Source organism: Petromyzon marinus, unplaced genomic scaffold (assembly GCF_048934315.1).
Source record: "Petromyzon marinus isolate PM22_M1 ecotype Great Lakes invasive population unplaced genomic scaffold, UKy_Petmar_22M1.pri1.0 PM_Scaffold_5, whole genome shotgun sequence".
In the NCBI taxonomy this organism is placed as follows: Eukaryota; Metazoa; Chordata; class Hyperoartia; order Petromyzontiformes; family Petromyzontidae; genus Petromyzon; species Petromyzon marinus.
Window position 1 is genome coordinate 3,142,161 of NW_027423501.1, and position 576,716 is coordinate 3,718,876.

Below are 576,716 nucleotides of genomic sequence, written 5' to 3' on the forward strand. Positions count from 1 at the left end.
CTTACTGATTAACACTGAACCCTATGGGAGTCTCATTGACTAACACTGAACCCTGTGGGAGTCTCACTGATTAACACTGAACCCTGTGGGAGTCTCACTGATTAACACTGAACCCTGAGGGAGTCTCACTGATTAACACTGAACCCTGTGGGAGTCTCCCTGATTAACACTGAACCCTGTGGGAGTCTCACTGATTAACACTGACCCCTGTGGGATTCTCATTGATTAACACTGAAACCCTGTGGGAGTCTCACTGATTAACACTGAACCTTATGGGAGTCTCAGTGATTAACACTGAAACCTATGGGAGTCTCACTGATTAACACTGAACCCTATGGAAGTCTCACTGATTACCACTGAACCCTGTGGGAGTCTCACTGATTAACACTGAACCCTGTGGGAGTCTCACTGATTAACACCCAACCCTATGGGAGTCTCACTGATTAACACTGAACCCTATGGGAGTCTCACTGATTAACACCGAACCCTATGGGAGTCTCACTGATTAGCACTGAACCCTATGGGAGTCTCACCGATTAATACTGAACCCTGTGGGAGTCTCATTGATTAAAACTGAACCCTGTGGGAGTCTCACTGATTAACACTGAACCCTGTGAGAGTCTCACTGTTTAACACTGAACCCTATGGGAGCCTCAGTGATTAACAATGAACCCTATGGGAGTCTCATTGATTAACACTGAACCCTGTGGGAGTCTCACTGATTAACACTGAAACCCTGTGGGAGTCTCACTGATTAACACTGAACCTTATGGGAGTCTCAGTGATTAACACTGAACCCTGAGGGAGTCTCACTGATTGACACATGAACCTTGTGGGAGTCTCACTGATTACCACTGAACCCTATGGGAGTCTCACTGATTAACACTGAACCCTATGGGAGTCTCACTGATTAACACCGAACCCTATGGGAGTCTCACTGATTAACACTGAACCCTATGGGAGTCTCACTGATTAACACCGAACCCTATGGGAGTCTCACTGATTAACACTGAACCCTATGGGAGTCTCACCGATTAATACTGAACCCTGTGGGAGTCTCATTGATTAACACTGAACCCTGTGGGAGTCTAACTGATTAACACTGAACCCTATGGGAGTCTTACTGATTAACACTGAACCCTATGGGAGTCTCATTGACTAACACTGAACCCTGTGGGAGTCTCACTGATTAACACTGAACCCTGTGGGAGTCTCACTGATTAACACTGAACCCTGAGGGAGTCTCACTGATTAACACTGAACCCTGTGGGAGTCTCCCTGATTAACACTGAACCCTGTGGGAGTCTCACTGATTAACACTGACCCCTGTGGGATTCTCATTGATTAACACTGAAACCCTGTGGGAGTCTCACTGATTAACACTGAACCTTATGGGAGTCTCAGTGATTAACACTGAAACCTATGGGAGTCTCACTGATTAACACTGAACCCTATGGAAGTCTCACTGATTACCACTGAACCCTGTGGGAGTCTCACTGATTAACACTGAACCCTGTGGGAGTCTCACTGATTAACAATGAACCCTATGGGAGTCTCACTGATTAACAGTGAACCCTGTGGGAGCCCCACTGATTAACACTGAACCCTATGGGAGTCTCACAGATTAACACTGAACACTGTGGGAGCCCCACTGATTAACACCGAACCCTATGGGAGTCTCACTGATTAACACTGAACCCTATGGGAGTCTCACCGATTAATACTGAACCCTGTGGGAGTCTCATTGATTAACACTGAACCCTGTGGGAGTCTAACTGATTAACACTGAACCCTATGGGAGTCTTACTGATTAACACTGAACCCTATGGGAGTCTCATTGACTAACACTGAACCCTGTGGGAGTCTCACTGATTAACACTGAACCCTGTGGGAGTCTCACTGATTAACACTGAACCCTGAGGGAGTCTCACTGATTAACACTGAACCCTGTGGGAGTCTCCCTGATTAACACTGAACCCTGTGGAAGTCTCACTGATTAACACTGACCCCTGTGGGATTCTCATTGATTAACACTGAAACCCTGTGGGAGTCTCACTGATTAACACTGAACCTTATGGGAGTCTCAGTGATTAACACTGAAACCTATGGGAGTCTCACTGATTAACACTGAACCCTATGGAAGTCTCACTGATTACCACTGAACCCTGTGGGAGTCTCACTGATTAACACTGAACCCTGTGGGAGTCTCACTGATTAACAATGAACCCTATGGGAGTCTCACTGATTAACAGTGAACCCTGTGGGAGCCCCACTGATTAACACTGAACCCTATGGGAGTCTCACAGATTAACACTGAACACTGTGGGAGCCCCACTGATTAACACTGAACCCTATGGGAGTCTCACTGATTAACACTGAACCCGATTGGAGTCTCACTGATTAACACTGAACCCTATGGGAGTCTCAGTGATGAACACTGAACCCTGTGGGAGTCTCACTGATTAACACTGAACCCTATGGGAGTCTCACTGATTAACACTGAACCCTATGGGAGTCTCACCGATTAATACTGAACCCTATGGGAGTCTCACTGATTAACACTGAACCCTGTGGGAATCTCACTGCTTAACACTGAACCCTATGGGAATCTCGCTGATTAACACTGAACCCTGTGGGAGTCTCACTTATTAACACTGAACCCTATGGGAGTCTCACTGATTAACACTGAACCCTATGGGAGTCTCAACGATTAATACTGAACCCTATGGGAGTCTCACTGATTAACACTGAACCCTGTAGGAATCTCACTGATTAACACTGAACCCTATGGGAATCTCGCTGATTAACACTGAACCCTGTGCGTGTCTCACTGATTAACACTGAACCCTATGCGAGTCTCACTGATTAACAATGAACCCTGTGGGAGTCTCACTGATTAACACTGAACCCTGTGGGAGTCTCACTGATTAACACTGAACCCTGTGGGAGTCTCACTGATTAACACTGAACCCTTTGGGAGTCTCACTGATTAACACCGAACCCTGTGGGAGTCTCACTGATTAACACTGAACCCTATGGGAGTCTCACTGATTAACACATGAACCCTGTGGGAGTCTCACTGATTAACACTGAACCCTATGGGAGTCTGACTGATTAACACTGAACCCTAAGGGAGTCTCACTGATTAACACCGAACCCTATGGGAGTCTCACTGATAAACACTGAACCCTGTGGGAGTCTCACTGATTAACACTGAACCCTATGGGAGTCTCACTGATTAACACTGAACCCTGTGGGAGTCTCACTTATTAACACTGAACCCTGTGGGAATTTCACTGATTAACACTGAACCCTGTGTTAATCTCACTGATTAACACTGAACCCTATGGGAGTCTCACTGATTAACACTGAACCCTATGGGAGTCTCACCGATTAATACTGACCAAATGGGAGTCTCACTGATTAACACTGAACCCTGTGGGAGTCTCACTGATTAACACTGAACCCTATGGGAATCTCGCTGATTAACACTGAACCCTGTGGGAGTCTCACTGATTAAAACTGAACCCTGTGGGAGTCTCACTGATTAACACTGAACACTGTGGGAGTCTCACTGATTAACACTGACCCCTGTGGGATTCTCATTGATTAACACTGAAACCCTGTGGGAGTCTCACTGATTAACACTGAACCTTATGGGAGTCTCAGTGATTAACACTGAACCCTATGGGAGTCTCACTGATTAACACTGAACCCTATGGAAGTCTCACTGATTACCACTGAACCCTGTGGGAGTCTCACTGATTAACACTGAACCCTGTGGGAGTCTCACTGATTAACAATGAACCCTATGGGAGTCTCACTGATTAACACTGAACCCTGTGGGAGCCCCACTGATTAACACTGAACCCTATGGGAGTCTCACAGATTAACACTGAACACTGTGGGAGCCCCACTGATTAACACTGAACCCTATGGGAGTCTCACTGATTAACACTGAACCCGATTGGAGTCTCACTGATTAACACTGAACCCTATGGGAGTCTCAGTGATGAACACTGAACCCTGTGGGAGTCTCACTGATTAACACTGAACCCTATGGGAGTCTCACTGATTAACACTGAACCCTATGGGAGTCTCACCGATTAATACTGAACCCTATGGGAGTCTCACTGATTAACACTGAACCCTGTGGGAATCTCACTGATTAACACTGAACCCTATGGGAATCTCGCTGATTAACACTGAACCCTGTGGGAGCCCCACTGATTAACACTGAACCCTGTGGGAGTCTCACTGATTAACACTGAACCTTATGGGAGTCTCAGTGATTAACACTGAACCCTATGGGAGTCTCACTGATTAACACTGAACCCTATGGAAGTCTCACTGATTACCACTGAACCGTGTGGGAGTCTCACTGATTAACACTGAACCCTGTGGGAGTCTCACTGATTAACAATGAACCCTATGGGAGTCTCACTGATTAACAGTGAACCCTGTCGGAGCCCCACTGATTAACACTGAACCCTATGGGAGTCTCACAGATTAACACTGAACACTGTGGGAGCCCCACTGATTAACATTGAACCCTATGGGAGTCTCACTGATTAACACTGAACCCGATGGGAGTTTCACTGATTAACACTGAACCCTATGGGAGTCTCACTGATGGACACTGAACCCTGTGGGAGTCTCACTTATTAACACTGAACCCTATGGGAGTCTCACTGATTAACACTGAACCCTATGGGAGTCTCAACGATTAATACTGAACCCTATGGGAGTCTCACTGATTAACACTGAACCCTGTGGGAATCTCACTGATTAACACTGAATCCTATGGGAATCTCGCTGATTAACACTGAACCCTGTGCGTGTCTCACTGATTAACACTGAACCCTATGCGAGTCTCACTGATTAACAATGAACCCTGTGGGAGTCTCACTGATTAACACTGAACCCTGTGGGAGTCTCACTGATTAACACTGAACCCTGTGGGAGTCTCACTGATTAACACCGAACCCTGTGGGAGTCTCACTGATTAACACTGAACCCTATGGGAGTCTCACTGATTAACACATGAACCCTGTGGGAGTCTCACTGATTAACACTGAACCCTATGGGAGCCTGACTGATTAACACTGAACCCTAAGGGAATCTCGCTGATTAACACTGAACCCTGTGGGAGCCCCACTGATTAACACTGAACCCTGTGGGAGTCTCACTGATTAACACTGAACCTTATGGGAGTCTCAGTGATTAACACTGAACCCTATGGGAGTCTCACTGATTAACACTGAACCCTATGGAAGTCTCACTGATTACCACTGAACCGTGTGGGAGTCTCACTGATTAACACTGAACCCTGTGGGAGTCTCACTGATTAACAATGAACCCTATGGGAGTCTCACTGATTAACAGTGAACCCTGTCGGAGCCCCACTGATTAACACTGAACCCTATGGGAGTCTCAAAGATTAACACTGAACACTGTGGGAGCCCCACTGATTAACATTGAACCCTATGGGAGTCTCACTGATTAACACTGAACCCGATGGGAGTCTCACTGATTAACACTGAACCCTATGGGAGTCTCACTGATGGACACTGAACCCTGTGGGAGTCTCACTTATTAACACTGAACCCTATGGGAGTCTCACTGATTAACACTGAACCCTATGGGAGTCTCAACGATTAATACTGAACCCTATGGGAGTCTCACTGATTAACACTGAACCCTGTGGGAATCTCACTGATTAACACTGAACCCTATGGGAATCTCGCTGATTAACACTGAACCCTGTGCGTGTCTCACTGATTAACACTGAACCCTATGCGAGTCTCACTGATTAACAATGAACCCTGTGGGAGTCTCACTGATTAACACTGAACCCTGTGGGAGTCTCACTGATTAACACTGAACCCTGTGGGAGTCTCACTGATTAACACCGAACCCTGTGGGAGTCTCACTGATTAACACTGAACCCTATGGGAGTCTCACTGATTAACACATGAACCCTGTGGGAGTCTCACTGATTAACACTGAACCCTATGGGAGCCTGACTGATTAACACTGAACCCTAAGGGAGTCTCACTGATTAACACCGAACCCTGTGGGAGTCTCACTGATTAACACTGAACCCTATGGGAGTCTCACTGATTAACACTGAACCCTGTGGGAGTCTCACTTATTAACACTGAACCCTGTGGGAATTTCACTGATTAACACTGAACCCTGTGGTAGTCTCACTGATTAACACTGGACCCTATGGGAGTCTCACTGATTAACACTGAACCCTATGGGAGTCTCACCGATTAATACTGACCAAATGGGAGTCTCACTGATTAACACTGAACCCTGTGGGAGTCTCACTGATTAACACTGAACCCTATGGGAATCTCGCTGATTAACACTGAACCCTGTGGGAGTCTCACTGATTAACACTGAACCCTGTGGGAGTCTCACTGATTAACACTGACCACTGTGGGAGTCTCACTGATTAACACTGACCCCTGTGGGATTCTCATTGATTAACACTGAAACCCTGTGGGAGTCTCACTGATTAACACTGAACCTTATGGGAGTCTCAGTGATTAACACTGAACCCTATGGGAGTCTCACTGATTAACACTGAACCCTATGGAAGTCTCACTGATTACCACTGAACCCTGTGGGAGTCTCACTGATTAACACTGAACCCTGTGGGAGTCTCACTGATTAACAATGAACCCTATGGGAGTCTCACTGATTGACACTGAACCCTGTGGGAGCCCCACTGATTAACACTGAACCCTATGGGAGTCTCACAGATTAACACTGAACACTGTGGGAGCCCCACTGATTAACACTGAACCCTATGGGAGTCTCACTGATTAACACTGAACCCGATTGGAGTCTCACTGATTAACACTGAACCCTATGGGAGTCTCACTGATGAACACTGAACCCTGTGGGAGTCTCACTGATTAACACTGAACCCTATGGGAGTCTCAATGATTAACACTGAACCCTATGGGAGTCTCACCGATTAATACTGAACCCTATGGGAGTCTCACTGATTAACACTGAACCCTGTGGGAATCTCACTGATTAACACTGAACCCTATGGGAATCTCGCTGATTAACACTGAACCCTGTGGGAATCTCACTGATTAACACTGAACCCTATGGAAGTCTCACTGATTACCACTGAACCCTGTGGGAGTCTCACTGATTAACACTGAACCCTGTGGGAGTCTCACTGATTAACAATGAACCCTATGGGAGTCTCACTGATTAACCGTGAACCCTGTGGGAGCCCCACTGATTAACACTGAACCCTATGGGAGTCTCACAGATTAACACTGAACACTGTGGGAGCCCCACTGATTAACACTGAACCATATGGGAGTCTCACTGATTAACACTGAACCCGATGGGAGTCTCACTGATTAACACTGAACCCTATGGGAGTCTCACTGATGAACAATGAACCCTGTGGGAGTCTCACTTATTAACACTGAACCCTATGGGAGTCTCACTGATTAACACTGAACCCTATGGGAGTCTCACCGATTAATACTGAACCCTATGGGAGTCTCACTGACTAACACTGAACCCCGTGGGATTCTCACTGATTAACACTGAACCCTATGGGAATCTCGCTGATTAACACTGAACCCTGTGCGTGTCTCACTGATTAACACTGAACCCTATGCGAGTCTCACTGATTAACACTGAACCCTGTGGGAGTCTCAGTGATTAACACTGAACCCTATGGGAGTCTCACTGATTAACACTGAACCCTGTGGGAGTCTCACTGATTAACACTGAACCCTGTGGGAGTCTCACTGATTAACACTGAACCCTATGGGAGTCTCACTGATTAACACAGAACCCTGTGGGTGTCTCACTGATTAACACTGAACCCTGTGGGAGTCTCACTGATTAACACTGAACACTATGGGAGTCTCACTGATTTAGACTGAACCCTATGGGAGTCTCACTGATTAACAATGAACCTTGTGGGAGTGTCACTGATTAACACTGAACCCTGTGGGAGTCTCACTGATTAACACTGACCCCTATGGGAGTCTCACTGATTAACAATGAACCCTGTGGGAGTCTCACTGATTAACACTAAACCCTGTGGGAGTCTCACTGATTAACACTGAACCCTGTGGGAGTCTCACTGATTAACACTGAACCCTGTGGGAGTCTCACTGATTAACACCGAACCCTGTGGGAGTCTCACTGATTAACACTGAACCCTATGGGAGTCTCACTGATTAACACATGAACCCTGTGGGGGTCTCACTGATTAACACTGAACCCTATGGGAGTCTGACTGATTAACACTGAACCCTAAGGGAGTCTCACTGATTAACAACGAACCCTATGGGAGTCTCACTGATAAACACTGAACCCTGTGGGAGTCTCACTGATTAACACTGAACCCTATGGGAGTCTCACTGATTAACACTGAAACCTGTGGGAGTCTCACTGATTAACACTGAACCCTGTGGGAATTTCACTGATTAACACTGAACCCTGTGGTAGTCTCACTGATTAACACTGAACCCTATGGGAGTCTCACTGATTAACACTGAACCCTGTGGGAGTCTTACTGATTAACACTGAACCCTGTGGGAGTCTCAGTGATTAACACTGAACCCTATGGGAGTCTCACTGATTAACACTGAACCCTGTGGGAGTCTCACTGATTAACACTGAACCCTGTGGGAGTCTCACTGATTAACACTGAACCCTATGGGAGTCTCACTGATTAACACAGAACCTTGTGGGTGTCTCACTGATTAACACTGAACCCTGTGGGAGTCTCACTGATTAACACTGAACCCTATGGGAGGCTCACTGATTTAGACTGAACCCTATGGGAGTCTCACTGATTAACAATGAACCTTGTGGGAGTGTCACTGATTAACACTGAACCCTGTGGGAGTCTCACTGATTAACACTGACCCCTATGGGAGTCTCACTGATTAACAATGAACCCTGTGGGAGTCTCACTGATTAACACTAAACCCTGTGGGAGTCTCACTGATTAACACTGAACCCTGTGGGAGTCTCACTGATTAACACTGAACCCTGTGGGAGTCTCACTGATTAACACCGAACCCTGTGGGAGTCTCACTGATTAACACTGAACCCTATGGGAGTCTCACTGATTAACACATGAACCCTGTGGGGGTCTCACTGATTAACACTGAACCCTATGGGAGTCTGACTGATTAACACTGAACCCTAAGGGAGTCTCACTGATTAACAACGAACCCTATGGGAGTCTCACTGATAAACACTGAACCCTATGGGAGTCTCACTGATTAACACTGAAACCTGTGGGAGTCTCACTGATTAACACTGAACCCTGTGGGAATTTCACTGATTAACACTGAACCCTGTGGTAGTCTCACTGATTAACACTGAACCCTATGGGAGTCTCACTGATTAACACTGAACCCTATGGAAGTCTCACTGATTACCACTGAACCCTGTGGGAGTCTCACTGATTAACACTGAACCCTGTGGGAGTCTCACTGATTAACAATGAACCCTATGGGAGTCTCACTGATTAACAGTGAACCCTGTCGGAGCCCCACTGATTAACACTGAACCCTATGGGAGTCTCAAAGATTAACACTGAACACTGTGGGAGCCCCACTGATTAACATTGAACCCTATGGGAGTCTCACTGATTAACACTGAACCCGATGGGAGTCTCACTGATTAACACTGAACCCTATGGGAGTCTCACTGATGGACACTGAACCCTGTGGGAGTCTCACTTATTAACACTGAACCCTATGGGAGTCTCACTGATTAACACTGAACCCTATGGGAGTCTCAACGATTAATACTGAACCCTATGGGAGTCTCACTGATTAACACTGAACCCTGTGGGAATCTCACTGATTAACACTGAACCCTATGGGAATCTCGCTGATTAACACTGAACCCTGTGCGTGTCTCACTGATTAACACTGAACCCTATGCGAGTCTCACTGATTAACAATGAACCCTGTGGGAGTCTCACTGATTAACACTGAACCCTGTGGGAGTCTCACTGATTAACACTGAACCCTGTGGGAGTCTCACTGATTAACACCGAACCCTGTGGGAGTCTCACTGATTAACACTGAACCCTATGGGAGTCTCACTGATTAACACATGAACCCTGTGGGAGTCTCACTGATTAACACTGAACCCTATGGGAGCCTGACTGATTAACACTGAACCCTAAGGGAGTCTCACTGATTAACACCGAACCCTGTGGGAGTCTCACTGATTAACACTGAACCCTATGGGAGTCTCACTGATTAACACTGAACCCTGTGGGAGTCTCACTTATTAACACTGAACCCTGTGGGAATTTCACTGATTAACACTGAACCCTGTGGTAGTCTCACTGATTAACACTGGACCCTATGGGAGTCTCACTGATTAACACTGAACCCTATGGGAGTCTCACCGATTAATACTGACCAAATGGGAGTCTCACTGATTAACACTGAACCCTGTGGGAGTCTCACTGATTAACACTGAACCCTATGGGAATCTCGCTGATTAACACTGAACCCTGTGGGAGTCTCACTGATTAACACTGAACCCTGTGGGAGTCTCACTGATTAACACTGACCACTGTGGGAGTCTCACTGATTAACACTGACCCCTGTGGGATTCTCATTGATTAACACTGAAACCCTGTGGGAGTCTCACTGATTAACACTGAACCTTATGGGAGTCTCAGTGATTAACACTGAACCCTATGGGAGTCTCACTGATTAACACTGAACCCTATGGAAGTCTCACTGATTACCACTGAACCCTGTGGGAGTCTCACTGATTAACACTGAACCCTGTGGGAGTCTCACTGATTAACAATGAACCCTATGGGAGTCTCACTGATTGACACTGAACCCTGTGGGAGCCCCACTGATTAACACTGAACCCTATGGGAGTCTCACAGATTAACACTGAACACTGTGGGAGCCCCACTGATTAACACTGAACCCTATGGGAGTCTCACTGATTAACACTGAACCCGATTGGAGTCTCACTGATTAACACTGAACCCTATGGGAGTCTCACTGATGAACACTGAACCCTGTGGGAGTCTCACTGATTAACACTGAACCCTATGGGAGTCTCAATGATTAACACTGAACCCTATGGGAGTCTCACCGATTAATACTGAACCCTATGGGAGTCTCACTGATTAACACTGAACCCTGTGGGAATCTCACTGATTAACACTGAACCCTATGGGAATCTCGCTGATTAACACTGAACCCTGTGGGAATCTCACTGATTAACACTGAACCCTATGGAAGTCTCACTGATTACCACTGAACCCTGTGGGAGTCTCACTGATTAACACTGAACCCTGTGGGAGTCTCACTGATTAACAATGAACCCTATGGGAGTCTCACTGATTAACAGTGAACCCTGTGGGAGCCCCACTGATTAACACTGAACCCTATGGGAGTCTCACAGATTAACACTGAACACTGTGGGAGCCCCACTGATTAACACTGAACCATATGGGAGTCTCACTGATTAACACTGAACCCGATGGGAGTCTCACTGATTAACACTGAACCCTATGGGAGTCTCACTGATGAACAATGAACCCTGTGGGAGTCTCACTTATTAACACTGAACCCTATGGGAGTCTCACTGATTAACACTGAACCCTATGGGAGTCTCACCGATTAATACTGAACCCTATGGGAGTCTCACTGACTAACACTGAACCCCGTGGGATTCTCACTGATTAACACTGAACCCTATGGGAATCTCGCTGATTAACACTGAACCCTGTGCGTGTCTCACTGATTAACACTGAACCCTATGCGAGTCTCACTGATTAACACTGAACCCTGTGGGAGTCTCAGTGATTAACACTGAACCCTATGGGAGTCTCACTGATTAACACTGAACCCTGTGGGAGTCTCACTGATTAACACTGAACCCTGTGGGAGTCTCACTGATTAACACTGAACCCTATGGGAGTCTCACTGATTAACACAGAACCCTGTGGGTGTCTCACTGATTAACACTGAACCCTGTGGGAGTCTCACTGATTAACACTGAACCCTATGGGAGTCTCACTGATTTAGACTGAACCCTATGGGAGTCTCACTGATTAACAATGAACCTTGTGGGAGTGTCACTGATTAACACTGAACCCTGTGGGAGTCTCACTGATTAACACTGACCCCTATGGGAGTCTCACTGATTAACAATGAACCCTGTGGGAGTCTCACTGATTAACACTAAACCCTGTGGGAGTCTCACTGATTAACACTGAACCCTGTGGGAGTCTCACTGATTAACACTGAACCCTGTGGGAGTCTCACTGATTAACACCGAACCCTGTGGGAGTCTCACTGATTAACACTGAACCCTATGGGAGTCTCACTGATTAACACATGAACCCTGTGGGGGTCTCACTGATTAACACTGAACCCTATGGGAGTCTGACTGATTAACACTGAACCCTAAGGGAGTCTCACTGATTAACAACGAACCCTATGGGAGTCTCACTGATAAACACTGAACCCTGTGGGAGTCTCACTGATTAACACTGAACCCTATGGGAGTCTCACTGATTAACACTGAAACCTGTGGGAGTCTCACTGATTAACACTGAACCCTGTGGGAATTTCACTGATTAACACTGAACCCTGTGGTAGTCTCACTGATTAACACTGAACCCTATGGGAGTCTCACTGATTAACACTGAACCCTGTGGGAGTCTTACTGATTAACACTGAACCCTGTGGGAGTCTCAGTGATTAACACTGAACCCTATGGGAGTCTCACTGATTAACACTGAACCCTGTGGGAGTCTCACTGATTAACACTGAACCCTGTGGGAGTCTCACTGATTAACACTGAACCCTATGGGAGTCTCACTGATTAACACAGAACCTTGTGGGTGTCTCACTGATTAACACTGAACCCTGTGGGAGTCTCACTGATTAACACTGAACCCTATGGGAGGCTCACTGATTTAGACTGAACCCTATGGGAGTCTCACTGATTAACAATGAACCTTGTGGGAGTGTCACTGATTAACACTGAACCCTGTGGGAGTCTCACTGATTAACACTGACCCCTATGGGAGTCTCACTGATTAACAATGAACCCTGTGGGAGTCTCACTGATTAACACTAAACCCTGTGGGAGTCTCACTGATTAACACTGAACCCTGTGGGAGTCTCACTGATTAACACTGAACCCTGTGGGAGTCTCACTGATTAACACCGAACCCTGTGGGAGTCTCACTGATTAACACTGAACCCTATGGGAGTCTCACTGATTAACACATGAACCCTGTGGGGGTCTCACTGATTAACACTGAACCCTATGGGAGTCTGACTGATTAACACTGAACCCTAAGGGAGTCTCACTGATTAACAACGAACCCTATGGGAGTCTCACTGATAAACACTGAACCCTGTGGGAGTCTCACTGATTAACACTGAACCCTATGGGAGTCTCACTGATTAACACTGAAACCTGTGGGAGTCTCACTGATTAACACTGAACCCTGTGGGAATTTCACTGATTAACACTGAACCCTGTGGTAGTCTCACTGATTAACACTGAACCCTATGGGAGTCTCACTGATTAACACTGAACCCTATGGGAGTCTCACTGATTACCACTGAACCCTGTGGGAGTCTCACTGATTAACACTGAACCCTGTGGGAGTCTCACTGATTAACAATGAACCCTATGGGAGTCTCACTGATTAACAGTGAACCCTGTGGGAGCCCCACTGATTAACACTGAACCCTATGGGAGTCTCACAGATTAACACTGAACACTGTGGGAGCCCCACTGATTAACACTGAACCATATGGGAGTCTCACTGATTAACACTGAACCCGATGGGAGTCTCACTGATTAACACTGAACCCTATGGGAGTCTCACTGATGAACAATGAACCCTGTGGGAGTCTCACTTATTAACACTGAACCCTATGGGAGTCTCACTGATTAACACTGAACCCTATGGGAGTCTCACCGATTAATACTGAACCCTATGGGAGTCTCACTGACTAACACTGAACCCCGTGGGATTCTCACTGATTAACACTGAACCCTATGGGAATCTCGCTGATTAACACTGAACCCTGTGCGTGTCTCACTGATTAACACTGAACCCCATGCGAGTCTCACTGATTAACACTGAACCCTGTGGGAGTCTCAGTGATTAACACTGAACCCTATGGGAGTCTCACTGATTAACACTGAACCCTGTGGGAGTCTCACTGATTAACACTGAACCCTGTGGGAGTCTCACTGATTAACACTGAACCCTATGGGAGTCTCACTGATTAACACAGAACCCTGTGGGTGTCTCACTGATTAACACTGAACCCTGTGGGAGTCTCACTGATTAACACTGAACCCTATGGGAGTCTCACTGATTTAGACTGAACCCTATGGGAGTCTCACTGATTAACAATGAACCTTGTGGGAGTGTCACTGATTAACACTGAACCCTGTGGGAGTCTCACTGATTAACACTGACCCCTATGGGAGTCTCACTGATTAACAATGAACCCTGTGGGAGTCTCACTGATTAACACTAAACCCTGTGGGAGTCTCACTGATTAACACTGAACCCTGTGGGAGTCTCACTGATTAACACTGAACCCTGTGGGAGTCTCACTGATTAACACCGAACCCTGTGGGAGTCTCACTGATTAACACTGAACCCTATGGGAGTCTCACTGATTAACACATGAACCCTGTGGGGGTCTCACTGATTAACACTGAACCCTATGGGAGTCTGACTGATTAACACTGAACCCTAAGGGAGTCTCACTGATTAACAACGAACCCTATGGGAGTCTCACTGATAAACACTGAACCCTGTGGGAGTCTCACTGATTAACACTGAACCCTATGGGAGTCTCACTGATTAACACTGAAACCTGTGGGAGTCTCACTGATTAACACTGAACCCTGTGGGAATTTCACTGATTAACACTGAACCCTGTGGTAGTCTCACTGATTAACACTGAACCCTATGGGAGTCTCACTGATTAACACTGAACCCTATGGGAGTCTCACCGATTAATACTGACCAAATGGGAGTCTCACTGATTAACACTGAACCCTGTGGGAGTCTCACTGATTAACACTGAACCCTATGGGAATCTCGCTGATTAACACTGAACCCTATGGGAGTCTCACTGACTAACACTGAACCCCGTGGGATTCTCACTGATTAACACTGAACCCTATGGGAATCTCGCTGATTAACACTGAACCCTGTGCGTGTCTCACTGATTAACACTGAACCCTATGCGAGTCTCACTGATTAACACTGAACCCTGTGGGAGTCTCAGTGATTAACACTGAACCCTATGGGAGTCTCACTGATTAACACTGAACCCTGTGGGAGTCTCACTGATTAACACTGAACCCTGTGGGAGTCTCACTGATTAACACAGAACCCTATGGGAGTCTCACTGATTAACACAGAACCCTGTGGATGTCTCACTGATTAACACTGAACCCTGTGGGAGTCTCACTGATTAACACTGAACCCTATGGGAGTCTCACTGATTTAGACTGAACCCTATGGGAGTCTCACTGATTAACAATGAACCTTGTGGGAGTGCCACTGATTAACACTGAACCCTGTGGGAGTCTCACTGATTAACACTGACCCCTATGGGAGTCTCACTGATTAACAATGAACCCTGTGGGAGTCTCACTGATTAACACTGAACCCTGTGGGAGTCTCACTGATTAACACTGAACCCTGTGGGAGTCTCACTGATTAACACTGAACCCTGTGGGAGTCTCACTGATTAACACCGAACCCTGTGGGAGTCTCACTGATTAACACTGAACCCTATGGGAGTCTCACTGATTAACACATGAACCCTGTGGGGGTCTCACTGATTAACACTGAACCCTATGGGAGTCTGACTGATTAACACTGAACCCTAAGGGAGTCTCACTGATTAACAACGAACCCTATGGGAGTCTCACTGATAAACACTGAACCCTGTGGGAGTCTCACTGATTAACACTGAACCCTATGGGAGTCTCACTGATTAACACTGAAACCTGTGGGAGTCTCACTGATTAACACTGAACCCTGTGGGAATTTCACTGATTAACACTGAACCCTGTGGTAGTCTCACTGATTAACACTGAACCCTATGGGAGTCTCACTGATTAACACTGAACCCTATGGGAGTCTCACCGATTAATACTGACCAAATGGGAGTCTCACTGATTAACACTGAACCCTGTGGGAGTCTCACTGATTAACACTGAACCCTATGGGAATCTCGCTGATTAACACTGAACCCTATGGGAGTCTCACTGACTAACACTGAACCCCGTGGGATTCTCACTGATTAACACTGAACCCTATGGGAATCTCGCTGATTAACACTGAACCCTGTGCGTGTCTCACTGATTAACACTGAACCCTATGCGAGTCTCACTGATTAACACTGAACCCTATGGGAATCTCGCTGATTAACACTGAACCCTGTGGGAGTCTCACTGATTAACACTGAACCCTATGGGAGTCTCACTGATTAACACTGAACCCTGTGAGAGTCTCACTGATTAACACTGGACCCTATGGGAGTCTCACTGATTAAAACTGAACCCTATGGGAGTCTCACTGATTAAAACTGAACCCTATGGGAGTCTCACTGATTAACACATGAACCCTGTGGGGGTCTCACTGATTAACACTGAACCCCGTGGGATTCTCACTGATTAACACTGAACCCTATGGGAATCTCGCTGATTAACACTGAACCCTGTGGGAGTCTCACTGATTAACACTGAACCCTATGGGAGTCTCACTGATTAACACTGAACCCTGTGAGAGTCTCACTGATTAACACTGGACCCTATGGGAGTCTCACTGATTAACACTGAACCCTATGGGAGTCTCACCGATTAATACTGAACCCTATGGGAGTCTCACTAATTAACACATGAACCCTGTGGGGGTCTCACTGATTAACACTGAACCCTATGGGAATCTCGCTGATTAACACTGAACCCTGTGGGAGTCTCACTTATTAACACTGAACCCTATGGGAGTCTCACTGATTAACACTGAACCCTATGGGAGTCTCAACGATTAATACTGAACCCTATGGGAGTCTCACTGATTAACACTGAACCCTGTAGGAATCTCACTGATTAACACTGAACCCTATGGGAATCTCGCTGATTAACACTGAACCCTGTGCGTGTCTCACTGATTAACACTGAACCCTATGCGAGTCTCACTGATTAACAATGAACCCTGTGGGAGTCTCACTGATTAACACTGAACCCTGTGGGAGTCTCACTGATTAACACTGAACCCTGTGGGAGTCTCACTGATTAACACTGAACCCTTTGGGAGTCTCACTGATTAACACCGAACCCTGTGGGAGTCTCACTGATTAACACTGAACCCTATGGGAGTCTCACTGATTAACACATGAACCCTGTGGGAGTCTCACTGATTAACACTGAACCCTATGGGAGTCTCACTGATTAACACATGAACCCTGTGGGGGTCTCACTGATTAACACTGAACCCTATGGGAGTCTGACTGATTAACACTGAACCCTAAGGGAGTCTCACTGATTAACACCGAACCCTATAGGAGTCTCACAGATAAACACTGAACCCTGTGGGAGTCTCACTGATTAACACTGAACCCTATGGGAGTCTCACTGATTAACACTGAACCCTGTGGTAGTCTCACTGATTAACACTGAACCCTATGGGAGTCTCACTGATTAACACTGAACCCTATGGGAGTCTCACCGATTAATACTGACCAAATGGGAGTCTCACTGATTAACACTGAACCCTGTGGGAGTCTCACTGATTAACACCGAACCCTATAGGAGTCTCACAGATAAACACTGAACCCTGTGGGAGTCTCACTGATTAACACTGAACCCTGTGGGAATTTCACTGATTAACACTGAACCCTGTGGTAGTCTCACTGATTAACACTGAACCCTATGGGAGTCTCACTGATTAACACTGAACCCTATGGGAGTCTCACCGATTAATACTGACCAAATGGGAGTCTCACTGATTAACACTGAACCCTGTGGGAGTCTCACTGATTAACACTGAACCCTATGGGAATCTCGCTGATTAACACTGAACCCTGTGGGAGTCTCACTGATTAACACTGAACCCTATGGGAGTCTCACTGATTAACACTGAACCCTGTGAGAGTCTCACTGATTAACACTGGACCCTATGGGAGTCTCACTGATTAACACTGAACCCTATGGGAGTCTCACCGATTAATACTGAACCCTATGGGAGTCTCACTAATTAACACATGAACCCTGTGGGGGTCTCACTGATTAACACTGAACCCTATGGGAATCTCGCTGATTAACACTGAACCCTGTGGGAGTCTCACTTATTAACACTGAACCCTATGGGAGTCTCACTGATTAACACTGAACCCTATGGGAGTCTCAACGATTAATACTGAACCCAATGGGAGTCTCACTGATTAACACTGAACCCTGTAGGAATCTCACTGATTAACACTGAACCCTATGGGAATCTCGCTGATTAACACTGAACCCTTTGCGTGTCTCACTGATTAACACTGAACCCTATGCGAGTCTCACTGATTAACAATGAACCCTGTGGGAGTCTCACTGATTAACACTGAACCCTGTGGGAGTCTCACTGATTAACACTGAACCCTGTGGGAGTCTCACTGATTAACACTGAACCCTTTGGGAGTCTCACTGATTAACACCGAACCCTGTGGGAGTCTCACTGATTAACACTGAACCCTATGGGAGTCTCACTGATTAACACATGAACCCTGTGGGAGTCTCACTGATTAACACTGAACCCTATGGGAGTCTGACTGATTAACACTGAACCCTAAGGGAGTCTCACTGATTAACACCGAACCCTATGGGAGTCTCACTGATAAACACTGAACCCTGTGGGAGTCTCACTGATTAACACTGAACCCTATGGGAGTCTCACTGATTAACACTGAACCCTATGGGAGTCTCACCGATTAATACTGACCAAATGGGAGTCTCACTGATTAACACTGAACCCTGTGGGAGTCTCACTGATTAACACTGAACCCTATGGGAATCTCGCTGATTAACACTGAACCCTGTGGGAGTCTCACTGATTAACACTGAACCCTGTGGGAGTCTCACTGATTAACACTGAACCCTGTGGGATTCTCATTGATTAACACTGAACCCTGTGGGAGTCTCACTGATTAACACCGAACCCTGTGGGAGTCTCACTGATTAACACTGAACCCTATGGGAGTCTCACTGATTAACACATGAACCCTGTGGGGGTCTCACTGATTGCCACTGAACCCTGTGGGAGTCTCACTGATTAACACTGAACCCTGTGGGAGTCTCACTGATTAACAATGAACCCTATGGGAGTCTCACTGATTAACACTGAACCCTGTGGGAGCCCCACTGATTAACACTGAACCCTATGGGAGTCTCACAGATTAACACTGAACACTGTGGGAGCCCCACTGATTAACACTGAACCCTATGGGAGTCTCACTGATTAACACTGAACCCGATTGGAGTCTCACTGATTAACACTGAACCCTATGGGAGTCTCAGTGATGAACACTGAACCCTGTGGGAGTCTCACTGATTAACACTGAACCCTATGGGAGTCTCACTGATTAACACTGAACCCTATGGGAGTCTCACCGATTAATACTGAACCCTATGGGAGTCTCACTGATTAACACTGAACCCTGTGGGAATCTCACTGATTAACACTGAACCCTATGGGAATCTCGCTGATTAACACTGAACCCTGTGGGAGCCCCACTGATTAACACTGAACCCTGTGGGAGTCTCACTGATTAACACTGAACCTTATGGGAGTCTCAGTGATTAACACTGAACCCTATGGGAGTCTCACTGATTAACACTGAACCCTATGGAAGTCTCACTGATTACCACTGAACCGTGTGGGAGTCTCACTGATTAACACTGAACCCTGTGGGAGTCTCAGTGATTAACACTGAACCCTATGGGAGTCTCACTGATTAACACTGAACCCTGTGGGAGTCTCACTGATTAACACTGAACCCTGTGGGAGTCTCACTGATTAACACTGAACCCTATGGGAGTCTCACTGATTAACACAGAACCCTGTGGGTGTCTCACTGATTAACACTGAACCCTGTGGGAGTCTCACTGATTAACACTGAACCCTATGGGAGTCTCACTGATTTAGACTGAACCCTATGGGAGTCTCACTGATTAACAATGAACCTTGTGGGAGTGTCACTGATTAACACTGAACCCTGTGGGAGTCTCACTGATTAACACTGAACCCTATGGGAGTCTCACTGATTAACAATGAACCCTGTGGGAGTCTCACTGATTAACACTGAACCCTGTGGGAGTCTCACTGATTAACACTGAACCCTGTGGGAGTCTCACTGATTAACACTGAACCCTGTGGGAGTCTCACTGATTAACACCGAACCCTGTGGGAGTCTCACTGATTAACACTGAACCCTATGGGAGTCTCACTGATTAACACATGAACCCTGTGGGGGTCTCACTGATTAACACTGAACCCTATGGGAGTCTGACTGATTAACACTGAACCCTAAGGGAGTCTCACTGATTAACAACGAACCCTATGGGAGTCTCACTGATAAACACTGAACCCTGTGGGAGTCTCACTGATTAACACTGAACCCTATGAGAGTCTCACTGATTAACACTGAAACCTGTGGGAGTCTCACTGATTAACACTGAACCCTGTGGGAATTTCACTGATTAACACTGAACCCTGTGGTAGTCTCACTGATTAACACTGAACCCTATGGGAGTCTCACTGATTAACACTGAACCCTATGGGAGTCTCACCGATTAATACTGACCAAATGGGAGTCTCACTGATTAACACTGAACCCTGTGGGAGTCTCACTGATTAACACTGAACCCTATGGGAATCTCGCTGATTAACACTGAACCCTATGGGAGTCTCACTGACTAACACTGAACCCCGTGGGATTCTCACTGATTAACACTGAACCCTATGGGAATCTCGCTGATTAACACTGAACCCTGTGCGTGTCTCACTGATTAACACTGAACCCTATGCGAGTCTCACTGATTAACACTGAACCCTGTGGGAGTCTCAGTGATTAACACTGAACCCTATGGGAGTCTCACTAATTAACACTGAACCCTGTGGGAGTCTCACTGATTAACACTGAACCCTGAGGGAGTCTCACTGATTAACACTGAACCCTATGGGAGTCTCACTGATTAACACAGAACCCTGTGGATGTCTCACTGATTAACACTGAACCCTGTGGGAGTCTCACTGATTAACACTGAACCCTATGGGAGTCTCACTGATTTAGACTGAACCCTATGGGAGTCTCACTGATTAACAATGAACCTTGTGGGAGTGTCACTGATTAACACTGAACCCTGTGGGAGTCTCACTGATTAACACTGATCCCTATGGGAGTCTCACTGATTAACAATGAACCCTGTGGGAGTCTCACTGATTAACACTGAACCCTGTGGGAGTCTCACTGATTAACACTGAACCCTGTGGGAGTCTCACTGATTAACACTGAACCCTGTGGGAGTCTCACTGATTAACACTGAACCCTGTGGGAGTCTCACTGATTAACACTGAACCCTATGGGAGTCTCACTGATTAACACATGAACCCTGTGGGGGTCTCACTGATTAACACTGAACCCTATGGGAGTCTGACTGATTAACACTGAACCCTAAGGGAGTCTCACTGATTAACACCGAACCCTATGGGAGTCTCACTGATAAACACTGAACCCTGTGGGAGTCTCACTGATTAACACTGAACCCTATGGGAGTCTCACTGATTAACACTGAAACCTGTGGGAGTCTCACTGATTAACACTGAACCCTGTGGGAATTTCACTGATTAACACTGAACCCTGTGGTAGTCTCACTGATTAACACTGAACCCTATGGGAGTCTCACTGATTAACACTGAACCCTATGGGAGTCTCACTGATTTAGACTGAACCCTATGGGAGTCTCACTGATTAACAATGAACCTTGTGGGAGTGTCACTGATTAACACTGAACCCTGTGGGAGTCTCACTGATTAACACTGATCCCTATGGGAGTCTCACTGATTAACAATGAACCCTGTGGGAGTCTCACTGATTAACACTGAACCCTGTGGGAGTCTCACTGATTAACACTGAACCCTGTGGGAGTCTCACTGATTAACACTGAACCCTGTGGGAGTCTCACTGATTAACACTGAACCCTGTGGGAGTCTCACTGATTAACACTGAACCCTATGGGAGTCTCACTGATTAACACATGAACCCTGTGGGGGTCTCACTGATTAACACTGAACCCTATGGGAGTCTGACTGATTAACACTGAACCCTAAGGGAGTCTCACTGATTAACACCGAACCCTATGGGAGTCTCACTGATAAACACTGAACCCTGTGGGAGTCTCACTGATTAACACTGAACCCTATGGGAGTCTCACTGATTAACACTGAAACCTGTGGGAGTCTCACTGATTAACACTGAACCCTGTGGGAATTTCACTGATTAACACTGAACCCTGTGGTAGTCTCACTGATTAACACTGAACCCTATGGGAGTCTCACTGATTAACACTGAACCCTATGGGAGTCTCACCGATTAATACTGACCAAATGGGAGTCTCACTGATTAACACTGAACCCTGTGGGAGTCTCACTGATTAACACTGAACCCTATGGGAATCTCGCTGATTAACACTGAACCCTGTGGGAGTCTCACTGATTAACACTGAACCCTATGGGAGTCTCACTGATTAACACTGAACCCTGTGAGAGTCTCACTGATTAACACTGGACCCTATGGGAGTCTCACTGATTAAAACTGAACCCTATGGGAGTCTCACTGAATAAAACTGAACCCTATGGGAGTCTCACTGATTAACACATGAACCCTGTGGGGGTCTCACTGATTAACACTGAACCCCGTGGGATTCTCACTGATTAACACTGAACCCTATGGGAATCTCGCTGATTAACACTGAACCCTGTGGGAGTCTCACTGATTAACACTGAACCCTATGGGAGTCTCACTGATTAACACTGAACCCTGTGAGAGTCTCACTGATTAACACTGGACCCTATGGGAGTCTCACTGATTAACACTGAACCCTATGGGAGTCTCACCGATTAATACTGAACCCTATGGGAGTCTCACTAATTAACACATGAACCCTGTGGGGGTCTCACTGATTAACACTGAACCCTATGGGAATCTCGCTGATTAACACTGAACCCTGTGGGAGTCTCACTTATTAACACTGAACCCTATGGGAGTCTCACTGATTAACACTGAACCCTATGGGAGTCTCAACGATTAATACTGAACCCTATGGGAGTCTCACTGATTAACACTGAACCCTGTAGGAATCTCACTGATTAACACTGAACCCTATGGGAATCTCGCTGATTAACACTGAACCCTGTGCGTGTCTCACTGATTAACACTGAACCCTATGCGAGTCTCACTGATTAACAATGAACCCTGTGGGAGTCTCACTGATTAACACTGAACCCTGTGGGAGTCTCACTGATTAACACTGAACCCTGTGGGAGTCTCACTGATTAACACTGAACCCTTTGGGAGTCTCACTGATTAACACCGAACCCTGTGGGAGTCTCACTGATTAACACTGAACCCTATGGGAGTCTCACTGATTAACACATGAACCCTGTGGGAGTCTCACTGATTAACACTGAACCCTATGGGAGTCTCACTGATTAACACATGAACCCTGTGGGGGTCTCACTGATTAACACTGAACCCTATGGGAGTCTGACTGATTAACACTGAACCCTAAGGGAGTCTCACTGATTAACACCGAACCCTATAGGAGTCTCACAGATAAACACTGAACCCTGTGGGAGTCTCACTGATTAACACTGAACCCTATGGGAGTCTCACTGATTAACACTGAACCCTGTGGTAGTCTCACTGATTAACACTGAACCCTATGGGAGTCTCACTGATTAACACTGAACCCTATGGGAGTCTCACCGATTAATACTGACCAAATGGGAGTCTCACTGATTAACACTGAACCCTGTGGGAGTCTCACTGATTAACACCGAACCCTATAGGAGTCTCACAGATAAACACTGAACCCTGTGGGAGTCTCACTGATTAACACTGAACCCTGTGGGAATTTCACTGATTAACACTGAACCCTGTGGTAGTCTCACTGATTAACACTGAACCCTATGGGAGTCTCACTGATTAACACTGAACCCTATGGGAGTCTCACCGATTAATACTGACCAAATGGGAGTCTCACTGATTAACACTGAACCCTGTGGGAGTCTCACTGATTAACACTGAACCCTATGGGAATCTCGCTGATTAACACTGAACCCTGTGGGAGTCTCACTGATTAACACTGAACCCTATGGGAGTCTCACTGATTAACACTGAACCCTGTGAGAGTCTCACTGATTAACACTGGACCCTATGGGAGTCTCACTGATTAACACTGAACCCTATGGGAGTCTCACCGATTAATACTGAACCCTATGGGAGTCTCACTAATTAACACATGAACCCTGTGGGGGTCTCACTGATTAACACTGAACCCTATGGGAATCTCGCTGATTAACACTGAACCCTGTGGGAGTCTCACTTATTAACACTGAACCCTATGGGAGTCTCACTGATTAACACTGAACCCTATGGGAGTCTCAACGATTAATACTGAACCCAATGGGAGTCTCACTGATTAACACTGAACCCTGTAGGAATCTCACTGATTAACACTGAACCCTATGGGAATCTCGCTGATTAACACTGAACCCTTTGCGTGTCTCACTGATTAACACTGAACCCTATGCGAGTCTCACTGATTAACAATGAACCCTGTGGGAGTCTCACTGATTAACACTGAACCCTGTGGGAGTCTCACTGATTAACACTGAACCCTGTGGGAGTCTCACTGATTAACACATGAACCCTGTGGGAGTCTCACTGATTAACACTGAACCCTATGGGAGTCTGACTGATTAACACTGAACCCTAAGGGAGTCTCACTGATTAACACCGAACCCTATGGGAGTCTCACTGATAAACACTGAACCCTGTGGGAGTCTCACTGATTAACACTGAACCCTATGGGAGTCTCACTGATTAACACTGAACCCTATGGGAGTCTCACCGATTAATACTGACCAAATGGGAGTCTCACTGATTAACACTGAACCCTGTGGGAGTCTCACTGATTAACACTGAACCCTATGGGAATCTCGCTGATTAACACTGAACCCTGTGGGAGTCTCACTGATTAACACTGAACCCTGTGGGAGTCTCACTGATTAACACTGAACCCTGTGGGATTCTCATTGATTAACACTGAACCCTGTGGGAGTCTCACTGATTAACACCGAACCCTGTGGGAGTCTCACTGATTAACACTGAACCCTATGGGAGTCTCACTGATTAACACATGAACCCTGTGGGGGTCTCACTGATTGCCACTGAACCCTGTGGGAGTCTCACTGATTAACACTGAACCCTGTGGGAGTCTCACTGATTAACAATGAACCCTATGGGAGTCTCACTGATTAACACTGAACCCTGTGGGAGCCCCACTGATTAACACTGAACCCTATGGGAGTCTCACAGATTAACACTGAACACTGTGGGAGCCCCACTGATTAACACTGAACCCTATGGGAGTCTCACTGATTAACACTGAACCCGATTGGAGTCTCACTGATTAACACTGAACCCTATGGGAGTCTCAGTGATGAACACTGAACCCTGTGGGAGTCTCACTGATTAACACTGAACCCTATGGGAGTCTCACTGATTAACACTGAACCCTATGGGAGTCTCACCGATTAATACTGAACCCTATGGGAGTCTCACTGATTAACACTGAACCCTGTGGGAATCTCACTGATTAACACTGAACCCTATGGGAATCTCGCTGATTAACACTGAACCCTGTGGGAGCCCCACTGATTAACACTGAACCCTGTGGGAGTCTCACTGATTAACACTGAACCTTATGGGAGTCTCAGTGATTAACACTGAACCCTATGGGAGTCTCACTGATTAACACTGAACCCTATGGAAGTCTCACTGATTACCACTGAACCGTGTGGGAGTCTCACTGATTAACACTGAACCCTGTGGGAGTCTCACTGATTAACAATGAACCCTATGGGAGTCTCACTGATTAACAGTGAACCCTGTCGGAGCCCCACTGATTAACACTGAACCCTATGGGAGTCTCACAGATTAACACTGAACACTGTGGGAGCCCCACTGATTAACACTGAACCCTATGGGAGTCTCACTGATTAACACTGAACCCTATGGGAGTCTCACTGATGGACACTGAACCCTGTGGGAGTCTCACTTATTAACACTGAACCCTATGGGAGTCTCACTGATTAACACTGAACCCTATGGGAGTCTCACTGATGGACACTGAACCCTGTGGGAGTCTCACTTATTAACACTGAACCCTATGGGAGTCTCACTGATTAACACTGAACCCTATGGGAGTCTCAACGATTAATACTGAACCCTATGGGAGTCTCACTGATTAACACTGAACCCTGTGGGAATCTCACTGATTAACACTGAACCCTATGGGAATCTCGCTGATTAACACTGAACCCTGTGCGTGTCTCACTGATTAACACTGAACCCTATGCGAGTCTCACTGATTAACAATGAACCCTGTGGGAGTCTCACTGATTAACACTGAACCCTGTGGGAGTCTCACTGATTAACACTGAACCCTGTGGGAGTCTCACTGATTAACACTGAACCCTGTGGGAGTCTCACTGATTAACACCGAACCCTGTGGGAGTCTCACTGATTAACACTGAACCCTATGGGAGTCTCACTGATTAACACATGAACCCTGTGGGAGTCTCACTGATTAACACTGAACCCTATGGGAGCCTGACTGATTAACACTGAACCCTAAGGGAGTCTCACTGATTAACACCGAACCCTATGGGAGTCTCACTGATAAACACTGAACCCTGTGGGAGTCTCACTGATTAACACTGAACCCTATGGGAGTCTCACTGATTAACACTGAACCCTATGGGAGTCTCACCGATTAATACTGACCAAATGGGAGTCTCACTGATTAACACTGAACCCTGTGGGAGTCTCACTGATTAACACTGAACCCTATGGGAATCTCGCTGATTAACACTGAACCCTGTGGGAGTCTCACTGATTAACACTGAACCCTGTGGGAGTCTCACTGATTAACACTGACCACTGTGGGAGTCTCACTGATTAACACTGACCCCTGTGGGATTCTCATTGATTAACACTGAAACCCTGTGGGAGTCTCACTGATTAACACTGAACCTTATGGGAGTCTCAGTGATTAACACTGAACCCTATGGGAGTCTCACTGATTAACACTGAACCCTATGGAAGTCTCACTGATTACCACTGAACCCTGTGGGAGTCTCACTGATTAACACTGAACCCTGTGGGAGTCTCACTGATTAACAATGAACCCTATGGGAGTCTCACTGATTGACACTGAACCCTGTGGGAGCCCCACTGATTAACACTGAACCCTATGGGAGTCTCACAGATTAACACTGAACACTGTGGGAGCCCCACTGATTAACACTGAACCCTATGGGAGTCTCACTGATTAACACTGAACCCGATTGGAGTCTCACTGATTAACACTGAACCCTATGGGAGTCTCACTGATGAACACTGAACCCTGTGGGAGTCTCACTGATTAACACTGAACCCTATGGGAGTCTCAATGATTAACACTGAACCCTATGGGAGTCTCACCGATTAATACTGAACCCTATGGGAGTCTCACTGATTAACACTGAACCCTGTGGGAATCTCACTGATTAACACTGAACCCTATGGGAATCTCGCTGATTAACACTGAACCCTGTGGGAATCTCACTGATTAACACTGAACCCTATGGAAGTCTCACTGATTACCACTGAACCCTGTGGGAGTCTCACTGATTAACACTGAACCCTGTGGGAGTCTCACTGATTAACAATGAACCCTATGGGAGTCTCACTGATTAACAGTGAACCCTGTGGGAGCCCCACTGATTAACACTGAACCCTATGGGAGTCTCACAGATTAACACTGAACACTGTGGGAGCCCCACTGATTAACACTGAACCATATGGGAGTCTCACTGATTAACACTGAACCCGATGGGAGTCTCACTGATTAACACTGAACCCTATGGGAGTCTCACTGATGAACACTGAACCCTGTGGGAGTCTCACTTATTAACACTGAACCCTATGGGAGTCTCACTGATTAACACTGAACCCTATGGGAGTCTCACCGATTAATACTGAACCCTATGGGAGTCTCACTGACTAACACTGAACCCCGTGGGATTCTCACTGATTAACACTGAACCCTATGGGAATCTCGCTGATTAACACTGAACCCTGTGCGTGTCTCACTGATTAACACTGAACCCTATGCGAGTCTCACTGATTAACACTGAACCCTGTGGGAGTCTCAGTGATTAACACTGAACCCTGTGGGAGTCTCACTGATTAACACTGAACCCTGTGGGAGTCTCACTGATTAACACTGAACCCTATGGGAGTCTCACTGATTAACACAGAACCCTGTGGGTGTCTCACTGATTAACACTGATCCCTGTGGGAGTCTCACTGATTAACACTGAACCCTATGGGAGTCTCACTGATTTAGACTGAACCCTATGGGAGTCTCACTGATTAACAATGAACCTTGTGGGAGTCTCACTGATTAACACCGAACCCTGTGGGAGTCTCACTGATTAACACTGAACCCTATGGGAGTCTCACTGATTAACACATGAACCCTGTGGGGGTCTCACTGATTAACACTGAACCCTATGGGAGTCTGAGTGATTAACACTGAACCCTAAGGGAGTCTCACTGATTAACACCGAACCCTATGGGAGTCTCACTGATAAACACTGAACCCTGTGGGAGTCTCACTGATGAACACTGAACCCTGTGGGAGTCTCACTGATTAACACTGAACCCTATGGGAGTCTCAATGATTAACACTGAACCCTATGGGAGTCTCACCGATTAATACTGAACCCTATGGGAGTCTCACTGATTAACACTGAACCCTGTGGGAATCTCACTGATTAACACTGAACCCTATGGGAATCTCGCTGATTAACACTGAACCCTGTGGGAATCTCACTGATTAACACTGAACCCTATGGAAGTCTCACTGATTACCACTGAACCCTGTGGGAGTCTCACTGATTAACACTGAACCCTGTGGGAGTCTCACTGATTAACAATGAACCCTATGGGAGTCTCACTGATTAACAGTGAACCCTGTGGGAGCCCCACTGATTAACACTGAACCCTATGGGAGTCTCACAGATTAACACTGAACACTGTGGGAGCCCCACTGATTAACACTGAACCATATGGGAGTCTCACTGATTAACACTGAACCCGATGGGAGTCTCACTGATTAACACTGAACCCTATGGGAGTCTCACTGATGAACACTGAACCCTGTGGGAGTCTCACTTATTAACACTGAACCCTATGGGAGTCTCACTGATTAACACTGAACCCTATGGGAGTCTCACCGATTAATACTGAACCCTATGGGAGTCTCACTGACTAACACTGAACCCCGTGGGATTCTCACTGATTAACACTGAACCCTATGGGAATCTCGCTGATTAACACTGAACCCTGTGCGTGTCTCACTGATTAACACTGAACCCTATGCGAGTCTCACTGATTAACACTGAACCCTGTGGGAGTCTCAGTGATTAACACTGAACCCTGTGGGAGTCTCACTGATTAACACTGAACCCTGTGGGAGTCTCACTGATTAACACTGAACCCTATGGGAGTCTCACTGATTAACACAGAACCCTGTGGGTGTCTCACTGATTAACACTGAACCCTGTGGGAGTCTCACTGATTAACACTGAACCCTATGGGAGTCTCACTGATTTAGACTGAACCCTATGGGAGTCTCACTGATTAACAATGAACCTTGTGGGAGTCTCACTGATTAACACCGAACCCTGTGGGAGTCTCACTGATTAACACTGAACCCTATGGGAGTCTCACTGATTAACACATGAACCCTGTGGGGGTCTCACTGATTAACACTGAACCCTATGGGAGTCTGACTGATTAACACTGAACCCTAAGGGAGTCTCACTGATTAACACCGAACCCTATGGGAGTCTCACTGATAAACACTGAACCCTGTGGGAGTCTCACTGATTAACACTGAACCCTATGGGAGTCTCACTGATTAACACTGAAACCTGTGGGAGTCTCACTGATTAACACTGAACCCTGTGGGAATTTCACTGATTAACACTGAACCCTGTGGGAGTCTCACTGATTAACACTGAACCTTATGGGAGTCTCAGTGATTAACACTGAACCCTATGGGAGTCTCACTGATTAACACTGAACCCTATGGAAGTCTCACTGATTACCACTGAACCGTGTGGGAGTCTCACTGATTAACACTGAACCCTGTGGGAGTCTCACTGATTAACAATGAACCCTATGGGAGTCTCACTGATTAACAGTGAACCCTGTCGGAGCCCCACTGATTAACACTGAACCCTATGGGAGTCTCACAGATTAACACTGAACACTGTGGGAGCCCCACTGATTAACACTGAACCCTATGGGAGTCTCACTGATTAACACTGAACCCTATGGGAGTCTCACTGATGGACACTGAACCCTGTGGGAGTCTCACTTATTAACACTGAACCCTATGGGAGTCTCACTGATTAACACTGAACCCTATGGGAGTCTCACTGATGGACACTGAACCCTGTGGGAGTCTCACTTATTAACACTGAACCCTATGGGAGTCTCACTGATTAACACTGAACCCTATGGGAGTCTCAACGATTAATACTGAACCCTATGGGAGTCTCACTGATTAACACTGAACCCTGTGGGAATCTCACTGATTAACACTGAACCCTATGGGAATCTCGCTGATTAACACTGAACCCTGTGCGTGTCTCACTGATTAACACTGAACCCTATGCGAGTCTCACTGATTAACAATGAACCCTGTGGGAGTCTCACTGATTAACACTGAACCCTGTGGGAGTCTCACTGATTAACACTGAACCCTGTGGGAGTCTCACTGATTAACACTGAACCCTGTGGGAGTCTCACTGATTAACACCGAACCCTGTGGGAGTCTCACTGATTAACACTGAACCCTATGGGAGTCTCACTGATTAACACATGAACCCTGTGGGAGTCTCACTGATTAACACTGAACCCTATGGGAGCCTGACTGATTAACACTGAACCCTAAGGGAGTCTCACTGATTAACACCGAACCCTGTGGGAGTCTCACTGATTAACACTGAACCCTATGGGAGTCTCACTGATAAACACTGAACCCTGTGGGAGTCTCACTGATTAACACTGAACCCTATGGGAGTCTCACTGATTAACACTGAACCCTATGGGAGTCTCACCGATTAATACTGACCAAATGGGAGTCTCACTGATTAACACTGAACCCTGTGGGAGTCTCACTGATTAACACTGAACCCTATGGGAATCTCGCTGATTAACACTGAACCCTGTGGGAGTCTCACTGATTAACACTGAACCCTGTGGGAGTCTCACTGATTAACACTGACCACTGTGGGAGTCTCACTGATTAACACTGACCCCTGTGGGATTCTCATTGATTAACACTGAAACCCTGTGGGAGTCTCACTGATTAACACTGAACCTTATGGGAGTCTCAGTGATTAACACTGAACCCTATGGGAGTCTCACTGATTAACACTGAACCCTATGGAAGTCTCACTGATTACCACTGAACCCTGTGGGAGTCTCACTGATTAACACTGAACCCTGTGGGAGTCTCACTGATTAACAATGAACCCTATGGGAGTCTCACTGATTGACACTGAACCCTGTGGGAGCCCCACTGATTAACACTGAACCCTATGGGAGTCTCACAGATTAACACTGAACACTGTGGGAGCCCCACTGATTAACACTGAACCCTATGGGAGTCTCACTGATTAACACTGAACCCGATTGGAGTCTCACTGATTAACACTGAACCCTATGGGAGTCTCACTGATGAACACTGAACCCTGTGGGAGTCTCACTGATTAACACTGAACCCTATGGGAGTCTCAATGATTAACACTGAACCCTATGGGAGTCTCACCGATTAATACTGAACCCTATGGGAGTCTCACTGATTAACACTGAACCCTGTGGGAATCTCACTGATTAACACTGAACCCTATGGGAATCTCGCTGATTAACACTGAACCCTGTGGGAATCTCACTGATTAACACTGAACCCTATGGAAGTCTCACTGATTACCACTGAACCCTGTGGGAGTCTCACTGATTAACACTGAACCCTGTGGGAGTCTCACTGATTAACAATGAACCCTATGGGAGTCTCACTGATTAACAGTGAACCCTGTGGGAGCCCCACTGATTAACACTGAACCCTATGGGAGTCTCACAGATTAACACTGAACACTGTGGGAGCCCCACTGATTAACACTGAACCATATGGGAGTCTCACTGATTAACACTGAACCCGATGGGAGTCTCACTGATTAACACTGAACCCTATGGGAGTCTCACTGATGAACACTGAACCCTGTGGGAGTCTCACTTATTAACACTGAACCCTATGGGAGTCTCACTGATTAACACTGAACCCTATGGGAGTCTCACCGATTAATACTGAACCCTATGGGAGTCTCACTGACTAACACTGAACCCCGTGGGATTCTCACTGATTAACACTGAACCCTATGGGAATCTCGCTGATTAACACTGAACCCTGTGCGTGTCTCACTGATTAACACTGAACCCTATGCGAGTCTCACTGATTAACACTGAACCCTGTGGGAGTCTCAGTGATTAACACTGAACCCTGTGGGAGTCTCACTGATTAACACTGAACCCTGTGGGAGTCTCACTGATTAACACTGAACCCTATGGGAGTCTCACTGATTAACACAGAACCCTGTGGGTGTCTCACTGATTAACACTGAACCCTGTGGGAGTCTCACTGATTAACACTGAACCCTATGGGAGTCTCACTGATTTAGACTGAACCCTATGGGAGTCTCACTGATTAACAATGAACCTTGTGGGAGTCTCACTGATTAACACCGAACCCTGTGGGAGTCTCACTGATTAACACTGAACCCTATGGGAGTCTCACTGATTAACACATGAACCCTGTGGGGGTCTCACTGATTAACACTGAACCCTATGGGAGTCTGACTGATTAACACTGAACCCTAAGGGAGTCTCACTGATTAACACCGAACCCTATGGGAGTCTCACTGATAAACACTGAACCCTGTGGGAGTCTCACTGATTAACACTGAACCCTATGGGAGTCTCACTGATTAACACTGAAACCTGTGGGAGTCTCACTGATTAACACTGAACCCTGTGGGAATTTCACTGATTAACACTGAACCCTGTGGTAGTCTCACTGATTAACACTGAACCCTATGGGAGTCTCACTGATTAACACTGAACCCTATGGGAGTCTCACCGATTAATACTGACCAAATGGGAGTCTCACTGATTAACACTGAACCCTGTGGGAGTCTCACTGATTAACACTGAACCCTATGGGAATCTCGCTGATTAACACTGAACCCTATGGGAGTCTCACTGACTAACGCTGAACCCCGTGGGATTCTCACTGATTAACACTGAACCCTATGGGAATCTCGCTGATTAACACTGAACCCTGTGCGTATCTCACTGATTAACACTGAACCCTATGCGAGTCTCACTGATTAACACTGAACCCTGTGGGAGTCTCAGTGATTAACACTGAACCCTATGGGAGTCTCACTGTTTAACACTGAACCCTGTGGGAGTCTCACTGATTAACACTGAACCCTGTGGGAGTCTCACTGATTAACACTGAACCCTATGGGAGTCTCACTGATTAACACAGAACCCTGTGGATGTCTCACTGATTAACACTGAACCCTGTGGGAGTCTCACTGATTAACACTGAACCCTATGGGAGTCTCACTGATTTAGACTGAACCCTATGGGAGTCTCACTGATTAACAATGAACCTTGTGGGAGTGTCACTGATTAACACTGAACCCTGTGGGAGTCTCACTGATTAACACTGAACCCTATGGGAGTCTCACTGATTAACAATGAACCCTGTGGGAGTCTCACTGATTAACACTGAACCCTGTGGGAGTCTCACTGATTAACACTGAACCCTGTGGGAGTCTCACTGATTAACACTGAACCCTGTGGGAGTCTCACTGATTAACACCGAACCCTGTGGGAGTCTCACTGATTAACACTGAACCCTATGGGAGTCTCACTGATTAACACATGAACCCTGTGGGGGTCTCACTGATTAACACTGAACCCTATGGGAGTCTGACTGATTAACACTGAACCTTAAGGGAGTCTCACTGATTAACACCGAACCCTATGGGAGTCTCACTGATAAACACTGAACCCTGTGGGAGTCTCACTGATTAACACTGAACCCTATGGGAGTCTCACTGATTAACACTGAAACCTGTGGGAGTCTCACTGATTAACACTGAACCCTGTGGGAATTTCACTGATTAACACTGAACCCTGTGGGAATCTCGCTGATTAACACTGAACCCTGTGGGAGTCTCACTGATTAACACTGAACCCTATGGGAGTCTCACTGATTAACACTGAACCCTGTGAGAGTCTCACTGATTAACACTGGACCCTATGGGAGTCTCACTGATTAAAACTGAACCCTATGGGAGTCTCACTGATTAAAACTGAACCCTATGGGAGTCTCACTGATTAACACATGAACCCTGTGGGGGTCTCACTGATTAACACTGAACCCCGTGGGATTCTCACTGATTAACACTGAACCCTATGGGAATCTCGCTGATTAACACTGAACCCTGTGCGTGTCTCACTGATTAACACTGAACCCTATGCGAGTCTCACTGATTAACACTGAACCCTGTGGGAGTCTCAGTGATTAACACTGAACCCTATGGGAGTCTCGCTGATTAACACTGAACCCTGTGGGAGTCTCACTGATTAACACTGAACCCCGTGAGATTCTCACTGATTAACACTGAACCCTATGGGAATCTCGCTGATTAACACTGAACCCTGTGCGTGTCTCACTGATTAACACTGAACCCTATGCGAGTCTCACTGATTAACACTGAACCCTGTGGGAGTCTCAGTGATTAACACTGAACCCTATGGGAGTCTCACTGATTAACACTGAACCCTGTGGGAGTCTCACTGATTAACACTGAACCCTGTGGGAGTCTCACTGATTAACACTGAACCCTATGGGAGTCTCACTGATTAACACATGAACCCTGTGGGGGTCTCACTGATTAACACTGAACCCTATGGGAGTCTGACTGATTAACACTGAACCTTAAGGGAGTTTCACTGATTAACACCGAACCCTATGGGAGTCTCACTGATAAACACTGAACCCTGTGGGAGTCTCACTGATTAACACTGAACCCTATGGGAGTCTCACTGATTAACACTGAAACCTGTGGGAGTCTCACTGATTAACACTGAACCCTGTGGGAATTTCACTGATTAACACTGAACCCTGTGGGAATCTCGCTGATTAACACTGAACCCTGTGGGAGTCTCACTGATTAACACTGAACCCTATGGGAGTCTCACTGATTAACACTGAACCCTGTGAGAGTCTCACTGATTAACACTGGACCCTATGGGAGTCTCACTGATTAAAACTGAACCCTATGGGAGTCTCACTGATTAAAACTGAACCCTATGGGAGTCTCACTGATTAACACATGAACCCTGTGGGGGTCTCACTGATTAACACTGAACCCCGTGGGATTCTCACTGATTAACACTGAACCCTATGGGAATCTCGCTGATTAACACTGAACCCTGTGCGTGTCTCACTGATTAACACTGAACCCTATGCGAGTCTCACTGATTAACACTGAACCCTGTGGGAGTCTCAGTGATTAACACTGAACCCTATGGGAGTCTCACTGATTAACACTGAACCCTGTGGGAGTCTCACTGATTAACACTGAACCCCGTGAGATTCTCACTGATTAACACTGAACCCTATGGGAATCTCGCTGATTAACACTGAACCCTGTGCGTGTCTCACTGATTAACACTGAACCCTATGCGAGTCTCACTGATTAACACTGAACCCTGTGGGAGTCTCAGTGATTAACACTGAACCCTATGGGAGTCTCACTGATTAACACTGAACCCTGTGGGAGTCTCACTGATTAACACTGAACCCTGTGGGAGTCTCACTGATTAACACTGAACCCTATGGGAGTCTCACTGATTAACACAGAACCCTGTGGATGTCTCACTGATTAACACTGAACCCTGTGGGAGTCTCACTGATTAACACTGAACCTTGTGGGAGTGTCACTGATTAACACTGAACCCTGTGGGAGTCTCACTGATTAACACTGAACCCTATGGGAGTCTCACTGATTAACAATGAACCCTGTGGGAGTCTCACTGATTAACACTGAACCCTGTGGGAGTCTCACTGATTAACACTGAACCCTGTGGGAGTCTCACTGATTAACACTGAACCCTGTGGGAGTCTCACTGATTAACACCGCACCCTGTGGGAGTCTCACTGATTAACACTGAACCCTATGGGAGTCTCACTGATTAACACATGAACCCTATGGGAGTCTCACTGATTAACACTGAACCCTGTGGGAGTCTCACTGATTAACACTGAACCCTGTGGGAGTCTCACTGATTAACACTGAACCCTATGGGAGTCTCACTGATTAACACATGAACCCTGTGGGGGTCTCAATGATTAACACTGAACCCTATGGGAGTCTGACTGATTAACACTGAACCTTAAGGGAGTCTCACTGATTAACACCGAACCCTATGGGAGTCTCACTGATAAACACTGAACCCTGTGGGAGTCTCACTGATTAACACTGAACCCTATGGGAGTCTCACTGATTAACACTGAAACCTGTGGGAGTCTCACTGATTAACACTGAACCCTGTGGGAATTTCACTGATTAACACTGAACCCTGTGGGAATCTCGCTGATTAACACTGAACCCTGTGGGAGTCTCACTGATTAACACTGAACCCTATGGGAGTCTCACTGATTAACAATGAACCCTGTGAGAGTCTCACTGATTAACACTGGACCCTATGGGAGTCTCACTGATTAAAACTGAACCCTATGGGAGTCTCACTGATTAAAACTGAACCCTATGGGAGTCTCACTGATTAACACATGAACCCTGTGGGGGTCTCACTGATTAACACTGAACCCCGTGGGATTCTCACTGATTAACACTGAACCCTATGGGAATCTCGCTGATTAACACTGAACCCTGTGCGTGTCTCACTGATTAACACTGAACCCTATGCGAGTCTCACTGATTAACACTGAACCCTGTGGGAGTCTCAGTGATTAACACTGAACCCTATGGGAGTCTCACTGATTAACACTGAACCCTGTGGGAGTCTCACTGATTAACACTGAACCCCGTGAGATTCTCACTGATTAACACTGAACCCTATGGGAATCTCGCTGATTAACACTGAACCCTGTGCGTGTCTCACTGATTAACACTGAACCCTATGCGAGTCTCACTGATTAACACTGAACCCTGTGGGAGTCTCAGTGATTAACACTGAACCCTATGGGAGTCTCACTGATTAACACTGAACCCTGTGGGAGTCTCACTGATTAACACTGAACCCTGTGGGAGTCTCACTGATTAACACTGAACCCTATGGGAGTCTCACTGATTAACACAGAACCCTGTGGATGTCTCACTGATTAACACTGAACCCTGTGGGAGTCTCACTGATTAACACTGAACCTTATGGGAGTCTCACTGATTTAGACTGAACCCTATGGAGTCTCACTGATTAACAATGAACCTTGTGGGAGTGTCACTGATTAACACTGAACCCTGTGGGAGTCTCACTGATTAACACTGAACCCTATGGGAGTCTCACTGATTAACAATGAACCCTGTGGGAGTCTCACTGATTAACACTGAACCCTGTGGGAGTCTCACTGATTAACACTGAACCCTGTGGGAGTCTCACTGATTAACACTGAACCCTGTGGGAGTCTCACTGATTAACACCGCACCCTGTGGGAGTCTCACTGATTAACACTGAACCCTATGGGAGTCTCACTGATTAACACATGAACCCTGTGGGGGTCTCACTGATTAACACTGAACCCTATGGGAGTCTGACTGATTAACACTGAACCCTGAAGGAGTCTCACTGATTAACACCGAACCCTATGGGAGTCTCACTGATAAACACTGAACCCTGTGGGAGTCTCACTGATTAACACTGAACCCTATGGGAGTCTCACTGATTAACACTGAAACCTGTGGGAGTCTCACTGATTAACACTGAACCCTGTGGGAATTTCACTGATTAACACTGAACCCTGTGGTAGTCTCACTGATTAACACTTAACCCTATGGGAGTCTCACTGATTAACACTGATCCCTATGGGAGTCTCACCGATTAATACTGACCAAATGGGAGTCTCACTGATTAACACTGAACCCTGTGGGAGTCTCACTGATTAACACTGAACCCTATGGGAATCTCGCTGATTAACACTGAACCCTGTGGGAGTCTCACTGATTAACACTGAACCCTATGGGAGTCTCACTGATTAACACTGAACCCTGTGAGAGTCTCACTGATTAACACTGGACCCTATGGGAGTCTCACTGATTAAAACTGAACCCTATGGGAGTCTCACTGATTAAAACTGAACCCTATGGGAGTCTCACTGATTAACACATGAACCCTGTGGGGGTCTCACTGATTAACACTGAACCCCGTGGGATTCTCACTGATTAACACTGAACCCTATGGGAATCTCGCTGATTAACACTGAACCCTGTGCGTGTCTCACTGATTAACACTGAACCCTATGCGAGTCTCACTGATTAACACTGAACCCTGTGGGAGTCTCAGTGATTAACACTGAACCCTATGGGAGTCTCACTGATTAACACTGAACCCTGTGGGAGTCTCACTGATTAACACTGAACCCTGTGGGAGTCTCACTGATTAACACTGAACCCTATGGGAGTCTCACTGATTAACACAGAACCCTGTGGATGTCTCACTGATTAACACTGAACCCTGTGGGAGTCTCACTGATTAACACTGAACCCTATGGGAGTCTCACTGATTTAGACTGAACCCTATGGGAGTCTCACTGATTAACAATGAACCTTGTGGGAGTGTCACTGATTAACACTGAACCCTGTGGGAGTCTCACTGATTAACACTGAACCCTATGGGAGTCTCACTGAGTAACAATGAACCCTGTGGGAGTCTCACTGATTAACACTGAACCCTGTGGGAGTCTCACTGATTAACACTGAACCCTGTGGGAGTCTCACTGATTAACACTGAACCCTGTGGGAGTCTCACTGATTAACACCGAACCCTGTGGGAGTCTCACTGATTAACACTGAACCCTTTGGGAGTCTCACTGATTAACACATGAACCCTGTGGGGGTCTCACTGATTAACACTGAACCCTATGGGAGTCTCACTGATTAACAATGAACCCTGTGGGAGTCTCACTGATTAACACTGAACCCTGTGGGAGTCTCACTGATTAACACTGAACCCTGTGGGAGTCTCACTGATTAACACTGAACCCTGTGGGAGTCTCACTGATTAACACCAAACCCTGTGGGAGTCTCACTGATTAACACTGAACCCTATGGGAGTCTCACTGATTAACACATGAACCCTGTGGGGGTCTCACTGATTAACACTGAACCCTATGGGAGTCTGACTGATTAACACTGAACCCTAAGGGAGTCTCACTGATTAACACCGAACCCTATGGGAGTCTCACAGATAAACACTGAACCCTGTGGGAGTCTCACTGATTAACACTGAACCCTATGGGAGTCTCACTGATTAACACTGAAACCTGTGGGAGTCTCACTGATTAACACTGAACCCTATGGGAGTCTCACTGATTAACACTGAACCCTGTGGGGGTCTCACTGATTAACACTGACCCCTATGGGAGTCTCACTGATTAACAATGAACCATGTGGGAGTCTCACTGATTAACACTGAACCCTGTGGGAGTCTCACTGATTAACACTGAACCCTGTGGGAGTCTCACTGATTAACACTGAACCCTGTGGGAGTCTCACTGATTAACACCGAACCCTGTGGGAGTCTCACTGATTAACACTGAACCCTATGGGAGTCTCACTGATTAACACATGAACCCTGTGGGGGTCTCACTGATTAACACTGAACCCTATGGGAGTCTGATTGATTAACACTGAACCCTAAGGGAGTTTCACTGATTAACACCGAACCCTATGGGAGTCTCACAGATAAACACTGAACCCTGTGGGAGTATTCACTGATTAACACTGAACCCTATGGGAGTCTCACTGATTAACACTGAAACCTGTGGGAGTCTCACTGATTAACACTGAACCCTGTGGGAATTTCACTGATTAACACTGAACCCTGTGGTAGTCTCACTGATTAACACTGAACCCTATGGGAGTCTCACTGATTAACACTGAACCCTATGGGAGTCTCACCGATTAATACTGACCAAATGGGAGTCTCACTGATTAACACTGAACCCTGTGGGAGTCTCACTGATTAACACTGAACCCTATGGGAATCTCGCTGATTAACACTGAACCCTGTGGGAGTCTCACTGATTAACACTGAACCCTATGGGAGTCTCACTGATTAACACTGAACCCTGTGAGATTCTCACTGATTAACACTGGACCCTATGGGAGTCTCACTGATTAAAACTGAACCCTATGGGAGTCTCACTGATTAAAACTGAACCCTATGGGAGTCTCACTGATTAACACATGAACCCTGTGGGGGTCTCACTGATTAACACTGAACCCTATGGGAGTCTGACTGATTAACACTGAACCCTATGGGAGTCTCACTGATAAACACTGAACCCTGTGGGAGTCTCACTGATTAAAACTGAACCCTGTGGGAATTTCACTGATTAACACTGAACCCTGTGGTAGTCTCACTGATTAACACTGAACCCTATGGGAGTCTCACTGATTAACACTGAACCCTATGGGAGTCTCACCGATTAATACTGACCAAATGGGAGTCTCACTGATTAACACGGAACCCTGTGGGAGTCTCACTGATTAACACTGAACCCTATGGGAATCTCGCTGATTAACACTGAACCCTGTGGGAGTCTCACTGATTAACACTGAACCCTATGGGAGTCTCACTGATTAACACTGAACCCTGTGAGAGTCTCACTGATTAACTCTGGACCCTATGGGAGTCTCACTGATTAACACTGAACCCTGTGGGAGTCTCACTGATTAACACTGAACCCTATGGGAGTCTCACTGATTAACACAGAACCCTGTGGGTGTCTCACTGATTAACACTGAACCCTGTGGGAGTCTCACTGATTAACACTGAACGCTATGGGAGTCTCACTGATTAACACTGAACCCTAAGGGAGTCTCACTGATTAACACTGAACCCTATGGGAGTCTCAATGATTAACACTGAACCCTATGGGAGTCTCACTGATTAAAACTGAACCCTATGGGAGTCTCACTGATTAAAACTGAACCCTATGGGAGTCTCACTGATTAACACCGAACCCAATGGGAGTCTCAGTGATTTACACTGAACACTATGGGAGTCTCACTGATTAACACTGAACCCTGTGGGAATCCCACTGATTAACACTGAACCCTGTGGGAGTCTCACTGATTAACACTGAACCGTGTTGGAGTCTCACTGATTAACACTGAACCCTATGGGAGTCTCATTGATTAACACTGAACCCTATGGGAGTCTCACTGATTAACACATGAACCCTGTGGGAGTCTCACTGATTAACACTGAACCCTGTGGGTGTCTCACTGATTAACACTGAACCCTGTGGGAGTCTCACTGATTAACACTGAACCCTAAGGGAGTCTCACTGATTAACACTGAACCCTATGGGAGTCTCACTGATTAACACTGAACCCTGTGGGAGTCTCACTGATTAACACTGAACCCTGTGGGAGTCTCACTGATTAACACCGAACCCTGTGGGAGTCTCACTGATTAACACTGAACCCTATGGGAGTCTCACTGATTAACACATGAACCCTGTGGGGGTCTCACTGATTAACACTGAACCCTATGGGAGTCTGATTGATTAACACTGAACCCTAAGGGAGTTTCACTGATTAACACCGAACCCTATGGGAGTCTCACAGATAAACACTGAACCCTGTGGGAGTCTCACTGATTAACACTGAACCCTATGGGAGTCTCACTGATTAACACTGAAACCTGTGGGAGTCTCACTGATTAACACTGAACCCTGTGGGAATTTCACTGATTAACACTGAACCCTGTGGTAGTCTCACTGATTAACACTGAACCCTATGGGAGTCTCACTGATTAACACTGAACCCTATGGGAGTCTCACCGATTAATACTGACCAAATGGGAGTCTCACTGATTAACACTGAACCCTGTGGGAGTCTCACTGATTAACACTGAACCCTATGGGAATCTCGCTGATTAACACTGAACCCTGTGGGAGTCTCACTGATTAACACTGAACCCTATGGGAGTCTCACTGATTAACACTGAACCCTGTGAGATTCTCACTGATTAACACTGGACCCTATGGGAGTCTCACTGATTAAAACTGAACCCTATGGGAGTCTCACTGATTAAAACTGAACCCTATGGGAGTCTCACTGATTAACACATGAACCCTGTGGGGGTCTCACTGATTAACACTGAACCCTATGGGAGTCTGACTGATTAACACTGAACCCTATGGGAGTCTCACTGATAAACACTGAACCCTGTGGGAGTCTCACTGATTAAAACTGAACCCTGTGGGAATTTCACTGATTAACACTGAACCCTGTGGTAGTCTCACTGATTAACACTGAACCCTATGGGAGTCTCACTGATTAACACTGAACCCTATGGGAGTCTCACCGATTAATACTGACCAAATGGGAGTCTCACTGATTAACACGGAACCCTGTGGGAGTCTCACTGATTAACACTGAACCCTATGGGAATCTCGCTGATTAACACTGAACCCTGTGGGAGTCTCACTGATTAACACTGAACCCTATGGGAGTCTCACTGATTAACACTGAACCCTGTGAGAGTCTCACTGATTAACACTGGACCCTATGGGAGTCTCACTGATTAACACTGAACCCTGTGGGAGTCTCACTGATTAACACTGAACCCTATGGGAGTCTCACTGATTAACACAGAACCCTGTGGGTGTCTCACTGATTAACACTGAACCCTGTGGGAGTCTCACTGATTAACACTGAACCCTATGGGAGTCTCACTGATTAACACTGAACCCTAAGGGAGTCTCACTGATTAACACTGAACCCTATGGGAGTCTCAATGATTAACACTGAACCCTATGGGAGTCTCACTGATTAAAACTGAACCCTATGGGAGTCTCACTGATTAAAACTGAACCCTATGGGAGTCTCACTGATTAACACCGAACCCAATGGGAGTCTCAGTGATTTACACTGAACACTATGGGAGTCTCACTGATTAACACTGAACCCTGTGGGAATCCCACTGATTAACACTGAACCCTGTGGGAGTCTCACTGATTAACACTGAACCGTGTTGGAGTCTCACTGATTAACACTGAACCCTATGGGAGTCTCATTGATTAACACTGAACCCTATGGGAGTCTCACTGATTAACACATGAACCCTGTGGGAGTCTCACTGATTAACACTGAACCCTGTGGGTGTCTCACTGATTAACACTGAACCCTGTGGGAGTCTCACTGATTAACACTGAACCCTAAGGGAGTCTCACTGATTAACACTGAACCCTATGGGAGTCTCACTGATTAACACTGAACCCGATGGGAGTCTCACTGATTAACACTGAACCCTATGGGAGTCTCACTGATTAAAACTGAACCCTATGGGAGTCTCACTGATTAAAACTGAACCCTATGGGAGTCTCACTGATTAACACCGAACCCAATGGGAGTCTCAGTGATTTACACTGAACACTATGGGAGTCTCACTGATTAACACAAAACGCTTTTGGAGTCTCACTGATTAACACTGAACCCTGTTAGAGTCTCACTGATTACCACTGAACCCTATGGAAGTCTCATTGATTAACACTGAACCCTATGGGAGTCTCACTGATTAACACATGAACCCTGTGGGAGTCTCACTGATTAACACTGAACCCTATGGGAGTCTCACTGATTAACACTGAACCATATGGGAGTCTCACTGATTAACACCGAACCCTATGGGAGTCTCACTGATTAACACTGAACCCTATGGGAGCCTCACTGATTAACACCGAACCCTATGGGAGTCTCACTGATTAGCACTGAACCCTATGGGAGTCTCACCGATTAATACTGAACCCTGTGGGAGTCTTATTGATTAAAACTGAACCCTGTGGGAGTCTCACTGATTAACACTGAACCCTGTGGGAGTCTCACTGTTTAACACTGAACCATATGGGAGTCTCACTGATTAACAATGAACCCTATGGGAGTCTCATTGATTAACACTGAACCCTGTGGGAGTCTCACTGATTAACACTGAACCCTGTGGGAGTCTCACTCATTAACACTGAACCCTGTGGGAGTCTCACTGATTAACACTGAACCTTGAGGGAGTCTCACTGATTAACACATGAACCCTGTGGGAGTCTCACTGATTACCACTGAACCCTATGGGAGTCTCACTGATTAACACTGAACCGTATGGGATTCTCACTGATTAACACCGAACCCTATGGGAGTCTCACTGATTAACACTGAACCCTATGGGAGTCTCACTGATTAACACCGAACCCTATGGGAGTCTCACCGATTAATACTGAACCCTGTGGGAGTCTCATTGATTAAAACTGAACCCTGTGGGAGTCTCACTGATTAACACTGAACCCTGTGGGAGTCTAACTGATTAACACTGAACCCTATGGGAGTCTTACTGATTAACACTGAACCCTATGGGAGTCTCACTGATTAACACTGAAACCTATGGGAGTCTCACTGATTAACACCGAACCCTATGGGAGTCTCACTGATTAGCACTGAACCCTATGGGAGTCTCACCGATTAATACTGAACCCTGTGGGAGTCTCATTGATTAAAACTGAACCCTGTGGGAGTCTCACTGATTAACACTGAACCCTGTGGGAGTCTCACTGTTTAACACTGAACCCTATGGGAGTCTCACTGATTAACAATGAACCCTATGGGAGTCTCATTGATTAACACTGAACCCTGTGGGAGTCTCACTGATTAACACTGAACCCTGTGGGAGTCTCACTCATTAACACTGAACCCTGTGGGAGTCTCACTGATTAACACTGAACCCTGAGGGAGTCTCACTGATTAACACATGAACCCTGTGGGAGTCTCACTGATTACCACTGAACCCTATGGGAGTCTCACTGATTAACACTGAACCCTATGGGAGTCTCACTGATTAACACCGAACCCTATGGGAGTCTCACTGATTAACACTGAACCCTATGGGAGTCTCACTGATTAACACCGAACCCTATGGGAGTCTCACTGATTAACACTGAACCCTATGGGAGTCTCACCGATTAATACTGAACCCTGTGGGAGTCTCATTGATTAAAACTGAACCCTGTGGGAGTCTCACTGATTAACACTGAACCCTGTGGGAGTCTAACTGATTAACACTGAACCCTATGGGAGTCTTACTGATTAACACTGAACCCTATGGGAGTCTCATTGACTAACACTGAACCCTGTGGGAGTCTCACTGATTAACACTGAACCCTGTGGGAGTCTCACTGATTAACACTGAACCCTGTGGGAGTCTCACTGATTAACACTGAACCCTGTGGGAGTCTCACTGATTAACACTGACCCCTGTGGGATTCTCATTGATTAACACTGAAACCCTGTGGGAGTCTCACTGATTAACACTGAACCTTATGGGAGTCTCAGTGATTAACACTGAACCCTATGGGAGTCTCACTGATTAACACTGAACCCTATGGAAGTCTCACTGATTACCACTGAACCCTGTGGGAGTCTCACTGATTAACACTGAACCCTGTTGGAGTCTCACTGATTAACAATGAACCCTATGGGAGTCTCACTGATTAACACTGAACCCTGTGGTAGCCCCACTGATTAACACTGAACCCTATGGGAGTCTCACAGATTAACACTGAACCCTGTGGGAGCCCCACTGATTAACACTGAACCCTATGGGAGTCTTACTGATTAACACTGAACCCTATGGGAGTCTCATTGACTAACACTGAACCCTGTGGGAGTCTCACTGATTAACACTGAACCCTGTGGGAGTCTCACTGATTAACACTGAACCCTGTGGGAGTCTCACTGATTAACACTGAACCCTGTGGGAGTCTCACTGATTAACACTGAACCCTATGGGAGTCTTACTGATTAACACTGAACCCTATGGGAGTCTCACTGATTAACACTGAAACCTATGGGAGTCTCACTGATTAACACCGAACCCTATGGGAGTCTCACTGATTAGCACTGAACCCTATGGGAGTCTCACCGATTAATACTGAACCCTGTGGGAGTCTCATTGATTAAAACTGAACCCTGTGGGAGTCTCACTGATTAACACTGAACCCTGTGGGAGTCTCACTGTTTAACACTGAACCCTATGGGAGTCTCACTGATTAACAATGAACCCTATGGGAGTCTCATTGATTAACACTGAACCCTGTGGGAGTCTCACTGATTAACACTGAACCCTGTGGGAGTCTCACTCATTAACACTGAACCCTGTGGGAGTCTCACTGATTAACACTGAACCCTGAGGGAGTCTCACTGATTAACACATGAACCCTGTGGGAGTCTCACTGATTACCACTGAACCCTATGGGAGTCTCACTGATTAACACTGAACCCTATGGGAGTCTCACTGATTAACACCGAACCCTATGGGAGTCTCACTGATTAACACTGAACCCTATGGGAGTCTCACTGATTAACACCGAACCCTATGGGAGTCTCACTGATTAACACTGAACCCTATGGGAGTCTCACCGATTAATACTGAACCCTGTGGGAGTCTCATTGATTAAAACTGAACCCTGTGGGAGTCTCACTGATTAACACTGAACCCTGTGGGAGTCTAACTGATTAACACTGAACCCTATGGGAGTCTTACTGATTAACACTGAACCCTATGGGAGTCTCATTGACTAACACTGAACCCTGTGGGAGTCTCACTGATTAACACTGAACCCTGTGGGAGTCTCACTGATTAACACTGAACCCTGTGGGAGTCTCACTGATTAACACTGAACCCTGTGGGAGTCTCACTGATTAACACTGACCCCTGTGGGATTCTCATTGATTAACACTGAAACCCTGTGGGAGTCTCACTGATTAACACTGAACCTTATGGGAGTCTCAGTGATTAACACTGAACCCTATGGGAGTCTCACTGATTAACACTGAACCCTATGGAAGTCTCACTGATTACCACTGAACCCTGTGGGAGTCTCACTGATTAACACTGAACCCTGTTGGAGTCTCACTGATTAACAATGAACCCTATGGGAGTCTCACTGATTAACACTGAACCCTGTGGTAGCCCCACTGATTAACACCGAACCCTATGGGAGTCTCACAGATTAACACTGAACCCTGTGGGAGCCCCACTGATTAACACTGAACCCTATGGGAGTCTTACTGATTAACACTGAACCCTATGGGAGTCTCATTGACTAACACTGAACCCTGTGGGAGTCTCACTGATTAACACTGAACCCTGTGGGAGTCTCACTGATTAACACTGAACCCTGTGGGAGTCTCACTGATTAACACTGATCCCTGTGGGAGTCTCACTGAATAACACTGAACCCTGTGGGAGTCTCACTGATTAACACTGACCCCTGTGGGATTCTCATTGATTAACACTGAAACCCTGTGGGAGTCTCACTGTTTAACACTGAACCCTATGGGAGTCTCACTGATTAACAATGAACCCTATGGGAGTCTCATTGATTAACACTGAACCCTGTGGGAGTCTCACTGATTAACACTGAACCCTGTGGGAGTCTCACTCATTAACACTGAACCCTGTGGGAGTCTCACTCATTAACACTGAACCCTGTGGGAGTCTCACTGATTAACACTGAACCCTGAGGGAGTCTCACTGATTAACACATGAACCCTGTGGGAGTCTCACTGATTACCACTGAACCCTATGGGAGTCTCACTGATTAACACTGAACCCTATGGGAGTCTCACTGATTAACACCGAACCCTATGGGAGTCTCACTGATTAACACTGAACCCTATGGGAGTCTCATTGATTAACACCGAACCCTATGGGAGTCTCACTGATTAACACTGAACCCTATGGGAGTCTCACCGATTAATACTGAACCCTGTGGGAGTCTCATTGATTAAAACTGAACCCTGTGGGAGTCTCACTGATTAACACTGAACCCTGTGGGAGTCTAACTGATTAACACTGAACCCTATGGGAGTCTTACTGATTAACACTGAACCCTATGGGAGTCTCATTGACTAACACTGAACCCTGTGGGAGTCTCACTGATTAACACTGAACCCTGTGGGAGTCTCACTGATTAACACTGAACCCTGTGGGAGTCTCACTGATTAACAATGAACCCTATGGGAGTCTCACTGATTAACACTGAACCCTGTGGTAGCCCCACTGATTAACACTGAACCCTATGGGAGTCTCACAGATTAACACTGAACCCTGTGGGAGCCCCACTGATTAACACTGAACCCTATGGGAGTCATACTGATTAACACTGAACCCTATGGGAGTCTCATTGACTAACACTGAACCCTGTGGGAGTCTCACTGATTAACACTGAACCCTGTGGGAGTCTCACTGATTAACACTGAACCCTATGGGAGTCTCACCGATTAATACTGAACCCTGTGGGAGTCTCATTGATTAAAACTGAACCCTGTGGGAGTCTCACTGATTAACACTGAACCCTGTGGGAGTCTCACTGTTTAACACTGAACCCTATGGGAGTCTCACTGATTAACAATGAACCCTATGGGAGTCTCATTGATTAACACTGAACCCTGTGGGAGTCTCACTGATTAACACTGAACCCTGTGGGAGTCTCACTGATTAACACTGAACCCTGTGGGAGTCTAACTGATTAACACTGAACCCTATGGGAGTCTTACTGATTAACACTGAACCCTATGGGAGTCTCATTGACTAACACTGAACCCTGTGGGAGTCTCACTGATTAACACTGAACCCTGTGGGAGTCTCACTGATTAACACTGAACCCTGTGGGAGTCTCACTGATTAACACTGAACCCTGTGGGAGTCTCACTGATTAACACTGACCCCTGTGGGATTCTCATTGATTAACACTGAAACCCTGTGGGAGTCTCACTGATTAACACTGAACCTTATGGGAGTCTCAGTGATTAACACTGAACCCTATGGGAGTCTCACTGATTAACACTGAACCCTATGGAAGTCTCACTGATTATCACTGAACCCTGTGGGAGTCTCACTGATTAACACTGAACCCTGTTGGAGTCTCACTGATTAACAATGAACCCTATGGGAGTCTCACTGATTAACACTGAACCCTGTGGTAGCCCCACTGATTAACACTGAACCCTATGGGAGTCTCACAGATTAACACTGAACCCTGTGGGAGCCCCACTGATTAACACTGAACCCTATGGGAGTCTTACTGATTAACACTGAACCCTATGGGAGTCTCATTGACTAACACTGAACCCTGTGGGAGTCTCACTGATTAACACTGAACCCTGTGGGAGTCTCACTGATTAACACTGAACCCTGTGGGAGTCTCACTGATTAACACTGAACCCTGTGGGAGTCTCACTGAATAACACTGAACCCTGTGGGAGTCTCACTGATTAACACTGACCCCTGTGAGATTCTCATTGATTAACACTGAAACCCTGTGGGAGTCTCACTGTTTAACACTGAACCCTATGGGAGTCTCACTGATTAACAATGAACCCTATGGGAGTCTCATTGATTAACACTGAACCCTGTGGGAGTCTCACTGATTAACACTGAACCCGGTGGGAGTCTCACTCATTAACACTGAACCCTGTGGGAGTCTCACTCATTAACACTGAACCCTGTGGGAGTCTCACTGATTAACACTGAACCCTGAGGGAGTCTCACTGATTAACACATGAACCCTGTGGGAGTCTCACTGATTACCACTGAACCCTATGGGAGTCTCACTGATTAACACTGAACCCTATGGGAGTCTCACTGATTAACACCGAACCCTATGGGAGTCTCACTGATTAACACTGAACCCTATGGGAGTCTCACTGATTAACACCGAACCCTATGGGAGTCTCACTGATTAACACTGAACCCTATGGGAGTCTCACCGATTAATACTGAACCCTGTGGGAGTCTCATTGATTAAAACTGAACCCTGTGGGAGTCTCACTGATTAACACTGAACCCTGTGGGAGTCTAACTGATTAACACTGAACCCTATGGGAGTCTTACTGATTAACACTGAACCCTATGGGAGTCTCATTGACTAACACTGAACCCTGTGGGAGTCTCACTGATTAACACTGAACCCTGTGGGAGTCTCACTGATTAACACTGAACCCTGTGGGAGTCTCACTGATTAACAATGAACCCTATGGGAGTCTCACTGATTAACACTGAACCCTGTGGTAGCCCCACTGATTAACACTGAACCCTATGGGAGTCTCACAGATTAACACTGAACCCTGTGGGAGCCCCACTGATTAACACTGAACCCTATGGGAGTCATACTGATTAACACTGAACCCTATGGGAGTCTCATTGACTAACACTGAACCCTGTGGGAGTCTCACTGATTAACACTGAACCCTGTGGGAGTCTCACTGATTAACACTGAACCCTATGGGAGTCTCACCGATTAATACTGAACCCTGTGGGAGTCTCATTGATTAAAACTGAACCCTGTGGGAGTCTCACTGATTAACACTGAACCCTGTGGGAGTCTCACTGTTTAACACTGAACCCTATGGGAGTCTCACTGATTAACAATGAACCCTATGGGAGTCTCATTGATTAACACTGAACCCTGTGGGAGTCTCACTGATTAACACTGAACCCTGTGGGAGTCTCACTGATTAACACTGAACCCTGTGGGAGTCTAACTGATTAACACTGAACCCTATGGGAGTCTTACTGATTAACACTGAACCCTATGGGAGTCTCATTGACTAACACTGAACCCTGTGGGAGTCTCACTGATTAACACTGAACCCTGTGGGAGTCTCACTGATTAACACTGAACCCTGTGGGAGTCTCACTGATTAACACTGAACCCTGTGGGAGTCTCACTGATTAACACTGACCCCTGTGGGATTCTCATTGATTAACACTGAAACCCTGTGGGAGTCTCACTGATTAACACTGAACCTTATGGGAGTCTCAGTGATTAACACTGAACCCTATGGGAGTCTCACTGATTAACACTGAACCCTATGGAAGTCTCACTGATTATCACTGAACCCTGTGGGAGTCTCACTGATTAACACTGAACCCTGTTGGAGTCTCACTGATTAACAATGAACCCTATGGGAGTCTCACTGATTAACACTGAACCCTGTGGTAGCCCCACTGATTAACACTGAACCCTATGGGAGTCTCACAGATTAACACTGAACCCTGTGGGAGCCCCACTGATTAACACTGAACCCTATGGGAGTCTTACTGATTAACACTGAACCCTATGGGAGTCTCATTGACTAACACTGAACCCTGTGGGAGTCTCACTGATTAACACTGAACCCTGTGGGAGTCTCACTGATTATCACTGAACCCTGTGGGAGTCTCACTGATTAACACTGAACCCTGTTGGAGTCTCACTGATTAACAATGAACCCTATGGGAGTCTCACTGATTAACACTGAACCCTGTGGTAGCCCCACTGATTAACACTGAACCCTATGGGAGTCTCACAGATTAACACTGAACCCTGTGGGAGCCCCACTGATTAACACTGAACCCTATGGGAGTCTTACTGATTAACACTGAACCCTATGGGAGTCTCATTGACTAACACTGAACCCTGTGGGAGTCTCACTGATTAACACTGAACCCTGTGGGAGTCTCACTGATTAACACTGAACCCTGTGGGAGTCTCACTGATTAACACTGAACCCTGTGGGAGTCTCACTGAATAACACTGAACCCTGTGGGAGTCTCACTGATTAACACTGACCCCTGTGAGATTCTCATTGATTAACACTGAAACCCTGTGGGAGTCTCACTGTTTAACACTGAACCCTATGGGAGTCTCACTGATTAACAATGAACCCTATGGGAGTCTCATTGATTAACACTGAACCCTGTGGGAGTCTCACTGATTAACACTGAACCCGGTGGGAGTCTCACTCATTAACACTGAACCCTGTGGGAGTCTCACTCATTAACACTGAACCCTGTGGGAGTCTCACTGATTAACACTGAACCCTGAGGGAGTCTCACTGATTAACACATGAACCCTGTGGGAGTCTCACTGATTACCACTGAACCCTATGGGAGTCTCACTGATTAACACTGAACCCTATGGGAGTCTCACTGATTAACACCGAACCCTATGGGAGTCTCACTGATTAACACTGAACCCTATGGGAGTCTCACTGATTAACACCGAACCCTATGGGAGTCTCACTGATTAACACTGAACCCTATGGGAGTCTCACCGATTAATACTGAACCCTGTGGGAGTCTCATTGATTAAAACTGAACCCTGTGGGAGTCTCACTGATTAACACTGAACCCTGTGGGAGTCTAACTGATTAACACTGAACCCTATGGGAGTCTTACTGATTAACACTGAACCCTATGGGAGTCTCATTGACTAACACTGAACCCTGTGGGAGTCTCACTGATTAACACTGAACCCTGTGGGAGTCTCACTGATTAACACTGAACCCTGTGGGAGTCTCACTGATTAACAATGAACCCTATGGGAGTCTCACTGATTAACACTGAACCCTGTGGTAGCCCCACTGATTAACACTGAACCCTATGGGAGTCTCACAGATTAACACTGAACCCTGTGGGAGCCCCACTGATTAACACTGAACCCTATGGGAGTCATACTGATTAACACTGAACCCTATGGGAGTCTCATTGACTAACACTGAACCCTGTGGGAGTCTCACTGATTAACACTGAACCCTGTGGGAGTCTCACTGATTAACACTGAACCCTATGGGAGTCTCACCGATTAATACTGAACCCTGTGGGAGTCTCATTGATTAAAACTGAACCCTGTGGGAGTCTCACTGATTAACACTGAACCCTGTGGGAGTCTCACTGTTTAACACTGAACCCTATGGGAGTCTCACTGATTAACAATGAACCCTATGGGAGTCTCATTGATTAACACTGAACCCTGTGGGAGTCTCACTGATTAACACTGAACCCTGTGGGAGTCTCACTGATTAACACTGAACCCTGTGGGAGTCTAACTGATTAACACTGAACCCTATGGGAGTCTTACTGATTAACACTGAACCCTATGGGAGTCTCATTGACTAACACTGAACCCTGTGGGAGTCTCACTGATTAACACTGAACCCTGTGGGAGTCTCACTGATTAACACTGAACCCTGTGGGAGTCTCACTGATTAACACTGAACCCTGTGGGAGTCTCACTGATTAACACTGACCCCTGTGGGATTCTCATTGATTAACACTGAAACCCTGTGGGAGTCTCACTGATTAACACTGAACCTTATGGGAGTCTCAGTGATTAACACTGAACCCTATGGGAGTCTCACTGATTAACACTGAACCCTATGGAAGTCTCACTGATTATCACTGAACCCTGTGGGAGTCTCACTGATTAACACTGAACCCTGTTGGAGTCTCACTGATTAACAATGAACCCTATGGGAGTCTCACTGATTAACACTGAACCCTGTGGTAGCCCCACTGATTAACACTGAACCCTATGGGAGTCTCACAGATTAACACTGAACCCTGTGGGAGCCCCACTGATTAACACTGAACCCTATGGGAGTCTTACTGATTAACACTGAACCCTATGGGAGTCTCATTGACTAACACTGAACCCTGTGGGAGTCTCACTGATTAACACTGAACCCTGTGGGAGTCTCACTGATTAACACTGAACCCTGTGGGAGTCTCACTGATTAACACTGAACCCTGTGGGAGTCTCACTGAATAACACTGAACCCTGTGGGAGTCTCACTGATTAACACTGACCCCTGTGAGATTCTCATTGATTAACACTGAAACCCTGTGGGAGTCTCACTGTTTAACACTGAACCCTATGGGAGTCTCACTGATTAACAATGAACCCTATGGGAGTCTCATTGATTAACACTGAACCCTGTGGGAGTCTCACTGATTAACACTGAACCCGGTGGGAGTCTCACTCATTAACACTGAACCCTGTGGGAGTCTCACTCATTAACACTGAACCCTGTGGGAGTCTCACTGATTAACACTGAACCCTGAGGGAGTCTCACTGATTAACACATGAACCCTGTGGGAGTCTCACTGATTACCACTGAACCCTATGGGAGTCTCACTGATTAACACTGAACCCTATGGGAGTCTCAATGATTAACACCGAACCCTATGGGAGTCTCACTGATTAACACTGAACCCTATGGGAGTCTCACTGATTAACACCGAACCCTATGGGAGTCTCACTGATTAACACTGAACCCTATGGGAGTCTCACCGATTAATACTGAACCCTGTGGGAGTCTCATTGATTAAAACTGAACCCTGTGGGAGTCTCACTGATTAACACTGAACCCTGTGGGAGTCTAACTGATTAACACTGAACCCTATGGGAGTCTTACTGATTAACACTGAACCCTATGGGAGTCTCATTGACTAACACTGAACCCTGTGGGAGTCTCACTGATTAACACTGAACCCTGTGGGAGTCTCACTGATTAACACTGAACCCTGTGGGAGTCTCACTGATTAACAATGAACCCTATGGGAGTCTCACTGATTAACACTGAACCCTGTGGTAGCCCCACTGATTAACACTGAACCCTATGGGAGTCTCACAGATTAACACTGAACCCTGTGGGAGCCCCACTGATTAACACTGAACCCTATGGGAGTCATACTGATTAACACTGAACCCTGTGGGAGTCTCACTGATTAACACTGAACCCTATGGGAGTCTCACTGATTAACACTGAACCCTGTGGGAGTCTCACTGATTAACACTGAACCCTGTGGGAGTCTCACTGATTAACACTGACCCCTGTGGGATTCTCATTGATTAACACTGAAACCCTGTGGGAGTCTCACTGTTTAACACTGAACCCTATGGGAGTCTCACTGATTAACAATGAACCCTATGGGAGTCTCATTGATTAACACTGAACCCTGTGGGAGTCTCACTGATTAACACTGAACCCTGTGGGAGTCTCACTCATTAACACTGAACCTTGTGGGAGTCTCACTGATTAACACTGAACCCTGAGGGAGTCTCACTGATTAACACATGAACCCTGTGGGAGTCTCACTGATTACCACTGAACCCTACGGGAGTCTCACAGATTAACACTGAACCCTGTGGGAGCCCCACTGATTAACACTGAACCCTATGGGAGTCATACTGATTAACACTGAACCCTATGGGAGTCTCATTGACTAACACTGAACCCTGTGGGAGTCTCACTGATTAACACTGAACCCTGTGGGAGTCTCACTGATTAACACTGAACCCTATGGGAGTCTCACTGATTAACACTGAACCCTGTGGGAGTCTCACTGATTAACACTGAACCCTGTGGGAGTCTCACTGATTAACACTGACCCCTGTGGGATTCTCATTGATTAACACTGAAACCCTGTGGGAGTCTCATTGTTTAACACTGAACCCTATGGGAGTCTCACTGATTAACAATGAACCCTATGGGAGTCTCACTGATTAACACTGAACCCTGTGGGAGTCTCACTCATTAACACTGAACCTTGTGGGAGTCTCACTGATTAACACTGAACCCTGAGGGAGTCTCACTGATTAACACATGAACCCTGTGGGAGTCTCACTGATTACCACTGAACCCTACGGGAGTCTCACTGATTAACACTGAACCCTGTGGGAGTCTCACTGATTAACACTGAACCCTGTGGGAGTCTCACTGATTAACACTGAACCCTGTGGGAGTCTCACTGATTAACACTGAACCCTGTGGGAGTCTCACTGATTAACACTGAACCCTGTGGGAGTCTCACTGATTAACACTGACCCCTGTGGGATTCTCATTGATTAACACTGAAACCCTGTGGGAGTCTCACTGATTAACACTGAACCTTATGGGAGTCTCAGTGATTAACACTGAACACTATGGGAGTCTCACTGATTAACACTGAACCCTATGGAAGTCTCACTGATTACCACTGAACCCTGTGGGAGTCTCACTGATTAACACTGAACCCTGTTGGAGTCTCACTGATTAACAATGAACCCTATGGGAGTCTCACTGATTAACACTGAACCCTGTGGGAGCCCCACTGATTAACACTGAACCCTATGGGAGTCTCACAGATTAACACTGAACACTGTGGGAGCCCCACTGATTAACACTGAACCCTATGGGAGTCTCACTGATTAACACTGAACCCGATTGGAGTCTCACTGATTAACACTGAACCCTATGGGAGTCTCAGTGATGAACACTGAACCCTGTGGGAGTCTCACTGATTAACACTGAACCCTATGGGAGTCTCACTGATTAACACTGAACCCTGTGGGAATCTCACTGATTAACACTGAACCCTATGGGAATCTCGCTGATTAACACTGAACCCTGTGGGAGCCCCACTGATTAACACTGAACCCTGTGGGAGTCTCACTGATTAACACTGAACCTTATGGGAGTCTCAGTGATTAACACTGAACCCTATGGGAGTCTCACTGATTAACACTGAACCCTATGGAAGTCTCACTGATTACCACTGAACCCTGTGGGAGTCTCACAGATTAACACTGAACCCTGTGGGAGTCTCACTGATTAACAATGAACCCTATGGGAGTCTCACTGATTAACAGTGCACCCTGTGGGAGCCCCACTGATTAACACTGAACCCTATGGGAGTCTCACAGATTAACACTGAACACTGTGGGAGCCCCACTGATTAACACTGAACCCTATGGGAGTCTCACTGATTTAGACTGAACCCTATGGGAGTCTCACTGATTAACAATGAACCTTGTGGGAGTGTCACTGATTAACACTGAACCCTGTGGGAGTCTTACTGATTAACACTGAAACCTATGGGAGTCTCACTGATTAACACTGAACCCTGTGGGAGTCTCACTGATTAACACCGAACCCTGTGGGAGTCTCACTGATTAACACTGAACCCTATGGGAGTCTCACTGATTAACACATGAACCCTGTGGGGGTCTCACTGATTAACACTGAACCCTATGGGAGTCTGACTGATTAACACTGAACCCTAAGGGGAGTCTCACTGATTAACACCGAACCCTATGGGAGTCTCACTGATAAACACTGAACCCTGTGGGAGTCTCACTGATTAACACTGAACCCTATGGGAGTCTCACTGATTAACACTGAAACCTGTGGGAGTCTCACTGATTAACACTGAACCCTGTGGGAATTTCACTGATTAACACTGAACCCTGTGGTAGTCTCACTGATTAACACTGAACCCTATGGGAGTCTCACTGATTAACACTGAACCCTATGGGAGTCTCACCGATTAATACTGACCAAATGGGAGTCTCACTGATTAACACTGAACCCTGTGGGAGTCTCACTGATTAACACTGAACCCTATGGGAGTCTCACTGATTAACACTGAACCCTGTGGGAATCTCACTGATTAACACTGAACCCTATGGGAATCTCGCTGATTAACACTGAACCCTGTGGGAGCCCCACTGATTAACACTGAACCCTGTGGGAGTCTCACTGATTAACACTGAACCTTATGGGAGTCTCAGTGATTAACACTGAACCCTGTGGGAGCCACACTGATTAACACTGAACCCTATGGGAGTCTCACAGATTAACACTGAACACTGTGGGAGCCCCACTGATTAACACTGAACCCTATGGGAGTCTCACTGATTTAGACTGAACCCTATGGGAGTCTCACTGATTAACAATGAACCTTGTGGGAGTGTCACTGATTAACACTGAACCCTGTGGGAGTCTTACTGATTAACACTGAAACCTATGGGAGTCTCACTGATTAACAATGAACCCTATGGGAGTCTCACTGATTAACACTGAACCGTGTGGGAGTCTCACTGATGAACACTGAACCCTGTGGGAGTCTCACTGATTAACACTGAACCCTGTGGGAGTCTCACTGATTAACACCGAACCCTGTGGGAGTCTCACTGATTAACACTGAACCCTATGGGAGTCTCACTGATTAACACATGAACCCTGTGGGGGTCTCACTGATTAACACTGAACCCTATGGGAGTCTGACTGATTAACACTGAACCCTAAGGGGAGTCTCACTGATTAACACCGAACCCTATGGGAGTCTCACTGATAAACACTGAACCCTGTGGGAGTCTCACTGATTAACACTGAACCCTATGGGAGTCTCACTGATTAACACTGAAACCTGTGGGAGTCTCACTGATTAACACTGAACCCTGTGGGAATTTCACTGATTAACACTGAACCCTGTGGTAGTCTCACTGATTAACACTGAACCCTATGGGAGTCTCACTGATTAACACTGAACCCTATGGGAGTCTCACCGATTAATACTGACCAAATGGGAGACTCACTGATTAACACTGAACCCTGTGGGAGTCTCACTGATTAACACTGAACCCTATGGGAATCTCGCTGATTAACAATGAACCCTGTGGGAGTCTCACTGATTAACACTGAACCCTATGGGAGTCTCACTGATTAACACTGAACCCTGTGAGAGTCTCACTGATTAACACTGGACCCTATGGGAGTCTCACTGATTAACACTGAACCCTGTGGGAGTCTCACTGATTAACACTGAACCCTATGGGAGTCTCACTGATTAACACAGAACCCTGTGGGTGTCTCACTGATTAACATTGAACCCTGTGGGAGTATCACTGATTAACACTGAACCCTATGGGAGTCTCACTGATTAACACTGAACCCTATGGGAGTCTCACTGATTAACACTGAACCCTATGGGAGTCTCAATGATTAACACTGAACCCTATGGGAGTCTCACTGATTAAAACTGAACCCTATGGGAGTCTCACTGATTAAAACTGAACCCTATGGGAGTCTCACTGATTAACACCGAACCCAATGGGAGTCTCAGTGATTTACACTGAACACTATGGGAGTCTCACTGATTAACACTGAACCCTGTGGGAATCTCACTGATTAACACTGAACCCTGTGGGAGTCTCACTGATTAACACTGAACCATGTTGGAGTCTCAATGATTAACACTGAACCCTATGGGAGTCTCATTGATTAACACTGAACCCTATGGGAGCCTCACTGATTAACACATGAACCCTGTGGGAGTCTCACTGGTTAACACTGAACCCTGTGGGTGTCTCACTGATTAACACTGAACCCTGTGGGAGTCTCACTGATTAACACTGAACCCTATGGGAGTCTCACTGATTAACACTGAACCCTATGGGAGTCTCACTGATTAACACTGAACCCGATGGGAGTCTCACTGATTAACACTGAACCCTATGGGAGTCTCACTGATTAAAACTGAACCCTATGGGAGTCTCACTGATTAAAACTGAACCCTATGGGAGTCTCACTGATTAACACCGAACCCAATGGGAGTCTTAGTGATTTACACTGAACACTATGGGAGTCTCACTGATTAACACTGAACGCTGTTGGAGTCTCACTGATTAACACTGAACCCTGTTAGAGTCTCACTGATTACCACTGAACCCTATGGAAGTCTCATTGATTAACACTGAACCCTATGGGAGTCTCACTGATTAACACATGAACCCTGTGGGAGTCTCACTGATTAACACTGAACCCTATGGGAGTCTCACTGATTAACACTGAACCCTATGGGAGTCTCACTGATTAACACCGAACCCTATGGGAGTCTCACTGATTAACACTGAACCCTATGGGATTCTCACTCATTAACACCGAACCCTATGGGAGTCTCACTGATTAGCACTGAACCCTATGGGAGTCTCACCGATTAATACTGAACCCTGTGGGAGTCTCATTGATTAAAACTGAACCCTGTGGGAGTCTCACTGATTAACACCGAACCCTATGGGAGTCTCATTGATTAACACTGAACCCTGTGGGAGTCTCACTGATTAACACTGAACCCTGTGGGAGTCTCACTCATTAACACTGAACCCTGTGGGAGTCTCACTGATTAACACTGAACCCTATGGGAGTCTCACTGATTAACACCGAACCCTATGGGAGTCTCACTGATTAACACTGAACCCTATGGGAGTCTCACTGATTAACACCGAACCCTATGGGAGTCTCACCGATTAATACTGAACCCTGTGGGAGTCTCACTGATTAACACTGAACCCTGTGGGAGTCTAACTGATTAACACTGAACCCTATGGGAGTCTTACTGATTAACACTGAACCCTATGGGAGTCTTACTGATTAACACTGAACCCTATGGGAGTCTCACTGATTAACACTGAACCCTATGGGAGTCTCACTGATTAACACCGAACCCTATGGGAGTCTCACTGATTAGCACTGAACCCTATGGGAGTCTCACCGATTAATACTGAACCCTGTGGGAGTCTCATTGATTAAAACTGAACCCTGTGGGAGTCTCACTGATTAACACTGAACCCTGTGGGAGTCTCACTGTTAAACACTAAACCCTATGGGAGTCTCACTGATTAACAATAAACCCTATGGGAGTCTCATTGATTAACACTAAACCCTGTGGGAGTCTCACTGATTAACACTGAACCCTGTGGGAGTCTCACTCATTAACACTGAACCCTGTGGGAGTCTCACTGATTAACACTGAACCCTGAGGGAGTCTCACTGATTAACACCGAACCCTATGGGAGTCTCACTGATTAGCACTGAACCCTATGGGAGTCTCACCGATTAATACTGAACCCTGTGGGAGTCTCATTGATTAAAACTGAACCCTGTGGGAGTCTCACTGATTAACACTGAACCCTGTGGGAGTCTCACTGTTTAACACTGAACCCTATGGGAGTCTCACTGATTAACAATGAACCCTATGGGAGTCTCATTGATTAACACTGAACCCTGTGGGAGTCTCACTGATTAACACTGAACCCTGTGGGAGTCTCACTCATTAACACTGAACCCTGTGGGAGTCTCACTGATTAACACTGAACCCTGAGGGAGTCTCACTGATTAACACATGAACCCTGTGGGAGTCTCACTGATTACCACTGAACCCTATGGGAGTCTCACTGATTAACACTGAACCCTATGGGAGTCTCACTGATTAACACCGAACCCTATGGGAGTCTCACTGATTAACACTGAACCCTATGGGAGTCTCACTGATTAACACCGAACCCTATGGGAGTCTCACTGATTAACACTGAACCCTATGGGAGTCTCACCGTTTAATACTGAACACTGTGGGAGTCTCATTGATTAAAACTGAACCCTGTGGGAGTCTCACTGATTAACACTGAACCCTGTGGGAGTCTAACTGATTAACACTGAACCCTATGGGAGTCTTACTGATTAACACTGAACCCTATGGGAGTCTTACTGATTAACACTGAACCCTATGGGAGTCTCACTGATTAACACTGAACCCTATGGGAGTCTCACTGATTAACACCGAACCCTATGGGAGTCTCACTGATTAGCACTGAACCCTTTGGGAGTCTCACCGATTAATACTGAACCCTGTGGGAGTCTCATTGATTAAAACTGAACCCTGTTGGGAGTCTCACTGATTAACACTGAACCCTGTGGGAGTCTCACTGTTAAACACTAAACCCTATGGGAGTCTCACTGATTAACAATGAACCCTATGGGAGTCTCATTGATTAACACTAAACCCTGTGGGAGTCTCACTGATTAACACTGAACCCTGTGGGAGTCTCACTCATTAACACTGAACCCTGTGGGAGTCTCACTGATTAACACTGAACCCTGAGGGAGTCTCACTGATTAACACCGAACCCTATGGGAGTCTCACTGATTAGCACTGAACCCTATGGGAGTCTCACCGATTAATACTGAACCCTGTGGGAGTCTCATTGATTAAAACTGAACCCTGTGGGAGTCTCACTGATTAACACTGAACCCTGTGGGAGTCTCACTGTTTAACACTGAACCCTATGGGAGTCTCACTGATTAACAATGAACCCTATGGGAGTCTCATTGATTAACACTGAACCCTGTGGGAGTCTCACTGATTAACACTGAACCCTGTGGGAGTCTCACTCATTAACACTGAACCCTGTGGGAGTCTCACTGATTAACACTGAACCCTGAGGGAGTCTCACTGATTAACACATGAACCCTGTGGGAGTCTCACTGATTACCACTGAACCCTATGGGAGTCTCACTGATTAACACTGAACCCTATGGGAGTCTCACTGATTAACACCGAACCCTATGGGAGTCTCACTGATTAACACTGAACCCTATGGGAGTCTCACTGATTAACACCGAACCCTATGGGAGTCTCACTGATTAACACTGAACCCTATGGGAGTCTCACCGTTTAATACTGAACACTGTGGGAGTCTCATTGATTAAAACTGAACCCTGTGGGAGTCTCACTGATTAACACTGAACACTGTGGGAGTCTAACTGATTAACACTGAACCCTATGGGAGTCTTACTGATTAACACTGAACCCTATGGGAGTCTCATTGACTAACACTGAACCCTGTGGGAGTCTCACTGATTAACACTGAACCCTGTGGGAGTCTCACTGATTAACACTGAACCCTGTGGGAGTCTCACTGATTAACACTGAACCCTGTGGGAGTCTCACTGATTAACACTGAACCCAGTGGGAGTCTCACTGATTAACACTGACCCCTGTGGGATTCTCATTGATTAACACTGAAACCCTGTGGGAGTCTCACTGATTAACACTGAACCTTATGGGAGTCTCACTGATTAACACTGAACCCTGTGGGAGTCTCACTGATTAACACTGAACCCTGTGGGAGTCTCACTGATTAACACTGAACCCTGTGGGAGTCTCACTGATTAACACTGAACCCTGTGGGAGTCTCACTGATTAACACTGACCCCTGTGGGATTCTCATTGATTAACACTGAAACCCTGTGGGAGTCTCACTGATTAACACTGAACCTTATGGGAGTCTCACTGATTAACACTGAACCCTGTGGGAGTCTCACTGATTAACACTGAACCCTATGGGAGTCTCACTGATTAGCACTGAACCCTATGGGAGTCTCACCGATTAATACTGAACCCTGTGGGAGTCTCATTGATTAAAACTGAACCCTGTGGGAGTCTCACTGATTAACACCGAACCCTATGGGAGTCTCATTGATTAACACTGAACCCTGTGGGAGTCTCACTGATTAACACTGAACCCTGTGGGAGTCTCACTCATTAACACTGAACCCTGTGGGAGTCTCACTGATTAACACTGAACCCTATGGGAGTCTCACTGATTAACACCGAACCCTATGGGAGTCTCACTGATTAACACTGAACCCTATGGGAGTCTCACTGATTAACACCGAACCCTATGGGAGTCTCACCGATTAATACTGAACCCTGTGGGAGTCTCATTGATTAAAACTGAACCCTGTGGGAGTCTCACTGATTAACACTGAACCCTGTGGGAGTCTAACTGATTAACACTGAACCCTATGGGAGTCTTACTGATTAACACTGAACCCTATGGGAGTCTCACTGATTAACACTGAACCCTATGGGAGTCTCACTGATTAACACCGAACCCTATGGGAGTCTCACTGATTAGCACTGAACCCTATGGGAGTCTCACCGATTAATACTGAACCCTGTGGGAGTCTCATTGATTAAAACTGAACCCTGTGGGAGTCTCACTGATTAACACTGAACCCTGTGGGAGTCTCACTGTTAAACACTGAACCCTATGGGAGTCTCACTGATTAACAATGAACCCTATGGGAGTCTCATTGATTAACACTAAACCCTGTGGGAGTCTCACTGATTAACACTGAACCCTGTGGGAGTCTCACTCATTAACACTGAACCCTGTGGGAGTCTCACTGATTAACACTGAACCCTGAGGGAGTCTCACTGATTAACACCGAACCCTATGGGAGTCTCACTGATTAGCACTGAACCCTATGGGAGTCTCACCGATTAATACTGAACCCTGTGGGAGTCTCATTGATTAAAACTGAACCCTGTGGGAGTCTCACTGATTAACACTGAACCCTGTGGGAGTCTCACTGTTTAACACTGAACCCTATGGGAGTCTCACTGATTAACAATGAACCCTATGGGAGTCTCATTGATTAACACTGAACCCTGTGGGAGTCTCACTGATTAACACTGAACCCTGTGGGAGTCTCACTCATTAACACTGAACCCTGTGGGAGTCTCACTGATTAACACTGAACCCTGAGGGAGTCTCACTGATTAACACATGAACCCTGTGGGAGTCTCACTGATTAACACTGAACCCTATGGGAGTCTCACTGATTAGCACTGAACCCTATGGGAGTCTCACCGATTAATACTGAACCCTGTGGGAGTCTCACTGATTAAAACTGAACCCTGTGGGAGTCTCACTGATTAACACCGAACCCTATGGGAGTCTCATTGATTAACACTGAACCCTGTGGGAGTCTCACTGATTAACACTGAACCCTGTGGGAGTCTCACTGATTAACACTGAACCCTGTGGGAGTCTCACTGATTAACACTGACCCCTGTGGGATTCTCATTGATTAACACTGAAACCCTGTGGGAGTCTCACTGATTAACACTGAACCTTATGGGAGTCTCACTGATTAACACTGAACCCTGTGGGAGTCTCACTGATTAACACTGAACCCTATGGGAGTCTCACTGATTAGCACTGAACCCTATGGGAGTCTCACCGATTAATACTGAACCCTGTGGGAGTCTCATTGATTAAAACTGAACCCTGTGGGAGTCTCACTGATTAACACCGAACCCTATGGGAGTCTCATTGATTAACACTGAACCCTGTGGGAGTCTCACTGATTAACACTGAACCCTGTGGGAGTCTCACTCATTAACACTGAACCCTGTGGGAGTCTCACTGATTAACACTGAACCCTATGGGAGTCTCACTGATTAACACCGAACCCTATGGGAGTCTCACTGATTAACACTGAACCCTATGGGAGTCTCACTGATTAACACCGAACCCTATGGGAGTCTCACCGATTAATACTGAACCCTGTGGGAGTCTCATTGATTAAAACTGAACCCTGTGGGAGTCTCACTGATTAACACTGAACCCTGTGGGAGTCTAACTGATTAACACTGAACCCTATGGGAGTCTTACTGATTAACACTGAACCCTATGGGAGTCTCACTGATTAACACTGAACCCTATGGGAGTCTCACTGATTAACACCGAACCCTATGGGAGTCTCACTGATTAGCACTGAACCCTATGGGAGTCTCACCGATTAATACTGAACCCTGTGGGAGTCTCACTGATTAACACTGAACCCTGTGGGAGTCTCACTCATTAACACTGAACCCTGTGGGAGTCTCACTCATTAACACTGAACCCTGTGGGAGTCTCACTGATTAACACTGAACCCTGTGGGAGTCTCACTGTTAAACACTAAACCCTATGGGAGTCTCACTGATTAACAATAAACCCTATGGGAGTCTCATTGATTAACACTAAACCCTGTGGGAGTCTCACTGATTAACACTGAACCCTGTGGGAGTCTCACTCATTAACACTGAACCCTGTGGGAGTCTCACTGATTAACACTGAACCCTGAGGGAGTCTCACTGATTAACACCGAACCCTATGGGAGTCTCACTGATTAGCACTGAACCCTATGGGAGTCTCACCGATTAATACTGAACCCTGTGGGAGTCTCATTGATTAAAACTGAACCCTGTGGGAGTCTCACTGATTAACACTGAACCCTGTGGGAGTCTCACTGTTTAACACTGAACCCTATGGGAGTCTCACTGATTAACAATGAACCCTATGGGAGTCTCATTGATTAACACTGAACCCTGTGGGAGTCTCACTGATTAACACTGAACCCTGTGGGAGTCTCACTCATTAACACTGAACCCTGTGGGAGTCTCACTGATTAACACTGAACCCTGAGGGAGTCTCACTGATTAACACATGAACCCTGTGGGAGTCTCACTGATTACCACTGAACCCTATGGGAGTCTCACTGATTAACACTGAACCCTATGGGAGTCTAACTGATTAACACCGAACCCTATGGGAGTCTCACTGATTAACACTGAACCCTATGGGAGTCTCACTGATTAACACCGAACCCTATGGGAGTCTCACTGATTAACACTAAACCCTGTGGGAGTCTCACTGATTAACACTGAACCCTGTGGGAGTCTCACTCATTAACACTGAACCCTGTGGGAGTCTCACTGATTAACACTGAACCCTGAGGGAGTCTTACTGATTAACACCGAACCCTATGGGAGTCTCACTGATTAGCACTGAACCCTATGGGAGTCTCACCGATTAATACTGAACCCTGTGGGAGTCTCATTGATTAAAACTGAACCCTGTGGGAGTCTCACTGATTAACACTGAACCCTGTGGGAGTCTCACTGTTTAACACTGAACCCTATGGGAGTCTCACTGATTAACAATGAACCCTATGGGAGTCTCATTGATTAACACTGAACCCTGTGGGAGTCTCACTGATTAACACTGAACCCTGTGGGAGTCTCACTCATTAACACTGAACCCTGTGGGAGTCTCACTGATTAACACTGAACCCTGAGGGAGTCTCACTGATTAACACATGAACCCTGTGGGAGTCTCACTGATTACCACTGAACCCTATGGGAGTCTCACTGATTAACACTGAACCCTATGGGAGTCTAACTGATTAACACCGAACCCTATGGGAGTCTCACTGATTAACACTGAACCCTATGGGAGTCTCACTGATTAACACCGAACCCTATGGGAGTCTCACTGATTAACACTGAACCCTATGGGAGTCTCACTGATTAACACCGAACCCTATGGGAGTCTCACCGATTAATACTGAACCCTGTGGGAGTCTCATTGATTAAAACTGAACCCTGTGGGAGTCTCACTGATTAACACTGAACCCTGTGGGAGTCTAACTGATTAACACTGAACCCTATGGGAGTCTTACTGATTAACACTGAACCCTATGGGAGTCTCACTGATTAACACTGAACCCTATGGGAGTCTCACTGATTAACACCGAACCCTATGGGAGTCTCACTGATTAGCACTGAACCCTATGGGAGTCTCACCGATTAATACTGAACCCTGTGGGAGTCTCATTGATTAAAACTGAACCCTGTGGGAGTCTCACTGATTAACACTGAACCCTGTGGGAGTCTCACTGTTAAACACTGAACCCTATGGGAGTCTCACTGATTAACAATGAACCCTATGGGAGTCTCATTGATTAACACTAAACCCTGTGGGAGTCTCACTGATTAACACTGAACCCTGTGGGAGTCTCACTCATTAACACTGAACCCTGTGGGAGTCTCACTGATTAACACTGAACCCTGAGGGAGTCTCACTGATTAACACCGAACCCTATGGGAGTCTCACTGATTAGCACTGAACCCTATGGGAGTCTCACCGATTAATACTGAACCCTGTGGGAGTCTCATTGATTAAAACTGAACCCTGTGGGAGTCTCACTGATTAACACTGAACCCTGTGGGAGTCTCACTGTTTAACACTGAACCCTATGGGAGTCTCACTGATTAACAATGAACCCTATGGGAGTCTCATTGATTAACACTGAACCCTGTGGGAGTCTCACTGATTAACACTGAACCCTGTGGGAGTCTCACTCATTAACACTGAACCCTGTGGGAGTCTCACTGATTAACACTGAACCCTGAGGGAGTCTCACTGATTAACACATGAACCCTGTGGGAGTCTCACTGATTACCACTGAACCCTATGGGAGTCTCACTGATCAACACTGAACCCTATGGGAGTCTAACTGATTAACACCGAACCCTATGGGAGTCTCACTGATTAACACTGAACCCTATGGGAGTCTCACTGATTAACACCGAACCCTATGGGAGTCTCACTGATTAACACTGAACCCTATGGGAGTCTCACCGATTAATACTGAACACTGTGGGAGTCTCACTGATTAACACTGAACCCTGTGAGAGTCTCACTGATTAACACTGGACCCTATGGGAGTCTCACTGATTAACACTGAACCCTGTGGGAGTCTCACTGATTAACACTGAACCCTATGGGAGTCTCACTGATTAACACAGAACCCTGTGGGTGTCTCACTGATTAACACTGAACCCTGTGGGAGTCTCACTGATTAACACTGAACCCTATGGGAGTCTCACTGATTAACACCGAACCCTATGGGAGTCTCACCGATTAATACTGAACCCTGTGGGAGTCTCATTGATTAAAACTGAACCCTGTGGGAGTCTCACTGATTAACACTGAACCCTGTGGGAGTCTAACTGATTAACACTGAACCCTATGGGAGTCTTACTGATTAACACTGAACCCTATGGGAGTCTCACTGATTAACACTGAACCCTATGGGAGTCTCACTGATTAACACCGAACCCTATGGGAGTCTCACTGATTAGCACTGAACCCTATGGGAGTCTCACCGATTAATACTGAACCCTGTGGGAGTCTCATTGATTAAAACTGAACCCTGTGGGAGTCTCACTGATTAACACTGAACCCTGTGGGAGTCTCACTGTTAAACACTGAACCCTATGGGAGTCTCACTGATTAACAATGAACCCTATGGGAGTCTCATTGATTAACACTAAACCCTGTGGGAGTCTCACTGATTAACACTGAACCCTGTGGGAGTCTCACTCATTAACACTGAACCCTGTGGGAGTCTCACTGATTAACACTGAACCCTGAGGGAGTCTCACTGATTAACACCGAACCCTATGGGAGTCTCACTGATTAGCACTGAACCCTATGGGAGTCTCACCGATTAATACTGAACCCTGTGGGAGTCTCATTGATTAAAACTGAACCCTGTGGGAGTCTCACTGATTAACACTGAACCCTGTGGGAGTCTCACTGTTTAACACTGAACCCTATGGGAGTCTCACTGATTAACAATGAACCCTATGGGAGTCTCATTGATTAACACTGAACCCTGTGGGAGTCTCACTGATTAACACTGAACCCTGTGGGAGTCTCACTCATTAACACTGAACCCTGTGGGAGTCTCACTGATTAACACTGAACCCTGAGGGAGTCTCACTGATTAACACATGAACCCTGTGGGAGTCTCACTGATTACCACTGAACCCTATGGGAGTCTCACTGATTAACACTGAACCCTATGGGAGTCTAACTGATTAACACCGAACCCTATGGGAGTCTCACTGATTAACACTGAACCCTATGGGAGTCTCACTGATTAACACCGAACCCTATGGGAGTCTCACTGATTAACACTAAACCCTGTGGGAGTCTCACTGATTAACACTGAACCCTGTGGGAGTCTCACTCATTAACACTGAACCCTGTGGGAGTCTCACTGATTAACACTGAACCCTGAGGGAGTCTTACTGATTAACACCGAACCCTATGGGAGTCTCACTGATTAGCACTGAACCCTATGGGAGTCTCACCGATTAATACTGAACCCTGTGGGAGTCTCATTGATTAAAACTGAACCCTGTGGGAGTCTCACTGATTAACACTGAACCCTGTGGGAGTCTCACTGTTTAACACTGAACCCTATGGGAGTCTCACTGATTAACAATGAACCCTATGGGAGTCTCATTGATTAACACTGAACCCTGTGGGAGTCTCACTGATTAACACTGAACCCTGTGGGAGTCTCACTCATTAACACTGAACCCTGTGGGAGTCTCACTGATTAACACTGAACCCTGAGGGAGTCTCACTGATTAACACATGAACCCTGTGGGAGTCTCACTGATTACCACTGAACCCTATGGGAGTCTCACTGATTAACACTGAACCCTATGGGAGTCTAACTGATTAACACCGAACCCTATGGGAGTCTCACTGATTAACACTGAACCCTATGGGAGTCTCACTGATTAACACCGAACCCTATGGGAGTCTCACTGATTAACACTGAACCCTATGGGAGTCTCACTGATTAACACCGAACCCTATGGGAGTCTCACCGATTAATACTGAACCCTGTGGGAGTCTCATTGATTAAAACTGAACCCTGTGGGAGTCTCACTGATTAACACTGAACCCTGTGGGAGTCTAACTGATTAACACTGAACCCTATGGGAGTCTTACTGATTAACACTGAACCCTATGGGAGTCTCACTGATTAACACTGAACCCTATGGGAGTCTCACTGATTAACACCGAACCCTATGGGAGTCTCACTGATTAGCACTGAACCCTATGGGAGTCTCACCGATTAATACTGAACCCTGTGGGAGTCTCATTGATTAAAACTGAACCCTGTGGGAGTCTCACTGATTAACACTGAACCCTGTGGGAGTCTCACTGTTAAACACTGAACCCTATGGGAGTCTCACTGATTAACAATGAACCCTATGGGAGTCTCATTGATTAACACTAAACCCTGTGGGAGTCTCACTGATTAACACTGAACCCTGTGGGAGTCTCACTCATTAACACTGAACCCTGTGGGAGTCTCACTGATTAACACTGAACCCTGAGGGAGTCTCACTGATTAACACCGAACCCTATGGGAGTCTCACTGATTAGCACTGAACCCTATGGGAGTCTCACCGATTAATACTGAACCCTGTGGGAGTCTCATTGATTAAAACTGAACCCTGTGGGAGTCTCACTGATTAACACTGAACCCTGTGGGAGTCTCACTGTTTAACACTGAACCCTATGGGAGTCTCACTGATTAACAATGAACCCTATGGGAGTCTCATTGATTAACACTGAACCCTGTGGGAGTCTCACTGATTAACACTGAACCCTGTGGGAGTCTCACTCATTAACACTGAACCCTGTGGGAGTCTCACTGATTAACACTGAACCCTGAGGGAGTCTCACTGATTAACACATGAACCCTGTGGGAGTCTCACTGATTACCACTGAACCCTATGGGAGTCTCACTGATCAACACTGAACCCTATGGGAGTCTAACTGATTAACACCGAACCCTATGGGAGTCTCACTGATTAACACTGAACCCTATGGGAGTCTCACTGATTAACACCGAACCCTATGGGAGTCTCACTGATTAACACTGAACCCTATGGGAGTCTCACCGATTAATACTGAACACTGTGGGAGTCTCACTGATTAACACTGAACCCTGTGAGAGTCTCACTGATTAACACTGGACCCTATGGGAGTCTCACTGATTAACACTGAACCCTGTGGGAGTCTCACTGATTAACACTGAACCCTATGGGAGTCTCACTGATTAACACAGAACCCTGTGGGTGTCTCACTGATTAACACTGAACCCTGTGGGAGTCTCACTGATTAACACTGAACCCTATGGGAGTCTCACTGATTAACACTGAACCCTATGGGAGTCTCACTGATTAACACTGAACCCTATGGGAGTCTCAATGATTAACACTGAACCCTATGGGAGTCTCACTGATTAAAACTGAACCCTATGGGAGTCTCACTGATTAAAACTGAACCCTATGGGAGTCCACTGATTAACACCGAACCCAATGGGAGTCTCAGTGATTTACACTGAACACTATGGGAGTCTCACTGATTAACACTGAACCCTGTGGGAATCTCACTGATTAACACTGAACCCTGTGGGAGTCTCACTGATTAACACTGAACCATGTTGGAGTCTCAATGATTAACACTGAACCCTATGGGAGTCTCATTGATTAACACTGAACCCTATGGGAGCCTCACTGATTAACACATGAACCCTGTGGGAGTCTCACTGGTTAACACTGAACCCTGTGGGTGTCTCACTGATTAACACTGAACCCTGTGGGAGTCTCACTGATTAACACTGAACCCTATGGGAGTCTCACTGATTAACACTGAACCCTATGGGAGTCTCACTGATTAACACCGAACCCAATGGGAGTCTTAGTGATTTACACTGAACACTATGGGAGTCTCACTGATTAACACTGAACGCTGTTGGAGTCTCACTGATTAACACTGAACCCTGTTAGAGTCTCACTGATTACCACTGAACCCTATGGAAGTCTCATTGATTAACACTGAACCCTATGGGAGTCTCACTGATTAACACATGAACCCTGTGGGAGTCTCACTGATTAACACTGAACCCTATGGGAGTCTCACTGATTAACACTGAACCCTATGGGAGTCTCACTGATTAACACCGAACCCTATGGGAGTCTCACTGATTAGCACTGAACCCTATGGGAGTCTCACCGATTAATACTGAACCCTGTGGGAGTCTCATTGATTAAAACTGAACCCTGTGGGAGTCTCACTGATTAACACCGAACCCTATGGGAGTCTCATTGATTAACACTGAACCCTGTGGGAGTCTCACTGATTAACACTGAACCCTGTGGGAGTCTCACTCATTAACACTGAACCCTGTGGGAGTCTCACTGATTAACACTGAACCCTGAGGGAGTCTCACTGATTAACACATGAACCCTGTGGGAATCTCACTGATTACCACTGAACCCTATGGGAGTCTCACTGATTAACACTGAACCCTATGGGAGTCTCACTGATTAACACCGAACCCTATGGGAGTCTCACTGATTAACACTGAACCCTATGGGAGTCTCACTGATTAACACCGAACCCTATGGGAGTCTCACCGATTAATACTGAACCCTGTGGGAGTCTCATTGATTAAAACTGAACCCTGTGGGAGTCTCACTGATTAACACTGAACCCTGTGGGAGTCTAACTGATTAACACTGAACCCTATGGGAGTCTTACTGATTAACACTGAACCCTATGGGAGTCTCACTGATTAACACTGAACCCTATGGGAGTCTCACTGATTAACACCGAACCCTATGGGAGTCTCACTGATTAGCACTGAACCCTATGGGAGTCTCACCGATTAATACTGAACCCTGTGGGAGTCTCATTGATTAAAACTGAACCCTGTGGGAGTCTCACTGATTAACACTGAACCCTGTGGGAGTCTCACTGTTAAACACTGAACCCTATGGGAGTCTCACTGATTAACAATGAACCCTATGGGAGTCTCATTGATTAACACTAAACCCTGTGGGAGTCTCACTGATTAACACTGAACCCTGTGGGAGTCTCACTCATTAACACTGAACCCTGTGGGAGTCTCACTGATTAACACTGAACCCTGAGGGAGTCTCACTGATTAACACCGAACCCTATGGGAGTCTCACTGATTAGCACTGAACCCTATGGGAGTCTCACCGATTAATACTGAACCCTGTGGGAGTCTCATTGATTAAAACTGAACCCTGTGGGAGTCTCACTGATTAACACTGAACCCTGTGGGAGTCTCACTGTTTAACACTGAACCCTATGGGAGTCTCACTGATTAATAATGAACCCTATGGGAGTCTCATTGATTAACACTGAACCCTGTGGGAGTCTCACTGATTAACACTGAACCCTGTGGGAGTCTCACTCATTAACACTGAACCCTGTGGGAGTCTCACTGATTAACACTGAACCCTGAGGGAGTCTCACTGATTAACACATGAACCCTGTGGGAGTCTCACTGATTACCACTGAACCCTATGGGAGTCTCACTGATTAACACTGAACCCTATGGGAGTCTCACTGATTAACACCGAACCCTATGGGAGTCTCACTGATTAACACTGAACCCTATGGGAGTCTCACTGATTAACACCGAACCCTATGGGAGTCTCACTGATTAACACTGAACCCTATGGGAGTCTCACCGATTAATACTGAACACTGTGGGAGTCTCATTGATTAAAACTGAACCCTGTGGGAGTCTCACTGATTAACACTGAACACTGTGGGAGTCTAACTGATTAACACTGAACCCTATGGGAGTCTTACTGATTAACACTGAACCCTATGGGAGTCTCATTGACTAACACTGAACCCTGTGGGAGTCTCACTGATTAACACTGAACCCTGTGGGAGTCTCACTGATTAACACTGAACCCTGTGGGAGTCTCACTGATTAACACTGAACCCTGTGGGAGTCTCACTGATTAACACTGAACCCTGTGGGAGTCTCACTGATTAACACTGACCCCTGTGGGATTCTCATTGATTAACACTGAAACCCTGTGGGAGTCTCACTGATTAACACTGAACCTTATGGGAGTCTCAGTGATTAACACTGAACCCTATGGGAGTCTCACTGATTAACACTGAACCCTGTGGGAGCCCCACTGATTAACACTGAACCCTATGGGAGTCTCACAGATTGACACTGAACACTGTGGGAGCCCCACTGATTAACACTGAACCCTATGGGAGTCTCACTGATTAACACTGAACCCGATTGGAGTCTCACTGATTAACACTGAACCCTATGGGAGTCTCAGTGATGAACACTGAACCCTGTGGGAGTCTCACTGATTAACACTGAACCCTATGGGAGTCTCACTGATTAACACTGAACCCTATGGGAGTCTCACCGATTAATACTGAACCCTATGGGAGTCTCACTGATTAACACTGAACCCTGTGGGAATCTCACTGATTAACACTGAACCCTATGGGAATCTCGCTGATTAACACTGAACCCTGTGGGAGCCCCACTGATTAACACTGAACCCTGTGGGAGTCTCACTGATTAACACTGAACCCTATGGGAGTCTCACAGATTTACACTGAACACTGTGGGAGCCCCACTGATTAACACTGAACCCTATGGGAGTCTCACTGATTAACACTGAACCCGATTGGAGTCTCACTGATTAACACTGAACCCTATGGGAGTCTCAGTGATGAACACTGAACCCTGTGGGAGTCTCACTGATTAACACTGAACCCTATGGGAGTCTCACTGATTAACACTGAACCCTATGGGAGTCTCATTGACTAACACTGAACCCTGTGGGAGTCTCACTGATTAACACTGAACCCTATGGGAGTCTTACTGATTAACACTGAACCCTATGGGAGTCTCATTGACTAACACTGAACCCTGTGGGAGTCTCACTGATTAACACTGAACCCTGTGGGAGTCTCACTGATTAACACTGAACCCTGTGGGAGTCTCACTGATTAACACTGAACCCTGTGGGAGTCTCACTGATTAACACTGAACCCTGTGGGAGTCTCACTGATTAACACTGACCCCTGTGGGATTCTCATTGATTAACACTGAAACCCTGTGGGAGTCTCACTGATTAACACTGAACCTTATGGGAGTCTCAGTGATTAACACTGAACGCTATGGGAGTCTCACTGATTAACACTGAACCCTATGGAAGTCTCACTGATTACCACTGAACCCTGTGGGAGTCTCACTGATTAACACTGAACCCTGTTGGAGTCTCACTGATTAACAATGAACCCTATGGGAGTCTCACTGATTAACACTGAACCCTGTGGAAGCCCCACTGATTAACACTGAACCCTATGGGAGTCTCACAGATTAACACTGAACACTGTGGGAGCCCCACTGATTAACACTGAACCCTATGGGAGTCTCACTGATTAACACTGAACCCGATTGGAGTCTCACTGATTAACACTGAACCCTATGGGAGTCTCAGTGATGAACACTGAACCCTGTGGGAGTCTCACTGATTAACACTGAACCCTATGGGAGTCTCACTGATTAACACTGAACCCTATGGGAGTCTCACCGATTAATACTGAACCCTATGGGAGTCTCACTGATTAACACTGAACCCTGTGGGAATCTCACTGATTAACACTGAACCCTATGGGAATCTCGCTGATTAACACTGAACCCTGTGGGAGCCCCACTGATTAACACTGAACCCTGTGGGAGTCTCACTGATTAACACTGGACCTTATGGGAGTCTCAGTGATTAACACTGAACCCTATGGGAGTCTCACTGATTAACACTGAACCCTATGGAAGTCTCACTGATTACCACTGAACCCTGTGGGAGTCTCACTGATTAACACTGAACCCTGTGGGAGTCTCACTGATTAACAATGAACCCTATGGGAGTCTCACTGATTAACAGTGAACCCTGTGGGAGCCCCACTGATTAACACTGAACCCTATGGGAGTCTCACAGATTAACACTGAACACTGTGGGAGCCCCACTGATTAACACTGAACCCTATGGGAGTCTCACTGATTAACACTGAACCCGATGGGAGTCTCACTGATTAACACTGAACCCTATGGGAGTCTCACTGATGAACACTGAACCCTGTGGAAGTCTCACTTATTAACACTGAACCCTATGGGAGTCTCACTGATTAACACTGAACCCTATGGGAGTCTCAACGATTAATACTGAACCCTATGGGAGTCTCACTGATTAACACTGAACCCTGTGGGAATCTCACTGATTAACACTGAACCCTATGGGAATCTCGCTGATTAACACTGAACCCTGTGCGTGTCTCACTGAATAACACTGAACCCTATGCGAGTCTCACTGATTAATACTGAACCCTGTGGGAGTCTCAGTGATTAACACTGAACCCTATGGGAGTCTCACTGATTAACACTGAACCCTGTGGGAGTCTCACTGATTAACACTGAACCCTGTGGGAGTCTCACTGATTAACACTGAACCCTATGGGAGTCTCACTGATTAACACAGAACCCTGTGGGTGTCTCACTGATTAACACTGAACCCTGTGGGAGTCTCAATGATTAACACTGAACCCTATGGGAGTCTCACTGATTTAGACTGAACCCTATGGGAGTCTCACTGATTAACAATGAACCCTGTGGGAGTGTCACTGATTAACACTGAACCCTGTGGGAGTCTCACTGATTAACACTGAACCCTATGGGAGTCTCACTGATTAACAATGAACCCTGTGGGAGTCTCACTGATTAACACTGAACCCTGTGGGAGTCTCACTGATTAACACTGAACCCTATGGGAATCTTGCTGATTAACACTGAACCCTGTGGGAGTCTCACTGATTAACACTGAACCCTATGGGAGTCTCACTGATTAACACTGAACCCTATGGGAGTCTCACTGATTAACACATGAACCCTGTGGGAGTCTCACTGATTAACACTGAACCCTATGGTAGTCTGACTGATTAACACTGAACCCTAAGGGATTCTCACTGATTAACACCGAACCCTATGGGAGTCTCACTGATAAACACTGAACCCTGTGGGAGTCTCACTGATTAACACTGAACCCTATGGGAGTCTCACTGATTAACACTGAACCCTGTGGGAGTCTCACTGATTAACACTGAACCCTGTGGGAGTCTCACTGATTAACACTGAACCCTATGGGAATCTCGCTGATTAACACTGAACCCTGTGGGAGTCTCAATGATTAACACTGAACCCTATGGGAGTCTCACTGATTAACACTGAACCCTGTGAGAGTCTCACTGATTAACACTGGACCCTATGGGAGTCTCACTGATTAACACTGAACCCTGTGGGAGTCTCACTGATTAACACTGAACCCTATGGGAGTCTCACTGATTAACACAGAACCCTGTGGGTGTCTCACTGATTAACACTGAACCCTGTGGGAGTCTCACTGATTAACACTGAACCCTAAGGGAGTCTCACTGATTAACACTGAACCCTATGGGAGTCTCACTGATTAACACTGAACCCTATGGGAGTCTCAATGATTAACACTGAACCCTATGGGAGTCTCACTGATTAAAACTGAACCCTATGGGAGTCTCACTGATTAAAACTGAACCCTATAGGAGTCTCACTGATTAACACCGAACCCAATGGGAGTCTCAGTGATTTACACTGAACACTATGGGAGTCTCACTGATTAACACTGAACCCTGTGGGAATCTCACTGATTAACACTGAACCCTGTGGGAGTCTCACTGATTAACACTGAACCCTATGGGAGTCTCACTGATTAACAGCGAACCCTATGGGAGTCTCACTGATTAACACTGAACCCTATGGGAGTCTCACTGATTAACACCGAACCCTATGGGAGTCTCACTGATTAACACTGAACCCTATGGGAGTCTCACCGATTATTACTGAACCCTGTGGGAGTCTCACTGATTAACAGCGAACCCTATGGGAGTCTCACTGATTAACACTGAACCCTTTGGGAGTCTCACTGATTAAAACCGAACCCTATGGGAGTCTCACTGATTAACACTGAACCCTATGGGAGTCTCACTGATTAACACTGAACCCTATGGGAGTCTCACTGATTAACAGCGAACCCTATGGGAGTCTCACTGATTAACAATGAACCCTATGGGAGTCTCATTGATTAACACTAAACCCTGTGGGAGTCTCACTGATTAACACTGAACCCTGTGGGAGTCTCACTCATTAACACTGAACCCTGTGGGAGTCTCACTGATTAACACTGAACCCTGAGGGAGTCTCACTGATTAACACCGAACCCTATGGGAGTCTCACTGATTAGCACTGAACCCTATGGGAGTCTCACCGATTAATACTGAACCCTGTGGGAGTCTCATTGATTAAAACTGAACCCTGTGGGAGTCTCACTGATTAACACTGAACCCTGTGGGAGTCTCACTGTTTAACACTGAACCCTATGGGAGTCTCACTGATTAACAATGAACCCTATGGGAGTCTCATTGATTAACACTGAACCCTGTGGGAGTCTCACTGATTAACACTGAACCCTGTGGGAGTCTCACTCATTAACACTGAACCCTGTGGGAGTCTCACTCATTAACACTGAACCCTGAGGGAGTCTCACTGATTAACACATGAACCCTGTGGGAGTCTCACTGATTACCACTGAACCCTATGGGAGTCTCACTGATCAACACTGAACCCTATGGGAGTCTAACTGATTAACACCGAACCCTATGGGAGTCTCACTGATTAACACTGAACCCTATGGGAGTCTCACTGATTAACACCGAACCCTATGGGAGTCTCACTGATTAACACTGAACCCTATGGGAGTCTCACCGATTAATACTGAACACTGTGGGAGTCTCACTGATTAACACTGAACCCTGTGAGAGTCTCACTGATTAACACTGGACCCTATGGGAGTCTCACTGATTAACACTGAACCCTGTGGGAGTCTCACTGATTAACACTGAACCCTATGGGAGTCTCACTGATTAACACAGAACCCTGTGGGTGTCTCACTGATTAACACTGAACCCTGTGGGAGTCTCACTGATTAACACTGAACCCTATGGGAGTCTCACTGATTAACACTGAACCCTATGGGAGTCTCACTGATTAACACTGAACCCTATGGGAGTCTCAATGATTAACACTGAACCCTATGGGAGTCTCACTGATTAAAACTGAACCCTATGGGAGTCTCACTGATTAAAACTGAACCCTATGGGAGTCCACTGATTAACACCGAACCCAATGGGAGTCTCAGTGATTTACACTGAACACTATGGGAGTCTCACTGATTAACACTGAACCCTGTGGGAATCTCACTGATTAACACTGAACCCTGTGGGAGTCTCACTGATTAACACTGAACCATGTTGGAGTCTCAATGATTAACACTGAACCCTATGGGAGTCTCATTGATTAACACTGAACCCTATGGGAGCCTCACTGATTAACACATGAACCCTGTGGGAGTCTCACTGGTTAACACTGAACCCTGTGGGTGTCTCACTGATTAACACTGAACCCTGTGGGAGTCTCACTGATTAACACTGAACCCTATGGGAGTCTCACTGATTAACACTGAACCCTATGGGAGTCTCACTGATTAACACCGAACCCAATGGGAGTCTTAGTGATTTACACTGAACACTATGGGAGTCTCACTGATTAACACTGAACGCTGTTGGAGTCTCACTGATTAACACTGAACCCTGTTAGAGTCTCACTGATTACCACTGAACCCTATGGAAGTCTCATTGATTAACACTGAACCCTATGGGAGTCTCACTGATTAACACATGAACCCTGTGGGAGTCTCACTGATTAACACTGAACCCTATGGGAGTCTCACTGATTAACACTGAACCCTATGGGAGTCTCACTGATTAACACCGAACCCTATGGGAGTCTCACTGATTAGCACTGAACCCTATGGGAGTCTCACCGATTAATACTGAACCCTGTGGGAGTCTCATTGATTAAAACTGAACCCTGTGGGAGTCTCACTGATTAACACCGAACCCTATGGGAGTCTCATTGATTAACACTGAACCCTGTGGGAGTCTCACTGATTAACACTGAACCCTGTGGGAGTCTCACTCATTAACACTGAACCCTGTGGGAGTCTCACTGATTAACACTGAACCCTGAGGGAGTCTCACTGATTAACACATGAACCCTGTGGGAATCTCACTGATTACCACTGAACCCTATGGGAGTCTCACTGATTAACACTGAACCCTATGGGAGTCTCACTGATTAACACCGAACCCTATGGGAGTCTCACTGATTAACACTGAACCCTATGGGAGTCTCACTGATTAACACCGAACCCTATGGGAGTCTCACCGATTAATACTGAACCCTGTGGGAGTCTCATTGATTAAAACTGAACCCTGTGGGTGTCTCACTGATTAACACTGAACCCTGTGGGAGTCTAACTGATTAACACTGAACCCTATGGGAGTCTTACTGATTAACACTGAACCCTATGGGAGTCTCACTGATTAACACTGAACCCTATGGGAGTCTCACTGATTAACACCGAACCCTATGGGAGTCTCACTGATTAGCACTGAACCCTATGGGAGTCTCACCGATTAATACTGAACCCTGTGGGAGTCTCATTGATTAAAACTGAACCCTGTGGGAGTCTCACTGATTAACACTGAACCCTGTGGGAGTCTCACTGTTAAACACTGAACCCTATGGGAGTCTCACTGATTAACAATGAACCCTATGGGAGTCTCATTGATTAACACTAAACCCTGTGGGAGTCTCACTGATTAACACTGAACCCTGTGGGAGTCTCACTCATTAACACTGAACCCTGTGGGAGTCTCACTGATTAACACTGAACCCTGAGGGAGTCTCACTGATTAACACCGAACCCTATGGGAGTCTCACTGATTAGCACTGAACCCTATGGGAGTCTCACCGATTAATACTGAACCCTGTGGGAGTCTCATTGATTAAAACTGAACCCTGTGGGAGTCTCACTGATTAACACTGAACCCTGTGGGAGTCTCACTGTTTAACACTGAACACTATGGGAGTCTCACTGATTAATAATGAACCCTATGGGAGTCTCATTGATTAACACTGAACCCTGTGGGAGTCTCACTGATTAACACTGAACCCTGTGGGAGTCTCACTCATTAACACTGAACCCTGTGGGAGTCTCACTGATTAACACTGAACCCTGAGGGAGTCTCACTGATTAACACATGAACCCTGTGGGAGTCTCACTGATTACCACTGAACCCTATGGGAGTCTCACTGATTAACACTGAACCCTATGGGAGTCTCACTGATTAACACCGAACCCTATGGGAGTCTCACTGATTAACACTGAACCCTATGGGAGTCTCACTGATTAACACCGAACCCTATGGGAGTCTCACTGATTAACACTGAACCCTATGGGAGTCTCACCGATTAATACTGAACACTGTGGGAGTCTCATTGATTAAAACTGAACCCTGTGGGAGTCTCACTGATTAACACTGAACACTGTGGGAGTCTAACTGATTAACACTGAACCCTATGGGAGTCTTACTGATTAACACTGAACCCTATGGGAGTCTCATTGACTAACACTGAACCCTGTGGGAGTCTCACTGATTAACACTGAACCCTGTGGGAGTCTCACTGATTAACACTGAACCCTGTGGGAGTCTCACTGATTAACACTGCACCCTGTGGGAGTCTCACTGATTAACACTGAACCCTGTGGGAGTCTCACTGATTAACACTGACCCCTGTGGGATTCTCATTGATTAACACTGAAACCCTGTGGGAGTCTCACTGATTAACACTGAACCTTATGGGAGTCTCAGTGATTAACACTGAACCCTATGGGAGTCTCACTGATTAACACTGAACCCTGTGGGAGCCCCACTGATTAACACTGAACCCTATGGGAGTCTCACAGATTGACACTGAACACTGTGGGAGCCCCACTGATTAACACTGAACCCTATGGGAGTCTCACTGATTAACACTGAACCCGATTGGAGTCTCACTGATTAACACTGAACCCTATGGGAGTCTCAGTGATGAACACTGAACCCTGTGGGAGTCTCACTGATTAACACTGAACCCTATGGGAGTCTCACTGATTAACACTGAACCCTATGGGAGTCTCACCGATTAATACTGAACCCTATGGGAGTCTCACTGATTAACACTGAACCCTGTGGGAATCTCACTGATTAACACTGAACCCTATGGGAATCTCGCTGATTAACACTGAACCCTGTGGGAGCCCCACTGATTAACACTGAACCCTGTGGGAGTCTCACTGATTAACACTGAACCCTATGGGAGTCTCACAGATTAACACTGAACACTGTGGGAGCCCCACTGATTAACACTGAACCCTATGGGAGTCTCACTGATTAACACTGAACCCGATTGGAGTCTCACTGATTAACACTGAACCCTATGGGAGTCTCAGTGATGAACACTGAACCCTGTGGGAGTCTCACTGATTAACACTGAACCCTATGGGAGTCTCACTGATTAACACTGAACCCTATGGGAGTCTCATTGACTAACACTGAACCCTGTGGGAGTCTCACTGATTAACACTGAACCCTATGGGAGTCTTACTGATTAACACTGAACCCTATGGGAGTCTCATTGACTAACACTGAACCCTGTGGGAGTCTCACTGATTAACACTGAACCCTGTGGGAGTCTCACTGATTAACACTGAACCCTGTGGGAGTCTCACTGATTAACACTGAACCCTGTGGGAGTCTCACTGATTAACACTGAACCCTGTGGGAGTCTCACTGATTAACACTGACCCCTGTGGGATTCTCATTGATTAACACTGAAACCCTGTGGGAGTCTCACTGATTAACACTGAACCTTATGGGAGTCTCAGTGATTAACACTGAACGCTATGGGAGTCTCACTGATTAACACTGAACCCTATGGAAGTCTCACTGATTACCACTGAACCCTGTGGGAGTCTCACTGATTAACACTGAACCCTGTTGGAGTCTCACTGATTAACAATGAACCCTATGGGAGTCTCACTGATTAACACTGAACCCTGTGGAAGCCCCACTGATTAACACTGAACCCTATGGGAGTCTCACAGATTAACACTGAACACTGTGGGAGCCCCACTGATTAACACTGAACCCTATGGGAGTCTCACTGATTAACACTGAACCCGATTGGAGTCTCACTGATTAACACTGAACCCTATGGGAGTCTCAGTGATGAACACTGAACCCTGTGGGAGTCTCACTGATTAACACTGAACCCTATGGGAGTCTCACTGATTAACACTGAACCCTATGGGAGTCTCACCGATTAATACTGAACCCTATGGGAGTCTCACTGATTAACACTGAACCCTGTGGGAATCTCACTGATTAACACTGAACCCTATGGGAATCTCGCTGATTAACACTGAACCCTGTGGGAGCCCCACTGATTAACACTGAACCCTGTGGGAGTCTCACTGATTAACACTGGACCTTATGGGAGTCTCAGTGATTAACACTGAACCCTATGGGAGTCTCACTGATTAACACTGAACCCTATGGAAGTCTCACTGATTACCACTGAACCCTGTGGGAGTCTCACTGATTAACACTGAACCCTGTGGGAGTCTCACTGATTAACAATGAACCCTATGGGAGTCTCACTGATTAACAGTGAACCCTGTGGGAGCCCCACTGATTAACACTGAACCCTATGGGAGTCTCACAGATTAACACTGAACACTGTGGGAGCCCCACTGATTAACACTGAACCCTATGGGAGTCTCACTGATTAACACTGAACCCAATGGGAGTCTCACTGATTAACACTGAACCCTATGGGAGTCTCACTGATGAACACTGAACCCTGTGGAAGTCTCACTTATTAACACTGAACCCTATGGGAGTCTCACTGATTAACACTGAACCCTATGGGAGTCTCAACGATTAATACTGAACCCTATGGGAGTCTCACTGATTAACACTGAACCCTGTGGGAATCTCACTGATTAACACTGAACCCTATGGGAATCTCGCTGATTAACACTGAACCCTGTGCGTGTCTCACTGAATAACACTGAACCCTATGCGAGTCTCACTGATTAATACTGAACCCTGTGGGAGTCTCAGTGATTAACACTGAACCCTATGGGAGTCTCACTGATTAACACTGAACCCTGTGGGAGTCTCACTGATTAACACTGAACCCTGTGGGAGTCTCACTGATTAACACTGAACCCTATGGGAGTCTCACTGATTAACACAGAACCCTGTGGGTGTCTCACTGATTAACACTGAACCCTGTGGGAGTCTCAATGATTAACACTGAACCCTATGGGAGTCTCACTGATTTAGACTGAACCCTATGGGAGTCTCACTGATTAACAATGAACCCTGTGGGAGTGTCACTGATTAACACTGAACCCTGTGGGAGTCTCACTGATTAACACTGAACCCTATGGGAGTCTCACTGATTAACAATGAACCCTGTGGGAGTCTCACTGATTAACACTGAACCCTGTGGGAGTCTCACTGATTAACACTGAACCCTATGGGAATCTTGCTGATTAACACTGAACCCTGTGGGAGTCTCACTGATTAACACTGAACCCTATGGGAGTCTCACTGATTAACACTGAACCCTATGGGAGTCTCACTGATTAACACATGAACCCTGTGGGAGTCTCACTGATTAACACTGAACCCTATGGTAGTCTGACTGATTAACACTGAACCCTAAGGGATTCTCACTGATTAACACCGAACCCTATGGGAGTCTCACTGATAAACACTGAACCCTGTGGGAGTCTCACTGATTAACACTGAACCCTATGGGAGTCTCACTGATTAACACTGAACCCTGTGGGAGTCTCACTGATTAACACTGAACCCTGTGGGAGTCTCACTGATTAACACTGAACCCTATGGGAATCTCGCTGATTAACACTGAACCCTGTGGGAGTCTCAATGATTAACACTGAACCCTATGGGAGTCTCACTGATTAACACTGAACCCTGTGAGAGTCTCACTGATTAACACTGGACCCTATGGGAGTCTCACTGATTAACACTGAACCCTGTGGGAGTCTCACTGATTAACACTGAACCCTATGGGAGTCTCACTGATTAACACAGAACCCTGTGGGTGTCTCACTGATTAACACTGAACCCTGTGGGAGTCTCACTGATTAACACTGAACCCTAAGGGAGTCTCACTGATTAACACTGAACCCTATGGGAGTCTCACTGATTAACACTGAACCCTATGGGAGTCTCAATGATTAACACTGAACCCTATGGGAGTCTCACTGATTAAAACTGAACCCTATGGGAGTCTCACTGATTAAAACTGAACCCTATAGGAGTCTCACTGATTAACACCGAACCCAATGGGAGTCTCAGTGATTTACACTGAACACTATGGGAGTCTCACTGATTAACACTGAACCCTGTGGGAATCTCACTGATTAACACTGAACCCTGTGGGAGTCTCACTGATTAACACTGAACCCTATGGGAGTCTCACTGATTAACAGCGAACCCTATGGGAGTCTCACTGATTAACACTGAACCCTATGGGAGTCTCACTGATTAACACCGAACCCTATGGGAGTCTCACTGATTAACACTGAACCCTATGGGAGTCTCACCGATTATTAATGAACCCTGTGGGAGTCTCACTGATTAACAGCGAACCCTATGGGAGTCTCACTGATTAACACTGAACCCTTTGGGAGTCTCACTGATTAAAACCGAACCCTATGGGAGTCTCACTGATTAACACTGAACCCTATGGGAGTCTCACTGATTAACACTGAACCCTATGGGAGTCTCACTGATTAACAGCGAACCCTATGGGAGTCTCACTGATTAACACTGAACCCTATGGGAGTCTCACTGATTAACACCGAACCCTATATGAGTCTCACTGATTAACACTGAACCCTATGGGAGTCTCACCGATTATTACTGAACCCTGTGGGAGTCTCACTGATTAACACTGAACCCTGTGGGAGTCTCATTGATTAACACTGAACCCTGTGGGAGTCTCACTGATTAACACTGAACCCTGTGGGAGTCTCACTGATTAACACTGAACCCTGTGGGAGTCTCACTGATTAACACTGAACCCTGAGGGAGTCTCACTGATTAACACATGAACCCTGTGGGAGTTCACTGATTAACACTGAACCCTATGGGAGTCTCACTGATTAACACTGAACCCTATGGGAGTATCACTGATTAACACCGAACCCTATGGGAGTCTCACTGATTAACACTGAACCCTATGGGAGTCTCACTGATTAACACCGAACCCTATGGGAGTCTCACTGATTAACACTGAACCCTATGGGAGTCTCACCGATTAATACTGAACCCTGTGGGAGTCTCATTGATTAAAACTGAACCCTGTGGGAGTCTCACTGATTAACACTGAACCCTGTGGGAGTCTCACTGATTAACACTGAAACCTATGGGAGTCTCACCGATTAATACTGAACTCTATGGGAGTCTCACTGATTAACACTGAACCCTATGGGAGTCTCACAGATTAACACTGAACACTGTGGGAGCCCCACTGATTAACACTGAACACTATGGGAGTCTCACTGATTAACACTGAACCCGATTGGAGTCTCACTGATTAACACTGAACCCTATGGGAGTCTCAGTGATGAACACTGAACCCTGTGGGAGTCTCACTGATTAACACTGAACCCTATGGGAGTCTCACTGATTAACACTGAACCCTATGGGAGTCTCACCGATTAATACTGAACCCTATGGGAGTCTCACTGATTAACACTGAACCCTGTGGGAATCTCACTGATTAACACTGAACCCTACGGGAATCTCGCTGATTAACACTGAACCCTGTGGGAGCCCCACTGATTAACACTGAACCCTATGGGAGTCTCACTGATTAACACTGAACCCTGTGAGAGTCTCACTGATTAACACTGGACCCTATGGGAGTCTCACTGATTAACACTGAACCCTGTGGGAGTCTCACTGATTAACACTGAACCCTATGGGAGTCTCACTGATTAACACAGAACCCTGTGGGTGTCTCACTGATTAACACTGAACCCTGTGGGAGTCTCACTGATTAACACTGAACCCTAAGGGAGTCTCACTGATTAACACTGAACCCTGTGGGAATCTCACTGATTAACACTGAACCCTACGGGAATCTCGCTGATTAACACTGAACCCTGTGGGAGCCCCACTGATTAACACTGAACCCTATGGGAGTCTCACTGATTAACACTGAACCCTGTGAGAGTCTCACTGATTAACACTGGACCCTATGGGAGTCTCACTGATTAACACTGAACCCTGTGGGAGTCTCACTGATTAACACTGAACCCTATGGGAGTCTCACTGATTAACACAGAACCCTGTGGGTGTCTCACTGATTAACACTGAACCCTGTGGGAGTCTCACTGATTAACACTGAACCCTAAGGGAGTCTCACTGATTAACACTGAACCCTATGGGAGTCTCACTGATTAACACTGAACCCTATGGGAGTCTCAATGATTAACACTGAACCCTATGGGAGTCTCACTGATTAAAACTGAACCCTATGGGAGTCTCACTGATTAAAACTGAACCCTATAGGAGTCTCACTGATTAACACCGAACCCAATGGGAGTCTCAGTGATTTACACTGAACACTATGGGAGTCTCACTGATTAACACTGAACCCTGTGGGAATCTCACTGATTAACACTGAACCCTGTGGGAGTCTCACTGATTAACACTGAACCCTATGGGAGTCTCACTGATTAACAGCGAACCCTATGGGAGTCTCACTGATTAACACTGAACCCTATGGGAGTCTCACTGATTAACACCGAACCCTATGGGAGTCTCACTGATTAACACTGAACCCTATGGGAGTCTCACCGATTATTACTGAACCCTGTGGGAGTCTCACTGATTAACAGCGAACCCTATGGGAGTCTCACTGATTAACACTGAACCCTTTGGGAGTCTCACTGATTAAAACCGAACCCTATGGGAGTCTCACTGATTAACACTGAACCCTATGGGAGTCTCACTGATTAACACTGAACCCTATGGGAGTCTCACTGATTAACAGCGAACCCTATGGGAGTCTCACTGATTAACACTGAACCCTATGGGAGTCTCACTGATTAACACCGAACCCTATATGAGTCTCACTGATTAACACTGAACCCTATGGGAGTCTCACCGATTATTACTGAACCCTGTGGGAGTCTCACTGATTAACACTGAACCCTGTGGGAGTCTCACTGATTAACACTGAACCCTGTGGGAGTCTCACTGATTAACACTGAACCCTGTGGGAGTATCACTGATTAACGCCGAACCCTATGGGAGTCTCACTGATTAACACATGAACCCTGTGGGAGTCTCACTGATTAACACTGAACCCTATGGGAGTCTCACTGATTAACACTGAACCCTATGGGAGTCTCACCGATTAATACTGAACCCTGTGGGAGTCTCATTGATTAAAACTGAACCCTGTGGGAGTCTCACTGATTAACACTGAACCCTGTGGGAGTCTCACTGATTAACACTGAAACCTATGGGAGTCTCACCGATTAATACTGAACTCTATGGGAGTCTCACTGATTAACACTGAACCCTATGGGAGTCTCACAGATTAACACTGAACACTGTGGGAGCCCCACTGATTAACACTGAACACTATGGGAGTCTCACTGATTAACACTGAACCCGATTGGAGTCTCACTGATTAACACTGAACCCTATGGGAGTCTCAGTGATGAACACTGAACCCTGTGGGAGTCTCACTGATTAACACTGAACCCTATGGGAGTCTCACTGATTAACACTGAACCCTATGGGAGTCTCACCGATTAATACTGAACCCTATGGGAGTCTCACTGATTAACACTGAACCCTGTGGGAATCTCACTGATTAACACTGAACCCTACGGGAATCTCGCTGATTAACACTGAACCCTGTGGGAGCCCCACTGATTAACACTGAACCCTGTGGGAGTCTCACTGATTAACACTGGACCTTATGGGAGTCTCAGTGATTAACACTGAACCCTATGGGAGTCTCACTGATTAACACTGAACCCTATGGAAGTCTCACTGATTACCACTGAACACTGTGGGAGTCTCACTGATTAACACTGAACCCTGTGGGAGTCTCACTGATTAACAGTGAACCCTGTGGGAGCCCCACTGATTAACACTGAACCCTATGGGAGTCTCACAGATTAACACTGAACACTGTGGGAGCCCCACTGATTAACACTGAACCCTATGGGAGTCTCACTGATTAACACTGAACCCGATGGGAGTCTCACTGATTAACACTGAACCCTATGGGAGTCTCACTGATGAACACTGAACCCTGTGGGAGTCTCACTTATTAACACTGAACCCTATGGGAGTCTCACTGATTAACACTGAACCCTATGGGAGTCTCAACGATTAATACTGAAACCTATGGGAGTCTCACTGATTAACACTGAACCCTGTGGGAATCTCACTGATTAACACTGAACCCTATGGGAATCTCGCTGTTTAACACTGAACCCTGTGCGTGTCTCACTGATTAACACTGAACCCTATGCGAGTCTCACTGATTAACACTGAACCCTGTGGGAGTCTCAGTGATTAACACTGAACCCTATGGGAGTCTCACTGATTAACACTGAACCCTGTGGGAGTCTCACTGATTAACACTGAACCCTGTGGGAGTCTCATTAATTAACACTGAACCCTATGGGAGTCTCACTGATTAACACAGAACCCTGAGGGTGTCTCACTGATTAACACTGAACCCTGTGGGAGTCTCACTGATTAACACTGAACCCTATGGGAGTCTCACTGATTAACACTGAACCCTATGGAAGTCTCACTGATTACCACTGAACACTGTGGGAGTCTCACTGATTAACACTGAACCCTGTGGGAGTCTCACTGATTAACAGTGAACCCTGTGGGAGCCCCACTGATTAACACTGAACCCTATGGGAGTCTCATAGATTAACACTGAACACTGTGGGAGCCCCACTGATTAACACTGAACCCTATGGGAGTCTCACTGATTAACACTGAACCCGATGGGAGTCTCACTGATTAACACTGAACCCTATGGGAGTCTCACTGATGAACACTGAACCCTGTGGGAGTCTCACTTATTAACACTGAACCCTATGGGAGTCTCACTGATTAACACTGAACCCTATGGGAGTCTCAACGATTAATACTGAAACCTATGGGAGTCTCACTGATTAACACTGAACCCTGTGGGAATCTCACTGATTAACACTGAACCCTATGGGAATCTCGCTGTTTAACACTGAACCCTGTGCGTGTCTCACTGATTAACACTGAACCCTATGCGAGTCTCACTGATTAACACTGAACCCTGTGGGAGTCTCAGTGATTAACACTGAACCCTATGGGAGTCTCACTGATTAACACTGAACCCTGTGGGAGTCTCACTGATTAACACTGAACCCTGTGGGAGTCTCACTGATTAACACTGAACCCTATGGGAGACTCACTGATTAACACAGAACCCTGTGGGTGTCTCACTGATTAACACTGAACCCTGTGGGAGTCTCACTGATTAACACTGAACCCTATGGGAGTCTCACTGATTTAGACTGAACCCTATGGGAGTCTCACTGATTAACAATGAACCCTGTGGGAGTGTCACTGATTAACACTGAACCCTGTGGGAGTCTCACTGATTAACACTGGACCCTATGGGAGTCTCACTGATTAACAATGAACCCTGTTGGAGTCTCACTGATTAACACTGAACCCTGTGGGAGTCTCACTGATTAACACTGAACCCTATGGGAATCTCGCTGATTAACACTGAACCCTGTGGGAGTCTCACTGATTAACACTGAACCCTATGGGAGTCTCACTGATTAACACTGAACCCTATGGGAGTCTCACTGATTAACACATGAACCCTGTGGGAGTCTCACTGATTAACACTGAACCCTATGGGAGTCTGACTGATTAACACTGAACCCTAAGGGAGTCTCACTGATTAACACCGAACCCTATGGGAGTCTCACTGATAAACACTGAACCCTGTGGGAGTCTCACTGATTAACACTGAACCCTATGGGAGTCTCACTGATTAACACTGAACCCTACGGGAATCTCGCTGATTAACACTGAACCCTGTGGGAGCCCCACTGATTAACACTGAACCCTGTGGGAGTCTCACTGATTAACACTGGACCTTATGGGAGTCTCAGTGATTAACACTGAACCCTATGGGAGTCTCACTGATTAACACTGAACCCTATGGAAGTCTCACTGATTACCACTGAACACTGTGGGAGTCTCACTGATTAACACTGAACCCTGTGGGAGTCTCACTGATTAACAATGAACCCTATGGGAGTCTCACTGATTAACAGTGAACCCTGTGGGAGCCCCACTGATTAACACTGAACCCTATGGGAGTCTCACAGATTAACACTGAACACTGTGGGAGCCCCACTGATTAACAATGAACCCTATGGGAGTCTCACTGATTAACACTGAACCCGATGGGAGTCTCACTGATTAACACTGAACCCTATGGGAGTCTCACTGATGAACACTGAACCCTGTGGGAGTCTCACTTATTAACACTGAACCCTATGGGAGTCTCACTGATTAACACTGAACCCTATGGGAGTCTCAACGATTAATACTGAAACCTATGGGAGTCTCACTGATTAACACTGAACCCTGTGGGAATCTCACTGATTAACACTGAACCCTATGGGAATCTCGCTGTTTAACACTGAACCCTGTGCGTGTCTCACTGATTAACACTGAACCCTATGCGAGTCTCACTGATTAACACTGAACCCTGTGGGAGTCTCAGTGATTAACACTGAACCCTATGGGAGTCTCACTGATTAACACTGAACCCTGTGGGAGTCTCACTGATTAACACTGAACCCTGTGGGAGTCTCACTGATTAACACTGAACCCTATGGGAGTCTCACTGATTAACACAGAACCCTGTGGGTGTCTCACTGATTAACACTGAACCCTGTGGGAGTCTCACTGATTAACACTGAACCCTATGGGAGTCTCACTGATTTAGACTGAACCCTATGGGAGTCTCACTGATTAACAATGAACCCTGTGGGAGTGTCACTGATTAACACTGAACCCTGTGGGAGTCTCACTGATTAACACTGGACCCTATGGGAGTCTCACTGATTAACAATTAACCCTTTTGGAGTCTCACTGATTAACACTGAACCCTGTGGGAGCCCCACTGATTAACACTGAACCCTGTGGGAGTCTCACTGATTAACACTGGACCTTATGGGAGTCTCAGTGATTAACACTGAACCCTATGGGAGTCTCACTGATTAACACTGAACCCTATGGAAGTCTCACTGATTACCACTGAACACTGTGGGAGTCTCACTGATTAACACTGAACCCTGTGGGAGTCTCACTGATTAACAATGAACCCTATGGGAGTCTCACTGATTAACAGTGAACCCTGTGGGAGCCCCACTGATTAACACTGAACCCTATGGGAGTCTCACAGATTAACACTGAACACTGTGGGAGCCCCACTGATTAACAATGAACCCTATGGGAGTCTCACTGATTAACACTGAACCCGATGGGAGTCTCACTGATTAACACTGAACCCTATGGGAGTCTCACTGATGAACACTGAACCCTGTGGGAGTCTCACTTATTAACACTGAACCCTATGGGAGTCTCACTGATTAACACTGAACCCTATGGGAGTCTCAACGATTAATACTGAAACCTATGGGAGTCTCACTGATTAACACTGAACCCTGTGGGAATCTCACTGATTAACACTGAACCCTATGGGAATCTCGCTGTTTAACACTGAACCCTGTGCGTGTCTCACTGATTAACACTGAACCCTATGCGAGTCTCACTGATTAACACTGAACCCTGTGGGAGTCTCAGTGATTAACACTGAACCCTATGGGAGTCTCACTGATTAACACTGAACCCTGTGGGAGTCTCACTGATTAACACTGAACCCTGTGGGAGTCTCACTGATTAACACTGAACCCTATGGGAGTCTCACTGATTAACACAGAACCCTGTGGGTGTCTCACTGATTAACACTGAACCCTGTGGGAGTCTCACTGATTAACACTGAACCCTATGGGAGTCTCACTGATTTAGACTGAACCCTATGGGAGTCTCACTGATTAACAATGAACCCTGTGGGAGTGTCACTGATTAACACTGAACCCTGTGGGAGTCTCACTGATTAACACTGGACCCTATGGGAGTCTCACTGATTAACAATTAACCCTTTTGGAGTCTCACTGATTAACACTGAACCCTGTGGGAGTCTCACTGATTAACACTGAACCCTATGGGAATCTCGCTGATTAACACTGAACCCTGTGGGAGTCTCACTGATTAACACTGAACCCTATGGGAGTCTCACTGATTAACACTGAACCCTATGGGAGTCTCACTGATTAACACATGAACCCTGTGGGAGTCTCACTGATTAACACTGAACCCTATGGGAGTCTGACTGATTAACACTGAACCCTAAGGGAGTCTCACTGATTAACACCGAACCCTATGGGAGTCTCACTGATAAACACTGAACCCTGTGGTAGTCTCACTGATTAACACTGAACCCTATGGGAGTCTCACTGATTAACACTGAACCCTGTGGGAGTCTCACTGATTAACACTGAACCCTGTGGGAGTCTCACTGATTAACACTGAACCCTATGGGAATCTCGCTGATTAACACTGAACCCTGTGGGAGTCTCAATGATTAACACTGAACCCTATGGGAGTCTCACTGATTAACACTGAACCCTGTGAGAGTCTCACTGATTAACACTGGACCCTATGGGAGTCTCACTGATTAACACTGAACCCTGTGGGAGTCTCACTGATTAACACTGAACCCTATGGGAGTCTCACTGATTAACACAGAACCCTGTGGGTGTCTCACTGATTAACACTGAACCCTGTGGGAGTCTCACTGATTAACACTGAACCCTAAGGGAGTCTCACTGATTAACACTGAACCCTATGGGAGTCTCACTGATTAACACTGAACCCTATGGGAGTCTCAATGATTAACACTGAACCCTATGGGAGTCTCACTGATTAAAACTGAACCCTATGGGAGTCTCACTGATTAAAACTGAACCCTATAGGAGTCTCACTGATTAACACCGAACCCAATGGGAGTCTCAGTGATTTACACTGAACACTATGGGAGTCTCACTGATTAACACTGAACCCTGTGGGAATCTCACTGATTAACACTGAACCCTGTGGGAGTCTCACGGATTAACACTGAACCTTGTTGGAGTCTCACTAATTAACACTGAACCCTATGGGAGTCTCATTGATTAACACTGAACCCTATTGGAGTCTCAATGATTAACACATGAACCCTGTGGGAGTCTCACTGATTAACACTGAACCCTATGGGAGTCTCTCTGATTAACACTGAACCATATGGGAGTCTCACTGATTAATAGCGAACCCTTTGGGAGTCTCACTGATTAACACTGATCCCTATGGGAGTCTCACTGATTAACACCGAACCCTATGGGAGTCTCACTGATTAACACTGAACCCTATGGGAGTCTCACCGATTATTACTGAACCCTGTGGGAGTCTCACTGATTAATACTGAACCCGGTGGGAGTCTCACTGATTAAAACTGAACCCTATGGGAGTCTCACTGATTAACACTGAACCCTATGGGAGTCTCATTGATTAACACTGAACCCTGTGGGAGTCTCACTGATTAACACTGAACCCTGTGGGAGACTCACTGATTAACACTGAACCCTGTGGGAGTCTCACTGATTAACACTGAACTCTGAGGGAGTCTCACTGATTAACACATGAACCCTGTGGGAGTCTCACTGATTAACACTGAACCCTATGGGAGTGTCACTGATTAACACTGTACCCTATGGGAGTATCACTGATTAACACCGAACCCTATGGGAGTCTCACTGATTAACACTGAACCCTATGGGAGTCTCACTGATTAACACCGAACCCTATGGGAGTCTCACTGATTAACACTGAACCCTATGGGAGTCTCACCGATTAATACTGAACCCTGTGGGAGTCTCATTGATTAAAACTGAACCCTGTGGGAGTCTCACTGATTAACACTGAACGCTGTGGGAGTCTCACTGATTAACACTGAACCCAATGGGAGTCTCACTGATTAACACTGAACCCTATGGGAGTCTCATTGGCTAACACTGAACCCTTTGGGAGTCTCACTGATTAACACTGAACCCTGTGGGAGTCTTACTGATTAACACTGAACCCTATGGGAGTCTCACCGATTAATACTGAACCCTGTGGGAGTCTCATTGATTAAAACTGAACCATGTGGGAGTCTTACTGATTAACACTGAACCCTGTGGGAGTCTCACTGATTAACACTGAACCCTATGGGAGTCTCACTGATTAACACTGAACCGTATGGGAGTCTCATTGATTAACACTGATCCCTGTGGGAGTCTCACTGATTAACACTGAACCCTGTGGGAGTCTCACTGATTAACACTGAACCCTATGGGAGTCTCACCGATTAATACTGAACCCTTTGGGAGTCTCATTGTTTAAAACTGAACCCTGTGGGAGTCTCACTGATTAACACTGAACCCTGTGGGAGTCTCATTGATTAACACTGAAACCCTGTGGGAGTCTCACTGATTAACACTGAACCTTATGGGAGTCTCAGTGATTAACACTGAACCCTATGGGAGTCTCACTGATTAACACTGAACCCTATGGGAGTATCACTGATTAACACCGAACCCTATGGGAGTCTCACTGATTAACACTGAACCCTATGGGAGTCTCACTGATTAACACCGAACCCTATGGGAGTCTCACTGATTAACACTGAACCCTATGGGAGTCTCACCGATTAATACTGAACCCTGTGGGAGTCTCATTGATTAAAACTGAACCCTGTGGGATTCTCACTGATTAACACTGAACCCTGTGGGAGTCTCACTGATTAACACTGAACCCTATGGGAGTCTCACTGATTAACACTGAACCCTATGGGAGTCTCATTGGCTAACACTGAACCCTTTGGGAGTCTCACTGATTAACACTGAACCCTGTGGGAGTCTCACTGATTAACACTGAACCCTATGGGAGTCTCACCGATTAATACTGAACCCTGTGGGAGTCTCACTGATTAACACTGAACCCTATGGGAGTCTCACTGATTAACACTGAACTGTATGGGAGTCTCATTGATTAACACTGAACCCTGTGGGAGTCTCACTGATTAACACTGAACCCTGTGGGAGTCTCACTGATTAACACTGAACCCTATGGGAGTCTCACCGATTAATACTGAACCCTGTGGGAGTCTCATTGTTTAAAACTGAACCCTGTGGGAGTCTCACTGATTAACACTGAACCCTGTGGGAGTCTCATTGATTAACACTGAAACCCTGTGGGAGTCTCACTGATTAACACTGAACCTTATGGGAGTCTCAGTGATTAACACTGAACCCTATGGGAGTCTCACTGATTAACACTGAACCCTATGGGATTCTCACCGATTAATACTGACCAAATGGGAGTCTCACTGATTAACACTGAACCCTGTGGGAGTCTCACTGATTAACACTGAACCCTATGGGAATCTCGCTGATTAACACTGAACCCTGTGGGAGTCTCAATGATTAACACTGAACCCTATGGGTGTCTCACTGATTAACACTGAACCCTGTGAGAGTCTCACTGATTAACACTGGACCCTATGGGAGTCTCACTGATTAACACTGAACCCTGTGGGAGTCTCACTGATTAACACTGAACCCTATGGGAGTCTCACTGATTAACACAGAACCCTGTGGGTGTCTCACTGATTAACACTGAACCCTGTGGGAGTCTCACTGATTAACACTGAACCCTATGGGAGTCTCACTGATTAACACTGAACCCTATGGGAGTCTCACTGATTAACACTGAACCCTATGGGAGTCTCAATGATTAACACTGAACCCTATGGGAGTCTCACTGATTAAAACTGAACCCTATGGGAATCTCACTGATTAAAACTGAACCCTATGGGAGTCTCACTGATTAACACCGAACCCAATGGGAGTCTCAGTGATTTACACTGAACACTATGGGAGTCTCACTGATTAACACTGAACCCTGTGGGAATCTCACTGATTAACACTGAACCCTGTGGGAGTCTCACTGATTAACACTGAACCCTGTTGGAGTCTCACTGATTAACATTGAACCCTATGGGAGTCTCATTGATTAACACTGAACCCTATTGGAGTCTCACTGATTAACACATGAACCCTGTGGGAGTCTCACTGATTAACACTGAACCCTATGGGAGTCTCACTGATTAACACTGAACCCTATGGGAGTCTCACTGATTAACACTGAACCCTATGGGAGTCTCACTGATTAACACTGAACCCTATGGGAGTCTCACTGATTAACACCGAACCCTATGGGAGTCTCACTGATTAACACTGAACCCTATGGGAGTCTCACCGATTATTACTGAACCCTGTGGGAGTCTCACTGATTAACACTGAACCCTGTGGGAGTCTCACGGATTAACACTGAACCCTATGGGAGTCTCACTGATTAACACTGAACCCTATGGGAGTCTCATTGATTAACACTGAACCCTGTGGGAGTCTCACTGATTAACACTGAACCCTGTGGGAGTCTCACTGATTAACACTGAACCCTGAGGGAGTCTCACTGATTAACACATGAACCCTGTGGGAGTCTCACTGATTAACACTGAACCCTATGGGAGTCTCACTGATTAACACTGAACCCTATGTGAGTATCATTGATTAACACCGAACCCTATGGGAGTCTCACTGATTAACACTGAACCCTATGGGAGTCTCACTGATTAACACCGAACCCTATGGGAGTCTCACTGATTAACACTGAACCCTATGGGAGTCTCACCGATTAATACTGAACCCTGTGGGAGTCTCATTGATTAAAACTGAACCCTGTGGGAGTCTCACTGATTAACACTGAACCCTGTGGGAGTCTCACTGATTAACACTGAACCCTATGGGAGTCTCACTGATTAACACTGAACCCTATGGGAGTCTTACCGATTAATACTGAACCCTGTGGGAGTCTCATTGATTAAAACTGAACCATGTGGGAGTCTTACTGATTAACACTGAACCCTGTGGGAGTCTCACTGATTAACACTGAACCCTATGGGAGTCTCACTGATTAACACTGAACCCTATGGGAGTCTCATTGATTAACACTGAACCCTGTGGGAGTCTCATTGATTAACACTGAACCCTGTGGGAGTCTCACTGATTAACACTGAACCCTATGGGAGTCTCACCGATTAATACTGAACCCTGTGGGAGTCTCATTGTTTAAAACTGAACCCTGTGGGAGTCTCACTGATTAACACTGAAACCCTGTGGGAGTCTCACTGATTAACACTGAACCTTATGGGAGTCTCATTGATTAACACTGAACCCTATGGGAGTCTCACTGATTAACACTGAACGCTATTGAAGTCTCACTGATTACCACTGAACCCTGTGGGAGTCTCACTGATTAACACTGAACCCTGTGGGAGTCTCACTGATTAACACTGAACCCTATGGGAGTCTCACTGATTAACACTGCACCCTGTGGGAGCCCCACTGATTAACACTGAACCCTATGGGACTCTCACTGATTAACACTGAACACTGTGGGAGCACCACTGATTAAAACAGAACCCTATGGGAGTCTCACTGATTAACACTGAACCCTATGGGAGTCTCATTGATTAACACTGAACCCTGTGGGAGTCTCACTGATTAACACTGAACCCTGTGGGAGTCTCACTGATTACCACTGAACCCTGTGGGAGTCTCACTGATTAACACTGAACCCTGAGGGAGTCTCACTGATTAACACATGAACCCTGTGGGAGGCTCACTGATTAACACTGAACCCTATGGGAGTCTCACTGATTAACACTGAACCCTATGGGAGTATCACTGATTAACACCCAACCCTATGGGAGTCTCACTGATTAACACTGAACCCTATGGGAGTCTCACTGATTAACACCGAACCCTGTGGGAGTCTCACTGATTAACACTGAACCCTATGGGAGTCTCACTGATTAACACTGAACCCTATGGGAGTATCACTGATTAACACCGAACCCTATGGGAGTCTCACTGATTAACACTGAACCCTATGGGAGTCTCACTGATTAACACCGAACCCTATGGGAGTCTCACTGATTAACACTGAACCCTATGGGAGTCTCACCGATTAAAACTGAACCCTGTGGGAGTCTCATTGATTAAAACTGAACCCTGTGGGAGTCTCACTGATTAACACTGAACCCTGTGGGAGTCTCACTGATTAACACTGAACCCTATGGGAGTCTCACTGATTAACACTGAACCCTATGGGAGTCTCACCGATTAATACTGAACCCTGTGGGAGTCTCATTGTTTAAAACTGAACCCTGTGGGAGTCTCACTGATTAACACTGAAACCCTCTGGGAGTCTCACTGATTAACACTGAACCTTATGGGAGTCTCAGTGATTAACACTGAACCCTATGGGAGTCTCAATGATTAACACTGAACGCTATGGAAGTCTCACTGATTACCACTGAACCCTGTGGGAGTCTCACTGATTAACACTGAACCCTGTGGGAGTATCACTGATTAACACTGAACCCTATGGGAGTCTCACTGATTAACACTGCACCCTGTGGGAGCACCACTGATTAACACTGAACCCTATGGGAGTCTCACTGATTAACACTGAACACTGTGGGAGCACCACTGATTAAAACTGAACCCTATGGGAGGGTCACTGATTAACACTGAACCCTATGGGAGTCTCATTGATTAACACTGAACCCTGTGGGAGTCTCACTGATTAACACTGAACCCTGTGGGAGTCTCACTGATTAACACTGAACCCTGTGGGAGTCTCACTGATTAACACTGAACCCTGAGGGAGTCTCACTGATTAACACATGAACCCTGTGGGAGTCTCACTGATTAACACTGAACCCTATGGGAGTCTCCCTGATTAACACTGAACCCTATGGGAGTATCACTGATTAACACCGAACCCTATGGGAGTCTCACTGATTAACACTGAACCCTATGGGAGTCTCACTGATTAACACCGAACCCTGTGGGAGTCTCACTGATTAACACTGAACCCTATGGGAGTCTCACTGATTAACACTGAACCCTATGGGAGTATCACTGATTAACACCGATCCCTATGGGAGTCTCACTGATTAACACTGAACCCTATGGGAGTCTCACTGATTAACACCGAACCCTATGGGAGTCTCACTGATTAACACTAAACCCTATGGGAGTCTCACCGATTAATACTGAACCCTGTGGGAGTCTCATTGATTAAAACTGAACCCTGTGGGAGTCTCACTGATTAACACTGAACCCTGTGGGAGTCTCACTGATTAACACTGAACCCTATGGGAGTCTCACCGATTAATACTGAACCCTGTGGGAGTCTCATTGATTAAAACTGAACCATGTGGGAGTCTTACTGATTAACACTGAACCCTGTGGGAGTCTCATTGATTAACACTGAACCCTGTGGGAGTCTCACTGATTAACACTGAACCCTATGGGAGTCTCAGTGATTAACACTGAACCCTATGGGAGTCTCACTGATTAACACTGAACCCTATGGGAGTCTCATTGATTAACACTGCACCCTGTGGGAGTCTCATTGATTAACACTGAACCCTGTGGGAGTCTCACTGATTAACACTGAACCTTATGGGAGTCTCAGTGATTAACACTGAACCCTATGGGAGTCTCACTGATTAACACTGAACGCTATGGAAGTCTCACTGATTACCACTGAACCCTGTGGGAGTCTCACTGATTAACACTGAACCCTGTGGGAGTCTCACTGATTAACACTGAACCCTATGGGAGTCTCAGTGATTTACACTGAACACTATGGGAGTCTCACTGATTAACACTGAACCCTGTGGGAATCTCACTGATTAACACTGAACCCTGTGGGAGTCTCACTGATTAACACTGAACCCTATGGGAGTCTCACTGATTAACAGCGAACCCTATGGGAGTCTCACTGATTAACACTGAACCCTATGGGAGTCTCACTGATTAACACCGAACCCTATGGGAGTCTCACTAATTAACACTGAACCCTATGGGAGTCTCACCGATTATTACTGAACCCTGTGGGAGTCTCACTGATTAACAGCGAACCCTATGGGAGTCTCACTGATTAACACTGAACCCTTTGGGAGTCTCACTGATTAAAACCGAACCCTATGGGAGTCTCACTGATTAACACTGAACCCTATGGGAGTCTCACTGATTAACACTGAACCCTATGGGAGTCTCACTGATTAACAGCGAACCCTATGGGAGTCTCACTGATTAACACTGAACCCTATGGGAGTCTCACTGATTAACACCGAACCCTATATGAGTCTCACTGATTAACACTGAACCCTATGGGAGTCTCACCGATTATTACTGAACCCTGTGGGAGTCTCACTGATTAACACTGAACCCTGTGGGAGTCTCACTGATTAACACTGAACCCTGTGGGAGTCTCACTGATTAACACTGAACCCTGTGGGAGTATCACTGATTAACACCGAACCCTATGGGAGTCTCACTGATTAACACATGAACCCTGTGGGAGTCTCACTGATTAACACTGAACCCTATGGGAGTCTCACTGATTAACACTGAACCCTATGGGAGTCTCACCGATTAATACTGAACCCTGTGGGAGTCTCATTGATTAAAACTGAACCCTGTGGGAGTCTCACTGATTAACACTGAACCCTGTGGGAGTCTCACTGATTAACACTGAAACCTATGGGAGTCTCACCGATTAATACTGAACTCTATGGGAGTCTCACTGATTAACACTGAACCCTATGGGAGTCTCACAGATTAACACTGAACACTGTGGGAGCCCCACTGATTAACACTGAACACTATGGGAGTCTCACTGATTAACACTGAACCCGATTGGAGTCTCACTGATTAACACTGAACCCTATGGGAGTCTCAGTGATGAACACTGAACCCTGTGGGAGTCTCACTGATTAACACTGAACCCTATGGGAGTCTCACTGATTAACACTGAACCCTATGGGAGTCTCACCGATTAATACTGAACCCTATGGGAGTCTCACTGATTAACACTGAACCCTGTGGGAATCTCACTGATTAACACTGAACCCTACGGGAATCTCGCTGATTAACACTGAACCCTGTGGGAGCCCCACTGATTAACACTGAACCCTGTGGGAGTCTCACTGATTAACACTGGACCTTATGGGAGTCTCAGTGATTAACACTGAACCCTATGGGAGTCTCACTGATTAACACTGAACCCTATGGAAGTCTCACTGATTACCACTGAACCCTGTGGGAGTCTCACTGATTAACACTGAACCCTGTGGGAGTCTCACTGATTAACAATGAACCCTATGGGAGTCTCACTGATTAACAGTGAACCCTGTGGGAGCCCCACTGATTAACACTGAACCCTATGGGAGTCTCACAGATTAACACTGAACCCGATGGGAGTCTCACTGATTAACACTGAACCCTATGGGAGTCTCACTGATGAACACTGAACCCTGTGGGAGTCTCACTTATTAACACTGAACCCTATGGGAGTCTCACTGATTAACACTGAACCCTATGGGAGTCTCAACGATTAATACTGAAACCTATGGGAGTCTCACTGATTAACACTGAACCCTGTGGGAATCTCACTGATTAACACTGAACCCTATGGGAATCTCGCTGTTTAACACTGAACCCTGTGCATGTCTCACTGATTAACACTGAACCCTATGCGAGTCTCACTGATTAACATTGAACCCTGTGGGAGTCTCAGTGATTAACACTGAACCCTATGGGAGTCTCACTGATTAACACTGAACCCTTTGGGAGTCTCACTGATTAACACTGAACCCTGTGAGAGTCTCACTGATTAACACTGAACCCTATGGGAGTCTCACTGATTAACACAGAACCCTGTGGGTGTCTCACTGATTAACACTGAACCCTGTGGGAGTCTCACTGATTAACACTGAACCCTATGGGAGTCTCACTGATTTAGACTGAACCCTATGGGAGTCTAACTGATTAACAATGAACCCTGTGGGAGTGTCACTGATTAACACTGAACCCTGTGGGAGTCTCACTGATTAACACTGGACCCTATGGGAGTCTCACTGATTAACAATGAACCCTGTTGGAGTCTCACTGATTAACACTGAACCCTGTGGGAGTCTCAATGATTAACACTGAACCCTATGGGAATCTCGCTGATTAACACCGAACCCTATGGAAGTCTCACTGATAAACACTGAACCCTGTGGGAGTCTCACTGATTAACACTGAACCCTATGGGAGTCTCACTGATTAACACTGAACCCTGTGGGAGTCTCACTGATTAACACTGAACCCTGTGGGAGTCTCACTGATTAACACTGAACCCTATGGGAATCTCGCTGATTAACACTGAACCCTGTGGGAGTCTCAGTGATTAACACTGAACCCTATGGGAGTCTCACTGATTAACACTGAACCCTTTGGGAGTCTCACTGATTAACACTGAACCCTGTGGGAGTCTCACTGATTAACACTGAACCCTATGGGAGTCTCACTGATTAACACAGAACCCTGTGGGTGTCTCACTGATTAACACTGAACCCTGTGGGAGTCTCACTGATTAACACTGAACCCTATGGGAGTCTCACTGATTTAGACTGAACCCTATGGGAGTCTAACTGATTAACAATGAACCCTGTGGGAGTGTCACTGATTAACACTGAACCCTGTGGGAGTCTCACTGATTAACACTGGACCCTATGGGAGTCTCACTGATTAACAATGAACCCTGTTGGAGTCTCACTGATTAACACTGAACCCTGTGGGAGTCTCACTGATTAACACTGAACCCTATGGGAATCTCGCTGATTAACACTGAACCCTGTGGGAGTCTCACTGATTAACACTGAACCCTATGGGAGTCTCACTGATTAACACTGAACCCTATGGGAGTCTCACTGATTAACACATGAACCCTGTGGGAGTCTCACTGATTAACACTGAACCCTATGGGAGTCTGACTGATTAACACTGAACCCTAAGGGAGTCTCACTGATTAACACCGAACCCTATGGGAGTCTCACTGATAAACACTGAACCCTGTGGGAGTCTCACTGATTAACACTGAACCCTATGGGAGTCTCACTGATTAACACTGAACCCTGTGGGAGTCTCACTGATTAACACTGAACCCTGTGGGAGTCTCACTGATTAACACTGAACCCTATGGGAATCTCGCTGATTAACACTGAACCCTGTGGGAGTCTCAATGATTAACACTGAACCCTATGGGAGTCTCACTGATTAACACTGAACCCTGTGAGAGTCTCACTGATTAACACTGAACCCTGTGGGAGTCTCACTGATTAACACTGGACCCTATGGGAGTCTCACTGATTAACAATGAACCCTGTTGGAGTCTCACTGATTAACACTGAACCCTGTGGGAGTCTCACTGATTAACACTGAACCCTATGGGAATCTCGCTGATTAACACTGAACCCTGTGGGAGTCTCACTGATTAACACTGAACCCTATGGGAGTCTCACTGATTAACACTGAACCCTATGGGAGTCTCACTGATTAACACATGAACCCTGTGGGAGTCTCACTGATTAACACTGAACCCTATGGGAGTCTGACTGATTAACACTGAACCCTAAGGGAGTCTCACTGATTAACACCGAACCCTATGGGAGTCTCACTGATAAACACTGAACCCTGTGGGAGTCTCACTGATTAACACTGAACCCTATGGGAGTCTCACTGATTAACACTGAACCCTGTGGGAGTCTCACTGATTAACACTGAACCCTGTGGGAGTCTCACTGATTAACACTGAACCCTATGGGAATCTCGCTGATTAACACTGAACCCTGTGGGAGTCTCAATGATTAACACTGAACCCTATGGGAGTCTCACTGATTAACACTGAACCCTGTGAGAGTCTCACTGATTAACACTGGACCCTATGGGAGTCTCACTGATTAACACTGAACCCTGTGGGAGTCTCACTGATTAACACTGAACCCTATGGGAGTCTCACTGATTAACACAGAACCCTGTGGGTGTCTCACTGATTAACACTGAACCCTGTGGGAGTCTCACTGATTAACACTGAACCCTAAGGGAGTCTCACTGATTAACACTGAACCCTATGGGAGTCTCACTGATTAACACTGAACCCTATGGGAGTCTCAATGATTAACACTGAACCCTATGGGAGTCTCACTGATTAAAACTGAACCCTAAGGGAGTCTCACTGATTAAAACTGAACCCTATAGGAGTCTCACTGATTAACACCGAACCCAATGGGAGTCTCAGTGATTTACACTGAACACTATGGGAGTCTCACTGATTAACACTGAACCCTGTGGGAATCTCACTGATTAACACTGAACCCTGTGGGAGTCTCACGGATTAACACTGAACCTTGTTGGAGTCTCACTAATTAACACTGAACCCTATGGGAGTCTCATTGATTAACACTGAACCCTATTGGAGTCTCAATGATTAACACATGAACCCTGTGGGAGTCTCATTGATTAACACTGAACCCTATGGGAGTCTCACTGATTAACACTGAACCCTATGGGAGTCTCACTGATTAATAGCGAACCCTATGGGAGTCTCACTGATTAACACTGAACCCTATGGGAGTCTCACTGATTAACACCGAACCCTATGGGAGTCTCACTGATTAACACTGAACCCTGTGGGAGTCTCACGGATTAACACTGAACCTTGTTGGAGTCTCACTAATTAACACTGAACCCTATGGGAGTCTCATTGATTAACACTGAACCCTATTGGAGTCTCAATGATTAACACATGAACCCTGTGGGAGTCTCATTGATTAACACTGAACCCTATGGGAGTCTCACTGATTAACACTGAACCCTATGGGAGTCTCACTGATTAATAGCGAACCCTATGGGAGTCTCACTGATTAACACTGAACCCTATGGGAGTCTCACTGATTAACACCGAACCCTATGGGAGTCTCACTGATTAACACTGAACCCTATGGGAGTCTCACCGATTATTACTGAACCCTGTGGGAGTCTCACTGATTAACACTGAACCCGGTGGGAGTCTCACTGATTAAAACTGAACCCTATGGGAGTCTCACTGATTAACACTGAACCCTATGGGAGTCTCATTGATTAACACTGAACCCTGTGGGAGTCTCACTGATTAACACTGAACCCTGTGGGAGTCTCACTGATTAACACTGAACCCTGTGGGAGTCTCACTGATTAACACTGAACCCTGAGGGAGTCTCACTGATTAACACATGAACCCTGTGGGAGTCTCACTGATTAACACTGAACCCTATGGGAGTCTCACTGATTAACACTGTACCCTATGGGAGTATCACTGATTAACACCGAACCCTATGGGAGTCTCACTGATTAACACTGAACCCTATGGGAGTCTCACTGATTAACACCGAACCCTATGGGAGTCTCACTGATTAACACTGAACCCTATGGGAGTCTCACCGATTAATACTGAACCCTGTGGGAGTCTCATTGATTAAAACTGAACCCTGTGGGAGTCTCACTGATTAACACTGAACCCTGTGGGAGTCTCACTGATTAACACTGAACCCAATGGGAGTCTCACTGATTAACACTGAACCCTATGGGAGTCTCATTGGCTAACACTGAACCCTTTGGGAGTCTCACTGATTAACACTGAACCCTGTGGGAGTCTCACTGATTAACACTGAACCCTATGGGAGTCTCACCGATTAATACTGAACCCTGTGGGAGTCTCATTGATTAAAACTGAACCATGTGGGAGTCTTACTGATTAACACTGAACCCTGTGGGAGTCTCACTGATTAACACTGAACCCTATGGGAGTCTCACTGATTAACACTGAACCGTATGGGAGTCTCATTGATTAACACTGATCCCTGTGGGAGTCTCACTGATTAACACTGAACCCTGTGGGAGTCTCACTGATTAACACTGAACCCTATGGGAGTCTCACCGATTAATACTGAACCCTTTGGGAGTCTCATTGTTTAAAACTGAACCCTGTGGGAGTCTCACTGATTAACACTGAACCCTGTGGGAGTCTCATTGATTAACACTGAAACCCTGTGGGAGTCTCACTGATTAACACTGAACCTTATGGGAGTCTCAGTGATTAACACTGAACCCTATGGGAGTCTCACTGATTAACACTGAACCCTATGGGAGTATCACTGATTAACACCGAACCCTATGGGAGTCTCACTGATTAACACTGAACCCTATGGGAGTCTCACTGATTAACACCGAACCCTATGGGAGTCTCACTGATTAACACTGAACCCTATGGGAGTCTCACCGATTAATACTGAACCCTGTGGGAGTCTCATTGATTAAAACTGAACCCTGTGGGAGTCTCACTGATTAACACTGAACCCTGTGGGAGTCTCACTGATTAACACTGAACCCTGTGGGAGTCTCACTGATTAACACTGAACCCTGTGCGAGTCTCATTGATTAAAACTGAACCCTGTGGGAGTCTCATTGGCTAACACTGAACCCTTTGGGAGTCTCACTGATTAACACTGAACCCTGTGGGAGTCTCACTGATTAACACTGAACCCTATGGGAGTCTCACCGATTAATACTGAACCCTGTGGGAGTCTCATTGATTAAAACTGAACCATGTGGGAGTCTTACTGATTAACACTGAACCCTGTGGGAGTCTCACTGATTAACACTGAACCCTATGGGAGTCTCACTGATTAACACTGAACCGTATGGGAGTCTCATTGATTAACACTGATCCCTGTGGGAGTCTCACTGATTAACACTGAACCCTGTGGGAGTCTCACTGATTAACACTGAACCCTATGGGAGTCTCACCGATTAATACTGAACCCTTTGGGAGTCTCATTGTTTAAAACTGAACCCTGTGGGAGTCTCACTGATTAACACTGAACCCTGTGGGAGTCTCATTGATTAACACTGAAACCCTGTGGGAGTCTCACTGATTAACACTGAACCTTATGGGAGTCTCAGTGATTAACACTGAACCCTATGGGAGTCTCACTGATTAACACTGAACCCTATGGGAGTATCACTGATTAACACCGAACCCTATGGGAGTCTCACTGATTAACACTGAACCCTATGGGAGTCTCACTGATTAACACCGAACCCTATGGGAGTCTCACTGATTAACACTGAACCCTATGGGAGTCTCACCGATTAATACTGAACCCTGTGGGAGTCTCATTGATTAAAACTGAACCCTGTGGGAGTCTCACTGATTAACACTGAACCCTGTGGGAGTCTCACTGATTAACACTGAACCCTATGGGAGTCTCACTGATTAACACTGAACCCTATGGGAGTCTCATTGGCTAACACTGAACCCTTTGGGAGTCTCACTGATTAACACTGAACCCTGTGGGAGTCTCACTGATTAACACTGAACCCTATGGGAGTCTCACCGATTAATACTGAACCCTGTGGGAGTCTCATTGATTAACACTGAACCCTGTGGGAGTCTCACTGATTAACACTGAACCCTATGGGAGTCTCACTGATTAACACTGAACTGTATGGGAGTCTCATTGATTAACACTGAACCCTGTGGGAGTCTCACTGATTAACACTGAACCCTGTGGGAGTCTCACTGATTAACACTGAACCCTATGGGAGTCTCACCGATTAATACTGAACCCTGTGGGAGTCTCATTGTTTAAAACTGAACCCTGTGGGAGTCTCACTGATTAACACTGAACCCTGTGGGAGTCTCATTGATTAACACTGAAACCCTGTGGGAGTCTCACTGATTAACACTGAACCTTATGGGAGTCTCAGTGATTAACACTGAACCCTATGGGAGTCTCACTGATTAACACTGAACCCTATGGGAGTCTCACCGATTGATACTGACCAAATGGGAGTCTCACTGATTAACACTGAACCCTGTGGGAGTCTCACTGATTAACACTGAACCCTATGGGAATCTCGCTGATTAACACTGAACCCTGTGGGAGTCTCAATGATTAACACTGAACCCTATGGGAGTCTCACTGATTAACACTGAACCCTGTGAGAGTCTCACTGATTAACACTGGACCCTATGGGAGTCTCACTGATTAACACTGAACCCTGTGGGAGTCTCACTGATTAACACTGAACCCTATGGGAGTCTCACTGATTAACACAGAACCCTGTGGGTGTCTCACTGATTAACACTGAACCCTGTGGGAGTCTCACTGATTAACACTGAACCCTATGGGAGTCTCACTGATTAACACTGAACCCTATGGGAGTCTCACTGATTAACACTGAACCCTATGGGAGTCTCAATGATTAACACTGAACCCTATGGGAGTCTCACTGATTAAAACTGAACCCTATGGGAGTCTCATTGATTAAAACTGAACCCTATGGGAGTCTCACTGATTAACACCGAACCCAATGGGAGTCTCAGTGATTTACACTGAACACTATGGGAGTCTCACTGATTAACACTGAACCCTGTGGGAATCTCACTGATTAACACTGAACCCTGTGGGAGTCTCACTGATTAACACTGAACCCTGTTGGAGTCTCACTGATTAACATTGAACCCTATGGGAGTCTCATTGATTAACACTGAACCCTATTGGAGTCTCACTGATTAACACATGAACCCTGTGGGAGTCTCACTGATTAACACTGAACCCTATGGGAGTCTCACTGATTAACACTGAACCCTATGGGAGTCTCACTGATTAACACCGAACCCTATGGGAGTCTCACTGATTAAAACTGAACCCTATGGGAGTCTCACTGATTAACACTGAACCCTATGGGAGTCTCATTGATTAACACTGAACCCTGAGGGAGTCTCACTGATTAACACATGAACCCTGTGGGAGTCTCACTGATTAACACTGAACCCTATGGGAGTCTCACTGATTAACACTGTACCCTATGGGAGTATCACTGATTAACACCGAACCCTATGGGAGTCTCACTGATTAACACTGAACCCTATGGGAGTCTCACTGATTAACACCGAACCCTATGGGAGTCTCACTGATTAACACTGAACCCTATGGGAGTCTCACCGATTAATACTGAACCCTGTGGGAGTCTCATTGATTAAAACTGAACCCTGTGGGAGTCTCACTGATTAACACTGAACCCTGTGGGAGTCTCACTGATTAACACTGAACCCAATGGGAGTCTCACTGATTAACACTGAACCCTATGGGAGTCTCATTGGCTAACACTGAACCCTTTGGGAGTCTCACTGATTAACACTGAACCCTGTGGGAGTCTCACTGATTAACACTGAACCCTATGGGAGTCTCACCGATTAATACTGAACCCTGTGGGAGTCTCATTGATTAAAACTGAACCATGTGGGAGTCTTACTGATTAACACTGAACCCTGTGGGAGTCTCACTGATTAACACTGAACCCTATGGGAGTCTCACTGATTAACACTGAACCGTATGGGAGTCTCATTGATTAACACTGATCCCTGTGGGAGTCTCACTGATTAACACTGAACCCTGTGGGAGTCTCATTGATTAACACTGAACCCTATGGGAGTCTCACCGATTAATACTGAACCCTTTGGGAGTCTCATTGTTTAAAACTGAACCCTGTGGGAGTCTCACTGATTAACACTGAACCCTGTGGGAGTCTCATTGATTAACACTGAAACCCTGTGGGAGTCTCACTGATTAACACTGAACCTTATGGGAGTCTCAGTGATTAACACTGAACCCTATGGGAGTCTCACTGATTAACACTGAACCCTATGGGAGTATCACTGATTAACACCGAACCCTATGGGAGTCTCACTGATTAACACTGAACCCTATGGGAGTCTCACTGATTAACACCGAACCCTATGGGAGTCTCACTGATTAACACTGAACCCTATGGGAGTCTCACCGATTAATACTGAACACTGTGGGAGTCTCATTGATTAAAACTGAACCCTGTGGGAGTCTCACTGATTAACACTGAACCCTGTGGGAGTCTCACTGATTAACACTGAACCCTATGGGAGTCTCACTGATTAACACTGAACCCTATGGGAGTCTCATTGGCTAACACTGAACCCTTTGGGAGTCTCACTGATTAACACTGAACCCTGTGGGAGTCTCACTGATTAACACTGAACCCTATGGGAGTCTCACCGATTAATACTGAACCCTGTGGGAGTCTCATTGATTAACACTGAACCCTGTGGGAGTCTCACTGATTAACACTGAACCCTATGGGAGTCTCACTGATTAACACTGAACTGTATGGGAGTCTCATTGATTAACACTGAACCCTGTGGGAGTCTCACTGATTAACACTGAACCCTGTGGGAGTCTCACTGATTAACACTGAACCCTATGGGAGTCTCACCGATTAATACTGAACCCTGTGGGAGTCTCATTGTTTAAAACTGAACCCTGTGGGAGTCTCACTGATTAACACTGAACCCTGTGGGAGTCTCATTGATTAACACTGAAACCCTGTGGGAGTCTCACTGATTAACACTGAACCTTATGGGAGTCTCAGTGATTAACACTGAACCCTATGGGAGTCTCACTGATTAACACTGAACCCTATGGGAGTCTCACCGATTAATACTGACCAAATGGGAGTCTCACTGATTAACACTGAACCCTGTGGGAGTCTCACTGATTAACACTGAACCCTATGGGAATCTCGCTGATTAACACTGAACCCTGTGGGAGTCTCAATGATTAACACTGAAACCTATGGGAGTCTCACTGATTAACACTGAACCCTGTGAGAGTCTCACTGATTAACACTGGACCCTATGGGAGTCTCACTGATTAACACTGAACCCTGTGGGAGTCTCACTGATTAACACTGAACCCTATGGGAGTCTCACTGATTAACACAGAACCCTGTGGGTGTCTCACTGATTAACACTGAACCCTGTGGGAGTCTCACTGATTAACACTGAACCCTATGGGAGTCTCACTGATTAACACTGAACCCTATGGGAGTCTCACTGATTAACACTGAACCCTATGGGAGTCTCATTGGCTAACACTGAACCCTTTGGGAGTCTCACTGATTAACACTGAACCCTGTGGGAGTCTCACTGATTAACACTGAACCCTATGGGAGTCTCACCGATTAATACTGAACCCTGTGGGAGTCTCATTGATTAAAACTGAACCATGTGGGAGTCTTACTGATTAACACTGAACCCTGTGGGAGTCTCACTGATTAACACTGAACCCTATGGGAGTCTCACTGATTAACACTGAACCGTATGGGAGTCTCATTGATTAACACTGATCCCTGTGGGAGTCTCACTGATTAACACTGAACCCTGTGGGAGTCTCATTGATTAACACTGAACCCTATGGGAGTCTCACCGATTAATACTGAACCCTTTGGGAGTCTCATTGTTTAAAACTGAACCCTGTGGGAGTCTCACTGATTAACACTGAACCCTGTGGGAGTCTCATTGATTAACACTGAAACCCTGTGGGAGTCTCACTGATTAACACTGAACCTTATGGGAGTCTCAGTGATTAACACTGAACCCTATGGGAGTCTCACTGATTAACACTGAACCCTATGGGAGTATCACTGATTAACACCGAACCCTATGGGAGTCTCACTGATTAACACTGAACCCTATGGGAGTCTCACTGATTAACACCGAACCCTATGGGAGTCTCACTGATTAACACTGAACCCTATGGGAGTCTCACCGATTAATACTGAACACTGTGGGAGTCTCATTGATTAAAACTGAACCCTGTGGGAGTCTCACTGATTAACACTGAACCCTGTGGGAGTCTCACTGATTAACACTGAACCCTATGGGAGTCTCACTGATTAACACTGAACCCTATGGGAGTCTCATTGGCTAACACTGAACCCTTTGGGAGTCTCACTGATTAACACTGAACCCTGTGGGAGTCTCACTGATTAACACTGAACCCTATGGGAGTCTCACCGATTAATACTGAACCCTGTGGGAGTCTCATTGATTAACACTGAACCCTGTGGGAGTCTCACTGATTAACACTGAACCCTATGGGAGTCTCACTGATTAACACTGAACTGTATGGGAGTCTCATTGATTAACACTGAACCCTGTGGGAGTCTCACTGATTAACACTGAACCCTGTGGGAGTCTCACTGATTAACACTGAACCCTATGGGAGTCTCACCGATTAATACTGAACCCTGTGGGAGTCTCATTGTTTAAAACTGAACCCTGTGGGAGTCTCACTGATTAACACTGAACCCTGTGGGAGTCTCATTGATTAACACTGAAACCCTGTGGGAGTCTCACTGATTAACACTGAACCCTATGGGAGTCTCACCGATTAATACTGACCAAATGGGAGTCTCACTGATTAACACTGAACCCTGTGGGAGTCTCACTGATTAACACTGAACCCTATGGGAATCTCGCTGATTAACACTGAACCCTGTGGGAGTCTCAATGATTAACACTGAAACCTATGGGAGTCTCACTGATTAACACTGAACCCTGTGAGAGTCTCACTGATTAACACTGGACCCTATGGGAGTCTCACTGATTAACACTGAACCCTGTGGGAGTCTCACTGATTAACACTGAACCCTATGGGAGTCTCACTGATTAACACAGAACCCTGTGGGTGTCTCACTGATTAACACTGAACCCTGTGGGAGTCTCACTGATTAACACTGAACCCTATGGGAGTCTCACTGATTAACACTGAACCCTATGGGAGTCTCACTGATTAACACTGAACCCTATGGGAGTCTCAATGATTAACACTGAACCCTATGGGAGTCTCACTGATTAAAACTGAACCCTATGGGATTCTCACTGATTAAAACTGAACCCTATGGGAGTCTCACTGATTAACACCGAACCCAATGGGAGTCTCAGTGATTTACACTGAACACTATGGGAGTCTCACTGATTAACACTGAACCCTGTGGGAATCTCACTGATTAACACTGAACCCTGTGGGAGTCTCACTGATTAACACTGAACCCTGTTGGAGTCTCACTGATTAACATTGAACCCTATGGGAGTCTCATTGATTAACACTGAACCCTATTGGAGTCTCACTGATTAACACATGAACCCTGTGGGAGTCTCACTGATTAACACTGAACCCTATGGGAGTCTCACTGATTAACACTGAACCCTATGGGAGTCTCACTGATTAACACCGAACCCTATGGGAGTCTCACTGATTAACACTGAACCCTATGGGAGTCTCACTGATTAACACCGAACCCTATGGGAGTCTCACTGATTAACACTGAACCCTATGGGAGTCTCACCGATTATTACTGAACCCTGTGGGAGTCTCACTGATTAACACTGAACCCTGTGGGAGTCTCACGGATTAACACTGAACCCTATGGGAGTCTCACTGATTAACACTGAACCCTATGGGAGTCTCATTGATTAACACTGAACCCTGTGGGAGTCTCACTGATTAACACTGAACCCTGTGGGAGTCTCACTGATTAACACTGAACCCTGAGGGAGTCTCACTGATTAACACATGAACCCTGTGGGAGTCTCACTGATTAACACTGAACCCTATGGGAGTCTCACTGATTAACACTGAACCCTATGGGAGTATCACTGATTAACACCGAACCCTATGGGAGTCTCACTGATTAACACTGAACCCTATGGGAGTCTCACTGATTAACACCGAACCCTATGGGAGTCTCACTGATTAACACTGAACCCTATGGGAGTCTCACCGATTAATACTGAACCCTGTGGGAGTCTCATTGATTAAAACTGAACCCTGTGGGAGTCTCACTGATTAACACTGAACCCTGTGGGAGTCTCACTGATTAACACTGAACCCTATGGGAGTCTCACTGATTAACACTGAACCCTATGGGAGTCTTACCGATGAATACTGAACCCTGTGGGAGTCTCATTGATTAAAACTGAACCATGTGGGAGTCTTACTGATTAACACTGAACCGTGTGGGAGTCTCACTGATTAACACTGAACCCTATGGGAGTCTCACTGATTAACAGTGAACCCTATGGGAGTCTCATTGATTAACACTGAACCCTGTGGGAGTCTCATTGATTAACACTGAACCCTGTGGGAGTCTCACTGATTAACACTGAACCCTATGGGAGTCTCACCGATTAATACTGAACCCTGTGGGAGTCTCATTGTTTAAAACTGAACCCTGTGGGAGTCTCACTGATTAACACTGAAACCCTGTGGGAGTCTCACTGATTAACACTGAACCTTATTGGAGTCTCAGTGATTAACACTGAACCCTATGGGAGTCTCACTGATTAACACTGAACGCTATTGAAGTCTCACTGATTACCACTGAACCCTGTGGGAGTCTCACTGATTAACACTGAACCCTGTGGGAGTCTCACTGATTAACACTGAACCCTATGGGAGTCTCACTGATTAACACTGCACCCTGTGGGAGCCCCACTGATTAACACTGAACCCTATGGGACTCTCACTGATTAACACTGAACACTGTGGGAGCACCACTGATTAAAACTGAACCCTATGGGAGTCTCACTGATTAACACTGAACCCTATGGGAGTCTCATTGATTAACACTGAACCCTGTGGGAGTCTCACTGATTAACACTGAACCCTGTGGGAGTCTCACTGATTACCACTGAACCCTGTGGGAGTCTCACTGATTAACACTGAACCCTGAGGGAGTCTCACTGATTAACACATGAACCCTGTGGGAGTCTCACTGATTAACACTGAACCCTATGGGAGTCTCACTGATTAACACTGAACCCTATGGGAGTATCACTGATTAACACCCAACCCTATGGGAGTCTCACTGATTAACACTGAACCCTATGGGAGTCTCACTGATTAACACCGAACCCTGTGGGAGTCTCACTGATTAACACTGAACCCTATGGGAGTCTCACTGATTAACACTGAACCCTATGGGAGTATCACTGATTAACACCGAACCCTATGGGAGTCTCACTGATTAACACTGAACCCTATGGGAGTCTCACTGATTAACACCGAACCCTATGGGAGTCTCACTGATTAACACTGAACCCTATGGGAGTCTCACCGATTAATACTGAACCCTGTGGGAGTCTCATTGATTAAAACTGAACCCTGTGGGAGTCTCACTGATTAACAGTGAACCCTGTGAGAGTCTCACTGATTAATACTGAACCCTATGGGAGTCTCACTTATTAACACTGAACCCTATGGGAGTCTCACCGATTAATACTGAACCCTGTGGGAGTCTCACTGATTAACACCGAACCCAATGGGAGTCTCAGTGATTTACACTGAACACTATGGGAGTCTCACTGATTAACATTGAACCCTGTGGGAATCTCACTGATTAACACTGAACCCTGTGGGAGTCTCACTGATTAACACTGAACCCTGTTGGAGTCTCACTGATTAACACCGAACCCAATGGGAGTCTCAGTGATTTACACTGAACACTATGGGAGTCTCACTGATTAACACTGAACCCTGTGGGAATCTCACTGATTAACACTTAACCCTGTGGGAGTCTCACTGATTAACACTGAACCCTGTTGGAGTCTCACTGATTAACATTGAACCCTATGGGAGTCTCATTGATTAACACTGAACCCTATTGGAGTCTCACTGATTAACACATGAACCCTGTGGGAGTCTCACTGATTAACACTGAACCTTATGGGAGTCTCACTGATTAACACTGAACCCTATGGGAGTCTCACTGATTAACACCGAACCCTATGGGAGTCTCACTGATTAACACTGAACCCTATGGGAGTCTCACTGATTAACACCGAACCCTATGGGAGTCTCACTGATTAACACTTAACCCTATGGGAGTCTCACCGATTATTACTGAACCCTGTGGGAGTCTCACTGATTAACACTGAACCCTGTGGGAGTCTCACGGATTAACACTGAACCCTATGGGAGTCTCACTGATTAACACTGAACCCGATGGGAGTCTCATTGATTAACACTGAACCCTGTGGGAGTCTCACTGATTAACACTGAACCCTGTGGGAGTCTCACTGATTAACACTGAACCCTGAGGGAGTCTCACTGATTAACACATGAACCCTGTGGGAGTCTCACTGATTAACACTGAACCCTATGGGAGTCTCACTGATTAACACTGAACCCTATGGGAGTATCACTGATTAACACCGAACCCTATGGGAGTCTCACTGATTAACACTGAACCCTATGGGAGTCTCACTGATTAACACCGAACCCTATGGGAGTCTCACTGATTAACACTGAACCCTATGGGAGTCTCACCGATTAATACTGAACCCTGTGGGAGTCTCATTGATTAAAACTGAACCCTGTGGGAGTCTCACTGATTAACACTGAACCCTGTGGGAGTCTCACTGATTAACACTGAACCCTATGGGAGTCTCACTGATTAACACTGAACCCTATGGGAGTCTTACCGATTAATACTGAACCCTGTGGGAGTCTCATTGATTAAAACTGAACCATGTGGGAGTCTTACTGATTAACACTGAACCCTGTGGGAGTCTCACTGATTAACACTGAACCCTATGGGAGTCTCACTGATTAACACTGAACCCTATGGGAGTCTCATTGATTAACACTGAACCCTGTGGGAGTCTCATTGATTAACACTGAACCCTGTGGGAGTCTCACTGATTAACACTGAACCCTATGGGAGTCTCACCGATTAATACTGAACCCTGTGGGAGTCTCATTGTTTAAAACTGAACCCTGTGGGAGTCTCACTGATTAACACTGAAACCCTGTGGGAGTCTCACTGATTAACACTGAACCTTATGGGAGTCTCAGTGATTAACACTGACCCCTATGGGAGTCTCACTGATTAACACTGAACGCTATTGAAGTCTCACTGATTACCACTGAACCCTGTGGGAGTCTCACTGATTAACACTGAACCCTGTGGGAGTCTCACTGATTAACACTGAACCCTATGGGAGTCTCACTGATTAACACTGCACCCTGTTGGAGCCCCACTGATTAACACTGAACCCTATGGGACTCTCACTGATTAACACTGAACACTGTGGGAGCACCACTGATTAAAACTGAACCCTATGGGAGTCTCACTGATTAACACTGAACCCTATGGGAGTCTCACTGATTAACACTGAACCCTATGGGAGCATCACTGATTAACACCGAACCCTATGGGAGTCTCACTGATTAACACTGAACCCTATGGGAGTCTCACTGATTAACACCGAACCCTATGGGAGTCTCACTGATTAACACTGAACCCTATGGGAGTCTCACCGATTAATACTGAACCCTGTGGGAGTCTCATTGATTAAAACTGAACCCTGTGGGAGTCTCACTGATTAACACTGAACCCTGTGGGAGTCTCACTGATTAACACTGAACCCTATGGGAGTCTCACTGATTAACACTGAACCCTATGGGAGTCTTACCGATTAATACTGAACCCTGTGGGAGTCTCATTGATTAAAACTGAACCATGTGGGAGTCTTACTGATTAACACTGAACCCTGTGGGAGTCTCACTGATTAACACTGAACCCTATGGGAGTCTCACTGATTAACACTGAACCCTATGGGAGTCTCACCGATTAATACTGAACCCTGTGGGAGTCTCATTGTTTAAAACTGAACCCTGTGGGAGTCTCACTGATTAACACTGAAACCCTGTGGGAGAGTCACTCATTAACACTGAACCTTATGGGAGTCTCAGTGATTAACACTGAACCCTATGGGAGTCTCACTGATTAACACTGAACGCTATTGAAGTCTCACTGATTACCACTGAACCCTGTGGGAGTCTCACTGATTAACACTGAACCCTGTGGGAGTCTCACTGATTAACACTGAACCCTATGGGAGTCTCACTGATTAACACTGCACCCTGTGGGAGCCCCACTGATTAACACTGAACCCTATGGGACTCTCACTGATTAACACTGAACACTGTGGGAGCACCACTGATTAAAACTGAACCCTATGGGAGTCTCACTGATTAACACTTAACCCTATGGGAGTCTCATTGATTAACACTGAACCCTGTGGGAGTCTCACTGATTAACACTGAACCCTGTGGGAGTCTCACTGATTACCACTGAACCCTGTGGGAGTCTCACTGATTAACACTGAACCCTGAGGGAGTCTCACTGATTAACACATGAACCCTGTGGGAGTCTCACTGATTAACACTGAACCCTATGGGAGTCTCACTGATTAACACTGAACCCTATGGGAGTATCACTGATTAACACCCAACCCTATGGGAGTCTCACTGATTAACACTGAACCCTATGGGAGTCTCACTGATTAACACCGAACCCTGTGGGAGTCTCACTGATTAACACTGAACCCTATTGGAGTCTCACTGATTAACACTGAACCCTATGGGAGTATCACTGATTAACACCGAACCCTATGGGAGTCTCACTGATTAACACTGAACCCTATGGGAGTCTCACTGATTAACACCGAACCCTATGGGAGTCTCACTGATTAACACTGAACCCTATGGGAGTCTCACCGATTAATACTGAACCCTGTGGGAGTCTCATTGATTAAAACTGAACCCTGTGGGAGTCTCACTGATTAACACTGAACCCTGTGGGAGTCTCACTGATTAACACTGAACCCTATGGGAGTCTCACTGATTAACACTGAACCCTATGGGAGTCTCACCGATTAATACTGAACCCTGTGGGAGTCTCATTGTTTAAAACTGAACCCTGTGGGAGTCTCACTGATTAACACTGAAACCCTCTGGGAGTCTCACTGATTAACAGTGAACCTTATGGGAGTCTCAGTGATTAACACTGAACCCTATGGGAGTCTCACTGATGAACACTGAACGCTATGGAAGTCTCACTGATTACCACTGAACCCTGTGGGAGTCTCACTGATTAACACTGAACCCTGTGGGAGTCTCACTGATTAACACTGAACCCTATGGGAGTCTAACTGAATAACACTGCACCCTGTGGGAGCACCACTGATTAACACTGAACCCTATGGGAGTCTCACTGATTAACACTGAACACTGTGGGAGCACCACTGATTAAAACTGAACCCTATGGGAGTCTCACTGATTAACACTGAACCCTATAGGAGTCTCATTGATTAACACTGAACCCTGTGGGAGTCTCACTGATTAACACTGAACCCTGTGGGAGTCTCACTGATTAACATTGAACCCTGAGGGAGTCTCACTGATTAACACATGAACCCTGTGGGAGTCTCACTGATTAACACTGAACCCTATGGGAGTCTCACTGATTAACACTGAACCCTATGGGAGTATCACTGATTAACACCGAACCCTATGGGAGTCTCACTGATTAACACTGAACCCTATGGGAGTCTCACTGATTAACACCGAACCCTGTGGGAGTCTCACTGATTAACACTGAACCCTATGGGAGTCTCACTGATTAACACTGAACCCTATGGGAGTATCACTGATTAACACCGATCCCTATGGGAGTCTCACTGATTAACACTGAACCCTATGGGAGTCTCACTGATTAACACCGAACCCTATGGGAGTCTCACTGATTAACACTAAACCCTATGGGAGTCTCACCGATTAATACTGAACCCTGTGGGAGTCTCATTGATTAAAACTGAACCCTGTGGGAGTCTCACTGATTAACACTGAACCCTGTGGGAGTCTCACTGATTAACACTGAACCCTATGGGAGTCTCACCGATTAATACTGAACCCTGTGGGAGTCTCATTGATTAAAACTGAACCATGTGGGAGTCTTACTGATTAACACTGAACCCTGTGGGAGTCTCATTGATTAACACTGAACCCTGTGGGAGTCTCACTGATTAACACTGAACCCTATGGGAGTCTCAGTGATTAACACTGAACCCTATGGGAGTCTCACTGATTAACACTGAACCCTATGGGAGTCTCATTGATTAACACTGCACCCTGTGGGAGTCTCATTGATTAACACTGAACCCTGTGGGAGTCTCACTGATTAACACTGAACCTTATGGGAGTCTCAGTGATTAACACTGAACCCTATGGGAGTCTCACTGATTAACACTGAACGCTATGGAAGTCTCACTGATTACCACTGAACCCTGTGGGAGTCTCACTGATTAACACTGAACCCTGTGGGAGTCTCACTGATTAACACTGAACCCTATGGGAGTCTCACTGATTAACACTGCACCCTGTGGGAGCCCCACTGATTAACACTGAACCCTATGGGAGTCTCACTGATGAACACTGTGGGAGCACCACTGATTAAAACTGAACCCTATGGGAGTCTCACTGATTAACACTGAACCCTATGGGAGTCTCATTGATTAACACTGAACCCTGTGGGAGTCTCACTGATTAACACTGAACCCTGTGGGAGTCTCACTGATTAACACTGAACCCTGTGGGAGTCTCACTGATTAACACTGAACCTTGAGGGAGTCTCACTGATTAACACATGAACCCTGTGGGAGTCTCACTGATTAACACTGAACCCTATGGGAGTCTCACTGATTAACACTGAACCCTATGGGAGTATCACTGATTAACACCGAACCCTATGGGAGTCTCACTGATTAACACTGAACCCTATGGGAGTCTCACTGATTAACACTGAACCCTATGGGAGTATCACTGATTAACACCGAACCCTATGGGAGTCTCACTGATTAACACTGAACCCTATGGGAGTCTCACTGATTAACACCGAACCCTATGGGAGTCTCACTGATTAACACTGAACCCTATGGGAGTCTCACCGATTAATACTGAACCCTGTGGGAGTCTCATTGATTAAAACTGAACCCTGTGGGAGTCTCACTGATTAACACTGAACCCTGTGGGAGTCTCACTGATTAACACTGAACCCTATGGGAGTCTCACTGATTAACACTGAACCCTATGGGAGTCTCATTGGCTAACACTGAACCCTTTGGGAGTCTCACTGATTAACACTGAACCCTGTGGGAGTCTCACTGATTAACACTGAACCCTATGGGAGTCTCACCGATTAATACTGAACCCTGTGGGAGTCTCACTGATTAACACTGAACCCTGTGGGAGTCTCACTGATTAACACTGAACCCTATGGGAGTCTCACTGATTAACACTGAACCCTATGGGAGTCTCACCGATTAATACTGAACCCTGTGGGAGTCTCATTGTTTAAAACTGAACCCTGTGGGAGTCTCACTGATTAACACTGAAACCCTGTGGGAGTCTCACTGATTAACACTGAACCTTATGGGAGTCTCAGTGATTAACACTGAACCCTATGGGAGTTTCACTGATTAACACTGAACGCTATGGAAGTCTCACTGATTACCACTGAACCCTGTGGGAGTCTCACTGATTAACACTGAACCCTGTGGGAGTCTCACTGATTAACACTGAACCCTATGGGAGTCTCACTGATTAACACTGCACCCTGTGGGAGCCCCACTGATTAACACTGAACCCTATGGGAGTCTCACTGATTGACACTGAACACTGTGGGAGCACCACTGATTAAAACTGAACCCTATGGGAGTCTCACTGATTAACACTGAACCCTATGGGAGTCTCATTGATTAACACTGAACCGTGTGGGAGTCTCACTGATTAACACTGAACCCTGTGGGAGTCTCACTGATCAACACTGAACCCTGTGGGAGTCTCACTGATTAACACTGAACCCTGAGGGAGTCTCACTGATTAACACATGAACCCTGTGGGAGTCTCACTGATTAACACTGAACCCTATGGGAGTCTCACTGATTAACACTGAACCCTATGGGAGTATCACTGATTAACACCGAACCCTATGGGAGTCTCACTGATTAACACTGAACCCTATGGGAGTCTCACTGATTAACACCGAACCCTGTGGGAGTCTCACTGATTAACACTGAACCCTATGGGAGTCTCACTGATTAACACTGAACCCTATGGGAGTATCACTGATTAACACCGAACACTATGGGAGTCTCACTGATTAACACTGAACCCTATGGGAGTCTCACTGATTAACACCGAACCCTATGGGAGTCTCACTGATTAACACTAAACCCTATGGGAGTCTCACCGATTAATACTGAACCCTGTGGGAGTCTCATTGATTAAAACTGAACCTGTGGGAGTCTCACTGATTAACACTGAACCCTGTGGGAGTCTCACTGATTAACACTGAACCCTATGGGAGTCTCACTGATTAACACTGAACCCTATGGGAGTCTCACTGATTAACACTGCACCCTGTGGGAGCCCCACTGATTAACACTGAACCCTATGGGAGTCTCACTGATTAACAATGAACACTGTGGGAGCACCACTGATTAAAACTGAACCCTATGGGAGTCTCACTGATTAACACTGAACCCTATGGGAGTCTCATTGATTAACACTGAACCCTGTGGGAGTCTCACTGATTAACACCGAACCCTATGGGAGTCTCACTGATTAACACTGAACCCTATGGGAGTCTCACTGATTAACACTGAACCCTATGGGAGTATCACTGATTAACACCGAACCCTATGGGAGTCTCACTGATTAACACTGAACCCTATGGGAGTCTCACTGATTAACACCGAACCCTATGGGAGTCTCACTGATTAACACTGAACCCTATGGGAGTCTCACCGATTAATACTGAACCCTGTGGGAGTCTCATTGATTAAAACTGAACCCTGTGGGAGTCTCACTGATTAACACTGAACCCTGTGGGAGTCTCACTGATTAACACTGAACCCTATGGGAGTCTCACTGATTAACACTGAACCCTATGGGAGTCTCATTGGCTAACACTGAACCCTTTGGGAGTCTCACTGATTAACACTGAACCCTGTGGGAGTCTCACTGATTAACACTGAACCCTATGGGAGTCTCACCGATTAATACTGAACCCTGTGGGAGTCTCACTGATTAACACTGAACCCTGTGGGAGTCTCACTGATTAACACTGAACCCTATGGGAGTCTCACTGATTAACACTGAACCCTATGGGAGTCTCACCGATTAATACTGAACCCTGTGGGAGTCTCATTGTTTAAAACTGAACCCTGTGGGAGTCTCACTGATTAACACTGAAACCCTGTGGGAGTCTCACTGATTAACACTGAACCTTATGGGAGTCTCAGTGATTAACACTGAACCCTATGGGAGTTTCACTGATTAACACTGAACGCTATGGAAGTCTCACTGATTACCACTGAACCCTGTGGGAGTCTCACTGATTAACACTGAACCCTGTGGGAGTCTCACTGATTAACACTGAACCCTATGGGAGTCTCACTGATTAACACTGCACCCTGTGGGAGCCCCACTGATTAACACTGAACCCTATGGGAGTCTCACTGATTGACACTGAACACTGTGGGAGCACCACTGATTAAAACTGAACCCTATGGGAGTCTCACTGATTAACACTGAACCCTATGGGAGTCTCATTGATTAACACTGAACCGTGTGGGAGTCTCACTGATTAACACTGAACCCTGTGGGAGTCTCACTGATCAACACTGAACCCTGTGGGAGTCTCACTGATTAACACTGAACCCTGAGGGAGTCTCACTGATTAACACATGAACCCTGTGGGAGTCTCACTGATTAACACTGAACCCTATGGGAGTCTCACTGATCAACACTGAACCCTATGGGAGTATCACTGATTAACACCGAACCCTATGGGAGTCTCACTGATTAACACTGAACCCTATGGGAGTCTCACTGATTAACACCGAACCCTGTGGGAGTCTCACTGATTAACACTGAACCCTATGGGAGTCTCACTGATTAACACTGAACCCTATGGGAGTATCACTGATTAACACCGAACACTATGGGAGTCTCACTGATTAACACTGAACCCTATGGGAGTCTCACTGATTAACACCGAACCCTATGGGAGTCTCACTGATTAACACTCAACCCTATGGGAGTCTCACCGATTAATACTGAACCCTGTGGGAGTCTCATTGATTAAAACTGAACCTGTGGGAGTCTCACTGATTAACACTGAACCCTGTGGGAGTCTCACTGATTAACACTGAACCCTATGGGAGTCTCACTGATTAACACTGAACCCTATGGGAGTCTCACTGATTAACACTGCACCCTGTGGGAGCCCCACTGATTAACACTGAACCCTATGGGAGTCTCACTGATTAACAATGAACACTGTGGGAGCACCACTGATTAAAACTGAACCCTATGGGAGTCTCACTGATTAACACTGAACCCTATGGGAGTCTCATTGATTAACACTGAACCCTGTGGGAGTCTCACTGATTAACACTGAACCCTGTGGGAGTCTCACTGATTAACACTGAACCCTGAGGGAGTCTCACTGATTAACACATGAACCCTGTGGGAGTCTCACTGATTAACACTGAACCCTATGGGAGTCTCACTGATTAACACTGAACCCTATGGGAGTATCACTGATTAACACCGAACCCTATGGGAGTCTCACTGATTAACACTGAACCCTATGGGAGTCTCACTGATTAACACCGAACCCTGTGGGAGTCTCACTGATTAACACTGAACCCTATGGGAGTCTCACTGATTAACACCGAACCCTGTGGGAGTCTCACTGATTAACACTGAACCCTATGGGAGTCTCACTGATTAACACTGAACCCTATGGGAGTATCACTGATTAACACCGAACCCTATGGGAGTCTCACTGATTAACACTGAACCCTATGGGAGTCTCACTGATTAACACCGAACCCTATGGGAGTCTCACTGATTAACACTAAACCCTATGGGAGTCTCACCGATTAATACTGAACCCTGTGGGAGTCTCATTGATTAAAACTGAACCCTGTGGGAGTCTCACTGATTAACACTGAACCCTGTGGGAGTCTCACTGATTAACACTGAACCCTATGGGAGTCTCACTGATTAACACTGAACCCTAAGGGAGTCTCACCGATTAATACTGAACCCTGTGGGAGTCTCATTGATTAAAACTGAACCATGTGGGAGTCTTACTGATTAACACTGAACCCTGTGGGAGTCTCATTGATAACACTGAACCCTGTGGGAGTCTCACTGATTAACACTGAACCCTATGGGAGTCTCACTGATTAACACTGCACCCTGTGGGAGCCCCACTGATTAACACTGAACCTTGAGGGAGTCTCACTGATTAACACATGAACCCTGTGGGAGTCTCACTGATTAACACTGAACCCTATGGGAGTCTCACTGATTAACACTGAACCCTATGGGAGTATCACTGATTAACACCGAACCCTATGGGAGTCTCACTGATTAACACTGAACCCTATGGGAGTCTCACTGATTAACAAAGAACCCTATGGGAGTATCACTGATTAACACCGAACCCTATGGGAGTCTCACTGATTAACACTGAACCCTATGGGAGTCTCACTGATTAACACCGAACCCTATGGGAGTCTCACTGATTAACACTGAACCCTATGGGAGTCTCACCGATTAATACTGAACCCTGTGGGAGTCTCATTGATTAAAACTGAACCCTGTGGGAGTCTCACTGATTAACACTGAACCCTGTGGGAGTCTCACTGATTAACACTGAACCCTATGGGAGTCTCACTGATTAACACTGAACCCTATGGGAGTCTCATTGGCTAACACTGAACCCTTTGGGAGTCTCACTGATTAACACTGAACCCTGTGGGAGTCTCACTGATTAACACTGAACCCTATGGGAGTCTCACCGATTAATACTGAACCATGTGGGAGTCTCACTGATTAACACTGAACCCTGTGGGAGTCTCACTGATTAACACTGAACCCTATGGGAGTCTCACTGATTAACACTGAACCCTATGGGAGTCTCATCGATTAATACTGAACCCTGTGGGAGTCTCATTGTTTAAAACTGAACCCTGTGGGAGTCTCACTGATTAACACTGAAACCCTGTGGGAGTCTCACTGATTAACACTGAACCTTATGGGAGTCTCAGTGATAAACACTGAACCCTATGGGAGTCTCACTGATTAACACTGAACGCTATGGAAGTCTCACTGATTACCATTGAACCCTGTGGGAGTCTCACTGATTACCACTGAACCCTGTGGGAGTCTCACTGATTAACACTGCACCCTGTGGGAGCCCCACTGATTAACACTGAACCCTATGGGAGTCTCACTGATTAACACTGAACACTGTGGGAGCACCACTGATTAAAACTGAACCCTATGGGAGTCTCACTGATTAACACTGAACCCTATGGGAGTCTCATTGATTAACACTGAACCGTGTGGGAGTCTCACTGATTAACACTGAACCCTGTGGGAGTCTCACTGATTAACACTGAACCCTGTGGGAGTCTCACTGATTAACACTGAACCCTGAGGGAGTCTCACTGATTAACACATGAACCCTGTGGGAGTCTCACTGATTAACACTGAACCCTATGGTAGTCTCACTGATTAACACTGAACCCTATGGGAGTCTCACCGATTAATACTGAACCCTGTGGGAGTCTCATTGTTTAAAACTGAACCCTGTGGGAGTCTCACTGATTAACACTGAAACCCTGTGGGAGTCTCACTGATTAACACTGAACCTTATGGGAGTCTCAGTGATTAACACTGAACCCTATGGGAGTCTCACTGATTAACACTGAACGCTATGGAAGTCTCACTGATTACCACTGAACCCTGTGGGAGTCTCACTGATTAACACTGAACCCTGTGGGAGTCTCACTGATTAACACTGAACCCTATGGGAGTCTCACTGATTAACACTGCACCCTGTGGGAGCCCCACTGATTAACACTGAACCCTATGGGAGTCTCACTGATTAACACTGAACACTGTGGGAGCACCACTGATTAAAACTGAACCCTATGGGAGTCTCACTGATTAACACTGAACCCTATGGGAGTCTCATTGATTAACACTGAACCGTGTGGGAGTCTCACTGATTAACACTGAACCCTGTGGGAGTCTCACTGATTAACACTGAACCCTGTGGGAGTCTCACTGATTAACACTGAACCCTGAGGGAGTCTCACTGATTAACACATGAACCCTGTGGGAGTCTCACTGATTAACACTGAACCCTATGGGAGTCTCACTGATTAACACTGCACCCTGTGGGAGCCCCACTGATTAACACTGAACCCTATGGGAGTCTCACTGATTGACACTGAACACTGTGGGAGCACCACTGATTAAAACTGAACCCTATGGGAGTCTCACTGATTAACACTGGACCCTATGGGAGTCTCATTGATTAACACTGAACCGTGTGGGAGTCTCACTGATTAACACTGAACCCTGTGGGAGTCTCACTGATCAACACTGAACCCTGTGGGAGTCTCACTGATTAACACTGAACCCTGAGGGAGTCTCACTGATTAACACATGAACCCTGTGGGAGTCTCACTGATTAACACTGAACCCTATGGGAGTCTCACTGATTAACACTGAACCCTATGGGAGTATCACTGATTAACACCGAACCCTATGGGAGTCTCACTGATTAACACTGAACCCTATGGGAGTCTCACTGATTAACACCGAACCCTGTGGGAGTCTCACTGATTAACACTGAACCCTATGGGAGTCTCACTGATTAACACTGAACCCTATGGGAGTATCACTGATTAACACCGAACCCTATGGGAGTCTCACTGATTAACACTGAACCCTATGGGAGTCTCACTGATTAACACCGAACCCTATGGGAGTCTCACTGATTAACACTAAACCCTATGGGAGTCTCACCGATTAATACTGAACCCTGTGGGAGTCTCATTGATTAAAACTGAACCCTGTGGGAGTCTCACTGATTAACACTGAACCCTGTGGGAGTCTCACTGATTAACACTGAACCCTATGGAAGTCTCACTGATTAACACTGAACCCTATGGGAGTCTCACTGATTAACACTGCACCCTGTGGGAGCCCCACTGATTAACACTGAACCCTATGGGAGTCTCACTGATTAACACTGAACACTGTGGGAGCACCACTGATTAAAACTGAACCCTATGGGAGTCTCACTGATTAACACTGAACCCTATGGGAGTCTCATTGATTAACACTGAACCCTGTGGGAGTCTCACTGATTAACACTGAACCCTGTGGGAGTCTCACTGATTAACACTGAACCCTGAGGGAGTCTCACTGATTAACACATGAACCCTGTGGGAGTCTCATTGATTAACACTGAACCCTATGGGAGTCTCACTGATTAACACTGAACCCTATGGGAGTATCACTGATTAACACCGAACCCTATGGGAGTCTCACTGATTAACACTGAACCCTATGGGAGTCTCACTGATTAACACCGAACCCTGTGGGAGTCTCACTGATTAACACTGAACCCTATGGGAGTCTCACTGATTAACACCGAACCCTGTGGGAGTCTCACTGATTAACACTGAACCCTATGGGAGTCTCACTGATTAACACTGAACCCTATGGGAGTCTCACTGATTAACACCGAACCCTATGGGAGTCTCACTGATTAACACTGAACCCTATGGGAGTCTCACTGATTAACACCGAACCCTATGGGAGTCTCACTGATTAACACTAAACCCTATGGGAGTCTCACCGATTAATACTGAACCCTGTGGGAGTCTCATTGATTAAAACTGAACCCTGTGGGAGTCTCACTGATTAACACTGAACCCTGTGGGAGTCTCACTGATTAACACTGAACCCTATGGGAGTCTCACTGATTAACACTGAACCCTAAGGGAGTCTCACCGATTAATACTGAACCCTGTGGGAGTCTCATTGATTAAAACTGAACCATGTGGGAGTCTTACTGATTAACACTGAACCCTGTGGGAGTCTCATTGATAACACTGAACCCTGTGGGAGTCTCACTGATTAACACTGAACCCTATGGGAGTCTCACTGATTAACACTGCACCCTGTGGGAGCCCCACTGATTAACACTGAACCTTGAGGGAGTCTCACTGATTAACACATGAACCCTGTGGGAGTCTCACTGATTAACACTGAACCCTATGGGAGTCTCACTGATTAACACTGAACCCTATGGGATTATCACTGATTAACACCGAACCCTATGGGAGTCTCACTGATTAACACTGAACCCTATGGGAGTCTCACTGATTAACACTGAACCCTATGGGAGTATCACTGATTAACACCGAACCCTATGGGAGTCTCACTGATTAACACTGAACCCTATGGGAGTCTCACTGATTAACACCGAACCCTATGGGAGTCTCACTGATTAACACTGAACCCTATGGGAGTCTCACCGATTAATACTGAACCCTGTGGGAGTCTCATTGATTAAAACTGAACCCTGTGGGAGTCTCACTGATTAACACTGAACCCTGTGGGAGTCTCACTGATTAACACTGAACCCTATGGGAGTCTCACTGATTAACACTGAACCCTATGGGAGTCTCATTGGCTAACACTGAACCCTTTGGGAGTCTCATTGATTAACACTGAACCCTATGGGAGTCTCACTGATTAACACCGAACCCTGTGGGAGTCTCACTGATTAACACTGAACCCTATGGGAGTCTCACTGATTAACACTGAACCCTATGGGAGTATCACTGATTAACACCGAACCCTATGGGAGTCTCACTGATTAACACTGAACCCTATGGGAGTCTCACTGATTAACACCGAACCCTATGGGAGTCTCACTGATTAACACTAAACCCTATGGGAGTCTCACCGATTAATACTGAACCCTGTGGGAGTCTCATTGATTAAAACTGAACCCTGTGGGAGTCTCACTGATTAACACTGAACCCTGTGGGAGTCTCACTGATTAACACTGAACCCTATGGAAGTCTCACTGATTAACACTGAACCCTATGGGAGTCTCACTGATTAACACTGCACCCTGTGGGAGCCCCACTGATTAACACTGAACCCTATGGGAGTCTCACTGATTAACACTGAACACTGTGGGAGCACCACTGATTAAAACTGAACCCTATGGGAGTCTCACTGATTAACACTGAACCCTATGGGAGTCTCATTGATTAACACTGAACCCTGTGGGAGTCTCACTGATTAACACTGAACCCTGTGGGAGTCTCACTGATTAACACTGAACCCTGAGGGAGTCTCACTGATTAACACATGAACCCTGTGGGAGTCTCATTGATTAACACTGAACCCTATGGGAGTCTCACTGATTAACACTGAACCCTATGGGAGTATCACTGATTAACACCGAACCCTATGGGAGTCTCACTGATTAACACTGAACCCTATGGGAGTCTCACTGATTAACACCGAACCCTGTGGGAGTCTCACTGATTAACACTGAACCCTATGGGAGTCTCACTGATTAACACCGAACCCTGTGGGAGTCTCACTGATTAACACTGAACCCTATGGGAGTCTCACTGATTAACACTGAACCCTATGGGAGTATCACTGATTAACACCGAACCCTATGGGAGTCTCACTGATTAACACTGAACCCTATGGGAGTCTCACTGATTAACACCGAACCCTATGGGAGTCTCACTGATTAACACTAAACCCTATGGGAGTCTCACCGATTAATACTGAACCCTGTGGGAGTCTCATTGATTAAAACTGAACCCTGTGGGAGTCTCACTGATTAACACTGAACCCTGTGGGAGTCTCACTGATTAACACTGAACCCTATGGGAGTCTCACTGATTAACACTGAACCCTAAGGGAGTCTCACCGATTAATACTGAACCCTGTGGGAGTCTCATTGATTAAAACTGAACCATGTGGGAGTCTTACTGATTAACACTGAACCCTGTGGGAGTCTCATTGATAACACTGAACCCTGTGGGAGTCTCACTGATTAACACTGAACCCTATGGGAGTCTCACTGATTAACACTGCACCCTGTGGGAGCCCCACTGATTAACACTGAACCTTGAGGGAGTCTCACTGATTAACACATGAACCCTGTGGGAGTCTCACTGATTAACACTGAACCCTATGGGAGTCTCACTGATTAACACTGAACCCTATGGGAATATCACTGATTAACACCGAACCCTATGGGAGTCTCACTGATTAACACTGAACCCTATGGGAGTCTCACTGATTAACACTGAACCCTATGGGAGTATCACTGATTAACACCGAACCCTATGGGAGTCTCACTGATTAACACTGAACCCTATGGGAGTCTCACTGATTAACACCGAACCCTATGGGAGTCTCACTGATTAACACTGAACCCTATGGGAGTCTCACTGATTAACACTGAACCCTATGGGAGTATCACTGATTAACACCGAACCCTATGGGAGTCTCACTGATTAACACTGAACCCTATGGGAGTCTCACTGATTAACACCGAACCCTATGGGAGTCTCACTGATTAACACTAAACCCTATGGGAGTCTCACCGATTAATACTGAACCCTGTGGGAGTCTCATTGATTAAAACTGAACCCTGTGGGAGTCTCACTGATTAACACTGAACCCTGTGGGAGTCTCACTGATTAACACTGAACCCTATGGAAGTCTCACTGATTAACACTGAACCCTATGGGAGTCTCACTGATTAACACTGCACCCTGTGGGAGCCCCACTGATTAACACTGAACCCTATGGGAGTCTCACTGATTAACACTGAACACTGTGGGAGCACCACTGATTAAAACTGAACCCTATGGGAGTCTCACTGATTAACACTGAACCCTATGGGAGTCTCATTGATTAACACTGAACCCTGTGGGAGTCTCACTGATTAACACTGAACCCTGTGGGAGTCTCACTGATTAACACTGAACCCTGAGGGAGTCTCACTGATTAACACATGAACCCTGTGGGAGTCTCATTGATTAACACTGAACCCTATGGGAGTCTCACTGATTAACACTGAACCCTATGGGAGTATCACTGATTAACACCGAACCCTATGGGAGTCTCACTGATTAACACTGAACCCTATGGGAGTCTCACTGATTAACACCGAACCCTGTGGGAGTCTCACTGATTAACACTGAACCCTATGGGAGTCTCACTGATTAACACCGAACCCTGTGGGAGTCTCACTGATTAACACTGAACCCTATGGGAGTCTCACTGATTAACACTGAACCCTATGGGAGTATCACTGATTAACACCGAACCCTATGGGAGTCTCACTGATTAACACTGAACCCTATGGGAGTCTCACTGATTAACACCGAACCCTATGGGAGTCTCACTGATTAACACTAAACCCTATGGGAGTCTCACCGATTAATACTGAACCCTGTGGGAGTCTCATTGATTAAAACTGAACCCTGTGGGAGTCTCACTGATTAACACTGAACCCTGTGGGAGTCTCACTGATTAACACTGAACCCTATGGGAGTCTCACTGATTAACACTGAACCCTAAGGGAGTCTCACCGATTAATACTGAACCCTGTGGGAGTCTCATTGATTAAAACTGAACCATGTGGGAGTCTTACTGATTAACACTGAACCCTGTGGGAGTCTCATTGATAACACTGAACCCTGTGGGAGTCTCACTGATTAACACTGAACCCTATGGGAGTCTCACTGATTAACACTGCACCCTGTGGGAGCCCCACTGATTAACACTGAACCTTGAGGGAGTCTCACTGATTAACACATGAACCCTGTGGGAGTCTCACTGATTAACACTGAACCCTATGGGAGTCTCACTGATTAACACTGAACCCTATGGGAGTATCACTGATTAACACCGAACCCTATGGGAGTCTCACTGATTAACACTGAACCCTATGGGAGTCTCACTGATTAACACTGAACCCTATGGGAGTATCACTGATTAACACCGAACCCTATGGGAGTCTCACTGATTAACACTGAACCCTATGGGAGTCTCACTGATTAACACCGAACCCTATGGGAGTCTCACTGATTAACACTGAACCCTATGGGAGTCTCACCGATTAATACTGAACCCTGTGGGAGTCTCATTGATTAAAACTGAACCCTGTGGGAGTCTCACTGATTAACACTGAACCCTGTGGGAGTCTCACTGATTAACACTGAACCCTATGGGAGTCTCACTGATTAACACTGAACCCTATGGGAGTCTCATTGGCTAACACTGAACCCTTTGGGAGTCTCATTGATTAACACTGAACCCTGTGGGAGTCTCACTGATTAACACTGAACCCTATGGGAGTCTCACCGATTAATACTGAACCATGTGGGAGTCTCACTGATTAACACTGAACCCTGTGGGAGTCTCACTGATTAACACTGAACCCTATGGGAGTCTCACTGATTAACACTGAACCCTATGGGAGTCTCATCGATTAATACTGAACCCTGTGGGAGTCTCATTGTTTAAAACTGAACCCTGTGGGAGTCTCACTGATTAACACTGAAACCCTGTGGGAGTCTCACTGATTAACACTGAACCTTATGGGAGTCTCAGTGATTAACACTGAACCCTATGGGAGTCTCACTGATTAACACTGAACGCTATGGAAGTCTCACTGATTACCACTGAACCCTGTGGGAGTCTCACTGATTACCACTGAACCCTGTGGGAGTCTCACTGATTAACACTGCACCCTGTGGGAGCCCCACTGATTAACACTGAACCCTATGGAAGTCTCACTGATTAACACTGAACACTGTGGGAGCACCACTGATTAAAACTGAACCCTATGGGAGTCTCACTGATTAACACTGAACCCTATGGGAGTCTCATTGATTAACACTGAACCGTGTGGGAGTCTCACTGATTAACACTGAACCCTGTGGGAGTCTCACTGATTAACACTGAACCCTGTGGGAGTCTCACTGATTAACACTGAACCCTGAGGGAGTCTCACTGATTAACACTGAACCCTGTGGGAGTCTCACTGATTAACACTGAACCCTATGGGAGTCTCACTGATTAACACTGAACCCTAAGGGAGTCTCACCGATTAATACTGAACCCTGTGGGAGTCTCATTGTTTAAAACTGAACCATGTGGGAGTCTTACTGATTAACACTGAACCCTGTGGGAGTCTCATTGATAACACTGAACCCTGTGGGAGTCTCACTGATTAACACTGAACCCTATGGGAGTCTCACTGATTAACACTGCACCCTGTGGGAGCCCCACTGATTAACACTGAACCTTGAGGGAGTCTCACTGATTAACACATGAACCCTGTGGGAGTCTCACTGATTAACACTGAACCCTATGGGAGTCTCACTGATTAACACTGAACCCTATGGGAGTATCACTGATTAACACCGAACCCTATGGGAGTCTCACTGATTAACACTGAACCCTATGGGAGTCTCACTGATTAACACTGAACCCTATGGGAGTATCACTGATTAACACCGAACCCTATGGGAGTCTCACTGATTAACACTGAACCCTATGGGAGTCTCACTGATTAACACCGAACCCTATGGGAGTCTCACTGATTAACACTGAACCCTATGGGAGTCTCACCGATTAATACTGAACCCTGTGGGAGTCTCATTGATTAAAACTGAACCCTGTGGGAGTCTCACTGATTAACACTGAACCCTGTGGGAGTCTCACTGATTAACACTGAACCCTATGGGAGTCTCACTGATTAACACTGAACCCTGTGGGAGTCTCACTGATTAACACTGAACCCTATGGGAGTCTCACTGATTAACACTGAACCCTATGGGAGTCTCATCGATTAATACTGAACCCTGTGGGAGTCTCATTGTTTAAAACTGAACCCTGTGGGAGTCTCACTGATTAACACTGAAACCCTGTGGGAGTCTCACTGATTAACACTGAACCTTATGGGAGTCTCAGTGATTAACACTGAACCCTATGGGAGTCTCACTGATTAACACTGAACGCTATGGAAGTCTCACTGATTACCACTGAACCCTGTGGGAGTCTCACTGATTACCACTGAACCCTGTGGGAGTCTCACTGATTAACACTGCACCCTGTGGGAGCCCCACTGATTAACACCGAACCCTATGGGAGTCTCACTGATTAACACTGAACACTGTGGGAGCACCACTGATTAAAACTGAACCCTATGGGAGTCTCACTGATTAACACTGAACCCTATGGGAGTCTCATTGATTAACACTGAACCGTGTGGGAGTCTCACTGATTAACACTGAACCCTGTGGGCGTCTCACTGATTAACACTGAACCCTGTGGGAGTCTCACTGATTAACACTGAACCCTGAGGGAGTCTCACTGATTAACACATGAACCCTGTGGGAGTCTCACTGATTAACACTGAACCCTATGGGAGTCTCACTGATTAACACTGAACCCTATGGGAGTCTCACCGATTAATACTGAACCCTGTGGGAGTCTCATTGTTTAAAACTGAACCCTGTGGGAGTCTCACTGATTAACACTGAAACCCTGTGGGAGTCTCACTGATTAACACTGAAACCCTGTGGGAGTCTCACTGATTAACACTGAACCTTATGGGAGTCTCAGTGATTAACACTGAACCCTATGGGAGTCTCACTGATTAACACTGAACGCTATGGAAGTCTCACTGATTACCACTGAACCCTGTGGGAGTCTCACTGATTAACACTGAACCCTGTGGGAGTCTCACTGATTAACACTGAACCCTATGGGAGTCTCACTGATTAACACTGCACCCTGTGGGAGCCCCACTGATTAACACTGAACCCTATGGGAGTCTCACTGATTAACACTGAACACTGTGGGAGCACCACTGATTAAAACTGAACCCTATGGGAGTCTCACTGATTAACACTGAACCCTATGGAAGTCTCATTGATTAACACTGAACCGTGTGGGAGTCTCACTGATTAACACTGAACCCTGTGGGAGTCTCACTGATTAACACTGAACCCTGTGGGAGTCTCACTGATTAACACTGAACCCTGAGGGAGTCTCACTGATTAACACATGAACCCTGTGGGAGTCTCACTGATTAACACTGAACCCTATGGGAGTCTCACTGATTAACACTGAACCCTATGGGAGTATCACTGATTAACACCGAACCCTATGGGAGTCTCACTGATTAACACTGAACCCTATGGGAGTCTCACTGATTAACACCGAACCCTGTGGGAGTCTCACTGATTAACACTGAACCCTATGGGAGTCTCACTGATTAACACTGAACCCTATGGGAGTATCACTGATTAACACCGAACCCTATGGGAGTCTCACTGATTAACACTGAACCCTATGGGAGTCTCACTGATTAACACCGAACCCTATGGGAGTCTCACTGATTAACACTAAACCCTATGGGAGTCTCACCGATTAATACTGAACCCTGTGGGAGTCTCATTGATTAAAACTGAACCCTGTGGGAGTCTCACTGATTAACACTGAACCCTGTGGGAGTCTCACTGATTAACACTGAACCCTATGGGAGTCTCACTGATTAACACTGAACCCTATGGGAGTCTCACCGATTAATACTGAACCCTGTGGGAGTCTCATTGATTAAAACTGAACCATGTGGGAGTCTTACTGATTAACACTGAACCCTGTGGGAGTCTCATTGATAACACTGAACCCTGTGGGAGTCTCACTGATTAACACTGAACCCTATGGGAGTCTCACTGATTAACACTGCACCCTGTGGGAGCCCCACTGATTAACACTGAACCTTGAGGGAGTCTCACTGATTAACACATGAACCCTGTGGGAGTCTCACTGATTAACACTGAACCCTATGGGAGTCTCACTGATTAACACTGAACCCTATGGGAGTATCACTGATTAACACCGAACCCTATGGGAGTCTCACTGATTAACACTGAACCCTATGGGAGTCTCACTGATTAACACTGAACCCTATGGGAGTATCACTGATTAACACCGAACCCTATGGGAGTCTCACTGATTAACACTGAACCCTATGGGAGTCTCACTGATTAACACCGAACCCTATGGGAGTCTCACTGATTAACACTGAACCCTATGGGAGTCTCACCGATTAATACTGAACCCTGTGGGAGTCTCATTGATTAAAACTGAACCCTGTGGGAGTCTCACTGATTAACACTGAACCCTGTGGGAGTCTCACTGATTAACACTGAACCCTATGGGAGTCTCACTGATTAACACTGAACCCTATGGGAGTCTCATTGGCTAACACTGAACCCTTTGGGAGTCTCATTGATTAACACTGAACCCTGTGGGAGTCTCACTGATTAACACTGAACCCTATGGGAGTCTCACCGATTAATACTGAACCATGTGGGAGTCTCACTGATTAACACTGAACCCTGTGGGAGTCTCACTGATTAACACTGAACCCTATGGGAGTCTCACTGATTAACACTGAACCCTATGGGAGTCTCATCGATTAATACTGAACCCTGTGGGAGTCTCATTGTTTAAAACTGAACCCTGTGGGAGTCTCACTGATTAACACTGAAACCCTGTGGGAGTCTCACTGATTAACACTGAACCTTATGGGAGTCTCAGTGATTAACACTGAACCCTATGGGAGTCTCACTGATTAACACTGAACGCTATGGAAGTCTCACTGATTACCACTGAACCCTGTGGGAGTCTCACTGATTACCACTGAACCCTGTGGGAGTCTCACTGATTAACACTGCACCCTGTGGGAGCCCCACTGATTAACACTGAACCCTATGGAAGTCTCACTGATTAACACTGAACACTGTGGGAGCACCACTGATTAAAACTGAACCCTATGGGAGTCTCACTGATTAACACTGAACCCTATGGGAGTCTCATTGATTAACACTGAACCGTGTGGGAGTCTCACTGATTAACACTGAACCCTGTGGGAGTCTCACTGATTAACACTGAACCCTGTGGGAGTCTCACTGATTAACACTGAACCCTGAGGGAGTCTCACTGATTAACACTGAACCCTGTGGGAGTCTCACTGATTAACACTGAACCCTATGGGAGTCTCACTGATTAACACTGAACCCTAAGGGAGTCTCACCGATTAATACTGAACCCTGTGGGAGTCTCATTGTTTAAAACTGAACCATGTGGGAGTCTTACTGATTAACACTGAACCCTGTGGGAGTCTCATTGATAACACTGAACCCTGTGGGAGTCTCACTGATTAACACTGAACCCTATGGGAGTCTCACTGATTAACACTGCACCCTGTGGGAGCCCCACTGATTAACACTGAACCTTGAGGGAGTCTCACTGATTAACACATGAACCCTGTGGGAGTCTCACTGATTAACACTGAACCCTATGGGAGTCTCACTGATTAACACTGAACCCTATGGGAGTATCACTGATTAACACCGAACCCTATGGGAGTCTCACTGATTAACACTGAACCCTATGGGAGTCTCACTGATTAACACTGAACCCTATGGGAGTATCACTGATTAACACCGAACCCTATGGGAGTCTCACTGATTAACACTGAACCCTATGGGAGTCTCACTGATTAACACCGAACCCTATGGGAGTCTCACTGATTAACACTGAACCCTATGGGAGTCTCACCGATTAATACTGAACCCTGTGGGAGTCTCATTGATTAAAACTGAACCCTGTGGGAGTCTCACTGATTAACACTGAACCCTGTGGGAGTCTCACTGATTAACACTGAACCCTATGGGAGTCTCACTGATTAACACTGAACCCTGTGGGAGTCTCACTGATTAACACTGAACCCTATGGGAGTCTCACTGATTAACACTGAACCCTATGGGAGTCTCATCGATTAATACTGAACCCTGTGGGAGTCTCATTGTTTAAAACTGAACCCTGTGGGAGTCTCACTGATTAACACTGAAACCCTGTGGGAGTCTCACTGATTAACACTGAACCTTATGGGAGTCTCAGTGATTAACACTGAACCCTATGGGAGTCTCACTGATTAACACTGAACGCTATGGAAGTCTCACTGATTACCACTGAACCCTGTGGGAGTCTCACTGATTACCACTGAACCCTGTGGGAGTCTCACTGATTAACACTGCACCCTGTGGGAGCCCCACTGATTAACACCGAACCCTATGGGAGTCTCACTGATTAACACTGAACACTGTGGGAGCACCACTGATTAAAACTGAACCCTATGGGAGTCTCACTGATTAACACTGAACCCTATGGGAGTCTCATTGATTAACACTGAACCGTGTGGGAGTCTCACTGATTAACACTGAACCCTGTGGGCGTCTCACTGATTAACACTGAACCCTGTGGGAGTCTCACTGATTAACACTGAACCCTGAGGGAGTCTCACTGATTAACACATGAACCCTGTGGGAGTCTCACTGATTAACACTGAACCCTATGGGAGTCTCACTGATTAACACTGAACCCTATGGGAGTCTCACCGATTAATACTGAACCCTGTGGGAGTCTCATTGTTTAAAACTGAACCCTGTGGGAGTCTCACTGATTAACACTGAAACCCTGTGGGAGTCTCACTGATTAACACTGAAACCCTGTGGGAGTCTCACTGATTAACACTGAACCTTATGGGAGTCTCAGTGATTAACACTGAACCCTATGGGAGTCTCACTGATTAACACTGAACGCTATGGAAGTCTCACTGATTACCACTGAACCCTGTGGGAGTCTCACTGATTAACACTGAACCCTGTGGGAGTCTCACTGATTAACACTGAACCCTATGGGAGTCTCACTGATTAACACTGCACCCTGTGGGAGCCCCACTGATTAACACTGAACCCTATGGGAGTCTCACTGATTAACACTGAACACTGTGGGAGCACCACTGATTAAAACTGAACCCTATGGGAGTCTCACTGATTAACACTGAACCCTATGGGAGTCTCATTGATTAACACTGAACCGTGTGGGAGTCTCACTGATTAACACTGAACCCTGTGGGAGTCTCACTGATTAACACTGAACCCTGTGGGAGTCTCACTGATTAACACTGAACCCTGAGGGAGTCTCACTGATTAACACATGAACCCTGTGGGAGTCTCACTGATTAACACTGAACCCTATGGGAGTCTCACTGATTAACACTGAACCCTATGGGAGTATCACTGATTAACACCGAACCCTATGGGAGTCTCACTGATTAACACTGAACCCTATGGGAGTCTCACTGATTAACACCGAACCCTGTGGGAGTCTCACTGATTAACACTGAACCCTATGGGAGTCTCACTGATTAACACTGAACCCTATGGGAGTATCACTGATTAACACCGAACCCTATGGGAGTCTCACTGATTAACACTGAACCCTATGGGAGTCTCACTGATTAACACCGAACCCTATGGGAGTCTCACTGATTAACACTAAACCCTATGGGAGTCTCACCGATTAATACTGAACCCTGTGGGAGTCTCATTGATTAAAACTGAACCCTGTGGGAGTCTCACTGATTAACACTGAACCCTGTGGGAGTCTCACTGATTAACACTGAACCCTATGGGAGTCTCACTGATTAACACTGAACCCTATGGGAGTCTCACCGATTAATACTGAACCCTGTGGGAGTCTCATTGATTAAAACTGAACCATGTGGGAGTCTTACTGATTAACACTGAACCCTGTGGGAGTCTCATTGATAACACTGAACCCTGTGGGAGTCTCACTGATTAACACTGAACCCTATGGGAGTCTCACTGATTAACACTGCACCCTGTGGAAGCCCCACTGATTAACACTGAACCCTATGGGAGTCTCACTGATTAACACTGAACACTGTGGGAGCACCACTGATTAAAACTGAACCCTATGGGAGTCTCACTGATTAACACTGAACCCTATGGGAGTCTCATTGATTAACACTGAACCCTGTGGGAGTCTCACTGATTAACACTGAACCCTGTGGGAGTCTCACTGATTAACACTGAACCCTGAGGGAGTCTCACTGATTAACACATGAACCCTGTGGGAGTCTCACTGATTAACACTGAACCCTATGGGAGTCTCACTGATTAACACTGAACCCTATGGGAGTATCACTGATTAACACCGAACCCTATGGGAGTCTCACTGATTAACACTGAACCCTATGGGAGTCTCACTGATTAACACCGAACCCTGTGGGAGTCTCACTGATTAACACTGAACCCTATGGGATTCTCACTGATTAACACCGAACCCTGTGGGAGTCTCACTGATTAACACTGAACCCTATGGGAGTCTCACTGATTAACACTGAACCCTATGGGAGTATCACTGATTAACACCGAACCCTATGGGAGTCTCACTGATTAACACTGAACCCTATGGGAGTCTCACTGATTAACACCGAACCCTATGGGAGTCTCACTGATTAACACTAAACCCTATGGGAGTCTCACCGATTAATACTGAACCCTGTGGGAGTCTCATTGATTAAAACTGAACCCTGTGGGAGTCTCACTGATTAACACTGAACCCTGTGGGAGTCTCACTGATTAACACTGAACCCTATGGGAGTCTCACTGATTAACACTGAACCCTATGGGAGTCTCACCGATTAATACTGAACCCTGTGGGAGTCTCATTGATTAAAACTGAACCATGTGGGAGTCTTACTGATTAACACTGAACCCTGTGGGAGTCTCATTGATAACACTGAACCCTGTGGGAGTCTCACTGATTAACACTGAACCCTATGGGAGTCTCACTGATTAACACTGCACCCTGTGGGAGCCTCACTGATTAACACTGAACCCTATGGGAGTCTCACTGATTAACACTGAACACTGTGGGAGCACCACTGATTAAAACTGAACCCTATGGGAGTCTCACTGATTAACACTGAACCCTATGGGAGTCTCATTGATTAACACTGAACCCTGTGGGAGTCTCATTGATTAAAACTGAACCCTGTGGGAGTCTCACTGATTAACACTGAACCCTGTGGGAGTCTCACTGATTAACACATGAACCCTGTGGGAGTCTCACTGATTAACACTGAACCCTATGGGAGTCTCACCGATTAACACTGAACCCTATGGGAGTATCACTGATTAACACCGAACCCTATGGGAGTCTCACTGATTAACACTGAACCCTATGGGAGTCTCACTGATTAACACCGAACCCTGTGGGAGTCTCACTGATTAACACTGAACCCTATGGGAGTCTCACTGATTAACACTGAACCCTATGGGAGTATCACTGATTAACACCGAACCCTATGGGAGTCTCATTGATTAACACTGCACCCTGTGGGAGTCTCATTGATTAACACTGAACCCTGTGGGAGTCTCACTGATTAACACTGAACCTTATGGGAGTCTCAGTGATTAATACTGAACCCTGTGGGAGTCTCATTGATTAAAACTGAACCCTGTGGGAGTCTCACTGATTAACACTGAACCCTGTGGGAGTCTCACTGATTAACACTGAACCCTATGGGAGTCTCACTGATTAACACTGAACCCTATGGGAGTATCATTGATTAAAACTGAACCATGTGGGAGTCTTACTGATTAACACTGAACCCTGTGGGAGTCTCATTGATTAACACTGAACCCTGTGGGAGTCTCACTGATTAACACTGAACCCTATGGGAGTCTCAGTGATTAACACTGAACCCTATGGGAGTCTCACTGATTAACACTGAACCCTATGGGAGTCTCATTGATTAACACTGCACCCTGTGGGAGTCTCATTGATTAACACTGAACCCTGTGGGAGTCTCACTGATTAACACTGAACCTTATGGGAGTCTCAGTGATTAACACTGAACCCTATGGGAGTCTCACTGATTAACACTGAACGCTATGGAAGTCTCACTGATTACCACTGAACCCTGTGGGAGTCTCACTGATTAACACTGAACCCTGTGGGAGTCTCACTGATTAACACTGAACCCTATGGGAGTCTCACTGATTAACACTGCACCCTGTGGGAGCCCCACTGATTAACACTGAACCCTATGGGAGTCTCACTGATTAACACTGAACACTGTGGGAGCACCACTGATTAAAACTGAACCCTATGGGAGTCTCACTGATTAACACTGAACCCTATGGGAGTCTCATTGATTAACACTGAACCCTGTAAGAGTCTCACTGATTAACACTGAACCCTGTGGGAGTCTCACTGATTAACACTGAACCCTGTGGGAGTCTCACTGATTAACACTGAACCTTGAGGGAGTCTCACTGATTAACATATGAACCCTGTGGGAGTCTCACTGATTAACACTGAACCCTATGGGAGTCTCACTGATTAACACTGAACCCTATGGGAGTATCACTGATTAACACCGAACCCTATGGGAGTCTCACTGATTAACACTGAAACCTATGGGAGTCTCACTGATTAACACTGAACCCTATGGGAGTATCACTGATTAACACCGAACCCTATGGGAGTCTCACTGATTAACACTGAACCCTATGGGAGTCTCACTGATTAACACCGAACCCTATGGGAGTCTCACTGATTAACACTTAACCCTATGGGAGTCTCACCGATTAATACTGAACCCTGTGGGAGTCTCATTGATTAAAACTGAACCCTGTGGGAGTCTCACTGATTAACACTGAACCCTGTGGGAGTCTCACTGATTAACACTGAACCCTATGGGAGTCTCACTGATTAACACTGAACCCTATGGGAGTCTCATTGGCTAACACTGAACCCTTTGGGAGTCTCACTGATTAACACTTTACCCTGTGGGAGTCTCACTGATTAACACTGAACCCTATGGGAGTCTCACCGATTAATACTGAACCCTATGGGAGTCTCACCGATTAATACTGAACCCTGTGGGAGTCTCATTGATTAAAACTGAACCCTATGGGAGTCTCACTGATTAACACTGAACCCTATGGGAGTCTCATTGATTAACACTGAAACCCTGTGGGAGTCTCACTGATTAACACTGAACCTTATGGGAGTCTCAGTGATTAACACTGAAACCCTGTGGGAGTCTCACTGATTAACACTGAACCTTATGGGAGTCTCAGTGATTAACACAGAACCCTATGGGAGCCTCACTGATTAACACTGAATGCTATGGAAGTCTCACTGATTACCACTGAACCCTGTGGGAGTCTCACTGATTAACACTGAACCCTGTGGGAGTCTCACTGATTAACACTGAACCCTATGGAAGTCTCACTGATTAACACTGCACCCTGTGGGAGCCCCACTGATTAACACTGAACCCTATGGGAGTCTCACTGATTAACACTGAACACTGTGGGAGCACCACTGATTAAAACTGAACCCTATGGGAGTCTCACTGATTAACACTGAACCCTATGGGAGTCTCATTGATTAACACTGAACCGTGTGGGAGTCTCACTGATTAACACTGAACCCTGTGGGAGTCTCACTGATTAACACTGAACCCTGTGGGAGTCTCACTGATTAACACTGAACCCTGAGGGAGTCTCACTGATTAACACCGAACCCTATGGGAGTCTCACTGATTAACACCGAACCCTATGGGAGTCTCACTGATTAACACTGAACCCTGTGGGAGTCTCACGGATTAACACTGAACCCTATGGGAGTCTCACTGATTAACACTGAACCCTATGGGAGTCTCATTGATTAACGCTGAACCCTGTGGGAGTCTCACTGATTAACACTGAACCCTGTGGGAGTCTCACTGATTAACACTGAACCCTGAGGGAGTCTCACTGATTAACACATGAACCCTGTGGGAGTCTCACTGATTAACACTGAACCCTATGGGAGTCTCACTGATTAACACTGAACCCTATGGGAGTATCACTGATTAACACCGAACCCTATGGGAGTCTCACTGATTAACACTGAACCCTATGGGAGTCTCACTGATTAACACCGAACCCTATGGGAGTCTCACTGATTAACACTGAACCCTATGGGAGTCTCACCGATTAATACTGAACCCTGCGGGAGTCTCATTGATTAAAACTGAACCCTGTGGGAGTCTCACTGATTAACACTGAACCCTGTGGGAGTCTCACTGATTAACACTGAACCCTATGGGAGTCTCACTGATTAACACTGAACCCTATGGGAGTCTTACCGATTAATACTGAACCCTGTGGGAGTCTCATTGATTAAAACTGAACCATGTGGGAGTCTTACTGATTAACACTGAACCCTGTGGGAGTCTCACTGATTAACACTGAACCCTATGGGAGTCTCACTGATTAACACTGAACCCTATGGGAGTCTCATTGATTAACACTGAACCCTGTGGGAGTCTCATTGATTAACACTGAACCCTGTGGGAGTCTCACTGATTAACACTGAACCCTATGGGAGTCTCACCGATTAATACTGAACCCTGTGGGAGTCTCATTGTTTAAAACTGAACCCTGTGGGAGTCTCACTGATTAACACTGAAACCCTGTGGGAGTCTCACTGATTAACACTGAACCTTATGGGAGTCTCAGTGATTAACACTGAACCCTATGGGAGTCTCACTGATTAACACTGCACCCTGTGGGAGCCCCACTGATTAACACTGAACCCTATGGGAGTCTCACTGATTAACACTGAACACTGTGGGAGCACCACTGATTAAAACTGAACCCTATGGGAGTCTCACTGATTAACACTGAACCCTATGGGAGTCTCATTGATTAACACTGAACCCTGTGGGAGTCTCACTGATTAACACTGAACCCTGTGGGAGTCTCACTGATTAACACTGAACCCTGTGGGAGTCTCACTGATTAACACTGAACCCTGAGGGAGTCTCACTGATTAACACATGAACCCTGTGGGAGTCTCACTGATTAACACTGAACCCTATGGGAGTCTCACTGATTAACACTGAACCCTATGGGAGTATCACTGATTAACACTTAACCCTATGGGAGTCTCACTGATTAACACTGAACCCTATGGGAGTCTCACTGATTAACACCGAACCCTGTGGGAGTCTCACTGATTAACACTAAACCCTATGGGAGTCTCACCGATTAATACTGAACCCTGTGGGAGTCTCATTGATTAAAACTGAACCCTGTGGGAGTCTCACTGATTAACACTGAACCCTGTGGGAGTCTCACTGATTAACACTGAACCCTATGGGAGTCTCACTGATTAACACTGAACCCTATGGGAGTCTCACCGATTAATACTGAACCCTGTGGGAGTCTCATTGATTAAAACTGAACCATGTGGGAGTCTTACTGATTAACACTGAACCCTGTGGGAGTCTCATTGATTAACACTGAACCCTGTGGGAGTCTCACTGATTAACACTGAACCCTATGGGAGTCTCAGTGATTAACACTGAACCCTATGGGAGTCTCACTGATTAACACTGAACCCTATGGGAGTCTCATTGATTAACACTGAACCCTGTGGGAGTCTCACTGATTAACACTGAACCTTATGGGAGTCTCAGTGATTAACACTGAACCCTATGGGAGTCTCACTGATTAACACTGAACGCTATGGAAGTCTCACTGATTACCACTGAACCCTGTGGGAGTCTCACTGATTAACACTGAACCCTGTGGGAGTCTCACTGATTAACACTGAACCCTATGGGAGTCTCACTGATTAACACTGCACCCTGTCGGAGCCCCAATGATTAACACTGAACCCTATGGGAGTCTCACTGATTAACACTGAACACTGTGGGAGCACCACTGATTAAAACTGAACCCTATGGGAGTCTCACTGATTAACACCGAACCCTATGGGAGTCTCACTGATTAACACTGAACCCTATGGGAGTCTCACCGATTAATACTGAACCCTGTGGGAGTCTCATTGATTAAAACTGAACCCTGTGGGAGTCTCACTGATTAACACTGAACCCTGTGGGAGTCTCACTGATTAACACTGAACCCTATTGGAGTCTCACTGATTAACACTGAACCCTATGGGAGTCTCACCGATTAATACTGAACCCTGTGGGAGTCTCATTGTTTAAAACTGAACCCTGTGGGAGTCTCACTGATTAACACTGAAACCCTGTGGGAGTCTCACTGATTAACACTGAACCTTATGGGAGTCTCAGTGATTAACACTGAACCCTATGGGAGTCTCACTGATTAACACTGAACGCTATGGAAGTCTCACTGATTACCACTGAACCCTGTGGGAGTCTCACTGATTAACACTGAACCCTGTGGGAGTCTCACTGATTAACACTGAACCCTATGGGAGTCTCACTGATTAACACTGCACCCTGTGGGAGCCCCACTGATTAACACTGAACCCTATGGGAGTCTCACTGATTAACACTGAACACTGTGGGAGCACCACTGATTAAAACTGAACCCTATGGGAGTCTCACTGATTAACACTGAACCCTATGGGAGTCTCATTGATTAACACTGAACCCTGTGGGAGTCTCACTGATTAACACTGAACCCTGTGGGAGTCTCACTGATTAACACTGAACCCTGTGGGAGTCTCACTGATTAACACTGAACCCTGTGGGAGTCTCACTGATTAACACTGAACCCTATGGGAGTCTCACTGATTAACACTGCACCCTGTGGGAGCCCCAATGATTAACACTGAACCCTATGGGAGTCTCACTGATTAACACTGAACACTGTGGGAGCACCACTGATTAAAACTGAACCCTATGGGAGTCTCACTGATTAACACCGAACCCTATGGGAGTCTCACTGATTAACACTGAACCCTATGGGAGTCTCACTGATTAACACTGAACCCTATGGGAGTCTCATTGATTAACACTGAACCCTGTGGGAGTCTCACTGATTAACACTGAACCCTGTGGGAGTCTCACTGATTAACACTGAACCCTGTGGGAGTCTCACTGATTAACACTGAACCCTGAGGGAGTCTCACTGATTAACACATGAACCCTGTGGGAGTCTCACTGATTAACACTGAACCCTATGGGAGTCTCACTGATTAACACTGAACCCTATGGGAGTATCACTGATTAACACCGAACCCTATGGGAGTCTCACTGATTAACACTGAACCCTATGGGAGTCTCACTGATTAACACCGAACCCTGTGGGAGTCTCACTGATTAACACTGAACCCTATGGGAGTCTCACTGATTAATACTGAAACCTATGGGAGTATCACTGATTAACACCGAACCCTATGGGAGTCTCACTGATTAACACTAAACCCTATGGGAGTCTCACCGATTAATACTGAACCCTGTGGGAGTCTCATTGATTAAAACTGAACCCTGTGGGAGTCTCACTGATTAACACTGAACCCTGTGGGAGTCTCACTGATTAACACTGAACCCTATGGGAGTCTCACTGATTAACACTGAACCCTATGGGAGTCTCACCGATTAATACTGAACCCTGTGGGAGTCTCATTGATTAAAACTGAACCATGTGGGAGTCTTACTGATTAACACTGAACCCTGTGGGAGTCTCATTGATTAACACTGAACCCTGTGGGAGTCTCACTGATTAACACTGAACCCTATGGGAGTCTCAGTGATTAACACTGAACCCTATGGGAGTCTCACTGATTAACACTGAACCCTATGGGAGTCTCATTGATTAACACTGAACCCTGTGGGAGTCTCACTGATTAACACTGAACCTTATGGGAGTCTCAGTGATTAACACTGAACCCTATGGGAGTCTCACTGATTAACACTGAACGCTATGGAAGTCTCACTGATTACCACTGAACCCTGTGGGAGTCTCACTGATTAACACTGAACCCTGTGGGAGTCTCACTGATTAACACTGAACCCTATGGGAGTCTCACTGATTAACACTGCACCCTGTGGGAGCCCCAATGATTAACACTGAACCCTATGGGAGTCTCACTGATTAACACTGAACACTGTGGGAGCACCACTGATTAAAACTGAACCCTATGGGAGTCTCACTGATTAACACCGAACCCTATGGGAGTCTCACTGATTAACACTGAACCCTATGGGAGTCTCACTGATTAACACCGAACCCTATGGGAGTCTCACTGATTAACACTGAACCCTATGGGAGTCTCACCGATTAATACTGAACCCTGTGGGAGTCTCATTGATTAAAACTGAACCCTGTGGGAGTCTCACTGATTAACACTGAACCCTGTGGGAGTCTCACTGATTAACACTGAACCCTATTGGAGTCTCACTGATTAACACTGAACCCTATGGGAGTCTCACCGATTAATACTGAACCCTGTGGGAGTCTCATTGTTTAAAACTGAACCCTGTGGGAGTCTGACTGATTAACACTGAAACCCTGTCGGAGTCTCACTGATTAACACTGAACCTTATGGGAGTCTCAGTGATTAACACTGAACCCTATGGGAGTCTCACTGATTAACACTGAACGCTATGGAAGTCTCACTGATTACCACTGAACCCTGTGGGAGTCTCACTGATTAACACTGAACCCTGTGGGAGTCTCACTGATTAACACTGAACCCTATGGGAGTCTCACTGATTAACACTGCACCCTGTGGGAGCCCCACTGATTAACACTGAACCCTATGGGAGTCTCACTGATTAACACTGAACACTGTGGGAGCACCACTGATTAAAACTGAACCCTATGGGAGTCTCACTGATTAACACTGAACCCTATGGGAGTCTCATTGATTAACACTGAACCCTGTGGGAGTCTCACTGATTAACACTGAACCCTGTGGGAGTCTCACTGATTAACACTGAACCCTGTGGGAGTCTCACTGATTAACACTGAACCCTGAGGGAGTCTCACTGATTAACACATGAACCCTGTGGGAGTCTCACTGATTAACACTGAACCCTATGGGAGTCTCACTGATTAACACTGAACCCTATGGGAGTATCACTGATTAACACCGAACCCTATGGGAGTCTCACTGATTAACACTGAACCCTATGGGAGTCTCACTGATTAACACCGAACCCTGTGGGAGTCTCACTGATTAACATTGAACCCTATGGGAGTCTCACTGATTAACACTGAAACCTATGGGAGTATCACTGATTAACACCAAACCCTATGGGAGTCTCACTGATTAACACTGAACCCTATGGGAGTCTCACTGATTAACACCGAACCCTATGGGAGTAACACTGATTAACACTAAACCCTATGGGAGTCTCACCGATTAATACTGAACCCTGTGGGAGTCTCATTGATTAAAACTGAACCCTGTGGGAGTCTCACTGATTAACACTGAACCCTGTGGGAGTCTCACTGATTAACACTGAACCCTATGGGAGTCTCACTGATTAACACTGAACCCTATGGGAGTCTCACCGATTAATACTGAACCCTGTGGGAGTCTCATTGATTAAAACTGAACCATGTGGGAGTCTTACTGATTAACACTGAACCCTGTGGGAGTCTCATTGATTAACACTGAACCCTGTGGGAGTCTCACTGATTAACACTGAACCCTATGGGAGTCTCAGTGATTAACACTGAACCCTATGGGAGTCTCACTGATTAACACTGAACCCTATGGGAGTCTCATTGATTAACACTGAACCCTGTGGGAGTCTCATTGATTAACACTGAACACTGTGGGAGTCTCACTGATTAACACTGAACCTTATGGGAGTCTCAGTGATTAACACTGAACCCTATGGGAGTCTCACTGATTAACACTGAACGCTATGGAAGTCTCACTGATTACCACTGAACCCTGTGGGAGTCTCACTGATTAACACTGAACCCTGTGGGAGTCTCACTGATTAACAATGAACCCTATGGGAGTCTCACTGATTAACACTGAACACTGTGGGAGCACCACTGATTAAAACTGAACCCTATGGGAGTCTCACTGATTAACACCGAACCCTATGGGAGTCTCACTGATTAACACTGAACCCTATGGGAGTCTCACTGATTAACACCGAACCCTATGGGAGTCTCACTAATTAACACTGAACCCTATGGGAGTCTCACCGATTAATACTGAACCCTGTGGGAGTCTCATTGATTAAAACTGAACCCTGTGGGAGTCTCACTGATTAACACTGAACCCTGTGGGAGTCTCACTGATTAACACTGAACCCTATGGGAGTCTCACTGATTAACACTGAACCCTATGGGAGTCTCACTGATTAACACTGAACCCTATGGGAGTCTCACCGATTAATACTGAACCCTGTGGGAGTCTCATTGTTTAAAACTGAACCCTGTGGGAGTCTCACTGATTAACACTGAAACCCTGTGGGAGTCTCACTGATTAACACTGAACCTTATGGGAGTCTCAGTGATTAACACTGAACCCTATGGGAGTCTCACTGATTAACACTGAACGCTATGGAAGTCTCACTGATTACCACTGAACCCTGTGGGAGTCTCACTGATTAACACTGAACCCTGTGGGAGTCTCACTGATTAACACTGAACCCTATGGGAGTCTCACTGATTAACACTGCACCCTGTGGGAGCCCCACTGATTAACACTGAACCCTATGGGAGTCTCACTGATTAACACTGAACACTGTGGGAGCACCACTGATTAAAACTGAACCCTATGGGAGTATCACTGATTAACACTGAACCCTATGGGAGTCTCATTGATTAACACTGAACCCTGTGGGAGTCTCACTGATTAACACTGAACCCTGTGGGAGTCTCACTGATTAACACTGAACCCTGTGGGAGTCTCACTGATTAACACTGAACCCTGAGGGAGTCTCACTGATTAACACATGAACCCTGTGGGAGTCTCACTGATTAACACTGAACCCTATGGGAGTCTCACCGATTAATACTGAACCCTGTGGGAGTCTCATTGATTAAAACTGAACCATGTGGGAGTCTTACTGATTAACACTGAACCCTGTGGGAGTCTCACTGATTAACACTGAACCCTGTGGGAGTCTCACTGATTAACACTGAACCCTATGGGAGTTTCACTGATTAACACTGCACCCTGTGGGAGCCCCACTGATTAACACTGAACCCTATGGGAGTCTCACTGATTAACACTGAACACTGTGGGAGCACCACTGATTAAAACTGAACCCTATGGGAGTCTCACTGATTAACACTGAACCCTATGGGAGTCTCATTGATTAACACTGAACCCTGTGGGAGTCTCACTGATTAACACTGAACCCTGTGGGAGTCTCACTGATTAACACTGAACCCTGTGGGAGTCTCACTGATTAACACTGAACCCTGAGGGAGTCTCACTGATTAACACATGAACCCTGTGGGAGTCTCACTGATTAACACTGAACCCTATGGGAGTCTCACTGATTAACACTGAACCCTATGGGAGTATCACTGATTAACACCGAACCCTATGGGAGTCTCACTGATTAACACTGAACCCTATGGGAGTCTCACTGATTAACACCGAACCCTGTGGGAGTCTCACTGATTAACACTGAACCCTATGGGAGTCTCACTGATTAACACTGAAACCTATGGGAGTATCACTGATTAACACCGAACCCTATGGGAGTCTCACTGATTAACACTGAACCCTATGGGAGTCTCACTGATTAACACCGAACCCTATGGGAGTCTCACTGATTAACACTAAACCCTATGGGAGTCTCACCGATTAATACTGAACCCTGTGGGAGTCTCATTGATTAAAACTGAACCCTGTGGGAGTCTCACTGATTAACACTGAACCCTGTGGGAGTCTCACTGATTAACACTGAACCCTATGGGAGTCTCACTGATTAACACTGAACCCTATGGGAGTCTCACCGATTAATACTGAACCCTGTGGGAGTCTCATTGATTAAAACTGAACCATGTGGGAGTCTTACTGATTAACACTGAACCCTGTGGGAGTCTCATTGATTAACACTGAACCCTGTGGGAGTCTCACTGATTAACACTGAACCCTATGGGAGTCTCAGTGATTAACACTGAACCCTATGGGAGTCTCACTGATTAACACTGAACCCTATGGGAGTCTCATTGATTAACACTGAACCCTGTGGGAGTCTCATTGATTAACACTGAACCCTGTGGGAGTCTCACTGATTAACACTGAACCTTATGGGAGTCTCAGTGATTAACACTGAACCCTATGGGAGTCTCACTGATTAACACTGAACGCTATGGAAGTCTCACTGATTACCACTGAACCCTGTGGGAGTCTCACTGATTAACACTGAACCCTGTGGGAGTCTCACTGATTAACACTGAACCCTATGGGAGTCTCACTGATTAACACTGAACACTGTGGGAGCACCACTGATTAAAACTGAACCCTATGGGAGTCTCACTGATTAACACCGAACCCTATGGGAGTCTCACTGATTAACACTGAACCCTATGGGAGTCTCACTGATTAACACCGAACCCTATGGGAGTCTCACTGATTAACACTGAACCCTATGGGAGTCTCACCGATTAATACTGAACCCTGTGGGAGTCTCATTGATTAAAACTGAACCCTGTGGGAGTCTCACTGATTAACACTGAACCCTGTGGGAGTCTCACTGATTAACACTGAACCCTATGGGAGTCTCACTGATTAACACTGAACCCTATGGGAGTCTCACCGATTAATACTGAACCCTGTGGGAGTCTCATTGTTTAAAACTGAACCCTGTGGGAGTCTCACTGATTAACACTGAAACCCTGTGGGAGTCTCACTGATTAACACTGAACCTTATGGGAGTCTCAGTGATTAACACTGAACCCTATGGGAGTCTCACTGATTAACACTGAACGCTATGGAAGTCTCACTGATTACCACTGAACCCTGTGGGAGTCTCACTGATTAACACTGAACCCTGTGGGAGTCTCACTGATTAACACTGAACCCTATGGGAGTCTCACTGATTAACACTGCACCCTGTGGGAGTCCCACTGATTAACACTGAACCCTATGGGAGTCTCACTGATTAACACTGAACACTGTGGGAGCACCACTGATTAAAACTGAACCCTATGGGAGTATCACTGATTAACACTGAACCCTATGGGAGTCTCATTGATTAACTCTGAACCCTGTGGGAGTCTCACTGATTAACACTGAACCCTGTGGGAGTCTCACTGATTAACACTGAACCCTGTGGGAGTCTCACTGATTAACACTGAACCCTGAGGGAGTCTCACTGATTAACACATGAATCCTGTGGGAGTCTCACTGATTAACACTGAACCCTATGGGAGTCTCACCGATTAATACTGAACCCTGTGGGAGTCTCATTGATTAAAACTGAACCATGTGGGAGTCTTACTGATTAACACTGAACCCTGTGGGAGTCTCATTGATTAACACTGAACCCTGTGGGAGTCTCACTGATTAACACTGAACCCTGTGGGAGTCTCACTGATTAACACTGAACCCTATGGGAGTCTCACTGATTAACACTGAACCCTATGGGAGTCTCACCGATTAATACTGAACCCTGTGGGAGTCTCATTGATTAAAACTGAACCATGTGGGAGTCTTACTGATTAACAATGAACCCTGTGGGAGTCTCATTGATTAACACTGAACCCTGTGGGAGTCTCACTGATTAACACTGAACCCTATGGGAGTCTCAGTGATTAACATTGAACCCTATGGGAGTCTCACTGATTAACACTGAACCCTATGGGAGTCTCATTGATTAACACTGAACCCTGTGGGAGTCTCATTGATTAACACTGAACCCTGTGGGAGTCTCACTGATTAACACTGAACCTTATGGGAGTCTCAGTGATTAACACTGAACCCTATGGGAGTCTCACTGATTAACACTGAACGCTATGGAAGTCTCACTGATTACCACTGAACCCTGTGGGAGTCTCACTGATTAACACTGAACCCTGTGGGAGTCTCACTGATTAACACTGAACCCTATGGGAGTCTCACTGATTAACACTGCACCCTGTGGGAGCCCCACTGATTAACACTGAACCCTATGGGAGTCTCACTGATTAACACTGAACACTGTGGGAGCACCACTGATTAAAACTGAACCCTATGGGAGTCTCACTGATTAACACCGAACCCTATGGGAGTCTCACTGATTAACACTGAACCCTATGGGAATCTCACTGATTAACACCGAACCCTATGGGAGTCTCACTGATTAACACTGAACCCTATGGGAGTCTCACCGATTAATACTGAACCCTGTGGGAGTCTCATTGATTAAAACTGAACCCTGTGGGAGTCTCACTGATTAACACTGAACCCTGTGGGAGTCTCACTGATTAACACTGAACCCTATGGGAGTCTCACTGATTAACACTGAACCCTATGGGAGTCTCACCGATTAATACTGAACCCTGTGGGAGTCTCATTGTTTAAAACTGAACCCTGTGGGAGTCTCACTGATTAACACTGAAACCCTGTGGGAGTCTCACTGATTAACACTGAACCTTATGGGAGTCTCAGTGATTAGCACTGAACCCTATGGGAGTCTCACTGATTAACACTGAACGCTATGGATGTCTCACTGATTACCACTGAACCCTGTGGGAGTCTCACTGATTAACACTGAACCCTATGGGAGTCTCACTGATTAACACTGCACCCTGTGGGAGCCCCACTGATTAACACTGAACCTTATGGGAGTCTCAGTGATTAACACTGAACCCTATGGGAGTCTCACTGATTAACACTGAACGCTATGGATGTCTCACTGATTACCACTGAACCCTGTGGGAGTCTCACTGATTAACACTGAACCCTATGGGAGTCTCACTGATTAACACTGCACCCTGTGGGAGCCCCACTGATTAACACTGAACCCTATGGGAGTCTCACTGATTAACACTGAACACTGTGGGAGCACCACTGATTAAAACTGAACCCTATGGGAGTCTCACTGATTAACACTGAACCCTATGGGAGTCTCATTGATTAACACTGAACCCTGTGGGAGTCTCACTGATTAACACTGAACCCTGTGGGAGTCTCACTGATTAACACTGAACCCTGTGGGAGTCTCACTGATTAACACTGAACCCTGAGGGAGTCTCACTGATTAACACATGAACCCTGTGGGAGTCTCACTGATTAACACTGAACCCTATGGGAGTCTCACTGATTAACACTGAACCCTATGGGAGTATCACTGATTAACACCGAACCCTATGGGAGTCTCACTGATTAAAACTGAACCCTATGGGAGTCTCACTGATTAACACCGAACCCTGTGGGAGTCTCACTGATTAACACTGAACCCTATGGGAGTCTCACTGATTAACACTGAAACCTATGGGAGTATCACTGATTAACACCGTACCCTATGGGAGTCTCACTGATTAACACTGAACCCTATGGGAGTCTCACTGATTAACACCGAACCCTATGGGAGTCTCACTGATTAACACTAAACCCTATGGGAGTCTCACCGATTAATACTGAACCCTGTGGGAGTCTCATTGATTAAAACTGAACCCTGTGGGAGTCTCACTGATTAACACTGAACCCTGTGGGAGTCTCACTGATTAACACTGAACCCTATGGGAGTCTCACTGATTAACACTGAACCCTATGGGAGTCTCACCGATTAATACTGAACCCTGTGGGAGTCTCATTGATTAAAACTGAACCATGTGGGAGTCTTACTGATTAACAATGAACCCTGTGGGAGTCTCATTGATTAACACTGAACCCTGTGGGAGTCTCACTGATTAACACTGAACCCTATGGGAGTCTCAGTGATTAACACTGAACCCTATGGGAGTCTCACTGATTAACACTGAACCCTATGGGAGTCTCATTGATTAACACTGAACCCTGTGGGAGTCTCATTGATTAACACTGAACCCTGTGGGAGTCTCACTGATTAACACTGAACCTTATGGGAGTCTCAGTGATTAACACTGAACCCTATGGGAGTCTCACTGATTAACACTGAACGCTATGGAAGTCTCATTGATTACCACTGAACCCTGTGGGAGTCTCACTGATTAACACTGAACCCTGTGGGAGTCTCACTGATTAACACTGAACCCTATGGGAGTCTCACTGATTAACACTGCACCCTGTGGGAGCCCCACTGATTAACACTGAACCCTATGGGAGTCTCATTGGCTAACACTGAACCCTTTGGGAGTCTCACTGATTAATACTGAACCCTGTGGGAGTCTCACTGATTAACACTGAACCCTATGGGAGTCGCACCGATTAATACTGAACGCTGTGGGAGTCTCACTGATTAACACCGAACCCTATGGGAGTCTCACTGATTAACACTGAACCCTATGGGAGTCTCACCGATTAATACTGAACCCTGTGTGAGTCTCATTGATTAAAACTGAACCCTGTGGGAGTCTCACTGATTAACACTGAACCCTGTGGGAGTCTCACTGATTAACACTGAACCCTATGGGAGTCTCACTGATTAACACTGAACCCTATGGGAGTCTCATTGGCTAACACTGAACCCTTTGGGAGTCTCACTGATTAACACTGAACCCTGTGGGAGTCTCAATGATTAACACTGAACCCTATGGGAGTCTCACCGATTAATACTGAACCCTGTGGGAGTCTCATTGATTAAAACTGAACCCTGTGGGAGTCTCACTGATTAACACTGAACCCTGTGGGAGTCTCATTGATTAACACTGAAACCCTGTGGAAGTCTCACTGATTAACACTGAACCTTATGGGAGTCTCAGTGATTAACACTGAACCCTATGGGAGTCTCACTGATTAACACTGAACGCTATGGAAGTCACACTGATTAACACTGAACCCTGTGGGAGTCTCACTGATTAACACTGAACCCTGTGGGAGTCTCACTGATTAACACTGAACCCTGAGGGAGTCTCACTGATTAACACATGAACCCTGTGGGAGTCTCACTGATTAACACTGAACCCTATGGGAGTCTCACTGATTAACACTGAACCCTATGGGAGTATCACTGATTAACACCGAACCCTATGGGAGTCTCACTGATTAAAACTGAACCCTATGGGAGTCTCACTGATTAACACCGAACCCTGTGGGAGTCTCACTGATTAACACTGAACCCTATGGGAGTCTCACTGATTAACACTGAAACCTATGGGAGTATCACTGATTAACACCGTACCCTATGGGAGTCTCACTGATTAACACTGAACCCTATGGGAGTCTCACTGATTAACACCGAACCCTATGGGAGTCTCACTGATTAACACTAAACGCTATGGGAGTCTCACCGATTAATACTGAACCCTGTGGGAGTCTCATTGATTAAAACTGAACCCTGTGGGAGTCTCACTGATTAACACTGAACCCTGTGGGAGTCTCACTGATTAACACTGAACCCTATGGGAGTCTCACTGATTAACACTGAACCCTATGGGAGTCTCACCGATTAATACTGAACCCTGTGGGAGTCTCATTGATTAAAACTGAACCATGTGGGAGTCTTACTGATTAACAATGAACCCTGTGGGAGTCTCATTGATTAACACTGAACCCTGTGGGAGTCTCACTGATTAATTATGAACCCTATGGGAGTCTCAGTGATTAACACTGAACCCTATGGGAGTCTCACTGATTAACACTGAACCCTATGGGAGTCTCATTGATTAACACTGAACCCTGTGGGAGTCTCATTGATTAACACTGAACCCTGTGGGAGTCTCACTGATTAACACTGAACCTTATGGGAGTCTCAGTGATTAACACTGAACCCTATGGGAGTCTCACTGATTAACACTGAACGCTATGGAAGTCTCATTGATTACCACTGAACCCTGTGGGAGTCTCACTGATTAACACTGAACCCTGTGGGAGTCTCACTGATTAACACTGAACCCTATGGGAGTCTCACTGATTAACACTGCACCCTGTGGGAGCCCCACTGATTAACACTGAACCCTATGGGAGTCTCATTGGCTAACACTGAACCCTTTGGGAGTCTCACTGATTAATACTGAACCCTGTGGGAGTCTCACTGATTAACACTGAACCCTATGGGAGTCGCACCGATTAATACTGAACGCTGTGGGAGTCTCACTGATTAACACCGAACCCTATGGGAGTCTCACTGATTAACACTGAACCCTATGGGAGTCTCACCGATTAATACTGAACCCTGTGGGAGTCTCATTGATTAAAACTGAACCCTGTGGGAGTCTCACTGATTAACACTGAACCCTGTGGGAGTCTCACTGATTAACACTGAACCCTATGGGAGTCTCACTGATTAACACTGAACCCTATGGGAGTCTCATTGGCTAACACTGAACCCTTTGGGAGTCTCACTGATTAACACTGAACCCTGTGGGAGTCTCAATGATTAACACTGAACCCTATGGGAGTCTCACCGATTAATACTGAACCCTGAGGGAGTCTCACTGATTAACACATGAACCCTGTGGGAGTCTCACTGATTAACACTGAACCCTATGGGAGTCTCACTGATTAACACTGAACCCTATGGGAGTATCACTGATTAACACCGAACCCTATGGGAGTCTCACTGATTAAAACTGAACCCTATGGGAGTCTCACTGATTAACACCGAACCCTGTGGGAGTCTCACTGATTAACACTGAACCCTATGGGAGTCTCACTGATTAACACTGAAACCTATGGGAGTATCACTGATTAACACCGTACCCTATGGGAGTCTCACTGATTAACACTGAACCCTATGGGAGTCTCACTGATTAACACCGAACCCTATGGGAGTCTCACTGATTAACACTAAACGCTATGGGAGTCTCACCGATTAATACTGAACCCTGTGGGAGTCTCATTGATTAAAACTGAACCCTGTGGGAGTCTCACTGATTAACACTGAACCCTGTGGGAGTCTCACTGATTAACACTGAACCCTATGGGAGTCTCACTGATTAACACTGAACCCTATGGGAGTCTCACCGATTAATACTGAACCCTGTGGGAGTCTCATTGATTAAAACTGAACCATGTGGGAGTCTTACTGATTAACAATGAACCCTGTGGGAGTCTCATTGATTAACACTGAACCCTGTGGGAGTCTCACTGATTAATTATGAACCCTATGGGAGTCTCAGTGATTAACACTGAACCCTATGGGAGTCTCACTGATTAACACTGAACCCTATGGGAGTCTCATTGATTAACACTGAACCCTGTGGGAGTCTCATTGATTAACACTGAACCCTGTGGGAGTCTCACTGATTAACACTGAACCTTATGGGAGTCTCAGTGATTAACACTGAACCCTATGGGAGTCTCACTGATTAACACTGAACGCTATGGAAGTCTCATTGATTACCACTGAACCCTGTGGGAGTCTCACTGATTAACACTGAACCCTGTGGGAGTCTCACTGATTAACACTGAACCCTATGGGAGTCTCACTGATTAACACTGCACCCTGTGGGAGCCCCACTGATTAACACTGAACCCTATGGGAGTCTCATTGGCTAACACTGAACCCTTTGGGAGTCTCACTGATTAATACTGAACCCTGTGGGAGTCTCACTGATTAACACTGAACCCTATGGGAGTCGCACCGATTAATACTGAACGCTGTGGGAGTCTCACTGATTAACACCGAACCCTATGGGAGTCTCACTGATTAACACTGAACCCTATGGGAGTCTCACCGATTAATACTGAACCCTGTGGGAGTCTCATTGATTAAAACTGAACCCTGTGGGAGTCTCACTGATTAACACTGAACCCTGTGGGAGTCTCACTGATTAACACTGAACCCTATGGGAGTCTCACTGATTAACACTGAACCCTATGGGAGTCTCATTGGCTAACACTGAACCCTTTGGGAGTCTCACTGATTAACACTGAACCCTGTGGGAGTCTCAATGATTAACACTGAACCCTATGGGAGTCTCACCGATTAATACTGAACCCTGTGGGAGTCTCATTGATTAAAACTGAACCCTGTGGGAGTCTCACTGATTAACACTGAACCCTGTGGGAGTCTCATTGATTAACACTGAAACCCTGTGGGAGTCTCACTGATTAACACTGAACCCTGTGGGAGTCTCACTGATTAACACTGAACCCTATGGGAGTCGCACCGATTAATACTGAACGCTGTGGGAGTCTCACTGATTAACACCGAACCCTATGGGAGTCTCACTGATTAACACTGAACCCTATGGGAGTCTCACCGATTAATACTGAACCCTGTGGGAGTCTCATTGATTAAAACTGAACCCTGTGGGAGTCTCACTGATTAACACTGAACCCTGTGGGAGTCTCACTGATTAACACTGAACCCTATGGGAGTCTCACTGATTAACACTGAACCCTATGGGAGTCTCATTGGCTAACACTGAACCCTTTGGGAGTCTCACTGATTAACACTGAACCCTGTGGGAGTCTCAATGATTAACACTGAACCCTATGGGAGTCTCACCGATTAATACTGAACCCTGTGGGAGTCTCATTGATTAAAACTGAACCCTGTGGGAGTCTCACTGATTAACACTGAACCCTGTGGGAGTCTCACTGATTAACACTGAACCCTATGGGAGGCTCACTGATTAACACTGAACCCTATGGGAGTCTCACCGATTAATACTGAACCCTGTGGGAGTCTCATTGATTAAAACTGAACCATGTGGAAGTCTTACTGATTAACACTGAACCCTGTGGGAGTCTCACTGATTAACACTGAACCCTATGGGAGTCTCACTGATTAACACTGAACCCTATGGGAGTCTCATTGATTAACACTGAACCCTGTGGGAGTCTCATTGATTAACACTGAACCCTGTGGGAGTCTCACTGATTAACACTGAACCCTATGGGAGTCTCACCGATTAATACTGAACCCTGTGGGAGTCTCATTGTTTAAAACTGAACCCTGTGGGAGTCTCACTGATTAACACTGAACCCTGTGGGAGTCTCATTGATTAACACTGAAACCCTGTGGGAGTCTCACTGATTAACACTGAACCTTATGGGAGTCTCAGTGATTAACACTGAACCCTATGGGAGTCTCACTGATTAACACTGAACGCTATGGAAGTCTCACTGATTACCACTGAACCCTGTGGGAGTCTCACTGATTAACACTGAACCCTGTGGGAGTCTCACTGATTAACACTGAACCCTATGGGAGTCTCACTGATTAACACTGCACCCTGTGGGAGCCCCACTGATTAACACTGAACCCTATGGGAGTCTCACTGATTAACACTGAACACTGTGGGAGCACCACTGATTAAAACTGAACCCTATGGGAGTCTCACTGATTAACACTGAACCCTAAGGGAGTCTCATTGATTAACACTGAACCCTGTGGGAGTCTCACTGATTAACACTGAACCCTGTGGGAGTCTCACTGATTAACACTGAACCCTGTGGGAGTCTCACTGATTAACACTGAACCTTGAGGGAGTCTCACTGATTAACACATGAACCCTGTGGGAGTCTCACTGATTAACACTGAACCCTATGGGAGTCTCACTGATTAACACTGAACCCTATAGGAGTATCACTGATTAACACCGAACCCTATGGGAGTCTCACTGATTAACACTGAACCCTATGGGAGTCTCACAGATTAACACCGAACCCTATGGTAGTATCACTGATTAACACTGAACCCTATGGGAGTCTCACCGATTAATACTGAACCCTATGGGAGTCTCATTGATTAAAACTGAACCCTGTGGGAGTCTCACTGATTAACACTGAACCCTGTGGGAGTCTCACTGATTAACACTGAACCCTGTGGGAGTCTCACTGATTAACACTGAACCCTATGGGAGTCTCACTGATTAACACTGAACCCTATGGGAGTCTCATTGGCTAACACTAAACCCTTTGGGAGTCTCACTGATTAACACTGAACCCTGTGGGAGTCTCACTGATTAACACTGAACCCTATGGGAGTCTCACCGATTAATACTGAACGCTGCGGGAGTCTCACTGATTAACACCGAACCCTATGGGAGTCTCACTGATTAACACTGAACCCTATGGGAGTCTCACCGATTAATACTGAACCCTGTGGGAGTCTCATTGATTAAAACTGAACCCTGTGGGAGTCTCACTGATTAACACTGAACCCTGTGGGAGTCTCACTGATTAACACTGAACCCTATGGGAGTCTCACTGATTAACACTGAACCCTATGGGAGTCTCATTGGCTAACACTGAACCCTTTGGGAGTCTCACTGATTAACACTGAACCCTGTGGGAGTCTCAATGATTAACACTGAACCCTATGGGAGTCTCACCGATTAATACTGAACCCTGTGGGAGTCTCATTGATTAAAACTGAACCATGTGGGAGTCTTACTGATTAACACTGAACCCTGTGGGAGTCTCACTGATTAACACTGAACCCTATGGGAGTCTCACTGATTAACACTGAACCCTATGGGAGTCTCATTGATTAACACTGAACCCTGTGGGAGTCTCACTGATTAACACTGAACCCTGTGGGAGTCTCACTGATTAACACTGAACCCTATGGGAGTCTCACCGATTAATACTGAACCCTGTGGGAGTCTCATTGTTTAAAACTGAACCCTGTGGGAGTCTCACTGATTAACACTGAACCCTGTGGGAGTCTCATTGATTAACACTGAAACCCTGTGAGAGTCTCACTGATTAACACTGAACCTTATGGGAGTCTCAGTGATTAACACTGAACCCTATGGGAGTCTCACTGATTAACACTGAACGCTATGGAAGTCTCACTGATTACCACTGAACCCTGTGGGAGTCTCACTGATTAACACTGAACCCTGTGGGAGTCTCACTGATTAACACTGAACCCTATGGGAGTCTCACTGATTAACACTGCACCCTGTGGGAGCCCCACTGATTAACACTGAACCCTGTGGGAGTCTCACTGATTAACACTGAACCCTGTGGGAGTCTCACTGATCAACACTGAACCCTGTGGGAGTCTCACTGATTAACACTGAACCCTGAGGGAGTCTCACTGATTAACACATGAACCCTGTGGGAGTCTCACTGATTAACACTGAACCCTATGGGAGTCTCACTGATTAACACTGAACCCTATGGGAGTATCACTGATTAACACCGAACCCTATGGGAGTCTCACTGATTAACACTGAACCCTATGGGAGTCTCACTGATTAACACCGAACCCTATGGGAGTCTCACTGATTAACACTGAACCCTATGGGAGACTCACCGATTAATACTGAACCCTGTGGGAGTCTCATTGATTAAAACTGAACCCTGTGGGAGTCTCACTGATTAACACTGAACCCTGTGGGAGTCTCACTGATTAACACTGAACCCTATGGGAGTCTCACTGATTAACACTGAACCCTATGGGAGTCTCATTGGCTAACACTGAACCCTTTGGGAGTCTCACTGATTAACACTGAACCCTGTGGGAGTCTCACTGATTAACACTGAACCCTATGGGAGTCTCACCGATTAATACTGAACCCTGTGGGAGTCTCATTGATTAAAACTGAACCATGTGGGAGTCTTACTGATTAACACTGAACCCTGTGGAAGTCTCACTGATTAACACTGAACCCTATGGGAGTCTCACTGATTAACACTGAACCCTATGGGAGTATCACTGATTAACACCGAACCCTATGGGAGTCTTACTGATTAACACTGAACCCTATGGGAGTCTCATTGATTAACACTGAACCCTGTGGGAGTCTCATTGATTAACACTGAACCCTGTGGGAGTCTCACTGATTAACACTGAACCCTATGGGAGTCTCACCGATTAATACTGAACCCTGTGGGAGTCTCATTGTTTAAAACTGAACCCTGTGGGAGTCTCACTGATTAACACTGAACCCTGTGGGAGTCTCACCGATTAATACTGAACCCTGTGGGAGTCTCACTGATTAACACTGAACCCTATGGGAGTCTCATTGGCTAACACTGAACCCTTTGGGAGTCTCACTGATTAACACTGAACCCTGTGGGAGTCTCACTGATTAACACTGAACCCTATGGGAGTCTCACCGATTAATACTGAACCCTGTGGGAGTCTCATTGTTTAAAACTGAATCCTGTGGGAGTCTCACTGATTAACACTGAACCCTGTGGGAGTCTCATTGATTAACACTGAAACCCTGTGAGAGTCTCACTGATTAACACTGAACCTTATGGGAGTCTCAGTGATTAACACTGAACCCTATGGGAGTCTCACTGATTAACACTGAACGCTATGGAAGTCTCACTGATTACCACTGAACCCTGTGGGAGTCTCACTGATTAACACTGAACCCTGTGGGAGTCTCACTGATTAACACTGAACCCTATGGAAGTCTCACTGATTAACACTGCACCCTGTGGGAGCCCCACTGATTAACACTGAACCCTGTGGGAGTCTCACTGATTAACACTGAACCCTGTGGGAGTCTCACTGATCAACACTGAACCCTGTGGGAGTCTCACTGATTAACACATGAACCCTGTGGGAGTCTCACTTATTAACACTGAACCCTATGGGAGTCTCACTGATTAATACTGAACCCTATGGGAGACTCACCGATTAATACTGAACCCTGTGGGAGTCTCATTGATTAAAACTGAACCCTGTGGGAGTCTCACTGATTAACACTGAACCCTGTGGGAGTCTCACTGATTAACACTGAACCCTATGGGAGTCTCACTGATTAACACTGAACCCTATGGGAGTCTCATTGGCTAACACTGAACCCTTTGGGAGTCTCACTGATTAACACTGAACCCTGTGGGAGTCTCACTGATTAACACTGAACCCTATGGGAGTCTCACTGATTAACACTGAACCCTATGGGAGTATCACTGATTAACACCGAACCCTATGGGAGTCTCACTGATTAACACTGAACCCTATGGGAGTCTCATTGATTAACACTGAACCCTGTGGGAGTCTCATTGATTAACACTGAACCCTGTGGGAGTCTCACTGATTAACACTGAACCCTATGGGAGTCTCACCGATTAATACTGAACCCTGTGGGAGTCTCATTGTTTAAAACTGAACCCTGTGGGAGTCTCACTGATTAACACTGAACCCTGTGGGAGTCTCACCGATTAATACTGAACCCTGTGGGAGTCTCATTGATTAAAACTGAACCCTGTGGGAGTCTCACTGATTAACACTGAACCCTGTGGGAGTCTCACTGATTAACACTGAACCCTATGGGAGTCTCACTGATTAACACTGAACCCTATGGGAGTCTCATTGGCTAACACTGAACCCTTTGGGAGTATCACTGATTAACACCGAACCCTATGGGAGTCTCACTGATTAACACCGAACCCTATGGGAGTCTCACTGATTAACACCGAACCCTATGGGAGTCTCACTGATTAATACTGAACCCTATGGGAGACTCACCGATTAATACTGAACCCTGTGGGAGTCTCATTGATTAAAACTGAACCCTGTGGGAGTCTCACTGATTAACACTGAACCCTGTGGGAGTCTCACTGATTAACACTGAACCCTATGGGAGTCTCACTGATTAACACTGAACCCTATGGGAGTCTCATTGGCTAACACTGAACCCTTTGGGAGTCTCACTGATTAACACTGAACCCTGTGGGAGTCTCACTGATTAACACTGAACCCTATGGGAGTCTCACTGATTAACACTGAACCCTATGGGAGTATCACTGATTAACACCGAACCCTATGGGAGTCTCACTGATTAACACTGAACCCTATGGGAGTCTCATTGATTAACACTGAACCCTGTGGGAGTCTCATTGATTAACACTGAACCCTGTGGGAGTCTCACTGATTAACACTGAACCCTATGGGAGTCTCACCGATTAATACTGAACCCTGTGGGAGTCTCATTGTTTAAAACTGAACCCTGTGGGAGTCTCACTGATTAACACTGAACCCTGTGGGAGTCTCACCGATTAATACTGAACCCTGTGGGAGTCTCATTGATTAAAACTGAACCCTGTGGGAGTCTCACTGATTAACACTGAACCCTGTGTGAGTCTCACTGATTAACACTGAACCCTATGGGAGTCTCACTGATTAACACTGAACCCTATGGGAGTCTCATTGGCTAACACTGAACCCTTTGGGAGTCTCACTGATTAACACTGAACCCTATGGGAGTCTCACCGATTAATACTGAACCCTGTGGGAGTCTCATTGTTTAAAACTGAACCCTGTGGGAGTCCCACTGATTAACACTGAACCCTGTGGGAGTCTCATTGATTAACACTGAAACCCTGTGAGAGTCTCACTGATTAACACTGAACCTTATGGGAGTCTCAGTGATTAACACTGAACCCTATGGGAGTCTCACTGATTAACACTGAACGCTATGGAAGTCTCACTGATTACCACTGAACCCTGTGGGAGTCTCACTGATTAACACTGAACCCTGTGGGAGTCTCACTGATTAACACTGAACCCTATGGAAGTCTCACTGATTAACACTGCACCCTGTGGGACCCCCACTGATTAACACTGAACCCTGTGGGAGTCTCACTGATTAACACTGAACCCTGTGGGAGTCTCACTGATCAACACTGAACCCTGTGGGAGTCTCACTGATTAACACTGAACCCTGAGGGAGTCTCACTGATTAACACATGAACCCTGTGGGAGTCTCACTTATTAACACTGAACCCTATGGGAGTCTCACTGATTAACACTGAACCCTATGGGAGTATCACTGATTAACACCGAACCCTATGGGAGTCTCACTGATTAACACCGAACCCTATGGGAGTCTCACTGATTAACACCGAACCCTATGGGAGTCTCACTGATTAACACTGAACCCTATGGGAGTCTCACTGATTAACACTGAACCCTATGGGAGTATCACTGATTAACACCGAACCCTATGGGAGTCTCACTGATTAACACCGACCCCTATGGGAGTCTCACTGATTAACACCGAACCCTATGGGAGTCTCACTGATTAACACCGAACCCTATGGGAGTCTCACTGATTAACACTGAACCCTATGGGAGTCTCACCGATTAATACTGAACCCTGTGGGAGTCTCATTGATTAAAACTGAACCCTGTGGGAGTCTCACTGATTAACACTGAACCCTGTGGGAGTCTCACTGATTAACACTGAACCCTATGGGAGTCTCACTGATTAACACCGAACCCTATGGGAGTCTCACTGATTAACACCGAACCCTATGGGAGTCTCACTGATTAACACTGAACCCTATGGGAGTCTCACCGATTAATACTGAACCCTGTGGGAGTCTCATTGATTAAAACTGAACCCTGTGGGAGTCTCACTGATTAACACTGAACCCTGTGGGAGTCTCACTGATTAACACTGAACCCTATGGGAGTCTCACTGATTAACACTGAACCCTATGGGAGTCTCAGTGGCTAACACTGAACCCTTTGGGAGTCTCACTGATTAACACTGAACCCTGTGGGAGTCTCAATGATTAACACTGAACCCTATGGGAGTCTCACCGATTAATACTGAACCCTGTGGGAGTCTCATTGATTAAAACTGAACCATGTGGGAGTCTTACTGATTAACACTGAAGCCTGTGGGAGTCTCACTGATTAACACTGAACCCTATGGGAGTCTCACTGATTAACACTGAACCCTATGGGAGTCTCATTGATTAACACTGAACCCTGTGGGAGTCTCACTGATTAACACTGAACCCTGTGGGAGTCTCACTGATTAACACTGAACCCTATGGGTCTCACCGATTAATACTGAACCCTGTGGGAGTCTCATTGTTTAAAACTGAACCCTGTGGGAGTCTCACTGATTAACACTGAACCCTGTGGGAGTCTCATTGATTAACACTGAAACCCTGTGAGTGTCTCACTGATTAACACTGAACCTTATGGGAGTCTCAGTGATTAACACTGAACCCTATGGGAGTCTCACTGATTAACACTGAACGCTATGGAAGTCTCACTGATTACCACTGAACCATGTGGGAGTCTCACTGATTAACACTGAACCCTGTGGGAGTCTCACTGATTAACACTGAACCCTATGGGAGTCTCACTGATTAACACTGCACCCTGTGGGAGCCTCACTGATTAACACTGAACCCTGTGGGAGTCTCACTGATTAACACTGAACCCTGTGGGAGTCTCACTGATCAACACTGAACACTGTGGGAGTCTCACTGATTAACACTGAACCCTGAGGGAGTCTCACTGATTAACACATGAACCCTGTGGGAGTCTCACTGATTAACACTGAACCCTATGGGAGTCTCACTGATTAACACTGAACCCTATGGGAGTATCACTGATTAACACCGAACCCTATGGGAGTCTCACTGATTAACACTGAACCCTATGGGAGTCTCACTGATTAACACCGAACCCTATGGGAGTCTCACTGATTAACACTGAACCCTATGGGAGACTCACCGATTAATACTGAACCCTGTGGGAGTCTCATTGATTAAAACTGAACCCTGTGGGAGTCTCACTGATTAACACTAAACCCTGTGGGAGTCTCACTGATTAACACTGAACCCTATGGGAGTCTCACTGATTAACACTGAACCCTATGGGAGTCTCATTGGCTAACACTGAACCCTTTGGGAGTCTCACTGATTAACACTGAACCCTGTGGGAGTCTCATTGTTTAAAACTGAACCCTGTGGGAGTCTCACTGATTAACACTGAACCCTGTGGGAGTCTCATTGATTAACACTGAAACCCTGTGAGTGTCTCACTGATTAACACTGAACCTTATGGGAGTCTCAGTGATTAACACTGAACCCTATGGGAGTCTCACTGATTAACACTGAACGCTATGGAAGTCTCACTGATTACCACTGAACCATGTGGGAGTCTCACTGATTAACACTGAACCCTGTGGGAGCCTCACTGATTAACACTGAACCCTATGGGAGTCTCACTGATTAACACTGCACCCTGTGGGAGCCTCACTGATTAACACTGAACCCTGTGGGAGTCTCACTGATTAACACTGAACCCTGTGGGAGTCTCACTGATCAACACTGAACCCTGTGGGAGTCTCACTGATTAACACTGAACCCTGTGGGAGTCTCACTGATTAACACTGAACCCTATGGGAGTATCACTGATTAACACCGAACCCTATGGGAGTCTCACTGATTAACACTGAACCCTATGGGAGTCTCACTGATTAACACCGAACCCTATGGGAGTCTCACTGATTAACACTGAACCCTATGGGAGACTCACCGATTAATACTGAACCCTGTGGGAGTCTCATTGATTAAAACTGAACCCTGTGGGAGTCTCACTGATTAACACTGAACCTTATGGGAGTCTCAGTGATTAACACTGAACCCTATGGGAGTCTCACTGATTAACACTGAACGCTATGGAAGTCTCACTGATTACCACTGAACCATGTGGGAGTCTCACTGATTAACACTGAACCCTGTGGGAGTCTCACTGATTAACACTGAACCCTATGGGAGTCTCACTGATTAACACTGCACCCTGTGGGAGCCTCACTGATTAACACTGAACCCTGTGGGAGTCTCACTGATTAACACTGAACCCTGTGGGAGTCTCACTGATCAACACTGAACACTGTGGGAGTCTCACTGATTAACACTGAACCCTGAGGGAGTCTCACTGATTAACACATGAACCCTGTGGGAGTCTCACTGATTAACACTGAACCCTATGGGAGTCTCACTGATTAACACTGAACCCTATGGGAGTATCACTGATTAACACCGAACCCTATGGGAGTCTCACTGATTAACACTGAACCCTATGGGAGTCTCACTGATTAACACCGAACCCTATGGGAGTCTCACTGATTAACACTGAACCCTATGGGAGACTCACCGATTAATACTGAACCCTGTGGGAGTCTCATTGATTAAAACTGAACCCTGTGGGAGTCTCACTGATTAACACTGAACCCTGTGGGAGTCTCACTGATTAACACTGAACCCTATGGGAGTCTCACTGATTAACACTGAACCCTATGGGAGTCTCATTGGCTAACACTGAACCCTTTGGGAGTCTCACTGATTAACACTGAACCCTGTGGGAGTCTCATTGTTTAAAACTGAACCCTGTGGGAGTCTCACTGATTAACACTGAACCCTGTGGGAGTCTCATTGATTAACACTGAAACCCTGTGAGTGTCTCACTGATTAACACTGAACCTTATGGGAGTCTCAGTGATTAACACTGAACCCTATGGGAGTCTCACTGATTAACACTGAACGCTATGGAAGTCTCACTGATTACCACTGAACCATGTGGGAGTCTCACTGATTAACACTGAACCCTGTGGGAGCCTCACTGATTAACACTGAACCCTATGGGAGTCTCACTGATTAACACTGCACCCTGTGGGAGCCTCACTGATTAACACTGAACCCTGTGGGAGTCTCACTGATTAACACTGAACCCTGTGGGAGTCTCACTGATCAACACTGAACCCTGTGGGAGTCTCACTGATTAACACTGAACCCTGTGGGAGTCTCACTGATTAACACTGAACCCTATGGGAGTATCACTGATTAACACCGAACCCTATGGGAGTCTCACTGATTAACACTGAACCCTATGGGAGTCTCACTGATTAACACCGAACCCTATGGGAGTCTCACTGATTAACACTGAACCCTATGGGAGACTCACCGATTAATACTGAACCCTGTGGGAGTCTCATTGATTAAAACTGAACCCTGTGGGAGTCTCACTGATTAACACTGAACCCTGTGGGAGTCTCACTGATTAACACTGAACCCTATGGGAGTCTCACTGATTAACACTGAACCCTATGGGAGTCTCATTGGCTAACACTGAACCCTTTGGGAGTCTCACTGATTAACACTGAACCCTGTGGGAGTCTCATTGTTTAAAACTGAACCCTGTGGGAGTCTCACTGATTAACACTGAACCCTGTGGGAGTCTCATTGATTAACACTGAAACCCTGTGAGTGTCTCACTGATTAACACTGAACCTTATGGGAGTCTCAGTGATTAACACTGAACCCTATGGGAGTCTCACTGATTAACACTGAACGCTATGGAAGTCTCACTGATTACCACTGAACCATGTGGGAGTCTCACTGATTAACACTGAACCCTGTGGGAGTCTCACTGATTAACACTGAACCCTATGGGAGTCTCACTGATTAACACTGCACCCTGTGGGAGCCTCACTGATTAACACTGAACCCTGTGGGAGTCTCACTGATTAACACTGAACCCTGTGGGAGTCTCACTGATCAACACTGAACCCTGTGGGAGTCTCACTGATTAACACTGAACCCTGAGGGAGTCTCACTGATTAACACATGAACCCTGTGGGAGTCTCACTGATTAACACTGAACCCTATGGGAGTCTCACTGATTAACACTGAACCCTGTGGGAGTCTCACTGATTAACACTGAACCCTATGGGAGTCTCACTGATTAACACTGAACCCTATGGGAGTCTCATTGGCTAACACTGAACCCTTTGGGAGTCTCACTGATTAACACTGAACCCTGTGGGAGTCTCACTGATTAACACTGAACCCTATGGGAGTCTCACCGATTAATACTGAACCCTGTGGGAGTCTCATTGATTAAAACTGAACCATGTGGGAGTCTTACTGATTAACACTGAACCCTGTGGGAGTCTCACTGATTAACACTGAACCCTTTGGGAGTCTCACTGATTAACACTGAACCCTATGGGAGTATCACTGATTAACACCGAACCCTATGGGAGTCTCACTGATTAACACTGAACCCTATGGGAGTCTCATTGATTAACACTGAACCCTGTGGGAGTCTCATTGATTAACACTGAACCCTTTGGGAGTCTCACTGATTAACACTGAACCCTGTGGGAGTCTCACTGATTAACACTGAACCCTATGGGAGTCTCACCGATTAATACTGAACCCTGTGGGAGTCTCATTGATTAAAACTGAACCATGTGGGAGTCTTACTGATTAACACTGAACCCTGTGGGAGTCTCACTGATTAACACTGAACCCTTTGGGAGTCTCACTGATTAACACTGAACCCTATGGGAGTATCACTGATTAACACCGAACCCTATGGGAGTCTCACTGATTAACACTGAACCCTATGGGAGTCTCATTGATTAACACTGAACCCTGTGGGAGTCTCATTGATTAACACTGAACCCTGTGGGAGTCTCACTGATTAACACTGAACCCTATGGGAGTCTCACTGATTAACACTGAACCCTATGGGAGTATCACTGATTAACACCGAACCCTATGGGAGTCTCACTGATTAACACTGAACCCTATGGGAGTCTCATTGATTAACACTGAACCCTGTGGGAGTCTCATTGATTAACACTGAACCCTGTGGGAGTCTCACTGATTAACACTGAACCCTATGGGAGTCTCACCGATTAATACTGAACCCTGTGGGAGTCTCATTGTTTAAAACTGAACCCTGTGGGAGTCTCACTGATTAACACTGAACCCTGTGGGAGTCTCATTGATTAACACTGAACCCTGTGGGAGTCTCATTGATTAACACTGAACCCTGTGGGAATCTCACTGATTAACACTGAACCCTATGGGAGTCTCACTGATTAACACTGAACCCTATGGGAGTATCATTGATTAACACCGAACCCTATGGGAGTCTCACTGATTAACACTGAACCCTATGGGAGTCTCACTGATTAACATCGAACCCTATGGGAGTCTCACTGATTAACACTGAACCCTATGGGAGACTCACCGATTAATACTGAACCCTGTGGGAGTCTCATTGATTAAAACTGAACCCTGTGGGAGTCTCACTGATTAACACTGAACCCTGTGGGAGTCTCACTGATTAACACTGAACCCTATGGGAGTATCACTGATTAACACCGAACCCTATGGGAGTCTCACTGATTAACACTGAACCCTATGGGAGTCTCACTGATTAACACCGAACCCTATGGGAGTCTCACTGATTAACACTGAACCCTATGGGAGACTCACCGATTAATACTGAACCCTGTGGGAGTCTCATTGATTAAAACTGAACCCTGTGGGAGTCTCACTGATTAACACTGAACCCTGTGGGAGTCTCACTGATTAACACTGAACCCTATGGGAGTCTCACTGATTAACACTGAACCCTATGGGAGTCTCATTGGCTAACACTGAACCCTTTGGGAGTCTCACTGATTAACACTGAACCCTGTGGGAGTCTCACTGATTAACACTGAACCCTATGGGAGTCTCACCGATTAATACTGAACCCTGTGGGAGTCTCATTGATTAAAACTGAACCATGTGGGAGTCTTACTGATTAACACTGAACCCTGTGGGAGTCTCACTGATTAACACTGAACCCTTTGGGAGTCTCACTGATTAACACTGAACCCTATGGGAGTATCACTGATTAACACCGAACCCTATGGGAGTCTCACTGATTAACACTGAACCCTATGGGAGTCTCATTGATTAACACTGAACCCTGTGGGAGTCTCATTGATTAACACTGAACCCTGTGGGAGTCTCACTGATTAACACTGAACCCTATGGGAGTCTCACCGATTAATACTGAACCCTGTGGGAGTCTCATTGTTTAAAACTGAACCCTGTGGGAGTCTCACTGATTAACACTGAACCCTGTGGGAGTCTCATTGATTAACACTGAACCCTGTGGGAATCTCACTGATTAACACTGAACCCTATGGGAGTCTCACTGATTAACACTGAACCCTATGGGAGTATCATTGATTAACACCGAACCCTATGGGAGTCTCACTGATTAACACTGAACCCTATGGGAGTCTCACTGATTAACATCGAACCCTATGGGAGTCTCACTGATTAACACTGAACCCTATGGGAGACTCACCGATTAATACTGAACCCTGTGGGAGTCTCATTGATTAAAACTGAACCCTGTGGGAGTCTCACTGATTAACACTGAACCCTGTGGGAGTCTCACTGATTAACACTGAACCCTATGGGAGTCTCACTGATTAACACTGAACCCTATGGGAGTCTCATTGGCTAACACTGAACCCTTTGGGAGTCTCACTGATTAACACTGAACCCTGTGGGAGTCTCACTGATTAACACTGAACCCTATGGGAGTCTCACTGATTAACACTGAACCCTATGGGAGTATCACTGATTAACACCGAACCCTATGGGAGTCTCACTGATTAACACTGAACCCTATGGGAGTCTCATTGATTAACACTGAACCCTGTGGGAGTCTCATTGATTAACACTGAACCCTGTGGGAGTCTCACTGATTAACACTGAACCCTATGGGAGTCTCACCGATTAATACTGAACCCTGTGGGAGTCTCATTGTTTAAAACTGAACCCTGTGGGAGTCTCACTGATTAACACTGAACCCAGTGGGAGTCTCATTGATTAACACTGAACCCTGTGGGAGTCTCATTGATTAACACTGAACCCTGTGGGAATCTCACTGATTAACACTGAACCCTATGGGAGTCTCACTGATTAACACTGAACCCTATGGGAGTATCATTGATTAACACCGAACCCTATGGGAGTCTCACTGATTAACACTGAACCCTATGGGAGTCTCACTGATTAACATCGAACCCTATGGGAGTCTCACTGATTAACACTGAACCCTATGGGAGACTCACCGATTAATACTGAACCCTGTGGGAGTCTCATTGATTAAAACTGAACCCTGTGGGAGTCTCACTGATTAACACTGAACCCTGTGGGAGTCTCACTGATTAACACTGAACCCTATGGGAGTATCACTGATTAACACCGAACCCTATGGGAGTCTCACTGATTAACACTGAACCCTATGGGAGTCTCACTGATTAACACCGAACCCTATGGGAGTCTCACTGATTAACACTGAACCCTATGGGAGACTCACCGATTAATACTGAACCCTGTGGGAGTCTCATTGATTAAAACTGAACCCTGTGGGAGTCTCACTGATTAACACTGAACCCTGTGGGAGTCTCACTGATTAACACTGAACCCTATGGGAGTCTCACTGATTAACACTGAACCCTATGGGAGTCTCATTGGCTAACACTGAACCCTTTGGGAGTCTCACTGATTAACACTGAACCCTGTGGGAGTCTCACTGATTAACACTGAACCCTATGGGAGTCTCACCGATTAATACTGAACCCTGTGGGAGTCTCATTGATTAAAACTGAACCATGTGGGAGTCTTACTGATTAACACTGAACCCTGTGGGAGTCTCACTGATTAACACTGAACCCTTTGGGAGTCTCACTGATTAACACTGAACCCTATGGGAGTATCACTGATTAACACCGAACCCTATGGGAGTCTCACTGATTAACACTGAACCCTATGGGAGTCTCATTGATTAACACTGAACCCTGTGGGAGTCTCATTGATTAACACTGAACCCTGTGGGAGTCTCACTGATTAACACTGAACCCTATGGGAGTCTCACCGATTAATACTGAACCCTGTGGGAGTCTCATTGTTTAAAACTGAACCCTGTGGGAGTCTCACTGATTAACACTGAACCCTGTGGGAGTCTCATTGATTAACACTGAACCCTGTGGGAATCTCACTGATTAACACTGAACCCTATGGGAGTCTCACTGATTAACACTGAACCCTATGGGAGTATCATTGATTAACACCGAACCCTATGGGAGTCTCACTGATTAACACTGAACCCTATGGGAGTCTCACTGATTAACATCGAACCCTATGGGAGTCTCACTGATTAACACTGAACCCTATGGGAGACTCACCGATTAATACTGAACCCTGTGGGAGTCTCATTGATTAAAACTGAACCCTGTGGGAGTCTCACTGATTAACACTGAACCCTGTGGGAGTCTCACTGATTAACACTGAACCCTATGGGAGTCTCACTGATTAACACTGAACCCTATGGGAGTCTCATTGGCTAACACTGAACCCTTTGGGAGTCTCACTGATTAACACTGAACCCTGTGGGAGTCTCACTGATTAACACTGAACCCTATGGGAGTCTCACCGATTAATACTGAACCCTGTGGGAGTCTCATTGATTAAAACTGAATCATGTGGGAGTCTTACTGATTAAAACTGAACCCTGTGGGAGTCTCACTGATTAACACTGAACCCTATGGGAGTCTCACTGATTAACACTGAACCCTATGGGAGTATCACTGATTAACACCGAACCCTATGGGAGTCTCACTGATTAACACTGAACCCTATGGGAGTCTCATTGATTAACACTGAACCCTGTGGGAGTCTCATTGATTAACACTGAACCCTGTGGGAGTCTCACTGATTAACACTGAACCCTGTGGGAGTCTCATTGATTAAAACTGAACCCTGTGGGAGTCTCACTGATTAACACTGAACCTTATGGGAGTCTCAGTGATTAACACTGAACCCTATGGGAGTCTCACTGATTAACACTGAACGCTATGGAAGTCTCACTGATTACCACTGAACCATGTGGGAGTCTCACTGATTAACACTGAACCCTGTGGGAGTCTCACTGATTAACACTGAACCCTATGGGAGTCTCACTGATTAACACTGCACCCTGTGGGAGCCTCACTGATTAACACTGAACCCTGTGGGAGTCTCACTGATTAACACTGAACCCTGTGGGAGTCTCACTGATCAACACTGAACACTGTGGGAGTCTCACTGATTAACACTGAACCCTGAGGGAGTCTCACTGATTAACACATGAACCCTGTGGGAGTCTCACTGATTAACACTGAACCCTATGGGAGTCTCACTGATTAACACTGAACCCTATGGGAGTATCACTGATTAACACCGAACCCTATGGGAGTCTCACTGATTAACACTGAACCCTATGGGAGTCTCACTGATTAACACCGAACCCTATGGGAGTCTCACTGATTAACACTGAACCCTATGGGAGACTCACCGATTAATACTGAACCCTGTGGGAGTCTCATTGATTAAAACTGAACCCTGTGGGAGTCTCACTGATTAACACTGAACCCTGTGGGAGTCTCACTGATTAACACTGAACCCTATGGGAGTCTCACTGATTAACACTGAACCCTATGGGAGTCTCATTGGCTAACACTGAACCCTTTGGGAGTCTCACTGATTAACACTGAACCCTGTGGGAGTCTCATTGTTTAAAACTGAACCCTGTGGGAGTCTCACTGATTAACACTGAACCCTGTGGGAGTCTCATTGATTAACACTGAAACCCTGTGAGTGTCTCACTGATTAACACTGAACCTTATGGGAGTCTCAGTGATTAACACTGAACCCTATGGGAGTCTCACTGATTAACACTGAACGCTATGGAAGTCTCACTGATTACCACTGAACCATGTGGGAGTCTCACTGATTGACACTGAACCCTGTGGGAGCCTCACTGATTAACACTGAACCCTATGGGAGTCTCACTGATTAACACTGCACCCTGTGGGAGCCTCACTGATTAACACTGAACCCTGTGGGAGTCTCACTGATTAACACTGAACCCTGTGGGAGTCTCACTGATCAACACTGAACCCTGTGGGAGTCTCACTGATTAACACTGAACCCTGTGGGAGTCTCACTGATTAACACTGAACCCTATGGGAGTATCACTGATTAACACCGAACCCTATGGGAGTCTCACTGATTAACACTGAACCCTATGGGAGTCTCACTGATTAACACCGAACCCTATGGGAGTCTCACTGATTAACACTGAACCCTATGGGAGACTCACCGATTAATACTGAACCCTGTGGGAGTCTCATTGATTAAAACTGAACCCTGTGGGAGTCTCACTGATTAACACTGAACCCTGTGGGAGTCTCACTGATTAACACTGAACCCTATGGGAGTCTCACTGATTAACACTGAACCCTATGGGAGTCTCATTGGCTAACACTGAACCCTTTGGGAGTCTCACTGATTAACACTGAACCCTGTGGGAGTCTCATTGTTTAAAACTGAACCCTGTGGGAGTCTCACTGATTAACACTGAACCCTGTGGGAGTCTCATTGATTAACACTGAAACCCTGTGAGTGTCTCACTGATTAACACTGAACCTTATGGGAGTCTCAGTGATTAACACTGAACCCTATGGGAGTCTCACTGATTAACACTGAACGCTATGGAAGTCTCACTGATTACCACTGAACCATGTGGGAGTCTCACTGATTAACACTGAACCCTGTGGGAGTCTCACTGATTAACACTGAACCCTATGGGAGTCTCACTGATTAACACTGCACCCTGTGGGAGCCTCACTGATTAACATTGAACCCTGTGGGAGTCTCACTGATTAACACTGAACCCTGTGGGAGTCTCACTGATCAACACTGAACCCTGTGGGAGTCTCACTGATTAACACTGAACCCTGAGGGAGTCTCACTGATTAACACATGAACCCTGTGGGAGTCTCACTGATTAACACTGAACCCTATGGGAGTCTCACTGATTAACACTGAACCCTATGGGAGTATCACTGATTAACACCGAACCCTATGGGAGTCTCACTGATTAACACTGAACCCTATGGGAGTCTCACTGATTAACACCGAACCCTATGGGAGTCTCACTGATTAACACTGAACCCTATGGGAGACTCACCGATTAATACTGAACCCTGTGGGAGTCTCATTGATTAAAACTGAACCCTGTGGGAGTCTCACTGATTAACACTGAACCCTGTGGGAGTCTCACTGATTAACACTGAACCCTATGGGAGTCTCACTGATTAACACTGAACCCTATGGGAGTCTCATTGGCTAACACTGAACCCTTTGGGAGTCTCACTGATTAACACTGAACCCTGTGGGAGTCTCACTGATTAACACTGAACCCTATGGGAGTCTCACCGATTAATACTGAACCCTGTGGGAGTCTCATTGATTAAAACTGAACCATGTGGGAGTCTTACTGATTAACTCTGAACCCTGTGGGAGTCTCACTGATTAACACTGAACCCTTTGGGAGTCTCACTGATTAACACTGAACCCTATGGGAGTATCACTGATTAACACCGAACCCTATGGGAGTCTCACTGATTAACACTGAACCCTATGGGAGTCTCATTGATTAACACTGAACCCTGTGGGAGTCTCATTGATTAACACTGAACCCTGTGGGAGTCTCACTGATTAACACTGAACCCTATGGGAGTCTCACCGATTAATACTGAACCCTGTGGGAGTCTCATTGTTTAAAACTGAACCCTGTGGGAGTCTCACTGATTAACACTGAACCCTGTGGGAGTCTCATTGATTAACACTGAACCCTGTGGGAATCTCACTGATTAACACTGAACCCTATGGGAGTCTCACTGATTAACACTGAACCCTATGGGAGTATCATTGATTAACACCGAACCCTATGGGAGTCTCACTGATTAACACTGAACCCTATGGGAGTCTCACTGATTAACATCGAACCCTATGGGAGTCTCACTGATTAACACTGAACCCTATGGGAGACTCACCGATTAATACTGAACCCTGTGGGAGTCTCATTGATTAAAACTGAACCCTGTGGGAGTCTCACTGATTAACACTGAACCCTGTGGGAGTCTCACTGATTAACACTGAACCCTATGGGAGTATCACTGATTAACACCGAACCCTATGGGAGTCTCACTGATTAACACTGAACCCTATGGGAGTCTCACTGATTAACACCGAACCCTATGGGAGTCTCACTGATTAACACTGAACCCTATGGGAGACTCACCGATTAATACTGAACCCTGTGGGAGTCTCATTGATTAAAACTGAACCCTGTGGGAGTCTCACTGATTAACACTGAACCCTGTGGGAGTCTCACTGATTAACACTGAACCCTATGGGAGTCTCACTGATTAACACTGAACCCTATGGGAGTCTCATTGGCTAACACTGAACCCTTTGGGAGTCTCACTGATTAACACTGAACCCTGTGGGAGTCTCACTGATTAACACTGAACCCTATGGGAGTCTCACCGATTAATACTGAACCCTGTGGGAGTCTCATTGATTAAAACTGAACCATGTGGGAGTCTTACTGATTAACACTGAACCCTGTGGGAGTCTCACTGATTAACACTGAACCCTTTGGGAGTCTCACTGATTAACACTGAACCCTATGGGAGTATCACTGATTAACACCGAACCCTATGGGAGTCTCACTGATTAACACTGAACCCTATGGGAGTCTCATTGATTAACACTGAACCCTGTGGGAGTCTCATTGATTAACACTGAACCCTGTGGGAGTCTCACTGATTAACACTGAACCCTATGGGAGTCTCACCGATTAATACTGAACCCTGTGGGAGTCTCATTGTTTAAAACTGAACCCTGTGGGAGTCTCACTGATTAACACTGAACCCTGTGGGAGTCTCATTGATTAACACTGAACCCTGTGGGAATCTCACTGATTAACACTGAACCCTATGGGAGTCTCACTGATTAACACTGAACCCTATGGGAGTATCATTGATTAACACCGAACCCTATGGGAGTCTCACTGATTAACACTGAACCCTATGGGAGTCTCACTGATTAACATCGAACCCTATGGGAGTCTCACTGATTAACACTGAACCCTATGGGAGACTCACCGATTAATACTGAACCCTGTGGGAGTCTCATTGATTAAAACTGAACCCTGTGGGAGTCTCACTGATTAACACTGAACCCTGTGGGAGTCTCACTGATTAACACTGAACCCTATGGGAGTCTCACTGATTAACACTGAACCCTATGGGAGTCTCATTGGCTAACACTGAACCCTTTGGGAGTCTCACTGATTAACACTGAACCCTGTGGGAGTCTCACTGATTAACACTGAACCCTATGGGAGTCTCACCGATTAATACTGAACCCTGTGGGAGTCTCATTGATTAAAACTGAATCATGTGGGAGTCTTACTGATTAAAACTGAACCCTGTGGGAGTCTCACTGATTAACACTGAACCCTATGGGAGTCTCACTGATTAACACTGAACCCTATGGGAGTATCACTGATTAACACCGAACCCTATGGGAGTCTCACTGATTAACACTGAACCCTATGGGAGTCTCATTGATTAACACTGAACCCTGTGGGAGTCTCATTGATTAACACTGAACCCTGTGGGAGTCTCACTGATTAACACTGAACCCTGTGGGAGTCTCATTGATTAAAACTGAACCCTGTGGGAGTCTCACTGATTAACACTGAACCCTGTGGGAGTCTCATTGATTAACACTGAAACCCTGTGGGAGTCTCACTGATTAACACTGAACCCTGTGGGAGTCTCATTGATTAACACTGAAACCCTGTGGGAGTCTCACTGATTAACACTGAACCTTATGGGAGTCTCAGTGATTAACACTTAACCCTATGGGAGTCTCACTGATTAACACTGAACGCTATGGAAGTCTCACTGATTACCACTGAACCCTGTGGGAGTCTCACTGATTAACACTGAACCCTGTGGGAGTCTCACTGATTAACACTGAACCCTATGGGAGTCTCACTGATTAACACTGCACCCTGTGGGAGCCCCACTGATTAACACTGAACCCTATGGGAGTCTCACTGATTAACACTGAACACTGTGGGAGCACCACTGATTAAAACTGAACCCTATGGGAGTCTCACTGATTAACACTGAACCCTATGGGAGTCTCATTGATTAACACTGAACCCTGTGGGAGTCTCACTGATTAACACTGAACCCTATGGGAGTCTCATTGGCTAACACTGAACCCTGTGGGAGTCTCACTGATTAACACTGAACCTTGAGGGAGTCTCACTGATTAACACATGAACCCTGTGGGAGTATCACTGATTAACACTGAACCCTATGGGAGTCTCACTGATTAACACTGAACCCTATGGGAGTATCACTGATTAACACCGAACTCTATGGGAGTCTCACTGATTAACACTGAACCCTGTGGGAGTCTCACTGATTAACACTGAACCCTATGGGAGTCTCACTGATTAACACTGAACCCTATGGGAGTCTCATTGGCTAACACTGAACCCTTTGGGAGTCTCACTGATTAACACTGAACCCTGTGGGAGTCTCACTGATTAACACTGAACCCTATGGGAGTCTCACCGATTAATACTGAACCCTGTGGGAGTCTCATTGATTAAAACTGAACCATGTGGGAGTCTTACTGATTAACACTGAACCCTGTGGGAGTCTCACTGATTAACACTGAACCCTTTGGGAGTCTCACTGATTAACACTGAACCCTATGGGAGTATCACTGATTAACACCGAACCCTATGGGAGTCTCACTGATTAACACTGAACCCTATGGGAGTCTCATTGATTAACACTGAACCCTGTGGGAGTCTCATTGATTAACACTGAACCCTGTGGGAGTCTCACTGATTAACACTGAACCCTATGGGAGTCTCACCGATTAATACTGAACCCTGTGGGAGTCTCATTGTTTAAAACTGAACCCTGTGGGAGTCTCACTGATTAACACTGAACCCTGTGGGAGTCTCATTGATTAACACTGAACCCTGTGGGAATCTCACTGATTAACACTGAACCCTATGGGAGTCTCACTGATTAACACTGAACCCTATGGGAGTATCATTGATTAACACCGAACCCTATGGGAGTCTCACTGATTAACACTGAACCCTATGGGAGTCTCACTGATTAACATCGAACCCTATGGGAGTCTCACTGATTAACACTGAACCCTATGGGAGACTCACCGATTAATACTGAACCCTGTGGGAGTCTCATTGATTAAAACTGAACCCTGTGGGAGTCTCACTGATTAACACTGAACCCTGTGGGAGTCTCACTGATTAACACTGAACCCTATGGGAGTCTCACTGATTAACACTGAACCCTATGGGAGTCTCATTGGCTAACACTGAACCCTTTGGGAGTCTCACTGATTAACACTGAACCCTGTGGGAGTCTCACTGATTAACACTGAACCCTATGGGAGTCTCACCGATTAATACTGAACCCTGTGGGAGTCTCATTGATTAAAACTGAATCATGTGGGAGTCTTACTGATTAAAACTGAACCCTGTGGGAGTCTCACTGATTAACACTGAACCCTATGGGAGTCTCACTGATTAACACTGAACCCTATGGGAGTATCACTGATTAACACCGAACCCTATGGGAGTCTCACTGATTAACACTGAACCCTATGGGAGTCTCATTGATTAACACTGAACCCTGTGGGAGTCTCATTGATTAACACTGAACCCTGTGGGAGTCTCACTGATTAACACTGAACCCTGTGGGAGTCTCATTGATTAAAACTGAACCCTGTGGGAGTCTCACTGATTAACACTGAACCCTGTGGGAGTCTCATTGATTAACACTGAAACCCTGTGGGAGTCTCACTGATTAACACTGAACCCTGTGGGAGTCTCATTGATTAACACTGAAACCCTGTGGGAGTCTCACTGATTAACACTGAACCTTATGGGAGTCTCAGTGATTAACACTTAACCCTATGGGAGTCTCACTGATTAACACTGAACGCTATGGAAGTCTCACTGATTACCACTGAACCCTGTGGGAGTCTCACTGATTAACACTGAACCCTGTGGGAGTCTCACTGATTAACACTGAACCCTATGGGAGTCTCACTGATTAACACTGCACCCTGTGGGAGCCCCACTGATTAACACTGAACCCTATGGGAGTCTCACTGATTAACACTGAACACTGTGGGAGCACCACTGATTAAAACTGAACCCTATGGGAGTCTCACTGATTAACACTGAACCCTATGGGAGTCTCATTGATTAACACTGAACCCTGTGGGAGTCTCACTGATTAACACTGAACCCTATGGGAGTCTCATTGGCTAACACTGAACCCTGTGGGAGTCTCACTGATTAACACTGAACCTTGAGGGAGTCTCACTGATTAACACATGAACCCTGTGGGAGTATCACTGATTAACACTGAACCCTATGGGAGTCTCACTGATTAACACTGAACCCTATGGGAGTATCACTGATTAACACCGAACTGTATGGGAGTCTCACTGATTAACACTGAACCCTATGGGAGTCTCACTGATTAACACTGAACCCTATGAGAGTCTCACTGATTAACACTGAACCCTATGGGAGTCTCACTGATTAACACTGAACCCTGTGGGAGTCTCACTGATTAACACTGAACCCTGTGGGAGTCTCACTGATTAACACTGAACCCTATGGGAGTCTCACCGATTAATACTGAACCCTGTGGGTGTCTCATTGTTTAAAACTGAACCCTGTGGGAGTCTCACTGATTAACACTGAACCCTGTGGGAGTCTCATTGATTAACACTGAAACCATGTGAGAGTATCACTGATTAACACTGAACCCTATGGGAGTCTCACTGATTAACACTGAACCCTATGGGAGTATCACTGATTAACACCGAACCCTATGGGAGTCTCACTGATTAACACTGAACCCTATGGGAGTCTCACTGATTAACACCAAACCCTGTGGGAGTCTCACTGATTAACACTGAACCCTGTGGGAGTCTCACCGATTAATACTGAACCCTGTGGGAGTCTCATTGATTAAAACTGAACCCTGTGGGAGTCTCACTGATTAACACTGAACCCTGTGGGAGTCTCACTGATTAACACTGAACCCTATGGGAGTCTCAATGATTAACACTGAACCCTATGGGAGTCTCATTGGCTAACACTGAACCCTTTGGGAGTCTCACTGATTAACACTGAACCCTGTGGGAGTCTCACTGATTAACACTGAACCCTATGGGAGTCTCACCGATTAATACTGAACGCTGTGGGAGTCTCACTGATTAACACCGAACCCTATGGGAGTCTCACTGATTAACCCTGAACCCTATGGGAGTCTCACCGATTAATACTGAACCCTGTGGGAGTCTCATTGATTAAAACTGAACCCTGTGGGAGTCTCACTGATTAACACTGAACCCTGTGGGAGTCTCACTGATTAACACTGAACCCTATGGGAGTCTCACTGATTAACACTGAACCCTATGGGAGTCTCATTGGCTAACACTGAACCCTTTGGGAGTCTCACTGATTAACACTGAACCCTGTGGGAGTCTCAATGATTAACACTGAACCCTATGGGAGTCTCACCGATTAATACTGAACCCTGTGGGAGTCTCATTGATTAAAACTGAACCATGTGGGAGTCTTACTGATTAACACTGAACCCTGTGGGAGTCTCACTGATTAACACTGAACCCTATGGGAGTCTCACTGATTAACACTGAACCCTATGGGAGTCTCATTGATTAACACTGAACCCTGTGGGAGTCTCACTGATTAACACTGAACCCTGTGGGAGTCTCACTGATTAACACTGAACCCTATGGGAGTCTCACCGATTAATACTGAACCCTGTGGGAGTCTCATTGTTTAAAACTGAACCCTGTGGGAGTCTCACTGATTAACACTGAACCCTGTGGGAGTCTCATTGATTAACACTGAAACCCTGTGAGAGTCTAACTGATTAACACTGAACCTTGTGGGAGTCTCAGTGATTAACACTGAACCCTATGGGAGTCTCACTGATTAACACTGAACGCTATGGAAGTCTCACTGATTACCACTGAACCCTGTGGGAGTCTCACTGATTAACACTGAACCCTGTGGGAGTCTCACTGATTAACACTGAACCCTATGGGAGTCTCACTGATTAACACTGCACCCTGTGGGAGCCCCACTGATTAACACTGAACCCTGTGGGAGTCTCACTGATTAACACTGAACCCTTTGGGAGTCTCACTGATTAACACTGAACCCTGTGGGAGTCTCACTGATTAACACTGAACCCTATGGGAGTCTCACTGATTAACACTGAACCCTATGGGAGTCTCATTGATTAACACTGAACCCTGTGGGAGTCTCACTGATTAACACTGAACCCTGTGGGAGTCTCACTGATTAACACTGAACCCTATGGAAGTCTCACCGATTAATACTGAACCCTGTGGGAGTCTCATTGTTTAAAACTGAACCCTGTGGGAGTCTCACTGATTAACACTGAACCCTGTGGGAGTCTCATTGATTAACACTGAAACCCTGTGAGAGTCTCACTGATTAACACTGAACCTTATGGGAGTCTCAGTGATTAACACTGAACCCTATGGGAGTCTCACTGATTAACACTGAACGCTATGGAAGTCTCACTGATTACCACTGAACCCTGTGGGAGTCTCACTGATTAACACTGAACCCTGTGGGAGTCTCACTGATTAACACTGAACCCTATGGGAGTCTCACTGATTAACACTGCACCCTGTGGGAGCCCCACTGATTAACACTGAACCCTGTGGGAGTCTCACTGATTAACACTGAACCTTGTGGGAGTCTCACTGATCAACACTGAACCCTGTGGGAGTCTCACTGATTAACACTGAACCCTGAGGGAGTCTCACTGATTAACACATGAACCCTGTGGGAGTCTCACTGATTAACACTGAACCCTATGGGAGTCTCACTGATTAACACTGAACCCTATGGCAGTATCACTGATTAACACCGAACCCTATGGGAGTCTCACTGATTAACACTGAACCCTATGGGAGTCTCACTGATTAACACCGAACCCTATGGGAGTCTCACTGATTAACACTGAACCCTATAGGAGACTCACCGATTAATACTGAACCCTGTGGGAGTCTCATTGATTAAAACTGAACCCTGTGGGAGTCTCACTGATTAACACTGAACCCTGTGGGAGTCTCACTGATTAACACTGAACCCTATGGGAGTCTCACTGATTAACACTGAACCCTATGGGAGTCTCATTGGCTAACACTGAACCCTTTGGGAGTCTCACTGATTAACACTGAACCCTATGGGAGTCTCACTGATTAACACTGAACCCTATGGGAGTCTCACCGATTAATACTGAACCCTGTGGGAGTCTCATTGATTAAAACTGAACCATGTGGGAGTCTTACTGATTAACACTGAACCCTGTGGGAGTCTCACTGATTAACACTGAACCCTATGGGAGTCTCACTGATTAACACTGAACCCTATGGGAGTATCACTGATTAACACCGAACCCTATGGGAGTCTCACTGATTAACACTGAACCCTATGGGAGTCTCATTGATTAACACTGAACCCTGTGGGAGTCTCATTGATTAACACTGAACCCTGTGGGAGTCTCACTGATTAACACTGAACCCTATGGGAGTCTCACCGATTAATACTGAACCCTGTGGGAGTCTCATTGTTTAAAACTGAACCCTGTGGGAGTCTCACTGATTAACACTGAACCCTGTGGGAGTCTCATTGATTAACACTGAAACCCTGTGGGAGTCTCACTGATAAACACTGAACCTTATGGGAGTCTCAGTGATTAACACTGAACCCTATGGGAGTCTCACTGATTAACACTGAACGCTATGGAAGTCTCACTGATTACCACTGAACCCTGTGGGAGTCTCACTGATTAACACTGAACCCTGTGGGAGTCTCACTGATTAACACTGAACCCTATGGGAGTCTCACTGATTAACACTGCACCCTGTGGGAGCCCCACTGATTAACACTGAACCCTATGGGAGTCTCACTGATTAACACTGAACACTGTGGGAGCACCACTGATTAAAACTGAACCCTATGGGAGTCTCACTGATTAACACTGAACCCTATGGGAGTCACATTGATTAACACTGAACCCTGTGGGAGTCTCACTGATTAACACTGAACCCTGTGGGAGTCTCACTGATTAACACTGAACCCTGTGGGAGTCTCACTGATTAACACTGAACCTTGAGAGAGTCTCACTGATTAACACATGAACCCTGTGGGAGTCTCACTGATTAACACTGAACCCTATGGGAGTCTCACTGATTAACACTGAACCCTATGGGAGTATCACTGATTAACACCGAACCCTATGGGAGTCTCACTGATTAACACTGAACCCTATGGGAGTCTCACTGATTAACACCGAACCCTATGGGAGTCTCACTGATTAACACTGAACCCTATGGGAGTCTCACCGATTAATACTGAACCCTGTGGGAGTCTCATTGATTAAAACTGAACCCTGTGGGAGTCTCACTGATTAACACTGAACCCTGTGGGAGTCTCACTGATTAACACTGAACCCTATGGGAGTCTCACTGATTAACACTGAACCCTATGGGAGTCTCATTGATTAACACTGAACCCTGTGGGAGTCTCACTGATTAACACTGAACCCTGTGGGAGTCTCACTGATTAACACTGAACCTTGAGGGAGTCTCACTGATTAACACATGAACCCTGTGGGAGTCTCACTGATTAACACTGAACCCTATGGGAGTCTCACTGATTAACACTGAACCCTATGGGAGTATCACTGATTAACACCGAACATTATGGGAGACTCACTGATTAACACTGAACCCTATGGGAGTCTCACCGATTAATACTGAACCCTGTGGGAGTCTCATTGATTAAAACTGAACCCTGTGGGAGTCTCACTGATTAACACTGAACCCTGTGGGAGTCTCACTGATTAACACTGAACCCTATGGGAGTCTCACTGATTAACACTGAACCCTATGGGAGTCTCATTGGCTAACACTGAACCCTTTGGGAGTCTCACTGATTAACACTGAACCCTGTGGGAGTCTCACTGATTAACACTGAACCCTATGGGAGTCTCACCGATTAATACTGAACGCTGTGGGAGTCTCACTGATTAACACCGAACCCTATGGGAGCCTCACTGATTAACACTGAACCCTATGGGAGTCTCACCGAATAATAGTGAACCCTGTGGGAGTCTCATTGATTAAAACTGAACCCTGTGGGAGTCTCACTGATTAACACTGAACCCTGTGGGAGTCTCACTGATTAACACTGAACCCTATGGGAGTCTTATTGGCTAACACTGAACCCTTTGGGAGTCTCACTGATTAACACTGAACCCTGTGGGAGTCTCAATGATTAACACTGAACCCTATGGGAGTCTCACCGATTAATACTGAACCCTGTGGGAGTCTCATTGATTAAAACTGAACCATGTGGGAGTCTTACTGATTAACACTGAACCCTGTGGGAGTCTCACTGATTAACACTGAACCCTATGGGAGTCTCACTGATTAACACTGAACCCTATGGGAGTCTCATTGATTAACACTGAACCCTGCGGGAGTCTCACTGATTAACACTGAACCCTGTGGGAGTCTCACTGATTAACACTGAACCCTAAGGGAGTCTCACCGATTAATACTGAACCCTGTGGGAGTCTCATTGTTTAAAACTGAACCCTGTGGGAGTCTCACTGATTAACACTGAACCCTGTGGGAGTCTCATTGATTAACACTGAAACCCTGTGAGAGTCTCACTGATTAACACTGAACCTTATGGGAGTCTCAGTGATTAACACTGAACCCTATGGGAGTCTCACTGATTAACACTGAACGCTATGGAAGTCTCACTGATTACCACTGAACCCTGTGGGAGTCTCACTGATTAACACTGAACCCTGTGGGAGTCTCACTGATTAACACTGAACCCTATGGGAGTCTCACTGATTAACACTGCACCCTGTGGGAGCCCCACTGATTAACACTGAACCCTGTGGGAGTCTCACTGATTAACACTGAACCCTTTGGGAGTCTCACTGATTAACACTGAACCCTGTGGGAGTCTCACTGATTAACACTGAACCCTGAGGGAGTCTCACTGATTAACACACGAACCCTGTGGGAGTCTCACTGATTAACACTGAACCCTATGGGAGTCTCACTGATTAACACTGAACCCTATGGGAGTATCACTGATTAACACCGAACCCTATGGGAGTCTCACTGATTAACACTGAACCCTATGGGAGTCTCACTGATTAACACCGAACCCTATGGGAGTCTCACTGATTAACACTGAACCCTATGGGAGTCTCATTGGCTAACACTGAACCCTTTGGGAGTCTCACTGATTAACACTGAACCCTGTGGGAGTCTCACTGATTAACACTGAACCCTATGGGAGTCTCACCAATTAATACTGAACCCTGTGGGAGTCTCATTGATTAAAACTAAACCATGTGGGAGTCTTACTGATTAACACTGAACCCTGTGGGAGTCTCACTGATTAACACTGAACCCTATGGGAGTCTCACTGATTAACACTGAACCCTATGGGAGTATCACTGATTAACACCGAACCCTATGGGAGTCTCACTGATTAACACTGAACCCTATGGGAGTCTCACTGATTAACACCGAACCCTATGGGAGTCTCACTGATTAACACTGAACCCTATGGGAGTCTCATTGATTAAAACTGAACCCTGTGGGAGTCTCACTGATTAACACTGAACCCTGTGGGAATCTCACTGATTAACACTGAACCCTATGGGAGTCTCACTGATTAACACTGAACCCTATGGGAGTCTCATTGGCTAACACTGAACCCTTTGGGAGTCTCACTGATTAACACTGAACCCTATGGGAGTCTCATTGATTAAAACTGAACCCTGTGGGAGTCTCACTGATTAACACTGAACCCTGTGGGAATCTCACTGATTAACACTGAACCCTATGGGAGTCTCACTGATTAACACTGAACCCTATGGGAGTCTCATTGGCTAACACTGAACCCTTTGGGAGTCTCACTGGTTAACACTGAACCCTGTGGGAGTCTCACTGATTAACACTGAACCCTATTGGAGTCTCACCGATTAATACTGAACGCTGTGGGAGTCTCACTGATTAACACCGAACCCTATGGGAGTCTCACTGATTAACACTGAACCCTATGGGAGTCTCACTGATTAACACTGAACCCTATGGGAGTATCACTGATTAACACCGAACCCTATGGGAGTCTCACTGATTAACACTGAACCCTATGGGAGTCTCACTGATTAACACCGAACCCTATGGGAGTCTCACTGATTAAGACTGAACCCTATGGGAGTCTCACCGATTAATACTGAACCCTATGGGAGTATCACTGATTAACACTGAACCCTGTGGGAGTCTCACTGATTAACACTGAACCCTATGGGAGTCTCACTGATTAACACTGAACCCTATGGGAGTCTCACTGATTAACACTGCACCCTGTGGGAGCACCACTGATTAACACTGAACCCTGTGGGAGTCTCACTGATTAACACTGAACCCTGTGGGAGTCTCACTGATTAACACTGAACCCTGTGGGAGTCTCACTGATTAACGCTGAACCCTGAGGGAGTCTCACTGATTAACACATGAACCCTGTGGGAGTCTCACTGATTAACACTGAACCCTATGGGAGTCTCACTGATTAACACTGAACCCTATGGGAGTATCACTGATTAACACCGAACCCTATGGGAGTCTCACTGATTAACACCGAACCCTATGGGAGTCTCACTGATTAACACTGAACCCTATGGGAGACTCACCGATTAATACTGAACCCTGTGGGAGTCTCATTGATTAAAACTGAACCCTGTGGGAGTCTCACTGATTAACACTGAACCCTGTGGGAGTCTCACTGATTAACACTGAACCCTATGGGAGTCTCACTGATTAACACTGAACCCTATGGGAGTCTCATTGGCTAACACTGAACCCTTTGGGAGTCTCACTGATTAACACTGAACCCTGTGGGAGTCTCACTGATTAACACTGAACCCTATGGGAGTCTCACCGATTAATACTGAACCCTGTGGGAGTCTCATTGATTAAAACTGAACCATGTGGGAGTCTTACTGATTAACACTGAACCCTGTGGGAGTCTCACTGATTAACACTGAACCCTATGGGAGTCTCACTGATTAACACTGAACCCTATGGGAGTCTCACTGATTAACACTGAACCCTATGGGAGTCTCACTGATTAACACTGAACCCTATGGGAGTATCACTGATTAACACCGAACCCTATGGGAGTCTCACTGATTAACACTGAACCCTATGGGAGTCTCACTGATTAACACCGAACCCTATGGGAGTCTCACTGATTAACACTGAACCCTATGGGAGTCTCACCGATTAATACTGAACCCTGTGGGAGTCTCATTGATTAAAACTGAACCCTGTGGGAGTCTCACTGATTAACACTGAACCCTGTGGGAATCTCACTGATTAACACTGAACCCTATGGGAGTCTCACTGATTAACACTGAACCCTATGGGAGTCTCATTGGCTAACACTGAACCCTTTGGGAGTCTCACTGATTAACACTGAACCCTGTGGGAGTCTCACTGATTAACACTGAACCCTATGGGAGTCTCACCGATTAATACTGAACGCTGTGGGAGTCTCACTGATTAACACCGAACCCTATGGGAGTCTCACTGATTAACACTGAACCCTATGGGAGTCTCACTGATTAACACTGAACCCTATGGGAGTATCACTGATTAACACCGAACCCTATGGGAGTCTCACTGATTAACACTGAACCCTATGGGAGTCTCACTGATTAACACCGAACCCTATGGGAGTCTCACTGATTAAGACTGAACCCTATGGGAGTCTCACCGATTAATACTGAACCCTATGGGAGTATCACTGATTAACACTGAACCCTGTGGGAGTCTCACTGATTAACACTGAACCCTATGGGAGTCTCACTGATTAACACTGAACCCTATGGGAGTCTCACTGATTAACACTGCACCCTGTGGGAGCCCCACTGATTAACACTGAACCCTGTGGGAGTCTCACTGATTAACACTGAACCCTGTGGGAGTCTCACTGATTAACACTGAACCCTGTGGGAGTCTCACTGATTAACACTGAACCCTGAGGGAGTCTCACTGATTAACACTGATCCCTGTGGGAGTCTCACTGATTAACACTGAACCCTGAGGGAGTCTCACTGATTAACACTGAACCCTATGGGAGTCTCACTGATTAACACCGAACCCTATGGGAGTCTCACTGATTAACACTGAACCCTATGGGAGTCTCATTGGCTAACACTGAACCCTTTGGGAGTCTCACTGATTAACACTGAACCCTGTTGGAGTCTCACTGATTAACACTAAACCCTATGGGAGTCTCACCGATTAATACTGAACCCTGTGGGAGTCTCATTGATTAAAACTGAACCATGTGGGAGTCTTACTGATTAACACTGAACCCTGTGGGAGTCTCACTGATTAACACTGAACCCTATGGGAGTCTCACTGATTAACACTGAACCCTATGGGAGTATCACTGATTAACACCGAACCCTATGGGAGTCTCACTGATTAACACTGAACCCTATGGGAGTCTCATTGATTAACACTGAACCCTGTGGGAGTCTCACTGATTAACACTGAACCCTATGGGAGTCTCACCGATTAATACTCAACCCTGTGGGAGTCTCATTGTTTAAAACTGAACCCTGTGGGAGTCTCACTGATTAACACTGAACCCTGTGGGAGTCTCATTGATTAACACTGAAACCCTGTGGGAGTCTCACTGATTAACACTGAACCTTATGGGAGTCTCAGTGATTAACACTGAACCCTATGGGAGTCTCACTGATTAACACTGAACGCTATGGAAGTCTCACTGATTACCACTGAACCCTGTAGGAGTCTCACTGATTAACACTGAACCCTGTGGGAGTCTCACTGATTAACACTGAACCCTATGCGAGTCTCACTGATTAACACTGCACCCTGTGGGAGCCCCACTGATTAACACTGAACCCTATGGAAGTCTCACTGAATAACACTGAACACTGTGGGAGCACCACTGATTAAAACTGAACCCTATGGGAGTCTCACTGATTAACACTGAACCCTATGGGAGTCTCATTGATTAACACTGAACCCTGTGGGAGCTCACTGATTAACACTGAACCCTGTGGGAGTCTCACTGATTAACACTGAACCCTGTGGGAGTCTCACTGATTAACACTGAACCTTGAGGGAGTCTCACTGATTAACACCTGAACCCTGTGGGAGTCTCACTGATTAACACTGAACCCTATGGGAGTCTCATTGATTAACACTGAACCCTATGGGAGTATCACTGATTAACACCGAACCCTATGGGAGTCTCACTGATTAACACTGAACCCTATGGGAGTCTCACTGATTAACACCGAACCCTATGGGAGTCTCACTGATTAACACTGAACCCTATGGGAGTCTCACCGATTAATACTGAACCCTGTGGGAGTCTCATTGATTAAAACTGAACCCTGTGGGAGTCTCACTGATTAACACTGAACCCTGTGGGAGTCTCACTGATTAACACTGAACCCTATGGGAGTCTCACTGATTAACACTGAACCCTATGGGAGTCTCATTGGCTAACACTGAACCCTTTGGGAGTCTCACTGATTAACACTGAACCCTGTGGGAGTCTCACTGATTAACACTGAACCCTATGGGAGTCTCACCGATTAATACTGAACGCTGTGGGAGTCTCACTGATTAACACCGAACCCTATGGGAGTCTCACTGATTAACACTGAACCCTATGGGAGTCTCACCGATTAATACTGAACCCTGTGGGAGTCTCATTGATTAAAACTGAACACTGTGGGAGTCTCACTGATTAACACTGAACCCTGTGGGAGTCTCACTGATTAACACTGAACCCTATGGGAGTCTCACTGATTAACACTGAACCCTATGGGAGTCTCATTGGCTAACACTGAACCCTTTGGGAGTCTCACTGATTAACACTGAACCCTGTGGGAGTCTCAATGATTAACACTGAACCCTATGGGAGTCTCAACGATTAATACTGAACCCTGTGGGAGTCTCATTGATTAAAACTGAACCATGTGGGAGTCTTACTGATTAACACTGAACCCTGTGGGAGTCTCACTGATTAACACTGAACCCTATGGGAGTCTCACTGATTAACACTGAACCCTATGGGAGTCTCATTGATTAACACTGAACCCTGTGGGAGTCTCACTGATTAACACTGAACCCTGTGGGAGTCTCACTGATTAACACTGAACCCTATGGGAGTCTCACCGATTAATACTGAACCCTGTGGGAGTCTCATTGTTTAAAACTGAACCCTGTGGGAGTCTCACTGATTAACACTGAACCCTGTGGGAGTCTCATTGATTAACACTGAAACCCTGTGAGAGTCTCACTGATTAACACTGAACCTTATGGGAGTCTCAGTGATTAACACTGAACCCTATGGGAGTCTCACTGATTAACACTGAACGCTATGGAAGTCTCACTGATTACCACTGAACCCTGTGGGAGTCTCACTGATTAACACTGAACCCTGTGGGAGTCTCACTGATTAACACTGAACCCTATGGGAGTCTCACTGATTAACACTGCACCCTGTGGGAGCCCCACTGATTAACACTGAACCCTGTGGGAGTCTCACTGATTAACACTGAACCCTGTGGGAGTCTCACTGATTAACACTGAACCCTGTGGGAGTCTCACTGATTAACACTGAACCTTGAGGGAGTCTCACTGATTAACACATGAACCCTGTGGGAGTCTCACTGATTAACACTGAACCCTATGGGAGTCTCACTGATTAACACTGAACCCTATGGGAATATCAATGATTAACACCGAACCCTATGGGAGTCTCACTGATTAACACTGAACCCTATGGGAGTCTCACTGATTAACACCGAACCCTATGGGAGTCTCACTGATTAACACTGAACCCTATGGGAGACTCACCGATTAATACTGAACCCTGTGGGAGTCTCATTGATTAAAACTGAACCCTGTGGGAGTCTCACTGATTAACACTGAACCCTGTGGGAGTCTCACTGATTAACACTGAACCCTATGGGAGTCTCACTGATTAACACTGAACCCTATGGGAGTCTCATTGGCTAACACTGAACCCTTTGGGAGTCTCACTGATTAACACTGAACCCTGTGGGAGTCTCACTGATTAACACTGAACCCTATGGGAGTCTCACCGATTAATACTGAACCCTGTGGGAGTCTCATTGATTACAACTGAACCATGTGGGAGTCTTACTGATTAACACTGAACCCTGTGGGAGTCTCACTGATTAACACTGAACCCTATGGGAGTCTCACTGATTAACACTGAACCCTATGGGAGTATCACTGATTAACACCGAACCCTATGGGAGTCTCACTGATTAACACTGAACCCTATGGGAGTCTCACTGATTAACACCAAACCCTATGGGAGTCTCACTGATTAACACTGAACCCTATGGGAGTCTCACCGATTAATACTGAACCCTGTGGGAGTCTCATTGATTAAAACTGAACCCTGTGGGAGTCTCACCGATTAACACTGAACCCTGTGGGAATCTCACTGATTAACACTGAACCCTATGGGAGTCTCACTGATTAACACTGAACCCTATGGGAGTCTCATTGGCTAACACTTAACCCTTTGGGAGTCTCACTGATTAACACTGAACCCTGTGGGAGTCTCACTGATTAACACTGAACCCTATGGGAGTCTCACCGATTAATACTGAACGCTGTGGGAGTCTCACTGATTAACACCGAACCCTATGGGAGTCTCACTGATTAATACTGAACCCTATGGGAGTCTCACTGATTAACACTGAATCCTATGGGAGTATCACTGATTAACACCGAACCCTATGGGAGTCTCACTGATTAACACTGAACCCTATGGGAGTCTCACTGATTAACACCGAACCCTATGGGAGTCTCACTGATTAAGACTGAACCCTATGGGAGTCTCACCGATTAATACTGAACCCTGTGGGAGTCTCATTGATTAAAACTGAACCCTGTGGGAGTCTCACTGATTAACACTGAACCCTGTGGGAGTCTCACTGATTAACACTGAACCCTATGGGAGTCTCACTGATTAACACTGAACCCTATGGGAGTCTCATTAGCTAACACTGAACCCTTTGGGAGTCTCACTGATTAACACTGAACCCTGTGGGAGTCTCACTGATTAACACTGAACCCTATGGGAGTCTCACCGATTAATACTGAACGCTGTGGGAGTCTCACTGATTAACACCGAAATCTATGGGAGTCTCACTGATTAACACTGAACCCTATGGGAGTCTCACCGATTAATACTGAACCCTGTGGGAGTCTCATTGATTAAAACTGAACCCTGTGGGAGTCTCACTGATTAACACTGAACCCTGTGGGAGTCTCACTGATTAACACTGAACCCTATGGAAGTCTCACTGATTAACACTAAACCCTATGGGAGTCTCATTGGCTAACACTGAACCCTTTGGGAGTCTCACTGATTAACACTGAAACCTGTGGGAGTCTCACTGATTAACACTGAACCCTATGGGATTCTCACCGATTAATACTGAACCCTGTGGGTGTCTCATTGATTAAAACTGAACCATGTGGGAGTCTTACTGATTAACACTGAACCCTGTGGGAGTCTCACTGATTAACACTGAACCCTATGGGAGTCTCACTGATTAACACTGAACCCTATGGGAGTCTCATTGATTAACACTGAACCCTATGGGAGTCTCACCGATTAATACATAACCCTGTGGGAGTCTCATTGTTTAAAACTGAACCCTGTGGGAGTCTCACTGATTAACACTGAACCCTGTGGGAGTCTCATTGATTAACACTGAAACCCTGTGGGAGTCTCACTGATTAACACTGAACCTTATGGGAGTCTCAGTGATTAACACTGAACCCTATGGGAGTCTCACTGATTAACACTGAACGCTATGGAAGTCTCACTGATTACCACTGAACCCTGTGGGAGTCTCACTGATTAACACTGAACCCTGTGGGAGTCTCACTGATTAACACTGAACCCTATGGGAGTCTCACTGATTAACACTGCACCCTGTGGGAGCCCCACTGATTAACACTGAACCCTGTGGGAGTCTCACTGATTAACACTGAACCCTGTGGGAGTCTCACTGATTAACACTGAACCCGATGGGAGTCTCACTGATTAACACTGAACCCTGAGGGAGTCTCACTGATTAACACATGAACCCTGTGGGAGTCTCACTGATTAACACTGAACCCTATGGGAGTCTCACTGATTAACACTGAACCCTATGGGAGTATCACTGAATAACACCGAACCCTATGGGAGTCTCACTGATTAACACTGAACCCTTTGGGAGTCTCACTGATTAACACTGAACCCTGTGGGAGTCTCACTGATTAACACTGAACCCTATGGGAGTCTCACCGATTAATACTGAACGCTGTGGGAGTCTCACTGATTAACACCGAAATCTATGGGAGTCTCACTGATTAACACTGAACCCTATGGGAGTCTCACCGATTAATACTGAACCCTGTGGGAGTCTCATTGATTAAAACTGAACCCTGTGGGAGTCTCACTGATTAACACTGAACCCTGTGGGAGTCTCACTGATTAACACTGAACCCTATGGAAGTCTCACTGATTAACACTGAACCCTATGGGAGTCTCATTGGCTAACACTGAACCCTTTGGGAGTCTCACTGATTAACACTGAAACCTGTGGGAGTCTCACTGATTAACACTGAACCCTATGGGATTCTCACCGATTAATACTGAACCCTGTGGGTGTCTCATTGATTAAAACTGAACCATGTGGGAGTCTTACTGATTAACACTGAACCCTGTGGGAGTCTCACTGATTAACACTGAACCCTATGGGAGTCTCACTGATTAACACTGAACCCTATGGGAGTCTCATTGATTAACACTGAACCCTATGGGAGTCTCACCGATTAATACATAACCCTGTGGGAGTCTCATTGTTTAAAACTGAACCCTGTGGGAGTCTCACTGATTAACACTGAACCCTGTGGGAGTCTCATTGATTAACACTGAAACCCTGTGGGAGTCTCACTGATTAACACTGAACCTTATGGGAGTCTCAGTGATTAACACTGAACCCTATGGGAGTCTCACTGATTAACACTGAACGCTATGGAAGTCTCACTGATTACCACTGAACCCTGTGGGAGTCTCACTGATTAACACTGAACCCTGTGGGAGTCTCACTGATTAACACTGAACCCTATGGGAGTCTCACTGATTAACACTGCACCCTGTGGGAGCCCCACTGATTAACACTGAACCCTGTGGGAGTCTCACTGATTAACACTGAACCCTGTGGGAGTCTCACTGATTAACACTGAACCCGATGGGAGTCTCACTGATTAACACTGAACCCTGAGGGAGTCTCACTGATTAACACATGAACCCTGTGGGAGTCTCACTGATTAACACTGAACCCTATGGGAGTCTCACTGATTAACACTGAACCCTATGGGAGTATCACTGAATAACACCGAACCCTATGGGAGTCTCACTGATTAACACTGAACCCTATGGGAGTCTCACTGATTAACACCGAACCCTATGGGAGTCTCACTGATTAACACTGAACCCTATGGGAGTCTCACCGATTAATACTGAACCCTGTGGGAGTCTCATTGATTAAAACTGAACCCTGTGGGAGTCTCACTGATTAACACTGAACCCTGTGGGAGTCTCACTGATTAACACTGAACCCTATGGGAGTCTCACTGATTAACACTGAACCCTATGGGAGTCTCATTGGCTAACACTGAACCCTTTGGGAGTCTCACTGATTAACACTGAACCCTGTGGGAGTCTCACTGATTAACACTGAACCCTATGGGAGTCTCACCGATTAAAACTGAACCCTGTGGGAGTCTCATTGATTAAAACTGAACCATGTGGGAGTCTTACTGATTAACACTGAACCCTGTGGGAGTCTCACTGATTAACACTGAACCCTATGGGAGTCTCACTGATTAACACTGAACCCTATGGGAGTCTCATTGATTAACACTGAACCCTGTGGGAGTCTCACTGATTAACACTGAACCCTGTGGGAGTCTCACTGATTGACACTGAACCCTATGGGAGTCTCACCGATTAATACTGAACCCTGTGGGAGTCTCATTGTTTAAAACTGAACCCTGTGGGAGTCTCACTGATTAACACTGAACCCTGTGGGAGTCGCATTGATTAACACTGAAACCCTGTGGGAGTCTCACTGATTAACACTGAACCTTATGGGAGTCTCAGTGATTAACACTGAACCCTATGGGAGTCTCACTGATTAACACTGAACGCTATGGAAGACTCACTGATTACCACTGAACCCTGTGGGAGTCTCACTGATTAACACTGAACCCTGTGGGAGTCAAACTGATTAACACTGAACCCTATGGGAGTCTCACTGATTAACACTGCACCCTGTGGGAGCCCCACTGATTAACACTGAACCCTATGGGAGTCTCACTGATTAACACTGAACACTGTGGGAGCACCACTGATTAAAACTGAACCCTATGGGAGTCTCACTGATTAACACTGAACCCTATGGGAGTCTCACTGATTAACACTGAACCCTATGGGAGTCTCATTGGCTAACACTGAACCCTTTGGGAGTCTCACTGATTAACACTGAACCCTGTGGGAGTCTCACTGATTAACACTGAACCCTATGGGAGTCTCACCGATTAATACTGAACCCTGTGGGAGTCTCATTGATTAAAACTGAACCATGTGGGAGTCTTACTGATTAACACTGAACCCTGTGGGAGTCTCACTGATTAACACTGAACCCTATGGGAGTCTCACTGATTAACACTGAACCCTATGGGAGTCTCATTGATTAACACTGAACCCTGTGGGAGTCTCACTGATTAACACTGAACCCTGTGGGAGTCTCACTGATTAACACTGAACCCTATGGGAGTCTCACCGATTAATACTGAACCCTGTGGGAGTCTCATTGTTTAAAACTAAACCCTGTGGGAGTCTCACTGATTAACACTGAACCCTGTGGGAGTCTCATTGATTAACACTGAAACCCTGTGGGAGTCTCACTGATTAACACTGAACCTTATGGGAGTCTCAGTGATTAACACTGAACCCTATGGGAGTCTCACTGATTAACACTGAACGCTATGGAAGTCTCACTGATTACCACTGAACCCTGTGGGAGTCTCACTGATTAACACTGAACCCTGTGGGAGTCTCACTGATTAACACTGAACCCTATGGGAGTCTCACTGATTAACACTGCACCCTGTGGGAGCCCCACTGATTAACACTGAACCCTATGGGAGTCTCACTGATTAACACTGAACACTGTGGGAGCACCACTGATTAAAACTGAACCCTATGGGAGTCTCACTGATTAACACTGAACCCTATGGGAGTCTCACTGATTAACACTGAACCCTATGGGAGTCTCATTGGCTAACACTGAACCCTTTGGGAGTCTCACTGATTAACACTGAACCCTGTGGGAGTCTCACTGATTAACACTGAACCCTATGGGAGTCTCACCGATTAATACTGAACCCTGTGGGAGTCTCATTGATTAAAACTGAACCATGTGGGAGTCTTACTGATTAACACTGAACCCTGTGGGAGTCTCACTGATTAACACTGAAACCTATGGGAGTCTCACTGATTAACACTGAACCCTATGGGAGTCTCATTGATTAACACTGAACCCTGTGGGAGTCTCACTGATTAACACTGAACCCTGTGGGAGTCTCACTGATTAACACTGAACCCTATGGGAGTCTCACCGATTAATACTGAACCCTGTGGGAGTCTCATTGTTTAAAACTGAACCCTGTGGGAGTCTCACTGATTAACACTGAACCCTGTGGGAGTCTCATTGATTAACACTGAAACCCTGTGGGAGTCTCACTGATTAACACTGAACCTTATGGGAGTCTCAGTGATTAACACTGAACCCTATGGGAGTCTCACTGATTAACACTGAACGCTATGGAAGTCTCACTGATTACCACTGAACCCTGTGGGAGTCTCACTGATTAACACTGAACCCTGTGGGAGTCTCACTGATTAACACTGAACCCTATGGGAGTCTCACTGATTAACACTGCACCCTGTGGGAGCCCCACTGATTAACACTGAACCCTATGGGAGTCTCACTGATTAACACTGAACACTGTGGGAGCACCACTGATTAAAACTGAACCCTATGGGAGTCTCACTGATTAACACTGAACCCGATGGGAGTCTCACTGATTAACACTGAACCCTATGGGAGTCTCACTGATGAACACTGAACCCTGTGGGGGTCTCCACTGATTAACACTGAACCCTATGGGAGTCTCACTGATTAACACTGAACCCTATGGGAGAACGGAGACGAGAGAGAGGGGAGTGGAGCCCTCACCTGCAGCGCGAGGCATGTGGGCCCTGAGTTCCATCCCGTCGCGATGCACTGGAACGTCGCGTTCTGCCCCGCGTTCACCTCCACGTTCCCCAACCGCAGGAAGTGGGGGGCCTTGTCTGTATGTGCGAGAGTGGGGGGGGGGGCAAGAGTTGGAGATGTGTGATCATCATCAGCCACGATTTATCCACTGCTGGACGAAGGCCTCCCTCAAGCCGTCGCCATGGTTCACGGTCCTGCGTTCCAACGATCCACCTGTAGTGTTGAGTCTATGGGTGGTAGTGTTGAGTTATTGTTAAATGAGAATCGCAGTTCCTATGATTACTGTTGTAAAATAGTTTTTTGAGCTTTTTTTTGGTGATTTCGAAAACATAGGGTTAATCTATCTTATGGTTGGTATTGTTTGACATGCATCACACTGGGATTTGAGCATACAGCGTTGTAATACTTTTTTTTAAAGATTTGCTGGTTTATCCATCATCAACACCATCACCCATCATCAACACTCCGGTAATCAATAAATGTTCTTATGGAACATTCTTAATCTATAAGTAAATTAAATGTATATCCTTAGTTTTTTCGGTAAAGTCACGTTGAAAAAACTAAGAATATGAATTACTGCAGTCACGAAAGCTTTAAATCAAAATTTAAATTAAACGTAATTGAGGATTCAGGCTTTGCCTAGAAAAAGGTTAGTAGGCCTCAAGCATTAGGCCTAACGGTTTAAACTTTAATTTGGCTACCCAACTAAGGTGTTTAAAAACTTAATTGCAGAGATCGATAGGTGGCAGATCTTCAGTCACTCCTAAATCTGTTAGAGCATTTTTAACTAATTTGAGGATTAATTCTCACGCCGCAGGCTTCGTCTATCGTCAGTGTGTGTGAGTGTGAGGTTGTCAGTGTGTGTGAGGTTGTCAGCCTGTGTGAGTGTGAGGTTGTCAGTGCGTGAGTGTGAGGTTGTCAGTGTGTGAGTGTGAGGTTGTCAGTGTGTGAGTGTGAGGTTGTCAGTGCGTGAGTGTGAGGTTGTCAGTGCGTGAGTGTGAGGTTGTCAGTGTGTGTGAGGTTGTCAGTGCGTGAGTGTGAGGTTGTCAGTGTGTCAGTGTGAGGTTGTCAGTGTGTCAGTGTGAGGTTGTCAGTGCGTGAGTGTGAGGTTGTCAGTGCGTGAGTGTGAGGTTGTCAGTGTGTGTGAGATTGTCAGCCTGTGTGAGTGTGAGGTTGTCAGTGTGTGTGTGAGGTCTTTGCGTGGGAGCGGTTGGCACCACGCGGGCTAGGCCGCAGGCTTTCGGCCGTCTGCTCCCTTCGAGTCGCTGCGATTTTTTATTTTATTATTTTTAATCGTGATTTAGTGTGCCGTGTGTATAATATGTACACGTGTGTATAATGTATGTGTGTAATGTGTACAAGTGTGTGTATAATGTATGTGTGTAATGTGTACAAGTGTGTATAATGTATGTGGTAATGTGTACAAGTGTGTGTATTATGTATGTGTATAATGTGTACATGTGTGTTTAATGTGCGTATAATGTGTTCGTGTGTATATGTGTATCATGTGTATAAGTGTGTGTATAGGTCTATGTATAATGTATGTGTATATGAAGTGTGTGTATATTGCGCACTGTGTTGGTGTGTACTGTGGAGAAGAGTTGAATGGACTTAGTGTGTCACTACCCAACCACGTGTCTCTCTCCCCGTGTCCCTCTCCTTGTGTCTGTGTCTCCCCGTGTCTCTCTCCTCGTGTCTGTGTCCTTGTGTCTCTCTCCAATAGTGTCTCTCCCCGTGTCTCTGTATACTAGTTGTCTCTGTCTTTTTCCCGTGTCTCTCTCCCCGTGTCTCTCTCCCCGTGTATGTCTCCTAGTGTCTCTTTCCCGTGTCTCTCCTTGTGTTTCTCTCCCCGTGTCTCTCTCCCCTTGTGTCTCTTCCCCCAAACACGAACGATACAACACGACGTTCGGAGTGCAAAGTTGAGAGAGAGAGAAATTAGCATTTTCCCGGCAGGCGTAACTGGGTGGGGCCGTGGGCTTCCAGTTATTGTAGCGGCCTAGTGCGTGCTCCGTCCACTGCTACTGTTGAGAAGAGTTGAATGGACTTAGTGTGTCACTACCCAACCACGTGTCTCTCTCCCCGTGTCCCTCTCCTTGTGTCTGTGTCTCCCCGTGTCTCTCTCCTCGTGTCTGTGTCCTTGTGTCTCTCTCCAATAGTGTCTCTCCCCGTGTCTCTGTATCCTAGTTGTCTCTGTCTTTTTCCCGTGTCTCTCTCCCCGTGTCTCTCTCCCCGTGTATGTCTCCCCGTGTATGTCTCCTAGTGTCTCTTTCCCGTGTCTCTCCTTGTGTTTCTCTCCCCGTGTCTCTCTCCCCTCGTGTCTCTTCCCCCAAACACGAACGATACAACACGACGTTCGGAGTGCAAAGTTGAGAGAGAGAGAAATGAGCATTTTCCCGGCAGGCGTAACTGGGTGGGGCCGTGGGCTTCCAGTTATTGTAGCGGCCTAGTGCGTGCTCCGTCCACTGCTACTGTTGAGAAGAGTTGAATGGACTTAGTGTGTCACTACCCAACCACGTGTCTCTCTCCCCGTGTCCCTCTCCTTGTGTCTGTGTCTCCCCGTGTCTCTCTCCTCGTGTCTGTGTCCTTGTGTCTCTCTCCAATAGTGTCTCTCCCCGTGTCTCTGTATCCTAGTTGTCTCTGTCTTTTTCCCGTGTCTCTCTCCCCGTGTATGTCTCCCCGTGTATGTCTCCTAGTGTCTCTTTCCCGTGTCTCTCCTTGTGTTTCTCTCCCCGTGTCTCTCTCCCCTTGTGTCTCTTCCCCCAAACACGAACGATACAACACGACGTTCGGAGTGCAAAGTTGAGAGAGAGAGAAATGAGCATTTTCCCGGCAGGCGTAACTGGGTGGGGCCGTGGGCTTCCAGTTATTGTAGCGGCCTAGTGCGTGCTCCGTCCACTGCTGCCCTGAGAGAAAGCCGCGCTCTCTCCACTGCTGCCCTGGGGCAGAGCCGTGCTCTGTCCACTGCTGCCCTGGGGTGGGGTCGTGCTCTCTCCGCTGCTGCCCTGAGGGAGAGCCGTGCTCTCTCCACTGCTGCCCTGAGGCAGGGCCGTGCCCCGTCCACTGCTGCCCGAAGGGAGCCCCGTGCTCTCCACTACTGGCTTGAGGGAGAGCCGCGCTATCTCCACCGCTGCCGTGAGGGAGCCAGCCTCTCTCTCTCCTCTGCTGCCTTGAGGCAGGGTTGTGCTCCATCCACTGCTGCCCTGAGGGAGAGCCGTGCTCTGTCCACTACTGCCCTGAGAGAGAGTCGCGCTCTCTCCACTGCTGCTGCCCCGAGATGTCGCGGGCGCTGCCCCAGAGCAAGGAGGTGCTGCTGCAGTCGTTCAACAAGCGGCTCAAGGACGACGTGCGCTCCATCCTGGACAACTTCATGGAGATCATTCGAGACGGCCGGGGGCTGTTAAACCCTAGCACATGGGCGAGAAGCCGTGCATGTGTGACGAGTGCGGCAAGACGTTTTTCTCACCCTCGGCCTACAAGTATATATTTTTCTATTTCCACTTGTGTGTAAATCTGTGTATACCCCGGATATTTTAGAGATGGCAATTCTCCTGCTGTGTATCCTACTGCTGTCCCTCCCGGCCATATCTAGTGCCACACTCAACTCTACAAACGGCTACCCTCGTTATTTTGCGTCAATACTTGTTGCTCGATTTGCCACTACACCTGCAAATGAAACAGCTCATAGACACTTCTACACTCCATCATTGTATCCTTTTAAACCCTATCTTTGTCCCATTACTTCACCAGCACTCCTTCCAAACTTCATTCTGCTCTTAAAAATAACACCATCTGCGAGTTGCTGCTATTCGTCCAAGGTTCGCCGCTCTTCATCCTTTCACAGAAAATACTTATGCAAACTGTTAATTCTACTTTTCTTATTCCTGGGTGGCATTGAGCTTCATCCTGGCCCAAATGAAAAGAGCTCGTATAATTCTGTAGATTTTTCTGGCAGGAAAGGTGTTGGTGTTCTACATGTCAACATCAGAGGGCTTGTGATTAAGTCAACTAAAATTAGAAGTGGCAAATCTTGACCCGGACATTTTTTGCCTAACAGAAACATTTTTCACTCCTGCCGTCAATGACTTGCAGATTACGATTGAAAACTACAACCTTTTTCGGCTTGACCGAGGATCTAAAGGAGGTGGAATTGCCATCTATGTTCGTAACACTATTGCATGTTCACCAGCTCACTCGTTTAAAAAATTTTGCTTTGAAGGTCTGGCTCTCAGAATAACTCTCACAAATAATCAACAGATGTTGGTAGTGTGCTGCTATAGACCGCCTTGTGGAAAGGATGTTGAAGCTGCATCGGCACTGAGAGAGCTTTTTGGGGGCCTCCCTAAAGGTGAAATAATTTTAGTGGGTGATCTAAATTGGAATTGGCTAAACCCGTCAGCCGTGGCCACAAATTTTACAGATGAATTTAACTTGTTTCAATTAATAAATGTCCCCACAAGACCCAACCTAAAAAATCCGGGACAGTCAACTCTGCTTGACGTCCTATTGACAAATGCCCCTCACAATTTCGCACTGACTGGTGTTCTGGGTAATAACCTTAGTGATCACTCCTTCATTTTTGGTGTGAGATCATCAGCCAGACCCAAAGCCCCCCCTAAAATTGTTGAGAAGCACTCTTTGAGGCACTTCAGCACTCAGGCATTTACAAATGATGTACTTCACTCGGATATTGATAAGGTCTGTGATATCCCCAACCTGACTACGGCTTGGGTGACTTTCAGGTACACGTTTCTCCAAATTTTTAACAAACATGCTCCGTTGGTTAGATTTAAAACTAAAGGCAACTGCCCACCATCCTTTGATTACAAAGCTCATGAAAACTAGGGACAAGGCTTGGGCATGTGCTCAGAAAAGTAATTTGGTAAATGACTGGCTAGAATACAGGATTTTAAGGAATAGATGCGTAAAAAAAGTACGGCATGCAAAAAATGCCTATTTTTCCTCCACTCTCCTGGAATCACATGGAAATGCCAGGATTTTTTGGAAAACAATCAAATCTATCGAAAAGGCATCCAAAACAGAAAATCTGCCCGTTGAGCTTCACAGAAATGGGGAATATTTTTCAGATCCCAAAAAAATAGTTGACAATTTTAACCTTCATTTTTCTGAAGCTGGTAATTTTTTTGATAATGTATTGGGAGTCACCCCTGCTCCTGCAAATTCCTACACCCCTGTCCAAACATTAAACAAATTTAGTTTCCAACCAATCCACGAAAGTAATGTTCTGAAACAACTGTCCTACCTCAAAGGGTCCTCTACCGGAGCAGATAGTTTTCCCGTCTTTGCTCTACTAACTGTTGGTCACCTAATATACAAACCTATAGCCCATATTTTCAACCTGTCCATCAAAGAAGCATCAGTTCCTCTGGAATGGAAACATTCCTATGTCCGTCCACTTCACAAAGGGGGCCCTAAAGATGATCCCAATAACTACCGACCTATCTCAATTTTGTCCCCATTGATGAAAATTTTTGAAAAATTATTGAACTACCAAATTAGCAGTTTCCTGTCCACCAACAATCTACTACATCTAAAACAATCTGGGTTCCGGAAAAAATACAGCACCACATCTGCTGCATTAGACTATTTGAATCAAATTGACAATAGCCTTGATAATAAGCAGTACTGTGCCTGTCTTTTTCTTGACCTGTCCAAAGCTTTTGATACAGTTGACCACAACACCCTGCTTAGTAAACTAAGTTGCCTCGGTTTTTCCGAGAACACAGTACAATGGTTAAAAAATTACCTCTTTTCTCGCACCCAAACTGTATTCACAGATGGTTGAGGTCAAACAGTGTTAAGATAACAAAAGGGGTTCCACAGGGTTCCATCCTCGGCCCCCTCTTGTTCTCTCTTTATGTCAATGACTTGGGCACTGAACTGGATCATTCCAGGGTAAATTTTTTTGCAGATGACACGATACTGATTACTGCTGGCCGCTCTCCGGATGACGTGATTGCTAAGCTCCAGGGTGATTTCAACAAACTACAACATCAGCTAGTTTATCTTAAATTAGTCCTGAATACCTCCAAAACCAAGGTGCTATGCTTCTCTCCGGGACTAAAGCAGGAAGTTATTTTCCCCAATTACATTCCTTGAATAATTATCAAATAGAGCAAGTCAAGATCTATAAGTATCTTGGGGTCATCCTGGATTCAAAACTTAGTTTTGAAGATCACATTGATTATATTGGTAAAAAGACAAAAATAAAAATTGGTTTTCTGTATCGACACAAGCACTGCTTCCCCCCAATGTTCCGTTTAGAATTGATAAAAGCTACCATACTGCCTCTACTTGACTACTGTGACATCGTGTATAAATCAGCCTCAAGTACTGTACTGAAGAAGCTTGATTCCATCTATCACTCGGCCTTAAGATTTGCATTGAACTGCCCATATAGGACTCACCACTGTGATCTCTACATTGGGTCAAACTTAACATCTTTTAATGTTCGACGGCTTGTGCACCAGATCTTATTTATTCACGATGTACTTACAAAAAATTCCACAGACTACCTACTGGATCTCCTCTCTGTTTCAAAGAACAAATTTGACCTCAGGTCTTCGCTCATTTACCAGCTTCACATTCCCTATTGCCATACAAAAACTGGAGGAAGGGCCTTTGCTATTGATGCCCCAGGGTCTGGAATGCTATTGCCAATAAACTGCAACTTGAATCACTACCTATGAGATCTTCACTCAAAACTGCTCTAGAGGAGTTGTACAACCCTAGCTCCCACTGCTATTCAGTGGCCTTAAATATGGCTCTAGATTTTGGTGTTATAATTTATTTATGTAGTTTATTGTAAAAAATTCGGTCACAGTCCCTATGATCACTGTTACATTGGATTTATGGCTTTTATTTTAGTGATTTCGAAAAGTTTTTTTTGGCCATGTTTTTGTTTATTGTAGTACGGAGTTAGACTGATGGCCTTAATCTTAGTTATCTTGTGGTTGTTGTTGTTGTTGTTATTTGACTTGCATCCCACTGGGATTTTTGCACACAGCGTTGGTGTACGGTGCTATTTCAGGAATATTTTGATATTTTTTTCCTGTATTTTCTGTTTGCACAGTCACATAATCACTTTAAGATGTTTTCTTGTTCATGTTTTTTGTTTGTTGCAGTTGCACCCGATTCAAGAGCCGAATGGCTCACAGGGCTATACCAAATAAATGAACTATGAAATAAATGAACTATGAACTGTGGGAGTCTCACTGATTAACACTGAACCCTGTGGTAGTCTCACCGATTAACACTGAACCCTGTGGGAGTCTCACTGATTAACACTGAACCCTGTGGGAGTCTCACTGATTAACACTGAACCCTGTGGGAGTCTCACTGATTAACACTGAACCCTATGGGAGTCTCACTGATTAACACTGAAACCTGTGGGAGTCTCACTGATTAACACTGAACTCTATGGGAGTCTCACTGTTTAACACTGAACACTATGGGAGTCTCACTGATTAGCACTGAACCCTATGGGAGTCTCACTGATTAACACTGAACCCTGTGGGAGTCTCACTAATTAACACTGAACCCTATGGGAGTCTCACTGATGAACACTGAACCCAATGGGGGTCTCAATGATTTACACTGAACACTATGGGAGTCTCACTGATTAACACTGAACACTATGGGAGTCTCACTGATTAACACTGAACCCTGTGGGAGTCTCACTGATTAACACTAAACCCTGTGGGAGTCTCACTGATTAACACTGAACCCTGTGGGAGTCTCACTGATTAACACTGAACCCTATGGGAGTCTCATTGATTAACACTGAACCCTATGGGAGTCTCACTGATTAACACATGAACCCTGTGGTAGTCTCACTGATTAACACTGAACCCTATGGGAGTCTCATTGATTAACACTGAACCCTATGGGAGTCTCATTGATTAACACTGAACCCTATGGGAGTCTCACTGATTAACACTGAACCCTATGGGAGTCTCACTGATTAACACTGAACCCTATGGGAGTCTCATTGATTAACACTGAACCCTATGGGAGTCTCACTGATGAACACTGAACCCTATGGTAGTCTTACTGATTAACACATGAACCCAGTGGGAGTCTCACTGATTAACACAACCCTATGGGAGTCTCACTGATTAACACTGAACCCTATGGGAGTCTTGTGGGGGCTACCGTCCCCCGCCATAACTGAATTGGCGGGGCCGCTGCTCACCGACTCCCCCGTTCCACTCACACCGCTACCCCCCGGCTGCTCCGTCAGGTCCAGACTAACGACCCCTAACGTCTCGCCCCCCTTTACCTCTGCCTGGGATGTAGACCGCGTTTGCATAGTTTAATTAGCGGCTCGTACGCTTCGCGCTTGCGATGCGTTACACTGTGCAAAGGCGGGGTGGGGCTGTAAGCGCGCTCACCAGTAAATCTCCGTCCCGCCCGTAAACAAACAGGCGCGGCGCGTGTTTCCCTCTCACCCGCGCTCCACGTGTGCCGACAATAACAAACACGCCCCTACCCTCTGCCCGTAAACAGACCAATCGCACACGAAGGGGTTGGAGCCGGGGGACGGGCGGGCGGGGTTTCTGCCGTGCGCGCGCCGCTGATTGGGGACGCTCGCTTGGCTCTGAGTTAAAGGTCCCGCTCAAACAGTCGCGCGAATACGCGCACGCTCGGCACTCTAACTCGCTATCTCGCGACCAGACCCGTGTGCGGGTGCGTGACCGCGGCACCGCCACCCAGGTACGCGATCGCTAAGCACTATGGTGGGCAATCGTGTGGGCACGTAAACACCACCCGCTTCGTCTCGAGGTGCACAGCCGCGCATACACGTAGACACCCAGCGCACACTGCCCTCCACTTCACGCTCCCAAAAGACCACGCAACACAGTTGTTTTTCCCACCACTAGCGAATTTTATTTACCTGTGATGGTATGGTCAGTGGACGCTAACCTATCCCTCGGAGGTCTACGAGTCGATTTCCCCTACCGCTCGCCCCGCTCTCTATCCTGGATGTAAAACGGCTGAACTTACGCCTCTCTCACTCGTACTTACTTCTCCCCGATGTACTGACCGCTGTGAGGGAATGAGGCGACGAGCCTGCCGATGCTGGAGTACGTCTCACGGACGTCTCGGATAGCTGACTCTCCTGCTCCCGGGACCGCGATGATCTTGAACCAGAAAAAACCCCCTTGCTACCCCGATCCCCCCCCTTTTTATCCTACCTACAACAAAGGAATGTTTGCTCTTTCCGACCCTTGGCCTCCCGTCCAATCAGGGGCTCGGATTCTCCCGCCCTTTCGATGTCCGGATCCCAGCTCAGATGACGTCGCCGCAGTGATCTCACCGACGTCCGCTCTCTGTTCTCCCGCTACCAGTCCACTGACCCGTGCATGTGTGAGGCTCCACTCGCGGTGGTTCGATGGCCCTTGCCGCGACCATGCAACTTTAATATCAGGTCGCGGCGCCGCAGTGCATGTCAGCTACAGGGGGAGGATCGCCCAATTTCCCGGCCGCAGGAAACCATGAAGTTCGATCCCACTAGGGACTTCTGGACAAAAACCTATCAGCCGGGTGACCTCCCCTCCTGGCTCTACGTGGGGCGTGTGTACGTTCGTGTGTGGGGGGGGGGGGGGGTGGTGAGGGTGCGCAGCGTCGGCGTCGACATCCCCGGTGGCGGCTTTGCAGCGGTGGGCACGACCTCGGCAGAGTGGCCCTGCTGCAGCGGCCTCACGACTGTGCAGGGGCCAAAACACGGACGTCTGAGAAGGCACCGGCCCCGGGAGAGTGGCGGGAAATCCCCGGCATAGGTGATGGCGCCGCGGTAGTGGGCGCGGTTCCGCTGGAGCAGCTCCACTGCGGCGGCACCACAGTCTCACTGATTAACACTGAACCCTATGGGAGTCTCACCGATTAACACTGAACCCTATCGGAGTCTCACTGATTAACACTGAACCCTATGGGAGTCTCACTGATTAACACTGAACCCTATGGGAGTCTCACTGATTTATACTGAACCCTATGGGAGTCTCACTGATTAACACTGAACCCTATGGGAGTCTCACTGATTAACACTGAACCCTATGGGAGTCTCACTGATTAACACGGAACCCTATGGGAGTCTCACTGATTAACACTGAACCCTGTGGGAGTCTCACTGATTAACACTGAGCCCTGTGAGAGTCTCACTGATTAACACTGAACCCTATGGGAGTCTCACTGATTAACACTGAACCCTATGGGAGTCTTACTGATTAACACTGAACCCTGTGGGAGTCTCACTAATTAACACTGAACCCTATGGGAGTCTCACTGATGAACACTGAACCCAATGGGGGTCTCAATGATTTATACTGAACCCTATGGGAGTCTCACTGATTAACACTGAACCCTGTGGGAGTCTCACTGATTAACACTGAACCCTGGGGGAGTCTCACTGATTAACACTGAACCCTATGGGAGACTCACTGATTAACACTGAACCCTATGGGAGTCTCACTGATTAACACTGAACCCTATGGGAGTCTCACTGATTAACACTGAACCCTGTGGGAGTCTCACTGATTAACACTGAACCGTGTGGGAGTCTCACCGATTAACACTGAACCCTATCGGAGTCTCACTGATTAACACTGGACCCTATGGGAGTCTCACTGATTAACACTGAACCCTATGGGAGTCTCACTGATTTACACTGAACCCTATGGGAGTCTCACTGATTAACACTGAACCCTATGGGAGTCTCACTGATTAACACTGAACCCTATGGGAGTCTCACTGATTAACACGGAACCCTATGGGAGTCTCACTGATTAACACTGAACCCTATGGGAGTCTCACTGATTAACACTGAACCCTATGGGAGTCTCACTGATGAACACTGAACCCTATGGGAGTCTCACCGATTAACACTAAACCCTATCGGAGTCTCACTGATTTATACTGAACCCTATGGGAGTCTCACTGATTAACACTGATCCCTATGGGAGTCTCACTGATTAACACTGAACCCTATGGGAGTCTCACTGATTAACACGGAACCCTATGGGAGTCTCACTGATTAACACTGAACCCTGTGGGAGTCTCACTGATTAACACTGAACCGTGTGAGAGTCTCACTGATTAACACTGAACCCTATGGGAGTCTCACTGATTAACACTGAACCCTATGGGAGTCTTACTGATTAACACTGAACCCTGTGGGAGTCTCACTAATTAACACTGAACCCTATGGGAGTCTCACTGATGAACACTGAACCCAATGGGGGTCTCAATGATTTACACTGAACACTATGGGAGTCTCACTGATTAACACTGAACCCTATGGGAGTCTCACTGATTAACACTGAACCCTGTGGGAGTCTCACTGATTAACACTGAACCCTATTCGAGTCTCACTGATTAACACTGAACCCTATGGGAGTCTCACTGATGAACACTGAACCCAATGGGAGTCTCAGTGATTTACACTGAACACTATGGGAGTCTCACTGATTAACACTGAACCCAATGGGAGTCTCACTGATTAACACTGAACCTTGTGGGAGTCTCACTGATTAACACTGAACCCTGTAGAAGTCTCACTGATTAACACTGAACCCTATGGGAGTCTCACTGATTAACACTGAACCCTATGCGAGTCTCACTGATTAACACTGAACCCTATGGGAGTCTCACTGATTAACACTGAACCCTGTGGAAGTCTCACTGATTAACACTGAACCCTATGGGAGTCTCACTGATTAACACTGAACCCTATGCGAGTCTCACTGATTAACACTGAACCCTATGGGAGTCTCACTGATGAACACTGAACCCAATGGGGGTCTCAATGATTTATACTGAACCCTATGGGAGTCTCACTGATTAACACTGAACCCTGTGGGAGTCTCACTGATTAACACTGAACCCTGGGGGAGTCTCACTGATTAACACTGAACCCTATGGGAGTCTCACTGATTAACACTGAACCCTATGGGAGTCTCACTGATTAACACTGAACCCTATGGGAGTCTCACTGATTAACACTGAACCCTGTGGGAGTCTCACTGATTAACACTGAACCGTGTGGGAGTCTCACCGATTAACACTGAACCCTATCGGAGTCTCACTGATTAACACTGGACCCTATGGGAGTCTCACTGATTAACACTGAACCCTATGGGAGTCTCACTGATTTACACTGAACCCTATGGGAGTCTCACTGATTAACACTGAACCCTATGGGAGTCTCACTGATTAACACTGAACCCTATGGGAGTCTCACTGATTAACACGGAACCCTATGGGAGTCTCACTGATTAACACTGAACCCTATGGGAGTCTCACTGATTAACACTGAACCCTATGGGAGTCTCACTGATGAACACTGAACCCTATGGGAGTCTCACCGATTAACACTAAACCCTATCGGAGTCTCACTGATTTATACTGAACCCTATGGGAGTCTCACTGATTAACACTGATCCCTATGGGAGTCTCACTGATTAACACTGAACCCTATGGGAGTCTCACTGATTAACACGGAACCCTATGGGAGTCTCACTGATTAACACTGAACCCTGTGGGAGTCTCACTGATTAACACTGAACCGTGTGAGAGTCTCACTGATTAACACTGAACCCTATGGGAGTCTCACTGATTAACACTGAACCCTATGGGAGTCTTACTGATTAACACTGAACCCTGTGGGAGTCTCACTAATTAACACTGAACCCTATGGGAGTCTCACTGATGAACACTGAACCCAATGGGGGTCTCAATGATTTACACTGAACACTATGGGAGTCTCACTGATTAACACTGAACCCTATGGGAGTCTCACTGATTAACACTGAACCCTGTGGGAGTCTCACTGATTAACACTGAACCCTATTCGAGTCTCACTGATTAACACTGAACCCTATGGGAGTCTCACTGATGAACACTGAACCCAATGGGAGTCTCAGTGATTTACACTGAACACTATGGGAGTCTCACTGATTAACACTGAACCCAATGGGAGTCTCACTGATTAACACTGAACCTTGTGGGAGTCTCACTGATTAACACTGAACCCTGTAGAAGTCTCACTGATTAACACTGAACCCTATGGGAGTCTCACTGATTAACACTGAACCCTATGCGAGTCTCACTGATTAACACTGAACCCTATGGGAGTCTCACTGATTAACACTGAACCCTGTGGAAGTCTCACTGATTAACACTGAACCCTATGGGAGTCTCACTGATTAACACTGAACCCTATGCGAGTCTCACTGATTAACACTGAACCCTATGGGAGTCTCACTGATTAACACTGAACCATGTGGGAGTCTCACCGATTAACACTGAACCCTATCGGAGTCTCACTGATTAACACTGAACCCTATGGGAGTCTCACTCATTAACACTGAACCCTATGGGAGTCTCACTGATTAACACTGAACCCTATGGGAGTCTCACTGATTAACACTGAACCCTATGGGAGTCTCACTGATTAACACGGAACCCTATGGGAGTCTCACTGATTAACACTGAACCCTGTGGGAGTCTCACTGATTAACACTGAACCCTATGGGAGTCTCACTGATTAACACGGAACCCAATGGGAGTCTCACTGATTAACACTGAACCCTATGGGAGTCTCACTGATTAACACTGAACCCTATGGGAGTCTCACTGATGAACACTGAACCCTATGGGAGTCTCACCAATTAACACTGAACCCTATCGGAGTCTCACTGATTAACACTGAACCCTATGGGAGTCTCACTGATTAACACTGAACCCTATGGGAGTCTCACTGATTAACACTGAACCCTATGGGAGTCTCACTGATTAACACGGAACCCTATGGGAGTCTCACTGATTAACACTGAACCCTGTGGGAGTCTCACTGATTAACACTGAACCCTATGGGAGTCTCACTGATTAACACTGAACCCTGTGGGAGTCTCACTGATTAACACTGAACCATGTGGGAGTCTCACCGATTAACACTGAACCCAATGGGAGTCTCAGTGATTTACACTGAACACTATGGGAGTCTCACTGATTAACACTGAACCTAATGGGAGTCTCACTGATTAACACTGAACCTTGTGGGAGTCTCACTGATTAACACTGAACCCTGTGGAAGTCTCACTGATTAACACTGAACCCTATGGGAGTCTCACTGATTAACACTGAACCCTATGCGAGTCTCACTGATTAACACTGAACCCTATGGGAGTCTCACTGATTAACACTGAACCCTGTGGGAGTCTCACTGATAAACACTGAACCCTGGGGGAGTCTCACTGATTAACACTGAACCCTATGGGAGTCTCACTGATTAACACTGAACCCTATGGGAGTCTCACTGATTAACACTGAACCCTATGGGAGTCTCACTGATTAACACTGAACCCTGTGGGAGTCTCACTGATTAACACTGAACCGTGTGGGAGTCTCACCGATTAACACTGAACCCTATCGGAGTCTCACTGATTAACACTGAACCCTATGGGAGTCTCACTGATTAACACTGAACCCTATGGGAGTCTCACTGATTTACACTGAACCCTATGGGAGTCTCACTGATTAACACTGAACCCTATGGGAGTCTCACTGATTAACACTGAACCCTATGGGAGTCTCACTGATTAACACGGAACCCTATAGGAGTCTCACTGATTAACACTGAACCCTATGGGAGTCTCACTGATTAACACTGAACCCTATGGGAGTCTCACTGATGAACACTGAACCCTATGGGAGTCTCACCGATTAACACTGAACCCTATCGGAGTCTCACTGATTAACACTGAACCCTATGGGAGTCTCACTGATTAACACTGAACCCTAAGGGAGTCTCACTGATTTATACTGAACCCTATGGGAGTCTCACTGATTAACACTGAACCCTATGGGAGTCTCACTGATTAACACTGAACCCTATGGGAGTCTCACTGATTAACACGGAACCCTATGGGAGTCTCATTGATTAACACTGAACCCTGTGGGAGTCTCACTGATTAACACTGAACCCTGTGGGAGTCTCACTGATTAACACTGAACCCTATGGGAGTCTCACTGATTAACACTGAACCCTATGGGAGTCTTACTGATTAACACTGAACCCTGTGGGAGTCTCACTAATTAACACTGAACCCTATGGCAGTCTCACTGATGAACACTGAACCCAATGGGGGTCTCAATGATTTACACTGAACACTATGGGAGTCTCACTGATTAACACTGAACCCTATGGGAGTCTCACTGATTAACACTGAACCCTGTGGGAGTCTCACTGATTAACACTGAACCCTATGGGAGTCTCACTGATTAACACTGAACCCTATTGGAGTCTCACTGATTAACACTGAACCCTATGAAAGTCTCACTGATTAACACTGAACCCTATGGGAGTCTTACTGATTAACACTGAACCCTGTGGGAGTCTCACTAATTAACACTGAACCCTATGGGAGTCTCACTGATGAACACTGAACCCAATGGGGGTCTCAATGATTTACACTGAACACTATGGGAGTCTCACTGATTAACACTGAACCCTATGGGAGTCTCACTGATTAACACTGAACCCTGTGGGAGTCTCACTGATTAACACTGAACCCTATTCGAGTCTCACTGATTAACACTGAACCCTATGGGAGTCTCACTGATGAACACTGAACCCAATGGGAGTCTCAGTGATTTACACTGAACACTATGGGAGTCTCACTGATTAACACTGAACCCAATGGGAGTCTCACTGATTAACACTGAACCTTGTGGGAGTCTCACTGATTAACACTGAACCCTGTAGAAGTCTCACTGATTAACACTGAACCCTATGGGAGTCTCACTGATTAACACTGAACCCTATGCGAGTCTCACTGATTAACACTGAACCCTATGGGAGTCTCACTGATTAACACTGAACCCTGTGGAAGTCTCACTGATTAACACTGAACCCTATGGGAGTCTCACTGATTAACACTGAACCCTATGCGAGTCTCACTGATTAACACTGAACCCTATGGGAGTCTCACTGATTAACACTGAACCATGTGGGAGTCTCACCGATTAACACTGAACCCTATCGGAGTCTCACTGATTAACACTGAACCCTATGGGAGTCTCACTCATTAACACTGAACCCTATGGGAGTCTCACTGATTAACACTGAACCCTATGGGAGTCTCACTGATTAACACTGAACCCTATGGGAGTCTCACTGATTAACACGGAACCCTATGGGAGTCTCACTGATTAACACTGAACCCTGTGGGAGTCTCACTGATTAACACTGAACCCTATGGGAGTCTCACTGATTAACACGGAACCCTATGGGAGTCTCACTGATTAACACTGAACCCTATGGGAGTCTCACTGATTAACACTGAACCCTATGGGAGTCTCACTGATGAACACTGAACCCTATGGGAGTCTCACCAATTAACACTGAACCCTATCGGAGTCTCACTGATTAACACTGAACCCTATGGGAGTCTCACTGATTAACACTGAACCCTATGGGAGTCTCACTGATTAACACTGAACCCTATGGGAGTCTCACTGATTAACACGGAACCCTATGGGAGTCTCACTGATTAACACTGAACCCTGTGGGAGTCTCACTGATTAACACTGAACCCTATGGGAGTCTCACTGATTAACACTGAACCCTGTGGGAGTCTCACTGATTAACACTGAACCGTGTGGGAGTCTCACCGATTAACACTGAACCCAATGGGAGTCTCAGTGATTTACACTGAACACTATGGGAGTCTCACTGATTAACACTGAACCCAATGGGAGTCTCACTGATTAACACTGAACCTTGTGGGAGTCTCACTGATTAACACTGAACCCTGTGGAAGTCTCACTGATTAACACTGAACCCTATGGGAGTCTCACTGATTAACACTGAACCATATGCGAGTCTCACTGATTAACACTGAACCCTATGGGAGTCTCACTGATTAACACTGAACCCTGTGGGAGTCTCACTGATAAACACTGAACCCTGGGGGAGTCTCACTGATTAACACTGAACCCTATGGGAGTCTCACTGATTAACACTGAACCCTATGGGAGTCTCACTGATTAACACTGAACCCTATGGGAGTCTCACTGATTAACACTGAACCCTGTGGGAGTCTCACTGATTAACACTGAACCGTGTGGGAGTCTCACCGATTAACACTGAACCCTATCGGAGTCTCACTGATTAACACTGAACCCTATGGGAGTCTCACTGATTAACACTGAACCCTATGGGAGTCTCACTGATTTACACTGAACCCTATGGGAGTCTCACTGATTAACACTGAACCCTATGGGAGTCTCACTGATTAACACTGAACCCTATGGGAGTCTCACTGATTAACACGGAACCCTATAGGAGTCTCACTGATTAACACTGAACCCTATGGGAGTCTCACTGATTAACACTGAACCCTATGGGAGTCTCACTGATGAACACTGAACCCTATGGGAGTCTCACCGATTAACACTGAACCCTATCGGAGTCTCACTGATTAACACTGAACCCTTAGGGAGTCTCACTGATTAACACTGAACCCTAAGGGAGTCTCACTGATTTATACTGAACCCTATGGGAGTCTCACTGATTAACACTGAACCCTATGGGAGTCTCACTGATTAACACTGAACCCTATGGGAGTCTCACTGATTAACACGGAACCCTATGGGAGTCTCATTGATTAACACTGAACCCTGTGGGAGTCTCACTGATTAACACTGAACCCTGTGGGAGTCTCACTGATTAACACTGAACCCTATGGGAGTCTCACTGATTAACACTGAACCCTATGGGAGTCTTACTGATTAACACTGAACCCTGTGGGAGTCTCACTAATTAACACTGAACCCTATGGCAGTCTCACTGATGAACACTGAACCCAATGGGGGTCTCAATGATTTACACTGAACACTATGGGAGTCTCACTGATTAACACTGAACCCTATGGGAGTCTCACTGATTAACACTGAACCCTGTGGGAGTCTCACTGATTAACACTGAACCCTATGGGAGTCTCACTGATTAACACTGAACCCTATTGGAGTCTCACTGATTAACACTGAACCCTATGGGAGTCTCACTGATTAACACTGAACCCTATGGGAGTCTTACTGATTAACACTGAACCCTGTGGGAGTCTCACTAATTAACACTGAACCCTATGGGAGTCTCACTGATGAACACTGAACCCAATGGGGGTCTCAATGATTTACACTGAACACTATGGGAGTCTCACTGATTAACACTGAACCCTATGGGAGTCTCACTGATTAACACTGAACCCTGTGGGAGTCTCACTGATTAACACTGAACCCTATTCGAGTCTCACTGATTAACACTGAACCCTATGGGAGTCTCACTGATGAACACTGAACCCAATGGGAGTCTCAGTGATTTACACTGAACACTATGGGAGTCTCACTGATTAACACTGAACCCAATGGGAGTCTCACTGATTAACACTGAACCTTGTGGGAGTCTCACTGATTAACACTGAACCCTGTAGAAGTCTCACTGATTAACACTGAACCCTATGGGAGTCTCACTGATTAACACTGAACCCTATGCGAGTCTCACTGATTAACACTGAACCCTATGGGAGTCTCACTGATTAACACTGAACCCTGTGGAAGTCTCACTGATTAACACTGAACCCTACGGGAGTCTCACTGATTAACACTGAACCCTATGCGAGTCTCACTGATTAACACTGAACCCTATGGGAGTCTCACTGATTAACACTGAACCATGTGGGAGTCTCACCGATTAACACTGAACCCTATCGGAGTCTCACTGATTAACACTGAACCCTATGGGAGTCTCACTCATTAACACTGAACCCTATGGGAGTCTCACTGATTAAGACTGAACCCTATGGGAGTCTCACTGATTAACACTGAACCCTATGGGAGTCTCACTGATTAACACGGAACCCTATGGGAGTCTCACTGATTAACACTGAACCCTGTGGGAGTCTCACTGATTAACACTGAACCCTATGGGAGTCTCACTGATTAACACGGAACCCTATGGGAGTCTCACTGATTAACACTGAACCCTATGGGAGTCTCACTGATTAACACTGAACCCTATGGGAGTCTCACTGATGAACACTGAACCCTATGGGAGTCTCACCAATTAACACTGAACCCTATCGGAGTCTCACTGATTAACACTGAACCCTATGGGAGTCTCACTGATTAACACTGAACCCTATGGGAGTCTCACTGATTAACACTGAACCCTATGGGAGTCTCACTGATTAACACGGAACCCTATGGGAGTCTCACTGATTAACACTGAACCCTGTGGGAGTCTCACTGATTAACACTGAACCCTATGGGAGTCTCACTGATTAACACTGAACCCTGTGGGAGTCTCACTGATTAACACTGAACCGTGTGGGAGTCTCACCGATTAACACTGAACCCAATGGGAGTCTCAGTGATTTACACTGAACACTATGGGAGTCTCACTGATTAACACTGAACCCAATGGGAGTCTCACTGATTAACACTGAACCTTGTGGGAGTCTCACTGATTAACACTGAACCCTGTGGAAGTCTCACTGATTAACACTGAACCCTATGGGAGTCTCACTGATTAACACTGAACCATATGCGAGTCTCACTGATTAACACTGAACCCTATGGGAGTCTCACTGATTAACACTGAACCCTGTGGGAGTCTCACTGATAAACACTGAACCCTGGGGGAGTCTCACTGATTAACACTGAACCCTATGGGAGTCTCACTGATTAACACTGAACCCTATGGGAGTCTCACTGATTAACACTGAACCCTATGGGAGTCTCACTGATTAACACTGAACCCTGTGGGAGTCTCACTGATTAACACTGAACCGTGTGGGAGTCTCACCGATTAACACTGAACCCTATCGGAGTCTCACTGATTAACACTGAACCCTATGGGAGTCTCACTGATTAACACTGAACCCTATGGGAGTCTCACTGATTTACACTGAACCCTATGGGAGTCTCACTGATTAACACTGAACCCTATGGGAGTCTCACTGATTAACACTGAACCCTATGGGAGTCTCACTGATTAACACGGAACCCTATAGGAGTCTCACTGATTAACACTGAACCCTATGGGGGTCTCACTGATTAACACTGAACCCTATGGGAGTCTCACTGATGAACACTGAACCCTATGGGAGTCTCACCGATTAACACTGAACCCTATCGGAGTCTCACTGATTAACACTGAACCCTATGGGAGTCTCACTGATTAACACTGAACCCTAAGGGAGTCTCACTGATTTATACTGAACCCTATGGGAGTCTCACTGATTAACACTGAACCCTATGGGAGTCTCACTGATTAACACTGAACCCTATGGGAGTCTCACTGATTAACACGGAACCCTATGGGAGTCTCATTGATTAACACTGAACCCTGTGGGAGTCTCACTGATTAACACTGAACCCTGTGGGAGTCTCACTGATTAACACTGAACCCTATGGGAGTCTCACTGATTAACACTGAACCCTATGGGAGTCTTACTGATTAACACTGAACCCTGTGGGAGTCTCACTAATTAACACTGAACCCTATGGCAGTCTCACTGATGAACACTGAACCCAATGGGGGTCTCAATGATTTACACTGAACACTATGGGAGTCTCACTGATTAACACTGAACCCTATGGGAGTCTCACTGATTAACACTGAACCCTGTGGGAGTCTCACTGATTAACACTGAACCCTATGGGAGTCTCACTGATTAACACTGAACCCTATTGGAGTCTCACTGATTAACACTGAACCCTATGGGAGTCTCACTGATGAACACTGAACCCTATGGTAGTCTCACTGATTAACACATGAACCCCGTGGGAGTCTCACTGATTAACACTGAACCCTATGGGAGTCTCAATGATTAACACTTAACCCTATGGGAGTCTCACTGATTAACACTGAACCCTATGGGAGTCTCACCGATTAACACTGAACCCTATTGGAGTCTCACTGATTAACACTGAACCCTATGGGAGTCTCACTGATTAACACTGAACCCTATGGGAGTCTCACTGATTAACACTGAACCCTATGGGAGTCTCACTGATTAACACTGAACCCTGTGGGAGTCTCACTAATTAACACTGAACCCTATGGGAGTCTCACTGATGAAGACTGAACCCAATGGGAGTCTCATTGATTTACACTGAACCCTATTGGAGTCTCACTGATTAACACTGAACCCTATGAGAGTCTCACTGATTAACACTGAACCCTGTAGGAGTCTCACTAATTAACACTGCACCCTATGGGAGTATCACTGATGAACACTGAACCCAATGGGAGTCTCAGTGATTTACACTGAACACTATGGGAGTCTCACTGATTAACACTGAACCCAATGGGAGTCTTACTGATTAACCCTGAACCTTGTGGGAGTCTCACTGATTAACACTGAACCCAATGGGAGTCTCATTGATTTACACTGAACCCTATTGGAGTCTCACTGATTAACACTGAACCCTATGAGAGTCTCACTGATTAACACTGAACCCTGTAGGAGTCTCACTAATTAACACTGCACCCTATGGGAGTCTCACTGATGAACACTGAACCCAATGGGAGTCTCAGTGATTTACACTGAACACTATGGGAGTCTCACTGATTAACACTGAACCCTGTGGAAGTCTCACTGATTAACACTGAACCCTATGGGAGTCTCACTGATTAACACTGAACCATATGCGAGTCTCACTGATTAACACTGAACCCTATGGGAGTCTCACTGATTAACACTGAACCCTGTGGGAGTCTCACTGATAAACACTGAACCCTGGGGGAGTCTCACTGATTAACACTGAACCCTATGGGAGTCTCACTGATTAACACTGAACCCTATGGGAGTCTCACTGATTAACACTGAACCCTATGGGAGTCTCACTGATTAACACTGAACCCTGTGGGAGTCTCACTGATTAACACTGAACCGTGTGGGAGTCTCACCGATTAACACTGAACCCTATCGGAGTCTCACTGATTAACACTGAACCCTATGGGAGTCTCACTGATTAACACTGAACCCTATGGGAGTCTCACTGATTTACACTGAACCCTATGGGAGTCTCACTGATTAACACTGAACCCTATGGGAGTCTCACTGATTAACACTGAACCCTATGGGAGTCTCACTGATTAACACGGAACCCTATAGGAGTCTCACTGATTAACACTGAACCCTATGGGGGTCTCACTGATTAACACTGAACCCTATGGGAGTCTCACTGATGAACACTGAACCCTATGGGAGTCTCACCGATTAACACTGAACCCTATCGGAGTCTCACTGATTAACACTGAACCCTATGGGAGTCTCACTGATTAACACTGAACCCTAAGGGAGTCTCACTGATTTATACTGAACCCTATGGGAGTCTCACTGATTAACACTGAACCCTATGGGAGTCTCACTGATTAACACTGAACCCTATGGGAGTCTCACTGATTAACACGGAACCCTATGGGAGTCTCATTGATTAACACTGAACCCTGTGGGAGTCTCACTGATTAACACTGAACCCTGTGGGAGTCTCACTGATTAACACTGAACCCTATGGGAGTCTCACTGATTAACACTGAACCCTATGGGAGTCTTACTGATTAACACTGAACCCTGTGGGAGTCTCACTAATTAACACTGAACCCTATGGCAGTCTCACTGATGAACACTGAACCCAATGGGGGTCTCAATGATTTACACTGAACACTATGGGAGTCTCACTGATTAACACTGAACCCTATGGGAGTCTCACTGATTAACACTGAACCCTGTGGGAGTCTCACTGATTAACACTGAACCCTATGGGAGTCTCACTGATTAACACTGAACCCTATTGGAGTCTCACTGATTAACACTGAACCCTATGGGAGTCTCACTGATGAACACTGAACCCTATGGTAGTCTCACTGATTAACACATGAACCCCGTGGGAGTCTCACTGATTAACACTGAACCCTATGGGAGTCTCAATGATTAACACTTAACCCTATGGGAGTCTCACTGATTAACACTGAACCCTATGGGAGTCTCACCGATTAACACTGAACCCTATTGGAGTCTCACTGATTAACACTGAACCCTATGGGAGTCTCACTGATTAACACTGAACCCTATGGGAGTCTCACTGATTAACACTGAACCCTATGGGAGTCTCACTGATTAACACTGAACCCTGTGGGAGTCTCACTAATTAACACTGAACCCTATGGGAGTCTCACTGATGAAGACTGAACCCAATGGGAGTCTCATTGATTTACACTGAACCCTATTGGAGTCTCACTGATTAACACTGAACCCTATGAGAGTCTCACTGATTAACACTGAACCCTGTAGGAGTCTCACTAATTAACACTGCACCCTATGGGAGTATCACTGATGAACACTGAACCCAATGGGAGTCTCAGTGATTTACACTGAACACTATGGGAGTCTCACTGATTAACACTGAACCCAATGGGAGTCTTACTGATTAACCCTGAACCTTGTGGGAGTCTCACTGATTAACACTGAACCCAATGGGAGTCTCATTGATTTACACTGAACCCTATTGGAGTCTCACTGATTAACACTGAACCCTATGAGAGTCTCACTGATTAACACTGAACCCTGTAGGAGTCTCACTAATTAACACTGCACCCTATGGGAGTCTCACTGATGAACACTGAACCCAATGGGAGTCTCAGTGATTTACACTGAACACTATGGGAGTCTCACTGATTAACACTGAACCCAATGGGAGTCTCACTGATTAACACTGAACCTTGTGGGAGTCTCACTGATTAACACTGAACCCTATGGGAGTCTCACTGATTAACACTGAACCCTATGCGAGTCTCACTGATTAACACTGAACCCTATGGGAGTCTCACTGATTAACACTGAACCCTGTGGGAGTCTCACTGATTAACACTGAACCCTGGGGGAGTCTCACTGATTAACACTGAACCCTATGGGAGTCTCACTGATTAACACTGAACCCTATGGGAGTCTCACTGATTAACACTGAACCCTATGGGAGTCTCACTGATTAACACTGAACCCTGTGGGAGTCTCACTGATTAACAATGAACCCTATGGGAGTCTCACTGATTAACACTGAACCCTGTGGGAGTCTCACTAATTAACACTGAACCCTATGGGAGTCTCACTGATGAAGACTGAACCCAATGGGAGTCTCATTGATTTACACTGAACCCTATTGGAGTCTCACTGATTAACACTGAACCCTATGAGAGTCTCACTGATTAACACTGAACCCTGTAGGAGTCTCACTAATTAACACTGCACCCTATGGGAGTCTCACTGATGAACACTGAACCCAATGGGAGTCTCAGTGATTTACACTGAACACTATGGGAGTCTCACTGATTAACACTGAACCCAATGGGAGTCTCACTGATTAACACTGAACCTTGTGGGAGTCTCACTGATTAACACTGAACCCTGTGGAAGTCTCACTGATTAACACTGAACCCTGTGGGAGTCTCACTGATTAACACTGAACCCTATGCGAGTCTCACTGATTAACACTTAACCCTATGGGAGTCTCACTGATTAACACTGAACCCTGTGGGAGTCTCACTGATTAACACTGAACCCTGGGGGAGTCTCACTGATTAACACTGAACCCTATGGGAGTCTCACTGATTAACACTGAACCCTATGGGAGTTTCACTGATTAACACTGAACGCTATGGGAGTCTCACTGATTAACACTGAACCCTGTGGGAGTCTCACTGATTAACACTGAACCGTGTGGGAGTCTCACCGATTAACACTGAACCCTATCGGAGTCTCACTGATTAACACTGAACCCTATGGGAGTCTCACTGATTAACACTGAACCCTATGGGAGTCTCACTGATTTACACTGAACCCTATGGGAGTCTCACTGATTAACACTGAACCCTATGGGAGTCTCACTGATTAACACTGAACCCTATGGGAGTCTCACTGATTAACACGGAACCCTATGGGAGTCTCACTGATTAACACTGAACCCTATGGGAGTCTCACTGATTAACACTGAACCCTATGGGAGTCTCACTGATGAACACTGAACCCTATGGTAGTCTCACTGATTAACACATGAACCTCACTGATTAACACTGAACCCTATGGGAGTCTCAATGATTAACACTGAACCCTATGGGAGTCTCACTGATTAACACTGAACCCTATGGGAGTCTCACCGATTAACACTGAACCCTATCGGAGTCTCACTGATTAACACTGAACCCTATGGGATTCTCACTGATTAACACTGAACCCTATGGGAGTCTCACTGATTTATACTGAACCCTATGGGAGTCTCACTGATTAACACTGAACCCTATGGGAGTCTCACTGATTAACACTGAACCCTATGGGAGTCTCACTGATTAACACGGAACCCTATGGGAGTCTCACTGATTAACACTGAACCCTGTGGGAGTCTCACTGATTAACACTGAACCCTGTGGGAGTCTCACTGATTAACACTGAACCCTATGGGAGTCTCACTGATTAACACTGAACCCTATGGGAGTCTTACTGATTAACACTGAACCCTGTGGGAGTCTCACTAATTAACACTGAACCCTATGGGAGTCTCACTGATGAACACTGAACCCAATGGGGGTCTCAATGATTTACACTGAACACTATGGGAGTCTCACTGATTAACACTGAACCCTATGGGAGTCTCACTGATTAACACTGAACCCTGTGGGAGTCTCACTGATTAACACTGAACCCTATGGGAGTCTCAATGATTAACACTGAACCCTATAGGAGTCTCACTGATGAAGACTGAACCCAATGGGAGTCTCATTGATTTACACTGAACACTATGGGAGTCTCACTGATTAACACTGAACCCTATGGGAGTCTCACTGATTAACACTGAACCCTGTGGGAGTCTCACTGATTAACACTGAACCCTATGGGAGTCTCACTGATTAACACTGAACCCTATTGGAGTCTCACTGATTAACACTGAACCCTATGGGAGTCTCACTGATGAACACTGAACCCTATGGTAGTCTCACTGATTAACACATGAACCCCGTGGGAGTCTCACTGATTAACACTGAACCCTATGGGAGTCTCAATGATTAACACTGAACCCTATGGGAGTCTCACTGATTAACACTGAACTCTATGGGAGTCTCACCGATTAACACTGAACCCTATCGGAGTCTCACTGATTAACACTGAACCCTATGGGAGTCTCACTGATTAACACTGAACCCTATGGGAGTCTCACTGATTAACACTGAACCCTATGGGAGTCTCACTGATTAACACTGAACCCTGTGGGATTTTCACTAATTAACACTGAACCCTATGGGAGTCTCACTGATGAAGACTGAACCCAATGGGAGTCTCATTGATTTACACTGAACCCTATTGGAGTCTCACTGATTAACACTGAACCCTATGAGAGTCTCACTGATTAACACTGAACCCTGTAGGAGTCTCACTAATTAACACTGCACCCTATGGGAGTCTCACTGATGAACACTGAACCCAATGGGAGTCTCAGTGATTTACACTGAACACTATGGGAGTCTCACTGATTAACACTGAACCCTATCGGAGTCTCACTGATTAACACTGAACCCTATGGGAGTCTCACTGATTAACACCGAACCCTATGGGAGTCTCACTGATTTATACTGAACCCTATGGGAGTCTCACTGATTAACACTGATCCCTATGGGAGTCTCACTGATTAACACTGAACCCTATGGGAGTCTCACTGATTAACACGGAACCCTATGGGAGTCTCACTGATTAACACTGAACCCTGTGGGAGTCTCACTGATTAACACTGAACCGTGTGGGAGTCTCACTGATTAACACTGAACCCTATGGGAGTCTCACTGATTAACACTGAACCCTATGGGAGTCTTACTGATTAACACTGAACCCTGTGGGAGTCTCACTAATTAACACTGAACCCTATGGGAGTCTCACTGATGAACACTGAACCCAATGGGGGTCTCAATGATTTACACTGAACACTATGGGAGTCTCACTGATTAACACTGAACCCTATGGGAGTCTCACTGATTAACACTGAACCCTGTGGGAGTCTCACTGATTAACATTGAACCCTATTGGAGTCTCACTGATTAACACTGAACCCTATGGGAGTCTCACTGATGAACACTGAACCCAATGGGAGTCTCAGTGATTTACACTGAACACTATGGGAGTCTCACTGATTAACACTGAACCCAATGGGAGTCTCACTGATTAACACTGAACCTTGTGGGAGTCTCACTGATTAACACTGAACCCTGTAGAAGTCTCACTGATTAACACTGAACCCTATGGGAGTCTCACTGATTAACACTGAACCCTATGCGAGTCTCACTGATTAACACTGAACCCTATGGGAGTCTCACTGATTAACACTGAACCCTGTGGAAGTCTCACTGATTAACACTGAACCCTATGGGAGTCTCACTGATTAACACTGAACCCTATGCGAGTCTCACTGATTAACACTGAACCCTATGGGAGTCTCACTGATTAACACTGAACCATGTGGGAGTCTCACCGATTAACACTGAACCCTATCGGAGTCTCACTGATTAACACTGAACCCTATGGGAGTCTCACTGATTAACACTGAACCCTATGGGAGTCTCACTGATTAACACTGAACCCTATGGGAGTCTCACTGATTAACACTGAACCCTATGGGAGTCTCACTGATTAACACGGAACCCTATGGGAGTCTCACTGATTAACACTGAACCCTGTGGGAGTCTCACTGATTAACACTGAACCCTATGGGAGTCTCACTGATTAACACGGAACCCTATGGGAGTCTCACTGATTAACACTGAACCCTATGGGAGTCTCACTGATTAACACTGAACCCTATGGGAGTCTCACTGATGAACACTGAACCCTATGGGAGTCTCACCGATTAACACTGAACCCTATCGGAGTCTCACTGATTAACACTGAACCCTATGGGAGTCTCACTGATTAACACTGAACCCTATGGGAGTCTCACTGATTAACACTGAACCCTATGGGAGTCTCACTGATTAACACTGAACCCTATGGGAGTCTCACTGATTAACACGGAACCCTATGGGAGTCTCACTGATTAACACTGAACCCTGTGGGAGTCTCACTGATTAACACTGAACCCTATGGGAGTCTCACTGATTAACACTGAACCCTGTGGGAGTCTCACTGATTAACACTGAACCGTGTGGGAGTCTCACCGATTAACACTGAACCCAATGGGAGTCTCAGTGATTTACACTGAACACTATGGGAGTCTCACTGATTAACACTGAACCCAATGGGAGTCTCACTGATTAACACTGAACCTTGTGGGAGTCTCACTGATTAACACTGAACCCTGTGGAAGTCTCACTGATTAACACTGAACCCTATGGGAGTCTCACTGATTAACACTGAACCCTATGGGAGTCTCACTGATTAACACTGAACCCTATGGGAGTCTCACTGATTAACACGGAACCCTATGGGAGTCTCACTGATTAACACTGAACCCTGTGGGAGTCTCACTGATTAACACTGAACCCTGTGGGAGTCTCACTGATTAACACTGAACCCTATGGGAGTCTCACTAATTAACACTGAACCCTATGGCAGTCTCACTGATGAACACTGAACCCAATGGGGGTCTCAATGATTTACACTGAACACTATGGGAGTCTCACTGATTAACACTGAACCCTATGGGAGTCTCACTGATTAACACTGAACCCTGTGGGAGTCTCACTGATTAACACTGAACCCTATGGGAGTCTCACTGATTAACACTGAACCCTATTGGAGTCTCACTGATTAACACTGAACCCTATGGGAGTCTCACTGATGAACACTGAACCCTATGGTAGTCTCACTGATTAACACATGAACCCCGTGGGAGTCTCACTGATTAACACTGAACCCTATGGGAGTCTCAATGATTAACAGTGAACCCTATGGGAGTCTCACTGATTAACACTGAACCCTATGGGAGTCTCACTGATTAACACTGAACCCTATCGGAGTCTCACTGATTAACACTGAACCCTATGGGAGTCTCACTGATTAACACTGAACCCTATGGGAGTCTCACTGATTAACACTGAACCCTATGGGAGTCTCACTGATTAACACTGAACCCTGTGGGAGTCTCACTAATTAACACTGAACCCTATGGGAGTCTCACTGATGAAGACTGAACCCAATGGGAGTCTCATTGATTTACACTGAACACTATGGGAGTCTTACTGATTAACACTGAACCCTGTGGGAGTCTCACTAATTAACACTGAACCCTATGGCAGTCTCACTGATGAACACTGAACCCAATGGGGGTCTCAATGATTTACACTGAACACTATGGGAGTCTCACTGATTAACACTGAACCCTATGGGAGTCTCACTGATTAACACTGAACCCTGTGGGAGTCTCACTGATTAACACTGAACCCTATGGGAGTCTCACTGATTAACACTGAACCCTATTGGAGTCTCACTGATTAACACTGAACCCTATGGGAGTCTCACTGATGAACACTGAACCCTATGGTAGTCTCACTGATTAACACATGAACCCCGTGGGAGTCTCACTGATTAACACTGAACCCTATGGGAGTCTCAATGATTAACACTGAACCCTATGGGAGTCTCACTGATTAACACTGAACTCTATGGGAGTCTCACCGATTAACACTGAACCCTATCGGAGTCTCACTGATTAACACTGAACCCTATGGGAGTCTCACTGATTAACACTGAACCCTATGGGAGTCTCACTGATTAACACTGAACCCTATGGGAGTCTCACTGATTAACACTGAACCCTGTGGGAGTCTCACTAATTAACACTGAACCCTATGGGAGTCTCACTGATGAAGACTGAACCCAATGGGAGTCTCATTGATTTACACTGAACCCTAGTGGAGTCTCACTGATTAACACTGAACCCTATGAGAGTCTCACTGATTAACACTGAACCCTGTAGGAGTCTCACTAATTAACACTGCACCCTATGGGAGTCTCACTGATGAACACTGAACCCAATGGGAGTCTCAGTGATTTACACTGAACACTATGGGAGTCTCACTGATTAACACTGAACCCAATGGGAGTCTCACTGATTAACACTGAACCTTGTGGGAGTCTCACTGATTAACACTGAACCCTATGGGAGTCTCACTGATTAACACTGAACCCTATGCGAGTCTCACTGATTAACACTGAACCCTATGGGAGTCTCACTGATTAACACTGAACCCTGTGGGAGTCTCACTGATTAACACTGAACCCTGGGGGAGTCTCACTGATTAACACTGAACCCTATGGGAGTCTCACTGATTAACACTGAACCCTATGGGAGTCTCACTGATTAACACTGAACCCTATGGGAGTCTCACTGATTAACACTGAACCCTGTGGGAGTCTCACTGATTAACACTGAACCCTATGGGAGTCTCACTGATTAACACTGAACCCTGTGGGAGTCTCACTAATTAACACTGAACCCTATGGGAGTCTCACTGATGAAGACTGAACCCAATGGGAGTCTCATTGATTTACACTGAACCCTATTGGAGTCTCACTGATTAACACTGAACCCTATGAGAGTCTCACTGATTAACACTGAACCCTGTAGGAGTCTCACTAATTAACACTGCACCCTATGGGAGTCTCACTGATGAACACTGAACCCAATGGGAGTCTCAGTGATTTACACTGAACACTATGGGAGTCTCACTGATTAACACTGAACCCAATGGGAGTCTCACTGATTAACACTGAACCTTGTGGGAGTCTCACTGATTAACACTGAACCCTGTGGAAGTCTCACTGATTAACACTGAACCCTGTGGGAGTCTCACTGATTAACACTGAACCCTATGCGAGTCTCACTGATTAACACTTAACCCTATGGGAGTCTCACTGATTAACACTGAACCCTGTGGGAGTCTCACTGATTAACACTGAACCCTGGGGGAGTCTCACTGATTAACACTGAACCCTATGGGAGTCTCACTGATTAACACTGAACCCTATGGGAGTCTCACTGATTAACACTGAACCCTATGGGAGTCTCACTGATTAACACTGAACCCTGTGGGAGTCTCACTGATTAACACTGAACCGTGTGGGAGTCTCACCGATTAACACTGAACCCTATCGGAGTCTCACTGATTAACACTGAACCCTATGGGAGTCTCACTGATTAACACTGAACCCTATGGGAGTCTCACTGATTTACACTGAACCCTATGGGAGTCTCACTGATTAACACTGAACCCTATGGGAGTCTCACTGATTAACACTGAACCCTATGGGAGTCTCACTGATTAACACGGAACCCTATGGGAGTCTCACTGATTAACACTGAACCCTATGGGAGTCTCACTGATTAACACTGAACCCTATGGGAGTCTCACTGATGAACACTGAACCCTATGGTAGTCTCACTGATTAACACATGAACCTCACTGATTAACACTGAACCCTATGGGAGTCTCAATGATTAACACTTAACCCTATGGGAGTCTCACTGATTAACACTGAACCCTATGGGAGTCTCACCGATTAACACTGAACCCTATCGGAGTCTCACTGATTAACACTGAACCCTATGGGATTCTCACTGATTAACACTGAACCCTATGGGAGTCTCACTGATTTATACTGAACCCTATGGGAGTCTCACTGATTAACACTGAACCCTATGGGAGTCTCACTGATTAACACTGAACCCTATGGGAGTCTCACTGATTAACACGGAACCCTATGGGAGTCTCACTGATTAACACTGAACCCTGTGGGAGTCTCACTGATTAACACTGAACCCTGTGGGAGTCTCACTGATTAACACTGAACCCTATGGGAGTCTCACTGATTAACACTGAACCCTATGGGAGTCTTACTGATTAACACTGAACCCTGTGGGAGTCTCACTAATTAACACTGAACCCTATGGGAGTCTCACTGATGAACACTGAACCCAATGGGGGTCTCAATGATTTACACTGAACACTATGGGAGTCTCAATGATTAACACTGAACCCTATGGGAGTCTCACTGATTAACACTGAACCCTGTGGGAGTCTCACTGATTAACACTGAACCCTATGGGAGTCTCACTGATTAACATTGAATCCTATTGGAGTCTCACTGATTAACACTGAACCCTATGGGAGTCTCACTGATGAACACTGAACCCTATGGTAGTCTCACTGATGAACACATGAACCCCGTGGGAGTCTCACTGATTAACACTGAACCCTATGGGAGTCTCAATGATTAACACTGAACCCTATGGGAGTCTCACTGATTAACACTGAACCCTATGGGAGTCTCACCGATTAACACTGAACCCTATCGGAGTCTCACTGATTAACACTGAACCCTATGGGAGTCTCACTGATTAACACTGTACCCTATGGGAGTCTCACTGATTAACACTGAACCCTATGGGAGTCTCACTGATTAACACTGAACCCTGTGGGAGTCTCACTAATTAACACTGAACCCTATGGGAGTCTCACTGATGAAGACTGAACCCAATGGGAGTCTCATTGATTTACACTGAACCCTATTGGAGTCTCACTGATTAACACTGAACCCTATGAGAGTCTCACTGATTAACACTGAACCCTGTAGGAGTCTCACTAATTAACACTGCACCCTATGGGAGTCTCACTGATGAACACTGAACCCAATGGGAGTCTCAGTGATTTACACTGAACACTATGGGAGTCTCACTCATTAACACTGAACCCAATGGGAGTCTCACTGATTAACACTGAACCCTATGGGAGTCTCACTGATTAACACTGAACCCTATGGGAGTCTTACTGATTAACACTGAACCCTGTGGAAGTCTCACTAATTAACACTGAACCCTATGGGAGTCTCACTGATGAACACTGAACCCATTGGGGGTCTCAATGATTTACACTGAACACTATGGGAGTCTCACTGATTAACACTGAACCCTATGGGAGTCTCACTGATTAACACTGAACCCTGTGGGAGTCTCACTGATTAACACTGAACCCTATTGGAGTCTCACTGATTAACACTGAACCCTATGGGAGTCTCACTGATGAACACTGAACCCAATGGCAGTCTCAGTGATTTACACTGAACACTATGGGAGTCTCACTGATTAACACTGAACCCAATGGGAGTCTCACTGATTAACACTGAACCTTGTGGGAGTCTCACTGATTAACACTGAACCCTGTAGAAGTCTCACTGATTAACACTGAACCCTATGGGAGTCTCACTGATTAACACTGAACCCAATGCGAGTCTCACTGATTAACACTGAACCGTGTGGGAGTCTCACCGATTAACACTGAACCCAATGGGAGTCTCAGTGATTTACACTGAACACTATGGGAGTCTCACTGATTAACACTGAACCCAATGGGAGTCTCACTGATTAACACTGAACCTTGTGGGAGTCTCACTGATTAACACTGAACCCTGTGGAAGTCTCACTGATTAACACTGAACCCTATGGGAGTCTCACTGATTAACACTGAACCCTATGGGAGTCTCACTGATTAACACTGAACCCTATGGGAGTCTCACTGATTAACACGGAACCCTATGGGAGTCTCACTGATTAACACTGAACCCTGTGGGAGTCTCACTGATTAACACTGAACCCTGTGGGAGTCTCACTGATTAACACTGAACCCTATGGGAGTCTCACTAATTAACACTGAACCCTATGGCAGTCTCACTGATGAACACTGAACCCAATGGGGGTCTCAATGATTTACACTGAACACTATGGGAGTCTCACTGATTAACACTGAACCCTATGGGAGTCTCACTGATTAACACTGAACCCTGTGGGAGTCTCACTGATTAACACTGAACCCTATGGGAGTCTCACTGATTAACACTGAACCCTATTGGAGTCTCACTGATTAACACTGAACCCTATGGGAGTCTCACTGATGAACACTGAACCCTATGGTAGTCTCACTGATTAACACATGAACCCCGTGGGAGTCTCACTGATTAACACTGAACCCTATGGGAGTCTCAATGATTAACACTGAACCCTATGGGAGTCTCACTGATTAACACTGAACCCTATGGGAGTCTCACTGATTAACACTGAACCCTATCGGAGTCTCACTGATTAACACTGAACCCTATGGGAGTCTCACTGATTAACACTGAACCCTATGGGAGTCTCACTGATTAACACTGAACCCTATGGGAGTCTCACTGATTAACACTGAACCCTGTGGGAGTCTCACTAATTAACACTGAACCCTATGGGAGTCTCACTGATGAAGACTGAACCCAATGGGAGTCTCATTGATTTACACTGAACACTATGGGAGTCTTACTGATTAACACTGAACCCTGTGGGAGTCTCACTAATTAACACTGAACCCTATGGCAGTCTCACTGATGAACACTGAACCCAATGGGGGTCTCAATGATTTACACTGAACACTATGGGAGTCTCACTGATTAACACTGAACCCTATGGGAGTCTCACTGATTAACACTGAACCCTGTGGGAGTCTCACTGATTAACACTGAACCCTATGGGAGTCTCACTGATTAACACTGAACCCTATTGGAGTCTCACTGATTAACACTGAACCCTATGGGAGTCTCACTGATGAACACTGAACCCTATGGTAGTCTCACTGATTAACACATGAACCCCGTGGGAGTCTCACTGATTAACACTGAACCCTATGGGAGTCTCAATGATTAACACTGAACCCTATGGGAGTCTCACTGATTAACACTGAACTCTATGGGAGTCTCACCGATTAACACTGAACCCTATCGGAGTCTCACTGATTAACACTGAACCCTATGGGAGTCTCACTGATTAACACTGAACCCTATGGGAGTCTCACTGATTAACACTGAACCCTATGGGAGTCTCACTGATTAACACTGAACCCTGTGGGAGTCTCACTAATTAACACTGAACCCTATGGGAGTCTCACTGATGAAGACTGAACCCAATGGGAGTCTCATTGATTTACACTGAACCCTAGTGGAGTCTCACTGATTAACACTGAACCCTATGAGAGTCTCACTGATTAACACTGAACCCTGTAGGAGTCTCACTAATTAACACTGCACCCTATGGGAGTCTCACTGATGAACACTGAACCCAATGGGAGTCTCAGTGATTTACACTGAACACTATGGGAGTCTCACTGATTAACACTGAACCCAATGGGAGTCTCACTGATTAACACTGAACCTTGTGGGAGTCTCACTGATTAACACTGAACCCTATGGGAGTCTCACTGATTAACACTGAACCCTATGCGAGTCTCACTGATTAACACTGAACCCTATGGGAGTCTCACTGATTAACACTGAACCCTGTGGGAGTCTCACTGATTAACACTGAACCCTGGGGGAGTCTCACTGATTAACACTGAACCCTATGGGAGTCTCACTGATTAACACTGAACCCTATGGGAGTCTCACTGATTAACACTGAACCCTATGGGAGTCTCACTGATTAACACTGAACCCTGTGGGAGTCTCACTGATTAACACTGAACCCTATGGGAGTCTCACTGATTAACACTGAACCCTGTGGGAGTCTCACTAATTAACACTGAACCCTATGGGAGTCTCACTGATGAAGACTGAACCCAATGGGAGTCTCATTGATTTACACTGAACCCTATTGGAGTCTCACTGATTAACACTGAACCCTATGAGAGTCTCACTGATTAACACTGAACCCTGTAGGAGTCTCACTAATTAACACTGCACCCTATGGGAGTCTCACTGATGAACACTGAACCCAATGGGAGTCTCAGTGATTTACACTGAACACTATGGGAGTCTCACTGATTAACACTGAACCCAATGGGAGTCTCACTGATTAACACTGAACCTTGTGGGAGTCTCACTGATTAACACTGAACCCTGTGGAAGTCTCACTGATTAACACTGAACCCTGTGGGAGTCTCACTGATTAACACTGAACCCTATGCGAGTCTCACTGATTAACACTTAACCCTATGGGAGTCTCACTGATTAACACTGAACCCTGTGGGAGTCTCACTGATTAACACTGAACCCTGGGGGAGTCTCACTGATTAACACTGAACCCTATGGGAGTCTCACTGATTAACACTGAACCCTATGGGAGTCTCACTGATTAACACTGAACCCTATGGGAGTCTCACTGATTAACACTGAACCCTGTGGGAGTCTCACTGATTAACACTGAACCGTGTGGGAGTCTCACCGATTAACACTGAACCCTATCGGAGTCTCACTGATTAACACTGAACCCTATGGGAGTCTCACTGATTAACACTGAACCCTATGGGAGTCTCACTGATTTACACTGAACCCTATGGGAGTCTCACTGATTAACACTGAACCCTATGGGAGTCTCACTGATTAACACTGAACCCTATGGGAGTCTCACTGATTAACACGGAACCCTATGGGAGTCTCACTGATTAACACTGAACCCTATGGGAGTCTCACTGATTAACACTGAACCCTATGGGAGTCTCACTGATGAACACTGAACCCTATGGTAGTCTCACTGATTAACACATGAACCTCACTGATTAACACTGAACCCTATGGGAGTCTCAATGATTAACACTTAACCCTATGGGAGTCTCACTGATTAACACTGAACCCTATGGGAGTCTCACCGATTAACACTGAACCCTATCGGAGTCTCACTGATTAACACTGAACCCTATGGGATTCTCACTGATTAACACTGAACCCTATGGGAGTCTCACTGATTTATACTGAACCCTATGGGAGTCTCACTGATTAACACTGAACCCTATGGGAGTCTCACTGATTAACACTGAACCCTATGGGAGTCTCACTGATTAACACGGAACCCTATGGGAGTCTCACTGATTAACACTGAACCCTGTGGGAGTCTCACTGATTAACACTGAACCCTGTGGGAGTCTCACTGATTAACACTGAACCCTATGGGAGTCTCACTGATTAACACTGAACCCTATGGGAGTCTTACTGATTAACACTGAACCCTGTGGGAGTCTCACTAATTAACACTGAACCCTATGGGAGTCTCACTGATGAACACTGAACCCAATGGGGGTCTCAATGATTTACACTGAACACTATGGGAGTCTCAATGATTAACACTGAACCCTATGGGAGTCTCACTGATTAACACTGAACCCTGTGGGAGTCTCACTGATTAACACTGAACCCTATGGGAGTCTCACTGATTAACATTGAATCCTATTGGAGTCTCACTGATTAACACTGAACCCTATGGGAGTCTCACTGATGAACACTGAACCCTATGGTAGTCTCACTGATGAACACATGAACCCCGTGGGAGTCTCACTGATTAACACTGAACCCTATGGGAGTCTCAATGATTAACACTGAACCCTATGGGAGTCTCACTGATTAACACTGAACCCTATGGGAGTCTCACCGATTAACACTGAACCCTATCGGAGTCTCACTGATTAACACTGAACCCTATGGGAGTCTCACTGATTAACACTGTACCCTATGGGAGTCTCACTGATTAACACTGAACCCTATGGGAGTCTCACTGATTAACACTGAACCCTGTGGGAGTCTCACTAATTAACACTGAACCCTATGGGAGTCTCACTGATGAAGACTGAACCCAATGGGAGTCTCATTGATTTACACTGAACCCTATTGGAGTCTCACTGATTAACACTGAACCCTATGAGAGTCTCACTGATTAACACTGAACCCTGTAGGAGTCTCACTAATTAACACTGCACCCTATGGGAGTCTCACTGATGAACACTGAACCCAATGGGAGTCTCAGTGATTTACACTGAACACTATGGGAGTCTCACTCATTAACACTGAACCCAATGGGAGTCTCACTGATTAACACTGAACCCTATGGGAGTCTCACTGATTAACACTGAACCCTATGGGAGTCTTACTGATTAACACTGAACCCTGTGGAAGTCTCACTAATTAACACTGAACCCTATGGGAGTCTCACTGATGAACACTGAACCCATTGGGGGTCTCAATGATTTACACTGAACACTATGGGAGTCTCACTGATTAACACTGAACCCTATGGGAGTCTCACTGATTAACACTGAACCCTGTGGGAGTCTCACTGATTAACACTGAACCCTATTGGAGTCTCACTGATTAACACTGAACCCTATGGGAGTCTCACTGATGAACACTGAACCCAATGGCAGTCTCAGTGATTTACACTGAACACTATGGGAGTCTCACTGATTAACACTGAACCCAATGGGAGTCTCACTGATTAACACTGAACCTTGTGGGAGTCTCACTGATTAACACTGAACCCTGTAGAAGTCTCACTGATTAACACTGAACCCTATGGGAGTCTCACTGATTAACACTGAACCCAATGCGAGTCTCACTGATTAACACTGAACCCTATGGGAGTCTCACTGATTAACACTGAACCCTGTGGAAGTCTCACTGATTAACACTGAACCCTATGGGAGTCTCACTGATTAACACTGAACCCTATGCGAGTCTCACTGATTAACACTGAACCCTATGGGAGTCTCACTGATTAACACTGAACCATGTGGGAGTCTCACCGATTAACACTGAACCCTATCGGAGTCTCACTGATTAACACTGAACCCTATGGGAGTCTCACTGATTAACACTGAACCCTATGGGAGTCTCACTGATTAACACTGAACCCTATGGGAGTCTCACTGATTAACACTGAACCCTATGGGAGTCTCACTGATTAACACGGAACCCTATGGGAGTCTCACTGATTAACACTGAACCCTGTGGGAGTCTCACTGATTAACACTGAACCCTATGGGAGTCTCACTGATTAACACGGAACCCTATGGGAGTCTCACTGATTAACACTGAACCCTATGGGAGTCTCACTGATTAACACTGAACCCTATGGGAGTCTCACTGATGAACACTGATCCCTATGGGAGTCTCACCAATTAACACTGAACCCTATCGGAGTCTCACTGATTAACACTGAACCCTATGGGAGTCTCACTGATTAACACTGAACCCTATGGGAGTCTCACTGATTAACACTGAACCCTATGGGAGTCTCACTGATTAACACGGAACCCTATGGGAGTCTCACTGATTAACACTGAACCCTGTGGGAGTCTCACTGATTAACACTGAACCCTATGGGAGTCTCACTGATTAACACTGAACCCTGTGGGAGTCTCACTGATTAACACTGAACCGTGTGGGAGTCTCACCGATTAACACTGAACCCAATGGGAGTCTCAGTGATTTACACTGAACACTATGGGAGTCTCACTGATTAACACTGAACCCAATGGGAGTCTCACTGATTAACACTGAACCTTGTGGGAGTCTCACTGATTAACACTGAACCCTGTGGAAGTCTCACTGATTAACACTGAACCCTATGGGAGTCTCACTGATTAACACTGAACCCTATGCGAGTCTCACTGATTAACACTGAACCCTATGGGAGTCTCACTGATTAACACTGAACCCTGTGGGAGTCTCACTGATAAACACTGAACCGTGTGGGAGTCTCACCGATTAACACTGAACCCTATCGGAGTCTCACTGATTAACACTGAACCCTTTGGGAGTCTCACTGATTAACACTGAACCCTATGGGAGTCTCACTGATTTACACTGAACCCTATGGGAGTCTCACTGATTAACACTGAACCCTATGGGAGTCTCACTGATTAACACTGAACCCTATGGGAGTCTCACTGATTAACACGGAACCCTATGGGAGTCTCACTGATTAACACTGAACCCTATGGGAGTCTCACTGATTAACACTGAACCCTATGGGAGTCTCACTGATGAACACTGAACCCTATGGGAGTCTCACCGATTAACACTGAACCCTATCGGAGTCTCACTGATTAACACTGAACCCTATGGGAGTCTCACTGATTAACACTGAACCCTAAGGGAGTCTCACTGATTTATACTGAACCCTATGGGAGTCTCACTGATTAACACTGAACCCTATGGGAGTCTCACTGATTAACACTGAACCCTATGGGAGTCTCACTGATTAACACGGAACCCTATGGGAGTCTCACTGATTAACACTGAACCCTGTGGGAGTCTCACTGATTAACACTGAACCCTGTGGGAGTCTCACTGATTAACACTGAACCCTATGGGAGTCTCACTGATTAACACTGAACCCTATGGGAGTCTCACTGATTAACACTGAACCCTGTGGGAGTCTCACTAATTAACACTGAACCCTATGGCAGTCTCACTGATTAACACTGAACCCTATTGGAGTCTCACTGATTAACACTGAACCCTATGGGAGTCTCACTGATGAACACTGAACCCTATGGTAGTCTCACTGATTAACACATGAACCCCGTGGGAGTCTCACTGATTAACACTGAACCCTATGGGAGTCTCAATGATTAACACTGAACCCTATGGGAGTCTCACTGATTAACACTGAACCCTATGGGAGTCTCACCGATTAACACTGAACCCTATCGGAGTCTCACTGATTAACACTGAACCCTTAGGGAGTCTCACTGATTAACACTGAACCCTATGGGAGTCTCACTGATTAACACTGAACCCTATGGGAGTCTCACTGATTAACACTGAACCCTGTGGGAGTCTCACTAATTAACACTGAACCCTATGGGAGTCTCACTGATGAAGACTGAACCCAATGGGAGTCTCATTGATTTACACTGAACACTATGGGAGTCTTACTGATTAACACTGAACCCTGTGGGAGTCTCATTAATTAACACTGAACCCTATGGCAGTCTCACTGATGAACACTGAACCCAATGGGGGTCTCAATGATTTACACTGAACACTATGGGAGTCTCACTGATTAACACTGAACCCTATGGGAGTCTCACTGATTAACACTGAACCCTGTGGGAGTCTCACTGATTAACACTGAACCCTATGGGAGTCTCACTGATTAACACTGAACCCTATTGGAGTCTCACTGATTAACACTGAACCCTATGGGAGTCTCACTGATGAACACTGAACCCTATGGTAGTCTCACTGATTAACACATGAACCCCGTGGGAGTCTCACTGATTAACACTGAACCCTATGGGAGTCTCAATGATTAACACTGAACCCTATGGGAGTCTCACTGATTAACACTGAACCCTATGGGAGTCTCACCGATTAACACTGAACCCTATCGGAGTCTCACTGATTAACACTGAACCCTATGGGAGTCTCACTGATTAACACTTAACCCTATGGGAGTCTCACTGATTAACACTGAACCCTATGGGAGTCTCACTGATTAACACTGAACCCTGTGGGAGTCTCACTAATTAACACTGAACCCTATGGGAGTCTCACTGATGAAGACTGAACCCAATGGGAGTCTCATTGATTTACACTGAACCCTATTGGAGTCTCACTGATTAACACTGAACCCTATGAGAGTCTCACTGATTAACACTGAACCCTGTAGGAGTCTCACTAATTAACACTGCACCCTATGGGAGTCTCACTGATGAACACTGAACCCAATGGGAGTCTCAGTGATTTACACTGAACACTATGGGAGTCTCACTGATTAACACTGAACCCAATGGGAGTCTCACTGATTAACACTGAACCTTGTGGGAGTCTCACTGATTAACACTGAACCCTATGGGAGTCTCACTGATTAACACTGAACCCTATGCGAGTCTCACTGATTAACACTGAACCCTATGGGAGTCTCACTGATTAACACTGAACCCTGTGGGAGTCTCACTGATTAACACTGAACCCTGGGGGAGTCTCACTGATTAACACTGAACCCTATGGGAGTCTCACTGATTAACACTGAACCCTATGGGAGTCTCACTGATTAACACTGAACCCTATGGGAGTCTCACTGATTAACACTGAACCCTGTGGGAGTCTCACTGATTAACACTGAACCCTATGGGAGTCTCACTGATTAACACTGAACCCTGTGGGAGTCTCACTAATTAACACTGAACCCTATGGGAGTCTCACTGATGAAGACTGAACCCAATGGGAGTCTCATTGATTTACACTGAACCCTATTGGAGTCTCACTGATTAACACTGAACCCTATGAGAGTCTCACTGATTAACACTGAACCCTGTAGGAGTCTCACTAATTAACACTGCACCCTATGGGAGTCTCACTGATGAACACTGAACCCAATGGGAGTCTCAGTGATTTACACTGAACACTATGGGAGTCTCACTGATTAACACTGAACCCAATGGGAGTCTCACTGATTAACACTGAACCTTGTGGGAGTCTCACTGATTAACACTGAACCCTGTGGAAGTCTCACTGATTAACACTGAACCCTGTGGGAGTCTCACTGATTAACACTGAACCCTATGCGAGTCTCACTGATTAACACTTAACCCTATGGGAGTCTCACTGATTAACACTGAACCCTGTGGGAGTCTCACTGATTAACACTGAACCCTGGGGGATTCTCACTGATTAACACTGAACACTATGGGAGTCTCACTGATTAACACTGAACCCTATGGGAGTCTCACTGATTAACACTGAACCCTATGGGAGTCTCACTGATTAACACTGAACCCTGTGGAGTCTCACTGATTAACACTGAACCGTGTGGGAGTCTCACCGATTAACACTGAACCCTATCGGAGTCTCACTGATTAACACTGAACCCTATGGGAGTCTCACTGATTAACACTGAACCCTATGGGAGTCTCACTGATTTACACTGAACCCTATGGGAGTCTCACTGATTAACACTGAACCCTATGGGAGTCTCACTGATTAACACTGAACCCTATGGGAGTCTCACTGATTAACACGGAACCCTATGGGAGTCTCACTGATTAACACTGAACCCTATGGGAGTCTCACTGATTAACACTGGACCCTATGGGAGTCTCACTGATGGACACTGAACCCTATGGTAGTCTCACTGATTAACACATGAACCTCACTGATTAACACTGAACCCTATGGGAGTCTCAATGATTAACACTGAACCCTATGGGAGTCTCACTGATTAACACTGAACCCTATGGGAGTCTCACCGATTAACACTGAACCCTATCGGAGTCTCACTGATTAACACTGAACCCTGTGGGAGTCTCACTGATAAACACTGAACCCTATGGGAGTCTCACTGATTAACACTGAACCCTATGGGAGTCTCACTGATTAACACTGAACCCTATGGGAGTCTCACTGATTAACACTGAACCCTGTGGGAGTCTCACTGATTAACACTGAACCGTGTGGGAGTCTCACCGATTAACACTGAACCCTATCGGAGTCTCACTGATTAACACGAACCCTATGGGAGTCTCACTGATTAACACTGAACCCTATGGGAGTCTCACTGATTTACACTGAACCCTATGGGAGTCTCACTGATTAACACTGAACCCTATGGGAGTCTCACTGATTAACACTGAACCCTATGGGAGTCTCACTGATTAACACGGAACCCTATGGGAGTCTCACTGATTAACACTGAACCCTATGGGAGTCTCACTGATTAACACTGGACCCTATGGGAGTCTCACTGATGAACACTGAACCCTATCTTAGTCTCACTGATTAACACATGAACCTCACTGATTAACACTGAACCCTATGGGAGTCTCAATGATTAACACTGAACCCTATGGGAGTCTCACCGATTAACACTGAACCCTATCGGAGTCTCACTGATTAACACTGAACCCTATGGGATTCTCACTGATTAACACTGAACCCTATGGGAGTCTCACTGATTTATACTGAACCCTATGGGAGTCTCACTGATTAACACTGAACCCTATGGGAGTCTCACTGATTAACACTGAACACTATGGGAGTCTCACTGATTAACACGGAACCCTATGGGAGTCTCACTGATTAACACTGAACCCTGTGGGAGTCTCAATGATTAACACTGACCCCTGTGGGAGTCTCACTGATTAACACTGAACCCTATGGGAGTCTCACTGATTAACACTGAACCCTATGGGAGTCTTACTGATTAACACTGAACCCTGTGGGAGTCTCACTAATTAACACTGAACCCTATGGGAGTCTCACTGATGAACACTGAACCCAATGGGGGTCTCAATGATTTACACTGAACACTATGGGAGTCTCACTGATTAACACGGAACCCTATGGGAGTCTCACTGATTAACACTGAACCCTGTGGGAGTCTCACTGATTAACACTGAACCCTATGGGAGTCTCACTGATTAACATTGAATCCTATTGGAGTCTCACTGATTAACACTGAACCCTATGGGAGTCTCACTGATGAACACTGAACCCTATGGTAGTCTCACTGATTAACACATGAACCCCGTGGGAGTCTCACTGATTAACACTGAACCCTATGGGAGTCTCAATGATTAACACTGAACCCTATGGGAGTCTCACTGATTAACACTGAACCCTATGGGAGTCTCACCGATTAACACTGAACCCTATCGGAGTCTCACTGATTAACACTGAACCCTATGGGAGTCTCACTGATTAACACTGTACCCTATGGGAGTCTCACTGATTAACACTGAACCCTATGGGAGTCTCACTGATTAACACTGAACCCTGTGGGAGTCTCACTAATTAACACTGAACCCTATGGGAGTCTCACTGATGAAGACTGAACCCAATGGGAGTCTCATTGATTTACACTGAACCCTATTGGAGTCTCACTGATTAACACTGAACCCTATGAGAGTCTCACTGATTAACACTGAACCCTGTAGGAGTCTCATTAATTAACACTGCACCCTATGGGAGTCTCACTGATGAACACTGAACCCAATGGGAGTCTCAGTGATTTACACTGAACACTATGGGAGTCTCACTCATTAACACTGAACCCAATGGGAGTCTCACTGAATAACACTGAACCTTGTGGGAGTCTCACTGATTAACACTGAACCCTGTGGAAGTCTCACTGATTAACACTGAACCCTATGGGAGTCTCACTGATTAACACTGAACCCTATGGGAGTCTCACTGATTAACACTGAACCCTATGGGAGTCTCACTGATTAACACGGAACCCTATGGGAGTCTCACTGATTAACACTGAACCCTGTGGGAGTCTCACTGATTAACACTGAACCCTGTGGGAGTCTCACTGATTAACACTGAACCCTATGGGAGTCTCACTGATTAACACTGAACCCTATGGGAGTCTCACTGATTAACACTGAACCCTGTTGGAGTCTCACTGATTAACACTGAACCGTGTGGGAGTCTCACCGATTAACACTGAACCCTATGGGAGTCTCACTGATTAACACTGAACCCTATGGGAGTCTCACTGATTAACACTGAACCCTATGGGAGTCTCACTGATTAACACTGAACCCTATGGGAGTCTCACTGATTAACACTGGACCCTATGGGAGTCTCACTGATGAACACTGAACCCTATGGTAGTCTCACTGATTAACACATGAACCTCACTGATTAACACTGAACCCTATGGGAGTCTCAATGATTAACACTGAACCCTATGGGAGTCTCACTGATTAACACTGAACCCTATGGGAGTCTCACCGATTAACACTGAACCCTATCGGAGTCTCACTGATTAACACTGAACCCTGTGGGAGTCTCACTGATAAACACTGAACCTTATGGGAGTCTCACTGATTAACACTGAACCCTATGGGAGTCTCACTGATTAACACTGAACCCTATGGGAGTCTCACTGATTAACACTGAACCCTGTGGGAGTCTCACTGATTAACACTGAACCGTGTGGGAGTCTCACCGATTAACACTGAACCCTATCGGAGTCTCACTGATTAACACTGAACCCTATGGGAGTCTCACTGATTAACACTGAACCCTATGGGAGTCTCACTGATTTACACTGAACCCTATGGGAGTCTCACTGATTAACACTGAACCCTATGGGAGTCTCACTGATTAACACTGAACCCTATGGGAGTCTCACTGATTAACACGGAACCCTATGGGAGTCTCACTGATTAACACTGAACCCTATGGGAGTCTCACTGATTAACACTGGACCCTATGGGAGTCTCACTGATGAACACTGAACCCTATGGTAGTCTCACTGATTAACACATGAACCTCACTGATTAACACTGAACCCTATGGGAGTCTCAATGATTAACACTGAACCCTATGGGAGTCTCACTGATTAACACTGAACCCTATGGGAGTCTCACCGATTAACACTGAACCCTATCGGAGTGTCACTGATTAACACTGAACCCTATGAGAGTCTCACTGATTAACACTGAACCCTGTAGGAGTCTCATTAATTAACACTGCACCCTATGGGAGTCTCACTGATGAACACTGAACCCAATGGGAGTCTCAGTGATTTACACTGAACACTATGGGAGTCTCACTCATTAACACTGAACCCAATGGGAGTCTCACTGAATAACACTGAACCTTGTGGGAGTCTCACTGATTAACACTGAACCCTGTGGAAGTCTCACTGATTAACACTGAACCCTATGGGAGTCTCACTGATTAACACTGAACCCTATGGGAGTCTCACTGATTAACACTGAACCCTATGGGAGTCTCACTGATTAACACGGAACCCTATGGGAGTCTCACTGATTAACACTGAACCCTGTGGGAGTCTCACTGATTAACACTGAACCCTGTGGGAGTCTCACTGATTAACACTGAACCCTATGGGAGTCTCACTGATTAACACTGAACCCTATGGGAGTCTCACTGATTAACACTGAACCCTGTTGGAGTCTCACTGATTAACACTGAACCGTGTGGGAGTCTCACCGATTAACACTGAACCCTATCGGAGTCTCACTGATTAACACTGAACCCTATGGGAGTCTCACTGATTAACACTGAACCCTATGGGAGTCTCACTGATTTACACTGAACCCTATGGGAGTCTCACTGATTAACACTGAACCCTATGGGAGTCTCACTGATTAACACTGAACCCTATGGGAGTCTCACTGATTAACACGGAACCCTATGGGAGTCTCACTGATTAACACTGAACCCTATGGGAGTCTCACTGATTAACACTGGACCCTATGGGAGTCTCACTGATGAACACTGAACCCTATGGTAGTCTCACTGATGAACACTGAACCCAATGGGGGTCTCAATGATTAACACTGAACCCTGTGGGAGTCTCACTGATAAACACTGAACCTTATGGGAGTCTCACTGATTAACACTGAACCCTATGGGAGTCTCACTGATTAACACTGAACCCTATGGGAGTCTCACTGATTAACACTGAACCCTGTGGGAGTCTCACTGATTAACACTGAACCGTGTGGGAGTCTCACCGATTAACACTGAACCCTATCGGAGTCTCACTGATTAACACTGAACCCTATGGGAGTCTCACTGATTAACACTGAACCCTATGGGAGTCTCACTGATTTACACTGAACCCTATGGGAGTCTCACTGATTAACACTGAACCCTATGGGAGTCTCACTGATTAACACTGAACCCTATGGGAGTCTCACTGATTAACATGGAACCCTATGGGAGTCTCACTGATTAACACTGAACCCTATGGGAGTCTCACTGATTAACACTGGACCCTATGGGAGTCTCACTGATGAACACTGAACCCTATGGTAGTCTCACTGATTAACACATGAACCTCACTGATTAACACTGAACCCTATGGGAGTCTCAATGATTAACACTGAACCCTATGGGAGTCTCAGTGATTTACACTGAACACTATGGGAGTCTCACTGATTAACACTGAACCCAATGGGAGTCTCACTGATTAACACTGAACCTTGTGGGAGTCTCACTGATTAACACTGAACCCTGTGGAAGTCTCACTGATTAACACTGAACCCTGTGGGAGTCTCACTGATTAACACTGAACCCTATGCGAGTCTCACTGATTAACACTTAACCCTATGGGAGTCTCACTGATTAACACTGAACCCTGTGGGAGTCTCACTGATTAACACTGAACCCTGGGGGATTCTCACTGATTAACACTGAACCCTATGGGAGTCTCACTGATTAACACTGAACCCTATGGGAGTCTCACTGATTAACACTGAACCCTATGGGAGTCTCACTGATTAACACTGAACCCTGTGGAGTCTCACTGATTAACACTGAACCGTGTGGGAGTCTCACCGATTAACACTGAACCCTATCGGAGTCTCACTGATTAACACTGAACCCTATGGGAGTCTCACTGATTAACACTGAACCCTATGGGAGTCTCACTGATTTACACTGAACCCTATGGGAGTCTCACTGATTAACACTGAACCCTATGGGAGTCTCACTGATTAACACTGAACCCTATGGGAGTCTCACTGATTAACACGGAACCCTATGGGAGTCTCACTGATTAACACTGAACCCTATGGGAGTCTCACTGATTAACACTGGACCCTATGGGAGTCTCACTGATGGACACTGAACCCTATGGTAGTCTCACTGATTAACACATGAACCTCACTGATTAACACTGAACCCTATGGGAGTCTCAATGATTAACACTGAACCCTATGGGAGTCTCACTGATTAACACTGAACCCTATGGGAGTCTCACCGATTAACACTGAACCCTATCGGAGTCTCACTGATTAACACTGAACCCTGTGGGAGTCTCACTGATAAACACTGAACCCTATGGGAGTCTCACTGATTAACACTGAACCCTATGGGAGTCTCACTGATTAACACTGAACCCTATGGGAGTCTCACTGATTAACACTGAACCCTGTGGGAGTCTCACTGATTAACACTGAACCGTGTGGGAGTCTCACCGATTAACACTGAACCCTATCGGAGTCTCACTGATTAACACTGAACCCTATGGGAGTCTCACTGATTAACACTGAACCCTATGGGAGTCTCACTGATTTACACTGAACCCTATGGGAGTCTCACTGATTAACACTGAACCCTATGGGAGTCTCACTGATTAACACTGAACCCTATGGGAGTCTCACTGATTAACACGGAACCCTATGGGAGTCTCACTGATTAACACTGAACCCTATGGGAGTCTCACTGATTAACACTGGACCCTATGGGAGTCTCACTGATGAACACTGAACCCTATCTTAGTCTCACTGATTAACACATGAACCTCACTGATTAACACTGAACCCTATGGGAGTCTCAATGATTAACACTGAACCCTATGGGAGTCTCACCGATTAACACTGAACCCTATCGGAGTCTCACTGATTAACACTGAACCCTATGGGATTCTCACTGATTAACACTGAACCCTATGGGAGTCTCACTGATTTATACTGAACCCTATGGGAGTCTCACTGATTAACACTGAACCCTATGGGAGTCTCACTGATTAACACTGAACACTATGGGAGTCTCACTGATTAACACGGAACCCTATGGGAGTCTCACTGATTAACACTGAACCCTGTGGGAGTCTCAATGATTAACACTGACCCCTGTGGGAGTCTCACTGATTAACACTGAACCCTATGGGAGTCTCACTGATTAACACTGAACCCTATGGGAGTCTTACTGATTAACACTGAACCCTGTGGGAGTCTCACTAATTAACACTGAACCCTATGGGAGTCTCACTGATGAACACTGAACCCAATGGGGGTCTCAATGATTTACACTGAACACTATGGGAGTCTCACTGATTAACACGGAACCCTATGGGAGTCTCACTGATTAACACTGAACCCTGTGGGAGTCTCACTGATTAACACTGAACCCTATGGGAGTCTCACTGATTAACATTGAATCCTATTGGAGTCTCACTGATTAACACTGAACCCTATGGGAGTCTCACTGATGAACACTGAACCCTATGGTAGTCTCACTGATTAACACATGAACCCCGTGGGAGTCTCACTGATTAACACTGAACCCTATGGGAGTCTCAATGATTAACACTGAACCCTATGGGAGTCTCACTGATTAACACTGAACCCTATGGGAGTCTCACCGATTAACACTGAACCCTATCGGAGTCTCACTGATTAACACTGAACCCTATGGGAGTCTCACTGATTAACACTGTACCCTATGGGAGTCTCACTGATTAACACTGAACCCTATGGGAGTCTCACTGATTAACACTGAACCCTGTGGGAGTCTCACTAATTAACACTGAACCCTATGGGAGTCTCACTGATGAAGACTGAACCCAATGGGAGTCTCATTGATTTACACTGAACCCTATTGGAGTCTCACTGATTAACACTGAACCCTATGAGAGTCTCACTGATTAACACTGAACCCTGTAGGAGTCTCATTAATTAACACTGCACCCTATGGGAGTCTCACTGATGAACACTGAACCCAATGGGAGTCTCAGTGATTTACACTGAACACTATGGGAGTCTCACTCATTAACACTGAACCCAATGGGAGTCTCACTGAATAACACTGAACCTTGTGGGAGTCTCACTGATTAACACTGAACCCTGTGGAAGTCTCACTGATTAACACTGAACCCTATGGGAGTCTCACTGATTAACACTGAACCCTATGGGAGTCTCACTGATTAACACTGAACCCTATGGGAGTCTCACTGATTAACACGGAACCCTATGGGAGTCTCACTGATTAACACTGAACCCTGTGGGAGTCTCACTGATTAACACTGAACCCTGTGGGAGTCTCACTGATTAACACTGAACCCTATGGGAGTCTCACTGATTAACACTGAACCCTATGGGAGTCTCACTGATTAACACTGAACCCTGTTGGAGTCTCACTGATTAACACTGAACCGTGTGGGAGTCTCACCGATTAACACTGAACCCTATGGGAGTCTCACTGATTAACACTGAACCCTATGGGAGTCTCACTGATTAACACTGAACCCTATGGGAGTCTCACTGATTAACACTGAACCCTATGGGAGTCTCACTGATTAACACTGGACCCTATGGGAGTCTCACTGATGAACACTGAACCCTATGGTAGTCTCACTGATTAACACATGAACCTCACTGATTAACACTGAACCCTATGGGAGTCTCAATGATTAACACTGAACCCTATGGGAGTCTCACTGATTAACACTGAACCCTATGGGAGTCTCACCGATTAACACTGAACCCTATCGGAGTCTCACTGATTAACACTGAACCCTGTGGGAGTCTCACTGATAAACACTGAACCTTATGGGAGTCTCACTGATTAACACTGAACCCTATGGGAGTCTCACTGATTAACACTGAACCCTATGGGAGTCTCACTGATTAACACTGAACCCTGTGGGAGTCTCACTGATTAACACTGAACCGTGTGGGAGTCTCACCGATTAACACTGAACCCTATCGGAGTCTCACTGATTAACACTGAACCCTATGGGAGTCTCACTGATTAACACTGAACCCTATGGGAGTCTCACTGATTTACACTGAACCCTATGGGAGTCTCACTGATTAACACTGAACCCTATGGGAGTCTCACTGATTAACACTGAACCCTATGGGAGTCTCACTGATTAACACGGAACCCTATGGGAGTCTCACTGATTAACACTGAACCCTATGGGAGTCTCACTGATTAACACTGGACCCTATGGGAGTCTCACTGATGAACACTGAACCCTATGGTAGTCTCACTGATTAACACATGAACCTCACTGATTAACACTGAACCCTATGGGAGTCTCAATGATTAACACTGAACCCTATGGGAGTCTCACTGATTAACACTGAACCCTATGGGAGTCTCACCGATTAACACTGAACCCTATCGGAGTGTCACTGATTAACACTGAACCCTATGAGAGTCTCACTGATTAACACTGAACCCTGTAGGAGTCTCATTAATTAACACTGCACCCTATGGGAGTCTCACTGATGAACACTGAACCCAATGGGAGTCTCAGTGATTTACACTGAACACTATGGGAGTCTCACTCATTAACACTGAACCCAATGGGAGTCTCACTGAATAACACTGAACCTTGTGGGAGTCTCACTGATTAACACTGAACCCTGTGGAAGTCTCACTGATTAACACTGAACCCTATGGGAGTCTCACTGATTAACACTGAACCCTATGGGAGTCTCACTGATTAACACTGAACCCTATGGGAGTCTCACTGATTAACACGGAACCCTATGGGAGTCTCACTGATTAACACTGAACCCTGTGGGAGTCTCACTGATTAACACTGAACCCTATGGGAGTCTCACTGATTAACACTGAACCCTATGGGAGTCTCACTGATTAACACTGAACCCTGTTGGAGTCTCACTGATTAACACTGAACCGTGTGGGAGTCTCACCGATTAACACTGAACCCTATCGGAGTCTCACTGATTAACACTGAACCCTATGGGAGTCTCACTGATTAACACTGAACCCTATGGGAGTCTCACTGATTTACACTGAACCCTATGGGAGTCTCACTGATTAACACTGAACCCTATGGGAGTCTCACTGATTAACACTGAACCCTATGGGAGTCTCACTGATTAACACGGAACCCTATGGGAGTCTCACTGATTAACACTGAACCCTATGGGAGTCTCACTGATTAACACTGGACCCTATGGGAGTCTCACTGATGAACACTGAACCCTATGGTAGTCTCACTGATGAACACTGAACCCAATGGGGGTCTCAATGATTAACACTGAACCCTGTGGGAGTCTCACTGATAAACACTGAACCTTATGGGAGTCTCACTGATTAACACTGAACCCTATGGGAGTCTCACTGATTAACACTGAACCCTATGGGAGTCTCACTGATTAACACTGAACCCTGTGGGAGTCTCACTGATTAACACTGAACCGTGTGGGAGTCTCACCGATTAACACTGAACCCTATCGGAGTCTCACTGATTAACACTGAACCCTATGGGAGTCTCACTGATTAACACTGAACCCTATGGGAGTCTCACTGATTTACACTGAACCCTATGGGAGTCTCACTGATTAACACTGAACCCTATGGGAGTCTCACTGATTAACACTGAACCCTATGGGAGTCTCACTGATTAACATGGAACCCTATGGGAGTCTCACTGATTAACACTGAACCCTATGGGAGTCTCACTGATTAACACTGGACCCTATGGGAGTCTCACTGATGAACACTGAACCCTATGGTAGTCTCACTGATTAACACATGAACCTCACTGATTAACACTGAACCCTATGGGAGTCTCAATGATTAACACTGAACCCTATGGGAGTCTCACTGATTAACACTGAACCCTATGGGAGTCTCACCGATTAACACTGAACCCTATCGGAGTGTCACTGATTAACACTGAACCCTATGAGAGTCTCACTGATTAACACTGAACCCTGTAGGAGTCTCATTAATTAACACTGCACCCTATGGGAGTCTCACTGATGAACACTGAACCCAATGGGAGTCTCAGTGATTTACACTGAACACTATGGGAGTCTCACTCATTAACACTGAACCCAATGGGAGTCTCACTGAATAACACTGAACCTTGTGGGAGTCTCACTGATTAACACTGAACCCTGTGGAAGTCTCACTGATTAACACTGAACCCTATGGGAGTCTCACTGATTAACACTGAACCCTATGGGAGTCTCACTGATTAACACTGAACCCTATGGGAGTCTCACTGATTAACACGGAACCCTATGGGAGTCTCACTGATTAACACTGAACCCTGTGGGAGTCTCACTGATTAACACTGAACCCTGTGGGAGTCTCACTGATTAACACTGAACCCTATGGGAGTCTCACTGATTAACACTGAACCCTATGGGAGTCTCACTGATTAACACTGAACCCTGTTGGAGTCTCACTGATTAACACTGAACCGTGTGGGAGTCTCACCGATTAACACTGAACCCTATCGGAGTCTCACTGATTAACACTGAACCCTATGGGAGTCTCACTGATTAACACTGAACCCTATGGGAGTCTCACTGATTTACACTGAACCCTATGGGAGTCTCACTGATTAACACTGAACCCTATGGGAGTCTCACTGATTAACACTGAACCCTATGGGAGTCTCACTGATTAACACGGAACCCTATGGGAGTCTCACTGATTAACACTGAACCCTATGGGAGTCTCACTGATTAACACTGGACCCTATGGGAGTCTCACTGATGAACACTGAACCCTATGGTAGTCTCACTGATTAACACATGAACCTCACTGATTAACACTGAACCCTATGGGAGTCTCAATGATTAACACTGAACCCTATGGGAGTCTCACTGATTAACACTGAACCCTATGGGAGTCTCACCGATTAACACTGAACCCTATCGGAGTCTCACTGATTAACACTGAACCCTGTGGGAGTCTCACTGATAAACACTGAACCTTATGGGAGTCTCACTGATTAACACTGAACCCTATGGGAGTCTCACTGATTAACACTGAACCCTATGGGAGTCTCACTGATTAACACTGAACCCTATGGGAGTCTCACTGATTAACACGGAACCCTATGGGAATCTCACTGATTAACACTGAACCCTGTGGGAGTCTCACTGATTAACACTGAACCCTGTGGGAGTCTCACTGATTAACACTGAACCCTATGGGGGTCTCACTGATTAACACTGAACCCTATGGGAGTCTTACTGATTAACACTGAACCCTGTGGGAGTCTCATTAATTAACACTGAACCCTATGGGAGTCTCACTGATGAACACTGAACCCAATGGGGGTCTCAATGATTTACACTGAACACTATGGGAGTCTCACTGATTAACACTGAACCCTATGGGAGTCTCACTGATTAACACTGAACCCTGTGGGAGTCTCACTGATAAACACTGAACCCTATGGGAGTCTCACTGATTAACACTGAACCCTATGGGAGTCTCACTGATTAACAATGAACCCTATGGGAGTCTCACTGATTAACACTGAACCCTGTGGGAGTCTCACTAATTAACACTGAACCCTATGGGAGTCTCACTGATGAAGACTGAACCCAATGGGAGTCTCATTGATTTACACTGAACCCTATTGGAGTCTCACTGATTAACACTGAACCCTATGGGAGTCTCACTGATTAACACTGATCCCTGTAGGAGTCTCACTAATTAACACTGCACCCTATGGGAGTCTCACTGATGAACACTGAACCCAATGGGAGTCTCAGTGATTTACACTGAACACTATGGGAGTCTCACTGATTAACACTGAACCCAATGGGAGTCTCACTGATTAACACTGAACCTTGTGGGAGTCTCACTGATTAACACTGAACCCTGTTGAAGTCTCACTGATTAACACTGAACCCTATGGGAGTCTCACTGATTAACACTGAACCCTATGCGAGTCTCACTTATTAACACTGAACCCTATGGGAGTCTCACTGATTAACACTGAACCCTGTGGGAGTCTCACTGATTAACACTGAACCCTGTGGGAGTCTCACTGATTAACACTGAACCCTATGGGAGTCTCACTGATTAACACTGAACCCTATGGGAGTCTCACTGATTAACACTGAGCCCTATGGGAGTCTCACTGATTAACACTGAACCCTGTGGGAGTCTCACTGATTAACACTGAACCCTATGGGAGTCTCACTGATTAACACTGATCCCTATGGGAGTCTCACTGATTAACACTGAACCCTATGGGAGTCTCTCTGATGAACATTGCACCCTATGGTAGTCTCACTGATTAACACATGAACGCCGTGGGAGTCTCACTGATTAACACTGAACCCTATGGGAGTCTCACTGATTAACACATGAACCCTGAGGGAGTCTCACTGATTAACACAGATCCCTGTGGGAGTCTCACTGATTAACACTGAACCCTCTGGGTGTCTCACTGATTAACACTGATCCCTATGGGAGTCTCATTGATTAACACTGAACCCTATGGGAGTCTCACTGATTAACACATGAACCCTGTGGGAGTACCTCACTGATTTACACTGAACCCTGTGGGAGTCCCACTGATTAACACTGAACCCTGTGGGAGTCTCACTGATTAACACTGAACACTGTGGGAGTCTCACTGATTAACACTGAACCCTGTGGGAGTCTCACTGATTACCCCTGAACCCTGTGGGAGTTTCACTGATTAACACGGAACCCTATGGGAGTCTCACTGATTAACACTTAACCCTATGGGAGTCTCACTGATTAACACTGATCCCTGTGGGAGTCTCACTGCTTAACACTGAACCCTATGGGAGTCTCACTGATTAACACTGAACCCTATGGGAGTCTCACTGATTAACACTGAACCCTATGGGAGTCTCACTGATTAACACTGAACCCTATGGGAGTCTCACTGATAAAAACTGAACCTTGTTGGAGTCTCACTAATTAACACTGAACCCTATGGGAGTCTCACTGATGAAGACTGAACCAAATGGGAGTCTCATTGATTTACACTGAACCCTATTGGCGTCTCACTGATTAACACTGAACCCTATGGGAGTCTCACTGATTAACACTGAACCCTGTAGGAGTCTCACTAATTAACACTGCACCCTATGGGAGTCTCACTGATGAACACTGAACCCAATGGGAGTCTCGGTGATTTACACTGAACACTATGGGAGTCTCACTGATTAACACTGAACCCAATGGGAGTCTCACTGATTAACACTGAAGCCTGTGGGAGTCTCACTGATTAACACTGAACCCTATGGGAGTCTCACAGATTAACGCTGAACCCTATGGGAGTCTCACTGGTTAACAATGAACACTATGGGAGTCTCACTGATTAAAACTGAAATCGATGGGATTCTCACTGATTAACAGTGAACACTATGGGAGTCTCACTGATTAACACTGAACCCAGTGGGAGTCTCAGTGATTAATACTGAACCCTATGGGAGTCTCACTGATTAACACTTAACCCTATGGGAGTCTCATTGATTAACACTGAACCCTGTGGGAGTCTCAATGATTAACACTGAACCCTATGGGAGTCTCACTGATTAACACTGAACCCTGCGGGAGTCTCACTGATTAACACTGAACCCTGTGGGAGTCTCACTGATTAACACTGATCCCTGTGGGAGTCTCACTGCTTAACACTGAACCCTATGGGAGTCTCACTGATTAACACTGAACCCTATGGGAGTCTCACTGATTAACACTGAACCCTATGGGAGTCTCATTGATTAACACTGAACCCTATGGGAGTCTCACTGATTAACACTGAACCCTGTTGGAGTCTCACTAATTAACACTGAACCCTATGGGAGTCTCACTGATTAACACTGAACCCTGTGGAAGTCTCACTGATTAACAGTGAACCCTGTGGGGGTCTCAGTGATTAATACTGAACCCTGTGGGAGTCTCCCTGATTAACACTGAACCCTGTGGGAATCTCAATGATTAACACAGAACCCTATGGGAGTCTCACTGATTAAGTCTGAACCCTGTGGGAGTCTCACTGATTAACACTGAACCCTATGGGAGTCTCACTGATTAACACTGAACCCTATGGGAGTCTCACTGATTAACACTGAACCCTGTGGGAGTCTCACTGATTAACACTGAACCCTATGGGAGTCTCACTGATTAACACTGAACCCTATGGGAGTCTCACTTATTAACACTGAACCCTGTGGAAGTCTCACTGATTAACACTGAACCCTATGGGAGTCTCACTGATTAACACTGAACCTATGAGTCTCAGTATTTAACACTGAACCCTATGGGAGTCTCACTCATTAACACTGAACCCTGTTGGAGTCTAAATGATTAATACTGTACCCTATGGGAGTCTCAGTGATTAACACTGAACCCTGTGGGAGTCTCACTGATTAACACTGAACCCTGTGGGAGTCTCACTGATTAACACTGAACCCTATGGGAGTCTCACTGATTAACAATGAACCATGTGGGTGTCTCACTGATTAACACTGAACCCTATGGGAGTCTCACTTATTAACACTGAACCCTGTGGGAGTCTCCCTGATTAACAATGAACCCTGTGGGAGTCTCACTGATTAACACTGAACCCTATGGGAGTCTCACTGATTAACTCTGAACCATCTGGGAGGCTCACTGATTAACACTGAACCCTATGGGAGTCTCACTGATTAACACTGAATCATGTGGGTGTCTCACTGATTAACACTGAACCCTATGGGAGTCTCACTTATTAACACTGAACCCTGTGGGAGTCTCACTGATTAACACTGAACCCTGTGGGAGTCTCACTGATTAACACTGAACCCTATGGGAGTCTCACTGATTAACACTGAACCCTATGGGAGTCTCACTGATTAACAATTAACTCTGTGGGAGTCTCACTGATTAACACTGAACCCTATGGGAGTCTCACTGATTAACACTGAACCCTGTGGGAGTCTCACTAATTAACACTGAACCCTGTGGGAGTCTCACAGATTAACACTGAACACTATGGGAGTCTCACTGATTAACAATGAACCCTATGGGAGTCTCACTGATTAACACTGAACCCTGTGGAAGTCTCACTGATTAACAGTGAACCCTGTGGGAGTCTCAGTGATTAACACTGAACCCTGTGGGAGTCTCCCTGATTAACACTGAACCCTGTGGGAATCTCAATGATTAACACAGAACCCTATGGGAGTCTCACTGATTAACTCTGAACCCTGTGGGAGTCTCACTGATTAACACTGAACCCTATGGGAGTCTCACTGATTAACACTGAACCCTATGGGAGTCTCACTGATTAACACTGAACCCTGTGGGAGTCTCACTGATTAACACTGAACCCTATGGAAGTCTCACTGATTAACACTGAACCCTATGGGAGTCTCACTTACTAACACTGAACCCTGTGGGAGTCTCACTGATTAACACTGAACCCTATGGGAGTCTCACTGATTAACACTGAACCTATGAGTCTCAGTATTTAACACTGAACCCTATGGGAGTCTCACTCATTAACACTGAACCCTGTTGGAGTCTAACTGATTAATACTGTACCCTATGGGAGTCTCAGTGATTAACACTGAACCCTGTGGGAGTCTCACTGATTAACACTGAACCCTGTGGGAGTCTCACTGATTAACACTGAACCCTGTGGGAGTCTCACTGATTAACACTGAACCCTATGGGAGTCTCACTGATTAACAATGAACCATGTGGGTGTCTCACTGATTAACACTGAACCCTATGGGAGTCTCACTTATTAACACTGAACCCTGTGGGAGTCTCACTGATTAACACTGAACCCTGTGGGAGTCTCACTGATTAACACTGAACCCTATGGGAGTCTCACTGATTAACACTGAACTCTGTGGGAGTCTCACTGATTAACACTGAACCCTATGGTAGTCTCACTGATTAACACTGAACCCTGTGGGAGTCTCACTAATTAACACTGAACCCTGTGGGAGTCTCACAGATTAACACTGAACCCTATGGGAGTCTCACTGATTAACAATGAACCCTATGGGAGTCTCACTGATTAACACTGAACCCTGTGGAAGTCTCACTGATTAACACTGAACCCTGTGGGAGTCTCAGTGATTAACACTGAACCCTGTGGGAGTCTCCCTGATTAACACTGAACCCTGTGGGAGTCTCAATGATTAACACTGAACCCTATGGGAGTCTCACTGATTAACACATGAACCCTGTGGGAGTACCTCACTGATTTACACTGAACACTGTGGGAGTCCCACTGATTAACACTGAACCCTGTGGGAGTCTCACTGATTAACACTGAACACCGTGGGAGTCTCACTGATTAACACTGAACCCTCTGGGTGTCTCACTGATTAACACTGATCCCTATGGGAGTCTCATTGATTAACACTGAACCCTATGGGAGTCTCACTGATTAACACATGAACCCTGTGGGAGTACCTCACTGATTTACACTGAACCCTGTGGGAGTCCCACTGATTAACACTGAACCCTGTGGGAGTCTCACTGATTAACACTGAACACTGTGGGAGTCTCACTGATTAACACTGAACCCTGTGGGAGTCTCACTGATTACCCCTGAACCCTGTGGGAGTTTCACTGATTAACACGGAACCCTTTGGGAGTCTCACTGATTAACACTTAACCCTATGGGAGTCTCATTGATTAACACTGAACCCTGTGGGAGTCTCAATGATTAACACTGAACCCTATGGGAGTCTCACTGATTAACACTGAACCCTGTGGGAGTCTCACTGATTAACACTGAACCCTGTGGGAGTCTCACTGATTAACACTGATCCCTGTGGGAGTCTCACTGCTTAACACTGAACCCTATGGGAGTCTCACTGATTAACACTGAACCCTATGGGAGTCTCACTGATTAACACTGAACCCTATGGGAGTCTCACTGATTAACACTGAACCCTATGGGAGTCTCACTGATAAACACTGAACCTTGTTGGAGTCTCACTAATTAACACTGAACCCTATGGGAGTCTCACTGATGAAGACTGAACCAAATGGGAGTCTCATTGATTTACACTGAACCCTATTGGCGTCTCACTGATTAACACTGAACCCTATGGGAGTCTCACTGATTAACACTGAACCCTGTAGGAGTCTCACTAATTAACACTGCACCCTATGGGAGTCTCACTGATGAACACTGAACCCAATGGGAGTCTCGGTGATTTACACTGAACACTATGGGAGTCTCACTGATTAACACTGAACCCAATGGGAGTCTCACTGATTAACACTGAAGCCTGTGGGAGTCTCACTGATTAACACTGAACCCTATGGGAGTCTCACAGATTAACGCTGAACCCTATGGGAGTCTCACTGGTTAACAATGAACACTATGGGAGTCTCACTGATTAAAACTGAAATCGATGGGATTCTCACTGATTAACAGTGAACACTATGGGAGTCTCACTGATTAACACTGAACCCAGTGGGAGTCTCAGTGATTAATACTGAACCCTATGGGAGTCTCACTGATTAACACTTAACCCTATGGGAGTCTCATTGATTAACACTGAACCCTGTGGGAGTCTCAATGATTAACACTGAACCCTATGGGAGTCTCACTGATTAACACTGAACCCTGTGGGAGTCTCACTGATTAACACTGAACCCTGTGGGAGTCTCACTGATTAACACTGATCCCTGTGGGAGTCTCACTGCTTAACACTGAACCCTATGGGAGTCTCACTGATTAACACTGAACCCTATGGGAGTCTCACTGATTAACACTGAACCCTATGGGAGTCTCATTGATTAACACTGAACCCTATGGGAGTCTCACTGATTAACACTGAACCCTGTTGGAGTCTCACTAATTAACACTGAACCCTATGGGAGTCTCACTGATTAACACTGAACCCTGTGGAAGTCTCACTGATTAACAGTGAACCCTGTGGGGGTCTCAGTGATTAACACTGAACCCTGTGGGAGTCTCCCTGATTAACACTGAACCCTGTGGGAATCTCAATGATTAACACAGAACCCTATGGGAGTCTCACTGATTAACTCTGAACCCTGTGGGAGTCTCACTGATTAACACTGAACCCTATGGGAGTCTCACTGATTAACACTGAACCCTATGGGAGTCTCACTGATTAACACTGAACCCTGTGGGAGTCTCACTGATTAACACTGAACCCTATGGGAGTCTCACTGATTAACACTGAACCCTATGGGAGTCTCACTTATTAACACTGAACCCTGTGGAAGTCTCACTGATTAACACTGAACCCTATGGGAGTCTCACTGATTAACACTGAACCTATGAGTCTCAGTATTTAACACTGAACCCTATGGGAGTCTCACTCATTAACACTGAACCCTGTTGGAGTCTAAATGATTAATACTGTACCCTATGGGAGTCTCAGTGATTAACACTGAACCCTGTGGGAGTCTCACTGATTAACACTGAACCCTGTGGGAGTCTCACTGATTAACACTGAACCCTATGGGAGTCTCACTGATTAACAATGAACCATGTGGGTGTCTCACTGATTAACACTGAACCCTATGGGAGTCTCACTTATTAACACTGAACCCTGTGGGAGTCTCCCTGATTAACAATGAACCCTGTGGGAGTCTCACTGATTAACACTGAACCCTATGGGAGTCTCACTGATTAACTCTGAACCATCTGGGAGTCACACTGATTAACACTGAACCCTATGGGAGTCTCACTGATTAACACTGAATCATGTGGGTGTCTCACTGATTAACACTGAACCCTATGGGAGTCTCACTTATTAACACTGAACCCTGTGGGAGTCTCACTGATTAACACTGAACCCTGTGGGAGTCTCACTGATTAACACTGAACCCTATGGGAGTCTCACTGATTAACACTGAACCCTATGGGAGTCTCACTGATTAACAATTAACTCTGTGGGAGTCTCACTGATTAACACTGAACCCTATGGGAGTCTCACTGATTAACACTGAACCCTGTGGGAGTCTCACTAATTAACACTGAACCCTGTGGGAGTCTCACAGATTAACACTGAACACTATGGGAGTCTCACTGATTAACAATGAACCCTATGGGAGTCTCACTGATTAACACTGAACGCTGTAAAAGTCTCACTGATTAACAGTGAACCCTGTGGGAGTCTCAGTGATTAACACTGAACCCTGTGGGAGTCTCCCTGATTAACACTGAACCCTGTGGGAATCTCAATGATTAACACAGAACCCTATGGGAGTCTCACTGATTAACTCTGAACCCTGTGGGAGTCTCACTGATTAACACTCAACCCTATGGGAGTCTCACTGATTAACACTGAACCCTATGGGAGTTTCACTGATTAACACTGAACCCTGTGGGAGTCTCACTGATTAACACTGAACCCTATGGAAGTCTCACTGATTAACACTGAACCCTATGGGAGTCTCACTTACTAACACTGAACCCTGTGGGAGTCTCACTGATTAACACTGAACCCTATGGGAGTCTCACTGATTAACACTGAACCTATGAGTCTCAGTATTTAACACTGAACCCTATGGGAGTCTCACTCATTAACACTGAACCCTGTTGGAGTCTAACTGATTAATACTGTACCCTATGGGAGTCTCAGTGATTAACACTGAACCCTGTGGGAGTCTCACTGATTAACACTGAACCCTGTGGGAGTCTCACTGATTAACACTGAACCCTATGGGAGTCTCACTGATTAACAATGAACCATGTGGGTGTCTCACTGATTAACACTGAACCCTATGGGAGTCTCACTTATTAACACTGAACCCTGTGGGAGTCTCACTGATTAACACTGAACCCTGTAGGAGTCTCACTGATTAACACTGAACCCTATGGGAGTCTCACTGATTAACACTGAACTCTGTGGGAGTCTCACTGATTAACACTGAACCCTATGGTAGTCTCACTGATTAACACTGAACCCTGTGGGAGTCTCACTAATTAACACTGAACCCTGTGGGAGTCTCACAGATTAGCACTGAACCCTATGGGAGTCTCACTGATTAACAATGAACCCTATGGGAGTCTCACTGATTAACACTGAACCCTGTGGAAGTCTCACTGATTAACACTGAACCCTGTGGGAGTCTCAGTGATTAACACTGAACCCTGTGGGAGTCTCCCTGATTAACACTGAACCCTGTGGGAGTCTCAATGATTAACACTGAACCCTATGGGAGTCTCACTGATTAACACATGAACCCTGTGGGAGTACCTCACTGATTTACACTGAACCCTGTGGGAGTCCCACTGATTAACACTGAACCCTGTGGGAGTCTCACTGATTAACACTGAACACTGTGGGAGTCTCACTGATTAACACTGAACCCTCTGGGTGTCTCACTGATTAACACTGATCCCTATGGGAGTCTCATTGATTAACACTGAACCCTATGGGAGTCTCACTGATTAACACATGAACCCTGTGGGAGTACCTCACTGATTTACACTGAACCCTGTGGGAGTCCCACTGATTAACACTGAACCCTGTGGGAGTCTCACTGATTAACACTGAACACTGTGGGAGTCTCACTGATTAACACTGAACCCTGTGGGAGTCTCACTGATTACCCCTGAACCCTGTGGGAGTTTCACTGATTAACACGGAACCCTTTGGGAGTCTCACTGATTAACACTTAACCCTATGGGAGTCTCATTGATTAACACTGAACCCTGTGGGAGTCTCAATGATTAACACTGAACCCTATGGGAGTCTCACTGATTAACACTGAACCCTGTGGGAGTCTCACTGATTAACACTGAACCCTGTGGGAGTCTCACTGATTAACACTGATCCCTGTGGGAGTCTCACTGCTTAACACTGAACCCTATGGGAGTCTCACTGATTAACACTGAACCCTATGGGAGTCTCACTGATTAACACTGAACCCTATGGGAGTCTCACTGATTAACACTGAACCCTATGGGAGTCTCACTGATAAACACTGAACCTTGTTGGAGTCTCACTAATTAACACTGAACCCTATGGGAGTCTCACTGATGAAGACTGAACCAAATGGGAGTCTCATTGATTTACACTGAACCCTATTGGCGTCTCACTGATTAACACTGAACCCTATGGGAGTCTCACTGATTAACACTGAACCCTGTAGGAGTCTCACTAATTAACACTGCACCCTATGGGAGTCTCACTGATGAACACTGAACCCAATGGGAGTCTCGGTGATTTACACTGAACACTATGGGAGTCTCACTGATTAACACTGAACCCAATGGGAGTCTCACTGATTAACACTGAAGCCTGTGGGAGTCTCACTGATTAACACTGAACCCTATGGGAGTCTCACAGATTAACGCTGAACCCTATGGGAGTCTCACTGGTTAACAATGAACACTATGGGAGTCTCACTGATTAACACTGAAATCGATGGGATTCTCACTGATTAACAGTGAACACTATGGGAGTCTCACTGATTAACACTGAACCCAGTGGGAGTCTCAGTGATTAATACTGAACCCTATGGGAGTCTCACTGATTAACACTTAACCCTATGGGAGTCTCATTGATTAACACTGAACCCTGTGGGAGTCTCAATGATTAACACTGAACCCTATGGGAGTCTCACTGATCAACACTGAACCCTGTGGGAGTCTCACTGATTAACACTGAACCCTGTGGGAGTCTCACTGATTAACACTGATCCCTGTGGAAGTCTCACTGCTTAACACTGAACCCTATGGGAGTCTCACTGATTAACACTGAACCCTATGGGAGTCTCACTGATTAACACTGAACCCTATGGGAGTCTCACTGATTAACACTGAACCCTATGGGAGTCTCACTGATTAACACTGAACCCTGTTGGAGTCTCACTAATTAACACTGAACCCTATGGGAGTCTCACTGATTAGCACTGAACCCTGTGGAAGTCTCACTGATTAACACTGAACCCTGTGGGAATCTCAATGATTAACACAGAACCCTATGGGAGTCTCACTGATTAACTCTGAACCCTGTGGGAGTCTCACTGATTAACACTGAACCCTATGGGAGTCTCACTGATTAACACTGAACCCTATGGGAGTCTCACTGATTAACACTGAACCCTGTGGGAGTCTCACTGATTAACACTGAACCCTATGGGAGTCTCAATGATTAACACTGAACCCTATGGGAGTCTCACTTATTAACACTGAACCCTGTGGAAGTCTCACTGATTAACACTGAACCCTATGGGAGTCTCACTGATTAACACTGAACCTATGAGTCTCAGTATTTAACACTGAACCCTATGGGAGTCTCACTCATTAACACTGAACCCTGTTGGAGTCTAAATGATTAATACTGTACCCTATGGGAGTCTCAGTGATTAACACTGAACCCTGTAGGAGTCTCACTGATTAACACTGAACCCTGTGGGAGTCTCACTGATTAACACTGAACCCTATGGGAGTCTCACTGATTAACAATGAACCATGTGGGTGTCTCACTGATTAACACTGAACCCTATGGGAGTCTCACTTATTAACACTGAACCCTGTGGGAGTCTCCCTGATTAACAATGAACCCTGTGGGAGTCTCACTGATTAACACTGAACCCTATGGGAGTCTCACTGATTAACTCTGAACCATCTGGGAGTCTCACTGATTAACACTGAACCCTATGGGAGTCTCACTGATTAACACTGAACCATGTGGGTGTCTCACTGATTAACACTGAACCCTATGGGAGTCTCACTTATTAACACTGAACCCTGTGGGAGTCTCACTGATTAACACTGAACCCTGTGGGAGTCTCACTGATTAACACTGAACCCTATGGGAGTCTCACTGATTAACACTGAACCCTATGGGAGTCTCACTGATTAACACTGAACTCTGTGGGAGTCTCACTGATTAACACTGAACCCTATGGGAGTCTCACTGATTAACACTGAACCCTATGGGAGTCTCACTGATTAAAACTGAACCCTGTGGGAGTCTCACTGATTAACACTGAACCCTATGGAAGTCTCACTGATTAACACTGAACCCTATGGGAGTCTCACTTACTAACACTGAACCCTGTGGGAGTCTCACTGATTAACACTGAACCTTATGGGAGTCTCACTGATTAACACTGAACCTATGAGTCTCAGTATTTAACACTGAACCCTATGGGAGTCTCACTCATTAACACTGAACCCTGTTGGAGTCTAACTGATTAATACTGTACCCTATGGGAGTCTCAGTGATTAACACTGAACCCTGTGGGAGTCTCACTGATTAACACTGAACCCTGTGGGAGTCTCATTGATTAACACTGAACCCTATGGGAGTCTCACTGATTAACAATGAACCATGTGGGTGTCTCACTGATTAACACTGAACCCTATGGGAGTCTCACTTATTAACACTGAACCCTGTGGGAGTCTCACTGATTAACACTGAACCCTGTGGGAGTCTCACTGATTAACACTGAACCCTATGGGAGTCTCACTGATTAACACTGAACTCTGTGGGAGTCTCACTGATTAACACTGAACCCTATGGTAGTCTCACTGATTAACACTGAACCCTGTGGGAGTCTCACTAATTAACACTGAACCCTGTGGGAGTCTCACAGATTAACACTGAACCCTATGGGAGTCTCACTGATTAACAATGAACCCTATGGTAGTCTCACTGATTAACACTGAACCCTGTGGAAGTCTCACTGATTAACACTGAACCCTGTGGGAGTCTCAGTGATTAACACTGAACCCTGTGGGAGCCTCCCTGATTAACACTGAACCCTGTGGGAGTCTCAATGATTAACACTGAACCCTATGGGAGTCTCACTGATTAACTCTGAACCCTGTGGGAGTCTCACTGATTAACACTGAACCCTATGGGAGTCTCACTGATTAACACTGAACCCTATGGGAGTCTCACTGATTAACACTGAACCCTGTGGGCGTCTCACTGATTAACACTGAACCCTATGGGAGTCTCACTTATTAACACTGAACCCTGTGGGAGTCTCACTGATTAACACTGAACCCTGTGGGAGTCTCACTGATTAACACTGAACCCTATGGGAGTCTCACTGATTAACACTGAACTCTGTGGGAGTCTCACTGATTAACACTGAACCCTATGGGAGTCTCACTGATTAACACTGAACCCGGTGGGAGTCTCACTAATTAACACTGAACCCTGTGGGAGTCTCACAGATTAACACTGAACCCTATGGGAGTCTCACTGATTAACAATAAACCCTATGGGAGTCTCACTGATTAACACTGAACCATGTGGAAGTCTCACTGATTAACACTGAACCCTGTGGGAGTCTCACTGATTAACACTGAACCCTGTGGGAGTCTCACTGATTAACACTGAACCCTGTGGGAGTTTCACTGATTAACACTGAACCCTATGGGAGTCTCACTGATTAACATTGCACCCTGTGGGAGTCTCACTGATTCACACAGAACCCTATGAGTCTCAGTAATTAACACTGAACCCTATGGGAGTCTCACTGATTAACACTGACCCCTGTTGGAGTCTCACTGATTAATACTGTACCATATGGGAGTCTCAGTGATTAACACTGAACCCTGTGGGAGTCTCCCTGATTAACAATGAACCCTGTGGGAGTCTCACTGATTAACACTGAACCCTATGGGAGTCTCACTGATTAACTCTGAACCCTGTGGGAGTCTCACTGATTAACACTGAACCCTATGGGAGTCTCACTGATTAACTCTGAACCCTCTGGGAGTCTCCCTGATTAACAATGAACCCTGTGGGAGTCTCACTGATTAACACTGAACCCTATGGGAGTCTCACTGATTAACTCTGAACCCTCTGGGAGTCTCACTGATTAACACTGAACCATGTGGGTGTCTCACTGATTAACACTGAACCCTAAGGGAGTCTCACTTATTAACACTGAACCCTGTGGGAGTCTCACTGATTAACACTGAACCCTGTGGGAGTCTCACTGATTAACACTGAACCCTATGGGAGTCTCACTGATTAACACTGAACTCTGTGGGAGTCTCACTGATTAACACTGAACCCTATGGGAGTCTCACTGATTAACACTGAACCCTGTGGGAGTCTCACTGATTAACACTGAACCCTGTGGGAGTCTCACTGATTAACACTGAACCCTATGGGAGTCTCACTGATTAACACTGAACCCTATGGGAGTCTCACTTATTAACACTGAACCCTGTGGAAGTCTCACTGATTAACACTGAACCCTATGGGAGTCTCACTGATTAACACTGAACCTATGAGTCTCAGTATTTAACACTGAACCCTATGGGAGTCTCACTCATTAACACTGAACCCTGTTGGAGTCTAAATGATTAATACTGTACCCTATGGGAGTCTCAGTGATTAACACTGAACCCTGTAGGAGTCTCACTGATTAACACTGAACCCTGTGGGAGTCTCACTGATTAACACTGAACCCTATGGGAGTCTCACTGATTAACAATGAACCATGTGGGTGTCTCACTGATTAACACTGAACCCTATGGGAGTCTCACTTATTAACACTGAACCCTGTGGGAGTCTCCCTGATTAACAATGAACCCTGTGGGAGTCTCACTGATTAACACTGAACCCTATGGGAGTCTCACTGATTAACTCTGAACCATCTGGGAGTCTCACTGATTAACACTGAACCCTATGGGAGTCTCACTGATTAACACTGAACCATGTGGGTGTCTCACTGATTAACACTGAACCCTATGGGAGTCTCACTTATTAACACTGAACCCTGTGGGAGTCTCACTGATTAACACTGAACCCTGTGGGAGTCTCACTGATTAACACTGAACCCTATGGGAGTCTCACTGATTAACACTGAACCCTATGGGAGTCTCACTGATTAACACTGAACTCTGTGGGAGTCTCACTGATTAACACTGAACCCTATGGGAGTCTCACTGATTAACACTGAACCCTATGGGAGTCTCACTGATTAAAACTGAACCCTGTGGGAGTCTCACTGATTAACACTGAACCCTATGGAAGTCTCACTGATTAACACTGAACCCTATGGGAGTCTCACTTACTAACACTGAACCCTGTGGGAGTCTCACTGATTAACACTGAACCTTATGGGAGTCTCACTGATTAACACTGAACCTATGAGTCTCAGTATTTAACACTGAACCCTATGGGAGTCTCACTCATTAACACTGAACCCTGTTGGAGTCTAACTGATTAATACTGTACCCTATGGGAGTCTCAGTGATTAACACTGAACCCTGTGGGAGTCTCACTGATTAACACTGAACCCTGTGGGAGTCTCATTGATTAACACTGAACCCTATGGGAGTCTCACTGATTAACAATGAACCATGTGGGTGTCTCACTGATTAACACTGAACCCTATGGGAGTCTCACTTATTAACACTGAACCCTGTGGGAGTCTCACTGATTAACACTGAACCCTGTGGGAGTCTCACTGATTAACACTGAACCCTATGGGAGTCTCACTGATTAACACTGAACTCTGTGGGAGTCTCACTGATTAACACTGAACCCTATGGTAGTCTCACTGATTAACACTGAACCCTGTGGGAGTCTCACTAATTAACACTGAACCCTGTGGGAGTCTCACAGATTAACACTGAACCCTATGGGAGTCTCACTGATTAACAATGAACCCTATGGGAGTCTCACTGATTAACACTGAACCCTGTGGAAGTCTCACTGATTAACACTGAACCCTGTGGGAGTCTCAGTGATTAACACTGAACCCTGTGGGAGCCTCCCTGATTAACACTGAACCCTGTGGGAGTCTCAATGATTAACACTGAACCCTATGGGAGTCTCACTGATTAACTCTGAACCCTGTGGGAGTCTCACTGATTAACACTGAACCCTATGGGAGTCTCACTGATTAACACTGAACCCTATGGGAGTCTCACTGATTAACACTGAACCCTGTGGGCGTCTCACTGATTAACACTGAACCCTATGGGAGTCTCACTTATTAACACTGAACCCTGTGGGAGTCTCACTGATTAACACTGAACCCTGTGGGAGTCTCACTGATTAACACTGAACCCTATGGGAGTCTCACTGATTAACACTGAACTCTGTGGGAGTCTCACTGATTAACACTGAACCCTATGGGAGTCTCACTGATTAACACTGAACCCGGTGGGAGTCTCACTAATTAACACTGAACCCTGTGGGAGTCTCACAGATTAACACTGAACCCTATGGGAGTCTCACTGATTAACAATAAACCCTATGGGAGTCTCACTGATTAACACTGAACCATGTGGAAGTCTCACTGATTAATACTGTACCCTATGGGAGTCTCAGTGATTAACACTGAACCCTGTGGGAGTCTCCCTGATTAACAATGAACCCTGTGGGAGTCTCACTGATTAACACTGAACCCTATGGGAGTCTCACTGATTAACTCTGAACCCTCTGGGAGTCTCACTGATTAACACTGAACCCTATGGGAGTCTCACTGATTAACACTGAACCATGTGGGTGTCTCACTGATTAACACTGAACCCTAAGGGAGTCTCACTTATTAACACTGAACCCTGTGGAAGTCTCACTGATTAACACTGAACCCTGTGGGAGTCTCACTGATTAACACTGAACCCTATGGGAGTCTCACTGATTAACACTGAACTCTGTGGGAGTCTCACTGATTAACACTGAACCCTATGGGAGTCTCACTGATTAACACTGAACCCTGTGGGAGTCTTACTAATTAACAATGCACCCTGTGGGAGTCTCACAGATTAACACTGAACACTATGGGAGTCTCACTGATTAACAATGAACCCTATGGGAGTCTCACTGATTAACACTGAACCCTGTGAAAGTCTCACTGATTAATACTGTACCCTATGGGAGTCTCAGTGATTAACACTGAATCCTGTGGGAGTCTCCCTGATTAACAATGAACCCTGTGGGAGTCTCACTGATTAACACTGAACCCTATGGGAGTCTCACTGATTAACTCTGAACCCTCTGGGAGTCTCACTGATTAACACTGAACCCTATGGGAGTCTCACTGATTAACACTGAATCATGTGGGTGTCTCACTGATTAACACTGAACCCTAAGGGAGTCTCACTTATTAACACTGAACCCTGTGGGAGTCTCACTGATTAACACTGAACCCTGTGGGAGTCTCACTGATTAACACTGAACCCTATGGGAGTCTCACTGATTAACACTGAACTCTGTGGGAGTCTCACTGATTAACACTGAACCCTATGGGAGTCTCACTGATTAACACTGAACCCTGTGGGAGTCTTACTAATTAACAATGCACCCTGTGGGAGTCTCACAGATTAACACTGAACACTATGGGAGACTCACTGATTAACAATGAACCCTATGGGAGTCTCACTGATTAACACTGAACCCTAGGGCAGTCTCACTGATTAACACTGAACCCTGTGGGAGTCTCACTGATTAACACTGAACCCTGTGGGAATCTCAATGATTAACACGGAACCCTATGGGAGTCTCACTGATTAACTCTGAACCCTGTGGGAGTCTCACTGATTAACACTGAACCCTATGGGAGTCTCACTGATTAACACTGAACCCTATGGGAGTCTCACTGATTAACACTGAACCCTGTGGGAGTCTCACTGATTAACACTGAACCCTATGGGAGTCTCACTGATTAACACTGAACCCTAGGGCAGTCTCACTGATTAACACTGAACCCTGTGGGAGTCTCACTGATTAACACTGAACCCTATGGGAGTCTCACTGATTAACACTGAACCTATGAGTCTCATTATTTAACACTGAACCCTATGGGAGTATCACTCATTAACACTGAACCCTGTTGGAGTCTAACTGATTAATACTGTACCCTATGGGAGTCTCAGTGATTAACACTGAACCCTGTGGGAGTCTCACTGATTAACACTGAACCCTGTGGGAGTCTCACTGATTAACACTGAACCCTATGGGAGTCTCACTGATTAACAATGAACCCTGTGGGAGTCTCACTGATTAACACTGAACCATGTGGGTGTCTCACTGATTAACACTGAACCCTATGGGAGTCTCACTTATTAACACTGAACCCTGTGGGAGTCTCACTGATTAACACTGAACCCTGTGGGAGTCTCACTGATTAACACTGAACCCTATGGGAGTCTCACTGATTAACACTGAACTCTGTGGGAGTCTCACTGATTAACACTGAACCCTATGGGAGTCTCACTGATTAACACTGAACCCTGTGGGAGTCTCACTAATTAACACTGAACCCTGTGGGAGTCTCACAGATTAACACTGAACCCTATGGGAGTCTCACTGATTAACACTGAACCCTATGGAAGTCTCACTGATTAACACTGAACCCTGTGGAAGTCTCACTGATTAACACTGAACCCTGTTGGAGTCTCAGTGATTAACACTGAACCCTGTGGGAGTCTCACTGATTAACACTGAACCCTATGGGAGTCTCACTGATTAACACTGAACCCTATGGGAGTCTCACTGATTAACACTGAACCCTGTGGAAGTCTCACTGATTAACACTGAACCCTATGGGAGTCTCACTGATTAACACTGAACCCTGTGGGAGTCTCACTGATTAACACTGAACCCTATGGGAGTCTCACTGATTAACACTGAACCCTGTTGGAGTCTAACTGATTAATACTGTACTCTATGGGAGTCTCAGTGATTAACACTGAACCCTGTGGGAGTCTCACTGATTAACACTGAACCCTGTGGGAGTCTCACTAATTAACACTGAACCCTATGGGAGTCTCACTCATTAACACTGAACCCTGTTGGAGTCTAACTGATTAATACTGTACCCTATGGGAGTCTCACTGATTAACACTGAACCTTGTGGGAGTCTCACTGATTAACACTGAACTCTGTGGGAGTCTCAGTGATTAACACTGAACCCTGTGGGAGTCTCACTGATTAACACTGAACCCTATGGGAGTCTCACTGATTAACACTGAACCCTATGGGAGTCTCACTGATTAACACTGAACCCTGTGGAAGTCTCACTGATTAACACTGAACCCTATGGGAGTCTCACTGATTAACACTGAACCCTGTGGGAGTCTCACTGATTAACACTGAACCCTGAGGAAGTCTCACTGATTAACACTGAACCCTATGGGAGTCTCACTGATTAACACTGAACCCTGTGGGAGTCTCACTGATTAACACTGAACCCTATGGGAGTCTCACTGATTAACACTGAACCCTATGGGAGTCTCACTGATTAACACTGAACCCTGTGGGAGTCTCACTGATTAACACTGAACCCTATGGGAGTCTCACTGATTAACACTGAACCTATGAGTCTCAGTATTTAACACTGAACCCTATGGGAGTCTCACTCATTAACACTGAACCCTGTTGGAGTCTAACTGATTAATACTGTACCCTATGGGAGTCTCAGTGATTAACACTGAACCCTGTGGGAGTCTCACTGATTAACACTGAACCCTGTGGGAGTCTCACTAATTAACACTGAACCCTGTGGGAGTCTCACAGATTAACACTGAACCCTATGGGAGTCTCACTGATTAACAATGAACCCTATGGGAGTCTCACTGATTAACACTGAACCCTGTGGAAGTCTCACTGATTAACACTGAACCCTGTTGGAGTCTCAGTGATTAACACTGAACCCTGTGGGAGTCTCACTGATTAACACTGAACCCTATGGGAGTCTCACTGATTAACACTGAACCCTATGGGAGTCTCACTGATTAACACTGAACCCTGTGGAAGTCTCACTGATTAACACTGAACCCTATGGGAGTCTCACTGATTAACACTGAACCCTGTGGGAGTCTCACTGATTAACACTGAACCCTATGGGAGTCTCACTGATTAACACTGAACCCTATGGGAGTCTCACTGATAAACACTGAACCCTGTGGGAGTCTCACTGATTAACACTGAACCCTATGGGAGTCTCACTGATTAACACTGAACCTATGAGTCTCAGTATTTAACACTGAACCCTATGGGAGTCTCACTCATTAACACTGAACCCTGTTGGAGTCTAACTGATTAATACTGTACCCTATGGGAGTCTCAGTGATTAACACTGAACCCTGTGGGAGTCTCCCTGATTAACACTGAACCCTATGGGAGTCTCACTGATTAACACTGAACCATGTGGGTGTCTCACTGATTAACACTGAACCCTATGGGAGTCTCACTTATTAACACTGAACCCTGTGGGAGTCTCACTGATTATCACTGAACCCTGTGGGAGTCTCACTGATTAACACTGAATCCTATGGGAGTCTCACTGATTAACACTGAACTCTGTGGGAGTCTCACTGATTAACACTGAACCCTATGGGAGTCTCACTGATTAACACTGAACCCTGTGGGAGTCTCACTAATTAACACTGAACCCTGTGGGAGTCTCACAGATTAACACTGAACCCTATGGGAGTCTCACTGATTAACAATGAACCCTATGGGAGTCTCACTGATTAACACTGAACCCTGTGGAAGTCTCACTGATTAACACTGAACCCTGTGGGAGTCTCACTGATTAACACTGAACCCTGTGGGAGTCTCACTGATTAACACTGAACCCTGTGGGAGTTTCACTGATTAACACTGAACCCTATGGGAGTCTCACTGATTAACATTGAACCCTGTGGGAGTCTCACTGATTAACACAGAACCCTATGAGTCTCAGTTATTAACACTGAACCCTAAGGGAGTCTCACTGATTAACACTGACCCCTGTTGGAGTCTCACTGATTAATACTGTACCCTATGGGAGTCTCAGTGATTAACACTGAACCCTGTGGGAGTCTCCCTGATTAACAATGAACCCTGTGGGAGTCTCACTGATTAACACTGAACCCTATGGGAGTCTCACTGATTAACACTGAACCCTGTGGGAGTCTCACTAATTAACACTTAACCCTGTGGGAGTCTCACAGATTAACACTGAACCCTATGGGAGTCTCACTGATTAACACTGAACCCTGTGGGAGTCTCACTAATTAACACTGAACCCTGTGGGAGTCTCACAGATTAACACTGAACCCTATGGGAGTCTCACTGATTAACAATGAACCCTATGGGAGTCTCACTGATTAACAATGAACCCTATGGGAGTCTCACTGATTAACACTGAACCCTGTGGGAGTCTCACTGATTAACACTGAATCCTATGGGAGTCTCACTGATTAACACTGAACTCTGTGGGAGTCTCACTGATTAACACTGAACCCTATGGGAGTCTCACTGATTAACACTGAACCCTGTGGGAGTCTCACTAATTAACACTGAACCCTGTGGGAGTCTCACAGATTAACACTGAACCCTATGGGAGTCTCACTGATTAACAATGAACCCTATGGAAGTCTCATTGATTAACACTGAACCCTGTGGAAGTCTCACTGATTAACACTGAACCCTGTGGGAGTCTCACTGATTAACACTGAACCCTGTGGGAGTCTCACTGATTAACACTGAACCCTGTGGGAGTTTCACTGATTAACACTGAACCCTATGGGAGTCTCACTGATTAACATTGAACCCTGTGGGAGTCTCACTGATTAACACAGAACCCTATGAGTCTCAGTTATTAACACTGAACCCTATGGGAGTCTCACTGATTAACACTGACCCCTGTTGGAGTCTCACTGATTAACACTGAACCCTATGGGAGTCTCAGTGATTAACACTGAACCCTGTGGGAGTCTCCCTGATTAACAATGAACCCTGTGGGAGTCTCACTGATTAACACTGAACCCTATGGGAGTCTCACTGATTAACACTGAACCCTGTGGGAGTCTCACTAATTAACACTGAACCCTGTGGGAGTCTCACAGATTAACACTGAACCCTATGGGAGTCTCACTGATTAACACTGAACCCTGTGGAAGTCTCACTGATTAACACTGAACCCTGTTGGAGTCTCAGTGATTAACACTGAACCCTGTGGGAGTCTCACTGATTAACACTGAACCCTATGGGAGTCTCACTGATTAACACTGAACCCTATGGGAGTCTCACTGATTAACACTGAACCCTGTGGAAGTCTCACTGATTAACACTGAACCCTATGGGAGTCTCACTGATTAACACTGAACCCTGTGGGAGTCTCACTGATTAACACTGAACCCTATGGGAGTCTCACTGATTAACACTGAACCCTATGGGAGTCTCACTGATTAACACTGAACCCTGTGGGAGTCTCCCTGATTAACACTGAACCCTATGGGAGTCTCACTGATTAACACTGAACCTATGAGTCTCAGTATTTAACACTGAAACCTATGGGAGTCTCACTCATTAACACTGAACCCTGTTGGAGTCTAACTGATTAATACTGTACCCTATGGGAGTCTCAGTGATTAACACTGAACCCTGTGGGAGTCTCCCTGATTAACACTGAACCCTATGGGAGTCTCACTGATTAACACTGAACCATGTGGGTGTCTCACTGATTATGAACCCTATGGGAGTCTCACTTATTAACACTGAACCCTGTGGGAGTCTCACTGATTAACACTGAACCCTGTGGGAGTCTCACTGATTAACACTGAATCCTATGGGAGTCTCACTGATTAACACTGAAGTCTGTGGGAGTCTCACTGATTAACACTGAACCCTATGGGAGTCTCACTGATTAACACTGAACCCTGTGGGAGTCTCACTAATTAACACTGAACCCTGTGGGAGTCTCACAGATTAACACTGAACCCTATGGGAGTCTCACTGATTAACAATGAACCCTATGGGAGTCTCACTGATTAACACTGAACCCTGTGGAAGTCTCACTGATTAACACTGAACCCTGTGGGAGTCTCACTGATTAACACTGAACCTTGTGGGAGTCTCACTGATTAACACTGAACCCTGTGGGAGTTTCACTGATTAACACTGAACCCTATGGGAGTCTCACTGATTAACATTGAACCCTGTGGGAGTCTCACTGATTAACCCAGAACCCTATGAGTCTCAGTTATTAACACTGAACCCTATGGGAGTCTCACTGATTAACACTGACCCCTGTTGGAGTCTCACTGATTAATACTGTACCCTATGGGAGTCTCAGTGATTAACACTGAACCCTGTGGGAGTCTCCCTGATTAACAATGAACCCTGTGGGAGTCTCACTGATTAACACTGAACCCTATGGGAGTCTCACTGATTAACACTGAACCCTGTGGGAGTCTCACTAATTAACACTGAACCCTGTGGGAGTCTCACAGATTAACACTGAACCCTATGGGAGTCTCACTAATTAACACTGAACCCTGTGGGAGTCTCACAGATTAACACTGAACCCTATGGGAGTCTCACTGATTAACACTGAACTCTGTGGGAGTCTCACTGATTAACACTGAACCCTATGGGAGTCTCACTGATTAACACTGAACCCTGTGGGAGTCTCACTAATTAACACTGAACCCTGTGGGAGTCTCACAGATTAACACTGAACCCTATGGGAGTCTCACTGATTAACAATGAACCCTATGGGAGTCTCACTGATTAACACTGAACCCTGTGGAAGTCTCACTGATTAACACTGAACCCTTTGGGAGTCTCACTGATTAACACTGAACCCTGTGGGAGTCTCACTGATTAACACTGAACCCTGTGGGAGTTTCACTGATTAACACTGAACCCTATGGGAGTCTCACAGATTAACATTGAACCCTGTGGGAGTCTCACTGATTAACACAGAACCCTATGAGTCTCAGTTATTAACACTGAACCCTATTGGAGTCTCACTGATTAACACTGACCCCTGTTGGAGTCTCACTGATTAATACTGTACCCTATGGGAGTCTCATGATTAACACTGAACCCTGTGGGAGTCTCCCTGATTAACAATGAACCCTGTGGGAGTCTCACTGATTAACACTGAACCCTATGGGAGTCTCACTGATTAACACTGAACCCTGTGGGAGTCTCACTAATTAACACTGAACCCTGTGGGAGTCTCAAAGATTAACACTGAACCCTATGGGAGTCTCACTGATTAACACTGAACCCTGTGGGAGTCTCACTAATTAACACTGAACCCTGTGGGAGTCTCACAGATTAACACTGAACCCTATGGGAGTCTCACTGATTAACAATGAACCCTATGGGAGTCTCACTGATTAACAATGAACCCTATGGGAGTCTCACTGATTAACACTGAACCTTGTGGGAGTCTCACTGATTAACACTGAATCCTATGGGAGTCTCACTGATTAACACTGAACTCTGTGGGAGTCTCACTGATTAACACTGAACCCTATGGGAGTCTCACTGATTAACACTGAACCCTGTTGGAGTCTCACTAATTAACACTGAACCCTGTGGGAGTCTCACTGATTAACAATGAACCCTGTGGGAGTCTCACTGATTAACACTGAACCCTGTGGGAGTTTCACTGATTAACCCTGACCCCTGTTGGAGTCTCACTGATTAATACTGTACCCTATGGGAGTCTCAGTGATTAACACTGAACCCAGTGGGAGTCTCCCTGATTAACAATGAACCCTGTGGGAGTCTCACTGATTAACATTGAACCCTATGGGAGTCTCACTGATTAACACTGAACCCTGTGGGAGTCTCACTAATTAACACTGAACCCTGTGGGAGTCTCACAGATTAACACTGAACCCTATGGGAGTCTCACTGATTAACACTGAACCCTGTGGAAGTCTCACTGATTAACACTGAACCCTGTTGGAGTCTCAGTGATTAACACTGAACCCTGTGGGAGTCTCACTGATTAACACTGAACCCTATGGGAGTCTCACTGATTAACACTGAACCCTATGGGAGTCTCACTGATTAACACTGAACCCTGTGGAAGTCTCACTGATTAACACTGAACCCTATGGGAGTCTCACTGATTAACACTGAACCCTGTGGGAGTCTCACTGATTAACACTGAACCCTATGGGAGTCTCACTGATTAACACTGAACCCTATGGGAGTCTCACTGATTAACACTGAACCCTGTGGGAGTCTCCCTGATTAACACTGAACCCTATGGGAGTCTCACTGATTAACACTGAACCTATGAGTCTCAGTATTTAACACTGAAACCTATGGGAGTCTCACTCATTAACACTGAACCCTGTTGGAGTCTAACTGATTAATACTGTACCCTATGGGAGTCTCAGTGATTAACACTGAACCCTGTGGGAGTCTCCCTGATTAACACTGAACCCTATGGGAGTCTCACTGATTAACACTGAACCATGTGGGTGTCTCACTGATTATGAACCCTATGGGAGTCTCACTTATTAACACTGAACCCTGTGGGAGTCTCACTGATTAACACTGAACCCTGTGGGAGTCTCACTGATTAACACTGAATCCTATGGGAGTCTCACTGATTAACACTGAAGTCTGTGGGAGTCTCACTGATTAACACTGAACCCTATGGGAGTCTCACTGATTAACACTGAACCCTGTGGGAGTCTCACTAATTAACACTGAACCCTGTGGGAGTCTCACAGATTAACACTGAACCCTATGGGAGTCTCACTGATTAACAATGAACCCTATGGGAGTCTCACTGATTAACACTGAACCCTGTGGAAGTCTCACTGATTAACACTGAACCCTGTGGGAGTCTCACTGATTAACACTGAACCCTGTGGGAGTCTCACTGATTAACACTGAACCCTGTGGGAGTTTCACTGATTAACACTGAACCCTATGGGAGTCTCACTGATTAACATTGAACCCTGTGGGAGTCTCACTGATTAACCCAGAACCCTATGAGTCTCAGTTATTAACACTGAACCCTATGGGAGTCTCACTGATTAACACTGACCCCTGTTGGAGTCTCACTGATTAATACTGTACCCTATGGGAGTCTCAGTGATTAACACTGAACCCTGTGGGAGTCTCCCTGATTAACAATGAACCCTGTGGGAGTCTCACTGATTAACACTGAACCCTATGGGAGTCTCACTGATTAACACTGAACCCTGTGGGAGTCTCACTAATTAACACTGAACCCTGTGGGAGTCTCACAGATTAACACTGAACCCTATGGGAGTCTCACTAATTAACACTGAACCCTGTGGGAGTCTCACAGATTAACACTGAACCCTATGGGAGTCTCACTGATTAACACTGAACTCTGTGGGAGTCTCACTGATTAACACTGAACCCTATGGGAGTCTCACTGATTAACACTGAACCCTGTGGGAGTCTCACTAATTAACACTGAACCCTGTGGGAGTCTCACAGATTAACACTGAACCCTATGGGAGTCTCACTGATTAACAATGAACCCTATGGGAGTCTCACTGATTAACACTGAACCCTGTGGAAGTCTCACTGATTAACACTGAACCCTTTGGGAGTCTCACTGATTAACACTGAACCCTGTGGGAGTCTCACTGATTAACACTGAACCCTGTGGGAGTTTCACTGATTAACACTGAACCCTATGGGAGTCTCACAGATTAACATTGAACCCTGTGGGAGTCTCACTGATTAACACAGAACCCTATGAGTCTCAGTTATTAACACTGAACCCTATTGGAGTCTCACTGATTAACACTGACCCCTGTTGGAGTCTCACTGATTAATACTGTACCCTATGGGAGTCTCATGATTAACATTGAACCCTGTGGGAGTCTCCCTGATTAACAATGAACCCTGTGGGAGTCTCACTGATTAACACTGAACCCTATGGGAGTCTCACTGATTAACACTGAACCCTGTGGGAGTCTCACTAATTAACACTGAACCCTGTGGGAGTCTCAAAGATTAACACTGAACCCTATGGGAGTCTCACTGATTAACACTGAACCCTGTGGGAGTCTCACTAATTAACACTGAACCCTGTGGGAGTCTCACAGATTAACACTGAACCCTATGGGAGTCTCACTGATTAACAATGAACCCTATGGGAGTCTCACTGATTAACAATGAACCCTATGGGAGTCTCACTGATTAACACTGAACCTTGTGGGAGTCTCACTGATTAACACTGAATCCTATGGGAGTCTCACTGATTAACACTGAACTCTGTGGGAGTCTCACTGATTAACACTGAACCCTATGGGAGTCTCACTGATTAACACTGAACCCTGTGGGAGTCTCACTAATTAACACTGAACCCTGTGGGAGTCTCACTGATTAACAATGAACCCTGTGGGAGTCTCACTGATTAACACTGAACCCTGTGGGAGTTTCACTGATTAACACTGACCCCTGTTGGAGTCTCACTGATTAATACTGTACCCTATGGGAGTCTCAGTGATTAACACTGAACCCAGTGGGAGTCTCCCTGATTAACAATGAACCCTGTGGGAGTCTCACTGATTAACATTGAACCCTATGGGAGTCTCACTGATTAACACTGAACCCTGTGGGAGTCTCACTAATTAACACTGAACCCTGTGGGAGTCTCACAGATTAACACTGAACCCTATGGGAGTCTCACTGATTAACACTGAACCCTGTGGGAGTCTCACTAATTAACACTGAACCCTGTGGGAGTCTCACAGATTAACACTGAACCCTATGGGAGTCTCACTGATTAACAATGAACCCTATGGGAGTCTCACTGATTAACACTGAACCCTGTGGAAGTCTCACTGATTAACACTGAACCCTGTTGGAGTCTCAGTGATTAACACTGAACCCTGTGGGAGTCTCACTGATTAACACTGAACCCTATGGGAGTCTCACTGATTAACACTGAACCCTATGGGAGTCTCACTGATTAACACTGAACCCTGTGGAAGTCTCACTGATTAACACTGAACCCTATGGGAGTCTCACTGATTAACACTGAACCCTGTGGGAGTCTCACTGATTAACACTGAACCCTATGGGAGTCGCACTGATTAACACTGAACCCTATGGGAGTCTCACTGATTAACACTGAACCCTGTGGGAGTCTCACTGATTAACACTGAACCCTATGGGAGTCTCACTGATTAACACTGAACCTATGAGTCTCAGTATTTAACACTGAACCCTGTGGGAGTCTCACTGATTAACACTGAACCCTATGGGAGTCTCACTGATTAACACTGAACCCTGTGGGAGTCTCACTAATTAACATTGAACCCTGTGGGAGTCTCAAAGATTAACACTGAACCCTATGGGAGTCTCACTGATTAACACTGAACCCTGTGGGAGTCTCACTAATTAACACTGAACCCTGTGGGAGTCTCACAGATTAACACTGAACCCTATGGGAGTCTCACTGATTAACAATGAACCCTATGGGAGTCTCACTGATTAACAATGAACCCTATGGGAGTCTCACTGATTAACACTGAACCTTGTGGGAGTCTCACTGATTAACACTGAATCCTATGGGAGTCTCACTGATTAACACTGAACTCTGTGGGAGTCTCACTGATTAACACTGAACCCTATGGGAGTCTCACTGATTAACACTGAACCCTGTGGGAGTCTCACTAATTAACACTGAACCCTGTGGGAGTCTCACTGATTAACAATGAACCCTGTGGGAGTCTCACTGATTAACACTGAACCCTGTGGGAGTTTCACTGATTAACACTGACCCCTGTTGGAGTCTCACTGATTAATACTGTACCCTATGGGAGTCTCAGTGATTAACACTGAACCGTCTCCCTGATTAACAATGAACCCTGTGGGAGTCTCACTGATTAACACTGAACCCTATGGGAGTCTCACTGATTAACACTGAACCCTGTGGGAGTCACAATAATTAACACTGAACCCTGTGGGAGTCTCACAGATTAACACTGAACCCTATGGGAGTCTCACTGATTAACACTGAACCCTGTGGGAGTCTCACTAATTAACACTGAACCCTGTGGGAGTCTCACAGATTAACACTGAACCCTATGGGAGTCTCACTGATTAACAATGAACCCTATGGGAGTCTCACTGATTAACAATGAACCCTATGGGAGTCTCACTGATTAACACTGAACCCTGTGGAAGTCTCACTGATTAACACTGAACCCTTTGGGAGTCTCACTGATTAACACTGAACCCTGTGGGAGTCTCACTGATTAACACTGAACCCTGTGGGAGTTTCACTGATTAACACTGAACCCTATGGGAGTCTCACAGATTAACATTGAACCCTGTGGGAGTCTCACTGATTAACACAGAACCCTATGAGTCTCAGTTATTAACACTGAACCCTATTGGAGTCTCACTGATTAACACTGACCCCTGTTGGAGTCTCACTGATTAATACTGTACCCTATGGGAGTCTCATGATTAACACTGAACCCTGTGGGAGTCTCCCTGATTAACAATGAACCCTGTGGGAGTCTCACTGATTAACACTGAACCCTATGGGAGTCTCACTGATTAACACTGAACCCTGTGGGAGTCTCACTAATTAACACTGAACCCTGTGGGAGTCTCAAAGATTAACACTGAACCCTATGGGAGTCTCACTGATTAACACTGAACCCTGTGGGAGTCTCACTAATTAACACTGAACCCTGTGGGAGTCTCACAGATTAACACTGAACCCTATGGGAGTCTCACTGATTAACAATGAACCCTATGGGAGTCTCACTGATTAACAATGAACCCTATGGGAGTCTCACTGATTAACACTGAACCTTGTGGGAGTCTCACTGATTAACACTGAATCCTATGGGAGTCTCACTGATTAACACTGAACTCTGTGGGAGTCTCACTGATTAACACTGAACCCTATGGGAGTCTCACTGATTAACACTGAACCCTGTGGGAGTCTCACTAATTAACACTGAACCCTGTGGGAGTCTCACTGATTAACAATGAACCCTGTGGGAGTCTCACTGATTAACACTGAACCCTGTGGGAGTTTCACTGATTAACACTGACCCCTGTTGGAGTCTCACTGATTAATACTGTACCCTATGGGAGTCTCAGTGATTAACACTGAACCCAGTGGGAGTCTCCCTGATTAACAATGAACCCTGTGGGAGTCTCACTGATTAACATTGAACCCTATGGGAGTCTCACTGATTAACACTGAACCCTGTGGGAGTCTCACTAATTAACACTGAACCCTGTGGGAGTCTCACAGATTAACACTGAACCCTATGGGAGTCTCACTGATTAACACTGAACCCTGTGGGAGTCTCACTAATTAACACTGAACCCTGTGGGAGTCTCACAGATTAACACTGAACCCTATGGGAGTCTCACTGATTAACAATGAACCCTATGGGAGTCTCACTGATTAACACTGAACCCTGTGGAAGTCTCACTGATTAACACTGAACCCTGTTGGAGTCTCAGTGATTAACACTGAACCCTGTGGGAGTCTCACTGATTAACACTGAACCCTATGGGAGTCTCACTGATTAACACTGAACCCTATGGGAGTCTCACTGATTAACACTGAACCCTGTGGAAGTCTCACTGATTAACACTGAACCCTATGGGAGTCTCACTGATTAACACTGAACCCTGTGGGAGTCTCACTGATTAACACTGAACCCTATGGGAGTCGCACTGATTAACACTGAACCCTATGGGAGTCTCACTGATTAACACTGAACCCTGTGGGAGTCTCACTGATTAACACTGAACCCTATGGGAGTCTCACTGATTAACACTGAACCTATGAGTCTCAGTATTTAACACTGAACCCTGTGGGAGTCTCACTGATTAACACTGAACCCTATGGGAGTCTCACTGATTAACACTGAACCCTGTGGGAGTCTCACTAATTAACATTGAACCCTGTGGGAGTCTCAAAGATTAACACTGAACCCTATGGGAGTCTCACTGATTAACACTGAACCCTGTGGGAGTCTCACTAATTAACACTGAACCCTGTGGGAGTCTCACAGATTAACACTGAACCCTATGGGAGTCTCACTGATTAACAATGAACCCTATGGGAGTCTCACTGATTAACAATGAACCCTATGGGAGTCTCACTGATTAACACTGAACCTTGTGGGAGTCTCACTGATTAACACTGAATCCTATGGGAGTCTCACTGATTAACACTGAACTCTGTGGGAGTCTCACTGATTAACACTGAACCCTATGGGAGTCTCACTGATTAACACTGAACCCTGTGGGAGTCTCACTAATTAACACTGAACCCTGTGGGAGTCTCACTGATTAACAATGAACCCTGTGGGAGTCTCACTGATTAACACTGAACCCTGTGGGAGTTTCACTGATTAACACTGACCCCTGTTGGAGTCTCACTGATTAATACTGTACCCTATGGGAGTCTCAGTGATTAACACTGAACCGTCTCCCTGATTAACAATGAACCCTGTGGGAGTCTCACTGATTAACACTGAACCCTATGGGAGTCTCACTGATTAACACTGAACCCTGTGGGAGTCACAATAATTAACACTGAACCCTGTGGGAGTCTCACAGATTAACACTGAACCCTATGGGAGTCTCACTGATTAACACTGAACCCTGTGGGAGTCTCACTAATTAACACTGAACCCTGTGGGAGTCTCACAGATTAACACTGAACCCTATGGGAGTCTCACTGATTAACAATGAACCCTATGGGAGTCTCACTGATTAACACTGAACCCTGTGGAAGTCTCACTGATTAACACTGAACCCTGTTGGAGTCTCAGTGATTAACACTGAACCCTGTGGGAGTCTCACTGATTAACACTGAACCCTATGGGAGTCTCACTGATTAACACTGAACCCTATGGGAGTCTCACTGATTAACACTGAACCCTGTGGAAGTCTCACTGATTAACACTGAACCCTATGGGAGTCTCACTGATTAACACTGAACCCTGTGGGAGTCTCACTGATTAACACTGAACCCTATGGGAGTCGCACTGATTAACACTGAACCCTATGGGAGTCTCACTGATTAACACTGAACCCTGTGGGAGTCTCACTGATTAACACTGAACCCTATGGGAGTCTCACTGATTAACACTGAACCTATGAGTCTCAGTATTTAACACTGAACCCTATGGGAGTCTCACTCATTAACACTGAACCCTGTTGGAGTCTAACTGATTAATACTGTACCCTATGGGAGTCTCAGTGATTAACACTGAACCCTGTGGGAGTCTCCCTGATTAACACTGAACCCTATGGGAGTCTCACTGATTAACACTGAACCATGTGGGTGTCTCACTGATTAACACTGAACCCTATGGGAGTCTCACTTATTAACACTGAACCCTGTGGGAGTCTCACTGATTAACACTGAACCCTGTGGGAGTCTCACTGATTAACACTGAATCCTATGGGAGTCTCACTGATTAACACTGAACTCTGTGGGAGTCTCACTGATTAACACTGAACCCTGTGGGAGTCTCACTAATTAACACTGAACCCTGTGGGAGTCTCACAGATTAACACTGAACCCTATGGAAGTCTCACTGATTAACAATGAACCCTATGGGAGTCTCACTGATTAACACTGAACCCTGTGGAAGTCTCACTGATTAACACTGAACCCTATGGGAGTCTGACTGATTAACACTGAACCCTGTGGAAGTCTCACTGATTAACACTGAACCCTATGGGAGTCTCACTGATTAACACTGAACCCTGTGGGAATCTCACTGATTAACACTGAACCCTATGGGAGTCTCACTGATTAACACTGAACCCTATGGGAGTCTCACTGATTAACACTGAACCCTGTGGGAGTCTCACTGATTAACACTGAACCCTATGGGAGTCTCACTGATTAACACTGAACCTATGAGTCTCAGTATTTAACACTGAACCCTATGGGAGTCTCACTCATTAACACTGAACCCTGTTGGAGTCTAACTGATTAATACTGTACCCTATGGGAGTCTCAGTGATTAACACTGAACCCTATGGGAGTCTCACTGATTAACACTGAACCATGTGGGTGTCTCACTGATTAACACTGAACCCTATGGGAGTCTCACTTATTAACACTGAACCCTGTGGGAGTCTCACTGATTAACACTGAACCCTGTGGGAGTCTCACTGATTAACACTGAATCCTATGGGAGTCTCACTGATTAACACTGAACTCTGTGGGAGTCTCACTGATTAACACTGAACCCTATGGGAGTCTCACTGATTAACACTGAACCCTGTGGGAGTCTCACTAATTAACACTGAACCCTGTGGGAGTCTCACAGATTAACACTGAACCCTATGGGAGTCTCACTGATTAACAATGAACCCTATGGGAGGCTCACTGATTAACACTGAACCCTGTGGAAGTCTCACTGATTAACACTGAACCCTGTGGGAGGTCTCACTGATTAACACTGAACCCTGTGGGAGTCTCACTGATTAACACTGAACCCTGTGGGAGTTTCACTGATTAACACTGAACCCTATGGAAGTCTCACTGATTAACATTGAACCCTGTGGGAGTCTCACTGATAAACACAGAACCCTATGAGTCTCAGTTATTAACACTGAACTCTATGGGAGTCTCACTGATTAACACTGACCCCTGTTGGAGTATCACTGATTAATACTGTACCCTGTGGGAGTCTCACTGATTAACACTGAATCCTATGGGAGTCTCACTGATTAACACTGAACTCTGTGGGAGTCTCACTGATTAACACTGAACCCTATGGGAGTCTCACTGATTAACACTGAACCCTGTGGGAGTCTCACAGATTAACACTGAACCCTATGGGAGTCTCACTGATTAACAATGAACCCTATGGGAGTCTCACTGATTAACACTGAACCCTGTGGAAGTCTCACTGATTAACACTGAACCCTGTGGGAGTCTCACTGATTAACACTGAACCCTGTGGGAGTCTCACTGATTAACACTGAACCCTGTGGGAGTTTCACTGATTAACACTGAACCCTATGGGAGTCTCACTGATTAACATTGAACCCTGTGGGAGTCTCACTGATTAACACAGAACCCTATGAGTCTCAGTTATTAACACTGAACCCTATGGGAGTCTCACTGATTAACACTGACCCCTGTTGGAGTCTCACTGATTAATACTGTACCCTATGGGAGTCTCAGTGATTAACACTGAACCCTGTGGGAGTCTCCCTGATTAACAATGAACCCTGTGGGAGTCTCACTGATTAACACTGAACCCTATGGGAGTCTCACTGATTAACACTGAACCCTGTGGGAGTCTCACTAATTAACACTGAACCCTATGGGAGTCTCACTGATTAACACTGAACTCTGTGGGAGTCTCACTGATTAACACTGAACCCTATGGGAGTCTCACTGATTAACATTGAACCCTGTGGGAGTCTCACTAATTAACACTGAACCCTGTGGGAGTCTCACAGATTAACATTGAACCCTATGGGAGTCTCACTGATTAACAATGAACCCTATGGGAGTCTCACTGATTAACACTGAACCCTGTGGGAGTCTCACTGATTAACAATGAACCCTGTGGGAGTCTCACTGATTAACACTGAACCCTGTGGGAGTCTCACTGATTAACACTGAACCCTGTGGGAGTCTCACTGATTAACACTGAACCCTGTGGGAGTTTCACTGATTAACACTGAACCCTATGGGAGTCTCACTGATTAACATTGAACCCTGTGGGAGTCTCACTGATTAACACAGAACCCTATGAGTCTCAGTTATTAACACTGAACCCTATGGGAGTCTCACTGATTAACACTGACCCCTGTTGGAGTCTCACTGATTAATACTGTACCCTATGGGAGTCTCAGTGATTAACACTGAACCCTGTGGGAGTCTCCCTGATTAACAATGAACCCTGTGGGAGTCTCACTGATTAACACTGAACCCTATGGGAGTCTCACTGATTAACACTGAACCCTGTGGGAGTCTCACTAATTAACACTGAACCCTGTGGGAGTCTCACAGATTAACACTGAACCCTATGGGAGTCTCACTGATTAACACTGAACCCTATGGGAGTCTCACTGATTAACACTGAACCCTGTGGGAGTCTCACTAATTAACACTGAACCCTATGGGAGTCTCACTGATTAACACTGAACTCTGTGGGAGTCTCACTGATTAACACTGAACCCTTTGGGAGTCTCACTGATTAACACTGAACCCTGTGTGAGTCTCACTAATTAACACTGAACCCTGTGGGAGTCTCACAGATTAACATTGAACCCTATGGGAGTCTCACTGATTAACAATGAACCCTATGGGAGTCTCACTGATTAACACTGAACCCTGTGGAAGTCTCACTGATTAACACTGAACCCTGTGGGCGTCTCACTGATTAACACTGAACCCTGTGGGAGTCTCACTGATTAACACTGAACCCTGTGGGAGTTTCACTGATTAACACTGAACCCTATGGGAGTCTCACTGATTAACATTGAACCCTGTGTGAGTCTCACTGATTAACACAGAACCCTATGAGTCTCAGTTATTAACACTGAACCCTATGGGAGTCTCACTGATTAACACTGACCCCTGTTGGAGTCTCACTGATTAATACTGTACCCTATGGGAGTCTCAGTGATTAACACTGAACCCTGTGGGAGTCTCCCTGATTAACAATGAACCCTGTGGGAGTCTCACTGATTAACACTGAACCCTATGGGAGTCTCAATGATTAACACTGAACCCTGTGGGAGTCTCACTAATTAACACTGAACCCTGTGGGAGTCTCACAGATTAACACTGAACCCTATGGGAGTCTCACTGATTAATACTGTACCCTATGGGAGTCTCAGTGATTAACACTGAACCCTGTGGGAGTCTCCCTGATTAACAATGAACCCTGTGGGAGTCTCACTGATTAACACTGAACCCTATGGGAGTCTCAATGATTAACACTGAACCCTGTGGGAGTCTCACTAATTAACACTGAACCCTGTGGGAGTCTCACAGATTAACACTGAACCCTATGGGAGTCTCACTGATTAACACTGAACCCTGTGGGAGTCTCACTAATTAACACTGAACCCTGTGGGAGTCTCACAGATTAACACTGAACCCTATGGGAGTCTCACTGATTAACAATGAACCCTATGGGAATCTCACTGATTAACACTGAACCCTGTGGAAGTCTCACTGATTAACACTGAACCCTGTTGGAGTCTCAGTGATTAACACTGAACCCTGTGGGAGTCTCACTGATTAACACTGAACCCTATGGGAGTCTCACTGATTAACACTGAACCCTATGGGAGTCTCACTGATTAACACTGAACCCTGTGGAAGTCTCACTGATTAACACTGAACCCTATGGGAGTCTCACTGATTAACACTGAACCCTGTGGGAGTCTCACTGATTAACACTGAACCCTATGGGAGTCTCACTGATTAACACTGAACCCTATGGGAGTCTCACTGATTAACACTGAACCCTGTGGGAGTCTCACTGATTAACACTGAACCCTATGGGAGTCTCACTGATTAACACTGAACCTATGAGTCTCAGTATTTAACACTGAACCCTATGGGAGTCTCACTCATTAACACTGAACCCTGTTGGAGTCTAACTGATTAATACTGTACCCTATGGGAGTCTCAGTGATTAACACTGAACCCTGTGCGAGTCTCCCTGATTAACACTGAACCCTATAGGAGTCTCACTGATTAACACTGAACCATGTGGGTGTCTCACTGATTAACACTGAACCCTGTGGGAGTCTCACTGATTAACACTGAACCCTATGGGAGTCTCACTTATTAACACTGAACCCTGTGGGAGTCTCACTGATTAACACTGAACCCTGTGGGAGTCTCACTGATTAACACTGAATCCTATGGGAGTCTCACTGATTAACACTGAACTCTGTGGGAGTCTCACTGATTAACACTGAACCCTATGGGAGTCTCACTGATTAACACTGAACCCTGTGGGAGTCTCACTAATTAACACTGAACCCTGTGGGAGTCTCACAGATTAACACTGAACCCTATGGGAGTCTCACTGATTAACAATGAACCCTATGGGAGTCTCACTGATTAACACTGAACCCTGTGGAAGTCTCACTGATTAACACTGAACCCTATGGGAGTCTGACTGATTAACACTGAACCCTGTGGAAGTCTCACTGATTAACACTGAACCCTATGGGAGTCTCACTGATTAACACTGACCCCTGTTGGAGTATCACTGATTAATACTGTACCCTGTGGGAGTCTCACTGATTAACACTGAATCCTATGGGAGTCTCACTGATTAACACTGAACTCTGTGGGAGTCTCACTGATTAACACTGAACCCTATGGGAGTCTCACTGATTAACACTGAACCCTGTGGGAGTCTCACAGATTAACACTGAACCCTATGGGAGTCTCACTGATTAACAATGAACCCTATGGGAGTCTCACTGATTAACACTGAACCCTGTGGAAGTCTCACTGATTAACACTGAACCCTGTGGGAGTCTCACTGATTAACACTGAACCCTGTGGGAGTCTCACTGATTAACACTGAACCCTGTGGGAGTTTCACTGATTAACACTGAACCCTATGGGAGTCTCACTGATTAACATTGAACCCTGTGGGAGTCTCACTGATTAACACAGAACCCTATGAGTCTCAGTTATTAACACTGAACCCTATGGGAGTCTCACTGATTAACACTGACCCCTGTTGGAGTCTCACTGATTAATACTGTACCCTATGGGAGTCTCAGTGATTAACACTGAACCCTGTGGGAGTCTCCCTGATTAACAATGAACCCTGTGGGAGTCTCACTGATTAACACTGAACCCTATGGGAGTCTCACTGATTAACACTGAACCCTGTGGGAGTCTCACTAATTAACACTGAACCCTATGGGAGTCTCACTGATTAACACTGAACTCTGTGGGAGTCTCACTGATTAACACTGAACCCTATGGGAGTCTCACTGATTAACATTGAACCCTGTGGGAGTCTCACTAATTAACACTGAACCCTGTGGGAGTCTCACAGATTAACATTGAACCCTATGGGAGTCTCACTGATTAACAATGAACCCTATGGGAGTCTCACTGATTAACACTGAACCCTGTGGGAGTCTCACTGATTAACAATGAACCCTGTGGGAGTCTCACTGATTAACACTGAACCCTGTGGGAGTCTCACTGATTAACACTGAACCCTGTGGGAGTCTCACTGATTAACACTGAACCCTGTGGGAGTTTCACTGATTAACACTGAACCCTATGGGAGTCTCACTGATTAACATTGAACCCTGTGGGAGTCTCACTGATTAACACAGAACCCTATGAGTCTCAGTTATTAACACTGAACCCTATGGGAGTCTCACTGATTAACACTGACCCCTGTTGGAGTCTCACTGATTAATACTGTACCCTATGGGAGTCTCAGTGATTAACACTGAACCCTGTGGGAGTCTCCCTGATTAACAATGAACCCTGTGGGAGTCTCACTGATTAACACTGAACCCTATGGGAGTCTCACTGATTAACACTGAACCCTGTGGGAGTCTCACTAATTAACACTGAACCCTGTGGGAGTCTCACAGATTAACACTGAACCCTATGGGAGTCTCACTGATTAACACTGAACCCTATGGGAGTCTCACTGATTAACACTGAACCCTGTGGGAGTCTCACTAATTAACACTGAACCCTATGGGAGTCTCACTGATTAACACTGAACTCTGTGGGAGTCTCACTGATTAACACTGAACCCTTTGGGAGTCTCACTGATTAACACTGAACCCTGTGTGAGTCTCACTAATTAACACTGAACCCTGTGGGAGTCTCACAGATTAACATTGAACCCTATGGGAGTCTCACTGATTAACAATGAACCCTATGGGAGTCTCACTGATTAACACTGAACCCTGTGGAAGTCTCACTGATTAACACTGAACCCTGTGGGCGTCTCACTGATTAACACTGAACCCTGTGGGAGTCTCACTGATTAACACTGAACCCTGTGGGAGTTTCACTGATTAACACTGAACCCTATGGGAGTCTCACTGATTAACATTGAACCCTGTGGGAGTCTCACTGATTAACACAGAACCCTATGAGTCTCAGTTATTAACACTGAACCCTATGGGAGTCTCACTGATTAACACTGACCCCTGTTGGAGTCTCACTGATTAATACTGTACCCTATGGGAGTCTCAGTGATTAACACTGAACCCTGTGGGAGTCTCCCTGATTAACAATGAACCCTGTGGGAGTCTCACTGATTAACACTGAACCCTATGGGAGTCTCAATGATTAACACTGAACCCTGTGGGAGTCTCACTAATTAACACTGAACCCTGTGGGAGTCTCACAGATTAACACTGAACCCTATGGGAGTCTCACTGATTAACACTGAACCCTGTGGGAGCCTCACTAATTAACACTGAACCCTGTGGGATTCTCACAGATTAACACTGAACCCTATGGGAGTCTCACTGATTAACAATGAACCCTATGGGAGTCTCACTGATTAACACTGAACCCTGTGGAAGTCTCACTGATTAACACTGAACCCTGTTGGAGTCTCAGTGATTAACACTGAACCCTGTGGGAGTCTCACTGATTAACACTGAACCCTATGGGAGTCTCACTGATTAACACTGAACCCTATGGGAGTCTCACTGATTAACACTGAACCCTGTGGAAGTCTCACTGATTAACACTGAACCCTATGGGAGTCTCACTGATTAACACTGAACCCTGTGGGAGTCTCACTGATTAACACTGAACCCTATGGGAGTCTCACTGATTAACACTGAACCCTATGGGAGTCTCACTGATTAACACTGAACCCTGTGGGAGTCTCACTGATTAACACTGAACCCTATGGGAGTCTCACTGATTAACACTGAACCTATGAGTCTCAGTATTTAACACTGAACCCTATGGGAGTCTCACTCATTAACACTGAACCCTGTTGGAGTCTAACTGATTAATACTGTACCCTATGGGAGTCTCAGTGATTAACACTGAACCCTGTGCGAGTCTCCCTGATTAACACTGAACCCTATAGGAGTCTCACTGATTAACACTGAACCATGTGGGTGTCTCACTGATTAACACTGAACCCTGTGGGATTCTCACTGATTAACACTGAACCCTATGGGAGTCTCACTTATTAACACTGAACCCTGTGGGAGTCTCACAGATTAACACTGAACCCTATGGGAGTCTCACTGATTAATACTGTACCCTATGGGAGTCTCAGTGATTAACACTGAACCCTGTGGGAGTCTCCCTGATTAACAATGAACCCTGTGGGAGTCTCACTGATTAACACTGAACCCTATGGGAGTCTCAATGATTAACACTGAACCCTGTGGGAGTCTCACTAATTAACACTGAACCCTGTGGGAGTCTCACAGATTAACACTGAACCCTATGGGAGTCTCACTGATTAACACTGAACCCTGTGGGAGTCTCACTAATTAACACTGAACCCTGTGGGAGTCTCACAGATTAACACTGAACCCTATGGGAGTCTCACTGATTAACAATGAACCCTATGGGAATCTCACTGATTAACACTGAACCCTGTGGAAGTCTCACTGATTAACACTGAACCCTGTTGGAGTCTCAGTGATTAACACTGAACCCTGTGGGAGTCTCACTGATTAACACTGAACCCTATGGGAGTCTCACTGATTAACACTGAACCCTATGGGAGTCTCACTGATTAACACTGAACCCTGTGGAAGTCTCACTGATTAACACTGAACCCTATGGGAGTCTCACTGATTAACACTGAACCCTGTGGGAGTCTCACTTATTAACACTGAACCCTATGGGAGTCTCACTGATTAACACTGAACCCTATGGGAGTCTCACTGATTAACACTGAACCCTGTGGGAGTCTCACTGATTAACACTGAACCCTATGGGAGTCTCACTGATTAACACTGAACCTATGAGTCTCAGTATTTAACACTGAACCCTATGGGAGTCTCACTCATTAACACTGAACCCTGTTGGAGTCTAACTGATTAATACTGTACCCTATGGGAGTCTCAGTGATTAACACTGAACCCTGTGCGAGTCTCCCTGATTAACACTGAACCCTATAGGAGTCTCACTGATTAACACTGAACCATGTGGGTGTCTCACTGATTAACACTGAACCCTGTGGGAGTCTCACTGATTAACACTGAACCCTATGGGAGTCTCACTTATTAACACTGAACCCTGTGGGAGTCTCACTGATTAACACTGAACCCTGTGGGAGTCTCACTGATTAACACTGAATCCTATGGGAGTCTCACTGATTAACACTGAACTCTGTGGGAGTCTCACTGATTAACACTGAACCCTATGGGAGTCTCACTGATTAACACTGAACCCTGTGGGAGTCTCACTAATTAACACTGAACCCTGTGGGAGTCTCACAGATTAACACTGAACCCTATGGGAGTCTCACTGATTAACAATGAACCCTATGGGAGTCTCACTGATTAACACTGAACCCTGTGGAAGTCTCACTGATTAACACTGAACCCTATGGGAGTCTGACTGATTAACACTGAACCCTGTGGAAGTCTCACTGATTAACACTGAACCCTATGGGAGTCTCACTGATTAACACTGAACCCTATGGGAGTCTCACTGATTAACACTGAACCTATGAGTCTCAGTATTTAACACTGAACCCTATGGGAGTCTCACTCATTAACACTGAACCCTGTTGGAGTCTAACTGATTAATACTGTACCCTATGGGAGTCTCAGTGATTAACACTGAACCCTGTGCGAGTCTCCCTGATTAACACTGAACCCTATAGGAGTCTCACTGATTAACACTGAACCATGTGGGTGTCTCACTGATTAACACTGAACCCTGTGGGAGTCTCACTGATTAACACTGAACCCTATGGGAGTCTCACTTATTAACACTGAACCCTGTGGGAGTCTCACTGATTAACACTGAACCCTGTGGGAGTCTCACTGATTAACACTGAATCCTATGGGAGTCTCACTGATTAACACTGAACTCTGTGGGAGTCTCACTGATTAACACTGAACCCTATGGGAGTCTCACTGATTAACACTGAACCCTGTGGGAGTCTCACTAATTAACACTGAACCCTGTGGGAGTCTCACAGATTAACACTGAACCCTATGGGAGTCTCAATGATTAACAATGAACCCTATGGGAGTCTCACTGATTAACACTGAACCCTGTGGAAGTCTCACTGATTAACACTGAACCCTATGGGAGTCTGACTGATTAACACTGAACCCTGTGGAAGTCTCACTGATTAACACTGAACCCTATGGGAGTCTCACTGATTAACACTGAACCCTGTGGGAATCTCACTGATTAACACTGAACCCTATGGGAGTCTCACTGATTAACACTGAACCCTATGGGAGTCTCACTGATTAACACTGAACCCTGTGGGAGTCTCACTGATTAACACTGAACCCTATGGGAGTCTCACTGATTAACACTGAACCTATGAGTCTCAGTATTTAACACTGAACCCTATGGGAGTCTCACTCATTAACACTGAACCCTGTTGGAGTCTAACTGATTAATACTGTACCCTATGGGAGTCTCAGTGATTAACACTGAACCCTGTGGGAGTCTCCCTGATTAACACTGAACCCTATGGGAGTCTCACTGATTAACACTGAACCATGTGGGTGTCTCACTGATTAACACTGAACCCTATGGGAGTCTCACTTATTAACACTGAACCCTGTGGGAGTCTCACTGATTAACACTGAACCCTGTGGGAGTCTCACTGATTAACACTGAATCCTATGGGAGTCTCACTGATTAACACTGAACTCTGTGGGAGTCTCACTGATTAACACTGAACCCTATGGGAGTCTCACTGATTAACACTGAACCCTGTGGGAGTCTCACTAATTAACACTGAACCCTGTGGGAGTCTCACAGATTAACACTGAACCCTATGGGAGTCTCACTGATTAACAATGAACCCTATGGGAGTCTCACTGATTAACACTGAACCCTGTGGAAGTCTCACTGATTAACACTGAACCCTGTGGGAGTCTCACTGATTAACACTGAACCCTGTGGGAGTCTCACTGATTAACACTGAACCCTGTGGGAGTTTCACTGATTAACACTGAACCCTATGGGAGTCTCACTGATTAACATTGAACCCTGTGGGAGTCTCACTGATTAACACAGAACCCTATGAGTCTCAGTTATTAACACTGAACCCTATGGGAGTCTCACTGATTAACACTGACCCCTGTTGGAGTATCACTGATTAATACTGTACCCTATGGGAGTCTCAGTGATTAACACTGAACCCTGTGGGAGTCTCCCTGATTAACAATGAACCCTGTGGGAGTCTCACTGATTAACACTGAACCCTATGGGAGTCTCACTGATTAACACTGAACCCTGTGGGAGTCTCACTAATTAACACTGAACCCTGTGGGAGTCTCACAGATTAACACTGAATCCTATGGGAGTCTCACTGATTAACACTGAACCCTGTGGGAGTCTCACTAATTAACACTGAACCCTGTGGGAGTCTCACAGATTAACACTGAACACTATGGGAGTCTCACTGATTAACAATGAACCCTATGGGAATCTCACTGATTAACAATGAACCCTATGGGAGTCTCACTGATTAACACTGAACCCTGAGGGAGTCTCACTGATTAACACTGAATCCTATGGGAGTCTCACTGATTAACACTGAACTCTGTGGGAGTCTCACTGATTAACACTGAACCCTATGGGAGTCTCACTGATTAACACTGAACCCTGTGGGAGTCTCACTAATTAACACTGAACCCTGTGGGAGTCTCACAGATTAACACTGAACCCTATGGGAGTCTCACTGATTAACAATGAACCCTATGGGAGTCTCACTGATTAACACTGAACCCTGTGGAAGTCTCACTGATTAACACTGAACCCTGTGGGAGTCTCACTGATTAACACTGAACCCTGTGGGAGTCTCACTGATTAACCCTGAACCCTGTGGGAGTTTCACTGATTAACACTGAAATCTATGGGAGTCTCACTGATTAACATTGAACCCTGTGGGAGTCTCACTGATTAACACAGAACCCTATGAGTCTCAGTTATTAACACTGAACCCTATGGGAGTCTCACTGATTAACACTGACCCCTGTTGGAGTCTCACTGATTAATACTGTACCCTATGGGAGTCTCAGTGATTAACACTGAACCCTTTGGGAGTCTCCCTGATTAACAGTGAACCCTGTGGGAGTCTCACTGATGAACACTGAACCCTATGGGAGTCTCACTGATTAACACTGAACCCTGTGCGAGTCTCACTAATTAACACTGAACCCTGTGGGAGTCTCACAGATTAACACTGAACCCTATGGGAGTCTCACTGATTAACACTGAACCCTGTGGAAGTCTCACTGATTAACACTGAACCCTGTTGGAGTCTCAGTGATTAACACTGAACCCTGTGGGAGTCTCACTGATTAACACTGAACCCTATGGGAGTCTCACTGATTAACACTGAACCCTATGGGAGTCTCACTGATTAACACTGAACCCTGTGGAAGTCTCACTGATTAACACTGAACCCTATGGCAGTCTCACTGATTAACACTGAACCCTGTGGGAGTCTCACTGATTAACACTGAACCCTATGGGAGTCTCACTGATTAACACTGAACCCTATGGGAGTCTCACTGATTAACACTGAACCCTGTGGGAGTCTCACTGATTAACACTGAACCCTATGGGAGTCTCACTGATTAACACTGAACGTATGAGTCTCAGTATTTAACACTGAACCCTATGGGAGTCTCACTCATTAACACTGAACCCTGTTGGAGTGTAACTGATTAATACTGTACCCTATGGGAGTCTCAGTGATTAACACTGAACCCTGTGGGAGTCTCCCTGATTAACACTGAACCCTATAGGAGTCTCACTGATTAACACTGAACCATGTGGGTGTCTCACTGATTAACACTGAACCCTATGGGAGTCTCACTTATTAACACTGAATCCTGTGGGAGTCTCACTGATTAACACTGAACCCTGTGGGAGTCTCACTGATTAACACTGAATCCTATGGGAGTCTCACTGATTAACACTGAACTCTGTGGGAGTCTCACTGATTAACACTGAACCCTATGGGAGTCTCACTGATTAACACTGAACCCTGTGGGAGTCTCACTAATTAACACTGAACCCTGTGGGAGTCTCACAGATTAACACTGAACCCTATGGGAGTCTCACTGATTAACAATGAACCCTATGGGAGTCTCACTGATTAACACTGAACCCTGTGGAAGTCTCACTGATTAACACTGAACCCTGTGGGAGTCTCACTGATTAACACTGAACCCTGTGGGAGTCTCACTGATTAACACTGAACCCTGTGGGAGTTTTACTGATTAACACTGAACCCTATGGGAGTCTCACTGATTAACATTGAACCCTGTGGGAGTCTCACTGATTAACACAGAACCCTATGAGTCTCAGTTATTAACACTGAACCCTATGGGAGTCTCACTGATTAACACTGACGCCTGTTGGAGTCTCACTGATTAATACTGTACCCTATGGGAGTCTCAGTGATTAACACTGAACCCTGTGGGAGTCTCCCTGATTAACAATGAACCCTGTGGGAGTCTCACTGATTAATACTGAACCCTATGGGAGTCTCACTGATTAACACTGAACCCTGTGGGAGTCTCACTAATTAACACTGAAACCTGTGGGAGTCTCACAGATTAACACTGAACCCTAAGGGAGTCTCACTAATTAACACTGAACCCTGTGGGAGTCTCACAGATTAACACTGAACCCTATGGGAGTCTCACTGATTAACACTGAACTCTGTGGGAGTCTCACTGATTAACACTGAACCCTATGGGAGTCTCACTGATTAACACTGAACCCTGTGGGAGTCTCACTAATTAACACTGAACCCTGTGGGAGTCTCACAGATTAACACTGAACCCTATGGGAGTCTCACTGATTAACAATGAACCCTATGGGAGTCTCACTGATTAACACTGAACCCTGTGGAAGTCTCACTGATTAACACTGAACCCTGTGGGAGTCTCACTGATTAACACTGAACCCTGTGGGAGTCTCACTGATTAACACTGAACCCTGTGGGAGTTTCACTGATTAACACTGAACCCTATGGGAGTCTCACTGATTAACACTGAACCCTGTGGGAGTCTCACTGATTAACACTGAACCCTGTGGGAGGCTCACTAATTAACACTGAACCCTGTGGGAGTCTCACAGATTAACACTGAACCCTATGGGAGTCTCACTGATTAACAATGAACCCTATGGGAGTCTCACTGATTAACACTGAACCCTGTGGAAGTCTCACTGATTAACACTGAACCCTGTGGGAGTCTCACTGATTAACACTGAACCCTGTGGGAGTCTCACTGATTAACACTGAACCCTGTGGGAGTTTTACTGATTAACACTGAACCCTATGGGAGTCTCACTGATTAACATTGAACCCTGTGGGAATCTCACTGATTAACACAGAACCCTATGAGTCTCAGTTATTAACACTGAACCCTATGGGAGTCTCACTGATTAACACTGACGCCTGTTGGAGTCTCACTGATTAATACTGTACCCTATGGGAGTCTCAGTGATTAACACTGAACCCTGTGGGAGTCTCCCTGATTAACAATGAACCCTGTGGGAGTCTCACTGATTAACACTGAACCCTATGGGAGTCTCACTGATTAACACTGAACCCTGTGGGAGTCTCACTAATTAACACTGAAACCTGTGGGAGTCTCACAGATTAACACTGAACCCTAAGGGAGTCTCACTAATTAACACTGAACCCTGTGGGAGTCTCACAGATTAACACTGAACCCTATGGGAGTCTCACTGATTAACACTGAACTCTGTGGGAGTCTCACTGATTAACACTGAACCCTATGGGAGTCTCACTGATTAACACTGAACCCTGTGGGAGTCTCACTAATTAACACTGAACCCTGTGGGAGTCTCACAGATTAACACTGAACCCTATGGGAGTCTCACTGATTAACAATGAACCCTATGGGAGTCTCACTGATTAACACTGAACCCTGTGGAAGTCTCACTGATTAACACTGAACCCTGTGGGAGTCTCACTGATTTACACTGAACCCTGTGGGAGTCTCACTGATTAACACTGAACCCTGTGGGAGTTTCACTGATTAACACTGAACCCTATGGGAGTCTCACTGATTAACAATGAACCCTGTGGGAGTCTCACTGATTAACACAGAACCCTATGAGTCTCAGTTATTAACACTGAACCCTATGGGAGTCTCACTGATTAACACTGACCCCTGTTGGAGTCTCACTGATTAATACTGTACCCTATGGGAGTCTCAGTGATTAACACTGAACCCTGTGGGAGTCTCCCTGATTAACAATGAACCCTGTGGGAGTCTCACTGATTAACACTGAAACCTATGGGAGTCTCACTGATTAACACTGAACCCTGTGGGAGTCTCACTAATTAACACTGAACCCTGTGGGAGTCTCATAGATTAACACTGAACCCTATGGGAGTCTCACTGATTAACACTGAACCCTGTGGGAGTCTCATTAATTAACACTGAACCCTGTGGGATTCTCACAGATTAACACTGAACCCTATGGGAGTCTCACTGATTAACAATGAACCCTATGGGAGTCTCACTGATTAACAATGAACCCTATGGGAGTCTCACTGATTAACACTGAACCCTGTGGGAGTCTCACTGATTAACACTGAATCCTATGGGAGTGTCACTGATTAACACTGAACTCTGTGGGAGTCTCACTGATTAACACTGAACCCTATGGGAGTCTCACTGATTAACACTGAACCCTGTGGGAGTCTCACTAATTAACACTGAACCCTGTGGGAGTCTCACAGATTAACACTGAACCCTATGGGAGTCTCACTGATTAACAATGAACCCTATGGGAGTCTCACTGATTAACACTGAACCCTGTGGAAGTCTCACTGATTAACACTGAACCCTGTGGGAGTCTCACTGATTAACACTGAACCCTGTGGAAGTCTCACTGATTAACACTGAACCCTGTGGGAGTCTCACTGATTAACACTGAACCCTGTGGGAGTCTCACTGATTAACACTGAACCCTGTGGGAGTTTCACTGATTAACACTGAACCCTATGGGAGTCTCACTGATTAACACTGAACCCTGTGGGAGTCTCACTGATTAACACTGAACCCTGTGGGAGTTTCACTGATTAACACTGAACCCTATGGGAGTCTCACTGATTAACACTGAACCCTGTGGGAGTTTCACTGATTAACACTGAACCCTATGGGAGTCTCACTGATTAACATTGAACCCTGTGGGAGTCTCACTGATTAACACAGAACCCTATGAGTCTCAGTTATTAACACTGAACCCTATGGGATTCTCACTGATTAACACTGACCCCTGTTGGAGTCTCACTGATTAATACTGTACCCTATGGGAGTCTCAGTGATTAACACTGAACCCTGTGGGAGTCTCCCTGATTAAAAATGAACCCTGTGGGAGTCTCACTGATTAACACTGAACCCTATGGGAGTCTCACTGATTAACACTGAACCCTGTGGGAGTCTCAATAATTAACACTGAACCCTGTGGGAGTCTCACAGATTAACACTGAACCCTATGGGAGTCTCACTGATTAACACTGAACCCTGTGGGAGTCTCACTAATTAACACTGAACCCTGTGGGAGTCTCACAGATTAACACTGAACACTATGGGAGTCTCACTGATTAACAATGAACCCTATGGGAGTCTCACTGATTAACAATGAACCCTATGGGAGTCTCACTGATTAACACTGAACCCTGTGGGAGTCTCACTGATTAACACTGAATCCTATGGGAGTGTCACTGATTAACACTGAACTCTGTGGGAGTCTCACTGATTAACACTGAACCCTATGGGAGTCTCACTGATTAACACTGAACCCTGTGGGAGTCTCACTAATTAACACTGAACCCTGTGGGAGTCTCACAGATTAACACTGAACCCTATGGGAGTCTCACTGATTAACAATGAACCCTATGGGAGTCTCAATGATTAACACTGAACCCTGTGGAAGTCTCACTGATTAACACTGAACCCTGTGGGAGTCTCACTGATTAACACTGAACCCTGTGGGAGTCTCACTGATTAACACTGAACCCTGTGGGAGTTTCACTGATTAACACTGAACCCTATGGGAGTCTCACTGATTAACATTGAACCCTGTGGGAGTCTCACTGATTAACACAGAACCCTATGAGTCTCAGTTATTAACACTGAACCCTATGGGAGTCTCACTGATTAACACTGACCCCTGTTGGAGTCTCACTGATTAATACTGTACCCTATTGGAGTCTCAGTGATTAACACTGAACCCTGTGGGAGTCTCCCTGATTAACAATGAACCCTGTGGGAGTCTCACTGATTAACACTGAACCCTATGGGAGTCTCACTGATTAACACTGAACCCTGTGGGAGTCTCACTAATTAACACTGAACCCTGTGGGAGTCTCACAGATTAACACTGAACCCTATGGGAGTCTCACTGATTAACACTGAACCCTGTGGGAGTCTCACTAATTAACAGTGAACCCTGTGGGAGTCTCACAGATTAACACTGAACCCTATGGGAGTCTCACTGATTAACAATGAACCCTATGGGAGTCTCACTGATTAACACTGAACCCTGTGGAAGTCTCACTGATTAACACTGAAGCCTGTTGGAGTCTCAGTGATTAACACTGAACCCTGTGGGAGTCTCACTGATTAACACTGAAATCTATGGGAGTCTCACTGATTAACACTGAACCCTATGGGAGTCTCACTGATTAACACTGAACCCTGTGGAAGTCTCACTGATTAACACTGAACCCTATGGGAGTCTCACTGATTAACACTGAACCCTGTGGGAGTCTCACTGATTAACACTGAACCCTATGGGAGTCTCACTGATTAACACTGAACCCTGTGGGAGTCTCCCTGATTAACAATGAACCCTGTGGGAGTCTCACTGATTAACACTGAACCCTATGGGAGTCTCACTGATTAACACTGAACCCTGTGGGAGTCTCACTAATTAACACTGAACCCTGTGGGAGTCTCACAGATTAACACTGAACCCTATGGGAGTCTCACTGATTAACACTGAACCCTGTGGGAGTCTCACTAATTAACAGTGAACCCTGTGGGAGTCTCACAGATTAACACTGAACCCTATGGGAGTCTCACTGATTAACAATGAACCCTATGGGAGTCTCACTGATTAACACTGAACCCTGTGGAAGTCTCACTGATTAACACTGAAGCCTGTTGGAGTCTCAGTGATTAACACTGAACCCTGTGGGAGTCTCACTGATTAACACTGAAATCTATGGGAGTCTCACTGATTAACACTGAACCCTATGGGAGTCTCACTGATTAACACTGAACCCTGTGGAAGTCTCACTGATTAACACTGAACCCTATGGGAGTCTCACTGATTAACACTGAACCCTGTGGGAGTCTCACTGATTAACACTGAACCCTATGGGAGTCTCACTGATTAACACTGAACCCTATGGGAGTCTCACTGATTAACACTGAACCCTGTGGGAGTCTCACTGATTAACACTGAACCCTATGGGAGTCTCACTGATTAACACTGAACCTATGATTCTCAGTATTTAACACTGAACCCTATGGGAGTCTCACTCATTAACACTGAACCCTGTTGGAGTCTAACTCATTAATACTGTACCCTATGGGAGTCTCAGTGATTAACACTGAACCCTGTGGGAGTCTCCCTGATTAACACTGAACCCTATGGGAGTCTCACTGATTAACACTGAACCATGTGGGTGTCTCACTGATTAACACTGAACCCTATGGGAGTCTCACTTATTAACACTGAACCCTGTGGGAGTCTCACTGATTAACACAGAACCCTATGAGTCTCAGTTATTAACACTGAACCCTATGGGAGTCTCACTGATTAACACTGACCCCTGTTGGAGTATCACTGATTAATACTGTACCCTATGGGAGTCTCAGTGATTAACACTGAACCCTGTGGGAGTCTCCCTGATTAACAATGAACCCTGTGGGAGTCTCACTGATTAACACTGAACCCTATGGGAGTCTCACTGATTAACACTGAACCCTGTGGGAGTCTCACTAATTAACACTGAACCCTGTGGGAGTCTCACAGATTAACACTGAACCCTATGGGAGTCTCACTGATTAACACTGAACCCTGTGGGAGTCTCACTAATTAACACTGAACCCTGTGGGAGTCTCACAGATTAACACTGAACCCTATGGGAGTCTCACTGATTAACAAAGAACCCTATGGGAGTCTCACTGATTAACAATGAACCCTATGGGAGTCTCACTGATTAACACTGAACCCTGAGGGAGTCTCACTGATTAACACTGAATCCTATGGGAGTCTCACTGATTAACACTGAACTCTGTGGGAGTCTCACTGATTAACACTGAACCCTATGGGAGTCTCACTGATTAACACTGAACCCTGTGGGATTCTCACTAATTAACACTGAACCCTGTGGGAGTCTCACAGATTAACACTGAACCCTATGGGAGTATCACTGATTAACAATGAACCCTATGGGAGTCTCACTGATTAACACTGAACCCTGTGGAAGTCTCACTGATTAACACTGAACCCTGTGGGAGTCTCACTGATTAACACTGAACCCTGTGGGAGTCTCACTGATTAACCCTGAACCCTGTGGGAGTTTCACTGATTAACACTGAAATCTATGGGAGTCTCACTGATTAACATTGAACCCTGTGGGAGTCTCACTGATTAACACAGAACCCTATGAGTCTCAGTTATTAACACTGAACCCTATGGGAGTCTCACTGATTAACACTGACCCCTGTTGGAGTCTCACTGATTAATACTGTACCCTATGGGAGTCTCAGTGATTAACACTGAACCCTGTGGGAGTCTCCCTGATTAACAATGAACCCTGTGGGATTCTCACTGATTAACACTGAACCCTATGGGATTCTCACTGATTAACACTGAACCCTGTGGGAGTCTCACTAATTAACACTGAACCCTGTGGGAGTCTCACAGATTAACACTGAACCCTATGGCAGTCTCACTGATTAACACTGAACCCTGTGGAAGTCTCACTGATTAACACTGAACCCTGTTGGAGTCTCAGTGATTAACACTGAACCCTGTGGGAGTCTCACTGATTAACACTGAACCCTATGGGAGTCTCACTGATTAACACTGAACCCTATGGGAGTCTCACTGATTAACACTGAACCCTGTGGAAGTCTCACTGATTAACACTGAACCCTATGGCAGTCTCACTGATTAACACTGAACCCTGTGGAAGTCTCACTGATTAACACTGAACCCTATGGGAGTCTCACTGATTAACACTGAACCCTATGGGAGTCTCACTGATTAACACTGAACCCTGTGGGAGTCTCACTGATTAACACTGAACCCTATGGGAGTCTCACTGATTAACACTGAACGTATGAGTCTCAGTATTTAACACTGAACCCTATGGGAGTCTCACTCATTAACACTGAACCCTGTTGGAGTGTAACTGATTAATACTGTACCCTATGGGAGTCTCAGTGATTAACACTGAACCCTGTGGGAGTCTCCCTGATTAACACTGAACCCTATGGGAGTCTCACTGATTAACACTGAACCATGTGGGTGTCTCACTGATTAACACTGAACCCTATGGGAGTCTCACTTATTAACACTGAACCCTGTGGGAGTCTCACTGATTAACACTGAACCCTGTGGGAGTCTCACTGATTAACACTGAATCCTATGGGAGTCTCACTGATTAACACTGAACTCTGTGGGAGTCTCACTGATTAACACTGAACCCTATGGGAGTCTCACTGATTAACACTGAACCCTGTGGGAGTCTCACTAATTAACACTGAACCCTGTGGGAGTCTCACAGATTAACACTGAACCCTATGGGAGTCTCACTGATTAACAATGAACCCTATGGGAGTCTCACTGATTAACACTGAACCCTGTGGAAGTCTCACTGATTAACACTGAACCCTGTGGGAGTCTCACTGATCAACACTGAACCCTGTGGGAGTCTCACTGATTAACACTGAACCCTGTGGGAGTTTTACTGATTAACACTGAACCCTATGGGAGTCTCACTGATTAACATTGAACCCTGTGGGAGTCTCACTGATTAACACAGAACCCTATGAGTCTCAGTTATTAACACTGAACCCTATGGGAGTCTCACTGATTAACACTGACGCCTGTTGGAGTCTCACTGATTAATACTGTACCCTATGGGAGTCTCAGTGATTAACACTGAACCCTGTGAGAGTCTCCCTGATTAACAATGAACCCTGTGGGAGTCTCACTGATTAACACTGAACCCTATGGGAGTCTCACTGATTAACACTGAACCCTGTGGGAGTCTCACTAATTAACACTGAAACCTGTGGGAGTCTCACAGATTAACACTGAACCCTAAGGGAGTCTCACTAATTAACACTGAACCCTGTGGGAGTCTCACAGATTAACACTGAACCCTATGGGAGTCTCACTGATTAACACTGAACTCTGTGGGAGTCTCACTGATTAACACTGAACCCTATGGGAGTCTCACTGATTAACATTGAACCCTGTGGGAGTCTCACTGATTAACACAGAACCCTATGAGTCTCAGTTATTAACACTGAACCCTATGGGAGTCTCACTGATTAACACTGACCCCTGTTGGAGTCTCACTGATTAATACTGTACCCTATGGGAGTCTCAGTGATTAACACTGAACCCTGTGGGAGTCTCCCTGATTAACAATGAACCCTGTGGGAGTGTCACTGATTAACACTGAACCCTATGGGAGTCTCACTGATTAACACTGAACCCTGTGGGAGTCTCACTAATTAACAATGAACCCTGTGGGAGTCTCACAGATTAACACTGAACCCTATGGGAGTCTCACTGATTAACACTGAACCCTGTGGGAGTCTCACTAATTAACACTGAACCCTGTGGGATTCTCACAGATTAACACTGAACCCTTTGGGAGTCTCACTGATTAACAATGAACACAATGGGAGTCTCACTGATTAACAATGAACCATTTGGGAGTCTCACTGATTAACACTGAACCCTGTGGGAGTCTCACTGATTAACACTGAATCCTATGGGAGTGTCACTGATTAACACTGAACTCTGTGGGAGTCTCACTGATTAACACTGAACCCTATGGGAGTCTCACTGATTAACACTGAACCCTGTGGGAGTCTCACTAATTAACACTGAACCCTGTGGGAATTTCACAGATTAACACTGAACCCTATGGGAGTCTCACTGATTAACAATGAACCCTATGGGAGTCTCACTGATTACCACTGAACCCTGTGGAAGTCTCACTGATTAACACTGAACCCTGTGGGAGTCTCACTGATTAACACTGAACCCTGTGGGAGTCTCACTGATTAACACTGAACCCTGTGGGAGTTTCACTGATTAACACTGAACCCTATGGGAGTCTCACTGATTAACACTGAACCCTGTGGGAGTCTCACTGATTAACACTGAACCCTGTGGGAGTTTCACTGATTAACACTGAACCCTATGGGAGTCTCACTGATTAACACTGAACCCTGTGGGAGTTTCACTGATTAACACTGAACCCTATGGGAGTCTCACTGATTAACATTGAACCCTGTGGGAGTCTCACTGATTAACACAGAACCCTATGAGTCTCACTTATTAACACTGAACCCTATGGGAGTCTCACTGATTAACACTGACCCCTGTTGGAGTCTCACTGATTAATACTGTACCCTATGGGAGTCTCAGTGATTAACACTGAACCCTGTGGGAGTCTCCCTGATTAACAATGAACCCTGTGGGAGTCTCACTGATTAACACTGAACCCTATGGGAGTCTCACTGATTAACACTGAACCCTGTGGGAGTCTCACTAATTAACACTGAACCCTGTGGGAGTCTCACAGATTAACACTGAACCCTATGGGAGTCTCACTGATTAACACTGAACCCTGTGGGAGTCTCACTAATTAACACTGAACCCTGTGGGAGTCTCACAGATTAACACTGAACACTATGGGAGTCTCACTGATTAACAATGAACCCTATGGGAGTCTCACTGATTAACAATGAACCCTATGGGAGTCTCACTGATTAACACTGAACCCTGTGGGAGTCTCACTGATTAACACTGAATCCTATGGGAGTGTCACTGATTAACACTGAACTCTGTGGGAGTCTCACTGATTAACACTGAACCCTATGGGAGTCTCACTGATTAACACTGAACCCTGTGGGAGTCTCACTAATTAACACTGAACCCTGTGGGAGTCTCACAGATTAACACTGAACCCTATGGGAGTCTCACTGATTAACAATGAACCCTATGGGAGTCTCACTGATTAACACTGAACCCTGTGGAAGTCTCACTGATTAACACTGAACCCTGTGGGAGTCTCACTGATTAACACTGAACCCTGTGGGAGTCTCACTGATTAACACTGAACCCTGTGGGAGTTTCACTGATTAACACTGAACCCTATGGGAGTCTCACTGATTAACATTGAACCCTGTGGGAGTCTCACTGATTAACACAGAACCCTATGAGTCTCAGTTATTAACACTGAACCCTATGGGAGTCTCACTGATTAACACTGACCCCTGTTGGAGTCTCACTGATTAATACTGTACCTTATGGGAGTCTCAGTGATTAACACTGAACCCTGCGGGAGTCTCCCTGATTAACAATGAACCCTGTGGGAGTCTCACTGATTAACACTGAACCCTATGGGAGTCTCACTGATTAACACTGAGCCCTGTGGGAGTCTCACTAATTAACACTGAACCCTGTGGGAGTCTCACAGATTAACACTGAACCCTATGGGAGTCTCACTGATTAACACTGAACCCTGTGGGAGTCTCACTAATTAACACTGAACCCTGTGGGAGTCTCACAGATTAACACTGAACCCTATGGGAGTCTCACTGATTAACAATGAACCCTATGGGAGTCTCACTGATTAACACTGAACCCTGTGGAAGTCTCACTGATTAACACTGAAGCCTGTTGGAGTCTCAGTGATTAACACTGAACCCTGTGGGAGTCTCACTGATTAACACTGAAATCTATGGGAGTCTCACTGATTAACACTGAACTCTATGGGAGTCTCACTGATTAACACTGAACCCTGTGGAAGTCTCACTGTTTAACACTGAACCCTATGGGAGTCTCACTGATTAACACTGAACCCTGTGGGAGTCTCACTGATTAACACTGAACCCTATGGGAGTCTCACTGATTAACACTGAACCCTATGGGAGTCTCACTGATTAACACTGAACCCTGTGGGAGTCTCACTGATTAACACTGAACCCTATGGGAGTCTCACTGATTAACACTGAACCTATGAGTCTCAGTATTTAACACTGAACTCTATGGGAGTCTCACTCATTAACACTGAACCCTGTTGGAGTCTAACTCATTAATACTGTACCCTATGGGAGTCTCAGTGATTAACACTGAACCCTGTGGGAGTCTCCCTGATTAACACTGAACCCTATGGGAGTCTCACTGATTAACACTGAACCATGTGGGTGTCTCACTGATTAACACTGAACCCTATGGGAGTCTCACTTATTAACACTGAACCCTGTGGGAGTCTCACTGATTAACACTGAACCCTGTGGGAGTCTCACTGATTAACACTGAATCCTATGGGAGTCTCACTGATTAACACTGAACTCTGTGGGAGTCTCACTGTTTAACACTGAACCCTATGGGAGTCTCACTGATTAACACTCAACCCTGTGGTAGTCTCACTAATTAACACTGAACCCTGTGGGAGTCTCACAGATTAACACTGAACCCTATGGGAGTCTCACTGATTAACAATGAACCCTATGGGAGTCTCACTGATTAACACTGAACCCTGTGGAAGTCTCACTGATTAACACTGAACCCTGTGGGAGTCTCACTGATTAACACTGAACCCTGTGGGAGTCTCACTGATTAACACTGAACCCTGTGGAAGTTTCACTGATTAACACTGAACCCTATGGGAGTCTCACTGATTAACATTGAACCCTGTGGGAGTCTCACTGATTAACACAGAACCCTATGAGTCTCAGTTATTAACACTGAACCCTATGGGAGTCTCACTGATTAACACTGACCCCTGTTGGAGTCTCACTGATTAACACTGAACCCTATGGGAGTCTCACTGATTAACACTGAACCCTGTGGGAGTCTCACTAATTAACACTGAACCCTGTGGGAGTGTCACAGATTAACACTGAACCCTATGGGAGTCTCACTGATTAACAATGAACCCTATGGGAGTCTCACTGATTAACACTGAACCCTGTGGAAGTCTCACTGATTAACACTGAACCCTGTTGGAGTCTCAGTGATTAACACTGAACCCTGTGGGATTCACTGATTAACACTGAACCCTATGGAAGTCTCACTGATTAACACTGAACCCTATGGGAGTCTCACTGATTAACACTGAACCCTGTGGAAGTCTCACTGATTAACACTGAACCCTATGGGAGTCTCACTGATTAACACTGAACCATGTGGGAGTCTCACTGATTAACACTGAACCCTATGGGAGTCTCACTGATTAACACTGAACCCTATGGGAGTCTCACTGATTAACACTGAATCCTGTGGGAGTCTCACTGATTAACACTGAACCCTATGGGAGTCTCACTGATTAACACTGAACCTATGAGTCTCAGTATTTAACACTGAACCCTATGGGAGTCTCACTCATTAACACTGAACCCTGTTGGAGTCTAACTGATTAATACTGTACCCTATGGGAGTCTCAGTGATTAACACTGAACCCTGTGGGAGTCTCCCTGATTAACACTGAACCCTATGGGAGTCTCACTGATTAACACTGAACCATGTGGGTGTCTCACTGATTAACACTGAACCCTATGGGAGTCTCACTTATTAACACTGAACCCTGTGGGAGTCTCACTGATTAACACTGAACCCTGTGGGAGTCTCACTGATTAACACTGAATCCTATGGGAGTCTCACTGATTAACACTGAACTCTGTGGGAGTCTCACTGATTAACACTGAACCGTATGGGAGTCTCACTGATTAACACTGAACCCTGTGGGAGTCTCACTAATTAACACTGAACCCTGTGGGAGTCTCACAGATTAACACTGAACCCTATGGGAGTCTCACTGATTAACAATGAACCCTATGGGAGTCTCACTGATTAACACTGAACCCTGTGGAAGTCTCACTGATTAACACTGAACCTTGTGGGAGTCTCACTGATTAACACTGAACCCTGTGGGAGTCTCACTGATTAACACTGAACCCTGTGGGAGTTTCACTGATTAACACTGAACCCTATGGGAGTCTCACTGATTAACATTGAACCCTGTGGGAGTCTCACTGATTAACACAGAACCCTATGAGTCTCAGTTATTAACACTGAACCCTATGGGAGTCTCACTGATTAACACTGACCCCTGTTGGAGTCTCACTGATTAATATTGTACCCTATGGGAGTCTCAGTGATTAACACTGAACCCTGTGGGAGTCTCCCTGATTAACAATGAACCCTGTGGGAGTCTCACTGATTAACACTGAACCCTATGTGATTCTCACTGATTAACACTGAACCCTGTGGGAGTCTCACTAATTAACACTGAACCCTGTGGGAGTCTCACAGATTAACACTGAACCCTATGGGAGTCTCACTGATTAACAATGAACCCTATGGGAGTCTCACTGATTAACACTGAACCCTGTGGAAGTCTCACTGATTAACACTGAACCCTGTTGGAGTCTCAATGATTAACACTGAACCCTGTGGGAGTCTCACTGATTAACACTGAACCCTATGGGAGTCTCACTGATTAACACTGAACCCTATGGGAGTCTCACTGATTAACACTGAAACCTGTGGAAGTCTTACTGATTAACACTGAACCCTATGGGAGTCTCAATGATTAACACTGAACCCTGTGGGAGTCTCACTGATTAACACTGAACCCTATGGGAGTCTCACTGATTAACACTGAACCCTATGGGAGTCTCACTGATTAACACTGAACCCTGTGGGAGTCTCACTGATTAACACTGAACCCTATGGGAGTCTCACTGAATAACACTGAACCTATGAGTCTCAGTATTTAACACTGAACCCTATGGGAGTCTCACTCATTAACACTGAACCCTGTTGGAGTCTAACTGATTAATACTGTACCCTATGGGAGTCTCAGTGATTAACACTGAACCCTGTGGGAGTCTCCCTGATTAACACTGAACCCTATGGGAGTCTCACTGATTAACACTGAACCATGTGGGTGTCTCACTGATTAACACTGAACCCTATGGGAGTCTCACTTATTAACACTGAACCCTGTGGGAGTCTCACTTATTAACACTGAACCCTGTGGGAGTCTCACTGATTAACACTGAACCCTCTGGGAGTCTCACTGATTAACACTGAATCCTATGGGAGTCTCACTGATTAACACTGAACTCTGTGGGAGTCTCAATGATTAACACTGAACCCTATGGGAGTCTCACTGATTAACACTGAACCCTGTGGGAGTCTCACTAATTAACACTGAACCCTGTGGGAGTCTCACAGATTAACACTGAACCCTATGGGAGTCTCACTGATTAACAATGAACCCTATGGGAGTCTCACTGATTAACACTGAACCCTGTGGAAGTCTCACTGATTAACACTGAACCCTGTGGGAGTCTCACTGATTAACACTGAACCCTGTGGGAGTCTCACTGATTAACACTGAACCCTGTGGGAGTTTCACTGATTAACACTGAACCCTATGGGAGTCTCACTGATTAACATTGAACCCTGTGGGAGTCTCACTGATTAACACAGAACCCTATGAGTCTCAGTTATTAACACTGAACCCTATGGGAGTCTCACTGATTAACACTGACCCCTGTTGGAGTCTCACTGATTAATACTGTACCCTATGGGAGTCTCAGTGATTAACACTGAACCCTGTGGGAGTCTCCCTGATTAACAATGAACCCTGTGGGAGTCTCACTGATTAACACTGAACCCTATGGGAGTCTCACTGATTAACTCTGAACCTTGTGGGAGTCTCACTGATTAACACTGAACCCTATGTGATTCTCACTGATTAACAATGAACCCTGTGGGTGTCTCACTGATTAACACTGAACTCTATGGGAGTCTCACTTATTAACACTGAACCCTGTGGGAGTCTCACTGATTAATACTGAACCCTGTGGGAGTCTCACTGATTAAACACCGAACCCTATGGGAGTCTCACTGATTAACACTGTATCCTGTGGGAGTCTCACTGATTAACACTGAACCCAATGGGAGTCTCACTGATTAACACTGAACCCTGTGGGAGTCTCACTGATTAACACTGAACCCTGAGGGAGTTTCACAGACTAACACTGAACCCTATGGGAGTCTCACTGATTAACAATGAACCCTATGGGAGTCTCACTGATTAACACTGAACCCTGTGGAAGTCTCACTGATTAACACTGAGCCCTGTGGGAGTCTCACTGATTAACACTGAACCCCCTGGGAGTCTCACTGATTAACACTGAACCCTGTGGGAGTTTCACTGATTAACACTGAACCCTATGGGAGTCTCACTGATTAACAATGAACCCTGTGGGAGTCTCACTGATTAACAATGAACCCTAAGGGAGTCTCACTGATTAACACTGAACCCTGTGGGAGTCTCACTGATTAACAATGAACCCTATGGGAGTCTCACTGATTAACACTGAACCCTGTGGGGGTCTCACTGATTAGCACTGAACCCTGTGGGAGTCTCACTGATTAACACTGAACCCTGTGGGAGTCTCTCTGATTAACACTGAACCCTATAGGAGTCTCACTTATTAACACTCAACCCTGTGGGAGTCTCACTGATTAACACTGAACCCTGTGGGAGTCTCACTGATTAAAACTGAACCCTATGGGAGTCTTACTGATTAACACTGAACCCTGTGGGAGTCTCACGGATTAACACTGAACCCTATGGGAGTCTCACTAATTAACACTGAACCCTATGAGTCTCAGTAATTAACACTGAACCCTATGGGAGTCTCACTCATTAACACTGAACCCTGTTGGAGTCTCACTGATTAATACTGTACCCTAAGGGAGTCTCAGTGATTAACACTGAACCCTGTGCGAGTCTCCCTGATTAACACTGAACCCTGTGGGAGTCTCACTGATTAACACTGAACCCTATGGGAGTCTCACTGATTAACACTGAAGCCTGTGGACGTCTCACTGATTAACACTGAACCCTATGGGAGTCTCACTGATTAACACTGAACCCTGTGGGTGTCTCATTGATTAACACTGAACCCTATGGGAGTCTCACTTATTAACACTGAACCCTGTGGGAGTCTCACTGATTAACACTGAACCCTGTGGGAGTCTCACTGATTAACACTGAACCCTATGGGAGTCTCACTGATTAACACTGAACCCTGTGGGAGTCTCACTGATTAACACTGAACCCTATGGGAGTAAAACTGATTAACACTGAACCCTGTGGGAGTCTCACTGATTAACACTGAACCCTGTGGGAGTCTCACAGATTAACACTGAACCCTATGGGAGTCTCACTTATTAACAATGAACCCTATGGGAGTCTCACTGATTAACACTGAAGCCTGTGGACGTCTCACTGATTAACACTGAACCCTGTGGGAGTCTCACTGATTAACAATGAACCCTGTGGGAGTCTCACTGATTAACACTGAACCCTATGAGTATCAGTAATTAACACTGAACCCTATAGGAGTCTCACTGATTAACACTGAACCCTGTTGGAGTCTCACTGATTAATACAGTACCCTATGGGAGTCTCAGTGATTAACACCGAACCCTGTGGGAGTCTCTCTGATTAACACTGAACCCTATAGGAGTCTCACTTATTAACACTGAACCCTGTGGGAGTCTCACTGATTAACACTGAACCCTGTGGGAGTCTCACTGATTAAAACTGAACCCTATGGGAGTCTTATTGATTAACACTGAACCCTGTGGGAGTCTCACGGATTAACACTGAACCCTATGGGAGTCTCACTGATTAACACTGAACCCTATGAGTCTCAGTAATTAACACTGAACCCTATGGGAGTCTCACTCATTAACACTGAACCCTGTTGGAGTCTCACTGATTAATACTGTACCCTAAGGGAGTCTCACTGATTAACACTGAACCCTGTGGGAGTCTCCCTGATTAACACTGAACCCTGTGGGAGTCTCACTGATTAACACTGAACCCTATGGGAGTCTCACTGATTAACACTGAAGCCTGTGGACGTCTCACTGATTAACACTGAACCCTATGGGAGTCTCACTGATTAACACTGAACCCTGTGGGTGTCTCATTGATTAACACTGAACCCTATGGGAGACTCACTTATTAACACTGAACCCTGTGGGAGTCTCACTGATTAACACTGAACCCTGTGGGAGTCTCACTGATTAACACTGAACCCTATGGGAGTCTCACTGATTAACACTGAACCCTGTGGGAGTCTCACTGATTAACACTGAACCCTATGGAAGTCTCACTGATTAACACTGAACCCTGTGGGAGTCTCACTGATTAACACTGAACCCTGTGGGAGTCTCACAGATTAACACTGAACCCTGTGGGAGTCTCACTGATTAACACTGAACCCTGTGGGAGTCTCACTGATTAACACTGAACCCTGTGGGAGTTTCACTGATTAACACTGAACCCTATGGGAGTCTCACTGATTAACATTGAACCCTGTGGGAGTCTCACTGATTAACACAGAACCCTATGAGTCTCAGTTATTAACACTGAACCCTATGGGAGTCTCACTGATTAACACTGACCCCTGTTGGAGTCTCACTGATTAATACTGTACCCTATGGGAGTCTCAGTGATTAACACTGAACCCTGTGGGAGTCTCCCTGATTAACAATGAACCCTGTGGGAGTCTCACTGATTAACACTGAACCCTATGGGAGTCTCACTGATTAACTCTGAACCTTGTGGGAGTCTCACTGATTAACACTGAACCCTATGTGATTCTCACTGATTAACAATGAACCCTGTGGGTGTCTCACTGATTAACACTGAACCCAATGGGAGTCTCACTGATTTACACTGAACCCTGTGGGAGTCTCACTGATTAACACTGAACCCTGAGGGAGTTTCACAGACTAACACTGAACCCTATGGGAGTCTCACTGATTAACAATGAACCCTATGGGAGTCTCACTGATTAACACTGAACCCTGTGGAAGTCTCACTGATTAACACTGAACCCTGTGGGAGTCTCACTGATTAACACTGAACCCTCTGGGAGTCTCACTGATTAACACTGAACCCTGTGGGAGTTTCACTGATTAACACTGAACCCTATGGGAGTCTCACTGATTAACAATGAACCCTGTGGGAGTCTCACTGATTAACAATGAACCCTAAGGGAGTCTCACTGATTAACACTGAACCCTGTGGGAGTCTCACTGATTAACAATGAACCCTATGGGAGTCTCACTGATTAACACTGAACCCTGTGGGGGTCTCACTGATTAGCACTGAACCCTGTGGGAGTCTCACTGATTAACACTGAACCCTGTGGGAGTCTCTCTGATTAACACTGAACCCTATAGGAGTCTCACTTATTAACACTGAACCCTGTGGGAGTCTCACTGATTAACACTGAACCCTGTGGGAGTCTCACTGATTAAAACTGAACCCTATGGGAGTCTTACTGATTAACACTGAACCCTGTGGGAGTCTCACGGATTAACACTGAACCCTATGGGAGTCTCACTAATTAACACTGAACCCTATGAGTCTCAGTAATTAACACTGAACCCTATGGGAGTCTCACTCATTAACACTGAACCCTGTTGGAGTCTCACTGATTAATACTGTACCCTAAGGGAGTCTCAGTGATTAACACTGAACCCTGTGGGAGTCTCCCTGATTAACACTGAACCCTGTGGGAGTCTCACTGATTAACACTGAACCCTATGGGAGTCTCACTGATTAACACTGAAGCCTGTGGACGTCTCACTGATTAACACTGAACCCTATGGGAGTCTCACTGATTAACACTGAACCCTGTGGGTGTCTCATTGATTAACACTGAACCCTATGGGAGTCTCACTTATTAACACTGAACCCTGTGGGAGTCTCACTGATTAACACTGAACCCTGTGGGAGTCTCACTGATTAACACTGAACCCTATGGGAGTCTCACTGATTAACACTGAACCCTGTGGGAGTCTCACTGATTAACACTGAACCCTATGGGAGTCTCACTGATTAACACTGAACCCTGTGGGAGTCTCACTGATTAACACTGAACCCTGTGGGAGTCTCACAGATTAACACTGAACCCTATGGGAGTCTCACTTATTAACAATGAACCCTATGGGAGTCTCACTGATTAACACTGAAGCCTGTGGACGTCTCACTGATTAACACTGAACCCTGTGGGAGTCTCACTGATTAACAATGAACCCTGTGGGAGTCTCACTGATTAACACTGAACCCTATGAGTATCAGTAATTAACACTGAACCCTATAGGAGTCTCACTGATTAACACTGAACCCTGTTGGAGTCTCACTGATTAATACAGTACCCTATGGGAGTCTCAGTGATTAACACCAAACCCTGTGGGAGTCTCTCTGATTAACACTGAACCCTATAGGAGTCTCACTTATTAACACTGAACCCTGTGGGAGTCTCACTGATTAACACTGAACCCTGTGGGAGTCTCACTGATTAAAACTGAACCCTATGGGAGTCTTATTGATTAACACTGAACCCTGTGGGAGTCTCACGGATTAACACTGAACCCTATGGGAGTCTCACTGATTAACACTGAACCCTATGAGTCTCAGTAATTAACACTGAACCCTATGGGAGTCTCACTCATTAACACTGAACCCTGTTGGAGTCTCACTGATTAATACTGTACCCTAAGGGAGTCTCACTGATTAACACTGAACCCTGTGGGAGTCTCCCTGATTAACACTGAACCCTGTGGGAGTCTCACTGATTAACACTGAACCCTATGGGAGTCTCACTGATTAACACTGAAGCCTGTGGACGTCTCACTGATTAACACTGAACCCTATGGGAGTCTCACTGATTAACACTGAACCCTGTGGGTGTCTCATTGATTAACACTGAACCCTATGGGAGACTCACTTATTAACACTGAACCCTGTGGGAGTCTCACTGATTAACACTGAACCCTGTGGGAGTCTCACTGATTAACACTGAACCCTATGGGAGTCTCACTGATTAACACTGAACCCTGTGGGAGTCTCACTGATTAACACTGAACCCTATGGGAGTCTCACTGATTAACACTGAACCCTGTGGGAGTCTCACTGATTAACACTGAACCCTGTGGGAGTCTCACAGATTAACACTGAACCCTATGGGATTCTCACTGATTAACAATGAACCCTATGGGAGTCTCACTGATTAACACTGAAGCCTGTGGACGTCTCACTGATTAACACTGAACACTGTGGGAGTCTCACTGATTAACACTGAACCCTGTGGGAGTCTCACTGATTAACACTGAACCCTATGGGAGTCTCACTGATTAACACTGAACCCTGTGGGAGTCTCACAGATTAACACTGAACCCTATGGGAGTCTCACTGATTAACAATGAACCCTATGGGAGTCTCACTGATTAACTCTGAACCCTGTGGGAGTCTCACTGATTAACACTGAACCATGTGGGAGTCTCACTGATTAACACTGAACCCTATGGGAGTCTCACTGATTAACACTGAACCCTATGGGAGTCTCACTGATTAACACTGAAGCCTGTGGACGTCTCACTGATTAACACTGAACCCTATGGGAGTCTCACTGATTAACACTGAACCCTGTGGGTGTCTCATTGATTAACACTGAGCCCTATGGGAGTCTCACTTATTAACACTGAACCCTGTGGGAGTCTCACTGATTAACACTGAACCCTGTGGGAGTCTCACTGATTAACACTGAACCCTATGGGAGTCTCACTGATTAACACTGAACCCTGTGGGAGTCTCACTGATTAACACTGAACCCTATGGGAGTCTCACTGATTAACACTGAACCCTGTGGGAGTCTCACTGATTAACACTGAACCCTGTGGGAGTCTCACAGATTAACACTGAACCCTATGGGAGTCTCACTGATTAACAATGAACCCTATGGGAGTCTCACTGATTAACACTGAAGCCTGTGGACGTCTCACTGATTAACACTGAACACTGTGGGAGTCTCACTGATTAACACTGAACCCTGTGGGAGTCTCACTGATTAACACTGAACCCTATGGGAGTCTCACTGATTAACACTGAACCCTGTGGGAGTCTCACAGATTAACACTGAACCCTATGGGAGTCTCACTGATTAACAATGAACCCTATGGGAGTCTCACTGATTAACACTGAAGCCTGTGGACGTCTCACTGATTAACACTGAACCATGTGGGAGTCTCACTGATTAACACTGAACCCTATGGGAGTCTCACTGATTAACACTGAACCCTATGGGAGTCTCACTGATTAACACTGAACCCTGTGGGAGTCTCACTGATTAACAATGAACCCTGTGGGAATCTCACTGATTAACACTGAACCCTATGAGTATCAGTAATTAACACTGAACCCTATGGGAGTCTCACTGATTAACACTGAACCCTGTTGGAGTCTCACTGATTAATACGGTACCCTATGGGAGTCTCAGTGATTAACACTGAACCCTGTGGGAGTCTCACTGATTAACACTGAACCCTATGGGAGTCTCACTTATTAACACTGAACCCTGTGGGAGTCTCACTGATTAACACTGAACCCTGTGGGAGTCTCACTGATTAACACTGAACCCTATGGGAGTCTCACTGATTAACACTGAACCCTGTGGGAGTCTCACTGATTAACACTGAACCCTATGGGAGTCTCACTGATTAACACTGAACCCTGTGGGAGTCTCACTGATTAACAATGAACCCTGTGGGAGTCTCACTGATTAACACTGAACCCTATGAGTATCAGTAATTAACACTGAACCCTATGGGAGTCTCACTGATTAACACTGAACCCTGTTGGAGTCTCACTGATTAATACGGTACCCTATGGGAGTCTCAGTGATTAACAGTGAACCCTGTGGGAGTCTCACTGATTAACACTGAACCCTATGGGAGTCTCACTTATTAACACTGAACCCTGTGGGAGTCTCACTGATTAACACTGAACCCTGTGGGAGTCTCACTGATTAACACTGAACCCTGTGGGAGTCTCACTGATTAACACTGAACCCTGTGGGAGTCTCACTGATTAACACTGAACCCTATGGGAGTCTCACTGATTAACACTGAACCCTGTGGGAGTCTCACTGATTAACACTGAACCCTGTGGGAGTCTCACAGATTAACACTGAACCCTATGGGAGTCTCACTGATTAACAATGAACCCTATGGGAGTCTCACTGATTAACACTGAAGCCTGTGGAAGTCTCACTGATTAACACTGAACCCTGTGGGAGTCTCACTGATTAACACTGAACCCTGTGGGAGTCTCACTGATTAACACTGAACCCTGTGGGAGTTTCACTGATTAACACTGAACCCTATGGGCGTCTCACTGATTAACAATGAACCCTGTGGGAGTCTCACTGATTAACAATGAACCCTATGGGAGTCTCACTGATTAACACTGAAGCCTGTGGACGTCTCACTGATTAACACTGAACCCTGTGGGAGTCTCACTGATTAACACTGAACCCTATGGGAGTCTCACTGTAACAATGAACCCTGTGGGAGTCTCACTGATTAACACTGAACCCTGTGGGAGTCTCACTGATTAACAATGAACCCTGTGGGAGTCTCACTGATTAACACTGAACCCTATGAGTATCAGTAATTAACACTGAACCCTATGGGAGTCTCACTGATTAACACTGAACCCTGTTGGAGTCTCACTGATTAATACGGTACCCTATGGGAGTCTCAGTGATTAACACTGAACCCTGTGGGAGTCTCACTGATTAACACTGAACCCTGTGGGTGTCTCACTGATTAACACTGAACCCTATGGGAGTCTCACTTATTAACACTGAACCCTGTGGGAGTCTCACTGATTAACACTGAACCCTGTGGGAGTCTCACTGATTAACACTGAACCCTATGGGAGTCTTACTGATTAACACTGAACCCTGTGGGAGTCTCACTGATTAACACTGAACCCTATGGGAGTCTCACTGATTAACACTGAACCCTATGAGTCTCAGTAATTAACACTGAACCCTGTGGGAGTCTCACTCATTAACACTGAACCCTGTTGGAGTCTCACTGATTAATACTGTACCCTAAGGGAGTCTCAGTGATTAACACTGAACCCTGTGGGAGTCTCCCTGATTAACACTGAACCCTGTGGGAGTCTCACTGATTATCACTGAACCATGAGGGAGTCTCACTGATTAACACTGAAGCCTGTGGACGTCTCACTGATTAACACAGAACCCTATGGGAGTCTCACTGATTAACACTGAACCCTGTGGGAGTCTCACTGATTAGCACTGAACCCTGTGGGAGTCTCACTGATTAACACTGAACCCTATGGGAGTCTCACTGATTAACAATGAACCCTGTGGGAGTCTCACTGATTAACAATGAACTCTATGGGAGTCTCACTGATTAACACTGCAACCCTGTGGGATTCTCACTGATTAACAATGAACCCTATGGGAGTCTCACTGATTACCACTGAACCCTGTGGGAGTCTCACTGTAACAATGAACCCTGTGGGAGTCTCACTGATTAACACTGAACCCTATGAGTATCAGTAATTAACACTGAACCCTATGGGAGTCTCACTGATTAACACTGAACCCTGTTGGAGTCTCACTGATTAATACAGTACCCTATGGGAGTCTCAGTGATTAACACTGAACCCTGTGGGAGTCTCCCTGATTAATACTGAACCCTGTGGGAGTCTCACTGATTAACACTGAACCCTATGGGAGTCTCACTGATTAACTCTGAACCCTGTGGGAGTCTCACTGATTAACACTGAACCCTATGGGAGTCTCACTGATTAACACTGAACCCTGTGGGTGTCTCACTGATTAACACTGAACCCTATGGGAGTCTCACTTATTAACACTGAACCCTGTGGGAGTCTCACTGATTAACACTGAACCCTGTGGGAGTCTCACTGATTAACACTGAACCCTATGGGAGTCTTACTGATTAACACTGAACCCTGTGGGAGTCTCACTGATTAACACTGAACCCTATGGGAGTCTCACTGATTAACACTGAACCCTATGAGTCTCAGTAATTAACACTGAACCCTATGGGAGTCTCACTCATTAACACTGAACCCTGTTGGAGTCTCACTGATTAATACTGTACCCTAAGGGAGTCTCAGTGATTAACCCTGTGGGAGTCTCCCTGATTAACACTGAACCCTGTGGGAGTCTCACTGATTAACACTGAACCCTATGGGAGTCTCACTGATTAACACTGAAGCCTGTGGACGTCTCACTGATTAACACTGAACCCTATGGGAGTCTCACTGATTAACACTGAACCCTGTGGGTGTCTCACTGATTAACACTGAACCCTATGGGAGTCTCACTTATTAACACTGAACCCTGTGGGAGTCTCACTGATTAACACTGAACCCTGTGGGAGTCTCACTGATTAACACTGAACCCTATGGGAGTCTCACTGATTAACACTGAACCCTGTGGGAGTCTCACTGATTAACACTGAACCCTATGGGAGTCTCACTGATTAACACTGAACCCTGTGGGAGTCTCACTGATTAACACTGAACCCTGTGGGAGTCTCACAGATTAACACTGAACCCTATGGGAGTCTCGCTGATTAACAATGAACCCTATGGGAGTCTCACTGATTAACACTGAAGCCTGTGGGAGTCTCACTGATTAACACTGAACCCTGTGGGAGTTTCACTGATTAACACTGAACCCTATGGGAGTCTCACTGATTAACAATGAACCCTGTGGGAGTCTCACTGATTAACAATGAACCCTATGGGAGTCTCACTGATTAACACTGAACCCTGTAGGAGTCTCACTGATTACCAATGAACCCTATGGGAGTCTCACTGATTAACAATGAACCCTATGGGAGTCTCACTCATTAACACTGAACCCTGTTGGAGTCTCACTGATTAATACTGTACCCTAAGGGAGTCTCAGTGATTAACACTGAACCCTGTGGGAGTCTCCCTGATTAACACTGATCCCTGTGGGAGTCTCACTGATTAACACTGAACCCTATGGGAGCCTCATTGATTAATGCTGGACCCTATGGGAGTGTCACTGACTAACACTGAACCGTGTAGGAGTCCCACTGATTAACACTGAACACTGTGGGAGTATCACTGATTAACACTGAATCCTATTGGAGTCTCACTGATTAACACTGAACCCTATGGGAGTGTCACTGATTAAAACTGAACCGTGTAGGAGTCCCACTGATTAACACTGAACACTGTGGGAGTATCACTGATTAACGCTGAACCCTATTGGAGTCTCACTGATTAACACTGAACCCTATGGGAGTCTCACTGATTAACACTGAACCCTGTGGGTGTCTCACTGATTAACACTGAACCCTATGGGAGTCTCACTTATTAACACTGAACCCTGTGGGAGTCTCACTGATTAACACTGAACCCTGTGGGAGTCTCACTGATTAACACTGAACCCTATGGGAGTCTTACTGATTAACACTGAACCCTGTGGGAGTCTCACTGATTAACACTGAACCCTATGGGAGTCTCACTGATTAACACTGAACCCTATGAGTCTCAGTAATTAACACTGAACCCTGTGGGAGTCTCACTCATTAACACTGAACCCTGTTGGAGTCTCACTGATTAATACTGTACCCTAAGGGAGTCTCAGTGATTAACACTGAACCCTGTGGGAGTCTCCCTGATTAACACTGAACCCTGTGGGAGTCTCACTGATTAACACTGAACCATGAGGGAGTCTCACTGATTAACACTGAAGCCTGTGGACGTCTCACTGATTAACACAGAACCCTATGGGAGTCTCACTGATTAACACTGAACCCTGTGGGAGTCTCACTGATTAGCACTGAACCCTGTGGGAGTCTCACTGATTAACACTGAACCCTATGGGAGTCTCACTGATTAACAATGAACCCTGTGGGAGTCTCACTGATTAACAATGAACTCTATGGGAGTCTCACTGATTAACACTGCAACCCTGTGGGATTCTCACTGATTAACAATGAACCCTATGGGAGTCTCACTGATTACCACTGAACCCTGTGGGAGTCTCACTGTAACAATGAACCCTGTGGGAGTCTCACTGATTAACACTGAACCCTATGAGTATCAGTAATTAACACTGAACCCTATGGGAGTCTCACTGATTAACACTGAACCCTGTTGGAGTCTCACTGATTAATACAGTACCCTATGGGAGTCTCAGTGATTAACACTGAACCCTGTGGGAGTCTCCCTGATTAATACTGAACCCTGTGGGAGTCTCACTGATTAACACTGAACCCTATGGGAGTCTCACTGATTAACTCTGAACCCTGTGGGAGTCTCACTGATTAACACTGAACCCTATGGGAGTCTCACTGATTAACACTGAACCCTGTGGGTGTCTCACTGATTAACACTGAACCCTATGGGAGTCTCACTTATTAACACTGAACCCTGTGGGAGTCTCACTGATTAACACTGAACCCTGTGGGAGTCTCACTGATTAACACTGAACCCTATGGGAGTCTTACTGATTAACACTGAACCCTGTGGGAGTCTCACTGATTAACACTGAACCCTATGGGAGTCTCACTGATTAACACTGAACCCTATGAGTCTCAGTAATTAACACTGAACCCTATGGGAGTCTCACTCATTAACACTGAACCCTGTTGGAGTCTCACTGATTAATACTGTACCCTAAGGGAGTCTCAGTGATTAACCCTGTGGGAGTCTCCCTGATTAACACTGAACCCTGTGGGAGTCTCACTGATTAACACTGAACCCTATGGGAGTCTCACTGATTAACACTGAAGCCTGTGGACGTCTCACTGATTAACACTGAACCCTATGGGAGTCTCACTGATTAACACTGAACCCTGTGGGTGTCTCACTGATTAACACTGAACCCTATGGGAGTCTCACTTATTAACACTGAACCCTGTGGGAGTCTCACTGATTAACACTGAACCCTGTGGGAGTCTCACTGATTAACACTGAACCCTATGGGAGTCTCACTGATTAACACTGAACCCTGTGGGAGTCTCACTGATTAACACTGAACCCTATGGGAGTCTCACTGATTAACACTGAACCCTGTGGGAGTCTCACTGATTAACACTGAACCCTGTGGGAGTCTCACAGATTAACACTGAACCCTATGGGAGTCTCACTGATTAACAATGAACCCTATGGGAGTCTCACTGATTAACACTGAAGCCTGTGGGAGTCTCACTGATTAACACTGAACCCTGTGGGAGTTTCACTGATTAACACTGAACCCTATGGGAGTCTCACTGATTAACAATGAACCCTGTGGGAGTCTCACTGATTAACAATGAACCCTATGGGAGTCTCACTGATTAACACTGAACCCTGTAGGAGTCTCACTGATTACCAATGAACCCTATGGGAGTCTCACTGATTAACAATGAACCCTATGGGAGTCTCACTCATTAACACTGAACCCTGTTGGAGTCTCACTGATTAATACTGTACCCTAAGGGAGTCTCAGTGATTAACACTGAACCCTGTGGGAGTCTCCCTGATTAACACTGATCCCTGTGGGAGTCTCACTGATTAACACTGAACCCTATGGGAGCCTCATTGATTAATGCTGGACCCTATGGGAGTGTCACTGACTAACACTGAACCGTGTAGGAGTCCCACTGATTAACACTGAACACTGTGGGAGTATCACTGATTAACACTGAATCCTATTGGAGTCTCACTGATTAACACTGAACCCTATGGGAGTGTCACTGATTAAAACTGAACCGTGTAGGAGTCCCACTGATTAACACTGAACACTGTGGGAGTATCACTGATTAACGCTGAACCCTATTGGAGTCTCACTGATTAACACTGAACCCTATGGGAGTCTCACTGATTAACACTGAACCCTTTGGGAGTCTCACTGATGAACACTGAATCCTATGGGAGTCTCAATGATTAACACTGAACCCTATGGGAGTGTCACTGATTAAAACTGAACCGTGTAGGAGTCCCACTGATTAACACTGAACACTGTGGGAGTATCACTGATTAACGCTGAACCCTATTGGAGTCTCACTGATTAACACTGAACCCTATGGGAGTCTCACTGATTAACACTGAACCCTTTGGGAGTCTCACTGATGAACACTGAATCCTATGGGAGTCTCAATGATTAACACTGAACCCAATGGGAGTCTTACTGATTAACACTGAACCCTGTGGGAGTCTCACTGATTAACAGTGAACCCTGGGGGAGTCTAACTGATTAACACTGAACCCTGTGGGAGTCTGACTGATTAACACTGAACCATGTGGAAGTCTGACTGATTAACACTGAACCCTGTGGGAGTCTCACTTATTAAAACTGAACCCTGTGGGAGACTCACTGATTAACACTGAACCCTATTGGAGTCTCACTGATTAACACTGAACCCTATGGGAGTCTCACTGATTGACACTGAACCCAGTAGGAGTCTCACTGATTAACACTGAACCCTGTGCGAGTCTCACTGATTAACACTGAACCCTATGGGAGTCTCACTGATTAACGCTGAACCCTATGGGAGTGTCACTGATTAACACTGAACCGTGTAGGAGTCCCACTGATTAACACTGAACACTGTGGGAGTATCACTGATTAACACTGAACCCTATGGGAGTCTCACTGATTAACACTGAACCCTATGGGAGGCTCACTGATTAACACTGAACCCTGTGGGAGTCTCACTGATTAACACTGAACCCTGTGAGAGTCTCACTGATTAACACTGAACCCTATGGTAGTCTCACTGATTAACACTGAACCCTATGGGAGTCTCAATGATTAACAATGAAACCTATGGGAGTCTCACTTATTAACACTGAACCCTGTGGGAGTCTCACTGATTAACACTGAACCCTATGGGAATCTCAATGATTAACACTGAACCCTATGGGAGTCTCACTGATTAACACTTAACCCTGTGAGAGTCTTACTGATTATAACTGAACCTTATGGGAGTCTCACTGATTAACACTGAACCCTGTGGGAGTCTCACTGATTAACAGTGAACCCTGGGGGAGTCTAACTGATTAACACTGAACCCTGTGGGAGTCTCACTGATTAACACTGAACCCTGTGGAAGTCTGAATGATTAACACTGAACCCTGGGGGAGTCTCACTTATTAACACTGAACCCTGTGGGAGACTCAATGATTAACACTGAACCCTGTGGGAGTCTCACTGATTAACACTGAACCCTATGGGAGTCTCACTGATTAACACTGAACCCTATGGGAGTCTCACTGATTAACGCTGAACCCTATGGGAGTGTCACTGATTAACACTGAACCATGTGGGAGTCTCACTGATTAACACTGAACACTGTGGGAGTCTCACTGATTAACAATGAACCCTATTGGAGTCTCACTGATTAACACTGAACCCTATGGGAGTCTCACTGAGTGACACTGAACCCTGTAGGAGTCTCACTGATTAACACTGAACCCTGTGAGAGTTTCACTGATTAACACTGAACCCTATGGGAGTCTCACTGATTAACGCTGAACCCTATGGGAGTGTCACTGATTAACACTGAACCGTGTAGGAGTCCCACTGATTAACACTGAACACTGTGGGAGTATCACTGATTAACACTGAACCCTATTGGAGTCTCACTGATTAACACTGAACCCTATGGGAGTCTCACTGATTAACACTGAACACTGTGAGAGTCTCACTGATTAACACTGAACCCTATGGTAGTCTCACTGATTAACACTGAACCCTATGGGAATCTCAATGATTAACACTGAACCCTATGGGAGTCTCACTGATTAACACTGAACCCTGTGGGAGTCTCACTGATTAACAGTGAACCCTGGGGGAGTCTAACTGATTAACACTGAACCCTGTGGGAGTCTCACTGATTAACACTGAACCCTGTGGAAGTCTGACTGATTAACACTGAACCCTGTGGGAGTCTCACTTATTAACACTGAACCCTGTGGGAGACTCACTGATTAACACTGAACCCTATTGGAGTCTCACTGATTAACACTGAACCCTATGGGAGTCTCACTGATTGACACTGAACCCAGTAGGAGTCTCACTGATTAACACTGAACCCTGTGCGAGTCTCACTGATTAACACTGAACCCTATGGGAGTCTCACTGATTAACGCTGAACCCTATGGGAGTGTCACTGATTAACACTGAACCGTGTAGGAGTCCCACTGATTAACACTGAACACTGTGGGAGTATCACTGATTAACACTGAACCCTATGGGAGTCTCACTGATTAACACTGAACCCTATGGGAGGCTCACTGATTAACACTGAACCCTGTGGGAGTCTCACTGATTAACACTGAACCCTGTGAGAGTCTCACTGATTAACACTGAACCCTATGGTAGTCTCACTGATTAACACTGAACCCTATGGGAGTCTCAATGATTAACAATGAAACCTATGGGAGTCTCACTTATTAACACTGAACCCTGTGGGAGTCTCACTGATTAACACTGAACCCTATGGGAATCTCAATGATTAACACTGAACCCTATGGGAGTCTCACTGATTAACACTGAACCCTGTGAGAGTCTTACTGATTAACACTGAACCTTATGGGAGTCTCACTGATTAACACTGAACCCTGTGGGAGTCTCACTGATTAACAGTGAACCCTGGGGGAGTCTAACTGATTAACACTGAACCCTGTGGGAGTCTCACTGATTAACACTGAACCCTGTGGAAGTCTGACTGATTAACACTGAACCCTGGGGGAGTCTCACTTATTAACACTGAACCCTGTGGGAGACTCAATGATTAACACTGAACCCTGTGGGAGTCTCACTGATTAACACTGAACCCTATGGGAGTCTCACTGATTAACACTGAACCCTATGGGAGTCTCACTGATTAACGCTGAACCCTATGGGAGTGTCACTGATTAACACTGAACCATGTGGGAGTCTCACTGATTAACACTGAACACTGTGGGAGTCTCACTGATTAACAATGAACCCTATTGGAGTCTCACTGATTAACACTGAACCCTATGGGAGTCTCACTGAGTGACACTGAACCCTGTAGGAGTCTCACTGATTAACACTGAACCCTGTGAGAGTCTCACTGATTAACACTGAACCCTATGGGAGTCTCACTGATTAACGCTGAACCCTATGGGAGTGTCACTGATTAACACTGAACCGTGTAGGAGTCCCACTGATTAACACTGAACACTGTGGGAGTATCACTGATTAACACTGAACCCTATTGGAGTCTCACTGATTAACACTGAACCCTATGGGAGTCTCACTGATTAACACTGAACCCTGTGAGAGTCTCACTGATTAACACTGAACCCTATGGTAGTCTCACTGATTAACACTGAACCCTATGGGAATCTCAATGATTAACACTGAACCCTATGGGAGTCTCACTGATTAACACTGAACCCTGTGGGAGTCTCACTGATTAACAGTGAACCCTGGGGGAGTCTAACTGATTAACACTGAACCCTGTGGGAGTCTCACTGATTAACACTGAACCCTGTGGAAATCTGACTGATTAACACTGAACCCTGTGGGAGTCTCACTTATTAACACTGAACCCTGTGGGAGACTCAATGATTAACACTGAACCCTGTGGGAGTCTCACTGATTAACACTGAACCCTGTGAGAGTCTTACTGATTAACACTGAACCTTATGGGAGTCTCACTGATTAATGCTGGACCCTATGGGAGTGTCACTGATTAACACTGAACCGTGTAGGAGTCCCACTGATTAACACTGAACACTGTGGGAGTATCACTGATTAACACTGAACCCTATTGGAGTCTCACTGATTAACACTGAACCCTATGGGAGTGTCACTGATTAAAACTGAACCGTGTAGGATTCCCACTGATTAACACTGAACACTGTGGGAGTATCACTGATTAACAATGAACCCTATTGGAGTCTCACTGATTAACACTGAACCCTATGGGAGTCTCACTGATTAACACTGAACCCTTTGGGAGTCTCACTGATGAACACTGAATCCTATGGGAGTCTCAATGATTAACACTGAACCCTATGGGAGTCTCACTTATTAACACTGAACCCTGTGGGAGTCTCACTGATTAACACTGAACCCTATGGGAATCTCAATGATTAACACTGAACCCTATGGGAGTCTCACTGATTAACACTGAACCCTATGGGAATCTCAATGATTAACACTGAACCCTATGGGAGTCTCACTGATTAACACTGAACCCTGTGGGAGTCTCACTGATTAACAGTGAACCCTGGGGGAGTCTAACTGATTAACACTGAACCCTGTGGGAGTCTCACTGATTAACACTGAACCCTGTGGAAGTCTGACTGATTAACACTGAACCCTGGGGGAGTCTCACTTATTAACACTGAACCCTGTGGGAGACTCAATGATTAACACTGAACCCTGTGGGAGTCTCACTGATTAACACTGAACCCTATGGGAGTCTCACTGATTAACACTGAACCCTATGGGAGTCTCACTGATTAACGCTGAACCCTATGGGAGTGTCACTGATTAACACTGAACCATGTGGGAGTCTCACTGATTAACACTGAACACTGTGGGAGTCTCACTGATTAACAATGAACCCTATTGGAGTCTCACTGATTAACACTGAACCCTATGGGAGTCTCACTGAGTGACACTGAACCCTGTAGGAGTCTCACTGATTAACACTGAACCCTGTGAGAGTCTCACTGATTAACACTGAACCCTATGGGAGTCTCACTGATTAACGCTGAACCCTATGGGAGTGTCACTGATTAACACTGAACCGTGTAGGAGTCCCACTGATTAACACTGAACACTGTGGGAGTATCACTGATTAACACTGAACCCTATTGGAGTCTCACTGATTAACACTGAACCCTATGGGAGTCTCACTGATTAACACTGAACCCTGTGAGAGTCTCACTGATTAACACTAAACCCTATGGTAGTCTCACTGATTAACACTGAACCCTATGGGAATCTCAATGATTAACACTGAACCCTATGGGAGTCTCACTGATTAACACTGAACCCTGTGGGAGTCTCACTGATTAACAGTGAACCCTGGGGGAGTCTAACTGATTAACACTGAACCCTGTGGGAGTCTCACTGATTAACACTGAACCCTGTGGAAATCTGACTGATTAACACTGAACCCTGTGGGAGTCTCACTTATTAACACTGAACCCTGTGGGAGACTCAATGATTAACACTGAACCCTGTGGGAGTCTCACTGATTAACACTGAACCCTGTGAGAGTCTTACTGATTAACACTGAACCTTATGGGAGTCTCATTGATTAATGCTGGACCCTATGGGAGTGTCACTGATTAACACTGAACCGTGTAGGAGTCCCACTGATTAACACTGAACACTGTGGGAGTATCACTGATTAACACTGAACCCTATTGGAGTCTCACTGATTAACACTGAACCCTATGGGAGTGTCACTGATTAAAACTGAACCGTGTAGGATTCCCACTGATTAACACTGAACACTGTGGGAGTATCACTGATTAACACTGAACCCTATTGGAGTCTCACTGATTAACACTGAACCCTATGGGAGTCTCACTGATTAACACTGAACCCTTTGGGAGTCTCACTGATGAACACTGAATCCTATGGGAGTCTCAATGATTAACACTGAACCCTATGGGAGTCTCACTTATTAACACTGAACCCTGTGGGAGTCTCACTGATTAACACTGAACCCTATGGGAATCTCAATGATTAACACTGAACCCTATGGGAGTCTCACTGATTAACACTGAACCCTATGGGAATCTCAATGATTAACACTGAACCCTATGGGAGTCTCACTGATTAACACTGAACCCTGTGGGAGTCTCACTGATTAACAGTGAACCCTGGGGGAGTCTAACTGATTAACACTGAACCCTGTGGGAGTCTCACTGATTAACACTGAACCCTGTGGAAGTCTGACTGATTAACACTGAACCCTGGGGGAGTCTCACTTATTAACACTGAACCCTGTGGGAAACTCAATGATTAACACTGAACCCTGTGGGAGTCTCACTGATTAACACTGAACCCTATGGGAGTCTCACTGATTAACACTGAACCCTATGGGAGTCTCACTGATTAACGCTGAACCTTATGGGAGTGTCACTGATTAACACTGAACCATGTGGGAGCCTCACTGATTAACACTGAACACTGTGGGAGTCTCACTGATTAACAATGAACCCTATTGGAGTCTCACTGATTAACACTGAACCCTATGGGAGTCTCACTGAGTGACACTCAACCCTGTAGGAGTCTCACTGATTAACACTGAACCCTGTGAGAGTCTCACTGATTAACACTGAACACTATGGGAGTCTCACTGATTAACGCTGAACCCTATGGGAGTGTCACTGATTAACACTGAACCGTGTAGGAGTCCCACTGATTAACACTGAACACTGTGGGAGTATCACTGATTAACACTGAACCCTATTGGAGTCTCACTGATTAACACTGAACCCTATGGGAGTCTCACTGATTAACACTGAACCCTGTGAGAGTCTCACTGATTAACACTGAACCCTATGGTAGTCTCACTGATTAACACTGAACCCTATGGGAATCTCAATGATTAACACTGAACCCTATGGGAGTCTCACTGATTAACACTGAACCCTGTGGGAGTCTCACTGATTAACAGTGAACCCTGGGGGAGTCTAACTGATTAACACTGAACCCTGTGGGAGTCTCACTGATTAACACTGAACCCTGTGGAAATCTGACTGATTAACAATGAACCCTGTGGGAGTCTCACTTATTAACACTGAACCCTGTGGGAGACTCAATGATTAACACTGAACCCTGTGGGAGTCTCACTGATTAACACTGAACCCTATGGGAGTCTCACTGATTAACACTGAACCCTATGGGAGTCTCACTGATTAACGCTGAACCCTATGGGAGTGTCACTGATTAACACTGAACCATGTGGGAGTCTCACTGATTAACACTGAACACTGTGGGAGTCTCACTGATTAACACTGAACCCTATTGGAGTCTCACTGATTAACACTGAACCCTATGGGAGTCTCACTGATTGACACTGAACCCTGTAGGAGTCTCACTGATTAACACTGAACCCTGTGAGAGTCTCACTGATTAACACTGAACCCTATGGGAGTCTCACTGATTAACGCTGAACCCTATGGGAGTGTCACTGATTAACACTGAACCGTGTAGGAGTCCCACTGATTAACACTGAACACTGTGGGAGTATCACTGATTAACACTGAACCCTATGGGAGTCTCACTGATTAACACTGAACCATATGGGAGGCTCACTGATTAACACTGAACCCTGTGGGAGTCTCACTGATTAACACTGAACCCTGTGAGAGTCTCACTGATTAACACTGAACCCTATGGTAGTCTCACTGATTAACACTGAACCCTATGGGAGTCTCAATGATAAACACTGAAACCTATGGGAGTCTCACTTATTAACACTGAACCCTGTGGGAGTCTCACTGATTAACACCGAACCCTATGGGAATCTCAATGATTAACACTGAACCCTATGGGAGTCTCACTGATTAACACTGAACCCTGTTAGAGTCTCACTGATTAACACTGAACCCTATGGGAGTCTCACTGATTAATGCTGGACCCTATGGGAGTGTCACTGATTAACACTGAACCGTGTAGGAGTCCCACTGATTAACACTGAACACTGTGGGAGTATCACTGATTAACACTGAATCCTATTGGAGTCTCACTGATTAACACTGAACCCTATGGGAGTGTCACTGATTAAAACTGAACCGTGTAGGAGTCCCACTGATTAACACTGAACACTGTGGGAGTATCACTGATTAACGCTGAACCCTATTGGAGTCTCACTGATTAACACTGAACCCTATGGGAGTCTCACTGATTAACACTGAACCCTTTGGGAGTCTCACTGATGAACACTGAATCCTATGGGAGTCTCACTTATTAACACTGAACCCTGTGGGAGTCTCACTGATTAACACTGAACCCTATGGGAATCTCAATGATTAACACTGAACCCAATGGGAGTCTCACTGATTAACACTGAACCCTGTGGGAGTCTCACTGATTAACAGTGAACCCTGGGGGAGTCTAACTGATTAACACTGAACCCTGTGGGAGTCTGACTGATTAACACTGAACCATGTGGAAGTCTGACTGATTAACACTGAACCCTGTGGGAGTCTCACTTATTAACACTGAACCCTGTGGGAGACTCACTGATTAACACTGAACCCTGTGGGAGTCTCACTGATTAACACTGAACCCTATGGGAGTCTCACTGATTAACACTGAACCCTGTAGGAGTCTCACTGATTAACACTGAACCCTGTGAGAGTCTCACTGATTAACACTGAACCCTATGGGAGTGTCACTGATTGACACTGAACCCTGTAGGAGTCTCACTGATTAACACTGAACCCTGTGAGAGTCTCACTGATTAACACTGAACCCTATGGGAGTCTCACTGATTAACGCTGAACCCTATGGGAGTGTCACTTATTAACACTGAACCATGTAGGAGTCCCACTGATTAACACTGAACACTGTGGGAGTATCACTGATTAACACTGAACCCTATGGGAGTCTCACTGATTAACACTGAACCATATGGGAGGCTCACTGATTAACACTGAACCCTGTGGGAGTCTCAATGATTAACACTGAAACCTATGGGAGTCTCACTTATTAACACTGAACCCTGTGGGAGTCTCACTGATTAACACCGAACCCTATGGGAATCTCAATGATTAACACTGAACCCTATGGGAGTCTCACTGATTAACACTGAACCCTGTGAGAGTCTCACTGATTAACACTGAACCCTATGGGAGTCTCACTGATTAATGCTGGACCCTATGGGAGTGTCACTGATTAACACTGAACCGTGTAGGAGTCCCACTGATTAACACTGAACACTGTGGGAGTCTCACTGATTAACACTGAACCCTATGGGAGTGTCACTGATTAAAACTGAACCGTGTAGGAGTCCCACTGATTAACACTGAACACTGTGGGAGTATCACTGATTAAAGCTGAACCCTATTGGAGTCTCACTGATTAACACTGAACCCTATGGGAGTCTCACTGATTAACACTGAACCCTTTGGGAGTCTCACTGATGAACACTGAATCCTATGGGAGTCTCACTTATTAACACTGAACCCTGTGGGAGTCTCACTGATTAACACTGAACCCTATGGGAATCTCAATGATTAACACTGAACCCAATGGGAGTCTCACTGATTAACACTGAACCCTGTGGGAGTCTCACTGATTAACAGTGAACCCTGGAGGAGTCTAACTGATTAACACTGAACCCTGTGGGAGTCTGACTGATTAACACTGAACCATGTGGAAGTCTGACTGATTAACACTGAACCCTGTGGGAGTCTCACTTATTAACACTGAACCCTGTGGGAGACTCACTGATTAACACTGAACCCTGTGGGAGTCTCACTGATTAACACTTAACCCTATGGGAGTCTCACTGATTAACACTGAACCCTATGGGAGTCTCACTGATTAACGCTGAACCCTATGGGAGTGTCACTGATTAACACTGAACCATGTGGGAGTCTCACTGATTAACACTGAACACTGTGGGAGTCTCACTGATTAACACTGAACCCTATTGGAGTCTCAATGATTAACACTGAACCCTATGGAGTCTCACTGATTAACACTGAACCCTGTGGGAGTCTCACTGATGAACACTGAACCCTGTGAGAGTCTCACTGATTAACACTGAACCCTATGGGAGTCTCACAGATTAACACTGAACCCTATGGGAGTCTCACTGATTATCGCTGAACCTTATGGGAGTGTCACTGATTAATACTGAACCGTGTGGGAGTCCCACTGATTAACACTGAACACTGTGGGTGTCTCACTGATTAACACTGAACCCTATTGGAGTCTCACTGATTAACACTGAACCCTATGGGAGTCTCACTGATTAACACTGAACGCTGTGGGAGTCTCACTGATTAACACTGAACCCTATTGGAGTCTCAATGATTAACACCGAACCTTATGGGAGTCTCACTGATTAACACTGAACCCTGTGGGAGTCTCACTGATGAACACTGAATCCTATGGGAGTCTCAATGATTAACACTGAACCCTATGGGAGTCTCACTGATTAACACTGAACCCTGTGGGAGTCTCACTGATTAACACTGAACCCTATTGGAGTCTCACTGATTAACACTGAACCCTGTCGGAGTCTCACTGATTAACACTGAACCCTGTGAGAGTCTCACTGATTAACACTGAACCCTATGGGAGTCTCACTGATTAACACTGAACCCTATGGGAGTCTCAATGATTAACACTGAACCCTATGGGAGTCTCACTGATTAACACTGAACCCTGTGGGAGTCTCACTGATGAACACTGAATCCTATGGGAGTCTCAATGATTAACACTAAACCCTATGGGATTCTCACTGATTAACACTGAACCCTATGGGAGTCTCACTGATTAACACTGAACCCTGTGGGAGCCTCACTGATTAACACTGAACCCTATGGGAGTCTCACTGATTAACACTGAACCCTGTGCTAGTCTCACTGATTAACACTGGACCCTGTGGGAGTCTCACTGATTAACATTGAACCCTATGGGAGTCTCAATGATTAACAGTGAACCCTATGGGAGTCTCAGTGATTAACACTGAACCCTGTGGGAGTCTCACTGATTAACACTGAACCCTGTGGGAGTCTCACTGATTAACAGTGAACCCTGGGGGAGTCTAACTGATTAACACTGAACCCTGTGGGAGTCTCACTGATTAACACTGAACCATGTGGAAGTCTGACTGATTAACACTGAACCCTGTGGGAGTCTCACTTATTAACACTGAACTCTGTGGAGACTCACTGATTAACACTGAACCCTGTGGGAGTCTCACTGATTAACACTGAACCCTATGGGAGTCTCACTGATTAACGCTGAACCCTATGGGAGTGTCACTGATTAACACTGAACCATGTGGGAGCCTCACTGATTAACACTGAACACTGTGGGAGTCTCACTGATTAACACTGAACCCTATTGGAGTCTCAATGATTAACACTGAACCCTATGGAGTCTCACTGATTAACACTGAACCCTGTGGGAGTCTCACTGATGAACACTGAACCCTGTGAGAGTCTCACTGATTAACACTGAACCCTATGGGAGTCTCACAGATTAACACTGAACCCTATGGGAGGCTCACTAATTATCGCTGAACCTTATGGGAGTGTCACTGATTAACACTGAACCGTGTGGGAGTCCCACTGATTAACACTGAACACTGTGGGAGTCTCACTGATTAACACTGAACCCTATTGGAGTCTCACTGATTAACACTGAACCCTATGGGAGTCTCACTGATTAACACTGAACCCTATTGGAGTCTCAATGATTAACACCGAACCCTATGGGAGTCTCACTGATTAACACTGAACCCTGTGGGAGTCTCACTGATTAACACTGAACCCTGTGGGAGTCTCACTGATGAACACTGAATCCTATGGGAGTCTCAATGATTAACACTGAACCCTATGGGAGTCTCACTGATTAACACTGAACCCTGTGGGAGTCTCACTGATTAACACTGACCCCTATGGGAGTCTCAATGATTAACACTGAACCCTATGGGAGGCTCACTGATTAGCACTGAACCCTATGGGAGTCTCACTGATGAACACTGAATCCTATGGGAGTCTCAATGATTAACACTGAACCCTTTGGGATTCTCACTGATTAACACTGAACCCTGTGGGAGTCTCACTGATTAACACAGAACCCTGTTGGAGCCTCACTGATTAACACTGAACCCTATTGGAGTCTCACTGATTAACACTGAACCCTGTCGGAGTCTCACTGATTAACACTGAACCCTGTGAGAGTCTCACTGATTAACACTGAACCCTATGGGAGTCTCACTGATTAACACTGAACCCTATGGGAGTCTCAATGATTAACACTGAACCCTATGGGAGTCTCACTGATTAACACTGAACCCTGTGGGAGTCTCACTGATGAACACTGAATCCTATGGGAGTCTCAATGATTAACACTAAACCCTATGGGATTCTCACTGATTAACACTGAACCCTGTGGGAGTCTCACTGATTAACACTGAACCCTGTGCTAGTCTCACTGATTAACACTGGACCCTGTGGGAGTCTCACTGATTAACATTGAACCCTATGGGAGTCTCACTGATTAACACTGAACCCTGTCGGAGTCTCACTGATTAACACTGAACCCTGTGAGAGTCTCACTGATTAACACTGAACCCTATGGGAGTCTCACTGATTAACACTGAACCCTATGGGAGTCTCAATGATTAACACTGAACCCTATGGGAGTCTCACTGATTAACACTGAACCCTGTGGGAGTCTCACTGATGAACACTGAATCCTATGGGAGTCTCAATGATTAACACTAAACCCTATGGGATTCTCACTGATTAACACTGAACCCTGTGGGAGTCTCACTGATTAACACTGAACCCTGTGGGAGCCTCACTGATTAACACTGAACCCTATGGGAGTCTCACTGATTAACACTGAACCCTGTGCTAGTCTCACTGATTAACACTGGACCCTGTGGGAGTCTCACTGATTAACATTGAACCCTATGGGAGTCTCAATGATTAACAGTGAACCCTATGGGAGTCTCAGTGATTAACACTGAACCCTGTGGGAGTCTCACTGATTAACACTGAACCCTGTGGGAGTCTCACTGATTAACAGTGAACCCTGGGGGAGTCTAACTGATTAACACTGAACCCTGTGGGAGTCTCACTGATTAACACTGAACCATGTGGAAGTCTGACTGATTAACACTGAACCCTGTGGGAGTCTCACTTATTAACACTGAACCCTGTGGAGACTCACTGATTAACACTGAACCCTGTGGGAGTCTCACTGATTAACACTGAACCCTATGGGAGTCTCACTGATTAACGCTGAACCCTATGGGAGTGTCACTGATTAACACTGAACCATGTGGGATTCTCACTGATTAACACTGAACACTGTGGGAGTCTCACTGATTAACACTGAACCCTATTGGAGTCTCAATGATTAACACTGAACCCTATGGAGTCTCACTGATTAACACTGAACCCTGTGGGAGTCTCACTGATGAACACTGAACCCTGTGAGAGTCTCACTGATTAACACTGAACCCTATGGGAGTCTCACAGATTAACACTGAACCCTATGGGAGTCTCACTGATTATCGCTGAACCTTATGGGAGTGTCACTGATTAACACTGAACCGTGTGGGAGTCCCACTGATTAACACTGAACACTGTGGGAGTCTCACTGATTAACACTGAACCCTATTGGAGTCTCACTGATTAACACTGAACCCTATGGGAGTCTCACTGATTAACACTGAACGCTGTGGGAGTCTCACTGATTAACACTGAACCCTATTGGAGTCTCAATGATTAACACCGCACCCTATGGGAGTCTCACTGATTAACACTGAACCCTATTGGAGTCTCAATGATTAACACCGAACCCTATGGGAGTCTCACTGATTAACACTGAACCCTGTGGGAGTCTCACTGATGAACACTGAATCCTATGGGAGTCTCAATGATTAACACTGAACCCTATGGGAGTCTCACTGATTAACACTGAACCCTATTGGAGTCTCACTGATTAACACTGAACCCTGTCGGAGTCTCACTGATTAACACTGAACCCTGTGAGAGTCTCACTGATTAACACTGAACCCTATGGGAGTCTCACTGATTAACACTGAACCCTATGGGAGTCTCAATGATTAACACTGAACCCTATGGGAGTCTCACTGATTAACACTGAACCCTGTGGGAGTCTCACTGATGAACACTGAATCCTATGGGAGTCATAATGATTAACACTAAACCCTATGGGATTCTCACTGATTAACACTGAACCCTGTGGGAGTCTCACTGATTAACACTGAACCCTGTGGGAGCCTCACTGATTAACACTGAACCCTATGGGAGTCTCACTGATTAACACTGAACCCTGTGCTAGTCTCACTGATTAACACTGGACCCTGTGGGAGTCTCACTGATTAACATTGAACCCTATGGGAGTCTCAATGATTAACACTGAACCCTATGGGAGTCTCACTGATTAACACTGAACCCTGTGAGAGTCTCACTGATTAATACTGAACCCTATGGGAGTCTCACTGATTAACGCTGATCCCTATGGGAGTGTCACTGATTAACACTGAACCGTGTAGGAGTCCCACTGATTAACACTGAACACTGTGGGAGTATCACTGATTAACACTGAACCCTATAGGAGTCTCACTGATTAACACTGAACCCTATGGGAGTCTCACTGATTAACACTGAACCCTGTGAGAGTCTCACTGATTAACACTGAACCCTATGGTAGTCTCACTGATTAACACTGAACCCTATGGGAATCTCAATGATTAACACTGAACCCTATGGGAGTCTCACTGATTAACACTGAACCCTGTGGGAGTCTCACTGATTAACAGTGAACCCTGGGGGAGTCTAACTTATTAACACTGAACCCTGTGGGAGTCTCACTGATTAACACTGAACCCTGTGGAAATCTGACTGATTAACACTGAACCCTGTGGGAGTCTCACTTATTAACACTGAACCCTGTGGGAGACTCAATGATTAACACTGAACCCTGTGGGTGTCTCACTGATTAACACTGAACCCTATGGGAGTCTCACTGATTAACACTGAACCCTATGGGAGTCTCACTGATTAACGCTGAACCCTATGGGAGTGTCACTGATTAACACTGAACCATGTGGGAGTCTCACTGATTAACACTGAACACTGTGGGAGTCTCACTGATTAACACTGAACCCTATTGGAGTCTCACTGGTAAACACTGAACCCTATGGGAGTCTCACTGATTGACACTGAACCCTGTCGGAGTCTCACTGATTAACACTGAACCCTGTGAGAGTCTCACTGATTAACACTGAACCCTATGGGAGTCTCACTGTTTAACGCTGAACCCTATGGGAGTGTCACTGATTAACACTGAACCGTGTATGAGTCCCACTGATTAACACTGAACACTGTGGGAGTATCACTGATTAACACTGAACCCTATGGGAGTCTCACTGATTAACACTGAACCCTATGGGAGGCTCACTGATTAACACTGAACCCTGTGGGAGTCTCACTGATTAACACTGAAACCTATGGGAGTCTCACTTATTAACACTGAACCCTGTGGGAGTCCCACTGATTAACACTGAACCCTATGGGAATCTCAATGATTAACACTGAACCCTATGGGAGTCTCACTGATTAACACTGAACCCTGTGAGAGTCTCACTGATTAACACTGAACCCTATGGGAGTCTCACTGATTAATGCTGGACCCTATGGGAGTGTCACTGATTAACACTGAACCGTGTAGCAGTCCCACTGATTAACACTGAACACTGGGGGAGTATCACTGATTAACACTGAACCCTATTGGAGTCTCACTGATTAACACTGAACCCTATGGGAGTGTCACTGATTAAAACTGAACTATGTAGGAGTCCCACTAATTAACACTGAACACTGTGGGAGTATCACTGATTAACACTGAACCCTATTGGAGTCTCACTGATTAACACTGAACCCTATGGGAGTCTCACTGATTAACACTGAACCCTTTGGGAGTCTCACTGATGAACACTGAATCCTATGGGAGTCTCAATGATTAACACTGAACCCTATGGGAGTCTCACTTATTAACACTGAACCCTGTGGGAGTCTCACTGATTAACACTGAACCCTATGGGAATCTCAATGATTAACACTGAACCCAATGGGAGTCTCACTGATTAAAACTGAACCCTGTGGGAGTCTTTCTGATTAACAGTGAACCCTGGGGGAGTCTAACTGATTAACACTGAACCCTGTGGGAGTCTCACTGATTAACACTGAACCATGTGGAAGTCTGACTGATTGACACTGAACCCTGTGGGAGTCTCACTTATTAACACTGAACCCTGTGGGAGACTCACTGATTAACACTGAACCCTGTGGGAGTCTCACTGATTAACACTGAACCCTATGGGAGTCTCACTGATTAACACTGAAGCCTATGGGAGTCTCACTGATTAACGCTGAACCCTATGGGAGTGTCACTGATTAACACTGAACCATGTGGGAGTCTCACTGATTAACACTGAACACTGTGGGAGTCTCACTGATTAACACTGAACCCTATTGGAGTCTCAATGATTAACACTGAACCCTATGGAGTCTCACTGATTAACACTGAACCCTGTGGGAGTCTCACTGATGAACACTGAACCCTGTGAGAGTCTCACTGATTAACACTGAACCCTATGGGAGTCTCACAGATTAACACTGAACCCTATGGGAGTCTCACTGATTATCGCTGAACCTTATGGGAGTGTCACTGATTAACACTGAACCGTGTGGGAGTCCCACTGATTAACACTGAACACTGTGGGAGTCTCACTGATTAACACTGAACCCTATTGGAGTCTCACTGATTAACACTGAACCCTATGGGAGTCTCACTGATTAACACTGAACCCTGTGGGAGTCTCACTGATTAACACTGACCCCTATGGGAGTCTCAATGATTAACACTGAACCCTAGGGGAGTCTCACTGATAAACACTGAACCCTATGGGAGTCTCACTGATGAACACTGAATCCTATGGGAGTCTCAATGATTAACACTGAACCCTTTGGGATTCTCACTGATTAACACTGAACCCTGTGGGAGTCTCACTGATTAACACAGAACCCTGTTGGAGCCTCACTGATTAACACTGAACCCTATTGGAGTCTCACTGATTAACACTGAACCCTGTCGGAGTCTCACTGATTAACACTGAACCCTGTGAGAGTCTCACTGATTAACACTGAACCCTATGGGAGTCTCACTGATTAACACTGAACGCTATGGGAGTCTCAATGATTAACACTGAACCCTATGGGAGTCTCACTGATTAACACTGAACCCTGTGGGAGTCTCACTGATGAACACTGAATCCTATGGGAGTCTCAATGATTAACACTAAACCCTATGGGATTCTCACTGATTAACACTGAACCCTGTGGGAGTCTCACTGATTAACACTGAACCCTGTGGGAGCCTCACTGATTAACACTGAACCCTATGGGAGTCTCACTGATTAACACTGAACCCTGTGCTAGTCTCACTGATTAACACTGGACCCTGTGGGAGTCTCACTGATTAACATTGAACCCTATGGGAGTCTCAATGATTAACAGTGAACCCTATGGGAGTCTCAGTGATTAACACTGAACCCTGTGGTAGTCTCACTGATTAACACGGAACCATGGCGGAGTCTAACTGATTAACACTGAACCCTGTGGGAGTCTCACTGATTAACACTGAACCCTGTAGGAGTCTGACTGATTAACACTGAACCCTGTGGGAGTCTCACTTATTAACACTGAACCCTGTGGGAAACTCACTGATTAACACTGAACCCTGTGGGAGTCTCACTGATTAACACTGAACCCTATGGGAGTCTCACTGATTAACAATGAACCCTATGGGAGTCTCAATGATTAACACTGAACCCTGTGGGAATCTCACTGATTGACATTGAACCCTATGGGAGTCTCACTGATTACCACTGAACTCTATGGGAGTCTCAGTGATTAACACTGAACCCTGTGGGAGTCTCAGTGATTAACACTGAACCCTGTGGGAGTCTCACTGATTAACACTGAACCCTGTGGGAATCTCACTGATTAACATTGAGCCCTGTGGGAGTCTGACTGATTAACACTGAACCCTGTGGGAGTCTCACTGATTAACACTGAACCCTGTGGGAGTCTCACTGATTAACACTGAACCCTGTGGAAGTCTCACTGATTAACAATGAACCCTGTGGGAGTCTCAGTGATTAACACTGAACCCTATGGGAGTGTCACTGATTAACACTGAACCCTATGGGAGTCTCACTTATTAACACTGAACCCTGTGGGAGTCTCACTGATTAATACTGAACCCTATGGGAGCCTTACTGATTAACACTGAACCCTGTGGGAGTATCACTGATTAACACTGAACACTATGGAAGTGTCACTGATTAACACTGAACCATGTGGGAGTCTCACTGATTAACACTGAACCCTTTGGGAGCCTCACTGAATAACGCTGAACCCTATGGGAGTGTCACTGATTAACACTGAACCATGTGGGAGTCTCACTGATTAACACTGAACACTGTGGGAGTCTCACTGATTAACACTGAACCCTATTGGAGTCTCACTGATTAACACTGAACCCTATGGGAGTCTCACTGATTAACACTGAGCCCTGTGGGAGTCTCACTGATTAACACTGAACCCTGTAAGAGTCTCATTGATTAACATTGAACCCTATGGGAGTCTCACTGATGAAGACTGAATCCTATGGGAGTCTCAATGATTAACACTGAACCCTATGGGATTCTCACTGATTAACATTGAACCCTTTGGGAGTCTCACTGATTAACACTGAACCCTGTGGGAGCCTCACTGATTAACACTGAACCCTGTGGGAGTCTCACTGATTAACACGGAACCATGGCGGAGTCTAACTGATTAACACTGAACCCTGTGGGAGTCTCACTGATTAACACTGAACCCTGTAGGAGTCTGACTGATTAACACTGAACCCTGTGGGAGTCTCACTTATTAACACTGAACCCTGTGGGAGACTCAATGATTAACACTGAACGCTATGGGAGTCTCAATGATTAACACTGAACCCTATGGGAGTCTCACTGATTAACACTGAACCCTGTGGGAGTCTCACTGATGAACACTGAATCCTATGGGAGTCTCAATGATTAACACTAAACCCTATGGGATTCTCACTGATTAACACTGAACCCTGTGGGAGTCTCACTGATTAACACTGAACCCTGTGGGAGCCTCACTGATTAACACTGAACCCTATGGGAGTCTCACTGATTAACACTGAACCCTGTGCTAGTCTCACTGATTAACACTGGACCCTGTGGGAGTCTCACTGATTAACATTGAACCCTATGGGAGTCTCAATGATTAACAGTGAACCCTATGGGAGTCTCAGTGATTAACACTGAACCCTGTGGGAGTCTCACTGATTAACACGGAACCATGGCGGAGTCTAACTGATTAACACTGAACCCTGTGGGAGTCTCACTGATTAACACTGAACCCTGTGGGAGTCTCACTTATTAACACTGAACCCTGTGGGAGACTCACTGATTAACACTGAACCCTATGGGAGTCTCACTGATTAACACTGAACCCTGTGGGAGTCTCACTGATGAACACTGAATCCTATGGGAGTCATAATGATTAACACTAAACCCTATGGGATTCTCACTGATTAACACTGAACCCTGTGGGAGTCTCACTGATTAACACTGAACCCTGTGGGAGCCTCACTGATTAACACTGAACCCTATGGGAGTCTCACTGATTAACACTGAACCCTGTGCTAGTCTCACTGATTAACACTGGACCCTGTGGGAGTCTCACTGATTAACATTGAACCCTATGGGAGTCTCAATGATTAACACTGAACCCTATGGGAGTCTCACTGATTAACACTGAACCCTGTGAGAGTCTCACTGATTAATACTGAACCCTATGGGAGTCTCACTGATTAACGCTGATCCCTATGGGAGTGTCACTGATTAACACTGAACCGTGTAGGAGTCCCACTGATTAACACTGAACACTGTGGGAGTATCACTGATTAACACTGAACCCTATAGGAGTCTCACTGATTAACACTGAACCCTATGGGAGTCTCACTGATTAACACTGAACCCTGTGAGAGTCTCACTGATTAACACTGAACCCTATGGTAGTCTCACTGATTAACACTGAACCCTATGGGAATCTCAATGATTAACACTGAACCCTATGGGAGTCTCACTGATTAACACTGAACCCTGTGGGAGTCTCACTGATTAACAGTGAACCCTGGGGGAGTCTAACTTATTAACACTGAACCCTGTGGGAGTCTCACTGATTAACACTGAACCCTGTGGAAATCTGACTGATTAACACTGAACCCTGTGGGAGTCTCACTTATTAACACTGAACCCTGTGGGAGACTCAATGATTAACACTGAACCCTGTGGGTGTCTCACTGATTAACACTGAACCCTATGGGAGTCTCACTGATTAACACTGAACCCTATGGGAGTCTCACTGATTAACGCTGAACCCTATGGGAGTGTCACTGATTAACACTGAACCATGTGGGAGTCTCACTGATTAACACTGAACACTGTGGGAGTCTCACTGATTAACACTGAACCCTATTGGAGTCTCACTGGTAAACACTGAACCCTATGGGAGTCTCACTGATTGACACTGAACCCTGTCGGAGTCTCACTGATTAACACTGAACCCTGTGAGAGTCTCACTGATTAACACTGAACCCTATGGGAGTCTCACTGTTTAACGCTGAACCCTATGGGAGTGTCACTGATTAACACTGAACCGTGTATGAGTCCCACTGATTAACACTGAACACTGTGGGAGTATCACTGATTAACACTGAACCCTATGGGAGTCTCACTGATTAACACTGAACCCTATGGGAGGCTCACTGATTAACACTGAACCCTGTGGGAGTCTCACTGATTAACACTGAAACCTATGGGAGTCTCACTTATTAACACTGAACCCTGTGGGAGTCCCACTGATTAACACTGAACCCTATGGGAATCTCAATGATTAACACTGAACCCTATGGGAGTCTCACTGATTAACACTGAACCCTGTGAGAGTCTCACTGATTAACACTGAACCCTATGGGAGTCTCACTGATTAATGCTGGACCCTATGGGAGTGTCACTGATTAACACTGAACCGTGTAGCAGTCCCACTGATTAACACTGAACACTGGGGGAGTATCACTGATTAACACTGAACCCTATTGGAGTCTCACTGATTAACACTGAACCCTATGGGAGTGTCACTGATTAAAACTGAACTATGTAGGAGTCCCACTAATTAACACTGAACACTGTGGGAGTATCACTGATTAACACTGAACCCTATTGGAGTCTCACTGATTAACACTGAACCCTATGGGAGTCTCACTGATTAACACTGAACCCTTTGGGAGTCTCACTGATGAACACTGAATCCTATGGGAGTCTCAATGATTAACACTGAACCCTATGGGAGTCTCACTTATTAACACTGAACCCTGTGGGAGTCTCACTGATTAACACTGAACCCTATGGGAATCTCAATGATTAACACTGAACCCAATGGGAGTCTCACTGATTAAAACTGAACCCTGTGGGAGTCTTTCTGATTAACAGTGAACCCTGGGGGAGTCTAACTGATTAACACTGAACCCTGTGGGAGTCTCACTGATTAACACTGAACCATGTGGAAGTCTGACTGATTGACACTGAACCCTGTGGGAGTCTCACTTATTAACACTGAACCCTGTGGGAGACTCACTGATTAACACTGAACCCTGTGGGAGTCTCACTGATTAACACTGAACCCTATGGGAGTCTCACTGATTAACACTGAAGCCTATGGGAGTCTCACTGATTAACGCTGAACCCTATGGGAGTGTCACTGATTAACACTGAACCATGTGGGAGTCTCACTGATTAACACTGAACACTGTGGGAGTCTCACTGATTAACACTGAACCCTATTGGAGTCTCAATGATTAACACTGAACCCTATGGAGTCTCACTGATTAACACTGAACCCTGTGGGAGTCTCACTGATGAACACTGAACCCTGTGAGAGTCTCACTGATTAACACTGAACCCTATGGGAGTCTCACAGATTAACACTGAACCCTATGGGAGTCTCACTGATTATCGCTGAACCTTATGGGAGTGTCACTGATTAACACTGAACCGTGTGGGAGTCCCACTGATTAACACTGAACACTGTGGGAGTCTCACTGATTAACACTGAACCCTATTGGAGTCTCACTGATTAACACTGAACCCTATGGGAGTCTCACTGATTAACACTGAACCCTGTGGGAGTCTCACTGATTAACACTGACCCCTATGGGAGTCTCAATGATTAACACTGAACCCTATGGGAGTCTCACTGATAAACACTGAACCCTATGGGAGTCTCACTGATGAACACTGAATCCTATGGGAGTCTCAATGATTAACACTGAACCCTTTGGGATTCTCACTGATTAACACTGAACCCTGTGGGAGTCTCACTGATTAACACAGAACCCTGTTGGAGCCTCACTGATTAACACTGAACCCTATTGGAGTCTCACTGATTAACACTGAACCCTGTCGGAGTCTCACTGATTAACACTGAACCCTGTGAGAGTCTCACTGATTAACACTGAACCCTATGGGAGTCTCACTGATTAACACTGAACGCTATGGGAGTCTCAATGATTAACACTGAACCCTATGGGAGTCTCACTGATTAACACTGAACCCTGTGGGAGTCTCACTGATGAACACTGAATCCTATGGGAGTCTCAATGATTAACACTAAACCCTATGGGATTCTCACTGATTAACACTGAACCCTGTGGGAGTCTCACTGATTAACACTGAACCCTGTGGGAGCCTCACTGATTAACACTGAACCCTATGGGAGTCTCACTGATTAACACTGAACCCTGTGCTAGTCTCACTGATTAACACTGGACCCTGTGGGAGTCTCACTGATTAACATTGAACCCTATGGGAGTCTCAATGATTAACAGTGAACCCTATGGGAGTCTCAGTGATTAACACTGAACCCTGTGGTAGTCTCACTGATTAACACGGAACCATGGCGGAGTCTAACTGATTAACACTGAACCCTGTGGGAGTCTCACTGATTAACACTGAACCCTGTAGGAGTCTGACTGATTAACACTGAACCCTGTGGGAGTCTCACTTATTAACACTGAACCCTGTGGGAAACTCACTGATTAACACTGAACCCTGTGGGAGTCTCACTGATTAACACTGAACCCTATGGGAGTCTCACTGATTAACAATGAACCCTATGGGAGTCTCAATGATTAACACTGAACCCTGTGGGAATCTCACTGATTGACATTGAACCCTATGGGAGTCTCACTGATTACCACTGAACTCTATGGGAGTCTCAGTGATTAACACTGAACCCTGTGGGAGTCTCAGTGATTAACACTGAACCCTGTGGGAGTCTCACTGATTAACACTGAACCCTGTGGGAATCTCACTGATTAACATTGAGCCCTGTGGGAGTCTGACTGATTAACACTGAACCCTGTGGGAGTCTCACTGATTAACACTGAACCCTGTGGGAGTCTCACTGATTAACACTGAACCCTGTGGAAGTCTCACTGATTAACAATGAACCCTGTGGGAGTCTCAGTGATTAACACTGAACCCTATGGGAGTGTCACTGATTAACACTGAACCCTATGGGAGTCTCACTTATTAACACTGAACCCTGTGGGAGTCTCACTGATTAATACTGAACCCTATGGGAGCCTTACTGATTAACACTGAACCCTGTGGGAGTATCACTGATTAACACTGAACACTATGGAAGTGTCACTGATTAACACTGAACCATGTGGGAGTCTCACTGATTAACACTGAACCCTTTGGGAGCCTCACTGAATAACGCTGAACCCTATGGGAGTGTCACTGATTAACACTGAACCATGTGGGAGTCTCACTGATTAACACTGAACACTGTGGGAGTCTCACTGATTAACACTGAACCCTATTGGAGTCTCACTGATTAACACTGAACCCTATGGGAGTCTCACTGATTAACACTGAGCCCTGTGGGAGTCTCACTGATTAACACTGAACCCTGTAAGAGTCTCATTGATTAACATTGAACCCTATGGGAGTCTCACTGATGAAGACTGAATCCTATGGGAGTCTCAATGATTAACACTGAACCCTATGGGATTCTCACTGATTAACATTGAACCCTTTGGGAGTCTCACTGATTAACACTGAACCCTGTGGGAGCCTCACTGATTAACACTGAACCCTGTGGGAGTCTCACTGATTAACACGGAACCATGGCGGAGTCTAACTGATTAACACTGAACCCTGTGGGAGTCTCACTGATTAACACTGAACCCTGTAGGAGTCTGACTGATTAACACTGAACCCTGTGGGAGTCTCACTTATTAACACTGAACCCTGTGGGAGACTCAATGATTAACACTGAACGCTATGGGAGTCTCAATGATTAACACTGAACCCTATGGGAGTCTCACTGATTAACACTGAACCCTGTGGGAGTCTCACTGATGAACACTGAATCCTATGGGAGTCTCAATGATTAACACTAAACCCTATGGGAGTCTCACTGATTAACACTGAACCCTGTGGGAGTCTCACTGATTAACACTGAACCCTGTGGGAGCCTCACTGATTAACACTGAACCCTATGGGAGTCTCACTGATTAACACTGAACCCTGTGCTAGTCTCACTGATTAACACTGGACCCTGTGGGAGTCTCACTGATTAACATTGAACCCTATGGGAGTCTCAATGATTAACAGTGAACCCTATGGGAGTCTCAGTGATTAACACTGAACCCTGTGGGAGTCTCACTGATTAACACGGAACCATGGCGGAGTCTAACTGATTAACACTGAACCCTGTGGGAGTCTCACTGATTAACACTGAACCCTGTGGGAGTCTCACTTATTAACACTGAACCCTGTGGGAGACTCACTGATTAACACTGAACCCTGTGGGAGTCTCACTGATTAACACTGAACCCTATGGGAGTCTCACTGATTAACAATGAACCCTATGTGAGTCTCAATGATTAACACTGAACCCTGTGGGAATCTCACTGATTGACATTGAACCCTATGGGAGTCTCACTGATTACCACTGAACTCTATGGGAGTCTCAGTGATTAACACTGAACCCTGTGGGAGTCTCAGTGATTAACACTGAACCCTGTGGGAGTCTCACTGATTAACACTGAACCCTGTGGGAATCTCACTGATTAACATTGAGCCCTGTGGGAGTCTGACTGATTAACACTGAACCCTGTGGGAGTCTCACTGATTAACACTGAACCCTGTGGGAGTCTCACTGATTAACACTGAACCCTGTGGAAGTCTCACTGATTAACAATGAACCCTGTGGGAGTCTCAGTGATTAACACTGAACCCTATGGGAGTGTCACTGATTAACACTGAACCCTATGGGAGTCTCACTTATTAACACTGAACCCTGTGGGAGTCTCACTGATTAATACTGAACCCTATGGGAGCCTTACTGATTAACACTGAACCCTGTCGGAGTATCACTGATTAACACTGAACACTATGGAAGTGTCACTGATTAACACTGAACCATGTGGGAGTCTCACTGATTAACACTGAACCCTTTGGCAGCCTCACTGAATAACGCTGAACCCTATGGGAGTGTCACTGATTAACACTGAACCATGTGGGAGTCTCACTGATTAACACTGAACACTGTGGGAGTCTCACTGATTAACACTGAACCCTATTGGAGTCTCACTGATTAACACTGAACCCTATGGGAGTCTCACTGATTAACACTGAGCCCTGTGGGAGTCTCACTGATTAACACTGAACCCTGTAAGAGTCTCATTGATTAACATTGAACCCTATGGGAGTCTCACTGATGAAGACTGAATCCTATGGGAGTCTCAATGATTAACACTGAACCCTATGGGATTCTCACTGATTAACACTGAACCCTTTGGGAGTCTCACTGATTAACAATGAACCCTGTGGGAGCCTCACTGATTAACACTGAACCCTGTGGGAGTCTCACTGATTAACACGGAACCATGGCGGAGTCTAACTGATTAACACTGAACCCTGTGGGAGTCTCACTGATTAACACTGAACCCTGTAGGAGTCTGACTGATTAACACTGAACCCTGTGGGAGTCTCACTTATTAACACTGAACCCTGTGGGAGACTCACTGATTAACACTGAACCCTGTGGGAGTCTCACTGATTAACACTGAACCCTATGGGAGTGTCACTGATTAACACTGAACCCTATGGGAGTCTCACTTATTAACACTGAACCCTGTGGGAGTCTCACTGATTAATACTGAACCCTATGGGAGCCTTACTGATTAACACTGAACCCTGTCGGAGTATCACTGATTAACACTGAACACTATGGAAGTGTCACTGATTAACACTGAACCATGTGGGAGTCTCACTGATTAACACTGAACCCTTTGGCAGCCTCACTGAATAACGCTGAACCCTATGGGAGTGTCACTGATTAACACTGAACCATGTGGGAGTCTCACTGATTAACACTGAACACTGTGGGAGTCTCACTGATTAACACTGAACCCTATTGGAGTCTCACTGATTAACACTGAACCCTATGGGAGTCTCACTGATTAACACTGAGCCCTGTGGGAGTCTCACTGATTAACACTGAACCCTGTAAGAGTCTCATTGATTAACATTGAACCCTATGGGAGTCTCACTGATGAAGACTGAATCCTATGGGAGTCTCAATGATTAACACTGAACCCTATGGGATTCTCACTGATTAACACTGAACCCTTTGGGAGTCTCACTGATTAACAATGAACCCTGTGGGAGCCTCACTGATTAACACTGAACCCTGTGGGAGTCTCACTGATTAACACGGAACCATGGCGGAGTCTAACTGATTAACACTGAACCCTGTGGGAGTCTCACTGATTAACACTGAACCCTGTAGGAGTCTGACTGATTAACACTGAACCCTGTGGGAGTCTCACTTATTAACACTGAACCCTGTGGGAGACTCACTGATTAACACTGAACCCTGTGGGAGTCTCACTGATTAACACTGAACCCTATGGGAGTCTCACTGATTAACAATGAACCCTATGGGAGTCTCAATGATTAACACTGAACCCTGTGGGAATCTCACTGATTGACATTGAACCCTATGGGAGTCTCACTGATTACCACTGAACTCTATGGGAGTCTCAGTGATTAACACTGAACCCTGTGGGAGTCTCAGTGATTAACACTGAACCCTGTGGGAGTCTCACTGATTAACACTGAACCCTGTGGGAATCTCACTGATTAACATTGAGCCCTGTGGGAGTCTGACTGATTAACACTGAACCCTGTGGGAGTCTCACTGATTAACACTGAACCCTGTGGGAGTCTCACTGATTAACACTGAACCCTGTGGAAGTCTCACTGATTAACAATGAACCCTGTGGGAGTCTCAGTGATTAACACTGAACCCTATGGGAGTGTCACTGATTAACACTGAACCCTATGGGAGTCTCACTTATTAACACTGAACCCTGTGGGAGTCTCACTGATTAATACTGAACCCTATGGGAGCCTTACTGATTAACACTGAACCCTGTGGGAGTATCACTGATTAACACTGAACACTATGGAAGTGTCACTGATTAACACTGAACCATGTGGGAGTCTCACTGATTAACACTGAACCCTTTGGGAGCCTCACTGAATAACGCTGAACCCTATGGGAGTGTCACTGATTAACACTGAACCATGTGGGAGTCTCACTGATTAACACTGAACCCTGTGGGAATCTCACTGATTAACATTGAGCCCTGTGGGAGTCTGACTGATTAACACTGAACCCTGTGGGAGTCTCACTGATTAACACTGAACCCTGTGGGAGTCTCACTGATTAACACTGAACCCTGTGGAAGTCTCACTGATTAACAATGAACCCTGTGGGAGTCTCAGTGATTAACACTGAACCCTATGGGAGTGTCACTGATTAACACTGAACCCTATGGGAGTCTCACTTATTAACACTGAACCCTGTGGGAGTCTCACTGATTAATACTGAACCCTATGGGAGCCTTACTGATTAACACTGAACCCTGTGGGAGTATCACTGATTAACACTGAACACTATGGAAGTGTCACTGATTAACACTGAACCATGTGGGAGTCTCACTGATTAACACTGAACCCTTTGGGAGCCTCACTGAATAACGCTGAACCCTATGGGAGTGTCACTGATTAACACTGAACCATGTGGGAGTCTCACTGATTAACACTGAACACTGTGGGAGTCTCACTGATTAACACTGAACCCTATTGGAGTCTCACTGATTAACACTGAACCCTATGGGAGTCTCACTGATTAACACTGAGCCCTGTGGGAGTCTCACTGATTAACACTGAACCCTGTAAGAGTCTCATTGATTAACATTGAACCCTATGGGAGTCTCACTGATGAAGACTGAATCCTATGGGAGTCTCAATGATTAACACTGAACCCTATGGGATTCTCACTGATTAACATTGAACCCTTTGGGAGTCTCACTGATTAACACTGAACCCTGTGGGAGCCTCACTGATTAACACTGAACCCTGTGGGAGTCTCACTGATTAACACGGAACCATGGCGGAGTCTAACTGATTAACACTGAACCCTGTGGGAGTCTCACTGATTAACACTGAACCCTGTAGGAGTCTGACTGATTAACACTGAACCCTGTGGGAGTCTCACTTATTAACACTGAACCCTGTGGGAGACTCAATGATTAACACTGAACGCTATGGGAGTCTCAATGATTAACACTGAACCCTATGGGAGTCTCACTGATTAACACTGAACCCTGTGGGAGTCTCACTGATGAACACTGAATCCTATGGGAGTCTCAATGATTAACACTAAACCCTATGGGAGTCTCACTGATTAACACTGAACCCTGTGGGAGTCTCACTGATTAACACTGAACCCTGTGGGAGCCTCACTGATTAACACTGAACCCTATGGGAGTCTCACTGATTAACACTGAACCCTGTGCTAGTCTCACTGATTAACACTGGACCCTGTGGGAGTCTCACTGATTAACATTGAACCCTATGGGAGTCTCAATGATTAACAGTGAACCCTATGGGAGTCTCAGTGATTAACACTGAACCCTGTGGGAGTCTCACTGATTAACACGGAACCATGGCGGAGTCTAACTGATTAACACTGAACCCTGTGGGAGTCTCACTGATTAACACTGAACCCTGTGGGAGTCTCACTTATTAACACTGAACCCTGTGGGAGACTCACTGATTAACACTGAACCCTGTGGGAGTCTCACTGATTAACACTGAACCCTATGGGAGTCTCACTGATTAACAATGAACCCTATGTGAGTCTCAATGATTAACACTGAACCCTGTGGGAATCTCACTGATTGACATTGAACCCTATGGGAGTCTCACTGATTACCACTGAACTCTATGGGAGTCTCAGTGATTAACACTGAACCCTGTGGGAGTCTCAGTGATTAACACTGAACCCTGTGGGAGTCTCACTGATTAACACTGAACCCTGTGGGAATCTCACTGATTAACATTGAGCCCTGTGGGAGTCTGACTGATTAACACTGAACCCTGTGGGAGTCTCACTGATTAACACTGAACCCTGTGGGAGTCTCACTGATTAACACTGAACCCTGTGGAAGTCTCACTGATTAACAATGAACCCTGTGGGAGTCTCAGTGATTAACACTGAACCCTATGGGAGTGTCACTGATTAACACTGAACCCTATGGGAGTCTCACTTATTAACACTGAACCCTGTGGGAGTCTCACTGATTAATACTGAACCCTATGGGAGCCTTACTGATTAACACTGAACCCTGTCGGAGTATCACTGATTAACACTGAACACTATGGAAGTGTCACTGATTAACACTGAACCATGTGGGAGTCTCACTGATTAACACTGAACCCTTTGGCAGCCTCACTGAATAACGCTGAACCCTATGGGAGTGTCACTGATTAACACTGAACCATGTGGGAGTCTCACTGATTAACACTGAACACTGTGGGAGTCTCACTGATTAACACTGAACCCTATTGGAGTCTCACTGATTAACACTGAACCCTATGGGAGTCTCACTGATTAACACTGAGCCCTGTGGGAGTCTCACTGATTAACACTGAACCCTGTAAGAGTCTCATTGATTAACATTGAACCCTATGGGAGTCTCACTGATGAAGACTGAATCCTATGGGAGTCTCAATGATTAACACTGAACCCTATGGGATTCTCACTGATTAACACTGAACCCTTTGGGAGTCTCACTGATTAACAATGAACCCTGTGGGAGCCTCACTGATTAACACTGAACCCTGTGGGAGTCTCACTGATTAACACGGAACCATGGCGGAGTCTAACTGATTAACACTGAACCCTGTGGGAGTCTCACTGATTAACACTGAACCCTGTAGGAGTCTGACTGATTAACACTGAACCCTGTGGGAGTCTCACTTATTAACACTGAACCCTGTGGGAGACTCACTGATTAACACTGAACCCTGTGGGAGTCTCACTGATTAACACTGAACCCTATGGGAGTCTCACTGATTAACAATGAACCCTATGGGAGTCTCAATGATTAACACTGAACCCTGTGGGAATCTCACTGATTGACATTGAACCCTATGGGAGTCTCACTGATTACCACTGAACTCTATGGGAGTCTCAGTGATTAACACTGAACCCTGTGGGAGTCTCAGTGATTAACACTGAACCCTGTGGGAGTCTCACTGATTAACACTGAACCCTGTGGGAATCTCACTGATTAACATTGAGCCCTGTGGGAGTCTGACTGATTAACACTGAACCCTGTGGGAGTCTCACTGATTAACACTGAACCCTGTGGGAGTCTCACTGATTAACACTGAACCCTGTGGAAGTCTCACTGATTAACAATGAACCCTGTGGGAGTCTCAGTGATTAACACTGAACCCTATGGGAGTGTCACTGATTAACACTGAACCCTATGGGAGTCTCACTTATTAACACTGAACCCTGTGGGAGTCTCACTGATTAATACTGAACCCTATGGGAGCCTTACTGATTAACACTGAACCCTGTGGGAGTATCACTGATTAACACTGAACACTATGGAAGTGTCACTGATTAACACTGAACCATGTGGGAGTCTCACTGATTAACACTGAACCCTTTGGGAGCCTCACTGAATAACGCTGAACCCTATGGGAGTGTCACTGATTAACACTGAACCATGTGGGAGTCTCACTGATTAACACTGAACACTGTGGGAGTCTCACTGATTAACACTGAACCCTATTGGAGTCTCACTGATTAACACTGAACCCTATGGGAGTCTCACTGATTAACACTGAGCCCTGTGGGAGTCTCACTGATTAACACTGAACCCTGTAAGAGTCTCATTGATTAACATTGAACCCTATGGGAGTCTCACTGATGAAGACTGAATCCTATGGGAGTCTCAATGATTAACACTGAACCCTATGGGATTCTCACTGATTAACACTGAACCCTTTGGGAGTCTCACTGATTAACACTGAACCCTGTGGGAGCCTCACTGATTAACACTGAACCCTATGGGAGTCTCACTGATTAACACTGAACCCTGTGGGAGTCTCACTGATTAACACTGAACCCTGTGGGAGTCTCACTGATTAACATTGAACCCTATGGGAGTCTGACTGATTAACACTGAACCCTGTGGGAGTCTCAATTATTAACACTGAACCCTGTGGGAGACTCAATGATTAACACTGAACGCTGTGGGAGTCTCACTGATTAACACTGAACCCTATGGGAGTCTCACTGATTAACACTGAACCCTATGGGAGTCTCACTGATTAACGCTGAACCCTATGGGAGTGTCACTGATTAACACTGAACCGTGTGGGAGTCTCACTGATTAACACTGAACACTGTGGTAGTCTCACTGATTAACACTGAACCCTATTGGAGTCTCACTGATTAACACTGAACCCTATGGGAGTCTCACTGATTGACACTGAACCCTGTAGGAGTCTCACTGATTAACACTGAACCCTGTGAGAGTCTCACTGATTAACACTGAACCCTATGGGAGTCTCACTGATTAACACTGAACCCTATGGGAGTCTCAATGATTAACACTGAACCCTGTGGGAGTCTCACTGATTAACACTGAACCCTGTGGGAGTCTCACTGATGAACACTGAATCCTATGGGAGTCTCACTGATTGACACTGAACCCTATGCGAGTATCACTGATTAACACTGAACCCTGTGGGAGTCTCACTGATTAACACTGAACCCTGTGGGAGTCTCACTGATTAACAATGAACACTATGGAAGTGTCACTGATTAACACTGAACCCTGTGGGAGTCTCACTGATTAACACTGAACCCTATGGGAGTCTCATTGACACTGAACCCTATGGGAGTCTCACTGATTAACACTGAACCCTGTGGGAGTCTCACTGATTAACACTGAACCCCGTGGGAGTCTCACTGATTAACACTGAACCCTGTGGGAGTCTAACTGATTAACACTGAACACTATGGAAATGTCACTGATTAACACTGAACCCTGTGGGAGTCTCACTGTTTAACACTGAACCCTATGGAGTCTCACTGATTAACACTGAACCCTATTGGAGTCTCACTGATTAACACTGAACCCTGTAGGTATCTCTTTGTCTGGCTCTGTGAGCCATCTCACCGCTCAGTGCTGAGGTAGGCTGTGACGTCATGCGGCGGGGCACGTGACACCAGGCAGGGAGGCGTCTGATTGGCCACCTGGCGGCTCACGCTGGGACCCGGGCGCGTGGTGAAGCCGCCGACATGCCTAAGGGGGGGGGGGGGGGGAGCCACGCCCATCATGAACCCAAACCACTAACTCACTCACTCACCCACTCACTCACCCACTCACTCACTTACTCACCCACTCACTCACTGACCTACTCACTCACTCACCCACTCACTCACTCACCCACTCACTCACTCACCTACTCACTCACCCACTCAATCACTCACCCACTGACTCACTCACCTACTCACCCACCCACCCACTCACCCACCCACCCACTCACTCACCCACTCACCTAATCACTCCCTCACCCACTCACCACTCACTCACTCACTCACCCACTCACTCACTCACCCACTCACTCACCCACTCACTCACTCACTCACCTACTCACCCACTCACTCACTCACCTACTCACTCACCCACTCACTCACTCACCTACTCACTCACTCACCCACTCAATCACTCACCCACTGACTCACTCACCTACTCACCCACCCACCCACTCACCCACCCACCCACTCACTCACCCACTCACCTCATCACTCCCTCACCCACTCACCACTCACTCACTCGCCCACTCACTCACCCACTCACTCACTCACTCACCTACTCAACCACTCACTCACCTACTCAACCACTCACTCACCCACTCACTCACTCACCCACTCACCCACTCACACACCCATTCACCCATTCACCCACTCACCCACTCACCCACCCACTCACTCACTCACCCACTCACCCACCCACCCACTCACCCACTCACTCACCCACCCACTCACTCACCCACTCACTCACCCACCCTACTCACTCACCCACTCACCCATCCACTCACCCAACAACTCACTCAACCACCCACCCACTCACTCACACAACCACTCACTCACCCACCCACCCACTCACTAAGTCACCCAGTCACCCACTCACCCACTCACTCACCCACTCACCCAACCACTCACCCAACCACTCACTCACCCACCCACTCACTCACTCACCCACCCACTCACTCACCCACCCACTCACTCACCCAACCACTCACTCACCCACCCACACACTCACCCAACCACTCACATACTCACTCACCCACCCACCCACTCACCCCCTCACTCACTCACCCACTCACCCACTCACACACTCACCCAACCACTCACCCACCCACACACTCACCCAACCACTCACACACTCACCCACCCACTCACCCCCTCACTCACTCACCCACTCACTCACTCACCCACTCAGCCCCTCATTCACTCACTCACCCACCCATTCACTCACCCACCCACTCACCCACTCACTCACCCACTCACCCACTCACACACTCACCCAACCACTCACCCACCCACACACTCACCCAACCACTCACACACTCACCCACCCACTCACCCCCTCACTCACTCACCCACTCACTCACTCACCCACTCAATCACCCACTCACCCACTCACTCAATCACCCACTCACCCACTCACTCACTCTCACCCACCCACTCACTCTCACCCACCCACTCATCCACCCACCCACTCACCCACTCACTCACTCCCCCACTTACCCTCCCACCCACTCACTCACCCACCCACTCACCCACTCAGGGGGAGGGGCGAGGGGAGGGAGGGGCGAGGGGAGGGAGGGGTAGCGGCGAGGGGAGGGAGGGGGAGGGAAGGGGGAGGAGTCAATGTCTCCCTACTCCCCATCAACCGAGCAAGCAACACACAGAAAAAGTTCCCCAGGTAGCCTCTAGCAGGGCTGTAGGGGCAAGTGCTGTTGCATGAACAATGACAAATCTCCTCCAGGTAGCCTGTACGAGGACTGTCGGGGCAAGTGCTGCTGCTAGTAGCGAGTAACAGCAGCAGCAGCAGCCACGGCTACCGGCACCACCAACACCACCACCACCACCACCACGCCCGTCCGCCTTTGTCTCTCCCCTAACCAAGTGACACTCAGACGCGGTGTGCACTAACCGTTGCACCACCGCTCCCCTCCCACCCCACCCACACCCACCACACCTCCCCCCAATACCCACCCAACCACTCACCCACTCACCCAACCACTCACCCAACTACTCACTCACTCACCCACTCACTCACTCACCCACTCACTCACCCACTCACTCACCCAACCACCCACCCAACCACTCACCCACTCACTCACCCACTCACTCACCCAACCACTCACTCACTGACCCACTCATTCAACTACCCACCCACTCACTCACCCACTCACTCACCCACTCACCCACCCACTCACCCACCCACTCACCTACCCACTCACCACCCACTCACCCACACACTCACCCACACACTCACCCACCCACACACACCCACACACTCACCCACACGGCCATCGTGAACCCCATCCACCCACCCACACTCACCCACCTACCTATTCACCCACCCACACCTCCATCGTAAACCCCACCCACATACTCACCCACTCACCCACTCCCCCACCCACACACATCACTACAATCACCTCCACCATCACCATCACCACCACCATCACCACCATCAGCACCATCTCCACCACCATCACCACCACCATCACCACCATCACCACCATCATCATCACCACCACCATCACCACCATCATCATCACCACCATCACCATCACCACCATCACCATCGCCACCATCACCACCACCACCATCACCACCACCATCACCACCATCACCATCACCACCATCACCACCACCACCATCACCACCATCACCATCACCACCACCATCATCATCACCACCACCACCATCACCACCATCACCACCACCATCACCACCACCATCACCACCACCATCATCACCACCACCATCATCACCATCACCACCATCACCACCGTCATCATCACCATCACCACCATCACCACCGTCATCATCACCATCACCACCACCATCACCACCATCACCACGGCAAGAACTATTCTTTCCACAACAATATCCAAGACTGATCGATTTAGCGATAATAAATAACTGCACAACAATACAAATACATTACACGATCGATTCACTGCGCGAGAGAGGGAGGGGAGGGGGAGGGGCGAGGGAGGGGTGAGGGGAGGGAGGGGGAGGGGCGAAGGGAGGGAGGGGGAGGGGCGTGGGGAGGGAGGGGGAGGGGCAGGGGAGGGGAGGGAGGGGGAGGGAGGGGGAGGGGCGAGGGGGGGAGGGGCGAGGGGGGAGGGGCGAGGGGGGAGGGGGAGGGGCGATAGGAGGGAGTGGGAGGGACGGGGAAGGGAGAGGCGAGGGGAGGGAGGGAGAGGGAAGGGGGAGGAGTCAATGTCTCCCTCTCCCCATCAACACGAGCAAGCAACACACAGACAAAGATCCCCCATGTAGCCTCTAGCAGGGCTGTAGGGGCAAGTGCTGTTAGATGAACAATGACAAAGCTCCTCCAGGTAGCCTGTACGAGGACTGTCGGGGCAAGTGCTGCTGCTAGTAGCGAGTAGCAGCAGCAGCAACAGCTACCACGTCTACCGGCTCCACCACCACGCTCGTCCGCCTTTGTCTCTCCCCTAACCAAGTGACAATCAGACGCGGTGTGCGCTAACCGTTGCACCACCGCTCCCCTCCAACCCCACCCACACCCACCACACCTCCTCCCAATACCCACCCAACTACTCACCCACTCACCCAACCACTCACCCACTCACCCACCCAACCACTCACTCACCCACACACTCACCCACCCACACACACCCACACACCCACCCACACACCCACCCACACGTCCATCGTAAATCCCACCCACATACTCACCCACTCACCCACTCCCCCACCCACACACATCACTACCATCAGCTCCACCATCACCACCACCATCACCACCACCATCACCACCACCATCACCACCACCATCACCACCACCATCACCACCACCACCATCACCACCACCATCACCACCACCATCACCACCACCATCACCACCATCATCACCATCACCATCACCAACATCATCACCACCACCATTACCAACACCACCATCACCACCATCACCATCACCACCATCACCACCACCACCATCACCACCACCACCATCACCACCACCATCACCATCATCACCATCACCACCACCATCACCACCATCACCACCGTCATCATCACCATCACCACCACCATCACCATCATCACCACCACCATCAGCACCACCACCACCATCACCACCACCCCCACCATCATCACCACCACCATCATCACCACCACCATCACCACCATCATCACTACCACTACCACCACCATCATAACCATCACCACCACCATCACCACCACCATCACCACGGCAAGAACTATTCTTTCCACAACAATATCCAAGACTGATCGATTTAGCGATATAAAATAATTGCACAACAATACAAATACATTACACGATCGATTCACTGCGCGAGAGAGGGAGGGGAGGGGGAGGGGCGAGGGAGGGGGAGGGGTGAGGGGAGGGAGGGGGAGGGGCGAGGGGAGGGAGGGGGGTGGGGAGGGAGGGGGAGGGGCGGGGGGAGGGAGGGGGAGGGGCGGGAGGAGGGAGGGGGAGGGGCAGGGGAGGGGAGGGAGGGGGAGGGGCGAGGGGGGAGGGGGAGGGGCGAGGGGGGAGGGGCGATAGGAGGGAGTGGGAGGGACGGAGAAGGGAGGGGCGATGGGAGGGAGGGTGAGGGAAGGGGAGGAGTCAATGTCTCCCTCTCCCCATCAACACGAGCAAGCAACACACAGACAAAGTTCCCCCAGGTAGCCTCTAGCAGGGCTGTAGGGGCAAGTGCTGTTAGATGAACAATGACAAAGCTCCTCCAGGTAGCCTGTACGAGGACTGTCGGGGCAAGTGCTGCTGCTAGTAGCGAGTAGCAGCAGCAGCAACAGCTACCACGTCTACCGGCTCCACCACCACCACCACGCCCGTCCGCCTTTGTCTCTCCCCTAACCAAGTGACAATCAGACGCGGTGTGCGCTAACCGTTGCACCACCGCTCCCCTCCAACCACACCCACACCCACCACACCTCCTCCCAATACCCACCCAACTACTCACCCACTCACCCAACCACTCACCCACTCACTCACCCACTCACTCACCCACTCACTCACCCACTCACCCACCCACTCACCCACCCACTCACCCACCCACTCACCCACCCACTCACCCACCCACTCACCCACCCACTCACCCACCCACTCACCCACCCACTCACCCACTCATTCACCCAACCACTCACTCACCCACCCACACACTCACCCACCCACACACACCTACACACCCACCCACACGTCCATCGTAAACCCCACCCACATACTCACCCACTCACCCACTCCCCCACCCACACACATCACTACCATCAGCTCCACCATCAGCTCCACCATCACCACCACCACCATCACCACCATCATCACCACCACCATCACCACCATCACCACCATCACCACCACCATCACCACCATTATCACCATCATCTTCATCATCACCACCATCACCATCACCACCATCACCATCACCACCATCACCACCATCACCACCATCACCACCACCACCACCATCACCACCATCACCACCACCACCATCACCACCATCACCACCACCATCACCATCATCACCATCACCACCACCATCACCATCATCATCACCACCACCATCACAACCATCACAACCATCACCACCATCACCACCACCATCACCACCACCATCACCATCATCACCACCATCACCATCATCACCACCACCATCATCACCATCACCACCACCATCACCACCATCACCACCATCACCACCGTCATCATCACCATCACCACCACCATCACCACCACCATCACCACCACCATCACCACCACCATCACCACCACCACCATCACGACCACCACCACCATCATCACCACCACCATCACCACCATCATCACTACCACCACCACCACCATCATAACCATCACCACCACCATCACCACCACCATCACCACGGCAAGAACTATTCTTTCCACAACAATATCCAAGACTGATCGATTTAGCGATAATAAATAACTGCACAACAATACAAATACATTACACGATCGATTCACTGCGCGAGAGAGGGAGGGGAGGGGGAGGGGCGGGGGAGGGGCGAGGGAGGGGTGAGGGGAGGGAGGGGTGAGAGGAGGGAGGGGGAGGGGCGAGGGGAGGGGAAGCGTGGGGAGGGAGGGGGAGGGGCGGGAGGAGGGAGGGGCAGGGGAGGGGAGGGGAGGGAGGGGGAGGGGCGGGAAGAGGGAGGGGGAGGGGCGAGGGGGGAGGGGCGATGGGAGGGAGTGGGAGGGAGGGGCGAGGGGAGGGAGGGGGAGGGGTCCAGTTTCCAGTGTCATTTTGGCGCAGCGAGCTTTTGTATAATTATTAAGTGCGTTGGTGAATGTTGTACCGGTTAAACCCCGTTGAATGTGGCTGATAAGGAGGAAAAAGACACACGGGCAAGCGACGCGTCTACTGTTTCTGCCATTTATGGGAGAATAAAAGGTATCCGATTTGCGAGGCCGGGGTTTTCCAGGAGCGCATCCGTGACATTGTGAAAGCAGCCGGGACGCGCCTGTGACGTCATATCCGGGCGGCGCGGAAGCCACCTACTTTTGGTTCTCCTTAGACTTGACCAAATACCCGTTGGGATATAATTTTTTTGTTATTCCGAGAGAAAGTATTGGGCTAGGGTGTTTGAAGGGCCCGCCGCCCCCTCCCTTTGAGACGTCGCGCGCGTGCGCGGGTGCAATACGTGCCCCAGCGGCGCGTGGAGCTGCAATTCGGCCGAGTGCCCTGGCACGTGCCGCATGTACGGGGACAGCCACTACGTCACCTTCGACGGCAAGAGGTTCGTCTTCGACGGGAACTGCGACTCCAGCATCGTGCAGGTGGGCACCAGAACGGACGCGCCCTGCTCACGCACGCCACGGACTAACGTCGGGCGAGTGAATTCATTAATTCATAATTAATCCGTAACAATAATTTGTGACTATCAGGCGCCTTTCGCGATAAAATCTCAAGGCGCCACGCACAAAGAAGAATAAGCATGAACCGGGGGGGGGGGGCAGAAGAAGAGCCAGAGGATCAAAGTGCATGAGAGGAAACTGGTTTTGGTGATATGTGTTTTAGTCGGGACTTACAAATATCGACATTTCTACATGTATGTTGAACTTCTTTCGCACCGTACTTAGCCAACCGTGCTAATCGGAGGTGCAGGGTAAGGACAACAAACTAAACACAACAAGCAGTTCAAAAGAAATGTAGTATAGTGGTGTAGTGTATAGTAGTGTATAGTGTAGCGTATAGTGGTGTAGTGTATAGTAGTGTTTAGTAGTGTAGTGTATAGTAGTGTAGCGTATAGTGTAGTGTATTACATAGTGTAAAGTGTAGTATAGTGGTGTAGTGTATAGTAGTGTAGTGTGTAGTGTAGTGTATAGTAGTGTTTAGTGTAGTGTATTGTAGTGTAGTGTATAGTAGTGTAATGTTTAGCAGTGTAGTGTATAGCGTAGTGTATAGTAGTGTCGTGTATAGTGGTGTAGTGTATAGTAGTGTAGTGTATAGTAGTGTAGTATATAGTGTAGTGTATAGTAGTGTAGTATATAGTGTAGTGTAGTACATAGCGTAAAGTGTAGTATAGTGGTGTAGTGTATAGTAGTGTTTAGTGTAGTGTATAGTAGTGTAGTGTTTAGTAGTGTAGTGTATAGTAGTGTAGTGTATCGTGTAGTGTATAGTAGTGTAGTATATAGTGTAGTGTAGTACATAGTGTAAAGTGTAGTATAGTTGTGTAGTGTATAGCAGTGTTAAGTGTAGTGTATAGTAGTGTAGTGTTTAGTAGTGTAGTGTATAGTAGTGGAGTGTATAGTGTAGTGAATAATAGTGTAGTATATAGTGTAGTGTAGTATGTAGTGTAGTATATAATGTAGTGTAGTACATAGTGTAAAGTGTAGTATGTAGTGTAGTATATAGTGTAGTACATAGTGTAAAGTGTAGTATGTAGTGTAGTGTATAGTGTAAAGTGTAGTATAGTAGTGTAGTGTATAGCAGTGTAGTACAGTAGTGTATAGTGTAGTATATAGTGTAGTATGTAGTGTAGTATACTAGTGTAGTGTATAATAGTACAAGGCAGTGTGTACTGGTAGTATAAGGTAGTGTATACTGTATTGATGTATAGTAGTGTATAGTAGTGTAGTGTATAGTAGTGTATAGTATAGTGTGTAGTGTAGTGTATAGTGGTGTATAGTAATGTTTACTGTATAGTGTAGTATGTAGTGTATAGTGTAGTGTATAGTGGTGTATAGTAATGTATAGTGTATAGTGTAGTGTATAGTGTAGCGTATAGTGTAGTGTATAGTAGTGTATAGTATAGTGAATAGTATAGTGTCTAGTATAGTGTGTAGTGTAGTGTATAGTGGTGTATAGTGTAGTGTATAGTGTGTAGTGTAGTGTATAGTGGTGTATAGTAATGTTTACTGTATAGTGTATAGTACACTATACACTATACAGCAGGCAGCGCCACAACTGGGTGGGGGAGAATGATCGCACAAAATGGACGGATTTACCTATGGACGAACGGAGGGATGCACGACGGTTGGATGGATGGATCACCAAATTGCGCTCGCTTTGTGCCGACCAGGACTACTGCTCCACAGCCGAGGGCAACTTTCAGATCATCACCGGCAAGGACTGCAGCGCTGTGGACTCGAGCTGCTCCAAGGCGATCCGCTTCTACATCAAGGTGAAGTCAAGAGCCACTCCAGTGGCCGGCTGACCGCGCTGCGACGTGGGCTGGGTTAAACGCGACCTTTCCAAGCGCTGCGAATTGATGAGCTTGTGCGTCTCGGTGTACGTGCGAGTCGATTGGTTCCTTCGATAAGTCTATGCTGTTCTAGATTTGAAGCTTTCGTGACTGCAAGGATCCATACTCTTTGGTTCTATTCGGTAAAGTCACGTAGGTAAAAAATAAAACAACAAAAATCACGACGTTTCGGCCACAAAACAAGCGGCCTTCATCACCAGAACACAAGCGGCCTTCATCACCTGATGAAGGCCGCTTGTGTTGTGGCCGAAACGTCGTGATTTTTGTTGTTTTATTTTTTACCTACGTGACTTTACCGAATAGAACCAAAGAGTAAGTCTACGCTGGCTCTTTGTTCTTGGCATAGCAATTGAGTGTGCAAACGAGGGAGTGCAAAAGTTTGCGGTGTCCACGGGCCAGGAGAGGTCCAGGAAGTTTAGACGACAGGTTCCCTCACCCCCATCGCCAGTTTAGTTTATTCCCTGGCATCAGGGTCCATGCCGAATGTGCTTGGCCACTGGGGTCTTTCTGTCGTCTCCCTCACCTCCCTCTGTAACCCCCCCCCTCACCTCCCTCCGTCTTCTCCCTCCCTCTCTCCCTTCCTCGTCCACTACAGGATTACAACGTGGAGGTTCACATGGTGGCCGGGGAGGTGATGGTGGTGCCCGTGGCCGGAAAGATCCCGGCGATGGTGGATGACCTGAGCATCCACTCGGTGGGGCTCTACCGCATCGTGCAGACCGGCATCGGCATCATGGTCATGTGGGACCGGCGCACGAGCATCTTCGTCAAGGTCGACTCCAAGTACAAGGTCAGCGTCGCGGTGGTGGTGTTGGTGGTGATTTTGGTGGTGGTTGGTGGTGATGGTGATGGTGCTGGAGGTGGTGGTGGCGTCATGGTCACGTGGGACGAGTGCACAAGCATCTTCGTCACAGGTCGACTCCAAGTACACCGTCAGGGCCAAAGCCAAGGTGGTGCAATGTGCAGGAGATAGAAATGGATGGTGGTTGCTATGCTGCTGCTGGACGTGGCTGCCTCCCCCGCGGTGCGATCAAGCTCCGTGGAGGCAGCAGCGAGGGTTCGGCGGATCACCGCACAGATGTTGCGAATATCCCTTCCCCCAGCGTACGGCGTTGAGGAGGATCCACACCCTGGCTCGCCAGGAGTTGGCAGTGGAGCACGTGGATTAATAGCCATCTGTTTCAATCTGCATGGAGTACTGGTGTTGTTGTTGCCCTCTCGGGCACATGGGTTGTCTTTGTGTATATGTGTAAAAGCACTTAATAATAAGCTAAAAAACATTAACACATCGAGGTCCGTAGGGCTTGGGCAGCTGTTGGCACCGGGATCATTTTCCTACTCCCTTTCCCACTCTGGTGAGTCAGGCTATGACCTTCTTATCAGAAGCTCATAGCCTCAGGGAAAGTGGTTTGTCTGCCAGACTCACCAGTGCAAAACATTGAATGCAAAGCAGAGAGATTCCCTAATACCCCATGGCAGAAATTGGGCCAGACAATCACTTGTGACAAGAATAAAGGACTGAAATGTGTCAATGAGGATCAAGGAGGACTGCCATGTTACAACTACAAGGTCAGATTCTGCTGCTCCAAATCAGGTGGCCCCCCTCCACCACCCAATACTCAGGCCCCAACCAAAGGGGCCCCTGAGAAACCACCAACAGCAGCTGCTCCGGAAACAACGAAAAGGAAGCCAAAGTCCCCACCAGTGCCTAAAGAGACCACTATCAGTGAAGGTAACTATGACAATGGTAATATGAACATCAATTATGTACTAGTTAAAATAAATCACGTCAGTAACATTACCGACCTTCACCTTGTAAACATTCCACCAATCAGAAGAATTGTATCTGTATTGGCATCAAAGACAGCTTTTACTCAACAATGAAAACTGATACTTTGGGAAGTAATAATCATGTTTGGGCACTTTTTCTAATATTTGACTTATGAATATATTCGAAACACGTGAGATCAAAAATATTTAAAATTACATTAAACACGTTTTGTGACGTCACATGATAGGTTATCATCCACTTTTAAATAATGGACGTTTGAAAAGTAAACAAAATCAAGTAAAATACATTGCCCGTGTATGCAAGCTATATAGATAAACATCATGCTACAGGTATACACGTATTTAATACACACACTACACCTGGCTAATTTCCCAATTGCTGATGTTAACACAGTGCTCCAGATACTAATTTTCTGAAGTTAATGTTCCCCATTCCACTAAACAAAAATCAAACGTTGTAAAAAGGCAGCTATTTGGTCAAATGATGCAGTCATCCATTTCCATTTGTAAACCCAACATTTGGATGGGTCCACTTCAATGCAATCAATAGAAACTCAAAACTACTTACCTGTCCTAACAAACATTATTTTGAGAGATATAATATTCAGTGATGATGATGTGTATTATTTTATGCGATGCACACACCATAATTCACATATATTTTTGCAGAATGGATTGTTCCTGCAACTCGGCAACCAATTGAGGCTACAAAACCAAATGAAACACCCACCAACCAAGGTAAGGATTGGAGTGTGGTAACATAGTCTTGAGGCCTGTTTTAATGCATACCAATGGTTTCAATATTTTCCAAAATCTGTTTGAATTTCATCACCGATTAATGTTATATGTTTGCAGGAGATTGTGCTTTAGGCTGGTCTGACTGGTACGATGATCAATATCCTGATGAAGAAAATTGCGGAGATGAGGAATCCTACGAAAAGATTGTAGACTCGGGAAGAGAGGTCTGTCTGCCTCACTCATCAGTGGAAAAATTGACTGCAAAGCAGAGAAATTTCCGAATACACCATGGGAGAAATTGGGCCAAATAATTACTTGTGACCAGAGCACAGGCTTGAAATGCTCTAATGACGATCAGGACTTTTTGCCATGTTACAACTACAAGGTGAGATTCTGCTGCTCCAAATCAGGTGGCCCCCCTCCACCACCCAATACTCAGGCCCCAACCAAAGGGGCCCCTGAGAAACCAACGACAGCAGCAGCTCCAGAAACAACGAAAAGGAAACCGGAGCCCCCACCAGTGCCTGAAGAGACAACTTCAGCTAAAGATAAAGTAAGGATAGCAATCAAAGTTGAATTGAATGCTGACCAAACATTTTTCTAAAGAAATATACTTCAAAGCCTTTAGCATGAGAAAATGTTTACTTTAATCACCTTTAATAAATATATATACTTTGGTATTAATTTGAGATCTGTCTTTTTATATGCAGGCGGCAGTGTTTCAGTGACACAAGCAACGGTAATTCATGAATGTGATTGCAGTGTTAAAAGTCTAACGTCATATATTCATATATTTTTCCAAGGCCGTATCATCAGTTATAGATATGGAAATGATGGGACGTGTCTTTCATTTCGAAGAAAGAATGCATTTGACAGATTTGCTCACTGCAGACTTCCATGTTTACCGCACCTCCAACTTCCATAAATGAGCCAGAACAACCATCTACCCCAGGCTCAGGTATCATGGTGGAATTAGTTACAAAATCTCGAAAGGATAATGTTGAATTATATCATATAGTTAAAGGAACAAATGTTCTGGTTTGGCAGGGGCGAGTCCTGGTTTCAGAAAAAGTTATCCTGGTGTGCGGAAGCATTGGCAAAATTGTGATGTTTTCCTGCTTTAAAGTCTTCTGGTCGAATATTATATGTACAATTATAATTTTCTATTAATTATTTTTTATTCATTTGTACCTATCTACGTGACTTTACTGAAAGATACAAAGAATATCTAAACTACATGTTATAGACTACAAAGAGCCGAATGCCACATCCCCTTTATTGTGCTGTACGTCCATGCTCCCCCATCCCACTTTCACAAACCACATTGAAGAGCATGATGAAGCACGGTCAAATAACCCACGCAACTCAAACAGAGTGGGGAGGCTTCAATAAAGCAGTGTATTGGCAAAGAGATGTACGTTATTTTGTATTACTTTCTAGTAACCCATTCATAATGCAATATTAAAGTATCGTCTGAAGGTTGCTTACGACATTTTACGTGGTTAACCTGAGAATGGATGAGCAATCTCCATTCTGTTAACATCTATCCCTTGATTTTCTTTCAAAGTGACACCTAAACCCCCAGTTGAGAAAAAGCCAACAAAGCCAGCTCCAGAAGAGAGTGCCGCTCCTCTTCAAGAACCAACTGGATCGAAGGACAAGACACCCGCACCTCCAACCTCCGGCAACAAGGAGCCAGAACCATCACCCCCAAGTCCAGGCCCAGGTACAATGGTGAAATTAGTTGCAAAATCACATGTGCATAATATATTACATGCAATCATATGTTCAATAAAAGCAACCATATGCTCTGGTAGGGTCAGGTCATTGCCAGTTACTTAAGGCTATCCTAGGATCCTGAAGAATTGCAAAAGTGTGATTTTGTCCTGCTCTATAGTCTTCTGGTCCCATACTGGGCTCATTTTACTGGAACAGGGTGGGACTAACGGACTCTAGGCTGGATTCATAGCGGAATAGGAGTAACTTACCGAGCAGTAGATCAGCTTGTTTCAGAGTGACACTACCAGCTATGTGGGCAGTGCTGGTGATTAAGGCAGCATAACTATGTAAAAGTGGGCCATGCTAACAGACGGGGTTGGCAGCTCACTGTGCTTTAGCTTTAAACCTCGACAACATTCTGAAGCGTTTTGTACAGTTACTTTGGGATTAAGATACTCATTTTATACTTCCTGTGCGTAATGATATACAAAGTTTGTTCCATGCTCAGGTGTGTTAATGTTGCTTGTTTTTAATTAATATATCTTTATACCAGCTGTATAATATTATTGATCAAATAGCACAGAATACGCATACATTCATCAGATCTCAGAAACGAAATATGGTTGCCCTGGAAGGCAGGCATGGGTTACCACTTCTGTAACATGCGTTATATATTGCATGTTATAGGCTGCAGCGGAAAGGATAACACATTCCTTTATTTTGCTGTACTTACATTGTCGCATGTCAGTGCAATGTACATTCTGTCAAAACCCAATCCCTGGCTTTTCTTCCAAAGTGACACCGAAACCCCAGGTTGAGGAAAAGCCAACAAAGCCAGCTCCTGAAGAGAGTGGCGCTCCTCCTCAAGAACCAACTGCACCGAAGGACAAGACACCCCCACCTCCAACCTCCGGCATCAAGGAGCCAGAACCCTCACCCCCAGAAGGGACAGGTGTGTTCATTTTGTAAGATTATATATATACAGGAAGTATACTGCTTAGGATCAAATCAAACAATGTGACTTCATTTGTTAGATCTCTGAAACTAATTAAGACTTGCTCAAGGATAGGTGTTGGATAGGTGACAATCTGTGTAACAGATGTCATAGGCTGAATATTTACAATATGGACTGCACAGAGCAGAATGCCACACCTCTTTATTGTGATGTACTTCCATGCCGACCCATACCACGTTGACTAACCCGCACTGAAGAGCATGATGAAGCATCGTCAAATAACCCCCCCAAACGCAGACACCATAGGGAGGATTTAATTGAGCAGTGTATTGGCAAACAGCTATACATTATTTAGTATAACATTCAGGTAAATTATTCGTAATGCAAACTGAAAGTATTGCCTGAAGGTTGCTTACAACATTTTACGAGGTTCAACTGAAAATGCATGAGTAATCTGAATTCTGTCAACATCCATCCCTTGCCTTTTCTTTCAAAGTGACACCGAAACCCCCGGTTGAGGAAAAGCCAACAAAGCCAGCTCCAGAAGAGAGTGGCGCTGCTCCTCAAGAACCAACTAGATCGAAGGACAAGACACCCCCACCTCCAACCTCCGGCATCAAGGAGCCAGAACCATCACCCCCAAGTCCAGGCCCAGGTACAATGGTGAAATTAGTTGCAAAATCACATGTGCATAATATATTATATGCAATCATATGTTCAATGAACACAACCATATGCTCTGGTAGGGTCAGGTCATTGCCAGTTACAAAAGGCTATCCTAGGATCCTGAAGAATTGCAAAAGTGTGATTTTGTCCTGCTTTATAGTCTTCTGGTCCCATACTGGGCTCATTTTACTGGAACAGGGTGGGACTAACGGACTCTAGGCTGGATTCATAGCGGAATAGGAGTAACTTACCGAGCAGTAGATCAGCTTGTTTCAGAGTGACACTACCAGCTATGTGGGCAGTGCTGGTGATTAAGGCAGCATAACTACGTAAAAGTGGGCTGTGCTAACAGACGGGGTTGGCAGCTCACTGTGCTTTAGCTTTAAACCTCGACAACATTCTGAAGCGTTTCGTACAGTTAATTCGGGATTAAGATACTCATTTTATACTTCCTGTGCGTAATGATGTACAAAGTTTGTTCCATGCTCAGGTGTGTTAATGTTGCTTGTTTTTAATTAATATATCTTTATACCAGCTGTATAATATTATTGATAAAATAGCACAGAATACGCATACATTCATCAGATCTCAGAAATGAAATATGGTTGCCCTGGAAGGCAGGCATGGGCAACCACTTCTGTAACATGCGTTATATATTGCATGTTATAGGCTGCAGTGGAAAGGATAACACATTCCTTTATTTTGCTGTACTTACATTGTCGCATGTCAGTGCAATGTACATTCTGTCAAAACCCAATCCCTGGCTTTTCTTCCAAAGTGACACCGAAACCCCAGGTTGAGGAAAAGCCAACAAAGCCAGCTCCTGAAGAGAGTGGCGCTCCACCTCAAGAACCAACTGCACCGAAGGACAAGACACCCCCACCTCCAACCTCTGGCATCAAGGAGCCAGAACCCTCACCCCCAGAAGGGACAGGTGTGTTCATTTTGTAAGATTATATATATACAGGAAGTAAACTGCTTAGGATCAAATCAAACAACGGGACTCAATTTGTTAGATCTCAGAAACTAAATAAGACTTGCTCAAGGATAGGTGTTGGATAGGTGACAATCTGTGTAACAGATGTCGTAGGCTGAATTTTTACAATATAGACTTCACAGAGCAGAATGCCACACCTCTTAATTGTGATGTACTTCCATGCTCCCTCATCAGATGTTCACTAAACCCCACTGAAGAGCATGATGAAGGATGGTAAAATAAACCCCCCAACGCAGACACCGTGGGGAGGATTTAATTGAGCAGTGTATTGGCAAACAGCTATACATGATTTAGAATAAATTTCAAGTCAATTATTCGTAATGCAAATTGAAAGTATCGACTGAAGGTTGCTTACAACATTTTAAAAGGTTCAACTGAAAATTCATGAGCAATCTAAATTCTGTCAACATCCATCCCTTGCTTTTCTTTCAAAGTGACACCCAAACCCACGGTTGAGGAAAAGCCAACAAAGCCAGCTCCAGAAGAGATTGGCGCTCCTCCTCAAGAACCAACTGAAACGAAGGACAAGACACCCCCACCTCCAACCTCCAGCAACACGGAGCCAGAACCATCACCCCCAACTCCAGGCCCAGGTACATTATTGGAATTAGTTGCAAAATCAAATGTGGATAATATATTAAATGCAATCATATGTTCAATTCAAGCCACCATATGCTCCGGTAGGGTCAGGACATTGCCAGTTAAAAAAGTCTATCGTACAGTCCTGAAGAATTGTAAAAGTGTGATTTTGTCCTGCTTTATAGTCTTCTGGTTCCATACTTGGCTCATTTTTACTGGAACAGGGTGGGACTAATGAACTCTAGGCTGGGTTCATAGCGGAATAGGAGTAACTTACCGAGCAGTAGGCTAAGCACACCCGAGGATTGCATTTTTGTAAAAAAAAATCTTAAAATTTGGCCAACATTGGCCAAAACGGCATAGGTTAGTATGGCCATTTTCTTTTTGTGGGACATGAACATTTCATAGTTAAATGTTCCACGTTTTATCTAATACATAGCATACTAATGTAATGAGAGAGCACGCCGATATACGGAGGGCTGCATAGGCATTGCCGCATCGGTCACAGCCAATCAGCGCTACGGGTTCGATCTGGGCCAAAGTTCATGGGCGGAGCTCAGGGGCACACGCGGGACCGATCGAGAAGGTTCTGAAGGGGGCGTGGTTAGCTGCGGAGCGAAGACCCGCCTCTAACCACGCCCCCTTCAAGGAGGATATAAGGAGAGGCAGGAAGAGGACTCGGGGTCGGTGTGAAAGCCTGGGTCCGGACTGCACCTCGTCAGCCCCCGACCACGTGGCAGCCTCGAGCGAAGCTCTCCTGACTCATCTCGCTGAGACGCGTTTAAAGGCATATTTGAGGCATCTCACTTGCAACCCTAAGAAGTCCTAATTTCAAAGCAGGAGTCTCAATTCCAAATCTTGAAGTTCCGATTCCTCATCCGGGAATGTGAATACCAAGGAAGTGGTTGTGGGGCTCCCGGAAATCGAATAGGGACTCTCAAAATAATCCATATACCTTGTTAGCCGATTTAGGGTTATGGTTAACGATTAGGGTTATGGGTCAATGAGAAGTGAATTCCTCCATTGAATTTAATCTTACAATGCTGTATATAAAAGAAAAACTGGGGAATTTAACATGTCGATTTTTTCACCTGAAACTCTAATCCCTAAACCTAATCCCTAATGCTAATCCATATGCCTTTAAACGCGTCTCAGCGAGATGAGTTGAATCGTATATGGCTCGACTCTGTTGAGTAGAGTCGAAGGGCAAACACCACTTGCTTGTGTGACTTGTGGAACCGGGGCGGCATTTTGCATTGAAGTCAATGAAGGGTGTGACCGTTGCCGATTTGAAGCGCACTGTTTGGGAATGCAGTGTGTTTCACTATTTCAGCACCGACGTTCACCAAATATTCAACGGTGTAAACGTATGGGCAGTTGGGATGTCAATTCAGTAGTTTGTTACTTGAAAATCCGTGAAGAAATAAAGAATTGCGGTGCAAATCGGCCGTAGAGTTTCATTTTTTAACCGGCGCTTGACGTGTTACGTGTGCCCTCGGGTGGACAAGTGCAGTACCACAAGTACTCAATTCGTGGTTACTTCTGCTATGTGGTGGACATGTGTAGTACAGGCCAACACAGTAGGCCAATAGTTGCCGCTGTCAGGCGTCACCCGCGCATTCCCCGCAGTTGTGAGTCGCTGGAGCTGCGGCGTCCTGGCGTTAGTCTGAAGCGCGGTTGGCTGCAATGAAGATGAATCCTTGCAGTCACGAAAGCTTTAAATCGAAATTTAACCGCCTCTACGGGGAGGTTTTCCACACAACCTTAAGATCATTCAACAGACTCCGGGATAAGAAGGCTCAACTAATCGAGTCTCTCACCTTTCTGAAAAAATGCCGCGACTCTAAGGTAATACCAACCGCATTTACACTAACCTCTGCTGCTGCAACTTCTCTCAATGCAAAACGAATTCTAACTAGAACTAGCTTCGCTCTTATCTCGGAAAAAATCAGACTTACACGCACCGAACTCGATCAGTTAGACAAGACACTCTACAAATCACACTTAACATTGACAGCAACAATGTCTACATCGGATTGGGAACATGTAGACAATATGACTACCTCTTCGGCTGCCACTATGTCGACCAAATGTAGGGACAATTTGATTTCCAAATTCAATCACCTCTCCAACAAAAAATCGGATCCACACACCGAAAAGATAGACGTCAACAAAGTCGTAATTAATCGCAGTAACAGTTCCATTTCTGATGGTCTGAAATCCGTTTTAGCTAAAGGTCTAAACTTTGCTGTCACACCGAGACACATACCGGTTAATGATATCATTGCCCATGTCGACGTTGCACTCAAGGGCTTGAGTCACATCTCTGCAGACGTAGCAAGATCTGAAATCGCTGCAACCCTCAAAAACGCTAAGTTGCCACCTAGTAACATCAGCAAAGATGAACGCTTTAAATTATCTCAATTAAAAAAGAGAGATGATATTGTTGTCCTCTCAGCCGACAAGGGCAATGCCACTGTCATCATGGACAAAACAGAATATAACAACAAAATTCAAGAACTACTCAACGATGGCAGCTATACAAAAATAAAAAGAGATCCCGCCAACAGCCTGGTTACCAAAACGAACAAAATCATCTCTGATTCAACAGCATTAATTGATCAGTCCAAACAGTTCTCGTTGAAACCCTCTGCTGCCAGACCACCAAGATTATATGGCCTTCCAAAGATACACAAAGAAGATACACCACTTCGTCCCATCGTCTCTACTATCAACTCCCCCACCTATAAACTGGCACGTTTTCTTGCTGATATACTGCGACCTTTCACTGGAAAAAACACCTCTGCGGTACTAAATTCTACTCACCTGGTATCGACAATCAAAGGCATTTCCCTGTCCCCAGACGACATGCTTGTCAGTTTTGATGTGATGTCCTTGTTCACCAAAGTCCCGGTACCTGACACCATCGCTATCATTGAAGACCTGGTTCATCAAGGACTGCATACTGATGTACCCCCCTGGTGAGACATTGCTTAACCTTTCTACAAACAAACTGAGGGCACCCCAATGGGCTCCCCCCTATTTCTGGTTGTAGCCAACGTATTCATGGAAAAAATTGAAACTGACGCCATCCAGACTGCCACTCTACGCCCAACCTTATGGAAGAGGTACGTGGATGACACTTTTGTCATCTGGCCACATGGCCAGCCTGCTCTAGACCAATTCCGCGACCACATCAATTCCATACACCCAGCCATCAGGTTTACCATGGAGGTCGAAAAAGATGGCAAACTACCCTTTTTGGATGTCTTAATTAAAAGGAGACATGATGGTTCAATGAGCCACTCTGTCTACAGGAAAGCTACCCATACAGATGCTTACTTGAAACCGGATTCCCACCACCATCCATCCCAGAAGAACTCCCTCATCAAGACTCTATACCATAGAGCCCAATGCATTTCCGACCAGGAACACATTACCAGTGAACTCAAGCACGTACACCAGGCGCTCAGGGCTAATGGTTACTCCGACTACACAATCCGCAAAGCCATCACTCCAGTCATGAAGAAGGATCCTCTTGTGGAGCCACTCAAAACCATCACCTTACCCTACATTGCAGGGGTCACTAAAAATATCTCCAAAATCCTGAATAAACACAAGATCCAGGTCCGATTCAACACAGAACATAAAATCTGTGATCTGGTTCCATCTGTAAAAGATGCTGTTCCAGACATACAGTACCCGGGCGTTTACAAACTAAAGTGCTTCTGTGGTAGCAGCTACATTGGAGAAATCAAACGACATATCTCGGACCGCATCCGCGAACATAAAGCAGACTTTAAACACGATAGAACGAACTCCTCTGCCGTGGCAGATCACTGTTATAATTCAGTGGGCCCACATGACATTGACTTCTCCAAGACGGAGGTTCTTTGCAAACCAACCGGCTACCATGAGAGATTCGTTCATGAGGCCATTCACATATACAAGCACAGAGACAAATTCAACCGAAAAGATGGATTCTGGCTTAGTAACTATTGGAAAGATGTTTTAAACCATTTCCGTTCTTAATTAATTGTATTTTTACGATGACCTTCAGACCGCAGCTGTTTCGCTGGCATTGACTCTTAATACCTCTCACACCACGGTTAATGGTATGGTTTAAAACATGGAGTATAACAGCGCCTCGCAGCTGTCTCTCTCCCCCTCCTACGTTCCGACCATGGATGAACTCGTCTGTCTGAACGGGGCTCGTAGCTATCCGTGGTGCTAAAGTTGAGGGTAAGAATCCACCCATTTTTTCGCCATATAGCATTGTGATATATAACGACTTATTGTTGGTAGCTTACCTGATTGGAGAATATATAGAGTTTATTGATAACATTGAGGTAATTTATATTTTAGTTTTTTTATTGGTTTACTATGTAGTATTCATTATATAGTGTAGTATATACCCAGTTACTGTTAATAGCTCAGATGTGTAGGCTTTGACTTTAACATAGCCATTTCTTTGACCAGTCACAAGCTAATCACTCAGTTATTTCAATGCTAAATTCTCCTGTTTGATTTTTACTAGGTGCTTCTGTAGATGTGTAGGCTTTGACTTTAACATAACTATTTCTATGACCAGTCACAAGCTAATCCCTCAGTTATTTCAATGCTAAATTCTCCTGTTTGATTTGGACTAGGTGCCTCTGTGAATGTGTATGCTTTGACTTTAACATAGCCATTTCTGTGACCAGTCACAAGCTAATCACTCAGCTATTTCAATGCTAAATTCTATGCTAATTCCTTTGTCAAGGGGCGCCTCTGTGGATGTGTATGCTATGACTTTAACATAGCCATTTCTGTGACCAGTCACAAGCTAATCACTCAGCTATTTCAATGCTAAATTCTATGCTAATTCCTTTGTCAAGGGGTGCCTCTGTGGATGTGTATGCTTTGACTTTAACATAGCCATTTCTGTGACCAGTCACAAGCTAATCACTCATCTATTTCAATGCTAAATTCTATGCTAATTCCTTTGTCAAGGCGCTCTGTTTCTTCTCACACAGCTTAAAGGTCGCGGTCTGAGCTTGGCTGTGTTCGCTCCAGCGCTGCCCTCCAGACAGTCTCGTCCCATCACCTGATGAAGGCCGCTTGTGTTGTGGCCGAAACGTCGTGAGATTTTATTGTGTTATTTTATTTTATCAATTTATTATTTTATTCTCATTCTACGTGACTTTACCGAAAGAACCAAAGAAGATGCAATGAAGCCGTGAAGACACCGCACAGTGCCACTGCTGCTGTTACCGCGCCAGGCACTGCAGTTGTACCATGTGACCACACGGTGGCGATACAGCACCACGTTGGCTAAGTTATTTTAGCGAGTGTCCATGTTGGTTTGGTTATTTAGCGAGTTTCCATGTTGGTTAGGTTATTTAGCGAGTGTCCATGTTGGTTAAGTTATTTAGCGAGTTTCCATGTTGGTTAGGTTATTTAGCGAGTGTCCATATTGGTTAGGTTACTTAGCGAGTGTCCATGATGGTTAGGTTATTTAGCGAGTGTCCATGTTGATTAGGTTATTGAGTGAGCGTCCATGATGGTTAGGTTAGTTTGCGAGTTTCCATGTTGGTTAGGTTATTTAGCGAGTGTCCATGTTGGTGTGTATGTTGAACTTCTTTCACACAGTAAATAGCCAACCATGCTCATCGGAGGTGTGGGGGAAGGACAACAAACTAAGCACAAAAAACAGTTCTAAAGAAAATGTATTTTCAATCTCGATCAAAAAAAATGCGTAGCTCCATTGACTTCCTAATATCGGAAGGAAGAACATTCCAGACGCCTGCAGAAGTGCATCTGACTCGCCAAAAGCTGCTGCGAGGATGACCAGAGTTTGCGTGATGGTTTACGCTTTTTGATGATATTAGCAAGGTTTTGAGGTTCATTTGTGGCAAGCGCTTTGTATGTGTGCTGGGGAAACTGCGCGAGTGTATTGATCACACGGACAGTGTGGGGTTTATCTGGGGTCAGCCTGAGGAGACGGCGGAAACAGTGGGGTCGTGTGAGGACAGCCAGGTGAAGAGGCTGGGGTGATGAGGTACCGGTCGGGCCAATTAAGCCAGAAGGGCTGTGATTGGTTGGTGCTGTTGCTGGGGCCGAGGAGGCGTCGAGGTGTCTGGAAAAAGGCAGGTGGTTGAAGACGCGAGGCGTGCGGAGGCACGCGGACCAATTAATTAGCGATAATGAAGAATGGGGATAAATTGGGGGGAGACAGAGAGAGAGGGGGAGATTGGAGTTGGGAGATGTGCGGTGAAGACGTGGAGTTCGGAAACAGAGTTTAGAACAGAGTGGAGCATCGTGATAGCGAAGCTGAATCAAGACGAAGCAGTTAGCAGTGGAGTGAGCATAGTGATAGCGAAGGCGAAGCAAGATGAAGCAGTTAGCAGTGGAGTGCGCATAGTGATAGCGAAGCAAGACGGAGCAGTTAGCAGTGGAGTGAGCATAGTGATAGCGAAACTGAAGAAGACGGAGCAGTTAGCAGTGGAGTGAGCATAGTGATAGCGAAGGCGAAGCAAGACGAAGCAGTTAGCAGTGGAGTGAGCATAGTGATGCCGAAGCAATATGAAGCAGTTAGCAGTGGAGTGAGCATGGTGATAGCGAAGCTGAAGAAGACGGAGCAGTTAGCAGTGGAGAGAGCGTAGTAATAGAGGAGCTGGAGACGAGGCGTGCGGAGACAGAGAAGTGAGATTGGGTTTCGCTGTGTGCGACGACGCTGTATAGCGGAGGAGCTGAGGAGGACAGCCAGCAGTGGAGAGAGCGTAGGAATAGAAGAGTTGAAGACGTGTGTGTGCGGAGCAAAGCGACGTGATACTGTGAACCAAGGTGGGGAGCGAGAGGGGCGAAGCACGGCGAGCGAGCCGCGGTGTCCAGGATACGGTGGAGTGTGGGGGACGTGTTAAACGATGAAAATAAAGTGGTTGAAGAAAGACAAAAGTTGTTCGTGTAAAGTTCAACCACTACATATGTAACGAGTGCAACCTTATAATGTATGAGTTCATACTCTTTGGTTCTTTCGGTAAAGTCATGGAGATATAAACGCAATGCAAGCGTCCGTCATCAGGTGGGAAAGCATAGTCTGCTGCTGAGGCAGACTGTTTTAAAAGTATGGATTTCTGCAGTCACGAAAGCTTCAAATCATGTATGAGTTCGGCAACAGGAAGCCAATGCAGTTCAGTGAGCACTGGACAAACATGGTCGGATTTTGCAGTACTCGTCATGACGCCTGCCATAGCATTTTGTACACGCTGCAGCTTAGTAATGTTTTCGCCAGATGTGCCGGAGAGTAGTGAGTTGGAATAATCGAGCCTTTTTTCTAACCTTAACTCCTAACCCTAACTCTAACCCCTAGCCCTAAACCCCAACCCTAACTCTAACCCATAACACTAACCTTATCAGCCTGGCACAGTAGGGGGTACAGCTGGTGGTGCATCTACCAGTGATCTCAGTCAGCATACCCATGGCACCTGCTGGGTCTGTCCCGAGACCTCCTGCCAGCAGCGAGCCTTCGACACTTCACGTGGTAGCCTCAAAGTGCACCTAGCCTGGCACAGGTGCCGTGGTGACATCGCCGTCACTTAGTGGCGAATGGCGAGTATTGGTATTCGTGGTCGTGGTGGTGGTGGTCGTGGTTGTTGTTAGTGATGGAGAGGAATTTACTTTTTCTTGGAGAATGTAGCTATGAAAATTTGTCTCATTTTGGCAAAAAACTGCATAGGAGCCCCTAACCCTTAACCCTAATCCAGAACCCTGACACTAACCCCTAACCCCTAAACCATAAACCCTAACCTGTAACCCTATCCCCTAACCAAAACCCTAACCCCTAACCCCCTAATCCTAACCCATAACCCTAACCCCTAACTCTAATCCCTAAACCTAATCCCTAATGCTAATCCATATGCCTTTAAACGCGTCTCAGCGAGATGAGTTGAATCGTATATGGCTCGACTCTGTTGAGTAGAGTCGAAGGGCAAACACCACTTGCTTGTGTGACTTGTGGAACCGGGGCGGCATTTTGCATTGAAGTCAATGAAGGGTGTGACCGTTGCCGATTTGGTGGTGGTCGTGGTTGTTGTTGTTAGTGATGGTGGTGATGGTGGTCGTGGTTGTTGTTGTTGGTGATGGTGGTCGTGGTTGTTGGTGGTAATGGTGGTGATGGTGGTGGTGATGGTGGTCGTGGTTGTTGGTGGTAATGGTGCTGATGGTGGTGGTGATGGTGGTCGTGGTTGTTGGTGGTGATGGTGGTGATGGTGGTCGTGGTTGTTTGTGGTGGTGATGGTGGTCGTGGTTGTTGGTGGTGATGGTGGTGGTGGTGGTAGTCGTGGTTGTTTGTGGTGATGGTGATGGTGGTGATGGTGGTCGTGGTTGTTGGTGGTGATGGTGGTGATGGTGGTCGTGGTTGTTGGTGGTAATGGTGGTGATGGTGGTGGTGATGGTGGTCGTGGTTGTTGGTGGTGATGGTGATGATGGTGGTCGTGGTTGTTTGTGGTGATGATGGTGGTCGTGGTTGTTGGTGATGATGGTGGTGATGGTGATCGTGGTTGTTGGTGGTGATGGTGGTCGTGGTTGTTGGTGGTGATGGTGGTGGTGATGGTGCTCGTGGTTGTTGGTGGTGATGGTGATGGTGGTCGTGGTTGTTGTTGTTGTTGTTGGTGATGGTGGTCGTGGTTGTTGGTGGTAATGGTGGTGATGGTGGTGGTGATGGTGGTCGTGGTTGTTGGTGGTGATGGTGGTGATGGTGGTCGTGGTTGTTTGTGGTGATGATGGTGATTGTGGTCGTGGTTGTTGGTGGTGATGGTGGTCGTGGTTGTTGGTGGTGATGGTGGTGATGGTGGTGGTGGTGATGGTGGTCGTGGTTGTTGGTGGTGATGGTGATGGTGGTCGTGGTTGTTGGTGGTGATGGTGGTGATGGTGGTCGTGGTTGTTGGTGGTGATGGTGGTGGTGATGGTGGTCGTGGTTGTTGGTGGTGATGGTGGTGGTGAATGGTGGTCGTGGTTGTTGGTGGTGATGGTGGTGGTGGTTGCTTTTTTTTGGTGGTCGTGATGGTGGCGATGTTATTGTTGATGTTGGTGGCGAAGTTGATGTTTTTGTGGATGTTGATGGTGTTATCGTTATTGGCGGTGGTGATGTTAATGTTGATGTAGCGTGCAGATGGAGCTCATTGAGGGCTACATCACCGCACAGCTGAGCGCGCGATTGCCCGGGTTCAGCATGGCCACCTTCATCCAGTCTCCACCGTGAGTTCACACGTCAACATCATCAGCAACATTATTGACAGTATCAACATTACCAATAACTTTACAAACTTCAATAACATACATCGTGAATAACATCACCATCAACAGCATGAACAACGTGAATAACATGAAACACATCATCAACAGCATTATCCAAAACATCATCATCATCAACAACATTTTCTTTGGTTCTTTCGGTAAAGTCACGTAGAATGAGAATAAAATAATAAAATAACACGATAAAATTCTCACGACGTTTCAGCCACAACGCAAGCGGCCATCTTCAGGTGGAAGGTACAGACCTGTCGGGACGACAGAGCTTCAGTTCTGTACCTTTCACCTGAAGACGGCCGCTTGCGTTGTGGCCGAAACATCGTGAGAATTTTATTGTGTTATTTTATTATTTTATTCTCATTCTACATGACTTTACCGAAATAACCAAAGAAGATGAATCCTTGCAGTCACGAAAGCTTCAAATCGAAAATCAACAACATTGTCAGCAACATTATCAATAACATCATCATCAATAACAACATTAAAAACATCATCAATACCATTATAAATATCAGCAACATCATTATCATCAACAACATTGTCAATAACATCAACATCATCGACAACAACAACGTCCGTGATGTAGCTCGGAGGTGATGACGGTGGTGCTAATGGTGATCGTGGTGATTGTGGTGATGGCGGTGGTGCTGGTGATGGTGGTGCTGGTGGTGATGGTGGTGGTGATGTTGATGTTTTGTGGATGTTGATGGTGTTATTGTTGATGTTGCGAACCGAGTCAGCTCATTGGGCTACCCTGGCACGGTAGTGGTGGTGTTGTTTCACGGGCCATACCCGAAACGAGCCAGCTTATGGGGTCCCCTGGCACGGTACGGGTGGTGTTTTTCCACTGGCCACACCCGAACCGAGGCACCTCATGGGGTCCCCTGACACGGTACGGGTGGTATTTTTCCACTGCCCATACCCGAACTGAGCCAGCTCATAGGGGCTACCCTGGCATGGCACAGGTCGAGTTTTCCTCTGGCCACACCCGAACCAAGCCAGCTGGTATGGTCTCTGGCATGGCATAAGTGGTATTTTTCCATTGGCAACACCTGAGACGAGCCAGCGCACCAGGCCTACTTACTGGCACAGTACGGGCGTTTTTTTTTTCCAACCAACGTGGATTGTTTGCTGAGCCAAGCTTGAACCAAACCATTGTCGATTCTCTACTGCTCCTACTGCCGGTTTCGTAAGACGATGACGACGACGTCTGAGTCTTGACTCAGGCGGCGGGGGGCCAAGCAGGGCCAGGGGCGCGGGAGGGGGCAAGCAGGGCCTGGGGCGCGGGGGGCCAAGCAGGGCCAGCGGCAGGGAGATGAGGGCGGCGCTCACTTCGCTGCGATGTTGCTACGCCCGGGCCGGCTCGGCACGCCTCGGATGTGCAGTTGGTTAAGAGAGGAATATTGGTGTGTGTGTGCGCGTGGTTACCGCTTTGACCACTGTTGTGTCAGCTACCACTGTTGAGAGTCCACGTGTCGTGGCGGCGGTGTTAGCTGCGACTTCGCGAAAAAACAATAAAAGCGTTTTTTGTAACACGTGGATGAGCGTTGAGTAAACGGTGGCGTCCGTTGGGATTCTCTGGATAGATGATTTCTGCTGCTGCTTCACAGCCACCAGCGGCATCGTCTCCAATATCACCAGCAGCACCAGGAGGTTTACCGGCATCAGCACTAGTAGCATCACAATCAATATCAGCATTATCAGCACCAGCAGCATCATCACCAGCATCATCATTAACACCACCATCAGTGTAATGTATTACATTATTTGAACTCTTTTTATTTTACCAGGTAAAGCCCACTGAGCTACGTTGCTAATTTGTAAAAAAATCAGCAGCCAACTACTCTATGAACGTGCGATGTTGATTCTAAATGTGGAGGGGAAAACCCCGGAGGGCCCAGAGAAAAATCTGCGTGACCACGGGGGGAGAGAGACGCAAACTCCAAATGTACAGCAGGCGAGATCACACACACAGCGGCAGCAGTCATCACCCCCTGCCTACTGGCAGCAGACTGATGCACAGGGACGGCTGCCACTAGGCTACACCACACAGCAGCAATCAATGCTCCCTACTGGCTTCTCTTTTTCAGTGAGGCTGCTGATGCAGGTGCAGAGACAACGACTACGATGTCACATCATCATCGCTGTGATGTCTCTGGGTCTATGAGTCTATGGATCCCTATGGATCTCTATGAGTCTATCAATCTCTATGGGTCTCTATGAGTCTATAGTTCTCTACGGGTCTCTATGAGTCTATGGATATCTACGGGTCTCTATGAGTCTATGGTTCTCTATGGGTCTCTATGAGTCCATGGATCTATATGGGTCTCTATGAGTCTATGGTTCTCTATGGGTCTCTATTAGTCCCTTCGTCCGCATGGCTGATGTAAATGCAGACAAAGACTGTAATCTCGCATTCAGCGCGTCAGAAGCCGCAGTGCAGTGGTGCATCATCACCATCACCACCATCATCACCATCATCACCACCACCACCACCATCATCGCCTTCACAAGGGGGCGCCACGGTGGCTAGGAGATGTTGACTACCTCGCCTGGTATACAGGAGGACGTGGGTTCGATCCCGACCCTGACTATGCCTGCTGCTGTATATCTGAAGTCTGTGTCTCTCTCTCTACCCGTGGATTTTTATCCGGGTCCTCCGGGGTTGAAAATAAAGCTGTGCAAATGTGGCTTATTTTGGCTAAAAACGGCATCGGTTAGGATGTCAATTTTTTTTTACTTGAACATTTCATCGTGAAATGTCCCATTTTTTATCTATATATATCATACTAACCCAAAGCCTATCCATAATCCCTAAACCCTCACCCTAATCTAACACTAACCCGAATCCCTAACCCTAAACCATAACCCAAATCCAACCCTAACCCCTAACCGCTAACCCTAACTACCCTAGCCATAACTGTAACCCGAACCCCTAACTCTAACCCCTAACCTCTAACCCTAACCCCTAACCCTTAATGTTTTTTGGGGTTTTTTCGTTATTTTGTAGTTTTCGGGTGTTTTCTTGTGTATTTAGTGTTATTTGCGTTTTTTTCTGTTTTTGGCGGTTTTGGGTTTTTCATCGGTTTTTCGTGTTTTGTGGGTATTTTTTCAGGTTTTTGGTTATTTTCTTCTGTTTTTAGTGTTTTTTGGGGGTTTTTCGTTTTTTGGGTGTTTTTGAGTTTTTTGGTGTTTTTTTGTTTTTTTTTTCATTTTTTTGTACTTTTTTCGGTTTTTAATGTTTTGGGTTTTTTTTCGGTTTTTAGTGGTTTTCGGGTGTTTTCTTCTGTTTTTAGTGTTTTTATTTTTTTCGGTTTTTGGGGGTTTTTTTCGTTTCTTGGTGTTTTTGGAGGTTTTTTTTGTGTTTTGTATTTTTTCTGTAGTTAGTGTTATTTACGTATTTTTTTAGTTTTCTTGGTGTTTTTTGTATTTTTTTCGTTTTTTTATGTTTTCATTCGTTTTTTAAATGTTTTTTGGGGGGTTTTTCGGTTTTTAGTGGTCTTCCGGTTTTTTCTTTTGTGCTTTTTTGCGGTTTTTTGTGGTATTTTTCATCTTTTTGTGTTTCTTGGGTATTTTTTCTATTTTCAGTGTTTTTTGGGGGGTTTCTTCTGTTTTTAGTGTTTTTTGGGGTTTTGGGGTTTTTTGTGTTTTTTTGGTTTTTGGTCTCTTTTGAGTTTTTTTTTCCATTTTTTTGTGTTTCTTGTGCTTTATTTCGGTGTTTAATGTTTTTGCGTTTTTTCGGTGTTTGGTGGTTTTTTGGTTATGTTTTCAGATTTTTGTGTTTTTTGGGTATTTTCTTCTGTTTTTAGTGTTATTAGCAAAACAAAAACCGAAAAAAATACAAAAACAAAACAAACCTCCAAAAACACCAAAAAACTAAAAAAGAAAAAACTAAAAACAGAAGAAAATACCCAAAAACCACAAAAAGCTGAAAAAAATACAAGAAAAAACACCAAATAACGAAATAAACCCCAAAAACAATTTAAAAACCAAAACCACTAAAAACAGAAAAAAATACCCGAAATCCACTAAAAACCGAAAAAACTTAAAACATCAAAAACCGAAAAAAACACCAAAAACTCAAAAAAACGCAAATAACACTAAAACAGAAGAAAACACCCGAAAATCACTAAAAAACTAAAAACATTAAAAACTGAAAAAATTAAAACCCAAAGAAAATAAAAAAAACCAACAAAAACTAAAAAAATACAAAACCACGTAAAAAAAACAGAAGAAAACACCCAAAAAACACCAAAAGCTGAAGCAAAATACAGTAAAAACCGAAAAAATACCCAAAAAAACACTAACAACCGAAAAAACCAAATGCCGTAAAAAACACAAGAAACGCAAAATAATTAAAAACACTAAAAACCGAAAAAAATATCCAAAAACCACCAATACTGAAAAAAAACTAAATCCACTAAAAACCGGAAATAAATACCCAAAAAACATGAAAAAACGAAAAAAACACTAAAAAAGGACAAAAACACCAAAAAACTTTAAAAAACCCCAAAACTACTAAAAACCAAAGCATATACCTAAAAAACACTAAAAATCGAAAAAAACGTAAGAACCCCAAGAAAACACCATGCGGTGATAAAAGCTCATTAACTTTGACATGCTATTCTTTCTCCCTAATCTCTCTCTCCATATTCTCTCTCTCTTTTATGATTCGCCACTGTTTTGTTTATATTACATTTCACGACTTTCCTAAGCCAAGCTTGTGAATCATTAACCTCCAGATGTATTTTATGTGGGCGAGGCAGAGGGGGGGGGGGTTCCTTTTGGCATTTTGTTGTCTCAAGGGAGGAGATGTCTCGCTAAATTCAGATCTATAACTTTTTACATTAAAAATAGGAAATATCGCTCTTAATATAAGTTTTCGGAAAAGGCATATATTCAACAGTGTATCGTAGAGTGTAGTGAATGGTGTAGTGTATGCAGCATCTGAAAGTGCTCTGATTATGACGAAAGTGCTCTCATCATCTTCAGGAAGCATCGAGTAGAGAGTCACCAAAATGCGCTTTCTGCGAGTCTCTGTGTATATCTTTATCTATCATAGAAGCAGGGGGATTTGGATTAGATCGCATAAATATTAGTTTCCCACTTCAGCACTAACCTGTTTGTGTCGGAGAGTAAACCCCACTACAACATTTACAGTTAGAGTTGTAACACACCAGTTAAGTTCTGAAAGTTGTAACTAATTGTGCACGTTTGTGTTTTTACGTGGCACAAACCTTCCTACTAATTGGCCTGTGTGTCGCATGGTGGCCGTAGCGGGTTTAATGACGCAACATATCGAGATGTGAAGTTTTCGTGACTGCAGGGATCCATCCTCTTTGGTTTTTCGGTAAAGTCACGTAGGTATAAAATAAAATAAATTAAATCACGATGTTTAGGGCGCAACACAAGCTTCTGTCATCAGGTGGGACAACCACAGCAAGAAACAATTGCTGAAGTGGGCAAAAGGGCTGCTTGTAACAAGAGGCTATATAGGTGAGAGGGGGGAGGAGCCAGGGAGGAGAGATAGAAAGAGTGGGGGTGTGGGGTAGGGAGAGTGGGGAGCTGCAAGCACGACAAAATGCGGGGCTGGAAAGTGAGCGGAGCTGGGGGTAGGAGGCGGAAGAAACTGGAGATGCGGATATGAAGGCAAACTATAAATCAGTTAAGGTTTTACCTGGTTAATAGCATCCTTCCAATGATTGCTCAATTTGTATCCATCTTCTCAGTTGAAGTTATGTCTATGTTTCTATATGTGGATGGCTTCATGAACAAACCTTTGATAGTAGCCCGAAGGTTTGCAGAGCACCTTGGTCTCGGAAAAAATAATATCATGAGAGCCCACAGCATTATAGCAATGGTCAGCCACGGCGGAGGAGTTAGTTCTGCCGTGTTTCAGATCTGATTTGTGCTCACGAACACAGTCCAAGATATGATGTTTCGTTTCCCCAACCTGTATTTGTTTAAGATGTTGTAAATCTTTTTGGTAATGCCTGCTATGTACGGTAACGTGATGGTTTTGATCGGCGTCTGAGGGTGTTGTTTCTCCATGGTTGGAGACAGCTTTGCGGATAATGCGGTCCGAATATCCATTCATCTTAACGGCCTGGTGTACGCGTTCCAGTTCACTGGCTAGGTGGTGTTGGTCAGAAATGCAGTAGGCCTTATGGTGTAGTGTTTTGATGAGGGAATTATTCTGTGCCGGATGGTGGTGGGAATCAGGTTTCAGATAGGAATCTGTGTGGGTGGCTTTCCTGTAGACAGTGTCACAAAGAGCCATCAGGTCTCTTCTCAAACAAAACATCCAGGAATGGTAGCTTACCATCCTCCACTTCCATGGTGAATTTGATGGATGGGTGTATGGAATTAATGTGGTTGAGAAATTGGTTCAGTGCTGGCAGGCCATGTAGCCAAATGACGAAAGTGTCATCCACATCTCTTCCACAAGGAAGGACGTAGGGTGGATGTCTGGATGGCATCTGTTTCAAATTTCTCCATGAAAAACTTGCTATCACTGGTGATAAGGGGAGACCCATGGGGGTACCTTCGTTTTGTTTGTACAAAGTACCATTCCAGGTGAAGTAAGTGTTGGTAAGGCAGTGCCTAATCAGAGTAGGAACATCAGGGTTCAGTCCATGTTGGACGAAATCTTCAATTATTGCTAAGGTGTCAGGCACAAGAACCTTGGTGAACAGAGAAACAACATCAAAGCTGATGAGAAAATCATCTGGGGACAGTGAAATGCCCTTGATTAGAGAGACCAAGTGAGCTGAGTTATGTCTTGCCAGTGAATGGAAGCAAGGTATCAGACAGAAAACGGGCCAGCTTGTAGGTAGGTGAGTTGAAAGTGGAAACGATGGGCCGAAGTGGATCTTAGGAAAACCATAGAATCTGGGTGGTCTAGCAGCGGAAGGTTTTAGGGAGAGCCGTTTGACTGGTTCGATTAGAGAAGTCGAACTGGTAATCATATTGTTGGTTTTTGTAGTCAGGCTGTTAGTAGGATCTTTATTGATTTTGGTGTAGCTGCCATCATTAAGAAGGTCCTGGATTTTGTTGTTGTATGTGATTTTATCCATGATGACAGTAGCATTGCCCTTGTCGGCCGAGAGGATGACTATATCATCCCTCTTTTTCAATTCTGCGAATTCAAAGCACTCGTCTTTGCTAATGTTACTAATGGGTTTCTTAGCATTTTTAAGGATGGTGGCAATTTCAGCTCTAGCAACGTCAGTCGGGATGTGTCCCAAGCCTTTGAGGGCTACGTCGACCTGGGAGATTTCTCATCCACTGGGATATGTTTAGGGGTGACTGCGAAATTCAACCATTTAGCTAGTACCGATTTTAGGCTGTCAGAAATTGGGATGTTACTCTGTACTCTTTGGTTCTATTCGGTAAAGTCACGTAGGTAAAAAATAAGACGACAAAAATCAGGACGTTTCGGCCACAACACAAGTGGCCTTCATCAGGTGAAGGGACCGTACTGTCCAGAGGACAGCGTTGGAGTGAAGACAGCCAAGCCCAGGTCGCGTCCTTTAAGCTGTGTGGGAGGAAACAAAAAACGCCTTGACAAAGGAATTAGCATAAAATGTTGTAGAGGACCGGCATGGGGGGGGGGGGGGGGGAGTTTCCAAATGTTGGTGTGAAGGGAAATAAGCTGCTGTATCCCAAACTTTCACAGCAGCTTATTTCCCTTCACACGAACATTTGTAAACTCCCCCCCCCCCCGTGCCGGTCCTCTACATCATTGTTATGCTAATTCCTTTGTCAAGGCGTTTTTTGTTTCCTCCCACACAGCTTAAAGGACACGACCTGGGGCCTGGCTGTCTTCACTCCAATGCTGTCCTCTGGACAGTACGGTCCCTTCACCTGATGAAGGCCACTTGTGTTGTGGCCGAAACGTCGTGAATTTCTGTTTTATTTTTTACCTACGTGACTTTACCGAATATAACCAAAGAGTATGGATCCTTGCAGTCACAAAAGCTTCAAATCTAGAGATGTTACTCTGATTGATGACAATCGTGTCGCTGGGCTTTGCCTGGTAGGATAGGGGGATATCATAGGACCTCCTTTGCCAGTACCAAAATACGAAAATAGGTTTTACCTTTTTTCTGGCAACGAAACAGGTGTTGAGATGTTAAAACACAAAACTCTGTATTAATCACAATACTTGTGGTCAGAATGCAAACAAAAAATACTGATAATATATGTATTGTCTTTGAAACTGATTGGTCCACACCACAGACAGCTCTGTTTTGAGCATAGTCCCAAACGGTGTTATACCAGAGGACGCCAAAAGGCATGATTTCTTGTAAAAGGTTTCAATTTGGTGTTTTAACATCTCAACACCTGTTTTGTTGCCAGAAAAAAGGGGAAACCCTATTCTCAGGATAGGGGAAAGTTTAGTTTCACAGTGGACTCTCTTTTATCTGCGCTAATAACGGGGAGGACGGTTGCGGATAGTTCAAAATCGCGGATAATCGAAAAATATAAACATTTTTCGAGCATCTCTATGCCAAAAAAGCACAAATGTAGATACATCAGACGATTTTAATTGCTTCTCTTTAGATTTAGAACTAAGACTGAATGATCGACTGATGAATGCGCGTGCTCCGTGATAATAACACTTTCCTGCTCCCGCGCAGCAAAATACTCGGCCCACTAAGTGGACAGCAGAGCCACGCCAATCAACATCAATCAAACTCTTTCCAACTGTTGTATAGATATGGCAACTATTGAACTGTAGTGGCGATCACGTGGATTTCGGATCAACCGGAGCAACATATTTGTTCAGTTTAAGCACGTGACGTGTAGTAAAGATTTCGATTAATAACAATGTATAACTGTTTTTAGATTATTAGTTTGGGCTTAAGAAAAAATAACATGAGTTTTTTCATTTATGCCAAAATCTCAGGTTCGCGGTTAATCCGCAAACCGTAGGCGGAGTATAGAGTCTTCTGTATTTGTATGTTCATTGGTGATTTGTTTACCTACCTTGTACTTTGCACTGCTATCGTGTTTGCGGTGTTGTGTGGTGTTGTTGTTGTGGCGTTCTGACCCCGTGGCCCCCACTGGACGTCTGTGACCAAAGAGCTTTATAGCTCATCAGATTCCTCCTGCAGCGTAAATAAATATTCTGATCATTCCCATTCACTGGCGCGCACCGTGCCACTCGCAGGCGGTGACACGCCAATGACATCACTGCAGGGACAACACAGTGGTGACGTGCCGACAAAACGATCGCTCAACAAAAATATAAATATTAACCAGCTAAATTATCTAAATGCGTGATGTGGATTCTTAATGTGTGGGGTGCGTGGGGGGTACAAGAGCACATGGAGAAAAAATGCACTTGACCATGGGGAGAACATGCATACTCTGTGGGGGCTGATGCCCACCTCCCCGCTCCCTGTGAGTGGGAGGGGCGCGACGTCCAAGCCCTCCACTCTCCCCTCCTTCTCGTCGGCCACCCCTTGACGGGCCCCCGCCGATCGGGTGACCGGCCCCCCCGCGCCAGCACCCTCTCTGAAGGACATCGCTAATTGGCTGGCTCACCGCCACCCGGGGTTATCTCCGAATCGCCCACATACACCACAAAAATGAACGAACGAGGTGGCGTGCACGCGCGCGCCCCTGCTGGCGCGTGTTTTACACAGAGGCCGGCGCTAATCAATCAATATAACGGACACGGCGGCGGTATCAATATGCACGCGTCCCCCCCAGGTGGTTAAGCTCTAATCCGCGTGCACACAAAGGCTAATGCTAAAGGGCTGTATGAATATGCACGCGTCCCCTCCCCGTGGCAAAGCCCTAATCCGCTTGCATACAAATGCTAACGCTAACGGAAAAGGAACGGTGGCAGTAGGACTATGTTTGCATGCCTCGCCGCACGCGTGCGCCCCTGCGGCGATCAATTTAACCCACACGCGTGCGCGTCGGCGGCTGTTCATGCTTTAATACACGCGCGCGCCTCACTGTTAATTCTATTTTTGATGTGTAAACGCGCAAGAGCCGGCGAGCAGGCGTATCACACCCCGCCCCCTGCCCTAATTACTCACGCGGCGCTGCAGGCATGCGTTTGCACACACACACACACGCGCGTAAACACGCGCAAACGATGGCGGCCGTATATCTTGCAATACACGCGCGTCCCACACACACGCTCAAATTATCAACCCCTCGCCGAGGTCGTAAACGCATGCAAACAACGGCGGCCATATGTGTTGTAATACACGCCCACAGAAATCACACTGCACCGATATTCTGAACTAAAGTTTATTAATGGCGCCAATACACACTACCTGGAGGAGGAATATTTCGCGAGGAGAGCCTGGCCTAACTCTGCCTATGAACCCAGTTACACAAACGTCCTACCACATATCTGGACTCGCAGCGTCCCAGGGATGCTGAGAGAGTCGGAGGGAGGAGGACGAGCGAAGACTTGACCAATCACTGTCTCGCAGCAGCACTCGCTGGCGGTCCGGTTGTCCCGGGGCCCCTACTTTTGTTCTTTAAACTTCAAAGGGGGACATCGCGCCGCACAGCCAATCATGCGCCTACCTTTCGACTTTTTTAAACCGATGCCCCGCCCTTACCTAGAGTGTTATTTTCCATTACGCCTCGACCCATTGTCTACGCGCCCGCCCTCCGTCCCCCCCCTCCACGAGTACTGCGCAGTGGCGGTTGCGGCGCAGCGGGTGGCGGCAACCCCCCGTTGCTTATTTGTCTGGAAGGGCTCCCACGCTATTCTTGCTCAATATTCCGTCCTCCGCTCTCCCCTCCGAGTTGTACCTCATTGCGGTTGGCCCAGGGAACCTTTTCTTTCTGCGCCCATACAATTTTAAGCCAATTTAGGGGCACCACAATGTAACCTGTCCTGTGAGGGTTGGCCAAATGTAAGATCGGATAAATCTTGACAAAGAGTATGAATAAGATCGGAGAGCTTATTCATACTCAATGGCCACCCCCACAACTTCGGCGTAATGTATATGGCTCAGCTCTCCGATCTTATTCATACACTGTCAAGATTTCTCCGATATTACATTTACATGCAAAATTCATCTCTAGCCCCGCCCACTGACCCTTGGGCTACACCCATCTCAAACCTTTATAACATCTTGCCTTAGCAGCTCTTCCACCATGTATTTTTCCTACCTCAGCAGCTTTCCCGCTGTATTTTTCACCTGATGACGATTGCTTGTGTTGCAATCGAAATGTCGTGATATTGTTATTATTTGTAATATTTTTTGTCTATCTATGTGGCTTTACCGAAAGACCCAAAGAATATGGTTGAAGTTTGTTCTTTCTCTCTACCTCGGTATCCACCTCCGCGACCTCGGTCCTGGCCCCCGGTTGAAATCTGTGATTTCCTGAATAGCCGCTACCATTCTCTCCATAGTTGCTCCCAATGTCGTCGCTGAGTCTGGCTCAGACGTTACGGAGGATCTGGTTCCCGGTGGTTCATGTCGTGGACTATCGGCCCATTTTCCACCTCTCCTACGCATGCAACCACTGCTGTTGAATGCTTCATATCCCCCTGGATCCTGATACACTTCACCATCCATAGCAACGTTTGAGCCTCCTCTGGTACTATCGGAAAATATATCTCCATCTGTTGAGTTAGCGCTAGCAGTCTCTCTGCTACCAAGGAGTCCCGGGCTGCATCATCCAGTCGTGGGAAGGTGGCTTGGGCGAGAGAAAGGAGTGCACTGCAGTACACTGAGGGAGACTCCAACTCCTTCCTTGATTAGTTCTGGAACTGGCGCTTCACACTGGATGGCGGGTCAAACACCTCGGCCATCTCCTTATAAGCGTCCATCAGCATTAATCTTTTTGCCTCTGGAACTGTTGAGAAGATGGGCAAGGCATTGTTATCGATGACAGTGGGGAGGGCCTTCAGTGGCTTCTCCTCTGACCAGTCTAGGTTCTTGTAGGATGCTTAAAATCGCCATACAAAGGCGCCCCAGTCGCCTCTCGCCGCCATAAACTCAAACTTGATTTGATATATCATAAACTCCTTCAGTGGACCCAGCTTGTGAGTCCGGGCCCTCCTTCCATGGTCTCCACGTTCTTCACTTGGAGATGGCTATCTCCTACTTGCCTCTCCTCTTTGTCCTTGTTTGCCCATCCTCTGTGACTGTTGTGGTGACTCCCTCTCTTCTTTCACAGGTATAATCACCTGCTGTGACTTGCTCTCTTCGAGGAAGAGACAGGGATTTCCCAGTTCTCCCTCCAATTGGGGATTCTCCCTGGGTAGCGCGGTAGCCTCTGTGGTTGGACCTGTGATGGTGGACACGATACCCCTTGCAAGGACCGCCCGACCAACGTGGTTCTTCTGGCAATCCTGGAGGTGGTTCTGGTTGTGGCGTCTCCTATCTGTGTCCCTTCGCCTCTAGAGGCAGTCCCCTTGCTTGACTGGTTCCCTTCTGTATCCAACGTATCTCTCTCTTTCTTTGGCTTGCCACCTCAGCCCTGCCCTTTCGTGGAATGTGGCCGCCAACGGGCTTCTTAATAGTCGGCCTTCCGGGCCATTTCAGCCCGGAGCACTTGGGGTGGCCGCTGCCCCATCCTCTTCTTCTGCTGGAGTCTCGGTGGGGTTTCGTTTACAACCAACGTGAGACATCTTGTAGTCGATCCCGCCGCTGCCACCACTGTAAGGTGTGAAAATATTTTATCTCCTGCAGAGTGCGTTCATGACAACTTCCACCATCAAAAGCACCCTGAGCCTTCCCCGATCCTCTTCTCTCTTTCTCATCCAATCACTTCTCTCCTCTCGTTCCTCGTCACACCTCTTCTCATCCCCCATTTGCTGCGCACACCTTCCGACACTCTTACCTTCTGCGTCGGGAGGTACGTTTGATGTCATTTGTCTCCCTCCACCAATGGCAAGTGAGCTTATTCGTCGGTGCACTCTTTCAGCCAATAGAGAGCCATCTTGCTCGTCGGCTCCGCGGTCAACCTCATGCTCACGCATGTGTCTGACTGCCTCTCCGTCTATACAGGTAAGTACACTATATATGTATATTGTATACACGTATGGTGTGTGGGGAATGACAACACAAAAAAACAGTTATAAAGAAATGAGTTTGTCAATCTAGATGATGATTTAAAAGTGCATAGCTCAAGCAGCTTCCTAATTCCGGGTGGAAGAGCGTTCCAGAAGGCCGCAGAAACGCACCTAAAAGCGCACAATGAGGTGACCGTCTTTGTTCGATGGCCAGCCAAGAAGCCGCCGTTGCTGCGTAGATGAGCAGAGTTCCCGTGATGATGGTTTATAGCTGCTTGACGAGATCAGAACAAGATATTGTGGTTCATTGAGGCGAAAACTTTGTGTGTGGTGAAGAGTGCCTTTAACAGTACTGTACTGTTTGTATAGAAATCCTCTGCTATGCTGATGGAAAGATCAAAGACAGACTAGTTTAACATGGAGGCTTTCGCGACCAATATCCATAATCCAGATTTTTTTGGGGGGTGTTAGATCGCGTAAATATAGCCTTAACAGACTGTTGGGGCAAGCGCTGTTAGCGAGCACCTATGAAAGCCAGAACAGCATACGGGAGGCTGGGTGGCCAGCACCACGCTCAGCCACCTTTGTCTCACGAGTGGCAATGTTTACACACCACACCAGGTACTCATTTGAGGCTGAGTCGACCTAGGGGAGGAGGTCCAGGACCGGTTTTGATAATCGTCACCGATGGTGTTGATGACCGTGAGCGGGAATCGAACTCGTGTGTCTGCCGGATTCTTAGCGCAGCGCTAACCACCACACTACCGCTCCCCTAGCACAGACATGCGCACGTTTCAGCAAATACGTCTCGTGGTCAAAATAAGTCCGAAAAACAAACAAGGAACGCACTGGGGAGCAGGAGGGAGTCGTGTTTGGTGTAATAATAAAGCATATTACTTCATGGCGACAGGCCACGTGTCACAGCCAGTTTGAGTCACGGGTGGCTGAAAGCCGGATTCTGAACCAGGATCTCAGCCACGATGGCTCAGAGGACAATGCTGTGGCTGTCAAGAAGCCCTATAAATTACCCAGCTACCTCACTGGAGGAGGAGGAATTGAAAGTATTGCAAATGTAATTCCCAGAAGGTAATATCGGTGAGAGGCCCGATTATCCCCGAGATACGAACGTCCGACTTACGAACATCCGCACTTAACAAAGTATTCAAGCTTTCGTGACTGCATAAAATTACTCATTGGTTTTTTCGGCAAAGTCACGTATGTAGACATAAATAAAATTATATTAAAACAAAAAAAAGAGGTGGTCATTTTTTGAGCTGCCGTTTTGTATTAACAAGAGGTGGTCTTTTTTGAGCTGCCGTTTTGTATGTGTAAGATGTGCGTGTTTGATTTGTCGCTCTCGCTCTGGCCCCTCCCCCCCTCCAACCGTATTTTCTATTTAAGCTTCTGTTCATCCCTCCGCCCCCCCCCCCTCTCTCTGCCTCCCTGTCCGTCTTTCCTCCCTCCTTCCCTCTTGGTGGACTTGTATATGTATTTCTACTGACCGTGTACCTCGTATTTTTCATTCTATCTATGCTGGTATGTGCAATCCAAAGGTTGAACACGAAATTTAACACTCTTCTGAAATTCGTGGTCCGCCAGGAAGTGTCTAACTGTGTTGTTGGCCTGACTGGATGTGCTTCACATAATGTTTTTTCAGGTTTGTTGAATTCTCATCTCTCATCTTTTGTTGTATTTACCTCCGTGATTTGTTCTTGACACCTGATGAAGATCGCTTGCGTTGTGATCGAAACGTCGTGATTGTTTTTTTTATATATAATTTTATTGTATTTCTACATACGTGACTTTTACCGAAAAAAACAATGAGTAATCCGCACTTAACGCCACGATTCACGCGCCCCATCCGCCGTACGTTCTTTCACTATTAACCGTCAACTCAACTTATCGATACCCAATCCCAGCACCACGTTACTGCACGGTAACCTCGCCGTGATGTTTCTGGTGATTAATGAACTCAAGCACTGGCACGCAGCGAACATTCATGCGCCAGATGGCAGCCCAAGCGTTTAGCGTCCCTGACTGGCTATAATCTATTTCACGTGCACTCAATACATAAATAATCCACAGATATCGTTTACAAATATGACTATTTTTTTCATATATATGATAAACAACTATTAAATACATTAAGAATAATGGACCAGGTGATCTATGATGGAAAATAATAGGCTTTTTTTACCCTTTCTGGCACTAAAACAGGCAGTTGTGTTGAGATGTTCTCAAACACCAAATAGAAACACGCTTTTTACAAGGCATCAAGTACTGCATTAAGCACACAAGTACGGTACTTGTGGCAAAACATACAAACAAACCCGCTCTGATGAAGGTATTCTGATGAAGGTATTTTGATGTTTTGCTGTTTTTAACATCTGAACACAACTCCTGTTTTCTTGACGGAAAATGGTAAACCCTATTTTTATTTTTTTATTTAAAGCTTTCGTGACTGCAGGGATTTATATTCTTGGTTCTTTTGGTAAAAATGTTTTATTTTTATTATTTTATTGTTTCCCTTCTACGTGACTTTACCTATTTTTTATTTTTCATAATTTTTGACTACTGGCAAAAAAGGGTCCCATAGATAAGGTGATATATGTTAATATATCAAGAACACCCACTTACTTTTCACACGGATGGTTGTACAGTCTAGATGCGCAATGGTCCCATCTCTAGTAGAAGTACTACTACTAGTAACACTACTAGTAGGAAGTTCTGTACCACATTACGATTCACTATCCCATTTCTAGTTGTAGTAACTACTACTAGTAGTTCTACTACTAGAAGTAGGTATTACTACTAGCAGTCGAGTAGGTAATACCTACACTACTGCTAGCAATAGTAGGTATTACTACTGCTAGTAGTAGGTAATACCTACTACTACTAGTAGTAGTTCTTCTAGTAGTAAGTATTACTACTTACTGCTAGTAGTAATACCTACTGCTAGTAGGTAATACCTACACTACTGCTAGCAATAGTAGGTATTACTACTGCTAGTAGTAGTAGGTAATACCTACTACTACTAGTAGTAGTTCTTCTAGTAGTAAGTATTACTTCTTACTGCTAGTAGTAATACCTACTGCTAGTAGGTAATATCTACTACTCCTGCTACTTACTACTAGTAGTACAACTCCTAGGTCTACGACTTTGATATCCAATCTTGGCTCACTCTCCCACTCTCTACCCACATACCTGCCCCCCCCACTGACCTCCCTCCACTGACCTCCCTCCCTCACCAGCCCCCACTCACCCCCCACTTACCCCCTTTATATCCCATTGCTGGCCTGGTCCCTCTGATCACCAATCGACTGCCGCTGTGAAGCAGCGAGAGACCTCCCTGTGCCTTCATTAGCACCGCAGCAGCGATCGTCACGCAGCCGTTGAGCATCCGTAGAGCGACAGTAGATCAGTAGAGCAGCAGTAGAACAGCAGTAGAGCAGGCTGCTGCTGCTACATTGTCACCGACACAGCCCCCAATTCACTCGCTACATTCACAGTGAACACGCAGACAAGTCTTCACAAATGTACGTACTTTAAGAAGAAGACAAAAACATTTTCAGAGATTTTGTTTATTTTCTATTCTGTAGCCGCTGCCCAGTTAATGGCCGAGTCGCATTGTTGGTCCTAAAACAAAACAATCAGCGTCTCGAAAGTTCAGTTGGGTGGGAGTACAGATTGGTTGTTGTTAGAGAGACAGAGACAGGGAGGGAGATAGATAGCCAGAGAGAGAGAGACAGAGGGACAGGGAGACAGACAGGCGGAGAGATAGACTGAGAGGGACAAGGAGACAGATAAAGAAAGATACAGGGAGAGAAAGATAGAAAGAGTCAGAGAGAGAGGAGAGATATGATGGCTGCGCTGATGAGCGTGGCTGTGGCGGTCTCCGCTCTCACACTCTGCATGGCCATTCAGGCTGCGCGTGCCCAGGATGTCTGCAGCAGCCTGAACATCAGCGGGAACGCGTCAAATGCGAGCACGAACCTCACCTACTCCATCACCACATCCGCCTTCAACTTCACCCGCAATTCGAGAATCGACGGTAAGCCGCATGGAGTCCTCAAGGCTAAATTTCACCATGTAAGGTGTGACACCTAATTGGGCCTCAATGGGGGGGTCGTGTTCCCTGCCGAACATTAAAAAGAAGGCCCAGTAGCCCGTGGATGCGTGAAGGGCCATCCGGTAGGCGGCGAGGACCCCGGGCACTTGCGAGTCCCAGTCAGTCTGCGCATGCACGCACAAAGACACACACACGGACACTCTCAGCGCGAGGCTGACTCGTTACATCTCGCGAAGGATCGCTCTGCTGAACAAAACAGTTCCGCAGTTTAGTTTGCAAGTGCGAGTAGCGTTTTAAGTCAATGAAAAAAATCATGGAAGCTGGTTCGTAAATGCGGGTGTTCGTAAGTCGAGAGTAAATATGAAAAAAATCATAGAAGCTGGTTCGTAAATCGATACATCGATGACCTCCTTATATTATCAAAGCATATGTGAGTTGGAGGGATATCTGTGGGGTCTTTGTGTGGGTCTGTGTGTGAGTCTTGGGTCTGTGTGAGTCTATGGGTCTCTGTGCTAGTCTACGATTCTCTGTGTGCCCTGTAGTCACTATCGAGGGGACGTTCGAGAACTTCCTGCTGCAGACGAGGGACGTGAGCTCCATGCTCCCAGTGGGCACCTTCGAGAAGCTTCCGGCGAACACCACGTTCCCCGCCAACGTAACGGGACTCGAACCTATACCCCAGCCACATCGTGGGCTCACGGCCTGGCCATTCATCCCGACTCGGAGAGTCCTCCCTCATCACTCCCTCCCTCCACCCTCCACTCACTCCACCTCCCACCCTCCCTCTCTCGATCCCCCACCCTCTGTTCACCCCCCCACCCTCCCCACCCTCCACCGACCACCCTCCCCTACACTCCACCCCTCCCCCCACCCTCCACTCACTCCACCTCCCCCTATTTATCTTAAGCCCTCTCCATTCTCCATCTTCCTCGCCCTCCCTTCTGCCCCTCCCTCCACCAACATTGCTGCTGATGATACACTGAATGTCGAAACCAGACCTTACCTATGAACATCTGGACAGTTCACCAGCATTGGTCCAAGCAGAGATTGATTCTGCTGCTGATGAGACACTACATGTCAAACCGGTCGCCAGCTCAGCAGCATAACCCCCTCCCCAACCCTCTTTGCGTTGCAGTGCACCACCAACACCACAGTGACGAAGGGCGATGCTGCCGGTAACCTCACGAACGCGACCTTCACCTGGGTCGCTCCACCCGCATCATCCGCGTCCTCCATGGTCTTTGTGTGAGTAACCCACCCAGAGCCATCCCTAGGTAAATACTAACCTCTTGGTCTCTGTGTGAGTACATCACCCAGAGCCATCCCTAGATAGAGACTCACCCCGTGGTGTCTGTGTGAGTACCTCACCTAGAGCCATCCCTAGGTAAAGACTCACCCCGTGGTGTCTGTGTGAGTACCTCACCCAGAGCCATCCCTAGGTAGAGGCTCACCCCATGGTCTCTGGGTGAGTACCTCACCCAGAGCCATCCCTAGGTAAATACTCACCCCGTGGTCTCTGTGTGAGTACCTCACCCAGAGCCATCCCTAGGTAAAGACTCACCCCGTGGTCTCTGTGTGAGTACCTCACCCAGAGCCATCCCTAGGTAAAGACTCACCCCGTGGTCTCTGTGTGAGTACCTCACCCAGAGCCATCCCTAGGTAAAGACTCACCCCGTGGTCTCTGTGTGAGTACCTCACTCAGAGCCATCCCTAGGTAGAGACTCACCCCGTGGTGTCTGTGTGAGTACCTCACCCAGAGCCATCCCTAGGTAGAGACTAACCCCTTGGTGTCTGTGTGAGTACCTCACCCAGAGCCATCCCTAGGTAGAGACTAATCCCTTGGTCTCTGTGTGAGTACCTCACCCAGAGCCATCCCTAGGTAAAGACTAACCCCGTGGTCTCTGTGTGAGTACCTCACCTAGAGCCATCCCTAGGTAGAGACTCACCCCGTGGTCTCTGTGTGAGTACCTCACCCAGAGCCATCCCTAGGTAGAGACTCACCCCTTGGTGTCTGTGTGAGTACCTCACCCAGAGCCATCCCTATGGAGAGACTAATCCCTTGGTCTCATGTGAAGGCGTCGGCAAGGCACGGTGGGGTTTGCCCCGGCCCCACACCCCGCCCCCCACCCCTATGGACGGCACTGGCTACTCTGTGTGAGTGTCCCTTGTAAGGCTACGCACACCTTACATACCCTTCTAAGATATTCAAACACCAAAATTGACGCCTATTGCCAAGCATCGTGTCTGTGTTGGAACATGCGAACCAACCACGCTTCGATGCTCCGTCCCTGAATTTGATTGGCACCAGAGACCCAGCAGCACCCTCCTCCTCTGTGGCTGTGTCTCACCGCTGCTGCTATAGGCCAGTGGTTCTCACCCGGTGGTTACCCGGACTCCTGGGGAGGGGTAATGTGACAATGTCCCAGAGGGGTTAATGTACACGAGGTGATTCATAAACGCGTGTGAAATTATATTGCGCATGAGAGTCATTGGTGAATAATCATGTTGCGTGAATCTGCCAATCTTCTTTCTCCTAACCTATAAAAGGCATTTTTTTGTCTGTCCATCTGTCTGTCTGTCCCTCTGCGTACGCTCGCCTGCGAGGGATTTGGCTCTCGGACCGTACGGTTAACGTCGAAAAAAATTTGCCGGGCGGCACACCCCGAGCCCCGCGGTGGGAATAGGCTATTCCGTCTTCCCATCTGTCACCTTTAAAGTGATTCAAATCGCGTTTTTGTGCAATTTGTCTTTATTTATTTACTTTTGCCGCCCGGCTCGCTGTTGCGCATGCGCGAAACGCTGACACGAGTTGCCCCTGGCAACGCACAGATGCCGGAGGGTGGGGGGAATTTCTCATTCACGTTGAAAATGCAAAAAAATGTACACGCAACGCTGACGTAAATTCATCAGTTTCACATCCTCTTCTCTCCCCCCCCACCCCAATATGTGCACTTACTATTATAGGGTCGGTAGATACAAAAATTATAGTGATCAGACAGTATTTTTGTTGCGTGGGGGGTGGGGGGGGGGGGTAAGCGGCCCAGCCCACAGCCTCGGCCGGCCGGGCAAGCTAGGCGAGGCCGGAGGCTCTGCACGGGACTAGGCCTCGCCACCCCACTCTGTCAGGTGAGGACTTTGTACTATAGAGTCGATATATACTGCTACTAGCGGGAAATATATTTGAAATCTTAAAAACATAACATACAAATGAAAAGATAACTCATTAATTTAAAATAAAATTAAACCCGAGCGCGCCAAGAATCGATTCTTTAATTCGCGCAAAGGAATCGAAACATCCTGGATAAACCAGCAAATCTTAAACAAAAACGTATTACAACGCTGTATGCTCAAATCCCAGTGTGATGCAAGTCAAACAATAACAACCATTAGATAGATTAACCATATGTTTTCTTAATCACCAAAATAAAACTATAAAAATAATGTAACAACAGTAATCATAGGAACTGTGATTCTCATTTAACAATAAATGATATAAATAACATCTACGACCAAACTTGCAGCCATAGCTGGCAGCATGACACTCCCAGTGTATGATCAGTGAGTGAGTCAGTTTATGATGAGTGAATGGGTCGGTGGTTGTGTGAGTGAGTGTATGATGTGTGAGTGAGTCAGCGTATGATGAGTGAGTGTATGATGAGGGAATTAGTGTATGATGAGTGAATGGGTTAGTGGTTGTGTGAGTGAGTGTATGATAATATAAGTTGGTTGCATGTCGGCAAGTATGCTAAACATTTTGAACAGACACATTCACAAATTTCCCTTTCATACATAAGATAGATAGTCAGCATGTACTACTGTACTGAAAGCTGTAATCATAGCAGGAACCACCATAGTCGGTATGCACTGCTGTAGTCATAGCAGGATACCACCACAGTCAGTATGCACTGTTTTAGTGATAGTAGATACTGCTATCGAGTGTGTAGATACTGCTATGTAAAGTTAGTAGATACTAAAACAGTATATACCACTACGGTCAGTAAATACTGCTACAGTCATCAAATACTACTACAAGTAGATACTACTACGGTCAGTAGCTACTGCTATAGAGTCAGTAGATACTACTATACAGTCAGTAGATACTGTTATAGAGTTAGTAGTTACTACTATAGTCAGTGGATACTATAGAGTCGGTAGATACTACTGTAGGGCCAGTAGATACTACTACGGTCAGTCGTTACTACAGTCACTAAATACTACTACACAGTCAGTAGCTACTACTGGCTCAGTAGATACTACTGTACAGTCAGTAGATACAACTACAGAGTCAATCGATACTACTTCCTCTGTTGTATGTAGGGTGTGTAGGTATATATACCTACGTGGGGGTATTTTTCACCCGGGCAACGCCGGGTACTTACCGCTAGTATATATAAAAGTGTCCACGCGCGCTTGCGGGGGATTTGGCTCTCAGACGGTGGGGTTTTTGTACTAAAAAAAATGATGGGTGGCACGCCCCAAGCCCCACGATGGGAATAGGCTATTCCGTTTTCCCATCCGTCAACTTTTAATTAGTTTAATTAGCCATTTAGTGACATTCTTATTTTAATTATTTACTTATTGCGCGAGCTCGACCGTACCAACTGACGACAATTGCGTGGGGGGAGCGGACCCTGCCAATTCATGCGCGTTCGGTCGAGCTCACGGCCACACCATGATACTCTGTCACTTGAGTACTTTGTGCTACAGAGTCACTATATATACTGCTAGAGAGTCAGCATGTACTACTGTAGAGTCGATATATACTGCTATAGAGTCAGCATGTACTACTGTACAGTCCATATATACTGCTATAGAGTCAGCATCTACTACTCTACTCATAGCAGGTACCACCACTGTCGCTTGCCCTGCTGTAATCATAGCAGCTTACACCATAGTATGCATGCACTGCTGCAGGGAAAGCAGGTACCACCACAGTATGCACTGCTGTAATAATAGCACGGACCACCACAGTCAATATTCATTGCTCTTGTGATACCAGCTACCACCACTGTCAGTATGCACTGCCTTTGTGATAGCAGGTTACACCACAGTCACTAGGCACTGCTGTAGTGATACCACAAACCACCATAGTCGGTTTGCACTGCTGTAGTTCAAGCAGGTACCACCACAGTCCGTGTGCACTGCTGTAGTGAAAGCAGGTATCACCACAGTCGGTATGCACTGCTGAAGTGATAGTGCATACCGTCTATGTGTGTGTGCGTAAGTCGATGTGTGTGTGCGTAAGTCCATGTGTGTGCGTCGTCTGCGTGTGTAGAAAACTACTCTTTTAATTAAGTTACTTATTTTCACAACAATAATGCGTGCTAAATTCTAAATTCGCCTAGTTATTTCAATGCTAAATTCTCCTGTTTTGATTTGTACTAAGTGCCTCGGTGAATGTGTATGCTCTGACTTCAACGTAACTATTTCTGTAGCAGTTACAAGCAAATGCCTTAATTTAGCTATTTCAATGCTAAATTCTATGCTAATTCCTTTTAACAATGGGTGCCTCTGCGGATGTGTATGCTTTAACTTTTAACATAGCTATTTCTGTGACCAGTCACAAGCTAATCATTCAGCCTTTTCAATGCTAAATTTTATGCTAATTCCTTCGTCAAGGCTCTTTGTTCCTCTCACACAGCTTAAAAGCCGTGATCTGAACGTGGCTCTCTCACTCCAGCGCTGTCCTACCAGACAGTCTCGCTCCCTTCACCTGATGAAGGCCGCTTGTGTTGTGGCCGAAACGTCGTGAGAATATTATTGTTATTTTATTTTATCAATTTATTATTTTATTCTCATTCTACGTGACTTTACCGAAAGAACCAAAGAAGATGAATCATTGCAGTCACGAAAGCTTTAAATCGAAAAATAATGCGTGCGTCTAAGTCCATGTGTGTGTGTGGGTCGATGTGCATGTCTGTGGCCATGTGTGTGTGAAAGTCCATGTTTTTGTATGTGTCAGTCGATATGTCTGTGTCTTTGTGTCAGTCAGTGTGCGTGTGTGTTAGTCGCTGTGTGTGCGTCGCTCCATGTCAGTCAGTGTAAGTACATTTCTTTCTGTGTGGGTCTTTTTTGGTCCATGTGTGCGTGTGAGTCCATGTGTGTGTGCCTCTATGTGCGTGTGTGAGTCCATTTATGTTCTGTGGGAGTCTGCGTGTCAGTCGATGTGTGTATGGCAATGTGTCTGTGTGACAGTCCATGTGTGTGTGTGCGTCGATATGTGTGTGTCATCCCACACCCGGGCGCGTATGACGTCACTTCCCGTGACACCATCACCCCCGGAGGCAAGCGTGACGTCATGTCCGCAACTACTCCTCTACACATGCACACCGCATGGTCTCACACCTACGAAGGGCTGCTCAGCTGCCCTCCCTTCTCGCCATGGGCCCTTCCGTCCCAAAAAGCCTCTCCTTAACCTCGCACCTACCACCAGCCAGAGACCAAACGGAACATCTTCAGCAAAAATCGAAAGCCTCTTTTTCTTAACCCAAACCGTCGCTAATATCCTAGCTGCGAGCCCATGTTTGGTAACAGGAGATTTGATGCGAGATCACAGTGCCAGTCTAGGTTCGCCTAGTTAAGGTGATGATGTTGATGATCTTTAATCTGATTTATCTACCCTTGTGACAGTGCGACCATTGTCCAGTCGAAAGGAGTGTGGGTTGGGAATGTGATATCGGCTCAAGTCATGACTGCAGGTGCGTGAACACACACATACACACGTCACACGCACGTTACACGTCACACACACGCGTCACACACACGCGTCACACACGCGTCACACACGCGTCACACACACGCATCACACGTCACACACACATCACACACACACGTCACAGACACACACACGTTCCGCGTTATAACGATGCGTCTTATCTTGGAACGACAGGATACAACCAAACGGCCATCACCGCCGTTACCACCAGTCCAACGAGTACCGCCAGCACCGCCGGCACTGCCGGCACCACGGGCACCACGATTACCACCAGTACCGCCAGCAGCACCAGTACCGCCAGCAGCACCAGTACCGCCAGCAGCACTAGCACCGCCAGCACCGCCAGCACCGACAGTACCGCAGACACTACGACTACCACGATTACCGCCAGTACCGCCAGTACCGCGAGCACCGCCAGCAGCGAAAGCACCAAAAGTGCTGCGAGTTCTGCCAGCACGGCCAGCACCGCCAGCACCGCCAGCATCGCGAGTACCACGGGTGCCACGACTACCACCAGCACCTCGAGTATCGCCAACACCACCATCACCGCCAGCAGCAGTGCCGGCACTGCGACGGCGAAGGGCGCGGCGATGGCGAGCCGCTCGCTGGCTCCCGTGCCGTGGTGCTCCCTCCTGCTCACGCTGCTCTTCGCTCGGGCGCTGGCGGTCGTCGCTACCTCTGGGTGATCAACGAGAAAACCGGAAACATCTCTCTTCTCTCTCTCTCTCTGTGAGCCTCCCGCCTCCTCCCTCCACATCCTCTTCCTCCTCCTTCCTCCTCCATTCACCTCCATCCTCATCCTCCGCCCCACCTCCTTATCTTCCTCCTGCCCCGTCCTCCTCCCTCCTCATCCTCCTCCCTCCTCATCCTCCTCCCTCCTCTTCATCATCCTCCTCCCTTGTCATCCTCCTCCTCCCTCTTCATCCCTCCTTCCTCATCCTCCTCCTCCCCCCTCCTCCTCCCTCCCCATCCTCCTCCCTCCTCCTCTTCATCCTACTCCTCCATCCTCCTCTTCATCCTCCTCTTCATCCTCCTCTTCATCCTCCTCCTCCCTCCTCCTCTTCATCCTCCTCTTCATCATCCTCCTTCCTCATCCTCCTCCCTCCTCCTCTTCATCCTCCTCTTCATCATCCTCCTCCCTTCTCATCCTCCTTCCTCCTCTCTCTTCATCCCTCCTCCTCCTTCCTCATCCTCCTCATCCTCCTCCCTTCTCCTCATCCCTGCTCATCCTCCTCCCTCTGCCTCCTCCCCCCTCCCCCACCCTCCTCATCCTCCCTCTTCTCTTGTTTTGTGTTGTTATTGGGCACCGTGGTGGTTAAGGAGATGTTAACTACCTCGCCTGGTATGCAGGAGGTTCGTGGGTTCCGATCCCGAACCCTGGCGACGCCTGCTCTATATTTGGAGTTTGCAGTGTCTCTCTCCCTGTAGGTCCTCCCAATTTTTTTTTCCATTCAACATTCATAATCAACGTCACACGTTTAAAGTATTTGGCTGATATACATTTCTACGTGGTGATGATGATGATGATAAGCCACTTCGTTGAGCTATCATTTGTGATAGCCAGGTCGCTTCTTTAAAAAACGTGGTGTACTAATTCACAGACACTAGTAGGCGGTACTCTCTTTTATTCCGGCCTTCACAGCCTTAGGGGATAACTATATACCGGGTCGGGACAGGCAACACGCTGCCAGACCCACTGCCAGACCCACAGCTTGAAGAGGGCGAAGATCACGACGACAACGGCACGACGAGTTCCACTCCAGACCGCAGCAGCCCCGACTGAGTCGGAGCTCGCCTTTTATCCTGCCCAGCATGGCCAGGCTCCACCCTCGGCCCCGCACGACCTCTGGATCCCCCAGAGGGCTCCGTGCCTTGCCCACAGGTCCAGCTGGTAGAACGGGCTGCTACCCCTCATTCCACTGTCGACCAATCTCCCAGCGGCACGCGCTACAGTGACTCATTCAATGTCACTACAAATTTATAGTTTAGTTTCAAGAACGTTGCATATTTGTTACTGCTTTTTAAACTATCAGAAGCACCTTGAACTAAGGCGCTGTCTGTAGATACAGCACACGAGATAAGATTCCCTGTTCCCTGATTAGAATTACGAAACGATTTTTTCTTCTTTCCCAATCGGCAGATCTGTAATTATTTAAAATACAAATTATAATATGAGTATATATACATTTTAATATGATTACAATAACATTATAATACGATTACAAAATATTGCAATATGATTACAATACATTGAATGTGAATACAGTAAACCCCCCTCTGTTGATCTGAAAAGCTCACAGTGATGATAAAGTCACCTTTACTCTATTTAAGACCGGAAGCAGGAAGACTTTCTTCACAATTCTGGCAATTCGCCTGATGAAGCTGGTTGTTCTAATCACCAACGGAAAAAAAACGTCGTACTCGAATTATAAACGTCGTGAGTTTACTCTCCAGACACACAACCGGTTTACTGCTGAAGCAGTAACTAATTGTGCACGTGACACATCCCTACTCATTGGCTGTATCTGGTGGTGATGGGTTTAACAACACAATATTTATATATTAATGCGATCTAAACCAAAATAAATACTTTATTACGAATAATATTGGTCGCAAAAGCCCTCCAAGTACTACTCTGCATTAAACAAGTTGGTCAATGCAGAAATACGGAGGAGGGTGGTGGTGGTGGTGGGATAGCGGTGGTATAGCGGTTTGCACTACGCTGTGCTGCGAACCCAAGTTCGACTCCCGCTCACGGCCTCCAACACCAATGACGATTATCTGAACCCATCCTGGGCCTCCCCTAGGTCGACTCAGCCTCAAACGAGTACCTGATGCAGCGGTGTGTAGTAAACATCACCCACTGGGGGAGACAGGCCATCGAGCTTGGTGCTGACCACCCACCCCCTTGTGTGCCGCCCTTCATAGCTGCTGCTATTCGCTAAGAGAACTTGTCCCAACAGTCTGTGAAAGCTACACGGAGGAGCTTTGTTTTGATGGTGGACCGCAAGGACTGTCTGGAAACCCTGAATTAAAGAATTATTCAAATCCTCCTGTCGAAATACCTTCGTGGTATGAGTTGTATCTTCCTTTTGAGCTGTTTCAAGCCAACCAGATGCTATGTACTTTTGATGCCGGGTGAGGGTTGAGACAGGTGAGGGCTAGACTTCAGGTGAGTGCTGAGACAGGTGAGGGTTGAGACAGGTAATGGCTAGACTTCAGGTGAGGATTGAGACAGGTGAGGGTTGAGACAGGTGAGGATTGAGACAGGTGAGGATTTAGACAGGTGAGGGCTAGACTTCAGGTGAGGATTGAGACAGGTGAGGATTGAGACGGGTGAGGATTGACAGGTGAGGGCTAGACTTCAGGTGAGGATTGAGACAGGTGAGGATTGAGACAGGTGAGGGTTGAGACAGATGAGGATTGAGACAGGTGAGGGCTAGACTTCAGGTGAGGATTGAGACAGGTGAGGATTGAGACAGGTGAGGGTTGAGACAGATGAGGATTGAGACAGGTGAGGGTTGAGACAAGTGAGGATTGAGACAGGTGAGGATTGAGACAGGTGAGGGCTATACTTCAGGTGAGGATTGAGACAGGTGAAGGTTGAGACAGGTGAGGATTGAGACAGGTGAGGATTGAGACAGGTGAGGGCAAGACTTCAGGTGAGGATTGAGACAGGTGAGGATTGCGACAGGTGAGCATTGAGACAGGTGAGGGCTAGACTTCAGGTGATGATTGAGACAGGTGAGGATTGAGACAGGTGAAGGTTGAGACAGGTGAGGATTGAGACAGGTGAGGATTGAGACAGGTGAGGGCTATACTTTATGTGAGGATTGAGACAGGTGAGGATTGAGACAGGTGAGGGTTGAGACAGATGAGGATTGAGACAGGTGAGGATTGAGACAGGTGAGGGCTAGACTTCAGGTGAGGATTGAGACAGGTGAGGATTGAGACAGGTGAGGGTTGAGACAGATGAGGATTGAGACAGGTGAGGATTGAGACAGGTGAGGGCTAGACTTCAGGTGAGTGCTGAGACAGGTGAAGGTTGAGACAGGTGAGTGCTGAGACAGGTGAGGATTGAGACAGGTGAGGATTGAGACAGGTGAGGGTTGAGACAGGTGAGGATTGAGACAGGTGAGGATTGAGACAGGTGAGGATTGAGACAGGTGAGGGTTGAGACAGGTGAGGGCTAGACTTCAGGTGAGGATTGAGACAGGTGAGGGTTGAGACAGGTGAGGATTGCGACAGGTGAGGGTTGAGACAGGTGAGGGCTAGACTTCAGGTGATGATTGAGACAGGTGAGGATTGAGACAGGTGAAGGTTGAGACAGGTGAGGATTGAGACAGGTGAGGATTGAGACAGGTGAGGGCTATACTTTATGTGAGGATTGAGACAGGTAAGGATTGAGACAGGTGAGGATTGAGACAGGTGAGGGCTAGACTTCAGGTGAGGATTGAGACAGGTGAGAATTGAGACAGGTGAGGGTTGAGACAGATGAGGATTGAGACAGGTGAGGATTGAGACAGGTGAGGGTTGAGACAGGTGAGGATTGAGACAGGTGAGGATTGAGACAGGTGAGGGCAAGACTTCAGGTGAGGATTGAGACAGGTGAGGATTGAGACAGGTGAGGATTGCGACAGGTGAGGATTGAGACAGGTGAGTGCTGAGACAGGTGAGGGTTGAGACAGGTGAGGGTTGAGACAGGTGAGGGTTGAGACAGGTGAGGGCTAGACTTCAGGTGAGGATTGAGACAGGTGAGGATTGAGACAGGTGAAGGTTGAGACAGGTGAGGATTGAGACAGGTGAGGATTGAGACAGGTGAGGGCTAGACTTCAGGTGAGGATTGAGACAGGTGAGAATTGAGACAGGTGAGGGTTGAGACAGATGAGGATTGAGACAGGTGAGGATTGAGACAGGTGAGGGTTGAGACAGGTGAGGATTGAGACAGGTGAGGGTTGAGACAGGTGAGGATTGAGACAGGTGAGGATTGAGACAGGTGAGGGCTAGACTTCAGGTGAGTGCTGAGACAGATGAGGATTGAGACAGGTGAGGGCTGAGACAGGTGAGGGCTGAGACAGGTGAGGGTTGAGACAGGTGAGGGCTAGACTTCAGGTGAGTGCTGAGACAGGTGAGGATTGAGACGTGTGAGGATTTAGACAGGTGAGGGCTGAGACAGGTGAGGGCTGAGACAGGTGAGGGTTGAGACAGGTGAGGGCTAGACTTCAGGTGAGTGCTGAGACAGATGAGGATTGAGACAGGTGAGGGCTGAGACAGGTGAGGATTGAGACAGGTGAGGATTGAGACAGGTGAGGGTTGAGACAGGTAAGGATTGAGACAGGTGAGGGTTGAGACAGGTGAGGATTGAGACAGGTGAGGATTGAGACAGGTGAGGGCTAGACTTCAGGTGAGTGCTGAGACAGATGAGGATTGAGACAGGTGAGGGCTGAGACAGGTGAGGGTTGAGACAGGTGAGGGCTAGACTTCAGGTGAGTGCTGAGACAGGTGAGGATTGAGACAGGTGAGGATTTAGACAGGTGAGGGCTGAGACAGGTGAGGGCTGAGACAGGTGAGGGTTGAGACAGGTGAGGGCTAGACTTCAGGTGAGTGCTGAGACAGGTGAGGATTGAGACAGGTGAGGATTTAGACAGGTGAGGGCTGAGACAGGTGAGGGCTGAGACAGGTGAGGGTTGAGACAGGTGAGGGCTAGACTTCAGGTGAGTGCTGAGACAGGTGAGGATTGAGACAGGTGAGGATTTAGACAGGTGAGGGCTGAGACAGGTGAGGGCTGAGACAGGTGAGGGTTGAGACAGGTGAGGGCTAGACTTCAGGTGAGTGCTGAGACAGATGAGGATTGAGACAGGTGAGGGCTGAGACAGGTGAGGATTGAGACAGGTGAGGATTGAGACAGGTGAGGGCTAGACTTCAGGTGAGTGCTGAGACACGTGAGGGTTGAGACAGGTGAGGATTGAGACAGGTGAGGATTGAGACAGGTGAGGGCTAGACTTCAGGTGAGTGCTGAGACAGATGAGGATTGAGACAGGTGAGGGCTGAGACAGGTGAGGGTTGAGACAGGTGAGGGCTAGACTTCAGGTGAGTGCTGAGACAGGTGAGGATTGAGACAGGTGAGGATTTAGACAGGTGAGGGCTGAGACAGGTGAGTGCTGAGACAGGTGAGGGTTGAGACAGGTGAGGGCTAGACTTCAGGTGAGTGCTGAGACAGATGAGGATTGAGACAGGTGAGGGCTGAGACACGTGAGGGCTGAGACAGGTGAGGATTGAGACAGGTGAGGATTGAGACAGGTGAGGGCTAGACTTCAGGTGAGTGCTGAGACACGTGAGGGTTGAGACAGGTGAGGATTGAGACAGGTGAGGATTGAGACAGGTGAGGGCTAGACTTCAGGTGAGTGCTGAGACAGATGAGGATTGAGACAGGTGAGGGCTGAGACAGGTGAGGGTTGAGACAGGTGAGTGTTAGATTTAAGGTGAGTGCTGAGACAGGTGAGGGTTGAGACAGGTGAGGGTTGAGACAGGTGAGGGCTAGACTTCAGGTGAGTGCTGAGACAGGTGAGGGTTGAGACAGGTGAGGGCTAGACTTCAGGTGAGTGCTGAGACAGGTGAGGGTTGAGACAGGTGAGGGTTGAGACAGGTGAGGGCTAGACTTAAGGTGAGTGCTGAGACAGGTGAGGGTTGAGACAGGTGAGGGCTAGACTTCAGGTGAGTGCTGAGACAGGTGAGGGTTGAGACCGGTGAGGGTTGACAGGTGAGGTAAACATAACACTTCAAACATGAATACAAATAAAACTAAACTATATTTTTTATCTTACCAGGTATGGCCCACTGAGCCATTAGATTTTATTTCAGAAGCGACCTGGCTATCACAAATAACAGTTCAACGAAGTGGCTTATCGTCACGTGGCCAAGGATCAGGTATCAGACCCGGTGCTGTTTGCTGAGTTGTGAATGCAGCGCATTCCACCTGTTGCACTTCATGGTGAGTGCGTGGTGAGTGCCAGGTGAAAGCAGGTGAGTGCGACGTCATTATAATTCCACTCGTCTCTCAATAATATAAATATTATATTCTTAGTTTTTTCGGTAAAGTCACGTTGAAGAGAAACAACAAAATAACAAAATATATATAAAACAATAAAAAATTCTCACGACGTTTCGACCATAACTCAAACGGTCATCACCTGATGATGACCGTTTGAGTTATGGTCGAAACGTCGTGAGAATTTTTTTATTGTTTTATATATATTTTGTTATTTTGTTGTTTCTCTTCAACGTGACTTTACCGAAAAAACTAAGAATATGAATTACTGCAGTCACGAAAGTTTTAAATCAAAATATAAATATTGTTTCTACAGTAGGGGGCGATGTTGCTTGCTAACGTCTGATCTCGACACCAAGCGATGTGTCGGTACATTTTTGAGCAGCTGGAATGCTTTGGCCAATACCGATGGTATGCAAAGGAATTTGTCTACATGCTTGGGAAGTCTGCTGACATGGGACAACGACTGCACGGAAGAAGTGAGAGGAGCGAGGATCGCAAAGGCAAATTGGAGTAGTGGCAGGATTCAATAACATTTGGAGACCATTATAAATGACCATATTTAAGAGCGAAACAGGAGGAGGATGTATCCACAACTTTGGCTGTCGCCTGACGAGGCTTGTTGCTGTTGTAATTACCGGCGAAACGTCACGGTGCTAGAATTGTGAATGTTGTAGTGGGTTTACTCTCCTACACAGCGGTGAGCTGAAGTAGTAACGAATTTTCATGTTGTATTTACGTGACACATTACTCATTGGCTCTGTCGGGTAGTGGTGGGTAACGACACATTTATATTTACGCGATCGAACCCAAACAATCCTCTTATGGATCGTGGAAGCCTACTACGTGTTACACTCATCTGGAGAAGCGAGCAAATCGGCTACAATGCCAAATTGAACATCTTAAGAACATGCGTGTTCAATACAGTTTCACGTATACCTGCGAGACTTGGACATTGAAAAGACCCACAGAGATAAGATATTGGCACTCAAAATGTATTGTTACTGAAGGATGCTGCTGCTGCATCTAAGCTGCACCCAGAAACTCACCAACGGTAAAATAAGAAAACTGTTGCACACAGAAGGCAACCTGGGTGATGGTGATGCTGCTGTTGGCAGTGATGAGAAAGGAAACTGGCAAATTATGGACATAAATGTGTAGTTGGATTCATAAAAAAGGAAGGAACCGGAAAGAGAGGAAGACCTCACAGAGAATAGCCTGACGACGACATCAGAAGAGATTGGTGCCAGGGAGATGTGACCACGACTTTAGCATATTGGTACTACAAGACAGAGCAAAGTGGAAAACAAATGACGAAATGTGCAGTGGGCATCTACTGCGGGTGAGATGCCCATAGATCGTGATGATGATGGCGTGATATTTGTTGCTATGTTTTTCTGCAATATATTGTCAATAATTAAAAGGTGCTGAATATGATAATTTCGTAATGTTTATGTAAGATATTGCTAATAATGACACACATGTTAAATGGCTTATTTATTAGATTGCTTAACATTAAACAAATATTCATGATCAAACAAAGCAACAAATATCGTGCTATGCAATACGAGTTACATTGATTGGCTTTGCGTTTAGCTATGAGAGGAGAAACCCAACGGCGTGAGAGGGGGCAACGCTCGATCCCGTACAGATGGAACAGATGGAGATTAGTCTACACATTCTGCTGTACAACCTCCTACCTGGCAGAGCCAGGGGTACGGCTCCTCGACGCACACCCGCGGGCAGGGAGGGAGTTTCACCACTGATCTCTGTGTGATCCACCAACCCTCGCTGCTCCCTCCACAACGCAGCCACCACCACTGCCCGGCTAACACAACCTTCAGGTTGGTAGTGGTAGTTCTGGTGGCCTCACAAAGTGCACACAGCCTGGCACAAGCGCCGTGGTGACGTCAACCACCACTTAGTGGCGAATGGCGATCGTCGTTGTTGGTTCTAATGAGGCGGTGAGCGCAACACTGCACTCCAAAATCAGCGATCCGAGTTCGATTCCCGCTCATGGCCACCAACACCAGTGATGATTATCTAAACCGGTCCTGGGCCTCTCCTAGGTCGACTCAGCCTCAAACGAGTACGAGGTATGGTTTGTAAACATCGCCACTGGGGGAGACAAAGGCGGGCCGGTTAGCGTGGTGCTGGCCACCCAACCCCTCGCGTGCCACCGTGCCGACCTTCATCGGTGCTGCTGCTGCTACTCGCTGCTCGTGCCACGGTGGCTGGGAGATGTTAACTACATCGCCGACATACAGGAGGTCGTGAGTCCGATCCCGACCCTGACGCCTGCTGCTGCTGCTGTATATTTGTAGTTTGCGTGTCTCTCTCCTCGTGGTCGCGTGGATTTTTCTCCGGGTGCTCCGGTTTTTTTCCCTTCGCATTTCGAAGCATGCATTTAGAGCAGTGGTTCTTACCCTGGGGTGCACGCTGTACCCCCTGAGGGTGCGAGATGCCCTTTCTGGGGGTGCGAGACATGGTCAGATTTTTTTTAGAAGGCAAATCGTCTAAAACACAAATTTAACATGGGCAGTAAGTAACAACTACTTTGTTTCATCAACCCTACATAACATTATAATAACATTTACGATTGAGAACCAAAGGGGTACAGGCTGCAGTAAAATGTTAAGAACCACTGGTTTAGAGTATTTGGCGGAAATACATTTCCACGTGATGATGGTGACGATGAGCCACTTTGTTGAGCTACCATTTGTGATGTCCAGGGTCGCTTCTGAAAAAGAACTGCATTGCTCAGTGGGCCTTACCTGGTGAAAGAAAATAAAATAGTAAAGAAAAATTGATTAACAGCACTTGCCCCAACAGTCTGTTAAGGCTATACGAGGAGGAAGCTTTGTGTGAGTTTGAGACGGGGTTTTGCACATGACACAGGCTGAGCAAACACCCCGTGTGGAAATCATTCCGTGACGTATTGTCCCCGCGGGTAGGAAAGCTCCTGCACCCCCTACCCCCATGCCCCCTCCCCCCATGCCCCCTCCCCCCACCCATGCCCCCTCCCCCCGTGTGTGCTTGTGCGAGGGGGGTGTAGAGTTACCTGCTGCGTCACGTCCAAAAATACTCGCAACACAATTCACCTGGACATGCTTGGGGCAGTAGTCGTCATAACTTACAATAACTTATAATAATTACACTGTGTAACAATTTCTTTTTTGTTCCTGGGTAGTAAGTATCGTTTCCTTATTGCTTAAGCCTCAAAAATACAGAAAATGGATATTATTCCCCACAAACCTTGCTTTTATGACCAGGACAGTGATATTTCGAAATTTACCTATTTTCCAGAACATTCCAGATAGATTCAGTGCTGAGTAAACTTGGAGTAACCTCTAGAACATTTTAGAACTTTCCAGTAATATAAATAGTAATATAAATACAGGGGCCTTAAGCCCACCAGTTCAGTTTAGTTCCAGTTGTCTAAGTGGATACATATCTGCATTTTTCTGAGATGGCATCAAGAGGCTACAAGCATCCGGCAGACGCATTTTGCGATGTCTGCGGCCAATTTCTCAAGACAAGAGCGAAAAAGTACTCTGTGGAAGCGTCTGCTAAGATGTGTGAGGCCTACAAGGCATATGTCGGCATTCCTGTCGGGGATCAAGACAAACTCTGGGCACCTCATTTCACCTGCGAGCAATGCAAAAAAACTCTAGAAGGTAAGATGGACAAATGTTGCTCCGAATTTTATGTGACAAAGTTTGTAAAAAAAAATATTGTAAAAAACATTTATTTTAAAATGTTTTACAATTTTCAATGTTATTGAAAAAATATATCATATATGAAAAATGTTGCCAGAATCTCTTACACATTAGTCATTGGTGAAATAAATTTATTTTTGTAGGATGGTACAGAGGGGAAAAGAGAGCCATACCGAAAGACCGAAAGAATATGAGAGCCATGAAGTTCGTTATCCAAAGAATTTGGCGGAAACCCACTGACCACTCAAGCAACTGCTACTTCTGCATAGTAGACCCTTCCAAACGTCGGACTGCAATGGGCTTCCCATACCCACTCCTCCGGAGAGAGAGCAGCCGTCTTTAGAAGAGAGCAGCAAGTCAGAGAGCGAGGACGACGTGCTGTAGATCCAGATGACAATTTCAGAGGTGGAGCTGAGGAAAGAAAACCATACTACCCCAACCAAAAAGACCTCAACGACGTGATCAGAGATCTTGATCTCACCAAGTCCAATGCCGAGCTTTTGACGTCTAGGCTCAAGCAGTGGAACTTGTGGGATAAAAGTGTGCAAGCCGCAGATCAGAGAAAGTGTCACCAACCTTTTTGCAGCTTCTTCACCAGTCAAGATGGGCTCTGCTTCTGCCACAATGTGATCAGTCTGTTCGAGGCAATGGGAATCGCCTGTAACCAGAATGAGTGACGCCTCATCATTGACAGCTCATCCAGGAGCCTCAAAGCCGTGCTGCTCCATAATGGTAATAAGTACCCGTCTCTTCCCCTGGCTCACTCGGTGCACCTAAAAGAGGATTACAACAGCATCAAGACCTTGCTGGACGCCTTGAAGTTTGATGAGTACGGCTGGGAGGTCATCGGAGACTTCAAAATGGTGGCATTCCTGATGGGTTTCCAAGGCGGGTTTACCAAGTTGCCCTGCTATCTTTGCCTTTGGGGACACCAAGGCGCACTACCATAGGCGGGACTGGCCACAGCGGACCGAGTTCTCTGTGGGGAGGAACAACGTCAAGTGGGAGTCACTGGCGGACCCCCGGAAGGTGCTGATGCCACCACTGCACATCAAATTGGGCCTCATGAAACAATTTATCAGAGCTGTAGATAAGGAGTCGACAGCCTTCAAGTACCTTCAATACTTCTTCCTTAAGCTATCTGAGGCAAAGGTCAAAGCCGGTGTCTTCGTCAGACCACAGATAAAGAAGATCCTGGAGTGCAATGATTCCCCAAGAAGCTCACTAGTAAGGAGAAAGCGGCTTGGAACAGCTTTGTCGCAGTGGTTCGTGGCTTCCTGGGCAATCACAAGGTCGAAAACTACGTGGAGCTGGTTGAGACTCTGGTGAAGAACTACGGCACAATGGGCTGTAGGATGTCCCTCAAAGTCCATATCCTTGATGCCCATCTTGATAAATTCAAGGAGAACATGGGAGCGTACTCGGAGGAGCAAGGCGAGCGCTTCCACGAGGATATACTCGACTTTGAACGCCGCTACCAAGGACAGTACAACGGGAACATAATGGGAGACTACATTTGCGGGCTGATTCGTGAAAATGGTTTACACGTATAATGGTAAATCTCGAAAAACTACTCACTTCTAAATCTTTTGTCGTAATTTTTGTATTATTTTAGTATAAATACATGTTCATTTTGATTCAAATATTGTTTTATGACTTTATGCGAACAAAAGACGCCAATTCACCCGTTTTCTCATTGAAAATAGGTAAATTTCAAAATATTACTGTCCTGGTCACAAAAGCAAAGTTTGTGGGGAATAATAGCTATTTTCTATACTTTTTAAGCATAAGAAATTACGAAATAACACTACCCAGGAACAAAAATTGTGTTACGTAGTGTCATTATAAATCATAATTATTGTTATTATTGTTTCGGCAGACTGCCTGATGGTAAAACTTTATTCTTTTACAAATTTAGCCTGAATGGTTGAGTTGTCGCAAATTATACACTTTTTTTATTTTAGAACAAGCGTAATCATTTTACATTTAATTTCTTCATCTTAAGATGTCCCTTCATTCGTGCCTCTTGCTTCTCTATTTGGACATCAGAGACCCATCTTACAACGTTGCTCCAATGTTGTGGCAAACTTTGGCCCAACATTGGCTTAACTTTTGTATAATGTTGGCCCAACGTTGGTGTCACGTTAGGTCCCAACGTTGTGCCAACATTGGACCAACGTTGGGCCCCAATCTTTCCATGTTTACCGCGAGTTCCCGGGGTGTGGTTGTGCTTTTTAGTGTTTGGCGCGTATGCACCAAGCGAAGTTGACGTGAGCGCGATGTTCATCTCAACCCCCGAGTTTTCCCTTCACCACGCTAGGCGTGTTGTTTGCTGTGCGCGTCTAGCCGGTAAACTCCGTCGCAAAACAATGGAGTGGGTCGCTCTGGGGCGAGAGAGAAGATTGTGAGATCAAAACATGGTCAGTAAGGAGGGGGCCCGCAATGTCTGTTTGCCGTTTACTTTAGAGGGTCAGATGTCCCCCGCTATTGCTTGTGTACCGTGTGTGTGTCGAACATGCGTAGCACCGAACGTAGCCAACCATGCCCATTGGAGGTGCGGCTATGTTGGCTTAACACACGATGGATGGTTTATATATACTATATATACACATATACATATCGCGTGGTGCTTTCAGATGCGTTGCTTCTGTGGCCGTCTGGAACGCTCTTCCTTCGGGGATCAGTGGTTCTTAAACTGGGGTGCACGCACCCCCTCGGGAGCAAGATGCCCTTTCTGAGAAGCAAAGGGGTACAAGGCTGCTGTAAGGGTTAAGAACCACTGGTCTAGATTGACAAACTCATTGCGTTTTGTGTTTAGTTTGTTTTTGGATAGAGAAGGGAGGGCATGACCATGGCCAAGAAGACCCAAAGCTTTGTGTGGAGTGACAGACCAGTTAATGCTACTCGATTGACTGGGAGTGAGACCGCTGCTGTCAACGTGGAGCCAGTCATGAGCACACTGCCCAGGTATAGAAAACTCTACACTTTCTTCACAACTACCCCATCGCCAATGGGGAATTGAAGGGGTAGAGTGTCTGATTGTACAACATTCCCAGGGATGTGCTTGGTTTTAGTTGGGCTGATGGTAAGGCCCCACCTCTTAGTGGCACACTCCAAGTTCAGCAGCAGTGCCTCCGACTCCTCCACTGAGTGAGCAACAATGACCAGATCATCACCATACGTAACATGGTTGACCAATAGGGAGCCATCCCTTGATCAGCCTTCCATTATATCTGTACCAGATGGAGATTCCTCCACTACAGTCATAGAAGGCTTCACGAACTATGTGGTAAAAAAAAGATGTTAAATAATGTGGGAGCCAGAGGATATCCCTGTTGCACCCAAGGTGAACAGGGAATAGCTCCAACTCTGAGCCATGTAGTTTTACCCAGGCCTGCCCATCATGATGAAGATCTTTAATGATTGTGAGCAGAGAGTCACGGACTCTGAAAGCAGGAAGAGCAACCCAGCCCTATTGATGGTAACATAGGCCTTGACCAGGTCAATAAAGCAGAGAAGTAGGTACTGTTGGAATTCCCTACACGTCTTCTGTAGCAGATAGAGAGAAAATATGGGATCTGTGCAAGACCGCCCTGGCCTGAAACCACATTGGGGCTCCGAAATCATCTCCTCAGCTTGCCTGGCAAGGCGATGTTGAATAATCTTTGCCAAGACCTGAGGAGGGAGATGCCCCTGTAGTTGTTATAATCTGTGCAGTCCCCCTTCTTACAGAGGGGGACCACCAAGGCATTCTTCCAATCCTACGGAACCAGTTCAGTGGTCCAGACTGTTGTTATGATGTCATGTAGGGCAGTCTGTGCACAAACGCCACCCTCCCTTAGCATTTCACTTGGGAGATCATCTCTGCCCGGCGCTTTCCCTGGTCTCAGACTCTGGATCGCCTTTTGTACTTCCTCAACAGATGGCACCTCAGCCAGCTACTCACAGGAGGTGACTTCTTCCAATATTTGAGGCACCGCAGCTTCAGCAAGGTCATCCCCACTTTTCCCCATGATGTTTTCGAGGCTGAGGGATTTCCCCTCCCCCAAGACCTCACAGAAATGATCAGAAAATCTGCAAACCTCTTCCTGGGGGTCAGAGATCGGATCACCATTATTCCCCTAATGATGGTGATAGGTGTGACACTACAAGTTACTCTTTTGATGGAGTTAACGAGTGATTTGTGATCGCGGGCTAATGAGGCAGATTTCAACTCCTCAGCAGCCCGCAACCACCACCCATCCTTGCAGTGCCGGACGGCTCTGTGAAACTCCGAGCGAATGCTGTGGTAAGCCTCCTCATTCTCTGACGTAGTATGTTGTAGATGATGGCAGTGGGCCTGTCGCTTTTTCTCAGCCAGTTGGAACACCTGCTCCGTCAACCAGGGTCTCGGGGGAGATTCGGACCGTAAACCCAAAGCAGCCATTGCAGCTGCATGAGCTACTATCCTAAACCTCACTCATTTCCCCTAGGCATCAGGAGAGGGGAACGATGCCAACCCGAGCCGCAAGCAATGATGAAATTCTCGCTTGCAACTTTCATCAGCTATCTGAGACCAGGCCATTGTGGGTTTGAATGGGGTCCTAGATGTACACCCACCACTGGAGTAAAATAATAGCAGGCGCATCTTTCAAATTACAAGCCAATGGTCAGTGAGAAGATCAGCTCCACGGTAGGTCCTGGTGTTAATGACATGGGCCTACATCTGCTGTTCCATCATTATATATAGTCCAGTTCTTGCTTGTACCTGACGTGCATCCATGATGTTGTGTGTATGTGCCGATGCCAGAAAAGCATGTTGGTAATTACAAGCCCATGGGCTGCACAAGTCTAGCAGCATCCTACCATTCATATTGAGCTGATCTGGCCCATGCCTTCCAATCACTCCAGTCCAGGTTCCAGCATCATGGCCCACTTGGGCATTGAAGTCACCCAAAATGATGACTCTATCCCGAGGGGCCACTTTTTCTAGCACCTGTGACAGGAGGTCTTCGACGACATCTGACTCATCAGCCGTGCCTGGATGCCTCCACTGATGTTCATCTTCGGTGGGGGCATAAGTAACCACTACCCCCACTCCTCACCTCTGGTTGAGCCAACAGTGGCCTAGGATGAACAGCTTCCCACACCTCAATGCCATGCTCCCACGCCCCCTTCATTATTTTGTTCAGAAGAGCCACTCCCTGTTATTTGGCAATATCCTGCCCCGAGTAGAGGACTGTCCACCCCTCATGGTGACTGGAGCCAGACCTAGTCCGCTAGACTTGAATACCGCAGAAATCCAGGCGGTCGCGCGCGGTCGGTCCAGCTCCCGACAGAGGAGCGGCAGCCTCTCCTCTACAGTGAGCATTTGAACATTCCACGTGGCCACTCTCAGTGGCTTTATGCTCTTTCTGGAGGAACCCCAAGGGTTCAGGTTCAGTCTTCTGGCTCCACCAAATGGGCTTTGGCCAGAAGACGTCATAGATGCCTGTCCCCCTGGGGCGTCCGGCACAAGCTTAGTTAATTTTCTTTCATGTAGTTTATCAGTACTTTCGTTGAAGGGGGAGGGGTTACCAGCCCCTCACACCCGTCCAGAGCCCCCATTTGGCCGCTGTGGTGGCTACAAACGTCATGAGGGGAATGGCCAATTGAAATTGGTCCTCCACCCGTGGCACTGCTCATCACAGAATTACCGTCCGGCACCACTGAGGAGGTAGAGGCTTGATAATTGTTTTTTTACCCTTTTATCTGGCAACAAAACTGACACCTTTTTTACAAGGAGCCATGTTTACATTGACAACAATACCTGCGGTCGGAACGCAAACAAAAAACAACAATTCTGATAATGTATGCACTGTCCTTGAAATTGATTGGTCCACACCCGAGACAGCTTTCTTTAGAGCCTCGTCTCACATGGTGTTGGACCAGAAGACGCCAAAAGGCGCACAACTCAAAGACAATGCACCACCAGAGTATGAGAGCTCGGGGTAAGCATTTCCACCAGGTGTCAGTTTTGTTGCCAGACAAAAAGGTAAAAAAAAATATTCATATTTTGTTACTGGCAAATGAGGTTTCCAATGGTGTAAATGAGGTAGAGGCTTGTTTTGTGTGTGTGCACGAACACACGCGTACAGATATCACACGTACAGCCTTACAAGACAAAGACCCCCCATCCCGTGTAGCCTTCGGAGACTGTTGGAGCAACTGCTTTAAGAATACACCTAATAAAGGCCGAAACTACTCACAATGGGGTGGGGTGCCAGCACCGCGCCTGCCCGGGGGCCCCTTTGTCTCCCCTTTGCCGATGTTTACTACACAACATATCAGGTACTAATTTGAGGCTAAGTCGACACGGGGGGGGACCCAGGACCGGTTCAGATAATCGTCACTGGCGTCAGCCGTCAGCAGGAATCGGAAACCCGGTGGGGAGTGGAGGGGGAGTCTCGACCAGCTTGTTAGGGCTAAGCGCGGTAACCGCTGTGCCACCACTCCCCAAACAGGCCAGGTGCATCTTCTTTGGTTCTTTCGGTAAAGTCACGTAGAATGAGAATAAAATAATAAAATAACACAATAAAATTCTCACGACGTTTCGGCCACAACGCAAGCGGCCGTCTTCATGTGAAAGGTACAGAACTGTCGGGACGACAGAGCTTCAGTTCTGTACCTTTCACCTGAAGACGGCCGCTTGCTTTGTGACCGAAACGTCGTGAGAATTTTACTGTGTTATTTTATTATTTTATTCTCATTCTACGTGACTTTACCGAAAGAACCAAAGAAGATGAATCCTTGCAGTCACGAAAGCTTCAAATCGAAAAGGCCAGGTGCACTTCAAGGCCACGTGAAGTGTCGAACGCCCCCTGGCAAGGAGGAGATCACAGGACTGAACCCAAGCAGGTGCAATGGGTTGACTGACATGTTTACACGCACACGCACCTTTCGTATCTCCTTCCCACCCGATAGCTATCTGAAATCAACAAGGAACTCAACCCTCCCCCACACCTCCACATTGAGTTCATTGTCTCATCCGTCCTATAAATAGTCCACCACCCTCATCCTCCACTTCCACCCCGCGGATCGCCCACAGATTCGTTCTCAGAGGCACTCCTCATCCTCCTTGTTGCCCTCCTTGGATATTGGAGTTGCATCGAGATCGGTGGGCACATCCACAGGGAAGGGACATCACGATAACTCTGTGGTGTATAGGTTTTTGTTGTTGTGCTAAATCCTAAGCTATAAATCTTACATCTCTGTTGGGTTTTTTTCAATTGAAATTAGATTTATATCCGGATGATTTAGATTTGTTTTCTCTCAAAAGATATTCATTGGCTTAAGAACCATTCGCGTATATATAGTCAAATAAAAACAAACATAAACCTCTACTTTATACCAAATCTTTAATTCAGCTACTTGGGCATCGGTGTTTAAAAAAGAGCTTAATAGTTTTTCGGATTCCTCCACTCAAGACAAAGATTCTGATCTCAGGTGTGCGCGTCCAACTTAGCATCGCATACCTCAGAGGCAGAACTTTCTCTCTCCCTCTCTATGTTTAACACGTAGTGGAGCTTTCGCGACCAAATTTAACCATAATAGAGGGCTTTTGGGGGGTTATGTCGCGTAAATATAAATGTCGTTAAATCGGCCACATCCACCCGACACAGCCAATGAGCAAGTGTTTGTCAAGTAGACAAAACTTGCACAATTAGTTACTAGTTCAGCACTAACCGGTTGTGTGTTGGAGAGTAAACTCACAATGTTTACAATTCGAGTACCGTCACGTTTTCGCTGTTGATTACAACAGCAACTACCAGCAGCCTCATCAGGTGATAGCCAGAATTGTGAATAAATTATTCTTCTCTCTCTGCTTTGCCTTCTCTATCCCTGTCTCTCTGTGTGTCTGTCCGTGTATACGTCCGTATCTCTCTCTGTGTCTCCGTCTGTGTATTTGTCTGTGTCTCTCTCTGTATATCTGTCTGTGCATCAATCTGCGTCTCTCCCTGTGTATCTGTCTGTGTCTCTCTCTCTGTATTTGTCTGTGTATCTCTCTGTGTATCAGTTTGTGTCTCTCCCTGTGTATCTGTCTGTGTCTCTCTCTGTGTATCTGTCTGTGTATCTCTCTGTGTATCTGTCTGTGTCTCTCTCTATGTATCAGTTTGTGTCTCTCCCTGTGTATCTGTCTGTGTCTCTCTTTGTGTATCTGTCTGTGTCTCTCCCTGTGTATCTGTCTGTGTCTCTCCCTGTGTATCTGTCTGCATATCTCTCTGTGTATCTGTCTGTGTCTCAATCTGTGTATCTGTCTGCGTATCTCTCTCTGTATCTGTCTGTGTCTCTCTCTGTGTATCTGTCTGTGTATCAATCTGTGTCTCTGTCTCTCTTTGAGTCTCTGTCCCCCCCCCACCCCCGTGTCTCTGGTCCCTCTTGGCCAGCTGGTCAGTTTTGCCTTCGCATGCCGCGATGAGGGCTCTCCTCGCTCTCTGCTTCTCCGCGCACCTGATCCGGCTCGACGGAGTTGAGGGCTACGCGGAGGGAGCTCCCAAAGATCAATGCGTGGGGATGACGCCGATGCACGGCGCCAACAACTTCAATAAATCTCTGTTCTCCGTGAGCACCGCCGACCACACCTTCAACGCCATCACCGCCGTGCAGGGTGAGTCGATGGACGAGTCGCGCAACCCTCGACTGCGCTTCGATGCGCACTCCTCGATTCTTATCTCTACACCACGACGACGACTCGGCCCGCACTGAGACATGGGCGACAAACTCATTCAGCACCGCACTTGCGTTCACCACACTCAATCGCTCACTCAACTCACTTATCCCACTCATTCACTCACCTCTCGACTCACTCATTCACTCACTCATCCACTCACTTATCCACTCATTCACCCACCTACTCACACACTCATTCATTCACCTATTAATGTATTCACTCATTCAAGCCAATTTCAACGTGAAATTCTGTCACTATCCTCCAATGTGAAATTCTGTCACGATCCTTCAATGTGAAATTCTGTAACGATCATCCAATGTGAAATTCTGTCATTATCCTCCAATGTGAAATTCTGTCACTATCCTCCAATGTGAAATTCTGTCACTATCCTCCAATGTGAAATTCTGCCACGATCCTCTAATGTGAAATTCTGTCATTATCCTCCAATGTGAAATTCTGTCACGATCCTCCAATGTGAAATTCTGTCACGATCCTCCAATGTGAAATTCTGTCACGATCCTCCAATGTGAAATTCTCTCACTATCCTCCAATGTGAAATTCTGTCACTCTCCTCCAATGTGAAATTCTGTCACGATCCTTCAATGTGAAATTCTGTCACGATCCTCCAATGTGAAATTCTGTCACGATCCTTCAATGTGAAATTCTGTTACAACTAAACTAAACAATGTTTTATATTACCAGGTAAGGCCCACTGAGCTCTGTAGCTCTTTTTCAGAAGCGACCTGGCCACAAATGATCGCTCAACGTAGTGGCTTATCACGTGCAAATGCATAGCAGCCAATTACTCGAAACGCGTGTTTCTAAATGTGGAGGGACAGAGATGCAAACTCCAAATAGACAGCAGGCGTTCGGGTCGGGATTTAACCCACGACTCCCTGTATACCAGGTGAGGTAGTTTACATCTTGCCACAACAAAGACAACGACCCCCCGCTTAGCCTTAACAGACGTTTGGAGCAAGTACTGTGAGCGAGCAGATGTAACACATTTGTTTGCGCATTAGCGAGATGTTATCTCCCTCGCCTTGTATGCAGGGGGTCGTGGTGCTCCAACCTCCAAGGCATTGAATGGTCCATCACGTGTCTACCTCAATTATCTTTCCCACACTCCTCCTACTCCTGCGCCTCGCACCTCCGATTAGCACGGGTTGCTACATACGGTGCGAAAGAAGGTCATCATTAAATTTCGATTTAAAGCTTTCGTGACTGCAAGGATTAATCTTCTTTGGTTCTTTCGGTAAAGTCACGTGACTTTACCGAAAGAACCAAAGAAGAAGGTCATCATTCATACATTAATACAAAGGATCCAATAGACTTCAGACTTCAATGTTAAATGTGCATGCTCCCTGGACTGATCGGACGTTACCTGTACTGCGAGGGTGATCGTTACCGTTGGCGAGATGTTAACTACTTCTCCTTGTATACAGGAGGCCGTGGGTTCGATCCCGACCCTGACGATGCCTGTTTTATATTCGTCTCTGTCCTCATGGTCGCGTGGATTTTTCTCTGGGTTTTCGCCTCCACAATTAGAAACGTGCGTTTAGAGTATTTGGCTACTGCTTTACATTTCCACGCGATGGTGATGGTGATAGGGGCCGTCCATAAATTACCTCACGCACCTAGGTGGGGGGGGGGGGATCAGACATTTGTGACGATGTGTGATGAAGGGGGGGGGGGGGTTTGAGAAATGTGACGTCACGTAAAAATGCACAACTTTAAATAAAAATAGACAACATATTCTACTTAATTAAATAGACGTTTTAATAAATGTTTTCTCTTACAACGTCAGTGCAGCGCCACATTAAATATGCACTATAATGACAATAGTTTAGAGCGATTTGAAGCTTGTTTTATTTGGGGGGGGGGGGGGGGGCAGAGCTTTGTGACGTCATATTTGAGGGGGGGTCTGAGTTTTTGTGACGTCATGTGACGAAGGGTGGGGGTAAAAAATCGTCCAAAATCGCATGACGTCATTTATGGACGGCCCCATAGGCCAATTCGCTATCACTTGTGATATCCAGGTCGCTTGCCTGAAAATGAGAGCGAAACAGCAGCTCCGTGGGGCCTTCTTAGTCGGCACGGTAACATGACTGGTGGCACAGTAACATGACTGGTGGCACAGTAACATGACTGGTGGCACGGTAACATGACTGATGGCACGGTAACATGACTGGTGGCACGGTAACATGACTGGTGGCACGGTAACATGACTGGTGGCACGGTAACATGACTGGTGGCACAGTAACATGACTGGTGGCACGGTAACATGACTGGTGCCACGATAACATGACTGGTGGCATGGTAACATGAATGGTGGCACGGTAACATGACTGGTGGCATGGTAACACGACTGGTGGCACGGTAACACGACTGGTGGCACGGTAACATGACTGGTGGCACAGTAACATGACTGGTGGCGCGGTAACATGACTGGTGGCACGGTAACATGACTGGTGACACGGTAACATGAATGGTGGCACGGTAACACGAATGGTGGCACGGTAACATGATTGGTGGCACGGTAACACGACTGGTGGCACGGTAACATGACTGGTGGCACGGTAACATGACTGGTGGCACGGTAACACGACTGGTGGCACGGTAACATGACTGGTGGCACGGTAACATGACTGGTGGCACGGTAACATGACTGGTGACACGGTAACATGACTGGTGGCACGGTAACATGACTGGTGGCACCATAACACGACTGGTGGCACGGTAACACGAATGGTGGCACGGTAACACGACTGGTGGCACGGTAACATGAATGGTGACACGGTAACATGAATGGTGGCAAGGTAACATTACTGGTGGCACGGTAACATGAATGGTGGCGAGGTAACATGACTGGTGGCACGGTAACATGACTGGTGGCACGGTAACATGACTGGCAGCACGGTAACATGACTGGTGGCACGGTAACATGACTGGTGGCACGGTAACATGACTGGTGGCACGGTAACATGACTGGTGGCACGGTAACATGAATGGTGGCACGTTAACGTGACTGGTGGCACGGTAACGTGACTGGTGGCACGGTAACATGACTGGTGGCACGGTAACATGACTGGTGGCACGGTAACACGAATGGTGGCACGGTAACATGACTGGTGGCACGGTAACATGACTGGTGGCACGGTAACATGAATGGTGGCACGGTAACATGAATGGTGGCACGTTAACATGAATGGTGGCAGGGTATCATGACTGGTGGCACGGTAACATGACTGGTGGCACGGTAACACGAATGGTGGCACGGTAACATGACTGGTGGCATGGTAACATGACTGGTGGCACGGTAACATGACTGGTGGCACGGTAACATGACTGGTGGCACGGTAACACGAATGGTGGCACGGTAACATGACTGGTGGCATGGTAACATGACTGGTGGCACAGTAACATGACTGGTGGCACGGTAACATGAATGGTGGCACGGTAACATGACTGGTGACACGGTAACATGACTGGTGGCACGGTAACATGACTGGTGGCACGGTAACATGAATGGTGGCACGGTAACATGACTGGTGGCACGGTAACATGACTGGTGGCACGGTAACATGAATGGTGGCACGGTAACATGACTGGTGGCACGGTAACATGACTGGTGGCACGGTAACATGACTGGTGGCACGGTAACATGACTGGTGGCACGGTAACACGAATGGTGACACGGTAACATGACTGGTGGCACGGTAACATGACTGGTGGCACAGTAACATGAATGGTGGCACGGTAACACGAATGGTGGCACAGTAACATGACTGGTGACACGGTAACATGACTGGTGGCACGGTAACATGAATGGTGGCATGGTTCGCCGTCTGAGTGAATGTCGCCTGCGCCGTAGTCACCATCAAGGGCGAGTTCACGGGTTTCCTGCTCCAGGCGCGCGAAACCGGCACGGCGAACATCGTGGGGACCTGGGGCACGCCACCCAATGGCACCAAGTACCTACAGGTACAAGTATACCTACACGTACAAGTACCTACAGGTACCTACAGGTACAAGTATACCTACACGTACAAGTACCTACAGGTACCTACAGGTACAAGTATACCTACACGTACAAGTACCTACAGGTACCTACAGGTACACGTATACCTACACGTACAAGTATCTACAGGTACCTACAGGTACAAGTATACCTACACGTACAAGTACCTACAGGTACCTACAGGTACAAGTCTACCTACACGTACAAGTACCTACAGGTACTTACAGGTAAAAGTATACCTACACGTACAAGTATCTACAGGTATCTACAGGTACAAGTATACCTACATGTACAAGTACCTACAGGTACTAATATACCTACACGTACTAGCACCTACAGGTACTAGTATACCTACACGTACAAGTACCTACAGGTACTAGTCTACCTACATGTACAAGTACCTACAGGTACTAGTATACCTACACGTACAAGTACCTACAGGTACTAGTATACCTACACGTACAAGTACCTACAGGTACTAGTATACCTATACCTACAAGTACCTACATGTAGAAGTATACCTACACGTACAAGTACCTGCATATCTCCGTGTCCTTGTATCTCCATATCCCCATGTCTCCGTGTCCCTGTGTCCCTGTGTCCCCGTGTTCCCCGTGTCCCCATGTCCCCGTGTCTCCGTGTCCCCATGTCCCCGTATTTCTATGTCCCCTGTGTCTCCGCATTTCTGTGTCCTCGTGTCTCCATGTCCCCGTGTCTCCGTGTCCCTGTGTCCCCATATTTCCATGTCCTCCGTGTCTCCGTGTCCCTGTGTCCCCCGTGTCTCCATGTCCCCGTGTCTCCGTGACCCAGTGTCCCCGTGTCTCCGTATTTCCTTTTTCCCGTATCTCTGTGTCTGTGTATTTCCATATCTTCGTGTCCCCGTGTCTCCGTGTCCCCGTGTTCCTGTGTATCTCCATGTACCCGTGTCTCTTTCTCCGCATGTCCCCATATCACCATGTCCCCGTGTCGTCTTGCAGTGCACGAACTCAAGAAACGACGCCATGACTCACACCTCCAATGACTCCAAGAGAGACCTGGTCTTTAATTGGATTCCACCGGGCTCAAATGCTCCTTCCTCCATAGAGTTCATGTGAGCATTTAATGTCTTTATATATGTCCATAGTTTGTTCTCTTTACATTACGAGTACCAATGGTTGTGTGATGAGGTGGTAACTCAAGAGACCCCAGGATTCACTCACTCACCCACTCACTCACCCACCCACTCACTAAATTACTCACTCAATAACTCATTCACCCACTCAATAACTTATTCACCCACTCACTCAATCACCCACTCACTCAATCAAACACTCGCGTACTCACCCACCCACTCAATAACGAATTAACCCACTCAATCAATTAATCACTCGCCCACACACTCACTCAATCACTCACTCAATTACTCATTCACCCACCCACCTATTCACTCAATCACTCACACACTCAATCACTCGATTTCTCAGCTGGTGACACCACAACATCAACTTGACTCACTCGTCCACTGTCATTCACCCACCCACTCACTTAATGAATGCGTGTTGACATAGAATCGGTCACTTAGCAGCATAGCGCTTGTTGCTGGCAGGGAAGAGCATCTGCAGTTGCAGCAGCCCAGCAGGTCACGTGATAGACCAGAGAGAGAGATGTAGGGGAAAGGTTATAGAAGGGGCACGTGAGGGAAGTCCGGGAACCCGCTCGTAGGTTCCGGAGAGGGGGCGTGGCTGGGCCGGAGCGAGGCTACGCTGGGAGGATAAAAGGGGGGGGGGGCTGAGCTAGAGCTCGGGGCTGTCGTTTGGAGTGGGATCCCCTCGTCGTGCTGCTGGAGTCTTCGTCGCCATCTTCGTCTTCACCATCTCGGCGTCGTCAGTCAGGCAGTCTGCCAGCTGTTCCTGACTGGGAGCTGTAGTTACTAAGTGTTAAGGCTGTTAATAAACAGAGTGCCTCCTACTCTTAGTGTCTGTGAGTCAGTCACTAAAATGTATGTATGTTGATCTCGCACCATACGTAGCCAACCACTCATTCACTCAATCACCCACTCAATCACTGACCCACTCAATCACTCACTCACTCGCTCATTGACTCACTCAATCCTGCAAATGAGACTTCGATCCCTCCTGCTCCCTTGAATCTTCACCCGGGCCTTTCGCTCCCCGCAGAGCGACCGTCGTGAAGCTGTACAACGAATGGCAGGGCAATGTGACGTCACAAACACTCAAACCCTCAGGTCCGTCCACACGCACAAAAACACCGCGTGCCTCACATCTAAAAACATAAAAGTGCATGGATTCGATTCGAGGCTACACGAGGGGACTTTTGTCTTTGGTGCTGGCCACTCATGCCGCCCTTCATAGGCGCTGCTGCTGCTACTCGCTACTAACAGCACTTGCCCCAACAGTCTCTTAGAGACGACACGGTAGAGGCCGACCGAAACTGAATTTCTGGTTTTGGCCGAAAACGCTACCAGACTGAAAGTTAAAAATTTACTTTTGGCCGAAACCGAAAGTAAACCGAAAGTTTACTTTTTGGCTTCGGCCGAAACAGAAACTATGCCGAAAGAGGCCATTTGCCAACTTTCGGCGCCGAAACCGAATTTCGGTCGGCCTCTACTACACGGGGGATCTTTGTCTGTGTCTACCTTCATAGGCGCTGCTGCTACTCGCTACTAACAGCACTAGCCCCTACAGTCTGTTAGAGGCTACACGGGGGATCTTTGTCTGTGTCTACCTTCATAGGTGCTGCTGCTACTCGCTACTCAGAGCACTTGCCCCAGAAGTCTGTTAGAGGCTACACGGGGGATCTTTGTCTGTGTCTACCTTCATAGATGCTGCTACTCGCTACTAACAGCACTTGCCCCAGCAGTCTTTTAGAGGCTACACGGGGGACCTTTGTCTGTGTCTATCTTCACAGATGCTGCTGCTACTCACTACTAACTGCACGTGCCCCTACATTGTGTTAGAGGCTACACGGGGGACCTTTGTCTGTCTACCTTAACAGGTGCTGCTGCTACTCGCTACTAACTGCACTTGCTCCAGCAGTCGGTTGAGGCTACATGGGGGGCGGGGGATCTTTCATTAATTCAATTTACTTTTTGAGTAAAAATAAACTCGTTCCCACTAAAGAGGGCATCGCAATACTTTACAGTATAACTTAAACGAAGGTAGTCCTCCTACCTATAAAATCACGACACAAAATATAAAAATGAGAGGACGTACTCAAGGAAAAGCTAAAAGGAAAAAATGAGTCTTGCAGAGTTTCCTGAACTGTTTGGTGCTCGGAGCCAATCTGAGGGCCGGCGTGTGCACGTTGTGTTTTTGCCCAGGTTATGGAAACCCAGCAAAGACCACGGCCAACGCAGCAGCAGGAGGAGGAGGCGGGGGAGCTCCAACCACGACCAATGCAGCAGCAGGAGGAGGAGGCGGGGGAGCTAAAACCACGACCAAGGCAGCAGCAGCAGGAGGAGGCGGGGGAGCTAAAACCACGACCAAGGCAGCGGCAGCAGGAGGAGGCGGGGGAGCTCAAACCACGACCAAGGCAGCGGCAGCAGCAGGAGGAGGCGGGGGAGCTAAAACCACGACCAAGGCAGCAGCAGGAGGAGGAGGCGGGGGAGCTAAAACCACGACCAAGGCAGCGGCAGCAGGAGGAGGCGGGGGAGCTAAAACCACGACCAAGGCAGCGGCAGCAGGAGGAGGCGGGGGAGCTCAAACCACGACCAAGGCAGCAGCAGGAGGAGCGGGAGGAGCTCAAACGACGGTTGGCAGTGACGGCGTGTGGTCAGGCGGGCATGCGGGGTACACGACCGCGGTGGGCAAGGGTGGCAGCTCCGCTGGGCGTTTGCTCTGCGCTGGGGTGTCGCTCTGCCTGGGCGCGACGCTGGCGGCCGTCGGAGCCACGTGCCGCGATTAGTTCGCACGGTCGCGGGATTTCGCCCCACCCACATGCCTGGCCACGTGTCCACTTGTCGGCACGTGTCTAACCACGTGTCCGGACACGTGACAACCACGTGCCAACCACGCGTCAAACGCGTGTCCAACACGTGCGTGGCACGTGTCCAACACATGTCAACCACGTGCGACAACCATGACTGTTTCACCATACCAACCGCGTCGCAAAGAGTAATCGTGCTGTATTAGCCATAGCACACGCCTATAGCAGCCATAACGCAGAGTTATTATGCTGTACCAGCCACAACACACAGAGTCATGAAGCAATACCAACCACAGCACACACAGTAATTGCAATACATAAGCCACAACACACAAGAGTAATACAATAAATCAGAAACAACACACAGTAATTACAATATATCAGCCACTGCACACAAAGTATACTATTGTAGCCCCAACACACAAGGTAATTACGCTATACTATCCACAACACACAGCTATACTAGCCTCAAATCACGAAGTAATTAAGCTATATCTTCCACAACACACAGACTAATTACGATATTCTCAGCCATAACACAGACTAATTATACTATACTGGCCCCAATTCACAAAGTATTTACGCTATACCAACCACAATACAAGGAGTAATGAGTATGTTATACCAACCACAACACACAACACTGCCCCCGCGGTACTCACAAATGATTAATTATTGGACGTCTCTCAGAATGGAGCAGTGACCTCGGATGAGAATGTCCCCCTGTGAAGGGTCTGCAAGTCACGTCGTGAGTTGCTCCGTGAGTTGCGTTGAGTTGCGCGTAACTCAGCGCGCCTTCTCACGCCCACCCCGCGTCGTTAGAAGAGATACAAGGTCGAGATGTCGTCTCGATCCCCAGCAGGGGCCGCTCCGGCAAGTGCACTTAGTCAGTCCTCGCTAACACGCCGGGTGGCAGTGCTGGCAGTAGACCCGTTCCTGAAAAAGTTCTGCGTTAAATGGAAAACGCGTTGCAAAAAAAGGATTTCCCATAACTGATTTAACGACAATAAAGTTTGGCGAGATACGGCATACTGCGATTGCTACTATGCACACACAAAGTAGTGAGATGGTGGGACAGATAACTGAGGGTACGCCGCCGCGTTACCGTATCATTCCACGTACCGTATCACCGTACCGCTCAGCCGCGTAGCTCAAGAAAGTTGTTCGTCACTGACTGGTCGTAAACTGTGTTATAATAGCGCACATTCCGCGTTACAACGGTGACCTATGCACAGGGACAGCTGCTACTGGGGGTGCCCCTAGGCTAGACCCACACAACAGCAACTGTTGCCACCCCACCTGCTGGGAGGCCACTACAGGCTGTGCCTGATGGCTCCAGCTGCACTATGAGAAGCACTTGTGCCCTCTGCCACGTGTTTCAGACGACATCACTGGACGCCTTTGTGATGTCATCCCTCGCCTTGACAATGTCTCCACGTCACTGGGTGGGTCTCTGCACATGTTAGTCCATCGTCCGGTGTAAAGCATGCATGTGTGTTTTTGAATATTTAACTTTTTTATATATATATGTTGACATATTTCGGGTGGACAGTGTTGGGTGGCAACACTTTGGCCCTCGCAACAACAAGAGCCTGGGTTCCATTCCCGATTAGGGCTCCGATTCTGTGTGTGTGCAGTTGGTGTGCTCCCTCCCTCTCTCCACTTGTCCTGCATTGGTTTACTCTGGATTCTTCAGTTTCTCCTCCTCCTGCTATAGCTCAACCCCATTCCCACAGTGGAACTGCTATCGCCCTAAAACCCCCACATGACCTCCCCCCCCCCCCCCCACCAATCAGTGCTGAGAAATCCCCTGCAGCAAAATCCCTCGACTGGGATCTCACAGCGGTAGCATCAGCAGCGGTAACATCGCCCCCCCCCCCCCCACTACCGCCACCAACTCTTGGCAAGAGCCTCCTGCCCAACGAGCCCTTGAGACTCGGCGAGACTCTAATGGGTAAACGACCATGAGTATATAATATTAAGTCGTAATAGGCCATATATTTTTAAGCTTGAATGTTGCCGTAATATTGAATATTTAACTCGAGTTTAAACAACCCATAACACGTTCGCTCTCTTGGAGTTTTACTTTCACCTGCTAACTGTAAGCGTCCAATCCTTCACAAACTACTTGGCTGTTGAACTCCTGTGTGCCTTTTAATGATTATTGTCGTTGTATTGTTTTGCTTTTCACGATGCTGTGAGTTAGATACACAGATACTACAATAAAGACCAATATAATACACGCACAAGTGCAGAGAGATTACATCGTTCCGGAGTTGATTCTGTGTGATCAGGTCAAAACTCAGGAGACCAGGGTAGGAGTCTCATTCGCAAGCGTGGCCCTGGGTCATTACCAAAATGCCATGAAGACCCATAGAGATACATAGATTTGCATAGGGACTCATAGGGATATAGAGAGATACATATGCAGTAGATTATCGATTATCCACGCTTATGACAGGGATGGCGGCCACAGATAAATCTAAATCACGGATAATCCAAACATCCATTTTCCGTGGATCTCTATACCAAAAACAACTAATAAATAGGTTTAAATTAAGTAAAGAAAGTTGATTTTGTTAATGCTCAGTGATAACTTTCTGGCTCCCGCCCAGCAGAAGACTCAGCTCACTAATTGGATGATAGCAGAGCCACAGACAATCAGCATCAATCAAACTCCACCCACTGTCGTAAAGATATGCAACTACTGTACTATAGAGGTAGTCACGTGGATTTCAGATTAACCGGAGCAACATATTTATTTGGTTTGGACGTTGCAGGAACGTTGGACCCAATTACATTCGTAATGATGAACGAAACAGAAGAATAGGCTTCATTACCGTTCTGGGCATTAACTACTACAGGAGTTGTGTTAAGATGTTAAAACAACCAATAGATTATCGCTAGGCACCGTCGTGTCTGCATTAAGGTCATGATTGTGGTAAAACATGCAAACAAACTTGCTTGATAATAAAAAATAATAATGTATGCATTTTCTTTCAAACTGATTGGCCTACACCACAGTTACAGCCAGCCTCCTTTATTTCCTTGACTAAACTATTTTAAAAAAATTACCAAACAATTTTTCTCTTACCAGGTCAGGCCCACTGAGCTGCGATGTAGCTCTTTTTCAGAAGCGACCTGACCATCACAAGTGGTAGCCCGACGAAGTGGCTGATATCATCATTACGTGGAGATTTTTAGCAGCAGGCAAATACCCTAAACGCGTGATTTTAAATGTGGAGCGAAAAACCGGAGGACCTGGAGAAAAATCAGCGCCACCACGGGGAGAAGAGAAACACCGAAAACTCCAAATATACAGCAAGCGTCAGGGTCGGGATCGAACCCACTACCTCCTGTACACCGGTAGAGGTGGTTAACATCTCCTCGCCACTGCGGCGCCCAGTGTTAGACCAAAAGACAACGCCAAAAAGTGAAGAGTACAAGGACAATGCAAATATTATTCATAATATTCCGAGCGGTGGTTGCTACGCTGCCCGTGATTGCTGTGTTGGGGCAGCAGTGGGTGGGCGCCGAGGATGAGCCGTACCCTTGGCACTGCCAGGTAGAAGGCGGTACAGCAGCAAAGTGTGTGGACTAATCTCCATCTGTTCCATCTCACTCCCTTCTACCCGTGGGTGGGTGTCTAGGAGGAGCCTTACCTCTGGCTCTGCCCCCTCCCCCATACCCCCTCCCCCCCCCGCTCCAACCCCGCTCCCCCGACAGTTACGCGCAACCAAATTCACAACCAATGCGGTCCTCTGACCAACCCCGCACTGCCACGATCGTCCTCTCGCTCGGAGGGAGGGGGGGGTCATTCAGGGTAAGCGACGTTCACTCCGAGTCCCCGCGGGACAGCGCTACGATGGGGGGAGGGGGAGAGCGTCCCTCCAACAATGAAGAGATAAGACCGCCACACCTCGCCCTGCAGAAGAATTCAGAAATTTTGGCGCAACATTGTGCGGCATTGCACAATGTCTCCCAATCGTCGTGGGTGCCCTCGAGCCAAATCCACCCCGGTGACCAATGTGGTCCCTGTGTTTGTCTGACCCCCCGTTGTGTGCCCCCCCCCGCCCTACCCCCCCATCTCTCTACTATAAGAAGCCCTGACGTCTACGCTGCTCCACCCTCCGCTTGAATTGCCAACTAATTTTTAGCCTTTTTTGTGTTGTTAACCTTCGCCGGCTTATATTTTCAAACTTTCGCAAGAGTTTTTTTTTTATCTGTGTTTAAAGTTATTTTAGCTTTGCCATCCGAAATAAATTAATACTGATCACCAACATTTGTCGTCAACTTAAACGCCGTGGCCTCGTCTCTCTCTCTGCGAATGATGGAGGCGCTGCTGGCTGTGTGGATGGTGGGGTTGGTGGGTCTGCACAGAACTCAGGGCTACCCTGGTGGAGCTCCATCATCTTCCTGCACCAACATGGTTCCACATCACAACCCCAACACACTGACTGGCACACCCTACTCCATCGTCACCAACAGCAGCACCTTCACCTCTGGCACCAAGGTTAAAGGTGAGTGAATGATCAACCCCCTCCGCTCGTCCATTCGTTCACCCGTATCGAAGACTCAGTCGACCAGACTATGTACAAAAACAAAGATCCCCCCATATAGCCCATAACAGACTGTTGGAGCAAGTGCTGTTAACACACGAGGGGGTAGGTGGCCAGCACTACGCCCGGTTGCCTTTGTTTACCTAGTGGCAATGCTTACACATCGCACTAGGTACTAATTTGAGTTCTAGATTTCAAGCTTTCGTGACTGCAAGGATTCATACTCTTTGTTTTTTTTCGGTAAAGTTACGTAGGTAAAATAAAATAAATAAAAACAACTAAATTAAATCACGACTTTTCGGAGGCAACACAAGCTTCCATCTTCAGGTTGGCTATCACTGGTGACAAGGGGAACCTATAGGGGTACCCTCATTTTTGTAGAAGGTACCATTCCAGGTAAAGTAAGTGTTGGTGAGGCAGTGCCTAACCAGCGCAGTGCTCATTTGAGGTTGAGTCGATCCAGGGAAAGCTCAGGATCGGTTCAGATAATCGTCACTGGTGTTGGCCGTGAGCGGGAATCTAACTAGGCACTACCGCTCGACATAGATAAACACACACGCACATAGACACACTCACATTCACGCACATACACACATACAAGAAATGGAGAGTGACTACAGCCAAATTACAAGGGTGGCAGTTCTTGTAGAACTGGTTAAACAAAGAGGGAGTGGGGTGATAATACTTCCGGAGTGACGAACACAACCCTCTTTCTTTGTCGAGCGCCGGTTTTGCCCAACACGGAGGTTTCCCAGGAGCGTAACCTTCCTCCCGCGTCCAGCGAGGCCTTGCCTGTGCCCTGCGCCTCTCCCCGCCACCCCACTCCGATGTCCCGTTTATGGCGATACAAATCGTGATGGACGGACATTTGCAAGTAATGACGACGATAGAAACGGCCGGAGTAGAACGCGGAACGCACGTGCCGTGACATCATCGACGCGGTTGCTGAGCGGTCGACGAGGTGCTCAGAACGATACGGCGACTTATCCGACGTCCCACGGCGTGCGCGTTCGTCATAGGAGTCACGTCGTATCTCGCCGAACTTTATCGATACGTCATTAATGGGCGGGGGGGGGGGGATTATTGTTCCGCTCAACGCGTTTTTCGCCTAACATGCTATTTTTCTGGGAAAGAATGGCCGGGGGTATCCTCCACGCTGGCTGAGGGAAATTCGTCCGTGCCTCATCCTCAGCGGCAAAGGCAACTTGTCCTGCAGAGAGAGTGATAGCCGGGCGTTTGAAATGACAAAAACAAACAATTTAAAACGTTATTCCGTTTTTTATCCACATTTACGGCGGTCACGTGGATCTTTTTTTACCTCGGGGTCTTCCGTTTCTCCCCCCCTCCGCATCATTTAGAAAAATCCATTGAGATTATTTCGATTATTCTTGGTGCTATAAATGTCCTAATTATGGGGCTACATGGTTGAGCTGCGATCAGTTGTGATGACCAGGTCGCTTCTGAAGAAACAAGTTATACCTCAGCGGGGCCTTGTCTGGTAGGATGGGGATGGTTTCGTTTTATTTGTATGTGTTTGGGTGATTTGTTTATCTTTCTTGTACTTTGTGCTCCGATCATGTTTTTCTATTGTTTGTTTTTGTAACTTTATTTCCCCGTGCTCTTACTGAACATCTGTGAAAAAGAGCTTTATAGCTCACCGGATTCCTCCCTCCCTTTTGTGTGCCCGGTCACCCGCAGTCACCATCCAGGGCACCTTCAGGGGCTACCTCCTGCAAGCGCGAGAACACAACACCACGACCATCGTGGGCACATGGGACACCCCACCTGCAGGCAACACAATTCTAAAGGTGACTTCACAAACCCGGGCTCACACAGGTGACCAGCACCTGGCTCACACAGGAGGCACCTGGCTCACACAGGTGACTCAGCACCTGGCTCACACAGGAGGCACCTGGCTCACACAGGTGACTCAGCACCTGGCTCACGCAGGAGGCAACTGGTTAACACGAGTGACAAAGAGGGGGATTTGGGAAAGTAAAAAAGCGTGAATAGAAGGTTGTGATGGGGGGAGGGTTAATGAGCGAATTCTTTCAGGTTGGACAGTGGCCCATTCTAAGCACGGCTGGGGCACGTGGTCACCCTGTGTGTGGGTTCACCATTGTCGAGCCAGCCTGGGCTGTACATCTGTCAACAGAGGTGCTCCCCGTGGGCTCGTCGGGTCAATTCCAGCCTCGATAACAACGTCCATTGTCGGTTTGTTTGTGTAGAGGTGTTACGGGAGGGTGACACGCGGTTGTGTAACGGTGGCCACAAACACGTCCACTACGGCCACCACCCTGGGGGGCTGTGGGGGACGCTGTGATCCCTCCCAGCCCCACCCCTCAGTGAGGGACAGTATAAAAGGTGGGACCCGGAGAGCTGAGGGGGAGTTCGACCCAGTCAAGATGAAGAGCCAGTGAAGAATGAAGATCGACTAGCCAGACCCTGGAACTCCTTTGGCCCGCTGTCCTTTTGAGGGCCGGGCAAAGCAAGCCAGGGTGCGACACCAGAGCCGCGAGGCCCGATGTCCTTCTGAGGGCCGGACTCGTGCGGCTGGTGATCGAGACCTGCGCCGAAGCTGGGCCAGGTCAGATAGCCTCCTGAGAGAGGACCAGGATAGAGGGAACCAGGGAGCTAGCATGGGCTAAAGCTCGGGGAACGTTCCCTCTATAGAGTACGGGTGAAGCGGCCATTACCTCTTCGAGTATCAGGGTCGCTACTGTAATTGAAGTATCTGTAATAAATACGTGTTGCCTCAAATAGACAGTCTCCGACGTCAATAAGGCCACTACATTTGCGTCTCTCTCTCTCTCGCAGTGCCGTGCCCTGGCAAACGACGCGGTGACACACTCCACCGGCGCCACCAAGGCTGACCTGAGCTTCTTTTGGATCCCACCGACTACAAATCCTCCCAGCTCCGTTGTGTTTGTGTGAGTTCACCCTCACAGGGACATGCTTACGGGCACAACCCACTGGATTATTATTATTAATAACTAGGGCGCCCCTGAACAAAAGCATTTCCGGCCTTCAGCCAGGAAAGTCACAAAATTAGCATACGAACGACGCATTCACGCAAGCACCCGATGCTCCGTTTAGAAGTTGTATCCTATATTATTATATTATTCATCATAGAAAGATAGATAAAGTAGTGCGCTTCCCAACGAAATCGAACGTCTCTCCCTGCAATTTGTTAATTGTGATAGCGTATACAGGGAGAATGGGAAATTATCGCAAAACAAATGGCAAAGTCGTGTCGGTGAGGGCCAAGTCGATTCTGGGAATCAATGCCGAATCGCCTCGTTCTGCAGATCGATTATTCCAATGTAATCGAACGTCTGTCCGTGCGCCTCCGTCGTTGAAACCTACGCGCCCCCTGCATGAAAACGACGGGAAGTGCAGCGTTCATCACAGAAAAAGTTGGGCGTTTATATATAGAAGAAACATAATTGGGCACCACGGTGGCTACGACATGTTAACTCCCTCGTCTGGTGTACAGGAGGTTGTGGGTTCGATCCCGACCCTGACGCCTACTGTATATTTGGAGCTTGCGTCTCTCTTTCTCTCTCTCGCTCTCTCTCTCTCTCTCTGGTCGCATGGATATTTTTCCGGGTCCTCCGGTTTTTTCCCTCCACATTCATAATCGACATCACGTGTTTAGAGTTATTTGGCTACTGCTATAAATTTCCACGTGATAATGATAAGCCGCTACATCGTTGAACTATCATTTGTGATGGCCAGGTCGCTTCTGAAAAAGAGCTACATGGCTCAGTGGGGCTTTACACCTGGTAAATAAAATATAATAGTTTAATAGTGTATTATTGGTGTCAGGAATGCCGAGAGGAGAACCCCTATGAAGGAATAGCGTGTCACCTCTTAACGGTGTTCACACTTCCACGCGTTTCCGCTATAACACGGTTCTTCCGTTTGTGGAACGCTGATCGCACAGCGTGGAATGTGCACCATCAAAACGCGTAGCGCGGCCCCCATTATAACGCATAACGTGCCCGTTATAACGCGCTCTGTTATAACGTGGAACGCGGCCCCTCATTCAAACGCACCCGGCTCTCCGTGGCAATTACCGCAACAGGTAAGCAGCAGAATGCACGATTGTGCATGCGCGTGATTCATCACGGGTAAGTTCACACACCGTCGGGTTGTTACACGCCTGACCTGGTGTGTTCACCCCTACAGAGCGACCGTGGTAAAGACGGAACCCGAATGGCAAATGAACGTGCGGTCGGCGAAGGTCAATGCCTCAGGTGAGTCCAACAAGCGCGGTGGTGGTGAACACCTGCGACCTCGCGGACGGACAGAAGTGTCTGGCTGAGTTCCATTCCCGACTTGGGCACCTTTCTGTACTTTGAGTTCGTATCTCCTCCGGGTTCTCCGGGTTTTCTTCCCACGTCTGAAAAATAAAACCACGTGACTGGTATTGGTCAAGCATCCGTTTGCAGAAAGAAAACTACCTGCAAAATGTACCCCCCCCCCCCCCCCAACTCAAAAACAAAGATCCCCCGTGCAGCCTTAACAGATTGTTGGGGCAAGTGCTGTTAGAGAACACCTCTGGGATAAAGATCCCCCATCTAGCCTTAGAACACTGTAGTGGCAAGTGCTGTTGCACCTTGTTGTGCCACCTTGTCCTGGCGAGCCAGGGATACGGGGGCACCTCCTCGACGCCCACGTGGAGGGAGTTTCACAATGTTTGTGTGTGACCCCGCACCTCCGATTAGCACGGTTACTATGTGCGGTGCGAAAGAAGTTCAACATACATACACACCTGATCTAAGAACTGTCATGGCCTCCACAACGCTGGATCACAGGCGTGCATAGCTAGGGTAGCAGGCCTTGTAATTGGTGTATAAGGCTTAACATGCAATCATTCTCTCTCTGTTTCGTGTTTGAGAGAGAGGGGCACGATGAAATTATATTTCCGTAAACCTCCTATTCCGTTGTGTGTGTTGCAGGTTATGTAACCACAACCAAGGCACCAACTAAGACCACAACCAAGGCACCAGCTAAAACCACAACCAAGGCACCAGCTAAAACCACAACCAAGGCACCAACTAAAACCACAACCAAGGCACCAGCTAAAACCACAACCAAGGCACCAGCTAAAACCACAAACAAGGCACCAACTAAGACCACAACCAAGGCCCAAACTAAAACCACAACTAAAGCACCAGCTAAAAATACAACCAAGGCACCAGCTAAACCCACAACTAAGGCACCAGCTAAAACCACGACAAGGGAACGTGAAGAAAATGAACCTGAAGAACCAGCCAAAACCACAACCAAGGCACCAACTAAAACCACAACCAAGGCACCAGCTAAAACCACAACCAAGGCACCAGCTAAAGCCACAACCAAGGCACCAGCTAAAACCACGACAAGAGAACGAGAAGAAAATGAACCTGAACAACCAACCAAAACCACAGCCAAGCCACCAGCTAAGACCACAGCCAAGCCACCACCTAAGACCACAGCCAAGCCATCAACTAAGACCACAGCCAAGCCATCAACTAAGACCACAGCCAAGCCACCAGCTAATACCACAGCCAAGCCACCAGCTAAGACCTCAACCAAGCCACCAGCTAAGACCTCAACCAAGCCACCAGCTAATTCCACAACCAAGCCAACAACTAAGACCACAACCAAGCCAGGCAACTCTGCCGGGCGTACGGCCTTCGCCATGTCTGGGTTCTCCCTGAGCCCACTGCTCGTGGTCGTCACAGCCACGTGCTGCCGTTGATTCCACCGGCGACGTCACAGAGTTCCTTCACTGCGTGCAACGACCGGTACGAGTAATGATCTCTTGGAGGGGTGGGAGGGGGGTCAGTGGGGGCGGAGGGGCAGTAGGCAGAGAGAGTGGGCAGTGGCCGGGTTTCCTAAAGTGTCCCCGATAACATTTTTAACAATCCAGCAAAGCAACTTGTCTCTAGAAGAGCAAATTGGTTGCGAGCTGCGACGCGACAATTCGTTTGCAATGGGCAGGCGGGGCGCCTTCCACTCGAATCGAGCGTCCAGCATGACCACAAGTCCCCCAGGCTCTCTGTTCACCCTACGCTGTCTCGCTCACTCCACTCGTGACCTGAGCCTAGCGATACGCACTGGGACTGAAAAATGGTCCCAGGCATTTTTGTAAACACACACAGAGCTGGGTCCAAAAATAGCTATGCCATCCTCATTGGCAACCACTTGGGGCTGAGTCCTAAGGCTCATGGGGGGGATGGGGGGGGGGGTATGGAAGACTCTTTCAGGGCTTCCAAATATGAGGGACTTGCCAACCGAGAGCGTAAACAAGCAACGTGAGCGTATATGAGAGGTACATTTAAATTAATAAAAAACGTGTTTTTTTACTCTGACCACATTTGCAATTTCCCCACATAGACTCAGCCCCATCCGACCCTCGGAATGGACCAGCCCTATTGGGCATATGACCCCGATGGCCAGTCCGGACCAGGCCCTGGACTGCTGCCCCTATGGCCAGTGGGGACCTGGCCCTGCCTCTCCCGTTCCTCTCTGCTCCAGCTCAACGACAAAGCTCCGCCGGCACAGAAGCTTATCTGTTGTTTGTTCCCCAACTGCATCTCCTTCTCTCCTCCCCTGTCCTCTATGCTTCTCTTCCCCCTTCTTACCCCCCGCCCCCCTCCGCACCTTCCTTCTCGAACCTTCTCTTGTCCCCGATTCGCCTGGTCGCCCCGTCCCCTTGACAACTGTTGCCACGGTGGCTCGGAGATGTTAACTACCTTGCAATTACTTCTTGTATACCCAAGAGGTATACAGGAGGTAGTGGGTACGATCCCAACCCTGACGCCTATAGATTTGGAGTGTGCATATCTCCCTCACCTATGGTCGAGTGGCTTTTTCTCCAGGTCCTCTGGTTTTTCCGCTCCACGTTTAGAATCAACATTACGTTTTCAGAGTATTTGGCTACAGCTATAAATAATTCAGATATCATTTGTGATAGCCAGGTAGCTTCCAAAAATTGAGCTATATAGCTCAGTGGGCCTTACCTGGTAAAATAAGAATACATTCGATTCTCGATTATCCACATGCGGTTTATCCGATTAACCACGCACCTGAGATTTTGACATCACTTAATAACTCATAGATGATCCCTTAAGCTCATATTATTCATCTAAAAACAGTTATAAATGGTTATTCTTGGAAGTGTGTATTACAAGTCACGTGCTTAAACCAACATGTGTAGTGTCAGTGAGTCGGAGACGAGGTTTGCAGAGGCACCTTCATTATTGAACACTCACAATCTCGCCTGCACACACTCTACAGTCGCTAGCATATACACAACACTAGCCGCCTACCACCGATGGCACTGACGGAGACAGCCAAAAACTATCTAGCAGCGCGAACGGAGACGGCAGCAACGATGGTGACAAGGCGGCAGTAACGACGAGAAGATCCAATCCCAAAACCCGGAGCCTCGAGCTCCTGCTCTCGGTCCCATTTATGACTTTACCGAAAGAGCCAAAGAGTACGTTATTTATTGTTGTTTATTTGTATATTTACGCCAATTTCATGCAGTAAACAAATTTAAACACTAAAAAAGCGTACACATAGAACACCTAAAAACATGTCATACGAAAATATGCAAAAATAAGCTATTTAAAATGATGATGATGAGTGATTATCAGACGTTTTTGAAAATCCGGTGCCCCCTCTCCTCCCCCAAAGTCGCCGGATAATCGATGATCTATTGTAATTAATTTATTTTTCTTGGTGGAAAAAGCAAAAACAAAATACCTCCAGTAAATGCACGTTATGTCGTTTGTCCATGCGTGTTTTTTTAGACCTCACTGCTCGTTGTTTTCGTTTACAAGCCGTATATTTCTGGTTGAGCCATGGGGCACAGCGATTGTGATGTCATCACCGCCGTGGAAAACGTGCGTGACGTATAAAAAAGCTCTGCATGCGTGACGTAATTTGTTTGTACTCGCTGGTTACTTTTGTTAACCACATTGTTTACGATCAATGAGTTTTGAAAGGTCCTTTATATCAGAAGAGGTTTTCCCCTTTTTTTCTGGAAACAAAACAGGTGTTAAGATGTTAAAACACCAAAATGAAACCTTTTACAACGCACACTCTGATAATATATGCATTGTCTTTTAAACTGATTGGTCCACACTAGAGACAGCTTTCTTTGGAGGCTAGTCTCAAAAGGCGGTGTTAGACCTCTTGAGACGAGCAGAATGATAACGGCGATGATGTTTAGACACTGCCACACTCACCTGCTTGTCACTGAGCACTCACCACTCACTCGTCATGAGGTGCAACAGGCAGATTGCTCCGCATTCACAACTCAGCAGGCAGCACCGGTCTGATACCTGATCCTTGTCACGTGATGATGAGAATGAGCCACTTCGTTGAACTGTTATTTGTGATAGCCAGGTCGCTTCCGAAAGAGAAGCTGATGGTTCAGTGGACCTTACCTGGTAAGATAAACAAATATGTAGTTTAGTTTTATTTGTATATATGTTTAGTGATTTGTTTACATTTCCTATGCTTTGCACGACTATCGTGCTTTTATATTGTTTGTTGTAACGTTCTTACCCCGTGTCCCGACTGGACATCTGTGATCAAAGAGCTTTATAGCTCATCGGATTCCTCCTCCTGCAGTATTAATACAATATTCGTATTATGAATGCTAAACCCACCACCAAATTTGAACCTCTATCGGCCAAAAAAACCCACATTCCCAGTTGGCGCTAAAGAGGAATACCCTGCAGAAAATCCTTCGCACTGTGATCGCACTGCAGCAGCAGCTACAGCAGCTGCGGCAGTGGCTGCGGCGGTAGCTGCAAGCTGCTGCAGCACCTGTAGGTGCTCCTGCAGTAGCATCTGCAGGAGCATCTGCAAGAGCAGCAGCAGCATCTGCAGCAGCAGCATCTGCAGCAGCAGCATCTGCAGGAGCAGCAGCAGCATCTGCAGGAGCAGCAGCAGCATCTGCAGGAGCAGCAGCAGCATCTGCAGGAGCAGCAGCAGCATCTGCAGGAGCAGCAGCAGCATTAATATCGCCCCCCACCTTCCACCTCCTGCAGAAACTTCACAAGGCCCTCCTGAAAGCAGACGTCTCGAGACTCCGTGAGACTTTCCTGGTTTAAAACAAAGTGGAAATCAAGACTCTGCTCGAAGCTTTCGTGACTGCAGGAATTACTCTTTGGTTTTCTCGGTAAAGTCACGTATAAATAAGAAATATTTATACGTGACTTTACCGAAAAAAAACAAAGAGTAAAGTGGAAATCATTATACAGTCGATCGTCGATTATATCCGGGCTGCTTGCAACATGCTGCAGTTGCGGTCCTGGGCCGATCCGGTAAAACTTCTCCAAAGGCTGTGAACCCAGGTTCCAGCGATCGGCATCACCGTGTGGGCGTGACTAAAAGAAAGCAGCTACGCTTGATTTCAGTGTTAAATATCATACAGTGAGGGAAAAGTATTTGATCCCCTGCTGATTTTGTACGTTTGCCCACTGACAAATAAATGATCAGTCTATAATTTTAATGGTATGTTTATTTGAACAGTGAGAGACAGAATAACAACAACAAAATCCAGAAAAACGCATGTCAAAAATGTTACAAATATATTTGCATTTTAATTAGGAAAATAAGTATTTGACCCCTCTGCAAAACATGACTTAGTACTTGGCAATCACAGAGGTCAGACGTATCTTGTAGTTGGCCACCAGGTTTGCTCACAACTCAGGATGGATTTTGTCCCACTCCTCTTTGCAGATCTTCTCCAAGTCATTAAGGTTTCGAGGCTGACGTTTGGCAACTCGAACCTTCAGCTCCCTCCACAGATTTTCTATGGGATTAAGGTCTGGAGAGTGGCTAGGCCACTCCAGGACCTTAATGTGCTTCTTCTTGAGCCACTCCTTTGTTGCCTTGGCCGTGTGTTTTGGGTCGTTTTCATGCTGGAATACCCATCCACGACCCATTTTCAATGCCCTGGCTAAGGGAAGGAGGTTTTCACCCAAGATTTGACGGTACATGGCCCCGTCCATCGTCCCTTTGATGCGGTGAAGTTGTCCTGTCCCCTTAGCAGAAAAACACCCCCAAAGCATAATGTTTCCACCTCCATGTTTGACGGTGGGGATGGTGTTATTGGGGTCATAGGCAGCATTCCTCCTCCTCCAAACACGGTGAGTTGAGTTGATGCCAAAGAGCTCCATTTTGGTCTCATCTGACCACAACACTTTCACCCAGTTGTCCTCTGAATCATTCAGATGTTCATTGGCAAACTTCAGACGGGCATGTAAATGTGCTTTCTTGAGCAGGGGGACCTTGCGGGCGCTGCAGGATTTCAGTCCTTCACGGCGTAGTGTGTTAACAATTGTTTTCTTGGTGACTATGGTCTGAGCTGCCTTGAGATCATTGACAAGATCCTCCCGTGTAGTTCTTGGCTGATTCCTCATCTTCTTTGGTTCTTTCGGTAAAGTCACGTAGAATGAGAATAAAATAATAAATTGATAAAATAAAATAACACAATAATATTTTCACGACGTTTCGGCCACAACACAAGCGGCCTTCATCAGGTGAAGGGACGAGACTGTCTGGTAGGACAGCGCTGGAGTGAAAGAGCCACGTGCGATCCACTGCTCCCCTCTTCCGGGTCCTGGGGAGGGTTACTGCTCACCGACTCCCCCCCCTCTTCGCTGCGGCCCCTCGGGGCATGATTCTTAGCTGGCGCATAGCCACCTGGGATCAATTCACACAATCTCTGCGCACACTCACTCACACCCACTCACTCGAAATCCGACGTCGCTCCTCTCCCGTGCCACTCACCAATCGCGCGCGCGGGACTCGGGGTCGGGGGTCAGAGGGCAGGGGCGTCACTCGCACACGCGCAGCTGATTGGGGGGTCGTCTCGGAGATGTATTTAAAGGGCTGTATGAACAAACTCACTGGTACGCCGCCCGTTCACTCCACGCACACGCTAAACGAAAGGGCGTATGAGTAATCTCACGTGCCCCTGGACGAGTCCGCCGCCGCCCACCACACGCACACGCTAACCACGAGCTACACGCATGGGCGAGCGCAAACACGTGAGTAAATACACACTCGCGCACAAACACAGGTTACAACGACGCACACCAACATGCATCCGTCCCACCCTCACAGAAACCACACAAGGTTTATTGATCCCCAACAGTTTATTCTCAGCGAGTCCGAGGCTAAATTACCCGAGTCAGTTTGGGTCAGCAGGGCAGGTCTAACCTATCTCCCGATGGTCTAAGACCCGCTCTGTATCGCCTGTTTAAAATTACTCTCCTAAGACAATCTCACAATGGCCTCGATATCTCACTCTCGGGTATTCACGGTTCGACTCGTACGGAGCTGCTGGGTCGGATCCTCGCTGCACTTCGACTCGTCTCACGGACGTTCGAGTGGCTGGGAAGTCGACGGCCCCGAGCCTGGCTTGAGTACAATACGAACTCCCTCTCCCTACCTTGTTTACCCTTTTTATTGTCCTCTACATCAAAGATAAATCGGCGCTGACCCGCTGGCCTCCCGTCCAATCAGGTGGCTCGGATTTCCCGCCACTCTTCCCGGACCGGTGCTCTCTCAGACGTCCGCTTTTCACCGTCTAAAACAAGCGCATCTGTCCTACCAATCAGAGGACCGGCCCTGTTTTTTCCGTGTGTGTTGTGGGTGTTTTCTATCCACGGTGGCTCAGCAGCCCCGTCGTGACCACGTGATTACCACCCAAGTCAGGGCGCCGCGGTGCGAGTTAGCCTCGGGGGAGGTCGCCCAATTCCCTGGTCGCAGGAAACCGTGAAGCTTGGCCCCATGAGAGGGCTTCTGGGTGAAAACCTGCCGGCCACGTGACCTCCCCTCGGGGCTCTCTGTGGGGGTGTGTGTGTGTTCACGTGGGGGCTCTATGTGGGGGTGTGTGTGTTCATGTGGGGGCTCTATGTGGGGGTGTGTGTGTGTTCATGTGGGGGCTCTATGTGTGTGTGTTTGTTCATGTGGGGGCTCTATGTGGGGGGGGGGGGTGTTCATGTGGGGGCTCTATGTGGGGGTGTGTGTGTGTGTTCATGTGGGGGCTCTATGTGGGGGGGGTGTGTGTTCACGTGGGGGCTCTATGTGGGTGTGTGTGTGTGTTCACGTGGGGGCTCTATGTGGGGGGGGGGGGTGTTCATGTGGGGGCTCTACGTGGGTGTGTGTGTGTGTGTTCATGTGGGGGCTCTATGTGGGGGTGTGTGTGTGTTCATGTGGGGGCTCTATGTGGGTGTGTGTGTGTTCATGTGGGGGCTCTATGTGGGGGTTTGTGTGTGTTCATGGGGGGGGGGCTCTATGTGGGGGTGTGTGTTCATGTGGGGGCTCTATGTGTGTGTTCATGTGGGGGCTCTATGTGGGGGGGGGGGGTGTTCATGTGGGGGCTCTGTGTGTGTGTGTTCATGTGGGGGCTCTGTGTGTGTGTGTTCATGTGGGGGCTCTGTGTGTGTGTTCATGTGGGGGCTCTGTGTGTGTGTGTTCATGTGGGGGGGGGTGTTCATGTGGGGGCTCTGTGTGTGTGTTCATGTGGGGGCTCTGTGTGTGTTCATGTGCGGGCTCTGTGTGTGTGTTCATGTGGGGGCTCTATGTGTGGGTGTGTTCATGTGGGGGGTGGTGAGGGAAGAGCAGCATCGGCCCCGTCGCTCGGAGGTGGCGGCGTCGTGGCCACGCCTCCGACGGAGAGGGGCGGGGGGGGGGCGAAATTGATCGCCTGGTTAAGGCACACCTGGTCACGTGACCCGTAAGCATTCACAATCCCCACCACAGATAGACACGCTCCGGATTTTCTATATTAAAAAAAAAACTATATAAAACGAAACAATTTTATTTTAAAAGTTAAGGCCCGACTAAGCTGCTATACAGCTTTTTTTTCAAAAGCGGCCTGGCCATCGCAAATGATAGGTCAACGAAGTGGAGAATGGTCTTCAGCGGAAATGTCGAGTTGTGGCAGCCAAATCCTCCAGACGCGTGGTGACGTCGACTCGAGATGTGGAGGGGGAAGCCACGTGGCCACGGGGAGAGAGAGACACGCAAAGTCAAAATCTACAGCAGCAGCAGCAGCAGGCGTCGTCAGGCTCGGAATCGAACCCACGACCTCCTGCGTACCAGGCGAGGTTGTCAACATCTCATCACGCAAATACACAGCAGGCGTCGTCAGGCTCGGGATCGAACCCACGACCTCCTGCGTACCAAGCGAGGTATTCAACATCTCGTCACACAAATATACAGCAAGCGTCGAGAGAACCTCTGTGAGCCAGGTGCTGGGTCACCTGTGTGAGCTACGTGCTGGGTCACCTGTGGGAGCTACGTGCTGGGTCACCAGTGTGACCCAGGTGCTGGGTCACCTGTGTGAGCTACGTGCTGAGTCACCTGTGTGAGCCAGGTGCTGGGTCACCTGTGTGAGCCAGGTGCTGAGTCACCTGTGTGAGCTACGTGCTGAGTCACCTGTGTGAGCCAGGTGCTGAGTCACCTGTGTGAGCTACGTGCTGAGTCACCTGTGTGAGCTACGTGCTGGGTCACCTGTGTGAGCTACGTGCTGAGTCACCTGTGTGAGCCAGGTGCTGAGTCACCTGTGTGAGCCAGGTGCTGAGTCACCTGTGTGAGCCAGGTGCTGGGTCACCTGTGTGAGCTACGTTCTGAGTCACCTGTGTGAGCCAGGTGCTGGGTCACCTGTGTGAGCCAGGTGCTGAGTCACCTGTGTGAGCTACGTTCTGAGTCACCTGTGTGAGCCAGGTGCTGGGTCACCTGTGTGAGCCAGGTGCTGGGTCACCTGTGTGAGCCAGGTGCTGAGTCACCTGTGTGAGCTACGTTCTGAGTCACCTGTGTGAGCCAGGTGCTGGGTCACCTGTGTGAGCCAGGTGCTGGGTCACCTGTGTGAGCTACGTGCTGAGTCACCTGTGTGAGCTACGTTCTGAGTCACCTGTGTGAGCCAGGTGCTGGGTCACCTGTGTGAGCCAGGTGCTGAGTCACCTGTGTGAGCTACGTTCTGAGTCAACTGTGTGAGCCAGGTGCTGGGTCACCTGTGTGAGCCAGGTGCTGGGTCACCTGTGTGAGCTACGTGCTGAGTCACCTGTGTGAGCTACGTTCTGAGTCACCTGTGTGAGCCAGGTGCTGGGTCACCTGTGTGAGCCAGGTGCTGGGTCACCTGTGTGAGCCACGTGCTGAGTCACCGGTATTAACTGTTGTCTGCAACATCATGGGACCTCCTTTGTGGGGTGTCCCATGTGCCCACGATGGTCGTGGTGTCGGGATCTCGCGCTTGCAGGAAGTAGCCCTTGAAGGTGCCCCTGGATGGTGACTGCGGACAGACACAAGGAGGCGACAATTTGCGACTTCGTGAGACGCTCGCTGCCCCCACCCTAGCTCGACTGCCGCGCTTCTAGCGGGTTTCATGACACGAGCAGCGGCCGGGATGACTCCACAGTAAAAGTGGACAAACGGGTTCGTTTTAAATTCCCCGCGATTTTAAGCCCAGCGCTCTCTTGAATTTGAGATGTAGAGGGCTCTTAAGGACAAGTCGGCTTCGCCACTGGATGCTACACGCAGACATTCTTCTGAGTCAGCGCGTGGCTCTATCAGAACTCCGCCATTTCTTTGTTCATAATCAATTGCAAAAGTCCGTCCGTCACAGCTTTGCCTTTCCTAAATGGTTCGTCAGGGGGGTAACACACAAAGCACTGCGGTATTAAAATTCAACAGTACCGGCACCAGATTTCGGTACAGTACATATCAACCACCCCCCCAGCTCCATAGGAAATGTGCTAAATATAGACAGTCTCGACTTATGAACACCCGCACTTGCGAACTAGCTTCCATGAAATATATTTATTTTGACATTGACCTAACACGTGAACTCGCACTTGAAAACTGAACCGCGAGAACGATTTTGTTCAGCGGAGCGATGTTCCGCGAGATGTAATGAGTCGGCCTTGGACTAGGAGTGTTTGTGCGTGTGTGTGTGTGCCCGCGCGCACATGTGTGTGTAAGCAGTGTGTATGGGGAGCGGTAGTGTAGTGGTTAACGTGCTGCGCTCACGGCCAACACCAGTGATTATTATTTCAACTGGTCCTGGGCCTCCCCTAGGTCGACTCGGCCTCAAATGAATAGCCGGTGTGGTGTGTAGTCAACATCGCCACTGGGGAGACAAAGGCGGTCGGGCGTGGTGCTAGCCACCCACTCCCTCGTGTACCGTTCCGGCCTGCATAGATGCTCGTTAACAGCATTTGCCCCTACAGTCTGTTAAGGCTATATGGGGGATCTTTTTGTGCACGTGCCCCATGGCCTTAACGTGCACATAGCATGGCACATGCGCCATGGTAACGTCACCACCACTTAGTGGCGAATGCGGTTGTTGCCCCGTGTGTGTGTGTGTGCCCCATGTGTGTGTGTGTGCCCCGTGTGTGTGTGCCCCGTGTGTGTGTGTGTGCCCCATGTGTGTGTGTGTGCCCCATGTGTGTGTGTGTGTGTGCCCCGTGTGTGTGTGTGTGTGTGCCCCGTGTGTGTGTGTGCCCCGTGTGTGTGTGTGTGTGTGCCCCGTGTGTGTGTCTGTGTGTGCCCCATGTGTGTGTGTGTGCCCCATGTGTGTGTGTGCCCCATGTGTGTGTGTGTGTGCCCCATGTGTGTGTGTGTGCCCCGTGTGTGTGTGTGTGTGTGCCCCGTGTGTGTGTGTGTGTGCCCCGTGTGTGTGTGTGTGCCCCGTGTGTGTGTGTGCCCCGTGTGTGTGTGTGTGCCCCGTGTGTGTGTGTGCCCCATGTGTGTGTGTGTGCCCCGTGTGTGCCCCATGTGTGTGTGTGTGCCCCATGTGTGCCCCATGTGTGTGTGTGCCCCGTGTGTGTGTGTGTGCCCCGTGTGTGTGTCTGTGTGTGCCCCGTGTGTGTGTGTGTGCCCCATGTGTGTGTGTGCCCCATGTGTGTGTGTGTGTGCCCCATGTGTGTGTGTGTGCCCCGTGTGTGCCCCGTGTGTGTGTGTGTCCCCATGTGTGTGTGCCCCGTGTGTGTGTACCCCGTGTGTGCCCCGTGTGTGTGTCCCCCATGTGTGTGTGTGCCCCGTGTGTGTGTGCCCCATGTGTGTGTGCCCCATGTGTGTGTGTGCCCCATGTGTGTGTGTGCCCCATGTGTGTGTGTGCCCCATGTGTGTGTGCCCCATGTGTGTGTGCCCCATGTGTGTGTGTGTGTGCCCCATGTGTGTGTGCCCCATGTGTGTGTGCCCCATGTGTGTGTGCCCCGTGTGTGCCCCGTGTGTGAGTACAATTTTGGGGACTCATTTCGCCCTTTCCGACAAGCAAGTCAGCATCAGGACTCAAGGTAAGTCAAAAACGGATTTTTTAAACATGTTACTTTATTTTGTGTGTTATTTACTGTACAGTCTTTTTATTTACAGTGTTCAATGGAAATGTAGAATATTTCTTCTAGTTTATGAATTTAACTGCTTCCCTTTTTTTGTTGAATTGTAGCACATTACATAGCACTGCCCGTATGGGCATTTAAATACGGTAGATTATTATGTTCTGACTTGCGAACCGTTCGACTTACGAACGGGCCTCAGGAACGAGGAATCCGCACATGCCATTAGCACGGATGGCTACGTACAGTCTGAAAGATGCTCAACGTACGTACAATCAACGAGCGTAGGGAGTTGTCGAGGTGGTGGTTGGGGGGGGTCATTAATTTTTAACCTTGGTATGCCGGTCAGTGTGTTGGTGCGGTGCTGTGGGAACATATCGGTGCAGGCAGTTGATGGCGTTGCATCAGGGTAGCCCTGAGCTCCGTGCAGACTCACCGACCCCACCATCTACACCGCCAAGCAGCGCCTCCATCATTCCCAGAGAGAGACGAGGCCATGGGTCAGCATTAATTTATTTCGGATGGTAAAACTAAAAAAAAATATGAACAAAATAATGAAGTCTGGGGATGAATTTGAAAATATTAGCTGGCAAAGGTTAACACAAAACCAAAAAAATAATAATAATTAGCTTGCTGCTTAAAAACATGGTTTAAATTTTCGAATTGTTGGTGTTTGCGAATGTTCTGCGCGCACACAGCGAGTGGAGCAGCAGAGGCGCTTTGAGCCGGAACTGCGTGGGCAAGAGGGCTTCTTATAATCGATAGATGCGGGGAGGGGGGCCACAGCGAGGAGTGGATAAAAAATTGCGCAATGGATATTTTGCAATTTTTTGAATTCTGCTAAAGCGCATGGCGTGACGAGAAGCCACTTCCTTGAGCAATCATTCGTCATGTCCAGGTAGCTTCTTAAAAATAGCTATGTATTTGGCTCAGTGAGCTTTTACCTGGTAAAAATACAAATTGCAGTTGCTTTCCTACTACTACTAAACGCGTGTTTCTAAACGTGGAGAACAAAAAAAACCGGAGGTCACGGAAGAAAAATCCACACAAGCACGGGGAGGGGGAGGGACAGACATGCAAACTACAAACATACAACATACATTATCAGTGTCGGGATGTAACCCATGACTTCCTGTATACCAGGCGAGGTAGTTAACATCTCGTCACACGCAAATACACAGCAGGCATCGTCGCGGCCCTCTGACCGACACCGCGCTGCTGCGCGGGGTTCGTCCTCTCGCTCGGAGAGAGGTCATTCGGGGCTGCGACGTTCGCTTCGAGTCCCCGCGGACAGCGCAACGACGAGACCACCACACCCTGCGCTTCAGCAGAATACGAAAATATTGCGCAACGTTCTGCGTTGACAAATGTGGTCCCCCTTTTGTTTGTCTGCTCCCCGCTGCGTGTCCCCCCCCCTCCTCTTCCCCCGCTCATCTCTCGAGTATAAGGGTCGGAACTGATGGTGCAAGCTGAACTTGTCTACTTTATTTATTGAAGGGGTGCCACTGTGACGAGATGCTATCCTCCTCGCCCGGTATGTAGGAGATCAGGGGTTCGATCCCGACCCTGACGCCTGTATATATGTGGAGTTTGCACGTCCTCCCCGTGGTCGGGTGAATTGATTCTCCGCGTCCTCCAGTTTTTCCCTCCACATTTAGAAAATGCGTTTCGAGTGTTTAGATTATTTTGCTGCTGTAAATGTCCAAATGATAAGCCACTTTGTTGAGCCTTCATATCTGCCCAGCTTGCTTTTGAAAAATAAATTAATACTCAGTGGGCTTTTCAGAAAACTCGTTTTTTTGCATTTTTTTGTGTTAAGCAAATTTGTCCACTATTTTTTCTGCTTTTGAGTTTTACCCTCCTAAATAAACTCTACTGACCACCGACATTTGTCAAAGACTTAAACCCCTTGGCCCCATCTCCCTGGAAATGAGGAAGGCGCTGCTGGCTGTGTGCACGGTGTGGGGTTGGTGGGTCTGCACGGAGTTCAAGGCCACCGTTGAATGGGGATGAAGTAAATTCGTGAACGCGTGAAGGACTGAGCGTGGTGGCTGTCGGTCGGTCGGTCGGTTGGTTGCGGGGACTGCATTTGGGGAAGCCCTGCCCCATGGAGTGGTGGTTCTCAACCGGGGGTACGTGGTCCCCTGGGGGGTACACGTGGCAATGTCCCAGGGGAGTACGCGAGATGATTTATAAATATCTGGAATTCTATCATACGTGAAGAGTCATCGGTGAATAATCATGTTGTGTGAATCTGCGAATATAAAAATAACTACGATAAAATGTAAATATACGGTAACCTAGAACGTTATACAATACCTTTCTAAACTCAGTGATGGTAAACAATATGGTTGCCAAGAGTAACCAGCAAGAGTGAACAAATTAAGTCTTTACACTTTAGTTCTATTGGGTAAAGTCACGTAGGTGAAAATAAAATAACAAAAAATCACGACGTTTCGGCCACAACACAAGCGGCCTTCATCAGGTAAAGGGACGAGACTGTCTGGAGGACAGCGCCGGAGTGAGAGAAGCCATGCTTAGATCACGACCTTTAAGCTGTGTGAGAAGAAAAACACAAAGCGCCTTGACAAAGGAATTAGCATATAATTTAGCATTGAAATGGCTCATTGAAATAGCTAAGTTAAAATATACACATCCGCAGAAGTACCCCTTGACAAAGGAATTAGCATAGAATTTAGCATTGAAATAGCTGAGTGATTAGCTTGTAACTGGTCACAGAAATAGCTATGTTAAAGTCAGAGCATATACATTCACCGAGGCACCTAGTACTCATTAAACAGGAGAATTTAGCGAAACACAACCACGCTCAGACAGCGGACCTTTAAACTGTGTGCGAGCAAACAAGGTGTTCTGACAAAGAAATTAGCATAAAAATTAGCATTTGATTGGCGGATTTTAGGAAAGAGGTGGTGTACGTGCCGGTGGACTTGCCGTTTGGCGCGGGGGAAGGGGGGGAGGGGGAGTTTACCTATTGATGGTGTGAAAAGGGAATTTATAAGAGCTGCGAAAGTTTGGGGTACCACTACTTTAAAAAAATATACTGTACCATTGAAATTAGTTTAATGTTTAGTTCGATTTAGAACATCTTTCCAATGGTTGCTTAATTTGAAACCATCCTCTCGGTTGAAATTGTGTCTGTGTTTGTAGATCTGAATTGCTTCATGAACAAATCTCTGATAAAAGCCCGTGGGTTTGCAAAGAACCTTGGTATCGGAGAAAATTATATCGTGATCACCCACAGCGTTTTAACAGTGATCAGCCACGGTAGAAGAATTCGTTTTGCCGTGTTTCAAATCTGATTTGTGCTCGCGAATTCGGTCAGAGACATGTCGCTTTGCCTCCCCGATATAGCAATCACCGCAGGTACAACCCATTTTGTAAACCCCGGGGTACTGTAAATCAGGAATGACATCCTTCACGGATGGGATCAGATCACGAATTTTGTGTACTGTATTGAACCGGACCTGGATCTTGTGTTTGTTTAGAATTTTGGAAATCTTTTTAGTAACGCCTGCTATATATGGAAGTGTGATGGTTTTGACCAGAGTATCAAGTGGTTGTTTCTGTATGGAGGGAGAAACAGCTTGGCGGATGGTACGGTCAGAGTAACCATTCCTTTTCAGGGCCAGGTGTACATGTTTTAATTCACTGGTCAGGTGGTGTTGGTCCGAAATGCAATGAGCCCTATGGAATAAAGTTTTGATGAGATAATTATTTTGGGCTGGGTGGTGGTGGGAATCAGATTTCAAGTAGGAATCTGTGTGGGTGGGTTTCCTGTAGACAGAATGCCCCAATGAGCCATCAGGTCTCCTCTCAAACAGAACATCTAAGAATGGTAGCTTGCCATCTTTCTCCACTTCCATGGTGAATTTGATGGCGGGATGTCTGGAATTGATGTGGTGTAGGAAAAGGTTCAGAGCTGGGAGGCCATGTGGCCAAATGACGAAAGTGTCATCCACATATCTCTTCCACAGGGAAGGTCTGAGGGTGGAAGTCTGGATGGCGTCTGATTCAAATTTCTCCATGAAAATATTGGCTATCACTGGTGATAAGGGGGATCCCATGGGGGTACCCTCATTTTGTTTGTAGAAGGAGCCATTCCAAGTAAAGTAGGTATTGTTGAGGCAGTGCCTAACCAGTGCAGGTGTGTCGGGGTCTAGTCCATGTTGGACCAACTTTTCAATTATTTCAATGGTTTCAGGTACTGGGACCTTGGTGAACAAAGAGACCACATCGAAGCTGACAAGGATATCGTCAGGGGACACTACAACGTCTTTGACCATAGAGACCAATTGGGCTGAGTTAACTACTACTGAGGCGGTCATGCCAGTGAAAGGCAGCAAGGTATCTGACAGAAAACGGGCTAGTCTATAGGTAGGGGAGTTGATCGTGGATACGATGGGTCGAAGTGGGGTGCCTTCTTTATGAATCTTGGGAAGACCATAGAATCTAGGGGGTCTTGCAGCAGAAGGTTTTAGGGAGGGACGTTTAGTTGGGTCGATTAGGGAGGTCGAACTTGTGATGATCTTGTTGGTTTTTATCGCTAGGCTATTAGTAGGGTTATTTTTTTATTTTTGAGTAACTTCCATCGTTGAGCATATTCTGAATTTTGTTGTTGTATGAATCTTTATCCATAATAACAGTAGCGTTGCCTTTATCGGCTGAGAGGATGACTATATCACTTCTGTTTTTTTAAATTCGCGAGTTCAGAGCGTTCATTTTTGCTAATGTTACTAAGCATTCTTAAGAATAGTGGCTATTTCAGCTCTCGCAACGTCTGCTTGGATGTGTCCTACGCCTTTGAGGGCTACATCGACCTGAGATATGATATCATCTATTGGTATGTGTTTTGGGGTGACAGCAAAATTTAGTCCCCTAGCCAGTACTGTTTTCAGATTGTCCGAAATCGGGGTGCTACTCTGATTAATGACGATTTTGTTAACATCTAGTTTTGTTATATGTGGAACTGGGTTTTTCTTTGATAGGTGGTTGAATTTAGAAATCAGGTTAGCTTTACATTTGACTGACAGTGACTCAGCAGAAGAAGCAGTCATGTTGTCTACGTGATTCCAATCAGAAGGTGACATTTTTTGTGTTAACATTAAATGAGCTTGTAGGAGAGTCCTGTCTAAAGTATTGAGTTCAAATCGCAGTAGCCTTATCCTCTCTGAGATTAAAGATAGGCTGGCCTTAAGCAGAATCTGTTTAGAATTCGGAGAAGATACAAGGGGTACCTCTGCGGATGTGTACACTTTAACTTAGCTATTTCAATGAGCCATTTCAATGCTAAATTATATGCTAATTCCTTTTTCAAGGCGCTTTGTGTTTTTCTTCTCACACAGCATAAAGGTCGTGATCTAAGCGTGGCTTCTCTCACTCCAGCGCTGTCCTCCAGACAGTCTCGTCCCTTTACCTGATGAAGGCCGCTTGTGTTGTGGCCGAAACGTCGTGATTTTTTGTTATTTTATTTTCACCTACGTGACTTTACCCAATAGAACCAAAGAGTATGGATCCTAGCAGTCACGAAAGCTTTAAATCTAAAATTAAGTCTTGCTTTGCAGTTCCTAGCTACTTAAAGATACATCACGAAATGGACAAATGATTAAAATATTTATGCTCATTATTCATACATTTATATCTTAGAACCGTATTGGGTCGGGCAAAGTACTCAGTTGAGACAAAATTCAACGAGTAGGGTAACAGTAGCAGCAACATAAGGTTGAGAACAACTGCCATAGACAATGACGACGATGACAATGATTAATTTTAGAATATTATTTAATGATTAAGATGTAACCCAGACAACACCTTCCCTCAGAACCCACAAATGGACGGAATTGGTGGAATGGTTTCACTTTGGAAACCCGGCCCACTGCCCCCCCCCCCCACCACCCCACCAACATTTCGTCACCACTCCGGACTGTTGCACGCACTCAAGGAACTCCGTGACTTCGCCGGTGGAATCAACGACAGCACGCGGCTGTGACGACCACGAGCAGCGCGCCCAGGGAGAGCCCAGACATGGCGAGGGCCGCGCGCCCGGCAGAGTTGCCTGGCTTGGTTGACGTCTTAGCTGGTGGCTTGGTTGTGGCTACATAACCTGCAGAACACACAAGGGAATGAGATTTTTTGTAAATATTGTCATCGCTCCTCTCACACAAAACAGAGAAAGTTTTTGCATGTTAAGCCTTATCCACGACTTGCAAGGCCTGGTATTGTGGCTATGCATGCCTGCGATCCAGCGCTGTGGAGTCAACGAGAGTTGGTGGACCACGTATGTATGTTGAACTTCTTTCGCACCGTACATAGCCAACCATGCTTATCGGAGGTTCAGGTGTCACACACAAACATTGTAAAACTCCCTCCACATGGATGTCGAGGAGGTGCCCCCATATCCTTGGCTCACCAGGAGAAGGTGGCACAGCAAGGTGCGGACTGTAGTATTACCTATCTGGCCCATCTGTATGAGACAGAGTGTTGTCCCCTGGATACACATGTTGGGGTTTCTCTGGGCCCTCGCACACGCGTGAGCACGAGGTTTTGTCGCTGACGTACGTGCGGAAGGAGGTTTGTGGGCTTCGATGGCGCCGGTGGATCATTGTGACTGGGCGCTGCCGGCATGGAGCAGGTCTCTGGGTGATTTCCAAAGGTCACGAAGGCCACCCAAAGGCGATTGCCATACGATCGTTAATATAATGGAGTTAATTCGGTGTTTGCGCCATACTTCACAAGGCTCGTGTGAAGGGAGGCGCTGCCTGTCACGGTAGATTATGAGTTGGGGAAGCGGTATTTGGCAGTTAGCGTGATGCGCTGCGAACCTGGCGACCCGCGTTTGTTTCCTGCTCATGCCCATCAACACCGGTGACGATTTTGTGAACTGTTCCTGAGCCTCCCCTAGGTCCACTCAGCCTCAAATGAGTACCTGGAGTTGTGTGAAAACATTGCGGCTAGGGAAACAAAAGCGACCGGGCGTGGTTCTGGCCACCCACTCCCTTGTGTGCCACGGTACCGGCCTTCAGAGTTGTTGCTACTCGCTAACAACACTTGCCCCACCAGTCGAAGGCTATATGGGGGATGTTTCTGTTTCAGGAGCGGGACATGTTGCAGGTAATTTTCTGTCCACATTGAGATGCTTGACCAATACCAGTCACATTGGAAGAAAACGGAGCACTCAGAGGAAACCCATGCAGATGAGGGGGGAAGTTACAGACCAACACACGGAAAGGCACCTGAGTGGGAAATCAATCCCAGCCACTTGTGGGTGGACCACCACTGCACTCGTGAACTCACCTGAGGCATTGACCTTTACCGACTGCACGTTCATTTGCCATTCGTGTTTCGTCTTGACCACGGTCGCTCTGTGGGGTGGACACACAGGTGAAGCGTGCAACAACTTGAGGCCTCGCCTCCACAGAGTCGCCAGTGTGAGCTTACACGTGATGAATCTTACGTACAATTGTGCACTGCTGCTATGTGTTGCTGTGATTGCTACAGAGAGTCAGATTTTTTTTTAGTATGAGTGACGGTGATGATCAGAGATACAGTGAGGGAAAAAAAGTATTTGTACCCCTGCTGATTGTCTACGTTTGCCCACTGACAAAGAAATGATCAGTCTATATTTTTAATGGTACGTTTATTTGAACAGTGAGAGACAGAATAACAACAAAAAAATCCAGAAAAACGCATGTCAAAAATTTTATAAATTGATTTGCATTTTAATGAGGGAAATAAGTATTTGACCCGTCTGCAAAACATGACTTAGTACTTGGTGGCAAAACCCTTGTTGGCAATCACAGAGGTCAGACGTTTCTTGAAGTTGGCCACCAGGTTTGCACACATCTCAGAAGGGATTTTGTCCCACTCTTTGCAGATCTTCTCCGAGTAATTAAGGTTTCGAGGCTGACGTTTGGCAACTCGAACCTTCAGCTCCCGCCACAGATTTTCTATGGGATAAAGGTCTGGAGACTGGCTAGGCCACTCCAGGACCTTAATGTGCTTCTTCTTCACCCACTCCTTTGTTGCCTTGTCCGTGTGTTTTGGGTCATTGTCATGCTGGAATACCCATCCACGACCCATTTTCAATGCCCTGGCTGAGGAAAGGAGGTTCTCACCCAAGATTTGACGGTACATGGCCCCGTCCATCGTCCCTTTGATGCGGTGAAGTTGTCCTGTCCCCTTAGCAGAAAACACCCCCAAAGCATAATGTTTCCACCTCCATGTATGACGGTGGGGATGGTGTTCTTGGGGTTATAGGCACCATTCCTCCTCCTCCAAACACGGCGAGTTGAGTTGATGCCAAAGAGCTCCATTTTGGTTTCATTTGACCACAACACTTTCACCCAGTTGTCTTCTGAATCATTCAGATGTTCATTGGCAAACTTCAGACGGGCATGTATATGTGCTTTCTTGAGCAGGGGGACCTTGCGGGTGCTGCAGGATTTCAGTCCTTCACGGTGTAGTGTGTTACCAATTGTTTTCTTGGTGACTATGGTCCCAGCTGCCTTGAGATCATTGACAAGATCCTCCCGTGTAGTTCTGGGCTGATTCCTCACCGTTCTCATGATCATTGCAACTCCACGAGGTGAGATCTTGCATGGAGTCCCAGGCCGTGGGAGATTGACAGTTCTTTTGTGTTTCTTCCATTTGCAAATAATCGCACCAACTGTTGTCACCTTCTCACCAAGCTGCTTGGCAATGGTCTTGTAGCCCATTCCAGCCTTGTGTAGGTCTACAATCTTGTCTCTGACATCCTTGGAGAGCTCTTTGGTCTTGGCCATGGTGGAGAGTTGGGAATCTCATTGATTGATTGCTTCTGTGGACAGGTGTCTTTTATACAGGTAACAAGCTGAGATTAGGAGCACTTCCTTTAAGAGTGTGCTCCTAATTTCAGCTCGTTACCTGTATAAAAGACACCTGGGAGCCAGAAATCTTTCTGATTGAGAGGGTGTCAAATACTTATTTCCCTCATTAAAATGCAAATCAATTTATAACATCTTTGACATGCATTTTCTGGATTTTTTTGTTGTTATTCTGTCTCACACTGTTCAAATAAACCTACCATTAAAATTATAGACTGATCATTTCTTTGTCAGTGGGCAAACGTACAAAATCAGCAGGGGATCAAATACTTTTTTCCCTCACTGTAGGGACCCCAAGCCTCACGTGCACAGCAGGCCATGCCCAGCTATGTGTCGACTATTCAGAGTATGGGGCGGACTCTGCTGAGGGACTGAGCTGAGGTGTTGTGTGACGTGGAGGGTGATAGGGGGCGTGTCTGGTCATGGTGGCTGGCACGCAAACGCCCCTCGGAAGAACGCTTTGAAATAACCTCTGGTGCTCATCTGTTGTGGAGTCTCCCACTTCTCAGAACACAACGCAGAGTGTCTTCTCGTCATCGTCTCAGATCTCTCTTATCTTTGTTTTCTATTTAGCCGACCTGTCCCCCTAGTAACGAGGACCAGCTACACCTCCATGGAGTCGCCGATGTGGAATCATAAACAAAAGTCGTCGCGTGGAACCAATCCCCGATATTCTTGGGGAGAGGACGTCCATCGAAGGACAATGCAACCGCTTAGTGGCCAAAAAACGCCGATATTTAAAACCAAATAACCGGAGATTACTCGGTGGAGATGACGTAGAGCAGGATCTTACCCCCTAGATGCGAAACTTTGACAGGACCCTCCTGAGAAAAGGGTCTTGAGATTTGGCGAGACTCTCCCAGGTAGACAAGCGGAGTAATATTAAAGGAAAGGAGTTGCAGTCCAAGGTAAGCCTTTGAACGTGAACTCTGTCACCTCAACACAGCGCATAACGCTTCAGGGAATTGCTCCGTTACAATGCACCACACCGAACCCCTTCTACCCGCTCCTCTTGTCCTCTTCTCTGTCCTTTCTGGAACCTTAAAGACCTCTCCACCAATCTCCCTTTGTCTTCCCTACCGGTCTCCGCGTTGTAACAGGCACGTTCCGCATTATAATTGGGCACGTTCCGCGTTATAACATCACATAACGGCAACATAAACGTTCCCTAACGGAAGAACCGTGTTATGGCGAAAACGCGTTGTAGTGTGAACACCGTCACGAATTAAGCGAGGACTCACCGTATCCCTTCATAGGGTTCTCTAGGCATTCCTTACACCAATCATATTTTTATTTACCCGGTATAAGACCCATTGAGCTATATGGATATTTTGCAGAAGCGATCTGGCCACAATTGATAGCTCATCGAAGTGGCTGATGTGGAAATTAATAGCAGCCAAATACTCTAAATATGTGGCCATTCTAAATGTGGAGGGAAAAACTGGAGGACCCGGAGAAAAATTCACCTGACCACATTGAGAGAGACATGCACACTCCAAATATATAGGCGTCGGGGTCGGGATCGAACCCACAGCTTCCTGTATACCAGGCGAAGGTAGTTAACATCTGGTAGCCACTTTGGCGTGTAATTAGTACTAATATACATAATAATCCAGTGGGCTGTGTGCGTAAGAGTGCCCTGTGACGGTGAACTCACACAAACACTACGGAGCTGGGAGGGTTTGTAGTCGGCGGGATCCAAAACAAGCTCAGGTTCGTCTTGGAGGTGCTGGTGGAGTGCGTCACCGCGGCCTTTGGCACGGAATTGCACTGCGAGACACAGAAACAAAACGAGAATGGACATTGTTATTGAAGCTGGAATGAACCCAATGAGCCTATGGAGCCCTTTGTTGGCTGTTGTACAGCCCAGACCAGGTTGGCAATGATGGAAACGTGCACAGGATGACCACGTGCCCCAACCGTGTTTATCCCCCGTCCCTCGCCTCGCCTTGAGTTAAAGGGGCTATGCGTGCTTAGAATGGGCCAATGTCCAGCCTGAAACATCCCGAACCCGCGCATTAACCACCCACCACATTCTATTCATTTCGTTACGAATTGCCATGTTTTGATACTTGACAAACCTCACTAATTGGCTGTGTCGGGTGGTGGCAGATTAAACGACATCCGCCAAGAGTGAGGATCAAGAACCAAAAGGAGTGATGGCAGGACCCAAAGAGTGACTAACGTAGGCGGTGATGAGAAGGAAACTGGCACTGTGGGCACACAACATGTAGGATGGAAATTAAAAGTGTTGTTCAGAAATATGAAAGGAACAAGAACGAGAGAAAGACCTCAGACAATGGCTTGACGACGACATAAGAGATTGGTGCTAGCAAGATGTGGCTACTACTTGAGCAAGTTGCGCAAGACAGTGGAAAGTGGAAACATGACGAGATGTGCAGTGGACACCTCCGGGCTATCTGCCCATGGATCGTGATTATGAGGATGATCTTCTTTGGTTCTTTCGGTAAAGTCGCTCCAGCGCTGTCCTCCAGACAGTCTCGTACCTTCACCTGATGAAGGCCGCTTGTGTTGTGGCCGAAACGTCGTGAGAATATTATTGTGTTATTTTATTTTATCAATTTATTATTTTATTCTCATTCTACGTGACTTTACCGAACGAACCAAAGAAGATGAATCCTTGCAGTCACGAAAGCTTTAAATCGAAATTCATGAGGATGATGTCAACCAAGGGATGAGTCACCGGCACGAAGATGTTGTCTGCAGGTGGGGTGTCCCATGTGCCCACGATGGTCGTGGTGTCGGGTATTCGCGCTTGCAGGAAGTAGCCCTCGAAGGTGCCCACGATGGTGACTGCGGACAGACACAAGGAGGCGACAATTTGTGAGATGCTCGCAGCCCCCCCACCACCTTAGCTCGGCTGTCGCGCTTCTCGCCCCTTTCGTGACACGAGCTGTGGCTGGGATGACTCCACAGTAAAAGTGGACAATCCGGTTCGTTTTAAATTCCCCGTGATTTTAAGCCCAGCGCTCTCTTGAATTGGAGACGGACCGGGCTCTAGGGGACAAGTCGGCTTAGCCACTGGAGACTCCACGCAGACATTTTTCTCAGCGCGAGGTTCTATCGGAACTCCGCCATTTCTTTGTTCATGATCATTTGCAAAAGTCCGTCCGTCACAACTTTGGATCTCCCAAATGGGTCGTCGGGGGGGATAACACACAGAGCACTGCGGTATTGAAATTCAACAGTCCTGGCACCAGATGTCGATACAGTGCATATCAACCATCCCCCATGTCCAAAGGAAATGTGCGAAACACAGACAGTCCTCAACTTAAGAGCATTTACGGACACCCGACGTACGAACTAGCTTCCATGAAATATATTTATTTTGACGTTGACTTAAAACGCGAACTCGCACTTGCAAACTGATCCACGGGAACAATTTTGTTCGGCGGAGCGATCCTGCGCTGGGAGTGTTTGTGCGTATGTGAAAGTGTGTGTGAGAAATTGAGTGGGGAGCGATAGTGTAGCGGTTAGCGCGCTGCGCTACCCAGGTTCGATTCCCGCTCACGGCCAACACCAGTGACGATTATCTGAACCGGTTCCGGGCCTCCCCTAGGTCGACTCAGCCTCAAATGAGTACCTGGTGCGGTGTGTAAACATTGCCACTAGGGAGACAAAGGCGGTCGGGCGTGGTGTTGGCCACCCACCCCTTCGTGTACCGTTCCGGCCTTCATAGGTGCTCGCTAACAGCACTTGCCCCTACAGTCTGTTAAGGCTATATGGGGGATCTTTGTCTTTGTGTGAGAGAGAGCGGTGTGTGAGAGAGAGCGGTGTGTGTGAAAGTGTGTGTGTGTGAGAGAGAGGGCGGTGTGTGTATGGGGAGCGGTGGCGCATTGGTTAGCGCGCTGCGCTATGAATCCGGTGACCCGAGTTCGATTTCCGCTCACGGCCAACACCGGTGGCGATAATCCGAATCGCTCCTTGGCCTCCCCGAGGTCGACTCAGCCCCAAATGAGTGCCTGGTGCAGTGTGTAAATATTTCTACCACGGAGGCGAAGGCGGCCGGGCGTGGTGCTTCCCCTCGTGTGCCGTGCCGGCCTTCATAGGCGCTGCTCTCCAACAATGTGTTAAAGCTAAGTGGGGGATCGGTGGAGTGTGTGTGCGTACGTATCCTATGTGTGTTTATGTGTGTGCGTGCATGCCCTGTGTGTGCATCTGTGTGCGCGCCCCGTGTGTCTGTGTGAGTGCAATTTTGGTGACTAATTGCGTCCCTTCCGACAAGCACACCAGCATCAGGCCTCAAGGTAAGTGAAAATAAACGGAATTTTTCCATGTTATGTTACTTTATTTTGCGTTTAATTTTACTGTACAGTATTTTTGTTCACAGTGTTACATGCAAATGTACAATATTTATTCTCCATTAGTTTAACTGCTTCCCTTTTTTGTTGAACCGTAACAAATTGCCTAGCAATGATCGTGTGTCCAATACGGTACGCTATTACGTTTTGACTTACGAACTAATCTTCTTTGGTTCTTTCGGTAAAGTCACGTAGAATGAGAATAAAATAAAATAACACGATAAAATTCTCACGACGTTTCGGCCACAACACAAGTAGCCTTCTTCAGGTGAAGGAACAGAACTGTCGGACGACAGAGCTTCGTCCCGACAGTTCTGTTCCTTCACCTGAAGAAGGCTACTTGTGTTGTGGCCGAAACGTCGTGAGAATTGTATTGCGTTATTTTATTTTATTATTTTATTCTCATTCTACGTGACTTAACCGAAAGAACCAAAGAAGATGAATCCTTACAGTCACGAAAGCTTTAATGACGAACTAATATTCGTAAATCGAGGCTGCCCTGTCGTAATTGAGTAGAGTACAACTCAGTAGCGTCTGCTCGTTTGCCAAGCGACTCTATAGCTGAGTGAGTGAGCGGTCCGTGGTGGTTGAACGCCGTGCAGATGAGGAGCGGTCAGTCCGGTCGACTGAGTCCTCGATACGGGCTGGAGGAATCCGCACCTGCGACTAGCACGGTTGGCTACGTACGGTGTGAAAGAAGCTCAACGTACGGACAGTCGACGAGCGGAGGGAGTTGTGTCGGGGTGGTGGTGGGTGGTGGGGTCATTCACTCACCGTTAACCTTGGTGCCAGAGGTGAAGGTGCTGCTGTTGGTGACGATGGAGTAGGGTGTGCCGGTCAGTGTGTTGAGGTCGTGCTGTGGAACCATATCGGTGCAGGCAGATGATGGCGCTCCACTAGAGTAGCCCTGAGTTCCGTGCAGACCCACCAACCCCACCATCCACACAGCCAGCAGCGCCTCCATCATTCGCAGAGAGAGACGAGGCCGCGGCGTTTAAGTCGACTACAAATGTTAGTGGTCAAAATTAATTTATTTCGGATAGTAAAACTCAAAAACTTTGAGCAAAAATAAATGCTGGGGCCAAATTTTAAAATATAAGCCGGCGAAGGTTAACAGCAAACAACCAAAAAATAATGAAAATGTATTTTGTTCAAATGTTCAAATTGTTCGTGTTTGCGATCGTTCTGGGCGCAAACGGTGAGGGGAGCAGCATAGGTGCTGTGAGCCGGACCTGCGTGGGCGCCTGGGCATTTGAAGTAATCGAGGGATGAGGGGGTGGGGGGCCACAGCGTAGAGTGGAAAAAAGCGGTGGCACTCATTGTTCACCGGTGCCACAGCGATTTAGACAGAATTTGCGCAATGGATATTTTGCAATTTTTTGTAATCTGCTAAAGCGCATGGCGTGACGAGAGGCCACTTCCTTGAGCAATCATTCGTCATGTCCAGGTAGCTTCTTAAAAAGAGCTATGTATTTGGCTCAGTGGGCTTTTACCTGGTAAAAATACAAATTGCAGTTGCTTTCCTACTACTACTAAACGCGTGTTTTTAAACGTGGAGAGCAAAAAAACCGGAGGTCACGGAAGAAAAATCCACACAAGCACGGGGAGGGGGAGGGACAGACATGCAAACTACAAACATGCAACAGGCATCATCAGTGTCGGGATGTAACCCACGACTTCCTGTATACCAGGCGAGGTAGTTAGCATCTCGTCACACGCAAATACACAGCAGGCATCGTCGCGGCCCTCTGACCGACACCGCGCTGCTGCGCGGGGTTCGTCCTCTCGCTCGGAGAGAGGTCATTCGGGGCTGCGACGTTCGCTTCGAGTCCCCGCGGACAGCGCAACGACGAGACCACCACACCTTGCGCTTCAGCAGAATACGAAAATATTGCGCAACGTTCTGCGTTGACAAAAGTGGTCCCCCTTTTGTTTGTCTGCTCCCCGCTGCGTGTCCCCCCCCCCTCCTCTTCCCCCGCTCATCTCTCGAGTATAAGGGTCGGAACTGATGGTGCAAGCTGAACTTGTCTACTTTATTTATTGAAGGGGTGCCACTGTGACGAGATGCTATCCTCCTCGCCCGGTATGTAGGAGATGAGGGGTTCGATCCCGACCCTGACGCCTGTATATATGTGGAGTTTGCACGTCCTCCCCGTGGTCGGGTGAATTGATTCTCCGCGTCCTCCAGTTTTTCCCTCCACATTTAGAAAATGCGTTTCGAGTGTTTAGATTATTTTGCTGCTGTAAATGTCCAAATGATAAGCCACTTTGTTGAGCCTTCATATCTGCCCAGCTTGCTTTTGAAAAATAAATTAATACTCAGTGGGCTTTTCAGAAAACTCGTTTTTTTGCATTTTTTTGTGTTAAGCAAATTTGTCCACTATTTTTTCTGCTTTTGAGTTTTACCCTCCTAAATAAACTCTACTGACCACCGACATTTGTCAAAGACTTAAACCCCTTGGCCCCATCTCCCTGGAAATGAGGAAGGCGCTGCTGGCTGTGTGCACGGTGTGGGGTTGGTGGGTCTGCACGGAGTTCAAGGCCACCGTTGAATGGGGATGAAGTAAATTCGTGAACGCGTGAAGGACTGAGCGTGGTGGCTGTCGGTCGGTCGGTCGGTTGGTTGCGGGGACTGCATTTGGGGAAGCCCTGCCCCATGGAGTGGTGGTTCTCAACCGGGGGTACGTGGTCCCCTGGGGGGTACACGTGGCAATGTCCCAGGGGAGTACGCGAGATGATTTATAAATATCTGGAATTCTATCATACGTGAAGAGTCATCGGTGAATAATCATGTTGTGTGAATCTGCGAATATAAAAATAACTACGATAAAATGTAAATATACGGTAACCTAGAACGTTATACAATACCTTTCTAAACTCAGTGATGGTAAACAATATGGTTGCCAAGAGTAACCAGCAAGAGTGAACAAATTAAGTCTTTACACTTTAGTTCTATTGGGTAAAGTCACGTAGGTGAAAATAAAATAACAAAAAATCACGACGTTTCGGCCACAACACAAGCGGCCTTCATCAGGTAAAGGGACGAGACTGTCTGGAGGACAGCGCTGGAGTGAGAGAAGCCATGCTTAGATCACGACCTTTAAGCTGTGTGAGAAGAAAAACACAAAGCGCCTTGACAAAGGAATTAGCATATAATTTAGCATTGAAATGGCTCATTGAAATAGCTAAGTTAAAATATACACATCCGCAGAAGTACCCCTTGACAAAGGAATTAGCATAGAATTTAGCATTGAAATAGCTGAGTGATTAGCTTGTAACTGGTCACAGAAATAGCTATGTTAAAGTCAGAGCATATACATTCACCGAGGCACCTAGTACTCATCAAACAGGAGAATTTAGCGAAACACAACCACGCTCAGACAGCGGACCTTTAAACTGTGTGCGAGCAAACAAGGTGTTCTGACAAAGAAATTAGCATAAAAATTAGCATTTGATTGGCGGATTTTAGGAAAGAGGTGGTGTACGTGCCGGTGGACTTGCCGTTTGGCGCGGGGGAAGGGGGGGAGGGGGAGTTTACCTATTGATGGTGTGAAAAGGGAATTTATAAGAGCTGCGAAAGTTTGGGGTACCACTACTTGAAAAAAATATACTGTACCATTGAAAATAGTTTAATGTTTAGTTCGATTTAGAACATCTTTCCAATGGTTGCTTAATTTGAAACCATCCTCTCGGTTGAAATTGTGTCTGTGTTTGTAGATCTGAATTGCTTCATGAACAAATCTCTGATAAAAGCCCGTGGGTTTGCAAAGAACCTTGGTATCGGAGAAAATTATATCGTGATCACCCACAGCGTTTTAACAGTGATCAGCCACGGTAGAAGAATTCGTTTTGCCGTGTTTCAAATCTGATTTGTGCTCGCGAATTCGGTCAGAGACATGTCGCTTTGCCTCCCCGATATAGCAATCACCGCAGGTACAACTCATTTTGTAAACCCCGGGGTACTGTAAATCAGGAATGACATCCTTCACGGATGGGATCAGATCACGAATTTTGTGTACTGTATTGAACCGGACCTGGATCTTGTGTTTGTTTAGAATTTTGGAAATCTTTTTAGTAACGCCTGCTATATATGGAAGTGTGATGGTTTTGACCGGAGTATCAAGTGGTTGTTTCTGTATGGAGGGAGAAACAGCTTGGCGGATGGTACGGTCAGAGTAACCATTCCTTTTCAGGGCCAGGTGTACATGTTTTAATTCACTGGTCAGGTGGTGTTGGTCTGAAATGCAATGAGCCCTATGGAATAAAGTTTTGATGAGAGAATTATTTTGGGCTGGGTGGTGGTGGGAATCAGATTTCAAGTAGGAATCTGTGTGGGTGGGTTTCCTGTAGACAGAATGCCCCAATGAGCCATCAGGTCTCCTCTCAAACAGAACATCTAAGAATGGTAGCTTGCCATCTTTCTCCACTTCCATGGTGAATTTGATGGCGGGATGTCTGGAATTGATGTGGTGTAGGAAAAGGTTCAGAGCTGGGAGGCCATGTGGCCAAATGACGAAAGTGTCATCCACATATCTCTTCCACAGGGAAGGTCTGAGGGTGGAAGTCTGGATGGCGTCTGATTCAAATTTCTCCATGAAAATATTGGCTATCACTGGTGATAAGGGGGATCCCATGGGGGTACCCTCATTTTGTTTGTAGAAGGAGCCATTCCAAGTAAAGTAGGTATTGTTGAGGCAGTGCCTAACCAGTGCAGGTGTGTCGGGGTCTAGTCCATGTTGGACCAACTTTTCAATTATTTCAATGGTTTCAGGTACTGGGACCTTGGTGAACAAAGAGACCACATCGAAGCTGACAAGGATATCGTCAGGGGACACTACAACGTCTTTGACCATAGAGACCAATTGGGCTGAGTTAACTACTACTGAGGCGGTCATGCCAGTGAAAGGCAGCAAGGTATCTGACAGAAAACGGGCTAGTCTATAGGTAGGGGAGTTGATCGTGGATACGATGGGTCGAAGTGGGGTGCCTTCTTTATGAATCTTGGGAAGACCATAGAATCTAGGGGGTCTTGCAGCAGAAGGTTTTAGGGAGGGACGTTTAGTTGGGTCGATTAGGGAGGTCGAACTTGTGATGATCTTGTTGGTTTTTATCGCTAGGCTATTAGTAGGGTTATTTTTTTATTTTTGAGTAACTTCCATCGTTGAGCATATTCTGAATTTTGTTGTTGTATGAATCTTTATCCATAATAACAGTAGCGTTGCCTTTATCGGCTGAGAGGATGACTATATCACTTCTGTTTTTTTAAATTCGCGAGTTCAGAGCGTTCATTTTTGCTAATGTTACTAAGCATTCTTAAGAATAGTGGCTATTTCAGCTCTCGCAACGTCTGCTTGGATGTGTCCTACGCCTTTGAGGGCTACATCGACCTGAGATATGATATCATCTATTGGTATGTGTTTTGGGGTGACAGCAAAATTTAGTCCCCTAGCCAGTACTGTTTTCAGATTGTCCGAAATCGGGGTGCTACTCTGATTAATGACGATTTTGTTAACATCTAGTTTTGTTATATGTGGAACTGGGTTTTTCTTTGATAGGTGGTTGAATTTAGAAATCAGGTTAGCTTTACATTTGACTGACAGCGACTCAGCAGAAGAAGCAGTCATGTTGTCTACGTGATTCCAATCAGAAGGTGACATTTTTTGTGTTAACATTAAATGAGCTTGTAGGAGAGTCCTGTCTAAAGTATCGAGTTCAAATCGGAGTAGCCTTATCCTCTCTGAGATTAAAGATAGGCTGGCCTTAAGCAGAATCTGTTTAGAATTCGGAGAAGATACAAGGGGTACCTCTGCGGATGTGTACACTTTAACTTAGCTATTTCAATGAGCCATTTCAATGCTAAATTATATGCTAATTCCTTTTTCAAGGCGCTTTGTGTTTTTCTTCTCACACAGCATAAAGGTCGTGATCTAAGCGTGGCTTCTCTCACTCCAGCGCTGTCCTCCAGACAGTCTCGTCCCTTTACCTGATGAAGGCCGCTTGTGTTGTGGCCGAAACGTCGTGATTTTTTGTTATTTTATTTTCACCTACGTGACTTTACCCAATAGAACCAAAGAGTATGGATCCTAGCAGTCACGAAAGCTTTAAATCTAAAATTAAGTCTTGCTTTGCAGTTCCTAGCTACTTAAAGATACATCACGAAATGGACAAATGATTAAAATATTTATGCTCATTATTCATACATTTATATCTTAGAACCGTATTGGGTCGGGCAAAGTACTCAGTTGAGACAAAATTCAACGAGTAGGGTAACAGTAGCAGCAACATAAGGTTGAGAACAACTGCCATAGACAATGACGACGATGACAATGATTAATTTTAGAATATTATTTAATGATTAAGCTGTAACCCAGACAACACCTTCCCTCAGAACCCACAAATGGACGGAATTGGTGGAATGGTTTCACTTTGGAAACCCGGCCCACTGCCCCCCCCCCCACCACCCCACCAACATTTCGTCACCACTCCGGACTGTTGCACGCACTCAAGGAACTCCGTGACTTCGCCGGTGGAATCAACGACAGCACGCGGCTGTGACGACCACGAGCAGCGCGCCCAGGGAGAGCCCAGACATGGCGAGGGCCGCGCGCCCGGCAGAGTTGCCTGGCTTGGTTGACGTCTTAGCTGGTGGCTTGGTTGTGGCTACATAACCTGCAGCACACACAAGGGAATGAGATTTTTTGTAAATATTGTCATCGCTCCTCTCACACAAAACAGAGAAAGTTTTTGCATGTTAAGCCTTATCCACGACTTGCAAGGCCTGGTATTGTGGCTATGCATGCCTGCGATCCAGCGCTGTGGAGTCAACGAGAGTTGGTGGACCACGTATGTATGTTGAACTTCTTTCGCACCGTACATAGCCAACCATGCTTATCGGAGGTTCAGGTGTCACACACAAACATTGTAAAACTCCCTCCACATGGATGTCGAGGAGGTGCCCCCATATCCTTGGCTCACCAGGAGAAGGTGGCACAGCAAGGTGCGGACTGTAGTATTACCTATCTGGCCCATCTGTATGAGACAGAGTGTTGTCCCCTGGATACACATGTTGGGGTTTCTCTGGGCCCTCGCACACGCGTGAGCACGAGGTTTTGTCGCTGACGTACGTGCGGAAGGAGGTTTGTGGGCTTCGATGGCGCCGGTGGATCATTGTGACTGGGCGCTGCCGGCATGGAGCAGGTCTCTGGGTGATTTCCAAAGGTCACGAAGGCCACCCAAAGGCGATTGCCATGCGATCGTTAATATAATGGAGTTAATTCGGTGTTTGCGCCATACTTCACAAGGCTCGTGTGAAGGGAGGCGCTGCCTGTCACGGTAGATTATGAGTTGGGGAAGCGGTATTTGGCAGTTAGCGTGATGCGCTGCGAACCTGGCGACCCGCGTTTGTTTCCTGCTCATGCCCATCAACACCGGTGACGATTTTGTGAACTGTTCCTGAGCCTCCCCTAGGTCCACTCAGCCTCAAATGAGTACCTGGAGTTGTGTGAAAACATTGCGGCTAGGGAAACAAAAGCGACCGGGCGTGGTTCTGGCCACCCACTCCCTTGTGTGCCACGGTACCGGCCTTCAGAGTTGTTGCTACTCGCTAACAACACTTGCCCCACCAGTCGAAGGCTATATGGGGGATGTTTCTGTTTCAGGAGCGGGACATGTTGCAGGTAATTTTCTGTCCACATTGAGATGCTTGACCAATACCAGTCACATTGGAAGAAAACGGAGCACTCAGAGGAAACCCATGCAGATGAGGGGGGAAGTTACAGACCAACACATGGAAAGGCACCTGAGTGGGAAATCAATCCCAGCCACTTGTGGGTGGACCACCACTGCACTCGTGAACTCACCTGAGGCATTGACCTTTACCGACTGCACGTTCATTTGCCATTCGTGTTTCGTCTTGACCACGGTCGCTCTGTGGGGTGGACACACAGGTGAAGCGTGCAACAACTTGAGGCCTCGCCTCCACAGAGTCGCCAGTGTGAGCTTACACGTGATGAATCTTACGTACAATTGTGCACTGCTGCTATGTGTTGCTGTGATTGCTACAGAGAGTCAGATTTTTTTTTAGTATGAGTGACGGTGATGATCAGAGATACAGTGAGGGAAAAAAAGTATTTGTACCCCTGCTGATTGTCTACGTTTGCCCACTGACAAAGAAATGATCAGTCTATATTTTTAATGGTACGTTTATTTGAACAGTGAGAGACAGAATAACAACAAAAAAATCCAGAAAAACGCATGTCAAAAATTTTATAAATTGATTTGCATTTTAATGAGGGAAATAAGTATTTGACCCGTCTGCAAAACATGACTTAGTACTTGGTGGCAAAACCCTTGTTGGCAATCACAGAGGTCAGACGTTTCTTGAAGTTGGCCACCAGGTTTGCACACATCTCAGAAGGGATTTTGTCCCACTCTTTGCAGATCTTCTCCGAGTAATTAAGGTTTCGAGGCTGACGTTTGGCAACTCGAACCTTCAGCTCCCGCCACAGATTTTCTATGGGATAAAGGTCTGGAGACTGGCTAGGCCACTCCAGGACCTTAATGTGCTTCTTCTTCACCCACTCCTTTGTTGCCTTGTCCGTGTGTTTTGGGTCATTGTCATGCTGGAATACCCATCCACGACCCATTTTCAATGCCCTGGCTGAGGAAAGGAGGTTCTCACCCAAGATTTGACGGTACATGGCCCCGTCCATCGTCCCTTTGATGCGGTGAAGTTGTCCTGTCCCCTTAGCAGAAAACACCCCCAAAGCATAATGTTTCCACCTCCATGTATGACGGTGGGGATGGTGTTCTTGGGGTTATAGGCACCATTCCTCCTCCTCCAAACACGGCGAGTTGAGTTGATGCCAAAGAGCTCCATTTTGGTTTCATTTGACCACAACACTTTCACCCAGTTGTCTTCTGAATCATTCAGATGTTCATTGGCAAACTTCAGACGGGCATGTATATGTGCTTTCTTGAGCAGGGGGACCTTGCGGGTGCTGCAGGATTTCAGTCCTTCACGGTGTAGTGTGTTACCAATTGTTTTCTTGGTGACTATGGTCCCAGCTGCCTTGAGATCATTGACAAGATCCTCCCGTGTAGTTCTGGGCTGATTCCTCACCGTTCTCATGATCATTGCAACTCCACGAGGTGAGATCTTGCATGGAGTCCCAGGCCGTGGGAGATTGACAGTTCTTTTGTGTTTCTTCCATTTGCAAATAATCGCACCAACTGTTGTCACCTTCTCACCAAGCTGCTTGGCAATGGTCTTGTAGCCCATTCCAGCCTTGTGTAGGTCTACAATCTTGTCCCTGACATCCTTGGAGAGCTCTTTGGTCTTGGCCATGGTGGAGAGTTGGGAATCTCATTGATTGATTGCTTCTGTGGACAGGTGTCTTTTATACAGGTAACAAGCTGAGATTAGGAGCACTTCCTTTAAGAGTGTGCTCCTAATTTCAGCTCGTTACCTGTATAAAAGACACCTGGGAGCCAGAAATCTTTCTGATTGAGAGGGTGTCAAATACTTATTTCCCTCATTAAAATGCAAATCAATTTATAACATCTTTGACATGCATTTTCTGGATTTTTTTGTTGTTATTCTGTCTCACACTGTTCAAATAAACCTACCATTAAAATTATAGACTGATCATTTCTTTGTCAGTGGGCAAACGTACAAAATCAGCAGGGGATCAAATACTTTTTTCCCTCACTGTAGGGACCCCAAGCCTCACGTGCACAGCAGGCCATGCCCAGCTATGTGTCGACTATTCAGAGTATGGGGCGGACTCTGCTGAGGGACTGAGCTGAGGTGTTGTGTGACGTGGAGGGTGATAGGGGGCGTGTCTGGTCATGGTGGCTGGCACGCAAACGCCCCTCGGAAGAACGCTTTGAAATAACCTCTGGTGCTCATCTGTTGTGGAGTCTCCCACTTCTCAGAACACAACGCAGAGTGTCTTCTCGTCATCGTCTCAGATCTCTCTTATCTTTGTTTTCTATTTAGCCGACCTGTCCCCCTAGTAACGAGGACCAGCTACACCTCCATGGAGTCGCCGATGTGGAATCATAAACAAAAGTCGTCGCGTGGAACCAATCCCCGATATTCTTGGGGAGAGGACGTCCATCGAAGGACAATGCAACCGCTTAGTGGCCAAAAAACGCCGATATTTAAAACCAAATAACCGGAGATTACTCGGTGGAGATGACGTAGAGCAGGATCTTACCCCCTAGATGCGAAACTTTGACAGGACCCTCCTGAGAAAAGGGTCTTGAGATTTGGCGAGACTCTCCCAGGTAGACAAGCGGAGTAATATTAAAGGAAAGGAGTTGCAGTCCAAGGTAAGCCTTTGAACGTGAACTCTGTCACCTCAACACAGCGCATAACGCTTCAGGGAATTGCTCCGTTACAATGCACCACACCGAACCCCTTCTACCCGCTCCTCTTGTCCTCTTCTCTGTCCTTTCTGGAACCTTAAAGACCTCTCCACCAATCTCCCTTTGTCTTCCCTACCGGTCTCCGCGTTGTAACAGGCACGTTCCGCATTATAATTGGGCACGTTCCGCGTTATAACATCACATAACGGCAACATAAACGTTCCCTAACGGAAGAACCGTGTTATGGCGAAAACGCGTTGTAGTGTGAACACCGTCACGAATTAAGCGAGGACTCACCGTATCCCTTCATAGGGTTCTCTAGGCATTCCTTACACCAATCATATTTTTATTTACCCGGTATAAGACCCATTGAGCTATATGGATATTTTGCAGAAGCGATCTGGCCACAATTGATAGCTCATCGAAGTGGCTGATGTGGAAATTAATAGCAGCCAAATACTCTAAATATGTGGCCATTCTAAATGTGGAGGGAAAAACTGGAGGACCCGGAGAAAAATTCACCTGACCACATTGAGAGAGACATGCACACTCCAAATATATAGGCGTCGGGGTCGGGATCGAACCCACAGCTTCCTGTATACCAGGCGAAGGTAGTTAACATCTGGTAGCCACTTTGGCGTGTAATTAGTACTAATATACATAATAATCCAGTGGGCTGTGTGCGTAAGAGTGCCCTGTGACGGTGAACTCACACAAACACTACGGAGCTGGGAGGGTTTGTAGTCGGCGGGATCCAAAACAAGCTCAGGTTCGTCTTGGAGGTGCTGGTGGAGTGCGTCACCGCGGCCTTTGGCACGGAATTGCACTGCGAGACACAGAAACAAAACGAGAATGGACATTGTTATTGAAGCTGGAATGAACCCAATGAGCCTATGGAGCCCTTTGTTGGCTGTTGTACAGCCCAGACCAGGTTGGCAATGATGGAAACGTGCACAGGATGACCACGTGCCCCAACCGTGTTTATCCCCCGTCCCTCGCCTCGCCTTGAGTTAAAGGGGCTATGCGTGCTTAGAATGGGCCAATGTCCAGCCTGAAACATCCCGAACCCGCGCATTAACCACCCACCACATTCTATTCATTTCGTTACGAATTGCCATGTTTTGATACTTGACAAACCTCACTAATTGGCTGTGTCGGGTGGTGGCAGATTAAACGACATCCGCCAAGAGTGAGGATCAAGAACCAAAAGGAGTGATGGCAGGACCCAAAGAGTGACTAACGTAGGCGGTGATGAGAAGGAAACTGGCACTGTGGGCACACAACATGTAGGATGGAAATTAAAAGTGTTGTTCAGAAATATGAAAGGAACAAGAACGAGAGAAAGACCTCAGACAATGGCTTGACGACGACATAAGAGATTGGTGCTAGCAAGATGTGGCTACTACTTGAGCAAGTTGCGCAAGACAGTGGAAAGTGGAAACATGACGAGATGTGCAGTGGACACCTCCGGGCTATCTGCCCATGGATCGTGATTATGAGGATGATCTTCTTTGGTTCTTTCGGTAAAGTCGCTCCAGCGCTGTCCTCCAGACAGTCTCGTACCTTCACCTGATGAAGGCCGCTTGTGTTGTGGCCGAAACGTCGTGAGAATATTATTGTGTTATTTTATTTTATCAATTTATTATTTTATTCTCATTCTACGTGACTTTACCGAACGAACCAAAGAAGATGAATCATTGCAGTCACGAAAGCTTTAAATCGAAATTCATGAGGATGATGTCAACCAAGGGATGAGTCACCGGCACGAAGATGTTGTCTGCAGGTGGGGTGTCCCATGTGCCCACGATGGTCGTGGTGTCGGGTATTCGCGCTTGCAGGAAGTAGCCCTCGAAGGTGCCCACGATGGTGACTGCGGACAGACACAAGGAGGCGACAATTTGTGAGACGCTCGCAGCCCCCCCACCACCTTAGCTCGGCTGTCGCGCTTCTCGCCCCTTTCGTGACACGAGCTGTGGCTGGGATGACTCCACAGTAAAAGTGGACAATCCGGTTCGTTTTAAATTCCCCGTGATTTTAAGCCCAGCGCTCTCTTGAATTGGAGACGGACCGGGCTCTAGGGGACAAGTCGGCTTAGCCACTGGAGACTCCACGCAGACATTTTTCTCAGCGCGAGGTTCTATCAGAACTCCGCCATTTCTTTGTTCATGATCATTTGCAAAAGTCCGTCCGTCACAACTTTGGATCTCCCAAATGGGTCGTCGGGGGGGATAACACACAGAGCACTGCGGTATTGAAATTCAACAGTCCTGGCACCAAATGTCGATACAGTGCATATCAACCATCCCCCATGTCCAAAGGAAATGTGCGAAACACAGACAGTCCTCAACTTAAGAGCATTTACGAACACCCGACGTACGAACTAGCTTCCATGAAATATATTTATTTTGACGTTGACTTAAAACGCGAACTCGCACTTGCAAACTGATCCACGGGAACAATTTTGTTCGGCGGAGCGATCCTGCGCGAGATGTCATGGGTCAATCTTGCGCTGGGAGTGTTTGTGCGTATGTGAAAGTGTGTGTGTGAGAGAGAGCGTGTGTGTGTGAAAGTGTGTGTGTGTGTGAGAGAGAGGGCGGTGTGTGTATGGGTTGCGGTGGCGCATTGGTTAGCGCGCTGCGCTATGAATCCGGTGACCCGAGTTCGATTTCCGCTCACGGCCAACACCGGTGGCGATAATCCGAACCGCTCCTTGGCCTCCCCGAGGTCGACTCAGCCCCAAATGAGTGCCTGGTGCAGTGTGTAAATATTTCTACCACGGAGACGAAGGCGGCCGGGCGTGGTGCTTCCCGCTCACCCCCTCGTGTGCCGTGCCGGCCTTCATAGGCGCTGCTCTCCAACAATGTGTTAAAGCTAAGTGGGGGATCGGTGGAGTGTGTGTGCGTACGTATCCTGTGTGTGTTTATGTGTGTGCGTGCATGCCCTGTGTGTGTGTCTGTGTGTGCATCTGTGTGTGCGCCCCGTGTGTCTGTGTGAGTGCAATTTTGGTGACTAATTGCGTCCCTTCCGACAAGCACACCAGCATCAGGACTCAAGGTAAGTGAAAATAAACGGAATTTGTACATGTTATGTTACTTTATTTTGCGTTTATTTTTACTGTACAGTAGTTTTGTTCACAGTGTTACATGCAAATGTACAATATTTATTCTCCATTAGTTTAACTGCTTCCATTTTTTGTTGAACCGTAACAAATTGCATAGCAATGATCGTGTGTCCAATACGGTACGCTATTACGTTTTGACTTACGAACTAATCTTCGTTGGTTCTTTCGGTAAAGTCACGTAGAATGAGAATAAAATAATAAACTAATAAAATAAAATAACACGATAAAATTCTCACGACGTTTCGGCCACAACACAAGTAGCCTTCTTCAGGTGAAGGAACAGAACTGTCGGACGACAGAGCTTCGTCCCGACAGTTCTGTTCCTTCACCTGAAGAAGGCTACTTGTGTTGTGGCCGAAACGTCGTGAGAATTGTATTGCGTTATTTTATTATTTTATTCTCATTCTACGTGACTTAACCGAAAGAACCAAAGAAGATGAATCCTTGCAGTCACGAAAGCTTTAATGACGAATAATCGTAAATCGAGGCTGCCCTGTCGTAATTGAGTAGAGTACAACTCAGTAGCGTCTGCTCGTTTGCCAAGCGACTCTATAGCTGAGTGAGTGAGCGGTCCGTGGTGGTTGAACGCCGTGCAGATGAGGAGCGGTCAGTCCGGTCGACTGAGTCCTCGATACGGGCTGGAGGAATCCGCACCTGCGACTAGCACGGTTGGCTACGTACGGTGTGAAAGAAGCTCAACGTACGGACAGTCGACGAGCGGAGGGAGTTGTGTCGGGGTGGTGGTGGGTGGTGGGGTCATTCACTCACCGTTAACCTTGGTGCCAGAGGTGAAGGTGCTGCTGTTGGTGACGATGGAGTAGGGTGTGCCGGTCAGTGTGTTGGGGTCGTGCTGTGGAACCATATCGGTGCAGGCAGATGATGGCGCTCCACTAGAGTAGCCCTGAGTTCCGTGCAGACCCACCAACCCCAACATCCACACAGCCAGCAGCGCCTCCATCATTCGCAGAGAGAGACAAGGCCGCGGCGTTTAAGTCGACTACAAATGTTAGTGGTCAAAATTAATTTATTTCGGATAGTAAAACTCAAAAACTTTGAGCAAAAATAAATGCTGGGGCCAAATTTTAAAATATAAGCCGGCGAAGGTTAACAGCAAACAACCAAAAAATAATGAAAATGTATTTTGTTCAAATGTTCAAATTGTTCGTGTTTGCGATCGTTCTGGGCGCAAACGGTGAGTGGAGCAGCATAGGTGCTGTGAGCCGGACCTGCGTGGGCGCCTGGGCATTTGAAGTAATCGAGGGATGAGGGGGTGGGAGGCCACAGCGTAGAGTGGAAAAAAGCGGTGGCACTCATTGTTCACCGGTGCCACAGCGATTTAGACAGAATTTGCGCAATGGATATTTTGCAATTTTTTGTAATCTGCTAAAGCGCATGGCGTGACGAGAGGCCACTTCCTTGAGCAATCATTCGTCATGTCCAGGTAGCTTCTTAAAAAGAGCTATGTATTTGGCTCAGTGGGCTTTTACCTGGTAAAAATACAAATTGCAGTTGCTTTCCTACTACTACTAAACGCGTGTTTTTAAACGTGGAGAGCAAAAAAACCGGAGGTCACGGAAGAAAAATCCACACAAGCACGGGGAGGGGGAGGGACAGACATGCAAACTTCAAACATGCAACAGGCATCATCAGTGTCGGGATGTAACCCACGACTTCCTGTATACCAGGCGAGGTAGTTAGCATCTCGTCACACGCAAATACACAGCAGGCATCGTCGCGGCCCTCTGACCGACACCGCGCTGCTGCGCGGGGTTCGTCCTCTCGCTCGGAGAGAGGTCATTCGGGGCTGCGACGTTCGCTTCGAGTCCCCGCGGACAGCGCAACGACGAGACCACCACACCTTGCGCTTCAGCAGAATACGAAAATATTGCGCAACGTTCTGCGTTGACAAATGTGGTCCCCCTTTTGTTTGTCTGCTCCCCGCTGCGTGTCCCCCCCCCCCTCCTCTTCCCCCGCTCATCTCTCGAGTATAAGGGTCGGAACTGATGGTGCAAGCTGAACTTGTCTACTTTATTTATTGAAGGGGTGCCACTGTGACGAGATGCTATCCTCCTCGCCCGGTATGTAGGAGATGAGGGGTTCGATCCCGACCCTGACGCCTGTATATATGTGTGGAGTTTGCACGTCCTCCCCGTGGTCGGGTGAATTGATTCTCCGCGTCCTCCAGTTTTTCCCTCCACATTTAGAAAATGCGTTTCGAGTGTTTACATTATTTTGCTGCTGTAAATGTCCAAATGATAAGCCACTTTGTTGAGCCTTCATATCTGCCAAGCTTGCTTTTGAAAAATAAATTAATACTCAGTGGGCTTTTCAGAAAACTCGTTTTTTTGGATTTTTTTGTGTTAAGCAAATTTGTCCACTTTTTTTCTGCTTTTGAGTTTTACCCTCCTAAATAAACTCTACTGACCACCGACGTTTGTCAAAGACTTAAACCCCTTGGCCCCATCTCCCTGGGAATGAGGAAGGCGCTGCTGGCTGTGTGCACGGTGTGGGGTCAAGGCCACCGTTGAATGGGGATGAAGTAAATTTGTGAACGCGTGAAGGACAGAGCGTGGTGGCTGTCGGTCGGTCGGTTGGTTGCGGGGACTGCATTTGGGGAAGCCCTGCCCCATGGAGTGGTGGTTCTCAACCGGGGGGTACGTGGACCCCTGGGGGGGTACACGTGGCAATGTCCCAGGGGGGTACGCGAGATGATTTATAAATATCTGGAATTCTATCAAACATGAAGAGTCATCGGTGAATAATCATGTTGTGTGAATCTGCGAATATAAAAATAACTACGATAAAATGTAAATATACGGTAACCTAGAACGTTATAAAATACCTTTCTAAACTCAGTGATGGTAAACAATATGGTTGCCAAGAGTAACCAGCAAGAGTGAACAAATTAAGTCTTTACACTTTAGTTCTATTGGGTAAAGTCACGTAGGTGAAAATAAAATAACAAAAAATCACGACGTTCCGGCCACAACACAAGCGGCCTTCATCAGGTAAAGGGACGAGACTGTCTGGAGGACAGCGCTGGAGTGAGAGAAGCCATGCTTAGATCACGACCATTAAGCTGTGTGAGAAGAAAACACAAAGCGCCTTGACAAAGGAATTAGCATATAATTTAGCATTGAAATGGCTCATTGAAATAGCTAAGTTAAAGTCAGAGCATATACATTCACCGAGGCACGTAGTACTCATCAAACAGGAGAATTTAGCGAAACACAACCACGCTCAGACAGCGGACCTTTAAACTGTGTGCGAGCAAACAAGGTGTTCTGACAAAGAAATTAGCATAAAAATTAGCATTTGATTGGCGGATTTTAGGAAAGAGGTGTTGTACGTGCCGGTGGACTTGCCGTTTGGTGCGGGGGAAGGGGGGGAGGGGGAGTTTACCTATTGATGGTGTGAAAAGGGAATTTATAAGAGCTGCGAAAGTTTGGGGTACCACTACTTGAAAAAAATATACTGTACCATTGAAATTAGTTTAATGTTTAGTTCGATTTAGAACATCTTTCCAATGGTTGCTTAATTTGAAACCATCCTCTCGGTTGAAATTGTGTCTGTGTTTGTAGATCTGAATTGCTTCATGAACAAATCTCTGATAAAAGCCCGTGGGTTTGCAAAGAACCTTGGTATCGGAGAAAATTATATCGTGATCACCCACAGCGTTTTAACAGTGATCAGCCACGGTAGAAGAATTCGTTTTGCCGTGTTTCAAATCTGATTTGTGCTCGCGAATTCGGTCAGAGACATGTCGCTTTGCCTCCCCGATATAGCAATCACCGCAGGTACAACTCATTTTGTAAACCCCGGGGTACTGTAAATCAGGAATGACATCCTTCACGGATGGGATCAGATCACGAATTTTGTGTACTGTATTGAACCGGACCTGGATCTTGTGTTTGTTTAGAATTTTGGAAATCTTTTTAGTAACGCCTGCTCTATATGGAAGTGTGATGGTTTTGACCGGAGTATCAAGTGGTTGTTTCTGTATGGAGGGAGAAACAGCTTGGCGGATGGTACGGTCAGAGTAACCATTCCTTTTCAGGGCCAGGTGTACATGTTTTAATTCACTGGTCAGGTGGTGTTGGTCCGAAATGCAATGAGCCCTATGGAATAAAGTTTTGATGAGATAATTATTTTGGGCTGGGTGGTGGTGGGAATCAGATTTCAAGTAGGAATCTGTGTGGGTGGGTTTCCTGTAGACAGAATGCCCCAATGAGCCATCAGGTCTCCTCTCAAACAGAACATCTAAGAATGGTAGCTTGCCATCTTTCTCCACTTCCATGGTGAATTTGATGGCGGGATGTCTGGAATTGATGTGGTGTAGGAAAAGGTTCAGAGCTGGGAGGCCATGTGGCCAAATGACGAAAGTGTCATCCACATATCTCTTCCACAGGGAAGGTCTGAGGGTGGAAGTCTGGATGGCGTCTGATTCAAATTTCTCCATGAAAATATTGGCTATCACTGGTGATAAGGGGGATCCCATGGGGGTACCCTCATTTTGTTTGTAGAAGGAGCCATTCCAAGTAAAGTAGGTATTGTTGAGGCAGTGCCTAACCAATGCAGGTGTGTCGGGGTCTAGTCCATGTTGGACCAACTTTTCAATTATTTCAATGGTTTCAGGCACTGGGACCTTGGTGAACAAAGAGACCACATCGAAGCTGACAAGGATATCGTCAGGGGACACTACAACGTCTTTGACCATAGAGACCAATTGGGCTGAGTTAAGTACTGCTGAGGCGGTCTTTCCAGTGAAAGGCAGCAAGGTATCTGACAGAAAACGGGCTAGTCTATAGGTAGGGGAGTTGATCGTGGATACGATGGGTCGAAGTGGGGTGCCTTCTTTATGAATCTTGGGAAAACCATAGAATCTAGGGGGTCTTGCAGCAGAAGGTTTTCGGGAGGGACGTTTAGTTGGGTCGATTAGGGAGGTCGAACTTGTGATGATCTTGTTGGTTTTTATCGCTAGGCTATTAGTAGGGTTATTTTTTATCTTTGAGTAACTTCCATCGTTGAGCATATTCTGAATTTTGTTGTTGTATGAATCTTTATCCATAATAACAGTAGCGTTGCCTTTATCGGCTGAGAGGATGACTATATCACTTCTGTTTTTTTAAATTCGCGAGTTCAGAGCGTTCATTTTTGCTAATGTTACTAAGCATTCTTAAGAATACTGGCTATTTCAGCTCTCGCAACGTCTGCTTGGATGTGTCCTACGCCTTTGAGGGCTACATCGACCTGAGATATGATATCATCTATTGGTATGTGTTTTGGGGTGACAGCAAAATTTAGTCCCCTAGCCAGTACTGTTTTCAGATTGTCCGAAATCGGGGTGCTACTCTGATTAATGACGATTTTGTTAACATCTAGTTTTGTTATATGTGGAACTGGGTTCTTCTTTGATAGGTGGTTGAATTTAGAAATCAGGTGAGCTTTACATTTGACTGACAGTGACTCAGCAGAAGAAGCAGTCATGTTGTCTACGTGATTCCAATCAGAAGGTGACATTTTTTGTGTTAACATTAAATGAGCTTGTAGGAGAGTCCTGTCTAAAGTATCGAGTTCAAATCGGAGTAGCCTTATCCTCTCTGAGATTAAAGATAGGCTGGCCTTAAGCAGAATCTGTTTAGAATTCGGAGAAGATATAAGGGGTACCTCTGTGGATGTGTACACTTTAACTTAGCTATTTCAATGAGCCATTTCAATGCTAAATTATATGCTAATTCCTTTGTCAAGGCGCTTTGTGTTTTTCTTCTCACACAGCTTAAAGGTCGTGATCTAAGCATGGCTTCTCTCACTCCAGCGCTGTCCTCCAGACAGTCTCGTCCCTTTACCTGATGAAGGCCGCTTGTGTTGTGGCCGAAACGTCGTGATTTTTTGTTATTTTATTTTCACCTACGTGACTTTACCCAATAGAACCAAAGAGTATGGATCCTATCAGTCACGAAAGCTTTAAATCTAAAATTAAGTCTTGCTTTGCAGTTCCTAGCTACTTAAAGATACATCACGAAATGGACAAATGATTAAAATATTTATGCTCATTATTCATACATTTATATCTTAGAACCGTATTGGGTCGGGCAAAGTGCTCAGTTGAGACAAAATTCAACGAGTAGGGTAACAGTAGCAGCAACATAAGGTTGAGAACAACTGCCATAGACAATGACGACGATGACAATGATTAATTTTAGAATATTATTTAATGATTAAGATGTAACCCAGACAACACCTTCCCTCAGAACCCACAAATGGACGGAATTGGCGGAATGGTTTCACTTTGGAAACCCGGCCCACTGCCCCCCCCCCCACCACCCCACCAACATTTCGTCACCACTCCGGACTGTTGCACGCACTCAAGGAACTCCGTGACTTCGCCGGTGGAATCAACGACAGCACGCGGCTGTGACGACCACGAGCAGCGCGCCCAGGGAGAGCCCAGACATGGCGAGGGCCGCGCGCCCGGCAGAGTTGCCTGGCTTGGTTGACGTCTTAGCTGGTGGCTTGGTTGTGGAATTAGCTGGTGGCTTGGTTGTGGCTACATAACCTGCAGCACACACAAGGGAATGAGATTTTTTGTAAATATTGTCATCGCTCCTCTCACACAAAACAGAGAAAGTTTTTGCATGTTAAGCCTTATCCACAACTTGCAAGGCCTGGTATTGTGGCTATGCATGCCTGCGATCCAGCGCTGTGGAGTCAACGAGAGTTGGTGGACCACGTATGTTTGTTGAACTTCTTTCGCACCGTACATAGCCAACCATGCTTATCGGAGGTTCAGGTGTCACACACAAACATTGTAAAACTCCCTCCACATGGATGTCGAGGAGGTGCCCCCATATCCTTGGCTCACCAGGAGAAGGTGGCACAGCAAGGTGCGGACTGTAGTATTACCTATCTGGCCCATCTGTATGAGACAGAGTGTTGTCCCCTGGATACACATGTTGGGGTTTCTCTGGGCCCTCGCACACGCGTGAGCACGAGGTTTTGTCGCTGACGTACGTGCGGAAGGAGGTTTGTGGGCTTCGATGGCGCCGGTGGATCATTGTGACTGGGCGCTGCCGGCATGGAGCAGGTCTCTGGGTGATTTCCAAAGGTCACGAAGGCCACCCAAAGGCGATTGCCATGCGATCGTTAATATAATGGAGTTAATTCGGTGTTTGCGCCATACTTCACAAGGCTCGTGTGAAGGGAGGCGCTGCCTGTCACGGTAGATTATGAGTTGGGGAAGCGGTATTTGGCAGTTAGCGTGATGCGCTGCGAACCTGGCGACCCGCGTTTGTTTCCTGCTCATGCCCATCAACACCGGTGACGATTTTGTGAACTGTTCCTGAGCCTCCCCTAGGTCCACTCAGCCTCAAATGAGTACCTGGAGTTGTGTGAAAACATTGCGGCTAGGGAAACAAAAGCGACCGGGCGTGGTTCTGGCCACCCACTCCCTTGTGTGCCACGGTACCGGCCTTCAGAGTTGTTGCTACTCGCTAACAACACTTGCCCCACCAGTCGAAGGCTATATGGGGGATGTTTCTGTTTCAGGAGCGGGACATGTTGCAGGTAATTTTCTGTCCACATTGAGATGCTTGACCAATACCAGTCACATTGGAAGAAAACGGAGCACTCAGAGGAAACCCATGCAGATGAGGGGGGAAGTTACAGACCAACACACGGAAAGGCACCTGAGTGGGAAATCAATCCCAGCCACTTGTGGGTGGACCACCACTGCACTCGTGAACTCACCTGAGGCATTGACCTTTACCGACTGCACGTTCATTTGCCATTCGTGTTTCGTCTTGACCACGGTCGCTCTGTGGGGTGGACACACAGGTGAAGCGTGCAACAACTTGAGGCCTCGCCTCCACAGAGTCGCCAGTGTGAGCTTACACGTGATGAATCTTACGTACAATTGTGCACTGCTGCTATGTGTTGCTGTGATTGCTACAGAGAGTCAGATTTTTTTTTAGTATGAGTGACGGTGATGATCAGAGATACAGTGAGGGAAAAAAAGTATTTGTACCCCTGCTGATTGTCTACGTTTGCCCACTGACAAAGAAATGATCAGTCTATATTTTTAATGGTACGTTTATTTGAACAGTGAGAGACAGAATAACAACAACAAAATCCAGAAAAACGCATGTCAAAAATTTTATAAATTGATTTGCATTTTAATGAGGGAAATAAGTATTTGACCCGTCTGCAAAACATGACTTAGTACTTGGTGGCAAAACCCTTGTTGGCAATCACAGAGGTCAGACGTTTCTTGAAGTTGGCCACCAGGTTTGCACACATCTCAGAAGGGATTTTGTCCCACTCTTTGCAGATCTTCTCCGAGTAATTAAGGTTTCGAGGCTGACGTTTGGCAACTCGAACCTTCAGCTCCCGCCACAGATTTTCTATGGGATAAAGGTCTGGAGACTGGCTAGGCCACTCCAGGACCTTAATGTGCTTCTTCTTCACCCACTCCTTTGTTGCCTTGTCCGTGTGTTTTGGGTCATTGTCATGCTGAAATACCCATCCACGACCCATTTTCAATGCCCTGGCTGAGGAAAGGAGGTTCTCACCCAAGATTTGACGGTACATGGCCCCGTCCATCGTCCCTTTGATGCGGTGAAGTTGTCCTGTCCCCTTAGCAGAAAACACCCCCAAAGCATAATGTTTCCACCTCCATGTATGACGGTGGGGATGGTGTTCTTGGGGTTATAGGCACCATTCCTCCTCCTCCAAACACGGCGAGTTGAGTTGATGCCAAAGAGCTCCATTTTGGTTTCATTTGACCACAACACTTTCACCCAGTTGTCTTCTGAATCATTCAGATGTTCATTGGCAAACTTCAGACGGGCATGTATATGTGCTTTCTTGAGCAGGGGGACCTTGCGGGTGCTGCAGGATTTCAGTCCTTCACGGTGTAGCGTGTTACCAATTGTTTTCTTGGTGACTATGGTCCCAGCTGCCTTGAGATCATTGACAAGATCCTCCCGTGTAGTTCTGGGCTGATTCCTCACCGTTCTCATGATCATTGCAACTCCACGAGGTGAGATCTTGCATGGAGTCCCAGGCCGAGGGAGATTGACAGTTCTTTTGTGTTTCTTCCATTTGCAAATAATCGCACCAACTGTTGTCACCTTCTCACCAAGCTGCTTGGCAATGGTCTTGTAGCCCATTCCAGCCTTGTGTAGGTCTACAATCTTGTCCCTGACATCCTTGGAGAGCTCTTTGGTCTTGGCCATGGTGGAGAGTTGGGAATCTCATTGATTGATTGCTTCTGTGGACAGGTGTCTTTTATACAGGTAACAAGCTGAGATTAGGAGCACTTCCTTTAAGAGTGTGCTCCTAATTTCAGCTCGTTACCTGTATAAAAGACACCTGGGAGCCAGAAATCTTTCTGATTGAGAGGGTGTCAAATACTTATTTCCCTCATTAAAATGCAAATCAATTTATAACATCTTTGACATGCATTTTCTGGATTTTTTTGTTGTTATTCTGTCTCACACTGTTCAAATAAACCTACCATTAAAATTATAGACTGATCATTTCTTTGTCAGTGGGCAAACGTACAAAATCAGCAGGGGATCAAATACTTTTTTCCCTCACTGTAGGGACCCCAAGCCTCACGTGCACAGCAGGCCATGCCCAGCTATGTGTCGACTATTCAGAGTATGGGGCGGACTCTGCTGAGGGACTGAGCTGAGGTGTTGTGTGACGTGGAGGGTGATAGGGGGCGTGTCTGGTCATGGTGGCTGGCACGCAAACGCCCCTCGGAAGAACGCTTTGAAATAACCTCTGGTGCTCATCTGTTGTGGAGTCTCCCACTTCTCAGAACACAACGCAGAGTGTCTTCTCGTCATCGTCTCAGATCTCTCTTATCTTTGTTTTCTATTTAGCCGACCTGTCCCCCTAGTAACGAGGACCAGCTACACCTCCATGGAGTCGCCGATGTGGAATCATAAACAAAAGTCGTCGCGTGGAACCAATCCCCGATATTCTTGGGGAGAGGACGTCCATCGAAGGACAATGCAACCGCTTAGTGGCCAAAAAACGCCGATATTTAAAACCAAATAACCGGAGATTACTCGGTGGAGATGACGTAGAGCAGGATCTTACCCCCTAGATGCGAAACTTTGACAGGACCCTCCTGAGAAAAGGGTCTTGAGATTTGGCGAGACTCTCCCAGGTAGACAAGCGGAGTAATATTAAAGGAAAGGAGTTGCAGTCCAAGGTAAGCCTTTGAACGTGAACTCTGTCACCTCAACACAGCGCATAACGCTTCAGGGAATTGCTCCGTTACAATGCACCACACCGAACCCCTTCTACCCGCTCCTCTTGTCCTCTTCTCTGTCCTTTCTGGAACCTTAAAGGCCTCTCCACCAATCTCCCTTTGTCTTCCCTACCGGTCTCCGCGTTGTAACAGGCACGTTCCGCATTATAATTGGGCACGTTCCGCGTTATAACATCACATAACGGCAACATAAACGTTCCCTAACGGAAGAACCGTGTTATGGCGAAAACGCGTTGTAGTGTGAACACCGTCACGAATTAAGCGAGGACTCACCGTATCCCTTCATAGGGTTCTCTAGGCATTCCTTACACCAATCATATTTTTATTTACCCGGTATAAGACCCATTGAGCTATATGGATATTTTGCAGAAGCGATCTGGCCACAATTGATAGCTCATCGAAGTGGCTGATGTGGAAATTAATAGCAGCCAAATACTCTAAATATGTGGCCATTCTAAATGTGGAGGGAAAAACTGGAGGACCCGGAGAAAAATTCACCTGACCACATTGAGAGAGACATGCACACTCCAAATATATAGGCGTCGGGGTCGGGATCGAACCCACAGCTTCCTGTATACCAGGCGAAGGTAGTTAACATCTGGTAGCCACTTTGGCGTGTAATTAGTACTAATATACATAATAATCCAGTGGGCTGTGTGCGTAAGAGTGCCCTGTGACGGTGAACTCACACAAACACTACGGAGCTGGGAGGGTTTGTAGTCGGCGGGATCCAAAACAAGCTCAGGTTCGTCTTGGAGGTGCTGGTGGAGTGCGTCACCGCGGCCTTTGGCACGGAATTGCACTGCGAGACACAGAAACAAAACGAGAATGGACATTGTTATTGAAGCTGGAATGAACCCAATGAGCCTATGGAGCCCTTTGTTGGCTGTTGTACAGCCCAGACCAGGTTGGCAATGATGGAAACGTGCACAGGATGACCACGTGCCCCAACCGTGTTTATCCCCCGTCCCTCGCCTCGCCTTGAGTTAAAGGGGCTATGCGTGCTTAGAATGGGCCAATGTCCAGCCTGAAACATCCCGAACCCGCGCATTAACCACCCACCACATTCTATTCATTTCGTTACGAATTGCCATGTTTTGATACTTGACAAACCTCACTAATTGGCTGTGTCGGGTGGTGGCAGATTAAACGACATCCGCCAAGAGTGAGGATCAAGAACCAAAAGGAGTGATGGCAGGACCCAAAGAGTGACTAACGTAGGCGGTGATGAGAAGGAAACTGGCACTGTGGGCACACAACATGTAGGATGGAAATTAAAAGTGTTGTTCAGAAATATGAAAGGAACAAGAACGAGAGAAAGACCTCAGACAATGGCTTGACGACGACATAAGAGATTGGTGCTAGCAAGATGTGGCTACTACTTGAGCAAGTTGCGCAAGACAGTGGAAAGTGGAAACATGACGAGATGTGCAGTGGACACCTCCGGGCTATCTGCCCATGGATCGTGATTATGAGGATGATCTTCTTTGGTTCTTTCGGTAAAGTCGCTCCAGCGCTGTCCTCCAGACAGTCTCGTACCTTCACCTGATGAAGGCCGCTTGTGTTGTGGCCGAAACGTCGTGAGAATATTATTGTGTTATTTTATTTTATCAATTTATTATTTTATTCTCATTCTACGTGACTTTACCGAACGAACCAAAGAAGATGAATCCTTGCAGTCACGAAAGCTTTAAATCGAAATTCATGAGGATGATGTCAACCAAGGGATGAGTCACCAGCACGAAGATGTTGTCTGCAGGTGGGGTGTCCCATGTGCCCACGATGGTCGTGGTGTCGGGTATTCGCGCTTGCAGGAAGTAGCCCTTGAAGGTGCCCACGATGGTGACTGCGGACAGACACAAGGAGGCGACAATTTGTGAGACGCTCGCAGCCCCCCCACCACCTTAGCTCGGCTGTCGCGCTTCTCGCCCCTTTCGTGACACGAGCTGTGGCTGGGATGACTCCACAGTAAAAGTGGACAATCCGGTTCGTTTTAAATTCCCCGTGATTTTAAGCCCAGCGCTCTCTTGAATTGGAGACGGACCGGGCTCTCGGGGACAAGTCGGCTTAGCCACTGGAGACTCCACGCAGACATTTTTCTCAGCGCGAGGTTCTATCAGAACTCCGCCATTTCTTTGTTCATGATCATTTGCAAAAGTCCGTCCGTCACAACTTTGGATCTCCCAAATGGGTCGTCGGGGGGGATAACACACAGAGCACTGCGGTATTGAAATTCAACAGTCCTGGCACCAAATGTCGATACAGTGCATATCAACCATCCCCCATGTCCAAAGGAAATGTGCGAAACACAGACAGTCCTCAACTTAAGAGCATTTACGAACACCCGACGTACGAACTAGCTTCCATGAAATATATTTATTTTGACGTTGACTTAAAACGCGAACTCGCACTTGCAAACTGATCCACGGGAACAATTTTGTTCGGCGGAGCGATCCTGCGCGAGATGTCATGGGTCAATCTTGCGCTGGGAGTGTTTGTGCGTATGTGAAAGTGTGTGTGTGAGAGAGAGCGTGTGTGTGTGAAAGTGTGTGTGTGTGTGAGAGAGAGGGCGGTGTGTGTATGGGTTGCGGTGGCGCATTGGTTAGCGCGCTGCGCTATGAATCCGGTGACCCGAGTTCGATTTCCGCTCACGGCCAACACCGGTGGCGATAATCCGAACCGCTCCTTGGCCTCCCCGAGGTCGACTCAGCCCCAAATGAGTGCCTGGTGCAGTGTGTAAATATTTCTACCACGGAGACGAAGGCGGCCGGGCGTGGTGCTTCCCGCTCACCCCCTCGTGTGCCGTGCCGGCCTTCATAGGCGCTGCTCTCCAACAATGTGTTAAAGCTAAGTGGGGGATCGGTGGAGTGTGTGTGCGTACGTATCCTGTGTGTGTTTATGTGTGTGCGTGCATGCCCTGTGTGTGTGTCTGTGTGTGCATCTGTGTGTGCGCCCCGTGTGTCTGTGTGAGTGCAATTTTGGTGACTAATTGCGTCCCTTCCGACAAGCACACCAGCATCAGGACTCAAGGTAAGTGAAAATAAACGGAATTTGTACATGTTATGTTACTTTATTTTGCGTTTATTTTTACTGTACAGTAGTTTTGTTCACAGTGTTACATGCAAATGTACAATATTTATTCTCCATTAGTTTAACTGCTTCCATTTTTTGTTGAACCGTAACAAATTGCATAGCAATGATCGTGTGTCCAATACGGTACGCTATTACGTTTTGACTTACGAACTAATCTTCGTTGGTTCTTTCGGTAAAGTCACGTAGAATGAGAATAAAATAATAAACTAATAAAATAAAATAACACGATAAAATTCTCACGACGTTTCGGCCACAACACAAGTAGCCTTCTTCAGGTGAAGGAACAGAACTGTCGGACGACAGAGCTTCGTCCCGACAGTTCTGTTCCTTCACCTGAAGAAGGCTACTTGTGTTGTGGCCGAAACGTCGTGAGAATTGTATTGCGTTATTTTATTATTTTATTCTCATTCTACGTGACTTAACCGAAAGAACCAAAGAAGATGAATCCTTGCAGTCACGAAAGCTTTAATGACGAATAATCGTAAATCGAGGCTGCCCTGTCGTAATTGAGTAGAGTACAACTCAGTAGCGTCTGCTCGTTTGCCAAGCGACTCTATAGCTGAGTGAGTGAGCGGTCCGTGGTGGTTGAACGCCGTGCAGATGAGGAGCGGTCAGTCCGGTCGACTGAGTCCTCGATACGGGCTGGAGGAATCCGCACCTGCGACTAGCACGGTTGGCTACGTACGGTGTGAAAGAAGCTCAACGTACGGACAGTCGACGAGCGGAGGGAGTTGTGTCGGGGTGGTGGTGGGTGGTGGGGTCATTCACTCACCGTTAACCTTGGTGCCAGAGGTGAAGGTGCTGCTGTTGGTGACGATGGAGTAGGGTGTGCCGGTCAGTGTGTTGGGGTCGTGCTGTGGAACCATATCGGTGCAGGCAGATGATGGAGCTCCACCAGGGAAGCCCTGAGTTCCGTGCAGACCCACCAACCCCACCATCCACACAGCCAGCAGCGCCTCCATCATTCGCAGAGAGAGACAAGGCCGCGGCGTTTAAGTCGACTACAAATGTTAGTGGTCAAAATTAATTTATTTCGGATAGTAAAACTCAAAAACTTTGAGCAAAAATAAATGCTGGGGCCAAATTTTAAAATATAAGCCGGCGAAGGTTAACAGCAAACAACCAAAAAATAATGAAAATGTATTTTGTTCAAATGTTCAAATTGTTCGTGTTTGCGATCGTTCTGGGCGCAAACGGTGAGGGGAGCAGCATAGGTGCTGTGAGCCGGACCTGCGTGGGCGCCTGGGCATTTGAAGTAATCGAGGGATGAGGGGGTGGGGGGCCACAGCGTAGAGTGGAAAAAAGCGGTGGCACTCATTGTTCACCGGTGCCACAGCGATTTAGACAGAATTTGCGCAATGGATATTTTGCAATTTTTTGTAATCTGCTAAAGCGCATGGCGTGACGAGAGGCCACTTCCTTGAGCAATCATTCGTCATGTCCAGGTAGCTTCTTAAAAAGAGCTATGTATTTGGCTCAGTGGGCTTTTACCTGGTAAAAATACAAATTGCAGTTGCTTTCCTACTACTACTAAACGCGTGTTTTTAAACGTGGAGAGCAAAAAAACCGGAGGTCACGGAAGAAAAATCCACACAAGCACGGGGAGGGGGAGGGACAGACATGCAAACTACAAACATGCAACAGGCATCATCAGTGTCGGGATGTAACCCACGACTTCCTGTATACCAGGCGAGGTAGTTAGCATCTCGTCACACGCAAATACACAGCAGGCATCGTCGCGGCCCTCTGACCGACACCGCGCTGCTGCGCGGGGTTCGTCCTCTCGCTCGGAGAGAGGTCATTCGGGGCTGCGACGTTCGCTTCGAGTCCCCGCGGACAGCGCAACGACGAGACCACCACACCTTGCGCTTCAGCAGAATACGAAAATATTGCGCAACGTTCTGCGTTGACAAAAGTGGTCCCCCTTTTGTTTGTCTGCTCCCCGCTGCGTGTCCCCCCCCCCCTCCTCTTCCCCCGCTCATCTCTCGAGTATAAGGGTCGGAACTGATGGTGCAAGCTGAACTTGTCTACTTTATTTATTGAAGGGGTGCCACTGTGACGAGATGCTATCCTCCTCGCCCGGTATGTAGGAGATCAGGGGTTCGATCCCGACCCTGACGCCTGTATATATGTGGAGTTTGCACGTCCTCCCCGTGGTCGGGTGAATTGATTCTCCGCGTCCTCCAGTTTTTCCCTCCACATTTAGAAAATGCGTTTCGAGTGTTTAGATTATTTTGCTGCTGTAAATGTCCAAATGATAAGCCACTTTGTTGAGCCTTCATATCTGCCCAGCTTGCTTTTGAAAAATAAATTAATACTCAGTGGGCTTTTCAGAAAACTCGTTTTTTTGCATTTTTTTGTGTTAAGCAAATTTGTCCACTATTTTTTCTGCTTTTGAGTTTTACCCTCCTAAATAAACTCTACTGACCACCGACATTTGTCAAAGACTTAAACCCCTTGGCCCCATCTCCCTGGAAATGAGGAAGGCGCTGCTGGCTGTGTGCACGGTGTGGGGTTGGTGGGTCTGCACGGAGTTCAAGGCCACCGTTGAATTGGGATGAAGTAAATTCGTGAACGCGTGAAGGACTGAGCGTGGTGGCTGTCGGTCGGTCGGTCGGTTGGTTGCGGGGACTGCATTTGGGGAAGCCCTGCCCCATGGAGTGGTGGTTCTCAACCGGGGGTACGTGGTCCCCTGGGGGGTACACGTGGCAATGTCCCAGGGGAGTACGCGAGATGATTTATAAATATCTGGAATTCTATCATACGTGAAGAGTCATCGGTGAATAATCATGTTGTGTGAATCTGCGAATATAAAAATAACTACGATAAAATGTAAATATACGGTAACCTAGAACGTTATACAATACCTTTCTAAACTCAGTGATGGTAAACAATATGGTTGCCAAGAGTAACCAGCAAGAGTGAACAAATTAAGTCTTTACACTTTAGTTCTATTGGGTAAAGTCACGTAGGTGAAAATAAAATAACAAAAAATCACGACGTTTCGGCCACAACACAAGCGGCCTTCATCAGGTAAAGGGACGAGACTGTCTGGAGGACAGCGCTGGAGTGAGAGAAGCCATGCTTAGATCACGACCTTTAAGCTGTGTGAGAAGAAAAACACAAAGCGCCTTGACAAAGGAATTAGCATATAATTTAGCATTGAAATGGCTCATTGAAATAGCTAAGTTAAAATATACACATCCGCAGAAGTACCCCTTGACAAAGGAATTAGCATAGAATTTAGCATTGAAATAGCTGAGTGATTAGCTTGTAACTGGTCACAGAAATAGCTATGTTAAAGTCAGAGCATATACATTCACCGAGGCACCTAGTACTCATCAAACAGGAGAATTTAGCGAAACACAACCACGCTCAGACAGCGGACCTTTAAACTGTGTGCGAGCAAACAAGGTGTTCTGACAAAGAAATTAGCATAAAAATTAGCATTTGATTGGCGGATTTTAGGAAAGAGGTGGTGTACGTGCCGGTGGACTTGCCGTTTGGCGCGGGGGAAGGGGGGGAGGGGGAGTTTACCTATTGATGGTGTGAAAAGGGAATTTATAAGAGCTGCGAAAGTTTGGGGTACCACTACTTGAAAAAAATATACTGTACCATTGAAATTAGTTTAATGTTTAGTTCGATTTAGAACATCTTTCCAATGGTTGCTTAATTTGAAACCATCCTCTCGGTTGAAATTGTGTCTGTGTTTGTAGATCTGAATTGCTTCATGAACAAATCTCTGATAAAAGCCCGTGGGTTTGCAAAGAACCTTGGTATCGGAGAAAATTATATCGTGATCACCCACAGCGTTTTAACAGTGATCAGCCACGGTAGAAGAATTCGTTTTGCCGTGTTTCAAATCTGATTTGTGCTCGCGAATTCGGTCAGAGACATGTCGCTTTGCCTCCCCGATATAGCAATCACCGCAGGTACAACTCATTTTGTAAACCCCGGGGTACTGTAAATCAGGAATGACATCCTTCACGGATGGGATCAGATCACGAATTTTGTGTACTGTATTGAACCGGACCTGGATCTTGTGTTTGTTTAGAATTTTGGAAATCTTTTTAGTAACGCCTGCTATATATGGAAGTGTGATGGTTTTGACCGGAGTATCAAGTGGTTGTTTCTGTATGGAGGGAGAAACAGCTTGGCGGATGGTACGGTCAGAGTAACCATTCCTTTTCAGGGCCAGGTGTACATGTTTTAATTCACTGGTCAGGTGGTGTTGGTCTGAAATGCAATGAGCCCTATGGAATAAAGTTTTGATGAGAGAATTATTTTGGGCTGGGTGGTGGTGGGAATCAGATTTCAAGTAGGAATCTGTGTGGGTGGGTTTCCTGTAGACAGAATGCCCCAATGAGCCATCAGGTCTCCTCTCAAACAGAACATCTAAGAATGGTAGCTTGCCATCTTTCTCCACTTCCATGGTGAATTTGATGGCGGGATGTCTGGAATTGATGTGGTGTAGGAAAAGGTTCAGAGCTGGGAGGCCATGTGGCCAAATGACGAAAGTGTCATCCACATATCTCTTCCACAGGGAAGGTCTGAGGGTGGAAGTCTGGATGGCGTCTGATTCAAATTTCTCCATGAAAATATTGGCTATCACTGGTGATAAGGGGGATCCCATGGGGGTACCCTCATTTTGTTTGTAGAAGGAGCCATTCCAAGTAAAGTAGGTATTGTTGAGGCAGTGCCTAACCAGTGCAGGTGTGTCGGGGTCTAGTCCATGTTGGACCAACTTTTCAATTATTTCAATGGTTTCAGGTACTGGGACCTTGGTGAACAAAGAGACCACATCGAAGCTGACAAGGATATCGTCAGGGGACACTACAACGTCTTTGACCATAGAGACCAATTGGGCTGAGTTAACTACTACTGAGGCGGTCATGCCAGTGAAAGGCAGCAAGGTATCTGACAGAAAACGGGCTAGTCTATAGGTAGGGGAGTTGATCGTGGATACGATGGGTCGAAGTGGGGTGCCTTCTTTATGAATCTTGGGAAGACCATAGAATCTAGGGGGTCTTGCAGCAGAAGGTTTTAGGGAGGGACGTTTAGTTGGGTCGATTAGGGAGGTCGAACTTGTGATGATCTTGTTGGTTTTTATCGCTAGGCTATTAGTAGGGTTATTTTTTTATTTTTGAGTAACTTCCATCGTTGAGCATATTCTGAATTTTGTTGTTGTATGAATCTTTATCCATAATAACAGTAGCGTTGCCTTTATCGGCTGAGAGGATGACTATATCACTTCTGTTTTTTTAAATTCGCGAGTTCAGAGCGTTCATTTTTGCTAATGTTACTAAGCATTCTTAAGAATAGTGGCTATTTCAGCTCTCGCAACGTCTGCTTGGATGTGTCCTACGCCTTTGAGGGCTACATCGACCTGAGATATGATATCATCTATTGGTATGTGTTTTGGGGTGACAGCAAAATTTAGTCCCCTAGCCAGTACTGTTTTCAGATTGTCCGAAATCGGGGTGCTACTCTGATTAATGACGATTTTGTTAACATCTAGTTTTGTTATATGTGGAACTGGGTTTTTCTTTGATAGGTGGTTGAATTTAGAAATCAGGTTAGCTTTACATTTGACTGACAGTGACTCAGCAGAAGAAGCAGTCATGTTGTCTACGTGATTCCAATCAGAAGGTGACATTTTTTGTGTTAACATTAAATGAGCTTGTAGGAGAGTCCTGTCTAAAGTATCGAGTTCAAATCGGAGTAGCCTTATCCTCTCTGAGATTAAAGATAGGCTGGCCTTAAGCAGAATCTGTTTAGAATTCGGAGAAGATACAAGGGGTACCTCTGCGGATGTGTACACTTTAACTTAGCTATTTCAATGAGCCATTTCAATGCTAAATTATATGCTAATTCCTTTTTCAAGGCGCTTTGTGTTTTTCTTCTCACACAGCATAAAGGTCGTGATCTAAGCGTGGCTTCTCTCACTCCAGCGCTGTCCTCCAGACAGTCTCGTCCCTTTACCTGATGAAGGCCGCTTGTGTTGTGGCCGAAACGTCGTGATTTTTTGTTATTTTATTTTCACCTACGTGACTTTACCCAATAGAACCAAAGAGTATGGATCCTAGCAGTCACGAAAGCTTTAAATCTAAAATTAAGTCTTGCTTTGCAGTTCCTAGCTACTTAAAGATACATCACGAAATGGACAAATGATTAAAATATTTATGCTCATTATTCATACATTTATATCTTAGAACCGTATTGGGTCGGGCAAAGTACTCAGTTGAGACAAAATTCAACGAGTAGGGTAACAGTAGCAGCAACATAAGGTTGAGAACAACTGCCATAGACAATGACGACGATGACAATGATTAATTTTAGAATATTATTTAATGATTAAGATGTAACCCAGACAACACCTTCCCTCAGAACCCACAAATGGACGGAATTGGTGGAATGGTTTCACTTTGGAAACCCGGCCCACTGCCCCCCCCCCCCACCACCCCACCAACATTTCGTCACCACTCCGGACTGTTGCACGCACTCAAGGAACTCCGTGACTTCGCCGGTGGAATCAACGACAGCACGCGGCTGTGACGACGACGAGCAGCGCGCCCAGGGAGAGCCCAGACATGGCGAGGGCCGCGCGCCCGGCAGAGTTGCCTGGCTTGGTTGACGTCTTAGCTGGTGGCTTAGTTGTGGCTACATAACCTGCAGCACACACAAGGGAATGAGATTTTTTGTAAATATTGTCATCGCTCCTCTCACACAAAACAGAGAAAGTTTTTGCATGTTAAGCCTTATCCACGACTTGCAAGGCCTGGTATTGTGGCTATGCATGCCTGCGATCCAGCGCTGTGGAGTCAACGAGAGTTGGTGGACCACGTATGTATGTTGAACTTCTTTCGCACCGTACATAGCCAACCATGCTTATCGGAGGTTCAGGTGTCACACACAAACATTGTAAAACTCCCTCCACATGGATGTCGAGGAGGTGCCCCCATATCCTTGGCTCACCAGGAGAAGGTGGCACAGCAAGGTGCGGACTGTAGTATTACCTATCTGGCCCATCTGTATGAGACAGAGTGTTGTCCCCTGGATACACATGTTGGGGTTTCTCTGGGCCCTCGCACACGCGTGAGCACGAGGTTTTGTCGCTGACGTACGTGCGGAAGGAGGTTTGTGGGCTTCGATGGCGCCGGTGGATCATTGTGACTGGGCGCTGCCGGCATGGAGCAGGTTTCTGGGTGATTTCCAAAGGTCACGAGGGCCACCCAAAGGCGGTTGCCATGCGATCGTTAATATAATGGAGTTAATTTGGTGTTTGCGCCATACTTCACAAGGCTCGTGTGAAGGGAGGCGCTGCCTGTCACGGTAGTTTATGAGTTGGGGAAGCGGTATTTGGCAGTTAGCGTGATGCGCTGCGAACCTGGCGACCCGCGTTTGTTTCCTGCTCATGCCCATCAACACCGGTGACGATTATCTGAACTGTTCCTGAGCCTCCCCTAGGTCGACTCACCCTCAAATGAGTACCTGGTGTTGTGTGAAACATTGCAGCTAGGGAAACAAAAGCGACCAGGCGTGGTTCTGGCCACCCACTCCCTTGTGTGCCACGGTACCGACCTTCAGAGTTGTTGCTACTCGCTAACAACACTTACCCGACCAGTCGAAGGCTATATGGGTGATGTTTGTGTTTCAGGAGCGGGACATGTTGCAGGTAATTTTCTGTCCACATTGAGATGCTTGACCAATACCAGTCACATTGGAAGAAAACGGAGCACTCAGAAGAATGAGGGGGGAAGTTACAGACCAACACACGGAAAGGCACCCGAGTGGGAAATCAATCCCAGCCACTTGTGGGTGGACCACCACTGCACTTGTGAACTCACCTGAGGCATTGACCTTTACCGACTGCACGTTCATTTGCCATTCGGGTTCCGTCTTGACCACGGTCGCTCTGTGGGGTGGACACACAGGTGAAGCGTGCAACAACTTGAGGCTTCGCCTCCACAGAGTCGCCAGTGTGAGCTTACACGTGATGAATCTTACATACAATTATGCACTGCTGCTATGTGCTGCTGTGATTGCTACAGAGAGTCAGATATTTTTTTAGTATAAGTGACGGTGATGATCAGAGATACAGTGAGGGAAAAAAGTATTTGTACCCCTGCTGATTGTCTACGTTTGCCCACTGACAAAGAAATGATCAGTCTATAATTTTAATGGTACGTTTATTTGAACGGTGAGAGACAGAATAACAACAACAAAATCCAGAAAAACGCATGTTAAAAATGTTATTTATTGATTTGCATTTTAATGAGGGAAATAAGTATTTGACCCATCAGCAAAACATGACTTAGTACTTGGTGGCAAAACCCTTGTTGGCAATCACAGAGGTCAGACGTTTCTTGAAGTTGGCCACCAGGTTTGCACACATCTCAGAAGGGATTTTGTCCCACTCCTCTTTGCAGATCTTCTCCGAGTAATTAAGGTTTCGAGGCTGACGTTTGGCAACTCGAACCTTCAGCTCCCTCCACAGATTTTCTATGGGATAAAGGTCTGGAGACTGGCTAGGCCACTCCAGGACCTTAATGTGCTTCTTCTTGAGCCACTCCTTTGTTGCCTTGGCCGTGTGTTTTTGGTCATTGTCATGCTGGAATACCCATCCACGACCCATTTTCAATGCCCTGGCTGAGGGAAGGAGGTTCTCACCCAATATTTGACGGTACATGGCCCTGTCCATCGTCCCTTTGATGCGGTGAAGTTGTCCTGTCCCCTTAGCAGAAAAACACCCCCAAAGCATAATGTTTCCACCTCCATGTATGACGGTGGGGATGGTGTTCTTGGGGTCATAGGCAGCATTCCTCCTCCTCCAAACACGGCGAGTTGAGTTGATGCCAAAGAGCTCCATTTTGGTTTCATTTGACCACAACACTTTCACCCAGTTGTCTTCTGAATCATTCAGATGTTAATTGGCAAACTTCAGACAGGCATGTATATGTGCTTTCTTGAGCAGGGGGACCTTGCGGGTGCTGCACGATTTCAGTCCTTCACGGCGTAGTGTGTTACCAATTGTTTTCTTGGTGACTATGGTCCCAGCTGCCTTGAGATCATTGACAAGATCCTCCCGTGTAGTTCTGGGCTGATTCCTCACCGTTCTCATGATCATTGCAACTCCACGAGGTGAGATCTTGCATGGAGTCCCAGGCCGAGGGAGATTGACAGTTCTTTTGTGTTTCTTCCATTTGCAAATAATCGCACCAACTTTTGTCACCTTCTCACCAAGCTGCTTGGCAATGGTCTTGTAGCCCATTCCAGCCTTGTGTAGGTCTACAATCTTGTCCCTGACATCCTTGGAGACCTCTTTGGTCTTGGCGATGGTGGAGAGTTTGTAATCTGATTGATTGATTGCTTCTGTGGACAGGTGTCTTTTATACAGGTAACAAGCTGAGATTAGGAGCACTTCCTTTAAGAGTGTGCTCCTAATTTCAGCTCTTTACCTGTATAAAAGACACCTGGGAGCCAGAAATCTTTCTGATTGAGAGGGTGTCAAATACTTATTTCCCTCATTAAAATGCAAATCAATTTATAACATCTTTGACATGCATTTTTCTGGATTTTTTTGTTGTTATTCTGTCTCACACTGTTCAAGTAAACCTACCATTAAAGTTATAGACTGATCATTTCTTTGTCAGTGGGCAAACGTACAAAATCAGCAGGGGATCAAATACTTTTTTCCCTCACTGTAGGGACCCCAAGCCTCACGTGCACAGCAGGCCATGCCCAGCTATGTGTCGACTATTCAGAGTATGGGGCGGACTCTGCTGAGGGACTGAGCTGAGGTGTTGTGTGACGTGGAGGGTGATAGGGGGCGTGTCTGGTCATGGTGGCTGGCACGCAAACGCCCCTCGGAAGAACGCTCTGAAATAACCTCTGGTGCTCATCTGTCGTGGAGTCTCCCACTTCTCAGAACACAACGCAGAGTGTCTTCTCGTCATCGTCTCAGAACTCTCTTATCTTTGTTGTCTATTTAGCCGACCTGTCCCCCAAGTAACGAGGACCGGCTACACCTCCATGGAGTCGCCGATGTGGAATCATAAACAAAAGTCGTCGCGTGGAACCAATCCCCAATGTTCTTGGGGAGAGGACGTCCATCAAAGGACAATGCAACCGCTTAGTGGCCAAAAAACGCCGATATTTAAAACCAAATAACCGGAGATTACTCGGTGGAGATGACGTAGAGCAGGATCTTACCCCCTAGATGCGAAACTTTGACAGGACCCTCCTGAGAAAAGGGTCTTGAGATTTGGCGAGACTCTCCCAGGGAGACAAGCGGAGTAACATTAAAGGAAAGGAGTTGCAGTCCAAGGTAAGCCTTTCAACGTGAACTCTGTCACCTCAACACAGCGCGTAATGCTTCAGGGAATTGCTCCGTTACAATGCACCACACCGAACCCCATCTACCCGCTCCTTTTGTCCTCTTCTCTGTCCTTTCTGGAACCTTAAAGGCCTCTCCACCACTCTCCCTTTGTCTTCCCTACCGGTCTCCACGTTGTAACAGGCACGTTCCGCGTTATAATGGGGCACGTTCCGCGTTATAACATCACAACGGCAACATAAACGTTCCCTAACGGAAGAACCGTGTTATAGTGAAAACGCGTTGTAGTGTGAACACCGTCACGCATTAAGCGAGGACTCACCGTATCCCTTCATATGGTTCTCTAGGCATTCCTTACACCAATCATATTTTTATTTACCTGGTATAAGACCCATTGAGCTATATGGATATTTTGCAGAAGCGATCTGGCCACAAATGATAGCTCATCGAAGTGGCTGATGTGGAAATTAATAGCAGCCAAATACTCTAAATATGTGGCCATTCTAAATGTGGAGGGAAAAGCCGGAGGACCCGGAGAAAAATCCACCTGACCACATTGAGAGAGACATGCACACTCCAAATATATAGGCGTCGGGGTCGGGATCGAACCCACAGCTTCCTGTATACCAGGCGAAGGTAGTTAACATCTCGTAGCCACTGTGGCGTGTAATTAGTACTAATATCCATAATAATCCAGTGGGCTGTGTGCGTAAGAGTGCCCTGTGACGGTGAACTCACACAAACACTACGGAGCTGGGAGGGTTTGTAGTCGGCGGGATCCAAAACAAGTTCAGGTTCGTCTTGGACGTGCTGGTGGAGTGCGTCACCGCGGCATTTGGCACGGAATTGCACTGCGAGACACAGAAACAAAACGACAATGGACATTGTTATTGAAGCTGGAATGAACCCAATGAGCCTATGGAGCCCTTTGTTGGCTGTTGTACAGCCCAGGCCGGGTTGGCAATGATGGAAACGTGCACAGGATGACCACGTGCCCCAGCCGTGTTTATCCCCCGTCCCTTACCTCGCCTTGAGTTAAAGGGGCTTTGCGTGCTTAGAATGGGCCAATGTCCAGCCTGAAACATCCCGAACCCGCGCATTAACCACCCACCACATTCTATTCATTTCGTTACGAATTGCCATGTTTTGATACTTGACAAACCTCACTAATTGGCTGTGTCGGGTGGTGGCAGATTAAACGACATCCGCCAAGAGTGAGGATCAAGAACCAAAGGAGTGATGGCAGGACCCAAAGAGTGACTAACGTAGGCGGTGATGAGAAGGAAACTGGCACTGTGGGCACACAACATGTAGGATGGAAATTAAAAGTGTTGTTCAGAAATATGAAAGGAACAAGAACGAGAGAAAGACCTCAGACAATGGCTTGACGACGACTACTACTTGAGCAAGTTGCGCAAGACAGAGGAAAGTGGAAACAAATGACGAGATGTGCAGTGGACACCTCCGGGCTATCTGCCCATGGATCGTGATTATGAGGATGATCTTCTTTGGTTCTTTCGGTAAAGTCGCTCCAGCGCTGTCCTCCAGACAGTCTCGTCCCTTCACCTGATGAAGGCTGCTTGTGTTGTGGCCGAAACGTCGTGAGAATATTATTGTGTTATTTTATTTTATCAATTTATTATTTTATTCTCATTCTACGTGACTTTACCGAAAGAACCAAAGAAGATGAATCCTTGCAGTCACGAAAGCTTTAAATCGAAATTCATGAGGATGATGTCAACCAAGGGATGAGTCACCAGCACGAAGATGTTGTTTGCAGGTGGGGTGTCCCATGTGCCCACGATGGTCGTGGTGTCGGGTATTCGCGCTTGCAGGAAGTAGCCCTTGAAGGTGCCCACGATGGTGACTGCGGACAGACACAAGGAGGCGACAATTTGTGAGACGCTCGCAGCCCCCCCACCACCTTAGCTCGGCTGTCGCGCTTCTCGCCCCTTTCGTGACACGAGCTGTGGCTGGGATGACTCCACAGTAAAAGTGGACAATCCGGTTCGTTTTAAATTCCCCGTGATTTTAAGCCCAGCGCTCTCTTGAATTGGAGACGGACCGGGCTCTCGGGGACAAGTCGGCTTAGCCACTGGAGACTCCACGCAGACATTTTTCTCAGCGCGAGGTTCTATCAGAACTCCGCCATTTCTTTGTTCATGATCATTTGCAAAAGTCCGTCCGTCACAACTTTGGATCTCCCAAATGGGTCGTCGGGGGGGATAACACACAGAGCACTGCGGTATTGAAATTCAACAGTCCTGGCACCAAATGTCGATACAGTGCATATCAACCATCCCCCATGTCCAAAGGAAATGTGCGAAACACAGACAGTCCTCAACTTAAGAGCATTTACGAACACCCGACGTACGAACTAGCTTCCATGAAATATATTTATTTTGACGTTGACTTAAAACGCGAACTCGCACTTGCAAACTGATCCACGGGAACAATTTTGTTCGGCGGAGCGATCCTGCGCGAGATGTCATGGGTCAATCTTGCGCTGGGAGTGTTTGTGCGTATGTGAAAGTGTGTGTGTGAGAGAGAGCGTGTGTGTGTGAAAGTGTGTGTGTGTGTGAGAGAGAGGGCGGTGTGTGTATGGGTTGCGGTGGCGCATTGGTTAGCGCGCTGCGCTATGAATCCGGTGACCCGAGTTCGATTTCCGCTCACGGCCAACACCGGTGGCGATAATCCGAACCGCTCCTTGGCCTCCCCGAGGTCGACTCAGCCCCAAATGAGTGCCTGGTGCAGTGTGTAAATATTTCTACCACGGAGACGAAGGCGGCCGGGCGTGGTGCTTCCCGCTCACCCCCTCGTGTGCTGTGCCGGCCTTCATAGGCGCTGCTCTCCAACAATGTGTTAAAGCTAAGTGGGGGATCGGTGGAGTGTGTGTGCGTACGTATCCTGTGTGTGTTTATGTGTGTGCGTGCATGCCCTGTGTGTGTGTCTGTGTGTGCATCTGTGTGTGCGACCCGTGTGTGTGAGTGCAATTTTGGTGACTAATTGCGTCCCTTCCGACAAGCACACCAGCATCAGGACTCAAGGTAAGTGAAAATAAACGGAATTTGTACATGTTATGTTACTTTATTTTGCGTTTATTTTTACTGTACAGTAGTTTTGTTCACAGTGTTACATGCAAATGTACAATATTTATTCTCCATTAGTTTAACTGCTTCCATTTTTTGTTGAACCGTAACAAATTGCATAGCAATGATCGTGTGTCCAATACGGTACGCTATTACGTTTTGACTTACGAACTAATCTTCGTTGGTTCTTTCGGTAAAGTCACGTAGAATGAGAATAAAATAATAAACTAATAAAATAAAATAACACGATAAAATTCTCACGACGTTTCGGCCACAACACAAGTAGCCTTCTTCAGGTGAAGGAACAGAACTGTCGGACGACAGAGCTTCGTCCCGACAGTTCTGTTCCTTCACCTGAAGAAGGCTACTTGTGTTGTGGCCGAAACGTCGTGAGAATTGTATTGCGTTATTTTATTATTTTATTCTCATTCTACGTGACTTAACCGAAAGAACCAAAGAAGATGAATCCTTGCAGTCACGAAAGCTTTAATGACGAATAATCGTAAATCGAGGCTGCCCTGTCGTAATTGAGTAGAGTACAACTCAGTAGCGTCTGCTCGTTTGCCAAGCGACTCTATAGCTGAGTGAGTGAGCGGTCCGTGGTGGTTGAACGCCGTGCAGATGAGGAGCGGTCAGTCCAGTCGACTGAGTCCTTGATACGGGCTGGAGGAATCCGCACCTGCGACTAGCACGGTTGGCTACGTACGGTGTGAAAGAAGCTCAACGTACGGACAGTCGACGAGCGGAGGGAGTTGTGTCGGGGTGGTGGTGGGTGGTGGGGTCATTCACTCACCGTTAACCTTGGTGCCAGAGGTGAAGGTGCTGCTGTTGGTGACGATGGAGTAGGGTGTGCCGGTCAGTGTGTTGGGGTCGTGCTGTGGAACCATATCGGTGCAGGCAGATGATGGAGCTCCACCAGGGAAGCCCTGAGTTCCGTGCAGACCCACCAACCCCAACATCCACACAGCCAGCAGCGCCTCCATCATTCGCAGAGAGAGACAAGGCCGCGGCGTTTAAGTCGACTACAAATGTTAGTGGTCAAAATTAATTTATTTCGGATAGTAAAACTCAAAAACTTTGAGCAAAAATAAATGCTGGGGCCAAATTTTAAAATATAAGCCGGCGAAGGTTAACAGCAAACAACCAAAAAATAATGAAAATGTATTTTGTTCAAATGTTCAAATTGTTCGTGTTTGCGATCGTTCTGGGCACAAACGGTGAGGGGAGCAGCATAGGTGCTGTGAGCCGGACCTGCGTGGGCGCCTGGGCATTTGAAGTAATCGAGGGATGAGGGGGTGGGAGGCCACAGCGTAGAGTGGAAAAAAGCGGTGGCACTCATTGGTCACCGGTGCCACAGCGATTTAGACAGAATTTGCGCAATGGATATTTTGCAATTTTTTGTAATCTGCTAAAGCGCATGGCGTGACGAGAGGCCACTTCCTTGAGCAATCATTTGTCATGTCCAGGTAGCTTCTTAAAAAGAGCTATGTATTTGGCTCAGTGGGCTTTTACCTGGTAAAAATACAAATTGCAGTTGCTTTCCTACTACTACTAAACGCGTGTTTTTAAACGTGGAGAGCAAAAAAACCGGAGGTCACGGAAGAAAAATCCACACAAGCACGGGGAGGGGGAGGGACAGACATGAAAGCTACAAACATGCAACAGGCATCATCAGTGTCGGGATGTAACCCACGACTTCCTGTATACCAGGCGAGGTAGTTAGCATCTCGTCACACGCAAATACACAGCAGGCATCGTCGCGGCCCTCTGACCGACACCGCGCTGCTGCGCGGGGTTCGTCCTCTCGCTCGGAGAGAGGTCATTCGGGGCTGCGACGTTCGCTTCGAGTCCCCGCGGACAGCGCAACGACGAGACCACCACACCTTGCGCTTCAGCAGAATACGAAAATATTGCGCAACGTTCTGCGTTGACAAAAGTGGTCCCCCTTTTGTTTGTCTAATCCCCGCTGCGTGTCCCCCCCCCTCCTCCTCCCCCGCTCATCTCTCGAGTATAAGGGTCGGAACTGATGGTGCAAGCTGAACTTGTCTACTTTATTTATTGAAGGGGTGCCACTGTGACGAGATGCTATCCTCCTCGCCCGGTATGCAGGAGATCGGGGGTTCGATCCCGACCCTGACGCCTGCATATATATGTGGAGTTTGCACGTCCTCCCCGTGGTCGCGTGAATTGATTCTCCGCGTCCTCCAGTTTTTCCCTCCACATTTAGAAAATGCGTTTCGAGTGTTTAGATTATTTTGCTGCTGTAAATGTCCAAATGATAAGCCACTTTGTTGAGCCTTCATTTCTGCCAAGCTTGCTTTTGAAAAATGAATTAATACCTCAGTGGGCTTTTCAGAAAACTCGTTCTTTAGCATTTTTTTTGTGTTAAGCAAATTTGTCTGCTATTTTTTCTGCTTTTGAGTTTTACCCTCCTAAATAAACTCTACTGACCACCGACATTTATCAAAGACTTAAACCCCTTGGCCCCATCTCCCTGGGAATGAGGAAGGCGCTGCTGGCTGTGTGCACCGTTGTGGGGTTGGTGGGTCTGCACGGAGTTCAAGGCCACCGTTGAATGGGGATGAAGTAAATTTGTGAACGCGTGAAGGACAGAGCGTGGTGGCTGTTGGTCGGTCGGTTGGTTGCGGGGACTGCATTTGGGGAAGCCCTGCCCCATGGAGTGGTGGTTCTCAACCGGGGGTACGTGGTCCCCTGGGGGGTACACGTGGCAATGTCCTAGGGGGGTACGCGAGATGATTTATAAATATCTGGAATTCTATCATACGTGAAGAGTCATCGGTGAATAATCATGTTGCGTGAATCTGCGAATATAAAAATAACTACTATAAAATGTAAATATACGGTAACCTAGAACGTTATAAAATACCTTTCTAAACTCAGTGATGGTAAACAATATGGTTGCCAAGAGTAACCAGCAAGAGTGAACAAATTAAGTCTTTACTCTTTGGTTCTATTGGGTAAAGTCACGTAGGTGAAAATAAAATAACGAAAAATCACGACGTTTCGGCCACAACACAAGCGGCCTTCATCAGGTAAAGGGACGAGACTGTCTGGAGGACAGCGCTGGAGTGAGAGAAGCCATTCTTAGATCACGACCTTTAAGCTGTGTGAGAAGAAAAACACAAAGCGCCTTGACAAAGGAATTAGCATATAATTTAGCATTGAAATGGCTCATTGAAATAGCTAAGTTAAAGTATACACATCCGCAGAGGTACCCCTTGACAAAGGAATTAGCATAGAATTTAGCATTGAAATAGCTGAGTGATTAGCTTGTAACTGGTCACAGAAATAGCTATGTTAAAGTCAGAGCATATACATTCACCGAGACACCTAGTACTCATCAAACAGGAGAATTTAGCGAAACACAACCACGCTCAGACAGCGGACCTTTAAACTGTGTGCGAGCAAACAAGGTGTTCTGACAAAGAAATTAGCATAAAAATTAGCATTTGATTGGCGGATTTTAGGAAAGAGGTGGTGTACGTGCCGGTGGACTTGCAGTTTGGCGCGGGGGGGGGGGGGGAAGGGGGGAGGGGGGAGTTTACCTATTGATGGTGTGAAAAGGGGGAATTTATAAGAGCTGCGAAAGTTTGGGGTACCACTACTTGAAAAATATACTGTACCATTGAAATTAGTTTAATGTTTAGTTCGATTTAGAACATCTTTCCAATGGTTGCTTCATTTGAAACCATCCTCTCGGTTGAAATTGTGTCTGTGTTTGTAGATCTGAATTGCTTCATGAACAAATCTCTGATAAAAGCCCGTGGGTTTGCAAAGAACCTTAGTATCGGAGAAAATTATATCGTGATCCCCCAAAGCGTTGTAACAGTGATCAGCCACAGCAGAAGAATTTGTTTTGCCGTGTTTCAAATCTGATTTGTGCTCGCGAATTCGGTCAGAGACATGTCGCTTTGTCTCACCAATGTAGCAATCACCGCAGGTACAACTCAATTTGTGAACCCCAGGTTACTGTAAATCAGGAATGACATCCTTCACGGATGGGATCAGATCACGAATTTTGTGTACTGTATTGAACCGGACCTGGATCTTGTGTTTGTTTAGAATTTTGGAAATATTTTTAGTAACGCCTGCTATATATGGAAGTGTGATGGTTTTGACCGGAGTATCAAGTGGTTGTTTCTGTATGGAGGGAGAAACAGCTTGGCGGATGGTATGGTCAGAGTAACCATTCCTTTTGAGGGCCAGGTGTACATGTTTTAATTCACTGGTCAGGTGGTGTTGGTCCTAAATGCAATGAGCCCTATGGTATAAAGTTTTGATGAGAGAATTATTTTTGGCTGGGTGGTGGTGGGAATCAGGTTTCAAGTAGGAATCTGTGTGGGTGGGTTTCCTGTAGACAGAATGCCCCAATGAGCCATCAGGTCTCCTCTCAAACAGAACATCTAAGAATGGTAGCTTGCCATCTTTCGCCACTTCCATGGTGAATTTGATGGCGGGATCTCTGGAATTGATGTGGTGTAGGAAAAGGTTCAGAGCTGGGAGGCCATGTGGCCACTTTCGTCATTTGGCCACATGGAAGTTACTCGAAATAAAAAAAAATGACCCTACTAATAGCCTAGCGATAAAAACCAACAAGATCATCACAAGTTCGACCTCCCTAATCGACCCAACTAAACGTCCCTCCCTATAACCTTCTGCTGCAAGACCCCTAGATTCTATGGTATTCCCAAGATTCATAAAGAAGGCACCCCACTTCGACCCATCATATCCACGATCAACTCCCCTACCTATAGACTAGCCCGTTTTCTGTCAGATACCTCACTGCCTTTCACTGGCAAGACTGCCTCAGCAGTACTTAACTCAGCCCAATTGGTCTCTATGGTCAAAGACGTTGTACTGTCCCCTGACGATATCCTTGTAAGCTTCGATGTGGTCTCTTTGTTCACCAAGGTTCCAGTACCTGATACCATTGAAATAATTGAAAATTTGGTCCAACATGGACTAGACCCCGACACACCTGCACTGGTTAGGCACTGCCTCAACAATACCTACTTTACTTGGAATGGCTCCTTCTACAAACAAAATGAGGGTACCCCATGGGATCCCCCTTATCACCAGTGATAGCCAATATTTTCATGGAGAAATTTGAATCAGACGCCATCCAGACTTCCACCCTCAGACCTTCCCTGTGGAAGAGATATGTGGATGACACTTTCGTCCTGTGGCCACATGGCCTCCCAGCTCTGAACCTTTTCCTACACCACATCAATTCCAGACATCCCGCCATCAAATTCACCATGGAAGTGGCGAAAGATGGCAAGCTACCATTCTTAGATGTTCTGTTTGAGAGGAGACCTGATGGCTCATTGGGGCATTCTGTCTACAGGAAACCCACCCACAGAGATTCCTACTTGAAACCTGATTCCCACCACCACCCAGCCCAAAAGAATTCTCTCATCAAAACTTTATACCATAGGGCTCATTGCATTTCGGACCAACACCACCTGACCAGTGAATTAAAACATGTACACCTGGCCCTCAAAAGGAATGGTTTCTCTGACCGTACCATCCGCCAAGCTGTTTCTCCCTCCATACAGAAACAACCACTTGATACTCCGGTCAAAACCATCACACTTCCATATATAGCAGGCGTTACTAAAAAGATTTCCAAAATTCTAAACAAACACAAGATCCAGGTCCGGTTCAATACAGTACACAAAATTCGTGATCTGATCCCATCCGTGAAGGATGTCATTCCTGATTTACAGTACCCCGGGGTTTACAAATTGAGTTGTACCTGCGGTGATTGCTATATCGGGGAGACAAAGCGACATGTCTCTGACCGAATTCGCGAGCACAAATGAGATTTGAAACACGGCAAAGCGAATTCTTCTACCGTGGTTGATCACTGTTACAACGCTGTGGGGGATCACGATATAATTTTCTCCGATACCAAGGTTCTTTGCAAACCCATGGGCTTTTATCAGAGATTTGTTCATGAAGTAATTCAGACCTACAAACACAGACACAATTTCAACCGAGAGGATGGTTTCAAATTAAGCAACCATTGGAAAGATGTTCTAAATCGAACTAAACATTAAACTAATTTCAATGGTACAGTATATTTTTTCAAGTAGTGGTACCCCAAACTTTCGCAGCTCTTATAAATTCCCTTTTCACACCATCAATAGGTAAACTCCCTCTCCCCCCCCTTCCCCCCCCCCCCACACCAAACTGCAAGTCCACCGGCACGTACACCACCTCTTTCCTAAAATCCGCCAATCAAATGCTAATTTTTATGCTAATTTCTTTGTCAGAGCACCTTGTTTGCTCGCACACAGGTCCAATCTCTGACCGTGGTTGTGTTTCGCTAAATTCTCCCGTTTGATGAGTACTAGGTGCCTCGGTGAATGTATATGCTCTAACTTTAACATAGCTATTTCTGTGACCAGTTACAAGCTAATCACTCAGCTATTTCAATGCTAAATTCGATGCCAATTCCTTTGTCAGGGGGTACCTCTGCGGATGTGTATTCTTTAACTTAGCTATTTCAAGGAGCCATTTCAATGCTAAATTATATGCTAATTCCTTTGTCAAGGCCTTTGGTCTTTTTCTTCTCACACAGCTTAAAGGTCGTGATCTAAGCGTGGCTTCTTCCACTCCAGCGCTGTCCTCCAGACAGTCTCGTCCCTTCACCTGATGAAGGCCGCTTGTGTTGTGGCCGAAACGTCGTGATTTTTTGTTATTTTATTTTCACCTACGTGACTTTACCCAATAGAACCAAAGAGTATGGATCCTAGCAGTCACGAAAGCTTTAAATCTAGAATTAATTTAATGTTAACACAAAAAATGTCACCTTCTGATTGGATTCACGTAGACAACATGTCTGCTTCTTCTGCTGAGTCACTGTCAGTCAAATGTAAAGCTAACCTGATTTCTAAATTCAACCACCTATCAAAGAAGAACCCAGTTCCACATATAACAAAACTAGATCTTAACAAAATCGTCATTAATCAGAGTAGCACCCCGATTTCGAGCAATCTGAAAAAAAGTACTGGCTAGGGGACTAAATTTTGCTGTCACCCCAAAACACATACCAATAGATGATATCATCTCTCAGGTCGATGTAGCTCTCAAAGGCGTAGGACACATCCAAACAGACGTTGCGAGAGCTGAAATAGCCACTATTCTTAAGAACGCTAGAAAACCCATTAGTAACATCAACAAAAATGAACGCTCTGAACTCGCGAATTAAAAAAAAACATAAGTTATATAGTCATCCTCTCAGCCGATAAAGGCAACGCTACTGTTATTATGGATAAAGATTCATCCAACAACAAAATCCAGAATATGCTCAACGATGGAAGTTACTCGAAATAAAAAAAAATGACCCTACTAATAGCCTAGCGATAAAAACCAACAAGATCATCACAAGTTCGACCTCCCTAATCGACCCAACTAAACGTCCCTCCCTATAACCTTCTGCTGCAAGACCCCTAGATTCTATGGTATTCCCAAGATTCATAAAGAAGGCACCCCACTTCGACCCATCATATCCACGATCAACTCCCCTACCTATAGACTAGCCCGTTTTCTGTCAGATACCTCACTGCCTTTCACTGGCAAGACCGCCTCAGCAGTACTTAACTCAGCCCAATTGGTCTCTATGGTCAAAGATGTTGTACTGTCCCCTGACGATATCCTTGTAAGCTTCGATGTGGTCTCTTTGTTCACCAAGGTCCCAGTACCTGATACCATTGAAATAATTGAAAATTTGGTCCAACATGGACTAGACCCCGACACACCTGCACTGGTTAGGCACTGCCTCAACAATACCTACTTTACTTGGAATGGCTCCTTCTACAAACAAAATGAGGGTACCCCCATGGGATCCCCCTTATCACCAGTGATAGCCAATATTTTCATGGAGAAATTTGAATCAGACGCCATCCAGACTTCCACCCTCAGACCTTCCCTGTGGAAGAGATATGTGGATGACACTTTCGTCCTTTGGCCACATGGCCTCCCAGCTCTGAACCTTTTCCTACACCACATCAATTCCAGACATCCCGCCATCAAATTCACCATGGAAGTGGCGAAAGATGGCAAGCTACCATTCTTAGATGTTCTGTTTGAGAGGAGACCTGATGGCTCATTGGGGCATTCTGTCTACAGGAAACCCACCCACACAGATTCCTACTTGAAACCTGATTCCCACCACCACCCAGCCCAAAAGAATTCTCTCATAAAAACTTTATACCATAGGGCTCATTGCATTTCGGACCAACACCACCTGACCAGTGAATTAAAACATGTACACCTGGCCCTCAAAAGGAATGGTTACTCTGACCGTACCATCCGCCAAGCTGTTTCTCCCTCCATACAGAAACAACCACTTGATACTCCGGTCAAAACCATCACACTTCCATATATAGCAGGCGTTACTAAAAAGATTTCCAAAATTCTAAACAAACACAAGATCCAGGTCCGGTTCAATACAGTACTCAAAATTCGTGATCTGATCCCATCCGTGAAGGATGTCATTCCTGATTTACAGTACCCCGGGGTTTACAAATTGAGTTGTACCTGCGGTGATTGCTATATCGGGGAGACAAAGCGACATGTCTCTGACCGAATTCGCGAGCACAAATCAGATTTGAAACACGGCAAAGCGAATTCTTCTACCGTGGTTGATCACTGTTACAACACTGTGGGGGATCACGATATAATTTTCTCCGATACCAAGGTTCTTTGCAAACCCATGGGCTTTTATCAGAGATTTGTTCATGAAGTAATTCAGATCTACAAACACAGACACAATTTCAACCGAGAGGATGGTTTCAACTTAAGCAACCATTGGAAAGATGTTCTAAATCGAACTAAACATTAAACTAATTTCAATGGTACAGTATATTTTTTTCAAGTAGTGGTACCCCAAACTTTCGCAGCTCTTATAAATTCCCTTTTCACACCATCAATAGGTAAACTCCCTCTCCCCCCCCTTCCCCCCCCCCCACGCCAAACTGCAAGTCCACCGGCACGTACACCACCTCTTTCCTAAAATCCGCCAATCAAATGCTAATTTTTATGCTAATTTCTTTGTCAGAGCACCTTGTTTGCTCGCACACAGGTCCAATGTCTGATCGTGGTTGTGTTTCGCTAAATTCTCCCGTTTGATGAGTACTAGGTGCCTCGGTGAATGTATATGCTCTAACTTTAACATAGCTATTTCTGTGACCAGTTACAAGCTAATCACTCAGCTATTTCAATGCTAAATTCGTTGCCAATTCCTTTGTCAGGGGGTACCTCTGCGGATGTGTATACTTTAACTTAGCTATTTCAATGAGCCATTTCAATGCTAAATTATATGCTAATTCCTTTGTCAAGGCCCGTGGTCTTTTTCTTCTCACACAGCTTAAAGGTCGTGATCTAAGCGTGGCTTCTTCCACTCCAGCGCTGTCCTCCAGACAGTCTCGTCCCTTCACCTGATGAAGGCCGCTTGTGTTGTGGCCGAAACGTCGTGATTTTTTGTTATTTTATTTTCACCTACGTGACTTTACCCAATAGAACCAAAGAGTATGGATCCTAGCAGTCACGAAAGCTTTAAATCTAGAATTCATTTAATGTTAACACAAAAAATTTCACCTTCTGATTGGAATCACGTAGACAACATGTCTGCTTCTTCTGCTGAGTCACTGTCAGTCAAATGTAAAGCTAACCTGATTTCTAAATTCAACCACCTATCAAAGAAGAACCCAGTTCCACATATAACAAAACTAGATCTTAACAAAATCGTCATTAATCAGAGTAGCACCCCGATTTCGGACAATCTGAAAAAAGTACTGGCTAGGGGACTAAATTTTGCTGTCACCCCAAAACACATACCAATAGATGATATCATCTCTCAGGTCGATGTAGCTCTCAAAGGCGTAGGACACATCCAAACAGACGTTGCGAGAGCTGAAATAGCCACTATTCTTAAGAACGCTAGAAAACCCATTAGTAACATCAACGAAAATGAACGCTCTGAACTCGCGAATTAAAAAAAAAACAGAAGTGATATAGTCATCCTCTCAGCCGATAAAGGCAACGCTACTGTTATTATGGATAAAGATTCATACAACAACAAAATCCAGAATATGCTCAACGATGGAAGTTACTCAAAATAAAAAAAATGACCCTACTAATAGCCTAGCGATAAAAACCAACAAGATCATCACAAGTTCGACCTCCCTAATCGACCCAACTAAACGTCCCTCCCTATAACCTTCTGCTGCAAGACCCCTAGATTCTATGGTATTCCCAAGATTCATAAAGAAGGCACCCCACTTCGACCCATCATATCCACGATCAACTCCCCTACCTATAGACTAGCCCGTTTTCTGTCAGATACCTCACTGCCTTTCACTGGCAAGACCGCCTCAGCAGTTCTTAACTCAGCCCAATTGGTCTCTATGGTCAAAGATGTTGTACTGTCCCCTGACGATATCCTTGTAAGCTTCGATGTGGTCTCTTTGTTCACCAAGGTTCCAGTACCTGATACCATTGAAATAATTGAAAATTTGGTCCAACATGGACTAGACCCCGACACACCTGCACTGGTTAGGCACTGCCTCAACAATACCTACTTTACTTGGAATGGCTCCTTCTACAAACAAAATGAGGGTACCCCCATGGGATCCCCCTTATCACCAGTGATAGCCAATATTTTCATGGAGAAATTTGAATCAGACGCCATCCAGACTTCCACCCTCAGACCTTCCCTGTGGAAGAGATATGTGGATGACACTTTCGTCCTTTGGCCACATGGCCTCCCAGCTCTGAACCTTTTCCTACACCACATCAATTCCAGACATCCCGCCATCAAATTCACCATGGAAGTGGCGAAAGATGGCAAGCTACCATTCTTAGATGTTCTGTTTGAGAGGAGACCTGATGGCTCATTGGGGCATTCTGTCTACAGGAAACCCACCCACACAGATTCCTACTTGAAACCTGATTCCCACCACCACCCAGCCCAAAAGAATTCTCTCATCAAAACTTTATACCATAGGGCTCATTGCATTTCGGACCAACACCACCTGACCAGTGAATTAAAACATGTACACCTGGCCCTCAAAAGGAATGGTTACTCTGACCGTACCATCCGCCAAGCTGTTTCTCCCTCCATACAGAAACAACCACTTGATACTCCGGTCAAAACCATCACACTTCCATATATAGCAGGCGTTACTAAAAAGATTTCCAAAATTCTAAACAAACACAAGATCCAGGTCCGGTTCAATACAGTACACAAAATTCGTGATCTGATCCCATCCGTGAAGGATGTCATTCCTGATTTACAGTACCCCGGGGTTTACAAATTGAGTTGTACCTGCGGTGATTGCTATATCGGGGAGACAAAGCGACATGTCTCTGACCGAATTCGCGAGCACAAATCAGATTTGAAACACGGCAAAACGAATTCTTCTACCGTGGTTGATCACTGTTACAACACTGTGGGGGATCACGATATAATTTTCTCCGATACCAAGGTTCTTTGCAAACCCATGGGCTTTTATCAGAGATTTGTTCATGAAGTAATTCAGATCTACAAACACAGACACAATTTCAACCGAGAGGATGGTTTCAAATTAAGCAACCATTGGAAAGATGTTCTAAATCGAACTAAACATTAAACTAATTTCAATGGTACAGTATATTTTTTCAAGTAGTGGTACCCCAAACTTTCGCAGCTCTTATAAATTCCCTTTTCATACCATCAATAGGTAAACTCCCTCTCCCCCCTCTTCCCCCCCCCCCCCCCCACGCCAAACTGCAAGTCCACCGGCACGTACACCACCTCTTTCCTAAAATCCGCCAATCAAATGCTAATTTTTATGCTAATTTCTTTGTCAGAGCACCTTGTTTGCTCGCACACAGGTCCAATCTCTGATCGTGGTTGTGTTTCGCTAAATTCTCCCGTTTGATGAGTACTAGGTGCCTCGGTGAATGTATATGCTCTAACTTTAACATAGCTATTTCTGTGACCAGTTACAAGCTAATCACTCAGCTATTTCAATGCTAAATTCGATGCCAATTCCTTTGTCAGGGGGTACCTCTGCGGATGTGTATTCTTTAACTTAGCTATTTCAAGGAGCCATTTCAATGCTAAATTATATGCTAATTCCTTTGTCAAGGCCTTTGGTCTTTTTCTTCTCACACAGCTTAAAGGTCGTGATCTAAGCGTGGCTTCTTCCACTCCAGCGCTGTCCTCCAGACAGTCTCGTCCCTTCACCTGATGAAGGCCGCTTGTGTTGTGGCCGAAACGTCGTGATTTTTTGTTATTTTATTTTCACCTACGTGACTTTACCCAATAGAACCAAAGAGTATGGATCCTAGCAGTCACGAAAGCTTTAAATCTAGAATTCATTTAATGTTAACACAAAAAATGTCACCTTCTGATTGGAATCACGTAGACAACATGTCTGCTTCTTCTGCTGAGTCACTGTCAGTCAAATGTAAAGCTAACCTGATTTCTAAATTCAACCACCTATCAAAGAAGAACCCAGTTCCACATATAACAAAACTAGATCTTAACAAAATCGTCATTAATCAGAGTAGCACCCCGATTTCGAGCAATCTGAAAAAAAGTACTGGCTAGGGGACTAAATTTTGCTGTCACCCCAAAACACATACCAATAGATGATATCATCTCTCAGGTCGATGTAGCTCTCAAAGGCGTAGGACACATCCAAACAGACGTTGCGAGAGCTGAAATAGCCACTATTCTTAAGAACGCTAGAAAACCCATTAGTAACATCAACAAAAATGAACGCTCTGAACTCGCGAATTAAAAAAAAACAGAAGTTATATAGTCATCCTCTCAGCCGATAAAGGCAACGCTACTGTTATTATGGATAAAGATTCATACAACAACAAAATTCAGAATATGCTCAACGATGGAAGTTACTCAAAGATAAAAAATAACCCTACTAATAGCCTAGCGATAAAAACCAACAAGATCATCACAAGTTCGACCTCCCTAATCGACCCAACTAAACGTCCCTCCCGAAAACCTTCTGCTGCAAGACCCCCTAGATTCTATGGTTTTCCCAAGATTCATAAAGAAGGCACCCCACTTCGACCCATCGTATCCACGATCAACTCCCCTACCTATAGACTAGCCCGTTTTCTGTCAGATACCTTGCTGCCTTTCACTGGAAAGACCGCCTCAGCAGTACTTAACTCAGCCCAATTGGTCTCTATGGTCAAAGATGTTGTACTGTCCCCTGACGATATCCTTGTAAGCTTCGATGTGGTCTCTTTGTTCACCAAGGTCCCAGTACCTGATACCATTGAAATAATTGAAAATTTGGTCCAACATGGACTAGACCCCGACACACCTGCACTGGTTAGGCACTGCCTCAACAATACCTACTTTACTTGGAATGGCTCCTTCTACAAACAAAATGAGGGTACCCCCATGGGATCCCCCTTATCACCAGTGATAGCCAATATTTTCATGGAGAAATTTGAATCAGACGCCATCCAGACTTCCACCCTCAGACCTTCCCTGTGGAAGAGATATGTGGATGACACTTTCGTCCTTTGGCCACATGGCCTCCCAGCTCTGAACCTTTTCCTACACCACATCAATTCCAGACATCCCGCCATCAAATTCACCATGGAAGTGGCGAAAGATGGCAAGCTACCATTCTTAGATGTTCTGTTTGAGAGGAGACCTGATGGCTCATTGGGGCATTCTGTCTACAGGAAACCCACCCACACAGATTCCTACTTGAAACCTGATTCCCACCACCACCCAGCCCAAAAGAATTCTCTCATAAAAACTTTATACCATAGGGCTCATTGCATTTCGGACCAACACCACCTGACCAGTGAATTAAAACATGTACACCTGGCCCTCAAAAGGAATGGTTACTCTGACCGTACCATCCGCCAAGCTGTTTCTCCCTCCATACAGAAACAACCACTTGATACTCCGGTCAAAACCATCACACTTCCATATATAGCAGGCGTTACTAAAAAGATTTCCAAAATTCTAAACAAACACAAGATCCAGGTCCGGTTCAATACAGTACACAAAATTCGTGATCTGATCCCATCCGTGAAGGATGTCATTCCTGATTTACAGTACCCCGGGGTTTACAAATTGAGTTGTACCTGCGGTGATTGCTATATCGGGGAGACAAAGCGACATGTCTCTGACCGAATTCGCGAGCACAAATCAGATTTGAAACACGGCAAAGCGAATTCTTCTACCGTGGTTGATCACTGTTACAACGCTGTGGGGGATCACGATATAATTTTCTCCGATACCAAGGTTCTTTGCAAACCCATGGGCTTTTATCAGAGATTTGTTCATGAAGTAATTCAGATCTACAAACACAGACACAATTTCAACCGAGAGGATGGTTTCAAATTAAGCAACCATTGGAAAGATGTTCTAAATCGAACTAAACATTAAACTAATTTCAATGGTACAGTATATTTTTTTCAAGTAGTGGTACCCCAAACTTTCGCAGCTCTTATAAATTCCCTTTTCACACCATCAATAGGTAAACTCCCTCTCCCCCCCCTTCCCCCCCCCCCCCCACGCCAAACTGCAAGTCCACCGGCACGTACACCACCTCTTTCCTAAAATCTGCCAATCAAATGCTAATTTTTATGCTAATTTCTTTGTCAGAGCACCTTGTTTGCTCGCACACAGGTCCAATGTCTGATCGTGGTTGTGTTTCGCTAAATTCTCCCGTTTGATGAGTACTAGGTGCCTCGGTGAATGTATATGCTCTAACTTTAACATAGCTATTTCTGTGACCAGTTACAAGCTAATCACTCAGCTATTTCAATGCTAAATTCGATGCCAATTCCTTTGTCAGGGGGTACCTCTGCGGATGTGTATTCTTTAACTTAGCTATTTCAAGGAGCCATTTCAATGCTAAATTATATGCTAATTCCTTTGTCAAGGCCTTTGGTCTTTTTCTTCTCACACAGCTTAAAGGTCGTGATCTAAGCGTGGCTTCTTCCACTCCAGCGCTGTCCTCCAGACAGTCTCGTCCCTTCACCTGATGAAGGCCGCTTGTGTTGTGGCCGAAACGTCGTGATTTTTTGTTATTTTATTTTCACCTACGTGACTTTACCCAATAGAACCAAAGAGTATGGATCCTAGCAGTCACGAAAGCTTTAAATCTAGAATTAATTTAATGTTAACACAAAAAATGTCACCTTCTGATTGGATTCACGTAGACAACATGTCTGCTTCTTCTGCTGAGTCACTGTCAGTCAAATGTAAAGCTAACCTGATTTCTAAATTCAACCACCTATCAAAGAAGAACCCAGTTCCACATATAACAAAACTAGATCTTAACAAAATCGTCATTAATCAGAGTAGCACCCCGATTTCGAGCAATCTGAAAAAAAGTACTGGCTAGGGGACTAAATTTTGCTGTCACCCCAAAACACATACCAATAGATGATATCATCTCTCAGGTCGATGTAGCTCTCAAAGGCGTAGGACACATCCAAACAGACGTTGCGAGAGCTGAAATAGCCACTATTCTTAAGAACGCTAGAAAACCCATTAGTAACATCAACAAAAATGAACGCTCTGAACTCGCGAATTAAAAAAAAACATAAGTTATATAGTCATCCTCTCAGCCGATAAAGGCAACGCTACTGTTATTATGGATAAAGATTCATACAACAACAAAATCCAGAATATGCTCAACGATGGAAGTTACTCGAAATAAAAAAAAATGACCCTACTAATAGCCTAGCGATAAAAACCAACAAGATCATCACAAGTTCGACCTCCCTAATCGACCCAACTAAACGTCCCTCCCTATAACCTTCTGCTGCAAGACCCCTAGATTCTATGGTATTCCCAAGATTCATAAAGAAGGCACCCCACTTCGACCCATCATATCCACGATCAACTCCCCTACCTATAGACTAGCCCGTTTTCTGTCAGATACCTCACTGCCTTTCACTGGCAAGACCGCCTCAGCAGTACTTAACTCAGCCCAATTGGTCTCTATGGTCAAAGATGTTGTACTGTCCCCTGACGATATCCTTGTAAGCTTCGATGTGGTCTCTTTGTTCACCAAGGTCCCAGTACCTGATACCATTGAAATAATTGAAAATTTGGTCCAACATGGACTAGACCCCGACACACCTGCACTGGTTAGGCACTGCCTCAACAATACCTACTTTACTTGGAATGGCTCCTTCTACAAACAAAATGAGGGTACCCCCATGGGATCCCCCTTATCACCAGTGATAGCCAATATTTTCATGGAGAAATTTGAATCAGACGCCATCCAGACTTCCACCCTCAGACCTTCCCTGTGGAAGAGATATGTGGATGACACTTTCGTCCTTTGGCCACATGGCCTCCCAGCTCTGAACCTTTTCCTACACCACATCAATTCCAGACATCCCGCCATCAAATTCACCATGGAAGTGGCGAAAGATGGCAAGCTACCATTCTTAGATGTTCTGTTTGAGAGGAGACCTGATGGCTCATTGGGGCATTCTGTCTACAGGAAACCCACCCACACAGATTCCTACTTGAAACCTGATTCCCACCACCACCCAGCCCAAAAGAATTCTCTCATAAAAACTTTATACCATAGGGCTCATTGCATTTCGGACCAACACCACCTGACCAGTGAATTAAAACATGTACACCTGGCCCTCAAAAGGAATGGTTACTCTGACCGTACCATCCGCCAAGCTGTTTCTCCCTCCATACAGAAACAACCACTTGATACTCCGGTCAAAACCATCACACTTCCATATATAGCAGGCGTTACTAAAAAGATTTCCAAAATTCTAAACAAACACAAGATCCAGGTCCGGTTCAATACAGTACACAAAATTCGTGATCTGATCCCATCCGTGAAGGATGTCATTCCTGATTTACAGTACCCCGGGGTTTACAAATTGAGTTGTACCTGCGGTGATTGCTATATCGGGGAGACAAAGCGACATGTCTCTGACCGAATTCGCGAGCACAAATCAGATTTGAAACACGGCAAAGCGAATTCTTCTACCGTGGTTGATCACTGTTACAACACTGTGGGGGATCACGATATAATTTTCTCCGATACCAAGGTTCTTTGCAAACCCATGGGCTTTTATCAGAGATTTGTTCATGAAGTAATTCAGATCTACAAACACAGACACAATTTCAACCGAGAGGATGGTTTCAACTTAAGCAACCATTGGAAAGATGTTCTAAATCGAACTAAACATTAAACTAATTTCAATGGTACAGTATATTTTTTTCAAGTAGTGGTACCCCAAACTTTCGCAGCTCTTATAAATTCCCTTTTCACACCATCAATAGGTAAACTCCCTCTCCCCCCCCTTCCCCCCCCCCCACGCCAAACTGCAAGTCCACCGGCACGTACACCACCTCTTTCCTAAAATCCGCCAATCAAATGCTAATTTTTATGCTAATTTCTTTGTCAGAGCACCTTGTTTGCTCGCACACAGGTCCAATGTCTGATCGTGGTTGTGTTTCGCTAAATTCTCCCGTTTGATGAGTACTAGGTGCCTCGGTGAATGTATATGCTCTAACTTTAACATAGCTATTTCTGTGACCAGTTACAAGCTAATCACTCAGCTATTTCAATGCTAAATTCGTTGCCAATTCCTTTGTCAGGGGGTACCTCTGCGGATGTGTATACTTTAACTTAGCTATTTCAATGAGCCATTTCAATGCTAAATTATATGCTAATTCCTTTGTCAAGGCCCGTGGTCTTTTTCTTCTCACACAGCTTAAAGGTCGTGATCTAAGCGTGGCTTCTTCCACTCCAGCGCTGTCCTCCAGACAGTCTCGTCCCTTCACCTGATGAAGGCCGCTTGTGTTGTGGCCGAAACGTCGTGATTTTTTGTTATTTTATTTTCACCTACGTGACTTTACCCAATAGAACCAAAGAGTATGGATCCTAGCAGTCACGAAAGCTTTAAATCTAGAATTCATTTAATGTTAACACAAAAAATTTCACCTTCTGATTGGAATCACGTAGACAACATGTCTGCTTCTTCTGCTGAGTCACTGTCAGTCAAATGTAAAGCTAACCTGATTTCTAAATTCAACCACCTATCAAAGAAGAACCCAGTTCCACATATAACAAAACTAGATCTTAACAAAATCGTCATTAATCAGAGTAGCACCCCGATTTCGGACAATCTGAAAAAAGTACTGGCTAGGGGACTAAATTTTGCTGTCACCCCAAAACACATACCAATAGATGATATCATCTCTCAGGTCGATGTAGCTCTCAAAGGCGTAGGACACATCCAAACAGACGTTGCGAGAGCTGAAATAGCCACTATTCTTAAGAACGCTAGAAAACCCATTAGTAACATCAACGAAAATGAACGCTCTGAACTCGCGAATTAAAAAAAAAACAGAAGTGATATAGTCATCCTCTCAGCCGATAAAGGCAACGCTACTGTTATTATGGATAAAGATTCATACAACAACAAAATCCAGAATATGCTCAACGATGGAAGTTACTCAAAATAAAAAAAATGACCCTACTAATAGCCTAGCGATAAAAACCAACAAGATCATCACAAGTTCGACCTCCCTAATCGACCCAACTAAACGTCCCTCCCTATAACCTTCTGCTGCAAGACCCCTAGATTCTATGGTATTCCCAAGATTCATAAAGAAGGCACCCCACTTCGACCCATCATATCCACGATCAACTCCCCTACCTATAGACTAGCCCGTTTTCTGTCAGATACCTCACTGCCTTTCACTGGCAAGACCGCCTCAGCAGTTCTTAACTCAGCCCAATTGGTCTCTATGGTCAAAGATGTTGTACTGTCCCCTGACGATATCCTTGTAAGCTTCGATGTGGTCTCTTTGTTCACCAAGGTTCCAGTACCTGATACCATTGAAATAATTGAAAATTTGGTCCAACATGGACTAGACCCCGACACACCTGCACTGGTTAGGCACTGCCTCAACAATACCTACTTTACTTGGAATGGCTCCTTCTACAAACAAAATGAGGGTACCCCCATGGGATCCCCCTTATCACCAGTGATAGCCAATATTTTCATGGAGAAATTTGAATCAGACGCCATCCAGACTTCCACCCTCAGACCTTCCCTGTGGAAGAGATATGTGGATGACACTTTCGTCCTTTGGCCACATGGCCTCCCAGCTCTGAACCTTTTCCTACACCACATCAATTCCAGACATCCCGCCATCAAATTCACCATGGAAGTGGCGAAAGATGGCAAGCTACCATTCTTAGATGTTCTGTTTGAGAGGAGACCTGATGGCTCATTGGGGCATTCTGTCTACAGGAAACCCACCCACACAGATTCCTACTTGAAACCTGATTCCCACCACCACCCAGCCCAAAAGAATTCTCTCATCAAAACTTTATACCATAGGGCTCATTGCATTTCGGACCAACACCACCTGACCAGTGAATTAAAACATGTACACCTGGCCCTCAAAAGGAATGGTTACTCTGACCGTACCATCCGCCAAGCTGTTTCTCCCTCCATACAGAAACAACCACTTGATACTCCGGTCAAAACCATCACACTTCCATATATAGCAGGCGTTACTAAAAAGATTTCCAAAATTCTAAACAAACACAAGATCCAGGTCCGGTTCAATACAGTACACAAAATTCGTGATCTGATCCCATCCGTGAAGGATGTCATTCCTGATTTACAGTACCCCGGGGTTTACAAATTGAGTTGTACCTGCGGTGATTGCTATATCGGGGAGACAAAGCGACATGTCTCTGACCGAATTCGCGAGCACAAATCAGATTTGAAACACGGCAAAGCGAATTCTTCTACCGTGGTTGATCACTGTTACAACACTGTGGGGGATCACGATATAATTTTCTCCGATACCAAGGTTCTTTGCAAACCCATGGGCTTTTATCAGAGATTTGTTCATGAAGTAATTCAGATCTACAAACACAGACACAATTTCAACCGAGAGGATGGTTTCAAATTAAGCAACCATTGGAAAGATGTTCTAAATCGAACTAAACATTAAACTAATTTCAATGGTACAGTATATTTTTTCAAGTAGTGGTACCCCAAACTTTCGCAGCTCTTATAAATTCCCTTTTCATACCATCAATAGGTAAACTCCCTCTCCCCCCTCTTCCCCCCCCCCCCCCACGCCAAACTGCAAGTCCACCGGCACGTACACCACCTCTTTCCTAAAATCCGCCAATCAAATGCTAATTTTTATGCTAATTTCTTTGTCAGAGCACCTTGTTTGCTCGCACACAGGTCCAATCTCTGATCGTGGTTGTGTTTCGCTAAATTCTCCCGTTTGATGAGTACTAGGTGCCTCGGTGAATGTATATGCTCTAACTTTAACATAGCTATTTCTGTGACCAGTTACAAGCTAATCACTCAGCTATTTCAATGCTAAATTCGATGCCAATTCCTTTGTCAGGGGGTACCTCTGCGGATGTGTATTCTTTAACTTAGCTATTTCAAGGAGCCATTTCAATGCTAAATTATATGCTAATTCCTTTGTCAAGGCCTTTGGTCTTTTTCTTCTCACACAGCTTAAAGGTCGTGATCTAAGCGTGGCTTCTTCCACTCCAGCGCTGTCCTCCAGACAGTCTCGTCCCTTCACCTGATGAAGGCCGCTTGTGTTGTGGCCGAAACGTCGTGATTTTTTGTTATTTTATTTTCACCTACGTGACTTTACCCAATAGAACCAAAGAGTATGGATCCTAGCAGTCACGAAAGCTTTAAATCTAGAATTCATTTAATGTTAACACAAAAAATGTCACCTTCTGATTGGAATCACGTAGACAACATGTCTGCTTCTTCTGCTGAGTCACTGTCAGTCAAATGTAAAGCTAACCTGATTTCTAAATTCAACCACCTATCAAAGAAGAACCCAGTTCCACATATAACAAAACTAGATCTTAACAAAATCGTCATTAATCAGAGTAGCACCCCGATTTCGAGCAATCTGAAAAAAAGTACTGGCTAGGGGACTAAATTTTGCTGTCACCCCAAAACACATACCAATAGATGATATCATCTCTCAGGTCGATGTAGCTCTCAAAGGCGTAGGACACATCCAAACAGACGTTGCGAGAGCTGAAATAGCCACTATTCTTAAGAACGCTAGAAAACCCATTAGTAACATCAACAAAAATGAACGCTCTGAACTCGCGAATTAAAAAAAAACAGAAGTTATATAGTCATCCTCTCAGCCGATAAAGGCAACGCTACTGTTATTATGGATAAAGATTCATACAACAACAAAATTCAGAATATGCTCAACGATGGAAGTTACTCAAAGATAAAAAATAACCCTACTAATAGCCTAGCGATAAAAACCAACAAGATCATCACAAGTTCGACCTCCCTAATCGACCCAACTAAACGTCCCTCCCGAAAACCTTCTGCTGCAAGACCCCCTAGATTCTATGGTTTTCCCAAGATTCATAAAGAAGGCACCCCACTTCGACCCATCGTATCCACGATCAACTCCCCTACCTATAGACTAGCCCGTTTTCTGTCAGATACCTTGCTGCCTTTCACTGGAAAGACCGCCTCAGCAGTACTTAACTCAGCCCAATTGGTCTCTATGGTCAAAGATGTTGTACTGTCCCCTGACGATATCCTTGTAAGCTTCGATGTGGTCTCTTTGTTCACCAAGGTCCCAGTACCTGATACCATTGAAATAATTGAAAATTTGGTCCAACATGGACTAGACCCCGACACACCTGCACTGGTTAGGCACTGCCTCAACAATACCTACTTTACTTGGAATGGCTCCTTCTACAAACAAAATGAGGGTACCCCCATGGGATCCCCCTTATCACCAGTGATAGCCAATATTTTCATGGAGAAATTTGAATCAGACGCCATCCAGACTTCCACCCTCAGACCTTCCCTGTGGAAGAGATATGTGGATGACACTTTCGTCCTTTGGCCACATGGCCTCCCAGCTCTGAACCTTTTCCTACACCACATCAATTCCAGACATCCCGCCATCAAATTCACCATGGAAGTGGCGAAAGATGGCAAGCTACCATTCTTAGATGTTCTGTTTGAGAGGAGACCTGATGGCTCATTGGGGCATTCTGTCTACAGGAAACCCACCCACACAGATTCCTACTTGAAACCTGATTCCCACCACCACCCAGCCCAAAAGAATTCTCTCATAAAAACTTTATACCATAGGGCTCATTGCATTTCGGACCAACACCACCTGACCAGTGAATTAAAACATGTACACCTGGCCCTCAAAAGGAATGGTTACTCTGACCGTACCATCCGCCAAGCTGTTTCTCCCTCCATACAGAAACAACCACTTGATACTCCGGTCAAAACCATCACACTTCCATATATAGCAGGCGTTACTAAAAAGATTTCCAAAATTCTAAACAAACACAAGATCCAGGTCCGGTTCAATACAGTACACAAAATTCGTGATCTGATCCCATCCGTGAAGGATGTCATTCCTGATTTACAGTACCCCGGGGTTTACAAATTGAGTTGTACCTGCGGTGATTGCTATATCGGGGAGACAAAGCGACATGTCTCTGACCGAATTCGCGAGCACAAATCAGATTTGAAACACGGCAAAGCGAATTCTTCTACCGTGGTTGATCACTGTTACAACGCTGTGGGGGATCACGATATAATTTTCTCCGATACCAAGGTTCTTTGCAAACCCATGGGCTTTTATCAGAGATTTGTTCATGAAGTAATTCAGATCTACAAACACAGACACAATTTCAACCGAGAGGATGGTTTCAAATTAAGCAACCATTGGAAAGATGTTCTAAATCGAACTAAACATTAAACTAATTTCAATGGTACAGTATATTTTTTTCAAGTAGTGGTACCCCAAACTTTCGCAGCTCTTATAAATTCCCTTTTCACACCATCAATAGGTAAACTCCCTCTCCCCCCCCTTCCCCCCCCCCCCCCCCACGCCAAACTGCAAGTCCACCGGCACGTACACCACCTCTTTCCTAAAATCTGCCAATCAAATGCTAATTTTTATGCTAATTTCTTTGTCAGAGCACCTTGTTTGCTCGCACACAGGTCCAATGTCTGATCGTGGTTGTGTTTCGCTAAATTCTCCCGTTTGATGAGTACTAGGTGCCTCGGTGAATGTATATGCTCTAACTTTAACATAGCTATTTCTGTGACCAGTTACAAGCTAATCACTCAGCTATTTCAATGCTAAATTCGTTGCCAATTCCTTTGTCAGGGGTACCTCTGCGGATGTGTATACTTTAACTTAGCTATTTCAATGAGCCATTTCAATGCTAAATTATATGCTAATTCCTTTGTCAAGGCCCGTGGTCTTTTTCTTCTCACACAGCTTAAAGGTCGTGATCTAAGCGTGGCTTCTTCCACTCCAGCGCTGTCCTCCAGACAGTCTCGTCCCTTCACCTGATGAAGGCCGCTTGTGTTGTGGCCGAAACGTCGTGATTTTTTGTTATTTTATTTTCACCTACGTGACTTTACCCAATAGAACCAAAGAGTATGGATCCTAGCAGTCACGAAAGCTTTAAATCTAGAATTCATTTAATGTTAACACAAAAAATTTCACCTTCTGATTGGAATCACGTAGACAACATGTCTGCTTCTTCTGCTGAGTCACTGTCAGTCAAATGTAAAGCTAACCTGATTTCTAAATTCAACCACCTATCAAAGAAGAACCCAGTTCCACATATAACAAAACTAGATCTTAACAAAATCGTCATTAATCAGAGTAGCACCCCGATTTCGGACAATCTGAAAAAAGTCCTGGCTAGGGGACTAAATTTTGCTGTCACCCCAAAACACATACCAATAGATGATATCATCTCTCAGGTCGATGTAGCTCTCAAAGGCGTAGGACACATCCAAACAGACGTTGCGAGAGCTGAAATAGCCACTATTCTTAAGAACGCTAGAAAACCCATTAGTAACATCAACGAAAATGAACGCTCTGAACTCGCGAATTAAAAAAAAACAGAAGTGATATAGTCATCCTCTCAGCCGATAAAGGCAACGCTACTGTTATTATGGATAAAGATTCATACAACAACAAAATCCAGAATATGCTCAACGATGGAAGTTACTCGAAATAAAAAAAAAATGACCCTACTAATAGCCTAGCGATAAAAACCAACAAGATCATCACAAGTTCGACCTCCCTAATCGACCCAACTAAACGTCCCTCCCTATAACCTTCTGCTGCAAGACCCCTGGATTCTATGGTATTCCCAAGATTCATAAAGAAGGCACCCCACTTCGACCCATCATATCCACGATCAACTCCCCTACCTATAGACTAGCCCGTTTTCTGTCAGATACCTCACTGCCTTTCACTGGCAAGACCGCCTCAGCAGTACTTAACTCAGCCCAATTGGTCTCTATGGTCAGAGATGTTGTACTGTCCCCTGACGATATCCTTGTAAGCTTCGATGTGGTCTCTTTGTTCACCAAGGTCCCAGTACCTGATACCATTGAAATAATTGAAAATTTGGTCCAACATGGACTAGACCCCGACACACCTGCACTGGTTAGGCACTGCCTCAACAATACCTACTTTACTTGGAATGGCTCCTTCTACAAACAAAATGAGGGTACCCCCATGGGATCCCCCTTATCACCAGTGATAGCCAATATTTTCATGGAGAAATTTGAATCAGACGCCATCCAGACTTCCACCCTCAGACCTTCCCTGTGGAAGAGATATGTGGATGACACTTTCGTCCTTTGGCCACATGGCCTCCCAGCTCTGAACCTTTTCCTACACCACATCAATTCCAGACATCCCGCCATCAAATTCACCATGGAAGTGGCGAAAGATGGCAAGCTACCATTCTTAGATGTTCTGTTTGAGAGGAGACCTGATGGCTCATTGGGGCATTCTGTCTACAGGAAACCCACCCACACAGATTCCTACTTGAAACCTGATTCCCACCACCACCCAGCCCAAAAGAATTCTCTCATAAAAACTTTATACCATAGGGCTCATTGCATTTCGGACCAACACCACCTGACCAGTGAATTAAAACATGTACACCTGGCCCTCAAAAGGAATGGTTACTCTGACCGTACCATCCGCCAAGCTGTTTCTCCCTCCATACAGAAACAACCACTTGATACTCCGGTCAAAACCATCACACTTCCATATATAGCAGGCGTTACTAAAAAGATTTCCAAAATTCTAAACAAACACAAGATCCAGGTCCGGTTCAATACAGTACACAAAATTCGTGATCTGATCCCATCTGTGAAGGATGTCATTCCTGATTTACAGTACCCCGGGGTTTACAAATTGAGTTGTACCTGCGGTGATTGCTATATCGGGGAGACAAAGCGACATGTCTCTGACCGAATTCGCGAGCACAAATCAGATTTGAAACACGGCAAAGCGAATTCTTCTACCGTGGTTGATCACTGTTACAACGCTGTGGGGGATCACGATATAATTTTCTCCGATACCAAGGTTCTTTGCAAACCCATGGGCTTTTATCAGAGATTTGTTCATGAAGTAATTCAGATCTACAAACACAGACACAATTTCAACCGAGAGGATGGTTTCAAATTAAGCAACCATTGGAAAGATGTTCTAAATCGAACTAAACATTAAACTAATTTCAATGGTACAGTATATTTTTTCAAGTAGTGGTACCCCAAACTTTCGCAGCTCTTATAAATTCCCTTTTCACACCATCAATAGGTAAACTCCCTCTCCCCCCCCCTTCCCCCTCCCCCCGCACCAAACGGCAAGTCCACCGGCACGTACACCACCTATTTCCTAAAATCCGCCAATCAAATGCTAATTTTTATGCTAATTTCTTTGTCAGAACACCTTGTTTGCTCGCACACAGTTTAAAGGTCCGCTGTCTGAGCGTGGTTGTGTTTCGCTAAATTCTCCTGTTTGATGAGTACTAGGTGCCTCGGTGAATGTATATGCTCTGACTTTAACATAGCTATTTCTGTGACCAGTTACAAGCTAATCACTCAGCTATTTCAATGCTAAATTCTATGCTAATTCCTTTGTCAAGGGGTACCTCTGCGGATGTGTATACTTTAACTTAGCTATTTCAATGAGCCATTTCAATGCTAAATTATATGCTAATTCCTTTGTCAAGGCGCTTTGTGGTTTTCTTCTCACACAGCTTAAAGGTCGTGATCTAAGCATGGCTTCTCTTACTCCAGCGCTGTCCTCCAGACAGTGTCGTCCCTTTACCTGATGAAGGCCGCTTGTGTTGTGGCTAAAACGTCGTGATTTTTTGTTATTTTATTTTCACCTACGTGACTTTACCCAATAGAACCAAAGAGTATGGATCCTAGCAGTCACGAAAGCTTTAAATCTAAAATTAAGTCTTGCTTTGCAGTTACTAGCTACTTAAAGATACATCACGAAATGGACAAATGATTAAAATATTTACGCTCATTATTCATACATTTATATCTTAGAACCGTATTGGGTCGGGCAAAGTGCTCAGTTGAGACAAAATTCAACGAGTAGGGTAACAGTAGCAGCAACATAAGGTTGAGAACAACTGCCATAGACAATGACGACGATGACAATGATTAATTTTAGAATATTATTTAATGATTTAGATGTAACCCAGACAACACCTTCCCTCAGAACCCACAAATGGACGGAATTGGTGGAATGGTTTCACTTTAGAAACCCGGCCCACTGCCCCCCCCCACCACCCCACCAACATTTCATCACCACTCCGGACCATTGCACGCACTCAAGGAACTCCGTGACTTCGCCGGTGGAATCAACGACAGCACACGGCTGTGACGACGACGAGCAGCGCGCCCAGGGAGAGCCCAGACATGGCGAGGGCCGCACGCCCGGCAGAGTTGCCTGGCTTGGTTGTGGTCTTAGTTGTTGGCTTGGTTGTGGAATTAGCTGGTGGCTTGGTTGAGGTCTTAGTTGTTGGATTGATTGTGGAATTAGCCTGTGGCTTGATTGAGGTCTTAGCTGGTGGCTTGGTTGAGGTCTTAGTTGTTGGATTGATTGTGGAATTAGCTGGTGGCTTGGTTGAGGTCTTAGCTGGTTGCTTGGTTGTGGTCTTAGCTGGTGGCTTGGTTGTGGCTACATAACCTGCAGCACACACAAGGGAATGAGATTTTTTGTAAATATTGTCATCGCTCCTCTCACACAAAATAGAGAGTTTTTGCATGTTAAGCCTTATCCACGACTTGCAAGGCCTGGTATTGTGGCTATGCATGCCTGCGATCCAGCGCTGTGGAGTCAACGAGAGTTGGTGGACCACGTATGTATGTTGAGCTTCTTTCGCACCGTACATAGCCAACCATGCTTATCGGAGGTTCAGGTGTCACACACAAACATTGTAAAACTCCCTCCACATGGATGTCGAGGAGGTGCCCCCATATCCTTGGCTCACCAGGAGAAGGTGGCACAGCAAGGTGCGGACTGTAGTATTACCTATCTGGCCCATCTGTATGAGACAGAGTGTTGTCCCCTGGATACACATGTTGGGGTTTCTCTGGGCCCTCGCACACGCGTGAGCACGAGGTTTTGTCGCTGACGTACGTGCGGAAGGAGGTTTGTGGGCTTCGATGGCGCCGGTGGATCATTGTGACTGGGCGCTGCCGGCATGGAGCAGGTCTCTGGGTGATTTCCAGAGGTCACGAGGGCCACCCAAAGGCGGTTGCCATGCGATCGTTAATATAATGGAGTTAATTTGGTGGTTGCGCCATACTTCACAAGGCTCGTGTGAAGGTAGGCGCTGCCTGTCACGGTAGTTTATGAGTTGGGGAAGCGGTATTTGGCAGTTAGCGTGATGCGCTGCGAACCTGGCGACCCGCGTTTGTTTCCTGCTCATGCCCATCAACACCGGTGACAATTATCTGAACTGTTCCTGTGCCTCCCCTAGGTCGACTCACCCTCAAATGAGTACCTGGTGTTGTGTGAAACATTGCGGCTAGGGAAACAAAAGCGACCAGGCGTGGTTCTGGCCACCCACTCCCTTGTGTGCCACGGTACCGGCCTTCAGAGTTGTTGCTACTCGCTAACAACACTTACCCGACCAGTCGAAGGCTATATGGGTGATGTTTGTGTTTCAGGAGCGGGACATGTTGCAGGTAATTTTCTGTCCACATTGAGATGCTTGACCAATACCAGTCACATTGGAAGAAAACGGAGCACTCAGAGGAAACCCATGCAGATGAGGGGGGAAGTTACAGACCAACACACGGAAAGGCACCCGAGTGGGAAATCAATCCCAGCCACTTGTGGGTGGACCACCACTGCACTCGTGAACTCACCTGAGGCATTGACCTTTAACGACTGCACGTTCATTTGCCATTCGGGTTCCGTCTTGACCACGGTCGCTCTGTGGGGTGGACACACAGGTCAAGCGTGTAACAACTTGAGGCGTCGCCTCCACAGAGTCGCCAGTGTGAGCTTACACGTGATGAATCTTACGTACAATTGTGCACTGCTGCTATGTGTTGCTGTGATTGCTACAGAGAGTCAGCTGTTTTTTTAGTATAAGTGACGGTGATGATCAGAGATACAGTGAGGGAAAAAAGTATTTGTACCCCTGCTGATTGTCTACATTTGCCCACTGACAAAGAAATGATCAGTCTATATTTTTAATGGTACGTTTATTTGAACAGTGAGAGACAGAATAACAACAAAAAAATCCAGAAAAACGCATGTCAAAAATTTTATAAATTGATTTGCATTTTAATGAGGGAAATAAGTATTTGACCCATCTGCAAAACATGACTTAGTACTTGGTGGCAAAACCCTTGTTGGCAATCACAGAGGTCAGACGTTTCTTGAAGTTGGCCACCAGGTTTGCACACATCTCAGAAGGGATTTTGTCCCACTCCTCTTTGCAGATCTTCGAGTAATTAAGGTTTCGAGGCTGACGTTTGGCAACTCGAACCTTCAGCTCCCTCCACAGATTTTCTATGGGATAAAGGTCTGGAGACTGGCTAGGCCTCTCCAGGACCTTAATGTGCTTCTTCTTGAGCCACTCCTTTGTTGCCTTGGCCGTGTGTTTTGGGTCATTGTCATGCTGGAATACCCATCCACGACCCATTTTCAATGCCCTGGCTGAGGGAAGGAGGTTCTCACCCAAGATTTGACGGTACATGGCCCCGTCCATCGTCCCTTTGATGCGGTGAAGTTGTCCTGTCCCCTTAGCAGAAAAACACCCCCAAAGCATAATGTTTCCACCTCCATGTATGACGGTGGGGATGGTGTTCTTGGGGTCATAGGCAGCATTCCTCCTCCTCCTCCAAACACGGCGAGTTGAGTTGATGCCAAAGAGCTCCATTTTGGTTTCATTTGACCACAACACTTTCACCCAGTTGTCTTCTGAATCATTCAGATGTTCATTGGCAAACTTCAGACGGGCATGTATATGTGCTTTCTTGAGCAGGAGGACCTTGCGGGTGCTGCAGGATTTCAGTCCTTCACGGTGTAGTGTGTTACCAATTGTTATCTTGGTGACTATGGTCCCAGCTGCCTTGAGATCATTCACAAGATCCTCCCGTGTAGTTCTGGGCTGATTCCTCACCGTTCTCATGATCATTGCAACTCCACGAGGTGAGATCTTGCATGGAGTCCCAGGTCGAGGGAGATTGACAGTTCTTTTGTGTTTCTTCCATTTGCGAATAATCGCACCAACTGTTGTCACCTTCTCACCAAGCTGCTTGGCAATGGTCTTGTAGCCCATTCCAGCCTTGTGTAGGTCTACAATCTTGTCCCTGACATCCTTGGAGAGCTCTTTGGTCTTGGCCATGGTGGAGAGTTTGGAATCTGATTGATTGATTGCTTCTGTGGACAGGAGTCTTTTATACAGGTAACAAGCTGAGATTAGGAGCACTCCCTTTAAGAGTGTGCTCCTAATTTCAGCTCGTTACCTGTATAAAAGACACCTGGGAGCCAGAAATCTTTCTGATTGAGAGGGGGTCAAATACTTATTTCCCTCATTAAAATGCAAATCAATTTATAAGATCTTTGACATGTATTTTTCTGGATTTTTTTGTTGTTATTCTGTCTCACACTGTTCAAATAAACCTACCATTAAAATTATAGACTGATCATTTCTTTGTCAGTGGGCAAACGTACAAAATCAGCAGGGGATCAAATACTTTTTTCCCTCACTTTAGGGACCCCAAGCCTCACGTGCACAGCAGGCCATGCCCAGCAGTGTGTCGACTATTCAGAGTATGGGGCGGACTTTCCTGAGGGACTGAGCTGAGGTGTTTCGTGACGTGGAGGGTGATAGGGGGCGTGTCTGGTCATGGTGGCTGGCACGCAAACGCCCCTCAGAAGAACGCTCTGAAATAACCTCTGGTGCTCATTTCTTGTGGAGTCTCCCACTTCTCAGAACACAACGCAGAGTGTCTTCTCGTCATCGTCTCAGAACTCTCTGATCTTTGTTGTCTATTTAGCCGACCTGTCCCCCAAGTAACGAGGACCGGCTACACCTCCATGGAGTCGCCGATGTGGAATCATAAACAAAAGTCGTCGCGTGGAACCAATCCCCAATGTTCTTGGGGAGAGGACGTCCATCTAAGGACAATGCAACCGCTTAGTGGCCAAAAAACGCCGATATTTAAAACCAAATAACCGGAGATTACTCGGTGGAGATGACGTAGAGCAGGATCTTACCCCCTAGATGCGAAACTTTGACAGGACCCTCCTGAGAAAAGGGTCTTGAGATTTGGCGAGACTCTCCCAGGTAGACAAGCGGAGTAATATTAAAGTAAGGGAGTTGCAGTCCAAGGTAAGCCTTTGAACGTGAACTCTGTCACCTCAACACATTCCAAAACGCTTCAGGGAATTGCTCCGTTACAATGCACCACACCGAACCCCTTCTACCCGCTCCTTTTGTCCTCTTCTCTGTCCTTTCTGGAACCTTAAAGGCCTCTCCACCAATCTCCTTTTGTCTTCCCTACCGGTCTCCGCGTTGTACCAGGCACGTTCCGCGTTATAATGGGGCACGTTCCGCGTTATAACATCACATAACGGCAACATAAACGTTCCCTAACGGAAGAACCGTGTTATAGCGAAAACGCGTTGTAGTGTGAACACCGTCACGCATTAAGCGCGGACTCACCGTATCCCTTCATAGGGTTCTCTAGGCATTCCTTATACCAATCATATTTTTATTTACCTGGTATAAGACCCATTGAGCTATATGGATATTTTGCAGAAGCGATCTGGCCACAAATGATACCTCATCGAAGTGGCTGATGTGGAAATTAATAGCAGCCAAATACTCTAAATATGTGGCCATTCTAAATGTGGAGGGAAAAACTGGAGGACCCGGAGAAAAATCCACCTGACCACATTGAGAGAGACATGCACACTCCAAATATATAGGCGTCGGGGTCGGGATCGAACCCACAGCTTCCTGTATACCAGGCGAAGGTAGTTAACATCTCGTAGCCACTGTGGCGTGTAATTAGTACTAATATCCATAATAATCCAGTGGGCTGTGTGCGTAAGAGTGCCCTGTGACGGTGAACTCACACAAACACTACGGAGCTGGGAGGGTTTGTAGTCGGCGGGATCCAAAACAAGCTCAGGTTCGTCTTGGACGTGCTGGTGGAGTGCGTCACCGCGGCCTTTGGCACGGAATTGCACTGCGAGACACAGAAACAAAACGACAATGGACATTGTTATTGAAGCTGGAATGAACCCAATGAGCCTATGGAGCCCTTTGTTGGCTGTTGTACAGCCCAGACCGGGTTGGCAATGATGGAAACGTGCACAGGATGACCACGTGCCCCAGCCGTGTTTATCCCCCGTCCCTTACCTCGCCTTGAGTTAAAGGGGCTTTGCGTGCTTAGAAAGGGCCATTGTCCAGCCTGAAACATCCCGAACCCGCGCATTAACCACCCACCACATTCTATTCATTTCGTTACGAATTGCCATGTTTTGATACTTGACAAACCTCACTAATTGGCTGTGTCGGGTGGTGGCAGATTAAACGACATCCGCCAAGAGTGAGGATCAAGAACCAAAAGGAGTGATGGCAGGACCCAAAGAGTGACTAACGTAGGCGGTGATGAGAAGGAAACTGGCACTGTGGGCACACAACATGTAGGATGGAAATTAAAAGTGTTGTTCAGAAATATGAAAGGAACAAGAACGAGAGAAAGACCTCAGACAATGGCTTGACGACGACATAAGAGATTGGTGCTAGCAAGATGTGGCTACTACTTGAGCAAGTTGCGCAAGACAGAGGCAAGTGGAAACATGACGAGATGTGCAGTGGACACCTCCGGGCTATCTGCCCATGGATCGTGATTATGAGGATGATCTTCTTTGGTTCTTTCGGTAAAGTCTCTCCAGCGCTGTCCTCCAGACAGTCTCGTCCCTTCACCTGATGAAGGCTGCTTGTGTTGTGGCCGAAACGTCGTGAGAATATTATTGTGTTATTTTATTTTATCAATTTATTATTTTATTATCATTCTACGTGACTTTACCGAAAGAACCAAAGAAGATGAATCCTTGCAGTCACGAAAGCTTTAAATCGAAATTCATGAGGATGATGTCAACCAAGGGATGAGTCACCGGCACGAAGATGTTGTCTGCAGGTGGGGTGTCCCATGTGCCCACGATGGTCGTGGTGTTGGGTATTCGCGCTTGCAGGAAGTAGCCCTTGAAGGTGCCCACGATGGTGACTGCGGACAGACACAAGGAGGCGACAATTTGTGAGACGCTCGCAGCCCCCCCACCACCTTAGCTCGGCTGTCGCGCTTCTCGCCCCTTTCGTGACACGAGCTGTGGCTGGGATGACTCCACAGTAAAAGTGGACAATCCGGTTCGTTTTAAATTCCCCGCGATTTTAAGCCCAGCGCTCTCTTGAATTGGAGACGGACCGGGCTCTAGGGGACAAGTCGGCTTAGCCACTGGAGACTCCACGCAGACATTTTTCTCAGCGCGAGGTTCTATCAGAACTCCGCCATTTCTTTGTTCATGATCATTTGCAAAAGTCCGTCCGTCACAACTTTGGATCTCCCAAATGGGTCGTCGGGGGGGATAACACACAGAGCACTGCGGTATTGAAATTCAACAGTCCTGGCACCAAATGTCGATACAGTGCATATCAACCATCCCCCATGTCCAAAGGAAATGTACGAAACACAGACAGTCCTCAACTTAAGAGCATTTACGAACACCCGACGTACGAACTAGCTTCCATGAAATATATTTATTTTGACGTTGACTTAAAACGCGAACTCGCACTTGCAAACTGATCCACGGGAACAATTTTGTTCGGCGGAGCGATCCTGCGCGAGATGTCATGGGTCAATCTTGCGCTGGGAGTGTTTGTGCGTATGTGAAAGTGTGTGTGTGAGAGAGAGCGTGTGTGTGTGAAAGTGTGTGTGTGTGTGTGAGAGAGAGGGCGGTGTGTGTATGGGTTGCGGTGGCGCATTGGTTAGCGCGCTGCGCTATGAATCCGGTGACCCGAGTTCGATTTCCGCTCACGGCCAACACCGGTGGCGATAATCCGAACCGCTCCTTGGCCTCCCCGAGGTCGACTCAGCCCCAAATGAGTGCCTGGTGCAGTGTGTAAATATTTCTACCACGGAGACGAAGGCGGCCGGGCGTGGTGCTTCCCACTCACCCCCTCGTGTGCCGTGCCGGCCTTCATAGGCGCTGCTCTCCAACAATGTGTTAAAGCTAAGTGGGGGATCGGTGGAGTGTGTGTGCGTACGTATCCTGTGTGTGTTTATGTGTGTGCGTGCATGCCCTGTGTGTGTGTCTGTGTGTGCATCTGTGTGTGCGCCCCGTGTGTCTGTGTGAGTGCAATTTTGGTGACTAATTGCGTCCCTTCCGACAAGCACACCAGCATCAGGACTCAAGGTAAGTGAAAATAAACGGAATTTGTACATGTTATGTTACTTTATTTTGCGTTTATTTTTACTGTACAGTAGTTTTGTTCACAGTGTTACATGCAAATGTACAATATTTATTCTCCATTAGTTTAACTGCTTCCCTTTTTTGTTGAACCGTAACAAATTGCATAGCAATGATCGTGTGTCCAATACGGTACGCTATTACGTTTTGACTTACGAACTAATCTTCGTTGGTTCTTTCGGTAGAGTCACGTAGAATGAGAATAAAATAATAAACTAATAAAATAAAATAACACGATAAAATTCTCACGACGTTTCGGCCACAACACAAGTAGCCTTCTTCAGGTGAAGGAACAGAACTGTCGGACGACAGAGCTTCGTCCCGACAGTTCTGTTCCTTCACCTGAAGAAGGCTACTTGTGTTGTGGCCGAAACGTCGTGAGAATTGTATTGCGTTATTTTATTATTTTATTCTCATTCTACGTGACTTTACCGAAAGAACCAAAGAAGATGAATCCTTGCAGTCACGAAAGCTTTAATGACGAACTAATAATCGTAAATCGAGGCTGCCCTGTCGTAATTGAGTAGAGTACAACTCAGTAGCGTCTGCTCGTTTGCCAAGCAACTCTATAGCTGAGTGAGTGAGCGGTCCGTGGTGGTTGAACGCCGTGCAGATGAGGAGCGGTCAGTCCAGTCGACTGAGTCCTTGATACGGGCTGGAGGAATCCGCACCTGCGACTAGCACGGTTGGCTACGTACGGTGTGAAAGAAGCTCAACGTACGGACAGTCGACGAGCGGAGGGAGTTGTGTCGGGGTGGTGGTGGGTGGTGGGGTCATTCACTCACCGTTAACCTTGGTGCCAGAGGTGAAGGTGCTGCTGTTGGTGACGATGGAGTAGGATGTGCCGGTCAGTGTGTTGGGGTCGTGCTGTGGAACCATATCGGTGCAGGCAGATGATGGCGCTCCACCAGGGAAGCCCTGAGTTCCGTGCAGACCCACCAACCCCACCATCCACACAGCCAGCAGCGCCTCCATCATTCGCAGAGAGAGACGAGGCCGCGGCGTTTAAGTCGACTACAAATGTTAGTGGTAAAAATTAATTTATTTCGGATAGTAAAACTCAAAAACTTTGAGCAAAAATAAATGCTGGGGCCAAATTTTAAAATATAAGCCGGCGAAGGTTAACAGCAAACAACCAAAAAATAATGAAAATGTATTTTGTTCAAATGTTCAAATTGTTCGTGTTTGCGATCGTTCTGGGCGCAAACGGTGAGGGGAGCAGCATAGGTGCTGTGAGCCGGACCTGCGTGGGCGCCTGGGCATTTGAAGTAATCGAGGGATGAGGGGGTGGGGGGCCACAGCGTAGAGTGGAAAAAAGCGGTGGCACTCATTGGTCACCGGTGCCACAGCGATTTAGACAGAATTTGCGCAATGGATATTTTGCATTTTTTTGAATTCTGCTAAAGCGCATGGCGTGACGAGAGGCCACTTCCTTGAGCCATCATTCGTCATGTCCAGGTAGCTTCTTAAAAAGAGCTATGTATTTGGCTCAGTGGGCTTTTACCTGGTAAAAATACAAATTGCAGTTGCTTTCCTACTACTACTAAACGCGTGTTTTTAAACGTGGAGAGCAAAAAAACCGGAGGTCACGGAAGAAAAATCCACACAAGCACGGGGAGGGGGAGGGACAGACATGCAAACTACAAACATGCAACAGGCATCATCAGTGTCGGGATGTAACCCACGACTTCCTGTATACCAGGCGAGGTAGTTAACATCTCGTCACACGCAAATACACAGCAGGCATCGTCGCGGCCCTCTGACCGACACCGCGCTGCTGCGCGGGGTTCGTCCTCTCGCTCGGAGAGAGGTCATTCGGGGCTGCGACGTTCGCTTCGAGTCCCCGCGGACAGCGCAACGACGAGACCACCACACCTTGCGCTTCAGCAGAATACGAAAATATTGCGCAACGTTCTGCGTTGACAAAAGTGGTCCCCCTTTTGTTTGTCTAATCCCCGCTGCGTGTCCCCCCCCCTGCTCCTCCCCCGCTCATCTCTCGAGTATAAGGGTCGGAACTGATGGTGCAAGCTGAACTTGTCTACTTTATTTATTGAAGGGGTGCCACTGTGACGAGATGCTATCCTCCTCGCCTGGTATGCAGGAGATCGGGGGTTCGATCCCGACCCTGACGCCTGTATATATGTGGAGTTTGCACGTCCTCCCCGTGGTCGCGTGAATTGATTCTCCGCGTGAAGGACAGAGCGTGGTGGCTGTTGGTCGGTCGGTTGGTTGCGGGGACTGCATTTGGGGAAGCCCTGCCCCATGGAGTGGTGGTTCTCAACCGGGGGTACGTGGTCCCCTGGGGGGTACACGTGGCAATGTCCCAGGGGGGTACGCGAGATGATTTATAAATATCTGGAATTCTATCATACGTGAAGAGTCATCGGTGAATAATCATGTTGCGTGAATCTGCGAATATAAAAATAACTACGATAAAATGTAAATATACGGTAACCTAGAACGTTATAAAATACCTTTCTAAACTAAGTGATGGTAAACAATATGGTTGCCAAGAGTAACCAGCAAGAGTGAACAAATTAAGTCTTTACACTTTGGTTCTATTGGGTAAAGTCACGTAGGTGAAAATAAAATAACAAAAAATCACGACGTTTCGGCCACAACACAAGCGGCCTTCATCAGGTAAAGGGACGAGACTGTCTGGAGGACAGCGCTGGAGTGAGAGAAGCCATGCTTAGATCACGACCTTTAAGCTGTGTGAGAAGAAAAACACAAAGCGCCTTGACAAAGGAATTAGCATAGAATTTAGCATTGAAATAGCTCATTGAAATAGCTAAGTTAAAATATACACATCCGCAGAAGTACCCCTTGACAAAGGAATTAGCATATAATTTAGCATTGAAATGGCTCATTAAAATAGCTAAGTTAAAATATACACATCCGCAGAAGTACCCCTTGACAAAGGAATTAGCATATAATTTAGCATTGAAATGGCTCATTGAAATAGCTAAGTTAAAATATACACATCCGCAGAAGTACCCCTTGACAAAGGAATTAGCATATATGATTTAGCATTGAAATGGCTCATTAAAATAGCTAAGTTAAAGTATACACATCCGCAGAGGTACCCCTTGACAAAGGAATTAGCATAGAATTTAGCATTGAAATAGCTGAGTGATTAGCTTGTAACTGGTCACAGAAATAGCTATGTTAAAGTTAGAGCATATACATTCACCGAGGCACCTAGTACTCATCAAACAGGAGAATTTAGCGAAACACAACCACGTGCAGACAGCGGACCTTTAAACTGTGTGCGAGCAAACAAGGTGTTCTGACAAAGAAATTAGCATAAAAATTAGCATTTGATTGGCGGATTTTAGGAAAGAGGTGGTGTACGTGCCGGTGGACTTGCCGTTTGGCGCGGGGGGGGGGGGGGAGTTTACCTATTGATGGTGTGAAAAGCGAATTTATAAGAGCTGCGAAAGTTTGGGGTTCCACTACTTGAAAAAAATATACTGTACCATTGAAATTAGTTTAATGTTTAGTTCGATTTAGAACATCTTTCCAATGGTTGCTTAATTTGAAACCATCCTCTCGGTTGAAATTGTGTCTGTGTTTGTAGATCTGAATTGCTTCATGAAGAAATCTCTGATAAAAGCCCGTGGGTTTGCAAAGAACCTTGGTATCGGAGAAAATTATATCGTGATCCCCCACAGCGTTGTAACAATGATCAGCCACGGTAGAAGAATTCGTTTTGCCGTGTTTCAACTCTAATTTGTGCTCGCAAATTTGGTCAGAGACATGTCGCTTTGTCTCCCCGATATAGCAATCACTGCAGGTACAACTCAATTTGTAAACCCCGGGGTGCTGTAAATCAGGAATGACATCCTTCACGGATGGGATCAGATCACGAATTTTGTGTACTGTATTGAACCGGACCTGGATCTTGTGTTTGTTTAGAATTTTGGAAATCTTGTTAGTAACGCCTGCTATATATGGAAGTGTGATGGTTTTGACCGGAGTATCAAGTGGTTGTTTCTGTATGGAGGGAGAAACAGCTTGGCCGATGGTACGGTCAGAGTAACCATTCATTTTGAGGGCCAGGTGTACATGTTTTAATTCACTGGTCAGGTGGTGTTGGTCCGAAATGCAATGAGCCCTATGGTATAAAGTTTTGATGAGAGAATTCTTTTGGGCTGGGTGGTGGTGGGAATCAGGTTTCAAATAGGAATCTGTGTTGGTGGGTTTCCTGTAGACAGAATGCCCCAATGAGCCATCAGGTCTCCTCTCAAACAGAACATCTAAGAATGGTAGCTTGCCATCTTTCTCCACTTCCATGGTGAATTTGATGGCGGGATGTCTGGAATTGATGTGGTGTAGGAAAAGGTTCAGAGCTGGGAGGCCATGTGGCCAAATGACGAAAGTGTCATCCACACATCTCTTCCACAGGGAAGGTCTGAGGGTGGAAGTCTGGATGGTGTCTGATTCAAATTTCTCCAGGAAAATATTGGCTATCACTGGTGATAAGGGGGATCCCATGGGGGTACCCTCATTTTGTTTGTAGAAGGAGCCATTCCAAGTAAAGTAGGTATTGTTGAGGCAGTGCCTAACCAGTGCAGGTGTGTCGGGGTCTAGTCCATGTTGGACCAAATTTTCAATTATTTCAATGGTATCAGGTACTGGGACCTTGGTGAACAAAGAGACCACATCGAAGCTGACAAGGATATCGTCAGGGGACAGTACAACGTCTTTGACAATAGAGACCAATTGGGCTGAGTTAAGTACTGCTGAGGCGGTCTTGCCAGTGAAAGGCAGCAAGGTATCTGACAGAAAACGGGCTAGTCTATAGGTAGGGGAGTTGATCGTGGATACGATGGGTCGAATTGGAGTGCCTTCTTTATGAATCTTGGGAAGACCATAGAATCTAGGAGGTCTTGCAGCAGAAGGTTTTAGGGAGGGACGTTTAGTTGGGTCGATTAAGGAGGTCGAACTTGTGATGATCTTGTTGGTTTTTATCGCTAGGCTATTAGTAGGGTCATTTTTTTATTTTTGAGTAACTTCCATCGTTGAGCATATTCTGAATTTTGTTGTTGTATAAATCTTTATCCATAATAACAGTAGCGTTGCCTTTATTGGCTGAGAGGATGACTATATCACTTCTGTTTTTTTAAATTCGCGAGTTCAGAGCGTTCATTTTTGCTAATGTTACTAATGGGTTGCTTAGCATTCTTAAGAATAGTGGCTATTTCAGCTCTCGCAACGTCTGCTTGGATGTGTCCTACGCCTTTGAGGGCTACATCGACCTGAGAGATGATATCATATATTGGTATGTGTTTTGGGGTGACAGCAAAATTTAGTCCCCTAGCCAGTACTGTTTTAAGATTGTCCGAAATCGGGGTGCTACTCTGATTAATGACGATTTTGTTAACATTTAGTTTTGTTATATGTGGAACTGGGTTCTTCTTTGATAGGTGGTTGAATTTATAAATCAGGTTAGCTTTACATTTGACTGACAGTGACTCAGCAGAAGAATCAGTCATGTTGTCTACGTGATTCCAATCAGAAGGTGACATTTTTTGTGTTAACATTAAATGAGCTTGTAGGAGAGTCCTGTCTAAAGTATCGAGTTCAAATCGGAGTAGCCTTATCCTCTCTGAGATTAAAGATAGGCTGGCCTTAAGCAGAATCTGTTTAGAATTCGGAGAAGATACAGCAGCAGAAGTGAGTGTGAAAGCGATGGGTATTACCTTGTGATCGCGGCATCTTTTGAGGAAGGTCAGCGTCTCGATGAGCTGTGACTTCTTGTCCCGTTGTCTGTTAAAAGCTCTAGAGCTTGTCCGGAATTGATGTGGTGTAGGAAAAGGTTCATAGCTGGGAGGCCATGTGGCCACTTTCGTCATTTGGCCACATGGCCTCCCAGCTCTGAACCTTTTCCTACACCACATCAATTCCAGACATCACGCCATCAAATTAACCATGGAAGTGGAGAAAGATGGCAAGCTACCATTCTTAGATGTTCTGTTTGAGAGGAGACCTGATGGCTCATTGGGGCATTCTGTCTACAGGAAACCCACCCACACAGATTCCTACTTGAAACCTGATTCCCACCACCACCCAGCCCAAAAGAATTATCTCATCAAAACTTTATACCATAGGGCTCATTGCATTTCGGACCAACACCACCTGACCAGTGAATTAAAACATGTACACCTGGCCCTCAAAAGGAATGGTACTCTGACCGTACCATCCGCCAAGCTGTCTCTCCATCCATACAGAAACAACCACTTGATACTCCGGTCAAAACCATCACACTTCCATATATAGCAGGCGTTACTAAAAATATTTCCAAAATTCTAAACAAACACAAGATCCAGGTCCGGTTCAATACAGTACACAAAATTCGTGATCTGATCCCATCCGCGAAGGATGTCATTCCTGATTTACAGTACCCCGGGGTTTACAAATTGAGTTGTACCTAGCGGTGATTGCTACATCGGTGAGACAAAGCGACATGTCTCTGACCGAATTCGCGAGCACAAATCAGATTTGAAACACGGCAAAACAAATTCTTCTACCGTGGCTGATCACTGTTACAACGCTGTAGGGGATCACGATATAATTTTCTCCGATACCAAGGTTCTTTGCAAACCCACGGGCTTTTATCAGATATTTGTTCATGAAGCAATTCAGATCTACAAACACAGACACAATTTCAACCGAGAGGATGGTTTCAAATTAAGCAACCATTGGAAAGATGTTCTAAATCGAACTAAACATTAAACTAATTTCAATTTTACAGTATATTTTTCAGGTAGTGGTACCCCAAACTTTCGCAGCTCTTATAAATTCCCCCTTTTCACACCATCAATAGGTAAACTCCCCCTTCCCCCCCCCCCGCGCCAAACTGCAAGTCCACCGGCACGTACACCACCTCTTTCCTAAAATCCGCCAATCAAATGCTAATTTTTATGCTAATTTCTTTGTCAGAGCACCTTGTTTGCTCGCACACAGGTCCAATGTCTGAGCGTGGTTGTGTTTCGCTAAATTCTCCTGTTTGATGAGTACTAGGTGCCTCGGTGAATGTAGATGCTCTAACTTTAACATAGCTATTTCTGTGACCAGTTACAAGCTAATCACTCAGCTATTTCAATGCTAAATTCGATGCTAATTCCTTTGTCAAGGGGTACCTCTGCGGATGTGTATACTTTAACTTAGCTATTTCAATGAGCCATTTCAATGCTAAATTATATGCTAATTCCTTTGTCAAGGCACTTGGCCTTTTTCTTCTCACACAGCTTAAAGGTCGTGATCTAAGCGTGGCTTCTTCCTCTCCAGCGCTAATTCCTTTGTCAAGGGGTACCTCTGTGGATGTGTATACTTTAACTTAGCTATTTCAATGAGCCATTTCAATGCTAAATTATATGCTAATTCCTTTGTCAAGGCCCGTGGTCTTTTTCTTCTCACACAGCTCAAAGGTCGTGATCTAAGCGTGGCTTCTTCCACTCCAGCGCTGTCCTCCAGACAGTCTCTTCCCTTCACCTGATGAAGGCCGCTTGTGTTGTGGCCGAAACGTCGTGATTTTTTGTTATTTTATTTTCACCTACGTGACTTTACCCAATAGAACCAAAGAGTATGGATCCTAGCAGTCACGAAAGCTTAAAATCTAGAATTAATTTAATGTTAACACAAAAAAATTCACCTTCTGATTGGAATCACGTAGACAACATGACTGCTTCTTCTGCTGAGTCACTGTCAGTCAAATGTAAAGCTAACCTGATTTATGAATTCAACCACCTATCAAAGAAGAACCCAGTTCCACATATAACAAAACTAGATGTTAACAAAATCGTCATTAATCAGAGTAGCACCCCGATTTCGGACAATCTGAAAACAGTACTGGCTAGGGGACTAAATTTTGCTGTCACCCCAAAACACATACCAATAGATGATATCATCTCTCAGGTCGATGTAGCTCTCAAAGGCGTAGGACACATCCAAACAGACGTTGCGAGAGCTGAAATAGCCACTATTCTTAAGAACGCTAGAAAACCCATTAGTAACATCAACAAAAATGAACGCTCTGAACTCGCGAATTAAAAAAAACAGAAGTGATATAGTCATCCTCTCAGCCGATAAAGGCAACGCTACTGTTATTATGGATAAAGATCCATACAACAACAAAATCCAGAATATGCTCAACGATGGAAGTTACTCAAAAATAAAAAAAATGACCCTACTAACAGCCTAGCGATAAAAACCAACAAGATCATCACAAGTTCGACCTCCCTAATCGACCCAACTAAACGTCCCTCCCTAAAACCTTCTGCTGCAAGACCCCCTAGATTCTATGGTCTTCCCAAGATTCATAAAGAAGGCACCCCACTTCGACCCATCATATCCACGATCAACTCCCCTACCTATAGACTAGCCCGTTTTCTGTCAGATACCTTGCTGCCTTTCACTGGAAAGACCGCCTCAGCAGTACTTAACTCAGCCCAATTGGTCTCTATGGTCAAAGACGTTGTACTGTCCCCTGACGATATCCTTGTAAGCTTCGATGTGGTCTCTTTGTTCACCAAGGTCCCAGTACCTGATACCATTGAAATAATTGAAAATGTGGTCCAACATGGACTAGACCCCGACACACCTGCACTGGTTAGGCACTGCCTCAACAATACCTACTTTACTTGGAATGGCTCCTTCTACAAACAAAATGAGGGTACCCCCATGGGATCCCCCTTATCACCAGTGATAGCCAATATTTTCATGGAGAAATTTGAATCAGACGCCATCCAGACTTCCACCCTCAGACCTTCCCTGTGGAAGAGATATGTGGATGACACTTTCGTCCTTTGGCCACATGGCCTCCCACCTCTGAACCTTTTCCTACACCACATCAATTCCAGACATCCCGCCATCAAATTCACCATGGAAGTGGCGAAAGATGGCAAGCTACCATTCTTAGATGTTCTGTTTGAGAGGAGACCTGATGGATCATTGGGGCATTCTGTCTACAGGAAACCCACCCACACAGATTCCTACTTGAAACCTGATTCCCACCACCACCCAGCCCAAAAGAATTCTCTCATCAAAACTTTATACCATAGGGCTCATTGCATTTCGGACCAACACCACCTGACCAGTGAATTAAAACATGTACACCTGGCCCTCAAAAGGAATGGTTACTCTGACCGTACCATCCGACAAGCTGTTTCTCCCTCCATACAGAAACAACCACTTGATACTCCGGTCAAAACCATCACACTTCCATATATAGCAGGCGTTACTAAAAAGATTTCCAAAATTCTAAACAAACACAAGATCCAGGTCCGGTTCAATACAGTACACAAAATTCGTGATCTGATCCCATCCGTGAAGGATGTCATTCCTGATTTACAGTACCCCGGGGTTTACAAATTGAGTTGTACCTGCGGTGATTGCTATATCGGGGAGACAAAGCGACATGTCTCTGACCGAATTCGCGAGCACAAATCAAATTTGAAACACGGCAAAACGAATTCTTCTACCATGGTTGATCACTGTTACAACGCTGTGGGGGATCACGATATTATTTTCTCCGATACCAAGGTTCTTTGCAAACCCATGGGCTTTTATCAGAGATTTGTTCATGAAGTAATTCAGATCTACAAACACAGACACAATTTCAACCGAGAGGATGGTTTCAAATTAAGCAACCATTGGAAAGATGTTCTAAATCGAACTAAACATTAAACGAATTTCAATGGTACAGTATATTTTTTCAAGTAGTGGTACCCCAAACTTTCGCAGCTCTTATAAATTCCCTTTTCACGCCATGAATAGGTAAACTCCCCCTCCCCCCCTTCCCCCTCCCCCCGCACCAAACGGCAAGTCCACCGGCACGTACACCACCTCTTTCCTAAAATCCGCCAATCAAATGCTAATTTTTATGCTAATTTCTTTGTCAGAACACCTTGTTTGCTCGAACACAGTTTAAAGGTCCGCTGTCTGAGCGTGGTTGTGTTTCGCTAAATTCTCCCGTTTGATGAGTACTAGGTGCCTTGGTGAATGTATATGCTCTGACTTTAACATAGCTATTTCTGTGACCAGTTACAAGCTAATCACTGAGCTATTTCAATGCTAAATTCTATGCTAATTCCTTTGTCAAGGGGTACCTCTGCGGATGTGTATACTTTAACTTAGCTCAGTGGTTCTTAACCTTGTTGGAGGTACCGAACCCCACCAGTTTCATATGCGCATTCACCGAACCCCTCTTTAGTGAAAAATAAAATGTGATTTTTTTCAAATTCAAGACATAGATATGTTTTTTACTGGTACACAAAATGAGCCGTGCATGAACATTACCTTGTTCAAAGAATAAAACCAACACAATGCATAAACTCACAACAAATTACATACCTGGAAATCAATGTGACTTCTGCTGTTGCCTTTGAGAGATCAGTTCAGATATGCGTGGCTTCACCTTGGCAAGTGCCACTCTCATGTCATTTTCACAGCAAAGTCTGTTCCTTTTCTTCGTTTTTATGTCCAGCATCCTCGAAAAGGATTGCTCACAAAGATATGTTGTAACAAATGGTATAAAAAAATCCAGGGCTTTCTTAGCAATAACTGGATACTTGTTCATTTGTCGACACCAAAACGTTGAGAGCGTTGTTGTTCTGAAGAGTTGCTGTTGAACCTGGCTCTGCTGAATTTCAATGATTTCGTCGAGGAATTCATCATTGACATCTGCTGTTTCAACAGCAAACGTGAACGGCTGTCTCACCCATGCTGGATATGACTCTCTTGTCGGGAAATATCCGTCGAGAGACTTTGCAAGCTCATCTAAGTGCGTGGCAATTGTTTGCTTCAGTTCCGTGGATACAGAAATATCTCCGATTCCAGACACATCTTCGATCTTACTTGCACAGTCGTCCAGAAGCGGGAAGTTTGCGAAGTTATTGTTCTCTGTTCGTCGTTTCCATAACGGTAGCTTTTTTTGAAAAGCCTTCAGGTGTTCTTCCGCTTCCATGATATTGACTCCACCACCCTGCATCTGCTGATTGAGATGATTGAGAGCTGCGAATATATCAGCCATGTACGCTAAAATGAGAATGAACTCAGGATTTTTGAAGCAATCTGCATGGCAGTGTTGGTGCTCTTGCAAAAACAGGGCTAATTCCACACGCATGGCAAAAACACGATTCAGCACCTGTCCCCGGGATAACCACCGAATATTAGAATGGAGCAGAAGTACCTCAAATTCAGAGCCCATTTCTTTACACAGCTCACTGAAGATGCGGTGCCTCAGAGCACTTTTTCGCACATAGTTCACACATTCCACCACAGTTTTTAATACTTCTGCCATTTTTGGAGGTAAGGTTTTTGTTGCCAACGCATGCCTGTGCAGAATACAATGCGTCACAATGATGTGTGGTGCATCGGCCTTTACTAGCGCACCAAAACCAGACTTTCTTCCCAGCATGACTGGAGCTCCGTCCGTACAAACTGCAGAAACCATATCCCATGAAAGATTGTTGTCTCTGAAGAAGTCATCCACAAGCTTCTTCACATCGGCTGCCTTCGTTGTTGTTGTAAGAGGCTTACAAAATAAAAACTCTTCTTTTATCATGTCGTCTTTCACATAGCGTACAAAAACAGCAAGCTGGCTTAGATCAGAAACGTCTGTGGTTTCGTCGAGTTGAAGGCTGAATTTTGCCGGGCTTGAAATCAGATCCGCGACTACTTGAGCCAAGATGTCTTTACTCATGTCTTCTATTCTGTCACTGACGGTGTCATTTGAAAGGGGAATTTGGGATAATTTACCTTCGGCCGCTGTTCCGAGTATCAGATTCGCCATCTTTAATGCAGCTGGTTTCACAAGTGTTTCACCAATGGTGTGTGGCTTGCCCTGCTTTGCGATCAGGTAAGCAACTTCGTACGATGCTGTCAGGATCGGTTTGTTAACAGGTACAAATCCAAGAGCAGGCAGAGTGGCCCTTTCATCGAATCTGGCTCTCTTCACCCTGAATTCAGCAAGTGTTGTGTTCTTGTATTCCCCGTCTCCATGCAGCTTCAAGAAGTGTTCCTTTAGTTTTGCCGGTGCAAGACTAGAGTTGCTCAACTTGGCGTTGCAAATCATGCAGATAGGACGCTCACTCCCATCACGTTCCGTGATACATGAGAATCCATGTTGTACATATTCGTCCGACCACTTTCTTATTTTGCCCGACATAGTATGGATAAAATATTAAAGAAATCACACGACGTACGACAACAACAGTCACACGTTGACTACTGAGTACGCACTAAATTCCCCGCAGCGCTGATTGGCCAAGCAGTGTAGCATGATCATCTGCAGCCAGTGATGGCCAAGCGGGCCGTGTGTGTCATCACAAATTTACACAATAATTCAAGTGTGTCCGGACCTCCGTGGCGGGGGCTCTGCCGAACCCCTGAGATCGACTCACCGAACCCCTGGGGTTCGATCGAACCCAGGTTAAGAACCACTGACTTAGCTATTTCAATGAGCCATTTCAATGCTAAATTATATGCTAATTCCTTTGTCAAGGTGCTTTGTGTTTTTCTTCTCACACAGCTTAAAGGTCGTGATCTAAGCATGGCTTCTCTTACTCCAGCGCTGTCCTCCAGACAGTGTCGTCCCTTTACCTGATGAAGGCCACTTGTGTTGTGGCCGAAACGTCGTGATTTTTTGTTAAATTATTTTCACCTACGTGACTTTACCCAATAGAACCAAAGAGTATGGATCCTAGCAGTCACGAAAGCTTTAAATCTAAAATTAAGTCTTGCTTTGCAGTTACTAGCTACTTAAAGATACATCACGAAATGGACAAATGATTAAAATATTTATGCTCATTATTCATACATTTATATCTTAGAACCGTATTGGGTCGGGCAAAGTGCTCAGTTGAGACAAAATTCAACGAGTAGGGTAACAGTAGCAGCAACATAAGGTTGAGAACAACTGCCATAGACAATGACGACGATGACAATGATTAATTTTAGAATATTATTTAATGATTAAGATGTAACCCAGACAACACCTTCCCTCAGAACCCACAAATGGACGGAATTGGTGGAATGGTTTCACTTTAGAAACCCGGCCCACTGCCCCCCCCCCCCACCACCCCACCAACATTTCGTCACCACTCCGGACCGTTGCACGCACTCAAGGAACTCCGTGACTTCGCCGGTGGAATCAACGACAGCACGCGGCTGTGACGACGACGAGCAGCGCGCCCAGGGAGAGCCCAGACATGGCGAGGGCCGCGCGCCCGGCAGAGTTGCCTGGCTTGGTTGAGGTCTTAGTTGTTGGATTGATTGTGGAATTAGCTGGTGGCTTGGTTGTGGCTACATAACCTGCAGCACACACAAGGGAATGAGATTTTTTGTAAATATTGTCATCGCTCCTCTCACACAAAATAGAGAGTTTTTGCATGTTAAGCCTTATCCACGACTTGCAAGGCCTGGTATTGTGGCTATGCATGCCTGCGATCCAGCGCTGTGGAGTCAACGAGAGTTGGTGGACCACGTATGTATGTTGAGCTTCTTTCGCACCGTACATAGCCAACCATGCTTATCGGAGGTTCAGGTGTCACACACAAACATTGTAAAACTCCCTCCACATGGATTTCGAGGAGGTGCCCCCATATCCTTGGCTCACCAGGAGAAGGTGGCACAGCAAGGTGCGGACTGTAGTATTACCTATCTGGCCCATCTGTATGAGACAGAGTGTTGTCCCCTGGATACACATGTTGGGGTTTCTCTGGGCCCTCGCACACGCGTGAGCACGAGGTTTTGTCGCTGACGTACATGCGGAAGGAGGTTTGTGGGCTTCGATGGCGCCGGTGGATCATTGTGACTGGGCGCTGCCGGCATGGAGCAGGTCTCTGGGTGATTTCCAGAGGTCACGAGGGCCACCCAAAGGCGGTTGCCATGCGATCGTTAATATAATGGAGTTAATTTGGTGGTTCCGCCATACTTCACAAGGCTCGTGTGAAGGTAGGCGCTGCCTGTCACGGTAGTTTATGAGTTGGGGAAGCGGTATTTGGCAGTTAGCGTGATGCGCTGCGAACCTGGCGACCCGCGTTTGTTTCCTGCTCATGCCCATCAACACCGGTGACGATTATCTGAACTGTTCCTGAGCCTCCCCTAGGTCGACTCACCCTCAAATGAGTACCTGGTGTTGTGTGAAACATTGCGGCTAGGGAAACAAAAGCGACCAGGCGTGGTTCTGGCCACCCACTCCCTTGTGTGCCACGGTACCGGCCTTCAGAGTTGTTGCTACTCGCTAACAACACTTACCCGACCAGTCGAAGGCTATATGGCTGATGTTTGTGTTTCAGGAGCGGGACATGTTGCAGGTAATTTTCTGTCCACATTGAGATGCTTGACCAATACCAGTCACATTGGAAGAAAACGGAGCACTCAGAGGAAACCCATGCAGATGAGGGGGGAAGTTACAGACCAACACACGGAAAGGCACCTGAGTGGGAAATCAATCCCAGCCACTTGTGGGTGGACCACCACTGCACTCGTGAACTCACCTGAGGCATTGACCTTTACCGACTGCACGTTCATTTGCCATTCGGGTTCCGTCTTGACCACGGTCGCTCTGTGGGGTGGACACACAGGTCAAGCGTGTAACAACTTGAGGCGTTGCCTCCACAGAGTCGCCAGTGTGAGCTTACACGTGATGAATCTTACGTACAATTGTGCACTGCTGCTATGTGTTGCTGTGATTGCTACAGAGAGTCAGCTGTTTTTTTAGTATAAGTGACGGTGATGATCAGAGATACAGTGAGGGAAAAAAGTATTTGTACCCCTGCTGATTGTATACGTTTGCCCACTGACAAAGAAATGATCAGTCTATAATTTTAATGGTACGTTTATTTGAACAGTGAGAGACAGAATAACAACAAAAAAATCCAGAAAAACGCATGTCAAAAATTTTATAAATTGATTTGCATTTTAATGAGGGAAATAAGTATTTGACCCATCTGCAAAACATGACTTAGTACTTGGTGGCAAAACCCTTGTTGGCAATCACAGAGGTCAGACGTTTCTTGAAGTTGGCCACCAGGTTTGCACACATCTCAGAAGGGATTTTGTCCCACTCCTCTTTGCAGATCTTCGAGTAATTAAGGTTTCGAGGCTGACGTGTGGCAACTCGAACCTTCAGCTCCCTCCACAGATTTTCTATGGGATAAAGGTCTGGAGACTGGCTAGGCCTCTCCAGGACCTTAATGTGCTTCTTCTTGAGCCACTCCTTTGTTGCCTTGGCCGTGTGTTTTGGGTCATTGTCATGCTGGAATACCCATCCACGACCCATTTTCAATGCCCTGGCTGAGGGAAGGAGGTTCTCACCCAAGATTTGACGGTACATGGCCCCGTCCATCGTCCCTTTGATGCGGTGAAGTTGTCCTGTCCCCTTAGCAGAAAAACACCCCCAAAGCATAATGTTTCCACCTCCATGTATGACGGTGGGGATGGTGTTCTTGGGGTCATAGGCAGCATTCCTCCTCCTCCTCCAAACACGGCGAGTTGAGTTGATGCCAAAGAGCTCCATTTTGGTTTCATTTGACCACAACACTTTCACCCAGTTGTCTTCTGAATCATTCAGATGTTCATTGGCAAACTTCAGACGGGCATGTATATGTGCTTTCTTGAGCAGGAGGACCTTGCGGGTGCTGCAGGATTTCAGTCCTTCACGGTGTAGTGTGTTACCAATTGTTATCTTGGTGACTATGGTCCCAGCTGCCTTGAGATCATTCACAAGATCCTCCCGTGTAGTTCTGGGCTGATTCCTCACCGTTCTCATGATCATTGCAACTCCACGAGGTGAGATCTTGCATGGAGTCCCAGGTCGAGGGAGATTGACAGTTCTTTTGTGTTTCTTCCATTTGCGAATAATCGCACCAACTGTTGTCACCTTCTCACCAAGCTGCTTGGCAATGGTCTTGTAGCCCATTCCAGCCTTGTGTAGGTCTACAATCTTGTCCCTGACATCCTTGGAGAGCTCTTTGGTCTTGGCCATGGTGGAGAGTTTGGAATCTGATTGATTGCTTCTGTGGACAGGTGTCTTTTATACAGGTAACAAGCTGAGATTAGGAGCACTCCCTTTAAGAGTGTGCTCCTAATTTCAGCTCGTTACCTGTATAAAAGACACCTGGGAGCCAGAAATCTTTCTGATTGAGAGGGGGTCAAATACTTATTTCCCTCATTAAAATGCAAATCAATTTATAAGATCTTTGACATGTATTTTTCTGGATTTTTTTGTTGTTATTCTGTCTCACACTGTTCAAATAAACCTACCATTAAAATTATAGACTGATCATTTCTTTGTCAGTGGGCAAACGTACAAAATCAGCAGGGGATCAAATACTTTTTTCCCTCACTTTAGGGACCCCAAGCCTCACGTGCACAGCAGGCCATGCCCAGCAGTGTGTCGACTATTCAGAGTATGGGGCGGACTTTCCTGAGGGACTGAGCTGAGGTGTTTCGTGACGTGGAGGGTGATAGGGGGCGTGTCTGGTCATGGTGGCTGGCACGCAAACGCCCCTCAGAAGAACGCTCTGAAATAACCTCTGGTGCTCATTTCTTGTGGAGTCTCCCACTTCTCAGAACACAACGCAGAGTGTCTTCTCGTCATCGTCTCAGAACTCTCTGATCTTTGTTGTCTATTTAGCCGACCTGTCCCCCAAGTAACGAGGACCGGCTACACCTCCATGGAGTCGCCGATGTGGAATCATAAACAAAAGTCGTCGCGTGGAACCAATCCCCAATGTTCTTGGGGAGAGGACGTCCATCTAAGGACAATGCAACCGCTTAGTGGCCAAAAAACGCCGATATTTAAAACCAAATAACCGGAGATTACTCGGTGGAGATGACGTAGAGCAGGATCTTACCCCCTAGATGCGAAACTTTGACAGGACCCTCCTGAGAAAAGGGTCTTGAGATTTGGCGAGACTCTCCCAGGTAGACAAGCGGAGTAATATTAAAGTAAGGGAGTTGCAGTCCAAGGTAAGCCTTTGAACGTGAACTCTGTCACCTCAACACATTCCATAACGCTTCAGGGAATTGCTCCGTTACAATGCACCACACCGAACCCCTTCTACCCGCTCCTTTTGTCCTCTTCTCTGTCCTTTCTGGAACCTTAAAGGCCTCTCCACCAATCTCCTTTTGTCTTTCCTACCGGTCTCCGCGTTGTACCAGGCACGTTCTGCGTTATAATGGGGCACGTTCCGCGTTATAACATCACATAACGGCAACATAAACGTTCCCTAACGGAAGAACCGTGTTATAGCGAAAACGCGTTGTAGTGTGAACACCGTCACGCATTAAGCGAGGACTCACCGTATCCCTTCATAGGGTTCTCTAGGCATTCCTTACACCAATCATATTTTTATTTACCTGGTATAAGACCCATTGAGCTATATGGATATTTTGCAGAAGCGATCTGGCCACAAATGATACCTCATCGAAGTGGCTGATGTGGAAATTAATAGCAGCCAAATACTCTAAATATGTGGCCATTCTAAATGTGGAGGGAAAAACTGGAGGACCCGGAGAAAAATCCACCTGACCACATTGAGAGAGACATGCACACTCCAAATATATAGGCGTCGGGGTCGGGATCGAACCCACAGCTTCCTGTATACCAGGCGAAGGTAGTTAACATCTCGTAGCCACTGTGGCGTGTAATTAGTACTAATATCCATAATAATCCAGTGGGCTGTGTGCGTAAGAGTGCCCTGTGACGGTGAACTCACACAAACACTACGGAGCTGGGAGGGTTTGTAGTCGGCGGGATCCAAAACAAGCTCAGGTTCGTCTTGGAGGTGCTGGTGGAGTGCGTCACCGCGGCCTTTGGCACGGAATTGCACTGCGAGACACAGAAACAAAACGACAATGGACATTGTTATTGAAGCTGGAATGAACCCAATGAGCCTATGGAGCCCTTTGTTGGCTGTTGTACAGCCCAGACCGGGTTGGCAATGATGGAAACGTGCACAGGATGACCACGTGCCCCAGCCGTGTTTATCCCCCGTCCCTTACCTCGCCTTGAGTTAAAGGGGCTTTGCGTGCTTAGAAAGGGCCATTGTCCAGCCTGAAACATCCCGAACCCGCGCATTAACCACCCACCACATTCTATTCATTTCGTTACGAATTGCCATGTTTTGATACTTGACAAACCTCACTAATTGGCTGTGTCGGGTGGTGGCAGATTAAACGACATCCGCCAAGAGTGAGGATCAAGAACCAAAAGGAGTGATGGCAGGACCCAAAGAGTGACTAACGTAGGCGGTGATGAGAAGGAAACTGGCACTGTGGGCACACAACATGTAGGATGGAAATTAAAAGTGTTGTTCAGAAATATGAAAGGAACAAGAACGAGAGAAAGACCTCAGACAATGGCTTGACGACGACATAAGAGATTGGTGCTAGCAAGATGTGGCTACTACTTGAGCAAGTTGCGCAAGACAGAGGAAAGTGGAAACAAATGACGAGATGTGCAGTGGACACCTCCGGGCTATCTGCCCATGGATCGTGATTATGAGGATGATCTTCTTTGGTTCTTTCGGTAAAGTCTCTCCAGCGCTGTCCTCCAGACAGTCTCGTCCCTTCACCTGATGAAGGCTGCTTGTGTTGTGGCCGAAACGTCGTGAGAATATTATTGTGTTATTTTATTTTATCAATTTATTATTTTATTATCATTCTACGTGACTTTACCGAAAGAACCAAAGAAGATGAATCCTTGCAGTCACGAAAGCTTTAAATCGAAATTCATGAGGATGATGTCAACCAAGGGATGAGTCACCGGCACGAAGATGTTGTCTGCAGGTGGGGTGTCCCATGTGCCCACGATGGTCGTGGTGTCGGGTATTCGCGCTTGCAGGAAGTAGCCCTCGAAGGTGCCCACGATGGTGACTGCGGACAGACACAAGGAGGCGACAATTTGTGAGACGCTCGCAGCCCCCCCACCACCTTAGCTCGGCTGTCGCGCTTCTCGCCCCTTTCGTGACACGAGCTGTGGCTGGGATGACTCCACAGTAAAAGTGGACAATCCGGTTCGTTTTAAATTCCCCGTGATTTTAAGCCCAGCGCTCTCTTGAATTGGAGACGGACCGGGCTCTAGGGGACAAGTCGGCTTAGCCACTGGAGACTCCACGCAGACATTTTTCTCAGCGCGAGGTTCTATCAGAACTCCGCCATTTCTTTGTTCATGATCATTTGCAAAAGTCCGTCCGTCACAACTTTGGATCTCCCAAATGGGTCGTCGGGGGGGATAACACACAGAGCACTGCGGTATTGAAATTCAACAGTCCTGGCACCAAATGTCGATACAGTGCATATCAACCATCCCCCATGTCCAAAGGAAATGTGCGAAACACAGACAGTCCTCAACTTAAGAGCATTTACGAACACCCGACGTACGAACTAGCTTCCATGAAATATATTTATTTTGACGTTGACTTAAAACGCGAACTCGCACTTGCAAACTGATCCACGGGAACAATTTTGTTCGGCGGAGCGATCCTGCGCGAGATGTCATGGGTCAATCTTGCGCTGGGAGTGTTTGTGCGTATGTGAAAGTGTGTGTGTGAGAGAGAGCGTGTGTGTGTGAAAGTGTGTGTGTGTGTGAGAGAGAGGGCGGTGTGTGTATGGGTTGCGGTGGCGCATTGGTTAGCGCGCTGCGCTATGAATCCGGTGACCCGAGTTCGATTTCCGCTCACGGCCAACACCGGTGGCGATAATCCGAACCGCTCCTTGGCCTCCCCGAGGTCGACTCAGCCCCAAATGAGTGCCTGGTGCAGTGTGTAAATATTTCTACCACGGAGACGAAGGCGGCCGGGCGTGGTGCTTCCCGCTCACCCCCTCGTGTGCCGTGCCGGCCTTCATAGGCGCTGCTCTCCAACAATGTGTTAAAGCTAAGTGGGGGATCGGTGGAGTGTGTGTGCGTACGTATCCTGTGTGTGTTTATGTGTGTGCGTGCATGCCCTGTGTGTGTGTCTGTGTGTGCATCTGTGTGTGCGCCCCGTGTGTCTGTGTGAGTGCAATTTTGGTGACTAATTGCGTCCCTTCCGACAAGCACACCAGCATCAGGACTCAAGGTAAGTGAAAATAAACGGAATTTGTACATGTTATGTTACTTTATTTTGCGTTTATTTTTACTGTACAGTAGTTTTGTTCACAGTGTTACATGCAAATGTACAATATTTATTCTCCATTAGTTTAACTGCTTCCATTTTTTGTTGAACCGTAACAAATTGCATAGCAATGATCGTGTGTCCAATACGGTACGCTATTACGTTTTGACTTACGAACTAATCTTCGTTGGTTCTTTCGGTAAAGTCACGTAGAATGAGAATAAAATAATAAACTAATAAAATAAAATAACACGATAAAATTCTCACGACGTTTCGGCCACAACACAAGTAGCCTTCTTCAGGTGAAGGAACAGAACTGTCGGACGACAGAGCTTCGTCCCGACAGTTCTGTTCCTTCACCTGAAGAAGGCTACTTGTGTTGTGGCCGAAACGTCGTGAGAATTGTATTGCGTTATTTTATTATTTTATTCTCATTCTACGTGACTTAACCGAAAGAACCAAAGAAGATGAATCCTTGCAGTCACGAAAGCTTTAATGACGAATAATCGTAAATCGAGGCTGCCCTGTCGTAATTGAGTAGAGTACAACTCAGTAGCGTCTGCTCGTTTGCCAAGCGACTCTATAGCTGAGTGAGTGAGCGGTCCGTGGTGGTTGAACGCCGTGCAGATGAGGAGCGGTCAGTCCGGTCGACTGAGTCCTCGATACGGGCTGGAGGAATCCGCACCTGCGACTAGCACGGTTGGCTACGTACGGTGTGAAAGAAGCTCAACGTACGGACAGTCGACGAGCGGAGGGAGTTGTGTCGGGGTGGTGGTGGGTGGTGGGGTCATTCACTCACCGTTAACCTTGGTGCCAGAGGTGAAGGTGCTGCTGTTGGTGACGATGGAGTAGGGTGTGCCGGTCAGTGTGTTGGGGTCGTGCTGTGGAACCATATCGGTGCAGGCAGATGATGGCGCTCCACTAGAGTAGCCCTGAGTTCCGTGCAGACCCACCAACCCCAACATCCACACAGCCAGCAGCGCCTCCATCATTCGCAGAGAGAGACAAGGCCGCGGCGTTTAAGTCGACTACAAATGTTAGTGGTCAAAATTAATTTATTTCGGATAGTAAAACTCAAAAACTTTGAGCAAAAATAAATGCTGGGGCCAAATTTTAAAATATAAGCCGGCGAAGGTTAACAGCAAACAACCAAAAAATAATGAAAATGTATTTTGTTCAAATGTTCAAATTGTTCGTGTTTGCGATCGTTCTGGGCGCAAACGGTGAGGGGAGCAGCATAGGTGCTGTGAGCCGGACCTGCGTGGGCGCCTGGGCATTTGAAGTAATCGAGGGATGAGGGGGTGGGAGGCCACAGCGTAGAGTGGAAAAAAGCGGTGGCACTCATTGGTCACCGGTGCCACAGCGATTTAGACAGAATTTGCGCAATGGATATTTTGCATTTTTTTGAATTCTGCTAAAGGGCATGGCGTGACGAGAGGCCACTTCCTTGAGCCATCATTCGTCATGTCCAGGTAGCTTCTTAAAAAGAGCTATGTATTTGGCTCAGTGGGCTTTTACCTGGTAAAAATACAAATTGCAGTTGCTTTCCTACTACTACTAAACGCGTGTTTTAAACGTGGAGAGCAAAAAAACCGGAGGTCACGGAAGAAAAATCCACACAAGCACGGGGAGGGACAGACATGCAAACTACAAACATGCAACAGGCATCATCAGTGTCGGGATGTAACCCACGACTTCCTGTATACCAGGCGAGGTAGTTAACATCTCGTCACACGCAAATACACAGCAGGCATCGTCGCGGCCCTCTGACCGACACCGCGCTGCTGCGCGGGGTTCGTCCTCTCGCTCGGAGAGAGGTCATTCGGGGCTGCGACGTTCGCTTCGAGTCCCCGCGGACAGCGCAACGACGAGACCACCACACCTTGCGCTTCAGCAGAATACGAAAATATTGCGCAACGTTCTGCGTTGACAAAAGTGGTCCCCCTTTTGTTTGTCTAATCCCCGCTGCGTGTCCCCTCCCCTCCTCCTCCCCCGCTCATCTCTCGAGTATAAGGGTCGGAACTGATGGTGCAAGCTGAACTTGTCTACTTTATTTATTGAAGGGGTGCCACTGTGACGAGATGCTATCCTCCTCGCCCGGTATGCAGGAGATCGGGGGTTCGATCCCGACCCTGACGCCTGTATATATGTGGAGTTTGCACGTCCTCCCCGTGGTCGCGTGAATTGATTCTCCGCGTCCTCCGGGTTTTCCCTCCACATTTAGAAAATGCGTTTCGAGTGTTTAGATTATTTTGCTGCTGTAAATGTCCAAATGATAAGCCACTTTGTTGAGCCTTCATTTCTGCCAAGCTTGCTTTTGAAAAATAAATTAATACCTCAGTGGGCTTTTCAGAAATCTCGTTTTTTTGCATTTTTTTGTGTTAAGCCAATTTGTCCACTTTTTTCTGCTTTTGAGTTTTACCCTCCTAAATAAACTCTACTGACCACCGACATTTGTCAAAGACTTAAACCCCTTGGCCCCATCTCCCTGGGAATGAGGAAGGCGCTGCTGGCTGTGTGCACGGTGTGCGGTTGGTGGGTCTGCACGGAGTTCAAGGCCACCGTTGAATGGGGATGAAGTAAATTTGTGAACGCGTGAAGGACTGAGCGTGGTGGCTGTCGGTCGGTTGGTCGGTTGGTTGCGGGGACTGCATTTGGGGAAGCCCTGCCCCATGGAGTGGTGGTTCTCAACCGGGGGTACGTGGTCCCCTGGGGGGGTATACGTGGCAATGTCCCAGGGGGGGTACGCGAGATGATTTATAAATATCTGGAATTCTATCATATGTGAAGAGTCATCGGTGAATAATCATGTGTGAATCTGCGAATATAAAAATAACTACGATAAAATGTAAATATACGGTAACCTAGAACGTTATAAAATACCTTTCTAAACTCAGTGATGGTAAACAATATGGTTGCCAAGAGTAACCAGCAAGAGTGAACAAATTAAGTCTTTACTCTTCGGTTCTATTGGGTAAAGTCACGCAGGTGAAAATAAAATAACAAAAAATCACGACGTTTCGGCCACAACACAAGCGGCCTTCATCAGGTAAAGGGACGAGACTGGCCAGTAGGACAGCGCTGGAGTGAGAGAAGCCATGCTTAGATCACGACCTTTAAGCTGTGTGAGAAGAAAAACACCAAGCGCCTTGACAAAGGAATTAGCATATAATTTAGCATTTAAATGGCTCATTAAAATAGCTAAGTTAAAGTATACACATCCGCAGAGGTACCCCTTGACAAAGGAATTAGCATAGAATTTAGCATTGAAATAGCTGAGTGATTAGCTTGTAACTGGTCACAGAAATAGCTATGTTAAAGTCAGAGCATATACATTCACCGAGGCACCTAGTACTCATCAAACAGGAGAATTTAGCGAAACACAACCACGCTCAGACAGCGGACCTTTAAACTGTGTGCGAGCAAACAAGGTGTTCTGACAAATAAATTAGCATAAAAATTAGCATTTGATTGGCGGATTTTAGGAAAGAGGTGGTGTACGTGCTGGTCGACTTGCTGTTTGGCGCGGGGGGGGGGGGAAGTTTACCTATTGATGGTGTGAAAAGGGAATTTCTAAGAGCTGCGAAAGTTTGGGGTACCACCACTTGAAAAAATATACTGTACCATTGAAATTAGTTTAATGTTTAGTTCGATTTAGAACATCTTTCCAATGGTTGCTTAATTTGAAACCATCCTCTCGGTTGAAATTGTGTCTGTGTTTGTAGATCTGAATTGCTTCATGAACAAATCTCTCATAAAAGCCCGTGGGTTTGCAAAGAACCTTGGTATCGGAGAAAATTATATCGTGATCCCCCACAGCGTTGTAACAGTGATCAGCCACGGTAGAAGAATTCGTTTTGCCGTGTTTCAAATCTAATTTGTGCTCGCGAACTCGGTCAGAGACATGTCGCTTTGTCTCCCCGATATAGCAATCACCGCAGGTACAACTCAATTTGTAAACCCCGGGGTACTGTAAATCAGAATAACATCCTTCACGGATGGGATCAGATCACGAATTTTGTGTACTGTATTGAACCGGACCTGGATCTTGTTTGTTTAGAATTTTGGAAATCTTTTTAGTAACGCCTGCTCTATATGGAAGTGTGATGGTTTTGACCGGAGTATCAAGTGGTTGTTTCTGTATGGAGGGAGAAACAGCTTGGCGGATGGTACGGTCAGAGTAACCATTCCTTTTGAGGGCCAGGTGTACATGTTTTAATTCACTGGTCAGGTGGTGTTGGTCCGAAATGCAATGAGCCCTATGGTATAAAGTTTTGATGAGAGAATTCTCTTGGGCTGGGTGGTGGTGGGAATCAGGTTTCAAGTAGGAATCTGTGTGGGTGGGTTTCCTGTAGACAGAATGCCCCAATGAGCCATCAGGTCTCCTCTCAAACAGAACATCTAAGAATGGTAGCTTGCCATCTTTCTCCACTTCCATGGTGAATTTGATGGCGGGATGTCTGGAATTGATGTGGTGTAGGAAAAGGTTCAGAGCTGGGAGGCCATGTGGCCAAATGACGAAAGTGTCATCCACATATCTCTTCCACAGGGAAGGTCTGAGGGTGGAAGTCTGGATGGCGTCTGATTCAAATTTCTCCATGAAAATATTGGCTATCACTGGTGATAAGGGGAATCCCATGGGGGTACCCTCATTTTGTTTGTAGAAGGAGCAATTCCAAGTAAAGTACGTATTGTTGAGGCAGTGCCTAACCAGTGCAGGTGTGTCGTGGTCTAGTCAATGTTGGACCAAATTTTCAATTATTTCAATGGTATCAGGTACTGGGACCTTGGTGAACAAAGAGACCACATCGAAGCTGACAAGGATATCGTCAGGGGACAGTACAACGTCTTTGACCATAGAGACCAATTGGGCTGAGTTAAGTACTGCTGAGGCGGTCTTGCCAGTGAAAGGCAGCAAGGTATCTGACAGAAAACGGGCTAGTCTATAGGTAGGGGAGTTGATCGTGGATACGATGGGTCGAAGTGGGGTGCCTTCTTTATGAATCTTGGGAAGACCATATAATCTAGGGGGTCTTGCAGCAGACGGTTTTAGGGAGGGATGTTTAGTTGGGTCGATTAGGGAGGTCGAACTTGTGATGATCTTGTTGGTTTTTATCGCTAGGCTATTAGTATGGTCATTTTTTTATTCTTGAGTAACTTCCATCGTTGATCATATTCTGGATTTTGTTGTTTTATGAATCTTTATCCATAATAACAGTAGCTTTGCCTTTATCGGCTGAGAGGATGACTATATCACTTCTGTTTTTTGAATTCGCGAGTTCAGATCGTTCATTTTTGCTGATGTTACTAATGGGTTTCTTAGCATTCTTAAGAATAGTGGCTATTTCAGCTCTCGCAACGTCTGCTTGGATGTGTCCTACGCCTTTGAGGGCTACATCGACCTGAGATATGATATCATCTATTGGTATGTGTTTTGGGGTGACAGCAAAATTTAGTCCCCTAGCCAGTACTGTTTTCAGATTGTCCGAAATCGGGGTGCTACTCTGATTAATGACGATTTTGTTAACATCTAGTTTTGTTATATGTGGAACTGGGTTCTTCTTTGATAGGTGGTTGAATTTATAAATCAGGTTAGCTTTACATTTGACTGACAGTGACTCAGCAGAAGAAGCAGTCATGTTGTCTACGTGATTCCAATCAGAAGGTGACATTTTTTGTGTTAACATTAAATGAGCTTGTAGGAGAGTCCTGTCTAAAGTATCGAGTTCAAATCGGAGTAGCCTTATCCTCTCTGAGATTAAAGATAGGCTGGCCTTAAGCAGAATCTTTTAGAATTCGGAGAAGATACAGCAGCAAAAGTGAGTGTGAAAGCGATGGGTATTAACTTGTGATCGCGGCATCATTTGAGGAAGGTCAGCGTCTCGATGAGCTGTGACTTCTTGTCCCGTTGTCTGTTAAAAGCTCTAGAGCTTTCACACTCACTTCTGTTGCTGTATCTTCTGATACCATTGAAATAATTGAAAATTTGGTCCAACATGGACTAGACCCCGATACACCTGCACTGGTTAGGCACTGCCTCAACAATACATACTTTACTTGGAATGGCTCCTTCTACAAACAAAATGAGGGTATCCCCATGGGATCCCCCTTATCACCAGTGATAGCCAATATTTTCATGGAGAAATTTGAATCAGACGCCATCCAGACTTCCACCCTCAGACCTTCCCTGTGGAAGAGATATGTGGATGACACTTTCGTCATTTGGCCACATGGCCTCCCAGCTCTGAACCTTTTCCTACACCACATCAATTCCAGATATCCCACCATCAAATTCACCATGGAAGTGGAGAAAGATGGCAAGCTACCATTCTTAGATGTTCTGTTTGAGAGGAGACCTGATGGCTCATTGGGGCATTCTGTCTACAGGAAACCCACCCACACAGATTCCTACTTGAAACCTGATTCCCACCACCACCCAGCCCAAGATAATTCTCTCATCAAAACTTTATACCATAGGGCTCATTGCATTTCGGACCAACACCACCTGACCAGTGAATTCAAACATGTACACCTGGCCCTCAAAAGGAATGGTTACTCTGACCGTACCATCCGCCAAGCTGTTTCTCCCTCCATACAGAAACAACCACTTGATACTCCGGTGAAAACCATCACACTTCCATATATAGCAGGCGTTACTAAAAGATTTCCAAAATTCTAAACAAACACAAGATCCAGGTCCGGTTCAATACAGTACACAAAATTCGTGATCTGATCCCATCCGTGAAGGATGTCATTCCTGATTTACAGTACCCCGGGATTTACAAATTGAGTTGTACCTGCGGTGATTGCTATATCGGGGAGACAAAGCGACATGTCTCTGACCGAATTCGCGAGCACAAATCAGATTTGAAACATGGCAAAACGAATTCTTCTACCGTGGCTGATCACTGTTACAACGCTGTGGGGGATCACGATCTAGTTTTCTCCGATACCAAGGTTCTTTGCAAACCCACGGGCTTTTATCAGAGATTTGTTCATGAAGTAATTCAGATCTACAAACACAGACACAATTTCAACCGAGAGGATGGTTTCAAATTAAGCAACCATTGGAAAGATGTTCTAAATCGAACTAAACATTAAACTAATTTCAATGGTACAGTATATTTTTTCAAGTAGTGGTACCCCAAACTTTCGCAGCTCTTAGAAATTCCCTTTTCACACCATCAATAGGTAAACTCCCCCTCCCCCCCTTCCCCCCCCCTCCCGCGCCAAACGGCAAGTCCACCGGCACGTACACCACCTCTTTCCTAAAATCCGCCA

General features: G+C 46.4%; 10 protein-coding genes and 2 long non-coding RNA genes across 16 annotated transcripts; 4 read left to right on the forward strand and 8 right to left on the reverse strand.

Moving 5' to 3' along the window:
- Window positions 1-213,172: 213,172 nt before the first annotated feature.
- Window positions 213,173-367,388, reverse strand: LOC142923425 (uncharacterized). The gene is made up of 3 exons (XR_012940758.1): window positions 367,322-367,388; window positions 364,250-364,375; window positions 213,173-214,137 (listed from the first exon to the last, which is right to left on the reverse strand). It is a non-coding gene; the product is annotated as an uncharacterized LOC142923425 (long non-coding RNA).
- A 3,199-nt stretch (window positions 367,389-370,587) lies between these two features.
- On the forward strand, window positions 370,588-406,858 carry LOC116956826 (mucin-2-like). Of its 4 annotated transcripts, XM_076064518.1 has the most exons (12): window positions 370,588-371,158; window positions 372,904-373,005; window positions 373,682-373,876; window positions 375,547-375,615; window positions 375,733-375,839; window positions 377,183-377,341; window positions 378,131-378,286; window positions 378,786-378,944; window positions 379,734-379,889; window positions 380,387-380,545; window positions 389,676-389,768; window positions 406,750-406,858. In XM_076064518.1, exons 1-5 carry the CDS (start codon window positions 371,078-371,080, stop codon window positions 375,745-375,747), a joined length of 462 nt encoding a protein of 153 aa, XP_075920633.1. In that variant the 5' UTR covers window positions 370,588-371,077; the 3' UTR covers window positions 375,748-375,839; window positions 377,183-377,341; window positions 378,131-378,286; window positions 378,786-378,944; window positions 379,734-379,889; window positions 380,387-380,545; window positions 389,676-389,768; window positions 406,750-406,858. The 4 variants fall into 4 exon arrangements, with proteins under 4 accessions (XP_075920633.1, XP_075920632.1, XP_075920631.1 ...); XM_076064517.1 differs by having other exon boundaries at window positions 375,733-377,341; XM_076064516.1 differs by lacking the exons at window positions 370,588-371,158; window positions 372,904-373,005; window positions 373,682-373,876; window positions 375,547-375,615 and having other exon boundaries at window positions 375,743-376,168.
- LOC142923424 (uncharacterized) lies at window positions 402,337-416,671 on the forward strand. The gene is made up of 5 exons (XM_076064519.1): window positions 402,337-406,876; window positions 407,437-407,549; window positions 408,030-408,139; window positions 413,525-413,592; window positions 413,784-416,671. The coding sequence occupies exons 1-5, from the start codon at window positions 406,684-406,686 to the stop codon at window positions 414,293-414,295; spliced, it is 996 nt and encodes a 331-aa protein (XP_075920634.1). The 5' UTR covers window positions 402,337-406,683; the 3' UTR covers window positions 414,296-416,671.
- Window positions 416,672-431,070: 14,399 nt separating this feature from the next.
- Window positions 431,071-444,162, forward strand: LOC142923418 (uncharacterized). Of its 2 annotated transcripts, XM_076064510.1 has the most exons (6): window positions 431,071-431,511; window positions 432,782-433,002; window positions 436,940-437,049; window positions 438,064-438,176; window positions 439,243-439,310; window positions 440,406-444,162. In XM_076064510.1, the coding sequence occupies exons 2-6, from the start codon at window positions 432,810-432,812 to the stop codon at window positions 440,987-440,989; spliced, it is 1,068 nt and encodes a 355-aa protein (XP_075920625.1). In that variant the 5' UTR covers window positions 431,071-431,511; window positions 432,782-432,809; the 3' UTR covers window positions 440,990-444,162. The 2 variants fall into 2 exon arrangements, with proteins under 2 accessions (XP_075920625.1, XP_075920626.1); XM_076064511.1 differs by lacking the exon at window positions 431,071-431,511 and having other exon boundaries at window positions 432,664-433,002.
- A 5,599-nt stretch (window positions 444,163-449,761) lies between these two features.
- LOC142923419 (uncharacterized) lies at window positions 449,762-451,367 on the forward strand. Its single transcript, XM_076064512.1, has 2 exons — window positions 449,762-449,828; window positions 450,534-451,367. The coding sequence occupies exons 1-2, from the start codon at window positions 449,795-449,797 to the stop codon at window positions 451,316-451,318; spliced, it is 819 nt and encodes a 272-aa protein (XP_075920627.1). The 5' UTR covers window positions 449,762-449,794; the 3' UTR covers window positions 451,319-451,367.
- Window positions 451,368-458,394: 7,027 nt separating this feature from the next.
- Window positions 458,395-462,754, reverse strand: LOC142923426 (uncharacterized). The gene is made up of 2 exons (XR_012940759.1): window positions 462,364-462,754; window positions 458,395-459,883 (listed from the first exon to the last, which is right to left on the reverse strand). It is a non-coding gene; the product is annotated as an uncharacterized LOC142923426 (long non-coding RNA).
- Window positions 462,755-467,845: 5,091 nt separating this feature from the next.
- LOC116956829 (putative defense protein 1) lies at window positions 467,846-476,427 on the reverse strand. The gene is made up of 5 exons (XM_032978681.2): window positions 475,903-476,427; window positions 473,511-473,620; window positions 472,464-472,576; window positions 469,239-469,306; window positions 467,846-468,048 (listed from the first exon to the last, which is right to left on the reverse strand). Exons 1-5 carry the CDS (start codon window positions 476,093-476,095, stop codon window positions 467,912-467,914), a joined length of 621 nt encoding a protein of 206 aa, XP_032834572.1. The 5' UTR covers window positions 476,096-476,427; the 3' UTR covers window positions 467,846-467,911.
- A 5,153-nt stretch (window positions 476,428-481,580) lies between these two features.
- On the reverse strand, window positions 481,581-489,823 carry LOC116956828 (putative defense protein 1). Its single transcript, XM_032978680.2, has 5 exons — window positions 489,389-489,823; window positions 487,260-487,369; window positions 486,213-486,325; window positions 482,988-483,055; window positions 481,581-481,797 (listed from the first exon to the last, which is right to left on the reverse strand). Exons 1-5 carry the CDS (start codon window positions 489,579-489,581, stop codon window positions 481,661-481,663), a joined length of 621 nt encoding a protein of 206 aa, XP_032834571.1. The 5' UTR covers window positions 489,582-489,823; the 3' UTR covers window positions 481,581-481,660.
- A 4,990-nt stretch (window positions 489,824-494,813) lies between these two features.
- LOC116956827 (putative defense protein 1) lies at window positions 494,814-503,317 on the reverse strand. Its single transcript, XM_032978679.2, has 5 exons — window positions 502,768-503,317; window positions 500,639-500,748; window positions 499,592-499,704; window positions 496,367-496,434; window positions 494,814-495,176 (listed from the first exon to the last, which is right to left on the reverse strand). Exons 1-5 carry the CDS (start codon window positions 502,958-502,960, stop codon window positions 495,016-495,018), a joined length of 645 nt encoding a protein of 214 aa, XP_032834570.1. The 5' UTR covers window positions 502,961-503,317; the 3' UTR covers window positions 494,814-495,015.
- A 5,134-nt stretch (window positions 503,318-508,451) lies between these two features.
- LOC116956825 (putative defense protein 1) lies at window positions 508,452-516,649 on the reverse strand. The gene is made up of 5 exons (XM_032978675.2): window positions 516,214-516,649; window positions 514,089-514,198; window positions 513,070-513,182; window positions 509,843-509,910; window positions 508,452-508,664 (listed from the first exon to the last, which is right to left on the reverse strand). The coding sequence occupies exons 1-5, from the start codon at window positions 516,404-516,406 to the stop codon at window positions 508,528-508,530; spliced, it is 621 nt and encodes a 206-aa protein (XP_032834566.1). The 5' UTR covers window positions 516,407-516,649; the 3' UTR covers window positions 508,452-508,527.
- A 25,378-nt stretch (window positions 516,650-542,027) lies between these two features.
- Window positions 542,028-550,588, reverse strand: LOC116956830 (putative defense protein 3). Its single transcript, XM_032978683.2, has 5 exons — window positions 550,113-550,588; window positions 547,978-548,087; window positions 546,931-547,043; window positions 543,702-543,769; window positions 542,028-542,514 (listed from the first exon to the last, which is right to left on the reverse strand). The coding sequence occupies exons 1-5, from the start codon at window positions 550,303-550,305 to the stop codon at window positions 542,186-542,188; spliced, it is 813 nt and encodes a 270-aa protein (XP_032834574.2). The 5' UTR covers window positions 550,306-550,588; the 3' UTR covers window positions 542,028-542,185.
- Window positions 550,589-562,423: 11,835 nt separating this feature from the next.
- Window positions 562,424-570,699, reverse strand: LOC116956834 (putative defense protein 1). The gene is made up of 5 exons (XM_076064520.1): window positions 570,235-570,699; window positions 568,106-568,215; window positions 567,057-567,169; window positions 563,832-563,899; window positions 562,424-562,644 (listed from the first exon to the last, which is right to left on the reverse strand). Exons 1-5 carry the CDS (start codon window positions 570,425-570,427, stop codon window positions 562,484-562,486), a joined length of 645 nt encoding a protein of 214 aa, XP_075920635.1. The 5' UTR covers window positions 570,428-570,699; the 3' UTR covers window positions 562,424-562,483.
- Between the last annotated feature and the right edge of the window lie 6,017 nt (window positions 570,700-576,716).

What these genes read in the sequence shown, in the direction of transcription:
- LOC142923419 (XM_076064512.1), top strand. Translation starts at nt 449,795, where the DNA reads ATGAACGTGCGGTCGGCGAAGGTCAATGCCTCAG. An exon ending in GGCGAAGGTCAATGCCTCAG is followed by an intron (nt 449,829 to 450,533) that starts GTGAGTCCAACA and finishes TGTGTGTTGCAG; the next exon opens with GTTATGTAACCACAACCAAG.
- LOC116956825 (XM_032978675.2), bottom strand. Translation starts at nt 516,406, where the DNA reads ATGATGGAGGCGCTGCTGGCTGTGTGGATGTTGGGGTTGGTGGGTCTG. An exon ending in CAAACAACATCTTCGTGCTG is followed by an intron (nt 513,183 to 514,088) that starts GTGACTCATCCC and finishes TGTGTCTCGCAG; the next exon opens with TGCAATTCCGTGCCAAATGC. An exon ending in CCCAGCTCCGTAGTGTTTGT is followed by an intron (nt 509,911 to 513,069) that starts GTGAGTTCACCG and finishes TCCACCCCACAG; the next exon opens with AGCGACCGTGGTCAAGACGG.
- LOC116956829 (XM_032978681.2), bottom strand. Translation starts at nt 476,095, where the DNA reads ATGATGGAGGCGCTGCTGGCTGTGTGGATGGTGGGGTTGGTGGGTCTG. An exon ending in CTCTGGCACCAAGGTTAACG is followed by an intron (nt 473,621 to 475,902) that starts GTGAGTGAATGA and finishes GTCTGTCCGCAG; the next exon opens with TCACCATCGTGGGCACCTTC. An exon ending in CAGACAACATCTTCGTGCCG is followed by an intron (nt 472,577 to 473,510) that starts GTGACTCATCCC and finishes TGTGTCTCGCAG; the next exon opens with TGCAATTCCGTGCCAAAGGC.
- LOC116956826 (XM_076064515.1), top strand. An exon ending in CTCACCCCCAGAAGGGACAG is followed by an intron (nt 378,287 to 378,785) that starts GTGTGTTCATTT and finishes TTTCTTTCAAAG; the next exon opens with TGACACCGAAACCCCCGGTT. An exon ending in CTCACCCCCAGAAGGGACAG is followed by an intron (nt 379,890 to 380,386) that starts GTGTGTTCATTT and finishes TTTCTTTCAAAG; the next exon opens with TGACACCCAAACCCACGGTT.
- LOC116956830 (XM_032978683.2), bottom strand. Translation starts at nt 550,305, where the DNA reads ATGATGGAGGCGCTGCTGGCTGTGTGGATGGTGGGGTTGGTGGGTCTG. An exon ending in CCCAGCTCCGTAGTGTTTGT is followed by an intron (nt 543,770 to 546,930) that starts GTGAGTTCACCG and finishes TCCACCCCACAG; the next exon opens with AGCGACCGTGGTCAAGACGG. An exon ending in GTTAAAGGTCAATGCCTCAG is followed by an intron (nt 542,515 to 543,701) that starts GTGAGTTCACGA and finishes TGTGTGCTGCAG; the next exon opens with GTTATGTAGCCACAACCAAG.
- LOC116956828 (XM_032978680.2), bottom strand. Translation starts at nt 489,581, where the DNA reads ATGATGGAGGCGCTGCTGGCTGTGTGGATGTTGGGGTTGGTGGGTCTG. An exon ending in CTCTGGCACCAAGGTTAACG is followed by an intron (nt 487,370 to 489,388) that starts GTGAGTGAATGA and finishes GTCTGTCCGCAG; the next exon opens with TCACCATCGTGGGCACCTTC. An exon ending in CAGACAACATCTTCGTGCCG is followed by an intron (nt 486,326 to 487,259) that starts GTGACTCATCCC and finishes TGTGTCTCGCAG; the next exon opens with TGCAATTCCGTGCCAAAGGC.
- LOC142923418 (XM_076064510.1), top strand. Translation starts at nt 432,810, where the DNA reads ATGAGGGCTCTCCTCGCTCTCTGCTTCTCCGCGCACCTGATCCGGCTC. An exon ending in CGCCATCACCGCCGTGCAGG is followed by an intron (nt 433,003 to 436,939) that starts GTGAGTCGATGG and finishes CCTGCGCCGTAG; the next exon opens with TCACCATCAAGGGCGAGTTC. An exon ending in CCTTCCTCCATAGAGTTCAT is followed by an intron (nt 438,177 to 439,242) that starts GTGAGCATTTAA and finishes CGCTCCCCGCAG; the next exon opens with AGCGACCGTCGTGAAGCTGT.
- LOC116956834 (XM_076064520.1), bottom strand. Translation starts at nt 570,427, where the DNA reads ATGATGGAGGCGCTGCTGGCTGTGTGGATGTTGGGGTTGGTGGGTCTG. An exon ending in CCCAGCTCCGTAGTGTTTGT is followed by an intron (nt 563,900 to 567,056) that starts GTGAGTTCACCG and finishes TCCACCCCACAG; the next exon opens with AGCGACCGTGGTCAAGACGG. An exon ending in GGTAAAGGTCAATGCCTCAG is followed by an intron (nt 562,645 to 563,831) that starts GTGAGTTCACGA and finishes TGTGTGCTGCAG; the next exon opens with GTTATGTAGCCACAACCAAG.
- LOC142923424 (XM_076064519.1), top strand. Translation starts at nt 406,684, where the DNA reads ATGATGGCTGCGCTGATGAGCGTGGCTGTGGCGGTCTCCGCTCTCACA. An exon ending in ACACCACGTTCCCCGCCAAC is followed by an intron (nt 407,550 to 408,029) that starts GTAACGGGACTC and finishes TTTGCGTTGCAG; the next exon opens with TGCACCACCAACACCACAGT. An exon ending in GGCTCAAGTCATGACTGCAG is followed by an intron (nt 413,593 to 413,783) that starts GTGCGTGAACAC and finishes TTGGAACGACAG; the next exon opens with GATACAACCAAACGGCCATC.
- LOC116956827 (XM_032978679.2), bottom strand. Translation starts at nt 502,960, where the DNA reads ATGATGGAGGCGCTGCTGGCTGTGTGGATGGTGGGGTTGGTGGGTCTG. An exon ending in CAGACAACATCTTCGTGCTG is followed by an intron (nt 499,705 to 500,638) that starts GTGACTCATCCC and finishes TGTGTCTCGCAG; the next exon opens with TGCAATTCCGTGCCAAAGGC. An exon ending in GGTAAAGGTCAATGCCTCAG is followed by an intron (nt 495,177 to 496,366) that starts GTGAGTTCACGA and finishes TGTGTGCTGCAG; the next exon opens with GTTATGTAGCCACAACCAAG.